This window comes from Synchiropus splendidus, chromosome 9 (assembly GCF_027744825.2).
Source record: "Synchiropus splendidus isolate RoL2022-P1 chromosome 9, RoL_Sspl_1.0, whole genome shotgun sequence".
NCBI classification, from domain to species: Eukaryota; Metazoa; Chordata; class Actinopteri; order Syngnathiformes; family Callionymidae; genus Synchiropus; species Synchiropus splendidus.
Genome location: NC_071342.1, coordinates 11,203,632 through 11,675,890, shown reverse-complemented (window position 1 = coordinate 11,675,890; position 472,259 = coordinate 11,203,632). Strand labels below are relative to the sequence as shown.

The following is a 472,259-nucleotide window of genomic DNA, read 5'->3' as shown; positions in this document are numbered from 1 at the left end:
CCAAGGACAGCCTTGTTCTTGCTCCACATCCATTCTCACACGCACCTTTCTCCTGCGTTACCATGTGCTGCCGCCGCCATCCGCCCTGCAGCTTCAGCCTTGTGGGCTTTTAGCTAACCCCTGTGCTGATGTAAGCATGTTTACAGACTCATTCCAACATGCTGAAGTTAAAAATGCATGAATGTATATAAATACATAAATATGTGCTATCAGTGGGTGGAAGTTTGTGTTGTGCTGAATGAGCGGTTCCTGAAGTCAATCTTTTCAGTCAGTCCCACTGTGGCCATTCAGGAAAACTGTTTTTGTGTTTTGAGATTACGACCTCACGAGAAGGGCTCTTCCTTCTCCCAAATCTTGGAGTGAAAGTGTCTTGCACTACTTCCGTCTACTACAATGAATTGTACGGGTCATGGTGTCGCACCAGTGCCATCTAGGTTCCAATATGCTCCAACAACTGGCAACTAAAAAAGCTTTGCATTCCATGACAGGACGTCAGACATCCACTTCTCATCTGGCCCTGAGGGCACTAAACCACAGGGCCTTTGGGTGTCGGACAGCTTGTTTTGACAAGAAATTTTGGTTCAGTCCACAAAAGGACGGTGATGTTGGTGATATCCATACAAGTTCAACCACAGAAAACTGGCATTCTCAGTCAATGAGCATGCCAGTTTTCATAACAGAGAGAAGAGAATTAAGATTGTGGCTTCACATCTTCGTCTGTGCAACCAAACCACAACTTCTTGAAAACAAATCTATCAGATCTCCGACTCCCAGTTAATATCCTTCAACATCTTTGTTGACTTGTAGCCAAGTTTGACTCTAAATGCTTAAACATCACATTCTCTCACACCAGGGGTCACATCTTGACAAGAGGACGTTTCTCGAACATTCACTTTCATGCATGGATGAGAATCTTTTTCTGTCGCACAATCACTTGATTAGATTCCGTCTTTTTCACGTTTCGATTCCAAATCGATTTTTCAGTCCAAAGCGATTTTATTTAACAAGATTAATGATCATGATCTACTCTAATTTGCTGTGCAAGACAGAGTGACAGAGACATTTAAGTGACTTTTGTTAACTGTTAAGCATTTAAGTAACAACAGAAAACTGCCTCCGTATAAAAAAATAAAAAAGCTAAGTTAAACATGTAGCCTTTTAAATTCTGAGAAAAGTGCCTTTCATGGCGACGGTTCTTTTAGTCTCTTGGTAAACCATGGCACATCTGTCTCAGTGAAAGTGGCAGCCTGCTATTCCATGTGATCTCTGAGAGATGCCTCGCTATACAATACATGTATATGTGGGTTTGCCGAACTGCTTTATCGTAGTTTTGCGATGCTTGCACACTGTTTGTCTTGTATCCATCTCAGATTTTCTCTTTTTCGCTAAAACCCGAAATGAAGCCAAAATCTAGCGTTTAGCAAAGACAGAGCTGGTTGGATCTGCTACTCCGCCATATTTGTTTTGGTACTTTCCGTGAGCGCAGAATGAGCTGCCAATGACATTGTGTCGTTCCAAAAATGGTGAACAGCCAGCAGATTTTAATTTTTTTAAAGATCAATTTTGTGACATTTTAAACGCTCAACGTTACATACAGATATGGACGGAGCCTGCAGTCCATGCTCTGTGTTCATTTCCTCCGTATTTCTGCATGTTTCCACAAAGCTTACGGATACGCACCAAATGGAGCTGTACCACCGGGAACCTTAGGGGGCAGTGTTGCTGTAACTACCCAATACACAATGGCAGAAATTCTGTGTCCTCCAGTTGTAATGTATTAAACAACCTCACCGACCAATGCTTCCTTGTGTTTCCTCTTCAGTGCAAGAGGTACATTATCAATGCTTCCTACACAGTCGCCATGTTTTTTTTCTTGGAGTTTGTCATTGTCCTAAACGTTTGACTCTGGGCTGCTCCCCCTGTTGGATATATCGGTGAACAGCAACACAAATGCAAGCAATGTATGGAAGCATGTGATCAGTGACGCTAATTTCGCTTGAAGCAGACGGGTACAATGTCATACGCAGAGGGAGCATAAATGGATCTTCTTTTCATTTATTTCATGTGGACGCACATTTTTCCTTCAAAGCGTTTGCAGAACACTTTTATTGAAAATGGCAGGGGAAAAAATGAATTTTTATGTGGATAGGTCTTATATTCCTGATCAGCAAACCTCTCGGAGTGAAAGTCTAAATGCATGTGTTTACCAAGTTTGTGTAAGTGAAGGGTTGTGAGGTCCAGTACTGTTTTGTAGTGTGCTGTGAAAATGAATTCCCTCTTCCCTCTCAAAGAACAAAACTGTGAATGTGAAAACATGCAAATCTTGCTTCTTAAATTCAACTTGACTCATCTGAATAAGCATAACCAAATATTTGAACGCTCTCTCAAGTCATTAGCGCCTTTAGCTGCAATATTTCTCTCTTAAAAGCAAAAACAATGATGAGCGGTTTAGCCTTCCTCGTGGAGCACATGCAGTATAGCTGTCAGATTTAATGGTAGAGGAAGGTTTCATAGCCTGCAGCGATGCTTCAGACCCTACAAACTAATGCGTAAGTACGATTTTCCAGTGACCTAACTACCTAATTAGGTGAAAACCACTTCACTGTGACAAAACCCGCGGCTAAGCATTTTTACAGGCGGGATATTTTTATAAAAAGATAGTTATAGTTGCAGTAATGATCATAAAAAAACAGCGATGAATACTTAGAAACTTAGAAACTTTCCACCCTCCTGGTCTGCCGCCAGATGAATGTGATGATTTAAAAACAGCTTGACAGCAACTGGCTTTCTAATGGACACAAGCGTTTTATATGTCGAAGTCAGGACATTTGTGATCCTCAGCAGAAAGTTTCGCCTCGGCTGGAAAATCATTTTTGACGCTTCAATAATCAGCGAATTGCTTTTAGTCAGGTTCTTAAAATCCGGTAAGAAAAAGGACATTACTTTTCTGACTTCCTTCTCAAATTGCTCAATTAGGTGCGAAGCATTGTGAATATTGCCGCGGCTCATGATTATTTAATGTGCACTTATTTGGACTCATGAATAAAGGAGGAGTCGTCGTACGTCAGCCAGTCTGCCACCGCCATCACCGCAGAAGTGTGAGGGAGAAGGTTTGTGTTCGGGAGTGTGTTGTCCTTATCCAACAGGAACAGCCAGCCGCATCATTCAAAAGACAGATTTGCAGCAGACAGCAGAGGAAGAGAATTTCATGACAACAAACGGGAAGTTTAAACACTGCAGCGCAAGTCACAAACACAAACAAGTTCACAAGTGTGAGCGAAAGGGGTTTAGTGTGTGTGAGATAAATAATGTAGCAGCTGGTCTTCAGTACTCCTTTGTGCTTTCTTAAATCTGGCTGAGTTCCCGAGAGCGCAGTCACGTACCCGGACTCTATTCTGTGATGAACATGCATGGCCACACGCTCTCTCTCTCTCTCTCTCACACACACACACACACCTGCATTACCTGCATATTTAATTGCTCATGGACCCTCTTGCAGGTCCTTTCATCAGACCTGTGAAGGCAGATTCCCTTCCAGAGTTTCTCTATTATTAAAAAAGGTGTAGTAAAAACATAAAGTGGTCAGTAACAACCCTGTGCAAGAAAGGCACGGGCATATCTGTCGACTGATGATTATTTATTTGATCATTTACAGTCAAAATATGCCAAAACCCATCAGTGGCAACTCATGGTTGATGTCTGTTCACCGTTGATGTTTTCATATCTTTGTTGTGAGATCAACACGCCATGATATAATGTATCCCAGACATCAACGACCAGATGGGTTCTGCTGTTTTTTGACAGTAAATGAAAGAAGTAAAGGTATCAGAAGTCGTCAGTTGTTGGCGGAAATGCCCAGTCGCACCGCCTAAAAAAAAAAAATCTCTAACCAAGAAAATTATTTACCTAAACATACATCCGTTTTAAGGTTTGTTTAAAAAAAAATCCTTGTCTGCTGCAGCCCCAGTTCAAAACGTAAATTGTTACTAAAGATGGGTAATAAGTACGATGAGCTGATAGCATCGGTAGCTATTTGTTGAAAACATAAACGAATGTTAGTGGGCTAGCTCCTTCCGTCATGCCACCACGTTTACAGTACGTTAGCATGTTAAAAAGGCAGACCTCATTCAACCCACAATGGTCAAAATAACACTAATGTTTTGCTAAAGGTAGCACAGATGACCTGACTTTCTTGGTTCTCTTTTTATATGCAGCTGTTAGCCCAAATATGCTCAACCTTTCTGATTCTGGAGTTTTCTATTTAGCTTTCAACAACTCGCTGCTACAACTGGCTATTATTTCAAGAGACAAGCTCGTAAACTGGGAGTCTATTGCTCCAAAATGTCGTCCTTGAGAATGTTCATCATAGATTCCAGCCTCTCAGATGTAGCTGTAGGTCAATTGTTTTCTCAGCTGTCCAAATGTATTTATTTTGTGGATTGAATGAGGTCAGCCTTTATGGAATGCTAGCATACTGTAAACATGGAGGAATGCTTGTAGGCATTTGTTTGCATATTTGCTACCTATCTTTTCAATGTGAGCCGCAACAGATGGGTTGCGCCGTTTTGAACCCCAAGAGTCGGTGGTGGAAATGCCGTTCCTAGCTGTTCCTCATTTACCAACATTGACACTACTTTTGAAAACTAGACACTGTTAGCAACAGCGAAAATGGCTAGCATTACAATACAGGGTCATGAAAAGTGAAAGACGGTGACGTCCATGCTGGCCATGACTTCTCTCTTACAACTTTACTGCTTGTGAGTAAATTAGGATTTAGAATCAAGTAAAGCTTTTGGTGTAACAAGCTTTCCATGTGCTGACGGCGCGCAATTCCACTAGCTAGCTTTATTTTTCCAATTTATATTATCAACGGCTGAAAAGGGTTTTCTGATTATTTGAATTCTCACTTGAGTTAATAGCAGAAAAACTAGATAAAGTGACTTTCATCCACTTCTTAGGAAGAAGAATGTGGCGGGGTTTTGTGGGTGAATTAGAGCAGAGTGAAATAAATGTGTTTGCTCCGCTTCGATGGTCTCGCCATTCATCTGGAAGCAAACCGTCAGTGCGAGAAGTTACTTTGTGTCTTTATCGTGGTGCCTGTATTCATTTTTCGTGACAAGATAATCACAAATTGATTTTCTGACTGAATTATAATTGAAAAGAGCAGTTCATAGTTTCAGCTTTTGCGTAGTAAAACCCATCACTTCTTTTACATACTTCTGTTGAGAGTTGGTTGAATGGTTTGACACAGCTTTGGGTACAAAATCTTATCAAGGGCCATTGAGACTTCCTGGGTCAGACAATGCACATGTCCACTGTACAGTTGCTGCTGAAGGTGATCTGATCTTCATCTCGGAAGCCCTTCCAATATGGGGCTATAACAGGGACAGCTTACAATGGCATTGAAAAAAATGGCTGAAAAAAGACTATAGGAATTGAAAAAAAAAGAATATTGGCTGAAACATTTGGAGTTGGAGACTGGAGACTTGCCACCTTCAGAAGTTCTCTGATGACTCTGCCATAGTTGGATGTATCAGCAAGGGTGAGGAGACTGAGTACAGGGCTGTGGTGGAGGACTTTGCAATTCTGTTCGCTGTGGTTTGCTGGGGCAGCAGATTAACAGTGGTGGACACGAACAGACTCATCTGCAAAGCTGGTGATGTGGTGGGGGTGAAACTGGACTCCTTGGAGACGGTTATGGAGAGAAGGACGCTCCTGAAACTAAGGAGCATCCTGGACAACATCACCCACCCCCTCCATCAGCTCCTGGTCCTATACAAAAGCACATGGACCAATAGATTGAGAATACCCAACTCAAAGACTGGTCGCCACAGGAGGTCCTTTCTTCCTCTGGCAATAAAAGCGTACAATTCATCTCTGAAAAAATCACAATGAAGGATACTTCTTGAACTGTATTTTCTTGCACATTGTTCACATGGTTTCTAAGGTCTTTAGTAAAATTTTTTTTTGCACTTTATAATATTACTTCTTTTTGATTTATTTTCTTTTCAATTTATTGTGATATGTTGAGTACAGAGCATGTTACGAACACAATTTCCCTTGGGATCAATAAAGTTTTTCTGATTCTGATATCTCTGTATTTATTTTTACAGCCAATATTCTTTTTTCCAATGCCAATGTAAACTGTCCCTGTTCTAGCCCCATATTCCAAAAGCATTTTTATGCATAGAAGTGCAACATTCCATTGACTCAAATCGTCATCTTAATTAATTCCAGCACTTCTCATCCTCTTGTCAAAACATCCCTTCACCCTCCAGACCCGCTCCGTCCCCTGTGGTCGGACTGGAGGGGAACCCTTGCATAACCAACCTGCACGCAGCAATATTAAAGAAAGCAGGTCGGAGGTTGAAGCGATGGCTGGCAGACTGGGCTGCACTGCAGTAATTAAATGCTGCTCCAGGAATATTAATCCTCCTCTGTTTTTATGGCTGAAGCGTCTTCATGAATTAATTCCTATTCTCAGTCGTTAGCCTTATCTGTACACACTTGTGGATATAGAGTCCCGCCACTACATGTTTCCCTTCCACAGTAACGCGAAGGGAAGAGATGGATTCTGACTGTTTTAATTTCTTCAGCCCGATCTCCAGAGGCTACAGCGGCACAAACCACTGGCATGAGGCAGCGCAGCACCGTTTTAATGCTGATGGGGAAACCTGATAGAAACTGCAGCAGAGGGCTCTGGTGAAATACCTGAGCGGGAGGTAATAGGAAATACAGATGGCTTGATAGGATCAAGGTAATGACAGTTTAGCAGGATACTGAAATGGAAACTTTATCAACTTGGTGCTCAAGACTGAGCTATAGCATTTTCAACGCCAATGCTAATGCTAAAAAATGGGTCTAATTAAATAGATAAAAAAAAAGAAGCTTGGCAGAGGTCTGCACTTTCTGAGTGCTTTTTTTTAACAAGGTAGGTTCACACCAAAGGCGACTTGGTGACACTATTCATACCTAGTGGTCGCTGGTTTCAACTTGCCACAACCATTCAAGTTGTGTTAAAAGGGAGCGGTGGAACGGTAGTGCAAAGTCAAAATGGCAGATCAGAGAGGCAAAATTGTAGCCTTTGATCTAGCGTGAAGGTTAATAGCAATAATATTAAGCACAATAACAGACAAGAATGGCACCGTCTCCGGGTCTGTCAGATCCTCCTGAGGCGCTACCAGTTTGGTGGTTTGTGAATGCCAGAAACAGCTACGATCAAGCTTCTCTTCCTCTTCACTTTGTCTTGTAAATGCATTTTCCCCCTCACCTTAAATCTGGGATCTGATTGGTTAACACACACTGTGACGTTTCGGTGGTGATCTGATTTTTTGATGTGGCATTTTGAAACTGGCTGAAGCAAACGCCTCAACTGTCTCCCGTACAGCTGACAGACAGTTGTCACTCATAACTGCCCCTCTTCACTAACCTCGCAGGTGACTTTCTTCGCTTAAATCTCTTTTGGTTTGAACATACCTGGGTGTGGACCGTGGCTTGTTGCCCAGCCTTAATGCTGTCTCAGTGGCCACTCGGCTTGTTAAGACCATCTTCATCCTGGTCTTCTTCGACTGTTATCGGATTATTGATCGCTCAGATTTCCCTTGAAATTAGAATCCAAGCAGGAGCGGCAGCAGCCATCGATCATCTGGAGCCAGAGGAGCGCGGCGTTTCTGTGGGTGGACGGATGAGGATTTAGAGTTTATGTTATTGGGCAAGTTAACAATGAAACACACTGGCACACCGAATGCTCACACACACTTGATCAGTTTGATTAATGGCCTGGTATTGATCTTCCGCTGGATAAATGTGATGATATCGCTCAGGAGGCAGACAATTACTCGTCCCACGTCGTTCTTCTCCGCGGCCGCGCTAGGAGATTGGACCAACTACATATGAGGTGACATTGACGGAAAGGAGGAGGATTTTTCACTGTCAGACGTTCTTAATTGGACCGTATTCCTCTTTGTCACCAGGAAACTTTGAGACCAAATTGCATTAACTATTTAATTCAAAGTGAAAACTTCTTGGTTTATAAATGTACACAATGTAACTCAAAATAAACAAATGGGTTTTTTCTGCTCAAACTGCTGGGACTCTCAATACACAGATAAAAACTAGCTCGCTGTTTACTCCTCGAGGGTTTGGAGGGCAGCAGCAAGGTGTGGTTGAACTGACAAAAGACATGCATTCCCATTTTTTATGACTCAACATTCCCATATGTTTGACTGATGGTCTTTCTAGTCTTAATTTGGAGACCAGTATGGATGACTGAATCACATTTTTGTTTAGAAGCGCCCCACCTTAGCCAGTATGTTGCACTGTTGACTGAGTCAGGGAGAAAGCTGGTAAAACAGGACAACAAATCAGCAGTGCTGTGACTCACTCTCACTGCAATAGCTTAACCTCACAGATCTGGAGATAAGAGTGGGTGGAACGAAATGAAGATAACACACTCACGTCTCCAGTATGATCAGACTTGAAACAAAACCCCATGAAGGAAAAAAAAAAGTCTGTAGATCTTGTTATAAGTCAAGACACGAAGTGGGACCCAAGTGCAGTGATGAGAAAACTTACAGGAGGCAAGGAGTGGAAGAAGGTACAATATTTAATCATTAAACAATAAAACCAGAACAGAAAGAGTCACCGAACCGGGAGAAACAAAGTGAAGTCTAAATTGTCCAAAATTAGAGCGTCCAACCAGGAGAAGTCCACAGGTACGAATAAGAGTCCAAACAGAAAGAGTCACCGAACCATGAGAGTCAAACAAACTTAAATCTGCAAACAGAGAGACAAAAACACAATGAACAGAAATAGTAAATCATAGAACAAACCAGGAAACACGCGGAAACAGCAGAAGGAATGAAACACGAACTCAGTCCATCGGGGCCATTTATTGTGGCCATGAGCGGTTAAATGTGTCTTTGAAATTTGCAGCCTATTTTGTAAAACATATAGTGAGAACCTCCCACCACTAGATGGCAAATGTTTCCACTTTACAAATGTTTTGCTTCAAAGTTGGTCAACGATGGAAAAATTCCAGGAGGAAAGAAACTAATGAAGTAAGAGAGATATACGTTATATGCGTCTGTGCTCTTTTGTGTTAGAAGTAGGTGACAGAGTTGAAGGAACAATGTTGATGCCAAACACAGCGAGTAAAAGCACGTAAAATTTACCTCTAAGAAAAGGTCAGAAAACTAAAAGGATGAATAAATTAAAACTCCAGTGTGGCTGACTTTGACACAGAATAACAATGAACCACTCTCTCAGGGTTTGATCCGAGCAGGGGAGCCGCTGCAGCATCTGTCCCGTGTCTTCACCAACCCCGCCGGACCAGATGTGTCCACTCAACTTGGTCCAATTCTGCGCTCCCTTTGATGTCTTCTCCCCACATCATGCATCATCGATATACACATGCCTAATGAATCGCTATTCAGCTTGAATTAATGCATGCATTTTAATAATTTGTGTGGCGCCTTTTGGGTTAGTTTCTTCCCCGGAGCTGCGGGGATTGTCTTGCTCAATGGTGTCTCAGCAGGGGGGGAGGCTTGCTGCTTTATGATTGTTAAATATGCCTTTAAACTGTGGATAAAGTGCTGAGCAGGAGCGGGATGAGATGTGGGAGGGAGTTTTCCCGCCTCAAGTCGAACTGCTTATATTTACTTTGACACACAAGGAGCAGGAAGTGAGGAACAGCCACACGTAAGGACAGTGCAGGTGCAGCTGAAGACCAGCGGTCTGCAGTCTTGACCTCACCACAGGACCAAGCTCGGATTCATGAGCAAGGCATCGACAGGGGACACAAGTAAAACAAGAATGACAATGGAGAGAACAAACAGAAACCTAAATAGCTTTACAACTGATGCAAGTTGCTTATAAAACCATTAATGTTTCGCCAGAGTTCCAAGTGCAACACAACAGGACTCAATTCCTCTGTGCCCACTGAAAGGACCTCCCTTATTGTTGTAATTAATTTTGCTTAAATGCTTCATCAGCCAAATATTTGTTGATTTCCCTTCTGGGTCGGGCCTTTGTTTAGCTCCGTGTGTGTTCCGTGTTGAGCCGGCATCAATGATTCAGGAGCTTTATGGTTTTCCCAGACAACCCGTTGCACTTGTAACATCTGGCCGTGAGTATATTGCATATAAATAATAAATGTGGAAAACATGGCGTGGTTAAGCAACCTTGATTCTCCATATTCATGCATCAAAGTTTTGTCTCACTGCGCCACGTGCAGCTGCGCACGCTTTAAATTGGCTGTCTGCACGAATGATGGTCATCGCTGTAATGTGTGGAATGAGATCTGAAAATAATGATACGCTCTTAGCTTTTAATGATTATCTCCCGCGCAGGTGCAGGGATTTCTTGGATTAAACCCTCCATCAATTCCTGATTTGAGGATTATTGGGTTACCACTTGACGCTCGGTTTCATGCAATAATTCTGACACATAATTAACGTGATAATTTGTCTGTGACTTGAGGAAACACAGCTCTGTCAAGCATTCGTCATTACCTTTTGAATCTTCGGCATCACTTGAAACCCTGTGGTGTGGATGTGAAGTGGGAACTTCAGTGTCTGATGTACTGAGTGACAGTGATCCAGGTCAGGATGCCACCGCCTGAGCACAATGAGGCAGAAAACTGAGCGGGTGAATTCAAAAACGAGTGAGAATCTTTTAAACAAACTGATTAAAGAAGGACAGCTTTAGAGCTAATATATTGTGACCAGAAAGAAGGGTCAAAGAAAATTAAAAGTAAATATCAAGTGATGACATCATGTCGGATTGTGAAATTCCAAAATTCCACTTTAAAAATGCAAAGAAAATGTTGGTTTGTTGTGTTTTATTTAATTTAAACCACATTCCATTTAAAGATTGTCAATGTGTTTCATACATTTCAAAATCTGCTTTCAATTCTTTTATTTTAAGGGACAAGAAATACAAAGAAAGTAAGTTATGTTTCAGTTGCATCATAATAAACAAAAAACAATGCACAAGACAAAAATGTCAGAGACAATGAGTTTTATAGTTTTACTCCAGGAGGGCCACATAAATTCAGTCAAAGGGCCGCATTTGGTCCCTGTGCCGCATTTTCCCCACGTCTGTTTTAGAGTGTACTCAAAGTTCAATGCACTTGTGAAGTGTTGTATAAGTGTTTTCCCTTCTAATGACAGGCATTGTCCCAACAAGTGGGTGCATAAAACAAATGGTGGATGGAGGTTTCAATGGAGCATGAAGTTGGAGCAGATGGGCAGAGAGTCAGGATGGGATGAAGGAGGTAATAAACTGCAGCATGTCCTCGGGACAGTGTGAGCCGACGTGACAAAAATGTGGGTGAATGGGCCGATGAGAAGCCTTTGAATCTCCATATCTGCACCAACAAACCCTCAAGAGGTCGCAAAGAGTTTTTGGGATGCATTGATCGAGGAGCATGAAGTTAGCGCCGCACAGCGACTTGCTGCTTCGAGGACACTTCATGGTGCGTCCTGTGGAAACAGTCTCATTGCAAGCATGTTTTCATGAAATATCTGTTGTTGGATTTGAGTTATTGTTGAGCTCACTGGGCCAGCAGGTGGCAGTAGCATTCCAGAACTTTCTTGCTGGTCTAAACAGGAAAAAAAAGTTGCTGCTGACAGAAAGATAGCGGTGGAGGTGAAAAAAACAAATTTAGGAAACCTTGTGTTTCATGTCACACTATATCAATTATCCAACGTAAAATCCAGTCTTGTTAGAATACAGGCATCTTCATAGGTCACAACAACACAAGTAGAATTGAATTGCTTTTAAAGCTCTTGGGAGCTGCATAAAATGCCTGAATGAGCCGGATTTGGCCCGCGGGCCTTAAGTTTGCCACATGCAGTCTTCAGGATCCATATCACCATTTCCTGAAAATTTTATCAGAGTTAGTACACCACTTCTGGTGGTGGGTATAAAGCAGACTATTCATGTAAAATAATATTTGTCGTCACTAAATACATTTTCCCACTCACTTGTAAAACAACATTTTATTTTGACAAATAGGGCCATTAATAAGGAAAGGTTAGCCATTGTCCTTCCATGAGAGTTGTCATTTTTTGTTTCTGTCCGTAACTCCCTCAACACTCAAATATATTTCTGCCATCTTGAGCACGTTTGCCTTTTTTATTTCAGTGAATCAACACGGCCACATGTTTCAGGTCAAGTTTTTGGTTGAAGGCTCTTTTAGGGACAGAACCTACCAGGATAACAAATGCCCTCTCAGGTATGAAGGAGGCTCGCTGGCGCGGGTTTAAGGAGCGTGGGACACTAATCCATAATGCTGATGCGGCCTTTGTTTGGTTTAATCTGTCAGAATTAAAATCCATTCAAGGATGAAGACAGAATTTCAATCAGACAAATTGTCTAATTAGAGAAGGAATAATGTGGCGATGGTATTGAAACGCACATCTTTTTTTCTTTTGGCTTTCTTGTGTTAAATCACCTGCCTCCATATTATGGATGTCGGCTGGGTGATGACTCGCATTATAAAGCTAGAAAAATAGCTGAAGACGTTCCAATCTTATTTATTTGTCGGCTTGAAAAGAAAAATCAATCAAGTCTCCAGGCGAAAGCGACTGTCAGGCGTATGAGTGTAAAATAGACTTGCCTCCATCCGCGTGCCTCCAGGCATTTTAAACAGATAAGTGGAGAAGCAGCCGATGCTATCATTGTGTTCATAAGTTCCATTGCGAGCAGTGGGGCAAATCTCCTCCAATCCATATTATTTCTCGCCCTCTGGAAAGCTGTGTGCCCGTGAAGAGACTGGGAATGAGTGACATTTTTGGGCCATTAACGCTCATTGCCGTTGCTGTGGAACCAAATCCTGAAACAAATTTGGTTCGAGCTGGAAGCGTGACATTTAAGTCAGGATATAATCAAAGATGCCGGTTCCCAAAGACGGAAAATAGAGGAAAAGAAGGACCTGCGGTGTTTTCATCATATTTATGTTTAGGTCATTTCATAGACGTGCAAACAAAGTACATTTGTCTCGGAAATGTAATCTGCTTTATGCTTTAGCAATTTTAAAGGAGCCCGCGAAGAATAATAAAACAGCATCAGAAACAAATGACTCTACCAATACATAATGACCTCCAACAACAATACTGCATTTTGCTTACAGGAGCCTTTCTTGACACTCAGATAAAAGCCGTAACAACGAAGAACGTCATATTTTATGGTTTGAAGTTTACTGAGTAATTCACAACATAAAAAGCATTTCCATAAAATAAGATCTTTTTTTGCTTTATTTATTTATTTTTTTACTTAAATCAACTTTGCTGCCGAGGTTATATATCTATATCTGTTGCAAACTAACTAAAAAACTAGGGATACTTAGTTACTTACTTACTTTTCATGGGGCAAGGAACAGATGAACATTAGTTTAGCTCTCTCCATTTCCAGAAAATGTAGAAAAGGTTCACGATAATTAGTTTTGGTTCTATATTTCCACTTGCTTGGGTCACCTGGGTCGCATCTTAAATAAAGAGACCAAGACTTTTTTCTTCCCTGAATCCTGAACTGCTGAACTGCTCTCAGTCACGGCCCAAAGCTCATGACCACAGGGGCGAGTAGGACCACGGAGATTTCTGCTCAGATCATTTTTCCACCAGTACAGGCATATACTGTACAGCACCACTGTAACTTCTGATCTGTCCGTCCACCTCATGCGCCGCCCTTCCATCACCCCAAGACTCTCGACCTCCTGTCCAGGGAGAATTTCTCCCCCAACCTCGATGGGACGATACATGAGTCCTGGTTTGAGATCCTGTCTGGGAGTGAAAGAAGCACAACCTGTCACAGGCTTTGTGTGCTCTGTAGTTGGCTTTATGCGCTGTTCATTTGACAACAAAACATGACGCAAATGTGAGGTGCCAGAGCTGAGATTTAAGAAGGAAAGCATATAAATATAAATATCTCGAGCTGAGATATTTATTTTTCAATTCCAATGTGGGAGCAAAGCCAAGGACCTCTGGTAAGAGGAAGAAAAAAAAGACCCACCGAAGCCCAGTCCTTGTGGTTTGAGGGATTGATGCTCAGTGATTTATAAGGAAAAACACCTAGTGCGCCTTGAATTGCATCAGAAGAGACCCCCATGTTTAATTTAGATAAACAGCCCAGAATGTCGTAAGACAAAGTAAAACTTGTTAAGTTTCCTCTCACGTAGTTGGATGTCAATATTCCAGTCCAAACCTTGGCTAGAAAAGTTGGTGCGTGAGAGAGAGCATCTGGCACCAAACCTGTGCCAGTTGACCTGCTGAGTTGAACCCTGAGGGCATGGCGCTGCACACCAAAGTAGCACAACAGGAAATGATTGTTTTCTTCACAATTTCTTCTCCGAAAATGTAACTCATAAATGTGAGCGCACATTTATGAATCAGGATGCACAGTTGTTCCACCTTTCCGTGTGTTCCACCTTCTGCCCATCGTAATCGTTCAGGATATAATTGTATAATACAATTCAAGATGAAAATTTGGATTTATTACGGGTGCAGAACAGCAGCAGCAGAGTGAATCCCCCTCAGGTGTGTAACAGTGTGGTCTTCATTTATCAGCAGGTAATTGTGTTAATGAGTTTGTATGAACACATTGTTCCCCGATCAAAGCTTTGAGTGATTAAGAAAATATCATTTGGCCAGCTAGATTTTTTTCAGCTCACCTACAGTGAGGCATTTGTGAACAGGACAAGAGACCTGTGTGTTTGTGCTGTCTGTCCCACACTGCTGAAGAAACAGATTTATCATTGTCCCTGCTTCAGATGAACACTCCGGTGTCACAAGAAAACAGGTCGATGATTGAAGAAGCTGCACAAAACACTTGCAGAGAATTGAAGTTTCCTTTTTCTGTCCGCCTCAGTGAAGCCTGCAGGAGGTATCCGACTACTGTCAGGTATGCCATGGCCCTTTCTGGTGATTCACTCGGAGCTCCATGCCAGGTACTGCCTCCATTCCTCCCTGTAGCCCCTCGACTTCCCAGATAAGCATCATCTGTCCCTGCCAGATTATCTTAATGGCCTCCTCCGAGTCTCCCTGCATTATGTTTGTGTCAGTGGGGGCCTCGGATTAAAATGTACTCTAATGAGAGTATTTTCCAGGGAGAAAAGCCTTTGCTGAGATTTGTTCTTAAGGACCATCATATTGCTCCATTTAAGGTGGACTGTTCACTCCAACGCTGCTTGTCCTGAGTGTATTCTGGGGTCTCCCTTGGTTCCATTTTTTGTGAGACCACAAAATGGACCAGACACAAAGAACACTGGTTTCATTGAAAGGATCCAGCTGACTTTAAGAATGGGAAGCACACTTTGGTTGTTGATGGAGATCCAGGGTACAAGGAGACCATGATCATGGACAAGGACAGGTGTGACCAGGGAGGGTGAGCAAGACAGAGTATAATGGAGGAGGGCTCTCTTGTTGTGGCAACCCATGATTACAATGTAAGAACTATATTTTTTATATTCATTGTTCTTGGAGTTGAGTTGACTTTGTTGCACTGTTACATCTATGCATGATAAAGGGGATGCCGTCTCTTTAAGGTCTGTCAGTCTGCTGGAGCAACGATCATCAAGCACTCTGATCTTCTGGATTGTTTGTGACTTCCCTGTTGTCGAAGTAACTTTTCTCTCATTATATTCTCTGCGCTGTCTCTCCTCCCATTCACCCTCCTCCTCCCGCTCTGTAACTGTCTCATCGTTGTTATATTGATGCTTCCCTCCTGCCGGGAGATTAATTAGCCTTCCACCTCTGAGACGTATCTGGCCGCTCCTGGCATCTCCTACCTTCCCTTCATTTTACCTTTCATACGTTTGCTCTTATTTTCCTCTTCTTGACGGTTGTGTCAAAATTCCTCTTGTCGACATCAATGCCATTGTCTGCTCATACTTCAAGGGGGCTAAATGTGATGCTGAAAACCTGATGTTCCGACAGAACACGCTCTGAATCATGATGCGGAGGAAGGGCCACCAACTGGAGTCAGGGATATTGGACTTCTGCTAGAACAAGAGGAGATTAAATTAGTCATAACCTTAGCAGGACTAGTTCAGATATTAAGACTCTTTCTGCCTGACAATGATGTGAAACCCTGGAGGGGAAATGCACTTAGCACTCTCGACGTGATTTCATGTTCCTGTCGGAGAAAAAGCGGCAGCTACGTAACAGCCGACTGTATTTTAAACTTTCATGATCTTTCAGAGACCCAAACAGAGGCGTGGGTGGAGGTCTGTCAGCCCACGTTTGGTGTGAGCTACAGTTGAAGAGGTAAACCGAGTCGCATACTGTTCCTGTGGTTGGATAATCAACACAGAATATATTGATTTAACCGTAAAAGCATGAGTGACCGGACTGATAAATGTTTATGTTTCCCTGAGGTAGAACGTGTGCTTCGGTCCAAAGGTGAAAAAACTGAAAATATTTGTCGATATTTTGTAATGTAGGACTTTGCTGTGGGGTTTGTGTTCTCGAGCAGATGAAGTCAATAGTAATCCATGCAGTCAATGTGAGAAAATGTTTATTTGGTGCATTTCTGTTGGATTTCAGATTAATAACAACTCAATATATGTTCAGTCGTGCCAGTTGAGCTGTTAAATCCTGAGCCTGGCCTCCATGTTGCCTATTTCTCCATAAGATGATCCCTGACTTCCATTAGGACGGTAATGTTCTCACGGAGCTTTGCAGCAGTTGTCCTGCCCATTGCCGCGACGCTCCTGGTGAGGCAACATGTGGAGCTGGTTGTATGGTTGTGTAAGCTAATGATTGCTCCTGGGGTGCAAGTAATCTAAAGCTGCGTCGCTACGAATCCATCTTCATTAGGGCATGTACGGTATGTGTGAGAGGACATGGCAGGCACTTCACTCCTTCCAGTCTGCCCCATTCTTTTACCGCCGAAAACCAGACTTTGTCTATTGTTTGTTGATGTCTCAGTAACAACTATTAATGTATTTGTTGTGTTGCAGTTGCATGAATAGAATTCACGAGGTCATAGTGAACCTATGAAACTGAATGATATTTAAACATTCCTGCTAGTCATGATTAATAACTACCGTAATTTCTGGACTATAAACCGCTGCTTTTTTCTCGTGGTCTGAGCCCTGTGGCTGATACAACAGCGTGACTAATATATGGATTTTTACAGGTTGAAATCAGATTCAATCAGAGGCGATGAAACCAATGAAATCATAGGCTTCTTATTTACCCTGGAAACACTCAAAATGCTCTGTTTTCACCCGCGTGTCCACAGCTCTGTAAACAGTGGTGATCTCCTGCAGGTCTGGAATCTAGAAGCAGCCACTGAGACCCGCAGTGGTGTCGCAACTTTGGGCATGCGGGCAAACACAATGCCTTTTGAGGCCTTTAATGTGAATAAAAGATGTGAGACAGGCAAAGTGCGTTCGACTCCAAGGTCAGACGTGAACACAAGGGAGTTGGGATTCGGCAGCGGACCAGATCCTGGCTCGAGAGCTGCACCTTGTCTCGTGAAACTCTCCACGGTGGTGTGCTTCTCACCTCAGGCGACTCTGTGCTAGATGCCGGAAACTACGTGTACAGCACGACTCTACACAAATATGATAAATGCCGAGCAGTAAAGGGTCTGATCACTGTCGTTCAAAAACAGAAGGAGGAGACTGGTGCTGTGGAGGAGTGCAGCACAGCAGTCATGGACTGGAAGATCGCCAGACAATTCATTGAACATTTCTGATGTCTGGATCTGTACTTCGACTGATTAAAACCTTCTCGATGGTCAATCGTTCACTCTGTGTTCAACTTATTGTGAGAGCAGCGTGGATAAATCAAGACACTCCGCATTACGCAGCTTGTTTCCGCTACTTCCTCACTCTCGATGCTGGACCCCGTTTGAAAAGCGTTTTTAAGATGGTGCACCAATAAACTGTCCACAGCGCAGACAGCACCATTGAACCTGCGCCTTATAATCCGGTGTGGTTTATGTATGAACAAGATCTGTTTTCCTTCTTAAATTCAGTGGGTGCGGATAATATTCCGGTGTGCTCTACAGAAATTACGGTACTTTGTTTCATTCATTAAAATTGTTTTCATCTTGATGATAAAAATCTGACCAAGTAATCCTTTCTGAAACAGTCTCACACACATTCGTGGCAGTGAGGTTAGCACGACATGACAGAATCACACATTTACTTGAATGAAAATATGATGATGACTCACCAGGGTGAATGCTGCAGAGAGATTCCAAAATATATCGTTGTCAGTTTGCTGGTACAAAAACTACACTGTGTTTTGAAGACAAACTTAATTTTGGTTCACTTTTTCATGATAGTACAGTAGCATATATTAAAATGGCTACCATATTGAATATCCTTAATTCGTTTGCATTGTCTTCCAATAAAACAGGTTTATCAACCCATTAATCCCCTGCATAGGACAACATTTTTTTTAAGTGTATGGATGGTTTAGAGTCCATGTAGCAGGGTTAAATACACTGAGGATGAGTAGCACTGTTAAGCATCGGCACCTTCGAGTTGATGGTCATGAAAATTGCTTGAAGCCCAAAAATGCTTGTCAACGATCAGAATGTTTCCGAATATAGAGATCATACCGAGCCTTTTCCTTCCACTTGTACTCCATTTTATTTAAGTCCAGTGTGACTCCTATCAAATGTTGCTTCAATAGTCAGCCGCTCTCACTCACAACCAGCTGTTCCCGTCTTTGATCGTATTAAAATCAGAAAGTATCAGTGCTCCACAGCGCGATGGCAGAGACTGAAATTTTGGTAATGCTATTTGCACACAACGACAGTGAAGTCCCAGAATCGCCTTATCTGTTTGTTTCAGTGGCAGAAGCTTTTGTCTGAACCCTCGACTGTAGTAACGGAAGCCTTGAAAAGATAACACTGCTGTCCAATTTAGTTTCCCTAGGGCTCCCATTTTAGTGTGTTTCTGGTGTCTCTCTTTGTTTTCTCGCCATTTTTCCCACCATGACGAAATCCTTTATTCAAACTCTTTGTTCTCTGCCTTGTTACAACTTTTCTTTCCGCTCCATCCTCATTTTCATCCTGTAATCTCATCACAATATCGTTTTCCGTAGCGGCGCTTGAAGGTTTCATTTCACAGACGTTGAATTTCAAAGAAGAAATCTATCACCCAGTTCCCTCAATTTCCTCTTCCTGCTAAAATACAGACAGGATAAAGGTCAACGACTTTGATGTGAACATGTACTTGGGGTACGCAGACATGATTGATATGGATTTGGGAATACTTAAAGTCTCATCCTGTGTCTGTTGTTATTGATTTGGGTCAGCGCTGTGAGGATGAGAGTGTTGACTGGGGCTGCCCTTTAATGTTCGCTCCTGGCATCCATCCTAATGCGGATGCAAATTCACCGCTAGCACTGTTCAGATTAAACAAAGCCCTGCCCGACCTTTGACACCTCACATATATTCCTGTGTGAACAATCAATGGGAGACGTTTTTTTTCCCTCCGCGCTGCACACCTCAGAACACAGCAGGGAGGAAAGAGAGCGCTCACATGTTGAGCAAAATGTTCCCTTAGCTGCTGGATCTTTGATAAATGACTGTTCTATTCCAGGATAGAAACATGTAAGTGAGTGCACACTATCTAAAAGGCCACTGAGCATGATCGCTGAGCAAATGCCAAGTGTAAATGCCTTCACCACATGCTCCCCTCTTATCCACCTGCCACTTCAAAGGGCTGTGTTTGGGGAGGTGTGGGGGGCACCAAGTGGGCCATTATTTGCTTTCAGCCCAGGTTGGAGGGCAGATGTGTCGCGGGATAATATGATTGACAACCTTTCTTACTAAAGACCAGGAAAATGACTGTGACTGCCTGAGACTTAAGTGTGGCATTATGATGTGTCTTCAACCATTAAAAGTGTGGCGCAGGGGCCACATGCGGCCCTTATCTGTATTTAGCTGGATCAGGACAGTGTGGAACTGAGCCGTGTACAAATGTTGCTCTATTTTACTGTATGTTCGAGTAGTGATGGGCTGTTGAGGCTTCAGTAGTGTTCCCATTTTCAGGGCTCAAAACATGACGCCTGCTTTAAAAAATGATGCAGAGTTTCTTTGGCAGTTTTTTTAGGGCAGTGAGTTCCATCTAGTGAGCTCTGAAAATGAGGACACTGTTTCATGAAGCCTCATTAGCCCATTACGTTCTAAGTATTTGTAGTCATATGTAAACTTAAATTTATCATTATGTATATTTCATTGTCTTTTTCAGCTTCAGCAGGGATGAGGCGAGTCTGGGACAGAGCGTGACTTGGTTTATGACTTTGTCACAGCCAAACTGCACAGAAGCGCACATTCAGAGCTGGACACGCACCGGGCACCTCTTCACTCGGCAACCCCTCCCACATGCAGCGGCCACACACATAGAGGAACAGTGCACCTGCAGCACACACTCTACATTCACTCCTACAAAAGCCTATTTTAAGGCTTGGAACGCATTATTTCTTTTTCCATTCATTGTAATGGGAAAAATCGATTCAGATTTAGAACAAATCGCTTCTCGTTTCTGTCTTATTTATTGGGATTTAGGTCTCACAACATGAATAATTTCAGCTGACTCTATGTTAGAAAAGCCAGTGTAGAAGTTTAGATGTTTTCCATCTGGCTTTACACAACAGAATAAGGTTCTCTATAAATGTTACTTTTTTTTAGTAGAAGTATCACAATGAATCTGTAGCAAGAGCATTTTAATCTCAACTTACTGAGAAGTCTGAGTAGAGAACATGCATCTCTGACTTGAACACAACACGTCAGCCATTTGAGTTGCCTCGTTCAATTACTGCCGTCCATGAAACTGTGTTTACTTAAAATCTTGTTCCAGTTTAGACCTCCGGCTTCATCGCTCTTTGTGCTGCAGCTTCATTACATTAAAGTGGAATCTACCATTCGTCTGTTTCTCTCAGAAGCTGCACAAAGAAAAAATCAGTATTACAAAAGCCCAGAACATCTGTTTTTAGTCATGAAACGTCTGTTCTTCGGACCTCATCTTACTCAATCTGAGGAGGCTTCTTAGCGTAATGGCTTCTTGATCTTCTCTATGAGTTTGCAGATGATGTGGCTTAATACCGCAGGCTCACTGTTACTGGTGTGGTGAGTGTGAGGCTGCAGTACAAGTGCATGTGTGGTCACCCCGTCAAGGGTGGGAAGGACTATGTCAGATTAACTATGTGTATGATCCAATTTTTATTCACAGGGAAATCCACTGTTGCATTTATTTTTTGAAGTGTCACAAGTATATAAAGCTGTTACTCCAAACATACCACCTTGAAAACCTGACCCATGAGGGACCAGAGATATGGACCGTCACTGCCGTCCAGTCACCTGCCTCTGAATGCTACAGACCACTGACCAACCGGTGTTCTCATCTGTGGGAACAGCTGCTAACCGCTCCTTCATTCCCCTCAGTGTCGTGCATGACCTTATTCCCCGTCTGGCTGTAATGCTCAGCTTCTCTCCTGCAGCTCATTTATCAAGGCAGGAAGATGGAGAACAGTTTGTGTCCCAAAGTCTGTTGAAGTTTATATTTAAATCACTCCAACACGTGGTCATTCAATTGTGTTCTATATTACTCATACATTTATGTGGCAAAGTGAGACATAAAAACATGGAGCGGCTTTTCTCACCGAAGCCACGGCTGAATAGGAAATAGATATAAACCAAAACTTTTATTCTCTTTGCTATAAAGTGTCATCCTGGTCTTTTTCACTTTTAACTTCACTCTTTTGTGCCATTATTCATGAGCTCCTTTTCTCTTCTAATTCCACATGCTCTCTTTTCCTCAGCGCCTTCCAATTTCTTCCTGCAGCCAGCTGCACTGAACCGCTATTCTGTTTCATTTCCCCATCTCTGCTCACCTTTACCAGCCTCAGAGCAGGAGTCCGGGTCAGTGCCGGAGAGAAGGTTGTCTGATTTAGCATGGAACCAACTCGATTTGGAGAAGTTGACACTCTGCGTTTGCTACTCTGTGAGATCTGCATCGTTCTTTGTTTGAATTATTCCTGCCAAAATTGTTTTGTCACGTTTGAGACTGCTTTGTGATGGAGAAGTTCACCGCCTCCACCTTCATACTTTTATCAAGACCAAACAGTGTAAATTCTCATGCAACTTTGTTTGTGCCTTTACCTTAACACATATCCATTTTTTTCTCAATTCATGTTCCTACTTTTCACGCATGTTCAATTTGGATTCCTTTTATTTTAAATCTCTCACCTGGTAATCTGACTTTAACTCAGAACTAACTACTAACTCTCTTAACTTTACACATATTGTTCCCCTCTTTCTTTGAGCTTCTGTTTTTTCTTTTGCATCAAGGTCTTCAAAACTCCACCCCAACACACAAAAATCTGACACATACACTTATATGTATCACACATGGCCTTGGTCATGGTCATGGTCAAAGACCGAAACAGGGATGCTGTGGTTGCAGAATTCGATCAGTCAAGATTGGAAATAGAGGTGAAGTAAGTGGTACCAAGACAAGAATTTGAGGGATCCAATGTCTGTTTCTGGAGGACCTGGTTCGACTGCTTCAATTGAACTCGTACCTCATACCATACCTCTTCAGTAGGGAAACAAATTGAATCCTGTTCTTTGGCAGACAAGATTCTTCGCATTTATTAAGACATCATTTTGGAATATAATATAATAGTGTCTGTAATTGCTAATGCAAACATGCAACGAGGTCTCGCACCAAAATAAGTTCTGCTGCGACAGTGAAGGAATCCATCACAGCCACATACTGTAACGACTGCTGCCTACTGTTTTGCTCAATTTATACACAAACAACCAGAGATTTTCAAGATCTCCACTCTTTTTGTAAAAGCATTGTTTGTAAATTCTCTGGTGCCGTGATGAGGAACTCACAGGAGGCAAGTTACGAAGAAAGTATGATATTTAATGTGACACAACACAAGAAAATGCAAAACAGAAAGCGTCACCGAACCGGGAGAACAAAACAAAGTCAAAAAGTCCAAACGGAAAGTGTCACCAAAACCGGGAGATCAAACCAATGTAAATCTGTAAACAGAAAGACAAAACACAATGAACAGGAATAACAAACTCACAGAAGTCCGAACAGAAAGTGTCACCAAAACAGGGAGATCAAACCAATGTAAATCTGTAAAAAGAGAGACAATGCAGAATGAACAGGAATAACAAACTCACCAAACACTACACACTACAGTAGCACCTATAACCCTCGCGTCGGCCATTTTGAATGGCATTCGACTTACGTACAATCCAACTTATGACCGGTTGGTCGGAACCAATATATATATATATATATATATATATATATATATATATATAGCCATCTTGGGTTGCATGTCTGGGTGGTGAGATTCTTCCAGCTCAGAAATCAGACATCAGGTTGTATTACTTGTGTATTTTTATTTTTTCTCGAGTGTGTGCTGACAGCCGTGTGATTGTTTGTTTCTGGTCACTGTTTTCTGATTCTCACTTGCTTTCGGTTTTCAGACTTCTCCCTGGTTTCTGCTTGTGTTTCCCACCCGGGTCCATGATGCTCTTTGTTTTCCTTCCTGCCAGTTTCTGTTCGTGTTTGTTAAACTATACCTGCATGCAGTTGGGTTCCACTCTGTTCGGTTGCTTACAAATATAATAATATAAAATCAAGTGAAAGATTGTAAAAGAAAAATGGAAACAAGGAGAATCTAAGCTTTTGACGGACAAATGTTTGTGGAACAATTGAAAAGGAAAATGGGGTTGATTTTAGATGTTGAAAAAAATTGTTTTTGAAATTCATATATGATGAATGACTTTTCCAGTTTGACTAATTCAAGCACATCAATCTTAACAGATATCCCGCAGACAAGAGACGTCCTCCCCGAGGCAGCCATGGCTCGACTCACCACCATCGCAGGTCAATAAATCAACGTTCAAACTTCTACAAGATTGGAACTTCCAAATTTAGACTTTTAAAGCAATCAGCAACTTCAGCGGAAAGTTAGCCTGTGGTTTTCTGGGTTAAACAGCTTCAGCAAGAACACATCCTGCACAGTCACACTCCTCTCACTCGCACTGTGTGTGACTTTGACCTTCAGCTTCCCGTCGAGTGCTGGCAGATAAGCTTTGCCCTCAGACAGAGAGGAAGAATTAATCCAACACTGCCGTAACTGATTTCATGTCACGTTATCAGATTCCACCCTCTTCTTTGCCAAACCACATCAGTCGGAGCGGTGGAACCATCAGCCACTGCAGAGAAACTCTCTCAGGTCTTTCAGCAATTAAACTTCATTTAAGGTGTGCGCTGAATGAGCCGTCCACTTTACATACACCACATAATCTCTTCGTCTTTGCACGCAGGTGTGCCCCAGCAATTCCAGTCCTCTGGAGGAATCCCAGCGATGCTCTGATTTATTTGTGGAGTAGATTCATCTTCCGGATGGCGCATCTGCTTCTCTGCTTCGGGCACTCCGCCGGCGCACAATGAATTTGTTGTGCGTTGCCAACGGAGTGAGGCGACATGTTCAGTGACTGTGTAGATTTCGATGTGTCACTAAGCAGCCACGGTTGCCTGCAACCATTCCATTCGTGTAGAGATGAAGCAGCCGCTTTGTTTTGGAAATGGAAAGCATTTAAAAAATCCTGTTTCTGGACGTGTTGAGCTTGCTGTCATTGCACAGTGAAATTATTGTCAGATTCAAAAGAGGTGGCCAAAACAAAAATACAGACTTTTCCCAACTGTTGCAGTGCATCATGGGATATTATGAAATGAAGTCATGACTCATACATCACTATAATACTGGAGCTAAATCCGCTGCAGACCTTGATTTCCACGCTGCTATTTGACACCATACATCGCAGCATCCCTGTCTCATTAATGGTCATAATGGTCACTCAGAAAGGTCCCAAATACATTCAGTCTTCCATTATCTGACATCAGTCATGTGCTTCATGTTGGTCAACTGAAACTAAGCCACTGGTTGCCATGTAAGGCAGGAGATGCTGGAGAATTGTCAGCAGTTTTTGTTCTGTTCTGTTGGGAAGTTATTAGATCCTAATAGAGGGTTCGATATCAAGGTGCAGCCGCCACCTCGCCTCCCACTGTGAGTGGTGTTGTTGGTCGTAACATTCAAGCTGATAACCTGCTACATTTTAATGAGGAGCCTCATATTTTCCTCTTCAATGGCAACTGAGCTTCTCAGTCCTACGGGATTTTTAAATGTCTGGTTCAGGTCGCATCCCATCATGATGTGCTGAGGAACGAGGCGGCCAGTTTATTATCACATTCCCAAATCCCTGACATTCTTCATGATTTTGCCATCAGTGGTTCTAGAGCAGCCCACGTTTATATTCCAGCTATGTTTTTCCTTTGAGATATTGTAATGCCCCTGTTTTTGTGTGTCAAACCTGAGGCCCAGATGCAAGATGAGATGAGATGAAATTCACCTCATCGAATGAGTGAATGCATGTGGCTCCAAAGTCTGCACTTGTAGTGGGCTTTTCCAAAACCAAATAGACTCCAACAGCTTGTCACACCTGACCCTGACCCTTACTTCTGCTTTTTGCCGATGATGTGGTGCTTTTGCCTTCATGAAGTTGAGTGCTTCACTCCCAACTGGAATGGTACAGTATGTATCTGAGCATGACACAGTTTGCTCCTCAGTGTGAAGCAATTTTCCTGCGCCAAGAGGACAATCTCAGGGTCTTGTTCGTGTGTGAGGGTAGTGGAGGGTGAGATTTGACAGGTGCCGTGTTATTGTGCCCTCAGAGCTGTTGATTCCTACCTGAGGTTATGAGAGTGCTGCCATCTCCCGCCAACATATGATTTTCTATTTGAAACATTAGCTCTTGTCACCTGTCCAGTAAATCCAACATATTTGTCCCATGAACACAGTTTGACTAAACGCACAAGCTCGGAGAATATAAACATGCTATTTTACCTCTTGATACCGCGGTGTCTCCAGCATGCCAGGAGGGTTTCAGTGAAAGTCCCAACTGCTGGAGCACACTGAACGTGTCACTTTGGTCGTTGCAGCTTGTTTGCGTGGGGGACTTCTTGGGCTGTCAGAGGGTTTTGTGTGTGACTGATCTGCTGTCATCACAGGCCCTGAGCTCTTCTTTCTCCCCAATCACACCGCTGCTCTTGTCAGTCTGCCACTCTCCCTGTGTTTTTCTACTCTCCACCCTTGCACCCATCTTTTCTCTCTTATCTGTTACCTTTCCTTCACATTCATCCCAATCTATCAGAAATGTCTGGCTTGGTTTCTTGACCTACTTGAGTCCTTCAACAAAGGAATGTCAAGTTTATAAAAAAAAAAGCCTCTCATTTAATTCGCATTTGTCTTTTTGGATCAATTTTCTGCCCCAGTAAGACACACATAGCCGGCGCTTATTGGGGACAGTATTGATCGCGAAGGCGACCATTTTAACGGTTAGTGCAAATGTCATTCTCACACCCTCTTTGACTAATGTGATGCTCTTTGTGTGGCTTCAGCCCCAGATGCACATTGTTTCCTCCAAATGAGTCGACAAGGGATTCTTATTTACCTTTAAACAGCACAGAGCTGTTCTCCTTAAGTACGGGTCGGGAGTCAGGTCTGAAGTGAGTGACCACCACCATCCTGATGCGAACAACTGCTCGTATTAGAGCCTCAGCCATGTGGCTAGTGGACGATGGTGCGAGAATAAATGTATTTATTATGAAGAAGGAGCTCAACAGAATACACGCACGCTGGTATGTGTGCAGTAGTCAATGATTACATCAGATGTGTGCTGTTAAGAGACAAAAAGCCTCATTAAGAAAACCTGCAGTGTTGACAGAAAACCATGTCATATTACTATGGAGAGTTGCGTGAGAACCAAGGGCATTAGAATTTCCACTCATGCGGGTGTTTTTCTTTGCCTGTGTCGATCTGTCAGCTAAGACACAGTTATCAAAGTAATCTGACTACTGAGTGCCTCCTTAAAAAGTACTTTACTGATCACTTGAATTGATAAGTTAGATAACAAGTTATATTTCGCAGCAGTGGTTGTGTTTTTGAAGCTCAAGCTGTCAATTTAGAAAAAAAACCTGAACCCTTGTGAGTCCAACGTTTTGATTTTTCCCTTTATATCTTAGCTTAAAAACTGTTAACTTGGCTATCTTTGTGATCTTTATTTTCTATATTTTAATTTTCCGTTCATAATTTTTCGGCTGTGTGACTGCAGAGTCAATATATTCACGTGCTGTATTGACATTCGACCTAAAGTCACACTTGGGGAAAAAAAGCGACGAAAAAAGAAAAAAAAAAAGTAGTGGCCAGCCATACATTTCACACCGAGGCCTTCAGTGACATCCTACCTCGTCCAGCATAAAAAAATACAGGGGTTGGACAAAATAATGGAAACACCTTAAAGCTAAAAAAGCTTATTATTATTATTTTGTTCAACCCCTGTACCCCTCGAAATACCATCATTTATGACACTACAGCTGGTGAAAATAGCATCCACTCACGGGCTACATGACATTGCATCACCTCAATTGTATATAAAATGTATATAAAATATATAAAACTTTCCAACACATTTAAAAACCAATAAAACCTGCATTAGCAATGAAAACAAATGAGCTGCTAGGTGGAGGTCTGCGATGTTGCAGACAGCATCATCTGATTTATTAGTTCTGACCAACCCTTCCTCGCTCCCATGGTGTCATATATGGATGTTGAGAAAGTTTCGCGTCCTATACCGACGAAAAAGGCAGCCTTCAGTGTCGCATGTACATCGCATGTATCGCACTGACACACCTATGCGTAACATACAACGTTGAAGGCTGCCTTTTTCCTCAGTATAGGAGGCAAAAGGCAACATTCCCAATATATATTTCCCAAATATATGACGCCATGAGAGTGAGGATGGGTTGGTATGGACAAGTGAAGTCAGCTGAACTGCACCGAGCTGTCGCTGGGTTTGCTCTTATCTAACAAATGGAGAGTTTGAATGCTTTTCCAGGGAAGTGTCAAGCAGAATATCAGTTTCATTCTAATGAGTCTTGAAATGAAAAAGGCAAGTCCATTGCAAAAATGAAATCCTGTAGGGAATTCACTATCAAAACCATTAAAATGATGAATTAGTATATCCAGGTTCCACAGTTTTCTTTTCAACTGGGGCTCCCTGGGTGCCGCTGGGATTTAAAAAAAAATGTTACAGCAATTATATCCCAAATGTCTCCTGTGCATTTCTGCTGCCGTGAGTTGATCCACAGTGCAACGGAAGGGATCAGGTGGCTGCTTGTTGGGCAGGTTCCAAATATAATCAATCCATTATCACTTCCATTTTGTTGATCCGGGCACAACTTGCATAAATGACTGCGAGAATTTGGCAGTTGCATAGTGGGACGACACAGAGGCGATGTGACAGCAATGCTCATTGATTACAGTAAAGGCAGCTCTGTTTAGTCAATACGGCCCACAGAGAAATTCTGCACTGAAACACAAATTACATCACATAAATAACCACCTCGTAAACGGACATCAATTCTTCAGTGGAGCTTATGTAAGTGTCATTTATTGGAATGTATTGTGGCGACTTAGTGCAGACTCTTTACAGTGTGTGGTGTTGATTTAGTTTGACATAACAGCTTAATGTGCTGAGATTATTCTTGGCCCAAAATGATTTGGTCTCCGGACTCTCTCTCACCACCCATCAAAAGCTGAACCGAAGAAAACTTTAGCAACTGGTGGAACTGTGAGAGGCATGAGGCCTAAAATATACCTTTGGCTTGTGCCTCTGTGGATGTCAGATCAGAGGTGATCTTTTCTCAGATCTGGTCAACAACATTGAATAGAAAGTTGAAAACATTACTGTCGCTGGTGACTTCAGTTAGTTTACAGATCAGGCACTGAGGTCAAGGATTCCACCATGCACTCCCCACACAGCCTGATGTCCACATGACCTCTACCATCTGTTCCCGTCAAGATGAAGATAACTTGAATAAAGGATTCCGATTGTTGACATCTGTCCATACAGGTCAGAAGAGCTTCATTACAGCGCGGCAAACTTGTTCCTGTTTTTGTTTTGGGTTTGTTAGATGGTACATGAGTTCAATCTTTATAAGTCTCTCATGTCTATTTTCATTTTAATTGCTCAATCTCAAACTGGCTTGGTCATTTGTTCGCCAAAAATCGTCCTCATGCATTGCAGAGGAGATTTCATTTGAATGTATATTTTAGGTTTATTGTCCACAGGCGGTTAAAGTGTCGTCTATCATCCAGAATTGCTTGCATTGATTTCCCAAGAGTTCTGAATGAGGCGCAAACTAACAGCATCTCTTTTTAAATGGCTTCCCAAATGTTTGGGAAGGAAAATTATAGGTTGAGATTGTATCTGTTTTTGTCCATTCCATTACTGCTATCCACATCCTGTGATGCTTTTGACATCACAGATGCGGAAAAGAGAAGCAACTTTGTGACTATTTTGAAATAGTGTCATTTGATTTATCTCTTTTTATTATTATTTACAAGGGAAAAGTGTGGAATTACATGTATCTTTAACATGTACCACTTTTTTAAAGGGACCAACACACAATGGTTTTTAAGGTTTTGTTTTGCTCCAGTAAACTTTGAGCTACGTGGGTGTACAGCCGTATTAGGACTGACTTGATCAGGATAGCTTTTATATTTTGTAGAGTCCACACCTCAGTGTTAGACATGGCTCACAAAGATTAGTGGTGAGTTTTCCAACTACATATTCAGCAGACATCGGCAAAGCTAATCCTTCCTTCATGGCTTCTAGCTGGTTAGCCATTTCTGAGTTTTTGCTTTATCCCTTCTCCAGTATAATCCATACAAATCTTCCAAAAAATGGTTTAGACCCTTTGGCAGCGTTGACAAACGGCATCCGCACCGCTTTCAAACCCTTTTGTGTGGTTTTTTTTTTTTTATTTATACTTGCGCTGTAAACTTTGCAAACGGCGAGATATCCCGCACTATGAGTCACAGGGTTGGGATTAAAGCCTGAGATGATCCCTTCCTCAATAAGCAAACACTTCATTTTGACACTTCATTAACTAGACATTATCTTTCATTAGGCGGCTCGACATTACTTATTCAACACCCTTTGGAAGCCCATGCACAATTACTGCCGCACACAGATGAACCCTGTCCGCAAACGCTTGAAACCCGAGACGGGTTTGATACAAGTTAATCAAATGGTGATGCCAAATATATTATATATTTATGACGGAAACACATTACAGCCAAGAAGCACAAAACATTTTCAGAGCGTGAGCAGCGCAGTTGTTATTAATGTTGACTTTGCAGCGGTCTGACTCTGACAGAATCCTCTGACCCTTAAAGTGCTTGTGCAGTGGACTGCAGACTTGTTGAATACATTACTCTGCTTTCAAATCCACTTCCTTGGGCTCCCACTCACCCACGCTGGTATCGCAGCCCTCCATCTACAGTACAGATGGTCAGAATAATCAAATTGAGCTCTGCGAGAAAGAGAAGCCGTCGTGATGTGAGGCATTGTGATGAAAAGGGCAATGCTCTTAGTGAGAGGAAATTATTGCATCATATTTTGAATGAGGCCCGCAGCTTCTTTTCTCTTCCTGGTGGGGGTGGTCTTGAAAGTGTGGTCTTCAGGTCAGCATGAAAGGGAGCCCTGCTGACCCATATCAAGTCAGTGGTGGAATAGATTTATCAGCGAGGGAACGGTGGAACTTGAGATGAACACACCGCACCTCAAGTCGTGAGGGCTCTGTATTGTTTTAACATGGTCAAGAAAGATCTAAATTCCTGTACTCATCTATTGTTCTAAACTTTGCGTAGTGGGACCCAAAGAGAGGTTCTCTCCGCCAGGGGTCTGCACTCTTAGAGGTAAGGTGAGGAGTCATCGGGGAGAGACTAGACTGCTGCCACTCCACATTGAGAGAGCATCCCTTGGTAGCTTTCTTGGATGCCCAGTGGACCTTTCCCTGGTGAAATGTTGACAGCATGTTTGACCAGGAGAGACCTAAGAGATGCTGGCTTGGGAAGGCCTTGATGTTCCCCTAGTCAAGGTTTCTGTTGAGAGGAACGTCTGGAACCCATGGATTCAGCGTCAAAGACAGATGGCTTTAATCTATCTATATCCATTCCAGATAAAATCTACCCAGCTTTAACAAGTTGCTGTTCTGAAAAGCTCTCCAAAAGTGTCAAGCGGACATCGAGAGTACCTTTAGACGAAATGGCAACTTCCGTCATTTCAACTAACTCGGGTGATGATACGAAAACAGCCCTCTGGCGTCACTAATGGGACAAAACATTTCAGGGGTTGAGGCCGGGGCAGTTTCCGGCCTGTCAGACTCCATCCATCTGTCTGCTCGGCACATTGGCACTTCTCCTGTTTACTCTCTCAATCATATCCTGCATTTCCCCACCATCCCCTCCTTCACATCTATCTCTCTTAGGGGACTTTTTCCACCCTGCCCAGACTGAACGTGATCCATCACCAGTGATTTTTATGGGCAATTCCCCCCACCGACGGCTATTTAGCTGTCGACTCATAAGCTGGGATGGATTGTTATTGTTATTGTTTGTCCAACACATTTAATCTGTTTGCTGTGACGTCACGAAGAATCAAATATATGACACATGCCAGGTTTATGGTCCGTTCTGAACAATAATCGCCCTGACAGGTCAATGATGCGTCCGGGAGGCAGATGCTGCTGATGGGACTGTAGTGAGGAGCTGCTTCAGACACATGATGAAAGATGGGCTGAGATGTTTGGATGGTCAACACGCCGGAAACTCCAGCTGAAAAAGCAGAGCCAACTTCAGATAGTGGACAATGACATTAGCAAAAACGTCATCTAGCAAGTCCTTTTGTGATTTAGCGATACATTCAGTTAAGCTTTTTTAAATACACGAAAATGGGTGAAAGCTGTGTCAGCTGCCAGGAGTCAAGATATTTATGACGGAGCTCATAAGAATGAGCCTTGAAATGAATACAGAACCCCATAGTCACTGCTTATGTCTTAGGCAGTCAGGCGGTATTAATGAAACACATTCTACTGATACCAGATGCGATACTAGTGTATGGAACAGAGTTGTTTATGCTACTTTGTGGGGGACCAATTCTTGACAAAACACTATCCTTATAACTATTATGCCCTCATTGGGACCTTGTGCTGATCCCCCACAGGTCCAAACCTCAAATTCAAAATAATTTTTATTCGGTTTAAGTTTAGTACAGAGTCCTGGTTAAGGTTTGCCTTGTGTTTTGGATGGTTAAGTTATGGGTGAGAGGCTGGGGGAAAGCATGATGTCAATGAGGAACCTGACAATGTCCTCACAAGGATATATCAATACAAATGCACACACACACACCTGCACACTTCTAGTTGCACTTTAATTGCATGCACTCTCATTGTTAACTCGACACTCATGTTGTTGTTGTTGTTTATGTTGTTGTTGGTCATGTTGTTTTTGTTATCTACGTTGTATTTTACAGATGGTTCGATGTTGTATATGTCTCAGCACGAGCCGCAGAATAATGACATTTCACTCCTCTGTATGCGATGCATATGCCGGAATTAACATAAAAGCTACCTTAACCTCAACCATGTTTCGGATGGTTAGGCTTTGGGTGAGAGGCTGGGGAAAACATTATGTCAGTGTGTGTGTGTGATTCACATACATATCACACTCCTCCTCATGCAACGCAGTGGAGCAGTCAAGCGGTCACGCTTCCCAGCCGCTGCATCAGACAGGTGAACATGGTGTTTGAGTGATCCCCTTCATCCACAGTACTGATGCGTTTTATTAGGAGATTTCAGATTATTGATTGTTTGTTAAATAACTCAATAAATGTCATTGTTATCTAGTTTGATATTTGATGTTTAGCTCATGGTAAAATTCAATTTCAAAACGTAAGTTAACCCACAACAATAATAATTTTTGTGATGGTGCCCTTTCTATGGGGCTTGAAACCAGTCCCCAAAATGTCTGCGTACGTGCCTGTGTTAGATAAGTTCGGTACAGCATCGAAGGTGACATTTCTGAATGGCTTCAATGCTCAGAAGACTGTACCATGTTTGGCCCAAACCTTCCAACTACAATCCCCTGAATCCCCCCCCGAAACACAGTTGCTGCTCAACAAACCATCAGAACTCCTGAGGGAATACAACGAACGGAAAGTGAATTTACTGTGTTTATTGAGGAGAAATATTTAGTGTGGGGAAACTTTTAATAACCTTATATTCCCTTGAGGCAAACTTTAGCCATATAACTTAATGTTGACACTTTTTTAAAATGCATTTTGTTGGATTACATTTGTATTCTTTATTTATTGCACCACTCTCACCGACTTAGACTCTCGCGCTGCCAATAATAAAAAAAAATAACAAAAAGTAAAGACAACTCTCAGATTACTCTAAAGGCTGAGGGATAAAATGTTGTCCGCTGAGGTTGATGTTTTAAGATGCTGAGTTGACTTACAGTAAAAACGGTGATCAATAATGCTAGCGAATGTGTTTCTCAGCATTAGGTTATGAGTATTAACATTTGTAGTAAGATGATGTTACATGATGTTAAGAGCCTGTTGTTTTGAGATATTGAATTGTGAATGAAAACTATGAGGAGGACTGAAGCAGGCTATAGTTGTTGATGTAGGCGTACGTCTGACTGGGCTGCTCTGGAGGAAGGACGAGGACACCCACTCTCTGCAACAGCCATTAGACATCGATAAAACGCCACTTAGAGAATCGACTTTCCTCTGTGGAGATCCCGGATAGGTGATTATAAACTGACTGTCGTGTGTTTTCAGTTTCATACAGTAGCTCTGAATTTCATCTTGTGCTCATCTATGAGAGCGAAACAATCAGGGAACGAATAAAGAATCAATTTGAGGTTTGTGGTTGGTTTTGTAAATAGGACGCGCTGGCTCCGGTAAGCACTGTTCTTTATCATCACAGCCCAGAATTTCCATTCTCTTCCCATTTTCTTATGCTTCTCCAAGGTCAGTCCTTGGGGTTAGGGTTTTGTCCACATCTGTCCAGGAGAACAGCAGCCACCTCAGGGCGACTGTCACACCTCACCTCAACTTCAGGAGCCATCCTCACCCTCCAACAACACTCCATGCCCCTCAACTGGCTCCAGAGGATCTGTAGGGGCATCCATTCTAATCCTGGATGTCTGAGCTTCTGACCCCATTTTTAAGGTAGAGCTGCTTTTTGTCTGAACTCTTTCTTCACCTGATGCAGCGGATGCTTGTTAACAGGACCCTTAGAAACCAGAACTACTCCCCTCAAGTACTTTCCAAATTCGGTAGGAATTTTTTTCCTTTCTTTAACTGAAAACCATGGCTTTGGAATTTGCTTCCCTTTGAACCGTTTCTGAATAAAAAATTGTATTTAAAGACATTCTATTTTATCATAGGAAAAACTCTATTAAGCTACAGTTTCAGCTATTTAGCATTTGCACTTTGGTTAATAGTCCGTTAATGATGGAAGAAACACTCCAGTGAAAGCATGTCAACACTGATCGTATTTGCACGTTGGCTCGTGTGTGTATTTACAGTGTGTGTACGCAGCTGAAAGTCAGTAGTTAATGTTGACAATGAATCCACAGCGAGCGGAGAAACGGAATAGAGTTCTCCAACTAAACCCTGACAGCCACGGTTAAACAATCCTATCAATTGTCAAGGTAATATTTAGGAGCGGTTCACAGCCCATTAAGGCGAGGCTGCAACTCAACTTGTTATTTTAGGGCGCTGTAAACTCAAGAGGCTCCTAAAACGGACGACATTGATGCGATCTTCTGAACAAAGCAGATGGATGGATATGTGTAAACACCTATTGTCTCTGGATTAACAGGCACATAGGGCACCTCCAGGCGATAGTCTTCTATCTAATGAGAGGGATGTTTTCTGTGGAAACTGTACCACTGTCTGGACTGGGAGGACGAGTCTAGGACAGAACATGCTCTCACTGTGCAGCAGTAATTCATATGAACCACTCTCTATGTTGTGTGTCCGGGACAGGAAGGAAAGTGCTGTATATTACGCATGGGAAGGACAGAAGGGAGGTCACAAATCCTCAGATGACAGAAAGTTCAGCCTGTCTGCCTGTTGGTCCATCACCCCGTCTCGCAGGAGCCCGTCCCTGAGGCGAGAGGTGGCATCGGTAGCAGCAGTCCGGCTGACATCTGTCAGGAAACATAACAGCTATTAAACGCTGGAAGGGACAGCAAACACAGCTGTGAGTCACAGGGAAACCTGACAGCATTTGAGGAGCTTGGGGGACCCGCGTTAAATTAAAGTGATGGTGGTTCTGGATGAAATGATGAAGATTCCGACTGTCTCAAGTTTGGTTGTGTTTTATTCTGATACACAATCCACCAAGGCAACCAACAGGATCTTAATATCACAACATCTGCTCAAAAAGTTGAGCTCTATTTCATTTCAAGGCAAGCATTTTCACTTTAACAACTCAATTTGAGTTGCTTTCCCCTTAGTCTCCACCATGCATATGACTTCATCTCATGTCTAAAGTGACACTGAGAAACCTACCATTTGTTCTGAAAGCTTTAGAGCTAGATTTGTGTTTGGAGTGTTTCGATCCGAGGGACCAGCCAGCAGCAAGGATTTAATAGTAAGTTCAATCTTAAAATGGTTGAACAGGTTTGTGCCTGAAAGGGTTGTGCCAGGATCAGGACCATCTGAGAGTGTGGCGTTGGTTTTTGGGGAACTTGATTTGTTTAAAAGAGCATTTCCATTCCATGCAAGGTCAACATTGCTCTGAGGAGTGCAGTGAAACGGCATGAAAGTTTTGGAATTGAGGAAAACAAGGGTGGAGGCGGGTCCGATGGAGAATGCAGTATTGTTTGGAAAAAGTAGCAATGGGGAAAATTGGGGACTTTGTCAGTCACAAAAACCTAAACTAATATGTAGGAGTTTAAGACACTTTGTAAGAAAGGTAAAATGCTTAACACTAATTTGCAATGCAAGAAGGTCTGTCACAGACTGAACACTCTGTATCCTTCCCTCATCAATCTTGTCCAAAGGCATCAGACTCAGTCATGATATACTCCAGAACAACAAAAACATTTACATCTATACGTCTTGAATACAATTGGACTGACTCCTGTTGCAGTAAATATTATTAGACTTTTATTAGACTGTTGCAGTGCAATGTTTAAGACGTTGGCTCCAATGTGACTCAACAAGTCATGAGTGTCTTCTTGACATGCACGTCATCCGTCACTGTGGTCATGAGAAACCTGGGGTTATAATCCAGATTAGAGCAGACAAAGTAACAGGCAAGTGTGATCGCAGAGAGAGGAAACTAAGGGAATTCTTCTCCATGCCTAAAATCATATTTTTATTTTGAAACGAAGTGAGAAAAGGTACGGCTGCGTCGTCGGCAGCAGCTACTTTAATCAGAGTGGACTGAGCAGATGAGAAGCCAGAGACTGCAATAATCTAGTCTAAATTGACATGACAAAGTGTATTATTGAGGATGACAGTTCATGGTTTGGATGAGACGGCTTATTTAACTTTGGTGAACGCGTGTGAGGCTTGTGTGCAGGTACCTCTATTCTTTGTATGGATTTTTTTCCCCCCAATTTTGTCTTGGGGTCATAATGCGTTGTGCACTGTGTAGTTTGAGGCTCAGGAGGCTCTGTTCACAGGCGCCTGTTGGAGTGATCCAGGGACTCTGATGCTGGAAATCATGGGTTACAGGTTTTGGTGTTCCACCAACCAATGACACCCTCAACTGTCCCACCTTTAGAGTCACCACTGAGCCCAAATAAACATCTTGTGAAGAGGACAAATGAAGGCACCAGGACAAGGTTCCAGCTTTAATCTATCTTCTGCTCATGTTGGATTAAAAGCTACACCCTCATGTAGCCTACCGTCTGCCTGCCTCCAACACCAACCCCACCTTCTGAGCTAAAAGTCTTTTTCTTTGTCCGTATACTGGAATTTCTGTGTTCTTACTGAGCAGATTGAATTTCACATATCCATGTCATACGACGACTGCCAGCCATAATATTCCCTTCATAAAACGAAGACTAATAATCCTATTCATGGATCTCCGGAATGTCATAAATAAATATGTCCAGTCAGTGCTGGAGGAGGGACATTAATTATTTATAGAATATTTTGTTTTCTCACTCGCTGATGTTTTGAGGCCAGTTGTGCATTTTTGTCCCGCAGGTCATCAACGTCTGTCAGTCATTATTGGGTGTAAGAGTGAGGCCAAAGCGAGAGGTTTTCTCCTGGAAGACACTGGTGCCAATAAATTATTGAAGCCTGCAGGACGCCCACCTCCGTTAACATTCATGTCAACACGTCATCACTATTCATCTCCCCAATAGACCACATGACCGGCCAAATTCAACTTCAAGTTTGGAACCAGAGGGTCTGACAGAAACTCCAAACTGCAGCACTAACCAGCACTGACTGTGCTGCAAGGCACGACTATCTTTTACAAATCAACTATAGATTTAACAACCCACATTCCTTATTGAGCTACTTCATGTTTTCTTTTAATATTTATGATGCATAATCACTGTCAAGGGCGGAGGACGTAGCTGGAGGGTGAACGTCAAACTTCCTCTCTGCTTTCTGACACCAACTCTGTTATCAATAACTGCCAGCCTCCAGAAGTGTGTCACCTTTGTGTACCTCCACAGTTCGGGTGCGGGTGTGGATCATCAGGTTCCCTCTTGTTCCTGTGTGAACCAGGATTAGGCTGATTCAGGCAGCACTGGAGATCAGTCGCTTGCACCACCTGTCAATGCCGGCTTGTTATTTAGCACCTGAAAAGCTATGTCAGTCAATCAAAACAATACAAATGCTCCTGTTTAAATGTTGGTCTTAAAATTTACCGTATGGCCCGGTTACAATGTGATCCTGGGGTAAATTTTATTTTTATTTAATGTTTATTTCTCCTGCTGAGAGATTCTTTTGCCAATGCTTAATGTCATTTTTAAAATTATTTCCACCATTTCATATTGAAACTGACCCTAGACCTTACAGTGCAATACATTATTTTTTATCTTTGATTAATCACATATTTTACATCTGTTCTCAATGTAACTCGAAAGACTGGCCAATAGTGTTTTCCTCATGCAAACATTTGTTTAGTAACAGCCCAACACAACTGTCAGAAGAATTCTTTGGAAAATAACCTCAGATGCTTGGAAAAGGCACAAAAATATTGTAAGCATTACAGAACACTGGTGTTGATAAAATCTTTTTTTTTTTCTTTTACATTTAGAACAGATAATCATGCGTAATTAATTTGACATAAATCTCCAGTTTACTCAGTATCATTAATTGAAATAAAAAAAAAAACTATCTATTGACAACCTAAGTTTACACGTTTGTTTGTTTAAAGACGACCAAGATGCATTACTTTTCTTCATCTCTATAATGTCTGCCTGCTGTAAAGAAAAATAACTTACTCTTGAGGTTGAATTGCGCCTTGTCATTTCCTTTAAACTGGAGTTCACCAGTTTACCCCACAGTTACCGTCCTCCGAGGCAATTGTTATTTTTCACTTTGTGTCATCAAATCCCCTCAAAGTTAAAGTCAATTGATCTCGCCACTTCCCCTATTCTTCATTCTTGTACTCGTCCTCACCCTCATTTAGAATCCACCTCTCCATGTCTCCCCTCATTTACCACACAACGAAATCCAATCAGTCTCCAGCGGGCCGTATCTGTGAAATATTTTGTTGGTTTTAGATGACGGAGAAAGCCAGCCTTGTGGTTATTGTGTGGAATAGGCTGGGTTTGTTTTTTTTTTGCCTCACGCTGGGTTCAGATGAGGCTCAGCAGGGGATGTTTGTTCTACATGAGTTTTTCTGTTTTTCATAAATCCGATTTCTTGTGCGTATACTGCATTTAGATTAGGCAACCTTGCTTTTGTTTATTGTGTTTTATGAGCCTTTTTTCTTAATCTCTTAAGACAAATGACTGGAGGGTTTTGAATGAACTGTAAACACCATATATGCTCCTGTGCGTTCACACCAAACACATGAAATGGTGCTGTGGTTACACATACCAAACTGTAGGGGGATGGAACACGTTTGGGGCAGTTTTCATGTCGGATTCAGATGTTTACTCCACACATTTGGCTATATTGTCTTTAAAAGAGAAACACAATTTTCGATTCATCTATCAATCTTTTCGAGTGCTTTTCAAATTGTCCAAGCCACTTTAAATGCAAATCATTTCCCCGTCTCAGGGAGGTGATAAGTGTGCAGCTACCTGCAATGTTATGAGCAGAGTCACGTATTCGACGATGAAATAATGACTTGAGGGCTCTCTAAAATTCCGAGTACTTATAATTGCTGGACTTAGATTCGCCACATGACTGAAAGCTTTGAAATCCACTGACACCAACGATCTTCAAGTTGATATGACTCTGGGGGAAAAGGCGACGGTCTGGGGTCTGACGTCTACTTTGTAGTGATCCTCTTCTGGATGTCATACGATCCTTGAGTGCCTGATGGATTTCTGAGAATCACGAGGGCAACCGCACGGTCTTTCTCAAGCAGTTTGGCATGCAGGATCTTAGTGGGAGATGAAGTTGGTTCTATCTGTGACTACTGTAAATCACCCTCCAGCCCCAAATCTGGGAATACTGGCAAGGTTTAAGCTGCTTTTTATTGTTAACCAGAAAGCAAAATAGTTTAATGAACATTAGTGTTCTGAGTTGTAAGGCATGTAACATCTTTCTATGATAAGTTGTTTACATGTCACATAGTTCATCTTTTGTGTCTTCAATATCCTTTTTTTAAAAAACACATGGAGTACAATTTCACAATTTTGTGTTTAAGCATTTAAGTATTCTTGATCATTATTTCACTTAAAGAATTGCAATGGACATTTAAAGTTAGATAAACTGTATAGGTATATATTTTTTAAATGATATCATGAAAAGGTTCAGTATTTTTTAATCTCTTACTTCAGAGAGGGAAATCCATTATATAGTTGCATTACACATAGAGCGCATTATGAGTATGAGTCATAAAAGTCACAGAGGATCAAGATACTTTCACTTCAGCACAAGAAGAAGTGCCACTCTAAATACTATGCTTCAAGCAAATAGCTTCCTGCATTATATTTACTGTCAGAACCTCAGAAAGAAATGAGGTTTCGTGACACAGTGTCCTGAGTCTCAGAGGCCACCAGATGGCACTGTCTGCTGTGAAATGTTTGGACTTGAACAACTAAATCAATGAAGCCTCACATAATTTCTAAACCAAGAGCGCCATCAAGTGATCTCTGAAAATTCGGACACTGTTTCATTCATCTGAACCTGTTTGTGTTTACAGGTTCTTTTGGTGGCAAACATAATGCAACAATATCAATAAGAACAATTCAACCTTTCATCTGTAACAGAACCTCACCTCCTGACTCTAAAATATCTGATATACCTGATATATATATACGGTGAACTCACATTCTTGCACTCGTAACGGTTCAGATGTCATTCTGCTGTTAAATGTATTACCTTTATGGGAGCAAGAGAATGTTTTCATGATCTTATTTGTATTACTTTTTCCCAATAAAAAAAAAAAAAAAGCTTGTTTAATTCATTTATGCAAACACAGCCTTGAAATCATATATAGAAATACATGCTGAGAGATTATTGTCCATGGATGTTTGTTTTTACCATGATCTTGTGTGTTAGATGTAGCATCTTAGGTCAGATGTAGTATCTCTGTCACCAATGAATTCCATCACATACTGCCTTCACTTGTGGTCAGTGAATGATGACGTCAAATTTCCTGCCCAGAAGCAGAATTGTCTGTCCATGACTGAACAATGTGGCTCGTCTGAACCATCGCTGGAATCAATGAACCACGTGGTGCAACGATCTGTCTCATTATTCCGTTTGACTCTTCAGTCAAGTTCCGTCCACCAATTGTCTGGGCTCTCTCCCTCTCCGCCGCTGTGCGCGTGAGCAGGCGGGGTGGTGTAGGCGCGCAGCAGAAAGCGCTCACTCGATGCCGAGGGCGCGCTGTCAGACGGAACCGGGGAACCACCACTCTTCGTCGCAACCTGTCAGAGATGGCTCTGTAAAGGTCAAGCTCACTTTTTAACCCGCGAATCCTGCAGACAAGATTAAACAGCGGGGATATTACCAGCACAGTTGCACATTCCGGAACAACATGAAGGCGAAGAAGAACCGAGACCAAAGCCTGTCAGACTCCAGGGAACTGGACGGCTCGTACGACCAGCTGACCGGTGAGTCCCGCTCTTTCAAAAGTCGTGCGCGTGTGTGAAAGATTCAGTATGTAAATGTCAGCTGTCAGAACTTCTGTCGGGAGGAACCAACCTGCTGCTCGCTCTCATTGAATTTCTCTTCATTGGAGGCAAACATCAATGCAGATTTGCTCCAGCAAGAAATACACACTGAATCTTTTGGAATGGGAATGGTGTGTGTGGTGTGAGAGAGTGTTGTTTGCTCAATATAGAAACAGATCTTTCTAGTTGCGTTTGCTGGCCTGGCTCAATGACCGAGGTTTCATGTGGAGTTAAGTGTGCGCTCCACGGTTTTGTATTGATCCCACGCCATTGAGAGTTTCTATTAAAGCGACCCTCTATAAACATGATGTTTATGTTGCCCAGGAGGAGCAGCTGCTTTCAGGTGGATTAGAGAATGAGAACGGAAGATTTGGGCTGATGTTCTTGCTACATTTTTGGCTGGTATCATCACCTAGAAACACTTCATGTCTCACACCCGCTTCAACTACTGGATTCTTCTGAAGACACTTGAAGTACTTGACATTATGGTTGTTGTTGAAGTATACATGTTTGTTTTTATTGTCGCCTCCGTTTTGTGTAACAGCTACAGTACGTAGTTGCATTGAAACACAGTGGTACTTGCTCTTTGGTGTTGGTAACAATTTATTTTTCACAGTTATGCCGACTACCTCATCATTTGAGAAATATATTGTACTTGAGTTCAGTTTGATTGAAGGCTGCAACGACTAGTCCACTATAAATGGCTATTAGTGATAGGCAGTTCCATGAGCCGGCTATTTATGAGTCGTCACTCTCTTAGCACAATCCACGGTAAGAGGTGAACTGGCTAAGGCGACTCATCAAGTTGAAAGTATGGGACCATTTCAAAAAGACACATCAAATGACACATACATCAGTACGTCATTCGATCAAAATAGTTGCAGCCTGAGATTGGTTGAATATGCAACCCCCTTTCTCCCCAATGAGAGAGCAATGAGAGAAGGACAGTACAGTGGTGCCTAGCAAATCGGAATTCGAACAAAAATTTCTAGATTTTTTTCCTTTGGATTTCGAACAAAAATCCAGAACTCGAAAGGCCCAGAAAAAAGCCAGAAAAAACGTGTGTGGACCGATAAGCTGATCCCTGACGTGCTTTGTTATTGTGTATAACGCAGCCTCTGTATGCAGACGTGTCCAGTTAGCTACATTTACTGACTGTTTCTTCTTCATATTGAGGTGTAAAACCTTTCCTGTCTCCACACTGGACCGTGGTAGAGTGTCACAGGGGAGGTGCTCGCTCTCCACACCTCCGAGGCTGGAGCGCTCACTCCAGGGTTTGATGTCCTGTTGTGGGCTGGAGCTGGGACAGGGATGAGGCGAGTCTGGGACAGAGCGTGACTTGGTTTATGACTTTGTCACAGCCAAACTGCACAGAAGCGCACATTCAGAGCTGGACACGCACCGGGCACCTCTTCACTTCTGGAGAGACGTCACTCAATCGGCAACCCCTCCCACATGCAGCGGCCACACACATAGAGGAACAGTGCACCTGCAGCAGACACTCTACATTCACTCCTACAAAAGCCTATTTTAAGGCTTGGAACGCATTATTTCTTTTTCCATTCATTGTAATGGGAAAAATCGATTCAGATTTCGAACAAATCACTTCTCAAATGGCCGCCTGGAACGGATTGTGGTCGAAAACCGAGGTACCACTGTTGGAAGCAACACGTCGCTTTCATGCCATGTTGACGTTCTACTACCTTAAGCCCCACCCCCCCACCAGATTGACCTAATGCTTTAGTATGACTTGAGAAGCGCGGGGAAGTCATTGTTGTCAACAGATACCATTGCTTGGACACAAGTACTAGGAAAGGCTTGGTGTGAATGTACCTTTAAAAGGATGATGGTTGTGCGTCATACCTGTAATAAATTCAGCTTTTCAGGTTGTGGTTCCACAACTTCAGAATGACCTTCCTTTTCATTGCACTGGAGCATGTTTTAAGATTGAGCGGATGGTTTTTTTTTTTATTCTTCTTTCCACCAACAGCTCACCTGACTGTTAAGTACCTTGAGCCCATTGTATGTAAAATGCCCTTTTCTGGATCATCCACTTTATTCTTGTGAAAATTTTAAACATTATCTGGACAATTATTTTCACAAATCATCCTCTGTATTTTAACTGTTTAAGATTTTGAGAGCAGTTATCTGTAGCACGCTAAGAGTTCACGTCCTGTGGTTCCGAACTCTTTCAGTTACAGTTTACTAGCTTTACTGTACTTTGATGTCTGGCTGGAAAACCCACAGGCATTTTCTAACTTGTTTGAACCATAAAGTGGCACCTGCGGAGTCATCTTTTGTGGCCAGAAATAGCTTTAGATTTACCGTAGATCACCTCTGAAGCGCGTCAATATTGTGATCCACTATGAATAGTGTTTTGTTTAAGTTGTTTGTAGAAAGTCAAGATTATAAATAAAACTAGTACTTTTCTTGTTTCATGAAGCTCTTGGTTCCTGGTGAAGTTTTATCCCAAATTTATTTGTTGATTTTTAATTCTGTCTGGAGTGACTTGTTCTTCAACATTTCCCCCCTGACGCCCCTGTTTTAAGATGTTTGTCTCTGTCTTTTGTCTCTCAGTATGTGATGTTTGACAAGTGAGCAGTCAGATAGCAGCCTAAGTAACACTTCAAATCCTGTCAGCGCCGATGAGACAATAGAGGGAGGCTTCTTCGCTGCGATGTTCATGTCAGCAGCCTCTAATCGTGGTTTTATGAAAGTAAAATCAGTGAGTGGTGAATGGAAATCTTGCAAATTGTTCTTTGATTTGAATATTGTGTGTTGAGCCTGTCTGAGGTTCAGTTTCACATTCGCTTGCGATGCAGGATTGTAAAAGCATTTTGACCTTGGTTTAAAATCATGCTTGGTGGTGTTCGGTGATTTAATTTCTCACAAGGAGCTCGGATTGTGACATTCCCTCTCCGCATGCCGAACCGGATTACGGCTGTCCTTCAAGTCCCTGTTGCTTACGTGACTGTTGTTTACCAGTAAATTGACTCTAATCCTCCTTATATGCTTGACCACATCTGGTGCCCGAAGAATACACTTGTCCATGCCCAGACATCTGCGGCTGGTCAGAGACTCTGTAATCCCATTCCCACTTGGCCAGCAGTTCCAGCCACAGATTATCTCAACCCGATATGAAGAGATGCTAAGGCGTGTATCACACCATGTGTTGACATGTGAGGTTTGCTCATATTTTTCGGTGATCGCGTGCGTGGGAGGGAGCGAGTGGGTTTGGAAGCAGCAGCACTTTGTCTGCAGTCTATTGTCGAAACCAAAAAAATGTGTGGAAGAATTTGTTCCAGTTAATGGAAAAAAGGTCTATTAGGTGTTACAACTTTACGGAATTAATATAACCAGTCTGGTCTGTGCCCACTCGCACCAGGCTGTGAAGAGAATCTCGCTTGACGTCTATACTCCATACACCTTTGTCGCTCGGGTTTCGGCTTGTACCATAACATTTCTGGTAATTTATGACTCTTTTATTGAAATAATGAATTCGTTCAAATGTGAGCTGAGAGGCAGGGAACAAGTGTGGAGGAGTGATTTAAGCGTTTTCGGCGCTGTAAATGTCTTTGTGAGCTGCTTTCCAACTTTTAAACACACTTGAGTCTGGTAGTTTGCATAGTTATTACGGCTGCCAAACATGAAGAACAGAGAATTATAAGGTTTGTATTAGAGCTCGGCTGTGATGGAGAAACATGAGTCGTGTTTGGTTTCACTTGTGGGATAAAAAAAAGTGTGCCTCAAAAGAAGATATCCATTTGCTTCATCATTCAGGTGCTTCCACTGTTGCAGTCCATTATGGGTTTATGTAGTCAATAGAGTTGTAAAATTATATTCAAAGCAAAAAAAAAGATATCTTACAATTTAACTCACAGAAGCTGTTCTTGCACCTTATTGTACATGAAACTGTTTTTTGAATAAAATGTAATATTACTCAACGGTAATGTCAGTAAATCCATCATTATATAGCACTCTATCAATATCTGGAATGAATATCGAGATGGAAATTTCTGTCCATAGTGGTCTGCAAAGATTCGTCTACTATTATTGACTATTAAATTAGTTGGCAGCGGCTTCAGGCAATGACAAGCTTTTCAACGCCTGCGTGAGTTAGTATAATCTGCAGTAAGAGGTGAAGTGGCTGAGGCTACTGCGACGTCGTGACCCAAAACATTGAAAGTATCGGAACATTAAGGCCACATTACGTTTCAGAACACCACTCCAGTGTTTACAACAGTTTACGTGCATCTTTCACTCCTGTAAATTACTATTTAATACTACAATCCGATGTGTGACGTGTTTGTCAGTTCATACACGTCCTTAGGTGACTACATGTTACGATGATCAGTGACAGCAAATGACCATCAATGTAGACCTTGTCTTTCCGCTGAATCTCGCAAATGTCCGGAGCTGCCTCTGCATTTCTTACGTGTCTGTTGTTGTCCTCCTCTTTGATACAGTCACAACCTTCTATGGTCCAAAGTCTGCAAATCTTTTACAGTCTGTGGATCCATATCTCTCACTCCATCACTGGCTGTGCGTGATTGTTCAACCATTGTTAACAGTAGTCCAACAAAATGTTCACTTGGTCTTGCGAGCTCTTGAATGTCATGTGTGCTGCCCCCTCAGGTTCTGAACTAGAGGTCCTGTATGCATGCTCCGTGGTAATGATGGATCCTATTGCCTTCAAAGATGTGCTGTTGTTTGATCCTGCCCTGCTATAAAGCCTGAAAATATACTGGATATTTCATTACATTTATCAGAAGATGCACTGCATTTTTTTTACTTTCTTCAAAACCTGCAGTGTTGTGGGGGTATTTCTGATCTTGCTGTGGCGTCTGGTGATTTTCTTTGGATTATTTCTGCTCCAGGAAAATACAGTGGGAGTGTGCTTGTGAGAACGGATTATTAAGTGGGTTTCTGTGTGGGAAGGATGACTTCAGGTGAGTCATTATTCCAACCCAGAATCTGTGTGTGAGCAGGGCTGACCTGGAGCTTAAAGGTAGTGTGGGTTGTCCCAAGGCTACATTTTAGTGAAATGTGACCCTCTTTGTTCGGTATTCAAGCACTCTCCTCTCTGTGTGTGTGTGTGTGTATGTGTATGTGTGTGCGAGGCATCACCGGGCATCCCCCTTTTTGTTTAAGAGTATCAGCTGTGAGATAATGATAGGAGTGTGTTGCAGTAATCTTCCCTTCCACCCCACAAGCGGCACTCCACAGGACTCATATCACCGACTCAAACGAACACAGACACTCCAACCAGGATGCGAGCGCCACTTTGCATCCGTAAGTAGCTGTTGGAATAACTGCATTGTGCCTGTGTTTTCCCAGTCCTGAACATCCTGTCAGAAGAAGTGCAGTCTGCTCAATAGTGCTCATTTCATCCATTTGTATGACTGTAGAAAAGATGAATGTTCAGTGTCGGACCAGTCACGCGACTGCAGAAATGGACCGCCACAAGGTTCTTGATGGTGATGAAATGCCGAATTCAAATTCATGTATTATGGTGAAAGAAAAATGTTTTCGTTCAGGGAAGTGCTTCGTCTTGACCACTATTGATCTTTGCATATTTTAAGGCCACGACAAGTATTGAATTTTGGTCTGGTTTATGAGATAATGGCTGACTAACTATCAACTCTAACTAACTCGATACTATGTACATGTTTCTGTTATAGCTGTTGCAGTCATACTTCCCTTGACGCAACATTAAATTCACATTAATACATATCTAGTCATCAGAAATTAATAGAGAACTGTTTTTTGTATATAATGATTTGTTATTGTTATCATTTAATATTAGAAATAAATAAATAATAGGGACATAACATAGAAATAATAAACTAAAATTAAAGGTGCAATATATGCATATGAAGTAATAAAGGAATAGTCTCCATTATCTAAATATTTAGAAGGAAATGCATTTGTCACTCAGTGGTATCAGAAAAAAGCACTATACAGTGGCGGAAAAAAAAAAAGTTTTCAGATGCCTTTAAAATTTAACCCGGTCTGAAATATTAGATGAAAAATTGTGGATGTTTTGTGTGTGTTTCAAAAGTTGGGTCTGTATTACGTATACAGATACAAACAAATACAAATTACATATATTTTTTGGTTTACTGACAGATTCAATATGTCAGTTCTGTCTGTATCAAAGTCAACAATTAACAGCATATGTGTTCAAAACTGCACAAAAAAACAAACCATCACTTCATCAAATTAAGATGTAGTTGTCCTGCCAGTAGCACACAGTAGAATGCAAGAGTTCTCAGACACTGGACACTCTGGAAAGGTTGCCAGTCCAAGAGAAACAGATGCCCACTCATTCACTGTTATTTTCGCTCACGAAACAACTTCCAATTTACATACATTTCCGAGGACACACAGCAACGCATGGTGAGTGACTGCAAATGACCTGTGACAGGATGTAGACATGCAAGATATTCAGACTAATTGTCCCGAACAGGAACTCATTTTTAATCCCAAAGCTTTAAGTCCATTATGAAACAGTACCGTCCACCACTCTACAGTGACGGACCCTGAGCGGTCACTTCGCAACTCTGCTGTACGTTAACTAGATCAAACATGTTCCGCTGCTGAAACTGAATCCATAATTAAGCTTGTCATAGTTTCTGTGGAGAGTCACCTTCTCAGCATGGCACTACGTGTTTCCGCGGGAACAGTAATGGCAGCTGACAGAAATTAACGGCTTGAATATAATGTGTGATCTCATGTGACACACGCTGCCTCTTTGGGAGATGATCTCTTTACCCCGGTGCTCTATTGGAAAATCCCAACAGATGATGAGAGGTGAGTAGATTTATGTCGATATTTCTTCTGTCATCTGTTCATTATAGCAGCTGTAGGTAAGGTTGAGAATATTTGCTTTTGGCGGCGCCACAGGTAAATGAGTGTAATTGCAGGCTGTCGTAAAGCTGGGTCTCCGGTCCCGCCCCCCATCCCACGTTTGTTTATGAAGAAAGAGGCAGGATCCAGTGAGAGGCTGAAGCAGCTGCAAGACCAACGGACCCAGATTATAAATCTTTATTTTGACTGCACGTTTCAGAATGAAGCAAAGGGGAAAGTTTCAACATTTACTCATTATGTGACAACAAACCGCTTTAGTTATGAGAAATAATTCTGTAAGATGCAACGTCATTAGGGTCCGTTTCCTTCACACGTCCGGCTGGAAAGCACTATGTTTCTTCCGTGAAAACATGCTGAAAACCTTCACGTTCATCTCATTGGCTCTCATTTAAGCAGTGGCGCTGCCCCAGCAGAATAATAAAGATGAAGGACAAGCGTTTTTCCCTCTGGCTTTATTGCATCATGACTGTCATGTGTTTCAATAAGTAGTGGACATACAGCGATTAGAGTGTTAGTGAAACGTCTGTTCACGGGTTTATTTCGAGCTGACTGTGGACACAGACGTCAGAGTTAGTAACTATTCTTCTTCAATAAGATCCAGAACAGGAGATGATGAAATGTGCCGCTGGTCTCGTCTCTCACCAACCGGTCCAAGTCCGGTACAAACACTGTTTTTCACCACAGTATATTGACTAATATGACTAGCGCGGTTATTAGCATCGTGGCCCATCGGTTTGGCCAGCTATATGTTCACTGTACGCTTTGACAGTGCAATACGACAAACAGCCGACATCCATAACTGTCGTGGATGTTGTCGTGAGCAAGTCATTTTCATATACCAACAACTAGCATATAGACATTTGTTGAATGATTGGCAGCACAACAGAGACAGCAGTGAAATTTACTTATAAGGATCAGATGAAAAGCCTTTTGTAGCTCTCAGTTATTGCCAGGCTGTAAATGCTTCTCCTATATTGACGCTTGTCCAGGATCCTGCTCTGTCATTCCATTCTTCTGCCATGATGTATACATGGAACTCAGTTTGCTGCCCTTCTGTTGAAAAGTGTTGCGGTGGGGGTGGAGTTGGGGCTGTGATGCCACTCTCAGAACACGCCTCGGGCGGCTCGCCCAGAGAAAGTTACATTCTCCAAGGGAATGTTTAACAGAGAGCTGGATAGTCTGACTCCAGGACTTTGAACTTCAAAATGAAACCTGTCATCTCAGGAAATAATCTGTTCATGTCTCAATGTTACGCATTGTTGCTTAAAATTTTTTTACATGCTGAAACAGAACATGGTCTAAAATGGAAACAAGGTTCTCACCTGGATTTGCTGACGGATCAAGTGTGTTAATGAATTTGTGTTACATGAAGCAGTTCACTTGCTGCAAAATTGACTTTGTCCCTGGTAACGTCCCTTTCAGATATGACTGTGAGACTTCAGTTCTAGTGAAAACGTATTCTAACCAACTCATAGTATTAATAATTGCATAATTATTCCCAGTTTTATACTCGCCTTGCTTTAACGTCAGTGTGAGACTTTTGTCACAAGAGTTTGTAACCTGGATGTAACTCCAGTTCTACGAATATGTGTGAACCATTGAATTGGTTTCGCAATTATTGGCTTTATCGGCTTCAGAGAGAGATCAACCAACAGTGAAGTGTGTCTGAAGCACAAGTGTGTAGTGTGTGTCAAGTTAGATCAGATTCACGTGACGTTCACATTGGACTGACTTTAAATATCATGTCTCGGATGATGCAGTGCATTTTCTCAACTGAACTATTAGCAGTTGACTGGTGCAGCCCTAGTTTATTTGACTACTTTATCAACTCCCTTATTTTAGTCATGTTTGCCTTATGTGTTATTTTTGCTAACTGAACTGAATTGATGCTCAACGTTGCATATAAATATTGTCAGTTATGGACTGTGATGATCCATACTGAAGTCAGCGATGTGTCACACACACGTCTTCTTTTACTGTTTTTTTTTTCTTTTGACAGTGACACCCAGCTAATTTAGATGTGCCTTCCAAAATTCCCGTGTGGGAGCCTCACAATGGAGTCCTGGAGTATTTTTGACACCAGATTTTGTGCCGCTTACAGTCAAATAAATTGGATATTCGCACACGGAGCTCTCACGGTTGTACGGCCCCTGCCATGATTCTAAATCATTTGACTGGCATTCTCCACTTACCACCCTCTAATTCACTCTTCCCCGCTGTCTCCATCACACTCCTCCCCCTCTGTGTCTCCACTCTCACAAATCAGATTATGTAATATCTTATATATATATATATATATATTTCTGTCTCTGAAAGAGTGTTCTGGATCCCCTTCCTCAGTCTTGAGTCATCTTCCTCGCTCCCTGCATCCCTCTGCTGTCAGTCGCCAGCGTTCCTATTGTCCACCCTGTATCCAATCTCTCCATCTGAGCCCCCCCGCCTCCTCCACAAGCCTCTCAGGCCACAGCGGGACCACGGGCTCATGCAACTTGAAGCCAGAATCAATCCTAATGAGTTTAGTTTTTGACCGAATCCAACGGGGTCTGGTAGATCGTTAATTAAAATAAGGCCTGCTCACCTCTCTGCCGGTGTCTTCCCTGTAAACACATTTATAACAACCTAACTGCGGAGAACACAAGGTGAGAGGAAGCAGAACAAAGACACGAGCAAGGGAGGAGGGAGCGGGACTGGCTCAGAAAATGACATTATACATGTCAAGTGGAGTTAAGAATTCACCATGAAGGAATGTCTGAATCAAAGTGCATCCGTCTGACTCTTGCCTTGTAGTAGACGCGCAAGAACAAGTAGCTTTTTGAGTGACAGGCTGTCTCTGTTCTTTAGACTGAGAGCGATGCCCGGCGTTTTTTGTTCTGTCGCTCAAAACATATGATCCGCTTCTGATGATGAATCAGTGTTCATTAACTCATCTCAATAGAGAGTCATCACAGGAAGGTAATACATCTCCGAACACATCAGAGTCAAAGATATCCAGCTGTGCGTTTGTGCCACTGCTCGTACAGAGGTTGTCTGAAGGGCATGTCTGACCATCTCACCGCTGTCCCAGCTTCTAGTGCTGATAATAGTCATGATTCACAAAGAGCAACAGCATTTTTAAACTGATGTCCTGGTCATCTGTTAGGGTTAGGCCAGATGACCTAACACCACCAGTCCACGCCAGATGGTCAACAAGCAATTGTAATTGCAGATTTTATTTTGTTAGAAAAAAAAAGTAGAACATTTCCCCCAAGCTTCAAATGTGAAACAGAAGCATTTGAGGTCCTCCTGCGCTCTAAACATTGAGAGCATATTTAACACTCTTTGAAATGAGAAGGGAGGACAAGGTTTCAGACTATTTTTGTTGGGGGCAGTGCGCCGAATTGGGGAGAAAAATCAGCCTCAGTGCCCAAAAGTCCTGCCACCTGAGTTTGCTGCTTCAATGGATTAGTCGTGTTCAGGTGGAACGGAAGTGGGAAAGCAATGGAAGGGCTGCTACTGACAGGAGGAGGAGTTTTCCTCTTAGTCCTGTTGCACAAGCCAGGAAATACTGATCTACTTGTGGACGGTATGAGGCAAGAGACGTGTGGAACTCACAGACTAGTGGCCAACTCCGACCAAGCCATTTTATGTGGCCTGCAAGAGCTCTAAAACCGTGTAGCTGGCTCCAAATACACTACAGTTAATACTGATTTAAAGCTCAAGAACAACCAAGTAATCTTCAGCAGAGCTGTGCCATTGAGGCAGCTACCATGACCAAAACCACTGGATGCCTTGAACACAATCTCCTCTTCAATCTGGTTGAGATATTAGCACCTCAACACATGTCAAGTGCTTTCGTTCTCAGTCGTCTAACAGCCATCCTTTAGTCTGAAGGTGCTGTGTTCTGTTTACGCTGTTATTCTCCTAGAAGAATAACAGTATACATACATTTTATGGTCCGACGATGGTTGAGTTTAGTGACTCACTTTAAGAACTTGAATTTTCTTATGCCCGCTTTTCACTGAAATCTCTTGTCTTGTCTTGATAAACATAAAAAAAAGTCCAACCTACTTTCTACTACTCCCCTGAATCTACTTGTCCACAGCAGCGCACCACACCAATGACAATAACCCCTGGATGCCACCTAACAAGGAAGCACAATGCCGAGACAGTGCTTGCTGGTTGGTACGCACTATGGAGCCACATATGGTTCTTCTGGGATGCTCTCAAGTCAACACACTCATTGACTAGTATTGTGTGGATGAGATGTGCTTTCACTTGCACGTTCAGTTCACGAGAGAGAGCCAAGACGGGCAGGACAAATGGTTGAGTTTGATATCAACAGCTCATACGTTTGAACTGCTTAGTTTAAATGGAATTGTTTCATTTTTTCGTTGCCACATTTCATTGGTTCCTTTCAGGGAATGAAGGAGTTTTTAAGTGGTTCAATGAAAATGCTGCAGAAAAAAAAATCTAAGACCCTGCCTTAAAAAACAAAACAAAACAGTTTCTATTTATACTGTGTCACAGAAGACACCAATGCGTACGAATGAAAATGTGCCTCCCTAAGTTTTGCTGTCGATCACAAACTTTTGCATCCTATCACACAAAAAAAAATGTTATGTAAGATGGGCTGTCTGATTTACAGTGCAGGAGGGAGCGACAAGGAGGGAAACCGAAGCCTGAGGTATCTTTCTGACGAAAGTGGAAGTCATTGTACTCAAGAATCACACACAAGTACACAGGTACCAGCCTGAGGGGCAAAACGCACCGCAGTTCAAACAACTAATCAGCTCCGAGTGAAAGAATTCATTTGAAATCATGAAGTCAGGGAGAGCTCAGTGTCAGTTTGTCAGAGAGAAGTCCTCGGGTATAAATGACTTCTAACTGCTGCACATCAAGTTCAGGGTGAATCATGGAGTGTTAGATAAGAAGTGATGCTGAAGCAGTGGTGATTTCTTGGGAGGATTGCAGATATCAGAAGTGCTTAAAGTATCATTAATAATAGATTACGTTTTGGCAATTTGTGTGGCGGAAGAAAGATCAGTCGATGACTTCACTCTCAACTGACTCCAAAATCCCGTTCAAAAGGACCCGCCATTCTGTAAAGTTTCATTTTTCCCCACAAACACGAGTGATTCCTTCATATAGATGTGAAGAAATGTAAGCATGCCTTGTTGAGAATGTGTTTTTATCTTGAAAGGTTTGTTGCTCTTCTCTGCATGACATCACTGAGGATGAAGTGGTTGTGCTCACCATGAATGTAAACAAACCACTAAGAAATGTTGTCAGGAAGCTCTGGCTTGTGACGTTCAATGGAATGGAACCTACTGTCACTGTAAGTACACAGGCGGTTATGGATGACCCCCACAGCCAGAACAAAAAGTCATATATCGTTCTGAGATGTAAGCAAACTCTGCGCAGTTTTGTGTCACAGTCGGTTTCCTACAGTCTTTGACTGGGTTGTTACTTCGTTTCAGTGTTGTATTTCACGTTTAACATGCTGTTGAATTTGAATACAAATACTTGACCGTGACCAATTTTCATTATTATGTGAAGATTCAGGTTATTTTTTTTAAGTTTCAGTGGTGAAATGCGTGTCACTGCAGACGTGTCGATTGTCGTCCTCCTGTTGCGATGGTTGTTTCCTCTCAGTGCTTGAGTCATCCTGTGGTTCGATTGTGACAGTGGTCAAATCCTGTTGTCAGTTTCCCCTGGAGAGCTGCTGAAGTCAGCTAAATAATCCCCTGGCTATATAAGCTTCCTGTGAAACAAAGTGGAAGGAAAGCTAGCAAATTTATGGGACCATGATATTGTTCGCCGACTGCTGTGTGCGTGTGGCTGGTTCACCTCTTTGAATAGTGGAATGTTGACTTGATCTCTGTGGGGTTATTTTCCTGTGTCCTGCTAATACATGTGACTACAGAAGTCCAACAACATATTTGTGTACTTGAAAATCCATTTGCTTTGATCATCCCGGCAGCACTCGGCTCACTCGGGGTGTTTGCTTGTTGGCTGAGGGGCTTGAAAATCCAATTCCCCTCCACTCATCTTCTTCTGGCACTGGTAAACCGATTACACACTCAGCAACCTGACGTTCCATAAGTGCTTCTCCCCTGGCACTTCGGCCTGGCACCACGGTTTCATAAGACTTAATGGAGTCCACTAATCAACCCTAGCGCACTCGCACGCAAGCGCACACTGGGGCGGCTTAGATTGATTGGTGGGATGACAGTCATGGCAGCACTGCGATTGTTACTGACCTGGAGCGAGGGAGCGACCGCTGGCATTGTAAGCAGAGGTACCCAAATCTGGTTACGGAGGTAGAGTCGAGCCAGTCCGAACTGAATGTGTTTATAAGCTGCATGAGAATTGTTTCGCAGAGGTGAATTACATTTTTAGATTTACTCATGTGCAAGAAATCATTCTAACTTCTTGCACAACTCTTAGTGTGTCTATTCAGTCTACACCTAACTCAAGTTTTTTTCTGTTATGTCACCAGCCAGACTACGTGAAACTCTAGGACTGAATGTGGCCCCTGGGCCGCACTTTTCCGAGGTCTGCTCCAAGTCAACAAAAGACATACTTTCCTCAACAACTTCCAGCATGTCACACACTCATTTGAAACCAAGTTGAACAAATAATAACAGTGTGTCTGTCACTGTAAATGCCAAAAGCAAAATCCCAATTACAACCTGACCAAGTTCTGACCTTTAAAGGGCTCCGTTTGGCTCGATTCAGAATGTTATTTCCCAGTTGTTTGTGTTTTTAATATGCCAGTTTGACTTTGTGCGCGTCACCCCCACGTCTCTGTGACCTTAGCGTCGTTCTGGGAACACCCTGCTGAGTGGACACTTCAGTGCTCCATTTTGGCTGTGCATTCGATTTGGAAAGTCATCTCAATGTAAATATATGTGTTACCAAATATACATTCTGAGAAAGATATGATGCTAAAGATCTTATTCCTTATTTGTATTCACCTATACTGTCTCAAGGATAAGAAGGATAAATAAGTCACACCTGATAAAGATGCTACATGTTTCTTGTTTCCCAAACCCTGAAATCGACACTGAACATCTCACTAATACAACGCTGATGTTACTAAATGTCAACATCTACAGTTTTTGTTCGCTTCTCTTCAAGGTCTTCTCTTGCTGTGTCTTCACAGAGGCAGGCGTCTTCTGTTTGCCCCTCATCTGATTTGAAGGCCAGACCACAAACTTGGCTTCGTGTCTCTCATCTGACCATCTGTTCTGTGACTGACATTGCACTGAGGTCTTTGGGATTTTGGAGGGAGGATCACAAGTTCACTTTTTGAGCAAAACAATTGCTGTGCTTTGACTGGGGAATTGGTCGATGGTCAGGGGCTTCTCTACTGGAAGCATCATTCTTCAGAGAAGCAATATTAGCTTGTATGGTGAGCACATTATCATTTATAGGCATTAAGCAGTTGACCACATTTGCAAAGATGTTGAAAAGAATCTAAAGAGTCCTGTTCTATTACCCCTTGGTTCTGACAAAACCATGTTGCTAATGTGACCAAAATGAACAGTAAGTTTATTTTGGAGACTGTAATTTGACAGTGAACTGGTTCTTGTCTTTGTTTTTCAAATGACAAACCATTTTTGAAGCAAATGTTCAAGCAACATCAATTAATCCCACTCACTGATTCATTAATAGCAATAAGGAACAATGTAAAATAGCATAAGAAGAAGTTGATATAGGAGGATAGATGCAGGAGGAGAGGTTAAGAAGAAGGATTGGAATTAGAAGGAGGGAAATGAAAATAAGATGAAAGCCGGGAGAAAGAATAACAAGACGGGAAGTCTAAAATAGATAGGGAGGATTCTGGACAAGGATATTTGGAAAAGAAGAAAGAATACAGATGGGAAGGACAGGAAGCACAATGAATGAAGGATAGGGAGCATAATAAGACGGATAAGCAGAAAGATAGGAAGGATAGAAAGAGGGCTGGATTACTTACATGATGGATAGAAAAGACAGGTGGGATCAGAATGAGACGGAGGAGCAGGGTATGGACATGTATAGGAAGGATTAGAGTGGCAGTAGGATGGGTTGTTTTGTACAATAGAACTGGAGTTTTTCAAATTAACAGCGCTCACTATTGTATCGTTGCACAGTTTTATTTGGTTGCCGTCCCCATAAGGAATCACCTCATTTATTGTGGAGCACAATTCCAAGTTGTGACCAAACTGATGTACAGATACGGCACCATCCTTGAGCCAATTCTGACCAGTCGTTGATCTATTCCAGGAGAGGTGCAGGTGAAAAGAAAGGAGCGTGTTTGGGGACCATTCCTGTGGATGTGTGTTCACACGGGCTCCACGAAGGTCATTAGTAGGAGACAGATAATTAACAAGCCTGGTGTAAAATTCACACGTTGAAACATGAGCTTGTTGTTTCCCGCCCACGACCTCATGACTGAGCGACGCTCTGCTGGATTTTGGCATCAAAGGAGACAGAAGTGATGGAGCGCAACCATTCTCCTGATGCCATCGTCCTGATCTGCATAGTTTGGGATTTAATGCCGGAGCTTTAACACAGGACATCAAACCTGCTGTTCGGTTTTGTTGAGGAGTCATTTTTTTGCTTGCTCATATAAACCTTTGCGTTTAAGCTAGTTAGTCTGCGTACATTATTATTATCGCACCGTGTGGATTTCTGAGGGACAATTCCAAACAATACGACTGGGATGTTGTCTCAAAGGTCAGAGAGCCCCGGGTCTGTCTTTAGAAGTGACTCCAGTGAGCCTCATTGATATTCTGGAGCAGATTTTGACATTAGAGGGTCATTCATTGACTTTCGGACGAGGGCTTTTTTGTGAGTCCTTTCCCCTTTGATCATGTCATCACTTTTGTAAACGTGGATTTATCAGTTATGATGTTTTCCCCGCTCATTTCGGAGGTGGATGAGATGATTAAAGTGGATGTTAAGTTAATAGTTCCAGCTTCCATGCCTGGACGGGCTTAGCCAGGGAATAGTGCGCCGTGTGTGTGCGTGTGTGTCAGGGGATATTTGTCACTAATTTATTCATATTAGCCCTCCAGCTCTGTGAGGACACGCGGGTTAACTTAGATTTATGTGCTGTTAAAGCCCCCGTCCATTTCTGAAATGGGTTTTGTGCAACTCCACTTTATGATTTGATGTAAGTGGAAACCTTACATTGACAAAAAAAGTTGCTCCATGTTGTCACCTTCTCTTTCAGTTCCTTTTAGCATGTTTTTCATATACACGTGGGCTACAAAAGGAAATAGGAGTATGTAACCACTTTTTCATCATGAATCAATGATGCTCCCCTGCTGAACTCCACAGATTGAGAAGCTGTGTTTTATTTCCAGATCCTCTATTTTTCATCCAAGAACCACCTCCACTCACACAAGACGATTTTACTGTAATTATTTTAGTTGGTTTAAACCTCCATTCACTTCCCATCGATGTCGAGTTGGCTCTTCTGGGAGGTGAAATGTCTACTAGAGATATTTGCATGCCAGTAGCTACGACATGTACTTTTAAAGCACCTCACCTGTGATCTGCAGTCTCATTCCAGTGGCTTGTTATCTTAAGAGGGCTTAGAGTTTAGAGGTCAAACCAAGTACTGTGGTCTTATATGGGCTTATGGATGGATAAGTTGTGCAGGATCAGGATTGGAGCGGTGAAGCCATGTAGTGAGGATGGTGAAGCAGAAAAAGGTGTGGGGAAGACAAATTGGATAGAAAAGTAAGACAGGAGAAGTTGCTGGGATTAATGCGTCTCTGGAGGTGTGGAACAGGGAGAAAGTGGACCCACAGAACTGGGTTTGGTGGGAGGGGAGGGGTGATGGGTGAAGTTAGTGAAGAGCCTTTTAAAATATGGTTATTATATTCAATTATTATTGTCCACATGAAGTGATATATGTCAGAAGACTCTTCTCACTCACCGTCTCACAGATACACGATTTAACTCCAAATAAAAACTGGCGGAACAGAGTCTGTATAAATAAATTAATAACAGTGAAAAATGGAAATAAAATTGTAAGTAAATCAGTTGGTTAATTGAAATGGCTTCATATAGTCTTTTATTACTATGAATTTATCCCGAAAAATAATGTTAGATATCCCAACTATGAGTCAGAAATCACTACAAGCAGAGCTGTGTAAACAGAACAACTAAATGTTGACACTGTCACCGCACTATGGAACACTTCTATGTGCTCATAGAACTAAAGTGAACTAATGTCTGTCAATAATCCCTGTAAAAAAAACAATCATAATGCGCTACAACAGTTATAGCTTACACATCAGTAAAAAGCCGCTCAAACACATATTCTGGATTTGAAATGGTCACTCGATGATGTATAGGTTTTGATGGAAAGGGTGTTGAAAAACTAGTGCGTAGTACTGTCATCAGTACAATAAGTGAGTCCAAACACGACCGGCTTGAGGATGTAGCTGAAGAGTCCGTGTGCCTCCAATTGAATTACAAGGTCACTTCAATAATTAATAATGAAGCGGCCCTGATGAACATTGAAGATTGGCCCATTGTAAGTCTTAAAAACTCCACTTGACTATCGTTGCTTATTAGAGCGGAGCGATGTCCCTCATTGTTGGGTTCTATCTTTAGCACTGCCTGTCTGGCGCTCGGGTAAGTGAAGAGGAGTGCAGAGCTGGTTGTTTAAGGAACTGAACGTGGAAGAACAATCTATCTGGGCTGCGGCGGAGACTGAGCGGGAGATGCAGGCGTACACACACCTGACAGTTCCTCTTGGTGTCTTTTTCTGTGGACCACACACATACACCCTTTATGTGTGTGTCAGCTTCTGCGCTGTCTTACTTAAATGGGAAGCGGAGAACGATGGAAGCAGAAGGTGGAGAATCGCTTTTTAAATTACACCAGTCTGTCAGCTGCTGACGCAAAAATTTCACTGAAGTCACAGCACTTACTCAAAGTTAACTTTATTAACGCTCAGTCATACAGTATTCTAAAGGCTATTTTTATGTCCGACTGTTGGCCTTCAAGTTTTGTGAAAATTTTGTTGAATTCGGTTCGTCCGCTTTTGAGTTATTTTGTTAAGAAACAAACAAATGCTTATACTAGCAAACTCCTTGGTGAGGTCATAAAAATCCTCGAGATCTCAATTATCGCGCTTCAATGTCTTTCTCGATTCAACAGAGACTTGCCAGCTAGGTCACCATGTTCTGGATTTGAGTCATGTCCAAAATATAACATGACTGGAAGATAAAACGAAGTTCCATGTCGCTTTAACAATGTTTTTATTGGACTTATTATTGTTATTTTTCAGGTTCTTCAAATGTTCTTCTTCTTCAAATCAAAGTGTCGTATTTAATTGTAGAATACTGTAAGTATTATTTTGCAGGTTAAAATTTATGTCAGAATTGTTTTTTCTCATACCTACAGTTGTTGACTATTCTCAGTTTGGGTGACATCACTAGACCAAGCCATTTCTAACAATCCACACTACGTAATAACACCAAGTAATAAATGTGTATTATTCATGCTCATATTGTGTCGGATCGATATCTATATCAGCCAATGCTCTAGGTTGCAATATCGGATTAGCATTAACCACCAAGCTAATGTCTCTTTGTTTGAATTGAATTTTTTTTACCTAAAATTGTTAAGCCCTAGCATAAATGCTATCGTATTACTTTTGAGTATTCATAAGGAAATGTTGTGAATATGGAGTTCATGTCTACATCCTGGTGGCAGCGTTGTCATCAGATTGTGTCCTTGAAGTTTGATTTTTATGGTCTCATAAAATTGAAATATCTTCTGAACTTGTTGGAGTGAGAAAAGGTCATGTTTTAAGTGAATCAGATTTATAAGGATCAGCTATAAACTGTTGAGTTGTGTCACGATCACTGTGGACGTCCAAGTGGGTAAACGTAAGAGTGTTGACATGGAGCCGGTGGACCAGGACGCGTGATGCTGATGGAGGCTCTTTTGAGCCGTCGTGCAGCTGCTGACAGAGAGCAGCTGTGTCATTATGGTTCTGAATTAACACATCACAGCTTCACCTTCTGCTCATGTGTCCGTCTGAATATCTTCTGCGACCTGATGCTGCGTTGGTTCTTTTTAAAAAGCTTCATTTGGCCCGGTGCCTCGGGTCAGTGCTTGGCGTAACATTCTAGGAAAACGAGACAAGACAGCGTCTGTGTGGTTTGAAGTCATTTTTCTTTCATTTTGAAACTGACCTGCAGGATCAGATCACAGCTTATTAAATTGTTGTTGCTCAAAATCAATGTGTACTCAGCATGGCTTGTGTCTGGCTGCAGGCCCGGATCTTGGTACCACACGTTTTTGTTTTTGTCTTGTGAAGTTACCTAATCTCCTAATGAAGATGAGACTTGTGTCCCGAACACATGCCTTATTATTCCACTGGATTACTTGTTCATGCAGAAGGCTGGAGGCAGAGTGAGCTTCCCCTCACTGAAGTGAACGCACGTCATTCAGGTAAATGTCATTGTACACTGTCTCCCTGAGTGTCCAATAACTCCCGTCTCTCTTCGTCTCCGTAACAAGCCGGTTGTCACGAGCCGTTTCGCTATAAAGGCAGTAAATGTACAGAGAAAGAAAAAGTGCTCTTCAGAGCTTCCAGGCAAAACCGAGTGTCAGGAGGAATTTAGGAGCCTCAATTATGCGGCTGACATCGTTTGTGTCTCATTTGTTATTCAAAGTTCTGGCTTAGTTGGACTCACCTTCCTCTCGACGGCTGACTCTGCTTTGTGATCAGAGTTACACCCAGGAAACGTCACGATAAAAGACAGAATTTTATCTCTATTTGTACCCGGGGCAGCTTCTCATCAAGTGTTTGGCAAATTATTCCACGGCTTTTTTGAAGCCGGTGAGATTTTATAAAGCAAGAAAATCGAGAAACATTATGGGCTTCTGTTCCTCTGTCTGCATTCGTTCATTGCTTTTCAATGCTGTGAGCAGACACTTTAGTGAACTGTAATTTCTGATTTACCTAACTTGAAGCACAATGTGACAGCCTCCCTCGGGCACTTATGCAGTCAGAGAGCATCACTTTCAATCGGGTTCAACAAGCTATCCAGCTAGAAATCAACATGCTGGCCTCAGGTTTCTGAAGTGACACCTGTGTCTGTAGTTGAAATAGATGAACGTGTATAACTCATTTTAATGAGCAAATATCATGAACTTTACAGGTCTGCTGGGGATAAAAACAGGACTTTCCCCTGGAGGTCTCTCCTCCTGCTCATTCCCATCCATAGAAACCAGGTGAAATTGATATTTTTTGGGGTCACTGATCATATTTTGGATTCTCTTTGTGATACATGAGTGGACGCAGTCGTCAGTCACTCACACCGTGTTCTGTTCCGAACTGGTTTATTGGAGACGGTGTGGTGTGGCAAGATCAAACCTATGTTGCGCTCCCGACATGACACATGGCACCGGGGCTCCTCGTCCTCGCATGTCCCAATGTCTGTTGACCAGGGAGGTAGGGGAATGATGCCTGGAAATAAATATGGCATCTGTAGTGGCAAAGCCACAGGTCCATGAAGACATGAGAATCAGTGATTTCTGATCTAAGTCAGCAAAATTACCAGGGAGAAACACCATTTTCATGCAAGGCACTACGATTAGGGCACTACAGAGGCACTTATGCTAGAAAATTTCGGGTGTCCTGTTGAAAAAACTGGGCGTCCAATTTCTCATGCTTTCCATTTTTTGGTACCCCGTGACTCCCAGACGCCCCTGTAGCTAAAAGCCTGTGTCTGGGGTGACACATATGGTGTTGTTTCAGAGCTGCTCATAGTTACTTCGATTGAGAGGTCTGAGAAGCAAAGGTGGGGAATGTCTGTGTGGGTGACTGGCCTTGTTCAGTTGCTCATTACTCCACTGAATTAAACCTGCAACTGGCAATGATGAGTATCATGCCATGTCAGAAATAGAGTCAAGATAGATGAAGCTCGCCGTCAGCCATGTTTGTTTATGCGCCCAGCTTAGTGTTTGGGTGACGGTCTGCTGCACTAGTGAGTTTCACTTTTCTAAGTATGAAGTCAGCTCCTTGGCGGAGGTGTGCAAGTGGACCCAGTACTTCCTGAGGTGTCTTTGTAGTCCTAACCCCTGTCAGTAGCATGGTTCACATCAGAATATTTAAAAGGCATCACTTCATCCCTCTTGATCCCCCCCCTTATCGACTGTCGTGTTCCTCATAACAAATTCATGCCATGTTCAAGGACAAACTTCTCATCGGCATCATTTGGGAGCCCACACTCACACACACTGGGGGTCACCTTTAAATGGGTTGATGGACAAAATTTATGCATTCATTTCTATGAGAGCTCTAATGTTTTCCTGTAGGAGGAGACTCGACGCTCATATCTGTCAGACTCTGAGAACCTGACCATTAAATCATGTTATGGCTGTTGACTTTAAGAGTTTGTCCTTAATGTGTTTTTCACCTTGTCTGAGCTGAAGTGGAGGTTCTGGCTAGTCGTCACCATTTGAAAGTATGATGATTTTAAATGAACTTAGTGAGTCAGAGGGTCATTTCTGTCTCTCTCTCCTCTAATCCTGATGACGGAGCCAGTTTGTCTTATCGTTCTCTGGCAGCTGTGGCCCAGGTTGCGGACGTGGGGGACCCTCGGCTTTAATTTATACTAAAACTTGAACGGGACTCAAGCGCTCTTCACACACAGCAAGACAATTTTCGAGTGCAGTGGAAAAGAGAACCTCAAGCCGCTACTTATTTCGCCGTCTGACAAAATAATATAATATCGTGGGGGAAGACTCTGCCTCACTCAAAGTTGGCACCTCCTGCACTTCACTCCCCTGATCTGCTGTCATGAGATTCCTTTCTGTTGGAGCCTGCAACCTCGCTCCATTCCCTCCGTCTTCTCTCACTGAAGCACCGTAATGAACCACCTGTGTGTGAGGGAGTCTTCCCTGCATGCGTGTGTGAGAAACCCTCACCACCCGAGGTGTGCCCCTTGTGTATATGAGCCAATTATCTTTACTTACTCTTTTCCTAACGACTCCTTTGAAATGAGGAGGAAGAGGTGAGATAACTGAGGCAGCTGTGTTCGTGAGAAAGGCCAGAGGTTAGAACCAATCATGGAAATGACTCTTGCTCAGAATCCAGGCGGAATTGTGCGAGTTTGGGACCAGCGTTGCAACTTATATCTCATATCTGCACTCTCCAGGACGCAATGCATTCAATGTGGCTTAATATTCTTACACCAGGATTACAGTTCATTCTGCTTTGTGCTTTTTAACGTAGGTCATTTATAATTTTATACTTTGAAATGACGATGAAAGAAATGGTGTCCTCTCTTCAGGAAGTTTCAGATGGCTAATCCAGTTATTAAATCAGTTTCTACAGCCTCATGGGTAGATGATGGCGGAGTGCAGAATCCCTCGAGCTCAATGTTCACACCAACATGGCCTGGTGACTGACACCCAAGTTGTCACTGGTTTCCAGCTGCCAAACCAGCTTCTCTGTCGCTCAAGTTGTGTTGAAAAAAGTTGGGTCAATCACATTGGGGTGGATTAAACCTTGACATGGTGAACAGGCTTTTAGCTAGTATTTTGAAACAGGGTGTCTGTAGCCACGCCCACATGACCCGTCGCCGACCCATAACTCCACCCCAGCCCATTCCCCTTCACGACACACCAGGACGAATGTTGTCCACTAACATAACTTGCTGTGTAAAAAAAATTAAATAAAGTAAAGACGCTGTAAACATATATTTGTACAAAAGTAACTTATACCTTTATAAAACTAAACATATTGCATCAAATATCATAAATGTTGTCACAATATAATTCATAATGCAGAAAACACCTGGAGGTACTGTATATTTCTCAAGCAGCAGCAAAGTCAAAATCAGTAAATCCGCTTTTTCTTCTTCTTTCATGGTGATGGAGGCTCTTGCTCGCTCACCTGATCTGATGAAGGGATGGGACTCTCTCCTTCTGACCCAGATTTATTCAAATAATGATTGTTACTGTTACTGTATGCTATTGTTCATCTTGTTTCGTATAGTTATGCAAGACAAGCACAGAGTTGTATCAGCTGTGAATCTGTGATGGTTGTCTGAACTTTCACACATTTAAACATTCAAACAAAAAAAACAATTCTGACCTGTTTTTCCTTCAGGAAGAAGCTGAGTGTTGTCTGTCTTGTCTTTTTCATTTTTCAAACAAATATTTGGTCTGGAAAACGTTCTATAACCATGCAGTATATGCAGTTCAGGGCGTCCATGGGAGCTCATCGTTCATTTCACTTCATCTTAAGGAATTTACCCCCTAAATCTAAACCCTCATTGGTTAATGGGTCATAGTTTGCTGTTGTTTTACAGTTTGCCGCACGTAAACGTGACTCTACATTGGCTCTCCAGGGACGTGGTCTCTTTGGTTGGCTGAATTGTGTTTGATGTTGTGGTAGGGTGAGGGGCTTGTGATCTCAGGTGAGAGCTGAAATGAAAATGAATAAACATAAACATGTATCTGTGAATAAAAATGAAAGGGTGTCGATTACTTGCTTCAAACATGGTGGTTTAATTGCTTTTTTTCTGACCAACATATATTTCTCCAGACCACGTTGAACCATCAACACATAAATATTTGAATAAACAATAGCAATTCAAGTATTTTTTTTAGAGCCCAATCCTATCATTATTTTGATATTCTCGCTCTAGTCAGCTGTGTTTGAGAGTCAGATCTTAATAAACCATTTCCATATTTCTAGAAACCTTCTCCAGTTAATATTTGTTTATTTTTTATTGCCACCTACTAACTAAAAATTGCATCAGCAAACTGCGTCAGTGTTTCCGCCAGCGTGGCACCGATTGCTTTCACAAAACGCACAACTTCTTACCCAATTCTTGTTGAAGTAATTGGACTGTCTGCCAGGATCGTTTTGCACTGCTGTCTAATTGAGCCCAGACAAAGGCCGCGCAGACTTTATCACCGCGGCACAACGGCCTCCTCTAATCCAATCATGGCGCTAACAGGTAGCGCTGCTCCTGTTGCTGACAATGATGCTTTTGTTTATTCTGCTCACTTTGGAATTGCACACACTCTCCACCGGCAGCTGATCCAATCCCCCGAAACATTGGTGTAATAACAACATTCAGTCTCTCTCTGTCCCAGTGACGCTGTGTCCTACAATGTTCGATGATTGAGGTGCAGCAACAAACTTCTCAATACAGAGGAGGCAGAAGAGCTCAGATCTTTCATGAGTGTTGTAGGTTTTAGCTAGGTATCTTAGGGGGACTATTTTTTTTTAGTTTGGCCTCACTTTCCCAGGTGAAGGCTACAGGTTTGGAGAGACTGTGGACAGGTTGTTGTAAACATTTTCAAGTCACAGATAATAAAACTGAGGAGAAGAGGGTGACAGCCAGGGTAGTTGTAGAGTAGGGCTGGGCATTTTTATTGATTTTGCCATACAAATTGATTATTTTCAATCCCTGATAAAATGTTTATTTATGCTCCATTGAGTGGAAGCATGTCTGGAAGACCGTGGTACAAAAAATACCTGGCGACTCGCTCCAGCAGGCGCACGCTGGTGTGGAAAATCTGGCAACCTGATATACCATTCACCGTCTCCCTGAGTCACTGCACAGTCTGCTGATGACCAAGCTGAAGCGGTTTAATAGCAGTCAGTTTAGAAGAACTGTCCAACCCGTGTTTCACAGGTTTGCTCATTATTTGACCAGTCTGCATACAGTGTTGAACTTAAAAAATGTACAGGATCCACTTTGCTTTCCATCGTCTGACAATTGTCGCAGCAATCCATTGTACTCTGTAGACTACTGTAGAGCCGGAATCCAGTCTGGAAGCCGAAAGAAATGCCCAGTGTGTTGGAATTGTGTATATATATATATATATATATAATTTTCTCAGATTTTATTAAAGTGATTGATAATTATACTCCTTGATTCCAAGACCTGAACTCAATATTCTACAGTGATTGAAGATTCTTGTTCTTACTGTTCAATAGTTAAATAAAGATATGTGTTTTATATCAGTTCATCTCGATTCATTATGACATGCAGGCTTGTCTTACGGGGAAGAAGTATCACATGTCGATTGTATCAGAAGAGAAAAGGAGGAAACACCTTAGTTTGGCAGTTAGTTATCTGTGTCATGCAAACATCAAATACTGTGGAAACACCACCAACCTATGAGCGCACCTTACGTGTCACCAGGGTCTGGTTCAGTGGATCAAGAAGCTGCACCAGAACCAGTATTTCTTAAAATTGTTCAGGAAAGCAGGAGTGTCAGAAAGTATCGCACTGAAGAAGATCTGAGCCAGAAGGTAAAGTTCTCGATTTGTCAGTTGATCTACATGTGCCGTTTCTGAAGTGCTCTGCGTCCTGTGGAGGTTGTCTCCATTCTATTGTTGATGCCTCCTCCAGACAGTGTCAATCTGAAACTCTCCTTATGGGACAGGATTTCCGGCAGAATGCTCGGTATGATGTGGCACAGGTTGTTCGCCTTGGTAAACCCCATGGTGTGAGGAACATTAAAAGAAGCCTGTCAGGGCATAATGCCTCCCGAGGGATGTGTTCTAGGTATGTCCTTCTGGATGGAGGCCAGTGCAGACACTGGATGGGTCCCGTGAAAACCATAGAGCAGGGGTTATTCAACTCAGTCCTCAATGGTCTGGGGTAGTGCAAGTTTTTCATCCAACCAGTCAAGCACATGTAGTTGAACCAATCAGGTGTAATATACCTATGGGTCCTTGAAACAAACCACCCCAACCTTTTGAGGACCATGTGGAAGACCCCTGCCACAGAGGAGGTGTCTAGAGGAGAGGAAGGTCTGGGCAACTTTGCCGCCCTGTGTCTGACCTGGCCCTCGTGAGAGACCATGGAGAGTGGTTGGATGTATAGTCAGTCAAGTATTTGAACTTGTATCGGTGCAAAGTACTTGAAATAGAACAGTATTTTTGCAAGAATCCACAACTGTTTTGCATCCATAACTCATAATTATTGAGGAGAATCTGTTGAAATGTGGCAATATTTGGGGATCTTCAAATGAAGCAAATCTGGTAGTGAGCTCGCCTCTATCATCATCACAAGCCATGGAACTCTAAAAGTTTTCTCTTCCTAACTGGTCCTTTGAAAGACACTCTTGTTTCATGATTAATTAGGATTAAATATAGGGGTTCTGTCAAAGAAACCATGTCGTTCTTTTCCTCCTCATGTTTTAATCTTCACTCTGCACCACTGTGAGATTAGCAGCGCGTCAACTCTGTGATCAAACAAGTGCTGTGTGTGTTTTTGTCTCCTTTGAACTGAGTAATGTCTGTCAGATGTTTGCTCAGATGAAGGTCATCTCAACAATTAACCTTGTGAGGCGGCTGAGGGAGCAATATCCACAGCAAGATGCCAGATCTGAGCCCGGCGGACGCTGGCGGAATTAAACAAACAGTCGCTCACAAACAGACAGGTTTTTGACGGTGGCTTGGAGGTTTGGGGATTAATTGTTTGGGTTTTTCATTTCCTTAACGGCTGCTTGAACAGGGGTCTTGATCCTGTATGAACAAACATAATAGTTTTTATTCCCATGCACCGCTGAGCAAAAACATTAGGCTGCCTCCACTAGCTCAGGTGCAAGTTTGCTTTGTTGTTGGCCATCTATTCTGAGCGAGCGGGAGAGCGAGAGGGAGAGGGAGGCGTTTTAGGAGAGTAGTGAGGTGACATAAGGTACGGTTTAGAAGCAGAGTCACATGTGACAGAGAAATTGGGAGTGACTGGAAAGGACAAATGAGTATATCAGAGGGACCGCTGAATTTTGGAGACAAAGTTAGGGAGGCCAGATGGTATGGACATGTGCGAGAGGAAGAGATAGAGATGTCCGAGAAGGGAGGCATGAGAGGCAACCAATGAAGATCGTGGGATGGAGGCAATGAAGAGGATTGGTGTAACAAGGCAGGGTCATGAAGATGGAGGATCTGCTGTGGTGGTCCCTAATGGATCTGTGCTGTTTTCTTTTTCTTTGTTGTTCCCTGTCACGATGGGAAAAGCCTGGAAGTCCTCATTTTGTTAGCATCAGGAATTGATATTGTGTGCTAAAACACAGTGATACTAGGTTTCTTGTCTCTACTTGGACAGTTGGGAGAGACCCACAGAGGAACCTGTGGTCCTATAGATCAAACAAAGTGGTTACAAATTTTTTAAGTGAACATTTTAATGATCCGCCACAGACTCAGAAAAATGATATTTTTTTAAAGATGAACTCTCAAATGTATTATAAACTTTGAAACAAAATGAAACAAAAGGATAACAAGTATCATAGAGGAAAAATCCAGAAAGAAACTGGGAAGAATGGTGAAAGGTAAATTCCAATTCCTTCCTCAGTATGTGCAAGGGCTTAAGTTGAGGAGCAAGGCTGAGGAAAGTATCCTCTTCAGCTTTGAGAGTCAACGTCACCTACCTTACATTGAGGAATACCCAGAATGCTTTGCATATTTTCAGCCAATGTGGAAATGGCATCCAAAGCGACGAAGAACGCGAGCTGCAATTCTAAGTGGGTCCTGTTAATGAGAATACTTACAAATATTGGTTGATATCAATTTTATGAAAAGCATTGTATTATCTTGGTCCATTTTATGGATAATTTACCTCATTGTTGCTTGACATTTATTTTTATTTTACAACCTTTTGTCACACTTCTTCTTCTGAATTGACTGACTGAATGCCACTTTTGCGTAATGCTGCCCCCCACAGTCTCAGGACATTTGGCATTTCAGGGGTGTCTCATTTCTAAGTCACACATAGCCCTTAAACTTGCTTTTGAGGGCTGGAGGGTAAAGGGCGGAATAGGAATTCACCCAATGATTGAAGTCTGCATCTCACAGAACTCAAGTTGCGCGTTCCTGCCGGACGTAAGTCAAAACTTGCTTCCTTCTCTATCACTTCTATATTGGCTATCAATGTCTGTGACAAACAAGGTTGTACGCGCAAAACCCAAGACCATTGTCCCCGCAAAGAACACCATCAAAAGCACGTCCTAAAGCATGTCCTAAAAAGATCGACATTGAAATGTTGCCCTTCGACAGTCCACTACAGTCATTCTCTGGATAGCAAACCTTTGGACTCCTTCAGGAAAGCAACTAATGCCCGTAATGATGAATCTTTTAGTAAGTTTAGTTACTGGTGGATTTGTCGTAAATACACTAAATTAAAAAAGAAAGAAAAAGAAATGTTTGTATTTTTTTAAATAAATACTTGTGTAGTGTCATATGCCGTCTTGTAAATGTGGTGTGTCCTTAGACGGGTCCTTTGAGAAACAATCCCATGTTTTTAATGTTTTGGTTCATGGTGGTCGCAGAGCCTCAGCTTACTGTAAACTATATTACACGAGTGGTGACGTCATGATTCATTAACCCATCTGAAACTAATTTAATAGTTGCTTACAGTTGACAGTCGAGTTGTTGCAGCCTGACATTTCCTTTCCCTGCATGAGTGATTTGATGATAGCTAGTTTAATTTGATCAAAAAATGAACTGTGTTAAGGAAAAGTGGCGGTGTTGTTGTAGTGCTCTTGTTTAACACTGTATAAAAATCCTGCCTGTCATGTCTCAAACTTGAAGCCTTGGCATTTTGACAGTTGTGACAACATCTTCGTGGGAAAACACGACCTCTGCAACTTGGCCTTCTGACATTTTCTCCTCCGTCGTCTATTTCAGCTCTGCTTTTAAAGGTGTTCTCTGCTGAATTCTGAACTACGTTTGCAGGAAAGAAGGGCTTTCAGTGCCTCAATATTTTTTAATCTGGAGATGGTTTTAATGTTACTGTATAATCAAATAGAGTTGCAAGGGTCTCATAAATCAGCCAAATCTGCCTTCAACAGTTCAGTGAGTTTACAGCATGTGCATTTTTATGCAAATTAATAAAGTGCTTTTTACTGGAACGACACAGCTGATATCTTTTGTCACATTTGGACTTCCTCTCCCTGGTGGTCCGTCATCTCAACCCACACGAGGCGATTTAAGAGTCGGCGCTCGGGAAAGTTGCCCTGAGAGAGTCGAGCTCCAGCGGAACAAGAAACAGAGTCGATCCCACGCACGCTGCCGAGTGAGGGTACACACCTCGCCTCTATTATTGCAGCTTGATGTTTATGGCTCATACAGTTAGCATTTCATGAGATTGTAAATGTCAACCATTACCGCCACAAATGTCCATGGAGATCGATATTGGAATTTAGTCTTGCTCTTATACTTATTTTTCACAGGCCAGGCGTGATCAGAAGGGAACAGAGAGTCACCTGAAAGACAACAGGGAAGTTAGTTCATTTGACAGGAGGTGGTGGAATTACTCGCAGACATACTCAGGCACTGCGGCATGTAGGCAAACACCAGGAAGTAAAAACACGGCAAACAGACATGGAAAAAAAATGCACAAAACATGAGTCAGCAACAATTTTAATGAACTTGCGACAAGGTCCAGACTCTGCCAAGGTGAGCTGGGGTCCGTATTCAGATGCATTCCGATCGTGCTCGACACCTCACGGTTGGAAGAGGAAAGACAAGGACCCCTTGGAAGAGGGGTCGTGATTTCATCCCTCTGCAGCTCCCTGCTGTCACCCAGGAACAGCACACTCCTTTCTCCATCTGTTTTGAACGTGTGTGTGGGAGTAAATGTTTGCGTCATCATTTAACATTTGAATGTGCAACCCTCTGTATATTTCTGGCAACTGCAGACAATAACACACATGCAATGAGAAACATCTGCAGTGTCAAAATCAATTAGTTTACTGATGTCTGTGTTGTTTTTTTGTTCATACGACCCACACACCAATAAACTATCGTATAGTAGACACAAGTGGAAACTTGACATTGACTGTGAGTAATGTTAGATACAATTAAACTTAAAGATTCACGTCCAAATAATGCTTCATTTTTCAAAGGCTTGAAACAACAAGACATGATAAACAAGGCCTATCATATGTTGACAGAGGGGACGAACAGAAAATCTGTGAGGCAAAACTAGAGGTCCCATATTGGCTTATAAATTGATATTAGACCTCTGTGGAGCTGGAGGAGGAATTGAAAACTCTGTTCAATTCCTCCTTGTTATAAGCCATTAGCTGCAGCTTTCTTGTTTTTTTTGTTTTGTTTTCGGCTACTGAAGTTGACATGCAAATAAAGAGAAGAAATTACAGCCAACTCAATCACTACTGTTTGTAAAAACAACCAAAATATGATCCCTATAAAGTTTCTGGAAGCTTTGAAACAAAAAAAAAATGTTTTGGTTATTCATACAGCATTTATCTGCTCGTGAAAATATGGTTGGTTTTTTTTCATTTTGTTTCATTTATTAATTATTGATCTGTTTTACATGTTCAACTTCACAATTTCCCATTTTAGGATTCAGTAAACACGTTAATTTATATTAATTTTTCTTTAAGCAAGCTTGTTCAGTGCATTGCAGGAGTTGTAGTATGCATGGAGGTACATTCGTAATAGACTTCATGAAGCCTGGAGTCGGGCAGTGATCCCATAGTCGTGCATTGGGGGTCGTGATGGTCTCGTAGCCATTTCTGTTTTTACTGCAGTTTATGTAAGAGAACGGTGACATCACATCTAGTCGACTGATGAAGTTTCTTTTTGTCATTGTGTAGTATGGGCAGTTTCACTATCAAAAGTTAAACCACTTGTTGGTCCAGATACTTTCCCTGGGTCTAGAAATTATACAAGCTGAGCAACTGTCGATACACAACTGCTGGCCATCGTCTCTGAAACAAAAGTTTGACTCAACAAACTGTCGATCAGCCGCAGAGAATGTTTGTGTGGGTGAGTTCCTCTCGTGGCCCTGACTTCTGCATGAATCACACTGGTCAGGAGTAATGATGTTTCTGAGTGCAGCGATGAGCAGATAGTTCTGAATAATTTACAAAGAAATGAGTTAAACACAGCCATTCAAATGCACGTAGGACATAGGCTGTCACAAAACTTCCTCATGAAAGTTGTACGAGGGCAAAAACAAAGCATAGTGATCTGATATAACATGCTTGAGTATGAATTGAACTGAATTGAACTGAAAGTATTTTTACTCTGTCTGCTCCATATATCCATGAGTCCTTTCGTAGAGTGGAAGACCGAGTCAAAGATATTGGGGTTTAATTGTCAAAACTGGTTGGAAGTGAAACAGATCGATGCAAGTGGAGCAGCTTTAGATTGGGGAGATTTTTTTTTTATTTGGAGTCTAAACTTTCTGAGAGTGGTTTTTAGAGAGCTTTTAGAGAGGAAATGGCTCTCTAGTGCAGCACTTGATGCTGAAACAGGGCGACTTTAAGTAAGGGCAGCCAGGCTGACTTTAAAATCAGCCTCACAGTATCTATTATAGATGAAAGTTGTGAAGCTGTTAGGGTTTCTTCTTCTCCACTGCATGCCGCGCCTAAAGCTGCGATCTTTCTCTGTCGCCCGGGCAGAATAGGAGATGAGGAAGATCAGAAGCAGAGACACACGAGAGTTTGGTTTTAAACGAAACAAAAAAAGCTGTTTAATAAAACAATATGAAGAATTACAGTGCGAGGAAATGGTTTGTTTTTCATGATTGGGTTTCTTGGGTCAGAGGCTTGTGAACTAAAGAGACGCTTGTCCTCAGTAAGAGACTCAGAGTAGCGTCAGCTCCCGACCAATGCAATGCTGGAAGGTGAATCATGTGTTGTGGACTGATATCTACTGAAATGTACCATGAGGTAACGACACCTGCTACTTCAGACAGCGCTGTAAAACACACCGTCACGTTGTGGATATCAGGAATTGCATGTCAATTATTAAAGGAGCTTTAAAGTGTTTAATTGGTTCTGCCGCAGACGGCTCTGTTTTAGCATCATTAAGCGTCAGTCCAGATAATGAGCCTGGAAATGGAAATATAATGATGTGTACTGAGGTGTCATTGTCTTGGTATGTGCAGAGAAAGAACACGCACAGGCGTTTTTTTTTTCCTTTTTTTCCGTGTCTTTGTATGACGCAGAACACACTCAAACTGTCACTGAAGCGGATGATTAAAAGGGGAAACAGAGAAAAGCTGTGGCCTCTTTTCTCTGCCGTCTTTTTGGAAGAGGGATGCTCATTTGTGCGTGCTCATCGATGTCAGGAAACCACACTTCACTTAATGAATTCAAATCCCTGAAGCTTTGATCAGGATTTGGCTGCGACCTGACATCCGTGTGAAAACGGTGCCACTTTATTCGGTATAATGCAACAGGGCAAATGGACCCCTGGCGTCGATCAAATAACCTGACCTGAGCAGTGGCATTGTTCAAGGGTGTTCAGTTTCTTGGATATCTCCATGCTTGTGGGCACCTCAAAGTTGGCTGATCTGGCTGCTAATCTCCTGTTTCTCAATGGTTATAATGTGTCCGCCTCATTTAAGGATTTTTCCTTTAGGCTCCAGAGGAACACCATGTGCTTGGTGGTGGGCTTCCATTAGAACTGTAACTTGTCTCTGGGTCTGAAGAGTTAAAAATCTTACCTTCGTACTGAAAGCACTATGAGAACACAGCCTGCTCAAATAACAACCAACATCCAGAGGGAGTTTCACGCACTTGCCATGGTGGCAGGAACATGATGTGTTTGGCTTTTTTTTGATCGGAGTGCATGTGTGTCATCGAGTCATTTTAAGTGCTTTACCGGAACTTTTAAATTAAATTCAGTGGTAATATAAAATGCATCAAAAACTGCGGCATCTCCAATGATACTGGTGTCCTGACCCATTCAGATTACAGTGTTCTTCACATTGCTGCTCAACAGGCTGTATCCTAGAAATTTGACACTTCAAATAGCTCTGAAAACTCAAAAAAAGAAAATCTGATACATATTGAAGGAAATTCGTAGGGTGTGTTTCAATGGTTCTGTTGAAACGATGGTGCAAATCATTTGGTATTTGGTAGTTTGTTTCCAAGTGCAGCAAATACTCATTTTGTTTGTCCTACGACTTGTTTCTAAAATGTTTGTGTGATTGAGTTCGACTCCCCTGGAGTATCATGATGAAGTTACGAGTATTTCATCCGTCTTTGATATTTTAGGGTCACAGTTTTATTGTAAGGAAAATTAAATGTTTTTGTGTTGATTTGCATGGCTGTTGTGAAAACAACTTTAGATCAAAAATAGTGGGGCGTGTGTTCAGGGTTCTCTCTGGCGCTTTAGCAATGTTGGGTCCCCATCATGTAGTGTAGTGTGACTCTGCGCATCAGCGTGGAGAGGAGACACAACCTATGGACTGCTGGTTATGAGTTCAGAGTGTGAGGCAGCAGCTATGAAGGCTGACCCGGGGTTTTGATACTTGTCGGACAACATTGGACGAAGAATAATGGAGATAGAGAAGACCCAAATGAGGGTCATGGTTGAAGAAAATGAGGACACAGAGACTCGAGAGGAGGATCTCACTTACCATGGCTACCTTTGATCGGAAATGCAGACAGACAAAGACATGTTTGGCTTCCGAAAGGATGTAATGGAAAGTTCATTCACCTGTCAGACTCAAAGTAGAACCGCTGTTCTATGACTGCGTCTTATTGAGGAGGATTCAGGGTCTCTGAAGGACATGTTGGTGTTTGATGGGGTCGTCATCTGTAAACTGTCATCTGTTTAAATTCATAGCTAATTGATTCTGAATGTTTTATTTGTGGCAAGCATTTTCACCGAAGGCTCATCAGGGAGGAAGGTGGGTGACTGTCCACCCACTGACTTCCCATGAGCCTCTGGTGTGAATCCACTCAGCCAAGTTAGGCTACAAAATGATGCCTGTTCACCACAGAGAGGTAACTTTGGCTCACACCCACTCTCTGTCTTACACAGCAGATGTTTACAGATATAAGAAAGAAGAAAAAGTTTGAAATCGATACAGTTCAGCCCGACACATTTTTTTTTTTTTTGCTTTGGCCCCGAGCGGATTTGTTTTGCTGCGGTAAATGCCGGCAAGTTTGCTGATTGCCATAACTGTTGTTGTGCAACAGTTCACCTGGGTTCACCACTGCCTCTCTCCTGCACCGCATCACACGTACGGAAAAATAAGGCGAGTGTTTTTGCTTTTCCAGCTCTATTTTTGCTGCTTTGACACACACACATAACTGTAATTATCCAATCATATTGCTTGTTGTGTGGGAACAAAGTTCAGCAGCTCATTGGCGGACTGACAGATGGAGACTGCGCCTCGACAAAGCCCAAGATGGTGTCAGAAGTGGAGAAAGACTTTATTAGAGGAGCTAATAATGGTGGTTGAGCAGGAGTGCTGCTCTTGTCATAATCAAAGTGGCTATTAATGCTCTTAGAGGGGATCAAACTGAGCTCGTGGAGTGCAAATGGGGGCGACTGTCAAGTCAGGGAGGACTCATTCTGCCATCCCACCACTGTCGTGGTGATGAGGCAGAAGTCTGAGCTCAAGGTTTATGCGCTGTAATTGTGAGGCGAACCTGATGGATGGCTCCTGTGAGGCTGATATCTTTTGAGGAACAAACTTCATTTTGTTCTGAAGTAGCGTCGTGCCCAACTATGAAATGGATGAATTGCCACAGACGGACAGGCAGGTGGTGGAGCGGGTTGCATGGATTAATCTCACACTTCAGGTGTAGGACGGTGAGAGGGCGCAGAGCCATGTTCCATGTTGCTCCATCAGACACGCAACTGTAACACAAACCTTTTGATTGTTTATTTTTATGTTTTTTGATGACTAAAATAGCATCAATAATCTGTGTCGAGGTCTAACTTATTGATGATATTTTATGAATGACAGATCAGATAGATTGACCTGTGATCCTGCGACGGTTAATAGTGGCGGTACGGATGGCTTCCTCTTCTGTGAGGACTGATGAAGTCATTCACACACAGCTGGCTCATTTGAGCCAGCAGCTGTCCTCATTGTCGCACCAGACTGAGTCTTGTGGTTAATCGCCAGGTGAAGCCATCTCGGCAACAGACGCTGCTGTCCATGGTCCTGATTCAGGAAAGCCTTCTCCGCAACCTACACCCCTCTAGAATTGCAGTGGTTCTGACCTTGACTTAATTCCACACTGAAGTCTGCAGCAATATTGATGGTTTAAATCTATGATTTAAGTATTTAGTCATGAATCATACACAATAGACACACACACACACTCAACTCCCTGGTGTTGAACTGAGCTCCCTCCTCCAGGAGAAGACGGGCTGAAAATGGAAGCATAGATTTTCTCCACCTACACAGAGCGGGCTCACAGGGGCTCCGTCTTTCCCAGACTCTGTGATCTTCCAGTCGCAAAACACCTGCTGCCAGTCTTCAGACTCCCAGAGAGCGAGAACAACGAGCAGAGAAGGGGAGAATTTTGCTGTGACAGTGAGAGCGAGAAGCTTCTGAGGAGGCCTCCGCTGGAGTGGAGCGAGTCGTAGCAGCTGTGTTTTTCAACAATGCCGACTTGTGAGTGATTTCACAGACCTTTAGTCAGGAGAGTTTGGTGACAGCGTGAGCGTCAGCGTGTGATCTTCTGCTGATGTCTGATTCCCAGCTGCCCTTTGTGCAGCACGTTTCTTGACAGATTTTAACTTTGAGCGAGAGAAAGAACCTTCTCTGTTGGGCTGGTTGACAGCTGAAAAAAATGTAAAAAGAAAGCTTTTAATTGCAGTTAAATTTCTGTGTCAGATGCAATATATTAATTTATAATTATACAAGTAACACCCGACTTGTGACCTGCTCGACTTACGTCCACCTGTACTTACAACCATGGGTGTTGTTGCCGGGCTGCTACGTGCTGCGGTGCCAGACATTATTCAATGTCTGGCACCGCAGCACGTAGCAGCCCGGCAACACGTACGACAGTTACGGCAGCACAGTATCCCAGCATCTCACTCTCACAGAATGATCTACCACTACAGTAGCACCTATAACCTATAAAATTTTGAATGGCATTCAACTTACGTCCAATCCGACTTACTACCGTTTGGTCGCAACCGATCCTGGTCGTAAGTCAGATGTTACTTGTATTTTACTATAAAGTGGTACCAGAACAAAAATGCCTTTTCCAAAAGCTAGAAAACATTTTCATCATTACTCCAGTATTCCACATTTGAGTATTAAAATTAATTGATTTGTTTTTTATTTTTATTTTGGAGACATCTTCACATCCCAGCTGATATGTCTTTATGATGCCGTTGTTTCTACAAATAACTCATTACTTGTTTTAAACTCCTGTAAATATTCACAGAGTAAACCAAGTTCAGATCCGGCATCATTCAATCATTGGCGATTTATTCACCCAGATCTGCTTCTATGGTGCAAGGAGATAATGTCATGGTTTTTATCTTGACGGTGAGAAGCTCGTCCATCAGGGAGCGAAGAATAAATGTAAGAAATGAAATCCTTTTTGTACTTGCCAAAATGTAGTCCCAACAGATGATGGCCTGGTCTTACATTCAATAAACATCTTGAATGTGTTTTTGTAGTCGTCAATTGTTTGGTGACAGATTTTAATATTTCACACATTAATAATTAATTTGGTTTATGGCTCATATGACTTCTCTCAAGTGACGTGGCTCAATATTCAGTGTTGGGATGTGTTTTCAGGACAGAATCAGAACAAGTCTTCTGAAATAATTTCAGTTTATAGTCAAAAAGGTCTGTGCATTTCTACATTTACTACTGAGAGTTGCTCGATGGTGCTTCATTTTTGGAGGTAACTCATTAGTATAGTTTTGTAATGAAATGGCTTCAGTCTTGGTGTGATTGCTGTAGCTGCTATGATGTAAATGTTTATATTGCTCATAGTCTCTTCACTCACCTCAGCAGGGGTCACTGTGACACAAAATCCCTAGTGTTATGCAACAAATAAAAAATTGCAATGCAAGCAGCATCGGTCAAAAGAATTGGTTCCGAATAATCCCGACTGGTGACATATTGTTCTGCACTAATCTCTGACCCTGTTGCTGCTCCTGCCGTGCCTCTCGGTTTCTGCAGCAAACAACAATCGCAGCTGTCACTCCTGAGAAACAGATGCTGGCAGTCAACTTCATCTTCAAATCCTTCTTCCACCTGTTTATGCTTCTTTATGACACAAAGGGGGTTCACTTGAAGGCAGTATACTCATTGGTGATATGCTTGCTACAGAATTAACGCATTTAATTCTGTTGAGTTTTGAGTTTAAAGTGTATTTTGACTTGTTTGTGCTGTTCCTTTCTGTGTCATGTAATAAAAACACATTTCGTCTTTATATCGTATTTTGATACAGATTTTAGCTGGAGTTTTTCTGCCCTCTACCGTTGAACTGAAGTTAGTGCAGGAAAGTTGACGTGTTCACCAGTGAAGAGCGACTCATTTCGCCTGTGTGGAGCTGAAGTTGCTGGAGGAATCTCAGCTTGTAAAGTCAATATAGAAGGATTTGAGTTGTTCTTTCAGACAACAAAGGACATTTCTGGGCAAAACAAAGAGTGTATTACTTGTTTATGTGGTTTCCTTGAGATTTATTTTTTTATCTTTGACCTTTGCTGTTCTGGTTTTGGCCCATGTCGGTTTTGTTGGTCGCCATGAAGAAAAGCCTCTCCGAACTGACGCAATGTAATCAAAGGTGCCTTGCGATTAAATGGTATTGCCTTATAGAAACAGACAGCAGAATCTCCCATATCCTCACGCAAAAGAGCGTTTTAACGAGACTCATTCAGCTGTTTGAGATGATAAATCAAGCCAAAAAAAAAAAAAACTGGGCCTCACCAGCAAAAAATTATCTATTTGTCCCCTGCTGAGGTCATTCATATAAAAGTGTGACCAGACAGTTATTTGCACGTATTTAAACTCGAGTTGTCGGTTATATTTTGACTCTGACTGTAGCGATGGGAGCCAGGAAGTGCGCCTCGATCTCTTTTGCCACTAGATGGCAGCAGCGTCCTGGAGTTGATCTTGACTGGCTGATGTTCATCGAAAACACGTTTAAAACCTTATGAAACAACATATACAGATCTCTATCTTCCTTTTAAACACATATTTTGTTTCCATGAACGCAATCTTCCCGTGTGACTTCACCAATTTGGAGTCATGATTCTTTCTTATCTTATATTCAAACAGTTTTTTCAGACAATAATCTGCTTCAATTGCTAAGTCACCTGACATTTAAAATTTCAACAAGTACATGTGTCTCTAATTCCAGTGCTCTCTTTCCAGCCTCCTTCCACTTTTACACAAAATAATATTGGGAGCACAAGTGGGTATAATTGCTTGGTGTGCCTTTGTATTCGATATGGTTCCACCTATTTGCTCCTTCTAATCCCAGCGACGGTGATGCGACTGCACATCCCAAGTGTTTCCACCTGTGTTCCTTCTTTTCACTCCTCCATCCATCTTTTCCTCCTCAGTCACGTGACCCTCCTGAATAGTCACCAGCTGGTGCCTTTATGTGCTACGTTAGCGTTTAAAACAAATGCATGTGTGCGTCTTCACCACATCTTTCAGAGAGATGTTTCAGCGTGGTGAGGCTACGCCTGTGTTCACACCACTGGAAGGTCGCAGGAAGTCGCAGGTCCTCGGGGTCTCAGTTATAATGATGGGTCCAATCAAAAACACTCGCCGCACATCTGCAGCACGACCAGGAGGTCAACTATATAAAAGCGCCCAGCTGTCAGCGCGTGAGGGATTTGATGTGCCCCACACACTCTCGATCACAGACTTGTACTGGTCTGGAAGTGGAAGTGCAAATATAACATGACATTTCTTTAACGTATGTAGTGTTTAACTGCTTTTATTTAAAGTGAAAATACTTGGGTTACCAGTCTATAAATATATATATAGTGGTACCTCGATTCTGGACCACAATCCGTTCCAGACGGCCGTTCGAGAAGCGATTTGTTCAAAATCTGAATCGATTTTTCCCATTACAATGAATGGAAAAAGAAATAATGCCTTCCCAGCCTTAAAATAGTCTTTTGTAGGAGTGAATGTAGAGTGTCTGCTGCAGGTGCGCTGTTCGTCTATGTGTGTGGCCGCTGCATTTGGGAGGGGTTGCCGAGCGAGTGACGTCTCTCCAGAAGTGAAGAGGTGCCCGGTGCGTGTCCAGCTCTGAATGTGAGCTTCTGTGCAGTTTGGCTATGACTAAGTCATAAACCAAGTAACGCTCTGTCCCAGACTCGCCTCATCCCTGTCCCAGCTCCAGCCCACAACAGGACATCAAACCCTGGAGTGAGCGCTCCAGCCTCGGAGGTGTGGAGAGCGAGCACCTCCCCTGTGACACTCTACCACGGTCCAGTGTGGAGACAGGAAAGGTTTTACACCTCAATATGAAGAAAAAACTGTCAGTAAATGGAGCTAACGGGACACGTCTGCGTACTGCGTTATACACAATAACAGAGCGCGTCATGGGTCAGCTGATCGGTCCACGCGTGATATGTTTTTTCCAGCTTTTTCAGAGGCATTCGAGTTCTGGAATTTTGTTCGAAATTGGAAGGAAAAAAATCTCTGAATTTTTGTTTGAACTCCGATTTGTTCGAAGTCCGAGACGTTGTTTTTTTTTTTTTTGGATAGCAATGAAGTTCAATCCAGTTCGTTTATTTGAGGAGTGTGATGAAATAAACTGGTGGTAATGTTGAACCAGGTTTCCGACCAAAAACAGAAAAATGTGCTGAACGTATGAAGAACGTGAAAAATGAGTATGTCAGAGGGACATGCGGAGAAATTTAAAGACCAGGTCACACGGTTTGGAGAGGAGACAAAGTTGCACCAAGATGTTAGAGAAGAAGTGGACAGACCACTGAGGTTCATGGATGAGGACATGAGAAGGTGTTAACTCTGGAGGTTGGGAAGTGCTGAAAGAAACTTTCTCATAATGACTTCCTATTTAGGCTGCTTCCACTGTCAGTTTTGTGTGTTAAACTGGCACCACGGAAGTGTTTGAATTAGGCAGGAAGCATGTTGAGATAAGATGCATGTGTTTAAGTAAGCGCACCGAAAAGGATCATTCTGTTCATTAAGACTGTTTTCATCTCCGTGGGTTTCTGTCTCGCCGTTGATGATGAAACCACAGTGTTTTTGTGAGGACTCGAGCTAAGCTTCCTGTCTAATTCTAGCTGCCAGCCAGCCTAGCATCACAGTAGGAGGAGGAGGGCTCGTTGCAACTTTCAGCACTCAAAGTCTTTTGATGTAAATGGGGCTTCAGTTGAGCTTGAAAGGCATTATTGTGAAATACTATGCAAAGATATGGTGGTTGCAGTGTCTTAAGTCAATCTGTTTGTTCACCATTGTGTTTAAAAGAGTCTATGTAGCGCTGGTGAAAGTGTTGGTTGTCCAAAAAAAAATAGGTCCTGGGAGAGTCCACGTTGTTCAGGCTCGAGTTGAGACCAATTTCCCTGGAGAGAACAGCCAAACGCAGCTCCAGAAGGAAAAATGTGATTTTTCCATCCTAGCTGTGGAAGTTGCCACTGAAGGGGGTCAACCTTTGAGCAAGACCATCAGTGAAATGTAAGAAGGTATTCAAGTGTTTCCCAGGAGTATTTTCTCTCAGCCTTCTAAGGACAAGTCAATCAATGTGCACACTGTTGTGTTCTCCGCACGCAGCTTTATTTCACATGGCGGTTAACCTTTGCAGATGTTGTTTTCTGCTTTACTGCTCTTACCATTTCATCCTAACTTCCTTCGGATGTGGCGGGCTGAAGCGGTGATGGCTTCTCGGGTAGAAATCAGGATGTGGTGCAGAAGCCTCTGCGAATGAAGGAACGAAAGCAAAACGACAATTTTTCTGTTGACTGAGAGGGACCAGATGAAACATGGAGTCAGCAGTTTATTTAAATTTTGTGAAACAAAAAACAAAATTATGTTGATTTGACAACTTATTTTATTACATTTTACCCGTTATAAAAAAAATCATAATAAATTTAATACTCTACAGATATGTTTGCTGAAATATTGCAATACTTGATAATGTGACATTGTCTTCATATTTTAAGTTCTCTATGTCGATATTTAATATAGACTATACTTGGCATGTACTTGGATATGCTGTTGCATTCATGACGTGCTTATACTAACGTTTTCTTTTTGCACACTGTAGTTATTTTGTTGCCTAAGGGAGCAATTCATTGCACAGTTGGAGTACAAGTACAGTAGTTTTATTTTGAAAATTTTAAAAGAATGCTTTCCTGTACACCTGTCATCTTTTTACCTCTGAGTGAAATGTGTTGTGGAGACCATTAATTTCTTTAAGGCTTTTCTTCAGCATATGATAAGCCTTAAAAAAAATCCATCCATCCATCCTTTAACATGTCCAGGTGTTTCACCATCCCCACGATAGTTAGCATCTTCCTCTGGTACTGACCGGACCGAACTACCCAGAGGCCTGCCATGTGTAATAGCACATACCTGGAGCTTGAGCATTGTGCTACATTAGCACAACAACTTGAAGAAACTGAGACACTATTGTGGACTCACAAAGAGGTTGAGCTGTCACATGAGTCACTCTTGACTACAAATCAACAGTACAAACATCAGAGTGTTGGGGATCCAAATCCCAGCAGAGGGTCTCCCCTCAACTCATGCAAGAAAAATCTGTGCTGTACCAAGTCAGCCAGACGTGAATCGTGATATAGCATGGCACCATTGTATGTTGTGATATCATGGCGAGAAGGCGTGGGCCAGGTCCCTGTCAGTATTATGGTGCTGAAAGGCAAAAATGTCCTTGGATAAGTAGCCGCGTCTCAGGAGGTTAAATGACCTTTCCAGTGACAATGAAGTTAATTTTAGCCTGCAGGCTTATTTGTGCGTTTGGCTCCAGAATGATGGCATGGATAGGTTTAGAGGTGATGCTGGTCAGGAATGATCTTCTCGTCCTCCCTAAGTTTCACTTAACTGTGATCACATTTTGTTTACCATCTGCAGCGACTGAGTTTGTTTGCAGTGGGAAGTTTTGGTTTTCTCTGGAGGATAAGGAACAGGAACGTGCACGTTTGCCTGCCGTTGACTTGACAATTCCCCCCCAAAAAATCAGTGCAGTAAATAATTCATAAGATGTTGTCAGAGTCAAACGTACGTCTCCGACAGGACGTGCAGCGGTGCTGCTGGCAGCCAACAGGTCGAGCTATTGTTTGTCTCCGCTTGTTTTCCTCACTAATGGCGACACTGTTGACTGTAACTGAAATAGATTCTTTCACTGTTGACCGCAGTGTGTGTTGGTCGGCTTCTGAGGATGTATAAATGTGTTGGAATTAGATAAGATGTCAGTCACAGAAGAAGAAAGACGTATAAAGTGGTGCAGTTCTGTAGCTCTGTAGATCAAAAATACTGGGGCACAAGGCTTTGTCAAACACAGACTGGCATGAACCAGGGTTTGATGGGATCCGTCTGGACATGTAAAAGGCTGCGGTGGGGAGGAGATGTAGAGGCTGGGATGTCATAGTTAATGCAAATAAAGTGTCAGATGGAGGTGGTTCGCTGTGGAACCTGAGAATCCAGAGAAACAATGAGCCTTTGATCGTCCCGCTGTTGCAACTGTGTGCAATCGAGACTATTTTCATTCTCTAACTTACAGTGTACACACGCGATGTGTGACAGCATATATCTGTGTTTTAGAGGAGGTAGCGGGGATGATGATGATGTTGGTGGTGGCCTCATGAGGTTGCTCAATAGGTGGAGCCCATGTCAGATAATGCCTTGTTGACTTGATTTACTGGCAGCAGTATTTCTGCAGTGACTGGGACAGGTTTATTGTTTGGTGAGCCGAGGTGTCACTCTATGATGTAATGGCTTTGTCTGTCAGCTACCTTGGTGTGGGATGACGCAAACATGTTCTTAAACCTAAGTGGAGTGCACATGTTGACGTGAAAAAAAATCAATAATTGAGAGCAACTTGTTATTGTGTATAGTGTAAACTAATTTGTGTATTTATCAAGTGTAAATAATGCTTACTTACAGGAAAATAAGGAAATTAAAAACCACAATATAACCGATATATATAACTGATATAGAGTGAGACTGATGTCCAGTATGAGCAGATACAGTGGAACCTTTGTTTTCGAACATCCCGGAATTCGAACAAATCGGAGTTCGGACAAAAATTTCACGATTTTTTTGGTTCGGATTTCGAACGAAAATCTAGAAATTGAACGCCCACGAAAAAAGCCGGAAAAAAACGTAATGTGCGCGGGCCGATCAGCTGACCCACAACGCGCTTTGTTATTGTGTGTAACGCAGCCTCTGTATGCAGACGTGTCCAGTTAGCTACATTTACTGACTGTTTTTTCTTCATATTGAGGTGTAAAACCTTTCCTGTCTCCGCACTGGACCGTGGTAGAGTGTCACAGGGGAGGCGCTCGGGGGTCCAGGGTTTGATGTCCTGTTGTGGGCTGGAGCTGGGACAGGGATGAGGCGAGTCTGGGACAGAGCGTTACTTGGTTTATGACTTTGTCACAGCCAAACTGCACAGAAGCACACATTCAGTGCTGGACATGCACCGGGCACCTCTTCACTTCTGGAGAGACGTCACTCACTCGGCAACCCCTCCCACATGCAGCGGCCACGCACATAGAGGAACAGCGCACCTGCAGCAGACACTCTACATTCACTCCTACAAAAGACTATTTTAAGGCTTGGAACGCATTCTTTCTTTTTCCATTCATTGTAATGGGAAAAATCGATTCAGATTTCGAACAAATCGCTTCTCAAGCGGCCTTCTGGAACAGATTGTGGTCGAGAACCGAGGTACCACTGTACTTTTGAAACTCAACCTACTCCAACATGAGACATGAATTGGAATAGATATTACTAATGGTCTGTTGCCCTGGTCTGTACTAAAGAATAGTGATGAACTGACGAAGCTTCATGAAACCATTTTCAGGGCTTGGTACGTGATTTTACATAGCATATTCATTCAAAGACCACAGTACAGAATGCCCTCTAGTGGCTTTAGAAAAAGACCAGTGCTTCATGAAGCTTCATTGAGAGTTTTGTCTGGTGGAAACTGTATTTTCTCAGCTGTTAATGCTTAAGTTGGTGAAGAAGAACAAGTGAGAGCGTCTGACGGTAGATGACGTCTTGGCCGCTGTAATGTGCACATCAGGACACAAACGCACAACTCCGCACCAAATGTCCCAAAATGGCATTTTAATGTTGTTTTTATAACCCAGCAATGAGACTAGATAGCAACTAGATTCTATTTCAGTTTTTGTGATGAGTGCTATTCAGAGGACATTAAGCCCTTTCCGTTTTAGAACACTGCAGCGTGAACATCTTTGTGTGTTGCTGAAGTGTTGCACCTTTTTGCTGGTTGCTACTCCCTGCATTTGCATAATCTTTGTATGTTTATGGAGGCAAGTCACGTGATCCAGCTGTGCAAACCACAACAAACGACTCCGCCTGCGTGCATTATGGTTCATTTCAATACGTGACTGTTTTTTTTTTTTTCTCTAAATGACGATGATGATGGCCTGTAATCTGACATCTGAGATTGTGGGAGACATCAGTTTAGTGGATGTGTCCACATTGATTTTCTATGTGACCTGAAGCAGGGCCGTGTGTGAGTATTGTTGTGTGTATGTGTGTGTTGTTCAAGCTGGTGGAAAAATCTATGGAGTCTGCGGTTGCTGTGGTAACAGTAATCACTTTTAATTCAGCATCAGGGAGAGAAACTGGAGATAAAGATGGAGTGGCAGCAGTTTAGCAGGGTAATGTGGGAGAAGGGGAACCATCAGGAGTCAATGGAAGAGTGTTAATAGCCAGCGACACCAGTGTCTGTCCTGAAGTTGGTTTCCAGTGTAAATTCACGTCTTAAAATGGACTTACTCTGCGTCTAATCAAATATGAATTTTGAATTCATTAACATAATAATGTGTGTTTGAAATAGCCTCTGTGTTCGCAGTATTTATAGCAGGGTCAAATATTTCTTCTCTGACTTCCGAACAATTCTCAATTTCAGCTCTGTTTCATCGTCTCCTACTTAGCCTGTTGGACCAACTGCAAAAATAGAAAAAGGATCTTTGAGGTTGCAAAATGAGGTATTGTGAGGTCGGGTTCGAGCTGACAGAAATTCACCTGGACGGCTGATAAACTGTCACCTTCTCTGCATCATAACAAAAGTCGCCCAACTCCATTGAGGCATGTTGATGTATTTAAGAATGTCATTATGACGTGTTGGCTCCAGAGTACGACAGATTAGGAGGAGAAGTCTTGCCACAAATTGAGCCTTAACCTTGTGGGGTCCAGCCAAATGTCCCCACAAAGTAGGATAAACAAGCTTCCCTCCAGACACATGTAGGCATGTTTGAGATGGGAGGAAAACTGAGGGAATGTGAAGTGAAATGTGAGAAACTGATCTGAAATATGAGCAGATGGAATGAGTCCAACATGTCAGGCTCAATGCCCATGGCCAGCATCTCCAAGAGTAAATGTGGCAAGCGACGTAATTTTACCTTCAGGTGTTTCCCATCCAGGGTTGCCACGGCAAGTCAGCTTCCATGGCTTAATCTCTCTATCTTGGTCATCCTCCCCAGTCGCTCTTGTCCTCTTCATGTCCTCCATTATCACATCCTCTTTTTCGCGGTACCTCCAGCGCTCTTCGTCCAAAACAGTGGATGCTCAAGTAGCAGTTTTAGAACGTTACTTGGTTTGGTCGCTCATGCTGTGTTTTCGTTTCTGCTAAATGGTTATGTGATCAACAGCAAAGCAGATTTTTCACAGTCTGTTTCCAGTTGGAGCAGCACAAATATTGTTGCAGGAATGAATTCAACATTTGTCCGAATTGTGACACCAGCAGAAGCACAGATTGTGTGGCTCAAGGAACCTGCCAAAGTCGTGAAGTATCACACATGATGAACAGAAGAGCTTTCTTACTTTATTGATCATTTACTGTGCACATTCCTGATATGGACTCATGTTTCTGTTATCTGTTTTTAATTTTGTGTGGTGATTTTATTAATTTAAGAGCAAAACAAAAAGGTCTGACGTTTATCTGCTGTGCAAGTCAAACCAATACGTACAAGTGGTTTGACAAAAGTGAGGAATCTTGTGTTTGATCACAGCGGCGAGAGATTGGGAACAGATTATTTATACATTCCACCTTCTTGTGCGCGTCTCCTCTCGCACCTCCACTTTCCTACTGTCACCTCGTCTTTTCTGTGGGTTATGAATAATATTAATAGGAGCCAGAGCGGTCGGAAAGATGAGAGGCTAATTAAAGGGTTTTGTTTTTCTGCTGTCACTTTACTCCACTGCCTGCTGGCGTGAAAACACACACTCAGAGGTTGTGTGCGCAGCAGCGAGTAAAACCACCAGCTGCCACTCAAGCCAGCATCATCGTAGTATTTTTCCCTCGCACACGCCTGCTCACATACACGCTGTTCCGCCCCTTAATTTGTCCACCACGCTTCCCTGTCAGCCAATAAGAGCGGAGAGAAATGCTCCTCAGAACGTGAGGCGGCAGAGACGCAGCGTCTGAGGCTGATTGACAACCAGCGCCCTACAGGTGGAGAGAAGAAGGGAGAGATAGAGAGAGCGAACGTCCAAGGGAGGAAGGAGTGAGTGAGGAGGAGAAGAGAGGCAATCAGACTTCCCCCCCCTCCGCACACTCACCGTGCTGTTTCTACCTTGAGATCCTGCTCCTCCACCGACCAGCAGCAGCAGCAGCTTCCCCAAACGCCGCCGTCAACATGAGCCAGTGCCGGAAAAGGTGCAAGAGGCAGCTCACCAAGGTGGCTCGCTATTTCTACCGCTTCCTCATGGGAACGCTCAGCCAAGGTAGGCGCCAAAAACTTCCTCTCCCTCCAAGTGTAGGATGGGATTGGACTTTGGACTGAGGAGGTGGTTTCTTCACGGCTCTTAACTGTCTCAATCATGAGCTGTTTCTGTTATTAAGAGTGAAGATGTTTGGAATGAACATGTGAACAAGCTGAAACACCTCAGTCACACTGTATATTCTACAGGTTTAATCCTTTTCACTTTGTAATTGCTGTCTGACTGAGGTCCATTTTTATTGAAAATCAGCTTCACAATGATCCGTCTTCTCCTCATCTACTTTCCATGTCTTACTGCACATGCATGTGCAAGTTTTTGGTCTGAATGCAACTGTTTTTGCTGCGTTATAGGCAGATATTGGTGCGAGAGTCGACTCTCAGACTTGGTTATGTGATCACACACTGAGTTATAGACTCACAAATCCATAAATACAAGGCTGTCGGTCGGAGGAATCTTCACCTCACATCGATGTGAACACAGAAGTTGGTATTAAATTCTTTTGAAGTTTGAACGCCTACATCACAGAGCAGCTTATTTCAGAAGTGTGGAGCTCAAATGCTGTCTTTTCCTCTCAAAACCGCAGCCTCAGTACAACAAACTTCCACAGTGGAGCCAAAGTGATTTGAGCTAATGCTAATGTTAGTGGCTATGGTTCATCGAGGGTCATTGGGAGGAAGCTGTGTGGCAGTGTGTTTGTTTTGGCACAGAGTGCTCTGAGGTCATGGGCAGGGTGAGATGGTTCCATCTGCTGGATCACTGTATACACCAATCACTCGTCAGTCAATTGTGTACATATGATATCAGTCTTCCTTTTAGTTCTTTGAAGCCAAATTTGACTTCCTTATCTCTGTGTAGATCCATAACTACCATGCCACTTAACACAAAACATCAATTTGAAAGTTTGTGCATTGCCCTTCCAAAAACAGCCTGTTCAACGACATATCTTAAACACTGTGTTTTTCACTGGCCACATTTTGAGTGCGCTTGAATTCATTGAACCATACAAATTTCAAGCTTCTGTGGGCCTCATGAAATGACTTGGCGAACCAGATTTGGCCCCCAGGCCTCGAGTTTGACTGAACTAATGTTGTCCACAAAGCCAGAACGTCCCTGATGCAAATGCATGAACTGAAGTGAAGGTTAGTTGCGCCACGTTTGCTAGAATGAAGCCAACAACTGCGTGAAAAAAACTTGTTTTTTTTCAAGCTGTGTTTTTGCAGTAAATAAAACAGCCATGCAGTAAAAATACTGCATAGCTGTGAATCAACAGCACGTTGATTTACAGCCATGCAGTATTTTTACACTTTAGACAGGATACGCGTCTGACCTCCTCCTCACTTCTCACCCTTCCCTTTTCTCACAGCCAAATCTTCTGAAAGCCAAACTCCATTGACAAATTCTCAGTGGGAGAAAAAAAGAAAATCACACATCCTTTTATTCAGCTCTTCAGCCAGCTCTCATCAATCCACACACACTCTCTCTCTCTCTCTCTCTCCACTCCCACAGACCTCTATAATGCTAATCTATGCGTCGGGATTAAAACAACTTCTAAAAATCCCCTTAATCCTCTACTTATCTGGAAAAACATTGTATTCTTTTATGCCCTTACACTCGCCTCACCTAGCTTAGGGAGGATATTGAGATCTTCTGCGGGACAGCAGTTTAGTGTTACCTACTGAGCGCCTGCTGCTCCACTTCCTTTTTATTCCGACTGATCACGAGCAGCATATCGCATCGCCTGAAGACATGACACAGTCCTGTCTTTTTTTTTTCTTTCCTGAATCCCCGCATTGGAGCCTGGATGGGGCACGTGAAGCAGTGTTCCAGTGACCTTGTCAAGAAAGCAGTGTGGAAATGCAAATGTGACGTCCGCGCCATCAGCAGCGGCTTCTCTCTTTGTTATCGCCTCACTCATGGCCGTCTTCAGAAGCTTTGTATTTGGTCTCTGGGCAGCAGCTTCACATCCTCGCACGTATTCTGCAGTTAGTCATGACAAACCAGACTTGTGGAATAGTCTTAGATCACATCTCCAGCTCCGTCGCCACTTAGCATTATTCACCAAAATAAACTCTTGTGGGAAGAATTCTGTACCTCAACATTGTGGCGCTTTGCTTTGGAGAATATAAAAGTCATAAATTCAGTCTATGGTGAATCATTTTGACAGTTATGGTGCAGGCTGTTACCCAGTACAGAAGCTTACGATCCGGCTGCTCTATTAAAATATTGCTGGCCAGTTAGGCTTCACATCTTTTAATTGAATTTTAATGTCATTCTATTTTGTATAAAGAGAAGTATGTTTCTGTAAATGTCGAAGAGAAATTGGAGACTGTTGTGGTACTGTTTAAGCTCCTATTCTTAAAATAGTACAGTTCACTTTCAGTTTTTAAAGTAAAATGTTTTCATCCATTCATTTGTAAATAATGTTGTGCATGTACACCTTCAAACAACTCACTTATCTTACACAAATATCGATATTTTTGGATTACAGCAGCATTTGTAACCCAGTAATGATGAGTTAATTTTACTATTTCCGTTGGTTGTCTCTTGTAATTTCTTTGGTGATTCATCTGTCTGTAAAATATCCCTGAAAACTGGTGTTCAAAACGTCGATGTGACAAGAACCGGATTGGGCGCCTTTAACTTCATCATAGTTTTCAAGCTACAGCCTTAGAAATAGTGAGATCAAAGTGGAATATTTCATTGAAAAACTCTAAAGGCTTACATTTCAATGGTGTTCTGGATTTACCAAGTGGGTCCATAAACCTTTTCAAAGGGTCCGTCAGTCTGTTTTAGAATGCTGCTGCCTCCTGCTGTTCCACTTAGACTTAAAAATGACCAAATAATATGTAAAAATAAATGTAGTGTTGGCTAGACAAATTCAGTGTTCACAAGCAGCATGGTAGAGGAGTGTTTCAGCAGCTGTCTTATGCAAGTCTTAGATGCGCCACAACAGTCCTGCTAACTGCAAGTTGTGTGTCAAACCTCCTGCCTCCCTCAAGACCAGAAGTTTTTTTGTGAATGTGGGAGGTGACTGAGCTTTGAGGTGATACTCTTTTCACAACCGAATGATTGAGGGGAGGGAAAAACACCAGAACTCTCTCTGTAAAGTTGTATAAATAAATATCTTTTTTCTGGTCCAAACCAACCTCATTAAAAACTGGAAAAACTCTCAGCACCCTGCAACCTTTAAGTGTTTAAACAGTGGTCTTATTATTCTCCAGTTGATCATTTATTCCCAAAGTCAAACTATATAATGGAACGCATCTATTAACATGTATAAATATATTTCACAGGCTGTAAAGCAATTTGCCCGTCACTGTTTTGTAAAAGAATATTTTGTTCAGGTTGAGTTCAGCCACATTTTTCCAACTGATATTTGATGCAACTCACCTCTTGTCACCAAGTCCCTTTACTAGATTCCACCTATAAAGTATTTATTAAAACATTGTTTTGTGTGCATGCACTGTCCACGGCTGTACAGAACTGAGTTACCATGACTACTGGCTCCTGCGTGTCTGCTTCCATGAGGCTGAGAGAGTTTGCTTCTGGTTGCTGGCTGAACTGAATAACAGTGTCTTAACGTAGAGATTTCACCAAGGCTGTTCAGGTTTTTACAAGGTATTACGTTCTCCCCGTGAGGTTGCAGAGGAACTTGTTATTCAGGTCAAGTAATAAGGTATCGCATTTACCTTGCTGTGCAAAGACCTTCATGTGTACAGCAAGATATTAACATACAGTGATGTTGGCCGATGGACAGTTATATTCGCAACGATTCTGATGTCGAAATGTATGTGACTTACAGCAGTCAGACATTCTCAAACTGCGATGGTCACCATTGAATCACACATTTTGTATTGCATTGTTTTAAGAGGGAGTTCATGTTGTTTAACTGTTTAACTCTTATCAACCCTACAGTCCTTTGTAGCTTGTTTTAGCTTTTAGCTATGGCCCAAATCTGCGGAATGTGCTACCTGAGTAACTACCTGAGAGGTTGATTTAGAAATATTTTTCTGGAAAAAAAAGAACTTCTGTTTTTCTCACGTGGAAAACAAATCCAATGACAGAACCACAGAAGACGACCAGAAGCAGAGTGCGTAATGATACCATAGCATGGCTAACGTAGCTTTCCGATCCGACGCGTGAGGGAGAACTAGGGGCATGTTTGGGCCTCCCGTCTTCGTTGTCACAATTGGTGTGAGTTGTTGTAAACATGGCTCATACTTGACCAGGGGCTGGGCAATTAATCCATGTGGATTATCGGCCATGAACCCGTTTCTCGATTGAACACGGACTCGCTGGCTACGTGGACACACCAGAGCACGCTGTGATCTTAATCTGCCCGATGATGGCGAAGACTCTTGTTGCAGGAGTGAGCTCTCTTAGAATGTCTGCTAGTACAGTTGAGTACTGGTGGTTTGTTGGTATCTTTGGAAAGTTTCACGCAGGATCGCGGAGTCTGTTTGTAGCATTAGCCACCAAGCTAACCGGTTCTGATAAGGCATGAAGACAGTTTCAGCTCTATCAGTGTGCTGAGTGGAGAATGTTGTTACCCTGTTATATTTACTGTCTTTTATTTGTGTTGTTGACAGAGTGTGTACCTTTATATTTATATACATTTGTTGAGTGTAGGTTGTTTATATATTCATTGTTATATATTGTTTCTATATTTTTTTAGATTTAATTTGCTTTGTTGTTTGTTTAGTTTTCATTAAAGATGCTTCAAAAAACTGTCATTTTTTATTTTAAAATGTTCAAGAATAATCGAGATTGAGCTGTGTTGGAAAAAATTGTGTGAAAATTTCATTTTTTCTTTTTGCTGTATCGCCTAGCACTAACATGAATTCAAATGGACAACAATGAAAAAACCTCCCTTGCACTGAGAATCTTGGCATGAGGGATGAAAGTCTCAACGTAGGGGACTTGGCCTTCTAATGTGGATGGAACTCCTGGAGGCAGAGCTGTGATCCCGCAGACAAGTGGTGGTGTGTTGGTTGGACTCTAAATGTGCAGCTTGCTGGTGGTCCTGCTGTAGCATTTTTCCCCAGTGTTGATGTGCGAGTGTGTTCACCAGAGTTGATGAGGCTTTGCTACGGAATAAATGATAAGTAGAGAGTTGATCTATCATTTATATAATCCAACTGCTGGTATAATGATATTAACAATGCTCGGACGGACACTAATGTTGTACCGGTTGGACCTGCGTTGCCGTCTTCCCACTATTCATGACTTGCTTTTGTGTGGCTAGTTGTGTCAGTTTCCACCTGATCCACCCTCTGCGCCCCTGTTGACCTGTGCAATAGCTGTGAGCGACAACGGAGCATCGACGTACGTGCGCAGCACTGATCCCTCTTTATTACATTCCCCCGACTTCTCTGCCGCTAATGACTTTGTTTCATTAGCCTCTGGTGGGAAATGAGGCCGTTTGCCTCATTGTGTGTTTCCTTGTCGTTTCCTGTGAACTGCATTGATGGCAAATTAATAAAAGTGCACGGCACAGGTAACACGACGAAAGCCCCCGTGCACACGCTCACACCTGTCTTTCTTCTCATGACGTTATCTCCGGCTGTCGGCGTCTCTGGCTGTATGGCGTCACCGTGAGCCCATTGATCTCCTTTCCCCGGCTCTGCTCTTATCTTAGACAAGCGGCTCGAGGTGCCGGCGCACGTCTGCGTCTTCCGTGGGTTTAGAGGAGCTCCTTATCCAGCAGAGCCTCCTGTTGACTTCCCACCGTCTCATGCCTCTGCTTTGTGTCACTGCTCTGTCTCATATAATTACCAAACAGCAGACTCTTGCATGTGCGCTTCCGCACGCTGCAAGAGAGCATAAATGTTTCCTGTCATTTGGCAATATGGTGACGAATCCGTGTCCCAGTGGAGTCGCTTCACTTTCATTTGTATCATTCTGTCCACCAAAGGCGGCATGTCGCTGCCGATCATGGCCCTGCTGTAACTGGAGACACAAATAGATTTTATAAGCCGCGTTTCTCCCGCTAGATTTCATCAGTGTTTGCTTTATTAGGTTAAGATCACATGATGTAGACAAATGACATCATTATGGGAAAAGGTTATGATGCCAATTAAGCGCTGGCTGCATAAAATTACCTTGTTAATTGCTGAAAATGGCTTGAAAGAAATCAATATCCATCTTTCTGACACGGCTGTGGAGCTTTTGATTTACTAAATGTCAGCCAGTGTTTACAACCTACGGTGAAATCTTGCATGTATCCACTGGTCTCCAGATATGTGGATGGTTTTGCTCATATCTGCTCAAACTTATAGGTTTAATGCTACAATTAAAGCAATGGCAACCATTGGGATATTAATAAGACAAGACAAACTAAGAAACAGACTGTGACTTGACATGAAACAAGATTACATTGTGGCAACAATGTGTCATTCCATTTACTGCGTTTTCATTTGGTTCCTCACTCCAAAGATTTTAACCAACCATTTTTTTTTTAAATTTTCAAAACGCAACCTTTAGCATTGCATATTATGGATACTTTTTATATCAATGTATTAATTTCCTTTTTTAAAATTGAGTTTTGTGCCCCAAATAAGTCAATAGACAACATACGATTTTCAGTAAACTTACTTGTGCTTGTATACATTCCGTCCTCGACAAGAATGCGGAACAATAACCTGATTTCTTACAAAGCAGGTCATTACATTAAAGAAAATATAAATACAAAACAGACCATGTGTATCAGGAACTGCATGCTTTTTTGTTTTTAATACTGGATTTGTTTAGGTGCAAAGGTTCTCGTGCAAGGGGGGGAAACAGGAGTGTACAGTGACATCTTGTAAGTTCTTCCTCTCTTTCTACTGGGTTGTGTGAGTGAGCTCAGGAACCTGCTGTCTCAATTTGAATATTAATAATATCAATGATAACAAGGTAAATATATATATGTATATGGAGAAAAAGCATGAAAACAACTAGGTGAAAATCACAGTATGAGTGGAAATAAGCTGCTTGGCAGAGGCTGCACACGCTGAACGATTCTATAGTGTTGTTTAACTGCTTTTCCACTGGATGAGATTCAGTTCTGAACCAACCTACTTGTTTCCAGCTCTGTTTAATCACTCATTGAACAGTGTGTTTGTGTTCTGCAGCCCCTGAGGACGTTTCTAACCATTTCACTTGCTTGTTGGAATGGATTTAATCATCATGAAACTGCATATATTTCCCCTCAACTGAGGATCTGAACATATGGAATTCAGACTTGCGTTTGGAGCTGACCACTCACAACCCGCAGACATATGGATAGGAATCGCTCTCCAATTAACCGGTGCGTGTTGCTGGACCATGGGAGTCCTTCAAAAGTGTGGTGGAGGGAGCATGTACAGTTCATTCCATAAGTCTGGTCCAAACCAAGTGTGCAACCAGCACGACCTGTGCTCTGTTAGGCTGCCGAGCTCATTTGGATTTGAACCGCACGATACAGTCCAATTCAGAGGAAGAGACTCTTCAAAGTTCAATAAAAGCTGCCCAAAACACTGTCATTTTCTGACTTCAATGTTTTCCAGATCTGACCACGTGGAATATTAAACCAAAATTCATGTGATTTGTTCTGTAATGGTCAGTTATTTAATCAACTCTGGAAACAAATAGCAGCCAAATATAGCTACAACAGCGTCTGGATGTGGTTAGCAGCAGCTTATTTACCTGCAGATGCATTTGTCATCAGCAGAAACACATTTGTTCCCCGCTTGTAGCAAACCTGAAATCCCTTTATCTTGTTTCCTGATGAATGCGTTCAGCACGTGGCAGAGTAATGAGCAACATCACATGCCGCTCATTACGGCGTAATAATTGCTTTGGGGTGATCAACTATTTGTGATTCATTTTAGTTCCTGCCCGGGTGGATTTTTGCGACTTATCTTTTTTTGCTGGGTCAGACATTTCTCCTCAGTCTTCGTCCTGGCTGTGAGGCGGTTTTCATTTGGTATTTTCAATTAATAAACTCACATTCGGCCGGCATATCCACTAGGGTTTGGATTTCCAGTCCACGCACGGACTCCTTCCCGTTGTTTTTCAGACTTGATTCTTTTTGCAGCCGCTCGAGATTATGACCAAAGAGATTGTGTTATGAACCTTTCATGAATAAATAAAGTATGTGTGGCTACACCTGTGGCCTCTACAGAGTTACCTCAGCACTCCCCGGCCCAGCAGTCGGTGTCTCTCCTGCATTAAAGAGAAGCTTTACTGTATAGGATTGCAGTGAGTCACCATCAAACCTGCTATGTTTAGTCAGGAGCCACTCTTTCTTGCGAGCTTAGTTGCAGGGAAAGTTCGTCACACTCAACCTGGCAATGTTTACTGTCAAAGCTTACGTCACAGATAAGTTTATCTTCCCCTTATCTTGGATCCAGACTCCCCAGAAGCTTCCAGATCCAGATCTTCTTAGGGAACACAGAAGCATTACCAAAATCTGTGCAGCATGTCCGCGGTCTGCCACAGGGTCGCTGCCTGTTATATATTCCAGCAACATTACCAGATTCCTGACAACTTAAAAACCGCATTTTCCGAATAATAAGTTGCTGTTTCACTGATCCTGACTTTCACTCAATTGTGACTTGTATCTACACACAAAAAAGAATAACTTACCTATTATGTATCTATTATTATGTGACAAAACAGACTATCCAAAAATAACAGTACAACGTCATCAATAAAGTGGCTTTAATTTGTGAGTGCTAGCATCGATTTCAAAACAAAAGCCCTTGGAGTAACTACAGGAAGAACGCAATGGGGTCGATGGTCCATGTTCACAAACTTCAATAGCTTGTGTGTCTACCATGAGCCTCATGCAGATCGCTACACAGGCGATGTGTTGTTCCATTCATCCTGCAGGACATCCCAAAGGTGTTCAATAGGTGACATGTCTGATGAATACGGTGGCCAGTTGAGGACAAGAAAGTGTGGGCAGGCATTATCTTGTTGGAAGGTGAGTTGATGGAATTGGTCTCAGGATTTCATCTCAGTAACGTTGCCCATTTAGGTTGCCATCAATGAAATCCAGACATGTGTGCTGTCCATTGCAAATACCTGCCCACACCATCACGCTAGCGCTACCATGAGCCACCCGTCGCTGAACATAACGCTGAGGAAAATCTTGACCCAGTCAGGAAAACACAACAGTGGACATAATTATGGTTGGTTTCGATGGTGGGTGTTTTGTTTGAGAAGTGGAAACAAATTGATAACACTTAACACATCATGGAGATGGAGATTCCGCCGTGTTATCGCAGAAAAAACCTGAAAAAAACTTTCTCTGTTTCTTTATCACTTTGGCTACTTTCCACGACATTCCGTCATCAGATACACTGGTGATTGTACGTGTTTTTATGAAGACTTGTTAGTTTCAGCTCCAGTATCTGTTTTCCATTTTCTTTTTTTAGATACACTGCAAGTCTTAGTCCTCCTCAATCAACATCTGAGGAATGTTTATTTATTTATTTATTTAATGTCACACTTATTGACGCATTAGTTCAGAATCAAGCAGAGTATTTGGACGGACTGGTGTTCGCACTAGCACTGATGGTGCTTGGAAAAAATGAAAAAGTAACGCTTTGTTGTTTCATCCGGGTGCTATAGTGGTTGGAATGTATTTATATCTTCCCCCCCGAGTTATTGGGTTCAACAGCCTCACCTCGCCTCTCGTGCCTGACAGATATCATTTTACACCTGTCTGTCACCCCACTCTCCTGCTGATAAAAATGGATTAGATATCACTTTTAAATTTGATTTATAGAACATCAGCTGCCAGTGATGGCACAAGTGAGCGCGTGTGTGTGTGAGTGGAATCACAGTACGCCGCAAGACGCTCACACTGTGAGCTAAATTGTTCATTAGGATGAGGATAACTTACTCTACGCTGAAGTCTCCGCCTGTGTGTGTTTTTTACTGATGTGATGCCGAGGGGGCTCAGAATGAGGCGGATTCATCTAATTTCACTGCATGAAAGAGAAAGTTAATACCCAGCTGGATGCTTTGTGTGTCGACGTGACCTGTGGGGCGAACAGGCGAGCTTTAGTTTTGATTAAGATATGTATAGGGAGGTAAGCAAGAGGTGGAGAGACACGCTGTTTAAGGGACTGGTGTCTTTGTGTGAGTTAAAAGCTTCTACAAAAGGGATGATGTTTGGATGGAATGGTTTGTTTACACCTGCAGGAAGCAACAGAGAGTTGTTTCATTGTGGGTGGGAGCTCGTGGCTAGAGGCAACAAGGCTGTTACAAAGTTTTACTCGTGCATTGACAACACTTTTGTTGGCACTTATCTTTGCTAAATTAGCTCATGTAAAAGTTGTCTTTCCGCCAATGTAACTAGAAGTGGATGTTTCTTAGCTCCTCTGTTTTGAAATATAAATATTATGATGTGACTGGATGCACAAAGTCTGATGTCTGAAACATGAACTCTAACACTTATAATACCGGTTTCCCATGTCCACTTCTGCTGAAGAAGGCCAAGGAAACTCACTTTCAAAATCAGAGAGTTAGAGGGGACGTGTAACCTTCCAAACTAGCCCGGTCAGGACCTGCTCCACACCTAGATGGCAGAGAATTTCAACAATATAGCTTAAGAAAAAGCATCTTAACTTGCAGTATGTAAAACAGTAAGTCAATGCAGAATTAATAGGGAATGTGTACACAAGCTTCTAGTATTGTTTCACTGACAAAGCAACAAAATAGCATGGCAACAGATGTTTTAAGACAGAAGAAAGCCATGAAAAGCTGTAGTTTGGCTCACAAAAAGAGGTCTGACCCAGTAGCTAGTGCCACATGCTCAACAAGAGAACTTCCTCTGGAGCTCAGCAGTTGCTCAGCGAGGTCCTTTTAATACAATCGGAGAATCAAAGGTCGATGTAAGACAAGTTGTGGCACCTCACACTATTAGTTACTTGGCTCCTCTGGTCTCCATCAAAGCATCTATTTATGAAATATTTGGATGGCGAAACAACAAACTGTCTCCTCCAGTGTCCTAAAAACACTTCGACTGTCACTCTGGCTTCCAAGAGACCCGATAAGGATCTCACCTTCACTGGTTTTGCCACATCCGTCCCTGTCTGCTGTTGTCACCTCCTGACTCCCTCATTTACAGTCAAGTTAAAAAGAGGCTATAAATAACCTCCCTGCTGAAAGCAGTGGTGCTGCTGCCAAAGTTTATCTATAAATATCCACATTTATCGATTAACTTTTCTCCAGTAATCTTATGACCTTATGAAGTTTTTTTTTCTTCTTTCTGCCCTCGTCCTGGCTGGTTTAAAGAAAAAAAAAATGGATGGAAATGGAGCCATTTCCGTCATACTCGTGATTCCACTGTTGCCGTCTGAAAACAGTGTGCAACAAAGAAGACCGTGGGAAAATATAATGATGTTGGGAAAGTGGACTTCTGTGTCCTATACTGACGCCGAAGGCAACCTTCATCGGTGCATGTTGACGCAAAATGCTTTCAATTGAAGAGCTTGCCCCGCCTCCCGTGGCAGGTCCTGGGACGCGTGGGCTACATGAAAAGTGTAAACTGCTATTAAAAGCCCCTCAGTAGGTTGTACAACGCTTTGTCGTCAGCATTGTACGCAAAAAGTCCACTTTCTCAACATCAGTATATTACGCCGTGGGGCCGTGAACCACAATGGCAAGGAAATAATCTCTGTGAATTTCACTAACATGCGATAAAAGTCCTCCTTATTTGCTTCTGGTTTGAGAAAATGAGATTTTCGTCACAATATTAAACGTGTGTTGCTGACCTGCTTCTCGATTGTGTCCTTTTCAACTGTTTTGTCTGCGGCAGGTTTGCTGGCATTTCGTTCAATGAAAGCTTGACGATATCGTGTTGATATTTCCACTAAGCCCAGCAGCAGTTGCCGAATGAGGACGACTCTTTCGTCCACCTTTGTGGTTGTAAAGTGATGACTTTTGAATTGGGGAGACGAGACAGATGGGGCAGTGGATGCACTGTTTTCACTCATCATTCAATCAGATGTTAAGAATGAAACAGTTTTCACGCTTTCAAGTCTATTGATTCTGGGACTCAAAAAGTGAGGTCAGATCCAGTGACTATCTATGTAGACGACAAGCCTGTCCGACACAGAACTCATTTCCATGTGGAAATGGCCCCTTGCTATGTTCCAGTGGGACCAGCTTTGTCTAGATTGAAGTCTAAGAATGTGGATGGATATTGCTCTTGCTCATCATCTGATAAGGAACTTAAATTTGCTGCACCACGTTGCCTATACTGCACTGCTTCCACTGTTGAGATCAATGTCGGAGATTGAGTCCAAAGGTAGTTGGGTGGTAAAGGTTTAGGATAGTGAATGGGAGTACAATATGAGATGCAATATATTAAATATATATACACACATACATTGAACTACAATGAGAACATGTGTGTATCAACTGAGGACAAGTCACAGTTTGTTTCAAGCGTGAATGATCACATGACTCTCAGTTATGGAAATGGTGATGGTGTAACCCAGCACTTCACCTGCTGCTCCTCCATCTGAGGAACTAACATAATGTAGAGGTGGCTGTTGTGAATTGTAATTGGATACACTGCACCAGCCGTCACTCTGACTGAAGAAGACTGCAATCATCTGGTTCAGACCGAGCCACTGATCTTCACTCGCTTGTAGCGCAGCGTGCTGCTGGAAAGCTTAATGCTTCCCAGTCCTGTCAGACTCACACCTCTCTCTGCTGCACGCTGCTCCTCCAGCTTGAACCCACTCCAACCTCTTCAAGCTTCTCCTCAACCCCCCCCTGCCTGCCATCAAGTTCTTGTCCGACTCCATCTCACCTTCTCTCGGCTTCCTCTTTACAAGAAAAGCGTGAAACATCCCCACCATCCATCATGTGCAACACACACACACACCTCACATGTTCTAAAAATAAACTGCTATTAGTAGCAGTCTGAGTGTGGGGATGGAGGGGGAATGGGTGTGACTGGTGGAGAGAGGAGAAATTCATTTAATCTGAAGAGATGAAGGGAGGAAAATTGAGGGGAGCAATTTTGGTAAGCAAAAAAAGGCCTCGGGAATTTTTGCTTTCTTTCCCTCTTTTGTTTGTCTGGGACGAATCACATTTTTGGCAACATTGCTTGCAGAAGTATTACATAAGTCACAGCTTTGATTATTGGTAACTGTTATTGTTAATATTATTACTGTCTGTTTTTTGGAATTCAGTTGTGTATAGACCCATTTCCAGCTGATGTCAGCAATTTATGCACATGCATAGTCCATAGTGCAAGTGAAGAACTCTCAAATATGTTTAATATGTCTGGTTGTTTTGTGGCTGGTTGTCAGGAGCCAGGGTTTCCGCTGCATATAAACTAGCGTGATGCTCCTCCACGGCTTAGATGAGAGTCGCCACGCCTTCTGAGAAATAATCTCTTGTTAAAGATGAAGTCACATGATCAAACGTATTGAAATGAAATTCAAAGTGGGAACATCGAAACAAACGGATAACACAGCACTCATCGTCATAGACATGAACGGGTTTCGCTGTGTCCAGAAAGAAACATCATCATGCCTGAAGCTGGCTATCGACCGTCCATACTGTGTCTGAGTTAATAGATGTGGCCACATGCCTCGAGTGTGTCATTGTGTTGTTATGGCTTCTTTTTTGGTTTATCACTGCCTTATGTTGAATTGCAGTGGTATTTTTGTTGTGTGTTTAACTGTGTCTTTTGTCCCGTATCACACCCGGTCATCTGTGTTTCTCATTATTTTCGAGGTTGTCAAAACAAAACCCTCGATGCCGCCCGCTACAATTTATTTGTCCATAATTGTTTTCATACCATTTGGATTTTTGTAATGCGGGACAGTATTTCTTCTTTAGTCTTGTCAGGTTTCGTCTGAGTTGAATAATAATTGGATGTAAATTTGTTTTCAGCCATCACCGACTGATTCTATTGTCACGATATGGCTGTTTGCTGGAATAGAATTTGGCTGCGTAAGTGAGTGAATTTCCTGTCAACTTAAAAAGGAGATTTCTTGCATTGTCTCTTCTCTGTTCACCAGAACCAGTGGTTCACCTCATGTCTTTGACTGTTGAAAGCTCTGTCTCTAACCGGTGTATGTTTACAAACTTGCCACCACCAGTCAGCCAGAGGTGGGAGGTACGGAAAAATGTCCGCTGGCTTTCCAACCCTGGGTCACGGCCTTTATGTCCTCTGGATTAGATCTTGTACTGCAGTACACCCTTAATACACCTCTGACCTCCACTTGCTTCTGTCCACTCTCATTATGCTAAACAGTCCCATCGTCTGTCTCCTTTCTTGCTGAGTGTCGCACTTGAGGTTAATCTGCTGAAAGTTTCATTACTACAGCAAATTATCCGTTTAAAGAATGAATCAAAGTCACAGTCACTATCACGGACGGATTAATCCCACGAGAGGAAGTGTCCTGCAGCAGAAAGTAATCTACTCTTTGTCATGTGAACACACTATTTATTCAAAATTGACAACTGAAATCAAACAGTTTGGTTTTCCTACGCTCACAACGACACTGTCTTTTCTATTACAGTTAATACGACCCTGGGAATTAACACAACAGGCTTTTCTCAGGTTACATTCTTCAGCTTCATACATAAAATCCCAAATCGACAATTGTCTTGTAATGACGATAATGACTGGAACTGTCCTCATGATTCCGAAGGCTATAAAAAGAACTCTCACTGCTCTTGCCAATTTGTCATGTGATGGAGATAAAAGTCCACTAACACAATAACGGGGGAATGAATCCTTCATGAGGATTGTAATGTGTAACTTTGGATTCAATTTATGGCTGGATGGTGTCGAGTGACTCTAATGGCTGCTTTAAATACTTTAACTTGCCGTAATGTTAGCGTTAATCTCTGCCTGTCAGCTGTTTTTCAGACACGTGGCGCTGCCTGGTGGAACACAGGAATAACTACCGTTACAGTAATAGCACTTAAAAGCAGTTACCTGCATCAATTATTAAGATCAGCTTGTGGCTGCAGCGGAAATGTCACCAATTCTTCTAAGAGTGTTAAGCTATAGAGAGCGTATGTTTCAAACTAAGGGTCTGGGGGGGGTGCGATTTTGGTCGGGCGACTCATTTTATTCGGGCCACACGTGCTATCAATACAGCAGCAAAACTGAATTTCAAATCAAATTTTAGAACAGATTTAAAGGCCTCCACAAACTAGGTGGCCAAATGGTGATATCATGACCTTCAAAATGAATCTGGTGAAGTCCTGAAAACTGATGCTGGTGAAAAGGAATTCAATGGAAGATGGGTGAAAGATAGTGTTTCAAGAAGAAAATCAGACCGTCTCCTGAGTTGAAAGTCGAAGGTAAAGGAGGTGCTTCAGGTGGTGACTAAGGATGTACCAAATTGAAAATGTGTGGTTGGATAATAATTTAGGTGCTTGGAATACACAGAGCGAATAGTCAATGTGGTAGCTTTTTCTTTTTAAATGTTAGATATATTGGAGAACATATTTACTCACGTTTGTCAAAAAAAATGTTTAGATGACTTAATTTTTTTTTTTTGCTTTGCTTTTCAAATAATAATCATAAATAAATAACAATAGCAACAAAGAAAAAAACATAGCACAATTTCCCCCCATATAATAGGCTGATGATGTAAACAGAAGGCTCTAGAAAGTTTGGTTGAACCCTCATTGCAAACTGTAATTCAGTTCTCGCTCTCCTACACTTCAAAGGAACCGAAAACTTCACCACTATATGCAGACTTTGGATCACACTTTGGGTTGCCAGAGTTTTGTCAGCGGTCTGGCAGAGTTCATTTCATCTTCACAGTGCAGTTTTGTGTTTAAAAAACACTTTGTATTACATCACGTTGATAAGAAGCCAAAAACACTGTTCAGGCTGTGCTGCTGTTTGCTTGGTTGCATTTGTCTCAAGGTCTTTATTTGTGTCTGAAAAGAGACGTTTGCCTCAAATATGAAACTTTGATTGACTCCTCTGTGGAGTATGTTTTTGAACTCATCTGTGAGACTGTACCTTCTAGAAGAGGCTTGAGCTTGGCTCACCTTCTGCTCACCCACAGATTTCTAGCCACCCGCGTTGAGAAGTTTCCAAGTGTTTTCACCATCTCTAGGTTAGTAAGCGCCATCCTCCGCCTGCTGTCAGAACCTTCTGAAGTCGCAGAACATTTATCAGTCAATGGAGTGCTGGGAACTCACAAAACGCTGCGGAGCAAGACCTTGCATTGTGCTATTTTCCATAACCTACTCTCCTGCACAAATGACAATAGAAGGTGAAAATAGAAAAAGAAGAGTGTTGATGTTCTCATGCAGCTACTTTCCAGTTTTGTAATTTTTAAAAACATTGTATTTTATTTTTTTATAGAGAATGTAGCTAATAATGAGCTTCCTTAACTGCCACACGCCAACACTGAAAGAGTAAAGAGAACTAAAAAGCCATTATTTAAGTGTTGGGATTCATGCTGTTTATTGTGTCCAGGGTTTATTCATGCTAAAGGGTGAAAGATATTTGTGTATCATGTTCGTGCTCCCCCTGACGTCTACATGACTCTGTTAATAATGATACCTGCTGACTGGCCCAGTTTTAATAACCAAATAGTATCGCACACATTTGTGACCTGCTCACAGTGTTCGAGGAAATTTAGCATCAATAATTCATTTTCTAATCAGCAGCCGGCCGGTCATTTCATTATAGGTTAACTGATATACTGTATTTTACATCATCAGGAGACACTTTTCTGTGGCAGCTTGATGTATTTCCCCCTAAATTTAGACACCAGACCGGTTAATTAGTCTGACTGTAGCGGCTCCTGGTCTGTGGGGTCTCCAACACGCTGCAGCATGTGCCAATATGCAGCCACATTTTGATGCTGCCCAGCACATCACAGTCTACAGTTAACACAAGTTGACAGGTGAAATACACCTCTCACTAAGAAACAAGATGTGGTCCTCACAGTAGTCAAAGCTTATTGTTTATTTCGTGGGATTTAAAACAATATTGGATAGCTTTTGCGTGTTTTATTTTCATTTATTTAAGAAATCTAGTCAAGGCCATATTTCATTTGTCAAATAGTATTTCCAATATGAAACAGAAAAGTGTTCCACAAACTGTAATGCCAGAAGAAAATGAATGTATTTTCATGAATGAGCGCGAGTGTCATATCGGGGGAATAAAAAACAATGATAGAAACGCACGCCACAAAGAGTTTACTCCTGATGTTGGTGGTGTAAGCTAAGAGAAAAGAAAGGCACAAACAATTAATGAATATTTCAAATTGAAATTAAACTTGGGTTCAAAGTGAATGTAAGGATGTTCAGAAAGAAAAATATATGTAATTCTACGTGCTATTTTGAAACGTTGCCTGGAGATATGATTGTTTCAGACTAAACTATAGCAGTTGAAACATATTGATGTGCTTTTATAATATTTCTAGTTCGGCATGTGCTCATCTGGGATCGCTTCAATGGCCCCATGTGGCCCCCAGGCAGCACAATGCACAGACCAGTTTTATGCAGCAACAATGTTGTTCTTTCATTAGGTATAATCAAGATTTGATTCATATTTAATTTGTGAGCATCCAGGGTGGTTCTGTCATCTCCCCTTCCCAGTGTATAGTGGACGGTGAGAGGGCACAATGAAAGGATGCACATCATGTGTTTCCTCCAGGGGCCCCACTGGTCACTTCAGCTAAATCTCTGCCGGTCCCCAGCCGGGATGGTCCTGTCTCCTCCACTCAGCCATCCAGGCATGAGAACACCGGCGCTTGGGTGGTGACGACCTTGAAAGCATCTGTCATGACCTCTGGTGCACCAGACGGCGCTGCGGCGTGATGGAGACCTAACTGCAAATGAAACCTGAGCCGCGGGTGTCGTCTACGGAAGACGTAGCTTAATTCTGCCGTGGAGATTTCATTGAAAGCCATATGGCAACAAATGCATGCGGTCTCCACTTCCTGTCTCTCTGAGGTCATGAATAGAGCCGTGTCAGCGTGTTCCGATGACTTGCCCACTGTGTCAAGACTCATCTGTGTTTTAACACCACTAACAGCAACCCGTATCCTCTTTACGTCTCGGTGCCAGAACCTGGACTTGCTTGTCAGACAGCTAGCAACAGAACCATCCTCACTCAGAAGCGCTTTGTTTCAGATGCGTCTCACATTAAGTTATTAAAACGAGTAATTGTGTTGATAATAAAAGGAGTGTCTTTCAGAGGAGTCGAAGTTCAGATTGACAACAGCAATCTGCGACTCTTCCCCTGCTGTCTGCAAATATGCCACTTGCTTGTCATCTTCTCGAGTGGCACTCGTCTGTCATCTTTTCGCTTTGGATTAGAGTGACATATGTCGAGTGTGTGTGTGTGTGTGTGGGCTGTGTGATTTGTTCCAGAGTGGCAGCTCACAGTACAGTCTTTTTGAAGCCGAGTCGTTTTGTTTTACACACAGCTAAAACGGAAAGAAGGCAGGAATTGAAAATGTTAGTAGCCCAACTCTTTGCCGAGAGAGTATTTAAATGTCTTGTCTTGGAGTGGAGTTTTGTTTTTCATGATTTTACGCTCAAACTTTACTTTCACAAGAACAAAACAGAATTGAATTGTAGCTACCGTCTTTACACAAGCCTGCTGTGACATTAGCTTCCTGAGTGTGCTAAACATTTAGCAACCTTGAAGCAATGTAGAATGAAGAACCATCCATCTCATGAAAGTGGATTGATTTCATGATTTGTTCTTTCTTTTTAAAAGTGTTCAGCTCGTTCGCTATTTCTGAATGGAGCTGCTTTAGCATCTCGCTGATCCCTTTAAAACCCCCTGGTACAGATGGAACGTTAAGACAACTCCAGAATGTAATTAGACTAGATATTATTTCCAAAAAAATAATTGTAGTACATTTTTCCTGACAGATGAATGCAGACAAAAACACACACCCCCTTGATGGAGGTGACAATTATTAGTGGACATAAACATAAAAAAGATAATATCAGGGTAAATATGCATTAACTGTACTTTACTTGTGATTTTTTTTGGAAAAAATATTTAAAATAAAACGATGTTTAGACAAAGATATGTTGAATTAACCACTATATTAAAATGGCTGCAAATGTTTTCGAAGATCAGCATAAAAATACCAATGGACGGTTTCAAACTACAGAATATATGCTGGGCCACCTTGAAACCTTTGCAGCACCATAAATGAAACATGTCTAGAGTATGTGGGCCACATCCATCCAGGCTGCTGTGGCCCCCGGGGTCCGCCTGGGAGATACAAGGTTAAATCTCAAGGACATAAATCTAGCACATGCAGTGCAGGCTCCTCTTGGCTCCAAGGTTCACCAAAGAGCTGGAAGCTCATTTGCAGACATTCTGCAGAATAAAGTCCAAAAAATATTTTCCGCCATTTCTGTCTTGATCCAGTTAGTCTTTCCTCCAGTCTCAGCCCAGTTATTACAGCCCGGTGTTTCATTGTTATGCTCGTCCCCTCGTCGAATTCATGGCCGTCTGAGGTTCATTTGTGGAATGGAAAAGCTCGTTTTCTCGTAACGATGATAGATGTTAAGAGTTGTGTATTAAGTCTGACCGGAATAACATTACACCAACCATTAGCTTTGGAGGGTTGGTGATGGATGTTGGGAACGTCTTCCCAAGCAGCCATCCGTTTGACATCAGCGCTCATCTGTGTCCTTGTTGAAAGTCAAACATTACCAACCGAATTTATTTTGCCTTTATGATCCACCACACAAAGCGGATCCTCTTCTTTTGATACTAATGCTGCGGCGTCCTTGAGAGTCCAAACACATATCTGAACATCAGTTCTACCACCAATCAATCTCTTTTTCATTTTCCTCTCCTCGCCATTCACGTCCGGATTGGCGATTGCATCAATTCCACCATCTTGTCATCACCTTCCTCATGGTTTTTGTTTCTTTTTTATGTGGTTTGTTGACAAGGTGTCACTTTGCACCGTCTGGCAGTCCTGCCGTCACACTGCCTTCCTGCTGTTCCATCTGTCTGTCTGCCATCGTGCCCCCACATCCAAGTCTTGGCTTCGTATGTGTGTGCATGTGCAAATACACGCGCAGGAGCCAGTGTGAGCTCATCAGTTCCCACCTCCGGTTTTCCAAATCTGATTCCTCTCAAGGCTATTTTTAGCTCTAAAGGCCCACTCCACACTGGCTTACACGTCATGACCTGTTCCTGCTCGCCTTTGTGAGAAAACAGCCGCTGCAATTGAAGGCAATTTTATCAGTTTGTGTGCAAGTGTGTCTGTGTCCTCCACCGGCACATTACTGAGAAATTGTGTTTTCGAAGGATTTCGGTGAAAGTCTTTACCGCTTTGAATTTCCTGTTTTGACAGTTTGTACCGTCTCAAGGGAGCATTTTCTGCTGTAATTTTTGGCATCCGAATAACTACGTGCAAGCAAGGAGGCCCAATTCTAGGTCTGACCTAGAGACATCTCTTTACATGTCTGACCCCCGGCCCCTAATGGGCCCTGCAGAAGCCAGGGAGCTTCTGTTCTGCTGTGAGGCTCTCCCTTTATTAGTCAGTGTTTTCAAAAACTGACCATCGGAGTCTATCAGAGAGCGACCACTATATTGAAAGCTTAGCCTTGTTTCTGTCTTCACCAGACTTCACTACTGAATATCACACTCCATTCACCCTTTGCTTGACAGGTTTGCTGCCTCACCAGGTTGTTGCTCTGCGTACATTATGATTGAGTAACAGCTGCCTCATAGAAACCATATTTGTTTTTGTTTTTGTGTTTTGTATTTGTTTGATTATTTTTAGGGACTGTATTTCGCTTAGGGCTGCAACAACTAGTTATAGTCGACTACACATGATTCTTCACTGTAATACCATTCAGGAGAACGACCATACTTCCTGGTTGAATGGTGTTTTTAGTTAATGATTCAATACTAGATGAATGCGCTTAGAAGTAGAGCTCTATTTTATATTGGCAGTTTTGGGGCCCTTTTTCACTTATTAGCCCTCATTGCTATTGGCCTCCATCATGACGCCCCCTGCTGACATTGGTCCAATTGGGCCCTCTTGTGTTAAGAATATAGCCTGCCGCTCATTTTGTGACTTGGCAACTGCCTCTAGTTTAAATCCATTTTTTCAACAGTGATAGATTCATAGATAGATTTCTGTTTTTCTTCCTTAATCTGTTAGCCAGGCCTCTGACTTTTTGCAAGTTAGTCAGTCAGCATTTGTCTGTTCAACTGAAGCTATAAAGCCATTATGTACAAGTACTGTATGTCCACAATGTTTTTTCTCATGGAAGGTCCAAAATGTAATTTTCCATAAAAAATCCAAATCTGACCGTGAAAAATATCGCCCTGATATCGGTCTATTGCTGGCTTTCCTAAGACACCAGATATCATATTGATATCGGCCCTAAAAAAAGCATATCGGTCGACCCCTACTTAGACACCCCTTTCCATTGGACGTGACTTGAAATGACAAGATCTGAAATGAGTTTATCAGAGGAACAGCTCATGTGGAGAGGTTTGGAGACCAAGTTAGGGAGGCCAGATGATTTGGACACATGGCGAGGAGAGACAGTGTTCGAGGAAGAATGTTAGAGATGGAAGTATGAAGTGAAGTGTGAGGAGAAAGACAACCAATGCGATTCTTGAATGAGGAGAGTTGTGACTGAGGAGGGCAATCCGAAGAATGCTAGGCGAAGAATCTCATATAATAGGAACCAAATTCACTTTCTCAAAAAACAGTTGCATAGTGCACTGGGAGTGTTCATGAGCAGCAGAGATCCATGACCAGAATATTATTAGAACAACGAGGAGTTGAGTCCACAATGTATTCAATTCTGCTTTTCAATAATTCAGCATTTTTCCTGGAAGCTTTTCCAGGGTCGTCTTCACCAACCTGGTGTGGAAGCGTCACTCCAAACATGAAGCCATGAATTTCCCAGTTAACTCACAATCGATCCTGTTTTAACACTGCAGTAGTAGAGGGGCTCTATCTCTCAACAGTGTGTTAGGGTTGAGCTCCCGCTGACTTGGCCCGATGGCATATAAAAATACACAGCAGCTGATGATGACTGATGATGTTTCAGAGGTCGTGGATTGATTCATGAGCTTCCAAATAGAAATGTCTCCGGGCAAATGAGCCTTGACGACCTCACTCTGCATGTCTGCATGTAAATGTGTGTTGGTGTTGCCGTGAATGCATAGAATACTAATACAGTGGAGGGTTTTTTTGGGCTCAGATGTACAATATCGCCGTGGGAACATCAGCTCAGCTGCACACTCGATTGCTGTCGGTGCCTGTTGTGTGTCGAGTGGATCGATACCATCACCTGTACAATATGTGAGATGAAATATTGAAGCGTGTGTTTGTGTGGGTATCTAAACCAGGTGAATTGATGTGCTGTGTCGTATCCATGACGACAGCCTCTCCTTGTGACTCCCTTTGTGGTGACACTTGACAGGTCCAACACAATAGAGCATGTCCTCTGCTTGTCAGTTGACATTCACTCACGAGCAAGTTGTTCAGTTGTGGATATGTGTGTGCAAACTGTCATCTCATCAACAGCCTCCATCCTGTGTGCAGAACCACTGTTAGTTTGGGAGTCTGAGCTGACTGTATCAATGCAACTGCAGGTTAGGCAATCGCGTTTATGCCTCTTGTCTTCAGCTTCCGGCTGTGTGCCAGAAACACACGCGCCTCACTTCCAAGGTTCAGCTCAGGATGATGAGATGGTGCCACAGACTTGGCATCAGCTCAAAGACGCTGCGTGAAAATATTGGATTTATGAAGAACCTTTCAAAGTCGTTTAAAAAAAATGAAAGTTTTGTGTTGTCATGCACAAGAATACTTAGTGTGACGCTGCATGAAAGACAAACAGCAACGTCTATGGCTAGTGTAAGTATACTGCCCTCTAGTGGACATATAAAAAAAGAATCTTATATAAATCTCCAGTGTTTTCTTATTCTCTTTCATTTCTTCACTCTGCACCCTGGGGGCTTTTGGTCAACCCACACCTGCCTGCTTTTCAAAGTTCATTTCGTTTCTGCAATATAGACTGAAAAGAAAAATGTGTTGCTATGTGTATACACACATGCACACACTCCTCATTTCCAAAAATGCATTAAAGCTGAGGAAGGATTAAAAAAATACGTGATGATTGGCAAATTATAGGGTACGTTTAATACAATACAACTAAACTCCTTTTTTTTCTTATTTGATCTGATTTTTCTGATTTCTAATTTCAAGTTAAATTTATTTGCACATCATATTTTTTCTGACATTGAAACATTTTCATGTTGGAAAAGTGGTGACGTTAAACTAATAGAATATAAACGATGACGGCTTTCTCACCCGGACTTCAGCCTCTCAGCTTGTAAGAAAGCGTATTTCCCATGAACCGATAAGGCGACTCAATGCCCGTTTTGCCCACTAGATGTCCTTGTCTGGCTGACCCTTGCTTTCACAGCCATCACCCTGGTGTGATACTGCTGATACTGGTCTTCTCCATGAATAATCACTATATGCCCGCAGCCATTCATTAATTCCACCTCCATTGATCTTTAATATGCTCTCACCTCTGTCATAACAATGTAATTACACTGTGTGATAACTGGATTCTGAGTGACATGCAGGCAATGAGATGTTCTCTGCAGGTACTACTGTGTCTGTGTGTCTTGGTTTGATCTCAGCTTTTGTTCGCACGGTGGGTCAAGCCTCACCGAAACACCGATCAATAGTTGTGTTCTCCAATTAGCACATTCCACAGATTAGATAACCATCACAAATCGATACGACAAGACGGAGACGGTGCTTTCGCGATCTTTATGTTTGACCTTTACAAGGTGTTTCATACACTGGGAGATAAGAAAGTCCTCTGCTAACTCCTCATTTTAATCCTGTAAGTGAAAAGATGTTAATAATGCATCAGCTCCATTATCACTAGAAGTTCTTCAGGAGGCTTGACTTTGACTTGTGAGGCGGAAAAGCCATTATCATCTGTTTATGGTGGTGAGTCCTATCAGAGCGAATGTAAACAACCCCCCCCCCCAGTTTAGCAGCGATCACTTTGCCTCCTTCCTCTCGGTGATCACAGCATCTCTTACCGTATATTTAGCAGCAGAAATTTGGAAAAATCGATAGTAGGCTAAAAGGAAGCGCATGGTGGTGAGGTAAATTGTGTTTTGTTTTGGAGCTGAAGGACTTTGAGAGTCTCCTATAACATGAGGAAGATGGCGTCAGTCGGGAGAGTGTGTTTGCTTTTAGACACTGGAAATATAAATGCCGTCGAGAGTGCTTGGAGGTTTTTCACATTTGCTGTCTTTATTTTTTCAGCCGTCTCCCGCTGGAAAAATGTGTCCTGCCTTCTGCTGTCCGATCAAAAACACTTTTAGTACACATGAAATACTTTTATATCCATAAAAAAATGAAAGTTGTGAATGAATCTAGCCTGGAAAATACGACTGAGCTTGTTGATGATGTCACGCCAAGTGGTTTCTTGGAGTTGATCAAGTAAATTTCAAATTCACATTTTATCACCACCTTCTGAATGTGAATCTCCAGCTCCAGAAGAAACAACACTGACACAGTTTGTTTTGTTATATACTGAATGGCTGTCCACAAGCTTTTATTTATTTATTTTATCTGCATTTTCAGGGGTTAGGATTTTAAAGCATTCATTTGAAGTGTCAGACATTAGAAAAAATAATGCAATTACATGATGAAATCATAGAAAAAAAGTGAAACTGAACTAGCATGACATCATCGACCAAGCGTCAGCTCAGTATCGTTTGATAAAAACTTCACTGAAACTTCAAGTGTATTATATGATTGTATATACCAAGTCCTACCAGGAAAACACAGATTGCTCTCATTTTTGTGTGAAAACATGCAACGAACAGTGAGCTATTTTGTGACCTTTTTCATCTGAATGTAGCCTGTAGCCAGTTTTTATCAGTGAGGGAAAGTGCAGCTATGTTTTCTAGTCTTTTTCTTCTTGGTCGCCTGTGAGGACCTTGTTCATGCCTCTGAGATTAGAAACAGCCAAAAACAGGTAGCTAGTTGAACAATGTGTGATGTAGACACTAACTATTCAAAGCTTTATTTGGGTTTGAATGTGTTATTCAAAGGTGAGTGAGGAACTTTAGTTTGTAGTCCCTGATAAATATTATTTTTTTAAACTACACTCTTTATTTGTAAATTGTTTTTGGCCGTAGCATTTTTCCAGCCTGTGCTACCGAGCTTCCTCCCCCCCTTGTGTCACCTCTCCTCAGTTATCCTTCATGAAAGACCTCAACGTTGATGTGTGCACAGAAATCATTTTTATACTACCCAGCTTCATATTTCTGTCTCTCCTGTGAGCGTGTGGTTCAATATTTCTCTGTTTATATTCACCATGTCTGCAACCGGAGCCGAGGTTCTGCAGCCAGTTTACATTAGGATCTGAGGAGAGATGGTGTTTGTTTGACTTCACAAGGCGAGCAGCACACGTCATTTAAGATTAGGTTTCCTGTCCCCTTGTTTGATTGTGTGTGTGGGAGACATTAGGATGACCCGAGCACTTGATGCTGCCTTGTAAGAAGACTTCACTCTAATGAGGCGTCCAATTGAACTTGCTGGAACTTGAATGTCAATGTAATGAAACAACAGCCCAGGCAGACGAAGCACATTTGTCATTTGTCTTAATTCTCCCTCGGGAGGCACAAAAGTTTGGGAGACAATGTGAGAGGACAAGACAAACAGGATACGCTTCTTTCCAATTTTGTTATTTTTGTAACAGCGGGTGCAGTGATACTCTCGGTGGGACCGTCGCAGGGAGGAGCAGACCATCAAGTTGTTGTGAACGGGATCCTTCCGCAGTGCTTCTTCGTTTTCCAACACTTTGCTTAGTGTGGCTTTAATTTGGGTCGGATCTAAAGTACTTTTCATTCTTTAGATATGCAGTGTTACTATTTTGTGTTTGAAAGACATGAGTTTAAATTGAAAAAAAAAAAAAAAAACTTGTTTACACTCTGATAGCAGGAGCACAAAAACGAACACATAACATTTATAAATATATAAATAAATCAATAAAATGGTCATTTACTTTGTCATTTATTGAAATTATCCCTGCAAACAAACTGGTTTAATGTGTTTTTAATGTTCTGTGTGCTCAGTCTACTATGATGACTACAGTTAATGCCATTATAATTCAGTCGACTGATGGTTTTAACAGTGAACGCTTATTGCGGTTGGTAATGACTGTTACCAACTGAAAGTTTAAGAACGAGGTGTTTGGATGCAAGGTTCATCCCATTCCTCATCAGTGACTTAAAAGAAAGTAGATCTAAGTTCAGTCTTCAGACTGGGTTGTGCACCTTTGTCAAACTCAAGGCACGAGGGCCAAATATGGCCGCCAAGTTATTTTACTTGGCCCGCAAGAGCTTTCAGTTTGTGGCTCATATTACGTTTACGTTACGTTCGCAGGCCAAACAAACAGTCCATGACTGGAACACGAGAGTCAAACTAGTAACAAAGTAGTAGTAACAAAGCGAGTAAATATGAAAAACTGAAACTAAATCATGCCGTTTAAGTGACTTTTGAGATGTAAACAATTTTCTGCGTTTAATATTCTCAATGCTGGTGAGTTACTAAGCATTTTATGACGGATTGTAAGCTACTCCCTGTGGTTTGTTCAGTAATGCATCAATTGTGCAAAGCACTTCTTTTTTGCATCAACTTTTTGTTTGTGGAAGTTTCCTGGTGAATTTTGACCTTAATATTTTGCCATTTCTCAAATATCAGCAGGTAATGCAGTTTATGCAGGTGATAATCTAGGTTTTGGTAAAACTTTTTAGTTTTCAGCTGGCTAAATAGATTAAAACTCTTTATGGCCAGTTGAAATTATTTACCATAGTTGGCCATATTTGGCCCCTAGACCTTAAGTTGGGCACGCAGGAGCTTTAAACCAAAACCGGATAATGAAAGAAACATTCATGTGCAGAATCTCACTTGCAGCACTGCACAACTATTTTAAGACAAGATCAGGTTTATTTGACATAAACAGATGTGTAAAACATCTTCAGGCATCAGATGTATTGTTGAAATAACTTTTTTATGACATCAGTTTATCAGTTTATGGCATCAGCCATGATTTTGAACTAACAACTTAAAAAAATAACTGCGGATGTTGTATTACAGTTGCTGTTTGTTCTGTTGTGAGCAACTAAAGTGTGGTTTGAATTATACTCTAGTTTTGAAGACAACTCCCTTCCTTAAGTCGAATCTGTTTTTAAATATACTCTTCCAGTTAGCGCGGAAACTACATTAGTCAAATCAATGAAGTACTGTCACTCGAGATGGGAGGGGAAAGACGCAGCACTCTCACCCCCCCAAACTCTCCTCACTCATGTGAGTGCGTGCCTGTGTGGGACACCGGCTTCCCCTGGCCTCTCATTTTCATCTCCCACTCATCTTCTCCCTCTCTCTTGATTTTTCGCCTCTCCCTCTCTTCCTCCTCCGTCCACTTCCTGGGAGGCTTTGCCAAAGGACTTGCTGCTCAGTACATCCCCAGATTCCATCACTCCACCGGCCTGGACGAGGAGAGGGACACTCCGAAACTTGGGCGCAGAGATTTCACTCTGAATTTTGGATTTCATTGATCTGCATGTAGCTTCACGGTCTCGAACTAAACGTTGAGGATTTCGAGGCCGAGGACAGCGGTTATCTTGCGACTTGTTACTTTTCAGAGCCATTGTTTTGAACTGGTTTCTCATGTTGAATCAAACTGGATGAGAGTAAGTTGAGCGGAAAGTTGCTGTGGGACGCCGCAGCAGTGGGCAATGACTGTTGTCTCTCAAGATGTTGACTCTAGACGGCCTGGAGATGATTGCTGTGCTGGTGGTCATGGGTCTCTTCATCAAAGTCCTGGAGCAGTTTGGGATGTTTGAGCCGGTCGGTGGGGAAGGTAAAGTTCCGTGCTGAGAAGATGTCTTTGTGCTCGAGCCTGTGTTTTCATCTGCAGTCTTCCTGAGTCGGCTGCAGTTTAGTTTTGGGTTACCAACACAACTACAGGAGCAGAAACACATTCTCTCTCCCTCACACACACACACACACACACACTCCCTGTAACTAGAGCTATGTGCGAGACCCCCCCTCCTGCCCCAAGGGTGTGGGCTTTTACCCTTTAATCGATAACACTATGGACAGAGTGGGTTTGAGTGCAGTGCGAAGGCACTCGTCTCTCAGAGCAAATGTCAGCCTCAATACTCATCCTTGCTCATCACCTTTGAAGGAAACTTGACGAAGATGGAAAATATGGCTGGTGATAACAGGTCAAAGGTTAACATTCGATCTCCCTGTCGGTGATCTGATGTGATCTGTGTTGGGATAGCTGGATGCCATCACAGTCTTCAGGTGGAGCCCTTATTGATTTACAGCCAGATGTCAAATCACTCAATAATACTCAGATGCCATCACTGATCATGGCTGAATGCATTAACTCTTTCATTACCGTGGCGCTTTGTCCGCTCTGATGCTAGCTTCTTGAGCTTAACATCTCCACCTATAATGTGTCAAATATGTTCGTCCGTTTTCATATATGTGCCGCTTTATTGGTTTGATACAGGAGGATGTGTCAGTAGATCTAATGCTGAGTAATGCCAACGCTTATGAAAGAATTTGCTTTGTGCGTGGAAACATTTGATTATATTGGTTTCACCTGAAGAAGACCCGTCCACAGGTTCACTGTACTTGGCTTCATCTTCAGGAGAAGTCCATGCTGTTGGCGGATCAGACGGGTGTCAGGTATCGTTGTGTCCTGGGGCGGGGAATTGTCTTCACTGTGTTGTCTTCATGAAAAAGAGTTAAAGCGTTCGTAAGATGTTAGAATTGTGTTTAAAAAGCGAGAAAATGGCTCATAATGGGTTCAGTTCTGAAAGTCAATGCGTAATTCTGCATGGAAGATTATTGCTTTTTGTGTCGTGGAGAGGCCAGACATGGACACCTTGGACATGAAGGGGACATGAAGAGGATAGGTGAATATAGGCTAAGGTGGAGGAACAGTAGGAAGACGCAAGCAGGTAGTCCACACGCCACATTTTACTTTGCACCCAAAATGTGATGAGCAGACATAAAAGTAGACATAAAAATGATATCAAGCCTCCCTGGTCTTTAAAATGCGTGTGAAGAGTCAAAATGACGCAACCAAGTGAGGTCCGTCTTTATAATCTGCCCCTGTCTGCCGATATTGTTTCTCTGTAAACAATACTGCGAGCTAAATTATCAACACTGGGTTCTTATTTCGCCGTCTGAACCTTCATCAGTCTTATTGCCTTTTTCATTGTTGATCATAAACACCAGACTCGCCCCAAAAATGATGCCCCAAGGGGGTAACAAAATTTGCATATAAGTGGAGACCAGCGACGTGAGTGAACGGCGTGATGACTGCAAGTATGTGCTGTGTTTTCTGAGCTAATCTGAAGCTCAGGGTTATTGTTAAAGCGTGTACTTAGGAGTGACAAATTACGCTTTGATCTGTGTTATCATTGCAATGTGCTAATGGCGAGGGAAATGTTTAGGCATAAAGCATAAACGCAGCATGAATTACAAAGCTAGCATTTTTGCTCTCGTGAAGTTGCCTCGCGTGTCTGTCGAATAAAAGTCTACACCACTGATTCTCCCATTATAATATCATTAAAAACCACAAAGACTGCTGTAGTTAATAGCTAAGTTACAAGTAGTGTTTGTCGGTTGTTTGATAGCAAAGATGGCGGTTACATGTTATTTTTACTTTGTTCCAGTTGGGTGGTCAGCAGAGGCATTCAAGCTGAAAATATCAAGTATAAAGGCTGATAAAGCAGGTTCTTGGACCTGCGTATCATCCATTCTTTGCCGGCAATAAAACACTTTTAATGGCGCCGCGAGGCTATATTAGCTAATTGTGTCACGGTTAGCTGGAAGGGGCCTGAGTGTGAGCTCTTCCAGTATCTTCATCGGCATCGTCGCCTGTGATTTGTGTCTCACCTTATCATTGTAGCAGAGCGTCATCGTTTTAGCCCGTATCAGCTTTGAAAAGAATGGCATCTACTTCCATACTTAAAGATTAAAAAGTCTTCTTAATAGCCTGGGATGCTATACGATATGAGATCTTCTCTTTCTGATGTAACTGCTGGACCTCTCCCAGAAGACAAACTGCTCCAAAAGTCATTGAAAGAGAAGCTTCATCGCAAACTTTCAAGTGCAATCTTCCATTCACCTGCACTGAGACCAACAGGTTTACTTTCCTGGCCATTACACTACAAGCACGAGTCCGTTCCATATCCTGGTGAATCCTTATAGAAAATTCTAGACTTAATAAGAGAAAGTGTATTTGCCAGCTCCTTCCGAGTACTTAAACTAATGAATTCCTCTTTATGGTGCAACCCAGTCCAGCCGGCAGTGAGACTGTATTACTTAGAGGCTCTGCAGAATCCGCCGCTCGCCAGAGGCTTAAAACCATTATACACTCCATATATGAGCAATTTACACTTCATATACAGCGAGCTGCTTCAGCGCATGTTCACAGACATTAGCGCATATGAATGTCTGATGGCTCCATTTATCTTGGTCGTTTCTGACGTGTGTTTTTCCACCACTGACATGATCTCATTTGTACTCATTGGTGGATGCCTGCCTTTATATTCCTGCTCTCGCCAAGTCAGCTCGTCTTCCCTGGAAGAAATGGATTCTTATTCCGCATGACCTTTACAATGTAATCTTGAGAGTCGCTTGTTGGCCACCGGTGAGATTGTGTGTCTTTCATTTTCTGCCCGCTACTTATCGATCTGCTGATGTGAGCTCACTTGACCACAGTTAGCACAGGTGCTGGGCGCATGGTCGGTCACTGTTTACATAAGCGTGTCTGATTTATGAGCTGCAAAAATAGCAGGCCAATCTTTATTCTTTCACGCGACCGCTATGTGATTTCTTTTCCTTTATTAATAAACTTTGTGTTTATTAAACTTCTATTTGCGAAACATGATTTGTAAGTGCAAGTATTCTCTATAAAACATTTTATAACAAGAAGAAAACAAGAAAGAGTTGTTATATACATGAACATCTAAATCTCAATATGAATCAGAAATACTGTAAGATCTTTAAACTGACTTTTAAACTTGCAGATTTATTTATAGAAAACACATACATGTAATAAAAAGGCACTTCATTTCAAGGTATTTATGTATATAATCCATTTATTTTGGGAGACATGAAATACTGAAAAACATTAGCACTACTCATTAATAGAACAACAAACCAGTAGCTGCATGTGGCACCTGGGCGACACTTTGCCTGAGTCTGCTGCAGAACCTTGTTGTGTTCGTATCGTCACAGACTGTCAGTTTTATTTTGGGCTCTGTGAGGTGGTCAGAAAGAAGCTTCTTCTTGAGATGTTTGTTGCTTCGTGCCCGGTAACAGAAGATGTGCTGAAGATGCTGCAGTAATATCTCCCCAATGGTCACCATTGTTTATATGTGATTTATAATATATGATTTTTTTTTTTAAATAATGTAGGGCTGTTAGCACTACCCTGTATATTCTCATTATTTTAGGTTTGTGATCAAAATGTGGAAACAGAATTCAAATATTGATCATTGTTTCTGCTTAATGGTGAGACGTATTTTACCAGACTTTATTTTGACTCGTAGAGGGTCCATTATTTTTGTCTTTGTACCATGACATAGTCTAAAAATATATCACGTATTTGTTATAAAGCTATTGACTAGAAATGTTTTGTAATGAAAGCTTTCATTCTCAAGGAAACTCATTACTTTTCCAGATCGCATTACATCATTTCCAAGATGAGATTTCTGCTCGTAATTATGAGGCCTGCAGCGTCAAAGCCGTACTCATCAATTTCAGCCAAAATCCTGTAGATTTAGTACAGAAAGGAGAGAGCGCATTCATTTTGCAGTAAAAACAGAACTGTTTTGGTACTTTCACAAACCTTTCCTTGCTCATTAAATAATCTTTTTCTTTCAATTTTGTCCCAAACGGTCTTCAAGTTTATGAGAGTCTCAATCAGTTCCTTTTTTTTTTGTCATGGAACTTGTTAATTAATATTGTATATTACACAAAAGATACGTGTTGAGGCAGAACAAGAGTAGATGGCCGTCCTCCAGCGAGAACAAGCAAGAAGCGTCTCATTGTGGTTGAGAAGCGCTGTGCGTAGTTCAGTGGTTTTCTGGTGAGACGGAGCGAGACTCGGGAGTAAAAGAGCCTCCCATTATTTTAATGAGCAGTTGTTGTTGTTTCTGACCCTTATTAAACACACGGCATGCGCGTACCTTGTGATCTCCAGAGAAAGTCACAGGAGAAACAAATGGACAGAAGAGGCAAATTAAATGCCCCGCTCTGGATGTTTATAGCTTCCTCATAGATTTAAAGCTAATGGCTAATGGTTTGTTCTTCAGAAGTTTATGAGGCGCAAATTAAAAAGGAGGGTGTTTCGAAGTATTTCCCGAAAGCGATGCTTTGTGTAGAAATATAAGTGTTAAACCAACATGTGTTTTCATCTCACTATCGTCCAGTTCTTACAATATCTCCCTGTATTAGAACAACTCTTATTGGACCATTGTTTTTTAAGATCCCATTGTTTTAAACTTTTATTTAAATTGCCCTTTGTGGACAAAACCAATTATAGTAATCTATATATTTCCCTTTTTATACAGTAACACATGATTTGTTTGAATGAAAACAAAGCTTCAATCATTGAAGAGGAAACACTGCCTACTAGTGGCAGGAGGTTGTCACTATAATATCAGGAAGTCTCACTGGGAAGTTTTCAATTGTATATCAATATAGTGGATATAGAAATCTATTCTTATCTACCATTTGTGTTGTGTGTCATGTCATTGTGATACTCTTTTAACTCATACTGTACCATACTGGCCACAATAGACGACCATTTGTTCATTGTTTGAACATAGGATTGCATTCTGTCTGCAGGATTTTTTTGTGAATTTTGAAGATGTCTAGTCCTCCTGACTCATTGCCAGCCTTCCGACACACTCGCGCCATCACACTCGCTAGTAAACACACAATGTTTCCCACCTCAGTACCTGTTTGATTCCCTTAATTTTTGAAGAGCAGAGACTTTTTCTATCCATATAAGATAAGTTGAAGTCTGCAGAGAAATAAAGGTGTGAAATGTTCGATAAATACTTGCTGGCCTTCTAAGTGCAAAGCTGAGCAAGTTGTGAGACAGCAGGAGTGCAGGTGAATTCCTCAGATGTCAGCAGAAGAGCTATTTACCTACTGAGAGTTATTCCCCTTCAACGAGCTAACAGAGTAGTGTGTGTACATCTGTGTACAAGTCAGACAACGCCTTTGTCATTTGAACATCTTTTGTTGTGCTCATAGCAGCCTGTTTCTAATCCATCCAAATACTAAAGTCTAACGGCTGAGGCAAACTTAATAAAATGAATTAAAGCCCACGAGAGTAGGGAGGCCTGTCCTCGGCGTCCTTGTCTGAGTTCTGCGTCCCACTGATGGATTTGCCAACCAGATGAAGCGAAGCTGGGAACAAGAGGATCTGATGCTGGATATTTAATACACAACCCGTGGTCTGCAGCGTCTCTCTTTCTCTCCCTCCATTCGTCTCTTCTGTTCAGCTGTCGTTCTGTATCAATGTGCAGGGTCATATTGTGTCGTACATTTGTATGGGAAAGGAGCCCTTCCAAAATGTGGGCTATATTTCAGGTGTGTGCGCGAGTGTGTGCGCGAGGCAATAATTAATAAACACGGAACTGTCCTTGAAACTAAGCCGTTCTCACTCACTGGAGTAAGAGATTTATGCAGCTTAGAAGCTGATCCTGACACCTTTCCCACGTGCTCCTCAGCATGTTAATGTTCCTCACGTTAAACTTGTCGCTTAAAATGCTGATGCCGGACGGGAACTTGCTGTCGACACACGATGTGCTTTGATGTGAGATGACTATTAAGTCCATCAACTGTTAAATACACCCCCCCCCCCTCTGTTTATATACAGTAAGTCTGGGCTGGGCCTTTGAGTGGCCCTTGACTTCAACTCAAACCCCCTTTGAAGAGGAACCAGAACCGAATCTAAATATTGTCACATTTTTTGTCTCAGGAAAAAGAAATCTGTGATACATACATACATTTGTCGCAGCAACTGTCAGCCCCCTCTTCAATGTGTCCTTACTACACAGGCCGTGCCTCCTTTAGGCTGACTCCAAAATCTGGGCTGTGATTGGCTGATGAGCCGTGGTTAGTTGATGTTGTCATCTTTGCACTGTGACGGATGTCGCTTGAAGCATGACACTTAAAACGTGCTGAGGTCGTCCCAAACGTCTTGCATCCCCCGCTCCTGTATTATAGTGTGACAGTTTGTCATACGCCATCGCCCCTCTACATTGACTAGCGTGTAAATCAGTCGCTATTGTCCCATAAATCTTCTCTGCTCTCCTCTCTCATATCAGTTATCTCGACCTGTGCCAGCACTGCCTTCTTCACAGATGAGTGACTCTAAATCCTCAAACCCATCTATAAATCACATTATCATCAGCAAACAAAGATAGTTGATGCTACAACTCAGTCATAAAAGGTCCATAAAGTGCCCTTCACAAGGAAGGCCGAAGCTACATCCGCAATACTTATCTAGACATTTTCCATGCCAGTTTCAAAGAAATGCTCCGCTAGAAACAAAGCTGTTCCTACTGTCCACACAAATTCACTGGAAACGATCGAATACTTGGAAGCACATCTGACAATGGTGGTGCTGTAATGCTCTAACAACTCATTAGGAAGACCGAAGAAGGGAAGGAATGAAGCTTGAGCACTAGTTATTAGCACTGAATCATTCACAAATTGATCGCCGAGAGACATCGGTGTTTACCGACGACGCTGTTGAACTATTGCACATCGCCAGAGATGTCAGAGAGGACTCGTGTTTCTCATGTTTGGAGTGTTTTTAGTGGCTCTGTGGTCACATGCTTGGTGCTCCGTCAACACCTAAGCGAGTAATCTGAATGAATTTCCATTCCATGTTTGATTGTGGTTTGAGAAAATAAACTCCAAATATGACTCTTGTGTTTGTGACAGGCTTCTGTGTGCAGTGTGTGCTGCTCACACGTCTGTGTTCACAGTGATAATGAATGAAAGAGCAGCTGGTTTTGTGTTAGTCTTAACAGTAACTCGAACGGTTGTTGGCAAAGGTTCACTGCTCTCTTGCCGGTGTTGTTGTGAAGTGGCATCATTCGGGGAGAGAGCCGAGGCAGACAGGATCGTGATGTCATTGTTTTCAAAACGATCCAGATCCTCTTTCCACAGGGAACATGGATCTCTCGCTTTCAATTGTATTGACTTTTAAAAAGTGTCAGACACAGAAGAGATACTGAAGACGGTAGATCTGTGTGGACGGGGTCTGAATCACTCAAGTAGTCTGTTGTGGTCTCTCTTATTGAAGGTATTTGAAAGTAGACTGATCAAGAAACCGTACGTAATAATGAAAATACAATAAAAATATTCTAAGGTGTTTAGCATTTTAAAGATGACAATGAAAGCAACGTGCCAAGAGAAACGGAACCTTCATGGTGCTGGTGGTTCTGGATCCTAAGCGTGTTGTTTTGAGCGACTACGCTGAGTACGTTTTAAAAGATGTTTTTAATATTTGATGAGCTGTTGTTCCTCCCACTTCATCAACAGTGGACACCAAACTATTAAAGAGCAGCGGATTCAACACTGTTAGCTGCTTTTAAAGTTTTCCCCTCTTTGTGTGGATCCATTAAGAAGCTCTACCTGATTTCCCTCCTGGCAGGAAGCGACAGAGCGGTGCTGATGCTTTGATGGAAATATGTTTAGAGGATAGTTGTGAGCAATGCAAACTCGATTGTTATTGACTGCCTCACACTGCTCCAAAACAGGATGCATTTAGAAGAGCACAAAGACGCCAGTGCCGGGAAAGAGTCTATCAAAGTCTGGTGGTTTTTCTAGCTCCTGTGTTGTTTTTAACCGAGCCGCCATCATAAAAGCAGTGTGTATCAATTCCTTGCAGCAGCAGGAATATGTGTGTGATGGTGCTGTTGAGGGCTTGTGATCTTTCATTACCCTCCCGCTGGATGTCTGCACTACTGAATCTAAATGAAGGGCAATAACAAAGAGAAGAGTCGGACGTGCGCAGGACAGCGTCCGACGCTTACCTTACACTGCCCCCCTCAGGTGTCCCAGCCAATCGACGTCAGAGAGGGTTTTCAAACCAACGCTGTCTCCTGCTGGCGTTGTATTGATATTTAGTTTCAGGCTTCTTTTTTCGGTTGGATAAACATGACCCCAAAATCAGGGCCCGTTTTAACATGATTCAATTCAAATTAAATTGCTATTCTTGGGAGATTGTGATATTAAGGTGCATATTAGATATTTTTGGAAACAGTTGACAATTTATTTGAATTGTAATGTACAGAGGAAGGGGTGAGTAAATATCAAGGCGATGTCTTTTCAATGTTGGAGTGTCTGGTTTGGAACTAAAGAGATGATCAGCCATTGGGCTTCATTTCATTTATTGAGCATTATTGCTGAATGTTGACAAAAAAAAGTGAATAAAAACCATCAGTAATGAGGTGCCAACATGTAGAAAAGGATAAGGTTGATATTGAGGGTGGATAGCAAGGAGCTAGAGATGTTATGTGTAACAAACTCCGAATAATTCATAACTAATGCAACAAATGATCATCGAAAAAAATGAAGTATTTGAATGTAGAGATAGATAGTCACAATATTTTTATGTATGACAAAACAAATCAGAAAAATGACAAAACTATAAAAGAAAAATGGCTGTTTTTAGAGAATATGAATGAGATTCTAGACTGGTTTCTGAGCGATTGCATTAAAAATGTATCCTTTCGTTCCAGCAAGGCACCAATGATTCGGTTTCGAAGCCTCATTTGTATTTTTGTATCGACACCGAGGGCATCATGACTAATCTCATCTAATCCTCCCTGTACGGCCCTCGCCTGGTTCCGACCAAAGTGTTTTCAGCAAAACATCTTGTTTTCCATAAACCATTAAAATGACATGCCACTTACAAAAAGCCACCGCATTTCTCCCGCCGTCATCTTTCATCCCTGTTATAGCCGACAAAAAAAAAAAGTCATTGGTAGCACCTTGTCGCTAATTCTGACAGGGCTGCCGTTTAATGGATCTGTTTTTGTCCCATATTAAAAATATCCTGGCAAGCTAATGGTCTATGCAAATGATGCCTAGTTTCATGTTTTTAATTGGAAATAGACTCGCCAATTTTGGGTGCCATTTTTCACAGACGCACGCCCCCCCTCACATGTGACACGCACTCATTGCTTTTGGACGTTTTAATCAGTTGTGAGAGGAGTAATTGCGTAGCTGGATTTCTAAATATGGAGGTATTTCAATTACTTTCTGGTTTCAGGCAAACTATACTTCAAACTGACGGATCATCACGGCGTTATTAAGCTAATATTGAATTACAGTCTAGCTGTGATTCACTGTAGAAATGTTAGTATGTTTTACAAGAGTAAAATCACATGAATGAGTGTTTTATTCAATGGTTCTTCACAAAATATATATATATATTTGACCACTTCCATAGTGCACTGCAACAACTGAAGAAAAAAATGACCTCAGAAATGGTTAGGACTCAGGTTTTGTACAACTCCTCTAACTTCTAAAACATGACACAATGAAATTGAAATGAGAGAAGTTGAACGAATCAACAACCACAGTCAATGCAGCCAGCAGTCAGTGTCAACTGTCCGGCACTGAGCATGAAGATCAATAACTGGGCTTGATGATAGATGCGTGTATCGGAGACGGGCGGTGAAAGAGAGTTGTGGCTGTCTGCGTGCGGTTTGTTAGTACCACAGTAGCTGCACTGTGATGTCAGTGATTAACAGTCTGACTATTGTGTTTGCTCTGATCGTCTGAATCTTTACAGTGAGAGAAATCGGTCACTGTCTGTCTCAAATGGAGAGGAAAATCTTATCACGTAAAGTGTGCTAACGCTTGAACATAAAAATGAATAGCGGCCATTGTCGTCAAATTTTTTAGTGGTTTAGATTGATGATTTCAAAGCATGAGGTGTGCTTCCCCTGGGGGTTGCTAGAATACTTCATGGGAAAAATGAACCTGAAAAAGTGCAAACATATGGCTAGCTCCCAAAATGTATTCGAGAATAAAGAAAGGTGTGACATTGTGACAAAAAAGGGGGCAAAAAACAGTGCTTTTATAAAACATTCCTGAGCCCAAACACAGATCAAGATGTCTATAACGTTTTAAAAGTATGTTTAAGGGCATACAACTGTGTCTGTTCCTTAGATTTCTGGATGAAACACTTTTATGTCTGCCTCTACCAAACACTGGGTTGTCGGTGTTAGACTTTTAGGCAGGGTTTGGTGAGTGACAACTGCTTCCAAAGCGATGAGCTGTTTAAGTGGGGCTCCCAGAAAATGAAAGACTTTCCTGAAGAGATTGTATTTTCAATATCACCTCATAATTCATTTCGAATATCAGCTGGATTTCAGAAAATGCAGTACTTGTATGGATTATTTCACAAAGATTCATGGGTTTTTCTAGAAACTGCGGAGCCATTAATGGTTTCAGAGCACCAAGTCAAGTGACCCATTACATTCCTCGTAGAGTTAAAGGGAGACATCCCCTCACATTGTGGCTCTGAATAGACACTTTTGCTGTCTTTGAGTGTGCAGTAATGCATGTTAATTTATTCACTTTATTTCACTTATTCACTCCAGCTCCAACAATGTCTTTTCTTTCACTCCTCAGTGGCTCTTAAATGATGCAAGTCATTTGTCACGTGTTCTAAGGTTCTAAAATGATTTCAGTTCTCTCACTTTTTTAATTGATTCCAACTTTGAGGTTTAATAACCATTTTTATGAGACATTCCAATAGATAAATGTCACTTGAGTCTGTAAAATAAACTGCTCCTCGGATATGGCGATGCATAAGTGTGTCGCTGCTTTGTTTTGAGATGTACTCTAAATTTAATATACAAGGCGAGCAAAGTCAAAGGTCGGTGCACGGCATCATCCCTGTATCACAGAAACGTCATGTCTTTCTTTGTTTCTGCAAACAATGATCTCAGTGACTGACTGATATCTGTGCTTTTTTTAATCGGGGTGACATAACGCTGGAAATCTTAATCTGGCACACTTTCATCCTTGGTTTGACTCACACTGGGTGAAGGTGTTGGCCTTAATGTGTCATCACTGTTGGGATGTGGCGCTCATGTGGTTAATGTGGTGTGTAAAATGACAACACAACCATTGTTTAGACTCAACCAGATGATAGAATCCTATGGCTTTTTGTCAGGCAATAAGAAGAAAAAAAAAAAAAAATGTAAATATATATATATATATATATATATATATATATATATATATATATATATATATATATATATATATATATATATATAAATTTAAAAACATATAATATAATATTATATAGAAAATAATATTTTCATTTAAAAAAGGGTATATTTTTAGGAAGAAGAAGAAACACGCCAAATATTTAAGATAAAAAGGTATTACTCATGATGAAAATAATAGTTGTAAGTGGAGAAGAAGTGCAGACTCGATAGAAGGTAATGAAAATAAAAAGGAAAGGGTTTTATTTTGAATTTCTACAGTCGGCCGCATCAGTACAGGCTAAGGACCAGATGAGGCCCACAGTCCCTGCCTTGCCCTGGTGTACGAAATCATGATGTTTCACTTGGCTCTGACAGGATATCCCTCAGTATTGCCTGTCAGGCTTCAGAAAAAGTGGGTGTGGTGGCAAACAAAGGAACACCGTTCGATTAAATGCATAAATGACAAATGAAAGCCGCTTATACTCATCAATTATACACATTTAATATTAACAAAGCCACGCTGTGTTAGTGGAAGTGTGACAATCTGAACTGAAACAACAAGCTTCCACACTACTGACTGGATTTGGCTGGTTGAGGCCATTTCAATATCAACAAATGGAGTGCTTCTTTAATGGTTTGTCTCTTGACATTATTCAAGTGAGTCTGTGCTTGATATTTTGGTTGCAGCCTCCTGCAGTTCGCCGCTGTGATGTTCCAGAAGGAGCAATTAAAAGCTGCTATTGACTGATGTAATGAGGTTTGTTCATAAGAATCAAGGTGGCGGACACCCTGGCTAAAAATAGCCCTTTGTTTTCTCTACTCATACTTATTTACATCGTCACCGTAACTCACCCACCCGTCACATCCCCGATGGCGAGAGTGCACACAGATAGTTGCGTTGGAAAGCAGGGCTCTCACGTCCGAGTGTACCATTTCTTACCTTGTTCTTAGATTTGTCTCTGAAGGGTTCGATGTGCTCCCACAGCACAGCAGCAACTTGGAGTCAGAGATTCATTAATCATTCAGGAGACGGATGAAGCCCTCTGTGGACCTTTCTTTACCTCAACTTTCTCCCTTCTTTGCTCATGATCAGTTTATGTTTGGTCTTGTGCCAAACTGCTCAGAGGACACAAGCATAAACATGTTGACTACATCAGCTTCATTTTGCCCTTCACCAATGCTTTATCCAGAGAAGATAAGCCTTTTATTTCTTGTGATGTCGGAAATTCAGAAAATACCACCGTCTGGGGCTATTTTGGTTGCTCTTTTCAGACACCCTTTTAGGTTTGTTTTTCATTGTGAAAGGGTCCAGCTAGGAATGTATGAAGCCACTCTGTGCCTTTATATTGAAGTGCAGTGCTGCATTTAATCTCAGGATCCATTCTTTGAGTCTGCTGTTTTCTGATGGTGTTGTCATGTTGTCTTCATCAAACCAAGACGTTGGATTGTCACTGGAACGACCTTCTGTTCAGTGTGGCTTACTGCGGTGAAAAATACAAGCACGGCAGTGCTTCTAGTATAATATCGATATTTTCATGACTAAATATTGGTGTGCTTTTGTCAGTTTTTAAGAGAAATAATAATTAACTTCCTCATGTTTGTGTTCTCTTTAATATTGTTCCTCGTTCTCTAGCCACGTCTGAGAGATGCGCTGCAAGTAAGGTTGCTTTCAGAAGTTGTGACATATTGTTAAAAAAAAACAATAGTCAAATGAGAAATGTTGTTTGCTATCAAATAGCTTTAATTGGTCCAGTATAAGTTGGGAAAGCTGCCGTGTTCATGAGTGAGGAATAACTGTATGGCTGGAGCTTCTTCATCGTCAGTCATGAGACAGAGCTGAGCCAAAGGCAACGCTCTCTTCCACTGATGAGGGGACTCTGTCCTAATAAGATAAGCTGTCATCACCATATACATATTTTCTCCTGGGCACAATCCACATGATTCACTTAGCACAGAAGGCCTTTATCTCAAGTCATAGCGACAGGCTCAGACTCGCGCATCTCCTGACATCTGGCTGATTCAGAGTATTTGCTTTGCACGCTTATTTACTAGGTTTCAGTTTGTCTGGAGTTTCACAAGTGAAGTAAGATTTTGTAGATACGATCATTTACCGCCAGCCTGCTGTGTTATTTCTCTTGAAGTGCTCCCCCAGAATTATCTGTTTCGTGGGCGCAAGTGTGTGTGCATACAAATGTGTTAGACCTCAGGGGAGACAGACGCATCTGTGAGTTAGCCCACTGTTTCCACAAGGTCGTATTAATTGTGTCGCTGTTTGGGTTGTAACTTTTTCTCCCAAAGCTGTGTGAAGTATCCGGGTACAAGTTGTGTAGTTAGCTGTAAAAATCTGAAACAAAGAATGTATTCAAGTGGGAAAAATGCTGAATTTTGAAGCTTATGTCAGTAATATCTCTGCACTTGCATTCGCATTGAAGGCAGTGATAGCACTCCGATAACTGTCCAATAAATTAAAATGATCAAACAAAAAGAAGTTGCACGTGTGTTATGTTCCTTTACAACGTAAGCTGAAAAAGACCTTTTGTAAAACAAAAGCAATACAGTGACCTTATCATTGCTACAGAAGAATTGCAGTGTAAGCAGGTGGGCTGAAAGTTGTGCCTGGCTCAGGAAGTAAAGGGCAATCGCAAGGTTGTGGGTTCCATCCCAAGCTTAAGCTGATCGCCTACAGCAACGGGCACTTCTAAGCAAAACCAAATTAGCCCGCTCAGCACATCAAGGCATCGGTCAGACATGTCAGTTTGTTTGTGGACCGTCTCCGATTTGACTCATCTCAGGCCCAGTGATGCTCAGCAGCAGATCATTTGTAAACCCAAATTAAGGGTCGTATTGCAGACTGACTCAAGTTTTCAGTTGCAGCAAAGTTACAAATGTTGAGTGAGTTACAAATTCATTTTTATTTTTTAAGGACTGTGCGCTCTCTGGTTTCAGTCCATGACGACAGACAGTCCATCGTAATTGCAAGAAAGAATTTTAAAAATAAAATGTAAGTTATATTCTGAACAAACCAGATGGACCATAAACACAGTGAATCGACTATTTTTCTGTCTGATAAATGTTAGCGGATGTTAATTATTTAGGCCAATGTCGGAACTAAAACATTTTGCTGGATATATCTACACTATAGTGTGATAAACGCAATAAAATGACTAACGGACACTTACACATTTGTTATCATCTCAAAAGTACATTCCCCACATTTGATAACACACCCAAGGCCCGCAGTAAGCACAAAGAATGCCTTATAAGCCTTAGCATCGTGGCTAATTGGTACGAACAGTTATATGTTCACTGCACGAGTCGACAGTGCAATACGACAAACAGCAGAAAAACTATAACTGCGTTAGATCAAATAGCACAAATATTTTTCGCTGGCAATTAATTCATTGAAAAACTATTTTCACCATACATGAAGTATATCTATTGCGTTTTAGCACCGCAGTTCATATGTTTTTCTGCAAACATATATACACGACACTATACACACTATACAAACAACAAGCATATACACTTTTATTTAATGATTGGCAGCACAACAGAGACGGCAGTGAACACAAAATTTACTTACAGGTTGAGTAGATACATCGCCACTTCAGGATCAGGTGAAAATCCTTTTGTAGCACTCAGTTATGGCCAGGCTGTAAAAGCATCTCCGATATTGACACTTGTCCGGGATCTTGCTCTGTCATTCCATTCTTCTGACATGATGCGACCAAAGAAACTCAACTTGCTGCTGAGGTCGCTCTCCTCTTCTGCCGTAAAGTGTTGTGGTGGGGGTGGAGTTGGGGCAGTGATGCTACTCACAGAACACACCTCAGGCGGCTCCCCAAGAGAAAGTTACATACGCCAAGGGAGCATTTAACAGAGAGCTGGAGAGACTGTTTAAAATGAAGGAAATCTTCATTCAAGCAAATCTGTAAATAATCTATTTATGTCTAAATGCTACACATTGTTGCTTTAATATCACACATATTCAATGTGAATCTGTCCAACGATAAAATTCCCTGCGACATAACCTTTTCTTAAAAGGAAAATGAATTCCTTATCTCACACTCCCATGATGCACTGCCTCAGTTGCTGATTGAACATGGTCAGTGTCTGAAAAATAGTATTCCTTTTAAAGAACATGATCTTTTAGAGTTTCACACCTCTTTTTAAATGTTATCAAAATAATGATTCTCACGAGTGTTTCGCTGTGGTTTCCATTTAAATCAGTAGGCGTACACCTTGTTAGAGCTACATGCAATCTATCGCGCAGCCTTCATTAAAGCACCTTCTGCAATTTTAATGTTGCAATAACTCCCAGCCGTATTTCTCTTTGGTTCCCTCCCCCTCTCGCTGTTCATCAAGACGTATTGCTCTGACTGCGATACGCCTCTGTTAGAGTCTACCTTCATTCCACAAGTGGCACCTCCCCTCCCGATCCATTCCTCCTTCAGTCTGTCCCATCACTGACCCAATTAAAATGGGGAGGGACAGACCAGGAGAAGAGTGAGAGAGAAAGAGCGAGTGGAAGGACAGACGGGAGTCGACAGTTTTAGATTCAGCGGAGGGGGTCAGAAAACAACCTGCCAGGGCACACAGTGAATTGTCCAAACTTCGCCTGGAACCACGACAAGCGTTTGGCAGCCTCAGACACAGTGGGGGTGGAGCAGCTGTAGACAGTTCTGCTCCCACGCTTTTACCATTCTCAACGTGGGAATGCTGAGAATAACAATCTACCTTCAGTGAGGAGAACGGGTGGGGTGCCTTGTGGACTCAGGATGGATGAATACCGGCAAATGGAGGGAGACTAAGCTCGGGAGGAGACGAAGGCTGTGTATCTTGTGGTCGGAGCTGAGGGGGGGGGTATTGTTTGCCCGGGAGAAGGAGAAACTGTGCTGGCGACTGAACTAGACGTAGAACGGAGGGATGCATCTGTTCTTTAAAGACAAGTGGGAAGTGGAGGGGCTGCAGACGGTGGGCATCCTCCTGGTCGTCTGCAGCTCCCTAAAGCTGATGCACTTTCTGGGGCTTATCGATATTTCCATGACAGGTAAGAGGAATGCTGCCTGCATGAGAGAGAGTCGCGGAGTGACAAGTCACAATGAATCGTGTTCAGATCAGCACGCAGAGTTGGAGATCTGTTCTTTCTGCGGAGTTATCTTGCGTGAGATGCAGTCGGAACAGTGGCCACAGTAACATCCAGCCTTGAAAAGAATGCACTGACTCATTGGATACAATTGACTTTAATTCAGAGCGTGCGTCGATATTTTACTCCACAACAATGCAGTTGTTATTTGGCTTCCCATTGTCACAGCTGCAGGACTCCTCGCCGACGAGGTGAATAGCTTCATGAAGGTGGAAGTGGATAATTGTTCATTGTTGGACCGCAGGGGAAAGTTTGGAGAGCCACGTGGATGGGTTGAAGGCAACCAACTTCAGCTGTGTTTACTTCACAGGATGGTAGAACAATTGATTTGGATAAAGGGTTGGGTTGACTTCATTCCAGTGGTCATGTGACCTGGGAGTCAATGCCAGTTTAATTGGGCAGATGGCAGGGGATCCTGGCACCAGCAGGACTGTGGGAGAAAACCCGACGGCACACCACGCCCCTGCCCACTGTTGCCTCAACCTTCCCAGTTCCAACAACATCCTGCTGCTTCGCTTTTATCCCTCCACCTAAATTGGCTGTTCCTTAGTTCTCAGCAGGGTTTGTGCTGCGTGCTTGAACACGCTCCTTGGTTTTACAAGCATCCAAGGACCATTCAAGGATGAACCTATTGAGGCAGCACAGGAACAGAACTGGAGGAACTCTCCACACTCCCTGGTTCGGTTCTTGATAGAGAGTTTGGGCATCTGTCAATCACTAGGAAAAGTGCAGCTGGTTTTATGAGACCCACAATGCTGAGCAGATTAAATGTCACTCTGCTGTAGGATCTGTCCGACCTGGAGAAGGAGAGGTGTTCCGCAAAATCACTGTCACCATGCAACCAACAGGTTTGGGACGAGTTTGATTCTGGAGGCTTGACATGACCAACCCAGTAACAAAACACTCAGTTAAAAGGCTTGGTAGGATTTTCCTCTGAACTTGTGTTCATGTTCTTTGATAATAGTGAAGTCAGGTATGTCTGTGTGCACATTCCTGTCAAATTCGATTTGCACAATCGATGTACTCGACCTGTTGGTAAATATGTACTGCATCCCTCCTCTCAAAACATATATTTGTATCTTTGTTTTCTTGACAAACCTCTGGTTCCCACCCTCACAATGGGGGGTTCATTGACTCCTCAAGATTGTGTTCGTGTTATGAACTATTCCAAGGTGTTCCATGCCTGTTGCCCTGAAAAAGCTAAACATAAGTGAGGTCGTACACATGATGGTTTTATTTGCTGGTTGCTGCCAATCCTGCAGATTCATCCATTTCCCAGTCGGAGGTCATCTTCACAGTCACTAGGACCTCAGTGTCTTGTGCATAATGTCTAGTCTCACATCCTGAAACTGACAACTATAGCAATGAATTAGCTGAGGAATATGTTTTTCTTTTCATTCTCCTTTGCTGTCAGAAAAGTATTTTTAACTTCTAAGGAGACCTACTTGAGAAAACGCAATGTGCTTGTGTCTGTCCAGTTTTCTTTGGACCGTCACCGGTCAGCTTGTAATAGCCGGGTTTTAACGGCACAAGGACACAGCGGTGTGTTTTGTATTTGTGACGCCTTGTTTGGAGAGCTCATTGATTTCATCCTCGCCTATTATTTGCTTTTCACAAGAGTGCAACCTTCATCTGAGACAGGAACAACACACGTGGTTTAATTTTAGAAGATTGGTGATTGATGCCATTACTGCTGTCCTCACACTTTATATAGTTGTGGCGTCTGTATTTCACAAGTGAAGGTGTCTCTGAGTTCTACTGCTTTTTTAAATTGTATAAAACATATTTATAGGGCCCTACAGTTGATCGCAATAAAACGTTCATTCTTTGTTGCCACATGACCAATTCAAATGTTTCACGGTTCAGTGAACTGTCAAAGTGTACGTCTGGACTTTATTGAGCTAGCAGTGGCAAAGTGAATGCAAGTTATGAAGGTTTGACAGCCGCTCCTTTAGAAATATTAAATGTACTGTACTTCATTTGTGTTTTATTGATGATTCAAAATAGGGGTTTTGGTGCCATTTAGCTGTCTCACCAATTTCAGCTTCAAACTCGGGGGACAAGAAGACAAACATGGCAGGCAATCTGTTGGTCTTTCTATTCTATTCTATTCTATTCTTTGGCCACCAAGAATATCTGACTGGCTGATATTTGGTCCAACGGAGCTCTTTGTGTGATTGTGTCCCAGAGTTTTGTTGGCCTGTCATTGCTCCCCGGGGTTTGTGATCAAAGACTAATTGCATAATTGTTATTGAGAGCTGTAGATAATGATGTCATGCTGTTTGACGCGCCGATAAAAATCCATACAGCGCTGGCTGTGGGCTACTTATGAAAGCCTATGACCTCATTGTTAGAGCTGGATAAAATATGGTTTAAAAGGAACTGATCGTTTTCTTTGTTGTGCCTCCATTTTGAAAAAAAAAGAGGCTAATTTGCCTAAAAGCAGCTGAAACCGAGAGTGTCGCTGGGCTTCCGGGTTACATGAATGCAGTTTGACAGTTGAGTCTGAGGCACGTTTCAGCCAAATAAGGCGGGTCTGTGAGGGATGGGGCTGAGGCCGCCATAACTCATTTAGCATCAGTCAAGGCGTCTCAGATATTAGATAGAAACGCAGCTAAAGAAGCAGAAGACTGGGTGATAAAACAAATGTATTGAAGCCTCGACACGTGATGATGCTTTTATTGTTTGGCTCTGAGCTGCTGTGTGGAGCACTCGAGCGGTTTGTTTTGCCAGATCAGTCAGCTAAAATTACATTTGGTTTGTCCGCATAGAAAGACAGTGCACACATCCAGCACATTAATAATTACAGTGGGGAATCTATCTCATTGCTCCATCTGACACTAACCTTGTCAGACTTTCAAGAGGGACTCATGAGTCTGGAATGTGTCTCACCATAGTACGTTTATTTTACTGCCATTTCTTTTTAGATAAAGAAACACAAAACACTGACTTATCAAACATATGAAGAGGTCACTAGAAGTCCAGTTGTGTCTGTTCAGTAGTTCACTGCATTTTTATTTTGGGCATAAAGCTCCATTTTATTAATCCCCATCATACTAAGACAAACAATTATTGACTTGTATTTATTTATTCTGGTCATGTATGGTAATCATTGCCCTAATAGTAATGATAATAATAATAATAACAATAATTTGCATTATTTATATTAGTATTGTCTTATTACCAATTTTCCTTTTTTTCTGTCAGTCTTATTTTGGACAGACCAGCAAAACCCTGAGTTTCACTTTCATTTTTAGTAATATAAGACCTAAAAGTCGTCTTGTAAACTGCCTAAAACATAAGTTATATTTAAACAACTCCCACCGTGCTCAGACCAGACACTCAAATATCTCAAGGATGCTCTTTTCAAATTCAGCTTTGAATACGTGAAGTTTCAATGTTGGACATAGAGCAATTTGAAAATTTAGATTTATTATTATCTTAGATTTTACAGGTGTTTCCCCTCAGTGCCTCCACAGGACTGTAAATTACACTGCAGCACTAGTTTATAACCGCTAATTCTTGAAGTGGAAAAAGTTTCATGGACGTCCTTCGTCAGTTTAATGGCTTGTTCTGAATTTTAAGCGCCACACCGTCCTCTGGGAAATAGTTTCAGAAGATCCACCCTATTCATCGAAACTTTTATTTGTGATTTATTCGCCAGGCGGCTGCTTCCTCCTCTGAGATGGTCAACTGAAAACATGGTCTATTCTTGCGTGTCAGGTGGCTTGACATTAATTTGCTGTCAGTGTGATGTGCTGCTCATGGTCTGGCTCCAAACTGAAGCCGGAGTCAGGGTCTCTCCGGCGTTGTGCAGCACAGGGACACATCACAGTCTTGATAGCTTGCAGAGCTTCTGGTTAGTATTTGTTTCCATCACATCACGGCCTTCATTCCCGCGACCACTTGGGTCCTGCTGATGGGGGTGAAAAACCTATTACCATGGAAACAGAGAGGCAGCAGAGGTCTGCTGGTCTACGTGCGAGCTTATTAATGGCATCTCTAAAATACTACTAATATGAGCCTGCGAAACTCGCAGTGGGGAGAGACGCTGAGTCTTTGATATGGAGGATTTAAAGAGCTGCACGGCGCTGTGAAATCACAACGTTTGGCTGACTAACACAGGTTTCTGCTGTTGTACTCCTCACTACAGGTACATAAATATTAAGACAGGCAGTGAAACCATTTTAAGTCACAGCAGTGGACTTGACTTGGACTTGAACCAAGAGTAGAGGACATAGCTTAAAACCAAATCAAAGGCTGAACTTCCTGAAGAACTACGACATGAATCCAAAGCAGGGATTCATTTCCTCTTGGAGCGACATGATACACATGTGTTGGTACCGGATTATCACCTCTGTCAGATGTTCTTTGTGTCCTTGCACAGGATGGTAAAGTTTGGGACCAATTTGGTCAAGTATTTTTAAATATGGTTACGATTAATACCAGTGTTTTTCTGAAACTTTGGTTTCATTAGTTTTGCGAATTAATTTTGTCTCTGTATTGTGACATCCCTGGAGAATATTTTAAAATATGTATTTTTCTTTACTCCCGGCAACAGAGTTCAGTAAGTTCTGCCGTATTAGAATTACAAATATAAAAATATTCAGGGTTAAAACTGTGGCTGTGTGAGATGGTCAGTGCGAACAAGAGAGTTTGGCTGAGTTCTCTGAGGTGTTTGGTAGCTGTGTCGGCAAAAATTGCTGCTGCGAAATGCCAATTTTCCTGGGCTGGGGGGCAGTTACTATCAAGCCGGCTGCCTTCATCATATAGTGCTGCAGGAAACCCTGATGTATAGTTCAGAATGAAACGTCACCACTTGATGCTAAAAATGTTATTATGAGTGCTGGAAAATGATATGCTTAAAAGTTGACTAAGCATTGCAATAATTGTGACTAGTCGACTGTCAATATATGGTTGTAATTTAACATTTTCTGATAACTATTTACAACGCTATAATCACATGAGTCTAACTTGCACACGTCATACGCTAACAAGTGTCATGAAGTTAGTCAGTGCATAGTCGGTATGGCCTAAAGATAAAATATTTTATCACAAAAATTATTTTTTTTATTTGATTTTCTTTTTTAAATTCTGTTCGTCTCCATGAACTTGAATTGGATTTGATGCTAGTCAAGTTTTCCACGCTCGGAACAGAGCGAGCAAAGCCAACATTAGCTGAAAAATGAATTGAAACACACTCAGAACCTTCTGTAATTTTGATAATATATAACCAGATCGCATAGTTACTTCACCCAAGCTCTGCAGCTGTTCTACCTTGGATGATACATATTGTCTTCATTCAGAATTTATCTTTGTCCTTTTGATGCTTAGGTAGCCATTTGCAATTGGGGTGACTGCGCTGCCTTTCACCAAGGTCGAGTCCAGCACCGGATAAAAACTGTGTCCCGCTCATGTGATGGTTATTGTGGGGTCAGTGTGGTCAAGTCACTGCCCGCAAGGAGGTTGTTTTTGACGTCATTTGTCTGTCTTCAAAATAGCTTGAAAAGTTATGGACGGATTTGGATGAAATTTTCAGGAACTAAGATCATTTGGGAATTATTTCAAATGATTCTTGATTTGGGACATTTGGATACTTTGTCTTGGGGAGACTGAATTGTGGCTGGGCTGAAGCTGTTTGGTGGCGGTTTGCACTGTCTAGTCGTGGATGTTGTTGTGCAGAGAAGTTCAGAAAGGTAATTCATCTAAACTACATGAGTGGGAACCGCTGAGACTCGGGGGTCTGCGGGACAAATGAATGAAGAAAGGCCATTACAAGCCCATCCGTTACCCTGAAGGGGTCTACTGCTTAATGAAAAAAATGGGGGTGCGGTCCATGTGATCATGATATTTACTCATTCAATCCCGCTTAAAATGAAGTGTCATCTCAGTAAGTAAAACTGGATTTGTGAAAGTGGACCAGTACTCAGCTGGCAATGATGATGATGTGGTCACTTTGAAAGCAGAGTGAGATGCGAACGTGGAGTGTTGGAGCTGGTGAAAGGAGACAAGGAAGACCACCAGTGAAGGTGGTGGACCAGCACATGGGAACTACTGTACAGGTGGTGACGCAGGAGGAGGGTCATGATTGTTCAGGCTGAAGTGTTTGCTGCCAATAAGTAGTGCGATTCTTCAGTCCAAAGCGGCTTCTCTGAGCTTCAGTCATTCATCCGGGCCAGCAGGCGGCATGCTTACTCAGTGTGTGTGTGTGAGTGAGTGAGTGTGACTCTGTGTGTGTATCTCTAACCCCTGTGCTATGGTTGGTGATTGCAGGAAACCCCTCCACCAGCCAAAGCAAAAAAACCATAAAGCAGCGGTTCCTCAAGCTGCTGCCCTGCTGCAAGCCCCCCGCCGCCCCCTCAGTCAGTCAAAGCAAGTCCTCGCTCACTCGCACCACACCCCGACTCTCTCACACTCTCTTAACGGAATGAAGTGGCTTCACACTGACACATCCAGTCTATGAATGTCATACAAAATCCCATTATGCCGTTCCGTCTCCGTTACTGCCAAGGAAGTTGGAGTTTGTTGTCAAAGTCGGTGAGAAGTGTGCAACCCAGATGAGCCCTGTTCGTGGAGATTACAGTACATTTCATCTGTAGGCCCCATTTGTGATGGGTCTAATGAGATATGTTTTTTTTTTGAGAGAGGTAAGAAGTGGATAGGATCAAACAGCAGCATCAGATATTCACGATAGAAGATGTCTGTCGCTTCACACACAGGTGCTTCTTCTCTCACTTCTGTATTCCCTCTGAAATTTCATTTCGGAGGCAGATTAAATCAATGTTTGGTTTATGTTGCGCTGCTGAAGAGCGAACAAACATAAATAGATTTGATGGCAAACCAACGTCATTCGCTTTTATTTACTTTATGAAGTTCTGTTTGGGTTTCTGTCAATCTGAAGCTTTTCCCTCTCAGCGAGAGGGTTTCAGGTTTAGCTGTTGACTATGGGAAGTTAGTCAATTGAAGCTGTCACTTCTAAGAACTAGAGAAGCACTCAGAGAGGGCAGACCTCCACCCTGCCGCCCATTCCAAATATGAGAGTCTCACTGACAATGTCAGATGTTTTTATGCTTGCATCATGATGAGATTGCCAGAATGTTTACCAAGACTTAAGGTTAATAACAAAAACAACTTAATTGAAATGGAAGTGGGCTTTTTTGTCCGATGATTTAATAGAAAAGCATTCACTGAATTAAGAGAATGTATTGAATTTAACTTCTCTGAGGTAATGAACTGTTGCTAAAGTAAGAATCTACAAAATGTATATTGAAATAATTGCAGTGTGTGTGTACTAGGGATGAGTTTTGAAAGTGTATAATTCAATCACGGTGCCAAATCAGAATGGATCCTGTTCCTAAATACTATTTAAATCAGTACTTTAAAAATGATGAAATTATGTTTTTTTATTCCTGAGGTAAACTCAAGGACAAATTGAGAAACAATATTCTGACTTATAATCTTTCGTAAAAAATCAAGAAAAAAAACTGGGTCTTTTGTGGTGAAGTGCAGCCTCACTTTAGAATGTGTGTTTAGACATCTTGAAGCTCAGTATTCTGACATCCTCTCCGTGGCCTGCTGTGTATGTAGTAAAGCAGCATATTTTATTGCACCCGACCGAAATGAGGCACCGAAATTTGAAATTCCATACCCCTGCTGAGTTTCAGGACTCCACCACAGTTGCAACATTCAACGGCATATCTGGTGCTTTCTTTTGTCCCGCTTTTCTCTTCCTCCCGTTCACCCAGCTGTCATTGCATTTCTAATCCTTTATGGCGTTGTGATACTCAGTTTAAAGGGTCACTAGTTTCTATTGCTAGCTCCATATATTACAGTGACCTATACAGCGCAGGAAAATTCACCAACACAAAGAAGTGCAATGGAAGAGAAGCAGATTGTAGCAGTCACAGAGATGCCTCACTGACCTGGACATCGCAGCATCCAGCATTTTTTTTGCTTTTAACTTACTTCCACTCAAGAATACAAGGCTACGGTTCTCCCTCTCCGAACCACTATGCTGACTCACCAACTTTTATACAGTACCAGCCACCTATACCCACTTGTATTTACCCCAGCACTTCTAAAAACAAAAAAATGATACAAAGGGAAGTGAATTTGATGAAAGACGGGATGTAGATGAATTTAAGAGAAGAATATCTGTATTTTGACTCAGTCTGTGTGGACTCTCTTTTCAAGGAATGCTGGTTATACCATTAAATAATAGTTTTATTTGATGCCCTCAGCTGAGACTGTATTTAAAATGTTGCCCATTTGTGTGACTGAGGCGTTTTGTTGGTTATACTATATGAGATCGACTTTCTATGGATAGTCGCGGCGACTCATCTGGCCGAGTCATCCTCCTGGACAGGACCAAAAAAAGCCACACGTTAGCAGCATCTTGATCAGAGGAGTTGACATGTCTGTATGGCACTGCAGTGGTAATGCGGCCGACTCCTAAACTGTCTCTGTGTTCTGCATGCAGACAGCGTGGAAGATGACTTCGAGCTGTCCACTGTGTGTCACCGTCCAGAGAGCATGGACAAGCTGCAAGAACAGACCAAATTCACCAAGAAGGAGCTTCAGGTCCTGTACAGGGGATTCAAAAACGTAGGTCCAAATGAGGCTCAGCAGCTCAACCAAATTTGACTCTTCTTCATTTCATTGATGGATGTTGTTTGTGCCGCAGGAGTGTCCGAGCGGTGTTGTGAACGAGGAGAACTTTAAAAACATATACTCCCAGTTCTTTCCTCAGGGAGGTGAGTGGCTCAGTTCTCCTATAATTCTCTGTATTTAACTAAAGTACATTTTTCCCAAGCAAATGAAGAGACTTCGTCTTGACATTAAGAAGCGGCACAGGGTGTTTGGGCGAACACATTTCCGCCGATGACGCCACCCGTCTGCCTCGGCTTGTTTATGAGATTATTTTTATGAGTGAGCTATTTTCAGCTCACGGCTAATCTTAGATGTCTGAAGTGTCCAGGTCTAGAGGGCGGCCGGTAACTAAACGTCTCTCCTGTCTTGCAGATTCAAGTATGTACGCACATTTTCTGTTTGAAGCCTTCGACACTAACAAGAACGGCTCCGTTAGTTTTGAGGTGAGTTTGTGCTGCTTCTGCTTACAAATGAGGAAACGCCCGGTCACAGGTCAGTGCTGATCTGTTTCCTCTTCTGAGCAGGACTTTGTATTTGGGCTGTCCATCATTCTGAGAGGGACGATTAATGACCGGCTAAACTGGGCGTTCAACCTGTATGACCTTAACAAAGATGGCTGCATCACTAAAGAGGTAATGAGTAGTAGTAGTTCTCTGATGCGTACCCTTCATCTATTGTAATAATGTTGCTATTATTTATGTCAATGTTTTAGAAGGTAGCTCCAGGTGTTTTTCCTCATAAAACCCTCATAGTTCATAGTACAGTGGTACCTTGGTTCTCGACCACAATCCGTTCCAGACGGCCGCTTGAGAAGCGATTTGTTCGAAATCTGAATCGATTACAATGAATGGAAAAAGAAATAATGCGTTCCAAGCCTTAAAAGAGGCTTTTGTAGGAGTGAATGTAGAGTGTGTGCTGCAGGTGCGCTGTTCCTCTATGTGTGTGGCCGCTGCATGTGGGAGGGGTTGCCGAGTGAGTGACGTCTCTCCAGAAGTGAAGAGGTGCCCGGTGCGTGTCCAGCTCTGAATGTGCGCTTCTGTGCAGTTTGGCTGTGACAAAGTCATAAACCAAGTCACGCTCTGTCCCAGACTCGCCTCATCCCTGTCCCAGCTCCAGCCCACAACAGGACATCAAACCCTGGAGTGAGTGCTCCAGCCTCAGAGGTGTAGAGAGCGAGCACCTCCCCTGTGACACTCTACCACGGTCCAGTGTGGAGACAGGAAAGGTTTTACACCTCAATACGGGACATGTCTGCATACAGAGGCTGCGTTATACACAATAACAAAGAACGTCGTGGGTCAGCTGATCGGTCCACGTGCGTTATTTTTTTTCCGGCTTTTTTCGGGGGCGTTCGAGTTTTGGATTTTTGTTCGAAAGCAAAAAAATCTTGAACTTTTTGTTCGAACTCCGATTTGTTCGAAGTCCGGGACGTTCGAAAACTTAGGTACCACTGTATTAGCAGAAGAGGCTTACTCACATTACACAAACTCTAGAGAGGCCTTCATCACTGTGTTTGACTATGGAAAAGGACTGATATAAATCAAGCTGTTTCCCAGTGTGCTACGAGATATATATGGTCGTTTTTAATGTTGATCGTAAAATGACTAGCTCTTCAGAACAGTTGCGTAAAAATGTGCTATTTATAGGGTTTGGGGGATGTACTTTGTGGTTTTCCGTTTTATTTTTGCTTTAATTTAAATAATCTTAATTTGTATTGCTTTGAAATGTCAGTCATTTTTTCTATATGCGCATGTTGAGCGTGTAATTTACTTTTCAAACACTCGAGGGCGCTGTTTCATTTGCTTTCGTGGGGATCGATTTTCTTGGATATTTTTTTCAGTATCAAAATGTGGCGAAAAAGTAAAAAAAAGGCCTTTGGATTACAAACCTACTGTATGTCTATTTTTGTCTATATGTGTTTCACAGTAATGTGTTCGTTCGTATCGTACAGGAAATGCTGGACATCATGAAGTCCATCTACGACATGATGGGAAAGTACACGTACCCCACTATGCAAGATGATGCGCCCAGAGAACACGTGGAGAGCTTCTTCCAGGTGCATCTCACTGACCTTCACCTTACCTCACACCTAATGAATCGTCTCCAACAGATCAAGTGAATTCCTGGTTGACTGTTTTCCAGAAAATGGACAGAAATAACGACGGCGTGGTGACTATAGAGGAGTTCATCGAGTCGTGCAAAAAGGTAACTGGGCAGTTACTGAGTGTGTGGCTGGTGTTTAAATGCCTGTCTCCCCCGCAGGATGAGAACATCATGCAGTCCATGCAGCTGTTTGACAACGTCATCTAAGAGCTCAGACCAGACCACACTCTCACACCAGGGAGGGGAGGAGGACTCACGGATGTGTGAACGTGTGTGTGTGTGTGTGTGTGTGTGTGTGCATGTGTGTGTTGAAGAACTGAGAGCCTCCGGGTGGGTGTCCAGTGGAAACCCAGAGGCAGAAACTCCCACTTCCTTTATCCGTAGTGGAGCTCATCTCCAAGCAACAGTGGAGTTGTCCAGTCCGAGTAGAGACTCCCAAGCAGAGATGTGTTTTCCCCGAGAAGCTGTCGGCTCAGTGACACTTATCCTTTCCCTTTATTTCCTGAACCTGCTGGTGGAACGCCTGCTCATACCAGAGTGAATTTTCTTTCTTTGCAGACTCACCTTTTTTCTCCTCGTGTTGACTTTCGATCATAGCCCAGCCTCTGTGCATGTTCAACCAACTGACCCCGGGCATCGACTTGGGTCCGGCAAGTGGACGAGTGAGACATTCCAAAAGGGAACGATCCACGGAGACTCAAGCGAATTGCAGTTTGTTTTCCAGATGTTATTTTTTAATGGTCTCAATACGCATGATGTCACTAATATTCAATGATGTATTTATAGAAACGCTCCAAAGTCGGCTTATCTGTTCCCGGTCATTCACAGGTGCCTCGCCCTCTGCATATGTCTGTGCGCGACTATGTGTGTGTGTTAGATCTGTCCTTGTGGAGACATTATGCTTTTTTGTAGGGATATTTTTGCCAAGGTAAATCCTCAATTTGAGGGTGAAAACTTCAAAATTATAATATATATAATTTGGCTCAGAGTCCTGGTTAAGATTAACCGCTTGTTTTTGGATGGTTAAGTTTAGTATGAGAGGCTGGGGAAAGCATTATGTCAATGACAGGTCCCCACAAGGATAGAGATACAAACGTGTGTGTGTGTGTTTTAGAAATAACATCCACATCCCTCAAACAAAATTAGAAAACATGCCATTTATAATCATACTTACAGTTATATAATGACAAATCTGGTGCCACGAGAACAGAGTGAAACAGCCGTTGTTATAAATTAAGTCTTGTGTCTGGAACTAGTGAAGATGATCCCAATCATGATCCAATAAACCTGGAAAACCTTTTGAGAGGGCAGACCCCTGCCAAGCAGCTCTTTTCTACCCTTGCGTGATTTCAAGCCACTATTGTCATCCTACATTCATTTTATCATCATGAGTTGAGGCCCTTATAGCAATGGAAGTTACTTTGATTTGACTTGTTTCTATTTAAATCAGCTCAATGGCAGAGCAGGTCCAGACTTGCCTGTACGAACCAGTAGGAACCGGGTCTGGAAAACTGCTCTCATTGAAATCAGATCAAAACTTAATAGTTTATTGGCCGATAATCTGACTGTAATTGTGAGCCTCTAATAACCACTGAGAATTTAAGAGTAATATATCAAAGGTAAACAAGATGAGATCGTATAGCTGAGCTTCAACTGTACATTGTGGGACTTGAGCGTTTGGAGGACTTTCAACTGACGGGTCATTCATATCATATTTAATATGAGTCCACTTTTGGGTTTGACCACTTGTGCCAGTCTGCCTAATCTGTCTTCAAATATCGAAAATGCTGCTGCTGGAATCAAACCGTTGCCTGCACATCTGAATGTCCACTAGCATCAAATGTATAGCATATCAAAGATAGATGAGAGAAACATAATATGTGGTGTTCACTGAAATAATATCAGTCAACTGGCTACAGGCCAAGATAGAATGCTGCTTTTACAACAAAACAAATGACATGTGAAAGTTTCTTTTTCAGAAGAAAAACAAAAAAAATAAACTTTGCTTCCATCTAAAAAGAAAAAGAAATTCAAATTAATGTCACAATTGTCCAACACGGGTTGTGATCTGAATCTTCTGAATATTTGACAGTACTGGCTGAAGGAGTCTGTTTGTCATTTGTCGCATTTTTTTCCGAGTTTGTCGCTACGAAGGGTGGCTTGCCTCCTACATCATCTCAGACAGTCTATCAATGGGGAATACCTCCGTTGCTGTTGGTACTTGTGAATATGTTCTAGAAGGTCTATTTTACTCGATGATGAATGTGTGATCATCCATGTCCACCGGTTTATTTTGACACCAAAGAGAAGATAAGGTCCAGATCAGACACTCACCAGGGGTTCATCTAAAAATGGCGGTGAGACGGGCGAGAGCCAATCAGAGACAGGGAGGTCGCTGTCTTCTCTGAAGTAACGGATTCATTTTAAATTCAGTCTTTTCTTTCGAGGACGACCTTGCAGTTTCAAAACCTTTCGTATTTAATAGCAATAACATTCATCACGAATCAGTAGTGTTCAGCCTCCTGCTCCTGAATTTGACAGCCGCTTTATTTCGGGGGGTGGAGGGGTGAGGCGCTCCGACTCTGATTGTCTCTTGCCGGTAGTGATGACCCAGCACTGGCCACAAGCGAAACCTGTCTTTCCCTGCATGTGCTCCGTCTAGAACAATAGAAATCTACTAATCTGTTGTACTGACTGTCTAGTTTAGCTAGCTGGCCTCAACTCCTTGCATTGGAAATCTAAATGTGTATATTTTGTACAGAGACAATAAAGTCACAGTTACTATGCAAGAGAATGACCCTTCTTGAATTTCAACATCTTTAATAATGAAATAAACCAGTGTTTTTTAATTGCTCTTCCAGACATTTACAATTGAAATCTCCTGTTATTATTATTGACAGCGAGCAAGAATATATTCTGTTATTTGAATGGATAAAAACAGAAAACATCTGATTTCACTAGAAAGCCATGATGGTTGCAGGCGTGTCGCCATTATTGTCTGCTGTTGAAAGGTTAACATTTGTTAACCTTATATTTCAGGCTTTTAGCTAGGCGTCTGCAAAACGTGAAAAAATGGACGCCTGCTTCTCGGTTACGCAGAAAAAATATTTTTTCATGTTTTGCAGACGCACATACGCCCTAGTAGCTACAAAGCCTGTTATATTTGTCTTAAACCTGAGTGGCATTTGAACCATTACACTCAATCATCATCATCATCACTCTAGTCCATCTTTTCCTGATTCACAGCGTCTCACCTGGTTGAAGAGAAACCCTTTTGCTTTTATTGTCATAAATTAATCTCCATAAGCAGAAGTACCAAAGTGAGAAAGTCAGTCTCGGCTCACTTGGTGAGGATCACAGTTCATTGTTTGTGAAGACACAGGTGTTTATTTGGGGATCCTCCGCAGCTCTGCTAGGACCCAAATGGCCAGCGACAGAAGTGCCACTGAGCCAGACTGGTGTGTCGCTGCCAGCGGAGTCGGCACGTACAGCAATAAAGTGCTGATGCCCAGAGCGACCTGAGGACGGAAAACCACGATTAGTCTGGTGATTCCTCGGGTGATCTGTGGAAGAATCCAGGTCACCTGTGCGTAGGCCATCGCAGTCAGGAGGCTGATGGCAACCTTGGCTCTCCTCGGAAGTACCATCCTCCGAGAGAACATGTAGAGACCGGTTATAGCCGTCAGAGATGACACCGCCTGCGAAGGTGACCCACGCTGTTACAGGGTGAAATCCAAATGTGATTTACAAAAACAGAACCTACCAAAATTCTGTGGTCGAACTGCACTGTTGTGGGGTTTTCAAAAAAGTTCTTCAAAGTCGGCGAGAAGGCCAGCAGGTCGTCAGGAATCCATCGCTCTCCCATCTTGGGGAAGGAGTTGTAGACCAGTCCTGCATCCAGCCCGGCCACAAAGGCACCTGGAGGAGCACAACGTCGTCTCAGCATCCGGATGACCATCATTGATATTCACCCTCCAGCATTTCTGTCACCTGAGAGAGCAGTGAGGAAGACCAGGCCACCTGTCCCTTTGGCAAATCTTCTGAGCTGCAGCAGGCGTTTTGTCTCTGCTAGCTGCGAAAGATAAATAAGAAACAATAAGAGAAAATTACAAGTTTTAATAAAGCTATATGACATCAGCTAATTTCCATCAGAATAGACAGGGAGCCCATATTTTACGGTGCATCATTTGTCAATCAGGACCCCACTTTTTCTAAAGCTGCACCGAGGGAAAATATGTTTTTGTAACCTTGTAACAGTGTTGCTGTGCAACTGTGGAGGGAAAAAACAGATGGAGGAAGGCGCCACCTTGTGGGCAGGCAGCAGCAGCGTGAGCCCCGTCCAGAGACTGGCACAGTAGAGGAGCAAGGCGGAGCCAAGGTGAGCACTCAGACGGTACTGGCTGACCCGTGGGACGTCGTACGACTCCGGCTTCTCCTCCAGACCACTTTTCACCATGTACCAACCCAGCAGCCCCTGAGATCAGACGCAAGCCTCAGAACAAATGCAGTGACTCGCAGCTCCCGCTTTGCAGATCTGTGGAGTGAATATCTCACCTGGAAGAAGACAAAGCCACACAGGCCCAGGACTCTTCCTTTCATGGAGCGTGTGAAATAGCCTTTCTTCCAGAAGTAGATGGTGGGCAGGATGTATGCCAGGCCCACCAGTCTGCCCCACATACGGTGACCCCACTCCATGTAGTAAATGAACTTGAACTCTGGCAGCGTCATGTCGTGGTTCATTCTAAAATTGGAAAAACAGATGGATTATTCATTCTATATCATGTTACTGGATCGATTTACTGTAAGAAATATTAAAACGCTCTCACATCTTGAACTCGGGAAACTGTTGGTACTTGGAAAACTCGGCCTCCCACTCTGCCTGCGACTGAGGAGGTTTCATCTCTCGAACCAGGTGCCAGTCGACCATGGACAGACCGGACTCTGTCAATCTGGTTGCCATTTCAAAACGGTGATTTAAAGCAAGCCATTAATGTGCCACTCCACCAGCATGTCATTTACCTGGTGACACCCCCCAGGACAACGGCACCCACCACAAGTCCACTGCACCCAAGCAACCACCGACCCACGATGCGATTGGTGGCCGCATTTGGGACAGTAGCACTTGCAGCGGAGGACGAGGGTCCCGCCTCAGATGTGATGCTGCTCTGGCTTCTCCTCACCAGCCACTGTCGGAGCTGCGGCGCTTGCTAACAAGTCAGACATTAAGGATTGCCTATTAATACAACACAGCTTTGTGTTTAGTTTCAGGAATACTGTCTTGGCTTTTAGATCATAACTTAGGGCTCAGTGGAGTCATAATCCTCAGCCGGAAACCAGTGTTGAAACAGGAAAGGGATTCGTGCTGCACTTTGCCTCCATGATCAGCGATGCGACACGTACAAGGGAAGCAGTTCTCTTAAGAAGCACTCATCTATAACACTGTGCTCGCAGGTGCTGACGCTTTTTTGACCTCTCAACATTACTTGCTGTTAGCCGCTAGCTTCATATACTTACATTTCTGTGTTTAAATCCGGTCCCCGCGCTCCTACAACCGCAGAAAAATGCTGTCCTTAAAGAAGAAAGCATCATCTTGGGACAGTCGGACGGAAGGCTGCAGTGATGTTGTGATGTAAGGGAGGAGGCTTGGATAACAGGCACCACACACCAGCGACGCCATGTAACTCAACTCTGACCTCTGACGTAGCGATCACATGATCGTTGAAAACGCGAATATAATTTCACACCCACTCTTCTACTGATATTTAGAACGACCCAGAAGTAAATAATAAGCGAGTAAAACATTTTTATTTGTGTTTGAGGGACCTCAAATACCTGTTACGTCAAAAGGCTTCGTGCGTTTGATATTGTGGACCGATTGCCCGGCGGGAGGAAATTTCAAGATGTCTTGTGAACCTCTGCGTGAGAACGTCTATTTGGTGTTCGCAAACGTTTAGTCCTCTTTTTTGCCTTTTTAGAAATAACTAACCGTCTTACTACTAGTGCAGTCTTATCCGTGCCCTCCCACCCGTACTGCCTTGGTATAAAATGCAACGACATTTGTGATACAACATGAAGAGACACGACTGGCAATTCATGCCGGTAGATGGCAGTAGCGTGCCGCCATGGCTGCACTTAACCCGAGAAGAAGAGAGGACGTTGCAACCAGTTTGCAAACATGTACTAGTGTTACACGGTTCGCAGTGCTCTCATAATCAAGTCGGGTGAAGCGACTGGCGGTGCGGCGGCAGGTAGTCACTGCAGGACTTCCATTGGTAACATGTAATCGTGTGTAATTTTGGTCCTGTCTCTGTGTGTTGAAGAGCTGTCAGCATGTCTGATGGGTTTTTAATGGAGGTATGTGTGGACTCAGTGGAGTCTGCCGTCAATGCTGAACGGGGAGGTCAGTGTATGTTCAAGTAGAGCCCAAACAAAACGTTCTTTCTGAAGTGTATGTCTCTTTTTTTGTGAAAAATTATGCTTTTTTTTGCTATTAACTTTCTTTGTGCTGCAGGTGCAGGTCGACTTGAGCTGTGTTCAAGTCTTTCGGAGGGAGGACTCACTCCCAGTCTTGGTGAGATGTTTCTTCAGTCCATCACTGTCCCCGAATGTGCTCTTGAAATCTGTTCTGGTTCACTGTTCCCCAGGTCTACTGCAAATAGTAAAAAGATATGTCAAGATCCCGGTCTATGCCATGATCCGGCCTCGTGGTGGGGACTTCCTTTATTCGGATCAAGAGGTGGAGGTGATGAAGAAAGACCTCGAGCTAATGAAGGCTCACGGTGCGGATGGACTCGTCCTTGGTGCTTTAACGGAAGACGGCCGTGTGGATGCTGAGCTCTGCATGGACTTCCTTGGTTTGTTTATAATCTTCACTAGTTATCCCACGAAGCACAATCCGTTCCAGACGGCCGTTCGAGAAACGAATTGTTTGAAATCTGAATCGATTTTTCCCATTACAATGAATGGAAAAAGAAATAATGCGTTCCAAGCCTTAAAATAGGCTTTTGTAGGAGTGAATGTAGAGTGTCTGCCGCAGGTGCGCTGTTCCTCTATGTGTGTGGCCGCTGCATGTGGGAGGGGTTGCCGAGTGAGTGACGTCTCTCCAGAAGTGAAGAGGTGCCCGGTGCGTGTCCAGCTCTGAATGTGCGCTTCTGTGCAGTTTGGCTGTGACAAAGTCATAAACCAAGTCACGCTCTGTCCCAGACTCGCCTCATCCCTGTCCCAGCTCCAGCCCACAACAGGACATCAAACCCTGGAGTGAGCGCTCCAGCCTCAGAGGTGTGGAGAGCGAGCACCTCCCCTGTGACACTCTACCATGGTCCAGTGTGGAGACAGGAAAGGTTTTACACCTCAATATGAAGAAAAAACAGTCAGTAAATGTAGCTAACGGGACACGTCTGCATACAGAGGCTGCATTGTACACAATAACAAAGCGTGTCGTGGCTCAGCTGATCAGTCCGCGCACCTTATGTTTTTCTGGCTTTTTTCGTGGGCGTTCGAGTTCTGGATTTTTGTTCGAAAAAATCTTAATTTTTATTCGAGCTCCGATTTGTTTGAAGTCCGGGACGTTCCAAAACCGAGGTACTGCTGTATTTTACGGGACATCGATGTACTTCTGAAAGTATCATGTACTCACTGCCTCCTCTCTCACCAGCTGCTGCTCGCCCACTGCCAGTGACCTTCCACAGAGGTGCAACTTCCTCATCTTCATTGACCCCAAGTGCGGTGCTGTAGATAGTAAAACCTGTGTCATTTCCACTGTTCTGCAGCGTTTGATATGGTTCACGACGCATCACTCGCTCTCGAGACTCTGATTTCACTGGGTTTTCAGCGAGTTCTGACCAGCGGCTGTGACAGCTCAGCCTTGGAGGGGCTTCCTGTCATCAAAAAACTCGTCGAGCAAGTAAGGTCATCAGCTGAAGCCGGTTCATTATAGTGTTGCACATTGTTAATGGTCTCTTTTGATGTCATCTTTCTGTCTGTTTAAGGCTAAAGGTCGAATTGCCGTCATGCCAGGTAAGCGCTTGTGAAGTGTGAGCCAGTGATTCTATTGCAGACAAATGTTTCGTACAGGAGGTGGAATCACAGAGCGAAACCTGCAGAGAATTCTGGAGGGATCAGGAGCTGAAGAGTTTCATTGCTCGGCTCGATCCAGCAGGGATTCCGCCATGAAATATAGGTGTGAACACTGTTTCAAGTACAACTATTGCAGTGTTTTATTGGCGTGTTCATTATCCCTCCCTTGTTTTTTTTAACTACACAGGAACACGTGCGTGTCAATGGGAGCTGCTTTTACAGCTCCCGAGTACAGCCTGAAGGTGGCAGACGTGAGCAAAGTCCGCACATTCAACGCCATTGCCAAAAATACATTGTGATTTGGGAAGACAACAAACATGGGAAAACACTATGTGACTTTTATCGTGACACTGTGTGGTGCTTTTTCCCCTCTACGTGAATGTTCAATGGCAAAACTGTGAATCAAGTTATTTTTTTACATTTGTGCCATGGATTTTTCAGCGAGGTCACACATCCTCTCTGCCAGTCCAAATTTAGAGGGTGGTGTGGCAAAACTATGGAGACAATGGTTTTTACTGTGATTAAAAAAAGTAAGAAACTGTGTGGCTCCTTCTGCAGAAATAATAAAATAACTTATTTTTATTTCATACAATCTCTCAGTGTGACTACAAACATGCTGCCACAACAGAAACTGATGTCATAAAACGAACAATTAGGCCAAGTCCAAGCTTTTTAGTGTAAAGGCTGATGTCATGATGGTGTCAAGGGTCGCAAGAAAACTGCCCATAAATGTGAAGTTCAACAAACAACAGGCTCATGAAAACTGTTCACTGACATCACTCACCTGCATCTGTTTTCAAAATGAGTCACCGGGATTCGGTTCTCACGAAATGCACAAAAATGAATAAAAAAAAAACACATTAATAAGGTCTGAATTGAAGAGGAAATGACATAGATGGTGATTTAATAACTCAATTATATACTTTGATACAAGTGTAGGGGTGGAGTTCAAGGTAAATTAGTGCCTTCAGCTTCATTCAATGATGTTTGAAAATTTCTTGATCAATTGCCGGTTTATTGTTGTGTGGAAGGTTTTCAAGGTGTTGCGTTATACCCCACCACTGTTTTTGGTGGTGTCTCATCTGTGTCATCATCATAAAAATGTGTATTATATTATGTTATATCAGATTTCTGTCACTAAATGTTTTCTCTCTGAATAATTGTCACCATTTTTTATAATTGAATTTTGAGTCTGAATTTAAATTTTTCATTTCTATGAAAAAATGTTTTTTTGAAAAACGGTGGGATTAGATAAATTTATATGTAAATATATATTGTATGAGATTATGACCTGGTAGTCATGTGCTAAGATCTGTGCAGCAAGAGCAGAACTCTTTCAGTTTTGTGGCTTCTGACCTGTGCCAATACCTGATGCAGCTTACATTAACATTTATCTCCATCAGAAGGTGAATATTCCTCTTCAAAATCAGTCAAACACACACACGTGTGTGTGTGTGTGTAGCACTATAATTTCTTTTAAGTTAGTTAATAAACTGTTAATGTCTTCATGATCAACAATTTGAAATAATAATTCTGGAACTGTACTGCCAGAGGTCTTTACTGAGTGTTTTTCGAGTCTCATGTTAGACATTCACCTCATTCCAAAATAAACTCTGTGCTAAGATGACCTGCATTTGTCAATACAACATGATCCGTGTTGGATTGGTTATAATCCGAGGTCAATAATTTACTGGGAAAGTACTTGTTCAGACAAAGCCTGAAATGCTTTGAAATCATGTGAAAAACATTTCAAGATGTATTTTTATATATAATGACTTCTGAAATTTTTCATATATTTCTAAGTATGAAGTAAAGAGTGTATTTTAAACTGGTAAATTATACATGTTTAAGTTTATTCCTCCAAACGCAAGTCTTTTCTTCATTGGCCTCTTTGTGGTAAATCACCGGCTGAATTACCTGGTCCGTGGATCACGTTACAGGATTTGTGACTGGGATGTTATGTAACAGTATTAATCACAGGTGTGTCACATTTGCTCTATCTGAAAATCGGCGCCACCTTTATGCAACATCCATAAATGAGACTCTTGTCTGGTGGTGGATGTGGCGTCACGTGTGTCCTTGTGCTCACCGTCACCCTGAGTCAGCATGTTGACCCTTCTGCCGGCCTTATCACACATGTAATGATCAACCACGGCAGAGTAAAGCTGGCCCTCACTGTCCCACTCAGTCAAACACATGCTCGTAAAATCCTTATTACTCACAGCTGCACCAAAAAGCTGCTGACCCTCTGGATGGAGCCGGTCATGAGCTGCTGCTTTGCATCTCTGCCGCTGCAGCCTTGGCGATGGTTGAAGCCACAGTGGCAGTGCTTTTGGTGCGGAACTGTGATGATGTTGATCTTTCCCTCACAAGCCCATCATGTCGCTGATGTGTTCTCTACTAAATCATGACTAGGTGCTTCTGTATCACTTTATTATGCTGGTGTTCGATTCATAATTAATTGATGAGTAATGGCTCGCCTGTTGATAAAGACTGCTGAGTACCGTGGTTCACAAATTTACACCATTTTAAAGCCAATTGTCTTTGAAAAACTTTGGTTTTCAGTTGAAACGGTTGCTTTCAAAAGGTGGTGTGTTCCTGTTACACAGTAATAGTAGTGTAACTATTTCCAGTTGCTGTAGCTGAGTAGCACTAAATACTTTTTTACTACTTATGATTTGTTTTTTGAAACTCAGAATGATCAAATTCCACCAACAGCCACGGAAGAGAACATAATTTTTGTGCTTCTTCTGTGTAGTTTTTAAAAGTTTACTTTTCTGTCCATCAGCAGAATCTCATTTGCCCTCCTCTTCCATCATGGATATTTTGGTTCTGGTGTCACACAGTGTCATGTGGTACACCTGGAGCTGGAAAAAAAGCATCCTGTGGAAGAAAGTTTATGTGCGATGAATCAGCATTATTTTCTCTCTCTTGAAGTCCCAGCATGTATTCTTTCTTCTTTCTTTCTTTCTTTATTTTGTACTGTATTTTCCAGCGACGTTGCTGGTAGCTTGGCAGCTGGTTAGCTGCATGCACATGGGGCTGCTCATGCAGATGTGACAGGGAGCCAGTCAGAAATCTCAGAATAGTATCAAACTATTGGCTGTAGAGGCAAAAGTTGAAAGCCTGTGATGTGATGAAAGAGTAATTATTAAATATTTTATCAAAGTTTCGCTGAAGTATTCAGTACCACATCATGTGGTCACTTAGTTAACAATTGTTTCACTTTTTTGCCTCACAAAGTTGGTTTATTTAAGCTCCTCACGCTTGCCTTCAACTCACTTTAAAAATAACATGACCTTTTCATGGTGTCACCACAGCCAATCCGTCACATCTCCCCCTTGAGACCTCTCCCAGCACCACGGTGGTGAAACCATGAAGGGATCCCTGTACCTATACAAAAGTCTATCACACACTTTAATACAATTGTTTTAGAGTCGCACACTGCAGGTGAGATTGGCCTCCATGATCCACTGTTTGAGTTCACCGGTCTCTCCTGCGTCTGTCCCCATGTTTAGAGCAGCAGTTGCCTTGGCAACTATTAAGTTGAGTGTTTGTGGTCAGTCATAAATATGAGGGTGCTAGTGAAGACTGCATAGTCATGATGTTTGTAGAATAAACCATCAGCATCATGACCTCTGACCTCTGGGTAATCACCTGGGAACATAGATGGCTCCGGGTTGTCCACTGACAACATCTGTAGAAGAGCTTTTCACATGAACTGCCCCATGATGAACCCAAACACTTCACAACAAAACAGTTCCTTTGCTTTAGCTCTCTGTCCTGTGAATGGTGTTTATGTTATTCTCCCTCCTCCCGTCTCACTCGTTCCCTCATTTGCTATCACTCTTCCACCTCCAGTTTTAAGGGCTCCTTCCTCTTGTACCAGCATGTATCTGCTGTAATATCACCTCCATTTGATCAGAGTTTGCTTTCAAACTTCCGGAGTTAACATGGATCACTTTTTTTTTTTTTGTTTTCACTTTAGATCTCTCCCCCATCCGTCCCTCACCCACCGTTGGAGGCTCCCACAGGCTGGCATGGCTGTCTTCCCTCTTTCTGTTTATCACCAGCCTCCGCCCTGCCTGTGCACGAGCACAGCCCCTGAACCTATCGCTCTGCTTCTTGGGTGTTGAGGCGTGCAGAAACAAATCTTGACAGGAAGACGGGTGTAATGAGGTTACTCCCTCCCCTCTACATAAACACATTCCCTATTTTGGAGACCTCCCCCAACATGAGGAAATGGTCAGGAAAACACTGACAAGAGTCTCCCTCTTTTGTAACTTCTAATGATCTACCTGAAACGCTGAACTTTAGACACATGTGAGCAGTAAAGAGCGTGCGAAGCCCCGAGGACCGGATCATTCAACTCTCAGCGTTGGACCTCGAGGAGCAACAGATGTTTTCTCTCGCTCCTCTGGTCTGTACTGAAACTACTCAATCCATTTGAGACTGGTGGAGCTGTGAAGTGACTTCTTGATCTGAGCGTGACGCTGTGGACCATGTCGTCCCCGGTTCTGGACAAGTACTGTGGCTCAGTCTTCTGGGTGAGTTCTTCACCATGCAGTCGTCTAACGGAAAACTCCTTCATCCAATTATCACTGCAGGACTATGACATTTTGAGATGTTAAGAGTTTGAATGGATGTTTGGATGGATTGCTTTTATACCATTTTTATATCTGACCTATGTAAGGCTTCTTCTTCATTTGAATGAAATGAATTAATTCTATAGAGCTAGTGTTACACTGACTGACAACATTTTTTATTCACATTATCCAACTGTGTTACCTTTAATATAATATACATAATTACGTCTTTGAATATTTTTACCTCTCCACTTTTTGAGTTTTGCTTGAATCAAAATTTAAGTCTGCTCTGGCTATAGCTGTATCAGTTGTCATTGTTTACTTTTAATGGTTTACCTTTGCACACAGTGGACTTGAAAACCAGTTCACATAATGAATCAGCAACTCTGACTCCAAATATGTTTATGATTTATGTTGAGCAACAACATTAGCTTGTTGTCACTGTCACAATGGGACAAGATAATCTGCTTCCTCTGTTCATTTGTCTCATGTTATGATGTAGATTCCTTAAAAAAGTTACCCACCGCCTTGGTGAAATATTAATATTAAATGATGAGATTCCTAAAAGTGTGTTAGGTTGAATGTGAGAGCATGAAAAGTATTATATTGTTATTATTTAAAGGGCATGTATTCATTTATAACTAATGCATTTCCCAATAATATTCCAAATCATTGTGAAATTCATTTCAATGCATTGATTTAAGAAGATAAAATGAAAAGAAAAGACAGCAACAGTATAATATTGCAACTAAATCACTTTAAAAACACCAAGAGCATTCTGCGTCTTTTCATTTTGCCTAGCTCAAAATCTGTTTCATTATTAACCAGCTTAAACAAACTGTCAAACCAGGGAAACTGAGGGGAAACATTTTTGTTTACATAGCTGCAGTATTCCTTGTTTTAATATAGAAATTCAGAGGACTGAGCGCAAATGTATTATTTATTTATTTTTAGCATACTAAGCTAACATGAGTGTTAATGTTCACGCAAGTCGCAGGACCCTACATTTCCCGCAACTCTCAGAGCCATCAGACCTTCTCACAGACTTGTGTCCTTAAATATAACACTTGCAGGAAATCCTAACCTATTTTTGCTCCTGTGTCAGAATGATTCATACCTGGCGAGTGAGGACCCGGACCTTCCAGTATGTTTGGAGCAGACGGTCCTGGTCTGGATCCCCTTGGGCTTCCTCTGGCTCTGTGCTCCCAGACATCTCATGTCTCTCTGCAAACGGCGGCTCTCCAAAAATTCACACATGTCCAAGCTCTACAAGTGCAAGCAGGTGACTCACGCGTAATATTTCATATTCACCGCCATTGTGGTATCAGACCAACCAAGGAGATACATGATGATTCCTCCAGAATATCTCATAGAATGCACTTGTAATCATCATAATAAACACATTATGAGATAATGCTTGAAACAAATGTGTTGTGCTAAATGATCTGAATAGTTGAGCACAAGTATCAAAGAGAACTGCCCCATTGTGTGGTGTTTATTGTCTTTAGGAAATCCTCTTTTTGAACAATAACCCCGTCAGTGTGGAATCCTGAAGTTATGTCTGCTTGTTATCTGGAGCTCTTTGATGAGTCACCGGTGTTATGACACCCACTGTTAATGTTCTACTATAATAATTAATTGATTATGATGTAATAACACGACTGATATGTCGTTTCTTCCCACAGCTGGTTGTGTCTCTGTTGCTGCTGACCGCCATCGCCGGGCTGGCAGTGACTCTCGGTGAAGACTTCGGCCAGAACAAAAACGTGCAGCCGAAAAATCCAGATGTTTTCTACGCCAACCCAGTTCTGTTCGCCGCTTCGTGGGTGAATATCCCTCAATCCACACTTGTTCTGGCCGTGGTCCGGGACTGAAAACGGATTTTTGTTTTTGTCGTTTTAGATACTGCTGTTACTGTGTCAGGAAGGAGTGAGGCGCAGAGAAGGAGCCGTGGACTCCACATCTCTGTTCATCTTCTGGCTCCTCCTGGTCCTATGCGACGTGTTTCCCTTCCAGACACTGTTAAGAGAAGCTCTCAGACTGGTATGATGAGAGTCACCGTGATTTGTTATTCGGTAAAACAGACACATTCATTGGAGATCTTCTGTCTTCAGGGTGAAATCAGGGAGCTGCCTCGCTTCTGCCTTTTCTACATAAAGTTTGGCCTGGAACTGATCGCACTGATCCTTTCTGCTGTGGCTGATGTTCCCCCAGAAAGAAGGGGCCCCACAAAAAAGGTGCAAGTCCATGTTGTCATTAGACAGTGGTTTTCTATATGTTCTGATTTCAGCTCACTTTTTTTTTTTTAAATCATAGCACCCTGAAGCCACTGCAGCGTTTCTGAGCCGAATCACTTTCAACTGGTTCAACAGGTGAGTCCAGTCTTAACAGAAGCGGAGCGGCCATATTTATGCACCGCATCTTTTAGCCAACACAATTCATTTTCATAGAATGTATCACACTGTACTGCTGGCCGCACAATCTCATGACATATGGCACACAGCAAATGGAACATGAAATGTTTATCATTTCTGACAAGGAGAAGGCACATACTCTGATGGGCGGGGGTCGGTGCTCGCTGGGCGCTTTTATAGATCATGATGACGACAACCCATCATACAGCGATTCACTAATTTAAAGTTGGTGTTCACACTTCATTCAGGTAGTTATTGAAATAAAAATCAGGTTAGTTAAATGTGTGCTTGGTTATAACACTAAGCTAAACAAAGATTTTCAAATCACTCAGACCTGGTCAATATGGCGAAGTATCTCATTATTTATTGTTTATTTTAAACAACTGTTGCACTTTTATTACAATCTCTTTTGCATGCTTTTGTTGGGATTTTTCAGACAAATCTTCAACGTTCTTTGCCTCAGCTTCCCAACAATAATATCCCAATAATTTATCTCTTCACGTTTTGGAACACATTTTTTTTGTTCTGCATTTAGTTTTGAAGCCAACTTTTAAACCACAAAGCAGGAAACTTTGCTCGTCGGCAAGTGTCAATAAAGTTTTGAAGTGAGACGTCACGTTAGCTGTTAGCGCTGTTAGCTCTGCCGTACAGTCATAAGAATGAGTACACGCCATCAAACTGAGTCAACGCATTAGCATTGCTAATGTAACTGAATCCATGTCATCTTATCGCCCACTTCTATCTCCGTTCTCCATTTTTTTGTTTATGCTTGAACATTAGTGACATGAGTTAGTGGCAGCATGTAAAATATACGACCATGAAAGTTAGATGTTCTTTACCCTCCCTGTTGTTTTTAGTGCACTATCCAAAGGTATTCCTATTTCCTCTTAGTTTTTTTTTTTACATTACAATATATTTCTTTAAACTTGAAATGAAGCTTGTCAAATTTCAAATGTTTAAATGTTCCACTTGCTAGCATGAGAATGACACGTACTGACTACAGTCTCTGTTGGCAGTATGGTGGTGAAAGGATACAAACATCCTCTGGTGCAGGAGGACATGTGGGATCTCGAAGCTGTCGACACCACTGCCTCCATCAGCAAGAGCTTCCAACGCAACATGCAGTCCGAGCTGGAAGCCGCCAGAGTTCGCTTCCAAAACAAATCCAAGAAGAAGAAGGGCAAGAAATCAGTGAACGACAAGGAGGATGCTTTCGAAAAAAGCCTGAGTAACGGTCTGAGAGAAGGAGTCAGCCAGGATGTGCTGATCATGGTGGGAGACATTCGCTATACTATTTTAGAGACGTTGTGTCAGGTTAAAGTGTCTTTCTAAATCATCAGGAGGAAAGAGGCAAAAAGAAAGACAAGAAGAAGAAGAAGGAGAAGGAGGAAGAGAACTATCCCAACTCATGGTTGATCCCCACCATCTACAAGACCTTCAAATGGATCCTGATTGAATCTGCTGTGTTCAAACTTCTGCAGGATCTTCTGTCGTTCGCCAGTCCCCAGCTGCTCAAGTAAGTCCACGCGCTTCCTTCCTTAAAGCAAACCATGGTTGAATATATACAGCGGGAATCTGAGGCAATCCTTGCAAACCTAGAAGCATGGTCGACATTTTACAATGAGCAACGCTACATTCATTTTTATTTCATGTTGTTGATGTGGTGTCGTGGTGTACCCAAGCCAACAGTCTTCTGGTCACCATAAATTCAGCGCCAGATTCAGAATTTTAAAAATGACGTCTTCATTATTGATATGGACCTTTTGTTTTTAGAGTGCAAATGCAACAATCAACCAATATAAAAAAGCTCTCAGATTCAATATGAACTGAAGTAATGACTGAGTTCTCCCTACCTACGTCCCACACACTGGATTTATTCATTTTTCTACCTCTGATTCCCTCCATGTCTTTGTGGGAGATGGAGCCCATCTGCAGCACTGAGCGAGGGTTGGCAGGCTGCCAGTCCATTGTGAGGAACATACAGTAGACAGTGACTCACACTGGCAGCAGTCTAGAGTCTCCAATTAACCTGGGGTCATTGGACTGTAAGGGAAGTGCTTTGGAGCCATGCAAGCAAGTGTTTTTCTCTGCTTCATTTGCTTCCTCAATGTTCACAGTGAGAGAGTTTTTTTTTAAATAAGAAAGCGCTGTAGCGTTTGATATTGTTTGTATTTATTTTCCTTATTTTGGAGTTTCTGGAGTTGCAAGATGGGCATGTGTCTCTGTGTGAATGTTCCCTTCAATTAAAATTAAAATTAAAATGAACAAACAGCATTCATTAACTCATAATGTAAAAATAAGGACATAAGACAAATAAAATATAATTATAAAAAACATATATTGCAACATAATAACAATAATAATATCAATTATATCAATAATAATAAGTAGAAGAAGACGAAGAATGAAATTGACTTTCATATTTGCTCCTATGAAGTAAAGCGTCAACTACAATATACACAGTTCCTCTGATGATGACAGTATTGTTTTGTATTGATAATGGTATCTCATGAAACCGTATTGCATTTTAACTTTGCCTTTGACATTGTTTCTATCCTCAGATTGATGATCTCTTTCACCCAAGACAAATCCCGCTACACCTGGGAAGGATACCTGTATGCCGTCCTGATGCTGGTCGTCGCCATATTTCAGTCTCTGTTCCTGCAGCAGTATTTCCAACGCTGCTTTGTGTTGGGGATGAAAGTGCGTACTGCCATCATGGACGCCGTCTACAAAAAGGTAGTGCTTACACTGAAATAATTATTTTGCCGTCCATTTCAACTCCTCTCCTGCTCTTTCAAGGCTCTGGTAGTTTCCAACGACACTCGAAAAGAATCCACCGTCGGCGAAACCGTCAACCTCCTGTCTGCAGATGCCCAGCGCTTCAACGACATCACCAACTTCATTCACTTGCTGTGGTCGTGCCCCCTTCAGATTGCGTTGTCCATTGTTTTCCTGTGGCTGGAGCTGGGACCCTCTGTGTTGGCCGGGCTTGCCGTCATGGTGTTGATGGTGCCCATCAATGGGCTGCTAGCGAACAAAGCTCGCGGATTTCAGGCAAGTCAAGGAAGTCACTCTCATCTGTAGTCAACCTTTGTCTTCATTCTGATCTCTATTATTCTACTTTCTCTTCCTGAGCCACACCATTGTTGAACTGTTTTTCCCATTACAGATAGAAAACATGAAGTATAAAGACGAGAGGCTGAAAATCATGAATGAAATTCTCAATGGGATCAAGGTGAATGAATCGTCGCGGCTAATTATTGTGAACTGAATGCAGGGCGACGCGTCAGTTCTTAGATATGCACAGCTAATTATCTGTTATAACACTCCAGTCAAGCAGCTCATGGTCTTGATCTGCCGTCAGATTCTGAAGCTGTATGCCTGGGAGCCGTCGTTCAAGACTCAAGTGGATGACATCAGGGATAAAGAGTTGAAGGTTATGAGGAAGTTTGCGTACCTGACATCCGTGTCCACCTTTATTTTCAACTGTGCTCCTGCATTGGTGAGTTCATTCTGAAGGTCGTGGCTTACCGTTAAAGTCTGAATCTGTTTTTACTTAACGTCCTTCATTGTCAGGTGTCTCTGGCATCATTTGCCGTGTTCGTCCTCGTAAGCTCCGACAACGTGTTGACCGCTGAGAAAGCTTTCACTTCCATCTCTCTTTTCAACATTCTTCGGTTCCCGCTCACCATGCTGCCATTGCTCATCAGTGCTATTGTTCAGGTAAGGTTTGACTTAAAAATCCAAATCAAAATTTCGAAATAAGATGATTAAAGCAGAATAAAATAACTCAAATAAAAACTCTAAGATAAAAAATAAAACTCTATATATACAAATATTGCACATACCGTTAAGTGTGTGGTGTGTGAGGGGCTCTTTTTTTGAGGTTCTACATTCTTATGGGAGACAGAAAAAAAAAGCACTGTTGTTTTGACTCTGGCCTCTTTTGCATTTTTCTCAGTCAAATATGTATAATTGTTTTTTAGTATGAGAAACACTGATGAAAGAAGTTGCAGAGGGCTGAATTTTCACTCTTGATCTGACATTTTATGGTCAAATTTAGTTCAACTTCTTTCACCTGGATTTGATCTGACACAAACATGTGGCATGTATTTCTCATCTGCATCGCTGTTACACAATTGGTGGCACTCAAATGTGATTCAACAAACTTATCATAATTTATGAGCTTATATGACGCCCTAAACAGCAACATTGCTCTCAGCTGTGTGTCTTTGTTTGATAAGGTGAACACCTCTATTTACTCCTGTCTCTTCCAGCTGTGTGTGTTGAATATTTATGTATGTTGTTTTTTCTTCTTCTTCTTTAGACAATGGTTTCAAGGAAGCGACTGGAGAAGTTTTTGGGAGGAGACGATATCGAGAGTGGGGCTGTCCGTCATGACCCCAGGCCAAGTACGTTCACACCTCTCAGTACTGGTCCGTTTCCATCTTCGGCCAAATGGTGAAAGGGTGATGAAACCTAGATGGTCTAACAAGGTCCACACTAGTAGGACCACAAGAAAAGCAAAATTTGTATCAATTATTGATTCACAAAATCTTCAACAGTGTGACAGCTGTGGAGAAGAAGCAGTTTCTTAGCTTGGTGGTTTCACTCTGGCTGCGCCATCCAGGCTCATCTGTGACTCAGATGGCACCAAGTTGACACCATGTTCCTTTGTCACAGCAAAAACTTGGAGTGCACTCCAGGAGTCTTACTACCTTTTGAAAAGAAACCGTGCTGTGAAGTTTAACACCAGTATAGTCCTCACCAGTAAACCTCAATTTTATACTCACGTCCATGTTTTTTTCTTCTTCTTTGTCTTAGATTCTGCCCTTTTCATTGATGACGCTTCATTTGCTTGGGACAGAGACCAGGAGCCGCTGCTTAAAAAGTACATGTTTTTCACTTTACTTACATCTCTAGTTCAGTGTTAGCCACTGGGGAACCAAATGGCTGTAGCGTCAGGGTTTAGATATTAATATCTAGCTCATGCAAGGCACTTGCCTCTAACTTAAATAATGAACAGTTCTTTTTTTCTGAAACAATGTTCACGGTCAGATGAACCACAAACCAATATGCATGAATATACAAGAATGACTTTATTTGTGACTGAATAATTAATAAATACCAAAAAAGTGGAGTCTTCTGCCACTCAATTTTTGATTTTACTCAAGCAAAATACTGCTGGTGCTGTTGATATATATATAGAGTACAGTATACGGATCCCAAGAAATACATCTGGTTCAACTCCATTGTTCTCTGTTTTCTTTAACTGAACTTGTGCAGTGTGAACCTGGACATAAAACCGGGTCAGCTGGTGGCGGTGGTTGGGGCTGTGGGATCTGGAAAGTCCTCACTCATATCTGCGATTCTGGGAGAAATGCACGGCACCAAGGGCCACGTGAATATCCAGGTGAATACAGTTTTGGCTCAGTAGAGAGAATGGAACTGGTATGAGGGTCTGCACTTATTTAACAATCACAATCTTTTACAGCCAGAAACAACAATATAGTCTGATGAGCAAAGCTGGAGACTGCCAGACGCTTGGTTTATTCTATAAGTGGAACAGTCAAATGGTTTCTGCTCCATTTGATTAGCATTGTGTAATGTCCCGTGGCTGTATTCTCGCATCCGTTCAGAGGGTTAAGGAAGCCCTTCTGCCTGTTCCCAGGGATCCATTGCCTTTGTGCCTCAGCAAGCTTGGATTCAAAACGCCACCATGAGAGACAACATACTGTTCGGCTCTCCTCACGAAGACAAAAAGTTCCAGGATGTCATCAGGGCATGTGCCATGGAGCCAGACCTAGCACTGCTGCCCGGCGGTGACCAGACTGAGATTGGTGAAAAGGTGAGACTGTTCTGACTATTCTTGTTTGTTTTAAAGCGACATTTATACACGAGGCAAAAAAAGTCCTCCAACATAAGATGAGATACATTTCCCACCACTGATTCAATGTTTTCAATGTCTTCTAATATATTAAAATTACATTTGACCGTGAGATTAAGGTCTTTATTGCCCACAGAAGGACTTTTGGTTGGACTTATGCTGCCCTTATGAGGTCAAAACCACATGCTTTTTTCATTGTTTATATCTAATTCTTACTATAACTTTTGGATTTTTGGGCCTTTATTTTCCCATTCCCTATTTGGATTCTTCCTTTTATCTCAGATAAATATCGCAGGGCCCACACATCCTTTCATATACACACACACACACACACACACACACACACACACACACACACACACACACACACACACGTTTATCTTCCTATCTTAGTGAGTACCGTCATTGACATACATTGACAACTCTTTCCCCAGCATCTCCCCCTAAACCTAACCATCTAAAACATGGCTTAACTTAACCTTTACTCTGATCCAAACTAAAACCCAATTATAATAACTATTTCAGAATCAGAATAAAATGTATTGCCATGGTCAGTGGGGCTCCCACCAACTAGGAAAGTGCTTTGGAATAAAGTGCTGTAAAAAAAAAAAAAGGCTGATCACGAATTCAACAGTCTGACGGCCGAAGGGAAGAAGCTGTTCCTGTGACGGGGAGGTTCAGTTGTAACCCTCAAACTGAGGCTTGACAAAGTGAGGACTGGCCAAAATGTCCTCACTTTACAAAAAATGTCCTCACTCTGTTGATTAAAAACTCATGCACGTTCTCACAAAGATAGAACGACAAGTACACACACACACACCTGGGGACAATTTTACAGTGACCAATTAACCTAGTGAGCATGTCTTTGGACTGTGGGAGGAAACCGGAGTGCCTGGGGAAAACCCATGCGGGCCCAGGGAGAACAGGCTCTCATTTAATCTATTTTCCCACAAATATTAAATTAAAAAAAAAACACTTCATATCATTTGTTTTACCCATAGTTCTATCACAAACAAATTGACCACTTTTAAAATATCTTCCAATAAACTTATGATTTGTATTCGGAATCTTTAAACTTTTTGCAATGGAATAATATAAAAACAACTTTTTATATTGATGTCATAGCATAACTACACTAGTCCGTATTTTACAGGACGTAAGAAATGCAATTTAAGTTACATTCAATTCGACTGTTCCTTCGGTTTGATGGCCCCTTGTAGTATGTGGCCCTTCTGAAAATGTAGTTTCTCACCGGTCTTCTTCTGTGTCCTGGCTATGTCCTGGGGCATCCCCCTGTTGGCCACACCCAGGGAGACACCTTAAATGGCTTCCCTCAACGTGGAGGAGCTGCAGCTCTACTCTGAGTCTCCTCTGGATGACTGAGCCCCAGTTCACTGACATGAGTCTATAATCCATTTCACAGTTTTGCTCTCCAATTATATCCGCAGGGTATCAACCTCTCAGGGGGTCAGAAGCAGCGTGTGAGTTTGGCTAGAGCCACCTACAGTCAGGCGGATATCTACCTGCTGGACGATCCTTTATCTGCTGTGGACTCCCATGTGGGGAAGCATCTGTTCGATAACGTGATCGGTCCCAACGGAATACTGAAAGATAAGGTTTGTACAAATGTTCTTAGGCTATAAAATCTATTTACTATGTGTCTGTAGAGCTACAAAGTGGCTGACGTTTATTGCTAAAATGCCCATGTAACTGCTGTGATAGATTTAATATCAGCGCCTTTTGCTGGTTTTAATGCAGTTAAAAAAGTCTTGGTCCTTTACCTTTTTATTTTCCAGACTCGAATCCTGGTCACTCATGGAGTGAGCTTCCTGCCGTTTGTTGACGAAATCGTAGTTCTGGTGGACGGGCTGGTGTCTGAGACAGGGTCTTACAAAGAGCTTCAAGCCAGCGGAGGAGCTTTTTCAGAGTTTTTGAACACATATGCCAAAGAGCAGAGCAATAAGACTCGCTCAGACTCAGGTAACTGTCTCAATCATGTTCATACAGTGTCGTGTCCATATTTGGTAAGGCATGAGATCTATGTGTGAGCAGCGTCACTGTTTGTCTCAGCAGAGTAACGCTCCGCTTTTGTTGTCCGACGTTGCCTATCAACAGTAGAGATGTAATTTCTCCATCGTGTGCGTCCACTTTAAGCCGGCTCCAACAACAAAATCACCTGTCAGAGAAAGGCATCCAGTAGCCCTTTTAAAGAGCAGGCGTCACCCTCACCAGTGTTGCTAAGGTTAAGTGTCCCTTCAAGCTGAATACGGTGAAACGTGTCAATCTGTCAGAAGCAGTGGGTAAAGTTTGGGCATCAATCCGGGTTCAACCGCAAGCTGTTTGGTGAGGGATTTTTAAGAGGGAAGCATTACTCAATTCAACACACAGAGGCCTTCCATGTGGTTCTGTTTGTACCCCATCAGAGCACTAGCATGAGACATACAGTAGAGCAGAGAACTGACCTGTTCAATTGACGCCGCATGCCTCTCAGTTTCAGAAAACAGCAGCCTGGCCAGTGAGGATGTGGAGCTCATCCCTGAGAGAGACGACATGCATCCCGACTCTCCTTTGGAGGACACAGTCTCTTTCACCCTGAAGCGAGAGAACAGTATCCGGCGCAGCCAGAGAAATAGCAGGTTGGAATATTAGCATTTTCCCACCAGTCTCTGAACGCAGGCCGCTCATGCTTCTTCTTTAGCATCAGACTCCGAAAGAACACGTCAATAAAGAAACCCGAAGATGCTAAGGAGGCGACTCAAGGCCAGAGGCTTATCGAGAAGGAGACTATGGAGACGGGACATGTAAGTCTACTCTTGGTTCATCTGAACATTCTCCAAAGCAGTGGTCCCCAACCACCGGGCCGCACTGTGCATCAATTGGTTCCAGGCTGCACAAGAAATAATGAATTAAATATGTTTTGTGTATTATCTGAGTCTGAATGATCTTTTATTTTGAAAAAAACTTTTATTTTGAAAAATGACCGGATTATCTCTGTTAAGCCACTTGGTCACTTGAGAGCCAAAATGTAACCCACAAGCTTGCAAAATAAGTAGGAAACAGTTGTTTGTTTGAGAAGGAATTAGTGAGAAGAGACAGAAGAGCCTCCGACTTCCAAGAAGAAGGTTTTAAACAAACAAAACCAAAATATGGATTTGTAGCGGTTGTCTTCCGTCACTCCCAGATGGGACCTTGTCATTGAAGAGAAACAAGCTCATGGCTCTTATCGATTTAATAATATAGTGAGTTAAAATGTTCATGCACTTTAAATTCATTTTTGAGGTGTATCTGTAGCTATTTTGAAGGCATATTTAAACGTTATCATAGCGACCAGAGTCAGAGAGAATTCGGTCACTGGTCGAGAGGAGGAGCGTTTGTGAGTCTTAGTGGGCACACAAACATGCACAGGCCTTATATGACGGTTCATATAAGGGTGTGTATGTATGAAGAGGCAACTTCATACACCCAGGGCCACGTTCCAATTGTCAAGCGTTGACTGGTCCGCGGTGATAAAAAGGTTGGGGACCACTGCTCTAAAGGACATGGCTTCAGTGTTCCTTCTATATTTGTCTCCAGGTGAAGTTCTCCGTGTACCTCCAGTACCTGCGTGCCATGGGCTGGGCAAACTCTGCCTTGGTGTTCATCATTTATTTCACTCAGAATGTTGCCTTTATCGGTCAGAACTTGTGGCTCAGTGACTGGACGAATGATGCTGTAGATTATGCCAACATGACGTATCCTAATTGGAAACGAGACCAAAGGGTTGGTGTTTTTGGGGCCCTGGGAATAGCTCAAGGTAGGAAGTCATCATTCGTATTGCCTGCTATGTTGAGCATGTTGCATTCTGAATCACACCTTCAAGGTTTGCCTTTACAAATTCAGCCTCCTCCACCTTAACTTGATCTTCGTGTCCTCCTTCAGCTGTCTCTCTCTCACCCGGTATCTCTATCTCCTACACTGTGGGTCAGACATGTCCCGGGTCTGTCCTCTCCATCTCCTAATGCCTTTTATTGCAGAGATGACAATTGAATTGAGTTGTTGTGATACATGTGAAACTTTTCTGACAGGATTGCTGGTGTTCCTCGGGACGTTGGTGGTGGCTAACGCCGCACTAAACGCTTCTCGAATTCTTCATGCCAACCTGCTAGAAAACATGCTGAAAGTACCCATGGTCTTCTTTGACACCACACCCATTGGAAGAATTGTCAATCGTTTTGCAAAGGTGAAATCTGCGTCTTGAAATGTCTTTGGTCTTATGTGGTTCATCTATAAAGGTGATTCAAACCTTTGGTTCAGTTACCTCTTGGCTTCAAGTGTTTAGATGAGACTGTCTTTCTTGAGATTGCTGTTGTTATAGAACCTAATCTTTGCTTAAAAAGTTTCTCCCACAGGTAACTTTTTCAACTAATTATTTACAAACCGAAGTTAAGATTTTTTTTTATTATTCTTATGCAAAGGACGGAAGTAGGACAGCAACTGCACCGTTGCAATTTCCTCTGCCTAAGAAAAAGTACTGGAAAAACGTCACCATGGCCTAATTGAGTGCCCTGAAATGTTCTATGTCAATGTCAACATTGTAGATGTGACTAGAAAATCACTCTCCTCCTGCTGAAAGCCTACGTTTCCACTGTAATAACAGGCGTTTACACCTAATGTGCCATGATGCTGCATGAGGGAGAACAATTTGTTCAACATGTTTCTCCCTGTTGTGAAGGACATATTTACGGTGGACGAAGCCATCCCAAATTCCTTCCGGTCTTGGATCCTGTGTCTACTTGGAGTTCTTGGGACACTGTTTGTCATCTGCCTGGCCACTCCGTTCTTCACCATCATCATCATCCCTCTGGCTTTGATCTACTATTTTGTGCAGGTTAGAGGAAGGATATATATACATGTAAAAATGAATTATCAGCATTTTTGCAAAGACATAACAAAAACACAAAAACATAATTTTCTAACTGAAAAGTTCCTTCATTGTTCACCAATGCTTTGTTGTAGTACACAATGTCAATTGTTGTGTGACCATTACAGGGAGCAGTGCAGAGAAGGACAAGGTGAAGAGTGTTTGTACAAGAAAAAGCATTGCAAAATGCAAAAATATCTTTCTCTTTGTCCAGCGCTTCTACATTGCGACTTCTCGGCAGCTGCGTCGACTGGACTCCGTGTCTCGCTCGCCCATCTATTCACACTTCAGCGAGACTGTCTCCGGCCTCTCTGTCATTCGAGCGTATGGCCATCAGGAACGGTTTCTGAAGCACAATGAAATAACCATCGATCAGAACCTGAAGAGCGTCTACCCATGGATCGTGTCAAACAGGTCTCATAATGAAGCGCGCGCGACCTATTCTTCCTGTCTCAGCCTTTGTTGCTCTATTCTTATTTATCTGATGCTCTTCACAGATGGCTCGCCATTCGCCTGGAGTTCCTGGGAAACCTTGTAGTGTTCTTCTCTGCTTTATTTGCTGTCATTTCCAGGAACTCTCTGGACAGCGGCATGGTTGGACTGTCCATATCCTACGCTCTAAATGTTAGTAGAGCTTCACTCAAATGCTAGTCGTCCATGTCATGGTTGTGATGTCTTTAATTTGTTTATGTTTTTCTCTTTTTTTCCAGGTCACTCAAACGCTCAACTGGCTTGTCAGGATGAATTCGGAGCTGGAGACCAATATTGTTGCAGTGGAGAGAGTGAACGAATATAGCGAGGTTGAAAATGAGGTATGTCAGAAGAGACTGGGCTCAATCAATTTTCAACAGGTACACCGATTCAATTTCATTTGGTATAACTTCAGGATATTTAACAACGTCAGAAGATTGAGATAGCAGGTGATAGGAGCAGAGGAAGGCAGCTACTGAGGTTCATGGCCGCGGTACAGGTAAATGAGGATATGAAGAGGAATGCTGTAACTGGCGTGAAGGATCAAGATCATTAACAGATGTACCTTGGCAGAACTCCACGGTGGAGTCATGTAAGAGGAGATCTCTGGACATACTGTATCTCCAGACCATAGAGTCAGACAGGATTTTTTTTTTGTTCCCCGTTTTCATACAAGACCTTCTCTTGTAACAAGAAAAATGGTTGTACAAGACCAATAGTTAGAGCTGAAAAGTGAATTTTGAATACTTTTCCAAGTGATCCTGCAAATATAAGTTTAATAGTTATTAAGTTTAATATATACTGTTGAATTTCCCCTCTGTGGGACAATGCAAAACAATGCAAGATATATCCTCAAATATTCATGTGGTACCACTTCAACTCATATTACGCATTAATAAAGCAAGGATTGCTTATTTACTCTAAATAGTAGAGACCATTCCAGGGTAAAATGTAGTCAAGCTTAACTAAACACCAATTGCGTCTTTGGAGTTTGCAATAACTGGCTAGTATGCTGCTAACATACGTGGGAATAAGTACAAGTAACGTCCGACTTACAACCGGGATCGGTTCTGACCAACAGGTCGTAGGTGGGATTGGATGTAAGTCAAATACCATTCAAAAAATGGCCGACGCGAGGGTTATAGGTACCACTGTGTAGGATACACGATGTCCGTCTGTTGCGTTTTTATGCGTGAGAGTGAGATGCTGGGATACCGTGCTGTCGTAACTGTCGTACGCGTTGCCGGACTGTGACTGCTGCAGTGCCAGACATTGAATACAAAAAAAGTAAATAAGCATCTGCTGGCTGTGATCGTAAGTACGGGTGGACGTAAGTCGAGCAGGTCGTAAGTCGGATGTTACTTGTTGATAATAACGCCGCCATTGAAGTAACAAGTATTTGCGCTTTTAGTTTATTTCCAGCAATATATGTTCCCTACCCCAAAGTGTCGGAACACATTTCAGTATTTGATTTTTTTATGTCACTTGAACATGAATATGTCAAAGAATAAAATAGGAAAGATATGAAAATGTGATTTGCCAAGTCGATTTCATATGAATTCATCTAGTGCTGTTTGAATGAACACATTACACAAAGTTTTGGCTCCTTGCTCTGAGTCACTGTGTTATGAACATATAGACATTCTGATGGAATCCTGATGTCAGGTGAGCCTGAATCACAATGGAATGAGAGGAGGAAAAAGCAGCTGCACTTACTGACTTACATGTGATACGCAGTCTGTACACAACTGTTCTCTTCTGGTGACGTGTGTGTGCTCTAGCGTTGAGCCGAAACACCCTTTTCCATCTGTGTCTCTGACCATCTTCTCTCCATGTTTCTCCAGGCCAAGTGGATCACAGACCAAAGGCCGCCGCAGAGCTGGCCAGAAGCCGGACGAGTCCAATTTGACAACTACAAAGTTCGTTACAGGGCTGGTTTGGACCTGGTTTTACACGGGATTTCCTGCGACATCAGCAGCACGGAGAAGGTTTGTTCAGTTGGCATTCATTTATAGGCCTGAATAAAGAGCTCAGAGGCCTTGGACTTGTCCTGTCTGGAGAATGTCACGTAGAACAGTTGACCGGTTTTGATTTTCACCTCTCCATAGCTGCCCCTCTTTGAGAAGTTTACATGTAAATGTCTGGAACATGACACTTCTTTCAGTATGTAGATCTTTTGTCATTGTGTGGTATTTGACATCGGCATTCTCTTTTTCATGCCGCCCTTTATTTGTTGATTTTTATTGTATTTATCCCCCCCTTGATATCATTAATATTCATCATAATTTATGAATTCTTTCTTATTGATGAATTATTGATGTAATATTCATATTTGTAATAGTTAATCACCTATCGTAGCTTGCAGGCCCTTCCATAATAAGTGGCCATTCTTTATTTCGGTGTCTTTCTGACATCAAAAAGAAAAAAGAAATTAAATTAAAATGGAATATAATTATCATGTTCATAATTTGCTGAGACGTTTACATTACACCAGTCACATACAGATATGACACTTAAATCACAAATCTAATGTCACATCTGAATCATTGCAGGTTCTGTCACTTCTGAAATAGTTTCTAAAAAGGTTTCATTATTCTTACTAATGGCAGGGTGTTACTCCGTAGGGAACATGCGGCTATTTAGCTCGAGCATTAATAACATCTCTGCGTCTCCATTTTTAGATCGGCATCGTGGGTCGCACAGGAGCCGGCAAGTCCAGCTTGACCAACTGCCTGTTCAGAATCATCGAAGCTGCTGAGGGGCGGATCCTCATCGACGGCATTGACATTGCCAAGATCGGACTGCACGACCTCAGAAACAGACTCACAATCATACCACAGGTGAACAAGCACAACAGAAGAAACAAACCTTCCCAGGTGTGACCGATTCTTTCGTGGCAGGACCCGGTGTTGTTCTCCGGAACGCTCCGAATGAACCTGGATCCATTTGACAAGTTCAGTGACGAAGATATCTGGAGAGTGTTGGAGCTTTCTCACCTCAAGGACTACGTGTCAGGACTTCAGGAGGGATTGATGCACATGGTCACCGAAGGAGGGGAGAACCTCAGGTCAGTGTGAGAGTTGGTTTATTGGATTGGAACAAAAGTAGTTGAGTGTAGAAGTTGCTGGGTGTGGTGACGAGGACACAGGGCACCGGGCACTAGCGGCAACTAGTGATGGGTCGATGAGGTATCATGAAACAGTATTGCAGGGTTGATGAAACTCTATCCTAATTTTTAGAGGCCACTCGGCGGCGCTCTTGGTTTAGAAAATCATTTGAAGTTTCATTGTTGTAAAACCTTTTAACATCAGACAGTGCCATCTGGTGGTCTCTGAAAATCAGGACACTGTTTCATGAAACCTCATCTACCCATGTCTGTCTATTGGGGTCTATTATTGGTGCTTTTCTAACTCTGTTTTCGCTCACTCCAGTGTCGGTCAGAGGCAGCTGCTGTGTTTAGCTAGAGCGCTGCTGAGAAAGTCCAGAATTCTAATCTTGGATGAGGCTACGGCTGCTGTGGACCTGGAGACAGACGATCTGATTCAGACCACCATCCGCAAAGAGTTTTCTCATTGTACTGTCCTCACCATTGCCCACCGCCTACACACCATCATGGACAGCTCTCGGTAAAGACACAACAATTCTTCCAACTCTCATTTCTTCTTTCCGTTCTAATGGTTTCCTCATTGATTTTTTGTTTTGGTTTTTTTTTGTGGGGCATTTACTGCTGTCTTTTGTGTAGCAGCTTCAAACAATCGTTCCATTAACCCCATGACCTCAGATGTGGTCATTAGCATCTCAATGGTCCCCATGTAAATGAGCACCATTTGTATAACATGAAGCACAAGCTTTGCTCAAACCTTCAAATATCTCTTTAAAGTACTGATATGTGGTTGGATAAACAATGTCCAAGGTGCAAGTGAAAGGATTTCAGTTAGAGGTATGAAGAGTATGAATGAGTGAGGGATCATTGCATGAATGGTGCTTGTGTAAAAGCTGCAAATATAGCATCACATCGGGGGACAGTGATGTCCTGTTACCATGCGACTAAGACAAATGCTGAACATGTTCAGTTCTCTGCACACGCTGTACTGAGTCTTTACATTCAGCACAATCAGTAGCTTTTCATTCATGTTTTCTCTTCCTTCTTCCTCATCAGGGTCATGGTCCTTGATGCTGGAAAAATTGTGGAATTTGATTCTCCAAGCAACCTTCTGGACAGACAGGGTCATTTCTACTCCATGGCAAAGGATGCAGGCATCACGAAAACAGAAAACTCTTCCCTGTGATTTACCTTATTCTCTCATTTAACCACTGAAATGCATGCACTCTTTGTTATTTATCAGGACCCATATCATTTCATATCAAACCCATGTTGTGTAAATATGTTTTAATACAAATGACAAGTTGTTGTGTGATATCGTTGAATGTGCAGTGCGTTGATAGAAATAAAATCTGATGTTTGTGAATGCTAAATTCTCTTCTTTATAAAGCAAAACTGTTGCTTACAAGTTGAAGAAAGTGTAGAAAAAGGAACAGAAGAGGGTGTGAGAGGGATGCTCCAGCCAGGAAGAGATGCGTTCGGCACAAAATATATTGTTAGGTTGGTCCTTTTACATTTACAAACATTCTAAAATCTGAATTCAATGTAATTGAATAGCTCAAATGATCAACATTAATGGGTCTTCAACATTACTTATGAAAACTGTAGTGCTCCACAACGGGCACATTTGCAGGGAAAAAGGAGTGGTGCGCTTGGTGCCACTAGGGGTCGATCTGTGACCATCCCAGAGAGAAGCAATGAAGAAGCAGGAGGTGGTACAGTACAGAATGTACTGTTATCAACAGTTAAACGTAAAAGTTTTAATATACTGCAGAGATGTATCGATCAAACGTTTATGGCTCTGGTGCCGATACCAATTCCTGGGCTTTGAGTATGCGGTGGGATGACACTGGTCATGCTTTGAGTAAAAGAATAAATGACCATGCGGTATTACAAACTTGTTACCAGCATTTTGCACCTTGCATGTCGGCGTTGCAGTTGTCGATCTAGGGAGGGTGAAATATTTCCACAGTATCTGCAGGTAGCTGCTCCCATGTGAGCATTCTGACGGGCGTCGTGTGTGACATCAATGTGGGCACTAAACATTGAGTTTAAATGGCAATATTGGCCTCCCGGATCGGACGTTTTTCATCAAATACCCGATCCCACTTCAAGAGGCAGGATCGGGTCGATACCCGATACCAGGATCGGTGCATCCCTAATACACAATCACAGAGTGAGGACACAACAAGTTGACAATGGGAAGAATCAGAGACAATAAACAGCATAAAACTGGGAAAAAGAAAGACATGCAGAGTCTAAACAATCAATCCAAAAGCACCAGGAGAGAGTTACGATTGCATGTGAGTGGGAAAACTAACCAACACATAACAAAGTACCATCAGGTGCTGGTGTCTGGAACCAGGAAGTAGATAAGGGGGAATGCTGATTGCCATATTGGTTTATGCTACAACAGCAGGAGGGGTGATAGGGACAGGAAAACAAATACACATGAAGCCAAGAGACTATGACAGGCAGTTGCACTCAGATCCAGGAAGGTGAAGAAGAGAGTGCAGGCAGGGGGGCTGCCTGATGGAGACATCAGAGGAAGCTTTTTAGGAGAGACTGAGCTGAAACGAAGAATGTAAACTGGTAAAAGAAGAAGAGGGTGACAACCAATAAGCTATACAGATGTAGCAAATGAGGAAGTGGTTAATGACAATAGGTTCAGGTGAAGGAGGCTGACTTCCTGGTGCTCGAAAAACAATAAAACAAGATCAAATGTTGAAGTAAAATTTCCCACCCGTCCATATGGACCTCCAGGATTGCCACAGTTAAATGATAAAAAAGGGATTGGAAATACAGACATCATAAAAGTGGAAATATATTTTGAGATACTTTGAAATTGACATAAATGTAATAATTAAAATGTCCATAAGGAAATAAATAGACACATAAATAAGAATATAAATGAGGGAGAACTAAGAAATCCCTGCTTTATCATCCCTTAACTGGCACAATAAGAAGTTAGGTTTTGTAGTCAGTTTGTAGTTAATGTCATTTTTAACTTCCATATTCTTAATTCTCTTTGTCATATTCCAGGTTAGTCAATAGAAACATTCTGTCCAGTCGTGTAGCGAGACATGGTAAACTAAGATCGAAGTTCAATACTGGAAGCAAACTCTGGGCCGTTCCATCATGCGAGAGTTGATATGAATAATAACGCTGTAGTTATTGTGATGTCTGGGATGGAAAGCTATGCTGAGCGTCATGAGCTTGTGGGCAGAGGAAGAAGGAGTGAGAGAGAGGAGGGGTGAGGGAGAGAAGAAGCAGATCAGAATACTGTGAGACAGAAGACAAGCAACGATAAAAGATTTGTTCCGGCTCAAGGTTTGTCATATTTCTTATATTTTCTGTCAGACAAGATGATTGTTTTGCTAATGTCTTTTACACTCGGCGGATGAAATGTCAGTGGAACGTGTCTGTACAGTTTGTTCATTATGAACTTTATATGATGTCAGAATACCTTCTTCTTTAATTGCTAACTGACATTCTAAGCTAGGTTCCATTTTGTTTTTTGGCTTCAGACGCTGATAGTGCCTGAGAGCTGACAGAATGATGGTAGTGAACATGCAACAGGTTGTCGTGCGACTATGTCAGGAGGTTGATGGAGACAACCTGGGTAACGCTGACAGTGTATCACATTGTCGATGAACATTTTAAACCAAAGGTGCTTCGACACAGAACAACACAAACCAGACCATTATTCATTCTCGAATTATTGCTTTAAATGAGATACAGAGCAGAAATAGAAAGGGAAAAGGTTTCTGTGATGTTTCTTTTTTTCATTATGCTTTTTGCTTTACTCTGTCACTCTTTTTAGGACAGGCCATGTACTGTACAATCAAAACATACTCTGTATGGATGTCGTGATTGAAACAACAAATTGTCGTTTTTTTTTTTATGTAAATTAATTTAAAAATAATCCCATTTTTAATCCTTCTGTGTAAAGCTGACTATCAGATGTGAGATCCAAATGTATTGTATTTCTTCAAAATATCCAAAAGCCTTTTAAATTGCAAAACCAACCAATAGGAGTGTTTTGGGATCACACTGTTTGTCATTCTTTTTTTGTAGTTCTGCTCCCGCTACCATGAATCTGTCGGAATCATTCGTCTTCAACTGTAATGTGAGTCCAAGTGAGATGCCGAAGCTTCACATTAGTGTCACCAAGGCGGAGCCAATGGCCATCGCTGTGCCCATGACTGTCTTCTACTGTGCCGTCTTCTTGTTTGGGGTATGATATGTTTGCACTCCCGTTCTGAACCGTCACCTTCACTGTTGCTTGCCTCCCACCCTTCTCAGATCGGGTTCTGTTCTGTGTGTTTGCTGACTCTTCTGTTGGATGCTCAAATGAAAGTCAGTGCTATTCGCCTCTACCTACTCAACCTCATCATATCAGGTGTGTCTTCCTTCTTCTTTCGCTTTTTTAAAATATATTCTCTATATCATTCAATAATATCCCGATGAATTTAAAAAACTGAGATCGGTGTCTGTGTTTTTTCCTGAGGCTAATTTGTTATTCCCTCCAGACACTGCCTGCTACTGCACAGTCAGTTATTATTAAAGGACAATAATACATTGGGCCAAACCTGGGCAAAGTGCGGCCCAGGGGTCATATGCGGCCCTTTGCCTGTGGTTTTTATTATTATTATTATTATTATTATTATTATTATTATTATTATTATTATTATTATTATTATTATTATTCAAATTAAATTGTATATTAAATGCAATATTTTTATAGGTTTAATTCCATATTTGCACTTCTTAATATCCTTGCTTCCATTGAATCTTTAATGGTTCATTTCTGAAGATTTTTTTTCCTTCATGTTTCCTTAAAATACATTTTAAAATGAATGTATTTTTTCATATTTCATGAATATTTGTGCTATAGTTTTATTATTATTATTATTATTATTCAAATTAAGTTGTTTATTAAATGCAATATTTTTATAGGTTTAATTCCATATTTGCACTTCTTAATATCCTTGTTTCCATTGAATCTTTAATGGTTCATTTCTGAAGATTTTTTTTCCTTCACGTTTCCTCAAAATACATTTTAAAATGAATTTATTTTTTCATATTTCATTCATATTTGTGCTATAGTTTTATTATTATTATTATTATTATTCAAATTAAGTTGTTTATTAAATGCAATATTTTTATGGGTTTAATTCCATATTTGCACTTCTTAATATCCTTTTCACCACTGCTTTTTCTGAGCCTACCCATATGCAAAAAATAGGTTCTTTTGAAACCAATAGACTGTTATTTTATACGTTTGGCAATGATTATTTTGAATCTTTAATGGTTCATTTCTGAAGATTTTTTTTCCTTCACGTTTCCTCAAAATACATTTTAAAATGAATTTATTTTTTCATATTTCATGAATATTTGTGCTATAGTTTTTATTATTATTATTATTATTATTATTATTATTATTCAAATTAAGTTGTATATTAAATGCAATACTTTTTATAGGTTTAGAAGAAGATTTTTTTTTCCTTCACGTTTCTTAGCCATCGCCATTTTTTCATCAAACAGTCACAGTTTGTAATGTGGCCCTTTAGGAAATTTAACTGCCCATCTCTGCATTAGGCTGAAGTGCTTTTGCTGTTCCTCTTTGTACGTCCTCTATGTCTCAAGGCTCTTCAGGTGAATCCCAGCACTGCTTTAGCAGTCCTTTGACTGATAAATAAATAACTGACATCTGAAATATCAAAATCAGAAATACAAAATGAAAAACCTGGCTCTTTCTGATGAAAGACTTCTGATTGCATTTCAGATATTCTCCAGCTTGTTACCATCCCCATTACTTTGTATCGCTACTACTGGGAGAGCTACCCCTGGCGTCTGGGTGCCACGGTCTGCAAGGTCTACTTCATGGTCCGACAACTCTATTGTGCCACGACCAGCTGGGTCATTATGTCCTTCACCACCGAGCGCTACGTCGCCATATGCCACGGCATGTGGTCCGTCCACAGTCTGAAGGTTGAAGCTATACTACACATAACCTGGTTATATTTTCAACTCAACTTCAAATCCTGTAATATGAACAAAAAAGTCATTCAATGTTTTGCTGGGGGCGAGTCAGGTTAGGAATGGTGTAAAAACGACTGTAAGGTAGACCCGGCCCGGGGGCCATATACGGCCCTTTGCCTTCATTTATGGGGCCCTCATGAAGTCTGAGCGACAACTCAGAAAAAATATGTTTTTTGCACCATTCTGATGTAACTTATCACCCATTTTAGGTCATTGAAAATAAAGACCTAATATGAATAAGTACATGCTTATATTCGTCTTCCCCACAGCTATTAGTAATATTATATTGAAATATTTGCTAAATGTTTAATGAGCAATGCTTGTTTTAACAGTCTATCTTGTCCGTCAAAATAAAATAAAATGCACTGAAAAAAATACCTTGTAATAAGGTGCTCAAAAGTATATCATTATAAACCATCTATGGTCCTTATTGGGAATAAAAGGTATATTAACTGGCAAAAAAATAAGATCAAATAACTTATTTCATATCTCATTTTCTTTTTTGGTATATGTTTTAATGACAAAATTTTAAGATTCTTTGACTCCTTTCAGCAGCCACAGTATGAATGTTGCTCAGCCCTGCTCTAAGGTATTGAAGAAGACATTATGGCCTGAGCCATACACCCAGCATTTCAATATAAGAGTGCACCGACTGATTTGTGCGTCATTAAATGTATAAGCCAATAAAATAGAACGACGCACCCTGTGTTAATTAATCCTGGCTCAGGCATTAACATGACCTTTTACTTGGCTGCCACACTCACCTGACATTTACCCGTAGTTTGGTGAATTGGCCGGTGCATGAAGGCATGTTAAAATAAGGAATGAGTGAAGATCACGCAGGGAATCTCTCATTAATGGATGCTTTGTCTAATTTTCACAGTGTGGTTTAAGAACAAATTGACAGAAAAGATGATTGGCTAAAGGATTCAGTGTTCACTCATGAGGCCCGCCAGGTCCAACACTTTGGTTTCCTTCTCGTCTCTTCCCCCAACAGAGGTTTAGAGCACCCTGCCTTCTATGCGTGTGGGGCATTTCCATCTTCTCAGCCGTGCCGTTTGCGCTGGTCTACGACCACGCTGACGCTTGTATCCTTGACTACACCGCGACGACGCCGGAGGAAGCCTTCCATGTGTCCACCATGTGTGAGATGACTGAGCTACCTCCTGGTAACATCTACAAAACAGCCTTGCTTTTGAGAGCCGCCATCTTCTTTGTTGTGAGAGCAGTTGTCTAACATTTTTTTTTTTTCATTTTGCATGCATAATCATTACGCCTCTGCAATAGGTTCCTCTGCTCACAATCGTCACTCTCAACCTGCTAATTGTGATCTACCTGAAGAGGAACGGCCGGCAGAGGAGGAACATGTGTCTCACAAGAGTGGATCCTGATGGGAGGAGGGACGTGCAGTGCCATCAGAATGGGAAGCTTCTTCTTAATGAAAAGAGAGCGCTGAAACTCATGGGTGAGCATTTTAGAAAAGAAATCAGATAAGATAAATGCCAAATCAAACTGTATTCATGCAAACAATGAGGAAAAAAATGTATTTACATATATACTATGTATATGATTTATCTATTAAGTAATTTCAAACTACATTATATTATATTATATTATATTATATTATATTATATTATATTATATTATATTATATTATATTATATTATATTATATTATATTATATTATATTATATTATATTATATTATATTATATTATATTATATTATATATACCAATTAAAAGGTGTGACACAGCAAAACATTAAAAGATCCATTGCTTTGTTTTGTCTCATAGGTGCTGTGGTGGTGGCCTTTTTCGTCTTCAACTTTCCAGACATTGCCTCGTCACTCATGCAGGTGTATATCGTGGTGTGGTCTGACACCGTCCTGTCCATCTACACTATCCTCAAATCCTACCTGTCCCTTCCACTGTGGTACATAAACGGCGCCCTGGATCCCCTGCTTTTCTGTATATCCTCCCACACCTTCCGCAGAGCCTGCTGGCGAACTTTAAGGCGACTGAGACCACATTGCTACAAAAGACTGTTACTGTGGTCCATTAAATCCAGTGGAGGGGAGGACAATGCTGAGAGGAAAGACTAACGTCAAACTGGGCCAAGAAGCATTACGGACATAAATATCACTTAATTGTTTAAACAAATCATTCATGTTTTTTTTTTAATCTTCTTATACTGTAGTTGTTGTGTCACAGTCACTGTTGTACATTTGTGAATAAAGTAGTTTGAAGTAGTTGAGCTACAATAGTGGTAGAAATAAACCAGGAAATGAGACATTTCAATTCTTATCTTTCTTCAATTCCACCGATCTCCAGTCCTATTGATGTTGTTGGACAGGTGTTACAGAAATGTGTTATAGGGTTCTAATCTTATAAGTGTATTTTTTATTTGTTTATTTATGATCTGTATTTGTATCATATAAAACAGTGTGAGAAACAACAACAATTCCAGAATCAGTTGATGTCACTGTGTCTGTCTGCTTGTTATTGTACTTAAATAAAAGCCCAAAATATGCCTTTGCTCTGTCCTAAGTGTAGTTGGACTGTTATTACGATTAACCCTATTTGGGTCGTTTTTGTGCCCAATCTATATCACAGACAAATTACAATTTTAATCCTTTTTTTTGCTCCTGTGAATGATGTGGTCATCTGGAAGCTTCTCTTTGAGTATACCGCCTCCTGGCGGTTATTGCGCATCAGAAGCGATAGCATTTTCCCACCGTTTGTTATTTAATCTTGATCAAATGAACACAATCTCTGTCAAAATGCCTGAGATGGAGTTGGTATATGAGACACCATTTCATAATAAAACGCTCCCTTCAAGCTGTGTCTGAAAGGTTTTTTTTTTAATAAAAAAAATCAATAAGATCAACTTTTGGATTGTTCATTCAGAATTACATTTTATTCAATATCAAGATGTATCTTGAAATGGTTTTTTTTTCATTTGAGAAATGTGCGGCGCAACGAAGATTCAAACGTGTCACTCAACGCTGAACGTGATGACGTAAGAATGGATTTCCACCAATCACAAGACGCGGGACGGGAGCAATAACAAAACAGCGGAAGGTTTAAAACGAAAATGGCGGCTGAAGCTCATCCTCACAACAGTTGTTGCAAATTGGAAAGGAGGTATTAAAATATGTAGCATTTTCTTTATATAATATAAATGTATTCTTGCAAAGTAAACGTTGAACGGTCTTCTCATGCGTATGTAAACATTTACAGTTATGAATTCGTTTGTTACCCGTCAGTGCTCGTGTGCTACCATGTTACAAAGTTAACGAGCCTATCTAAGTTATGAAAACATGTTTGACGTCTCAATTGCAACATAAGCTGTTTTGTGGTATTTCAACGGAACCCTTTTATCTGTCCTCTTATAGGGTGACCAAATGCTGTGTGACCGTCAGCCAAGAAAAGGCCTCCAGCCAGCCGGTTATTTTTAATCCAGATTTTTTCGTCGAGAGGTTAAGACACGAACACCCGCAGGCCTTCACTGATCTGATCCTTGGCAACATTACTCGGTTAATTGATCTTCCCGGCGATGAGTTCGCCCAGTTTGTTGGCGATTCTGACCCAAAGGTTCCATCCGGTGGCTTTCTACGGTCCTTGAACTTCCTGAAACGAAAAGGTGTGTTGGAAGGCTTTATACAGGGTGTACTTTTTTCCCCATCATGCCCCCATGCACCACATGGTCCAGCATCCTTATTCAGAAAGCCAAAATAGATTTTGTTAAACCGTGATGTGAGTATGATCATATTGTGCATTGAAGTCTTGCAATGTTACAGAGAAAGGAGTGGTGTTTGGTGCGCCACTAACAGAAGAAGGAATCGCACAGATCTATCAGCTAATTGAGTACCTGAGCAAAAGTAAGTCTGACAACATTTTTGCTAATATATACACAGGAAAATTATGTTGAAAATAATGGACTGAAGTTCTGTTCAAATTATTGTGTGAGTGTCTCCATTGACTTTTCTATGTAAATATGTAATTCAAGTACAGTGGTACCTCTGATCTCAACCACAATCCGTTCCAGATGGCCGTTCAAGAAGCGATTTGTTTGAAATCTGAACCGATTTTTCCCATTACAATGAATGGAAAAAGATATAATGCGTTCCAAGCCTTTAAATAGGCTTTTGTAGGAGTGAATGTAGAGTGTCTGCTGCAGGTGCGCTGTTCCTCTATGTGTGTGGCCGCTGCATGTGGGAGGGGTTGCCGAGTGAGTGACGTCTCTCCAGAAGTGAAGAGGTGCCCGGTGCGTGTCCAGCTCTGAATGTGTGCTTCTGTGCAGTTTGGCTGTGACAAAGTCATAAACCAAGTAACGCTCTCTCCCAGACTCGCCTCATCCCTGTCCCAGCTCCAGCCCACAACAGGACATCAAACCCCCCTGAGTGAGCGCTCCAGCCTCGGAGGTGTGGAGAGTGAGCAGCTCCCCGTGACACTCTACCACGGTCCAGTGTGGAGACAGGAAAGGTTTTATATCAATATGAAGAAAAAACAGTCAGTAAATGTAGTTGATGGGACACGTCTGCATACAGAGGCTGCGTTATACACAATAACAAAGAGCGTCGTGGGTCAGCTGATCGGTCCGCGCACGTTATGTTTTTTCCGGCTTTTTTCGGGGGTGTTCGAGTTCCGGATTTCTGTTCAAAATCAGATGCAAAAAAATCTCGAAATTTTTTGCTTTGTTCAAAGTCTGGAACATTCGAAAACCGAGGTACCACTGTACATATAAAAGCATTGAACTGGGAAATTATCTGAAGAAGTTCGTGCCACTTTGTAAACTACACCAAACTGCTATTTTTCTCCTTGGTCGGAAGCATTTATTTCTAAAAAAAAAAAAAAATGATGATGGCATACACTGAAAGTGGCTACTGGGAGAAAATGCTCTGAATTATTTATCTAAAAGCTTTTCAACCCACTTTAGAGGTTTTTCTTCCCACACCTCAGTGACTCACCTCATTACGTTGCCTTTGTTTGAACAATTTATATTTCTCTTCTCTTTAGATCTACATGTGGAGGGGTTGTTTCGTGTGCCTGGAAACATTATCAGACAAGCAGCTCTTCGGGAGATGCTGAATTCTGGAGCAGACATCGATCTAGAGGCAGGCGACTTCCACCCAAATGATGCTGCCACATTACTCAAAACCTTCCTGGGAGAACTGCCTGAGCCGCTGCTCACTCACAGGCACTACCATGTTCACCTGAAGATCGGAGGTGTGGGTCTATTCTCCGTTCTAATTACAACGATAAGTCATTATAATAGTTCTAAACAACTAATGGTTGTCATATTTTTTTTTTAATTTATTTACAGATCTGACTCGTTTTGATGAGAAGGGAGATAAAACAAATGTGCCTCACAAGGAGCGTCAGATTGAGGCGTTTCAGCTGCTTATCATGTTGCTTCCTCCAGCCAACCGTAGCCTGTTGAAGCTACTAATGGATTTGCTTTATCACACTGCTCGCAACCAACACATCAACAAGATGTCTGCTATTAATCTGGCCACCATGTTTGCTCCACACATCATTTGGCCCAAAAATGTAAGAACGTTTTTTTTGGTCTGATAGATGCTAATTCAGGACATACTCTATATCAAATGAAATATACAAGTAACATCCGACTTAGGACCGCGATCGGTTTCTACCAACTGGTCGTATGTCAGATTGGACATAAATCGAATGCCATTCAAAATAGCCGATGCAAGGGTTATAGGTACTGCTGTAGTGGTAGATCACTGTGTGAGAGTGAGATGCTGGGATACTGTGCTGCAGTAACTGTCGTACGTGTTGCCGTGCTGCGGTGCCAGACATTGAATTAAAAAAAAAGCATCTGCTGGCCGTGGTCGCAAATACGGGTGGACGTAAGTCGAGCAGGTCCTAAGTCGGATGTTACTTGTAAGTTCTTACAATTTACATAGACTTTCTGAATTGTATTTCGGGTTACTCCAAAGAGTAGTTAAGGTAAAGCAAGTTATCTGAATTGAAACCTTTTCTGCGGCTCCATTAGCCATGACATCAGATATATGCACAGGTCTTTCAGTCCACATGGTTAGAGGGTGAAAGAGGATTCAGGGACATTTTCACAGTTGATATAGTGAAATAAACTAAACGACTTTTTTATATTATATTTATTTAAGATATTTTTCAAATGTATTTCATGCACAGTTGCTCTAAGAATATGTATATATATGTGTGTGTGTGCGTGTGCATTAAAGGTGCTGGCAACTGATCTGCAAGGAGACATTGAAAAGTTGAACAATGGCATAGCTTTTCTTATCCGGCACTCACAAAAGCTCTTCAAGGTAAAAGGTCATCATTTCTTAAATTGCATAATCCCTTTTACCTTTTATTTATTTTGTTACTGAAGTACTTTCCCATTTGTTAATTTCTCAAAGGCTCCTATCTACATCAAGGAATATGCCCGCTTATTCTTCACCGGATCCAAAACCCCTGAGGCAAAGGTAAATTAATCACCCTTCACGATGGGAATCTGAAGACGAATAAATAATGCCTTCGTCTTTTCTACTAATTCTGTTTTATTGAATAAATGTGTCACAACTCTCTGGTATTGTGATGTGGAATAGATCCCTGATCAGATCTCTGAAAAAATGTTCCTATGCCACTATGGTAGCAAGTAGTGTTGTTAATGTTCATTCGATGTTGCTTTAAGTTTGCTAGGCAAGCATTGTACTGACTCTGGGTGGCAGTATGAAACCTCTTTTATTGAGACCACAAAAATGCCTCCAATAGTTTTATTTTATTTTTCAGGATGACTTGACATTGCACTCCAGGACCAAAGATGAATCTTTGGATATGCAAACAGTTACGGTGCCTTCTTCCAGTAAGGAAGAGACAGAGAATTACACTCAGTCTGCCCTGAAGGAGCTGTACCAGCAGGTGAACAACCTGCCTCAATCCGCCAAAAAGAAGAAACTAATTCGACAGGTACGTGATTGAACTTTTTAGCAAGGCAGATTTAAGTTCTTAGTAACAACCTGTCTGTGTGGCAGTTTGAAAAGCATCCTTTATCGTCACCTACGATGGAGTCGCCGAGCCCGTTCAACAGGAAACACTGGCGTTCACGTTCCCTGGGAGGAATTATTAAGGCAAGTTAGTTTTTAACTATCTTTTTTGACAGTAGGTCTCACTGCTGTTACTTTTTTCCCCACAGAGAAAGGTTTTGGGAAGCCAAAACGGAAGGCCACACAGTCCTGTGTCCAACTGTTCAGTCGACGGACAGGAAGGAGAGAACACATGCAGTGCTGGGGTGAGTATTGCTCGACTGCACTGCAACATGTAGTTATTATGATTAATACATGGATAGTTTCTATTGATAAACATCAAATTTGATCAGAATGCTGTACATCGCTTCTTTGAGACCATCTTCTGCAGTGTCCTTGAGTTATAAGTAGTCTGCTTACTTGAGCGGTGAGACACCACAGTACAGCTCCACCTCACTGCTTCCATCTGACTTGATCAGCCAACACTCAAGATCACACAATGCAAACTGCTGGTCATTCGCTCTTTCCAGAGCATCTTCTTCATCACCTTATTTTTTCTATTTTGATGAACCCTGTGAGTGCGAAAGACTCATCTGGATGCATCATCATGCAATTTTCTGCACAGCTCAATTGTCCCCAGCTCTCATCTATAAGTAGTTTTCCTCATATCTTGCACAAATCCATTTGCAGTTCACAACAACGTACTCGTCACCATTTTGTCTCCACAATGGGTTCATTGTCAGTCATGTCTGATCAGTGATTCATTCCTTTTCTCATCTCTCTTTCCCCCTCAGAAATAAGCTGAATCAAGTATGCAGAGGAAATGGATTTAAACGCTGTTCCAAGAGCCTCCAGTGATGTCTGCATTACTGAAAAGTGCATTTACGTTTTTGGATTCTCCTTTATGCCTTTTTATTTTCTTGAGTTCCAGCTTGTTTTTGAGCAGTTACCCAAAAGTCCATGTTTTCATGGCACAATGTTGCAAGGTTGTTTTTTTGTGTGTTTGTGTATACCGGTAGTTATTTTGGTTATACATTTGGGATAGTAATGAAAAAAGCTGCACCACTGACTGAACCACTTTTTAAATTAAAAATCCTTATTTATTTTTAGAGCTCAGTTACTTACTCTGTTGCGTCTAAATTTCCTAGGTTCTTAGAACAGTTTATTTAAAGCCAAAAAACACTGTGCCTTAAAGCAAGTTCATGATTGTTTTATTTTCTGACATTATTTTAAAGAATGAAAAAATGCCTTAAATTAGAAAAAAATATCTTTGTCTATGCATGCCTTATTAGATGAGTTTGTCAAAGCCTGATTTGATATTAGAAAGGGACCATTGTGTTGGAACACCAGTGGCCATTCATTTCAGTATCAACTGTGAATTACTGTTTACCATTTTAGACTGGTGCCATTTTCATCCTTTTTTTTATTTTATGCAATTCATGTGAAGTTATCTTCTTTTAATGAAAACTGTCCTTGCTACTGCTCTCGATAAGGATTTTTGGACTGTGATTTTTTTTTTTTTTGCTTGTTGCTCTCAGATGTTTTCCAATTTATTTGATGTTGCCTTCATTCTTCTCAAGTTTTCTGTCAATATATCCAACACATGCCACTGTTCTGAGTTACTGTGAAGCCGCACAACTTTTTGCAATAAAGGACTTCAAGCATTTGTGCTGTCTGTTTCATTTGCTTCAATAATGTGAGAGAAGTTATTAACCCATGTTTTTTTCATTGTTCCACTGCAGTGTTGTGTAGTTCTACGAACAGCCACATGGTGCTGCTGTGTAGCCACTACGAGGGCGAAGCCACTACGAGGGCTGTACAGGTAGGATGTCCATTAAGATTCTATTGTGCAAATCAATGACCGTGAATAAACATGAATACTACTGTGAATGAAATACACGTTGGCATTGTAGCCAGGGAGTTATGACTCAACATGAACACAATTTCAATGATTAAAATGTGATGGGACTGTATTAAAGTCGAGTAAACCAAGTGAAAATGAGTTTCATATTTTTAAGTAGCCAGGGAAGTGTTGGCATTTAATCTGGCTAAAGTACAGACTAAAAAAAGAGCTACAATCCTTATTGATAACCTGAGCATGAAAGACCACCCAAAAACTGCACCCACATTTGTTTGTGTTTCATTATCAACCTTGCATTGCTGCAACAAATGTTGCAACAAATCAGATGCAAACATTTGAAAAGTAAGTGACTTGGCTTAGTCTCTCGGGTGCAGGTCTCTATTTTTCCCCTGGTTTCACCCAGAAATGCAGAGCTGTCCCTGAAATGTCCATCTCACTGAGGTGAGGAAGGCAGGCTCTGTTGTTGGCACAGAGCTGGACAGCCCAACATCAGTGGCAGAGCGACGGACATTGAACAGGCTTCTGTCCATCATTGACAATCCTAGTCATCCTCTGCACAACACCATCTCCAGACAGCGGAGCAGTTTCAGTGACAGACTGCTGTCATCTATCTATCTATCTGAACATTCCCAGGCTCTTCTCTCCAGCCACTAGGGTGAGCACATGTTGTAAGCCTCACTGAACCCATTCATTAGCTCCTTCCCTGAAAGTCTTTGTGGTGCTGATGCTTCTGCAGGCCTCTGCAACGGTGAGCCAGACATCCTGCGCAGTCTCTCCTGCACTCCAAAAAAAGCCAAAAGAGCCCCCCAAAAATGTCCAGTAAGCTGAAGCTAACAGGCGTGGCGGGTTCTCTTCTTTAATTTAGCAATGCATTTTGAAGTTGTATCAAACGCATCTCAGGATCTGCCCCTGAGATAAGTGGGTGGAATGTTCTCTTGATAAGGAATGCCTCAGTGTGTCATTATGGCGTCTATGTCGATGCTTGTTAGGCATTGTAAGTATATGTTGTAAACATTTGTGAGAGCCGCTCTGTTCTGTAAATATACAACAGACGCCTTCAAACCCTCCATGGGAAGAGTATTGTTTTACAGCCAAAACTCCAGAGGGGTTTTATTTAGAATTCCTTCTCCGGATTGCACATGATGACTGTAAAATGAGTCAGGCAAACTGTAATCAAGAGTGCATTACCTACATTGCACTCAAACCCTCAAGAATACATGGATGGATGTTACTTTGTCCTGGTCCACTGTGTGTAACACAAGGCTGGTGATAAACCATTGCAGTTTGGAGAAATGCTTTTATTGGCGAGTGAATTGTCTCTCAGATTCATACTTTGTGCGATGGCTTTTTTTCCCCATTGTCGATGCGCAAATTTTATTCAAACCAATCTGCATATATATATATATTCTTCAGCTTGATATACTGAATTTAGTTTTTTTTTTTAATTCATCTAAGCTCAATAGTATCAGCAGTTGACAGCACCATTATAATTGTTAGAGGTGTTTTTTGAAAAGAGGGCATAACATCACCTTCACTATTTATAGACATTAGATCTGCACTGTAGCACGCGGTAACTGTCATGCTGCATTTAATGGCTGATTTTTCTCTGTGGCTTTTGAACCCTGGTATTTAAATAACCATCACATTTTTCTCAACATGTTAGTCCCTTGTGGGGGACCGAAGTGCAACTGTCGTAGTCGTTGTCACTAGGCATTGGGCTACATTTTCATGTGCCACTTTCCTGATCAAAATCTAAATTTACATTTTAAAAAAAAGTGAATACGAATAGATCTTTCTCTGTGTTTCATTCTTCCTGTGGCTCTTTTTCTTATCGCTCTCCAAAGTTCTTCTTGAACACCTCTTATCCCCAACAACATTTGCAGAAGCAAAGATGCCAGATCTCAAAGCTTTATATCCTGCTTTCATCTTTGGGATCATTTATCACTTATTTTATGCGTTGTGCAGAGCGCAGTGGTAGAAAAACCCAGCTTACCAACTCAGAAGTTGGAGTTCAGATGGATTGATGCGCTTGGATTTGGAAATGTTTCCTTCAGGCTACAATTATATTGTCAACAGTGTATACAGCACATCCGCTCTTTTAACTAATGTCGACCATTCTGGAGTAATATTTATCAGGCTTTCATTTAAAGGGAATACCGTCGCACAGATGCTGCTTATTATTCAATTTTCCCCTCTCAACAGTACAGCTTATGTCATCATTCTTCGAGTCTAGTAGGAAATGCATGGCTGTGGCTTCCTGAGAAGTACTAGGTGCCAGCTTCTCACATTAATCTAAAGAGCAGAGCCGTTTTAGTCATACATGTGTATCAGTAAAAACTCAGTGGATGTGAAAATATTCTTTCATTGGATGTCGTTAACATGACTTGGCATTCAATTCTTTGGAGGACACACTTGATCTGCATGTTAAGACTCACACCTTTGAATAACACTTCTTTTTTTTTTGTTGGTGCCTCCAAGGATTTAGGTGTTGATACCTTTCATCCCCATTGGATTCGCCTTCATTGCATGTACGCATTAGCACTCAGCCAATCCCCTCACAGCCTTGGGCAGGGGTTATGCAGTGTCACACAGTTCGGGGCTCTCTTTCACTGGGGGGTCTGCCCCTAGGCTACCTGAGAAAAGGAGGTAAAGTAGATTGTAAATAGAGTAAATGTGGACAGAGAATAGAGGGAAGAGAATGTGGAGGCTCTCCTGAATTAAAGTAAGTTCAGGCAGGGTTCTGAGGGGTCTGATCTGTGAGGAGGTAGAGGAGGGGTAGGGGTGGAGTCGGGGGCGCTCTGCTATTTGTAGATCCTTGTGATGGATGACTGGTGTGTGTGTTTGTGTGTAAGAGAGATTTTGAGTGTGTCTAAGAGAGAGAGAGAGAGCGAGAGAGAGAGGTTTTTCTGCTCTTTCTCCATTCCCTCTCTCTTGAGGCAAGCAGAGCTGTGTGGGACTGAGTGAGAGGAGGACAGAGACCCAGACGTGTGCAGACCAGAGTCCACAAAGAGTTTTTCAAGAACAGAAACAGCTTTTCTTTTTGTCATCTGTGTTGGATTTCAAAACTTGCATTGACATACAACTAGGAGGAGAAAAAGGATTTGTCTTGTCTCACAGCTCAGGATTTTTTTTTTTCTTTTTGAGATTTTTAAAGTGTAAAATAATCCAGAGGACTACCACAAGGGCTTTGTTTTTATTCAGAGGTTTTTTGCTTTGGTGGAGCAGGGAGCACTTTTGGTCAAAATGCCAGTCAAAAAGAACTGTTTTGGAGCTGGCGGGAGCATCCTTTCCAGGCGACCTGTCTGGATGTGTGTGGTAATGCTCTCTGCCTTGCTCATGGGCAACGCCAGTGCATGCCCAGCGCTGTGTACCTGTAGTGGCACCACAGTGGACTGCCATGGACTGGGTCTGAAAATCATGCCAAGGAATATCCCCCGCAACACTGAGAGGCTGTGAGTAGCGTCTGGACCTTTTTGTGTGTCTTTGTGAACCTGCATGTGGGTGACTGAGAAACTCCCTTCCAGTGTTTAAATGCATGTCCGGTTTTATTGTGGTTCCGCAGTGCTGCACATGACTATTGCCAGACAGAACAATAGCCTTGCTTGTTACACGCATGTGTGTGTCAATCAGTGGCGTTCCTTTCAGGTATAAATAGGCATGAAGATTAGACGGAGCTGGAGCAGATGTGTGCCGCCGTTCGCACGTGTCTACACTTAAGAGCTTGTTTAAACTCACCTCGCTTCATTTTCACATAATCTCAATTGCTGCTGCTCATTCTTTACTCAAGTGTTCGCCTGTAGAAGCCTTTCTACTTTGGAATCAAATACACTTCTTCTCCCTCCTCAGATTTGAGTCTTTCTGCTGCTACAGACTTGTTAAATCATGTAGAAAATTAAGCAAGTCTGCAGCTTAAGTCAGACTTGCACAACTATCATGTCTTGTAAAAATGAACAGGGGTGAGAGACAGAGGAAGACGTTGTAGCACCCCCCCACCCCACCCCACCCGGCTCGAGTGAAATTTCTCTGTCTTTTCTTACATTGATCTGAAATATTCATCAGTAAATCAAGAGTGAGTGCAAAGGGAAATAGATTGTTCTATTTCAGTTTTCTGAATATCAGTTGTAAATAAAACATGCGGTGGGAACCTGCTGGAGACAGAGAGAGGGAGATTGTGTCAGAGTTGGGCCTGGCACAGAAGAAGAAGGTGCTGGCTGCAGACTTTTTTTCTGCATAAGCACCTTCTTGCCATATTTCGTGTTTTTATTAAAACTGCCTGTTCGAAATAGAAGCAGGGAGGAAGCCTGGTCATTTTGTGGTTTCCTTTTACATGAATGACCATTCAAACTGGAAATATCCCCTGCCCTGGCGCCGGATAGTTTATGTGGTAAAAGTTTTGTGCATTGATAGATCACGCAAAGGTGTACTGTGCAATATCAGATCCAGACACTCAGCCTCTGTGCACTAGTTTGTAGGGCATGCGAGTGCATCTGTGGAGAAGTCCTCAGCAACAATAGATCATCCACTTTTGATGATTTATTAACAGCTGGGAGTGTGTACATCAACACATACAGCATGTTGGCATACTGCAGTTCCTTCTGCATCACTTGGAAGAAAGTCACATTTCTAGTGTGATTTAAAAGGTCCCCATATGTCGCAATAAATGCTGTTTACTTAATAATGCTCTAAATATGTACAGGAATATTGCTTCACCCATGAACGTAGTAGTTTCAGATGCTTCTGTACTCTGCAGAAAGGGTTAGTAAGTTAAATATAATCACAGAATATAAATAATAATAACAAAATAATAACATAACAGCACGATTTTAGTCATGGTGCCTGGCTAAGAGGGTGACTAAAAGTCTCGATACGAACAAGTGAAAATGAAATTGAATATTGGTGAGTTTTAACAGTTCCTGTTAGCGTGGCCTCTGTTCTTGTCTATATGGCAGAGTGTTGGGGGTGGTGGCTGGCGTTTATGGGGGGTGGTTTTATTTTCAGGGTGTTGCAGCAGACAGCAGAATCCCATTTGCACTTGTCAGTGTGGGTTTGGATCAGGTTGACCCCTGCTCTGCTCCTCAGACCGGACTATAATGAGAATGAAAAGCTACATGTGTAGCTCCCACCCTCGCTCACAAAGGCCACCAGGCATCCTCCTTCTGATTTACCTCTTCATCAGACTGCTTGATCACGACCCCAAAATGCTATGATTCGGCTGGATGGATGCCATAAGGCCTGACTTTAGAACGTCTGATCTGTGAATGAGCTGATTTAGGAGGGAGGGGTGGAGCTGTGTGTCAATGTGTGCCTTCATCTCATTACCAGATGCAAGTATTGATGGGTGAGGAAACTCCTCCTGCATCAGGCTTGGTTGCAGCACGCTCAGGCAGATGAAATCTGCATACCATATGTGTATGCCGAAAACCCCTACTCTCATTTGCGTTCACTCATGGGAATGCATGCAGCGAATATGTCATATTTTGATGGTGGCTGTAAATAAGAATCGCTTTGATTCCATCTGAGAGCCTGGGGATGAAGTGTGCATGTGCCAGTGCATGCCTGCAGATTTTTTGGCACCAGTGTGTCACTGGTACCACTGCAAGGGTACCAGCCATCTGATCCATAATTTACCCTGACAAGAAAAACAGGCTGCCAACAACGCTTCTGTGACAGTGGGAAGAGCAAGACAAAGAAAGGGAATGAGGTTTGGAATCGGGGGACTGAATGACTACAAAAGGAGGATAATTCAGGAGGTGGCTGGCAGCGTGACTGCGGTTGTAATTGCTAATGAACAGTTTACCAGACTAAAGAGAGCAGAGTTGGGGAACTTGGCCGCGCTGCTAATGAAGAAATGAACAATGTGATATCCCAGGAATAGCTCGGTAACAGCAGGATTTCACCCAAATCCTCCTTGCAGGCCATCTACACAAAAAAAGCGGAATAATGCCCTGAATGAATGAATGGAATAGGATCATTTAGTGGAGAGTTTGGAAATGACAGGACGGGGACTCAACATGCTGCCTGCACCACACAGCTGCGCTCACCGAGGAAGGGCTGCGAGTCCTCTACCTGTCAGCTTTAGTGCTTTTGCAGCTGTTTGATCAAGTTTCAGCTCAATATTTAAGAAGTAATATAAGTAGACGCCATAAGTCAGATCATTTAACGGCCCCCTTTTCACATCTTTGTCGTAAATAATTATCTTCTCCACATTGACATCACATAAATGGACTGAATCAGACCGTGTGAGAACCCAGTGATAGCTTCGCATGCCTATCATGTTATGGCTGCTTCTCAGCAGACCAGAGAAATTTGATTGGCCGACTCCAGCTGGATCACCTTTCGACCAGTCTCAGAAGTCCATATTTCCTTTTAAGCCTCCTGAATCGGCAGTAACTGGCTGAAGAATTGGGCATTGGCAGGGAGCAGGGGGTGCGTATGCACTCTTCCGAATGATCTTCTGACGATGGAGCAGTAGCTTCATTAACCACATGCTTGGAGCAGGATTCTTCATGGTACACCACTTTTTTGGAAAGAAACACTGAAATACTCATAGTTTTACCGTTTACATTGAAGTTTTTTCAAAGAATGTCCACTGTGACACGACTACAATGTGGTGGTGCGGCTGCTGTGTCCCTGTGATGTACGTGACTCAGCCAAAACTCATGCTTTCATCCAAGACCCAAAGGCACGAGAAAACCTCAGAGTTTGTCACTGGGTATAATACAGACAGTTTAAAGAATGGAAGGGTGACTGCTCTATGGACACTGAGCTCTGTGTGTGTTCTCTCAGGACTTTGGATGTCTGAATAGAAAGAAGATGCAGTATGTCTTTTTAGTAAAATAAAAACTCATCAATGTCATGCAACAGATGCATGACTTCCCAACAGGAGTTGCGAGCAAAACAAGCCTGTGAAATTCCCCAAATCGAGACACCTTGTGTCTGTCCAAGGCTCTGAGAAAGTTGTTATCTTGGCTTGTTTTTGCTACACAGGTATGGGATCCGCTTGTGTTGACCTTTACTATCAGTAATTTTGCTCCTGAGACTTGAATGGAAGTCAGAGTCAGACCTGCAAATAGAACCTTGAGAAGCCCAGAAGGCAGGGAAACGTTTAAAGACACCGCCTGTGCCGCTCTTGGCACACGTGCTCTGTAAATGTGCAGTGAAAGGCCAAAGCTGGTCGTTTGAAAACTGCATTTCAATGAAACGCGTGTTTTGTTCAAGGTGAGCAGAAACCTTACCCCTTGGTGTTGACAGAAATATTCCTGTTGAGTTTTACTTATTTTGGTCATGGCGGTTTGCATTTTCTCTTTCCATCAAACTTTTGCAGTTCTGCTGGTTCACAAGTGAAGGATCTACGTGTATGTAGGTCGCTCCCGCTCTCCGTCTCTCTCTCTCTCTCTCTCTACTCAGCTGACATCTCCCAGACAGCCGTCAACTCTTCACAGCTCCCTGGCCACATTGCTCCACGCCGTCGCTTTCATGCAGCTAACTGCACCATCAGAGCAGTCTGTCTCACAGTTGACTCTGTCTCTTCTTTCCATTTTTCTTACTTGCTTCGTGGCTGTCATCGCCATATGTTTGCGTCTGGCAGTGGAGCAGTGCTTTTCCTGCGCTCACATCGTCTCTCTCTTTTCACTTAACTCATTCTGGTATTCAATATCTCTTCTTGCTTTCGATAAGACTTTTGGCCATTTGCTGATTTGCACAGTTTGTGTTTGGCACCACGTCGACTCAGATCTGCTGGCATCCTTCTGTCCCGCAAGGCCAAACCTGTTCAGACAAATGGTCCTGTGGTGATCACATCAGTGGCAGCAAAATTCTGCCTGTTGAAATTTGCACACCTGAATTAGGCAACTCATATTGTGTAAGGTTTTTTTTGTTTGTTTTGCATTGTACATTTCATTGAAAACCAGCAAGGCACCATCTGCCCTATTTAGGAACCAAGAGCACTGGCACACTAGGGGGCAGTAAGTCAATTAAGCATTTTATATTCAATACTTCATGTCATTCTGAAACTTTAACCCGTGTGGGACATACAAATAAAAAATAGAAAATCAGGAAACCACTTTGTTTTCGACAAAATCAAAAGAAATTCTGAAAGAAAGTCTGAAATATCAGTGATATTCGAGGGTTCCATTTCTAAATTTGTGTTGAAGGATTTTAATATCTTTTAAATGTTCCAAATGACAATATTAAAAGATCATTCTGCGATAGCTGCTAACTGTAAAGTCACTTTGTTTTCCTACATTCCTGCTAATTCCAGACTTCCATTTCCTGTCATGTTGCTCAATTCAAACCAGCTCCTCCTCATCCAAGGGACCCTAGCAGCTGGCAGAAATAAATGTAATGAGTTTTCAGGATTGTGGCGGTGCAGCGAGGGCCTTTGAGTTATAGAGAACAGCCGATCATTGCTGCCGTCTTCCCTGCCGAGGGAAGGTGTGCAAGGAAGTAATTCATGCATCAGTCAACAGGGCACGCACGCTGAAGGATCTGATGGTGATGTCATAAATCCACTGGCTCTCCAAGAAGGGTGAGCACTGGGAATCCTAAAAATTCCATAGGATGAGATGAATTGGGCTGGAGCAGTTGGAGGTGGAAATCCCTCTGTAGGAATTGAGAATCATACCTAATCATTTTCCATCTTCAAAGTGCTGCAGCAGAGCTGTAATGGGAAAACCTGCGCAGAACGAATAGTGAAAAACATCTCTCAGTGTGAGTAGTGAGAGATTCTGACACGCAGCCAAAGTTTCTTTGATTTGAGTGAGGCAGAGTCATCGGGAGGTTTCAGTCAGCAGCATAATCCCTACAGGTGACTGACATTTTTAGGGATATCTGGAACTGGTATTTTCCTCGGCGGCCGATGGAATCGCTATGATCGCCATGTTTTCATATCAGAATGCCAGAAGTTTGTTTGGTTTTGCTTCTTTGCACTTTAACAAGAAGGTAGAAGATCTGCCACTTGCTGAAGGTCATTTTATTTGAAGCCTGCCAGAGTGGCCGCCTCATATGCCAAGCCATCTCAAACTGAGAAGCACTCATTACTTTTTAAAGGTAAATATTACCGGTGTTTTGTTGCTAAATGTCACATGGAATGGCATGATATAGCATCAAAGGTTGCTTGTGACATTTAAACACTTGTACCTCAACGCACCAGTCGGCCAGTTGCTTTATATAATATTTCAAAAAATGCGTACGTGTAAAGTAAAAGCAGTAATGCGCTGGAAAGCACTCGTGAATGTATAATAGTGTAACACTCTATTCCCATGGCACTGCCCCTTAGTAACTGTTTAACCTTTCCTCCCGCACGTCTTTTTCAGTTACCACACGGGTGTCATCAACAATGACCGGCCTGAATTAAGACATAAGGAATCCAGAATTTTGTCCCAACGTGTGTGTGTGTGTGTGCGTGTGTGTGCTCGCATGGCTGTGCGTAAGCACCTGTAATGAGCACCACATGTGTGTGTGTATATATTGGAGAGCCAAGGCTAATGAAGGCCAGTCCATTATTTATTTCCCGTGGCCTTGTCGCTTGCCTGTCAATGCACCTGTGTACACACACACACACACACACACACACATCTGTCTATAATGACTATTCTTTTAGTGCTGCATAGTGCTGTGATCCCTGGAGTCATCATTAAACCAGAGAGGAAAGAGAGCGCTCCTTTTTTGCTGTTGAATTGCAGCGGGTTGCACTTTTGAAAAGAGTTGCGCACAGAGTGTTGTTTTTGGAGATTTTTGGTTTATCTGTCGAATGATTGAAATCTGCCGGTCACTTCTGAAAAGCGGCTTTACAAGCGGTAGCGGTCTTCCTTAAGTTAACCTGGTGTTGGAGCAGTGGTCAGCCACACAGCGGGGAGCCTGCGCCTATTATATCCACACCACTTAGCTTTCTGGCCTTGTGGTTCTCCCAAATCCCCTCCGCTGGCTCCCACTAATCCCCGGCAATAGTAGAATGACATTGTCGGGAGGGAGGGGGGTTGTTGGTATTGATGGGTGATGGTTGGAAGAAAGGACAAACAGACAGCTTGAATGTGCCTTACATTTTAATTACACCTTTAAAATGGGCCATTTTAACTGGACGGAAGTACGGACTGATCCTTACTGAGTACTTCCGCCTAGTACTATTTATTAACACTTGCCTGATGATCGATTCAGAAGCTTATTCAGTGTTTTTCTCCTTTTTCGCAGGGAGCTGAATGGAAACAACCTCACACGCATCACCAAAAGTGACTTTGCAGGACTGAAGTATCTCAGAGTATTGTAAGTGTCTCCCGTCTCTGAAAAGTTGTCTATGTTTCCATGCACGCGTTATTTCCTGACAGTACGGATCTGTGTACTCATCGGCAACTGTTCACATCATCTTTTACAATAGGCTTAAATTAGCATAAACCCAGCATAAAGAGTCGTTTTAAAGTCCCACTCCAGAGTGCATTACGCGTCTGCTTCTTCTTTTGTGATGTGCCTTATTCTCTCTGAAGTATCACTTATCATCCTCTGGATGCACACATCCCACCCTTCCTACACATCGCCCTGGTGATACCTCCATGTTTGCAAGCTCTGCCAGAACATCAGGATAAAGCCTCTGACTCATGAGCATTGCAGTGAAACCTCAACTGTCACAAGTTGCCTCGAACACAATCAAGTTTGTGTTGACTCATCAGTGTCATTAATATTGTTGCATTTACCAAACATACAAGCTTTCAGCTGCAGAAGACATCTCAGCCTTTGGTCTAGATGCATTGTTTCAGTACATAATATATATCTATATATATATATCTATATATATATATCTATATCTATATATATATATATATATATATATATATATATATATATATATAGAGAGAGAGAGAGAGAGAGAGAGAGAGAGAGAGAGAGATAGATATATACACACATAGTACCATTATGTACTGCAACAATGATGCAGCCTCTAAAAAATGGTTTACAGTTTCAAGTCATGTTCAGAGGATTAAATGAATCTTAATTCTGCTCTCACATAACTGAAACATGGACCATTTGTTTGATGAATTCTCATTCAAAACATTGTCCTTTTACATTCCACAACGTGGAAATGTAAGTATCATGAATCCTGTAATGTAATTGATGATTGATTTATGATTGAAATGTTTGCTTCCCCTCACACCTTCTGCCCCCGGCCCCCGTCCAGCTGAGGAGCACACTGAAACAAAACAGAGCAGTGGGTTATCCTCACAGTCAACTGCCATCTATCCTGTCAGCCTTAAATCAACACAGCTGATTTACTTCCATTCGTCTGTCTCCGTTTGGTCACCATAGCGGTTCGTGTATTTGTGTGAGGAAACGCAGGCACCCCGGAGGACAGGACAATAGCTTGAGGGAGTTGACAGGAAGGCAACCCACATTAAAGTTTTCAAGTGAAATGTTGTACTTTTCCCATTTAAATTCATGAGAAACAAATCGGAGAATCACACTTTTCTCCGTGTGTTTATGGAGTGTGAGCAGTGATTAGCATTTATATTCAACGGGGAGGAAGCCCAAACTGCTGAGCCGCGGCGCGGGCCCACAGGAGGCATAGGTGGAGGTCTGCAGAACAGAACAGTTTTACATCTTATGAAGGCAAAGTCTTGTTTCTCCCCAATCCAGCGGGCTATTCCGTTCCTGACCCTGTGTTATTGTAACACGTCCAAAACTATTCAGGACTCCCGTTTGGGGTTGGCTTTGGCACTGAAGGTTGAGAGGTGTTCAGATGTTCATGCATCTGAGCTCATTGTCCTCAGTCAAACTAGAAGCATGCTACTCTCTTTCGGAGTGATTATTGTGTTACGTTCAGAAGCCATTTCACTTTTCCCCCTTATACTCTTTGACCCCTTGCTACCTCTCGACTCCCCCAAGTAGAGCCCACCAGAACCCACACGAGCCACCTAGAAAATCTTTCCTGGCTGCTATCCTGGCTTTTTTTTTTTTTTTGCCAAGATCCCACAGAGTGCCCTCAGTCCACACCACTGCCCTGTGATGGGTGTGTGTGTGTGTGTGCGAGCCAGTGGTGGTAAACACACTGAAACCATGCTGACCAAACTAGCTCTTTTCATGGCGACCTTTTTTGAACTACAGCACATGTGGTAAAGTCGATGCAGGCTACTTTAAAATCTGTCTTTTGTGTTGTTAACAGGCAACTGATGGAGAATCAGATTACTGTGATTGAGCGGGGAGCGTTTGATGACATGAAGGAGTTGGAGCGACTGTAAGTACCACCCAGGGTTTTCCTTGGGTTTATTTCTCAATTTGATCGGCAAATGAAAATCTCACCATTTTACTGACCACTGTGGAGTGAGGCATAATGTGACTAGCAGGAGGCAACTGTCATAAAAGGTGTCGCACACTTCCTTCTGCTCAGATGTGTGGGCTCTTTTATTAGATTTGCCTGACAGAAATGCCCTCAGTTGGATTTGTGGGTTATGGACATCAGCCCTCTACTCACGCCGCTTCAGTGGAACACCACCAAACATCATCAACGTCTTTCAAACGAGCAAGAGTAGTGTACAGACAAACACCGTAAACCGCACCCTCACCAGCTCATTTGAATGTTGGTATTGCTACCCACATCGTGTCGTGGTTAACCCATTCAGTCCTGATCTAAAATCCACATTTCAGTGTGCTAAACTCACACCCAGGGCCTGCTGTCCTTACCCTTCATACACAATGAAGTGACCCCAAAAGTCGTCTAGACATATTCCACTGCCAAACCAATGTGCAACTGAAGCGTTGTGTCCCACCAGTACTCACCAGCAGGTAAAGTCAAGTGTGAGTGGAGCAATACCCAATAATGAATGGCTATTACACACCAAGCCTTCAAGTTAACAAAGTCCTGTGGGTGTGGCAAAGGTCCAAAGATCTGTCTATGAGTCCAAATTCATGGCAAACCTGCCTCTGAGATTTGAAACAGGTCTGCGCATTCCGCTCCATGTGTTTCAGCTGGGCAATTTAAGGGGGGAGTTGTGGTTTCCAAAAGATTAGCAACAGTCTGTTCTTCATTAACTAAAATGGGGAATTTGCATAAAGTGTATCAGTGTTGGAGGTTCTACACAGCATCTGTTGCCAACAGCCTTTCCTGTCGCTGCTTCCTCGGGTTTAATTTGGGAACATCTTGTATCAATATTTATCTCAGATTAGATCTGCTCCTTTTCATTTAACTGGTGGGTGTAATTCACTTGTTTAAAGGATGATATTCTGTTACTCTGGGAACGTCAGCAGAGGGATAAATTCAACCCAGCGGACCATTTTAATTCCACTCGGCGGAGATAAATAACAACACTGTCTCTGACCGGCCGTTTTAATTCCCCGAACTTTTGGTGGAGTATTTATGTGGCGTTCAGAGCACGCTGAAACACAATAGCCTGTGGCTAAGCCCTTTCTGTGGCAGCGCAGAGAAATCACTCCGACCGTGCTCACTCAAGGGCACTCGCGTTGACCCGCACATCCAAACTCACCAGTTGATCATATGTTTTCCCTGCTGCAGACGGCTGAACCGTAATCAAATGCAGCAGCTTCCGGAGTTGCTGTTTCAGAAGAACCCAGCCCTGTCTCGACTGTAAGTCCAATCAGCATGTTTTACTCTGCGTTTTGCTTGTGTTTTGCTGTCTGAACCCACAAAGCCACTCAACAACTCTGCGACTCATGTATGATTTATGGACATGTGGCGATCGCCAACCATTTTATTAGATGAAAACAATCCGTATTTGGAGGGAAGAATGTGTGACATTGGAACAATATTTGTTTAATGATCATCTGAACACACTGCCAGGCTCCCAAACACTCTCTTGCTTACAATTCACTCAGACGGCGATGTTTTGCTTCTTTTACTGTCAGCAGCATGGTTTTTTATTTAGCTATAATCTGTGTCAATTTTTGCCTGCCAGTAAAACTATCTGGAGATTCTGGGAATAGTGGAACAGTTGGACATGGTGAAAGTAATTTCCCTCCCATCTATTCGAACGAGGCTCTCTTGGCTTGTGATCTTTGTTTTACCACTTCTGCCCTTCATGCATTTGATGTTTGACACCATCTTGAATCTATCTGTAGAGCCCTTGTAACTATCTCCCCATGTCACCCGTCATTATAGCCAAGTCAGGTCTTAAGGGCACCGGGTCGTTTTCTTCTGAGGTGCCAGACTGAAAGTGGCTGGCTCACAGCGGCCACCGAGTTGTCTGTCTAGATTGACCAGACAAAGAGCAGAAAAGGGCCGAGCGGCGGATGGCCTTGAACAAGCATGATTAGAGGAACGTGCTCCGCCAAGAGCCGGAGGATTGAGCTTGATCAGCCAGGTTCATGCCCATTATGGATGGCCATGAGTTCTGCCACGTTCCTACAAATACTGCTTAATTGATTTACATTGGCTCTTTGATCACTCGTACTGCAGTATTTTGCCTGAGGAAGCCATGCACATCAGTGAAAACTTCATGAAGTCTGCAATTGATGGGCAGATTTTCCTCAGTTTCCGAAGACTTGCTCTTTAAAACGAGGAGATTAGGAACAGCAGGAAAAGACAAAGGTTTTTGTTAATGCATTTCAAAGTCTTCAGTGGTGCGTCTGGGCTACATAGTGGGTTCTGGTTCTCATCCGACGCGGTTAGGTTACAGCTCGTCTCACTCCTGCCAACAAATTTTAATGGAATTTAAAGATTCTTAGTTCCCAAAGGAAGACATTTGTTGTTACTCCCTGCATGTGTCTGGCAAGAGGAGAAGCTGAAGACTTAGTATTAAGAACTCATACTCCTTCGGTGTAGGTGAAAGTGGGGCTGGAGCGCTGAGGAGATTCACAAGACTTTGGAGGTCATTTTGACTCTTGTTGGAAAGAGTGGCTTCAGCAGTGCTTGCTGTTACTTTTCTAAAAGCATTTTATTACTCTTGCTCCATAGTACTGCACTAGAAAAGCACTGAGGCAGTGCATACCCCCAATGAGAAGTACATTTTACCTATAATAAAATCAATAAACAACATTCCTAACTGAAATTTGAACTCGCACTGCATGTGTGAAACCGCAGCATGTTACCTACTACACTACCAGGTAGATAAATAAGCCTGGCATGCTTTATAAAACCGTCTTAAATCCACATAGAAGTACAGGACACCACCCAAATCGAGTCTCTTGTATGGGGTCACCCCATTCCTCACCAATCCTGAAAATGAAATGAAAGTCCATCACATCACACACTACTGAACAGACCACTAGGACTGCAATAAAATGCACGTACAGGAAGAAAGCTGAAGCGCCGTTGGAACATACTTTGTTCTGTTTTGACAAAGTACCTCATTATCCACTCCCCCGCGTTGCAGCCGCTTCTAATGCCCGAGAGATAGCAGCCCCTGATGCATGAGGGGCAGGGTGGAGGTAATTGGAATTGATTAGAGAAGATTAGAGATAGTTAGAGTTAGTTAAAGCTGTCTGTGATGGATGGCAGCGAGGACAAGGCATCGCAGAGGTGAGCGGCGCAGCAAAGAACATCACTGGACAATAACACCGAAAATAGAGTGGCATTCATCAGCGTTAACAACCTGTTGCCCCCCAGCTCACCACCTCTGACTTCTCCTCGTCCCACTTCCACCGCGCCTCAGATCTGTAATCTGCTCATCCATGTCTGTAATTACTGCCTTGCGCAGTGGGAGAGCAAGAGGAAGGAAGGACCATGGGTTGGAGGGAGCAGGAGGGATAGGTGAATGTTGAGGGGCTTCGTCTCATAGCTGGCCTCAGGGGGAGGCATCTGGTTTGAGCTCAGGATTCTTGGATGAGGAGGTGAAAGGGGTGGTTTGTGGGTTTCGATTATTCCACGCCGCTGTCTGCCGCAAAGAAATGATGGCTGCAACACTGGGTAGAGGTATTGCTAGCATTGCCGTCATGCTGTATGACAATAAAGCAAGCCGCCGTTTTCCTTATGTCTGTCAAGGGGCAGAGGTTACGGGACTTCCTGAGAAAATTCTGTCCTGAAAAAGCAAATGTCTTTGAACCTATTTGTCTCATGAACTAACTATGAAATACAGCAGCGGTGACAAAAGTGCACAGACACACACCACAAAGAGGGAAAGGGAAAATATAAATAACACTAATTAGATGCAGTGAGACGCACCACAACACTGTAATTGCATCCCTGTGTGCTAATGTGTGGATGGCTGCCGTACTCAGGGGATAACAATCTCTATACTGTATGGCTGCGACTGGAGATAAAAGAGATGCTTTAACAAAGAGTTGATGTAAAGTTGCCCGTTCTCTGTCTGTGTTGGAGATTGCTGGGTTTGTTGATTCTGTGATGCCTGGAGATCAGCAGTTCTGAGGGAGAAAAAGTCACTGTTTGAAAGAGGGAGCACCAGGAAGTGACTTTACTTTCATCATTAAATGCTGTAAATTTTGTTTAATTTCAACTAGATTTACCTCAACTTTGACCACCCATTTTCATCAAATAGCAGCTCTGGTCAAGTGATTTTTGTGTCCTGGCGCTGAAGGAAGCCCTCTACGTTGAGAGAGTTCCAAGGGGAGACAATGGGAAGCTCTCTTCACAAACTGACACTGGATGTCCCTTGGTATATATAGCGACTTCCGTAACTCTCCCCCTTATTCACGGTGCCACCAAAGTTGCCATTGAAAGCCTAACGTGTCAACGTGCAATGGTGAAGGCTTTGGGAGTGAGAACGTGCACTGTAGACTTTCTGTTTGAGAGAAGTTAGTGTGCTCATTTGAATGAATGATCTGCATCAGTCTCACTCAAAGGACAGTTAGTTGGTCGCCTCTTTATTTGAGTGTTACTGCTGCCAATCGTAGTGGAGGGACTTGTTTCGTGATTGAACTAATTCATCGATCATTTCACTGACTTTCAGTACTTTTTACTGAGGTTAACAAAAAAGGGGAGGTGTCATTTAATGCTCTCAAAGTACCCTGGAAAGCAACAGCTCTTCTTTGAGTCTGTGTCAGAGGACGTCAAATAAGAAACTTGGGTGCTATTTAAATTACGTAACAAAGGTACTTTTATGTGAGAAGAACCTGCACTTTTGCAGTAAAATCCCTTCCCACCAGCCAATTCAAACAGATTGGCTGTGTCCACATGTCTTGCTCATGTCCTTGTCAGCTGGTAAAGTACGTTTTATGGTTTATTTTGTGACTCAAGCTGGACTGCGAGGGAAGCGCTGTCCAAACCATCGAGGTGGAAAAGTTGAGGTTAAACCAGGGTATTTAGAACAAAATAAAATGCAGGATGTAGAAATGCAAATGCGAAAGAAAAAAAGAGAAAAGAGAGGGAAGACATTATAGGAAGTGGGATCTCAAAGACAGCGTGTTGAGGAGAAGGAAAGGGAACGCTATTATTTATATTTACTAACAACTCTGTGTCCTTCTTCATGAATAATGGAGCAGATGGTTTGAGGCTAGTTAAATATTCACTTTAAAGCACTGGGACATCAGTCCTGTTGTGTGCAGATTCAGTGTCTGCTCTGCGTCTTTTCTTATTACAGGGCGGCACAGTTTGCAAGCCACACCACATTCATTCCTAGATGACCTCATAATAATGCCAATACGTGAGAGGTGTGACTGTATGTATGTGTCTGCACATGTGCTTGAGCGCTGGGGACTGGCCTGGCCATTATGAATTGATACTGCATGAATAAGACATCACAGAGTGGTCTAGATCCGTCATGAGTATACACACGTAGGGATTTCACTCACCGAGCTGCTGAAGGAAGCCGAACCGTCTTCCTATCTATGCCACTGCTGACAGTTTGTCTCCATGACGGCTGTCTTTGAGTAGTCCAGATTAGATCTGACACACACTTGGGAGAAAACTCTTGTGTCCCCGCACAGATGCGCGCGGCTTGGAATGACCAGGCAGGGGCATGTGGAATGTTGAAACACAGACAAAAACTTGAATCATCAAGTGGATGTGTGTGTATACAGATACCCTCAAACAGGATTTGTTCAATATGAAATGAGGAAAAAAAGGCAATGCAGCGCCTGCGAGCGGTGTTCCTGTTACTTTTCGCACCTGGTCTTTGACTTTCACCTGGATTTGTGATCAGCTCTATGTGCTTTTTGTCATGTGGATGGTGTGGTGGGCAGAGCCTCGTGGAAGTGTCTGTCTGATTTCTGGTTATGAGCTGTTGGGGCCTGGATTTAAAGATCTGTAGTAAAGCCTCGCCTGTATTCTGTCATACTCAAATGAAGCTCCCTTATGTGGGACGCCTGAATGAAATTTGAGTCCCCCATTTCTTATTGACGCTTCAACTTTATTCTGCTCTTGAAAAGACAATGTACGTTTTGTTTTAATTCAAACACGTAAGAGTGTAGGGACAAAGAAGAAAAAGTTCTAAATGACACACTCAGATTAGCATCAAAAATATGGTAGTAACCTCAGAACAGGAAATGCTCGGAAGGGCTCTAACTCCAAATGTTTACCCTGACTTACTGAGCGGAACACACACAGGAGAAAAAACTTGGTGTAGTTCAATAGAGCTCAACATTTTGCATCGGAGATCTGATCCGATTGCCTGGGAAAAGTGTGGTGTAATGGGTGGAAGGAGATTTAGGGATTTTTAGTTTTGTCTGTCTGTGTAATTATGGGTTTAAAACACATCCCTGTATCCCCTGGAAGCAGAATCTTTGGTTGAACTCCTTTCTCTAACCCTTGGCTACTTGTCGGTCCCTGTGTTCGTCTCCAGACTGTCTGTGGTGAGCAGGTTCGTTCTTTGGACTGGATGCTTTACGCACCCTGAAAGCCACAGGCTCTGGAGACTCTGCCATACAGAAGCTGAACTTGAAACTGTTTTGGTTTAGGAGATAAATCACTGCCATGTAACATCAGACCTACATTGATAAATTATTTAATCCATGAGGGCAGTGTTCTGTGCATTGGCTCTATTGTTGCATCAAGTTCATGACGGGCTCTTTGGTGTCACAGTGAAGTTAAACCAAACATTACAGATTTTTTTTTTCTCTCTCACAATTACAAACATCTCTCAATTTTTGCTTCAAATATTGAAAGGCATGTGTACAGCAACTATAAGTAGTTGTTCAATATAATGTTATTATTAAATGCAAACTGGCGTTTTAAAAAGCTCTGGATTGATTTTCTCAGCCTCTTTTCTTTGGGCTCTCACCCCAGCTATGCGTCTTCCTCAGGCACACAAGAGGCAGTTGCCTGCGTAGGTAAGCGAACTGCCCACAGTTATAAAAGACATTGTGCAGAGCCACTGAGCAAAGCACAAAGGGGGGAAAAAAGGAAATTCCAATCTAAATTCATAACAGTTTTCAATACTGGCGCTTTTTAAAAACAGTCCTGCTGGCGTCGCCACATGATGCTGTGATCTCATTCCCTCAGAGTAAAGGTGTGTATATTCTGCACCTTCTTTCTGATATTTCGTCAGATATGGTACGTTGCTTTGCATGTGGGGTGTCTTCCAATCTGTCTTTCTACAGTAAAGCAGGAAATGACTGGGGGATGGAATTGAATCGGATTCCTGCTGTTACCACGACGCACATGCACCGACACCTACCCCGCCCAAACAAGGCTCCCAGAAACACATTAGTACCATCTCCAGTACGTGTTTGTAGCTGTTATTCTTGGTCTGTTGTGCCATCCCATCCACAAAAAGTATTCAAACTGAATAGTCTGTAATCAAGGTTGGGCAAGCGAGAAAAAATGTGTTTGTCTTTTTGGAGCAATGTGCTTTTTCTGGTGCTCCTTACTTGAGTTGGCGAGATTTGAAGGAAGTACTTGTGACTTCAATGGCAGCTTTATTAACTATTGAAATAAATCGAATGTGCAAAAGCCCACATGGAAAGAGCTTAAACTATCAAAGTACTTCCAGTCTCTTTTGTTTTTTCAATGGCAGCAGACATTTTTCAAGTTCTTATCGTTCTTACCATCTAACAGCTTTTGGAGGCAGACGGGTATGAATGCAGACATTACATTTGTTTTGATGCACAGCTGCTCTATGAGTTTGTGAGCTTTGATGACTGAAGAACCGTAGTGCCCCTTCATGAAAGACTAGAGCTGCTGGTTCTCATAACACCAACAACCTGTTCATCTGCTGCTGTGCTTCTTCTCTGGAGTAGCTTGGTGCTATTGTCACAGTAATAAAGTATGTTAAATCCTCTAAGGATGATTATCGAGTTTGATGTCGGTGTGTAATCCTAATGTACCAAGGACTCCATACTCAATGTATATGTAAATGTCGCTTTTGTTCACGGCCCATTTCAATGGCTCACTCTTTTCTATTATCGTTGAATTAAGTAAACGACGGCAGAACGCATGCAGCGAAAGCAACTGACAGACTTTGGTCAGTAGACAATGAACAGTGTGATGATATAGAAAATGGAGATGACAGGGCTGAGAAAGAAGAAAGAGTTACTTCATTTTTGGACTTGAAAAAAGGTCCTCGTCCACGTAGCCGTTCTCATGGGCAGAGATGGAGCCCGAGGCACCTGCTGCCCAAAAGTCCCATTATCACTTCAAAGCTGAGGAAGACCTGGGTGACAGAGGGGCCTTTACCCAGGATGAAACACCACACATAGATAGGAGTGGAAAGCTCCCTCTCTCTTTTACATCAATGCACATAGCCCTTTAACCGTACCCCATTTCCTCTCTGTCAACTAACTTGTCCTGGTGTCCTTATCGCTTTCGCCTTCATTCCTCTTCATATTACTTCCTCCCTCGCTCTTATCAGTATCTGTAACACCTGGCTGCCTGGATGGCAGATTTCTTTCATTCCTCCCTCCCTCTCTCTTCTGGGGGAGATTTCTACATCCTCAGACTTATAAAGGGTCTGTGGGACTGGAGGCCTATATGCGCCTCGGGCTACGGTAATGAGCTCGCAGGAACTTTCGTGTGGAGATCAAGCTGGTTGCTGGAGGGGGTTTTGTTGGTAGACGGTATATTCGCTCACAAGATTGTTTCTCATGGAAAATGAGAGCAGTAGGTCAACACTGCCGAGGAAAGGCGAGTTGAATTATAGCTCACAATCATGCATGTTTGTCCCTGAAATGGCTTTTTACAGAGCTGCGAACACAAAATATTTGCACATTAAGGAGGCAACCTCTGGAACCTGATCTATACCCAGAAGTATTTTTTAAAATCAAATTTATGGTTTGATCAAATTTAGTGTCTCATTGTGGGTGATCTGTCTGTGTTGAGCGTCACGTATTAGATTGCAGACTTCAAAGCGCCTGGACGTGGTGCACAATGATGTTGTTTCTTTTGTCCTTTCTACAACCTTTGCAAATTATTGGTTTGTCTTGGTCGCCCTCTTCCTTTTCTGTGCAGTGTTTGTCTTGGATTCCCCTTTAAAAAAAGAGACTGCTGGAGTTATCGTCTGTGGTGAGGGTCGTTCCCATGAACTCAAAACACTAATAATGGCGATCTGGATGAGCCACGACTTGGTTCAGACTGAAACCATTTTGATATTTACGACCCAGGAACTTAAATAAATGTTATCAGCGACAACAATGGAGGAAAGTCAGCAACATTTTGCTTGCACTGCGAGAGTCAACATCTCATAAATATGCCGTGTTACTAAGTCGTATCCAGGGAGCGAGTAAAAGTAACTGGGAGGTATTTGAACAGTCAGATGCTTTTTAATTTAACCAAGCCCAAAATGTACTCCCTAAATCCCCCCTCCAGCCGCCCCCTTTTAAATCTTCCAGAGCTATTTTACCCAACATGCCCGTGTGTCTTTTGCATATCCATCTTGTTGGGCATGTGTGTGGGTTTTAATCCTGAACGCCCAGCCACACACCATTATTGGCCCCTCCTGCTGACACCTTTATTGAGCCCGCAGCCATCAGCCACGTGCCTGACTGAATCTGTAGCTTTCGGATTTGTTTTTTAAAAATATTGTTTTTTTCCAAAGTAAAAGGACATGAGTCTTTGTAGTACCTGAAACTCCTGTGAATTGAGGTACCTCCAGCGACATCCCCTTTATTGCTCAGTAAAATAGAGCTCAGTCAGCAGCCAAAGCTCAGAATCCAGAGGTGAGGCTGTCACCTAGTCTCCTTGTTTTACGGCTCACCAGGAGGCAGGGATGTGACCTGGTGACGATAAGTGAAAGTGCCATTTCCTGCACACTTTGTCTAGTTGATGTCTATGTTAAAAGTAGTTGTGAAGCGCGAGTGATGTGGCCACCTCCACTTCATGAAATTCGAGTAAAATTGTAGTGGTCAGATGTCTTGGCTTTGAAGCCAACGTGTCAGTTTTATGAACGACTTCATTTTTGAGTAGCTTCTCAGGCTGGATGTTGTTTCAGTCAATAATGTCGGCGGTCTTCTCATAGATAGATTTATAATAAATACCTTGGTGAAGTCGTCGGAACCTGCGCCAGCTACCTGGGCGGGTTTTCCTATTGACTCTGTTCTTTTTCTTTTTATAGTAGAGTTGGCAATAGTTTCTATGGAGACTGAATTGGCAGCGTTACTGTGTTTGGCCCTTAGGCAATTTCACCATCAATCACCTTTACACCTGTGTTTTTAGATATAAAAAGCAGAGGAGAAGGAAAACTCATCGAGGGTTTACTCCCCGTTAAAGTAGTTTAAACTTGAGATGAACGTGCGTGTGTTTTGTGTGCAAAATGATGTGTAATTCTGTCATTCAAGAGGCTTCCGATGTAAGACGGCTCACTTTGCAACATGAGAGCGGGTTGAGCTTTTGTCATTTCCTCTTCCTGACTCATGAACCGTCTCCTCCAGTCTGTTATCTGGTTGTGCGGTTTCTTGATTTGGATTTTTATGAAGTCACTCAAGTCAGCCAAATTGAGTGCTACGAAGTTAACAGACCTGATCAGCGGGCTACAGAAGTATGCTCTTGTTTCCCAGGCAGGCACTCTCTTTGTGACACAGTTAAAGATGTGTCCTAACATCATTCCCATCACCCCTCGTCCCCTCCACTTCCATCCCTCCATCCCTCCCTCTATCTCCAGAGAATTGCCTGCCCTTTTGCTCAAACCATTCCGTCTCCTTGGAGCTCATTGTTCCTTCGTTGCTAGGCAATAGCTGGGGCCCTCATTTGGTCACCTTGGATACAGGGGGGGCCTGGGTATTTGGTATAGGGTCAGGGCTGCCAGAGGTGATGTGAAGGTGTGTGTGTGGGACACAGTTAGGCACAAACAGGGCTGTGTGCACACATTGTTAGCCCTCTAAGTGTGTGTGGGTGCATGCATTTGTGTGTGTGTGTGTGTCTGTGTGTGTTTGGTTATGGGTCAGGCGTGACAGCACTGTTACAAAAGTGTGGGGTGTGACCAGCCCCTCCCTCACCATTTATTAGCCTATTCAATCGCCCACTCCCTTGCTCAGAGCCAGGCTGGGCCAGGAGGCAGCCTATCTGTCAGTCAACAGCGAGGGGGAGGGGCAAAGTGGGGTGCCCCGAAAAAAAAAACATAATTATTGAGAAACATACATGCCGTCATATTGTCCAAAAGATAAACTTGTGGAACAAACTGTAATTCTGCTCAGCCAAGAGAAGTGCATCAGAAGTGGACCACTGTTTTCATCCTCCACTCAGTCTGACCATCCATACTGTGTTTTTCTCTCTCTTGGTAAAACACACACAACGGGAGAGTGTCTTTGTCTACTGGTCTCTAAAATTCCAATCCTCAATCGTCAAGCTGACCGCGGCTTTTGGGAGCCCTGGAGTGGCTTTCATTAACCTGCATCAATACATGCAGTCATGGACACACAAACACCAGTGTACACCCCTGTGGCAGCTGAATTTGGTGTATTCACTTAACTCAAATGATCCAAAGACATGTTCATACTGACTCAGTGTGCTTCATTTGATCATTCATATCTGGAAAAGTCAGCTTCTAATCACATTAAAACGTACTACCACCCAAAAGTGGGATCTTTGAGTGAGAATCAAACCCTTTCCAAACTTGGTGAAACCATTCGTTGGCCCAGTTTGGCGTGCGGATGACCTAAGACCACTGTGGCTTTGTAGTGAGGCAGTAACCTTTCTTTGTGTCCACGTTTGGGCCAGTAACCTTGCATTATGTGGATGTGTGTATCAGAATGTAGTGTGACTCCCCTTCTCCATAAATCACTGTCAGATTCCAATGGTACAAAACTCCTGCCCGCAGCTGGGATAATGGGATTGATGGTGTGTGTGTGCGTGCTCCTTTTTCAGTCTGTGCCTAGCTGTGTTAGGAGTCACATGGTCACTCAAGATTCAACAACAAAAATGAATCATGATAGCAATTCATTATTATTACATTTGAAAGTTTCCAGTTTTCTTTGTTCCCAGCAGTTGAAAGACAAACATGATATGTTGTTCTACCCAGGCCTTTGTTAACCTCCGAATATGTCGCCTCACATGTCCAATTCGACACACCACACTAAGAGTTCCAATGGTGGGGAACGGAAGAGTTTGAGCAGCAAGAAAGCAATTGAGGAAACGAGGTTGATGACTGTAGCATATCAAAATAAACTGCAAATGTTCTGTCACTGCATGCACATGTCATACTTTATGTGTGTATCTCGCACAGGGGGCTGATAAATAAATGATGTTTGAAATGAGAGCAGCTCTCCATAGACCGTCTCCACTTCATGAAAAGTGCCTGTTTACAACACTCACATTCACACAGCGGCGCACGCTCCATCTATGGCTCGACAACTGTAGAAGTTGCCGTCACATGCCTTTCCAGGAACATGTCAGTCTTACGAGTATCTTAGTGTGTGTTCTCACCCTTTTCATCAAATTGCGTTGCGTAGCATGTGTCTCGACGGTGAAGGGATGGGAACTATTACAGAGCAGCCCAAGTGTGCGCACGTATCCACACACACACACATGCATATGTGAGAGAAGCTCGGGAGCTTTAGGGAGCTCAGCAGAGTAAACACAGTGATAAAGACGGGCTTTGGATAGATTCTAATATGAGGAAGTGGCGGGGAAGGCAGAGGATTTAGAGCCAGTGTCCCTGCAGGTTCGGGCCTGACAGTAGCCCTCAACTTTGTTACCAAATGGTGTGTGGCGCTGACTCATGGTTCCTGTGCGAGCTCTGTGGGATGTCCTAACATATCATTACTTTTCTCAGGAGAGTCGATCTTGAAAGAGACATATGCCCACCTTCCGTCCAGACAAAACCTGACCCCCATACTTCTCCCAGTGGTAAATGAACTGATTTTCTTCTCGATGAGCTGTGAGTGAAAGCTACAGGGGGTTCTTCATGAGAAAGAGCAGTGGATTCATAGGTGTCAAGGAGAGGGCATAAAGTGAAAAGCTTCTTTGAGTCAGTCTGTTTTTGTGGGATTTTCAAACATTCCTTTTCCCGGCAACAAAAGCTGAAAAAAAGACAGAGAAAAGGGCAGTGCTGCGAGGAGCAGTGGACTTTACTGGGATTTGGATGCGTGAAACATGCGGATATACTGTATATATTCATTTAAATTGCAGAAACAGTATGTGCGTCCTTCAGTTGTTTTATTTTTTTTATCCTTTTTAGCCGGATTTGAATGTGGTGTTTTCGAACCGCACACTCCTTAGATGGAATATATGAATAGATACACCAATATATTTTTTTCCAAAACAAGTCATGTACAAGTACTCACGCAATTACACATAAAGTAACTTTGAGTTTTTTTAATTTATTTATATATATATATATATATATATATAAATATGTATATATATATATATATATATATATATATGTATATATATATATTTTTTATTTTTATTTATATATATATATATATTTTTTTTTTTTTTTTAAACAATATTATATTTGAACAACATTCCAACATTCCTCAGTATGTTTTTCTTGTACACTGTACACGTCACATCAGGTTTCACTGCAGTACAAATGAAAAATTGTCATAAACTGACTTAAAAAACTGCGCCCTGCTGTTAAGTGGTAGACCGATGGATACCCAATAGTGGAATCCTCACGTATGATAAATTGTCTAATAGATGTTACAGAGTGACACAGAAGTCATCCTTCCACATTACATGTTGAAGCACGAGGCATTCCTAAATGCTGTAGCGGCACTTTGTCTGACTGTCCTGTACATACAAGTAAGAGATTGGCAAGGGTTTATCCAAGGGCTGGCGCTTGTGCTCTTGGTATTTATTGTACCCCATGTGACCATGAACCTGATTCGCGGTGCTGACTTTTCAGCAAGAAATGTTGCGACACATTTGATCCAATTGAAATTGTTCCAGTGTGACCTTTGCTCGAGGATCTGAGGCTGATATCTAACTTGAATTTGGACTCTAAGCAAACAAGAGGCGGCTCGTATCCCAAAAATCTGATACAGTCTTATATCAAGGTGTCATCGTATGTCAGGTTGAAATTTCCATGTAGAATAGCTTAACCTTATTTACATTTTCCATGTCACCTGCTGTTGCTTATATTGACATATCATTGACTGTACTCATTCATGGTTCTAAAAATCTCTTGTTTTTTACCTTTAACCTTTTTTCACCAAAAAGAGAGTTTGTGGGAGTGAAAGTAACCTTCCGACTGAGCAGTTTCCTTCTCTCTTTACAACCATGTCCACTAGGCTAATTGTTGTCCTCTCTCGCTTCCTTCCAAGAAGGCAGAACGGTCGGGAAATGTTGTAAAAACAAACTTGACGGGGACGTTAAACAAGATGTTTAAGGTGTTAAGTACCAGAACTTGACATTATGAGCTGTGTCGTCGTGGGAAGTAAATTAACCGTCGATGGTTTAAACTTAATTGTCCGTCTGACTGACATGTACATGCAATCGGAGATAGGGGTTGTTAGTTCTCAATCGTTAAACACAGGACTGCAGGATGTAGTCGGAATGTAATGTGTCTGCTGTCGGTGAGCATTAACCCAAAGGAAGTAAAGATCGTGGAGTTAAGTGGAGCAATATCCTCCTTGCACTGGAGCGGACGTGTGAAGAGGCAGCACTCGCTCAATGGCTGCTATCATGAGCACACAACCACTGTGTCTGCTTTTGTATCGCGTGTTTGTCCAGACTGATGCAAAGGCCCGGAACAGGAATAGTAAATAGGCGGTAATTTTGAGGCAGTTTGGCTTTTTTTGCGGGCCCACATTGATCTATCATTGACAAAGTTAATGAGCGTGGACATGAGGCACGGACTGCTGCCACAAAGACATAAAAGCGCCGCCGCTATGACAGACCCGCTGTGAGACTGGCCTTCAGGCAGACACCCGGGCTGCTGCAACTGGGACCCCCAGGAGAGATGAGGAGTGTGAGAAGGAGGAGGGGGGTGTAAAAGGGAGATTTAGGCACCACGTTTGAGAAGTTTAAGAAGAGTAACAATTGCTCACATATTTTGTGTATTGCAATAATGCTGTCGTTTGCCTGGCTAATGAGGGAGGGAGTCAACTTGCAAAGGAACAAACACATTTTCCTAACATGATCGTCTACCACTGACTGCTTAGAATCCTGCTGGCAACACACACACACACACACACACACATGCATATACAAGCACAAAGCCTGGCTACTAGGTAACCTGTTGGCTATCTGCCTTTTCATTCCTCTCTGTCAACAGCAAATAACAGAAGGGGAAAAGGAAAATCCAGGAGCAAATATTAGCCTGTGGAGACAAAGACATTCCAAACTTGGTTGTCACTCTCACTCATTCATTATTCAATTCCCATCCTCCTCTTGCTCCAAATATCTGCCTCACCTAACAGGGCTGATTTACTTCATTCCTATCTTAAATTAGATTTCCTGAAGGGGCTGGAAAGTCGGAATCGTAGAGTGGCATGGTTCTCTTCAGAAGTTGTTCACATATAAGCAAACAACTTGAAGTTATCGGACAGTTTTAGTGGGGTGGTCAGTGACAAAGCACTTCCCAGATCTCTCAGTTAAAGTACTGTTGCATTACTGCCGGTCATCCGAGCCTACGTCCTCTTCATTCTCACTGTCTTTTGAAAACCACTTTTGTGAGAGATCTTATTTACTCTATTACACTGTCTGTATCTCAGATTAGCTGTGGTCTATTACTTCTCACTGATTTCTACAGGAAAATATTCTCTCTGTCTCAATTTCACATCACAAGCCCAATTTTTGTGCTGGCCCCGTGTCTGCCATCTTCCTCCCTCCACTGCCTCAGGGGGTTCAGATGTCATCCTCATCCTTGTCAAAGAAGTCTAATGGATCGGTCACGCTCAGGGCCCTCCCAACCTGACTCACAGTGCTGGGTTAAGGGTCATGACTAGGGTGAGATAGAAACCTCAGGGAGAGGACATCCGCTTTGCCTTTCCCAGCCGCACACGCAGACCCGTTTGTGTGCCTGGGATATTTTCTTTGTAAACACCTTGTCAATGCCGGCATGTGGAATAGCTGTGCCGAGGATTTGCAATGGGCAATAAAATACACCAAAGAAAATAAATAACCTAATTCAGCCACGGGATGTAGCATTGTCAGGTGAGCACATAAATATATGCTTTCTCAAACACACTCGCCGGCTGTGTCTGGCATATCCATCATAGACCCACTGGGGCCTCCTGTTCTTTTAGAGGTCAGGGTTGAAAAAAAAAAAAAAGCAGTGTACGCCTACATAGACATCAAGTGTGGCTTCTGTATGGGTGTGTGTGTGAGTACTGCGGATCTGTGTTTGGTTTCAGAGTTGATGAGCTTTAGACCACTTGGGTGATCTATTGCCAGCCGCTGAAACCCAAACCAAATGTATGCCTGGCAGCAAGTCAGGTTAACACATGATGATCATGATGATGAATGATTGAAGATCTGGAGGGTCAACAACTGTTTGTCTTCAGCCAGTTAGAGGTTTGTTCTGCAGCTTTTTTTGTCTGCAAAATCTTCCATATGCACCTTGTGTAGCCGTCAACATTCATATTGAGGAGCTTTATTTTAACCACATTTTATTTATGTGGTTTGCAAGAATCGGAGCACCAGTCCCCATGTATCTTCATCATCCTTTGTTTCTTCCATGCCCCCGCCCCACACACTGACGGCCACTCTCTCGTCCCTAAATTGCAGTGAGTTTTAATTTCATGCCCTCTGCCTTGGCAGTGGAGCCCTTTATTGTGTGCCAGGCTGTCTCGGTGACACACACACCAGCACACACACGCACTGCCACAAATATTCACACTCTCTGCTGCAGGTCATTCGTCATCAACCATGCAGAACTTATAGCAATAAAATGATCCCAAAGTTGTTTCAAGAAGACACACTGTCAGCAACGGCTACACAAGGAGGCGCGGTATCAAACACATGAGTCAAAGTTTGCACAAACGGAACAAACAGCCACTGTACTCCCACTTGTCCATCACATCTGTCATTGCGGATACAATTCATACAAAGCCATTGGCCTCATCTGGCTGGTGACTGTGAATGTCGAAAACTGTACCGGCATGCATTCGTTCCTCTCCACAGACGACGGCGCTGCCCTGGGGAGTCATCGCTCTATGCTAATGCTTGTAGATGATGATTGATGTGATTTAACCTCCATTGTGTTGGATTCTGTCGTTGGAAATAGTTTCCTTCCGTTGTGTTTATTTAAGACAGTCTTGTCAAGATGAATGATGCTGTTGGTGTAGAAATACTCCGTTAAACAAACTGGTATTTTATTGATAAGAATTTCTCATTGAGACTGACACAGGCCCCCCTTGTGCTGGATTTTTGGCCCTCAACGTCCCCAGCTGCACCTCCGCGAAGGTTCATTAATCCTGAAATCCCAACAGGACTATCACCAGAGCGTTGCAGCACATCAGATGTTCATTGTATAACACCAGCTGATCACTCATTAACCAATATACCCATGTGTGAATGATAAAAATAACAGGCGTCCTGCTGGTGTTCTCAAGGAGAAAGCAAGAGCTCCTATATTTTAGTTCCATTGTTAAAACATCACACTAAAAACTGAAGTCAGCATTTGCTCCTCCTGGCAGGAATGATATATTAAACAAGGAATCATGGAAAAAATGGTGGTTTTCATAAGGATCTCACTTTTTCTTGTCTACCATCTTGTTCTTTTTGTCTCAAGTTTTAGTGAATCAGGAAATAACATGGTCAAAACTAACAAAACATCCATACAACTGATCACAGCAAAGCCGTCCAGCTACTCAGATAGTAGCCCACGTTCCCTTGCATTTTCTCAGTCACTGTCCTCTTCACTTTTTGACTCTGATCACATTAAATGCATCATATCCGTATCAACAAATCCCCTTCTTCTGTTGCTGTCACCATTCTTGGGCTGCTACATATCCCGTACGGTGGCTGTCAGTGTGGGAGGATGAGGGTATTTTAGCAGAGTATGGAGGACAGAGTAAACATCCAAAACAATCTCTTTAGTCTATTGTTGAGCTCTTTTTCTCAGGACTAATCACATTCACCGCGGCACAGCTGTGACCAACTCCATTGTCCCGCCATGTCGGCTTCTGTCAGTCGCCTTTAGACACTTCTCAGTCACATATTTCTTATTTAACTTGGGCTCCCTGTTTGTTGACCCAACACATTCCTCTTGCTCCCGACCAGATGTTGACAAAGCAAATGAGTTAGTCACAATCTTTAAACGGATTAATAATAACTTCCCCACTGTGTATCTAACAATGTTGTAGGAAAGTGCATTGTCTTGTTAAGTATGTCAATCCACAAAAATGTCTGCTGCTATTAAAACTAGGTGTTAAATTAAAATAAAGTATTAAGAGTGCACAGGAGTTGAATTAAATACAAAAGCCAGCAAGATTCTGAGCTTTTTTTTTTCTTAAAAAAATCATATACATTTTGGATTAAAAGAAAAGCTAGTTGCCGGACACACCTGTTAAATCTCATGAATGTTCGTAAGACTTGATCAGTCATTCATTTTTTGGCCACCTACTCCTGGGTCGAGAGGCTGAGCTGAGGCCTGGGTGGTGTTGGACTGGCTGCAGAGGCAGGGGAGATCATTGTGATGGCATTGTGGTTCATGTTGTAACCTCTGTTTTCCTCCCAAAGTTAAATCCCGATTTGTGACTCTAAATTATTATGGGTGTGCATGGCTGTCTGTCAGTCTGCCCTGAGATGGACTGTCCTGAGTGTCCCCTCGCAGGAACAGTGTATGCAGTAAATGTATGAATTATATAGTTGTTACATATTGGTTGGCTGATTTGTACTGCTTGGGACTAGCTGGTCGGTTGTGCGGTGTACTGAAATTGTATATATGAAGGTCGAAGATCACTCAAGTGAAGGACATACTGCATATGGTCAGCAAGGACGAAAAAATGTAAGAGACTAGGATAACTTGAAACATAAAACAAACAGACACATTCCTCTCTCCCTCAAAGAGGCGGCTTTAATTTCAACTCTGTTTTAAACCACATCCGCTGCTCAGTCACACTCCCGGAGCAAACACTGTCCAAAAAAGGTAACGTCTATAACCATTGAAAAGTTGCGTTGAAAGCTTTGATGCAAAGGAGGAAAAGTGTTGCCGTTTGGCTTCTTGGCATCTTCATGTAATATTCATGCAGGATTTCCATAGTCTCAAAGACCCAGCAGTTATTTATTCATAGCTTCATGAATTCCTCAAGTGACCCTCTGACATCTACATACACCTGTCACTGGAAGGCAATGTTGCGTTTTTAAATGTATTTTGAAAGATACTTGTGTAATGAGTTGTCAGGCCACAGTTCCACTATAACAACACAAATGAATTTGTCATGTTGCGTGATGTTTATGCACAAAATCCCTTAATAGATATGGAACCGTCTCATCTCTTACAAGAGCGCTAGAGGGCTTCCAGCTACCAAGGGCAGGGCCCTACAGAACAGACAGACACACTCACACCGACAGACAATTCAGTCAGCTCTCTAAGTAAGAAAGGAAACCAGACTGCAGATAAGCAAATGAGAAAGGGTCTTAATATCATGCGAAACAGGAATATTGTCTTCACCATGTTCCTACTCATTGGATTGTGCTTTCTCTCAAAATGGATTCCAACAATTTCATCTCAAATGACTTTTGATTTTACAGCACTAACCGTGGAAGCACCCACAGGTTCTGATAAAGCGGCTTCAGCACTCCATCTGTATTGTGCTGGTGGTGAGTGTGGGGATACTGTGATGGGGAGCTTGACTTACTGCAGATTACATTGTCACCTTGCTGCGCCGAGATAAAGTGTGCGCACGCACACACACCTTGAAGGCTGTCTTTGTCTGCGTCTGAGTGTGTTCTTTTAACGATAAGGCCAAACGTGCCCGGGGTGAATCGTTGACTTGACATCAGCCACAATGGGCCCGTCCCATCCATCATGATGAGCAGTATAGGTAACCCCGAGAACTGCCTGGAGTCCGATTGCCCCATCACTTTACCTCTCAACTATGTGTCAGGACATCATCATCATGGTCTTGCTCCACGCGGCGTGACTTTCTCCCAGGAATTGTTGGAGTGCCATAACGCAGTGGTTCGCGGCTGAATATGTGTGGGACTCATGTCCACAAGTTATGATCACTGTTGTTGTACGTAACTATTCACAAGTGTCCTGACCACAGTGGAAGACGTTTCAGCTTCAAAACTTGTTTACCACTGACTCAAGCTCGCTCAGATTGAGGCAGAAGCTATCTGATCTGCCCTATGATCTCTTCTCAGCTGCATTGAAAATATATGACCAGAAAGAAAGAATTCCACCAGTTTCTGCTTCTGGTCTCAGAGTTGAACATGCTTCGTTGCTTTTGTCTAATGTACCTTGTCAAAGCTTGTTTTTTTTTAAGAAGACGTCTACTGTTGACCTCAGCTCTGGCCCCTTCTTTACTCCTCCTGCATGATGGTTTCCACATGAGTCCAGGACTGCCAGAGCTTAAAGAAATCACTGTATGGTTTCCCCAAAATTGTACCTTCTATGGGGGCCGTTTTGGTTAGTATTCACAGAGCGGCTTGTGCGCTGTTATACATTATCATTCTCTTTACGCTACTTCTCCCTGGAGCTCTTCACTCACAGGCCTAATGCAACTCGCCCGCCGAAGCGCTCGCAGTCAATTAAGTGTCTGGAAGTGAGTTTGGTTATGTGTTGACTGAAATTGCTTCTGACTGTGTGTATCTAAGTGACAGTGCTCTGATCTAGTATCAGCAGCCTGCGGTTGTGTGTGGTGGATCTGTCATCGGATCAGCTCCCCAACACTGACCCCAGACCAGCGCTTCCAGGAAGAGCTGTCATGTGATATCCAGGATCGGTTTTCCACTTTCTCGATCGGCCGCCGCTCGCGAGGAGGGTTCTTTAACTAGTTTAGCCAGACCACACAGTTCGTGTCTGTGTCTGTTTATGTGATGACCAGGGGAGGAGGCGAGAAAATTAGATTAGCAATCTTCCTAAATTTCCTCTTTTAGCAATGCGTGCACTAGTCTAGTAATGTGAGATTATTATCTGGACATTATTTACAGACGGATGCGTTTTTTGTTGCTTCTTGAGTCAGAAAAGGCATTTAAAATCATTGGGAAACCATTTCTGCTGTAGGTGGTGGAACCACTAACAACATGGATCTGAAATACCATTCGATAAGGCCTGTAAGAGATAAACATGGGAGTGAATGAACATTGAGTCACATCAACATCTTCCCAACAGCATGTTGATTTTTTTGAAGTGTTCAACTAACCGAACAAGAGGGTATAATACTGTAGATCTAAGGGATAAACAGTCAGACTGACCCATTTTGGGAGCAGGACTGAGCTGAACTGAGCTGTCAAAATCATGGCTCAGGGTCCAAATACAGCCCGTCAAGTCATTTAGCGTATTCAGCAAGAGCTTTAGTTGCGTCAATAAATACACTTTGGCGTTCATCTGGACACATTTGGTTTGTTCCGCAGCATATCATGTAAAAGAAAGACATGTGACAATGTGTCCATTGGTATTTAAGGTCCCTCAAATGGCTGTGCAGGAATAGCACCTGACATCCAATGTAATTCCACCCAGCATGCAATGCGTCTCGAGCAACGCAAATGGCTGACTTTGGCGTCAGTATAGGAAGCAAAAGTCCACTTATCTAACACCGTGGAGTGAGGATGGGTTGGTGCTGTACATACCTAATAACATAACTGTATATTTTAAACAAGAAGTCACTTTTATTAAAGCATGGAGGTGGATGTCTTTTATGTGGATGTCTTGTTTTAAGAAGAGTGAAACCTGTAAGGTATGAAGTTGTATCTATCACAACTGTGAGGAAATCCCACTCCAGCCACACACTCACCTTTAGGCAGAGTCAAGCACTATCTCTCGGACAGGGCCTTGAGGACATCCGCACGCCTAATTAATGTTTCATCCGACAAATTTTTTAAACTGGTCATTGACCTGCTGGGACGTCCGTCCTCAGCCACATCCCTTGCCTTCAGGTGTTCCCACAGTTTTCTCCCCATTGTCCGTCAGGGCGACAGAATGATGGATGGACAGGGCTTGGCTGCGTCCGTGTGTTAAGCCGCGCTATCTAACACCCCTGAGTCAGTTGATAGCCCCTCTAAGTGTTTGCCATGATCGATGCCGCTCAGCCGTGCTCCATCACTCAGCCTGACCGCATTTGAAAGGTTTAGACATGCTCAGAAACACAAGTGCAGGGAAATTAGGTACAGGCTGGACTTTCTCCTGTCTTTCCTCACCACATTAACTCCTTCATTTTCCCGGTGTGGAACAAGCAGGGACCCATACAAATACACTGATGGGATTTTCACGTCCGCAAATACACCCACATCATGAATCATTTATGGTGAAAGCAGCGGTGTGGGCAATAGTTGAACTGATTTCATCTTTATTTACTGAGTCTGCGTCTGTGGCCATGTGTGTTTCAGGGAGCCCTCATGTGGACTTGATAAGTTCCACTGACATTGTGTTTTCTCTTGGTGGTTGTTGAGCGTTCCAGTCTGGGAACTCTGTGTGCTTCTCATTGGTCAGTGAGCTGCAGATGATTAGAGTGGAGACCATCCATGAAATCCCCCTCAGGTCCCTCCACAACGGAGACAGTCCGTGTGTGTATTGTGAGAGCAAGACAACGATAGTGTTTTGGCGTTCTGAAGTTTTCAACATCAGCATAAATCATTTGGTGTTGAGGGCCAGAGAGGTACATATAAGACCAATACAGTATAGCTGTTCTATAACAGCCTGTCAGGCCCACTTATAAACATTTCCTCAATTAAGATAAAGTAATACAGTAGATGAAACAGGGATTTGTGATTCCATTGCGGTGTTTTCAAACCTTGTTTTATTCAGTTTGGCCATGAGTGTGAGGTGACAGAAACAAACACATTTTCTCATCCCAAAATATCAGGAAAATAGAATATTTTTTGTTGTTTTCATTACAACACTACATTCTAACGTAATGAAATATGACTGAAATGATTGGCGATGTCCTTAAAACTCTTAAAAATATTTAGAAGAGCTACATTTCTATGTGTAAACCCTCCATTTTCAGTCATTTAAATCAAAAATTGTGAGATTGAAGTTGTAGCCACTAACTGTTTCTACTCTTATGTCCAACTTATACCGACTAGAGCTTCACCCAGACCATAATATGAACACAGTGTAAGACGGATCATCAGCTGGCAGGTTAGTGTTATGTATCACAACATAAAAGGAAATATATTGATGGAAAAGATAATCATCAAAGGGGCGGTGAGGAAGAGGGAGCAGGTTGTACTGACCACACACAAACACTTTCTCCTGGCCCCACAAACACATGCCTGTGTTTTGGCAAACACCCAAAGCCCCTTAGGCTTCAATCCATACTCCATCTTTTTATGTCATCCCCCATTCTTCACACCGTCCCTTCTTTTAGCCGTGCGCGTTTATTGTCACATGCAGCTCTGCGCACTGCAGCCAACAATGCGTCGGTGTGTAAATGCTGCATGTAAATGTAACAATTTTATTTTCAACCTGAAGTGAGAGCTGTTTAAAATTCACCAAAGGAACATAATCAAGTGATAACATCTAGGCTTCCTCCTGTTCAATTTATCTTTGCCTCCTGCTGTCTCTGTCAAGCCTCAATTCAGACGTCTGCCACAGCCTCTTTACTGACAGAGTTAATGGAGGAGGCGGCTCCGCCAGAACGCCAGGTCTGATCAAGCCATCATTATTACCCCATTTTCCTTGTCTGCCATGATGCTGTTCTGCCTTGCCCAAAAAATATAGAGTTCTACGTCTCCTGTTGGAAGAGACAATGTCATTGTTCGGCTTCTGAATGCAACCATACACTTCTTGGCTCATGGGATTCATATTAAATTCTTCAAAGTAGAGGATGTGTGGCTTTGTTTGGGGTCGAAAATGGCCGTCTATTTTAAACATTTGAAACCACAGTTCCCACAGTGAAATAAGTTTGGTGTTTTTGTAATGAGCTTTGCGCTGCTTGGCTCGCCATTGCACTTTCAATTGGAAAACGCAAGCCAAGTATTTCCCGCTTCCATGTAGAAATAATTCAGCTGAATGCCCTCTAACTTGGTAATTTCTGTCTCTCGATTTAGTCAAGCTCAGGCGGCCTAGAGTTCAAATTTCAACACGGCTGGCAGGGGAATTAATGTCAAATGAAAGCTGTCCTCATGTTTGTGCAGCGGTAAAGTACCATTTCCTTGTTGTCTTAACACATAATGGGAAACTTCGCTATTATTTCAGGGTTAAAGCAGGGGATTCAACAAGTACATGTAACTCAGTAGCATCTCAAATGCAAAGAGACGGTTTTGTTTCTCAAGTTTCTCTCAAGTTTTCAAGGCAGCTTAGAGCAGATGCATCAACAACAACAACAACAACAATAATAATACCAATTAGAACTTTCTTTTTTTTAGTAGTAGTAGTAGTAGTACTAGTACTAGTAGTAGTTTTTACATTTTAGTGAATAAATATCCCAACATATGTATGCAAAAACAGAAGAAAAAAATTAACATGTCAATAATATTATGTCAAAAACATTGAATCTGGAAAAAAAACCCATTGCTATTATTTAGTAACATTATAAAACAATTATATGAGAGGAATAATGATATCATAAATATAATGCTCAGCATAAAAACTTACATTACTTAATAAAAAGAGAGCAAAATATGTTTAATAAGAAAGAAGAGCATGTAAATAAACGCATGCATAAAAAGTCAATCACAAATAAATGGTTGCAGAAATGTTTAAACATTACAAGAGAATTTTGCAACTGTCAACACAGAACACTGTGGAGCATTTCTCCATGCCCAGCGAGGCTCGCATGCCACACTGCGCTCCGTCTGATTCTGAGGGAGCAAAGGTCAAATATGGATAATAAAAAAGAGACAATTTTGCTGTTAATTAAATGGAGCTGATATGAGGATAGAGTTTGGTTAAATTGACCCTGAAAGTTTTTTTTTTTTTGCATGATTCAGCTTTAACTTTAAAAGAGTGTGACCCTGGTTCATACACTGTTTCATATCAGTCAGAGTTTTTTCTTCCTCCGGAGTTTCTTTGGTCTGTGTGTTTGTTTGTGTGTGTGTCTGCTGGCTTTCTGTGGGAGGAAGAAAGTAGTTAGCAGTCGGTGGCAGCACACTACCACTACTTTTAACAAGCGTCTCGCACCTCATTAACTCTCTTAATGAGAAAGTAATCAGCCACATTCCCTCGCCTGTTACGCGTCTCCTATTTGCAAGAAAGAATGAAAGTTTCTTGTCTTTCTCTTGGTGACCCCTTCATTTTCAAGGCTACCTCCAGCTCCTGTAAATATTCTGTGACCCAGCTTGTGTTTGATAGCACAGAAAACAGAAAGCCGATGGATGGAGGATATTAAATCACAAGTGCACTGTGCACGTAATTCCGCTGTCATTCTCTGATTCAAACCTTGAGGCGTCAGATCTCATCTGACTTATGAGGCTCTTTGTCAAATGCTGTCGTCAACCGACTGTGGTAAGAGTTTCCTCAAACGTCTGAAAGGGGTAATTGTTTATGTTGGGACGTCAGCAGTTGTGTTTCGGGGGCCACGCTTCATTTATGCATTCGAGGTTGCGCCCGCAGACTCCACCATTGCGGGTCCTGACTGCGCAAGTCTGCCCCATCCTACACACCTCTCTGTCCCGCCGCTGAAATGGTTGTGATCTGCATCTCATGCATGATGAATAATGCTTATCTCCTTTTACTCTCTTCTATGATTGGTAGCATTATATAAGCACAGTAGGCGTTCACGCCATGCACTACTGTCAACAGACCGCGGCGGAGTACCAAGATAGAAATCTCTGGTTAATGATGTGAATCAGACAGAAACCAGACACAACCGTCGCTTGCTAATTTACAAAGCAGGCGCCTTGAGCAGCGTCTGATAAGATTGCGAATTATACATCAGAGTTCTTGCAGGAACCGATCGTACAGTCAGGGCTCTTTGTGGCGACGACATTCAATGAGTCCATTAAAAGCCGGCCACATCATGCACAAGCCAGAAGTTCATACAGCAGGAGCACACCTGAAAACATGTGTGTTACTCCATCATTAGGCCACAATGGAAATGAACTGTGAGCAACGTCAGGCCACAATAATGAACTAACTGCCCAGCTTGAGGCGTGTAGTGCATTAGGCTAAATCCATACCAGGTCTAGGCTGTTTGAACACTGGCATAGCCGCTTTCACTCACTCAAGCATAGGTCCACGCCTGTAATGAAATAGATCTGGCCTTCATGAAATCATAACCAAACAGCCTCAGGTTTGACATCATTAAAGGGCCCTGTTAAAAGACCTGGAGGTCTGGACTGTCGCCGGAGGCAGCAGCAATTCACCTGAAATATCGACACGACACTGTACGAGCCTATGAAAGGAGTTGGTTGACTGGCGTGTGTCTGATGTTTTCCATGACTCTTTACAAGGTGAACAAAGCTATGAGGTGAAGTGATGGTTCTGAGGTTGTGACCTCTGCGACATGTTGTTCACAGCTCTTTAAAAAATAAGTTCTCTGCTGTATTATTAAATATCTTGGACACGCAGAAACCTCAAACAGACTGAAGCAATGTAGTTTGTGAGTTGGCTTTCTTGTTTTGCAGCAGCAAACTTACAGACATTTTTATGACCCAGGAGGCTGTGGAAATTTGATGGAACGGATGGAAAGGCTTGGTGTTAGGCAGTGCCATGAAGATTTGAGCTGAAATAGGTTGGTAAAGATGGTGGGAAGTGGCAGCAGAGATGCTTTGCATTTTTCATGGAATAGAAACACATTTTCAAATTTTGTTCTGATAAAAGCCTTTTTCCTTCATTGCGGAACAGTTGAAAACTATTATCTATCCATCATGTCTGCCCCTTTAACATCCCTAACTTACTGCTGTCTTCTTGAGGTGTTTCGATTTTGGTGTTACCACAGCAAATAAGCTCCAGTCTTGTAACCAGTCTCACAAATCTTGTCAGTCCTATTCATGTCCATGAGCTGGTATCTAAATCTTCAACATTCTTTGTCCAACATATGCAGGTAAATAGTTGTTGATCTCTTTAGGTCCAGTGTATGTGAGATTCTGTTGTTATAGTAGGCGGTTTATACAGTAGTAATGAGCAAAACAAAGGCTCCCGTCATAAGCTCCCACTTGAATAGTGTTGAGGTGAGATGCTCTTCCTTGCTTCTCTGTTAAGCAGCTCTCATGACTTCAGATTGAGGAAACTCTCCAAACATGTTTGCTGATGGATCATGAGTTAGAGGCTGACACTTAAACAGCATGGAGCAAAACAACAAAACAAAGTTCTGAAACAACTTTTTGACTCTGCTATTCCCATAGTTGCACACAAACACATTTTAAATGACTGTTACATCTCATTATTTTGTTTTGCAGATTGAACCGCGGTCATGCGTGTATAAAATCTGTATTATTACATTTACTGTCATATGGTTACAATGAAAACTGCGGTGGCAAGCATCCCTCTTTGCGGTGGCAGTTCTCATCTGTTTTTAAAGCCAAGCGGGCTTCCTTGAGAAGTTGTTTCAAACTAATCAGAAATGTCACAGAATCTCTGAAGCAAGGCAGTCAAGGCCAAGCTTAGAAAAAAAAAATACCACTGAGGGGTAACCACAGACTATGTAAAGTACAGCCTGGCCTCCCACAGATATGTCCTGTCTGCCATTTTAAGAATGTGTAAAAGAAGAAATGTAGCGTAGCTAAATAGAATATTGCTCTGGCTGCCATAACATCAACCAGTTCAGTCTTTGAAGAGCAGATTTGTGGGCCCCGTACCACGATAGCACTCCTTTCTTTAGGTGGCAGGAGCGACAGACAGGTTGAATCATATTCTTACTTTAATGTGCCTCCACTACAGTCACTCATTCATAAGTGATTTACAATTAAAAGCGCCCCACACACTGTATTGGCAAGCTGCCAATAGGAAAGAACAGCACCAGCGGCGGGGAGCGATCCGTCGTGTTAAAGCATGCTAATTGGATTATTGGACGATTTTAGCGAACGCTTTTTCTCCAACTCCTGCCACAGTGTAATTATACTGCTGGGCTTTCTATGCCCGCGACTGTTGCGAGCGCAGCCACTGTATATTCACCGTCCAGTGGTGCCCCGCGCCTCAATATGTCACCATCGCCATTGTTCCTGGGGAACACACAGGAAGAGACACATACCAGACGCTTCAGTTGTCAACGCGGGGAAGTCATTAACAGTGCGTGTGCAGCGCAGCGTTACAGCATCTGTCTCAGGGTTGTTATTACAGGAAGGTGACGGGAAGGTAAGAAGGCCAATTACTCATCAGATCAGCGCGCAGGGCCAGGTAGACCCAAACACATTCCGCTCTCACAGAGCCCACTTGATAAGAGGGAGGGGTGCCAGACTGACTCAGATTTCAACACTGTAGTCGGCCTCCTCTGCCAAGTGAATAACAATGACATTTTGAGAAAATGAAGCTGTTTTATCTGTGTGTAGAGGAGCGGATTCGGATGGACATTACACTTGCTATTGTTGTTGCCTATTGTCTATAGGGATTCAGATGCAACGGGTGAATATCACTCGTCCTGTAAAAATGACAAATCACATGTTTACCTCGAGAGAAAGCCATGGAAGTGACGTAAGTGAGGAGATGAAGCTTAAAGATAATGTCTGCACTTTTGAAATTCAATATACTTTGGCTAATTGCATTGAGTCTTTATGAGAAATTCAGCAGAGTAAAAGGGCCATTCACACAAATGATTGAACTTTTAAATCAAGTTTTGGTTGAGTCATTTAAATTTCTCAATTAGGGAATGATGTTAGTTGTAATGACCTATCATAACAAGTCTATTACTCTGTAATGCCCACGACTATGTTCAGCCAGCCAGTTCACTTTGAAAGACCTGGTGTAAAGTACTTCAAACTCCAACTGTAACATTGTTCTCTCGTCTTGTCTCATCGCTGAGATGGTCACGAGAGGTTGCTGTATCGCAACCTACTTCCGCCAGGTCGTTCTCATGTGCGTGAACCAGTGTCAAGTCTTCCTAGATAAGCATGAAGTCCTATTTAAGAGAATTATTTCCTCACAGAATGAATATGGTCAGCTAATATTAATATTGAAATCCATGTTAGCAGTTTGTAGTGACATTGATTCTCAGGCTTTCCTGTTCTTCCACATATTGTGGAGTCCCAGACATACCTCAATGTACCATGCTAAGCAAGCAATGTTCTGCCATTGGTCTGCGGTGAATCGAACGGTTCAGCCAAAGCGCACAGACATGGTTACGTGTTTGCCATTATGCACTTTAGGCTCTCCAAAGTGGAAATCAGCTATAAGTGGTTGGCAGTTTTCTTTCCGGAGGTGAAAACTACTTGGCTCATCAGGCATTCACATGTGCCAAATACAGAGTCAGCGTTGTCATCTCCTCACTAAGACCTCAGTAGATCTATAGAGTTTCTGCTGTTTCAATAAAGCTGAAGCCACTGCTTAGCTGTTGGACTGTTTGGGGGAAAAGGATAAATCATTTCGCAAATAACTCACATTCTGTGATGTCACTAGTGATGGTGAGTGACATGAAAAGTTCACATTAGCATAGCCAACTGATTCTTTTTCCATTGTCAAGTGTGTTGCAGAACTCAGAAGTGGAATGTGAAAGTGAGCCTTGATGACCGTGATTGTATTGCATTAGCTGCACTTTCATTATGTTTTTTGTTCTTTAGTTCTTAACTGTAGTTATGTAGAATTGATCTAGGAGACAAAAAAAAACGATTTCCTAACAACGGAAATCATATTTTTAAATGTCATAAAAATCTGCATCTGGCTAAGTTAACCAATTATTTGCTCCATTTATCTTAGGTTGGACCCTGCCGTTGATAAATAAACCTTTATGACACGCATCGTTGTCTGTTGAACTAATGACCGCTCTTGTTTTCTCTGCAGAGATCTGAGTGAGAACTTCATCCAGTCCATTCCCAGAAAAGCTTTCCGAGGAGCTACAGACATCAAGAACCTGTAAGCGCCTTTTTCCCAAAAGTGATTCATGTTTAAAGATTGTTTTTGCTTCATTATTGGGTCAGATGAGTACACATGAGTGTGTTCACATTTTAGTGAGAACTAAATCTGTTTATTAATGTGTCATTACAGTGTCGTATTTGAACAAACTGAAAACACCTTGATGTAATTTTCCTTGTTTTTCATTTGCAAGTTATTCTCATCAACATGAGGCATCAGATGCATACTTAGCCAAGCCCCTCAGTTTGAGTGACAGGAACCCAGCTGCTTGGGATGTTGTGTGTATTAAACCCATCGACTTTCTCTTTGTGCTCTCACCAGTCAGCTGGATAAAAACCACATCGCCTGCATCGAGGACGGTGCCTTCAGAGCTTTGAGAGGTTTGGAAGTTCTGTAAGTGCCCTGAAGTGATGCAATTTAACCAATCCCACTCTATATTGTAAAAGCCTGTATTTAAATTAACATGGTTGTGTGTCGCTAATAAGCAGAACTAATGTATAGGCGTTGCGCAGGCCTTTAATGAGCAAGGCCTCGGTCAATATGCCAAAATACTCCTGGTGTGGGGGGCCTCATCGCCAACATCAAGCGCCATAAAGTCATTGTTCCCCACCATTGACGGCAACAATCCTCTCCATCACATTAAAACCCCTCACCCACCCACGTTTCCAGCACCTTTCTGCCGCGGGTGGGCCGTGTGGCAAGTGGGGCTCCCAGCACTCTGAATAAAATGAAGAAATGCCTTCTCCTGTGAAAGCTGCAACATTTAATTAATCATCCCTTGTCGAAAAATGTATTCAAGGGTCTTTGTGGGAGTTATGCGTAAGTTTTTTGGCGGCGTTGCTATTTTTAATGGAGGGATTCTTTGTTGCGCATATGTGTTTGTGGTTTCTCACTGATGGGGGGTTGAAAGATTCAAAAGAAAAACATTAAAATGGTGTGTACATGCCAGGAATGGATCGCAGATGTAGTTAGTGATTTGGGTTGTCATAATGTGCACGAGGGGATGGGGGTTGTTTTGATGGGCTCTGCGTGTGAGCTTTTTCTATGGGGGAGGGGGACAGGTTGTTTATAAAGGGGGAGCAGGTTGATGTATGGTAAAGGGTTGTTAAGCTGATAGAAATGACCTGATTTTCTCACAGCAGCTGATGCCAGGCTAGAAGAAAATGTGTGCGTGCGTTACAGAGTGGGTAAAGAAAATACACTTAGACTTAGACTAGAGTTTAGTGATCCCTTTGGGATGACTCCCTCCAGGAAATTTACATTTCCAGCAGCAATAGAGGCAAGAAAGGGCATGCAGTCAAGAAGAGCATCACACAGAGAATAAAAAAATAAAAAATAAAATAATAATACTAATAACCTAAAAATAAAATTGAAAATAAAATAAAATAAAAAATATATACAATAAAATAAAAAAAAGTTAAAATTAAACTAGATTAAAATGGGTTATTGCACCATAGAACAAACTTTCTTTATGTTTGCATGAAGAGCAATACGTTCTTATCGGTGAGGGACGCTCAAACTGAGCAAGAAAATATAGAGGCTTGACTGGAAATTGGTTTTTCAACGGCCGCACCGATGATGTGATTGTAATTGCTCTGTCCGTTCTTGCAGAACTCTGAACAACAACAACATCAGCAGCATCCCGGTTTCCAGCTTCAACCACATGCCCAAACTACGAACATTGTAAGTTCCACCATAGCAATCTTGATTTGGAGACGTATACTTGAAATAATTGTCCGCATGTATAGAGTCAGTATAGGGAAAATAGCAGCGTGCTTCCAGGCAGTGTTGGGGGGCAGCCATGACCACAGAGAGCCATAGAAGGTTCTGTAGCAAAGCCAGGGGTAATTATCTTCTCTATCGAAAGCGCACATAACAGCAGATAGACATAAATAGTTTGGGTAACCTTTTGTGTAGTGTGCATCCTGTGTGATTACTGAATCTCAAATTATGTTGAAATCAAGGCCATTACGCTGCAGAACACACTCTCACAGTCAGGACTCTGGCGCGCTTGCGGTGGCTTGTTGAGAGCTGCTGCTGCCAGTGGGGTTTTATTGTATAGCTACTTCATATAGCTCAACTTCAAGGAAATAATTTTGTGGCATCAAGTCCATGCTTTGCCATGTTGTGAGGTTTTCAGGATCTGACAAGATCAACTGTACTTTCAACATAAATAAAGCAAAGGGGCTTTCCTGTGTGTATGTTTGACCTTCTTGCCCTCTGTTAACAGCCGTCTTCATTCCAACAATCTGAACTGCGACTGTCACCTCGCCTGGTTGGCTCAGTGGTTAAGGCAGAGACCGACAATTGGCCTGTTTACCCAGTGCACAGGGCCAACCGAACTCAGGGGTCTCAATGTGGCCGAAGTTCAGAAACATGAATTCAGTTGTTCCGGTAAGTTTTCGACTGATGTTGCTTCCAATGTCCAACATGTTTGCAGCCATTTTTGGTGACGTTCGCAGTGGCTTTAAGGACAACAGCAGTCATAACTAATGTCACACAGAGTGTGACAGGGTTTGTAAATGTATCCAACACCTTCTCACTCTAAAGGGCTTCTATGCTGGCATTCGTCCAGACGGCTTTAGTCAGCCACATGCAACACGCACGGCTGACTTTTGTATTTTTCATAACATGTTGGACAGTCCACTGCCTGCAGTGTCTGGAAAATTTTGTGGGAGGGAAATATTTGATTCATTGAACGTGAAAGTCAAAAGTCCTCTTGACAATCGTCTGTGTGTTCAGAGTTCAAAAGAGTTGATCAAGTCAAACGTCACATAGTTAGTAGGGGGATTTGGGGTTAATGAGAAAGTAGTTTGCCATGACCTGTTGCAAGTGTGTCTGTCCTAGTCTCTGTATTTGGAAAGAAGATAACATTGAGCAGTGAAAAGATATTGACACCACCCTCCTTTTCTTACCGACAGATCAATACAAAATCTGATTGTCAGTTTCCAAACTCCCTGTTCCCAACAGATTTCAATATGAAAGTGGTGGACCAGTGGAGTGAACCACCAACTTGTCAATACCTGAAGTCTGTGTAAAGTATATGTGAAAGAAGGTGCTCCATATTTGTGTTTTCAAAGTTTCAGCAAGACTTACTTTACAACAGTTTACTAGCCTGGAAGGGAATGATGACTCCTCTAACTCAGAGACTGTAGGTGGGTGCCAGAAAATATTGACCATATACACAGAGTGCAGCTACCAGAACTTATTTTCTTGAGCTGTCACTATTCTACGTGACCAATCCTCATACTGAACAGGTATCATCCTGTGAGATCATAAGGGGTGAAGTCTTCACTGACCTTATCATCTCGGGACATAAAATTTTAGAATAAAAGTGTGGGAACCTTTTCCCTAAACAAGGCCATTTCACTGAGACACCAGCTGCGTGTGCTTCATTTATGTCAGGGTGTATGTGTGTGTCCCTGACTCCGTCCGCATGTGAATTTTACAAAGCCGTACAGCGTGACAGCACAGATCATTACCTATTCATTGCTCAGGGACAGAGATTCAAAGCGTGGGAGTGTAACGGTTCCAGAAATGAAGACGGACTGTCACAGAATGTTTGGGACACAGAAGGCAGTCTATGCGGAACATTTTTTCCTTCATGGGGGTTAAAAGTTATTGGTTGAAAACAAACTGCAAATTCCTGTCTCCAGAAGGAACAAAACGCCATGAAATAGTGGAATACTTGGAATGAGCACGCGGACGTTCTGAGCAAACGTGAAGGGCGAACTCAAGGTTTGCTTGTACGCAATAAGCAAACTGTCTTAAATACTGTTTGCTGTTTTGACATTTCAGGACATCTGCACTGGATTTGTGTTGGGGAGGCTCTGTTTTAGTGAATTCATTGTTGTGAGAACGGAATAAATAATTACCGAACACATACTGTGGGAAGTCATCAAATATATGAACGTCATTAGGCAGCCATCGGAGCAACTTTTTTAATGGCTTAAACTTTTAAAATGATGTGATTAAGCCCAATGTTCCTCACTGGCACGTCACTTCTAAAGTCTCATTTTCATTCATTCATTTTAGCTGTCCATTTGGTGCTTACACGCAGATCTTACACACCTCTTTGGACTTCTTTTGTGTTACCTAGCAGTATGAGACAGCTTTGTAACAATATTTGAGATTTGTGTGAGCGTTTCAGGTGCAACTTTTCATTCTATTATCAGCCATCGTTGAGCTATTTTTGTCACACACACAAAGGCAGGTAAACAGCAGCCTTTTTTTTCCTGCGACTGAAACTTCAATCGGCAAAAATGTGTGTTTACACTGCCAAAGCCTTTTCTTTCAGATTAGAGAAATGTTGTGTTTATCTCAGTGTTAAGCCTCCATTGCTTGGATCAACACTTCACCCGCTGCTGTAATCATGTGGTAATGGGAACTAAAATATGTTGTGTTATCCCATCTGACAGTACAAATGATCGGTAATTGGACTAAAAATGACTGGCTGAGAACAATGGCTGGCACAGCCATTAATTGAAGTCAAAATATTGTGATTAAAATGTGGTTGCCAGAGGGTTACAGTGAGGCAAGTTCTTGTTTTGGGGAATTATTGAGCTGTTTAAAATCCAGCCAACTGTGCCTATTAGCTAATAGTTGGAAGCCATTGTTTCAAAAAAACGGTGAGGAACCAAGGAGCAAGTGAATAACTGGAAGCAATACAGGAGAAACGTGCCAACACATGAGACAAAGGAATAAGGGTCAAATATAGCGGTGGTTGGGGGATAACAGAGAAAAGAAATCTACCAAGAGCAAGGGACGAGCGCACATCAAACTGCCTCACCTCAGGTATAGCTGTCAGAGAGCTGTCATTGTTTAGGCTGCTCCAGCTGTGCTCTGCACTCTCCCTGATCCCAGTCCTGTCAAGTGTGCCATGTTACATCAGAAGCTAGTTCTACTCTGCCCTACACCTGATCCCAGATCTGTCAAGCCCCGGCTTCTCAGATCACAGGCCCTCAGATCACGCAGTCGTGTGAACTATGTTGAGCCATGCTCGCAGGGTGTTTTGTTTACCTGGATTCCACTTTCTGAAACACGCCTCCATCTTAAAAGGCGATGTTTCGAATGCAGTCTTGCGTTTCATAATCTTTATTAAATGAGGAGATGCCGTGTCTCGGTCACATCAGCACAGATGCTTGACTGGAAATTACAACCGTCGCTGTTTTCTTCGAACGATTGGGAAAACAACTGTGTGGAAGTGATGCCAAGAGAAGTAGAAGAACTGACATCAGTGGGAGAGCTTCCATTCTTCGACCAAACATAAACTTCTGAAAAGGCAGATTTTAGACGCTTCAGAAGACCAGAATTCATTCAGTAGATGAGCGTGCCCCTTGCAGTGTCATGGGAGGGTTCACGAGGGAACTGTTCCCAAACCACACCTTTTCCATTCCCATCCATTACCAGCAATTGAGTCTTTTGATTCAGTTTTTCTATAAGGTGACTCCAATTCAGCTTTGATCAATCTTGTATTAGGTGCGCACTCCTTGTCTCTTCTCATTCATACGCCCCTTCTCTATGTTCTAGCGTTTTCCACACTATCTGAGGGATAGATGGAACGTTAATCAAATATTCATGATCTGAAACTGGGATTAGTGAATCTGTGTAAATCAGGCCATTTAAAAGTCTGTTTTATTCATTCTATCTGGGTTAGGCCATCTCTTACACACATGTAACACACACCCGCACGCACACACACACACACACACACACACACACAGTTCCTCCACTTCAACAGTTCTCTGACAGTACCGCAGCTATTTGAACAGGTATCCAGAGACAGCCTGATGGGTTGTGTGCTCTGTATGCAAATTGAAAAGTTGAAGTGTTTTAGAATAAATGAAAAGGTTGGGGGTTGTAAAGCTGAATGTGCAGAAAAGGCATCAATTCCTCCCAGAGAAGGCAGACTCAGGAGGAACATTTGCGGGGAGATCAATGAGTATTATTGGGAGGCCTTCAATCGCCCCTCAGATTTTATTATTCATGTCTTTCTGGCCTGCTGGAGACACGGTCACACTCTTTGATAGATAACCCAGTTTCTCACTCACTGAATCTCGAGAAAGATTTACGAGAAACGCAAGACGTTTCTTTTCACCGTCGAAGCAAACCAGGGAATGGATGTTGGCATGCATTTCAATAAGCTAGCGAAAGACATGAGTTTATTTACACCAAGACAACTCCATCGCATCGCTGCTCAAGACCTGTAGCTCACGTCTTATTGGAGCATTCAGTCGTGGGTTCAAACCTATATCAACAAGAACCAAATAGATCCAGATGCAGTCGCAGTGGTCTGGAGCAGACCTTGGCAATATGCTGCCCGGGCGTCCTGTGTCACCCTCTACAAGTCAGAGTAAAATAAATAAATTGATCATGTGTCATTTTCACTATTTTTTACCCACAGTTTTGCTTTATTAAATTGTATTGATTTATTTATTTTAAAATAAATCTTTATTTATTCATCTATTGTAATACCTTAACTGCAATAATTTGCTTTCAACTTTTTTTGCTCACACTTTATATTAGTAAACATTTATTACCCTAAATAAAATACTTAATCATATACACTTTTGCAACATATTAGCCAGGATATAATCATTATCAAGTATTTTGTATGGAGTAATTTTGCGTTGGAAGGTCACTCAGTACAACACCAGAATTACCAAGTATTATGTGTAAATAAACAAGTAATTGTTTCACAGCCTATAATGTGGCTCCTTTGGAAATTCATTCACTCATCCCCGGTCAACAGCTGCTGTTGCAGCCCTATTGGCAGCTGAGAAGAGTTGGTTCTACAGCGTCACTCCCAGGGTCTTTACATTCTGGGGTGGCCTCAGATTTGTGGTGAATGATTCTGTAGTCTCAAAAATGGTGGCTCAGCACTATGTTATGATGGCATGTGGACGTCCACTCGCAGAAGTTTGTCAGGCAAGATTTCATCCCTGTTCTCTCCTTAACCCAGTAACAGAAGTGTATTAGCAGTGTGAAAGTATAAATGTGCGTTTAAGCCAAGACTTTCATCTTACAATGACAATAATTGTGCGTTATTAATTCTTTCTTTGTCTTCAGGTCATCAAGAGTCGTCCAGTTTACAGCCGTGCAGCACAGGCGGAGGCTCCTGCCCGTCCATGTGCACCTGCAGCAACAACATAGTGGACTGCAGAGGGAAAGGCCTGAGTGACATCCCAGCCAACCTGCCCGACAGCATGGCTGAAATGTAAGTTTCTGACTCACAACTCAGCAAAACTGTGCGGCACATACGGTGGTCCGCAGACATGGGTATTGAAATTTGGTGAAAATTTTCTATATTCAAAGTATAACCTTTTTTTTTTTTTTGATATGCATCTTAAATTAATACCAAAAATCAGGCTGGAAAAGTTATCAATTTACAATCACTGCTCATTGAAGATTGAAACTACATAAAAAATACATGTGTTTTATCATGGTTTGGTGTTAAAGACGACGGAGAAGAGCAGGTCATGTATGTTTCATGTATTTATGACTTCCCAGCTTGCTTTACTCACCATGCTTGACCTGCAGGAGAGGAGTGGGACATTCATCTACTCTGACACTGAGCCAGACTGCATACTTTTATCAACTAGATTGCTGTGAAATGCAAAAAAAATACTGACATATCAGTGCTCCGACATCTGTCCGCCCATTAACTATTCAAGCCGCACGCTCCGCTCACGATAAATTCTGGGAATGCACGAGCAGACTTTAGCAGGTGCTCCTTTCACTCCGGTATCAAGGCTTTAATATTCCTGACAGGGATCTACATGAAACACTGATTTATTAACCCTGATGATGAAGAGGGAGGGAGAAAGTCAGCCGTTCCATTGCACGTTATTCCAAGTGTGTAGTGGGGAGGACGCGCACTAGACTTTCTAGGTCTCCTCCTCCCTATGGGGTCTGTTTATAAATACCCTGCTAGTATAGAAGTCACCCATCCCATGTTCCCCAACAACCCTGACCCATTTCTGCAAACCGCTGTGCTAAATTTCTTAATTTGGACACTTCATTAATACTACTGTGTGGGTGCTGGTGTTTGGGAGCCAGAAAGTACTGTGATGTATCATTTGTTCCAAACATACAAATGCTAATGATCCTGAACAGTTGGGTCTTGGATGATAGTTGGTGTTCTGCTCACAGTTTTCTTGAGGAATATGCGCACATTTCTACCCTATATTTAAAAGGCTTCCGTTGGGATCAGTGGAGGCCATTGAAATATTCCGGTGGAGTGAAAGCTAATGCGGTTCACAGGCTTTATAGACTGTACATCTCTTCACCCTTCATGTGGGTGAAGACATTGAAATGTCTCTGTGCCCTTTATGTGTAATCGGTACTTAACACAGTTCCGCTAATAAACTCCCCGTGGCTCATCTTGAACAACTTTGATCTGAGAGTCTTCCTCTGCACAATATGATCCCCAAAATGAGGCGTTTTTCTTTTTTAATTTGCCATATCTGCATGCTCTTTCCTTGCTTGCCAAACCGACCACGGGTGGGATTGAGGAGGCAGGCCCGCGGTGGAGGCATGAAAAGGGGAACGGGGAGGGGTGTCCCGCTCGGTAATTTGGTCCACCAGGTTTGATCTGTGCTTGAAGTTCATTATAAAATCAGTTTCAATTACAGCAAGGCGGGCTGCCTGGTATCAAGGCCAGCCTAATGCCTTGATAATGAGGCACTCAGAAACACACACACACACACACACACATGCTGCTCTCATTACGTACAAATCGTAGGGAACTACAAGCCTAGCCTGCGCTGCTCTCCCTAATGAATGCCAGTGTTGTGTTTATGGCTGCGAGGATGTGAGCTGCTGTTTGTACTTTTTCGTGTGAGACCAGGCCCACTTAGCCTAAACACTACCACGGCGGATTATTATGGGCCGTCGTCTGTGATGACTGAGCCGGGCCATAAAAACTCCCCCTGCCGCCGTGGACCTTCCATCTTCTCTGGATTCACACCGGCTGAAAATGGGCTTCCTTCTAATGAGAGCCATGCTCGGAATATAATGAAAGGGATGAAGACCGTTGATCGTGTTGATACCAGCGGCCGACGCACACACACGGAGATACACACATGCTAATGTTCCCCGTGATTCACTGGAGGCAAAACATTGATTGTCCATCCGGAGCCGACTTTGAGAAATGTGTCTTTTTCTCAGCAGCGTTCGATCGTGATTGGATGGATTTAGTCGCTCGCACATGTCAATTTGCGAGGAACAACTCTGAAAAGACAGAAAAGTTGTGAGGCTTTTTAGTGTTGCTTTCCTGCCTATCGCTGCTGAAAAAGTGACCAGCAAGAATCAGAATCAGAATTTAAATTATTGCCATGGTCAGTGGGGAGCCCACCAACTAGGAAAGCGTTTTGGAATAAAGTGCTGACAGAAAATAAAAATAAAAATAACAACAAGGCTGACCACGAATTCAACAGTCTGACGGCCGAGGGGAAGTTCGACGGGAGGTTCTGGTCTGGACGGACCGTAGCCTCCTGCCAGAGGGAAGAGGAACAGACAGTCTATGTCCAGGATGAGAAGGGTCGGCTCTGAATTCCAGGCATCTTGAGACTGTTCTTCTGTTATATGCTGTGTCTCTTTTAGACACCAAGCCAAGGAGCACAGTCACACTGTTCAGTCTGACCTGTGTTACAAATGCATGAGCCTAAAGTGACATATAAAAAGGAACATTCTGCTACATTAAGTATAGCTACTAGAACACATAATTTCATACTTTTTAGCGTTTCAGCAGTCAGCTATGGCTTTAATAGTCAAATTCAAATGAGCTCAGCTGGTGGTGGTATCACAAATCCCTCATAAGATTCACAGATCCGGATGGAAATCCAGATCAGCTCCATAATGCAATCGTCTGCTCCATGTTCTAAGATCAACATGAAAATTGAAATCATGCGTTTTTCTGCTGGACAGATACACCCACGATCACGTAACTTCCTTGAAAGAGTGAGCGTGGTGGAAGCTTTTGAAGGTCTTAAAGAGTTTTCAGAGAGATGGTCCTACTCAAAGATGTTTTCGTTTTTATACTTTGGACTTTATTAGTGAGGAGAGTGGAGAATTTTTGATAACCCTCCACACCACATTCTGCTCTGCTCTTTCATGTGCATCATCATGAATTTAACATTTTGTTTTTGGAAGAATCTGTAACTGCATTTGCCTTTTAAAAACAGTTTCAATATTCATCATCGTAAAGTTTTCTTTCTAATCTATAAGTCAGCCTTGTGTTTTTGAAGAATCCAGACACGCTTACTTGCCAGCTTGTGTGGGGGTTCACTCCATGCAAGTTGTGTCAGCCTTTAATATTTAATACCAGACTGCTGCTGTGAAACAAGACATTACGACATGTCTCTCCTTAAAATAAGGTGACACGGCGTTGCATATCTTTTTTGTCCTAAATTATACACAAGTTTGTTCATGTCGTTTGTTTTTGTCGTGTACACGCATGTCATAAAATCCTCAATTAAAGAGAGCTGTTTTTACCAAATGTGATGAATTGCAGCTCTGAATTACACTGGAGTATCACAGCATATTGGCATTTGTGCCCACATCCAGCCCTGAATCTGAAACATATGCAGTGGCAGACTGGTTGATGAGAGGCGGCGCTAAAGCCACCCGGTCCACCGCTCCGCCACATGGTGAGGGCAGCAGAACCACAGCTCTGTAACAGTCACTGAGAACCCACAAACACATCGGACAGACAGACAAAACGGGTCGAGAGCTTGTTCACCGCAGGAATCTGTGGTCTGGAATCACTGTCATCCCAAGAATGCCAATTGGGCTCCTAATCCTACGTCTCTCCCTGGAATGAAAAACGCACTATTGATGGGGGGAAGCTTGGAAAACCAAAGACTGCAAGGGCAGTGGCTAACAAAACATTTCCCCCCTAATGAAAAGACATGGATATGTCAAAGGAAATAGTCATCACATCTAGAAAATCTGAATTATTATGTCTACAAGTCATGTTAAATTTAATGTTGTCCTTGGTCTTAGATTCTGTTGTTGTGATGTTATGTATGTCGGCGAGACTTGTAGGGAGCAGTGGAGTCCTATGCCAGACACGGTTGGTAGTCCATCCCAGCACCGGTCCAGATCTCCTGTCCTGCAGCCAGTTGGAAGGCAGGACGGCCAGACGGGCCCGCAGCTGGCTCCCTCCGGGCCCCGCTAAGCCTTGTTAAGGACACTTTTAAAAGCTGTGAACTGACCTGCAGATAAACAGCCCTCTGCCAGCTCCACCAGGGAATTGGTCACGGACCGAGCTCAGTAGCAGTCGACTCCAAACTCACGGACAGGCATGCCACACTAATGGGCTTCAGCCAGGTCTGTTGCTCTATAGCATCTGAGACTGATTAGGGTTTGTAAACGTCCTACGCTAAATAGCCGTGCGTATGCCTACGTGCACGGTGATTGACTGTGTTGTGAGAGCGTGACAATCTTCCCCCGGCATGTCGGAACAAGTTTCAGTCTACAGTCCTGTTATGCACCGCTATTTGTGATCGGACAGAACTCACAAACAAAACAGAAGGAAGAAGAAGCTGGAATCAGAATAAAGGTTTTTCGACAGTCAAAGTTAAACAATATGCAAGGTTAAATGAATGCCTCGATGTCATAAGAGGGGCTTGACGTGGCCTTGGACTGGGAGTATTCAATGTATATTTAGGGGACGTAAGTGGCACTGTTACCTGATGGACAGACCAAGTTCAGGATTGTATTTTTCTTTAATTGTCATGAATGTTATAGGTATATCGTGCTGTTCAACAGGCTGAAAAAGCAGCAGCAATGATAAAGTTTCCCTGTATGTGATTGAAATTGGCGTTCAGTACCATTGAGCTTTCAGTCACATGACTAACTTTGGTGGACTTGGTGCGGAAAGACTCCCATTGCACAGACTGCAGTGGCTTTGCTGTTGAAGTTGATGTCAGGCTGGAGGTCTTCGCTGAGAAGTCCCAGTTTGTTGTCATAAAGCTTTTGCTCTTGTGACTTAGGTCCCTCAGAATAGGGGGTTATCGATGAGATATTTCAAACGCGAGACCTCTAAGATATTGGAACCTTCCTCTGAACGGTTTTTTGGAGTGATTAGAACCTAAGCTTCTTAAAAGCCTCTCAAGTGCAAGGTCGGGGTTGTTGCTGTTTTCATTGAAGGCGCTCATTGCTCCTGTCTTTGGTTTGCTTTCCTTTCAAACTGCCAATTGCACTTCTTCCCTTCTATATCTCAAACAGGAACAGGTAAATGTAAACCTTACAGGTTCATATTTCACCGCTGCTGTCGAGGTGGACACCGCTAGAGCAGGAGACAATTCAAAGTCGAGCGGACGGTTATTGATCTCTGGCTCTGGGAAACTAAAACAGTTTGATCAAGAGGAAAAATGATTATATTCCGCTGAACGGTTAAACGCCGTCCCTCAGCCGTAAATAGAACCCTTCCCCTGAAGGCTTTCTCCTGAGCACTTTAGTATTCAGTCTGTTTATTGGTTCTGAGGATGTTATGACTTGGACATGCCTTGACCGAATACAGCTGTGGAATGGATCGCCCTTAATATAATCAGACCAATCAGCAAGGGTCGGAGGTGATGGGACGGATTACTCAGCTCTGTTGTCATGGAGAAGCCTATTGTTTTGTTAACTGATGATATCTCCTCTTCTCTCTCCTGCAGACGTCTGGAGCAGAACGGGATTAAGTCTGTCCCACCTGGGGCCTTCTCTCCCTACAAGAAACTGCGTAGGATGTAAGTACAGCAGTGCACTCTGCCCAGAGCTACATAACACAGACGAGAACAAGAGGTGGAAGGCTGGAAATACGCAGCAACAAGTGCCTGTGTTCAAGCCGACCGCTAAAGAGCATGAAGTATTCGTTCGCTCTCAGCCTTCTGACTGTTCTAAAGCAAACACTTGGATGATACATGTATGTAATAACGGCTCTCCTCTGACTGGTTTTCCCCTGGCCGCCGATGTCCAGTCTGTGTGTGTTTTGCCTGCGTTGGCAAACTGCAAACCACAGCTGGGATGATGAGGGGACAGAGAGTGTGCCGGAATGAATGTTGAGGCTTTGGGTGCTTGCTGGGAATGAACGGTGACAGGCTGGTAGTTGAGGCTGAGTGGTTTTTCACCCGGTCGTCCACTCACCCAGCCAGCACACCAGCTGCTCAGCCAAAACCCATAACATCAGCACCACCAGGACTGACCGACATAGCAGCAAGAGAGTGGTGGAAATGCAGGGTCATGGAGTTTTTTCTTGCCCTTATTTTAGAGTCTTATATCCTCTACTTATGTTTGAAGGTCGAGTGAATCAGGGGCCCTTCCTAGAAATGTTACCGTCATGGGGCAATGTGGAGACACTTGCTGGTGCAAACAATGGTAACTTAGCGTTACACACAAATGAAATAAGTTTTGATGTGTCCCAGCCAAAGCTCTCACTGAAAAGTAATTCTTTTATTGGCACATGCTAACAAGGTAAAGAGCTTCAAAATAGAAATGGCCTACACTAGTGAATTCTGAATTTAGCTCCAATTGTGGAGCTCCTTTGACCTGTGGAGGCTCCGTTGCTTCAGCTGGCCATTGACCTTCACCATCTCTTTCTGACAAAGACGTGGGATGAAACGGATGCATCACGCCGAATCAGTTGACTTTCCAGGGTCAGATGTTTCATCCGCCTCTGGTGGTCTGTGGTGAATTATATAAGAATGTTTTGAGGAAATATTAGTGAAGTGAATGTGTGTTTTTCCCTGGCTATTTTTGGCATGTGCTGGTATGTGTGCTATGTCTTCCCTTGACCCGTTGTGTTCCGTCCCCGTGACCCCACCACACACATTGTCTTTCACCTTGTCTTTCTTTGGAAGACCAGTGCATGACCTTTGTAGCAGACATAGATAAACATGAATTTTGGCTGTGCTTATTTTCCACGGACTTATGTAAGAAGACAAATGTGTACTTATTTAAGCATTACCCCCATAGAGGAAATGCCCCCCCCCCTCATACCAGCTCAGTGATTTTCCTTCAAAGAAAGCGGGATCTTTTATCCACATACTGCTGCTTGTCTTTGGCTGTTGCTTCCAACAGGCAGCACAGATCATGAGCCCTGCGGTCGTCCTGCAGGGAGAGGCCTGTGGATTCTATTACTGTCTGTGATGCTCAGGTCACACGTGCAGCGCTCTCAAGTCGCCTCCCTTTTTTTAGGCATTCCCTGATGTTGCCAGGCTAAAAGCTTCAGTTCTTTTGAATTCATTCAAATGGAGGAACATGAGTAAACAGTCCCACGAGTGCTCCCTCATTATGAAAAAAAACACCTATCCCTTGTTTTCTCCAGAGACCTAAGCAACAACCAGATTTCAGAGATAGCTCCAGACGCTTTCCAGGGACTTCGCTCCCTCAACTCGTTGTAAGTAACTCTGAGGCGTTGTTTGCTTGTGCACATTTCGTCAGAGAGGCCTTTGTGTGTCTTAAGAAAGCTTTGATTTTTCTAGAGTGCTGTATGGAAATAAGATCACGGACCTGCCCAAGGGGGTGTTTGACGGCCTCTACTCTCTTCAGCTGCTGTAAGAAAACAAACTCTCTGCTGAACACCACACTCCCTCTACACCCACATAGAGGAGTCGTAACCTTCAAATAAACTTTGTACCTGCGCTAAGTTTTTAAGTCGGAATGCATAATTAATGACTGCACAAAGCAAAAGTCTGACAAGCTCTTTCGTGCACACTGTTTCGCCTCAATTCCTCACCCTCCATGTTTCTGTCTCCCCACTTCTTTCAGGTTGCTGAATGCCAATAAGATTCACTGCGTTCGCGCCAATGCCTTCCAGGACCTGCAGAATCTCTCGCTGCTATCACTCTACGACAATAAGATCCAAACACTCGCCAAGGGCACCTTCACTTCCCTGCGAGCTATACAGACTCTGTAAGTGGAACACACAAACATTCCACCCGGGCACATGCCGAGACGTCCTCATAAAACATGAGCCGACGCAGAAGTTGTTCTTGTGCGGCGGAGTGTGTAAAACTGTCATCTTCACAAACAAGGGGCTGAGATATTTCTGCGTTCCAAATCAAGCGTTCTTCTGTTGTTTTTATCAGCACAGGATCCAAACTGGTGTCCGTCTCTGACCCATGTTGAAGGTGGTGGAAGTGAACTGTGTTTGCCAGGATGCCCCTTTTTCTGTATTCATGTTTAAAAAATGTGTAAAACATTCTGACAGAAAGGAAAGGAACAGCAGGAGTAGACCTGGTCTGATGACTCATTCAAATGTATCCTTTTCATACACAGTAGATTGTGATAATAATAAATAAGTTATTTCAATGCTTGACGTTTATTATTCTTAAAGAAAAATCCAAGTCAAATATTTATCTGGTTCTTTTGGCCTACGCAGTATATCTTTTTACAAACGATTTTACTAAAATAAATAATAATAATAATAATAAAATAGACTCACAGCGATTAATGTTTTTTTTTCATAAGTTTGGATTTGCTTTTTTCTATTTTCTTCTATGTTTAATATTCTATTCTTGAGTGTATTTGCTTAAAGAAGCAAACAAGTACATTAAAAAGAGTTCACAGGTTTAACTTTTGAGAAGGCATCACATCATTATGCTCATCCACCAGACACAATAATTTAAATTACAAAAAGTCAATGGAGTATGAAAAAAGAAAATGTTAATTTTCTTAATATCATAATAAGTATTTTTTTGGCTCTATATCTAGTCATCAATTCATGAGTCAGTGTCAAGACATGACATGAATGATAAACTACTGATAAACTTCACATCTACCCGTTTTGAACTTGTGACTTACTTACACATAGGTTTCTATGTTTAGCAGCAGTGAACATTGGCAAGTCTTTGTGCGGCATAAGTGGGAATTCGTCTAAGAATTGGAGCCACTGAGTAATGTTGGCTGCCTGTTTTGAGCGGTGACAAAAAGATGGGAAATGTCAAGTGTATTGCTTTTAGCAACACTGAATCCAACATTTGCAGAATAGATTTTCCTTCATTGCTATTAATGACGTTTAGTTGAATGCAATTTTCCAACTTCCTTATTATGGTTAATTGGATTCACTTACTTTTTTGAGTCTGCAGTTGTTATAAATCTGTTTTTATTGGGCGCCAACTTTGGAATAAGCCCATTCTTCTTCTGTTCATTTGACCAAGTCTGTTATGCCGCGCTCACCTTTTCTTCTTTCCTTCTCTTTTCCCAGTCATCTTGCCCAAAACCCATTTATTTGCGACTGTAATCTGAAATGGCTGGCGGACTACCTGCGCTCCAACCCCATTGAGACCAGTGGGGCCCGCTGCGCCAGCCCTCGCCGGCTGGCGAACAAGCGGATCGGACAGATCAAGAGCAAGAAATTCCGCTGCTCTGGTAGGCTCGCGCCTCGCCCTCTCCGTCCCTTCTCTATTTCCCAGACCTTCCCTTGGATCTGCTATTGCTATTGGTGCCCCTGAATCTATATTCCCAGAGAAGCTCCGGGCAAAGAGGGGGAGAATTTCTAACTATTTCCCCAATTGGTTTCACATTTTAACCACAGTCAGCTGAGATTCCCCATTGTCGCTGGTAAAAGGGCTAGCATTTCTGTGTGTGCCCACTACCTCTCTGTCCTCTGCCAGGCTCCGACCACCTGACATCCCAGACAATTCCCTGCCAGGTTCATGTTTCCCCTCACACCCTGCTCATCTTTCACTGCAGTATCCAGGCCATGCCTGTCTCATGCCCACATCTGTGTTATTGCGGAGTCTGGCACTCCTCACTGTTGAGACTTCACACTTCTTTATTGCTCCACTGGTTTGGCTCCGGCTACAGACGAGCGGGGATCCACATGTTTTCCCTTTCCCATCATGTTCCTGAGCACTTTTTCCATTGTTACCAGTCTCAAGCTTCTCCGTTGGATCGTCTCATCCTCATTCCGTCATATATAAACTTTATATATGACTGTTGTGAAGCATAGCAAGCCACAGCTATGCAGACCAAATTGTTTTCACTGACATCCGCCCTTCTTTCTTTTCTCCATCACAGCCAAAGAGCAGTACTTCATCCCAGGTGAGTGGCTTGCAACATTCACGCCTGCCATTGTTCCCCTTTATTTTTCTTTCATTAGTCACTCACCGCAACATCTTTCCATTACTAACCTGCTGAGACAAGATAACTGTTTACAATCAGACCAAAGAAAAGAATGTTACACTGAGAACAAAGCAGTCGGTAAAGTATTTGAAATCACAGAAAGAGAAAGAAATATCAAGAATTTAATCTCATTGGTCAGAGGAGCTTGGTGCAATGAAGACGGGTCACCTGATGCCAGGAATTTCATTTGTTGCTCAGTGTCCGTCACCAGTATGTGTTTGTGTTAAGGTGGAGTCTATGTGTGTGTGTTATTCCAGTGGATTCTGTGAGAGTAGGTGGGACTGTGTAGCACAGTGGAGACAATGTGACACTGACTCAGGCTCAGGCTCAGTCAGAGGGCAAGTCCAAGTACAAAAGATGGTGGTGACTAAGGTCGTCTTTACTTTCTGTAGATGTCATTTAACACCTGCTGACATGTTTAGTTTTCCAGTGATGGCAAAATAGGTAGCGATGTCAGATTAAACACATATTACACATGAATAAACTACTTATTCATATTAGCAGCATATTAGACAGCTACTTATTGTGATGAAGTACTTAGAATTAGAGTCATATTCAGCATAATTATTCTAGCCTTGAATGGTCACTCAAAGTTCACCCTAAACAGCATTATTTACAGTAAATAATAATACAGTAATTTACCTCATTTTCATCTGACCATTTTATGTGGGACTTGAGATTCAATTCAAAACAGAAGCATGTACATGTTGACATCCCGATGTGTTAAAACTAACATAGCAAGTGAAGTTCTCTCCAATTACACAGAAACTTCCAAAAAACAGTTTCAGTGCTTCAGGTTACTATGCTACGTTAACTATTAAAGAATCAAACGGAGTCATCTTTCGAGTGCATTTATCGACTTGGACTGCGTTTAAGATTTTGGCCCCACGACTCCTTGAATTTGACAGTACTGCGATCAGCTTTAGGACCCTGAAAATTCATGTTTTCGCCTTTGAAAGTTACAGAGTTACAAAAAAACGATATTTTTAATAGGCTTTTTTTTTAAATCATCAATTACTGCAGTACTCCATCACAATAATTTTGGCTTCAATGTGACAATATTCGACAAATAAAGAGATTAGTTTGAAGTGAGCAATGTCATTTCTGCAAAAAAAAAAAAAAAGAAATCATGGTCTTATCAATTTACAAGTAATCTGTTGAGCAGAAGATGAATACCAAATGTTCTGCTACGCTGGTTAACTTTCACCTTGACTTTGAGTGGTGTTATTGTCCAGAGCTGTGAATGCGTTCAGCCATAATGTTGAGGATACGATGATTTAGATGGAAGGAAACGCTCTGCGCTGGAAAAACAGTTAGAAATTTGGGATATGCTGCGCTGGAGAGCGATATGCTATATTTATGTATGGAAGAACTGCTAAATGGACCTGTGAGGGAGCGAACCAATGTGTGCGTTATAATTTGATAAACGTGCAAGTGCGTCTGCTTCCCCTCAGTGCTATTTTTCTAACGGTCTCAGCAGATAGAGTCGGGAGGAAGTGGCTCTTTGCTTTGGCATGTGCACCCGCAGTCACTCACCAAGAGGGGTGAAAAAGGAGGGAGGATGAGGAGGACAGAGGGGAAGGAAAGTGTGTCTTTTCTATCAGTAAAGCTAAAGAAAATAAAGCCCTCTAGGGGACCCAGATTCCTATCAGTAGATGTTTCCGGACCCCTTAACAAGAGCACTTTCAAGGAAATAACTAGGAGGAGCAGTGGTGTGTGTCACACATCTGTGTGTGTGTGTGTGTGTGTGTGTGTGCGTGTGTGTGTGTGTGTGTGTGTCTGTGTGTGTGTGTGTGTGTGCGCTCATGCAGCAGTAGCTTATGTGATTTGGAGAGCATGCATGTGTGTAAATTAAGGTGGCTTTGTGTGCTAAGCTGAGATAAACCTCCACGCCGGCTTAGAGAACAAATGGGCGGCAATGTAAGCAGCAGGAAGATCAAAGCCAAATGTGATTAATGAGATTTTCTCCATCCCTGAATGAGAAACAATGAAAACACAAACATAGACATTCAGCATGAATCACAGCGCAGCGGAATCCCATAGCACAATGGTAATGAGGAATCAACCTGCGGGGAATTTTGAGCGCTTCCACGACTCTGATGATGAGTCACTTTTTTCGCCTCATAAAAGAAAACCCTCTTCCCTCTTCGAACGTTTTCTCTTGGCTCTTTGGTTAAATCTGCTGATAGTAAAAGTGTCACCACCGTGTTCTCGTGGTGATGATGATGACTCAGACTCACGACTCTCCCCTGACTCCTCCACTTCCTTGGGATCAAAGCTGCCCGCTCTACTTTCATTGCTTCCTCTCGCGCAGGAAATGCCTTTTCCTGTTGTCTGGCCAAGTGAAGGAAAGTGGGCTAATGACCTGCTGCACTTCGTCTATCTGCACCCTGCGTCCAGCCGTGCGTGCAAGTTATGATAGAGATGGTTTTCAGATGATGCCACTGACCAATGTTTGAATTGAACTGCAGATTCTTAACAGTTATTTTTGCAGCCTTGTAGCATGCATCATGTAAACATGCAAAACTATGTGAAATATTCCATTATTTTAGCACATGAAAAGGCTCCCGTCCACTTCTAAACCTTTACCTTGCTCTCCCCAACATGTTGAGGAGTGTCACGAATGCTTTGGTTTAACCTTAGACAATGACAAACATGTGATGAGTGTTGACCAGAGTTTCAAGGTCTTGGTCTTATGTCAGAATAGACTGCATTTAGACTCAAACACCGCATAAATGCTTGACTGTCAATGCTGTGCTGGCTGTGAATTAATGTAAACTATCAATAGGTCTGCCAATAGTGTTGTATTCTGTATTTGTCTTTTGCATTCGTCTATCCGATTTTAGTGATGTTCTGTTGGTTTGGTATATGTGTTCTTCAGTTTGGGCAGGGTCTTGGACTTGATCTAGTCGAGTTGGTCTCACACCCCAAAAGTCTTGCCTGAGGGTTGGTCATAGAAAGAGCTTGAAACAAATCCACAGTTGCCAATGGATTTACTCAAAGAGAGTGTTAAAATGAAATGACGATCGAGAGAAAAGATTCCTCTTTTCTCATCCCACACTGTTGCCATCATGTCAAATTGTCTTTTGAGTTCAGCTATGGAAGTTTCAGTTTGGTTTTTTTAACTCAAGCAATTGTCATGCAATTGTTGCTGCTTGACTTCCACTGAAAGTCCCAAATCATCCTCTTTGTTTTGTAAGCACAGCGTCTGCGCATCTCATCTTCAGCGTTTGTGTGCAAAGCCTCTATCTAGGACAGGTTATATTCCAACAAGCTTTTGGGGGCGTTGTTCCTGTTGGTTGAGGTTTTCCTGCGAGCAGTCTGGGCGTCACAGCGCGTCCCGCTGACGTAATTGTTGAAACCTCGGAGGCAGGGAGGTGCACCGACGCGAGCATGCGACCAGAGAACGGGACACACAATATTAGCAGAAGAAAAAAATGCTGCGTTGTTCCCTCTAAGTGGAACATCTGCACACACATTTGCTCTTCACGCACACATACGCACAAATGCTCGCAGATTGTCGAGACACACACGCACCCGCTCAAACACATACCCAGCGTTCTAAGTGGCTCCCAGGACTGTTCTATTATTGAGCAGCCACGATGTATCTGGAAGCACGCTTTTTGGCACGTAATGTCTATTCATAGACAGAGGAGGCGCAGGAGTCCCCACGCTGCCTGCGTCGTGCTCGTCCTCCAGCAGGACAGACGTCTCACTGCATCTCCAACACTCACCTTTCATTTCTGTCTCCACTGCCTTTTCATTCCTTCACTTCCCTCCTGCATATATTCATGTCCCTCAGGTGCTCTCCTGTGACCTCACCTGTCTGCCTGCTGTTCCCCTGCGCTATTTCAACCACTCCTCTCTAAACTTCCTGTCTCCTCTCAGGTCCTCTGCTTCACTGAAGCCGGCTGCCTAAATCCTCTTTGGCATCCTTATCTCACTCCTCCTTCCTACTGTTCTTTTCACCCCACTGCTCCCACTTCTCTAAAATATTTTACCCATTCATGTACCACTGATGAATAAAGCAGAGCTACAGGATGGCGTTTAAGGTCAACGACTGGGTTATAACTGAAGAGAACATGCAAATGGCCAGTGAGCAGGTGACCACTTCTCTCAGGACCGCTGACGTCAATTTTTCCCATTTCAGGAACAGAAGACACCCGTTTGAATAACGCCTGTAACAGTGACCCGGTGTGTCCCCCGAAGTGCCGCTGTGAGTCCAACGTAGTGGACTGTTCCAACCTGAAGCTCACCAAGATCCCTGAGCACATCCCTGCGTCCACCACCGAGCTGTAAGGAATATGAATCCTGGTCTAATATTTCCTACAAATGACCTCTTAAAATGTGCAGATTTGTCGTTTCTCACTGCCAAACCACACTGGGCTCCTCCAAGAAGCTGTCAGCTTGCACTTCACAGTTATTCTACCAAATCAGTTATTTGACTAAATTCATGAATTATTCAGTAAGTGGTTTTTCATAGTCAGAAGCATTTTTTGAGATCCACAAGTGGAAAACTTTGGCAGTTGTAACTTCTTCAGAGGTTGGATAATTCAGGGTGGGTAACCAGGAGACCTGACTCCCAAAATAGTTGGGCAACAGAGCGACATATTCTGAGGAAATTTGATGAAATTAAATAACCATAATAGGTTCTGGCAGAGTATTCTTTAGTATAGATTATCAGAGGAATTAAATGAACATCTTGTATTTCATTTAACATATTCCTGGAAATTATATGAAAATTGTCATAAAACAATAATAGCAATTCACCTTACTGAAGAGATGGTGAATTTGGGATTTTATGCTTTTGACAGAGAATTTTCAGTATTTAAGGAAAGAATATTTAGGACACACCGTAGCTAACAAAGTCAAATATAATGTTGGCTGAAGTGCTTGTTGAGTTTCATCCTGAACTGTATTCACTTCAAAATTCTGAAAATATTCATGAGATGAATCTTGGTTTCCTTTTGGGGTTTTCCACTATTCTTAACTGAATTTTGAGACAGAATTTGCATCTATAGCGTTTAATTGTTTCTTCTTCTTGTCTCCAGTCGACTCAACAACAATGAGATCACGGCTCTGGAGGCGACTGGTGTTTTTAAGAACCTCTCCCAACTGAAGAAAATGTAAGAATAAACTGTTTTTTGAAAGTCCACAGTTGTGCTTTACCAGTTGCATGGTTGGTTTGCTGCAGAAACCTGAGCAACAACAAGATCACAGAGATTGAAGACGGAACCTTTGAAGGAGCGTCCTCTGTCAACGAGCTTCACCTCACAGCCAATCAGATCGACACAGTGCGAAGTGAAATGTTCCGCGGCCTGGAAGGGTTACGCATGCTGTAAGAGGCGAACTCAAAGTATTTCGGCTGGTTTTGGCCGTTTCTGACGTGGCGTCTGACATCCTAGGATGCTGAGGAACAACAAGATCAGCTGCGTTCACAACAACAGTTTCACCGGGCTGCACAACGTCCGGCTTCTGTCTCTGTACGACAACCAGCTCACTACCATCACTCCCGGAGCCTTCGACACCCTGCAGACACTTTCGACCCTGTGAGGCATTCGAGGCTTCTCCCTCTTGATGTTGTTGCATGGCAAACTCACTTACTCCCCCTGTCTACCAGCAACCTGTTGGCCAACTCCTTCAACTGTGACTGCCACTTGTCCTGGCTCGGTGACTGGCTGAGGACTCGGAAGATTGTCACCGGCAACCCTCGCTGCCAGCGACCTGCCTTCCTAAAAGAGATTCCGCTTCAGGATGTGGCTCAGCCCGATTTCCGCTGTGAAGAGGGTAAGTGAAGGGAAGATGCGTCTATTTATTGTGATGTGGTGAAGTTCACCGCCTCACGCTGTGCTCTCTAATAGAATAAGAGGGAGGCGATACCACTTCTGTGGTTGACTCAAAGCTGACCTGCTTAACTGACCTTCATGCTACACAGACTGGCCATCACAGCTCATTACTCTTGTGCTTCACCACGTGAAGTCGTCTCACTCTTTGTCACTAAGATGTCTCTTCCAACCTGACCTCGAACCCTGGCCCTATTCTCCTGGGGTCAATAACATCCCATTCACGTCAGCAAGTCGCACCAAATGAATGACTCCCTGAAGTTTTCTTGCTATAGTTGAGCATGTGGTACTGTGTCGTGACTGATGAAGATTTTAACTTGCCAATACAGTTGGAAGATAAACTGTGGAACTGTCTGAGATCATCTGGAATAACAAGCGCCATTGTCCGGCTCTTTGTTTACAAAATAGATTGCAGCTCAGCACTTCCTGGGCTTCCAGTCGATGGCGGGCAGAGTTGAGCTATTGAGCTGTTTGTCTTATTGACCAGTCAGCCTATTTACACCTGAATGAATGAGTCTTCAGACCTTGTGCAGTCACCACTTTTGTCCTTGCTGGTCGATATTACATTACTGACAATCCTTTATCCTGTCCTGCTTTACTCACCCATTTCCTTTTTTTCTTGTCTCAATGCCAGGCCATCGCTTTTAGGTCTTTTTTGTCCCGCGTTACAAGCGGCCTGTGTGTATATATCGCTGTTGACTCCATGTTCGGGATCTTCTCTTTTCCCAGGCCAGGAGGAGTCCAGCTGTGTGCCGAGACCCCAGTGCCCCAGCGAATGCACTTGCCTGGAGACTGTGGTGCGCTGCAGCAACAAGCACCTCCACGCACTGCCCAAAGGCATTCCCAGAAATGTCACTGAACTGTGAGTTTCCTGACGTTCATGATCAGTTCTGATGTTTTAAAGCTTTGTTCCGGGTATTTTTAGTCCACTCTGAACCAATCAATCTCAGCCAAAACATGACACCTGTAAATAAGCAGAGCCTTCTAACTCCTTGAAATCACTGAAGAGAGTTAAGCTTATTTCTCAGGCTTGACATCCTTTTGAATGGAATCAAAACAGATGAGTCTCTGCCCCCATTGCTCCATCGAACATAACGGCAAATGTTCATGACACCACCAGTGCAAGGTGCCGTCACACACATGGTCACAAAAACAGATTGGACTGACGTGTTGCTGCGGTGTGCGCTCAGCAGGGAGCATCCCGGAATACACTTCCAAGCTTCCTCTTCCCTCTTGGAATTGGAATGATGGAAGCTTGTTCTCAGTTGTCGGCCCTGACCAAAACGAAAAACACACAGTGATGTCTGTGTATCAGGGGTGTCGCAGTCAATCGCCCCAGGGAAGAAACTTGTCCTCCTTAACCACTGACTCAAAACATGTCAACACAAAGATCCATCCAGTTGCCCATCTTTCTTAGAATCACCATTTTCCTGCTTTAATTTTAAGGAAATTTCCAGATTAATTCTTGACATTTATAATCCCACGTATGTTAGTTTGACTGAAAGCAAAACTTGAACAGTGATATTTGTTTGTTTAGATATCAACATGTCCTGAGGGTGATCTAGTTTTCGGTGCACTTTAAATTTGTCCGGATTTGATTTCAAATGTATTGGCCTGGATGTGGGCCACGGGCCTGGAGTTTGGCACACATGTTGTATTGGGAGTCTCTGGGCCTTCCGCTCAGTCAGTCTGGTACCGAAGATCGGATCAGAAAAAAATGAATGGAGGTCTGTGGGGAGATCAAAGTTATTTTCTTTCCTCATGCCCTGGATCACACATAAGCTGTGCCTCAACTCAAATGTTTAATGTTTGTTGTGTTATTTATACCTAATTATTTGACTACAAATAAAATGTCACAGTAGAATCCGACTCAGGCAGATGCTAAAGGTACTAAACTACCAGAAGTAGAAGAGAGCAAACAATAGCTGACACTGTTAAACACTTACCGTGACCCTGTAGAGCTTCTCCCACATGCTCCCTCTCACTCACTGACCGACTATCGAGTCAGAGCCTGTGATCAGAATAGGAGCTCGCTACAAAAAGCAGTGCTCTCACAGCATTAGAACTTCACAGACATCATATGTGAGATCTATGGCATATTTCAGGCTGGATCAGAAAATAACTTTTGACTCCCGTTCATATTTGTTGGTCCCATGAGGCGGACGTAGAGGGGCGTGACTTACTCTCCCACTTACACTTTACGCCTTTATGACGTCACAAATTCTTGAGCAGATCTTTTAGGTCTACAAAATGTCACTGATCCGTGTAGGTCGAAGGTCTGCTGTGTGGAGTAAAATGAGGTGGTATTTATTTGCACCTTCCTCTGTGCCTGGTATTAAGAATCAAAATGATATTTTCAGATGAACTCTTCACTTGTTACTCAAGGCCATGATGACAGGTGTGCTATGCTTAAAGATGCAAGTCAATCTCAAAGCCTCTTAAGTGTCTTCACCAAGGTTGCAAATGAAAGTACACAAGCACACACAACGTCAAAGGAAGTGATGGCAAATGAGAATATTCTCTCTCACAGTGCTTCAAATATCAAGTCGCAGTTGAAAGAAAACCTTCAGAGTTCCCTCTCTCTCACTCTCAGACTGATAAAAGCAGCATACAGCAACATCATAGATGTACAGTTTGATGCTGTGAAAATGTACTAGTCTTTGTCTAGTCTGGTTTTTAACAGCATGAGATCGAAAGACTCGAGCGTCGTCGATGAAATTAGCGGAGACAATGAAGCCAGATTTGGAATAAAAGATGAGAGGCGAGGAGCCAACACGGCCTGCGGTGCTTCTCTCAGACATTCTTCCCCCGTGCTCCCTGCAGACCTCAGGGCTTGAACTGATGTCACTTCTTGACTTGTAGCCAGTCAGTGTGTGCGTATTTGTGCGTGCATATTTGTGTGAGGTCCAAACGCCGGTCCACAGGAGCAAAGGGACATTTTAATGAGCAGTTTTCAAATGGACAGGGGAAGGGAAAGGTCTGGAACTTTCCAATACTGCTCCGAGTAGTTCACACTCAGTGACTCACACACACACACACACACGCATGCTGTGAAAGCCTTAAAGGGCTGTCATTGTCCCAGCAGGTGTGACCAGGTGTGCCCCTCTGTTCCAGGCTTTCATCTTGTCATCTGCAGAGTTTGCTACTCCGTCATTATCCAAAGTGTCCTGCAGACCATCATTACCTATCATTAGCCCAGAACCCAAACCCCCTAACTAGCCGGATACCACCCCCCCACCACCACCACCGCTTCTGATTCTTGACTCCAATCCACAACAATAGCCAGAGAAAGCCCCCGCAGCCTGGCTCAGACCCCAAATCAGCCATTTATCAAGGTGACAGGCCTGTGGTCGCAGCGTTTGTTGGCAGTCAGCGGGGTTGCCGCAGCACCCCAGGCATGATGTCCACTGCTAGAACATACACCAGCGTGTGAACTGGACCGTGCTCCGCTCCTGTCAGTGTGTACCCTGATCTGCAAAGCAGTGCTGTTGACTGGGAACACCATGTCAGCCTGTGACAAAGTGTCACCGTCACCTGCAGATATAACAAAGAAACACTTCATATTCGTCGCTTAGTAGTTCAGGAATAGACCCTGCAGCTGTGCATCTCACTCAGAGGAACAAGAGGCACAGTTAGCAATCACGCACAATTAAACCAACTGATGGGCTGGATGGGTTCCACACTGTCACAGCTCCAACAAACACTGTGTCGCCTTCCTGTTATTGTCAATTCTCAGGTGCACAATTTATCACCCCCCTGAGATACCACCACTCCCTTTTGCAACTGCAGCACACACCAGTCATCCATTACTGCTCCTCTGTCAACTGAAAAATGCTCACTCAAAACCCCTTTTTTTCCATGAACACCAAGCCAAGGGGGCATTCTGTTCAGTCCCATATCAGTCTTTTTGTGATGAACGTCCTGGATTAGTCCAGTCCAAACAGTGAAAGTGACACAGTTCTTCTACCTTTCCAGACCTCAACAGCCATTCAAAAAACCTTTGTATGAGTCAAGCATGGCTAGGTTGCTGTCAAAACAAGCCGTGGCGAAAGGGACGCTCACTCTGCTCCTTTGAATCAGACACCATAGTCGCGCAGTTTGTTTTTCTCGTGCAACACAGCATCCCCTCCTACTGGGGACTAACTCTCCCAAGGATCCGTTCTCTGGAAACAAAACAATGTCGGAGTGAATTCATGGAGCACATCTGGCCAGCGACCGTCTTGTGCTGGGATTCTAGCTGGAGCTCACCCATGGTGGAAATCATTTCTCTTAGCGACACTAGCAGCAGGACAATTTGCGGTTTGGTCCAAACCACTTCAGCAGATCAAAACACCAATTAATGAGGTAATTTACTGAACCACTGACCGACAAGCAAAACAGAGTTCTTCATCAGCTGTCACGGCAATAAGTCATTTGTTTTGTTTGGAGCACGTAATGTGGATTCTATTTTTCACCGTAAAGTATCAGCCCAGCACAGTTGGTCACTACAGCAGATCTCAGCTCCTCGTTGGATAAAAACAGTATAAAACTAGCTCTGTATTTCTTCATTCATTTCTCATTAAATGACTTGCCATTTTATTAATGTCATTAATATTCCGATCTGTCTTCAGATATTTGGATGGAAATCAGTTCAGTGTCGTTCCAAAGGAGCTGTCGACTTTCAAGTACCTGCAGTTGGTGTAAGTGTCCGACTTGGTGTCGTCGCTTTCCCTGTCGTTTTAAAATCCCATCTTTTTTCGCAGAGATCTGAGCAACAACAAGATCAACTCTCTGACCAACTCATCTTTTGCCAACATGAGCCAGCTCACCACACTGTGAGTCGCCCGTCACCGCCGCGCTGCTGGGATGGTTACGGCATCTCCTAATGCGTCTCCTGACTGTTTTCCACATTGCAGCATCCTCAGCTACAACTCCTTGCGCTGCATTCCCGAAATGGCACTCAGCGGGCTGCACTCCCTCCGGCTGCTGTAAGTTCTACGCAATATGAATTAGTCTGTTGCATAATCACTTCACTTCAACTGTGGACATGACAGTAGCATGAAGGATTTGACATGTTGCTGTGGTCTCACTTCATTGCCGTGACAGAAATGTGTTTTTAAATGTCTGTATTGAACGCGTGCAGCCGTCTGAGCCGACGAAGCCTGGCCAAGTAAAGGTCAGGCGTCTCATGCTGCCAGTTTTTTTAAAGCCCTTTGACACCTGACATGGATAAGTGAACAAAACCCGGTGGAGACATCACAAGTGGAATAAATGAGCTATTAAGGAGGATATTTTGGCAGCTGACTCCAGGGCGTGTGACACAGATGCTGAGAGTTGCTGTGGAGTCTAAACACTGATGACAGTTCAGAAAAACACGCACGATCTCTGACCTATTTTAAATGGTAGCAGCTTGATAAGGCTTGTTTTAACATGACGGTCCACTGTGATGAACTGAAGGAGCCTCAAGACTTGATCGACCCGGCCAAAGTGTGGAATGTGAAAACAGACACATTTGCGTCTGGTGTGGGAGAAGCTGCGAGGAGATTACGCCGGCGTGTACGTGTGTGTGCGAACATCATCCACTGGCCCGACGCCCGCCGGTACGTGTGTGGGAGCAGAGCTAGCGGCCCTCCATGTCTGCTCCTAGCAGGCGCACTTTTTACGACTGACAACAAAGCTTCGACAAAGCCTCTTTTTACGACGGATTCGGCGAAAGCCCCGCCATCATTACGAGACACAAAGCGTAAGAGGCCTTTTAGCGTGGAATGAGAGTGACGCTCGGTCATCATTAGCCGATGCCGCCTCGCTCGCCTGTTGCTTTGATCTCTAATGAAGCTGCATCCGTTATTTCTGCTCTCACTCACTCACGCCACCTTCACATCTGAAATATCGCACCGTGCAAATGTGCCCGACGCCATGTGAGGCCCGGCTCAGACACCGAGCACAGGCTTAGAAGTACATATATATATATACACACACAAGCTCGCTCTCACCCGTACGCTGTACGGGGTGTCTGGAGTGACTTACTGTCTCAGTCAGACGGAGTCGAAGTGAAGCAGAGAACTTTGATGTCTTTACTGCCTCACTGATCAATGGAAAGCCTCCCATTAAATGTGGATGTTGGGACCCCAGCTTCTTGCTCTTGAACTGCACTCAGCCATCAGCCCCTTTTAGGACTCCACACTGGGTTCAAAGTTCATAGTTGGAAGCTTCACAGAAACCACCGCGCCCTCCGAGCGAGACACGCTCACGTGCACTGATGTGCCCCGCCTTCATAAAGCAGCACCTTTGGCTTTACAGAGCCGTAAAGAGGAGAAGAATCATTAACGCTCACCGCTTCAAACGGTCTGGCGTGTACGCCGTGCGCTTTGCTCTTGCTGTGTTCATATATATATATATATATATATATGTGTGTGTGTGTGTGTGTGTGTGATGTTTGCGGTTGGAGCCGTGGATTAATAAACTGCTAATTGGCCTGCTGGGTATTAGGTGAGAGTGGACTGAGTCGGGGCAGCGCCACCATGTGTTTCAAAGCTGCGAGAGGACAAAGTGAGAAGAAACTCAAAACAGAAGAGATAGAGAAAGTTAGTTAAATAAACAAATCTCGAACAAGAACTCCATGGTCATCAGAGAGCATCAGCCTCGGATATAAACTTTTAGATTTTTAGAAATGATCTCGAGATAACTATTATCTCGGGATAGAAAGAAATAATAAAGTCACACATGCCAATTCCAATACATATAGCTTAGCGACATGGTATCATTTTGAGTAGAAGGCACTTGATCAGAGTGTTTAAAACGCACTGACCTACAGACAGTGACTGACAATGTAGACGAACAGTTACAAAGCCATGGGAGACATAGTGGTTACAGGTGGATGTATACAAAATACGCATGTGCTGACATTAACGATTGTATCTTGAGATAAAATATATCTCGAGAAAACTGTTATCTTGGCTTAAAAAAGCAATAAAGTCATGCAAGTTACATCCAAAAGATAAACATGCATGTCCCTTCCCAGGGCTCCGTAGGTTTCCTCCCACTTGCATAAATGTGTCTGGCTATTATTCTCCTTCATTGGATTATAATTTTCCTGACTTGGCTTACTATAATAGCATTTACAAACCTGAATATTAACAAACAAAACGTTTTCTTTTTTATCCTCTTTGTCATTCCCATCATCATTGTACTGGCTCTGGCGGACACAGTTCACTTCACACAAGTGCTGTCTCCGTGTTGGACTCCGGTATTGCACATTTTTTTATCCACAGAAAGTTTGGAGTTTATTGATCTTAAAAAAAATTACTCCAAGGTATGCGTCAAACTCAACTCGACTCCGGCCCTCCAAGTCATTTTATCTTGCCTGCAGGAGCCTGAAATACAGATTTCCTCCTGTACATGTTGATATTACCACCCACAAAGATAAGAACTGTTCTGTCTGACCAGCAAGTGGAGGTTAAAATAGTCAACAATTGGTCAGGAAACCTCCAAAATGAGTGAAAAGGAGGACTGTGATTGTATGTTGAAAGAAACATGTACCTAGTGAGGGGCAGTCCGAGAGAAACACATGCTTTCTGTTCAAATGAGCTACTTGTAAGGCCTTCAGTAGCTAGAAGTCTTGTTCATCCCGTGACTCTGACTTTTTAAGGGTCGAGCCCATCTGAAGTTTCATCCTTGCTCGGTGATATCAGGAGCGTTGAAGTGATTTCTTCTCAGTAAATCAGCTGCATTTGGGGAAGTCATCCATCAGCTGAAAGCAAAGAGTGAAATGTAACACGACTACAGCCCAAAGAAAGTTTCTCTTTCAATATTGCACTGTGCTGTCCTCTTTGTTAGAAGTCATTTGAAAAGTAAGGGAGTTCAGCAGCCCACTGGACAGACCTCAGTGTTTTAACTGGTTGCAGATGAACGCGTCCGTAACAGATTTCAGCTGCACGGCCTCCGTCTGTGATATTAAATCAGCGTTTTGCCTGACAGGCTTCACATCCATTTTTTATTCGGAGATCTTGGCCGGACCGCGGGCTCCTTGTCGAAGGTAGGATGGAGTGATGTAATGGTCTGCAGCTGTCAGTGGAGAAGAAAGGAGACAGAGAGAGAGGCTGCTGGTTGGAGAGTAGATCGGGTTTCGTCCCGGAGACTCCCTGACTGCTTCCCCATGAGAGACCTGCCGGGCTGGTACACCGCTTCTGGCTCCGTGCCTGCCACATCCAGTCTGTTCTGCCGCCACCCAGCACACTAATAAGCCTTGTCCGCCGCACTTGCGCCAATGAACTTGTTGTCTGGTGAAGCCGGCGTGTCCTCAGACTGACCAGGCTCCGCCGTCTCTTCCGCGGCTTAGCCGTAATGCTCAGATCAAAGTGAGAAGGAAGTTGACTTTCAAAGCCTGTTTATACATCACTTCTCCTTATCCAGGCGCGGAGAGCAGATGTGTCATGTGCCGGCGCTGTGGTAACATTAGCGTGCGGTCAGAGGTGGTAATGACCTGCCGCATTACGACCACCATCACTCATCCACTTGTTAAGCTGAGTCGCCTTGTCCCCCTGTTTTCTCTTCTGGGGAATAGCAAGCAACTGGAAGTATTTGTACACAAGCGACGATAAAGACTGTGTATCCGATCATGTCGAGCTGTCCATGTCGGAGAGACCCTCCGTCCACACGTGTCTGACTCTTTCTAAAAGAGAGTGTCATCCCTGACAGTAGACTGGAAACACCACTGTTTCCATCTCCACTCGTGTTTATTCAGAAACGTGCATGGTATTGATGGGTGGATGAAGTTTCATGAAACATTGTCCTGGTTTTCAGGGGCCACCAGATGGCACTGTCTGCCGTATGACTAATTCAAGGAAACCTCACATCATTTCTAAACCAAGTGGTTGAGAAATTAGGACACTGTTTCATCAACCCTGCAACAGTGTTTCATGGTCTCCATCTACCCATCGCTAGTGCATGGCTCCAGTGTGACTTGTACATACTATTCATCCTGGTTTGTTATGCTCCAGGCCAGGCGCATGTGGTGCGCTGTTTTCAGAGCACTTTTTTTAAATCCACAGGAAAAAAAGGTCAGACAGTAACATGTGTGGATCTAGCCTGAGGCAAACTTCTCACCATTCTCAGCCTCAATGCAGCGCACTCAATCTCTTGACCGATAAGGTTCCAAGAAGGACTGTCAATGACACAGCAAATATGGATGCAGTGGTCACAGAGCTCCTCGCGTGAGACTGGTCATGGACTATTCTCGTCCCATGATATGGCTGCTGTGGTGCATCTCTCTGTGGCCTCAAATGATTACAGCTCACATCAAGATCAAGGTGTGATGACGTTCAAAAGGTGCTTCCTCCACACTTGAGGAGGCTTCGCAGCTCTCAGACTCTCTAAACATGAGTGTTCCCACTGCTCATAATAAACATTTTTTCACACAAGCCTTGCTGCAGTGGCTACTGCAGCAAGACAAAATGTCTTAAACTTGAAGAACTTATCACATTCGTTTTCTTCTGTCCTCTTTAAAGGTCTCTCCATGGCAACGAAATCTCAGAACTTCCCGACGGAATCTTCAGCGACGTGGCCTCGCTGTCCCACTTGTAAGTGTAGAGCAACAATATTCCCTCTTGCTCGTGCCGTCGACCTTCTTTTCTCAAGGAGCGTCGAGGTCGAGGCAGGAGTGCGGATCACAGTGGCGGGTCTGTGGTCCTCCTTGGTGGGCCCTCCCTTAATTGACTCTGTGGTTAAAGCAACATACAGAGACCTCCACTCTCTCATCTCTGTCTTCCGTCTCCAAAGTACACAGCCAGAGTCACTGTGGTCCTGTTTTCTGTTTGCTCGGCTTTTGTATATTTGTGCGTGTAATTTTGTGTGCCGCCGTGCGGGAGGATGAAAATATACAATCTCAGCAGTGTTGACTCCCAGCTGCCCTCCTGTCATCCCGAGCTGATGTCCCGCGGCAGCTGCTGATCAATAAGCCTATATCAGTGTCAGTGTTTGCAAGGGAGGAACAGGAGGGGAAGTCAACACCGACATTTTACAGAACAAGTGCTGGAGAGTGAAGGGGCGGTGAGGTGGGGGAGTCATTGATCCACAGTCACAGTCAAGTGGCTTTCATGTTAGCAGATGTCAGCCATTGGCCCGGCCTGAAAGATGAGATTGTGTTCTACCATAATGGAACACCATCGATTCAGGGTGTTCCTGCGTCCAGCAGCAGGACAGAGGAACATTGATTCATGGCCACCGGTAGAGAAGTGGTTAAGATTGACTCCTGTTCACGTCTTGTATTAATCCACCGTCCAGACAAGTCGCTTAAAGTCCGGTTTCACTCTGAGCTGAGACTCTTTTTGTGCGTGGTTTCCTGCATCGGCCTGGTTTTAGTTTTTAGATGAAGAAACAGAGACACCTAGTGGCTTCTTTTTGCACTGCATTTGCTGCATGTTCCGCGCGGTCTGACGGTCATGTTTTCAAAATGATTGTCATCTTTTAAGAGGAAGGAATTGGGAATGGTAACTATCTCAGAGTTTATTGGGGGGATTTAAATTTTGTCACAATATCATGAAGGAAAAGTTTTCTTTATAAATGATTGTGAGCAACCATTTTAGCAGGTAATGTCTGATGTTTTAATTGAACATTTTCAGTACTGCATAAGCTATTGAGCGTTCAGAAGAAATTTTAATTTATATATTTAAACAGAATATTGTTTTTTTTATGAGTGAAATATCCATCGGATATATGTATTTATTTTAATAAGTAAAAAAGTTTAAAGTAGCATTAAAAATTTAATTAAATCAAAAACTTCAAATTTAGAGAATGAAAATCATTCAAACAATAAATGATTCAGTGTTAAACAAATATTTTTTTTTATTTCTGTGGTTCTACTTTTAAGCATTTCAGATCCACTTCCGAATATACACTAGTATAGCTGTTAAACTAGGAAAAGCTCAATGTTCTTTCGAAATTTTTTCACAAAATATAGTTTTTCTTTGTGAAAATGAAGGGGATTTAAAAAAAAAAAAAAAAAAAAAAAAAAAAAAAGATTGTTCCAATCCAAGTCATAAATAAATGTCCCTTGTGTTCCACAGAGCCATCGGTGCCAACCCTCTGCACTGTGACTGCCGTCTGCGCTGGTTGTCTGACTGGGTCAAGACCGGATACAAAGAGCCTGGTATCGCTAGATGTGCTGGTCCAGTCGGCATGGAGGGCAAACTGCTGCTGACCACTCCTGCCAAAAAGTTTGAGTGCACTGGTGAGTCACTGTGTTCCGCATCATCTGAACATAGGTGGCGAGGGCTCATCCATCGACCTCTGTTGGGATGCTTTCGTTTGACCCTCACATTTGCTCGTCCAGGTGATGTGGACACAGACGTGCTGGCCAAATGTAATCCGTGTCTGTCGGGCCCCTGTCAGAACCAGGGCATCTGCCACAGCGACCCGATAAACCTCTACAGATGCAGCTGCCCCCCAGGATTCAAGGTAAGTCCCCCACTCCTGTGGTCACGTGTTCTGTTTTGTGATGGACGCACTGATCTCTGTGAGCAGGGGAGGAACTGTGAAACGGCGCTGAACGCTTGTGTCAGCAGCCCGTGTGCTAACGGAGGGACGTGCCAGGTGAACGAGGACGAGGAGGGAGAGTTCAGGTGAGTGTTATTGTCACTTGCTGCACGAGGACAGAAGGTGACTGGGTGTGTGTGTGTGTGTGTGTGTGTGTGTGTGTGTGTGTGTGTGTGTGTGTGTGCGTGCGTGCGTGCGTGCGTGCGTGCGTGCGTGCGTGTGTGCAGTTGCATGTGTCCACGGGGCTTCGAGGGTCCCACGTGCCAAACCAACATCGACGACTGCGAAGACAGCGACTGTGAGAATGGCGCCACCTGCATTGACGGGATCAACAACTACACTTGTCTCTGCCCGCCCTACTACACAGGTAGAGCCATTCAGGAGTGTTGTGTTGTGAGTGGTGCTGACGCTGTGTGTGTGTAGGGGAGATGTGCGAGGAGATGGAGGACGTGTGCGCCCCTGGACGGAGCCCCTGCCAGCATCAGTCGACCTGCCTCATCACCTCCTCCGGGCCCAAGTCAGTGTGTGCAGCCCACCTGCCGGATCACGTGTGTAACTGCACAGATGACGGTAGCCTGGTGTGTGTTGCAGGTGTGTCTGCGCTCCTGGTTACGTGGGCGACGACTGCAGCGTCAACTACAACGACTGCGAGGAGCACCGCTGCCAGAACGGCGCGCAGTGTTCCGACGAGCTGAACGGCTACTCGTGCGTGTGTCCAGAGGGATTCAGGTGAGAGACGTTTCACGCTCAGACTCCTCACTTGTGTGGCTTTCTGAAACATTTTCCTTGTGCTTGGCGTGTAGCGGCCAGTTGTGTGAGATTCCTCCCTCCCTGCTGTCGCTGTGTGAGCTCGCTGACTGTCAGAACAGCGCCCCCTGTGTGGAGAGAGGCGGACGCGCTTACTGCCAGTGTCCTCCAGAGTTCGGAGGGCCGCGCTGCGAGAAGTTGGTCAGCGTCAACTTTGTGGACCGCGACTCGTACCTGCTGCTGTCTGACCTGAAGAACTGGCCTCAGGCGAACATCACCCTGCAGGTGCGTTCACTTCAGGGCCCTGTGACATCACCACGCCTGGCTGACACCCACATGTCCGCAGGTGTCCACGGCAGAGGACAATGGCATCCTGCTGTACAACGGCGACAACGACCACATTGCCGTGGAGCTCTTTGAAGGTCATGTGAAAGTCAGCTACGACCCTGGCAGTCAGCCCGGTCACGCCATCTACAGGTTGGTCGAAGAACCGCCGCCCCTCACGTCACATCCAACTTGTCGTGACGGTGTTTTGTCTCTCACAGCACCGAGACCATCAACGACGGCCAGTTCCACACCGTGGAGCTGGTGACCTTTGACCAGATGGTGAACCTGTCCATTGACGGTGGTCTCCCCACCACCATGGACAGCTTCGGGGCGGTGCGGCCCCTCAACGGGGAGGCTCCACTTTACGTGGGGGGTAGGGGCCCTCTCCAGAACACACCTCCCTCCTCTGCAGGCACTCTGAACTACTACACTACTGTCAATCACCTCCCCTTCCCCTCGCTTTGTCACCACCGCAACCAAAACAACCGCCAGCCCTGCAACCCACACCCTCCTCTCCCCACTCCCTCTTCTTCTCCTCCCAAACATCTACACCCTCAGTCATGACTGTGTTTGTTAGATGCCAAATTTCATCGTCGTGAAAACAAACGTCTTATCGCATAAGTTCAAACCAAAATTGACGTTTTTATTTAAAGGCTCTCATGGGCCACATAAAAGGTTTTGCCCGGCCTGTTTGGGCCCGCGACCCTTTCATTTGACACGATTGATTTTGCTCATCACCTCACAACGTCAGAGACTTTAAACGTGATGATGATGAACTTGACGCCCCCTCTAGTGGTCGGATTTACAACTAGCAAACACAGTCACTTTCTGTTTCGTGTGTTCATTCGTGGAAGCAACTGTCTGTCTGTTCGTGTGATTCTACTGTGTTGTGAAGTTTCCCTCATACTCACCAGCCGTTTTCAGCCACGTGTCCCCACTGTGAGCCACTAGTGCTTGAAAAAGACCCCTTCATTACTGCCATACCAGCCCCGTGTTAGCTGTGTGTCGGTGTCCCCTCAGCGTGGAGCGACCACCTGTGTAAGTCTTGCTCTCGCCCCCTGCAGGGATGCCAGTGGGGGTGCACTCCAGCGCCTTCCATTTGTGGCAGATCCAGAACAGCTCCAGCTTCCACGGCTGCATCCAGAACCTCTACATCAACAACGAGCTGCAGGATTTCACCAAGACTCAGATGAAGCCTGGCGTGGTGCCGGGCTGCGAGCCCTGCAGGAAGATCTACTGCGTCCACGGGATCTGCCAACCTGACGGGGCCCAGGGGCCCGTGTGTCACTGCCAGCCCGGCTGGACTGGACCGCACTGCGATGAGACGGCTGCCAACCCCTGCCAGGGCAGCAAGTACGACTCGCCTTCTCTTGCTGGTCTCACTCCGTGTCTCTACGGAGAAGCAGCAGACGCTCTACATTCACTCCTACAAAAGCCTATTTTAAGGCTTGGAACGCATTATTTCTTTTTCCATTCATTGTAATGGGAAAAATCGATTCAGATTTCGAACAAATCGCTTCTTGAACGGCCGTGTGGAACGGATTGTGGTCGAGAACCGAGGTACCACTGTATTTATAGGACCAACCGGAAGGGATCACATGGAAGTTAAGCGATTGGCGCCATCTAGTGGAGAAACAGGACTTGAGTAGCAACCAACCGAGGGCAACAGTTTTGAAATTGTGGTTTAAATTATCCGAACTATAATATAATTCATCAGATTATCGAATATAGTTGTGCTAACGTTTATTTTGTCCGCCAACAACCTGCTAACTACGGCAACTACGGCGGGACAAAATAATTATTATTCCACTTCCGCATTCTAAATAGTCGTCATGTCTGAAGTTTCTCATTCACAGAAGTAAGTGTCAGAGATTGAGGGGGATTTGGCTTCAAGCCGTCCATATTGTTGTTGGTCTTACACTGCCACATCGTAGTAGCCATTTTCTGAATGTATTCCTTAACAATACCCAACCATAATGCAAGTATTTGGCGCCATCTGTCATCTTTACGTGGACGCCACTGGAGATGATATCGCCTTACTTCGTCACACTATGACGAAATTGGGCTTGTCATGGCTGAAGTCACGTTACGTTTTAGTCATACACCAGTCTATGCTGTCAAGAACCACGCATCAAATGAGCTCTTGAGGGAAACAGTGTGTTTTTCCCGCTCAAGTGTTTGTGCATTTCTGTCCGTAGATGTGTCCACGGAAAGTGCATCCCGCTCGACAGCCAGTCCTACCGCTGCGAGTGCACCGAAGGTTACCGTGGCGCCCTGTGCAACCAACAGGGGGAGCTCTTCAACCCATGCCGACGCCTGACCTGCAAACACGGCCGCTGTCAGATTTCAGACACGGGCGACGCCTACTGTCACTGCGAGAGCGGCTACACGGGAGAACTGTGTGACGCCGGTGAGTGAGAGAGTGAGCGGGCGGGTGGCCGGGGACTGGGTGAGTGGAGGCTGACGCCCGTGTGGTTCCCCCCTGCCAGAGTCCGAGTGCAGAGGCGAGCCTGTGCGAGACTTCTACCAGGTGCAGCGAGGCTACGCCATCTGCCAGACGACCAGGATGGTGTCGTGGGTGGAGTGCAGCGGCGCCTGCGACGGCGGCTCCTGCTGCGCCAGCCAGAGGATGAAGCGCCGGAAATACACCTTCCAGTGCAGCGATGGAAGCTCCTTCAGCGAGGAGGTGGAGAAGACTGTCAAGTGCGGCTGCGTGGGCTGCATGTAGCGCCGCTCGCTCGCTCGCACGCGCGCCATAGATAGGAGGGAAGAGAAAGAGAGAGTCTAAAGAGTATATATATATAAAACCTCTATCTATATATTATGGACAACCATGCTTGTATCATAGGACATTTCCTCCCCGTCCGAGAGCGTGTGAGCCGCAGCAACACACCCTCAACAATGTACCACACCATCTGCCACATTGTTCCTTCCATCTTCACCTGGAGGAGGCCGTTACCTTTGACCTGCGTTGGTCAGAGGTGCGCGGGTGTCGTGTCTGCGCGGACATGGTCATCCATCCACACACCGACACGTAGAGAGGGAGAGAGACAGAGAGAGAGAGAGAGCTGAAGTGGCACATAGACGGGCGCTGACGCGGAGGCCTTCCCCCGAGAGTCGGCCCACGCCGAGGCTCCACCCCGTGACAGGAGAGGCTGCACTGGAGAGCAGCGCCGAAGTACACGCCTACACACACACACACACACACACACACATACACAGGGCCCATTGACAGTGGTCAGCAATCCCCCAGCATGCATTGCTTCAGGATGTAGCCCCTCCCCCTCGCCGCTCGCCGCCTGCAGTATTATTGTGCAAACTGTTGCATGTGTGGAGTCCAGTTTGCCATGTAGATTAATACCAGTATGAATATTGCCGGACAAAAAAATGGCAGAATCTTCCCAGTATTTTTGTTTTGTCGGATTTTTTTTTTTTATATTTTTGTGTCATTATCTAACCTCCCGCCTCCACAAACCCACGCCCCACAGCTCTTTATATAGAAATGCCTAACAGATTCTAATATATATATATATACATATATATATTTGTATTTCATTTTGGTATAGTATTTTTCTATGTTTCCAGATGCTTTGGATTTTTTTTGTTTTTTTGTTTTTTTAAGTTACTCTGAATAATTGGCACAAGTTAAAACACGGCAGTTGTATAGGAAGCGGTTTAGAAATGTGTTTAATATTGTATATCTTGTCCTCCATGTGAATATTACATCCGACTCAGTGCTTGTTTTTGTTCCTTTATTTATTTCATCTCGTAGAAGTGTTCCAAACGTTCACTTATTTAAAAAAAAATAACAATAAAACCAAACAAAAAAAAGGCTGAAAAACGACATCAAAACTTTGCAGTATTTCGCCCCCAACTCACCGTTCAATTGGTTCCATTCGGGAGGTTTTCCACGGAGAAATACACTGAGGGGTTGTTTTGTGTTGGAACTGATCATAAGCTGCTGTCAAGCCCGAGGGCGGATCTCCCGCCTCCAACATGTGAATCTTCCACTACTGACAGAGGATCCGGCGCAGGACAGGACGTTTGAATCTGTCAGTCAGTCAGTCACGAGAGCGTGCCAACGACAGTGACCACCACCTGAATGTAAAAACCTGTACAGATAAATATGCTTATTCATGAAGTGGTAACTTTTAGATGTTATCTAGTTTGTATAGAAATCACATCCTGTTTTTCTAAGTGACGCTCCATCAGACGGTTTTTGGGTTTTTTTTTTTGCTTTGTTTTTGGGCTGATATCTTAATGTTGAAAAGTCTCTTTATAGTGTGAAGCTCCTCTTCATATTACTGCTACATATGTTGTGGTCCCAGTGGTGTATGATGATGAATAGTCACTTAGCTAGTGCGCCCCCTACAGGAGCCCGTCTTCACGTCGGTACGCTCCCTTGTACGGACGCACAACTTCCTGTTAGACATCTTCGTGGTGCTTGTGCTATAATGAGATGTATTTCAGCCGCAGACTCTTCCATTTTATGAGCTTATATACATGAATATGTTAATGTAAACGACACAATGTCCATGTTGTTATGAACTTGGTGGAAAAAGTCTGTTTGCTCCTCTGTTACAGTTCGATGGTGGATCGAGCCGATGTTGCTCCCGATTAACGCTGAATGTACGTAGTGCCACCGACATAATGTTTACCAAACCTCCACTCTTTTCATGAATTAAACTTCAATGTGTGTGTGTGCTTTTGAACGAGGCCTGTCCTTCTGAAAAGTGGTGTTGTTACCGTTGTTGTATTGAAAAATAAATAAATAAATAAAAAATAATCAAATAAAAAAAAAACGAAAGAATAATTAAACATTTTAATAAATTGCAACCTGAATATGAAATAGATTGATTACAATTAAAAACACCAAAGATAAAAAAAATGAATACAACGAAAAATATACTAAATGAAATGCATCATATTTAAAATCACACATTTACATGAATGTTTTTACTTGATTCTACATAACAACAAATAATAATAGTGAAAAAGGAATAAGATAAATGAATGAAATTAGATTTAAAACAAAAAAGTATAAAATGCTGCAACTACCAACATATACTTAACTACTTGTTTTGTTTTGTTTTTCTTTTAACAGCACTGTATTTCTGCTTGGCTACTTTTCCATTACACTTTTTACTTCTTTGCTTTAGTATTTTTAAATCACATAAAAAATTAATGAATAAATAACTTAATTGCTTTTAATTCGCAATTAATAATAATTACATTTGGTATTCAAATATTTGTACATCTTATTATACTTGATTACAGTACCAGATATTAAATATAAAAAAAAATCTGAAGAATAAAAATAATTAGAATACATAAATAATAAAAATAAATCATCTGAACATGTTTTAATTGGCCAATTAAAACATGGTAGTAGAGCACATTTCTTGAATAAAATAAAAACAAAATAAAATAAAAATGGACATAAAATCTGCCTTTTTACATGTATTTTGTTTTAGTTCACTTTCCGTACCACAGTTGCATAATTACTACTTTGTTAGGTGAATAGTTTTGCATTATTACAGTACATCGCATTTTTAAATAATTCTGTGACAATTTCATGGTATTGCTAATGATCACATTTTTCATTTTATACAGAAATAAAAATCCTAAAAAAAATAAAATAAGGTAAATATTGACTTTTATTTGTATATAAATATAACATACACATATTATAGCTTTTTCTATATATAGAATAATATATAAATTAAATAAATTGCTATTAAATAAGAAATAGTAACCATTTAAATATAAATACATAGATCACTCAATATAGAGTTATAAAAGTTGAATGTTTAAAAATCAGTAACGGGTTACAGATTGTGGACCAAGAGGCCACGTGTACAACAGACAGCGCAGCCAGGAGCGGGAAGAGACGACAAAGCAAAAGCAAAGTTGAAATTCAAATATTCTTTATAAGGACAACGGAAATTCTTGACATAATAGTGTGTCATTATCACCGACAAATAAAGCAGTTCATCTTCTAATGTACAAAAATATTTAAATAGCAACTGTAAAGAATACACACTTGTTCAAGTCTGATATTTGGTGGGCTGCTAACCTTCTACATAAATAACAGAGAGATGCTTCCATGTACAGATGACAGATCCTCGGGGAAAGAGCAATGTTCACAGTTACATGCACATCCACTGCACACTTCACCACAACAGGCTGACAGAAGCCAACTGAACATTTGTCTCCTCACAGACGAGTAAATGAAAAAAAAAAAAAAATCTACATCGAACAATAAAACCTCTTTATTCCATGTTGTAATGCTGATGCTGTAAACCAATGTTTACATCTCAAATCACTTATTGCTTAACATGTAAGCAGAGTCATCCAAAACAAACTCTGGATTTCATCTGGAGGAAGCAGAGAGAGACGCTTAAATACAATTGATTCCGGATCAATACGACGCCACACAGCGAGAGAAAGACACGTAAAAGAGGAAGTGACTGCAGTGGAACATCAAGTCCAAATATAGAGAGAACAAAGTCAAGGAGAAGCGTCTGCTGTCGCCTCACGCTGAAACAGCAGTTAATGCTCTACGGAGCTCAGCGAACAGAGGAGAAGCCCAAACACTTTCAGCGGTGCAAATCAATGTCTTCTGCCTCTCCGGCTTTGGAGCGGACTCCAAACTTTGGAGAGATTTCACATTTCGCAAAACATTCCTTTCACTTCACACATCATAAATAAGGCACGTGGTCACACGGTATATTCACTGTTGCCTGCTACTGTAACAGTTGGACTGCCATGGTAATGCTTCGCCTCAAACCAACATAAATAAGTTAGAAAACGTCTTCGACGGACGTACAGCACCTTAATATAACCGGTCGCTCTGGCGCCTCCCTGCAGGGCGTGTGGAGAACTGAATCAACTACTTGGAAAGGGAGATCCTGGTGCGTTTCGCTGGGGTAGACAGAATCTCCAGAGCCCTTTTCTTTGCCTTTTTGGCAGCACTGGGACCCGCACTGACGGGTCGCGCCTTGGTCCGAGTGCCGCTTCGCGTCATCGGCGACCTCGCGGCGAGTGTCTGCGAAAGGTTTCCAGACCTCGCGGCTCTCGTCAGCGTGCTACCGCTTTTCTTTGCAGGAGCCTGAGGAGCTGCTGCTTCCATCTTCTTCTGGGATCGAGTCAGGACTTGGTCACCTGCAGGTGTGACGTCTGCGCTCTGCTCAGCAGGTACAGCAACAACATTATTCTTTTTCGTATCGGGGTTCGGAGCCGTTTGTTTTGGCTGAACTTTGGCGACGCTCAGCCGGTCCAAAGGGCTTTTCCTCATTTCTCGTTTCTCAGATTCTTTCTGCTCAGCTTTGTTCCGCGATGAATCAGTCGCGTTTCGTGGCGATAACTTTGGAGACCCGATTCGTTGAGAACATCTCTTCGGAAACTCCGTTTTAGGATTCTTTGTAGGAGCTTTCTTCGTTTTCTGGACTTTAACGGCTTTGTCCAGTACTTTAGTTGAGGTCTTCCCCACCGCAGTTTTATTCGTTTGTGAGTTTTCAGTTGAGTCTTTTGCTTGTTTTGACGCTGGATTTTTGGGGCATTTCACCGTCAGTTTGGGGTTGGATTTCGACACCGTCTTTGACGTGGCCACCGTTTTAATATTCTTGGCCTTCAGACGCGACGTGTCTTGGAGTCTGGCCCCCGTGTGCTGGACCTGCATCTTCCCTCGGATGTTGGAATACTTCCTCAGGATCCTGGCGCTGGTGGGGTTCTTTGATTTGCTGGCTTTCTGACTTTGACTCTTCTGCTTGGGGATTTGGGCAGACATGCGGGACTTGGTGGGGGTCTGCGAGCTGCTCGGGGGGTCCCTCTTCCTGGCCTCCAGCCCCAACACTTTAGCGATCAACTTCTGACTCTTGGGGTTGCTCTTCACAGGCGAGGCGATTGCGAACTTCTTCAAATGCTTCTTCAAGCGCTCTGCCTGGAGACTGGGAAAGACTCCAAGAGAACCCCCGGATGAACCGGCCGCGCCGTGGAAGCACAACTGAGTTTCAGACGGAAGACGAGTGTTGACTTTTTTGACAATCACGAGGGACTTGGTTTCTGTCGACTCAAGGAACCAGCGGCAAATGCTGGAGAGGTCGAAGCCTCTCATGAAAAGCATCTGGACAGGAGAGTATTTCTGATGTTCTGGCACCTTTGGCTTCCGAATCCTGCGTTTACTTTTCCATATAACAGCTTGTCTGTCTGCTTTGTGTTTGCTCTTTGTTCCTGGCTGGCTTTCCTTGTCCAACTGCACCCAGCCCTTCTGCATCTTATCAAATCTGATGTTCAGGTTTGTTAGAAGCTGTTTGTTCTCCTCTCGATTCAGCAGCTCGAAGAATTTATCAGCCTTCTTGCAAGGCTCGGACCTCGATCTGCTGACAGTTTGGGGGGACAACTGGGGCCTCACAGATGAGACAGGTGAAGCTGGAGACCTCGGCACAGCCCGTGGGGTTTTTTTAGGGATCATCCTGTTTGGAGAACCAAAATCCAATTTCTTTGCAGCCGAGGAAGCATCACTAGTATCAGATGCAGGATGCCTTTGTGACCTCAAAGTTGGTTTCTGCGAATCAGACGCAGCGTGCAGGGAGCGTTCCGCCTTGCTGCTCTCACTTCTCAGGGGCATTCTGGTGGGCTTGTCAGCAACACTAGCCGGGGGTTCCGCAGACACCGCTTCACTGGGTGTCTGAGCCACGTCTTTTGTTTCAGTTTCGTTATGGTCACTGCATTTAATCGCCACTGATTCTGTTTCATGTTTACCAACAGCCGACTTCTCCCCAGTGGCCTTCAGGTGTTCGGCATCTTCTCTAAGCCTGGCAGATCGGAGTTTGGGCAGTGAGCTTTCTGACTTATCAACGTGTGGGGCTGCTAACTGCACCAGACCCGTTTGATCCAAGGGTTGCCGAGATGTGCAGCCAGGAGATGACTGACAGGCTTCAGCTTTTTGACTAGGAGAGGGCTGGGGTGGAGCTGCTCCAGTTTCAGAGCTGCCCAAATGTTCTCCGGCCTTGGCAGATCTCAGCTTTTGTTTGGCCTCAAACCTTTTTTCCTCGTCCCTCCGGGAGTCTTTGACTGTGGACTTGCTGGGTGCACTAGCTGGACGTACCTCATCAGCTCCAGATGTTGGAGGTGGAATGGGCGGAGGCAGGGGTGAAGATGGTTTAGTTCCAGGATCACCATTCTCACTGGCTTTCGCAGCTCGAAGTCTTTGTTTGGCTTGTAACCGTTTTGACTTGAACGTCTCTTCAGGATTGGTCTGTGACTTGTCTGTTTCGTGACTAGGTTGCATTGATGACTTTTTTGATGAACTGGCTATAGGTAATTTAGGAGCTTCAGGTGTTGGGGAAGAAATAAGTGGAGGATGAAGTGACGACTCCTCAGAGGAAGCAGAAGGTTGATGGGATGGACTGGTGGTTCCTTCATCATGCTTTTGAGATGAAGCAGAAGGTATTGGGCTACTATCCAGACCAGGGTTGGGCTTCACTGGGGAAGTAGGAAGTAGTGGGGCAGAACTCAGGAAATCTTCACTATGGTTTTCCACGGAGACTGGATCTTCCGTTTCTGTTGACTCAATGTGAGATGTCGCTGAGGACGAAGAAACTTGGTCAACGTCACATCGTGGAGAGGGAACTGCTTCCAGAGGTGAAGTCGAGAGTTCAGAGTTTGGAACTGTTGGTGGTGAAGGTAAAGATGGCTTTTTAGTCGTCGTCTGCAATTTGGAGGTGCTTGGTAAGGCAGCAGTTGCCTTCTGACTCGCCGACCTAAGTTGCCGCTTGGACTCGGGCTGTTCTGAGACGCTGGCTGAGTCGCTCAACTTTCTCTTTTCCCTTTTTATTTGCTTGACATTCACAAGAGGTTGAGACTTCAAGCAGGATGGTTTGTCAAGAACCTGCGCCGGTGTTTGCGGAAGAGCTGGCACTATATATGAGGGGTTTCCTTCCACTGCTGTGACTGCTCTCATAGTCGGTGCCTTTTTGGAATTTGCCTTCTCAGTTTTAGTAGTTAACGGGCCGCTCGGTAATTTGTGCCGCAGGCTTCTATCAGAGGCAGATACTGGCTTTCCATTTACATAGCCAACTATCACTTCTACTTGTTCTGGGGCAACACTCACTGATCCACGTTTTGTAAGTGAGGGAGGTAGTTCTTCATCAAGTGTTTTTGATGATACATGTTTTACATCTTCTACTGCTACTTCCATCACATGGACAGGTGAAACACTGTCATGGGTGGGAATGGCTTGCACGTTCCGTGGAACATTTTCACAGGTGTCTGGTGCCTGGTTTTCCTGAGGTTGGTTCTCTTCTTGCAATCCTTGCCTCTCCTCCTGGATCACCTCACCAGCCGCTTCTTGTGACAACTGCTCAACATCTGACTGTGAACCAGAATCATCTGCTGCAACATCGCCTGACGAAAGCAGAGTTTTGCCAACTTCTACGACAGCATCCCCACAGTCTTCCAACTGTTTGGTAGCAGTAGAGTCAGTGCTTCCTCCTTTCCTTTCAGTCCTGCTGTTTATTTTTGAGTTAACTGGAGTAACATTTTCCTCTCCTTCCCTTGCTGAAGCCTTGACATGGTCGTCTTTTGTGTCACACCTCACGAGAGGCTGTGGATCAGCGTCTTGTGTGGCCAGCTGTTGATCCGTCTGGCTGGTTTCGACACCAACGTCTGCTTCACTAACTGCAACTTCTACCACATCTTCTGAGCCTGCTATTGCGCGGTCAAACATATTGTCTGTAGACCCTGACTCAACAACAGTTTCCACGCACGTGCCAACAAAAGGCGTATCTACCGGGGGTACGCTCTCAGGTTTGGACATTGTTTGTTTGGGGGTGACCAATGTGATTAAATCCGGCATAGGATTGGGACAGTTGCCTCTTCCGGCCAGTGTTCGGACAGTTTTTACGACCCAGATGTCATCTGAATACAAGTGGCCTCTCGTGCTTTTTCTTGCATTACGACGTGGTGTCATGTGACGCTGTGGTTCTTTGAAACACTCTGTAATAGGTTTGTTAATATAAACGATGTCGCACTGACCAATATCTGGGTCTACGATTATCCTTTGAGCACATTCCTTTGCATTTTGTTCCATGGCTGCACGAATGCTCTTCCTTGCCGTCCGAGGCAAGTCCATCGGAACGCCGGCATGGACAGTAAATGGGCTTGCAGGTACATCTTTACAATGTCTGAAAGTCTTTTTGATCAGGTGACTCGAATGATTTTGTTTTTTAGAGCTAGAACTGAGTCTTGCAGAATGGATGCCTTTTGCGTGATCTGCCCGGTCTTCCGAATTTTCAAGGTCAGCTGAAATAGAAGTTGTCAAAACACACGACAACTTCTTCCCGGTGGCCACATTACTAGTCTTCATGATTTTCATCTTCAGAGGGACATGATCACTTTGACGGATGCCTGAAGTTTCCACAGGAGAAACTGCAAGCAGCGACTTTTTACACCCCGGCGAAGGAAGGTCAGCAGCCACAGCTGGAGTATTCACAGCACTCATCAAGGAGACGTGCGCTTTTTTCTTAACACTTGGCAGAGTTACAGAAACATCTTGGAGCTCCACCTTTGGGGTGGATGTGCACAGCGCCTTTATGTCACCAAACAATTTCACAGGGCTGGGTGTGCTGGGCTTTGCTGTGGAGCTGATGGCTTTCTGGGTGGAGGGCGGCGTACTTGAGAGTGCCTGCAGTTCCGTCTGAAGATAACCCAGAGTGCTCACGATTTGTCTTTGGTGGTGAGTGCACAGCTTGGCAATGAATTGTTCCAGTGATGGGGTGGACTGTAGCTCTTTGGCCTTCGCAAGACGCAAGTCCTGAGACTCACTAGATGAAAACAAGAAGACAATGAGTTAATAAAATGCTAGTCACCCATGCCCTCCCATACACACCTTTCAATAGTGTTAAAATAACAAGACTATCTAAAGATGCAAGTAAAACTTCACTTTCTTTAGGAAAGTACAACTAAAACTACTTCTGAACTGCAGTCTGACTCAACCTTTTTGACCAACAGCAGAAAAGCATCTATATAAATATCACAAAGTCATTTTAGTCACAATTTACACCCACTTACTTTATGTCTTTATTTTTTATAAATAGCAAAAACAGTGGAGTCAATAAAAGGGAGTAGTAAAGGATCTCATTTTGATTACTGGCACATTTCCAAATCAGGTTATCAGACGCAAATGACATCATCCTCCCATTCAATCCCCATCAAAGATGCTACGTCAAGAAAAACGGAGACCCACAAATCAGGTTTTTGGGGGGGCAATTGCATATTTATTAGAAGAATAAGTGATTTAAAGTGAATCTTCAATCCAGTGACTGACCAATTACAGTGTTACAACTAAAACAACTTCTTTGCACAGTGATTCTTTTAGTTACATTATACGTACATCGAGAAAATTTCACACATGCACAAGACATCAAGTAATGGTGGTGCACTTCAGTAAAACATGTCACGTCGATACCACTTGAGGAGCAGATACATTTAGGGGCGTTTACGTACAATAATAGTCAGGATTTTAAGCAGAGCAGGGAATATACAAGTACATGTGCTTCAAAAGAAAAATCAACAAAACATCAACCGCTCTCGAGGTCAAGTTTAAATCCAAATGTTTGCTTATAGAGTATGTTATCGAGGTAGTTTGACCCAAATCCATCTGAACCTTTTGATTCTTCTACATAACCAGTGAAGATCAGAATATATTATATATTATATATGTATATATATAAATATTTATCTTTTGACCTTTCTGAGAAACGCAATGTATTGAAAAAAGTCTATTCTAAAACATATTTGGAGTTTTGAGGAACAGTCTAAAAAGTGAAACAGTGGGAAATCTGTGTATGTAAATTCATTCGGAAAAGGCGTGTACAATAAGTGAGACGATTCAGCAGATAACAAAATAGCGACTGTTTACTTTTATTTTAAAATAAAATGTCCTTTGTGAGGCACAGAGAGCCGTCTGTCAAATTTTCAACATCGACAATCATTGTGCAAATGATAGAAAAATAGGGGGCGGGGCTTTTTAAACAAAACTATTTGTACTCCAAAGTATTCTTAGAAAAAAAGAAAACATCACTGATTCAAAAATATTTTTTAACAAAAATAACATCTCTTGCAAATGGACGTAGCCCATTGACTCAAGGGTTCGATCCCCGCTGGTGAAGTCGGAGGGGAAAAAAAATACCTGAATATTCAGTGTTGGGGTTTTGTACCTGAGGGGGTTTCTGTTCGTCTCACTTTGCGACACCATGCACCTGCCTCGTCCTTACAGAGCTACAGTACCAATACAGAAAGCAGAAGCGAACAAAACGACACGCCACATTTCACGCGCTTGGACGTGTCACGTCTTCACATCATCAGCGAAAAGCAATTTGGAAAGATCACATGTGAAACCGGTTTCACAACACTTCTTGTTCACAGTTCATTGAAAATAATTACGCCAACAAAACTCCATTAGTTCCAACACAAACTTCTTGAATGATAAAATTCACCGAACACCGTTGCATCGTCACATCTGACTCAGTCCATGCATGCAGGGAACACAATGTTTACTCTACACGTTCTAGGCAGAAATCAAAATCTTCGTGTACCATTTGCCTGCCGCGAGTCACACTCCTAAAATGCATCAGCATAAAATACAAGCACACTCGGGCTGCCTTATTCCTTTGCACCTATCGGGTATTGTGATTTTACACACCTATATACACGTACCATACCTATTGTACTTGTATTAAAGCCATTTACATTCATGGTTTCTTAAACTGTTAGTGATGGTTTCAACTTCATACTGCATTTCTAAAGAAAACAAAGCTTGAGATGGTGTGAGGAGGCAAGTCTGACTGCTATAGAAACAAAACACACCATATAATCACTTTAAAAGCGTACATTTCCATCAACTATCCCTAAATTCTTGCACATGAGCCCATGTCATTGACTGAGTGAGACAACCTAAAAATGTCAGCATGCACACGATTACGCATAGTATTTACAAGTAATTGAAAAAAAAACTTTGTGACCCAAATTCATATAAAAGTGTTACTTAATATTAGAAGGGTGAACTATCACGGTGGTAGACCATAAGAATAGAAACATTGGTATATGCATCAATTGGATTAAATTTAGCTACGATTACGTACAAATACTCATCAATTCATAACAATCATGTATATAGAGTTATTTCTTATTTTCCATGATTGTCGCTGCAAAAATCATTTCATATTTGTTTCAATTTATTGGGGAAATTTTTTTGATCTACCATTTCATGGGTCAAGATCTTATGTTGATAAATAAGCCGTTTTCAAAAACAAGAATCAGAATAAATAAGCTAAAAATATTTGTGTGTAAAACACAGAAAACACAACACAGAAACATCCCTGTATTTACATAATAAAACGTCTACGCTTGCAAAAACAACCACGACATGGTTGTCCTCTCCCAGATCCATTATGACCGTGACCATCCTGTTACTGCAGAAGTACTTTTCCGTTCCACTTTGTGAGTCAACTTCATAAAACGTGCTCTATTCTAAAACCTTGTTCCTGCCTCTCCAAACCACTGAACCACTGAGACGTGCTACAGCCGTGTAATAACCTGATCGTTGGATAACGGCAGCTCACCTGTTATCCAGAATGTCCTGAGGTTTAACTGTAATGCACACAGAGGTGTGAGGTCTTAACTATCAGAGAAGAGCGGCAACTCCAAAAGCGGCAGAGGAAACCGCTCTTGATGGCAGGAGAGTGACCCTCTCAAATGTTTTCTCGCCTTTGTAATGGCTTTACATCGCAAGTGTAAGTCCATCTGAAGGCAATACAGACCAGAGTTCGTGAAGACTATTCCCTGATATTCATAGCTGTGAGCGCGAGAGTCCGGACTAAGGCAATGATCCTGACAGCTGACTAGTGAGTTTCTGGTAGCATCTTAAAATATTGCTTTGGAGCTCTTCTTTAACAACAAAATATGTAACCCAAAATGTTAAAAGAAATACATTCAAAATACATGTATGCATTTGATAAACTTCCTGATAAAGTATCTGCTGTGTTTTAATATGAGGAAGTCACAGAGTGGTGGTAAATAATCATCTGAAGAGGCAGTGGTTGTGTCTCTACTTGAGTGTGTGTGTGATGCGTCAGTGACACAAGTATAAATGCATTTCAATGTTATCACACAAACTGGCGATATAGCGGTCACTAGTTTGGATGATTAAAAAAATAAGACATTAAAATAGTCAGCGTTAAGCAAGTCTCTTAGCAACAGTAGAAAAATATGAAGTAAATACCTTCTGCCTGAAAATCTGAATATAGTCATGTGATAAATAAATCTCATCTAATGAACTGCAGTCACGTATAATCTACTCTGCCAGTGGTGGAGAAAACTCTGTCAGGTATGAGGGCTGTTAGAGCTGAAAAAAATGGGCCAGGGGCTGAACTCAGTCCACTTCCAACGTGAGTAATTCCCATTATGTTTCAAGTGACCCAACTGGGAGTGCAAGGAGCTGCTCAAATTGGGTTTTGGAGATTCAGAGGCAGACCCAGGTGTTTACGCGCGTGACCCAAGAAGGTTATGCTCGACCACGCGCGCGCGTTTGGAGTCAAAAATTGACTGTTAAATAGGTTTCTGCTAGCACGACTAACTGCAAACTGCAAACTCCACCCACAAGCTGATCAATTTTTCAGCAGCTCCAACATACCATTGTAGAATTGAGGACTTCATCATGAAACATTTCAAAGAGACTGGTAAATCCACGGATGAGGCATGAAGATACTGCATATATAACTCTGGTGTATCGATAGCGTCAGAGAGTGCCATTCTTGAGTGTGATAAGGAAGGCTTCGCAGAGCTTATATCTGGCTTCATCTACAAAAGAGGCAGAAACTAAAATGCTTTTGAAGGCTAACACCGGCACTAAAATGCTACCAAAGGTTTGCAGTGAGGTCATTGAATGACGTGTGTACATACTTGTCGGAAACATCCTGAATCATTCCCTCAAAGAGGCTGTTTGAGGTTAGTTACGGCAAACTAGGCAACTGTTAGTTGATTATGTAATAAATGAGGTATATTTATGTGTATAAATCTGTTTCTCGATAAACTTAGTCACTGACAAGTTTTGCATTCCAGTATGAACATGTCCTGAGGTTCCATGAAGGCAATGAGACATACAATAAAAGTTGTTCCTACACAAGACAGCCACATACGAATCTCTCGTTCTTGTGATAGAATCTATACGAAGGATAATCTTCTGCTCAAACGCATTAAAACAACAACATCACTTCTATAGAGTAGTATGTTGAGTGACTATAGAGAGTTCTGTTGTTACAATTCCAGTGTCCAGTTCTGTAAAGTGTGCATTTGCAAAACAGTGACAAGAATTTCTTTTTCATTCTTGTAGCTAACTAAGAAGCTTGTCGGGAAAGTTACCATTTAAACCCTATAAATATGTTTCTGAAACACTGAATCTGGACAGTTGATCGAGGATCGCGAAAGAGGACCACTTTGTAATTGTCGAGATCCAAGTACTATAAAAGAGCCAGGGATTTTAAAATGCAACCATAATAAATATGCGAACAATAAATAAGTCAAAATTGAGAATAAATAAGGACGTATATACATATTCAACAACCAAGTGCCTAGAACGATTACGAGTACAGTTACGCTAAAACTGTTTTGGAATTATTCACAAATCACTATTAAATTTCACATTAAATTGGTTAAAATCATCTCAATCTTTCAGTTATTTCACTGTCTGGCAAATGCAATATTTGTCTTGTTAAAAACATCATCACATTGGGGTTATCTGCTTAGTGTCACATGTTTGGCGAGAGGCTTTCTTCATGCAATCCATTCCCATTCTCAGTGGACGGACTCACAGTTTCCTCAGAAACTAGCAACTGGAGGCTCTGCAGTTCTTTACTTTCAGGAGACTTTGAAACAGCCTGCTCCTCCAGTTGGCTGAGCAGCCTCAGTTTCTTTTTGGGGGGATGTTTCAAGGTCCCCAGTCGCTCTTTCACTTTGTATTCCAGGGTGCTGTGCGGAATGCCGTAGATGGACTGTGCTTTGGAGACACTCATTTTCCCGCCCATCACAACAACAATGGCCTCCTCCAGCAGCTCAGTGTTGTACTGCCGGTATCTTCCACGCTTCTTTCTTGGCTGTTTGTTTCCCAGATCTGAATCTAAATCCAAGGAGTGTCGGTCGTTGTCATATGACCAGAATTCTCTCTTCAAACTAGAAGCGCTGTAACCGTTACTCTTCTTCTGTCGGGGTAGAATGGAACAAAGCTTCTTCCCCAGACTATTTTCACTGAGTGAACCTGAATATTCAGAAGGTAGCTGATCCCAAGAGGAGTCTGGCTCGGTGGCCAAAGCTCGCACCTGAGGAATCTTGAGGTCAAAGGATGATTGAGAACCTGAGAAGCTGTGGTCTTGACAGGCATCCTGGTGGTTGCCATTCCCATTGGCCAGTGACTTTGAGAAAAGTTCAGCAGCTTCCAACAATCTGGGAATGTCTTTAAGGTGCTCCCTGGCCTCACAGTTGGCTTTTAGTTTAAGAAGCGCCCCAAAATGAGTTTTAGAATTCCAGGATCCGTTTTTGGAGAGGTCATGGTTTCTGGATCTGTGGTTATGGCCGAGAGGTGACTCTTGGTCGCTCTCCATACCAAGCTCCTCTTTGATGTGCAGAGAGTAAGCGAGAGACGAGGAAGGCTTAAAACGGGTGGAGTGGCCGAGATTCTCCCGCCTCCTCCCATCGTGTCCATCCGCTCTCAACGGTCGCCTGATTGAATGGAAGGAAATTGGGTGTAAGCAGAGCTTGCACAGTGCTTTTTTTCTCTAAAGGACGATGGGTTGGGGAGGGGAGGATGATGGCCACTCCTTTATTATAAGACCTTGCTTTGGTAACATCACTGTCAGAATAACCCTGGTCATGTGTGTGAAATTTGTTTCTATTTGTTTGGAAATAAAGAAGAGAGGAATTGAAAAGAAATCAGGTGCAAACCATAGAAAGTAGGGAAAACTTGAGTGATGTCAGAGAAGTAGGAACAACTACTTTTCAGAGCTGGAGAGCAGCTTGATTGTCATGAAAGTGAATGCATCAATATGTGAGACGTTATTTTGCGTGTATGCGTGTCTGTGACGTTACCACTGTACAAGCAAAGCAATAAAAGAGTTAGCCAGCAGAGGGTGGTAGTGTACCAAACATAAAAGCCAAGTGAGTGAACGTGACCATAAAAAACAGAAATTATTTCAAGATCTCATGTTATGCACAAAACAACATCAAAATCCTGCTACATTGTACTCTGTTTATTGATGGAGAGCACCATGCAAATCTGAAAGTGCTATTACGAATTTAAATTTTTCAACAGTGTAAAGAAACACTGCGTACCAAACATTTTTTTTATTACTCTGATTCCTACCGATGGACAGAATCAAAGGTCCAGCACAATTTTTGCCTGTTCTTTCGACATTTTATTGATCTAAATAATACCTTTTATCTGGAAAAGGCAATCGTAATATGTGACCATGATTCACAGTTGATTATAAATACTGTTACTCGCCAAATTGGCTTGAAATCTTGGTTTTAGGTTTAACATAAAAAAATAATAAAATAAATAAAATACCCTATTCTGGTGAGCAATTTCTATATCCAGAGGTTTAGCGTGTGGCTACCTTATCAAAACTCAAAAACAGCCAGTTGAGAAAAACGTTTTCACCAACCCTTTCTGGACTAGAATACATTTGGATATATTTTTTTTTATTTTATTTATATACGTTGATAAGTAGTATCCTCATATAACAATTCAATATCTATGTTTTTATAATGGTAGATTGCAGCACAGTCTTGCAGTAAATCGCCATCAAAGTTGACTCGCTGGAGAGTACACAGACCATAAGTGAACAAAAAAGACGATGATTACTGAAACCACAAGGTGTGATAACCAATGACTGCAAGCAGATGAACAGAACATGCATATTTGGGACAGTAAAGAAAAAAACGATAATGAACAATGAAGAAGCTTCACATTCAGGAAATACTGACATAACAAGGCCTGTTCTTGGTTATATTATCCCCCAACTCGCCACCCACTACACAAGGCTAACTGTTTCCACACCCCACCACATTAACTGAAAAGTGATTTTCAAAAGTTGCTTCATTTTACCTCCTAGAATATGAAGCATTGTGTCAACAAACAAACAAAAAAATGACTGTGACTGGGGTGCCTCTTACCCTTTGAGTGTGGAGGTGAGCGGGTAAAGACATGGGCTGCGGACTGGAGCGCTGCTACTGTTGCGGTTCTTTTTAATGGACAAATCCAGGACACCATCTGTTCAAATCCAGGAAATAACGAAAGTTAGGTGACTTTCCACAATGACAAGCTCACATCTGGATGCACACATGAACAGAAGTGCAGTCGAACTGAAGAGAGCAAATGACTTTGTGTCATTCTTTTCCATTGGTGCCAGTTTCACATTATCAGGCACAGATATTTTTACCATCTTAATACACATTCTCAGGCACCTTGTACCTAGTCTCTTAAAAGCATGAAGCATTCCTGTGACATATTAATACTGTGCATCATGAAGTGATTATTGTGGCACTACCTTGCTCACTGGGCTCAGACTGGGGCTTCTTGATTGTGAGGTCAAGAGGAGCATCCTGGTCAGCCATGAGGAGCTTGCTGAGAACAGGGTTCTGGCTGTGTGCTGGTCCGGCCACGACAGCTGCAGGGCTGCTGGGCGGTTGTTGTGGGTTCGGCAGACTTTGGTCAGAGCTTGGCTGGTTATCGGAGCAACTATCCTGAGGAGGGCTGGTTTTTGAGGTATATTCGGCAGCAAACTGTCGGATCATTCTCTGAAGGATCTCTCGAGCCACTACTGGAATGTGTGGGTCTGAGAAACTTGGCACATCTGAAAGGAATTGATGTAGTTATTTAACTAGTCGATAGAACACGTCAATTAAAATAAATAAAACACATCTGGTGAGAAGAGGCGCAGGCGGATGAGATTATTTTAGCTCAAGCCAGACTCGCCTTTTCTGCTGAGGACGGCATTCAGAAACTCTTCTGCTTGCTTTTCCAATTTGCTGATTGCGGCGTGGTCTTTGGCCAGTTGTGGTCTGAGAGTGTCTTGAAGCTCCTCCTTGTTTAATCCTATCAGGTGTTCCTGAATAGTTCAAAGTAAATAAGGAGTTAGACACCAATAATTGTAGATCTTACACAAGAAGTACAGACGCTGCTCTCTAAGGAGTCGAAGAACGCATACCTTAACTTTGTCTCGTCTCAAACAGCAGAACTGACAGTTTTCATCAAATGACCAGTCAGATGCAGCGACAGGCTCTAAATCTGTGGAAGAAGTATGTCATAAATATAGAGGAAACACTTTCACATTAATGGTAAACAGTTTTATAATCCTTTCAGCATTTCTAAGACTGGGCATTTTTAGATTAAAGTGAAGTGGAAACCATTAAGGAAATGGTCTTTTCCACAAAATATTTTCAGGATTTCCTGCAAATGCCTCCAAAAATACACAACAATAAATAACATACACTAAATATCATTAATATTTGGAATTCTTCATCATATACATTGTTCAAGAGCTGTAAAAGGGGGATTATGGGGATTATGAATGTTGGTTTTATTAATAATGCTGGTCGTCAAATGTTATTTGTACTTTGAACAACAAATCAAAACAGACCCGCTTCAAACTCCTTCAGGATGTTTCATAAACAGAGACTTTGGCCACAAATGTAGTTACATTTTCACGAGATCAGAAATTAAAATGAATGCATTTCCTCAGTGGGCAGTGATCAGTGCCTTGCTTTGTTTGAGCAGAACTGATTAAATCAAAATTCCATTCCACTTCATTATTATTATTACTGTTACTGCTGAACCAAAACGGCATAAACCGTGAAGGCATATAATACCAAGTATTGTTTCACTTTCATCACGCATTGAAAAACAATGTCTGAAGAACAGTGCACTCTCTAGCTCTGGCCCCACGCCATCTTACACACCAAGTTGGTGGAAAAACAATACTTGTTCTCATGTGGACTAGGGGGTGTCATGTAGACAGGAGTGAATGTAAGGGGGTACCAGATGGTACAAAGGCGACACAATGCAATCCAACTCAAAGAAAAGATTCTTAGCTCCGCACGCATTATTTAAAAATCCTTACCTTTGAATAGTTTTAGGTCTTCTACAAGCTCTGGACCAAAGAGACCCTCAAGAATGCTCTCAAAACCTGTAAGACAAAAACAGGCAGGTTTGGATGAGATTTATCTTCATATGCGCACAAACCACCTCTCCTTAATGCTGATGCTTTCACCCTCATAAATGTGTCTCTCCCGAATAGGAAGGGAAGAGAATAATGCTGCACATGTTGGAGATTTCACATGACGAGATCTTATCCGCTGGTTTCATCTTTGCGTCTTTTTGATCTTTGACAACCCCCCCACTATTAAAAACACACATCATATTTCACCCCAGGTTTTTACTTCCACATTAAATATATGTTCTCAATCCTTGTTGCCAGGCAACATAAGCAACTAAAGACTCGGGTATGTTTCATTCCAGGGACATTAAAAAGAAAACAGGACTGCAAGCTGGTGCTTTGAAAGTATCTTCTGCACTGAAGCCTAGTTGAGCTAATGGACATTTCCACGCTAAAAAAACACAAAAAGGAATCTGTACATTAAATCAGCCACAGAATGAACTGGATTTCAAAATGGTGTGTTCTGTCTCCCGCACTGAACAGTGCAGGCTTCACAGGACTTCACTTTGCAGTGCATTAACACAACATATAATGTCTGCTGACTGCTTGGGGGTCTGAATAACCAATTCAAAACCACTACATGCATTAAATCAAGCGCTAAAGAGGTCACATCTGTTCAGTGGACCAGATTTCAAATGTGTACATTAATCCAAATCTTACAGCAGGAAAGGATGTGTTCAACTCGATTGAGGAGAGAGCTACGCCACGTGTTAGGAAAGCTCAACATATATAAATTAGATTGAAATAAAAAAAAAGGCACAGTTACGATAACCAACTATAGCCCAATTAGTGCAGCCACATCACAATTAAGGCCTACTTACATCTGGTGTCCACAGCTGATATCAAGCCTCTCTCCACCACCACCACAACAGTGAATTCACTCAAAAGCTGTCATCTGCTAAAACCTCTCCTTCCAAACAAATTCCCACCCACTTTTAAACAGCCAAACAGAGAGAGCGAGACCGAGGGAGTATGAAGAGGAGGGGGGAGGGAGGGAGGGTAAAGTGGTGAAACACAGCCTTGCCTATAGCGGCAGCGTTTCTGGGTTACTGCACAGGACTTCAGCTGGAGCCATCCAATCCTACTTCTGAAATATTTCAGAGGCAGCGAGAGAAAGTAGGTCAGCCACTTTGACAGTACAGTGCAATGACATCTAACTACTCTTGAGGAATTCCGTTTCAGGCACTAAGAAGTGTGTTGAGAAATACCGTGACTCCGGGGCAAAGGCAACACGCTCTGAATATTTTGGTTATAAGTAAGAACCAATTGGAGACTAGATTAAAAAAAAAACAAGATACATATATATTTAGATACAGCAATAGCCTTCTTGCGGCATTAAATATTAATGACGATCATAGTCTTAAAATGTGTGCAAATTGCAGCATGATATAATGTGGACGTCATCTGTAGTGTTGCATCATGTTCTTGTGACAAGAACCTACAGATTGGACCAAATGATAGACAAACTTGGTTTAAGAATAACACACCTAATATTACTAATGCATCCGCAGGTTTATCTGGGAGATAAAAAACAAGCACTGTGACAGCCATCTTAACTGTTAAAAGCATCAGATAATTTTTGTGCCTCAGTGCACTGTGCTGTTGAGGCATTCCCAGCAACAGTAGCACATGGCATCTATTGTGTGGTATATGTTTAGGATGTTTCGTTCCTTAGGATGATTGGTTGTTAGTCAATTCACTTTACTCTGGTTTTTGTTTTCTTAGGAAAAGTGTCAGCTCTGCAAATAGGTGGTGCTCTGTCTTACCACATTACCACACACTAACCACATTATATTGACATGTTGACTTATGCAAAATATTTTAATGTACCAGAATTTGAATCCAAAATTATATCGAACCTAAACACAGAAAAATTGTTGGTTTTTGGTCAATATCCCCATGCATTTCTCTAGGGATGAGCGATATGGACTGAAAAAATTATCATAATAAATTCTGCTATTCTGGCAATAAAAATAATGGTCACAATAAGTATATTTTCATTTGATTATAGGTGTTTGGCACAGCATATTCTGTCTCGAAGAAACTATCTTATGATGAAACTCGCCAGTCGTTCTGTTCTCCGCATTAATGGAGTTTGTCTCAAACATCAACAGAGAATGCTGGACAATAATGCCAAACATGACAAATAAAATTATTTAATTCATATCATAATCACAATTATTCAAACGATAATTCATTGATTCAACATGTGCTGAAAAACCTGGCTATGCTGGCACTTGTGCCTGGGATGCAATTGTTTTCCTGAGATCCCTCAGAGAGGTCACTCCTTCGATTAAAAAAACGTATATTCACAAAGAGCGCTTTATCCACCACAGTCAAAGAATGAGCATGAGGAATAGTTCTCACTCATCCACTACCAAATAAGCAACAATTTTCGTAACATCTCCAACAAGCAACAAGCATGCTAGTGTTCCCCACTCCATGTAAACAGAGGTGTTGAGCACTCTCACTGACAGAGGCAGAGATGCGGAGCAGCTTCGCCATGGTAAGATTTTATTTAAAAAGAGGGCTACGTTTGTGTAGCGTCCTGCCACGCAACTTTACCTATATACGTGTCCAAGCGCGGTGCACCGCATCAGCAAAGAATGAGAGCGGCTGGGGAGAATTTACTGCCAGATGTAAATTGTAATCATAGGGATTGTTTTCAGCAGTAAATCGTGAATGATAAGTTATCGCCCATTCCACTCAAAGTTACCTCGCCAAAACAAATGTCCAGCTTCAAACACAGCAACATACTAAAGGATGAATGTTGAGATTCAACTGATGGAAATACTCAGAAATAATCAGAGAATCTTGGAAAATGTTTCTAATATAATTCATGCAATAAATAGCACTAATGGTAAAATAAAATGGGAAAATACAACAACTAAATAAAAGCCCTTCAATGCCAACATATTAATGCTCAGGGAGCATTATATCTAGTGAAGCTGCAGCCAAGTGAAGGACTCCATCAGGCTCCAGTGCTCTTTCATGCTTCAGTAAATCACTTCTTTACGTTGAAATAAAAAGAAAATCAGTCATTAATGTGCATTAGAAATTGCAGAGCTAAAACGGAACACTTGCAAATTAATTTAAAGAAAGTAGGTCACTCTTTTAGCTTCCACATAAGTCTAGTTTGAGGCAGGGTAATCAGATACTACTATGTACATAGGGTCTATAGGTACAAAGAGAATTAGGAACAAATCAAATAGCATTTGGGACAAAGATTTCAGGTTAATAAGGCAGGGAATCTTCGGTCTCCACCAAAATGGAAGGAAATACCTAGAGGCCTAATTGCTTTGACAGTATGTCACTCAGCCTCATTAAAAAAGTAATTTTATCCTAAATTGTTGGAAGCCATCTTACCTACTGATGTCTCCCTCTCACCGTCAGGGAGACCGAAATGGTTGTGTGCATTAGTCATCTACTTTTCCAGGAAGCACAATGCTATTGGAGACCATTTTGCCCGCTTCTGTATAGCAGTCCAAATATATACAGTCATTTGCCTTCGGGCGATTCAGAATTTAGTTCACAGCAGCATGACATCAGAAGTCACTGTGCTCCCACCAATGTCAAACACACATGAACAAGATTGGTATTGAAGTTCAGATGTAGAAGATGACTGTTCCAAACTGGAATTGGACATTATATTTTACCTTTTATGCAACCTCGTCTAATGTTATATCCAGCAAAACATCCACATCAAACCCCATTCAAATGAATAAAATACGACCAACTTAATTTTTTAGCACTTCAGTTCAACGATCATAAAAGCATTAAATAAATCAGAACTCATCTTTAAAACAACCAACCAACCTACCTACATGACGTCAGTGCCAAACTACACTTCAAAACAACTCAAACGTTGCATAATAATGAGTGAGGCCATGTTAAATATGAAGCATTTTGACGATGGTCCGGCATTTGAGTGTTTTATTCTCACGCAGTCAGTAAGCACAGTCCAGGTATCCAATTTAAGCGAAATTTGTGTATAAATACAATTTGTGTATTTATATTATATGCATATATTATGGTTGTGCAATTTGTGTAGCAATGTCAATTTCCCCAAAAGTTATGATCCATCACTTGATTTGGTATCACCATGTTGAAAGTGATCCACAATAAAGTGCAATGATTTTGGGAGAAACCTGGCATTTCATGATTTCATGACAGAAACATCCAGAACCGTAACATTTATATTAGAACATAATCTGCACCAGCAAACTGACAGTAGTGCAGCTGCAAATTGGCAGGAGAATAGAACCATGTTAAGTAGAGAGATCAGGGTTGTGTTTCAGTGAGGCTCCTTGTAGCTCAAGGTGAGCAGGGACACACCAATATGCTTTAGCCTCTCAGTGACCTACATCTCTAATACCCCACTCAAAGTGACAGGGACATGGGTCAAATCCAGCTTTGGTGAACCAGCCCCGCCACCTGGAACAAAAATTAATTTAATCATAGTGACACTTAAATGTCACTTCACCTTGCCTGAAAATGTAGAGACATGAAGTTGATCTATGAGAGGCAAATGGATGGGAGATTTATTTGGTAATGTAGTGCAGAATTTCAAACCATTGGGAAAAACTGACATTGAGAGAGGTTAAAGTGTTAAATCCAAATATCAGTCATGACACTTTGACCCTTTTTTAAGAAATATCGTGGAATATACGGTTTACGGTTCTTGAGTGAACAGCTTTTCAGAGGCAGGCTCCTTCTCAGCATCGCTGACAGACAGCTCCTCTCCAAATTCTAGTTGACAGCTTGCACTAGACTAGACCAATAACGCTCCGCCAGCTCATGCAGGCCCTTTAAAAAAAAATCCTCTTATGTCTCATTATTCGATCTGCCCTGAATGTGAAAGTTATTGTGAGCATCGATTCGTGTGTGCACTGCGTCTCATCCAGAGAATGTGTTGCTACAATTATCAGCATGCATTCCTCCGCCCTGTAAGTGTCATGAATAGCAGAAAGTAAAACATGTGATTAGCAAATGACATTATTGTGTACGTTTGAAGGCTTTGCACCGCGAGGATTTGAATTCAAGTAATTAGCGTGTCCTTTTGTCAGCCTCATAATGTCACAGAAAATGCATATTTAAACCATAGTAACAATGAGAGCATCGGTGAAGGGAATTTTTTTTTTTTAAAGAGAGAAAATCAGGATCTGGCCATCACTAAATAAAAGACAAATACGATCATATTCATCAGAGCCGGAGGCACCATCTGACTGATGAATAAATTCACATCCATTACATTCCCCAATATGGCTCTACTGTTTCAGTAGAGGAAAAAAAGGCTTAGGGAGCGATGCCAGTAGATATGGCTGCGCCCTGTTCTGGCAGTGATCGTCAAAGATGGTGCGGCAGCATAATTGATTCCTCCGGAAATATTCATGCATGTTTTCAGAGGACTCCATGCTCTGCTAAAAATATGCAGTTTCTCTGAAGCTGTGCAGTCGGCGAAGCAGAACGGCCACAAGACACCCATACATGTGCTTTTAGAAATAGGGCAAGGATACAAATGAGTGGCTCAGATTTGAATTCCAGCGTGCACGAGTACGACACAAAAATTAACTTAAGCAGCGCTTTGCTTCCCTGTTACTAATATGGTTGATGTTTCAATTAGCTAAATCCGGAGGAAGCAACCCCTTGAAGGCAGAGTGAATTCCACTTGAACTGAATGCAACATGCAAATGTATTTAATAACATTAAGGCTCTTTCTGCAGTTCAGACAAATTAGACAATTGGAATAGATCTTAAGATGGCACTGCACAAAATCAGAGCACACTCTCACGATGAAATTATGACTGTGTTGGAGACGGGCTAAAATAAAGGAGTGAAATACAAATGAAATAAAGAGTTTGAGAAAAGTGTCTGGATATTAATGTGGGACCTTAAATCTGCCAAAAACAAAAACCTCTCAACTCTGATGAGAAGTGAAGACTGAAGTCGAGAAGAACGAGAAATGGCCACTGAACTCAGGGAAATCAAAACCATGGAAAACAGCTCTGATTTGATACAAACCTGACAACTGGCTGGTTGTTGAAATAGACATGTCAAAAAAAGCACCAAACTGCAGCGCTTTAGGAGGGAAGACCCACCCTTTCTCTGATGCTACAGTGCTGCTGAGGCTGTGCAGCGCTGCATCAACCCCCACTCGGCCCATCCCCCACTGTAACTACTGTACACTCACTACAACTCGGGGAGGGAGAAGAGGAGCTGCCTTCAGTAAAAACCTTTTGTTGAAATCAAACATCAGTCTCTGGAGGAAGCCAACATCATTCCATTGATTAGACGTTTCTACACGTCCGCCCTACGGCATCTAGGATGATTGAAATCTGGGTTGGGAGGCAGAAATCAACTTTCATTTCAAATAAAGACGCTCACTAACTGCTGTTTTACTAATTGATGCAATGAGAAAAGGCATCCATGGCAAAAGTTGCACCAATGAGTGAAGCTTCAGTGCATAACTATTTTTATTCAGCATGATATCCAAGCAGCAACATGCCCTTTTGTTTCACCAACACAAGCGGGATTAAAACATGAGCAAGGGTGTGCTCATGAGCAAAGCGGCGCATGTCAGATCGCAGCAAAACACAATGTTTATTACAAGCAATATACAGCAGCTGCGTCAGAGAGCGCAGCGGCGAGATGGTCGTGTTCAGCACAAAAAAAAGCCCTCGCTGAATTCTTAACGTGATATGATGGAAACTGACGTTTTAATGGTGTAACAGTGCACAACACAGATACTTGACACCGTTCCACTTTAAAGCCACGAGATGTTGCCTACACAGGATTTCAGGAAGACGATCAGCCTTTTCGCTATTGTTTTGCAAATAGGTTATTTCCATTTGCAAATTTGGGATATCTAGGCCAAGAGCGCACCAGAAGGGGTGTGAAAATGGGCCACGCGCACGCTTAAATTAAACATTAGACAATCTGCCTGGTGACAATGGAGCTTTTTGGCCGCGTTAATGCATGCCAAATACCAGTCACCCACATGTTAAAGAGTACAATTTTGGTATTTACAAAATTACCATAGATTTGCACGGAACACACAGGAGCAAACACAGTGTGCATCTGGGGGATGATGGCCAATGAACACAAGTATAAGCAAATAACAGACAATTGTGTCTGCAGTTCAACAGGACAATTGTTCTTGTCTGTGGTCCACAGTTTTACTGCTTATATACACAAAGACAAAATGGCCATGTCAGCGTCAGCAGGGTGGCAGTGGTGGTGTGAAGCCCATTTCTCCAAAAAGGCAAACAGAAGTGCGTTGTTGTAATCATGGACTGAGAAAGCCATTCTGCCACATCAGACTGACGTCATCACACAAAGCTACATCTTTTGAGGTTGACAATTATAACGCAAACACAATGGACAATAGCAAATCTGTACCACACGTTGCCCCCCTTCTTCTCTTGGTGTTCACGCAACCCTCTCCCATCTTTGAGCCTGGAGGTATTTCAGGATTAGTGAACACCTACCTGATATATTATTAAGACTGATCTACAGCAACAACAGTCAAACTGGTAATGAAATATTCACTCCGACTAAAACAACATGTTATTATAACCAATTCTGAGCATAAGCATTGAAGTGAAAGTCAGTCTGACAGTCAGGGCTTTCATGCTTGAAGTGATAGTCTAATAAGAATTCAAGAAGGTAAGGAAACACCTCATATATTCCACCAAATAAACGTAAAGGTGTGTATATCTGAGCACAGTAGGAATACAATTATTCAAAGAACAAGCACTAGTGTATATATGGGTAATGGGTAATTAAGACAGAGCTACCAAAGGTTGTTGTTGCAGAATGAAAGAACAAACAATTTAAAGAAGGTTCTTCACAGCGACAAATTTACATAAAGCATAAAGCACCGCCTGTTTCAATGAACCAACGTATTTTTTAAATTACATTACAATAAGCAGTCACAAAAAGAGAGAAGTCTGTGTCACAGATATTTTTTTTCTAGACATAGCAGGAGCCTGGTCGAAGGATACATGAGAGAATATCATGCACAGAATTTGGGTGTATATTAATGGGTCTGGCTACAGCTTCATAATGGGGCTTGCAGCAACATGAATGACCTAAGTGCTATAATTACAAGTCAGCTTCTGCAGAAAAAGGTAGCTAGGCGACAGAGGCCATGCTTTATGTCAACCTTTTCAAAACTCATACAGCACATGACATGAAGCACAGCTGTCAGAGGTTGCGGTAACGTCGACTACTCCCTTGACTTTGCTTATCAATAAACCCTTCTTGCGCACTACACTTATCACTGGTGAGTGAGAGGCTGTTTAAAATAATTTACATTCCTGTCATTCCACATTGCAGCACTGATGGCAGCTTTATATAAGCGCTTCCTCACCGAGTCAAAAATGTTGGTCATACATGGAATGCATGCCTAATATAACATGTTTCAATAGAGCATGCAGAGAGCGATTTTACTTGTGATTGATTTAATGTGACATTTTGAGACCAGCGTCATCAGAAGTGCAGCTGGGAGAGCGAAACGCTATGCTGGCTGTTTTAATATTCTGCTTTAATTCTGGGATCGAATGTTGGGAGATACATAACATACATAAATGTATGTACAGCCATTAAATTTGTAACTATGCGGTTTAAAAATGGCACAAAGACATGGCATTAAAATGAATAATTCACAGTGGCTGAAGGTCTTTACTTTAAATTCAGAGTAGGAAAAAAAAGGAAATGACATTATGTTGAGGAGGATAAGACAAGGATAAACATCTCTTCTTTGCCATTTTATTCCTTGCTTTTTATTTGATATTAAGTCAAAAGAGAACCTGAAGCAAGGACAGCTTAAAGACTGTGTTTTCCTTTAAAATACTCAAATGCATTCATCCATGTAAATATGTATGTTAGAATCTTTTTTGCCTTTGCAACATGGTTAATATTTAAAGTGTTGGCCTTGCCTTATGTTGTAATATGCGCCTTGCTGTTACATAAAATATATCCCTTTTCTAGCCATATCCAACCACTTAAACACCAGTTAGAGTCAAAATGACTCACCCTCTTGTTTGGCTTTAAACAGGAAGTGGTAATCCCCTTGTCAGTTTGTTTACATATAAAAACTAATCTGTATAAAACCAAAGATTTGTTGTTGATGTTGTTATTACACATAATGCATTTTAATATCAAGACAACATTACTTACAGACGCCTTCCTTTAAATACGAAACACAATTCCTTCATAATTTCATGTCTGGGTCACTATACATTGTCGAGAAAGCATTTTTCGTGTCATGTGACCACTGCAGTCATGTAACACTTCTGCTTCCAGCAGTTGCACAGGTACATATAGCAGTTGCCCACCATGAAATGGAAAAACCTCTTTGCTTAATAAAGTCAAAATTGATAACAAAAAAAGGAAATGGCAACCTCCCATCCAAATATATCGTTTTATTCGATCAATATAATTTGATATCTTTCTTAGATATAGAAATACTAACAATTTTAGTCAAATTCAAATGAGCAGATTTGGACAGTAGGTGGCAGTAGTATTACTACACCCCCTTGAGCTACACACACAGTAAATGAAGAAAAAAATAGCATACATAGATCAGCTCTCATTTCAAAACAGCAACCAATTATTTTCAAAGGATTTGTGGATCTAAATGGTAATTATAAACACAAAAAACATTTGTTAAATATCACACAAGATCACAGGCAGAGGGAACACTGATAAACGGACCAAATTCTCAGATAACCGGCCAGCGACCGTTTCTGCAGCCCCCAAAACCAGTGAAACCTGTCTATCTACAAACAGCTAAAGATGACACTTCTGACCATCTATTGGTGTGATGCTCGAAGAGTGAAGGTGCAAATAATACCAAAGTGATGCAGCTTTCAGAGGTGAATCCGCAGCTTTCACACGTCAGCTTGACGCTGAAAAGTTTGCCGAATCTATTTGACAGTAGGCAGCAATCTTTTATGAAAACGCATTCATTCAGGAATTTAAAACCAAAGAGATTAGTCTTTAGCTTGTCATGGAGGGACTAGCTCTTAACGCACTTTGAGAGTGAATAAAACCAGTCTTTGCATGAAAAGACTTGGCCATAGAGACACTGCATTAATAAAGTACATTAAAAACACCCACCATTACAGAATCAAATTGCTTTCAAATGGTATGGGATGTCTGCATTCTTCAGCTTCTTAGCTCGACACAAGTGCCTACTATGATCCTAAATCCAGCCAACTTGTCATCCGACCTTTCATCACTGCTGAACAAGCAGGTCCTCACAACGCAGTTGTCAGTACACGAAGACACTTGAGTCACGTTGCTAGCTTTGATCTTGAAAATAAGACGGATACAAAGGTGTTTATTATCATTGTAGCCAACGCTGTAGGCCGGGGCTTCCTCGGTGAAAGGAAACAAACTCATGGATGTTGGGCATAGCAGCTCCACGCAACTCTCAGCCCTAAAGATGTTTGACCTCCCCCACCCAAAACTACAGTATCATCACACGAGAACGCGCATTTAAGCACACGGCCTCTGTTGTTTAGCCGACGCAATGCATAATTCCTGTACGACACTCCCTTTAAAGCGTTGCCCTTTAAACAAAGTAACGCACGACAGAGCATTTCTAAATAACTTTTACCAATAAGAAACACTCGAGCACGACACACGAGTCGGTGCACAACATGACTTTAGAGAAGTGAACCCAGCAACCCGGTAGGGGAAACAGTTGAAGACAAAAGTCGCTCGGGGGATGAGCGTTCAGTAATACACGTTTATTTACGTCTATATCTTCACGAACACGAGGAATTCAAAGCGCAAACACGGTGGGCAGCGAGAGGCATCATCCTTACCTACGCAGTGGATGAGTTTGTGCCGCCAAGAGTCCAGTTCCTGCCGAAAGCCGCGCCTGTCGATTGTGCATTGCTGCCTTTTACACTGACTCGCCATTTTCTATCGTTCTTCTCTGGCGGGCACCCGCACGGAAGGAGGAAGCGCGAGGCCCACAGGGACGCGCGCGTCGCCGCCGCATGGGGGAAGGGGAGGGGGGAGCGCGCGCGCGAGAGAGAAGTGGGCTTCAGTCAAACACGTTCATCAATACCTTCCCAAATGTAAACACCAGTAATTCTCCGGATCACGTGGGCAGCAAACGTTGCTGTAACCACACGGTAATAACTTGAAATGTTAATTCACAACGTTGACATGGTTGGACGAGAGATCGAAGGCTAATTTTAGCATGTAGCATGAACGTGGACAGTTTCAGAAAACACAGATTATCCTCCCTCACCTCCCACTGTGCTTCTGAACACAAACACTGGCTCCATCCGCTGTCGTCAAATTCTCTTCCATCCACATGAGTTTCACTGGAAGATTCACACTCTGAAGCTCATCTGGCTGGACGCCTTTAATCCGGGTGGCGCACAGTATTGACATGCATTGTATTTGTAGGTGATCTATTTTTTGGTGTCTGTTTTATTAACATTTAATATCATTTGGAGCCAACTGCATGCATCTAATGCTATTGCATGTATCGTGTATCATGACTCACTATGTTGTTGGGATGGCACGTCATGGATCGGTGAATCTCTGCCCCTCTAACAAAACATGAGATTCACCATACATAACGTTGCTTGTCTGACTTGAACCATAAGGTTACAAAACCTGTGTCGACTGCCTAGTTATGAAGAAAAGCAAATCATTTTTAGGTGATTTATAATGCAACAAGAAAATGTATTGGTCTGGAATATTGCCACAGAATTCACTTCAATGAGAAAGAGAGAAAAAAATCAATGTTTCTCTTTGCTCTGACCTATTACATATTCCAACTTGAGTTTTGAACCGGGGAGGAATGAGGGGGTGCAGGGGGATATTGTGTATTAATATTCATCAGTGTGATCATCTGGCTTGCATTTCCTGAAGGTTCACCATGCACCTGGGAGGAGACCACAGAACAGTCATTGGAATTGATGTCAGCTTTGACGGAAGAATTTTTATCGCCATAAAACTCTGCTTTAATATCTAGCTTTTTCCAATTTCTTGATTGTAAATAAATGAAGCTTTTGAATTGTTGTTTTGGGAAGGGATTGGGTTGTTTTATAACATGGAATGTGTACAAACTGCAAAATACCTAAGCGCAGTTACGGTGGATGAAAACACTACTGAAATGAAAATCTGTCAAGAACCCAACTCAAACTCTTGTGTTTCTTGATCTGGACTAGACTAGACAGCGGGGAAATGTTGGTGGTAACAGCAGCATACAGTTACTAATGCTAAAGACATTCAAGACAGTAAGACAAGTTCTAGTATTTTAATTTGCAGACATTGCAACATAGTTTGGTCCTGAGAGAATCTGTTAATGCAGCCTCATTCCAGTTTTATCTTGTAATTACATCATTATTACCAGTTGCATTGCTTGGGATGTAGCTGGTGGTGTGAATGTACCTTTAGAGTGAAAGAGCAATTTTAATCAATTTAAAGAACCTGTCGCATCCATGTGGAAGAACTACTACAGTGACAGTTGGGTACACACTGTCCTGTGGAGCCGTACACTTTCCTTCCTGCAGCTGTGAGACTTTCAGTGTGTTACATCAACAAGTATAAAGCAAGCGAGTACTGCTCACTGCGGCACTGTCGCTGAAAGAAGGTCATGAATCCTGCTTGAGGCAACTGTGGGTTGGTCCTTTCTGTGTGGAGTCTGTATTGTCACCATGTGGATCCCTATTTCTAAAGTATGGAGGTTAATTGATGGCTCTGAATTAGTGTAGGCCTCTCGTGCCTCACCCCCACAACACTGTAAGAAAATGACTGAATTCATATTAGAATCATGTATGCGTGTTTAACAACTTTGAATGTTTGTATCGCTGGATTTAATTTACTCTTGTTATGGTGACATTTCCCTCCCATAGCACAAGTAAATGTTGTTCATTTCTTGTTTACGTTAATTTCTTTTTCGGTAACAAAATGTTTTCCTTAATACGAATATGTTTTCTGACATATTATCCAGTGCACTCAAACATCCAGAAAAACAAAAGCTTCATTGCCTCGATAAAGGCAAATCAAAATAAAAATAGTAATGATACGTAATAAACAGGTAATAAACAGGGAAAAATAAAATAACGTAAATTAGTCTTTAGTCCTTCATCTATGAAGAGTAGGTTGTGTCCATGTTTAGAATCAATTGTCCATTTATTCCCTATCTGCTGTTTCATCGGGACTCAATGAAATACAATTTCCAGGAAGGGGTTTCATATTTTCTCAATCTTTTGCTGTTTTTTTTAAATGACTTTTTTCACTTATATAGAGTTCTATCAGTCCTTCCATCCATTGAGCAGTGCTTGGCTCTGACATACTCCTCCACGTTGCACTTATACATTTCTTGGCATGTGAAAAACACTGGCTCACAAAATGAATTTAGCTGTTTTTAACTCTACACATTTACAAACACAATGGAAAAATGAGCCTCTTCCTCCTGGACATCTGTTGTAGTCGTACATTGTAAATGTATTCATGTTTTCTACTGTCATGTTTATATTCTAATTAGTATTTAGTATAGTATTTCGATAACAGCAATATTTTATGTATTTCTTTCTCCACATCCAACTGTCAAAGAGTTCTCACAGCATGAAACAGTCCCGAGAAAAGGACTGATCTGATCAAATATCGCAATGGCCGCAATGACGCCGTGATGATGCCTTCAGGTGCCGTCGGAGCTTTTACACCTTCGCGGCTCATCGTAACAGTAGCCGGCCGAATGTACCGAGGTGCGCCTGAAGGCGACATACGTTTGTGCGAGCCGGTGTTATCATATTTTCACGCCCCTCTCATCGTGCACTCCGGGTCCATGCTTCACAGACGACGACGTGAAGGTAAATGGCAGTTTCTGTTCGTCCCGTCGCTGCTTCACCCCCGCGTTGTTGCTGCGCGTCTTCGCCACTGAAACCGTATCCAGCAACATGTCCACAAAGGCGACGGGGATCGAGACATGCCGATAGTGATTCACAAGTTGGACCCTGCTAGCGAGCTGTGCGTGTGTGTGTGTGTGTGTAACAGAACACCTGGCTGCCATTCAGCAGACACTGAAACCGTCACTCCATCAGGGCGCCTGTCTCTTTGGCTTCATGTTTGACGGCGGGATGAATAACTGTGTGTGTTGGTCAACAGGGGTGTGATGACTCTGACCAGAGGATCCTTCACCTACGCCAGTGGAGAAGAATACCACGGCGAGTGGAAAGAAGGCAAGACATTCCCCTGTCAACATTCAGCCTTGTGTTGTCACATTTGTCGGAAGATGGGAAAAGGGGCGATCCGAAAAAGCTTCAACTGTTGTAGTGCATTATGGGCTTGTAGCGTGTTACGTCAATAACGGATGTTTAGGGAAAAATGGCGTGCAAAACACGTGAGCCAATAATTTATTTTCTTTAATTTACAACTACTCTAGAGTCACCAGTGAACCTGTGAATGTATTAGGGATGCACCGATCGCCGGCCGATACCGATCATTTATACTCACTTTTTCTTCTTCTTTTTCCCCCTTAACTAAATCACACTAGTCACAATTTCTATTTTTTTTATGACATTAACCTATTAAACAACAGTAATACTGGACAACGATAATGAACAGTAAAAAAAGCTTAACATGAAATAAATAGGTTTTATTTCATTTCAATGGACAGATCAAAGGAAGGATATTCAGACATCTACGGCTTCCCGTCTCATGTGTGGTGTTGACACATACTGTTAAAGGTGTGAAAATATGTTGGCTTTCATTTTGATTGAAAGTGAGCTGTCTGCCAGACTCTTGGAGTCAAGTGAGTCATGGACAGATTCATGATATCATCCGACTCTGGGTCATTTGACTGCACGCGTTTTGTCATGACTGTCCTCCGGATGGAATTTAAACAGGGGACATTACAGTCAGTTTAAGATAAAGGGAAATTCATGTTTCATTATAGCACGACTTGACTTGAAGTTTTCACATGACAAGCACAGATCTGGAGTCTCACTCTGTGACGCCAGGCAAGCACAAGCTATTTAGTCAAATCCCAATTAGCCATCACTGGTCCCCCCCGCCCCCATGATGAAAAGAACGAGATTTGCCCGCCCAGGATTTGACAAATCTCCTGGATTAGACTTTGGACTGAAAAAGGTTGAGGCAGAAACGCTGGTCACAGGTTCAGCTTGCAGTGGGTATTTAGCTTAGAGAAATAAGTTTCAAATTGTTGACGTGTTTGGGATTTTGAAAATAGAGTATTGCACCACAAAGTCTGAGCCTGGTGGTGACCCTCATCATCTAGGGAGCCTTAGTTTACACTCAAAATATAAATACTCTAAGACGGTCAGTGCTTTATCTCAAAACTATCACCTCCAGTGTTCTTCACTTCATCCCTGGTAACAGCTGCATTTGAAATATATCGCCGTAAAAAACATTCAATTTCAACCCACACAATCACTTACACATGGGTCAGGAACCTATGGCTCGTGAGCCTGGTGGGAGCATCTGGTTCAGCTCTATGACTTCAGAGGTTGAAATCCCGTCCCAACTGAGTGCAGTTTCCTTCACTCTAGTTACCCATCCTGTTTGGCCGCTACAATAATAAAGCAGGTAAAGTAGCACTAGAGGTGCCATCACCTTCAACAACAAGCTCAGTAATGGTGACTTCCCATGATGCTCTGCAGCCCAGTCAACGAACCACAGTCGTTGATCACTATACAAATAACATCCGACTCACGACCTGCTCGACTTGCGTCCAACCGTACTTAGGACCACGGCCAGCAGATGGGTTTTTTTTTTATTCAGTGTCTGGCACTGCAGCACGTAGCAGCCCGACATCTCACTCTCACACAGTGATCTACCACTACAATAGTACCTATAACCCTCGCCTGGGCTATTTTGAATGGCATTCGACTTATGTCCAATCCGACTTACGACCAGTTGGTCGGAACCGACCCCGGTCGTAAGTCGGATGTTACTTGTAATATGGAATTTAGCTGGCAAGCCAGCTTCTTGCTGCTGAGCTTGAGCCACAATGAAAAGAAATGACTCGTGTTTTATTGACATTAAAGTTTTCGTCTGTGTCAGGATACGGTGAGTCCTGGGTGTTTCTGGACCAGCTGACCGGCTGTGGAGGCGGAGCCATGTTGTAGCGATCAACCACTATGATTGGTTTACTGGACTGCACGGCATCATGGGAACTGTCTAGGTCACATTAACTGAGTTTATTACAATTAAATACCATTAAAATTTAATTTGGAGTCTTATTATACTCTGAATTGTTGGTCAAAATTTCTTCTCATGGAATTACATTTTAAAATATGTGGAGTTTTTTGGCTGTCTCAATCAAAAGAGGTCCGGACCCTTGACTTACAGTCGCCAACGTTGGGTGCTTTTTACTGCTGAGCTAAATGGACTGTACATGTGTTTACTAGCTTGTTGGCATGTCAGAGTCACGAAGCCCGTGCCACAGTAAGAGTCTGAACGACAATAAATATAGCAGACTGTGACCCTTCAGAGAAACATTGTTTTACTGTTGAACAAAAGCACTCACACAGTGAGCAGGCTGCAGCTGCTCAAGGACCCTCGACAGCAGCAACACAATAATAGTCATGTGACCACCATTGTATTGAAATGGAAGCCTATGGTCATGTTCAAGAGTTAAATATAAAGCGTACATTATCCATTTGATATGCCACAATGTCGTGTTCCAAAAGCACAAGGAGGAAAAACATTGGCAAAACAGGAAGCTAATGTAACGTTTTATTAAAGAGAAAAATATCATCCTGAAATAAGAGCAGTCAAAATTTCAGGTTTCCAACGTGCTAAGCCGTTGTCAGAACCGTGTAGGTGTGTGTGTGAGTGTGTGTGTTGGGATCATGGTGAGCCCCAACAGGAAAGCAATCACATTCCTCGACTCTTTTCACAGTCTGGATCCTAAAGTAGAAATCCCTGCTAAAATATCTGCTGGATTAGAAGGGCGTAATTCCCACAGCACAGGAGGCAGATGGGACTCCTAATTCTGTGGTAAACCTTGAGCTCGGAGAGAGAGAGAGAGAGAGAGAGAGAAGGCTGCTGCACTTAAATCCAAGTGACACACTGACTCATGTGACATGTGTAGAGTCTGTATGGTATATAAAGCCCTGAGCCTAGTGGCGAGTTCAAATGTCACGTCTCTTATAGAATGTTGAGATCATGTAATCTGTCGGAAGCAAGTGGTGCGCTTCATCTGGACACTAAACCCATAAATTGAACCCATTATTAGCAGACTCCAAGTCCCAGTGTGTCATGAGTTTGTGGTTTGGCAGGTCGGAGGCATGGCGTTGGCCAGCTGAAGTTTCTGGATGGAACCTGCTACACCGGCCAGTTTGAGAATGGCCTCTTTCATGGGCCCGGAGTTCTGCTCTTCACCGATGGATCCAGGTGTGTACGCCTCTGAAGAGAGCCTCCACAGTCTTCCTTCTATTTCTACTGCACGGAATGTCCCTTTAAATTTGCCTTGTCGCACATGAGAAGCAGCGCTGACGGCGGCGCATGTAAACTTAGACGCAGAGACAATTAAAACACGCTCCAGTCTCACGCAGAGAACTTTGGTTATTGCACTGTTTGCCTTAAAAGCTACAAAAGAACGTGAAACGTTGCATTCCTGTCCTCTTCTCAGGTACGAGGGAGAGTTTGCGCACGGAAAGTTTCAGGGCACCGGAATCTTCAGTCGATTTGACGGCATGAAGTTTGAGGGCGAGTTCAAAGATGGACGTGTGGAAGGATACGGTGAGTCCTGGGTATTTCTGGGCCAGCTTTGGTGTCACTGCCACGATGCCTCTGCCCCTGCAGGCTTATTGACCTTCCCCCATGGAACCCACGGCGTGCCCCGGAACGAAGGCTTGTTTCAAAACCACAAGCTGCAGAGGAGAGAGAAGTGTCCGGCGGTGGTGCAGCAGGCGCAGGCATCCGCCACCAACGCTCGCAGCCTGGCTCTTTGACAACCTGGTGGAGGTTCCTTCCTGGAGAGCCTCAGGGACGTGGACTATCCCCTTCTTCAGCTCCCTCTGCTGCCTTTTCCTCATTGATGAAGTCATGTGACTCAGAACAAACACACTCTGTTGGCTGGATGAAACCATGGAGCACTCTTTTTATCATGCATTTCCTTGTACTTCAGAGTTAGCCAGTTGCACATCTGCCGCTCCTGGCCACTTTGAAAACGCTACATTCCGCTATGACCCGTTAGCTTCTGAGGCATCCACTGAATGCTTTGTTTCAGATTGTTTCAAGTTTATTTTCACGTTTGCCTTAAAAAAAAAAAAAGCTTCACACACTTGGCAGAAGAAAGAGAGCGCCCTCACACTGCTCATCTCAAACTCAGTTTCAAACAAACTTCAGCGTAGTCATCTGAGTATTGTTCTTGTCGAGTCTTTTAAGGAGGTGAAAGCTTCGATCCAGCTGCTGCAGGACCAGATGTCAGACCACCTGGAGAGGGCATGAACGTCAGCTGAAGAGTAGCCCTTCATTCAGAGCTGGCAAGGGAAGGGATGACCAGAACTCTTGGAAGTAGCTAAACAAAGTCAGTCACGCGCACCAAACCGCTACTGTTCATCCTGTCTTCTCCTAAATACTCAACGCAAAGGGAAACACTTCACAGAACTGGTCACTTTTCGCCTAGAAACAATGTGTATCATCTTTGCCTTCATACTTCCATTCCAACTCCAACTATGATCTTTACAGCTGTACAAATGTTAAAAATATATTGTTCATTTATGGACATTATGGAGGCAGCTGAACAAAATTCACCTGTAGTTTGTAGTTGTGTGTGTTGAAGTGATGACTTGGACCTATGAAATCCGCACTCCTTCCTCTATATGTTAGCAAGTGTGAAGGTGTTAGTTCACCATATAGCCTGTCACAACTGGTCTGTGATCACAACACTAGTACTTGAATCGTCATTACACGGCCTTACGACACGCGCGTCTCCGGTGGCTCACGTAGAACCTCGACCAAAGACGAGTGAATGATGCTGCTGATACGCCGGACTTGCTTTATGTCAGACAAATCAATAAGAACACTTTCACCTGCGGCGCCAGAGCATCGATAAAAAAACAAACAAAAAAAAACAAATGTTTGTGGAATTTAGTTTCTGTTGTAAACATCTCTGCTTTGGAGTATCGCATTTAGAGTTTTATGACTGTGGTATTCCATTAAAGAATAAAAAAAAATAAAAAATCAATAGTCAATCTCTAGCTCTGGCTGGAGGTACGGTCCCTAGTGGTTTATCTCAATGCAGTAATCAGGAAATTTGAGGTCGTTTTTGTGCGTACACAACACAGCGGAGTACACCACCCTACTGTCGGATGTATGTTTGTGATGAGCTGGAACATGAATTTCACATGGATTTGCTTCTGGTGCTTTCAAAGCGTGCCTCTCCAGACTCACCTGCCGAGAAAAATATCATTGCCATGGCAACCTTTTTTTTTTTTTCAGCACCAAAATAATGTTGCTTTGAGTGCCTCTTAGAGGAACTACTGTACAGTATAGTGTCTCTTCCTCCTGGAGATGGAGAGTCTAAAAGGGCCAGTTGCGTTTAATAAAGATGTGGCGGTGAAATAGGATGTGTGTTTTATTGGACTTCTCATGTGTCGTGAGTGGGCCTCAGATTTCAAAAAGTGAAGCAGATGGCCATCTTTTTATTAAACCTTCCCTTTGTTTCGTCGATCTGAGGTGAGATCACAGGGGCTGCAGTCCTGCAGAGTCCCCTTCAACAGTATAGAAAATCAAAGTGCGAGCCAACTGGTGTTCTACTCTGAGCCGCCTATCGTTGAGTCTTATTGTACATTTTCATAATACACCAAAGCGTCCTTCCCTCCAGAGAGTCCTTATCTCACTGACCACCTGTGAACCTCATCCTGAATTGCCGTCGTTCCAACTTGCTGTTTCTCACATACCTTGCCAGATGAAAAAAAAACCTGTGAAAATATCTATAATATTAACTGCATGACAGAGCAGGTTTTCCAATGTTATTTCACATTTCGATAACTTTACAAACACAGCTAACTCGAGACCCAGGGTCTAAATCCAGTTATATCGGTCATGAATGTTCCTTTGAAGAGGAACAAGAACTTCCATCTCGGCTGACAAAGACGACAGTCACCAGGCTCCGGAATGAAGAAGCACGTGATGCTAACACCCGAAGTGTGCATGGCCCGTAGTCAAATGTGAGTTCACAGCAACTTTCATCCATTTTGAATACAGTCTGCATTTGCTGTTGCTGGTGATGACATCACATCATTTGAGAGTCAAACTGGATTGTGTTCCAGAGCAGCTGAGCTGCCCAGACACAGGCGCCTGTCAGCTGCAGGGAGGAGAGAAGGACGATCCCGCGGCTCTTATTTGGAACTGAGACATACGGCAGCCATTTTTGAATGTCAGAATGTGGCAGGAGTTGTTGACATTAAAGGCAGTTTCAGTGCTCTGAAGCCCGAATTCGACTGGCAGGCGCGAGCGGAACGCACCATTAGCAATGTCCAAGTTGATCAAGCAGAAGAAGCTGCTGCAGCCTGGCAACTCTTCCGGTCAGTGATCAAGATGTGAGATGGGAAGAAAAACCACAACAGAGGAGAACGATGAAAAAAAAAAAAATTAAGAATGTAAATGGAAACCATGAAAGTACTGCACTCAGGAAAAAAAGCAGTGTTGTTGCTCTATGTTGTTCTACTTCTGTAATGATATTGAGACAATTTTTCGTCTTGAAAACTACAACGATTCCAGATGTGAATCTGGAGAGCACATGTTAATTCAGGACATTATATTGTGTCTGGCAAAAACCAGGTTACACACTGACATATTTTCTTAGAATGCCTTTCATTGAGAAATGTTTTGATAAACCCTTGCTATTGCTCAAGATTCATAGTTAATTCATCCGCAAATCCATTGAGATTTGGACTCTACAGTGGCCATCTATGGGAGAATGAACCCTCAGGTCCTATGTCGACCTCATTCTTCATGAAACTTTGTGTTGCCGGACCCTAACTAATGGGAGGCTCGAACCTATTTTCCAAGTTAAATCTGGCTGGTTTCTTTCTTGACCAGACGATGACTTCACTGAAGTCCATCTCCAGGTTTTGCATGTCTTCTCCTATCTTAGTTTCAAATGGTGTCTGAAGTGGGATGGAAAATCAGAATACAAAATTGTTGTTTGACCTGCAGAAAGTGGGGAGAGAGTGGAAACCAAGGGGCGAGCTGCACGATGAGAGTTTAGCCCAAGGTCAGAGGTCTAATGTGACTGTCAAGTCAACCTACAGTACCATGAACAAAATAAAATACCAACGCCATTACTGGATCTGTATAAAAGCCTCGTGTGCAACAATAAAACTGACTGATACACATGGTCTATTTTCAATAATGGACATTACATAAACAAGGTGGGCAGTCTCGGCTTTTCCAACGTAAACCAGCGAACGTCCCTCAGGAACAGCTGTGCTCCTGATGACAGAGGAAATTTCCTCTGAGCCAGTTCGGCTCCTTGACTCCAACAGACATGTCGGCCTTCATCAGCTCATGTCACAGTTTGCCTCCGGGGAATCTGGATTTCACTCTCGTCTCTCCAACACTCTGTTCTCCTTGTTCTCTTAACACAAATGATCAGCACGGCCTTGTTGTTGCTGCGTCAATTCGTCACCGAAATAATCAAACTCTAAACTTAGAAGGTCCTTTACATGTGACTTTACGGTCAGACCACAAGTTTGCACGTTCGTCTTTAAATATAATGCATTCCACCAAGAGCCACTGATTTTTTTTTTTTTGACGACCAACTTGCGATCCAAAACAAAATGCATTTCAAATTTAATTCAATAAATTCTCCAGAATTTAAGGAAGAAGAAGATGAAGAAACAAAAGGGCTGGTGCTGGAGCACCTCATCCCTGGCTCCAGCAGGTTCACGACAAAAAAAAGCCTTCTCTTCCAAGTGTCACCCAAAGATCTGGTCACCACCTGGATCTTCAACATTTGGATAGTTTAATTCTCTCACTATGTGTTTGGGACACTGAACGGACATTGGCTCTCAATATGCGTCTCTACCTCCTGTCTCCCTAAATCTTCCTAATCTTGTTTTATCAGCTGCGTTGACCTCCTTAATCCAGCTTTCCTCTGGCTGGCTTCCCATTCCTCCCTGCCAGATTGTTCATCCATCCAGCTCATCCATCAGGTGGTTCAAGTCAACCACAAATTGTTTTTTTGGAATATGTGGCCTGGACATTAGTTAAAAAAAAAGAATCAAAGTTGTTAGATATGATGCTCCCATGTATGATGAGCCTTTAAAATATATGTCTATATATATGTAACTTCAAATGTTAGCATGACTAGCTTGATCACAGAAATGTCCTACGTGTAATTCGCCAAAGATGACGCGTCTCTCGTACGTGGCAAAGCAGCTCACTTCATCCCGTAAATCTCAGAGCCACCACACATGACGTCGGTGTAATCTTTACTGCGAAATCACGTTTGAAGTACCATGGCGACAGGTGCTGAGGTTGGCGCCGTCGCAAACGCACAAGCGCTTCAGAGAAGTAACTTGAGCAGCGATCGCCCGACGCTGGCCCGGATTTCAGCAGGAGTCATATACACGGGCATCTACCGTCCTGATGTTTGTCCCCGGCCGCCACTTAGGGGCTACAAGCTCTGACTCGGCAACAGTTCTCCATCAAAATCCATCATCTGCCGGTGGTGACTGGCGATCATTTCTGGCTTGGGGAGGATGGAAGACATCCGTTTCCTGAACCACCCTCTTGAACCTTCAATCTCTCGTGATGACACAGAAGTGGAGATTTGGAATGAAATGGGGGTTGAAAGACCAAAAGCTTGACCCTGGGCCTCCGATTTATTTTGGTAAACACCACACTTGAATCCGCTTATTGAGACTGTCTGGCTGATTTGAATCAGAGATTCACACGGCGTATAGTGATTCATCAAAGTTAGCGCTGGAAAGTTTGCAGTTCTAAAGGATCTGAGTGCAACACCTCAACATAGGAAGGTGGTAGGAGGTGCCCGGCCTGACCACCGGTACCTGCACAGTTTCAGTGTAGCACATTCTAACCTCAAACCCACTTGGTGTTTTGGGGGAGTCACTTTAAACCACGACTGGACTGGTTCCTATCCAACACAGAGTTCACAGAAGCAGCATTTGCTGAACATGACATGGCCACGGTATCATTTCAACCTGGGATTTCGCCCCTCCTCTCGGGTGCCGTTCTCAGCTGGCACTGACCCCGGCCCTGCAGGCTGGTCCAGGGTCTCCATGATATCAAGTTGCCATTGTTTAATCTGCTGGACAGCAGTCAGTCCCTCCTGAAATACCAGCCACATTGTCACGGCCTCTGAGGAGGAACATTTGGGAGCAAAGCACTTACGTTGTTTTGAACTTTCATGTCGGCGCCGGCTCCGATGAGCATCTTGACTATTCTGAATCTGTTGAGTCGAACGGCATCATGTAGCGGCGTGTCTCCTTCCTGGTGGGGGAATTCATGAAGACATTGATGGACTTTGATGGTTCCTGGTTACAAAGACACCGTCGTCCTTGCAGAGTATCCAGGCTTCACCACAGTCAGCGACTAACATCACATTTATTCCCATGTAGTTTTCCTGATGTCAGTCACTTTTTAAATGCCAGATTTTTGCATACAGTACTACAACATCATCCAGGCTTTGGTTACCAACCAGCTTTCACACACATCACTTAAGGAGTCTGTTGGTAGTCACTATGTTCACAGGAAAAAAGCTTGACACTTGTAGGCAGCAAGAAAAATGTGTTAGAAATGAACTGTACACGTGCTGAGACAGTTTATTTCACACATTATCTTCAGGCTAGGAGTCTCTGGAACATGGGAAGTCTATGAATAGAGGTGGGCTGGGAAAAAAAGTAAAGGGGAAAGAGCACTTTTTCTGGTAGTAAATTCCCTAAATTTAGGATTTCCTGACACAAAAGGGGCATGGAAAACAAGAACATACCGCCAGTTCAAAACCGGTAGGTCCATTATTATTCTCAAAATAAGATAAAAAAGTTTTGAAAGACATGTAATTGAAAGGAAATTTGCTGTGCTCTTGGAATAATTTTGATCTTGAAGCGAATGAGTTCGGCATCCTGCATGGGTCAAAGCTCTGCTTGGATCATTTGGAGCCACGCAAATCAAACAAGCGAAGCCAGACACCACCACGGTTATAGAGGAGACAAAAACAATCATTTAAAGACAGTTTAAAAACCTCATTTTTTAAATGACCAATTTGAAAGATGGTCGCCTGCTGCTATATATGATGGAACTTTTTTGTTCTGTGGGCCATTGATGTCAGACATCATGTGAGCACTGTGTCAAACAAACTCAGTTCTTCATGTCTAAAGTGACAACACTGCGCTCTTTGTGCTCAGTGCCCTTCGGTTGTGTCTCTCTTTCCCACAGCAATATTTGAGTGGAAGATATGGGTCATCGAAATGAGGTTCTTCCAGGGAGCTGCCTGCATGTCCTGCTTACATCAAGTCGAAAATGATGAGGCACCGTTACGGTTCCCTACAAGTCTCTTTACGGCAGTGAGCGATCGTGGGGACAGAAGAGCCGCACGGCCAGCTAGCAGGATAGTAAGGAACAAGGATGACATAGTGAAGAGCATGCAGGGACTTCCCACAGCTCTGCGACCCCCGGAGGCTACAGCACAGGCAGAAAAGCATTTATTATGGAGGAGCGCAATTTTTTCACCATATAATCTGACCCTGTCATTCAAGAGACAGGAATTCATCTTGTCGTAGGGCCAACTGAAACCCTTGGACTCTTGTTGGGCTCAGATTTGACAATGATTATTTTAAGGTTTGAAGATAAACATTACTTGATAACTGGTCTGACAATGGCAAAAAGACATAACCTCTAAGAGGATAAAGAATTCTGAGGTTTAAAGAGGACAACTTGGAAGATAAACTGGAATAAGCGAAGTTAAATAAATGGCGTGATCACAAGTGTGTGATCACAGTGCAGACTCTACTCATGGTAAAGAAAGAGCTGAGCCAAAAGGCAACGCACTCAAATAACCAATCTGTGCTCCTGTTCTCACCTGTAGCCACAAGCTTTGGGTAGCGACCAATAGAACTAGGTCGCAGAATCAATGTGGACTCTCTTCGACACAGAGTGAGGAGGTCAGTCATCTGGGAGTGACTCATAGTAGAACTCCTCCACATCCAGAGACGACGGCTCGGGACAGTGTTCTAGGTGACCTGTGATGTGAGGGACTCCAGCATGGAGGAGACCCACGACACACTGGACAGACCGTGTTTCCCGGTTGGCCTGTGACTGCCAGTTTTCTGGGGAGAGGGACGTCAGGGCCTGGGCCAGACTTGATGGAAAATTGATGGGTAGAAAATTAGGGAGAAATAATGTGGGAAAAAATGAAAAGCTAATGAACAGTAAGGTGGAATTGTTATTGACAAAAGACTAAAAGGCTGAACACATTTTTTTGTTGCAGTATTTTTGCCCTCCATTAGTGGTCATTTTGTTTTTCTCAACACTGGCAGCTGCACTCCTTGTTAGCTGACCATTTTCTCAGGGAGCACTTCAGTAGTGCAGTGTGAAGGTGAATCTTAACTTCTCCATCAACTGTACTTACAGATAATAACAGTCTTGACTGGCAGTTAGTTCCATTATGCTCGGTGAACTACTGACTTGCAGTGCTGAAGGGCCACAAGTGAGGATAAGCCAAGCATTTACAAGACCATATGATGGTGTTGAGAGAGTAGCATGTGGACATACCCGGTCTCTGTGGTTGATCTTGGCTCCACAGGCGAGCAGGTACTCCACAATAGCAGCGTTGCCAGTCCTCGTGGCCACATGCAGCGGTGTGCTGTACAACTGAGCGGAGGAAACGCACACGTCTGTGACTCGTAGTTAATACAGTAGGAAGCGCCCTCACCTTATCTTTGACGTTTAGATCAGCGCCGTGGTCAGTCAGGGCTTTGATGACGTCCAGACTCCCACCCCTGCAGGCCCAGTGCATGGCCCCGGAGCCCAGCTGGAAGGCAAGGGACGGAACAGTGGTGCGGCTATAGCGCTGCATTTTTTTTTTTTCAACATAGCAACACACATTAGGAATGGGTGACTTAATAGATAGCACTTCGGTTGACTTCAGGGAAATTCAGATTCCTACAGTTTGTGGACTGTGGGAGGAAAGCTGAGAGAACAGGAGGCACCTGTGCCAGTGAGAAGTGATCCAGTTTCACCTCATTTGAACAACTAGTTACTAGAACATAGTGACGATCCACCAACGTGAGCAGATTATGTGGATTCGGTCACGTTCTTTCTATACACCATAGATCTATGCTGTTCACGGCGGAGCTGCGTTTGGTGCTCCTCTTCCCTCACACACTCACAGAGATGAAGCCGGTCAAATGCACAACTTCGAGTTGATTTTAACGTGTTGTGTCACTTCAGACACTCGTCAACTATCATAGTTTCCTGTTTAGTTGCTACAACTAAACGCAGAAACAAACAAATGAGAGAAATAATAACTGTAGTTACAAAGCAAGCTGAGGCGAAGAATGGAAGATTTTTCTGGAAATTCTCCGAACTAGAAGTTTTGTCAGAAACTTTGAAGTTAGTCTCAAATATACATGACAGTTTATGATAAAATAATAAACAATATTTATAAAATACATATTTAAAATACATGAATAAATCATGGTATAGTTTGCTGTATTCCCCTTCCCTTTATGGGAACATTTTTAAACAAATAGATTTTCTGCAAATGTCATGCCAAAACAGCAGAATGACAGTTTTCACAAATTAAAAGGGATTTTCTACAGGACTTTCAGTTGCCTTTGGGCCAAGGTTCCTCTGGTGGTGAGCCTTGGGATTTTTTTCAATAAACCAAGTGTGTCACAGCTTAAAAAAGGTTGAAAAACACTGACCTATGCCAACATGAGCAGGAGATACATAATCCTCAAATGAGATTTCATTCTAACTACATGTGACAAATGCAACATACTCGATCCTTGAAGTTGATTTTGGCTCCCTTCTCCAGCAGGACTTCAACCACAGCTGTGTGTCCTTCCATCGAGGCCCGATGCAGCGCCGTCCTCTGGAGCTTCGTGTGTTTCAGAAAGCAGACGATCAAAAAATGTTGCTTCATTGAGAAAAAAAAAAAGTACCTCATCGTGAACATCAGGGTCTCCACCATCAGCCAGGTACTTGTCCAAGATTTCCAGTTTTCCTTGACTGGCTGCTTTCATGAATTCCACTGGGCTTACTGCGTTTGACTAAAGACACATGGAGGTAAGTGAATGCGTCTTTTAAAATCCTAATATTCTCACCGTAGACAGAGTGTCACAGATCTTCTGCTTGTCTTCCTTGCTTCCAGCCAAAACCTCTCGACCTGAAGAGTCACTGGCTGCTCTCACCTACACAGTAACAGAGGGAGCAATAATGCAGAGAAGAGTTACAACTCACCTCCACCAGAGACACTGCAGGGTGATAAAACCTGAGGGCGAACGCTTGCGGGGAACACGGCCGGATGCTGTTTATGCTCTCATAAATTCACGGCTCGGGTGGAATTAGAACATTGTCCCAAATAAAGTGCATCTATTGGGCTGATTTATGTTTTGTATAATACTTAAATGAGGCTGTGGTGCTTCACACCAAGAAAGTCATAGGTTCCATCCCAGCTTTAGTGGTTTTATTGGAGAAATATGATCTTGTTGTTCTTGTGTGTGCTTCCCGGTTCTTATGTTTTCTGCTCCCACGGGCAATGCAAATGATTCATTGTATTTTCTCACTATATCGACACAATATTCCGAATAAATGTCGACAGAAGGTGTACAAAATATGTCAAACTTTTTTGCATTTAAAACTTTTTTCTTAGGCACTGGTTCTTGATGTATAAAAATAATTTCACTATACATGAGAAAAAAATACATTTACAATTATATTTATTCATTCTGTATTCAAAATGACGGACATATTATTTTTTTGGTTTAAATTAATAGATTTTTTTTGCTGAAATCGCTATTGACTCTTCTCAGTATCTTTGTTCATAGTTTATATTGTGGTAAAAATGACATTATTTTCCATTCAACAAACATAGCTTTTGTTTTATCATCAATTATTAGAATTGTTGCTATACATATTTAACACTAAGCTGTGTATATTTGGGATTGATTTCCTACTTATTTGGTAATTTGTTTCGTTATTATTATTATTCACATTTCAAAAAACTAAAGCTAAAGCGGCTGTAGAAATAAGTGACACTAGTTTCAATGATCATTTGCTTGTGATGCAATATTTATAATAGTACAGTGTTTGCCTTGTTCTAACTGTACTGAGAATCCTTTTCTTGTGTGTATATATTTTGTTTACTCATTCCACATGTATAGCAAGCAACAGTTTAAAGCAACACGGTGCATTCAGGCAGAACCAAATATCAACTTGGGCAACAAAATGAAGTGCAGTCACCAACACTTGGTGGTGAATCTGATCTGATCGAACTTACCAGGATTTCTGTCTTGTTTTCTGTGTCCTGGTCCATCGCACTTCTTAATTGCTGTTGTCACTTTCTAAAAATACATCAAAGTGGATGTTTAAAAAAAAAAAGATTCAGATTTGATTCATTCAAACAATGATACTTGCAGTTGATATGATTAAAAGTGGCACACGCGACAAGTTCAGCTGTGTCCGAGCAGAAATGTCGGTTCATGGTGGGACATTGTTACCCTGACAACAGGTGCTCTTCGCTGTGTGTGTGTGTGTGTGTGTGTGTGTGTGTGTGTGTGTGTGTGTGCTGGACACAGTTATACTCGCACACACGCAACCAGTCATGAGCTGAATTCATTCCATGAGCTCCTGGTTTTACTCGCTCCCCTGGTGGCAACTGTGTTTACTTTTTCACAAGACCAAACACTCATAAACACGCCGTTTTGGGTGGATCAGGTTATAAATAAAGCTTTCATTACTGACATGCGATAGCCTGTGAATATTTAGTTTGATACCAGAGCAACACTAAATCGCTTCCCGGGTGCTTCAGACCTTGTTTGACCTGGAGGATTGTACTTACTGTATGTGATAATTGACCACCATTTTCAAACGGTTACTAGCCTTGATTTAAAAACAAACAACTGGAAAAACAATATTATTGGGAGTGGAGCACTTTATCTTTAAATTTTGATGTGTTTTTAGCATTTGAAATATCATTGATAGCCTTGAGTTTCATGGGACAGCAGGTGGCAGTAGCGTTCTGGAAGTCTTGTGCACAACACTAAGTAAACAGGAAGTGGATCTAGCTGCAGCGTTGCCCCACTTCTCGCTATAGGAAGCGACAAATGCTTCATAAGATACCTGAAAATAGCATCTATATCTATCCATTTTTATGACACGAGCAGACAGACATAACCTCCTCGGCGGAGATCACAAAACTCTTGTTTCAGTGTATTCATCTTTGTCTATGGAGAACAGTACGGCAAGTTCAACAACTTTGTCGGCTCCTCTGTTTGTGAGGAACAGCAGCGAATGCAGTACAAAATTAAAATGCTGATCCGAGGAAGAGATTCTTGACCCTCATCTACATAAACACAAGGAGGTCAATAGCAATACGTGACCCTTGCTTCCCCTCAATATATCATCATACTGGATGTATAGGTTTTACATATTTTAAGGAAAGATTCTGCATTACAATATGAATTATACTTTAGACGTGAACTTTCACAAAGGGTTCACCAACCACACAAGTCAGTGAGGAAGGTTCTAAAAATGCCTCTCCAGGAGTTTTTTTCTTTTCCTCCGGGTCTGATGCAAAAGAGTGAGTAACACTCTAAATCACGTGTCAAACTCAAGGCCTGAGGGCCAAAACCTGCCGGCATTTACTGGGGCAACTTTAAAAACAGGCTGAAGATTATGTTCATTTCTAATTTAAATCTCCTATGCTGCTAATATCCTGACCGACGGAGATGTTCAAGCTTCGCCCACTTGGCAGGTTAGCAAAAGTTTTTGCTGAAAATGTATGAAAATATTCGTAAAACTGGTGAAGTAGAAGGGAGTTAGATTTTATTCTTAAATGTCCATGTAAATTGGTGACAGCAACTGTGAACTGTGCAACGGTGTAACTGTGTAATTCTCAGATACGAGTCACAGGGAGAGGAGAAGTCCTGCGCCCTCATGTAAATCCTCTAACTCCAATGACATGGATGAGTGAGGAACTAGCAAGTCGCTGCAGCTCACAGGCTCATTTACCTCTCACTTCCCTTCCCTTCACTTCCTCATCCACAGAGGCGCTCTGCCATTGGACACCATGTCAAACACGCTGACGGATCTCCGGTTAATATTTAACCTGTTTTATAGAGGCAGAGTTCACCACCGCCATTTTACCTTTGGTTTGAGTGAATCTGGCGACACATGAAGAGGAACCGTTGAGCATCTACTACGGTCTGTGAGTGTATTTGCCATCCCACTTCCTTGTCTTTAAACATGTCTTTAGCTCCAGTTCAATGAACTAATGCAATAACCTGGCAAGACTGTCAAACTAGTCAGTCTATTGTGTTGAGTTCTCCTTGCTTGAAGTTCTGGTTTCAGTTACAATTGGAAATCATTGAACTTAAATTTAAAGAAATGATGTCTATGAAGTTCCATCACTGTATTAGTTTTGTTGTTGTTTATTTTTTTATTTTCTGAGTGTGTTGTGCGTCATTTCTTGTGCTGGCTGGAGTTTTCACTTTTCAGGTCACGTTCTGTCTATGTTTGCGTGGGCTTCCTCCAGCCACTCCAGTTTCCTCCCACAGTCCATAAATATATAGAGGTTAATTGAGCACTCTCGGTTGACTGTAGGAGTGAGCGTGTGAGTGTTTGGCTGTCGCTGTGCACGCTGTGGAGCAGTTCTTATCAGGATGCTCAGGTGCCTCAGCAGATGCTCTGAATTTCTGGGGGACAGAATTTCATTTTTTTTAAGAATTTCAAATACATTTAGAGTATAGTAGAGTATAGTATAGTAGAGGAAGCCCTGGCCATTGTGTAGTGAAAAACATCCCTGAACAAAAGAAAACAGATGCTATTGTTTGCTTTTGTTCAGGGATTCCTCCGTGCTTGTTGTTGTTGTTATCATCCTAGCTGCCACGTGTCTTGTGCATCAGTGTGATCAGGAACTGCACTTACCAAGGTTCAAAGGTACAAAGGTGTGTGTGTGTATATATATATATCTATATATATCTATATATATATCTATATATATAGATATATATGCAGGAACACACTCTAACTGACATTGTAGGACCATTGGATGCGTAGCAAAGTTTTCAGCTGCGCTATTGTGCTTAACTAGCTCCAAACAACGTCAGACGATGGAGGAGTTTCTCTGCTTTTCTAGGCAAACTGGAAGAGGTCATGGCGTCTCACTCCAGGTGTTGCCCCTGTGAAGTGATAAAATAAATAATAAAAGAATAAATATTATGAAATTACATAATGTAGCCCAAAAATGAGTGAAGTTGGTGACAGTCTACTGGGGGAACTCTGTACCCTTCACTTGTCGTCATATATCGACACAAGATGTCGCTATAATGCGCCTGGCTTGTGTGATTTGAGTCATCCGACTCTGTTGGTCGTAGGCGGGATGGTGACGCTGAATCACTTGAGTGTCGAGGATCCAGAAGACGGTGCTCCACTGCTGCCCGAGGCCTCTGTGCCTGAAACGCCCACACCTGAGAGACACAAACTCAGAGTGGAGACCAAAACAGAGTCCAAGAGCTTTTTCATCAGAAGGTAAGATGGCATCATTCTTGGTTGTATTTAGGGGCGTGGCTTAATGATGGGTTAACTTCGTGGTTCCCTTTTGCTCGAGCAGAAACCAGAATCTGTCCTTGAGTCTGGTTCTGCTGGTGGGTTGCTACGCCGCCATTCTGATCCCGGCGTATCTGCCACAACAGAAGCTGGCGGATGAAGGGCATCAAGAACCAAAAGATCTGGTCAGAACTGACACCTGGAAACACTTGGAGTGGACCTTCAGTTGTGTAGCACTGACCTGTTTTCTTCAGGCTTTGTTCAACCGGTCAGCAGCACTGCTGTCTGGACCCTGTCAACCAAACTGGGCTCTGGACCACTTGAAGCCCCTGCCGTGCTCCACAGGCCTCCAGGACATTCCAGTGTTTGTGCAAAAGAACCCCACCAAATCATGGGACCACCAACCTCCTCTTGGGCTCCTGGGCAGTGAGAAACATCTGGCCCAAACGCTGGACTCTCTGCCTCAGCCGGGTCTGCCTCCCTCACTGGACAGAAAGCGCCGATGCATACGATGCGTGGTGGTGGGCAGTGGCGGGGTTCTGCATGGCAGCCATCTTGGATCCCACATTGATCAGTATGACATCATCATCCGGTAGGTTTGACCCCTCCCCTGTGGTTACTGGTTGACTAAGGCAGGTCTGTCATCAGGCTGAACAACGCCCCGGTTCTTGGGTTTGAAAGAGACGCCGGGTCTCGCACCACCATTCGCCTGGTTTACCCAGAGGCGGCGCCTCACTTCGCCCACGACTACAGAAACACATCCATCATCGCACTGGTGGTGTTCAAGTCTCTGGACCTGGACTGGCTCACATCCATCATCACCAAACAACCTCTGGTAGGTCCAGAACTGCCTCCTATGAAACTGAAAATAATGGATTGTCAAAACATCAAAACAGACAAAGCCTCATCTGTTGATGCCGACGATGTTCGTCTGACCTGCCTCCGTCTGATATTAATAGAGCCTCTGGTCCAGAATGTGGTTCTGGAGGGAGGTAGTGGACGACATTCCCTTAGAGCCAGTGAACTTCAGAGTCCTTAACCCAGAGATAATCCAGAGGACGGGACAAGTGCTGCAGGAATACGCCCAGAAACAGGCGAGTTAAAACCAGCATGATATTTTATTTAGCTTCCACTCAAACCTCAAATTCAGCACTGAAAATAGCCGCGCTCTCACCGACTTGACAGCAGATGCTGCCGACGCTGGGGGCCAGCGCAGTGGTGATGGCCCTGCAGCTGTGCGACCAGGTGAGTCTGGCTGGGTTCGGCTACGACATGCAGCAACCTCAGACCAGGCTTCACTACTACGAGACCATCCGCATGGGCGCCATGAAAGCTCAGGTGAGACCAGCATGATCTCCATCACGTGACTGAGGCTCATCGGGTGCTTCGCATCCCAAGGTGGTGCATGACGTCAGCGCGGAGAAGCACTTCTTGAGGGACCTGGTGGCGGCGGGAGCGGTGACCGACCTCACGGGGGCGATATGATTCAGACCAACAGTGACTGACACTATTATGAACTCTGCATGCACTGCACTCCGTCACCGCCAACCACAGCCACGTCCTACATAACTGCTCGCTGGAAAAGTCAACCAGAGTGCAGAGTGACCTTTAAAACGTGCGCAATCTTCAGGGCCCGGCCGCCAGTGAGCATATTAAAAACTGTAAGTGTCGCACATGATGGGGCTGATCTATAGGGAACACATGAATTATGGCATCGCCAGATGTTACACCACCAATTACATCATCGCAGCCAACGCTACCACCCCTTTAAAATGGACTAATGCAGGCTTTCAGAGCAAATCCTAACAAGATGAGTGTTTTAGATTGATATTACAGAGTCCTGCTGGCAAAATCACATGACAATTTAAGGTGAGGGGAAGCTGATCAACGGCTCTCCAAGTTACCTTCCTTTGTTTGAACTGCCAAATGAAAGAAATGGACAGTAATTCCATTTTTTTTATTTGAAACTTGTTTTCATCTTATGCAGAGAATAATGGTATGGTTTTCAGCATCAGTCATTTTTAACATATAGGAAAAGTATTCCTGTTTTATGTCTTTATTTTATTTTGAAAGACAGTGTTGTTTTTAATGCAAAAATGTAAGAAAAGCATATTTTTGTGTTATTTATAAAAATGTAGTTATTAATCTTCATTCCTCATCTTAGTTTTAAGTGGTTCAACTAATAATAAAATGTATTATTAAGATAATGTGGCTATTATCACCTGCCGTTTTTCTGGATAAAAGTGTCCACAGCTTTCTTGCAGTGGCGCTGGAAACCCTCACCCCAAACATGTGGCGACACCTGAGGTCAAACAACAGCTGTTTGGTGCGGAACCCATCACAGTCAAAGCGTGACAAGAGCCCTCTCGATGAATAGGAGCCCAGCTAGCAAACTCTTCTCCTCTGCTTTTAGCTGCTAATCCAGCGCTCTCCTCCGTCCGCCCAGACAGAGGACTCCTGAAATCTCATTAAGCCAGAGAGGAGATGTAATCCCTCCATCTAGAGGTCATGACTGTGATCTCATGCCTTTCTGACAAAGGGTGGCATCCTTCTGGGCAACCCGATCCCCTCAAATGACTGCTCCCCACGTGGAGACGCCGCAGCACCATCTTGGGTCAGAGAATAGAGGAGCACATCGCAGCATCTTTTACCCTCACGGCAGGTCTGCCGCCCGGATGAATGACACCCCATGATACTGGAGAGTACAACCGCCATGGTGCTTACGCCTCCTGCTTCACAAGACTATTGAGTCAGAGATGAAGCAGTGCTGCCATTAAAATGTTGGTCAGACTAAAAGGGAAGTTTATCAATAAAAACAATTCTTCATTTCTGTTATTACACACATACAGTTGTACATGTTTCACTGATGCTATTGTATATATGACTCCATGACACGTGACAAAATAAAAAAAATTGGGTGACAAAACACGCTGCTCTCTGACTTTGCTCGAGGGAGGTTTCACAGAACTGTGATGTTTAGATATGAAAGATAAAAAAAAAACATTTATTAGTTTGTTTAGCAGCATTTGAGCACAAGTGATTTTTTTTATTTGAGGCATGCATTTTTGGGCTTTGAACAGGTTCACATTTATTACAAATGAAGCATACCTTTGAATGTTAATGCAACTGAATCGGCGCGTTCAGTACGTACAGTGCAGCAGTTCCAGTTAAGCTAAGGCACTTCACGACACAGCAAAATGAGACATTCATTGTCAAGTGACTCGGAGGAAAGGCAAATTATCTTTCACTTCCTGCTTCACAAAGAAGGTGCAAAACATACGTATAATCAATGTAACTGTTACTTGTGACACTTCTATGAGGGGGTTTCGCACGAGGAAAGGATGATACATATTTTGACATTGGTGAAAGTGGCTCAGGTATTTACAGAAGTGATTCACAGTCCACACAAATGTACAAAGGAGAGCAGCTCTTAGAAAGCTCATTATGTCTTTATCATGCTCTTGTGTTTGTGACCAGTGTGTGTGCGTGCGTGTGTGTGTGTGTTTAATCCACGGTGCTTCTAGAGCAGTGGATTTCGCGAGGGCTCCCACAGCTTGCTGGCCAGCTGTCTGCAGTGCTGCAGGATGATTTCAGTAGGAATGACCCCGAGATGAACTGTTAGCAGCTCGTAGCACTTGACCAACTCACCCTGATGGTTCTTGCTGTAGTACCGGAGCAGCTTCCTGCAGACCAGAGTCCAGTCAGCCTCCACCCAACTTACAGGAAATCCCAGTCTTTGCTTACCGGTAGTAGTCCCAGGCCAGCATCCCAATAGGAGCCGAGTCTTCAGGGAGGACCGGCAAGTCTACAGACTCCAACTTATAACCCTGAACAGGGAGATGTGAGAGTCGTCCAACCCTTCTTGTTCCGGTTGACAGACTCACCGTCTCGTTTTCGAACCAAAGGAAGTAGCAGAAGTAGAAGTCTCCGTCTCTCAGGGTGACTGTGGAGTAGCCTTTTTGGAGATAGAGACGGGTGGTGTTGACCAGACCCCAGACCTGTACACAAATCAATAGTGTTTCATCCCAACCCAACAAATGTCACGATTAAAGCATTGACTTGGTCTCACAATCTTTCACACAGTTCAACAATGCACTCAAATTCACAATAATAGATTTGTTTATTTCTTATTCATCTGACTGTGAAAACATTCCACTCAGCCAGTGAAGCCACAGCGCCCCCTTCAGACCATCATTGGCTACACAAAAACTGCAGTGCCCTGCAGAAGCAAACTACACCAGTGATGGAAATGTAACAAAGCCAACGCTATTGCTGCTATAAATTGGGCAGACTGACCTTGTTTTTGATGAACTGAGCTATTGGACCCTTCCCCAGCTCTGACGTGGTCCGTTCGGTGACTGTCAGAGACGGCGCGATCATCTGACCAGTGGATCTGTCCACGCAGATGAAGTGGATCAGACCTGGGAAGTCCTCCAGAAATGTAATTCCAAAAAGTCAAGGGTAACGTAACCACATGCGCCAGAACAGAACACGCAGACCATGACAGGATATGACACCATGGTGACGTTCCGTTTGCTCTTCACCAGCAGGAAGTCCTTCCAGTCCATCAGCTTCTCCCTGCCAAGTCAACGACATGATCAATGACTTCTACGAAGACCAATAAAGAGGATGTGAGAGAAAGACAACACACTGCATTGTGGTCTGCGCTCGTTCCAGCAGACTGAGTGAGAGTCTGTGAGAAGAGTCGGCTCGTCCGGAGCCATTTAGGAAGCACTGTCTGTACACGCCGCACAGCTGGGTCTTCATGTTCTTGCACCACGGAATGAGACTGGAACAAATAACGTGCAGATTCAATTGAAAAAGAACAATTGAACAGAAGCTGCTGGCTTACTCCTTGTTGAATCCCGGCCCGCCTCTGGCAAACGCTCGGTTCTTGAACTCCGTCCAAATGTTGTGCAACTGGACATGCTTTCCAAAAAAACAAAAAAAAAAACAGAAAGGGGCGTGTCGACAAAAGCTAAACATACAAATGAAGAAAAGGCAAAAACCATTCTTTTTATGATGGAGTCATGTGGGGCGGGACTAAACTAAACTAAACTAATGTTGGTGTTAATGTTAGTTTTCAATGCGACAAGGAGCACATCCGGTCACATGACCAGCTCTGTTTGAAACAGGCAGTAAAAGGACATTTTGATTTGTATACAACACAAAATACTATCGTATCACAGTGAGAAACCTTTCATATGAATTTACCAACGTTCGATTCCGTGCGACTGGCCTCATCTGCAGCCTCTCGTGTGTCTTATGCGAACACAAATGATATGTAATACTCAAATGAGAGGCTTGGTAAGTGCTGTCACAGTTCTTTTCTAGTTACATACCAATTCTTTATACATGCAGGCGTGACAGTGGTCTTCAGATAACTCTGCTCACCTGAACCCCGCTGCTGCCAAGAGCTTTGATGAACTTGTCCAGCTTTGGCCGGATGTCGTGGATTGTCGGCTGAGCTCTTGTTGCAGAAGATCCCTCGTGTCCTTCACTTAAACGCATCTCCAGCTTTGCAAAAGCCTCTAAAAACGTGTAGACTGACACGGCCACGGCGTTGGTGGGAATCTAGTGATGACATGCTTATGAGCTGTGGCCAGAGGCGAAGACGTGAACACCTGAAGTATCATCAGTTTACTTTAGTGAGAAGAACAAGAGTGATCCCAGGCCAGAGCGGTAAGCAGTACAGGGAGTGAGGCATCATGGGATAGAGCCCCTCCTTCTGCGAGACCTCCAAAAAGACCCGCAGGGGATTTGATGGGTCAGGCGCTGGAACCTCCAGGGTATGTAAACTGTCTTCTGCCAACTGAACACAACACCACTGTAATTGTCCTGAAGCTTTTCAATGGAGTTGCAGGATGACTCTCACCTGAATATCAGGGTCCACAAACTCAAACACGGGGGTCCCCTCCCTCACTGGCCCTTCTGCAGTCACACATCAACACTGTAAAACGGTTAGTGAAATAGAATTCAGTCGGCCTACCTGAAGTGCTTGAGTCTGTAGGTGATGGTTCCGGTGTGTAGAAGCTTTCAGGACCAGACCCAGATGTACTTTCAACGTCCTTCGTGTGAAAAGAGCATGGTTGAAGAACAACATGTTGATGATATACAGAAGACTGGTGTACCTCAGGGGTGGAATCATCCAGGTCCGAGTTGGTGGGATACATGTTCTGAGCCAGAATGATGAGGGCCAGCAGGTCGGACGTGGCCAGTGTGGTCGCATTTCGACTGGAGGAAATCCAGGAAACTAACTTATCTACACAAGGATTCACAAATCAGCAGAGGGAGTACCTGGAGTAGAAGGCCAGCAGTTTGGTGTGGACCAGAATAAAGGCGTGCAGCACCTCCTCCTTCGATCGCTCCACGCTGCTGTTGAGCTGCTGAACAAGTCGGCGCTCCAGGAACTCGATGCACTGCTCGCACAGCGTGGGGTGAATAAGCCTCTCTACTGCCTGAGAACAAGACATGAAGCCTCACAATGATCACGCTCTAGTAAATCTCAAACTGAACATTATATTTAAATCCCCAGGAAAAGAACACTGATCGAATTAGACGCCCGTTTTCATATCTTTTTGACTTCATAATAATACAATATAAATGAAAGTGGAAGTGTCTGCTTTCACGTTTCATATAATAAATGATGCATTTATTAGCATTCAGACTTGAAATGGTGGTGATAAAGAGGACAGATGTGGGGATGCCCAGGATAGGTCAGGGTGACTTACTGTGGCAAACCCCGAAAGCCAATGCTGAACCCAGAAATGAGAGCGGAACGCTTAACTGCTCTTTGCTGACATCTAGTGGCTAAACGAGCTAAAATAAGGAACCGTTTAATATTCAGCTGCTGCATGAACATAACTGCATATCAAGAATCAGTGCTGTCTGAATAACTGCAGGGAATAATGAATAAATAATACAGCACAACACAAAGTGACGAACAATTTAAAAAAAAATGTATAAATGTGTCATTTATGTTAAGAGGTGGTCACCATTTGGGGCTGCAACTTCCCATTATTTTGATAGTCGACGAGTCCACTATATAACTAAATAAATATATACTTATTTAGAAATATATAAACACATATAAATCAAAATGCATGTAAAATGTAAATACTGTGTAACCTTTTTTTCAGATTTGAATTTTAACAAAATATGCTGTGGAAAGTATATGTCCTTTGTGAAATATGCTGCATCTCTAGTCACCATAAACAGGTGCAAATACACAATTACACAACACTTTTAAAATAAGGTTTTGTGATTTCCTCTTTTTTAGTTCCTCCACTGAAGTACCTCCACTAAAAAGCTCTGGTCGTGCTCCCTGAGGTAGCAGTAGGTGTCCAGGAGAGTCTGGAGACGTTTCCACCGTATGGCTCTCAGCTCAGTGTCCTGGGGACGCAGCCTGGAGACAACAGCAAAGTCAACACCTGTTGTCACGCATGCGTCCTGTACCAGAGGACTCACTCCTTTTTCAGCAGGCTACTGCTCAGGGTCACCATGCCAAACAGCACTTCGATCATCTTCTTCATTACATAGATCTTCCTCCTCAGGTCCACCTCTCCCTCCTCGCCGTCTCCATTCACAGCAATGTAAAGACACTCATCGAACTGGGGACAAGACAAAAGGTGCCATTATAGTCAGAGGGAAACACAAAGATAAAAGGTTCTCTATGGCTTTTTCTACCAAGAAATGTGACTTTTTCAGTAGAGGGAATTGTTGCTCAGTGAGTGACTTCAAACGTGATCATAAGTGCGTCATGTGCTGCTGAAAAATTCATTCACATGGTTTGATGTGAATTATTTCTCACATGAATCGTTCCCAAAATAGGTCACAGCGATGTCACACATGCAACTGGGTACTAGACAAAACCAAACTCAGTTACCTGCTGGAGGACATAGACGTGGTTGTTTTCAGTTGTGAAACAGGTGTAGCTGTCGCCCAGCCTGTCGATCATGGTGCTGCAGGAGATGACGATGGGAGCGAACAGCGTGCTGATGCTGTCCTCAAAGGCCGGAGGCTTCACGTTCACACACACACAAAATAGGAGAATTGTTCTAGATGGAGACATCATTTGAGGCGATTCTCAGTGCCTACCCCATGACCCTCTTCTTGTGCGGCCCCATATTGCTTCTGGATACTCTTCAGGAAGTCCAGGTCCGTCCAGTGAAACAGAACCTCTGCACTCTCGCTGGTTATGATTAAACATTTCATCTTGACCACAAATCCACTTCTGACGTGCTTAAATCTTCATGTCCAGGTTAGGCCGCACTGAATTACTCTGTGAAGACAGAAAAAGGAAAAAATAACAAGTTTAACACAACAAATCTTTACTGACACCATAACAAGACCTAACACAACATTGACCCCAACAGACCATCAAATTTAAGACCAAGTCCTGAACCACTGTTGCAGTCTCACAACTGCACAACTATTCGCGTCGTTACACACAACTTCAGTTTCCATTGAAATAAAAAAAAAATCGACACGACTCAGAGAGCTTGACACCTGTCCGCCAGACGGGTCCAGCAACTCTTCTGCGCAGATACGTCTCCAAAACCCAAAATATATAGTGAAAAAAGTTTGTACTGATACAGCCTTCAAAATAAGAGTATTCGTACAGACGATCTTGCCGTTCGACCCGGAGCGAAAGCTGGTATTTTAAGGTTTAAGATCCATTCTGTCCAACGGAAAACGCTATTAATTCATTACTTATCTTAAATTAACAGACAAGTAAAACTTTTCTCCAGTTTGTCCTAAAACTTCCGGGATGCGATCATCGACTGCACGTAAACAACAGAACTTACAGCGTATTGTCCGCATCGAACCACCCAACCATGCTATTTCCACTCGCACCCTGTTCTTCTTTTTAGCTTAGATGGCTTCGACGCTTCGAGGAGTCAGCCGACATTTTCGATGGGATCTTCCGGCGTCCGCTGCAGCGCGATCACGTGACGGCAGCAGGAAGTCATGAGAGGGAGAGAAGGGGGAGAATGAGAGAGCACGTGCGTCTGCGGGCGGAAGAATGGACTTGTGTTGCCCTATTCTTCCGACTAGTCAGGTTGGGTGATCATGTGTCTGCTGCCTGAGAAGTGGGCCACATGACTCCGACGGATCGGTATTCACGGAATGCGGATTTGTAAATGATTTTGGCCCCAATTCCTCCTGAAAGCTGCGATGAAGTGTTGGCTCCAACAGAAGAAAGTAGTTCTCCTGTCATGTGATCGCAAACATGGCTTTGATAGTCACCCATTTTATATGCGAAACATCAGAGCTTAATGATAAGCTAGTGGTTAGCGATAAATAGTTGGTTCAGCACCCACCAAACTTGAGCAGAGAGGAGGTCTGGGGATGGTCTTGTGTTAGTTTTGTGGCTCAGGAATGTTCTTATATCCCACAGCCATCACTGAGTTTAAACTGGCAGGGAACAGACATGGTTTGTCACCTGAATATCGGTGTTAAACATTCATAGCTGATGTGTCTGACCCTATATTGGTGGAAAAAAAAAAGAACCTGGTCTGTCTTAAGCGATCTTTGGGAGGTCTCGGTCAGAGCGGCTGGGAAAAGGAAGTCTGAAACCTTTTGACTTGGCTGCGGAAACAGAGCTGATAATTTACAGCTGCTCTGAATTTGACATCTAACGAATAAAAGCAGATGTTTTACAAACCAACGGAGTGATTCGGTGTGGGAATTGTTGAGGGTGCCACCTGGTTTCCCGGCCGGAGTAGGACATGCGCTTGACCCTTCTGAACTGGCAAGGAGATCCTCTGTCCGAGTCAAAGCAGCTGGAGAAAGGGGCACTCGGCAAAGCCTGGTGAAACTGAAGCCTCTGTAACTCAGGAGTAGATAAGCGGGAAACATAAGTAAACACCAAACCTTTTAAAACTTTTGGTGGCTTCTTCTTCCATAAACAGGGTCTCTTTAAAGTGGGGAGAGTTGCATGTTCTGTAAGTCAAACGTGTTTATGTTGCGTGGAAACAAACATGGATTTCCAAACCGACTGACTGTGAATGTTTTAAAGTCTTCAAAAAGAAATCTGTGTTGTATCAAAAATATTCAGCACAGATTGTACGCTTGGCTTATGAGCAAAGAATCCCAAAGCAACATCAATATTTATATTTTATTAACCTTGCTTGGGTCAAAATGAACGAGGATGCCAGAAGTTCCAAGTAGAGCCAAAGTCTAATCTGGTCCATCAGTTTTCCGGGGATCTGACGCTCATGGAAACCTGACCTAAGCTGACTCCTGTATATACAGAGTAAACACAGAGAAATCCTCAGTGTTTGTCGGGAGGGCCGGCAGGCCTTGCTTGTCTCAAACGGATCACAGAGTATAAACAGAGCTGGGCAGACAAGGTGAGGGCTACCTCTGCTAAAGAGAGGCTGTCACGCAGGAGGAGCCATAAACACCCCACTTCCTGTATCACCACTCAATTCAGTTATGCAACAGAAGTGGCTGTTTAGGTTGCTCCGCGAAATGTAACTCACTGTTGCCTTATTAGTAGGTGACCCACCCGTGCTTTTGTTACATGGCATGCAGATACACCACCCATTACAACAGCCACTCAGTCTTCAAATAATAAAAAGAATAATAAAAATGAAAAGAAGAATGAAGACTCATCACTTCTGTTGACGGATGGACCATCATGTTGACCCTTAAATTTGGAAAAAAAAAAAAAAAAAATCAGTCTTCTTCCAAAATAGATTTGAAGGGCACGTCACCATTTTCCCACAAAGGGGAAAAGGCCTGGTGCTTAGGCACCACTGGAGGTTTATCCGTACTCGTCTTTAAATGATAAGGTCAACTTGAAGCTGGACAGTCTTTGACTCACATTCAGACCTAATTGCAAGTATAGTACTTAGATCATTATGGAACACAGCATCACATGTTCGTGAATCAGTCGCCAAGTATGATTCATGAGCACATGTACAAGATCGACCACACACATTGGTAAACTGTCTCTCATTTAGACGAGAAACATTTGGCCACTTGAATTGAAATAAAGTCCCGCTGAAAACCACTTTAAGCATATAATGGACACTCATGTTAGGAACAAGTCTTTTAGAAAGCATAGGACTGTGACAACACTTCAGAAGTATCTGAAGCCTGCTTTCTCTTAGTCCTAGATTGGACAGCGTGGACTCATCACCTGCCGGGACTGTGAACTGGCGCATCATTGCATGCATCCCCCGACTCTAATTAGACCCGTGTTGAGTGAGCCTCAACGTGAGCCAGAGGATGGCCTCCATGTTTCTGTTCAGCTGCTACCTCATGTGGTTTCAGGACAGACGTTTTGCCACAACAAAGAACTGCTCAAGCTGCTTTAACATCTGTTCTGAGCTTGTTGTAAGGCTGTCAGTCCAAGTGATGGAGTACGGACGTCACATCAGTATCTGAGATAAGCGTTGTGATGATCTGTCTTTTCAAAATGTATTGCAGCCTCTATGGACTGCTGTTGGCTCTAAAGCCTCTCCATGCTTTGTTTTATGGATTTCTTCTTTTTCTTCTTCTCTTCAAACCTTCTCATTCACAAATTGAAATTTTATATATATATATATATATATATATATATATATTTGAACTTGGAAAATATATTTTGACTGGAGATATTTTACATTTTTCTCAGGAGAGTTATTATTATTATCATTGTTATTATTATTATGAATAATAATAATACTTGCAAACATTTGGGCGTTGGCTATATTTGTTACCTCTACTGTGACGGCCTAAATTGTTTAACACATATACACCTGATATAAACTGATCATGTTCTTCGGCGTGTGATGGTTCACATGAGGAAGATAGATAAGAAAGAACTCATATCACCTCACCTTATTTCAAGTTTGTGGTTAAATATGGCTGAAATGGGTCTGATTGAAGATGTACGCAGGCCAGTGTTCAAATCCCTTGTCCCTGCTTCTCCAAAAACAAAAATATAGATGAGATGATGTGACTTCACTTCAAAAATAAAAGACACATGTAAAAGCACATTTCTTAATGTGTGTAATTTTATTACAAAAAATATGTTCATATGTTCAATCATACATTTTACACAACACAACAATATAACGCTCTCCCGAAAGAAATATGTACATCTCTGCATCACAAAAACCAGAGGATAGATAGCTCACTCATTCAGGCACCTTCTCATTTGAAGCACAGTCAGTAACTAATTTTGATAATACAGTATAAGTGTTATTATTTTTTTACTTCTTTACTTCTTTTGTTTAGAAAAAAACAAACTGTTGATACAGTCAATAATTTGCGAGTAATAACATTACATGAAGTCTGATGAAATAAATTAAAACAATTATATTTAAATATTGTTGCAGGAAAAATACACAAGATATTTAATCCAGTTTTATTTTTCATGACTGCCCATATATATATATATATATATATATATATATATATATATATTTTTTTTTTTTTTTTTTTTTTTCCCTAAGTGTATTTTGTAAAATTATTTTCTATATAGACATGTCTGTAATTATTTTAAACAATATTACATGTAATGTAGCATCACATTATTCCATCTCTTATTCAATGTACAAAAACTCTTCTCAGAAATGGCAACAAATATGTACACAACAGATGTCACACACACAAAAACTAGCAGCATAGAGGACAAGGGTTTTAGCTGATGAACACTGGAAACTAACTGGAATTTTAAATTCTTGAATGTGGTGACTGTCAGGTTTATGAGACAGAGCTGTCAAACCTGCAGCAGACTAAGAAAACAACAGGCTCAAAGGCATGATGGCAATTTCTCCTTAAAGTTCTTTAAAAGCTTTTGGCAGAAAATATGCCTCTTGACTGGAAAAACATCAGTAGCTTTGTCAGTAAAACCAACGACAATACCGTCCGACACACATAGGCCTCAGTTCAATTTCACGCACTGTAGCTTGTGGAGAAAAATGACTTGACAAGTTTTAGCTTTGAACATAACAGAATCACATCATGGCATCATTAAATAGCTTTTAGTGAGTCATGCTGTTAGGTTTGTGATTCCATTGGCACAAAAAGTTGTATGCAAATTATTCAAAACAAGCCTCTTCCACAAACTGATTATAAATCAGTGCAGTTTAGTGAGTCAGCCGTCGCTTTAGAAACAGTGATTTAAGGAATAGTGACTTGTTTTCCATAGGACGAGGACCGATCGAGTCAAACATCCACGATGGGGGAGGTCCCTTTTTTCTGTCCTGAAAGAAAAAGGCTGAAAAACAAAGAGTACAGACAGACACACAGTCTGCACTTAAAAGGCTGGCAGTGAGATGATGACCATTTTCAGGTTTGAATGACCTGCACATCAGGACTAGAAGCCAAGTGTTATCTCCGACAGGCGTATGCATTCATGTTTCTGATGACATAAAATCCAATGCTCAGTGGAGGCATCGCTATTGTCCTGCCAGCCCTCAAAGTTTTGGGTTTCAGCTCGGGGAATGTCTGATTGTCCAGCATGACTAGCTTCTCTCCGTTGAGCTGTACATGCCTGTGAAGAAGATGGGAAAAGACGGAAAAAATACTGAGTCATGAAAAATATCTCACGTCGTTTTAAAGTTATCTTCCCAAGTTGAACACCCGAGGGCGCCATTGACATATCTATTTTATATATATATTATATATATGTGTGTGTTTTTAGAGACAGTTTATGTTAAGATACACAATACACGTTTTTGATTCAATGTTATTTAATTTAATAATAATGATCATGAAACCATCAAATCAGTTCTAAAAATAATGTTACTCCATTAATTAATTAATGAGAAGTTGGCGCAAGTACATTAGAATAAATTCTGAGCAACATTAAAAATATTGTAAGCAAAGACTAGCAGTGTTTAAGGGGGTTCTCCAGTTGTAAAATATCCCACCATCAAACTTTCAATTCAGTTATAATGTCACATGAAGTTGCACAAAGAACCCTCAGAATCCTCCCCACATTTGTACAGACCTGAGTGTTTGACCCACTTGTTAGATAAAGTCGCGCCACTCAAACAAATACAGACATCTGGTATTACTAAAGTCTTCATAAAAGTCTGCCAGCGCTGCCAGTGGTGAAGAGAAGCATGTAAGGCTGAAGAAAAAGGCCGGGCCTCGCACTCACTCACCAATTAATTGCCTGGCAATCCTGTTCTAACACCTAAAACATCCTCTTCCATTACAGTGTTATTTCAGGATCAAGCGTGAGCTCTGTAAAGGTATCACGTAACCCAAAAACAAACTTACGCTCACGCGGTCCCGAGTCATTAGGCTGTTATTCCAGGATCTTGGGCTTAAATCTGAGACAGAATAACAACCAGCATCTTAAAAGGGGGAAGGCGTCTTAAGTATGAACTTTTCATTTTAAGGGGATAATAACCCTTTTCTGTTAGCTGGAGAATATTTAATATGAACAAATATATCCTTTATATGAGGCGTGTGGAAGACCTCAACATTATTAAATGTGAGTCACTAACTCACAACGAAGACACTGAAACATTATTCAAAAATAATGCACAGACAGACAGACAGACAGATAGAGATAGGCACAGTTAAGCACAGTTTTCAACTGCACCTTCACTTGGGCGTCCTCACACCCAAACACAGGGAGAAAAATTTCAAGAGCCACAGAGTTTTTTTTTTTTTACTTCATTTCATTTTGGGATGATTGGAATGTAACACAGATGTTTAAATAGAGGGCAGTTTGATCTACCAAGGTCTCCACTTCATGCTACTCTCTATTTCAGAGGGTCATCGCATTTAATCAGTCAATCTGTCCCACGGAGACATGAAGTACCGGGCCCAAAGACTGGTGCAGCTGTGTTGTGTTAACCTGGCTCTTTAACTGGTGCACTTGTCATGTTTGATCAGGACAAATAAACCAGGGTACTCTTTTGATGCCTGTGCCTGAATGTGTGTGTGTGTGTGTGTGTCTATTGGCTTACTTGGCTCTCAGGCCGTCGTTGCTGTAGGGCTGCAACAGGTACTGATGGACCGTCTTGTTTCGTAACGTGCCTGCCAACTTTATTTTCTTCCGAGACCGATGCAGATTGATGATATAGATGGTTATGGATCCTCGAATGTAGTTGTGGCTAGAGAAAGAAGGGAATGATATTTGAATTATCCTTAAAGTGACAAAAACTACTCACATTGACTCATCCTATCGTCCTATCCTTACAAAGTATTCTTCATACTAACTAAAGAGGGAGCTCAAACTCTGAGCTACAAGAAGTGTACTTGACAGTTTTGTCAGTATAAAATAACAAAAACACCTGCCACGCCACATCTGAAGTTTTAACTGAGCAATAATTGATGTTGTGTGTTCAGCTGAGCACTCATGTTTACTGTCATTCCAGTTCAGAAAAAATAGAGTGAAATACGTAACTGGGGCCAAGAAGTGACAGCGAAACGTGAGCAAAAGAATACACGTTACTTAGCCCAGTGTTTCATGCTCTGCAGATACTGCGGTCCTTAATAATGCTGCAGGCCCTCAACGTGCTTCTGGAGCCGTTTTCTTTTTATCTTTATTTTTATTTTTGACTGCCCATCATTCCAAAGCACTTTCCTAGTTGGTGTGGTCCCCACTGACCATGGCAATAAAGCTGATTCTGATTCTGATGTAGCGCTTTCATCTCCTCAGTCAAGCCACACCATGATACAGGCAGATGATCTCCACCAGATGGCTGTAGAAGGAGGACAGTACTAAGTCTCTGAGGACAACACCATCAGTCTTCTGAAGACGTAGGATCATCACAGAGATGAAGGCCCCGGTATCTATGGCTGATTATTTCTCCTCCCCAGATATATGCATGATATTAGGCTTGTTGCGAACACATTAAGATTCAACAGAACTGTGGAAAAGATGTATTCCATGAACTTGAATGACATGAGTGAAAACACTTTGGTCTGTTTGGTCACCATGATACTAGACAGCCGGACCTCAATGACTTAAACAGCATCAGGTGGGACAGATGCACAAGAGCAAAAAGAACATGTTTTCACAAAAAGCAAAACGGCTGAGCTTGGCCCTGACAGTCATGACTCACCATCTCTGTCGGTAGATTTACACTTAGTGAAGCTTGTTTGTAGATTTTTAGGATGGTAATTGATACAACTGAAAACATTGGCCTCAGAGACTGTAATGTTGTCTATTATTCTTTTACAGTTTGTTTTCTTCAAACAGAATGTGTGGCGTAAACATGCAGTGCTTGACGAACATGTAATTTGACCACTGCACCCCTGCTCAAGTGTTTCTAATCTCAAAAATCGCTGGGATAGTAATAATATGATGACATGACAATAAAAACTTGTATTTCATCTAATCCTCATTGCTTATAATAGTGATTTTTTTTAAATCTCTAAAGAGATGCCCACTCATTGTCAGCTATGCACATGCACTGCAGGAAGAAACTCAAACTCATTTGCTCTGCCTCCTGGTTCTGATAGACTATTACACGCTGAATCTGTTGGGGGACCCTTTAGGCAAAATTTAGCCAGTGGCTGTGGTGTTGAGTTAATGTGTGTGAACACAAGCGGAAACACTTCTACTGTTACACCAGCAAGATTCCTAATACCGTCTCCTAGAAACAGAGCACGGGGATAATGTTATGATTATACTGGTGGCAGAGGTATGACAGGATAGACAAACACGATAAAATCGGAAACAGTAAGGTACTAAGAAACAGCACTTAAGAACACCAGATGTTGGCCTTGGTACTTTGGGTCTAAGCAGAAGTTGAGCTTAACCGTCTGGTAGTCATCTCAACCCAGTCGTCACTACCCTGATCTAATTTATGTAAGACAACATGATGTAACACACAATTTTGTATAGTATTGTTAGGGCAGATTCAATCAAGGAGACAAAAAGATTGCATGATGAAAAAGTTGGAAATTAGATTCAGTGGACTATGGTTTGATGGAGGGAGAGATAATGGCTCATTAAAATGAAAAACACAGCAGAAATCCAAACCAGGAGCATAAACATCTTTCTGAAGTCGACTGTTTGCTGGAAAGAGTAAAAACCACTAAAAGGGGGGAAAGTCAATCCGTGACTTTTAAAACCGCGGACTGAAATAAGCACATTTCCACTCTACTGCGGAACACAGTTGAGGCATGGCAGCTATGTTGTGTCCAACACAGGGCTGTCTGCTTCAAACCAAATTCTGGCATAAGATGTGTGACTTGAAATGGAATAAAATCCAAGCCTGAGCAGATTACTGTCCAAACAGATGACAGTCAATTCTCATCCAGAACTGATGTAACTGTAGCCCCAAACATGAAAGATGGCTGAGTCGATCAAAATACCTGAGGGTGCAGTGTAATTCACGCAAATTTAGCCAACTACTCTGCTAACGCCCAACTACTTGTGAGATGCTTGAATACTTTTATTCTGCACTTGAGTTGATCAGGAGAAAGGCCGAAAGTCTAGCCGAGTGCTGACAAGATCATGACTGGGTTAAATGATAACCTTGAACAGGCCCTGCTGGCACTCTTTATCTTTGTCCTATACAGACTACCTTATTGTCCGTCCTCGTCGAGTACCCCCCTCTAGCCAATCCGAGATGGGATAAAGGCTTAGCACACCTTTCAGCGACTCTTTGACAGCAGCGAGAAGGAACCCACACACCTGATAAGTGATACCCGTTAAGTTTTATGGGTTCTGAGCTGTGAATGTGTGGTTGTCTGAGGTCTACTTATTTATGGGCCTTCTGGGGATTGTATTCTTCCACGCCAGACGTTTGAGCCTCAGGTGTTTGCAGGGAAACACTATGAAGAGGGGAAGAAGGAAACCTGACAGGAATCTGCTTTCAATCTACATATATCCAAGACCTATCTAGAATATCAAGAAATCCTGATCAATGGTGGCATTTATTCAAATGGTGTAAGGAAATGATTTATTGAGTTCACATACTTGTTATAGCTTGTACAGTGGGCGTAAATGCGTAGTTTGTCTCTGATGACCCGTCCTGGCTGGGGCTTCCTTTGTAACCCAGCAACTCGGACGGCTAAAACTCTTGGACCGACCAGACGCTTGAAGACAAGGGACAGCCAGTACTCCTGCAAAGATAGATAAACCCAAGCATGTAAGCACACACAAGAACGTAAGGATATTACATCTATAGCGCATCACATGTATATACAGTTAGTGAGTTTATTAACAGCAAAATAACATTTTTGACTACTTACAATCTTTGGAACATAGAAAATTGCTTAAAAGAAGGTGAGTAGGGAAAAATGTTTGTCTTCCAGCTATTCTTTATTTCAGTGTCTGAAAAGCAAATGTGGTACAAAGTACCAAAAGCAGAGCATGTTTATATACAGAATTAATTTACTGACTCTATGTAGAATACAACTACAGAATATGGATGCATTTCCAATGGCAAATAAAACACATCTTCAGTCGTTAGTCTGTCCCGCATAGATCAGAAAGCAATGCAGCCAATCCCAGTTTTATTCAAAGGCGATCAGGACGGCTTGAGTTCTACAATAATATTGATCATTTTAAATAATATTTTAAATGATATAAATATTTTTTTAATTAGAAAAACAGAACACACAACGAGAAATATTTTATTGGCAGATCGTTCAACTAAAATGCATATTTAAAATTAGTGCACTTCAAATTTTAGTCACACTTCTCTTCTCTATTAAATATTGCCATTTGTATATATATATATATATATATATATATATATATATATATATATATATATATATATATATATATATATATATATATATATATATTCTCACACACTTGTCATTGTTGAATTGTGAATGTTAAAATGTTTTTTTCACTTTTATCACCTGCCTCATGTTCTCCTGCTGACCTCTGGACCCTATGATCAGCATCATTGACCACCTTGCATGTCATCCTGACTCATAGCTTTGCTATTTACCACAGCAGTTTACCCCTCTATATAAACACTGTTATTTTTGTATCACATATGGTTTATATTCACTTGGCCAATCAGACGACAATGTGTCCAACACACAAGGAACATTTGGGAAGATATTAACATCTCATGTGTGAAGCAGAATATAACCAAGGAACATTTAAAATTTCATGACTGAGATAAATATAAATTCCAAAAATCTCAAATCTAGTCATGTGATTTAAAATCTCTCGCGTTTATTTGCCCTGTTGATCGTGAATCCAAAGACAAGAGTCTCATGCACGACTGACAGGTATAATATATGGCTCTTTTTACCCATCATTATGTTTCATCATCATTGCTGGTTTCTGTTATGACTGCTGAGTGGTCCACCACGCTGCAGCTCAGTCTTTAGCCTACACAGACTCAACACCTCTCCAAGAGTTCCAGAACAACATGTGTTCCTCAGGAAGTTCCCATGCAATCCTGCATATGGCAACATTTAAGGGCTTCTTTTTTCCATTCAGGCTTTAATGTAATTTGCTTCGAAAGGCATCGAAGTAGCAAGCAGAGCACATCGTGGAACTGTAGAGGGTTGGCAAAGGGCAGACATATAGATTTATAAATAAAACGCAGGGTCAAAGATGTTTGATTACATTTGGTATAGAATGAAAACATGGATATATACATATCATATCCAGTCTCAGTGTGCTATAATTGTTACAAAACAATTTGAGGAAACTTGTCCAAACAATGAAAAAAAATAAAGGCACATGTTTGTATAGCAACTATAAATAAAATATAAAATGTTGCAGGTGATGCGAAAGCCTTTTCTACACGAGTGACGCAACAACAGGAAATGATTCATGCTGAGCTGCACATGACTCCATTTGGTTTGTCAGGCTTATGCCGTGTTCACTTGGTATTAAATTTCTATTACCTGGGGATGAATATAAGAGCAAAGCAATTCCAATTTTTAACAAGTGAGATGCTATTAAGACTTATATTTTGCATTGTGATTGCATCGATTTATCATTCTAAATAGTGTCTTAGGTAGGAGTTTGTTAGTTCTGTCAGTGCCTGCATGGGTTTTGCTTGGGCACTTTGATTTCCTCGTACTAACATGCTAAGTTAGTGAACGTAAATTGTCTAAAATTGGGTGACCTGTTCAGGGTATCTCCAACGTCTTTTTTAGGTAATACATGTAAGCGGAAGAGAAACATAAGAGTTGAGACTGAAAGTCTTGCCATAGGGCAAAGGGTAAGGTCATAAATTTCTTTGGCAGAAAACGGTGCTGTCCCTGAATTCTCTCAGCAGGTAGGCTGGTGCAACCTTTGGACATCCAGCCGTGTTGAAAGCAATGTCATGAAGGGAATGTCTGTGGCGTCTGTTTAACCATCATCAAACAGAAATAACCAGGTGGGAAAGATATTACATTTTTTCCTGAGTCTCAAAAACGTATTTTGAACTTGTCTGAAGATGAGTACTAAATCTTAATAATAATGAATGTACTTGCAATTACATGCTTGTCATATTACAATCCCTGTTTGCACCAAGAGCAATACATTTAGAGATGACAACCTTATACTCTACGCTAAAAAGGAATTCTATATATTCTTCACAAGATATGATATGATTTTTCAAACTTGAGAGGGATGGCTACATCGGCCCGGCTTCTCGGCGTGAAGTTGGAACTTTTACTGACTGTATTCTTGAGATTTTATGGAGCAAAAAGTCATGAAGGTATAGAGAGAGTTAATTTGAAATAAAGCTACAAAATATTGAAAAACTTAGGTTAAATGTGTGAGTACTATGAATACATTTTTGTGTCTTGGGTCTTAGCTGTTCTGCTTCAGAGCATGTTGTAGGACATTTTACAGAGATACCAGTCTATCAGTTTCTCAGGTTGCATCTCTTTCACCATCTAACTGTGATGTACGGAGGAGCAGACAGTTGTGATGGGGGTTGATGGGAGCTGGGACACTGTCCTGAGCCACTGACAAAGGGCTAAGGTTACATGGCATTTCGCTCCCGCGTCCACCCACTCATCGCCGTTAAATAGCTTTCATCTCAGCTAATAGCTCCCACGGGAAACCAGGAGAGGTGCCATCCAGGAAATCATGCAGGAATGGTAACGAAGGTGCATTTGGAATCAGCTCAGTCACAAGAATGTATAATTGGGCTGGAGGCATACCATGACATCATAAATGCAATTCAGGTGCAAAGTAACTTACAGGCAAGGGGTTAAAATGCTGGTCCACAAAATGTGTGTAGCCATAGTCGAAGAATGAATGACGTAGGACAACGTCAACTCCCTTTACGGCCGCCACTCCAAGCGTGTTGGCCCACCTGATGAATATATCACATAGCTTTTATTTACACATCATTTAGTTTAGATTAAAAAAAAGAACTGACGTACACTATGCCAAATGAATGTCTCAAATGTTCAGATACTCACAAAAAGCAGGCAGCATATGTATCGGACAGATTATTGATCCCTGCAGTCCATGCCGGACCCAGTCCACCAAGCCAAACCTTCTTACCAGGAGAGTGTGTGTTCACAACCTAGTAAAAACCAAACATGGGTAAATCAACAACGTGTTCATCCCTGTTTGATATGATGCAGTGTAAGTTGTGATCATGCAACAATGTGGTGTGCGAAATGAAATTGAATATCCTCTTGTAATCATGGTGGCTTACAGTGATCTGATGGATCTGAGTTAGAGCAGTCCATAATTTCCGCTGCAAATGAGGCCTTATTCAAATAATTTCTTTAACATGGTGCTGCTTTGTACTTAGGTTAACAACATCCAAAGAATAAGCCTCTTACACAAGAAATCGCTGCTCATATTTCTTGCACAAAAAACTTCATTAATGCTAACTATTGTAGACAGCACAGATGTGGCTGGATCATCACAAAGCTAGCTCTGCCAAACTCAACCAGAACCTGGCAAGAACCAGAGAGAATGAAAAAAAAAGCTTAGTTCTTCAAATTCTCCAGATTACAGAGTGGATAGGAATGGGAAACAAACAGCAATGGATTCATCTTCATAAAATGTAAATGTGACGTGAAATTACAAGTTAAAGAGAATACCTTTGTGACTTTATTGATTTGTTCTGTCAGAGTGTCCAGCAGACGTGTTTTGAGAAAGTCCTCCACTCTGCTGACCCTGCCGTCCATGAAGTAACTGCAACGAAATGCAGAAAAACTGAGGATTATTCTGTGTACCTGTCATACCGTCGTTGTAAAGAATCTGTCCGAGCCAAATTACTGAAACAAGACGATAAATTGAAGTGTCCCCCCCCCTCAATTTCCTTTATGGAAATTAAAAAAGGTTTACCAAGACCTGGCACAGAAAAATACACTTATTGAATTTACTTTTTTGGAAAACAGCTTGTATTTATTCTTTCCCCTGTGTGCTTTGCCTCTAGGATGTTTCCTTAAAGTGGTCTAAAAGTGCAAGTACTGAATTGATGAATAGTAACATTGCCTGTCTGCACTGCACAAAGACACTTACAGAAAACATGGTGCTCAATACTTACAAATAAACTTCCTTAAGTCTAAAACCTAAGTCTTTATTACATTGACAATATGGTTATTGCATATATTCACTCCACTCCACTCAAGATTATTTGATCGAAGTCTTGCCTAATGCCTAATCTGAAACCTAAACTTTCACAACTCTCTCAAGTTTACATCATCCAGTATGAAAGAGAAGAACAACATGGACAACAACTATCAAAAGGGAAAATGTGAGAAACTAGGTCTAGATGGGGAGATCAGATCACACAATTTAAAGCTAGTGAGTTCAGCTTTTCACAATGTTATGATCTAAGCTAGGGCTATTGTGGTATACCAGTACTGACAATAATTATGATATTACAAAGATCAATTTTCAATATGGTGTTTAAAATGCATGTGAGAATATTGTGTGAACAGCAGTGTCTGAATCCAACATCTTTTCATTGCAGATGCGGTGCATGTGGCACTGGAGCCGACTGAAAATGCCAGCTTTCCAACAGCCAAAATGCCACAGCTGGAACCATCCACACCATTGAGTTTGTGAATGACAACTAGACAGAAATCCTGCCGTCATGAGACGCAATCTTCTCCTCTAGGTTTTATTTTCGTTCAACTTCTGAACGCCCTTCATTGTGGGCACAGCACAGATTGGTGACTGAATGTGATTTTGATGCTGATTTCTCCGCCACAAGGTCTATGAGACAGTCGGGGAAGCAATTGAATGGCACTGCTTTCAATCCTGAGTCACAAACCAGGGGTTGCTTCTCCAGACAGGAGCCGGCCTTGGAGCGAGGAGAAATGTCGGTCTGTTCAAATCGAATTTCTTATGAACAGTCCACGGCAGTTCCACTCCCACTCACTCCGTGCCACTTTCAGGTTACGACTGTCTGGTGGAAATGTGACTGAAAAAAAAACGGCCTATCGCCTTGCTCCAATGTCGGCTCCAGTCCAGAGTCCTGCACCCGTTTAAAACAACAACTACCCCACGGAGTGTAATGAGGCACAGAAGCGGATGAGAAGAGGAGTAGTTAAAGTGCAATGAATGCAGGATGCAACAAATGATAGTTTTGTTTGAGGCACTCTAAATGGCAATTGACAAGCTGTTACGCAGAGAGCGAAAGGAGGGCCATCCGATGGCCTATCTAATCCCAACCTCTGTCTGTAGCCCGTAACGCTGCACATGGCGTCAGGATATGCCGCGGAGTGAGGATGTGTTGAATGATCTAATATTTCACCTTTTGTTGCTAGGCTGAGTGGAGGTTTGATTCACTGATGGTCACTGAGCATAATGTCGGAAATTGGCTGTAAGTCTGTATGTTTATATGGAATAGTTTCGCACACAAAAGTAGCATGTATATTGTATGGGGTCGTATGCATAGAATCATTTTTGACTTCAGAAGGCTGAAAAGGTAACTGTGGAAACTTTGATTATTTAAATCCCACAGTTAATTCGTCTTTGAAATTGATCCTAAAAATCCCTAGTAAGTGAGGAGCTTTCGTCATTTGTTTTCAATCAGTCGTGATGCCACCAACAATGTTCCAACCTCAAACACCCACTGACAGTTAAATTGGGCACATTAGCTGTCTGTTCATTTGCTGTGAGAAGCATGTAAAATTGTCTCACCCTTGCGTTCGCATTCTTTCAAAACAAAGCAATGTACTCATCCTGTTGAAACTTAACATTTATACATCCAGGGTGCACCCCTCAGTTGAACGTTTTTATTGTGCTGTACTCTATATGTATTTGAATGTCTCATGTGGTAACATCAGAGGATGTAAATTTACAAAATGCTTCCACATGAAGATGAATGCCTGCCTTTGTCACTATTATCATGTGTAAACATCATACCCACGGGCAAGCTTCACAATGCCAGCACACATGAAGCCAATTGAAGGTGTTAGTAGGTTTCTGTTCTTGGAATAGTTATGCCACATTTGACATTAGACAGGGAAGATGGCATTCCATATCTTCATACTGGGGTTCCACAAAATCCACTTCTATTGTAATTTGAAGCAACCTCCTGCTTTATCAGGAAACATTCAGTGATAAGTTTGGTATAGAGAAAGACTGCAGCTCACAGCAGCTAAATCAAGTTTCAAGGACTAAACACAGAGGGTGAGAGACGACCTCTGCGGATCGCTGCAGTGGTACATCTTCAGTTTCAATCAGATAAAATGTAAGGGAATGATGGGAAGATAGTATAATTAGGAGTCAAAATATTGTGGTGCTCTATCATTTAACACAAGGATCAGATCAGTACATTACAAGCATGGATGACAAGTAAATTAAACAAACAATTGCAAATGATTTTTGTTCAAGTTTCTTTGTATTACTTGATTATTTCACAGAATATACTGCAGCCAGAGCCATGATCAAAAAATATATTAAGACAAATGTTTGTTTGCATAATTTGAATCACGTAAGTAGGGCGATCCGAAACTAGAACTACTGTGATTATTTCTTTGCCATACTTCCATGTTATTTAGGTTGACATATATTTGTTGCAAGTAATTGAAAACAAGTTGAGTGTATTGTAGCAGACTAAAATCTGCGGCCTAGACATGCTAAAGCGTGGCCCCAGGTTTACAGGTTTCGCTTCCCGTTTGTAGAGGTCAAAGTTTCTCCAATGCATTCTGTACGGGCTGGAATTTGGACCGCTGGTGTAAAACGGACTAATTGACATGGAGAAAAAGCTAGAACACATATGGTTTGATTTTAACAGCGTGGGTGGTGTTTTTCTAAGCTGTACTGACAGCCCTTCCTCCTTCCGTTTCTTCTAATTAGACCTGACCTTCACCTTAATGACCAGTCTCTCCTAGAAAGGTTGTCTGAGTGACTAGAGCATATTGCCCTTCGTCCATGTTCATGCTTGTTTGTGGCTCAGATTATGTATTTGAAAGATAAAATCGTTCATGAGCTGCATGCATTCCTGCAGCGCTGAATAGATGTAGGGCAGATGTTACCCATTTATAATTAACTGCCGCAGTTTCTTTGCTGTTGCTTTAAAATAAAAAAGATTTCTTTTGCAAACCTGACACTCTAGCGTGGTCTTTTTCAACATTTTCAACAAAAACATCCCTTTTATTTTGGGAAAATAATTGTAGTTACTTAAAATCTGCAAGACCAGTATGCTATCAGAAAATAATTTCAGAAAATTCATATATCTAAAAAATGTCAATAACTTTGATGAAATTGGAAAATTTCCCATGGCACACCTGTCAGTGTCTCAGGCCACCCTAGAGTGCCGCGGAATACTGGTAGAAAAACATTGGTTTCAACGGCAGTGTAGAACATGATACTAAGAATATCACACTTTTGATTTCAGCAGTCACCCAAAATAATCAGGCAATGCTTCATAATTGCTTGCTCAACGCAATAAGTTGAAGCCAATGAGTCAGTGTCTTCACTTTAAACTTGAATGGTCTAAAAACATGATCAAGTCCCACGCTTTTGTTGAAGAATACTTCATTCAATGAACTCAAAATTGCAGGAAAATGAAACATGTGCTCCTGAAAGTGCAGAATAAAGAAAAAACACTTACTTTACGTAAGTAATTTTTAATATCAAACCTGACCGATTATGGTATCAGTGGCTGAAGATGACAGGCATACGTTATACACCATAAAAAATGAAGTACAGAAAAGGGTAGAATACCTACTGTTGCCACGTAACTGCATCAACAACGGAGCCAGCACTTTTCATAAACCTGGGAAACAAAGATTTTACATAAATTATTTTATTCTAGTTGGCACATTATAGATAAACTACTAAGGTATTTCTGTATTTTCAAGGATGGCTCTTTCAATTCGCGAAAAATACTGAAGCCAAAAACTGTGTACACTCAGCTCACCCTGTGGTGATATCAACCACGACACTTTCTTTACTGCTCCATTAAGCTAGAGTGTCTGTGTGTGTTCCTCGCTGCCTACTACCTGACCCAAGTCTTACCATATTTGGGAGTAACAGCTTGACAGACATTCCCATACGAGAGTCTCTAAACATCTTGTCAAAGAAAGAAAACTTTCACTGCTGCGGCTTGTTTAGTCTGCCCGGCTCTAATATTTGGATGGTGAACAGTCCAGGATCTAGTTCATCTTGCCTAAAAGCAGCAGAGTAGTTGGGCCGTCAAACACATAAGCCACCACCTCGTAAGAGTGTCAAACTCTGTGGGAATCACCTTGCTCTTAAAAGTACCATCCATGACCTTGGATACCCCAACACTCCACCTCTTAAACAACACTTATTCAATTTACACCTCTGGACTATTGAGGCTGGGCAGATTACCTAAAGGTCACAGACAACACATTGGGGTCATTCAGGTAAGATAAGGAGTATACATCATGCTCTGTCACGACTATGATATATGTGCATATCTCATGCATCTAAAACAAATATATATATATTAATTTTATAGGAAAAATATCACACCACACTTACTCAGGTGGGCTAACATGTTAAAATAACTCAATAGTAATGTTTATTTGGAATGAAATGCACAGCAACAATTCCAGGCAAGAAGGAAACAACCACACTCATCCAGGCACAAACTAGACCAGGAAAACAGACCAGAATGGATCAAACAATTTCCATCCTTGTGCGGTAGTGAAGTCTAATGAGGTACTATTTAAGCAGAATTGAAAATTTTATCATGTCATGACATCCATGCCAGACGAGATGAGCACTAGTTAATCATAACCACCCGCATTAGCCAAAAGGGATGTGCGCTCTAATCTCTTTACACCGCCAACAACAGCAGCTCAGAAAAACAGAACACGAACAACCTGCAGCTGAACCTTCCCAAGACGGAAGAGACGAGAAATCAAAGCAGCACTGGAACTCAATAAATTATCCTGCTGTATCGTGTCTCTTGGGCCCCCAACACAGATGAGAAGATATCCAAAGCACACACAGTACTCTCAAAGGCAATTCTTGAATTTCCTAAAAACATGGTGAAAATTAGTTTCCCCCAAAAGTACTTTCTACTTAATTGTTGATGTTCGGAAGTATGCTGCAAAGACCAAAACAAGTGACAATTAGGTAGAATCAACCCGATGCTTGTGGAGTTTCTTGTTGCAACCAGCATGTGGGAAATTGTTGCGCCACATTATCAATCAAGTGACACTTTATTTACGCTGCCTTGGTATAACTGCAGCTGAGATCTAGGAACTTGGGGGATAGAAATATATAAACACAGCATACGAGCGTGTTGGTATGTGATAGGCTAGCTTGGAGTTAAGCTCAGCGATTCACCTTTGTCACATTTTCAACAACCTTGCTGCAGCATTTGGTTGAGGTGAATGAAAACTCTGACTCACCCATCAAGCAAGTGTAAAGCGTTCTTTCGTGGTCGACCTGCATTAGGCCCGTAGAGGTGTGCTTTGTTGTAAAATCGTACAGATTGCAACAGTGTCTTCAGTCTGGTGTAGTCTTGTGCAAACTGGGTGCTATTGACTGTCAGGCCAACCATGCTGTGATAGGCATTCGGCTCTGGAAATAAAAACAGATTATGAACATTAATGGCAGTGTTTGAGGCTTGGTTTTGGTTAAGTCATTGAACAGCTCCTGAAAAGCCACCAAAATCATGTTTAATGGAGCTATTAGACCAAAAGTGTACTCATTTATTGTCATTTTTAATCTTCATCATTATTATTTTGTGGAACAGTACCTGTTTCTATAATAGTTCAAGGGTCCAGAAAACTTAAAATATTTGCTTCATAAACTTTAAAATGCCATGAGAAAAGGAGGTGTAAATTTACTGTTGGATCAGCACAGATACATTTTTCACTTAAACCATATGAAGATTACTCTAACAATCGGTACAAACATTCTCAATGTTGTACTTAACTATTTAGACAAAAATGTTTTTTCATAAATCTGCAAAAAAGAAAAAAAAACTAAGTCTCAAATATTGTATACATTTTCAATGTATTTCATTTTTAATAGTCATGGATAGTCAGCCCTTGGAAAACCTTTCATTTTTGCATGATTTTGATATTTTGTTTTTCATTTCTTTTTTTCCATTCCATCCAGAGTATATAAATAAAGTCATATAAATAACATTTCATATTTATTGTCACATTGACATTTGAATTTCACATGAAATTTGAAAAATACGAGTGAAGATTTAAGATTTTTGTAACACACCAATATATACAGGTATCCAAAACAGCTGGCTCTGAGGAGTGAGAAGCCAAAAATAGCTAAATTCAGCAGATGGAAAGAGGTTTGCCGGTATTATAAGAACACATGACGACAAGCAGCACCTTACACCAATGATATACGCTACACTCCTGTAACTGTCAACATCCAAGTGGCTATTAACACCAAAAGAAAACCGAACTTGTAAAAGAGACAATTTCAATCATTACAGTTTCATCTTTTATTTAATGCCCACCAATACTAAGACTGTCACAGAGATTGACACATATCTTGAAATCAAACAGAATATAAATCTATTCAACAAGGATTCTTCATTGACCCTTACCATTTCCAAGCTCCCAGGAGATATTGTACTTCTTGCCAGCACTATACTTCAGCAAGCTCAGGGTGGACGAGGTGTTCCAGGAGTAGTCTGGGTTTCTGTGGAGTCCATTGAGGCCGAAGATCAGGTGAAGACCAGCACAGTCGGCAAAGTTGTACAATTTGTCTAAAGACCTGGCTGGGAGAAACCCACAAAGCAGTTGTAACTTTGATTCTCAAATGAAGAGCATTTGTCTGGGTATCTCAAGACCTCATGAATATGCTTTAAAGAAGTTCAATTTTCAGGCATGAGCAAAGAACACAGTATTGATCACTGATTGTTCCTGACACTCTTTGACAAATGTAAATCTAGATGGAGAGATTGCCTTACGGCTTTCCTTACTCGGATGGGCTATCTTCCTTTAAAGTCCGCCATTCATGATTCAACCTTCAAAATGACAGCATCTTACAAAGTTGGTCAATTTGTAAATTTTCATCAATTGTGAGTCTGTTAAATATTTTATATTGTCTAAAAAGTGTCTATAATAGGTGTAGACACTGTATTAATATCGAACATATTGCTGGCCCTAACCCCAGGATATTGTGTGTAATATAATACGATGTCTCACCCAACTAAACTAAACATTGCATTGGCTTTTGACCCTTCCAACACGGGACGTGATAAATTCCTAATAGAAGTTGTCTTCAGCTGCGGATTCACTCCAGCTGAGTTCAGAGAAACATTTCAGCGTGTAGTGGAAAAGGTAATAGAAAACAGTACAGATCAAAGAAATGCAAAATTCCCCTCTATGGTCGATAGCAGGCAGAGTTGTAGTCATGTCTGACCGAGGGACAAGCGTCAAATGTACAACTACGGTTTCATAATACCACATTCTGCAAGAACCAACTTCAATGTAACAATGAATGCATAGTGATGACATCATCACCTCACTTATTTTCTGGAGGAAATTCTATCCACTTGTACATCTGACACTATGAGAATTAAAACTAGACTTTTATTACCGTTTTGTCCATTATGTCTGTTGAATCATTACATATACACATCTGAATTGATAGCTGCTTTCTATTAGTGTTATACACAGGCAACGCTTCCCCTTCTCATTTTCGCCAAGAGGAGCTAAGACAGTGCTCTCATGTAGGGAAGTACAAAAGTGACAACATTTTTTGGATGATGTGAATGGGGGATGTTGTCTGACGATGAAAGTATATGTCTGTTTATTTTTTTTTCTGAGGACAATCTGTTTAACGTGTGTGTGATACGAGTGTGTGATATGAAAATGAAATCAGTATTTCCGCCAGGATTCTCTGAAACTGTGACAGAGGAGGAAAAGAAGGCACGTTTTGAATTTTACTGAAATGGCAACAATAAAAACGCTACTTTTTAATCATGACCAGTACATCTCTCTCAGCCATCGTCACGTGGTTCGTCTTTTCATATGTCAGGTTGGAACGCATGACTTGAGTTCGGCGAGCAACAGACTTCTGTCATTATGATGCTTCTTTCGGGATTGTTCCGTTAAAAGAAAACACAACGAAAACCATCAGGACCACCTCCATAATGTGTTATATGTAATCTGCTAGTTTCAATGTTTTTCATTGAAACATGAATTGGAAATTAATTTAAAAAGAAATTAATCAATTTCTTATTGTCTTTAGAAAGGATTATTTTTCTGAAGGCATGGCCATGATCACGATTTGCATGTTGCAGAAAATAAATCAGGATAAGATATTCATAGAAATTCATTCAATAAATTCATAATTTTAGAATAAAGATGAACAAAATACATAGGAACACAAAATACCATTCATGGTGGCTCGTACAAAGTTATGATTTAAGTGCATCTGCAGATACCATCTTTCTATATCATAGAGGAAAGAGCTCAAAATTCCTCTACACAGCCCAACAGGCCCTTGAGCGACAAGACTGTGATCTAAGTCAGATGGAGATAATGAAATTACACTGATACCAAATCTGTGCCTTTGTGGAAGCAGGCATATTTCTTCTGGTTACACACATGAATCATGACTTTCAATTTCACATCTGTGTGTGAGATATACACAGCATATGATGTGTACAAAGAGAAGTGTCAGCAGTGATGCACCGCTCTAGTCGGATGAAGCATGCCACTTAAATTATACTTGTTTATAGTCTGTCACAGCAATAGCTACATGTTGTTGCTACACGTCTGACTCATTGCACACACAGCGTAAGATCCACCAAGTGTGACAGTTAAAGTGATTGACACTGACTGAAACATTCACAGCAGATTGTACGTTCAGATTAGCTGTGTGAATTAGACAAATCATGTTTGAGCCTCTGACTCAAAAACTGTAAGCATGTTCATAATTCATGATGTTTTTTTTTATTTATTTAGCACCACCACATTTCACAATTCATTGTCTTAAATTGAACTGTGAACTGAGCGGACAGGGGAAGACTGCACAAGCGGACAGAAGACGTGGCAGTGATATGGTGTCAGCGAGAACGGTAGGCCAATGACTTCACTTTGGTATGCAAGTAAAAATGGTGTGCGTTCTAGCTGACATCAGTACAGCATGAGTGGTGTTGTGCAGTTCTGCAATTGATTAAATTGGAATAATAAACAATCCAGAAGAAAGGAACGTTCGTGCCGAAACAAGTATATGATTTATGCATCATATACAGTAAACAGCACATAGTAAAAAAGTACATTGAACATTGAGTTTCATTTTAACAGTACTGAAAAAGACATTATTGTAAAAATAACTAGTCTGGTTTAAATATATAATACACACTGTTATATACTATGCAATAGTCACCATAAACTGTGCAAAACCATACCCCAAACCAAATTAACGAAATACCCAAAAGAACATAAATTGTGTATATTTAACTCAGTATCCCAGATAAGTCAGCAATAGGCTGCACGAGAGGCTGGCACACCAATACGATCCATACATTACAAGGCTCAGAGAGGAGACGATATGTTGTCTCACTGAAGTCTAAAAACATTTTCAGCTCCAGTACTGCCATAAACAAGCAGCAAAAACCCAGAAAGTTGGCACCGACCATGTTGGCTTTGTGTGTGTTCCATTGAGTGTGACTGTGTTGCGGAAAGACTGGGCCTGGATATTGTCAAACTGTCTATCTGATGGTAGAAGCAGTTGTGTGTAGATGAGAAGCCGGCAGCATCAGTCAGTGCTATGCCTCATTTCTACAGTTCTGCATACTCCTTAAAACACTGAAGTATGCTTTAGACCTTGTACAATTAAACAGTCATTCATGATTCCGTAGTGAAGAATGGTACTTGATTTGTTCCAAACACATGACAAAATGACAATGTTTGACCTATCTTTAGGTGTCTAGCATCGGACGCACCTATAAATGAAATGATCAACAGTGCATCAGAAGCATATCAGAACTACTGAACATACGTCACTATGCTTTTTTATTTCTTCATGCCAAAGTACGCTGATGGCAATGCAGTTTCATGACAGATCTTCACTGTGTGACTCTTATGCAGAGCGCAACAACAGCTTACACCTGCGAGCATGTTGCCTTCACAACTTTTTGTTTAGAGACACTCGTGCAAAATCGTTTGCATGTTGTATCTACACCTTGATAAACAAGGAGCCGGCATTCAACAAAATGACTTTTGATGAGAACCATTCAGGTCAAACACAGTTTTTATTCCAGAAGAATGTGGGATATGTGAGGAGCACATGTTTTCAATTTATCCTGAAGAGGGGGACTGATGAATATGTGTGAAAACAAGACACTGAGAAAAAAGATGACTTCACTGGATTTGATGTGATTAGCAATGTCTAGCAACAGGGGGCAAAGCGAAATGTGATTATGTGACAATATGAAACTAGCTGAAAGTGCTTGGCACTGTATATACTTTTGTTGAAATTGAAATGTAACAAATTAGCTTTATCAAGGTAAACACTTCCATTTTATTGTGCATGTGTCTCCTGTCTGCAGTGATCAACTCTGACAGAGATATTGATACATGGGTGTGAGGCAGACAGAGTTAACCGCTGTTAAACGGCTGTGTTGGTGAACATGCTCAGTAGAGCAGCAAGCCAAAAACACAAGTCAATATATGAGGCAAACCTATTTTTTCAAACCAGAATCAAACAAGAACTTGTTGCTGGAAGTGTGGTTGGCTGCACCACACCATCAGTGTGATCGAGGGTGGTCCTGGGCTGTAGTGGAATTAGGTAAATGTTGGTTATTTAACCTAGATCCAGCTCTGTTTTCTTCTGCTGAGTCTCACGAAGTGGCTGCGCTCAGCTCTGTCATAGTCAGTGAGAGCACTTGACCCTCTGTCTAATGTCGAAGCGGTACTACATTTCATTTTGAGGGAAGCTGGGAGGAAACAGGACAGCAAGAAGAATAACCACACAAATATGAAAAAAACAGGTATATATATATATATATATATATATATATATATATACACCTGAAATTACCAACTCATTGTTGCCTCAAGTTTGGCTTCCACAATAAATATGTCACCCACAGAGGGACTATTATGACTATTATGCCAACTGCTATATATTTATGATTGGAGTTTGAGAGTAATTAACAGGAATTGCCACACGCCACAGTCATGCAAGGCTTCTCAAGCTGACATCTACATCTGGGTGCGCTTTCTCTTCCGGATGATTGGCAGCTTAAAGAAGTTTGGGATGCAGAGGTGTAGTCAGTGAAATGAAAAGATAAAAAGAATTATTATTATTTAAAAAAAAAGATAAAGCTAAAAAGATAAGAAAATGAGATAGAGTCATGTGCATAAATCCAAAACAAAGTAAAACTGGAGAACAGGTTGAGGTGCTAATCCTTCCTCATCACACTTCACTGCATTTGTAGGGTGTGAAGTCAGATGGTGTGCATAAGTGATTTAATAAGTAGAATAAAGAACATAGAGAGAGAACAAAAAACCTCAGCCCCAGCTAGCAAACTGAGTGGATGCAGGTGAGAGCAGGCACAAATAGTTGCTTGACTCTCCTGATAAATACTCTCCTAAACAATACCATGGGGTGTGATTCATATTCATTTTAATACTGTAAAGGCAATTTTTTGAGTTCCATTAATTTCCTGATTTCTTTTAAATGATCAAATGTTCTGTTCTGAAGAACTATCACCACTAAAACAAATAATGAGCAGTGGGTGTGTGTGTGCAAGTATGTGTCTCAACTTAAAATATCAAAGACAGAAGAAGTGGAAAACATAACATCAACAGCTCTTTGGTGGCTTCAGGCCATGTAACTCAAACCACTTGATGAAACAAGGGTGCAAGGGAAAATGTGAGTGTTTTTCACGTGTTTGGCAACAGTTACTGTCTATCACTCCCTAATGAGAAAAGTGTGCTTTTTACATACTAACGAACCACAAAAAACAAGGTGCACTTGAGTGTTTTTTTTTTCCCACAAAGAACACCACTTGTCTGTCCTTGGCATATAAACATTCCAAGAGAACAGATCAGAGCAAGCAGATGCATGATGGCACTTAATAATTCATGAAATTGCCACTTTTGCAATGTGCAAGCCATTTTCATGTTTGCTGGGAAACTTTTCAATCTGAGTAGTGATACATTATTATGATGTTGGCAATAGTTTCACTGAAGTATGAAAATAATCGATACAGTGTTTCCACAGATATAATAAATCAACTGTCAGAAAAATAAAATTACTAAATAAAAAAAGTTAAAAACCTCAAATAAACTGTACCTGGGAATGTAGTACTAAAGATCGGTGACTTTTGAACAGACATACTCAGTGTCAGCATTTGTAACATGCATTTTTATCTTACTATTTTAAAAGGCCATCTGAAATACATTTGCTTAATTGGGATTCGATTAGGTATCCTCTCTTCTATTAGATGCGCTAATGGAAAGTGGACAATTTGTGTCTAAATACAATGTTTTTATTTTATAGAGAACTTTTTTGTTAATGAGGAGTTTGTTGGAAAAGGACAAACAATCCACCTTTGACAGCAGCAGTATCACCTCCAATTAAGGCTGTTGTAAACTTTCCGCGTCGTACGTAGTTAACCCCGGAGTCAAACACCTTTGCTGACGGCATAATTGGGCACTTATTGTTCGGTAATTGTAGAGAAGCAAGACTCCCTCAGGCATCGAGCAGAACCAGCCTCGGGCCTTCAACCATCAAAGAGTTTGGACTTAAAACAATTCTTGCAGCTCTTTTTATGAAACACCTACTTAAGCTGCAAACACAGTACAAATCATTAATAATAAGCAGCAGAGGAATGTTTTTGTTACTTAACTAATGTCCCATTTAAGAGCTTAAACATCTCACTTTGAAAATTACCCACGCTGCGATGTGAAAAATGCACTATGATGATGGATGGTGGTTACTAGCGCCAGATCTCAAACATGTGGGATACCAGACTCCTTTTTTACAACCAAAATAATCACTGCAATCATTGTCCACTCTCCAACCATATCCACAAACATTACTTATTGAAGAATTAGGATGGACATGTTTTCCTCTGTGAATTAGTGTGGCCAGGTAAACATTTCTAGAAGGAATTGTGAGACAGGCAACTTCTCCATGAGAACAGAAACATTTAAATGACAACACCCAGGATGACAAGATTGCAAAAAAAACTACCAGCAAATAAACCAACAGCTCGGCTCTTCCCTGATTGAGGGCCTCATTCTTCATAGTTCCACCGTACCTTTTGAAACATTCCTTTGAGTTTTTCTGATGGATTTCTTTTTAGTTTTAGCGTCAGCGTTTGCTCACAGTGGCTTGACTGCAGTAAAGTTAGAGACAGCAGGTCTAACCAAACTTGGCATTACTGTTTACTGTAAATGTACGACTTATCACATTCAGAAAATAGCTTTTTAAGACAAAGCAATGAATAATTCACATCTGGCCAGAAAAGGATGTTTAGGTTACATCTGGATGGTTTGATAAATGTCTTATGTTGGGAGGCTCTATAGCATAAGAGGTTTCAGAAGATGAAAAGAATAAGTGTCCTGTAATATATTCAGTCTCTTCTCTTGAATGCAGTTGAGCACAGAAACAGATGTATTCCAATCCGATTACACAAATATACACCATCTGATGCCTGAATGGGGTTATTTTAAATAATCAGATTAACCATCAACACTGTTGTATTTAATACCAAGACAGCAAGGTGTATGTCAAATCAAATCATTCATTTTAATTTCAGGTATGTGATGACCTGGAAAATGAAATGTTTGTATACAGTGGTTTCCAAGTGTTTACCTCCATCCGGATTTCTATCAGCTATAACTTGCATAGAGTAATAATAGAGGCACGTGTCTCTATTACTATTAGTACGAATAGTAATAGAGACATTATTACTGTAATTCAGTTACATTGGAGGGTTATGGAGCATTAGCATTAGACTTCGACTAGGCCTCTCCAAAGTATATGTATTGAGCAATTCAGAGATGGACTTGCTGATATGCTATGGATCATTGTACTGCTGCGGAACCCAGTCCCAAACATCACACAATCACCACTATGTTTCACTGTTGGTACAATGCACTTGTTCTGAACGTTTATGCCACATGTAATGCCACATACACCTTCTAGGTGAGATCATCATTTGTCTCGTTGTTCTAGAGTATTTTGCAAAAAGATCATCAAGACAACTGAAGTCAATGATCTTCTTGGAACTCATTTTTCTCCAGTATCCTTATTGTGGTGCCCTTAATGAAAGGAAGGCCTGCAGTTCCTTGGATGTTGTTGTGGGGGGTGAATCGGTGCTGAAATGTTCACCAATGTTCAACATCTTCATAATTGTGGATAATGGCTGTCATGGAGGTCCCAAATCTGGCATTTATAGCCTTTTCCAGACTGATCTCAATTACTTCATTTCTGTTTTGCCCCTCAATTACTTTAGATAACAGCATGATGTCTTGCTTTTGAGGTCAACTTCACTTTGTCAGGCAGGTTCTGCTTAAATGGTTTCATGACTGAAAAGCATCAGCAATCGGACCTGGGTGGTCCAGTGGTGTGAACCACAGGCTTATCACACCATTGTTCATCACAGTTTTTCACATAAGGCCATGTAGGTTTGCACTCTGCTTTACCCTTAGTAATTAAACCTTGAATTTAAAAACATTGCCTGGCACTCATTGTGTCTTTATTTGTGTGATATTTCTGTTGTGTTTAAATTTGATGGTCTGAACACCTAGGGTCTGTGTTTAAGTTAAGCACAAGAGTACAAATATAGTACATATAGAGTACAAATATAGCAGAATGAGAATTATAAGGTGTAGCGTGCACTGGAATTGGGCATGATCATTGTACTTATATTCAAGTTGTTTTGTGTGAATGCTACTTTGAGCTTATCAAATAAAAGTTTAATGTCATTGCCATCACACAACTGGATTATTGAGATGTGACAGTCTATGACTTTTAAACTAAAATCTGGCACCCCTATCCATCATTGGATTTCTAAAATGGTTGAAAAAAAAAGTATTATGCACCTGTTTCAGCACAACACAGTCGCAAGTGCCGCAAATACTATTTTGTAGCCCAGACGTACATTGTGCCTTCCACCGTCTGTCTGCCTTTATGAACAGGAAACGTTTCACACTGTTTTTAACATGTATTTTCTGTACTAATGATGCACCCTGGAATTACATTTTGTTTATGTATTGAGAATCCGTGGTAAGCATCATCAAATTACTCATTTCCAAAGGGATAAATGACAGCATGATGATGACGGCACATAGATTATATATTTATATATATAGATATATGACATTATTATTCAGTTAATCGTGTATTTAATGATACATGATTAACCTGAATAATAATGTCATATATTCAAAATATATGTGAACAATAAGTAAGCTGACACCTTGTTCCATCTTGATGTTGTCACTTCCTTCTTCACCTGGCCAACTTATAGACTCTGAAACCTGTGCCGCAACAGTCAATCATTGCTTCATTTCTCTCTCATGTGCACGCAACTGCGCCACGTGTTGCCTCTCTCTCCCCAATTCGCTGAGAATATACACACATTTTGACCAACCATGAGCGACTTTAACAGAAAGAGAAATAAAAACTACTCAAAAATTGGCTCTTAAATGTCAGCCAGCTCCAATAAGCTAATATCTGGCTCTTCTACTTGCTGTATGTTCCATCGTGTACATAGGATGTTAATCTTAAGCGTGAGAAATACTCCGTCTTGCGTTTGAGTGCGTGCACCGGTTAAAATGCGTGTCACACACTGAAAGCATGACACTTGAATGCCCTGAGTATTTCATGCGTGAGGGTCTGAGTGCACGCACATTGATTCAAGAATGAGAGAATGACAAAGATAGAGATTAGGACAACTGCATGTTAAAGTGCCATTCCATAGGAAAGGAAGTTTTCAACCATGTTTGTTGTAATCTTGTGCAATATCAAGAATTAAAATTAGAGCCTTTGATATGAGTGAGTAAAGTGACACAATACATATGCAGAAAATGATCTACATTGAATAATAATCTAAGCACTACAACGCAACATCTTAGCATAGTTGGATTGGATGCGGTGCAAGTCACATTGGCCTGGTTCTGATCTCGCATCTTGCTTAAATAGAAACTAAAGGATCCTGTCTGGAGAAGAGTCACATCGGAGAGAACTTATAGCCTATAGTCTATATCCAGGAAATTAGCTTCATGAGTTGTGCATTGGGACGTCGTCAGACCCTGGCTTGCCTACTCTGCCGGGGGAAAAGACTGGGCCTAGCGAAGTCGGCCAAGCATCTGGTCCCCGTTAGAGGTGTTGACTCCTGCCATTCACAGCAGCATATCAAAACCTCAGGGAAGGATTTCACTTGGCCTCTTCTTGTTTGGGCCACTGCAAGCTGTTTTGGGTGATGCCCAAGGGAATATATGTCCGAGGAAAATAGCTCAGAAGAAAAAAATCTATTCCATTTTTCATTTCTGAACTTATCTCCTGACAGATGAAAATTGAATTCAAACTTAAAGTTGCTTCAATGCAGCAATGCTCTTGGATGAACCAGATGCAGTCTTTCTGCATTCCCTTTCATCGACCAATTATATAACTAACACAAGGAGCGGATGTAAATATTTCTCTTTGCCATTGTCTAACCATTCATAAGCCGACATCTCTTTAAAAGCACAATTACAAAAACCACTTCACCAATTATCAAAAGCCTAACACGACATAAAAACAGAACTCAAGACCACAATTTGTTAAAAACAAAGATGAGACAAAAAATACTTTACAAAAAATGTATTATATGTATAACAATGTAATCCGTCAATAAAAAAACCTTTGGCACCATCTTTCTGTGGTTTAGCCTGAAAAAAGGGGTTTCAATTGAGGATATAACCGAAAAATCCAACTGGCGTCTACTTAAGATGACCAGGTTCTTGTGTATGTTCTGTCAATCTGTCTCTTGTCTTTCCTGTCATCACATTTTTAGATACAAATAGAGTGCTAACTTGGATTTTGTTATTTTAATATTACCATTATCATTAATCCTGATCCTATCTTGCTTTCTGACGATGAAGTCTTCACTTACGTCTGAAACCCTTTCCACATTCCCAAGCCGGCCATTGTATTCCAGATGGCTTCTTGACTCTTTAGTTTGATCAAGAAACTTCACAATATAATGAAATGAATGCATATACATTACCTAAATGCAGAAGTTTCACACGTGACAGAGGGTTTCCAAAGGACTGAAACTATGTACTACAGTATTATGATACCACAGCACCTTCGTGCTGCCTGTTTGAATGAAGTGTTGAAAGGAAGCCGACCGTTTTGACTTCAGAGTGGATAGGATACCTTTAGGTGGTATAGTAAAAGCGTATGTCACACATTATAATTACAAAGTAACCCCTTTTCACAACACTCTGAAGCACATAAATGTCTTTCATGCTTGGGTCAAAGGTCAATCCATGCTTGAAGCCAAACCACTGATCAGGTAAACTCTCTTCGTAGTCTCTTTTGGCGGAATGTCCATGTGTCTTGAACGAGAATGTATCACTGACAAAGAGCTTCTGTTTTTGCCAGTGTGCCTATTAAAATAACCCAAAAAGTTAGCAATGGATATTGGAATTTGACTTGCATATTTAAATTTGCTCATTAATGATGTCAATGGTGTATCTAGTTTTATAGATGAACTAAACAGGACTGAAACATCCAAACATCACAACCCTTGCAGCTTAGTAGAAGCTAAGATGCTTTACGACACAGGTGCCGGCAGAGAACATTTTCAAGTTGCCAATTCTGGCAAAGAAGAGTCCAAATATATTCAGGATTAATTTTTGATGCATTGTGATTGTTTTGAGAGTGTATTTATTTATTAGTTTCTTCCCTCCCTCATTGGAAGTTATTCTTGCTTTGATCGGCAATGCTCTTGTTTTCTCACAATGTGGGCTTCAGCCTACGTCTTGGAATCTTTTACTCAGCAGGACACCATGGAGTGATAAATGGCCCCTGACAATGTCCAACAGTCTTAACCTGATTTTGAACTGATGAAAGACTGAAAACCTTTTTGTGGAACAGAATGTTTTGCGAGTATCCAACTGCTGATTCAGACAGTCAAAAGGTGTATCTGTGCCAACAAACTAAACGGTTATACATGTTTTTGAAAAGAGTTCATATCAAAATCAAACAAGCCGCGAACAACACGCCGTAAGTAGCGCTGCTGGTTTTCATTCCTGCCATTCTTAGTCACTAGTATACCCATGTCATGTACCATAATGCTTTTCTTTCCACCTCACTAAAACCAGATGGGATTTTTTACACATTCATGCGTGACTACAGATGTTTTGTTGATGTAAATGCTATGGTGTTTCCAGTGTTTTTTCATATGTGTGTCCACGCTAGTCTTTTCATGCAGCACTACTAACTAGCTGCAGCTTTTTTAAAACAATGAACCTGCTACCTATCAAAAAATGAACATGAGTGAATCACCCCATGTGCGACACAGAAAGGGCACTCTCATAAATGACAACTGACACAGTAAGAGTCAAAGTGGGAAAACAAAATGTGCTTCACTGCGAGTGAACGAGGCAAGTTTCCCCCTAAAAAAAAATGACGGAATGCAAGCACACTAACGCAGAGGCAATGCCTTGCCACTCCTGCAGTGGGTCTATCCCACTGGTACAAACTGGCCCGACAACAAAGTGCTAGAATTTGAAATTCAACACAGAACGTGTGTTTTATAGAGTTCAGAGGAAAATGTGGAGGTTGGATGTCATGCCAAACAATTACAAGAGAGGAAGGAGTGCTTTCAAACAATTCTCATGCATCAAGCAATTAAAATGACATTGGCTTGCAGGTTGCTGGCACTTGTCTCAGGGCATATTGCAAACACATGGAAGGCATGTTGTGTCCACTCATGATTTAAACACTCAAGGTATTCATTCAATCGAGCAAAAGCAGACATTTCTGGATCTTTTCAGGCCATGTGGAAAGAAAAAAGAAACACAGCAAGCAGCATGGCAACATGGAGTTCCTACTGCTCTGCACTGTCACTAATGAGAATAAGAAAGTCTGCATAACTTTTTGATCGTAATAGTCATTCGCACATGGTTCATATTAATATAGTCATAATAAGTTACGCAAGTTTAGTTGGTGAAAATCCTGTGCTGTAGTCAGCAAGTGTTGTGTGACACTGAACATAAAATGTGCAGGAAGGTTATATCCAGTCATGATTCAAATGAAATCACACAGCAAATCGACCTCTTAAAAAACGATATTATTATATCTCAGTGAGCATAAACATTTAACATTTATCGAACTCTAACGTCAGCGTTGACTACTTGAAATAGAAGGTTCTGACAACAACCATGTTCAAAAAGCACGAGCTGAGATTTCTGAATTTTTACATTTGATTGTTGTCACCAGCTGGTTGCCTTTAATGCGTCATCTCTAATTTGTCTTGAAACTGCAAAATCTAACTATGCTGAGTGTGAAGACAAATACAAATTGGCGTCTGCTTGAAAATCTGACCTCAGACTATTAGCATTCACTCTTCCTCACTGGCTGTTTGTTGTAAACTATAAAATATGTTTGCTGTTACAAGAGCTCAAGCAAACATTCGGAAATACACTTTCTACTCATTCATGCACGGCTCGGATTTCAAATATACACCTCATCGTTTTATTTTGTAATGTTTCTATTGGAAATTTCTTTGAAATAATTGTTTTTTTCTGGTTTGGGAAAGCCTTTCTTGCAAGTGAATATACACTATACGCCACATGTCCAAAAAAGCTTCATGAAATTGTCTGATTGCTCCTTAGTCCATCATCAATAGCCTTCACACACGCTGACACTTTCTACCCTCTACTGAATTCAATTTGTTGAGCGCTGCAACCTGCAAATGTTGTGATTACAATTCCAGCTTGAGGCAACTCTTGGAACAAACCTTTCTGTGTGGAGTTTGTATATTCTTCCCAGGATTATGTGACTTTTCTCTGGGATCTTTTATTCCCATGGGGCAATTCTAAATTGTCTGTAGCTTATAATGACTGAGTCACTTTGAAGTCCTCATCCTCAAATTGAGGCTTAAACTAAGTAAGTCATAGGTCCTCGCAAGCATAGAGTTTTGTCAACAGTTGGTCCCCACAAAGTAGGATAAACAAGCCCACACACAAACGCACACACACACACACACTAATAGTAGTGTCAAAGCATTTTTTACATTTTTTATCAAAACTGAAAACAAACCCACTTCATTTTCAACTACATACAAAAATATAGACGGAGCATTCGATCTGGTGAAGTATGTCTTTGCAAAATCCACATTGGCTGTTATCCAAACAAAATCAATATCACCAAATCATATCAGTTAATATTGAATGTAGCTCAAGAAAACATGCTGCAGCATGAAACTTGCCAAGAAAAACTCATAATTCCACAATCAGCGATCAGCTCGATGTGGATCCTAAATAAAGTATCAGCAATGTTGGAAAATGATCCGTCACAAGATGTTTGAACAAGAAGACTGGAAGGTTTGATTTCCTCCTGACCGTCATGGGTAAGGGAATCAAGTGTTGAAAAAGTTTGCAACATAGCATTGTTACTGAAATGAAATTACCTGACTATTCAATAACAAAGTCATTTAACTTAAATGGTCACTTGAGTTATGTCTTTTAAGAAATAAAACTGATCTCTACCCATTAAGGACAACACAAACAAATGAATAAACCCAAACAAGACCTCAGGCGACTGCATCATACAATAATCTTCTCAACATGAGAGAGATTTTTAAACAGATTTCTTTCTTGTTAACTACATTAAACTAGTGGTGCGAACCCACAATGCACTCATTCATGACCACAAGTGACTTGATCACATCAAAGAAAAAAAAAGTATTTTCCTTCAACATGCGGTAGAGACGGTCTTTGTTTACACACACGCATGCTATTTCTCTTTGTATCTCTGCACAAACACGGAACCGCACTGACATGGAGTCATCCGCACTCTTATGGTTACACTGCGTCGATTAGCAAATGTGTTTGACAGCGAACATGATCAGAACAAAATAACAGATGTTTTGCTCATGTGATTAAAGTTCAGACATTGTTTTTAACAATCTTGGTTGCCAAATAGCATTGAGCTTTCCTCCTGACTGATCGAGTTGTCTAGTTGCATTCCAAAAACAAGGACGTCTGGGAGCGATTCAACTCATAGATTAGTTTAAGAAAACAGAAAAAAAAGGAGTGGAAACAGCAGGATTGTGATTGAATTGCACTAAACACTTACATTGAGCAACATGGGAATTGTCATATGATGATCAGTATGGATAGAAAGAACTGGGGTATGAGTGTTATTACAACTTATTAAGTCTTAAGAGCTGGTTTAATTTGCTCTCATTTGTTGATGTTAAAGACAACATGAAGCAAATTCATGAAGCAACTTTAACTAATAAACAATGTATTTAATTTTCATTGATTGTTTAAGTTACATTACACACAATGAATTATATTTATATGGATACATTGTCCATATCCACTAATATTCTGTACTGTTATCCAGCAAAGGATTGAGCACAATAAAGGAGACTTTGAGTGATTTAATCCAGGTTTATATCAGCCTTTGGGCTGAAAAATATCTAGTCTTGCTACCACCTCTCTTGAATAAGTTTGCTTTGTTAACAGTTTGCTGAGAGTTTAGACATGCAACTCACTCTGAGAAAACTCCAGGCGTGACAGTTCAAAGAGGGAGCCTCACATTTTATAGCCAATGTGCTAATAGCAATGTAAACATAAAACTGTGAACTGATTAGACTCCATAAACACGGCAGCCATTTGATATAGCAGGCGTGAGATCAGACTACGTAAAATGAATACACAGTGATGTGAGCATGCATGATACTTCCCCTTTCTAGAGAGACGCTTAAAATTCATTTGGCATTCAAACTGTATAAAATCTAAAAATGTAGAATATCATGTCAGTAAGTCCTTTAACTAAAATGCAGTCATGCATGACGTCTTAATCCAGTAATTTTATCTTAATTATTATTTTTTTTATATTATTTATCTTAAATTATTTCAGACACTTCAATGGAGACACTTCAATCCAACTAAGACAGTGGACGGTGGGCACAAACCATTTTATCTTTCCTTGTCCCTTTAAATGAAGAACTGCAGAAACATTAAAACAACACACAGCAATGTCTTTATAATATGTATGTCGTCATATATCTGCATTATGTTACATTGTTCTTCCTCTGTATCCAAACCTGAAGTAAGTTAGAATGTTATTCTTGGACTGCTGTAGACATTTTGGCCGAGAACATCCTTTACTGGAGGGCAGGCCGCTATTTTTAGAAGGATAATTTAAAGACTGATCAGTTCTTTACAGAAAAACAGTTTGGGAATTCCAGCACAGAGCTCTGTTTATCTTGTGGGTCTTTAACACATGGATGAGGCTTTCGGGTCAGAAGTTGAAAGGACCGTGGGCCTCATTCTCAACAGTGTCAAATAAACACAAGTCTTTAAGCTGAGACACAATATACATAGAAAGCTTACAGTAAGCCAGGAGGCAAAATGAACAAGAGGCGTGAAGTTGTGGAAAAAGGAGGCAATGGAAAGAATTAAAGTGAGGCACCAAAAAATTCAAGGAAAGACAAAGTGATCCCCAACGGAAAGAGCACACAGAACTCTTGACCTTGACTTTGCTCAAGGTTTTTTCTACTTGACTTGCTGCATGTGTTGTTCTCGCAAGCAAAGGTCAAAGGTCTAGCAATAGGGAGTGAAAAGGATGGAGGCTCACTGGTAACAACCTTCAAACAACATCTGCCTTAGGATCCACACTAGTTGGCACACACACAGCGACTGATTGTTACCAGACAGTATATAAAACACCTTGTGTCTGCGTTAAATCTTTTATTCCGGAAGGTCTGAATTTTCTGAAAGCTGGAAGCCTAAGTATGCCTCACTCCCAAGGTCTGTTGCAATGATTCTGGTCAAAAATATTCTTCCTACGGGGTACAACATCATTTGGATAGACCAGGTATCAGATTCCGGAAGGAGCACATGCTCACTTGAACAACACTTTTGCGATTAAGATGAATTTAACTTGCACAACTACTCTTAAGTGTCACTTGTTGGTTTCACCATTTTTCCCAAGTGGTTTGAGAGATTCACTGAGCTAAATTCATCATTGTAGCTGCACTGCAAACTCCTTCAATCCAACTTCTAGAGGAATAAGTGGATCCTTATTGGTCCATCCGAAAAAGAGATCATTGGGTTGATGCAAAAACATAAAGTTGAAATATTTGAAGACGCATTTATAGTCTGGTAGAAACGTTGCTTTTTATTGTATGAAAACAATGTCAAAAATAAAACAAGAAGTCTAACAAAACATTTTAAAATGTGTTTTCTACATAATTTGTATATATTTATTTCTAATGAATACTAATATCAAGAGGTCAATAGTAATCTTGGTTGTTAAAAGCACTGGCTTCACTTTGCACAGAGGCCTTGGTTTCGTTTATGCCTGTGCGAGTGAGTTATGCTTACAGAACGCCTAGATCTGTCTGTAGCTGTCACAGAACACTCTGCTCTCAGTCTGTAGAAAGGGAACATAACACCCAGAGATCAGATTTAAGAAGACACAATCCTTCAGTGGGCAATAATCAATCATAAAAATGTTGTGATTTCCCAAAAGGATTAGCATGTCTCTACCAAGTAAATCAATAACTGTTCTATTATTCTGATTTTTCTATTGATCTGATTTTTTTATTATTTCAGTGGAAATGTTATTATTTAGATTATTATTGAAAGAAGTTATGTCAAGGGGGATTTTTTTTTCCTTTGGTTATCAATTCTTACATCTGGTATAAAGACACCCGAGGCAAGCAAACTATAACTTTTATGTTGCTGCAGGCCTAGACAGTATACATATACAAACACAACACATGTACATGCAAAGATATGTAAGAGCATTAAGTGACTAGTGATGGACTTCATTCGGACGAACGTAAATCTATTACTTACAAACTTAATTTCCATAATGACGATGAAAAAGTTGCGGTTTCTGTGCAGTGGAAGAAAGAACTGCGGCACTCTAAGCTCTGCGTCCTCGTGTGAGAGTGGCCATGGATCATCGCTTCTCATAGTTCCAGTTGACTGCTTGGTCTATGTTGCAGAAAAACGAACTACTTTGTAACTATTCATTTGATTCCTACCATCCTCCAACAAACATACCAAAGTCATGGTGAGCATAAATCACCAAATTCTGAAACAACGCTAATGAAAATACTGCTACAAATACAAATAAGTTGTCAGTTGTGGTATTACCTAAATTGAAAAAAATAAACATAACTGCATAATACAATTGTTGATATAACGCAACAAAAAGTAACCGCTGAACTTGTGAACTTCTTGTCTTGCCAGTAGGTTGATATTCTTCATCCACATATTTGCTTTGAATGATAAACGCTACGAGGCCATGTTTTGACTGTTGCACTTGAGACTATTTAAAAATAGGCAGCTGATGCATGGAAGTTTGGATCCAGGACAATCACTCATACTGAAGCACAAGAAGGTCACTTTGTTCTCAAGGAACCACACCTTATGTGCATTTTCAGTGCAAAGGCGACATATTATTGACCATCATTAGAAGTAAAAACAGTCACATGTTTGCAATATTTGAGCCTTACTTTGCCTTCATCATGCATTGAATGTATTTCCTTGCCAAGCCCACAATTTCTTTTCCATGTGCCACTTGGCTTGAAAAACACAGCGTCTAAGTTTTTATAAGATGATATAGAAGAGAAGCATCCTAAATAATGTTTGAGCAGAGGAGGGACTTCCAAACTTACGTAGCTTCAACTTAAGTACAATTCAAGTTTTATCTCACTTGTGTGTACCATACAGGTTCAACAGAAACACTGACAGATGAGGCTATTCAAGACTATTCAATCACACATGCTGACAGTGTTTCAGTCCAGTACAGGTTAAGGAATCCTTAAACTGCAATAACTCCAATTAAGTGCTTATTTTCTCTCAACTTCTGAGACTCCCTCGGTTCCACCACAGTCAAACACAGACACAGATAAGAAAAACAGCTCACCCAAACTTAAATCTCTGGAGTTCTTTCCATGGTCAGCTTGACTGAACTGCAACTGGTGAAAATGTCTATGTCGCGTTTAATAGTTTCTGCTGCAGAACCATCCAATACAATCCACATTCCTTCTTTGCAGATGAGATTTGTCATTTTGAAAACTGATGGTTTATACGAGCCTTCTGTTGGCATGAATGCAGGTCTTTAAAAACAGCTAATTCTCAAAAGTTAAATATATGCCCGCAATATCAGAGTTAGTGTGTGTGTGTGTGTGTGTGTGTGATCTCTTACCTGTTATCGTGATGTTGCTATAGATATTGGACAGTTGCTCTTTTAGCAAAACAAGCTGAGTCGTGGCAGCTTTTTCTCGCTGCAGCTCGAGCATAATATCCGGGTGATTGGCGAGCTTGCAGCCATTTTGCTTATCCAAGGCAATGTCGCTCCTCACAATATCTGACAGCATAAAAGTATATCATTAATTTTTAAGTATTTTGTTTACAATCTGCAGCAAGTTTTCATGCATGATGCCGTCACAAAATAAAGCATAAAAATAAAAAAATGTAATATCCCTCTTGTCCTTGAAACACAAGCACAAGGGGCATATTAGACAGTTAAACAACACTTAACACTGAAAGGCAGTAAACAAAGTGCCGTCCAGTCATCATTGGCCCCATATTTATGTACATATTGGGAATAATGTTTATATACTGAATGTTCTAAAATGTTAGCTTTACTTATCATCTGCTGAATAAATACACAAATGACAGAGAAATATAGAAAGCTTTGGGATGTTGGTACTAAAACTCTGATCTGATGTTGACATTACGCCTCAAAACACTGTGGTACATTGTAAACGATACACAGACTGTTCCAGAAGACGTGCATTTACTTTCCTTCACTGCACTTCGTTTCATCTGTTCACTTAACAGTTGGACAGACACGCCGTGTTATCATTTTACAATGCAACGTTCTCGTGTGCAGTTTAATTTGGTGTATCTATAACGCTAATGAGCTCATCTTTGACATTACACTAGTCTTTTAACTATTTCAATTCATATTTTTCACATCTCAAATTATTTTTTTCGTGGTTAACACGATAAAGCAGGTTTATCAAAGTCGACTTCTTACATTTGCCTTAAGGGAGAAGATGTTTATAGTCGTTCAAAATGGCGGCCTTGACGTCTATCTGATAAAACAGCAGCTTTTGCTGGTGGCAGACCTCAAAAAACCACCATAACGAGGTTCGCGAGGTCAACAAAAACAATAAGATACTAGACAATCAATATAATGCGTGTATTTGTACCGTCTTCGTAGTTTTTCAGGTAGTAATCTGGTCCCGGTCCTCTGTACTTCAGCGTCTTCTGGTTGTTGAAGTGAAGGAAGTCGCTTCGTTTGCCGCCAAAGCGCAGGTATCCAGGAGACAGGCCGCGCGCCAGAGTCACGAGCCGCTTGGAGCTGACACACACGCGTTATGACATGAATCAGAAAACACTGACAAAACATACGAACACCTTAAGTCTTTGCAACAACTGGCGCTTATTTAACAACTTTTTTAACAATGTAAATATATCAACAATAAATTAGGATTCATATCTGGGTCACCAGCACGCAGAATTATTATTTTTATATTGATAATTATTTATGGTACTTTTTAGTATATAAAGCATTGATTAATTTGAAAGGAAAATTACATCTCATCGTCATACTACATACTTCATTCATGCTTGTTGTTGAGGGATTAAATTAAGTAGTTAAGTAACAGTAATAAAATTTCGTAGTACGACAAGGAGCCCAGTAAAGACACCTTTCTTAAAGATTACAAATGTATTAACAAGCACTTTATTTATTTTAAATATTTAGTTTTTAAAAATGAACATCGGTTGTGCAGCTAATATTTTTGAGTATGCTGAATTATGCACATTATATATGGAGATATAGATATAGATATAACCTTGAATATTCGTTTAACTAATTCTCGTAAATCCCAAAGGTGACTGTTGAAGCAAAGGTGTAATAGACAAATACATGGGAGACAGTTGGCTCTTGAATTGCAAACAAAACACTGCACAACTGCTTTGGCATCAACATTAAACTGATCCGACTGAAAGTCCACCAAAAGTGGCGCACTGGAACTGGGCGAGGACGTTGGATCTCTGCAGGATGATCCAGACAACGTGGCTGCAAATGGAGCAGCAGAATCCAAGATTACCTCAGAAAGTCCAGCCATCCGTCCTTGATGATCGAAGGGTCCAGCTGCAGTGAGAGGAAGTTCTCGTTCAGAACGCTGATTGGACTGCGGGTGTTGACGTCCAGCAGAATCAGAGTTCTCTCCATAAATCCCGGGCGCTTGACACCGGCTGCTGGTCTCTGGTGCACGGGTGACGGGGAGCGGGAGGTGGAGACCATCGAGTGCGCCACCAGAGATGCCCACCACAGCCAGGCGGACCATGAGAAAACGCGCGCGGGGAGACTTGACATCTCCAGCATCAGATGGAGCTACGCGCGGCCACTGACTTCCAAGCCGTTGAAAGTTCTCCCCTCGGTCTCGAGATCGATCAAGATCTGCCGTGCTGACTGGTTTCCTCACACCCTCAGACCCCCGCCCCTGTGGCTGCTTTTTGGGAGCTGTGCTTGAGAGCGCACGCCCGGAACCAGCCTACCCAGAACCGAGGAGCCGATAGGGGAGGAGGGGATCCAGCACCGCCCCTCTCAGGTCCTGCTATCGCGTTCAAGCGGTTTCCCTGCCAGTTATTGTGTTAAACAGTCGCTTCCAACAATAAATGTCGGGGTCGTTTTGAGGTTTCAGGCAGATAGTTTGGGGGGTCGAATGCAAACATACTGCCAAATATTATCCAAGCATTTATTTTCTTATGATTCGTACACTTCCAGATGGTAGTATTCGTTATTTATTAAGATGAATTTTGACTGATAGCCCAAACGTGGGTCTCCATGTTTTCGTTAATCGCTCGTTTTCTGTCTTTTTTTCATGAACATGAACTCGAATAATGGATGAAATGAATTAATATCAGCACAATTGTCTTGATCTTTTTCTAATCCAAGAGATGTTAATTGAACACAACGCATTGAATCGAGGGTAATTTTATTCCCATTGTTTATTGCAAGAAGTTAGAATTATTTTTGCCTTTGTTTTAGTTATAGATAATTTTGAGGGCTGTTAAGGTATTTTATACGAGTTGTTGAAAGCTGTACGTTAAATATTAAATACAATGCACTCGATTATTTAGCTTTAGTTGTTTTTTTTTTTTGTTTTTGTTTTTTTTTCTTAAAAGTAGATCCTCTTGCCTCTCTCGCTCTCTCTCTCTCACACACACACACATACACACACACACACACCAACACACACAGATTTGAGTTCGGGAACATGTGAAGGCGCACTGAAGCGCACGGGACGAAGTGACGAATAAAAACTACTAACAACAAAAGTAACATTGTTATATTCTCTCTTCAATTGAAGCCTGTACCTAACTGTTTAATGAACAGCTGGAATATTGCAGCGCTTCTGCCTGACGCTTTCTCGCATTGTTGCCGATCATAATGATCTTTTTTTAAATGTACGCGTTTTTTTTTTTTACGAAATTGCGTTATTTAATTTCGTCATAATTTTTCCGGCGTGATATATTTAACTTCTATACTTATTTTTTTCATCTTTTCCTTTCCAGTTGGTATCACTTTGTTATTTTTTTTTCACATTTTTATTTTTTGCTTTTTTCATCTGGTTTTGTCTTGCCTTTTGCATTTTTACGTCGTAACATTTTCCAGACCTTCTATTATCCATTTCATGATACGACCTGTATTAATCGTATTTTGTGTTAACTGCATGGTCTTATTAAAAATAACTTAATAGTGTCCTTATATGTTGCAGGCGTTCATATTTTCATAACAATTATCTGAGCTCAATGTTTTGTATCTAATCTTTTGGTAATGTTTTATCTTGTTGATTATGTATTTAATGTTTTCTCATACTCACTTTTTCGGATTTATATAGCCAATTTTATCATGAAAAAAAATCCCATATGTCACCACTCATTATTTATTTATAAATTATTGATATTCATCATTGTCGCCACAGGGCAAACCAAATGAACCACACATCAAAGAGCTAGTACAGTGTAATTGCAAAAACATCTGTATTTCTTCACCACTGATTCTTAAGAAAAAGAAAAAAAGTATCTAGATTAATTTCTCACTTAATTTATTGCTTGTGCTTGGAGGAAAAGCTTGAAAGAAAAACTTTTCTAGCATCGGGGAGGGGGTGCCTGGTTTGTTTGCAGCACTGCATAATGAATGTTATTTAGAGTCAGAAAAAAATAACTTTACAATGCAATTCCTGGCCTTATGTCCTTCCTCTTGTCACTTGTACTTCAAATATAAATCCCTTTCACCCGTCTTGAGTACAAAATCAGAAGGCTAAGGGCCAACAGACATCAAGGTAGGAAATAAAGTGACAATGTAACGTTCAGTCCCTTCAGCCCTGAATTCACGAACAACCCATGATGAAGCATGAGGCAGCAGCACTACACAGAGTCTGAGGTGGCTGCCAGAGCTCCATCTTTTATTTCATTGCAGGCTCTGACTGTGTTATCAGACCAGGCTTTGAGGTCAGAGAAACTGCATGTAAATTAACCAGCGGTTCACACATGTGTATCCTGTAAGAGAAGCTTGTGGAGCGTTTTGTTTCTTTCACTGGATGTGTGGCTGATGGGAGCCAGAGACCCAGGGTGTTTAGGACTTTGCAAACGTTGTTTTCTCCTGCAGTTTCCTTCCTCATAAATCCAACACTTTGTGGAATGAAGCCACCCAATTATTTAAGAAACTGTGGATGGGTGTCTGAGAGCGCTAAACTACACTGGAGGAGTTATAAGTCTTTGGATGTCATTTGCAGCTCAGAGCGAACAGTTGCATGTATTCAGGTGTGGATGACAAGAGGGGTTTGTGAGCCAAACTAAAACTGGACTCAAAACAGAACCACCTAACTGGACGTTTCAGAAGTTGCAAGTTAAATTTTGTTGTCTTGAACTTGGATGGGATAAAAGACGACCTGGAGAGGACTGGCTATAAGGTGAAGGAGGCGGACTTGCTTTCTTTGTTTATGATGATATTTTGGACCTCTTATAGACTTCGACTTTTTAAATAAATTATAAAATAAACTAATAATAAAAAAAACGCTTTTCACTTAATTTCTGGCTCAACTCTCTTAAATAACTGAGTGGTTTATTAATGAATCAATCCAGTAGTATCGTGGGTCAGTGACCTCAAATATATTACTTTCAATACGGATGCCACTAAAATACCGCAGCAAAATTTGAATTTGCTGCAGTCGAACATCTGACAATGGTGCCATCTAGTGGTCATGACTGAAACTGCGACTGTGTGATTTGCTGACTAAGCAAAAGACACCGGCGCTTATCTTAAAAAATAAAAGATTGGATTTTGTCGCGCATTTAATTCCTTAGTTTTTAGATTCCTGCTAGAGTCGAACGCGCTGCCGCGACATGAATCATTCACGACGGGACATCTATTTTTAGACATGAGCAGAATCAAATGAGAGAGCCTGACGTCACAGTGTGTCATGCATATGACAAGAACTGTGGCGACGACCGACTCAAATGTTCTCTCTCGCCCTCCTTCGCACTCCCATCCTCTGCTTCACGGCCACGCGGCTGCTGCATCCATCCCGTCTGCAGACCACGTGACCCGCCTCTTCCCACGTCCTCCAGTAGTTGACGCTCAGCGCGATGGCTGCGGATGCATCCATCCCGCATCCTCACCGGCTCTGCCTGCTCCTCCTCGCCGTCACCATCTCCACTCTCCCCGCGCCGACAGCGGCTCTGCTCGGTGTCCGGCCGGAGGACACCGAGAGCGGAGAGTTGTCGGTGCAGGATGGGATCCTGAAGGCAGTCGAGGGGACCCGCTTCGTCCTGAGGGTTTACTACTCCGCATCTCTAACCGTGGAGCATCCCGACAATCGCAGTGGGAAAGCTGACATTCCCTCTGCAGCTCCATGGATCGCGTTTATAGAGGAGCCGGGAGGAGGTGGAGGAGGCACCGGAGGGAACCCGTGCGAGGAGGAGAGCGCCCGGAGTTCTGACATTGAGCTGCTGGGATCTTTTAAATCCCCCTCAAGTCATAACTCTGTTTTGGTCGAGCTGCTGGCCAAAGACCTGCGCAGAGGCGAAGCTGTCAAGTATTACTCCATGTGCGCTTTCGATGGAGTCCAGTGGGAACATTTCAGCACCAAAGACTTTTGGTTAGCGGTGGTGGAGAGACCTTCCGGGGCTGATGTTTGGCTCCAGGCAGCTGTGTCAGTGCTGCTACTGGGGCTGTCTGCCCTCTGCAGTGGTCTGAACATCAGCATGTTAGCGCTGGACCCCGTGGAGCTCAGGGTTCTGCAAAACAGTGGCACAGACAAGGAGCAGAAGTACGCACAGAAGATCGAGTCCGTGCGGAAGCATGGAAACTACATCCTCTGCACGGTGGTTTTGGGAAACGTGCTGACGAACACGTGCTTTGTGGTGTGGATGTGCCAAATTCTGGGGATGACCCCGCTGTCTACTGTGTGTTGCACTTTGGGAATATTCTTTTTTGGAGAGATTTTACCTCATGCCGTGGCATCCAGGCACAGTCTCGCCATCGCGTCCAAGACCCTCTGTGCCACCCGGCTGCTGATGCTCCTCTTCTTTCCCATTGCCTATCCAGTCTCCAAAATCCTGGACATCTTGCTGCACCAGGAGATCAGCAGCTTCTACACCAGAGAGAAGCTGATGGCCATGCTGCGAGTCACAGATCCGTACCATGACCTGGTCAAGGAGGAGCTCAACATTATCCAAGGAGCTCTGGAGCTGAGGACCAAGACGGTGGAGGACGTGCTGACCCCTCTGTCCGACTGCTACATGCTGTCCTCAGATGCAGTGCTGGACTTCTGCACCATGTCAGATGTGATGCAGAGTGGTTTCACCAGAATCCCCGTCTATGAGAATGAGCGATCCAACATTGTGGACATCCTGTTCGTAAAAGACTTGGCCTTCGTGGACCCGGACGACTGCACCCCTCTGAAAACCATCACTCAGTTCTACAAGCACCCCATGCACTGCGTCTTCAATGACACCAAACTGGATGTGATGCTGGAAGAATTTAAAAGAGGTAATGCATCCTTAAATCAGAGAGCAGAGGTCAGAACAGAACCATGGGGTGTCTGGTGTTTGAACTCCTGATCTGGGCCTTCGTAGGGAGCCGGTGCCGGTCGCCATATGCTAAAGCAAAGTTCCTTCTCAAATTGAGTGCCCCATTTAAAAACAAGGTGTCAGAGTTGGTGTTAGTCCTCACAGTGGGTCCACCAGTCAGACCCTTTGATCCAGAACCACATGTGAAATGTGAAGCAGGTTCAACTGGAGGATACAGGGCTCCCAGTGCGAGGCAGCTCTACCATGGCATCAATGAATCACCAGTCATCCTCACCAGTTTGACTGAAACACTCACTGGAACCTCCAGAGGGCCGGAAGTTCATACCACAGGTGATATATCAAAAGTGCCTCTGATATTTAAACAGATACACAGAAGGCAAAGCAGTTATCTCTGCCTGTGTTCTGGAGGGGACATGGTGACAATGTTACTAGTAAACACAGACATATTCGGCACTTTTAACAGTCTGGACTACTTCAATTTAATCTACACCTGTCCACCAGGAAGTTTTCTGTCCATCCCCTCATTTGTTTAGAAATGGTTTTCTATACAAATGCATTTGTATTTTGAATACAAATAGTTTTCTAATCTGAAGTGCACTGAGAACAGCCGCTGCATGTCATGATCAGACAGGAGTTACAGCGCTCAAGCTTTGCAACACACTGTTTTGTAGCAAGCAGAGCTACAAACACCAACAATTTGTGGGGAAAAAAAATGATGCAGCTTGATGGGAAGTCAATGAAAGACAGGGCATCAGATGAATGCTTGTGCTGAAGGCAGAAAAGCAGTGTTTGATGGTGACGGAGGATCATTTATTTTGGAATAAACCACAGATATGCTCAAATTAGCCTGTAATAACGAAAGGAACGTTGCAGTCTGTGTAGACTCGTGCAGAGGAAGAGTGAGCTGCACACTGTATTTTGTTCAGCCTGAGACGTGCGTTTCAACAGTTCTGCCTTCAACACATGCTTCCATCCATATATCCTCCGATTTTGTCGCTGGTGGCGTTAGCAATAGCTTGACCTGTGAATGGAAAGCTTTGTCTTTTGGATGATATTATACTGTTGGACAGACTGAAGCACTGAAGCAAGTTCTAGCCAGCTGTTTCATGCGCTGACCTCACTCTCTATTGTGCATATACGAATGACTGGAGACAAATGGGTGCATACGTTTTGTGTGCAAATCCAAATGATCTATTGACAGTGTCCCTTGGTTAGATGGAGACAGATGACGGTAAGGAGGCTGTCATGCTTGGCTCATGAATGAGATGATAAGGTCAGAAAGGTCAAGCCATTACTCGCAGCAAGATCGTTTTGATGTTCCCCTCATGTGACGGTCACTTGTCAATAAGGCAGAAAGGTGAACAGGGCTTCACCTTTACTTTGCTCTTTACAAGCAATTACCAACCTGTAGGGGCTCTGAAGCTCCTTCCTCTCTCCAAACAGGGCCCGCAGTGCAATCATGAAAAATTCAGGGCCAACCTTTCTCCCCCTTCCCCTCGCCTCCGACATTACTCTGGCAAATCGAAGGTGCCTCCTTTCAGGAGGTCCGTCTAGAAGCTGTGACGTGGCTGTTGGAGAAGGAGATGAAAATGTCAGCCACAATTTGGGTGAGTGACATAGGGCTGCGCATGAGCAATCTTGTAATGGTCACCTACATGGATGCTCCTGGCCAAACAGAGCATCGTCTCATTTATCTAATGGTCACATTGAAGGCTTTCTGAAAACATGAGCAGCAAACATGAAAGCGACTGAAGAAAGGCTGTGGTACTAAAATAGAATGGGAACTAGTGAAGCAGAAACATTTGCAAAAATGACATCAGCGCTGGGCCCAGTTTCACTGCAGGCATCATGTGTGAGTCTGGTCTGCGTGTGCGCATCCTTCTGCAAGACTATTATGTAACGTATGCGTGACGTAATGCCCTGACTGGACACATCAGCCGGCGAGGGCAAATCCAGGTCTGACTCACCTGAGTTCTCCAGACAAGTCGCCCCCCTCACTGGGAAAACAGAGTGAGTGGGTGGACACCTGATTGTTATGGGCGTGGTCCTCTGTTTGTGGTTTCAGCGGATTAGCGCCTTTGATCCACTTGATCCCCTTGGCGGTGATTCCCTAAATCGTTTCATCTCATGTCAGCCAGTGGTTCGGCTCAAATGAAAGCTTGTGTCTCTGATTTGGTGACATCACAACTTCCATTAGGTAATACCTAATTTAAGGACAGAGGAATCTGACCCTTGACCTTTCAAGCATGAAAGTGGCGAGACGCAAACATTAGTGTTGGGCTTGGATTTGAACGACCATTTCGGTGAAACCGCTCAGCAAGCTTGCGAGAGCGCCGCCTATTGAGGTCTGAAAATGAGGACACCGTTTCATGAAGCCTCAGTAGCCCCTCGCTACCAAAAGATGCCCTTTCCATCCTACTTCTGGTACCATTGTCACAAGGAGAATGGTGTCTGTCCTGGCCTCGAAATCTGGTCTTCTCCAGGCAACATTTGTACAATGAATTGCACTACGAGCAGTTCATCAAGTGTGATGATTGTGAGCACTCCTGTTTGCACTTGGACTTCTTGAAACTTAATAGAAAATGGTAAATACATTATATTTGACATCAGAATGGTTGTGTGAATGGTTGCATATAAGCCTGAACATCAGGGTGTAGCACCTCCACCATATTTGCTGCATGAACTGGACAGAGCATTTTTTTGTGTTTCTATCCTCTTACAGTTGAATTTTCTGTCCATCAGCACAGTCTCATTTTGTCTCCATCATCATGGGTTTCTTTGGCTATGATATCATTTTATATAATGGAGTGCACGTAGAGTTGGTGACGGACGGGTGGACTGACACAGATAGACAGATAGCAACTAACATCTCAATAGCTTCCCATAGATCTGCTACAGATCGCCTCATGGGATCACACCACTTCTGACACCATTTGTCGCATTGTATGTAGAAAACCTGTTTCTGAAATACGCTTGAACCCAGGCCCAGGTTTACTAGTCACACTTATCATTATTATTATGATGATCATCAGCTTTCCTTCTTGGAAAGCTACAGCTGCCACACCTTTTGTTTGCCCATTTGTGAGACGTTCATTTATTTATTTGTTTATTGTTCTTCTCCTCCTTTCATATTCTCTGTACATCTCTTCATGGTAAAGCAGCCTCCTTGTCACATCTGTTTTTATTGACTGATTCCAAAGAATGCTGTCGGCACTTTCAGTCTGGCAGGCTTGTCATGTCCAGCCAAACTCATACTGAGCAGGAATGAGGGTGTAAAATGTGTGGTTCCAATGTGTGTGTGCGTCCACGTGGGGTGCCAGCTGCGCGCCCAGCTCAGTCTGCAGCAGGCATCCCCAGGCCTGTTATGCAATGTCCTTGTTTATGTAAAGGAGGGCTATTGTAAGATATTTCGCCTGACTCTGTTGTCTTGTTTTGCGCCTGCTAGGTAAGTCCCACCTGGCTGTGGTGCAGAGGGTGAACAGTGAGGGGGAAGGAGATCCTTTCTACGAGGTGATGGGCATCGTCACCCTGGAAGACGTCATCGAGGAGATCATCAAGTCTGAGATCGTGGATGAGACGGACCTCTACAGTATGTATGATGAATGAACACGCACGCTAAGAAAACATGTTCCTCTTCTTCTTTCGGCTTCTCCCTTCAGGGGTGGCCACAGCGGATCATCTTCCTCCACCTCACCCTTCCTCCTCTTCCTCTTCTCTCATACCTACAGACTTCATGTCCTCTTTCACCACATCCATAAATCTCCTCTTTGAGCTTCCTCTCCACCTTCTGCCTGGCAGTTCCAACCTCAACATTTCCTACCAATGTACTGGCTACCTCTCCTCTGTACATGTCCAAACCATCTCAAGCTAGCCTCTCTGACTTTGTCTCCTAAACACCTCTGATCTACTGCTTCCTGATCCTTTCCATCCTGGAGAGAAGCTCAGCATCTTCATCTCTGCTACCTCCAGCTCTGCCTCCTGTCTTTTCCTCAGTGCCACTGACCACTGTTTTGGACACTTTCCCCTTCATCCTCGCCGACACCCTTTTGTCCCGCATCACTCCTGACACTTGTCTCCAATGATTGAAGAAAACATTTTCCTGCTTTGTCAAACTGAATATTATTATAATCCCCCACCTCATTAAAACCACTAATCTGGTGTTCTCTCATCTGAGTCATAAATGATGTGTATTAATGGCCCTGCCTTTCACATAACCACCATAATCTGTGGCTCATTAATTGGATTGAGAAGTGCAGAATTCAGGGGAATTAAGTTGTCAATCCCTTTTCTGATGGTTACAGTCTAATAACCTTCAGTCTAATAATTACTGTACACTCCAGATTAAATTGAGTGTATGGACCAATTATCCGTGACTCGGCGTTGTATGTATAGGATTGGTAGATTTTCCATGCGAAGGGATTTATAGAACCAGCTGTTCCTCCGGCTGCTGCGACATAAGGAAGCTGAAGTGTCAAATAGTTTTCACATCAACACAGGATGATGCCTTTGTACCATCGTACAAGATTAAATCCAAGCCTGGGTGGGGGAAATTGTTTTCAAACAATATGTGCCACCAAAAGCACCCATGATGGGGAAATCAGTCTGCAGTCCTGACCCCACCACCAGACTTGACGAATTGGCAAAGGAAGCGCAGAAGAACCAAAAGCATAAAGCAAAAATATGACAGCATGTTAAAGCTTTTGCTTGTTCTGCGACAGAATAAATGACAGAAAAGGAGTCTGTTAAAAAAAATAAGTGGAAACAGTCCACAGCTGTCAAATATTTATGGCAGACATCACCGGCTGTCATAAATCAAAGGGAGCCGGGGATGCAACAAACAAGCAATCAGCCGGGCTCGATAGTCGGTCGACCGAGAGTCCAAAAACACAATTACAAGATTGTGAAGAGAACATTTCTTTCTTTTCTTCAACTATTCACTGAGTGAAGAGTAAATTAAAAAGAGGTGTTGGCAGGAAAAGTCTTCGTAGATCAAATGTGGAATGAGACCATTAAATAGTTTGTTCCATGTTACATGGCTGCAAGACTGCAGTTAATAGTGTTTCACCTGCTCCACAAAAGAGTTACTTCAGTAATTTCCTGTTAACAATCCTTCCTGTGATTCCACTGTTTAAGGGATGGTCACAGACTGTGGCCTCCAAAGTTTGGGTCAAACAGATGCAACTCCCCAAATCACATAATCCTGTCTGAATGGCTTTCAAAGTTGACTTGGCGTTAACTTCACTGACTTTGTGTTTCCAGCCGACAACCGCACCAAAAGAAGAGTCTCCAACCACGAGAGAAAACAGCAGGATTTTTCCATCTTCAAACTGGGAGAACACGAGCTGAATGTGAAAATCTCACCTCAGCTGTTGCTGGCCACACATCGCTTCCTCGCCACAGGTGAGTTGTGTGACTGACAGCGAAGGTGCCCGCTGACAGCGACTGCATCTATATTATAGAGGTGGAGCCGTTTCGACCGTGCCACCTGTCGGAGAAGATCCTGCTGCGTCTCATCAAACATCCCAGCGTCGTGCAGGAACTCAAGTTCAACCCCAAGAGCAAGCACGATCCTCAACATTACATCTTCCAGAGGAACAAGCCCGTCGACTACTTTGTCCTCATCCTGCAGGTAACTCTCACCGCCAATTGTTGCTGCAGACAGCGCAGTTCTCTCTGGAGCACGTCAGGTTTCGCTAGCTCATGAAACTAGACAGTCTGGAAGTTAACAGTAGAGGATCATTTCTCTCAGGCCTTTTGAGAGGAACAGCTCAAGTTTATTGATCATTCCAAGATCATCTGACTTGAGGAAACAGCTGAACCCAGCTTCTCTTTTTGCCACATAATTATTTTGGCTAAACAAAAGCTATAACAGATTTCGCATGAGTGAAAGGGGCTCTTTACAGGGACCGAACATGATGTTTGGTTCAAAGTTAGAGCTATCAAAATGAAGATTCTAAAAGTGTCATTCTAAGAACTAGAAGACCTGACTAGAAAAGATGTGGTCACATGAAGATGAGAGACATGCTGTAAGAAGAGTGTTGGAGAGGGAGATAACAGTGAGTGACTAGAGGGATAGAGATATTCAGGGATATTTCACAGATACTTGAAAACATCCCTCTTGGGCTCTGCTGCTGGGAACAATACTTTCATTGTGCTGACTATACAATGATGTTGTGAGTCTGTGGCTTGTGTCGATGCAGGGACGAGTGGAGGTGGAGATCGGAAAAGAAGCTCTCCGGTTTGAAAATGGAGCTTTTTCCTATTACGGCATGCCGGCGCTCATCCCGCCGCTCCCTTTCAGTGAGTACTTAAAAATGAATCCATATTTATGACGACCCATCAGGTGACTGTGGAACAACAACAGGAAGACGTAATAGCCGGAGAAGCGATGCAGAGAGGGAGGTGGAAATGTGGGAATCTTAGGGAAGCGTTGGCAGGAGCCAGGCTGAGTAATTAAAAGACAGAATTTCCCAGAGGAGGGCCACGACCCACTCTGGATTATGTGAAAGCCTGTAAAGATTGCAAAGTCAGCAGAAACACCTCCTCATCTTCTTTAACGCTATTGCGCAGTGGGGGTGTTTAAATACTAGCATCCTTGAATCTCAGATTTATCTTTACAAAAGGTGACATTCCTCATCATTGTTACAGAACGTTTGTCTGAAAATATTTGGATGACAGTTTTTATCATTTTGGCGCCAACACATCTGAATGCCAGTCATTGTTATCCATTCTTCCTGTGAATCGTGGACCATGTAACATGTCACTTTCATGCCACTATAAAAATGTTATTGAATTATTCGATACGAAAGACAAAAGGGTATGTGAATCAGATGAAGTGCAGTAGAGGTGTTTGAGCTTCAGTTGATGTTGCATTATGCAACACATCCATTACAGTCGAAGTACATGGTGATCAGACCTGACAAGGACATGTCCTTCCAACCGGAAGGGAACACAGAAAGAAGTAATAGAACACAGAAGCGAGTCACAAAGACGCGCTCATGTTCATTCTAAATATCTATCAAAGGTGAAAAGAAGAAGTCAGTAGAAAATGGACGTGTCCACATGTGTTCTTACTTTTCCATGCAGGTCAGAGGTTCAGTTCCAGGGGCAGCGGTCTGAACCAATCCGATTCACTCTTGTATGGCGGCAGCGTGGGTCAGCTGACCGCGGGAGGAGGGATCTACTTACCAGACTACTCAGTCCGACAGCTCACAGACCTGCAGATAATCAAGGTTACACACTGACACACACACTAACATCTGTTCCCCGATCGGCTCATTTCCACTGGACTCGGCCCAGCAGGCACCTGCACATGCAAGAATCCCCAAATCCACTTCCATCTCTTTTGCTTTTGATATGTGACTTTTTCCAGAAAGGGAGTGAAGGCAGACATCCTCTCCACCCCCCACTCTCTTTTCTGCTTTAATCAACAGGCGCAATTTAGCATGAGGATAATTTAGCCTTAAATGACTTTGTCCTGTTTTACTTTATGGCCATATTCTCTCATGTAGTTGTGAAGAGAGTTGGTGGAGCATGACCACTCTGGCTGATGAGTCCTGCGTGTCTCCAGATCACCAGGAACCACTACCAGAATGCCCTGACGGCCACCAGGATGGAGAGTTTGCCTCAGACTCCAGACCCCCTGGACCCAGACGCTAAAATCAGGCCTCAGGTTCCGGAGGCCCGCTCACACAGCATCGCCCTTCCGCTCACCCATGCGCACACTCGGCTGGGCCTGGCCCGGCTCGCACACCTCCATCCCCACGGCGGCCTTCGCAATACTTCCCAGCTCAACGCCAGGAACCGCATCGTTCGTAAGTTTAGCAGATTATTCACCCGAAAGAACACGGGAATTTGAATCATGAACAGAAACTTGGATGGACACAAAGATGACTGTTCAATAGGGGAGGATAAGAGTGATGGTAGGATAACTTAGTTAGTGAGAACCATGATGGATGGATGGATGAGATTTGAGGGTTGATGGATGGACAGATAATGAGATTGATGGATTGATGAGAGGATGAAAAGAAGGACGAATAGATGGATGGACATGTAAGAAAATGTACTTGTAGGAAGGAACGATTCCATAGTAGGAAGATGGACGTATGGGCAGAGGGAAGAGTAGATAAATGAATGGATGATGGAACAATGGCTGGAATGAGAGATGGATGGATGAGAGGAGAGATGAACAATGGGTTGCTGTATGAATTGATAATAAGGTTGATGACTGGATCAGAGGGTATATTTTAGGATGGAAAGATGAATGGATGTGTGGAATAAAAGTAGCTATGGGCTGATGGGGCTTCATGAAACAGTGTTCTCGTTTTCAGAGCCCACTAGATGGCGCTCTCTCCCCTAAAAAAACAACCATTTCAATGAAACCTCTTGCCATCTTTTTAAAATGAGAGTGCCACCTGCTGAGCTCCGAAAATGAGGGCGCTGTTTCGTGAAGCCTCATCAGCCCATCACTTATTAAAAGGTTGCTGGTTGGATGCATGCTGGATGAGGGAGACAGTTGAATAGCTTAAGGGATGGATGGATGATGCTGAGAGAAATGTACGATAACAAGGTGGAAAAATGTACTGATGGATGGATGATGGAGTGGAGATTTATGAATGGTTCAACGTCTGTTGGATGGTGAGTTGGATGAGTGGAAAGATAAAAAGAGATGTAGCCCATCCGGTGTGGAAGGAGGAATCTCAAACACAAAAAATAGTCTAGAAGAAAGAACAAACGTCACAGAGAAACTGATACAACAACACATACATATATAAGATATCTAACTTGCATTTAATAAGAACTAAAACTACAGCGACGTCGTCTGAGGTTAAAAAAAGATTGCAGTGTTTTAGGAATCAGCGTTGACCTCCAGAACAGACTGGGTAAAACTAACCTCAACTAATCATCACTGCTGTCAAGGCTTAAAGGATTTCCCATAAACCATCTGTCTCACTCCAACATGTCGCCCAGACTGAGCGTCTGTGTCAGAGTGGAAGAAGCCACCATGCAGATGGTTCAGTGTGTCCTCACTCAATCGCTAAAATTCAGCAGGTGACGATCAAGACTGCTCAGTTGTGTTGAGTCGTGGTGTTATGAATGCAGTGCTGCAACATAGTTCAGATTGCAGGGCACGAAAAAACCCACAAACTTAATAAAACTTAGATAAACATGTTAGCTAAAAGCATTACCTGGGTGGTGCCGATTGTCAGTGTAAAGATTTTAATGTTGAGTGCTTAGTGTTCCTCTCTTCTTTTCTCTCTGCAGGCAGCAAGTCTGATGGTCAGAGGAGTCCCAACGATACTGTGTTCCTGCGCATGGATGAGATTCCATACATCCACGAGGATCGAGCTGATGATTATGGGGACATCGGTCAGTGCGTCCTTCTTTCACATTCGTCCACACATTCGTAAAGTAGTCTTCTGAGAAAGAAACAGTTTTAGACGGCAATATTTCAGCCCATGAGGATGGAGAACAATTTCCCATTACTATGAGCTAATTGCATAACTGTAACTTCAGCACAACACTGACTCACAGATGACTGAGACTCTTGAATTAAACGGAGCATCAGTTTACAAGGCGTGACAAGATGACAAATGTTGCTAATGTTCTGTGTCATAGACCAGACGCAGAACCTTCTGACCACTTCACTCTCATTTTGCAAGAACAGATCACTGGACTGTGAAGTGTGAGAACTGTAAGAATTGTGAGCTGCATATGCTACTCATTCCTCCATGTGGCAGTCTGCTTTGGAATAGCATAGAGGGAGCGACCTAGATTGGACCTGGATCACATCTCCGATTTTGGAATTACAGGGATTGAATCGGATAGACAGATATTACAGCTAAGTTGTGGTCCAATTTTCCACAAGCAAGTCTGACGTCAAAGTTCAGACGAAGACAGATGGTGAGAAGTGAATCATTTTAATTGTTCTCACCACTCCTTGAAGTTTAAACTCAAAGTGAGCCTTCATTTCGCCGCTTAATCCCCATCTGCAGAGCAGCATTTCAAAAGAACGGAGGACGTCAGAGAGGGTTGATATTTTTAGGAGTTCTGGCAATGCTTTTAGTAGTTTCTCTTTTTACAATGTTAAAAAATCAAATACCCGTGAACTTTTTTGTAACAGCTATTTATTCATAACGCAAGAAGAGCCTTTTTATTTAGAAGGAGAAATCTGTTTATATTGAATGCGTATTTAGATTTTTTTTAAAAATCAGGAATGTAAGGACAGAGTGATGCTGTATTCTAAGAAAATAACATTGCGATAACTTTTAAAAAGAAAATATGAATATATTTTTTAAATAAATAAATGAAATGTAAATTATTTTTATATTGTCATGTACAGCATATATATATATATACATATACATCTGTAGATAATATATATATATATATATATATATATATATATATATATATATATATATATATATATACACACATACAGTATATAGCACAGTATATATACACACACACAAACACACACACCAGATGCCAAAAAAAGTTTGAATAAATATAAGGATGGTCCCAGGAGAGTAAGGGGAGTGTCCTGAACCCACTCTCAGTCATACCGAACCATTGTAGTGGAGTGTAGGTGTGACACGTTTTGATTACTTACCGTTTTCTCTCCGGTGTTTCGTCCAGATGTTCCTCTGCAGTCTCTACCCTCCACCTCTCCCCTGATCTGCTCTCTGTCTCGCTCCAGCTCGGAGGAGAATATTGGGAAGAAGCTTCTGCGTAAACTGAGTGAGTGAGATACCCACACAAATTGTTCCATTATACCACCTATTGTTGGCTGTCTCCTAGCAACATGGGTCGACATGAGTCCGCACGGCTCACCTGAATCAACTGACAGTGGTTTAAAATGCAACTTCGGGTTGAGTTTATCACATCACACGGATAGAAAAGGATGTCCAAATTGTTAAAGTTACCAGAACTTTTTCTGGCAATGCATGCTGCAGTGAGAGGAGATCTGGACTCCACAATCGTGAGATGAGGAAAAACAGCAGTGCAGTGGATGATGACTCAGCACACTGTCGTCTGTTTCTAGGTAACAAGAAAAGGAAAAAGTCCCCGGATAGTGAGAAGAGTTTAGAAGAAGGTTTGGAACAGCCACCAGTGACAAGCTCGTGACGCCACACTGAGGAGCTGCAGCGGTGCACGACCATCTCACTTTCATTTCTCCCACAGTGTTTCAGCAGATATCACACAGGAGACTGAGCCATCACACCTGATATACCTGACAATAGCAGCCTTCCACACACTTCGGACAGAGAACTATAGCTATATTGGAAGTCCTTCCTGCCTAAATGGTTTCCAAGCACAGAAGACATCCAAACACTGCTGCAGCATTCACACCATTGCTCCCCCACGGACAACTCTCCAGTCCTCCTCTCTAGGACGACCCACTGCCATAGACTTCCTGGGTGACCATCCTCCTCTCGCGCTTGGCTGTCCCACCCTGCACGCTTTAACCATTGCAGCCTTGACTCCGATCTCGGGACAGAAGCCCCTGATTTGCTGGGTTCAGACACGCCTCTTTAGGGGTTTTGTCCAACACTTTTTAAAAGATAGAAAATGGAAGAGTATTTTAATAACAGTTCAATAGTCACATGACCTAAATAACACTTGACCCATGATCACCTTTGCTTAAAAGGTCGTTTGATTTATTTATGACATCTCAAACGCAATATATAGTTTACAACGAATATATTTAGTTAAGAAAACATATTTATTTTTTGAATGTGGGTGAGCTTTTTTTTCCTCCATTAACATAATGTGGAAACAATTTTATGTGACATGAACAAATGTTGATTTTGACTGTGGAATGCAGTATTTATTGCCATTTACTTATATATATTTCTGTCATGCTGATGCCATCTGATATTGTTTGCCAAGGGAACCTAGTTACCTCTTTAAGGGCGCCACCTAGTGCCGAAATAAGCACAGCACAGTTTCTGTCCACCATCTAAACACTAAAAAGTGAATCAAACAGCCATAGGTCACTGTCAACTGCACAACACAGTTTCTTTAACCAAATGTGCTTGAATTATAGCAATAATATCACTGTTACTTTGTGTTCAAAGCTAGACCTTGTCATATTTGCCGTGCACTTCAGTGATGTTTTCCCATTCCTTATGCGCAACCGTGTCTCAGTGTGACCACTTTTAAAAGCGTTTTTCAAAAGGCTCACTTCGCTACTTTAACCGCGATGATAATAAGCTACGACCCTCACTTGTCAGAGGGTTTTCCCAAGGGACTATGTTTGCCAGTCGCATGCTAAACTACGCTGCTTTTGCTGTAGATTAATCCCGCAGTAGAAAGCCCGGTGCTTCATATGCATGCTTGTAGACGAAGGGCTGCATGAGGGGGATTTGATACCTGCCAGCAGAGATTCAGTGGGTGATGTCAGTATGATATAAAACTAGCACAGACTCTTCTACAGACCAATTGAAACAACCTTGCGTCTACGGTTTTTAAAACGGGGTATCTACAGGTAAAAAAAAAATGATGAAATTTGCACCTCTAAACTCAGTCTCAAAGTGAGACAGGTTGGTAGAAATGTTTCATTTACTAAACATATGTTTGTCACTGTCTAATGTCTCTTAAAGAACCACCCAACAACGTTCCTGTAGATACGCTGTTAAAAGAAACGACATTAAGACTTGCGCAAGTGAACGACAATCACAAAGCTATTTACCTTTCAAGTCTGAATCACCTTTGAAACCTGACCGATGTGAGGAAATCACAGCGTGACGCAACATGACGTCAAGCCACTTGTTTTCAGACCTCCAGTGATAAATATGTTCCGTCGGCTAAGGTCATGGATATAGCACAGTGTCGCCCACGATGACCTCTCCGTACCCCTTTCTCTGGATTGCACTGAATTCCACAAGAAATTATTCTGGAATAATAACAATGATCATCAATTACAACACTGGGAATGAAGAGTTACATTTGTTCCACTTGTAAGTCAATAATAAAAGATGGTAATAACTTGAAAGACTCCTTGTTTTAACTTCAAATACTGATACTGTCTAACCTGATCTTTTTTCTGGGTGAGTCAGCTTCCACTAACAAGCTCTTCATCTGATCGTAACAGTTCCATAGTTTCCTCCAAGCTGACATGCCTGTGAAAACACGCGTTCATCTTTAATGCAACAAACTCTGATGCCGAAGCACCTTAAAAACACACCATTTCATCACACTCCTTAATAATTTATTACTCTTAATACGTCTCTTGATACATGTGACAGCACTACGGGGTTATTGACTGTGCAGCGGTAGGATGGTAAATCATTGGTTGGCAGACCGGAGGGTCCATTGCATAACTGCAAACACACACTATCAACAAACTCAATCAACTGCACAAACTCCACATACAGTGTTTCCTCAAATTTTCAATTCAGTGATCTTTCTGCTCACTAAGAGGGTTGATTCAAGGTGAGACAGTTAGTTAGGAACATTAATATTATGATTCATAAATTACTTTTGCACAAATTAAGCCACACAACAAATGTAATACTTATGTCTCTTGTTTCAAGTAAAGGAACATCTAAATTACCATTTGTACAGCTACTATTAAGTGAAATGTGTAACACATCTTGGACAGTACCATATGAATGGATTGAAAACGTATATGGAGATGATTTGTCAACCAGTTTTAAAGACGAAGCACCGTATGTGTTCCAAAGGTGAGTAGCATTGTATTAACTGCAGCTGACTTCTCTTGTAAGATAAAAAATAAAATCTGGGGACTGAAGAAAAGGAAGTGATAAGGTGCTGTGAATGTTCTACTAGACGTTAGTGACAGCCTCATGGATGGACTCGGCCACATAGTTGATGTTCTTGGTGGTCAAACCGCACATGTTGATTCGACCGCTGGCCATCAGGTAGATGTGTTTTTCCTTCACCATGTATTCCACTTGTTTAGCTGCAGGAAACACATTTTTGTTTCAGTTTGTCGTTCTATAAGCGCATGCCAGTAGTCATCATTAGAAAAGCACTCACGATTAAGGCCTGTGAAGCTGAACATGCCAATTTGCTCTGTGATGTGCTCCCATGTGCCTGGTGTCCCCAGAGCCTGCAACTTCGCCTTCAGCTCAGCTCTCATCAACAAGACTCTGTCAGCCATCGTCTTCACGTTGTCCTTCCTTAAACCCAACCAAACTTTCATTGTAAGAGTAGTAGATATGGTATATATACGATTTGTTTTTTACTAACCATTCTGCAAACAGTTCCGGTGAATTGAGGGTGACGGCAACAATGCGAGCTCCCTGAGATGGAGGGTTGGACCAAGTTGTCCTGACAATCTTCTCCATCTGGGACAAAACTCGCTTCAGGTTGTCGGCATCACGAGCGACAATGGTCAGGTTTCCCACACGCTCATCTGGGTTTGGTAAAGAATAGGACATTAAAACCAAACAAATAAAGCAGATTCTACATTACACTATTTGAGAAATGTACCAATACATTTATTGCTCTATTCTCCGACTTCTGTCTCATTCGTGTGTCTATATTTTCTACCATTCTGTTTAACTTCATTGTGTCAGAACCGAGTATGGAAGGGTTCCACATGTGCTAAAGATCACCAAATAATCTACGAGTTATACAATAAAACACACACTAAATACCTCATCAGTGATTAGATAACCAGCTGAGACAGTTGGCACACAGGAGTGGAGGTGAAACTGCAGGTCACTTACTGTAAAGGCCAAAGTTCTTGGAGAACGACTGGGCACAGAACATCTCGAAGCCCAGGGAGACGAAGTATCGGACTGCCCATGCATCTTTATCAAGACTGCCGGAGGCAAACCCCTGATATGCTGAGTCGAAGAAGACAAAGAGCTTCCTTCTCTGTCAGTAAACAGAAGAGAAAATGATTCGTTCAGGCCCTGCAGTTTGTTATGCTTGACAACAAAACCCTGTAACTGTAGTTAACTTCAGTTCATATATACTATATATTTGGGATTATGGTGCTTTCAAATCGGTGACTTCAGATAATAATGTTTTACTATTACAGACTACGCCCTCTGACTTAAGCTAGGTGGGAAGCTATCCCAACAGCAAATTCCACTATATCTATGGTGTTTGCAACAGTAAGTCTTTTACTGCGGGCCTTTCCTGTCATTGACTGCAGGATCCTTCTTTCTATACAGACAGGTTTACATGACCCCAGCAGTACTCAAGAGGAAAACAAAGAAAAACAAAATAACAAAAGACTCTTAGACTAAGGTGTGTACATATAGTGTTACTGAGCGATTTCAGGCTTTCTACCATCATGATTTCAGCGATCTGCTTCCACTGGTCCTGTGTCGGGTCGGTGCCAGTTGGATTGTGGGCGCACGCATGCAGGACGAAAATTGAGTGTTCTGGACAACTCTGTAGGGAATGTGAGATGATGTTAGAAGAGTATGGGTTAAAATGTTCAAAGAAAAAACAGTTCACTAACTGACCTCCAGGTCTCCAAGAAAACCAGTCAGATCAAGGCCCCGCTTCTGTGCATCCCAATATTTATAGGGACGGACATCCTCGAATCCAGCATTGGCAAAAACAGCATTGTGATTTTCTGATGAAAACACAAAGATTTCAGGTTCATGAGTAAGAAAAAAAAATCCAAAACTGTGAGGAGGATGTAGTGTGAGGACTAACTAGAATTTCTTGGACAAATGTTCGTTTATAGCATATAAAGTTTTCACACAAAAGAACTTTTCAAACACATATGTAATCAGCGTCAACACTAGAGTAAAGCAGAAGTGAAATCTATAGTCTAAAACAAGTCTATAGAGTGAGCTCTTGGTTTTCATGGATCAAAGTCCACAATTGATTTAAACTCTCGGTTGAAGGCCGAACAGCTGCTTCCATGTCAAATTACCCCAGGTAGGTGCTGAGACATAGACAGGGGTCTTTGTGTTGTTAGTGCCATTATAAAAGCGTCGCAGGAATTCCGCCCCCATCTTCAGAGCACCCGTCCCACCTAGACACTGAACAGCACCAACCTGTTGGCGAGAGAAACACGTAATGAACATAATTATAGTTGTTACCGTCAGTTACAGTGACGCTTGCTCATACCCGGTTTTCCCTAATTGCAGGGCTGTCATCTCCCAGAGCGATCTTGGAAGCTGAGGATCGGAACTCAGGCAGGCCAAGGATGGGCAGATATTCATGGTTCAGGGAGTCATCCTGAACTATTATCTTCTCTACCTTCTTCACCACCGGAAGCACCCATGGTTTGCTGTCATCCGTCCTGTAGGCTGGAGTGGACAGACATTCACAAACCATGATGCAAAACTATTTGTTTGTGACATTGATGTGGTGCTAGCCATTCATACAACTGGATTATGATGTTAAGCATTGAGTACATCTCAAAATAATTGATACATTAGACTGATCAGATCTGCGATGCTCTGCTGGTTAGGGTTAGCGCAATATTTTATTCTAATTTGTTTGAGAACAGTTGTATTGCAGGAAGTGAAAATAGATTTTTAATAATACTATAATATAAGGCTGGATTCAGGAACGAATGGAGGAGGATGTATGAACCAACGGCAGAATGGAAGTAGGTCAGCAGAGGGAATACAAAACCATTGTGTGTTCATGTGCACGCCCCTTTCGTGTTACAGACCCCCAAAACGAAAAATACACTCAGTAGGAAAACAGTTTACAACCTTTTAATGCTTTAAACATAAACACAATATAGTATCATCAAGTTCACGTTTCTAATAAGAACGTTCAAGAACCAAAGGTGTCACATGACTTCAGTCCAGAAACAGGACCCTTCCATTCTCCAGCCAGCAAAACTTAACCTCCCTGTAAGGCCCAACATAATCTGAGAAGATTATTTGTCTGTATTTATTCCTTTTTTTTTTTAACTTGGTGGCCTACATTTACCAGACGCTTGATCACTAACAGCCATCTGCCAACCACTGATTCTTACTGAGTCAGAGGGATTATGAGGTTTGTTCTAATCATGAGACTCAGGTATCAACGGCACTGACCGAACAGAAGAGTGTTTCTATTACTCTGCAGTGTAAGCGGCAGGGATTACTAGTTTAACTAAGATTAGGAGTGAAAGTAGCCGGAAATAGAGAACACAGAATAGCACAGAAAATTTAGTCACTGTATTGTAAATGCAGGGTGAAACAACTAGAGCACAAAGAGCCTGAAATGAATGTACAAAGTTAAGTCTGATGTGATTTAGGAGGACATGTGTTTAAAAGCTAGAAGTAATCCACTAAATAATGTGGCTTGAAAGAAGTTATCTATTTGGAATGGGCATAAAACTTTTTTTTTAGTTTATTCGGACTATGTAATGGAAACTTTGCAATGAAAAAAGTTATACAGCCATAATAATTTCGAAGAGGAAAGTTGACGATACATATGCTGTCAGATTAAATGCATGACGAAACAACTAAAACAGCACAAAGGTGATTGCAGTTCCATGTTAAACTCATTCATGATTGATGGAGCCAAACAAAATCCCAAGATTTACGGCAATGACCTATTGTCAATTAGATTTGACTTGACTGATGATAGTGTATATTTCAAAAGTAACGGTACGTTGGAGGGTTCTCCCCAGGACTTTTCTCCCAGTGTAGAGTGCCCCTGCAGGGTCAAAGTTTGAGGGGACTTTGGACGGACGACACAGCTTGTTGTACGGCTTTCATGATCCTATTTAACAGTCTACGTTATGAAGTGAAGTCCTGCTGGACAGACAGTCGTAATGCGCTTGAAGGGGGCGCTTCCTGTTGACAAACACAACTGGAAACACTGGGATTTTGCCCTTACACTTGGTGACATCACAATATTGGTCGAGTTCTCTCTCGCTAAACCCTGACAAATCTACTTCTGCTTTGAGCATTTCCCATCAACCCCTTCCACCTTAAAATGTACCTTCATCATAACGCCCATGAACCTCATTAGTTGCCGTCCTCTTATTTTACATGGCACCTCTGTCTCCAACATCTGCCCTAAATTTGTCTCCTAACTTTTCCACATGACCCTTCTGATCGTGCCCTACCAAGCCAATCCAAATGAGAACCAGAATATCTTCATCTCAGCCATTTCTAATTTTGCTTCTTGTCATTTGCTAACGCCAGCCTTGTCTGTCTTCTTGAACTGAATGGCGATGTCATGTTTTAAACCACGTTTGAACTTGATTGCTGTGTCCTCCTGAATGTAAAGGTTAACTTACAGCAGGATGGTGATCAGAAACATTTTAACAGGTCTTTATTTTGTACAGAAACGAAGTAAACGATATTTTGAAAGGGTTATTTGTGACTGGCATTCAAACTGCTGTATCAGAGAATGTGACCAACATAAACAGTCAATATATCACCTGGTAGGAAAATGTTAATGTTGTGATTCAAGTCTAGAGAACGGTCAACTTGCACGACAGGTGCTCATTTGCAACAACAGTGTAAGAACAGGAAACGCTGTTACATTACACCGCTACAGTACCAGACCGGAAATGACTGGATGTCAATCGACCAGCGTGACAAAGCAAAACAACAATAAATGTCATGGATATGTTTCACCACTCATTATCGACCCTCGTATATATTGCAGAATACAGGCTTGTGGTTTAAAAGGTCAGCTCCCCGTGAGCAATATCTCGTGCAAGCAAGTGAACATCCTGCATGACTAAAAAAAGACAAGCTAACGTGCTAATAGCATCCCCACACAGTCTCACCTCCGACTCCGAGGTTCACCTTCTGGGGGAACGAGTCGTTGTTAAAGTCCTGAGTAAGCTTGAAGACAGCCACTGGGTCTGCCTGAGGAACTTCACTGTACACCGACATGACCGTGGCTGAGGACACCGGGAAGGACAGAGAGCTGACGGGACGGACGACTTCACCTTCTACTTGGATTTGGAGGATGCAGAGGGGCCGACACTGGAGGACCAATGGCTTTGGAGACAAGTCGGCACGGCCAATCAGGGACGAGGTCGAAGGGACGGGGTGGAAAGCGACCAATCAGAAGGGATGTTGGATGATTGGCAGGCTCGCAGCAAATCATTGAGCTGCCAGCTGAATACCACCCAGCAGTAAAAAGATACGATATAAGATATGTTTTATTTGATGACACGATGATGGCATTCGACAGCAACATCGCTTCCCCGCTGTTTTAGCGGGGAAGCGATGAGGAGAGAGAAATACAGAAAAACAAACAAACAAACACATATTTGACCACAAGGTGGCAGCAAATGCTGGGTTAATAGAATAGAAGACTGAAATACAACAGTCTTCAGGATTTGATTTCGGATGAACTGTCATTCATTTACCATAAAAGTAACTCATACCTGTTTGAATTAAGACAGTATTATGTGTCGCGAAATAAATGTTCATTAAATATCAAGAGACATAGGTAGGTGAAAATATTTGAGGTTCGGAATAATGTGAAAGCTGTAAGTTTGTTAAAAATACACATTACACATTTGCTTAGTTGTTTTCCTCCATGACGACATGTGCTTTACTACTCTGCATTCTATTGTATGTTATGTTATGATGGACTGTTGTTACTTGGTTATCATATTTTTGCCCATGTTTATTTTAAATTAATGGTTGTTTTCACTGCTAGTACAGGATTAAACTGGGCCCCATTTTCTTTAAAACAATGGATTTGTAGTGTACATTATTATCCAGGCAAAGCCATGCATCCCAGGTATTAGACAGATATAATGGTCAGTGCACATGAGGTGTGATGAAGATGTGTGAGGATCTTCTGTGTGTCCTCTGGGCCGTGGCTTGAGCTATGGTATAAACATGCCGGCTCCTCTCCGTTCATCCCTCAGCCGTCTGCACAGGCTGAAGCAGATGATGGAGGGTGGGCTGTAAACTCCCGCGGGCCGCGGCTAAGATGAAGATTAAGTTCGTTAGAAGGTAAAAGTCACAACACAAGACTGCTTGATAACGACAAAGGTTTCTTCTTTATTGAGTACTTTGGTTGAGATCCCAAAGAAGACTAAACTTACATGAATGTTATCATAAGATGAGTGCAGATTGCAGGTTTCTTGCTCTGAGAGCAATAAAGACAATTCCCTATATGTACGATTCACTGTCATCAGTTTGGACTGTTGAGTAACTGACATAAAAAATGACTTGTCCATTCAAAAGTTTAAAGTTCTGATCAACACATTGAATGAAATACAACAAAAATTTGAATGAAATACAATAAAACAAATATAAATATTTACTCCCCTTGCTGGAGTGTTTGGTTGCGTCAGTTAGATATTCCTGGACAGAATCAATGTCTGGCACTTTTTTTTTTCAACAGCTCGGAACACAGATTTTGATCTTCCTTTCGTAATCTCAGAATGACGTGCACGGATGCATGAAAATCGAGAGCTTGCCTCAGGTCTTTGTTTGTCTAAACACAGCTGAAAAACACGACTACTCACTGAAATCTCTGTTTAAAACCTCAAATATGTATCTTAAAAAAATACCTGTTGTCTATTTTCACATCCCAGGACAGATTGAAAATGATTTGAAAATAAGCAAACACGCAAATTCTCACAAACATGTTTGGGTCCATGGGATTCAAGACATAGAACAGAGGTAAGGCATACTAATTCAGAGTTCAAGTTAAGTTATGAGTGTGTATCTGCTTGACAAACAAATACAGGATTTGTATCATTATACAGTTGTCCACATCCCTCACTTGGCGAGTAGAGAAGTTAGTCATTGTCCGGACGAGTGGAGATGTAATCTCTTCATTTTTTCCCCCCAAATTCTTCTTTGCGGTCACCTCCCACAAGACATGGTGACTAGTAAGCAGTCTTGCAAAACTTCAACAGCTCTTCAAGTCTCTGTTCTGCTCTAGAGTGCCATGCCAGTGTCGTTCTATGCCAGTGTGCTATTCATCAAAATCATTCTCCTTGCTTGACCCTGAATTTATGGAAGTAGTGAAGGGGATTAAAGTTGAAAGCACAATAGAGTGCTACCTTCTGGCGTCACACTTATTTCATTGACATTAATGCAGCTAAAGCAATAAACTACTCTTTATATATTATTTGACAGGAACTAGGACAACTTTTTTCATCAACATAGTAATGAAAGTAATAACAAGATAATTACCTTTTCCTCACAATTGCTCCATTTTTAAGGGTTAATTTTTGGGTTGCAATTATAATTAATAAAACTGTAATAACAATGGCAACAAAGGTGATATACTACCATCAAAATAAAATAAAATAAAAAGTGTTTTGACAATTGTAAACGTCACAGGGTAGAATGCAGGAGAGCTCATGCTGCTTGGGATGAAATAGAGCCTTGGGAACTGGCACATGGTAAACTGCCGACTTAGCTATAGCAGCTTCTGGTAATCAGGAAGGTGGCGGAGATTAGACATGCAAGCAGGGAAATGAGCCCTTTGCAGGAGCTCCAACAGACACGGATAAGCATCAGCTTGTATTCCTTCAGTGCGACTTGTTCTTCACAGCTCATGTGTGCACTATAGCAGCCAATTACATCCATAGAATGAATATAAAGTAATAATACTGAGAAATTACAACGTGGATGGGCACGAGCAGTTTCACAATGCTGTCAGGTGTCTTTCTAGTTTCTATAATACATCAGGACTCAAGGGATGAAACTAAAATGGACAGGAAACCAATATAGTGAACCAACATTTGGAGTGTCTGAGAGAGACATCATGGGTCTGATTGTCAATACAATTTTTTGGGACCAGGAAAGACAGTATTTTGTTTGCTAACTGCCCAGGGAAAAAAACAAACCAACAACTTAAACGTGAGCAGACAGTGAATCCATTATTTACAGTACCGGTGATAATCCTGATTCTGGTCTCCTTACTCACTTTCCCCTGGCTTCACTCCTCCCCCCGTCATCTCCACTCTGACAGTAGATGTTTTCATTCTTTCCGACCAGGTGAGGGTGTCTCGTATGTTGGCTATCACTGTCAGCTCTGCAATTATAGGATTTCAGCTCCTAGAAGAGGGCCCGGGGGCCCGATACAGGCGGAGATGCGTGTTCAGTTGGGAGGCCCCAGGGCCGCGGCCTGAGCTGTGATGTGAAGAATGAGTCACAGCTCGGTGAGACAGCAGTAGCCCTCGGCAGGACGATGCCCACGGCGGCCCTGTGTCACATCAATAGCTCGGGCAGGTAACGTCTCGGCATTTCCTGACAAATGATATGTGGAACATTTCTTTTGGCATCAATCAGTGCAATGCAAATATGACAAAAAAGTCAGCGACTCTAACAAGGTTCCTCTTATCACTGTGTTTTCATTCTGCATGCAGGTCAGCTTCCCTCCTGCGCTACGCTGACACTAAAACACACAAAGGCACACATTCAGGCGCAAGACAGACACATTCCAGCGGCAGTATCACTGAAACACAAACAGGAGTGTGTGTGCGGCGCATTCCAAGGCAGGACGTGTGTGCGCTGCTGCTCGTAGGCTGCGTTGGCCTCCTTTCTACGGGTCAGAGATTCGTGGTGAGTGACCACCTTTTTAGCTTTCCGCCATGTTTGTTTTCTGAAGACAGTGTCATCCATTCTCTAACAAGGAACTAGACACAGCAACAACAAAGAGCGCAGGACCCCCCAACTGACACATGCAGCAGCAGGCAGGAGGCCTCAGACACCACGCTTCCACCATGTTGTTAACAGCGTGGAAGTTAGCTGGCGTCCTCGTACATGTTCTTCAACTGTATATGACCGAGGGAGCGTGCATTGATTCGGGTAGACGTCTACAAGCAAGTGTGAGTCCTCTGAAAGGACATGCAGGTCCATGTCTGCCCCTGTTTACATGTAAATGCAGTTCAAACTTGATGGCCTGTCGATGTCTCTGTGTTGATGTAAGTGAAGGCATGGGCGTTCATGTTTACAGGGTTTTAAATAATTTGACAGACAATTTTGAATTCCTGATATTTGATATTTAAGCATTACTGTACATGTCATTCTTCCTCCTGACAACTTTATCCACATGAATTAAACCATTTACCTCACTGGGATTTGAACACATAAACCTTTGGCACCATTTATTAATATATTTAACGGAAATGAGCGACACTGTAGTCGAAGGGAGCACGATGGTGATTCAGAAATGCGAGTATTCAAGGGGAAGAGAAGGCACTGACCACAGGATTGAGCTCAGATGCTACAAACCAAAAGAGATGCTTGTTTGAGATTCAATAGACACATTCAGATTTGAAAAAAGTGATGATGTATGAATGGATGAGCCTGACGGAAAATAAGGATCCTGACCTGTGCAATACCAGCGAGGGTTCTACTTTCTGACATTGTTTATTGAACGTACGTAGATGGACCTAAGAGCCATTGACAATATGTCGATAGGAGGAGAAGTCGTGTCCATAAGTTTTAGACCTACAATTGTTTGAGGGGACAATCCACACTTATAATAACCATTATAATCAGTGGGTCATAAAATGAGGAAAACGTGTGACACCACAGTGTTTCATGACATTTTTATGTCACAAAAGCTAACGACATTTTCTATAACAGAATAAAATATAAGTCAGATGAAATGTCAAAGGTATTACAGGAAGAGTAAACTCACCCTGCATGGAGATGTTCACAGGCAGTTTGATCTTCTGGTCAGGATTTTTTATTTTTTTTTATCTTGAGCCACAATGTCTGAAGTGTAAAAACACTTGACAACATCATGCTGGCACGTTTTTAATCCTGCCAGCTGAGATGGGTGGAACCTCAAACACAAGTTCTGTGGTCCACTATTTGAAGTGATTGATGTGGTCATTTGGTCTCCACACCAGAGCTTCATACAAATATTCACAGCCAGAAACAAAGACAGGATGGAGAACTATTTTGCACTCTTTTGGACTGAATAAACATCGAAATGCCATCCGGTCCAAAGCCTTTTATTTTGACACGATGTAACGTTGCTTCTGCACGGATGTTCGGCCGTTGCTAAGGCAGTTTGTAGCGCTAACGTTCTTCACGCAAAGCACAAGTCGAGGCAGAGAAGGATATTATGAAGCTTTGTTTTGTTTTGGCTTAATGTTGGAGGTTATTATCGCAGTGGAGCGTGAAAGATCAAGAAAACCAGTGTAACAGGATGGAAATATTCAAAATACAATAGTTAGAATGTAAGAAATAGACAGAACATCCAGGCGGTTTAAGGGTATCACGAACATCCTGAACAGGCCTTTATCGCCTCGCTGGCATGTCCACAGAGGATAAGCATATTTGGGTTGCATGTTTCCTCCTTAACTACATTTCCCCGACATCGTAGATCACAGACAACTTGGCCCTTGAATCCCCCTGTTAACACTCATATATACAAACACACACCTGCTGGGACAAGGCCGTCTGGGGGTGAATTACAGCTGACTAATTTATGAGACCCAAGGGAGGGCAAAGGGCAGGGGACCCAGACTGGCGTGGCTTTACTTCCTCCTTTCACCGTCTTCAGGATTGGTGTAAAATAAATCACTTTTCCTCCTTATCTTTGGTTTCTTTATTAAATTGTAATGATAAAAGGTCAAAGAAGCTACAACGGAGAGCTGAGGCAGAAGTGGGTGGGAAACTGGTGCTGCTAAAGACCCTGGTCTCCAGGCTCACCCCTGGCCTCCTCACTTCCTCCAGTGAGACGGCGCTGTCATCCGTCACTCGTTCCTCGGCAGCGGTACAATAGCCCAGTCTGGGTCCTGGCTACTGACACCATCACACGAGCTGCTGATAAGACTCACCTTCCGGGACTCAGACCACGGCTGTTAGTGACAACACAACAGTTCCAACGACCAGTTCTGACTGGGTATAAATAATAAGGGGAAAGACTGTGATATCACCTTGACCAACTGATATCTTTATTCAACAACAGTCGTCCTTGATAACAAACCTTGAGAAAATATGGAAGAATATTTTTTATATCCTGAAACAATCATATTCAACCACTGCATCTACATTTGGGTATTTAATCTACACACTTTTAAGACATCGCCAAGTCTTTTGCTTCATGAATAAAAATGTCCGCCACCCTCTGCGTGACTGCTTCATTTGACTTTTTGCCAGCAACTCTTTCAACATGACTTTTCTTGTTTGCTCGTGTCTTGCCGCAAATAAGAACTTTGTGTAATGAGACAAACTTAATATATCACTTCATTTACTTTGCTCAATAAATCCAAATGTCTCAGAGCTGAACTGGCACGGGTATCCAACTTACTAAAACACCCACCACAGATTCCTCTTTTCTGCAGGTTTACAACTCACTAAAGAGTCAATTCTTGGCTTATGTAGAAAAACCTACAGACGTGAGCATATATATCCAACACCTGCTTCACCAGTAAAGCAACTTTTGTGGACGCATAGGTCAGTCTTCTGTGGTACATGTGAATGAGTAGGCGTTTCATTTGAATCAAGTGTTTCCTCTCCTCTATCACTGTTTAAGTGCCCAGAATGGCTGTGGTTAGGATGAGGACGGCCGGGGGCGATGATCGCAAGCTCGCTTGGCTTCCTCACTTGTAATGTTATTCACGAGTATCACAATCTTACATGCTTTCCTGAGACTACTTTGTGTCTGCTCAGTGGCAACCAAACCATGACTGTATGTAAAACAAAACAAAACAAAGAACATTCCAGAACAGATCAGAGCGTCCAACCATTTGAATAGTTTGACACTCCATAACAGTAATTGTTCTTGGTGTATTTATATTTTTTTGGAGTATATTTATTCGCACTGCAATAGAGTTCACGTGAACAATGAAATAACAATGTTAATCTGAGTGCAGATTTGAAATGAAACATGATGTTAGCCATTCGCTGTTGGCTTAAGCCTGTCCTCAATTAGAATCAGAATCAGAATCAAATTTATTGCCATGGTCAGTGGGGAGCCCACCAACTAGGAAAGTGTATGAAGTGCTGACAGAAGAAATAAAATAAAATAAAATAAACGACAATGGCTGATCACAAATTCAACAGTCTGACGGCCGAGAGGAAGAAGCTGTTCCTGTGACGGGAGGCTCTGGTCTGAATCGACCGTTCACATGTTGCAACAGTCCGGTGAAGTGCTTCTCACGGCGGGAGGGACACTGATGGCCTGATGCAACATGCTTCACCCTAAGATGAGGATGTGTCTGTAAGTTCGAGGGATTCCTCATGTGGAGAAGTCCTGGAGCACACAGACAGTTAGCATGTTGGACGAAGAATGTTATAAGTGGAGGCATCAGGTGACAGGTGAAGTGGACCAATGAGGTTAATGGATGTGGTAAATGAGGTCATGAAGACGATAGGTGTGACTGGGGACGATACACAGGATTGATGGTGGCTTGCTTGCTGGGTAATTCTTATGGCAACACACAAAAAATCCTAGATTGGAAACTGCTGCAGACAGATTGTTGATCACTTATGAATCACACATCCAATGAAAAACACTTAAAGATCAACATGAAACTGTCTATGAAGGTTTACCCCAGTGAAACCAGCTCCTCTTCTTATTATGAAAGCTACAGTGAAGGCCTGTTTGATTGACATCTGATGATACTGCTGTTATCTTCAATCATTCAATTTCTGAGGAAGAGCTTCACGCTGCACAACAAGCGCAGTAGTCAAAAGGTGTATCAGACATTTAGAGTTGATCCAGTCAGACAGCTGCTGGCTACTTAAGAATATAAACAATCAACTCAGCAAAAATGGGTTTGCGACGACATGAACATGTACGTGGCGATAATTGCATGTATCTGCGAGCTGCAACTTACAGGTCAACATCCACGCTGTGGATGACTGGCCACTAATGGAAACAGTAGAGAAGTTGGGTGCCACACCAAGAATATAATATATATATATATATATATATATATATATATATATATATATATATATATATATATACACACACTACGGATTTTTAGAGACATCTCTCTCTCTGTCTGTCTCTCTCTCTCTCACTATATATATATATATATATATATATATATATATATATATATATATATATATATATATAATCTCTCTCTCTATATATATATGTACATATATATATATAGAGAGAGAGATTTATATATGTCTATAAAAATCCCAAGTGAATGAAAAATGGGCATAAAAATAGCTCATTGTGCATTTAACAGTGTGTAAATGACATGCTGTCGAATGTTAGCAGCGAGACTGAGTGATATTGTGGTACTGCAACTATTTACACCTGCCACTCAGCGGGGAGACACTGCTTCGACAGGTTTGTCTGCACAAGATATGAGGAGACAAGAGGAAACTTGTTCAGCGACGCAGCAACTCCAAATACTGTATCCCTGCAATATAACCACCAAATATTGCCTCACGAAAAGGACTATATCTGAGGTGCGTTTGTGTGTGTGTGTGCGTGTGTTCTCGTCTGTGTGACCTGACCTTGCTTATCAGACCAGATGAAGATGATGTATTGGGGGATGTATTGAACGTCCAGCCGCTCCTCGACACCCTCCCAGAGTCTGGGTTTTGTTACAGGCAGGAAACAGACTCTTCCGCTCCGTAAACACGCTCCTCTCCTCGGACACACGCGGAGCAGCCGCTGGCACGCAAGGACACCGACTGCGGGCGCGCTCCCGACTGAGTGCGTGGGAGTGCACGTGCAAGGTTACGGGATAAATTCCTCCGCACAAAGTACTTAAATTCGAATACTTTAGCAACTAAAATGATTAATGGCATTTTAAAAATACTTCATTTTAATATTAGAAAATGGGTGGGACAAATAAAAATGAAATTTCAGAAATACCTCTAGTTTAGCAGACTTTCCTGTGACTTCTAAACTATTCATGTAATTAAATTATTATTAATAATTAATGTACTATATTTATAAAAGACGTTTTAACACTGATCCAATGATTCGCCTCATGATTTGTCGAAAAAATAATGAGAAATATTTTATGACTGGATGAGCGAGCTGTGATGTTTACAGTGTTTGTCTCAATTTTTTGTCTCAATAATCGTGGAATTTTTTTTTCTCAGAAGTAAAGACACGTACAATAAAAGAGAATGTTATAAGACGATCTGATGACCATGTCACCGAGTGAGCACCTTAGCATTTGCTCTTTATTCCACGGACACATTTGCAGAAGATGTACTTGTGTTTGCTGCCTTTATCTGGCTCAATGAACATGAAGGTCAGTACCGTCTGAAAGGGGAGACCAGTTAGTTAAAACAAGGGGTCGGCTGCGTGTGCCGCACCCTGAGGGAGTTTAGATTTCATTGTCCAGATTGCGGACCCCAAAATGTATCATTTGTCTATTAAAAAACTGCATTCAGCATGATCTGAGAACCTGAACGTTCAGCTCACATGTGGTGAGCAGCAGCAAAGTTGAGTCAAAGTTGAGTCAAAGTGAGTCAGCTGAGAAGGTGATGGTGAGTGAAGGGAGTGTGCGGTGAATCAGTGACGGAAAGTTTGAATTTTGGACTCCAAAGAAATGACATTGGATTGAGTGCTAGCAAACACTGATGCTCACATTCTTTTACATTCATCAAAGTCTAGTGCCTTCTTCCCATAACAGTGATTCCAAGCCATAAGATAATACTATATACGTTTTCCTACCCTGTGTTATTGACCCCCACAAACATGTCAACTTATTAAAAAAAAAAAAAAAAACATGTCAAACCCTTGTCCAGTTTTTTTTCTGCTGGAGTTTACATTCATTGTTTGGCTTATTAAATCAGTTTTAAAGGGGGATTTACTGGGTTATGGTATCAGTAATATGTCCCACCTTTACATTCAGTGAGGTCAACATGAATACAACCAATTTTATTTTAATGTATTTTTTTTTAAGTCAGTGAATACTATACAACCAAACACTTGTTTGGGTTGCATTGTTTCTAAAAAAATATTGCTAAAGACAAACATTAATGCGACATCGTGTTTGCTTATTGGTGACGCGAATATTTTCGCCCGAACTTTCGTTCACAAGAATCGTTTACTTATCCACGATGCTGAGATGGCGAGCCACCGATTCACTCATCCCCTCAGGAATATTGTCGTCTGGGCATTTAAATAAAGCCCGACCATCACCATTCAAGACTTTGTTTTGGAGACGCCACTGACGCGCTAATGTCCATTTCTCCGCAGGGTCTAATTCCTTTCCCTGCATTTGCGCTCAAGTGGTCCATTTAAAGAGTCTGGGGTCTTCGGAAAGGAGCAGGACGATGCTCTAATCTAAACATGGACTTGTTGATGGCGAGCGGATGAGATTATAGGATCGCTCTGCTTTTCTTTCCACACGGTTGAGGAGAAATGGCCCTTCGAGGCTGGCGCCTGCACTTGGAGGCGTCGCGGAGGGGTCTCGTTTCAACACTCGGGGTCTTCAAAGTGCGAGGATTTAACAAACTGGACCGTAAACAACGCGTTAACCTTCAGTTTTCTTTCTCTCCCCTTCAGTCACGTACAAAACAATATTAATAATTTATTACGCAAGCGATAACGACTTTGCGTCAGTGAGGTCATATTACAGACATGTTGCAAATCAAAGCTTTCAAACATAAAAAATACATAACTTCACGGGAATTCGCAAAATATGGCTAAATAAATTAGACTCTTAAATGATTTTTTTTCGGCGTTTATTAATTTTCAAGCCTGGATCAAACAAGTTAAATAACTGCTGCCGCACATACACTATAATAACAATAATTCGGTGTAATAGCATCATTTAATCGCTTCATTTTCGACACAAAAATATGTTTAGATAAATTATTTTATAATTATTTTGTTCTTGTCGGCAGTTTCATTCATGTTTTCAAAGCACAATTACCCCATTTTAGTCATCATCTTAGGACACACACACTTTGTTTGAACTACTATTTAAGTAAAGCATAACTAAAACACTAGGATATTTCTAATGTTTTTAATTCTACATCAAGTTCTGGTTATGAGTGACACAACAATGCGCCCGCTAATTATTGCAATACTCAAGTTTTTCCTCCATCTACCGACTAAAAGGTCTTAAAATATAACAGTCACGATTGTGGGTGTTACCCTCCTTTGAATCCCTTCCCAATTTCCCTCCGTCATATTATCTTATCCCTGGGAAAGGAAGTGGAGATATGCCTAATCTCCAAACAGTGATGATAGAGAAGAAGACTTCGATGTAGACTTCGATTTTGGCTCAAAATGGATGCGGCACTTGCCACTATCAGTTTAGGAGTGGTGCTGAAATATGTCATTAATGACTCTAATATTGTGTGAGTGACTCAGTCATGAGGGAATCTGGACGCATCACTCCCTCCCTCCCTCCCTCCCTCCTCTTCAGCTCCTCTTCGTGCGCGCCGGGGCGTCACTGAAAGGGAGAGGAGCGCATCTTGGCCGACCTTCTTTAGATAAATGAACCCAACCAAACAGGATCGACCTCTCCCTCCCTCTGCTTCTCTTTGTGTCTATTTCCACAGTTGATCGACACAGAAACAAAGCAAATGTGATGTCTCGTCTTCTCTGCGTAAAGGACAAGCACCGCGTGGACGTTCTTCACTTTTACGCACGAATCCTCCTTGACTTTTAGACAGATTGTTGCTGTTTCTGCGTCTGTTGAGTGTCTCGCTGCTGGTGGGGATCATGCTTCCCAGTCCGGTGATGACTTCGTCCACCACGCCTTTTTCGGTGAAGGATATTCTGAAGATGGAGCTTCAGCAGCAGACTCAGCAGTTCATCTCCTGCCTCGGTCCTCCTCTGGCTAAAGGCTTCAGCTCCCCATCGCCTCCTTCCTGCATGTTGGCGGGCAGAGACAGTCCAAGTCCACTCAGCTCGGTTCTGTCCGAGACTGAAGATCGGATGTATCTGAACTCGGTGCAGGAGTCAGGGATGACTGTGGAGATGTTCGGCAATCAGGGTCCGATCCAGACTGGAGAGCTACGCATGGACGCCGACCAGAACCGCAGTAAGTACAGAGACTCTTTAATTCATCGTCACTGTAACTCAGTTTTGAAGTATTTTCTGTTACCTATTTGATTTTTTAAAACGATTCAATAGATGTATTATATTATTCGAATTATAATAACCATATTATTATTATTATTATTATTATTATTATTATTATTACATTTTATTGTACTTTATTATGACAATTTGTTTACATTTTAGAAATAATTTGTGCGTCAATTTACAAAGCGACAACAAACCAATACGCCTCTTGTTAATATATCATACTATTACTCTTATGTTTGTTTTTATATTAAATAGCGCCAGCTATTACACCTAACCCATCAGATTTGATTCATTTCTCACGCTCTAATTTGTAGTCACGGGTGAGGATTAGTTCTGACAGATTTGTGCTCTTTTTTAAATATTGTTAGTCATAAACTATAACGTAATTATCAAGGAATCCATTTACAAAGTTACGAGGTCCAGTTCTAGTGCGAGATTATGCGTAACCCGTGGTCGTATTTACTGATTTAAATTTGAATTTGAATGCAAACGTTTGACGGTTTAAGAAGAGAATGTGGCTTCGTGAACTCGAATCCTAATCCTGAACAAGTTTGAGTTGTTTTAGGAATAAATCTCAGGTGAAGTCACATAATCTGTTAATGGCTTTTGTAGTTCCGTTAATGATTTACTACGTTAAACTCCCAGTAATTGTGATCAGGCTTAAAACGGTAACAGTCCTGCTTGAGTCATTTCTATTTACAAGATAGATACATAAATCGCCTTTGATATTTTCAAGATGGCAAACAGGAAGGTTGATCATTCTGTCGAAAGGGAGTGCGCTGGATTAGTATGTGGCTATTTAAAATTGGGGATCAAATTGAATCAAATGTAATATCTTAGTTTTGCCTCATATTCATGGTCGGTCCACGATGAGAATCTTTCTGCTATGTGAAACTAAAAAAAAAAAAAAAATAAAAAAATCAATATTATCAAATCAAGTACCAGAATACAATGAAATATTGTGGTGACACACCAATGATTTATTTATATATTATGACATGTTCATGCTTCAAATTATAATCTTAGTATACTCTAAAAACAGTTCATAATTTTGTAACGAATGATCCATCATATGATGGTCATAAATATTAGAAAGAAATTGTTCTCCTCGTCAAAACTCAGAAAAGATAAATCACCTATTCAAATACATTGCAGAGTAATTTATTAGTGTAGCAAACGAAATATGAGTATTCGACTATATAATACTGAATTTTGAAAAAAAAAAAACCATTTGGTACGTTTTCTTATTCAGGAAAATTGGAATCTACTTTTTTTCCACACAAAGCCACAAACTTTACGTGATATCAAAGGCCGCCACGTACAAGTTTGCTTGTGATAATTTATTTGTTATTCTACGCAAAATTGAGTTTGAATATTATTATTGATTTGTGATGGTTAAACCCGGGATGATATTGCAGGCTCTTCGCAAAAACCTCAATTTGATTGCATTTTTACAGAAAACTGCGGGACCCTGCGTGGAGACTGCGTGGACCCAGATTCGGAAAAACCTACGGCCAAAGCTCACAGGACCCGCAGGAAACCCCGGGTTCTGTTCTCCCAGGCGCAGGTCTACGAGCTGGAGCGTCGCTTCAAGCAGCAGCGGTACCTGTCCGCCCCGGAGAGAGAACACCTGGCCAGCTCCCTCAAACTCACCTCGACCCAAGTCAAGATCTGGTTCCAGAACCGGCGGTACAAGTGTAAGCGGCAGCGGCAGGACAAGACCCTGGAGCTGGCGGGTCACCACCACCATCACCACCCTCCACCTCCACCCAGGAGGGTCGCAGTGCCTGTTCTTGTTCGGGACGGGAGGCCGTGCCTGGCTGGGTCTCCCAACTACAACACGTCGTACTCAGTCGCAGCGCCGAACCCGTACAGCTACAACTCCTATCCGAACTACAACAACTACAGCAACTACTCCTGCACCTACTCCAGCCTGCCGCCCCTGCAGAGCCCCAACTCTGCCGCCTTCATCAACATGAACATTGGCAATTTAGGAGCACAGACTCAGAACCAGGCTCCTCAGGGACCAGTGGTACCGGCCTGCCAGGGGACTCTACAGGGCATCCGGGCCTGGTAGCGCCACAGCTGGACTGAACACAATTCGGAAGATAAAAATGGACCTCGACTGAACCGTGGCAGAACTTTTCTGAGCCTGAACATTAAATGTGGATTTGAATGATGAACAAAAATAAACTTTCAAAATCAACAGCTTCTTCAGTTATATTTGTTGATCATTTAACATCACTGTTATTGAATTTATATTTAAACACTGAAATTCTGTGACTCAGAATATTCAGGAGTTTCCTTGAACACTTAATACTTTATTTTAAAACTATTTTTACATCTTTCTAGATAAATATTCCGTGAGATTTTTTTACCCAGTTGATTAAACTTGAGACAGCGACCGTGGTTACAGCTATTACTTTGTTTCTAATTATGATGCTATATCTGCAGGGGAAAATGATCCTTAAAATGTTTTATTTGGGGATATTTTCATATTGTTACTCAATATTTTCTCACCCCTAACATCAGACTTGACTCGTCGTCCAAACATGTCAATACCGTCACATTTGAATCGTTAGCATCTTCAGATATTACTTCCACTTCACTTCTCGGTTTCGACTTCTAAATTCTTGTTTTAATTTCAACCTCTCCATACAAGGACAATTATTTTAAATAATAAATTTGAAATAATAACAATGGTCCTACTTCCATAACCATAATCCGTAACCCTTTCCATCCCCAGACTAATCTTACTTTATTTTAATTTGCCTGCAGTCGTCAAACATGGACCTGCGGAACGTAAATCCACGGAACCTAAATAAAACATAAAATATATATATTTGATGGACGTTTTAAATACATTTTCTACAAGTTTACATTTGACAAGTGCAGTTTCCTTGTATTTACTTTGGAAAATCACTTATTATTTGACATTGAATTGTATATTTAATCAATTCTTCTGTCTCGGAGGTAGAGGACATTATTATCGATAAATGATTATTTTAAGTTGTAATGATCACGGTAAAATATTATTGTTCTCATAAAAGTGGCAGTTGTAGTAGCTGAAATATTATTACAGTGACACACTTGATGACATGTTCTAAAAACAGATGAACAATGATTTAAATTGAAATCGTTTGGTTCTAAATTGTAGTAAAGACTTCTTGAGACAAGAAGGTTCGATCACGCACAAATGGACTCCAGCGCAGTCCCGACTATTAATGATGATCAGACAGACAGACAGACAGACAGACGGACAGACAGACGGACAGACAGATACCATCTAATGGCTCATTATCGGCACATTTCCCTGCAGCAGCTCTCTAATGGAGATGAGTGATAAGAGTGTTTGTCTCCTCCGACACTTCCCCGTGGTCCTGGACAGACCTGAGGTCAGTCCCTAGTGTCAATAGAAGCTGGCGACAGGACGGCGATGCCTCAGGACGATCTCTATCTGCGGCTCCCAAAGATAGAAGCTCTTCCTGCCGCAGACTTTCACCAAAACACCGTCTCCATGGCAACCAGGGCCCGGACCAAACATGCTGGGGCTCCCAGTGATACGGACCGTTGAGGGGCGAGCAGGAGATACCGATCCCTCACACACACACACACACACACACACACGCACACAATTTATAGTTCAGTTCAGTTCAAGGAATTCGATTTTTTTTTTAAATTTCGATACGTATATTTTTATATTTTCCTGTACACACCATCTTTAACATACACATAAATCACAGGCAGGAATTATTTTAATTTTTTATTTACTCTCATTTGGTTCGTGCGGATTTTCTCTGAGCACTCTGGTTTCCTCCCACAGTATGTGCCACCCGCAAAGTAGAACGTCTTGTCTGAACCGACCCGCGGAAAAGACTGACATTGATGAATCGTCACGAATCTATTAAAAATGAAGAGGCGCTCACTGGTGTGTGTCGAGTTGAATCTGTCACCGGCAGAAAGGAATGAGACTTTAAACCCAAAATAAATACTCAATAATGGCACAAAATTGGACAGTCAGTGTTTGGCTCCTGCCGTGAATCGTCCCTGCAGCTGATTAGTTCCTTATTGTGAACAAAGACGTGTTGAGTCGAAGGAAGAAAAACAAAATTAGACGGAGGAGGAAGATCAACTCATCTGTCAACGCGCCTCCTCCAACAAGGCTGCGCGTGCGTGCGCGCGAGCGCTGGCGCCTTTCAATTGAAGCCAATTCAGAGACGGACTAATAACTACACCACAGGGCGGCGCTAGTCACCATTTCATTATGATGAGAATTCAGATCACAATTGCACCACTTTGTAACAAAACACACACAAAACATAAGTCACTGTATAGCTGATGATTTAACAATATACATACATTGAATATACAAACTGCTTTCACAGGCATGTCTAACAAAGTCTGCGACAATAACGCTGTGCAACAATTGAAGCTCACACAAGCTACTTTTTAGATGAAATTTGTGAATATTATTAGACACCCCAAAGACACATTTTAGATTCAAAATTCATTTGGGATGTGTGTCGACCAGGCAACATCCCTGACGTCCAAAACAGCTGAACCAGAGGTGCTATAGTTTATGACCACAGGTTAGAGTGAATTAGAAGAGGCTATCTTCATATATATTCAGGCCCCATCACTCATGAACAAAACTCTTTTAGGCTTCATCTTTAAGAGCTTGTTTCTCCGAGAAATTCTCAGCACCACAGTGGCGAAGGCTAGTGATGGGCTGATGAAGCTTCATGGAACAGTGTCCTCATTTTCAGAGGTCAGTCGGTGGCGCTCTCACTTAAAAAAAAGAGAGGTTTCATTGAAAAGGTCGTTGAAAACAGATGCTGCCATCTAGTGGCCTCTGAAAATGAGGACACGGTTTCATGGAGCCCCATCAGCCCGTCACTGGTGAAGGCAGCTTGGCTGTAGCTCTGTCAGTCTCTCAAAATACAGCTGATGTCAACAGTTCACTGAAAGTCCCTTTTCCTTGAACGTATCACTCATTCACAGGGGTCAGCAGGCCCTAAATATGTCGTGCAGCACGCTGTGATCACCCCGTTAACTCGGCTCGTATCGTATCTTTAAGTGAAGTTGTCAACATCATCTGAACATGGGAAGTGTTGTCACTTTAAAGTCAGAATTCTGACTTATTTTTCTCAGTATTCTCAATTTAAAGTGAGAATTCTCACGAGAATTCTGACTTTTTTTCTCAGAATTCTGACTTTAAAGGGAGAATTCTGACTTTTTTCTCAGAATTCTGACATAAAAGTGAGAAATCTCAGAATAAAGTCAGAATTCTGACTTTAGTCTCAGAATTCTCACTTTTTCTGACTTTAATGTCAGATTTCTCTCTTTAATGTGAGAATTCTGAGAAAAAAACTGAGAATTCTGAGAAAAAACTGAGATTTCTGACTTTAAAGTCAGAATTCTGAGAAAAAACTGAGATTTCTCTTTTTAAAGTCAGAATTCTGAGATTAAAGTCACTTTAAAATCAGAATTCTGCCAATAATTTTTTTCTTCTTCACTGGCCCTAATCCTGTTCCGTAGTTAGGAGCTCAGTCAATAGAGTCCGTAAAAAAGTTGCGTTGAGTCCTGCTCAACACTCACGCAGCTGCCTTGGCCTTTTGGATGCCTGTTCATCTTAGAGGAGATGTGTGACCTCTGAACTGTGAGATTTATTGAGCAGTGTAAACAGGATTCAAGGCACAGCAGAGACGTACATCTCTCAATGAGTGTGCTGGAGCTGAATGGGCCGGGGCGGTGCCAAGAGGGAGGAACCAGAAACAGCCTGTCAGGAGTGAACAGAAGCTGCTGCTGAGATTGTTAATGCAGTCAGTGACAAGAGCCGCTGACAAGATGACGTGCTATTATGACTAAAATCTCACCAGATGATGATCGAAGCGTGTAAGGCGACGTGCTCATCTGCTTCTTTTTTGGTTCATCATGACGTTGAGTTTTTCATCTTTCTTCATTGAAGACATCCTCACATCAGGAGGAGGCTTCCAGGGGAAAGTTGAGGGGAAAGTGGGCTCCAAGAAGACAGAGTGCTGCCAGACTGATCCAGAGTCTGTTGGGCTCAAACTGGCCATCGGAGAGGAGCGTGACCTCAGCGAGGGTGAGGCTGTTTTCATAAAGCTGACAATGTTTATAGCAGCACGTAAATTATGACAACCATTAACAGTCTCTGTTTGTTTCTCACGCTTTTGTTGTACAAACTGAATTATGAGATTGAGTTAAACATTTATGAAAGAATAAATATTTCACCAGCAAGACTGCACAAACTTACCAGTTTACATGTTTGACACGCTTAAGTTTAGGACAAGATTATATTAGGAAATAAAACAACACAATATAAAAAATGAATGGATGGATTTGCACAGAAATATGTGTGAGGTTATTGTAACATTTTGACTGGCTACAATTAGCTGCAGTGTAAAATGCAAATGTGTCCACATCATGTAAGAAACAGCATGGATACGTCACTATTTTTTTTTTCAAACCTAGAGTTTAGTCTGCTTTTTGTCAGGCAACTGTCAAACTCAAGGTCTGGGGTTTAAATCTGGCTTCCTGTCTCATTATATGTGGCCCATCAGAGCTTGAATATGTTTGGCTTCAAACTGGCTTCTTTACCTACCTTTAACTGTAATATTAGTTTATCGATACAAACTTCAAGTTTCATCGAAAGTAAAACACACCGCTAGTATATCCAACCACCCATCCATGTGGATGCATCCAGATGTTCATGTATCATATATGACGTGTTCAGCTTTGGAGGGTTGATCCATGAGAACCTCCTTCCACTAGATGGCAGAATTCCAGATTCAGGAATTAATAAATATCAACGATAAATACCATAATGGCTAGTGATATAGTGGATGGTTAATAATGTTAATAATGTTGGGTCACTTCTTGACAGGATGGTGTTTGGGTGCTGCGTAAAATTGACCATGCTTGTCACCTAAACAGGAGCTCCACCACAGAGTGAGGAGCAGGTGGCCGAGAAGATGGCATCTTGTGATTCTTCTGAGGAGCAGAAGCCAAGTTCAGATGGGAGGAAGCGCTCTCGCGTGGCCTTCTCACACTCCCAGGTCTATGAGTTGGAGCGTCGCTTCAAGACCCAGCGGTACCTGTCCGGCCCGGAGCGAGCTGACCTGGCAGATAGACTGAACCTCACAGAGACCCAGGTGAAGATCTGGTTCCAGAACAGGAGGTATAAAACCAAGCGTCACCAGATGGCATCAGAGACGCCCAGGAGAGTGGCAGTGAGAGTTTTGGTGAGGGACAATCAGCTCCAGTACAAACCGGGGATCGTGATGCGGAGTCTTTGGACTCAACCCATGCACTGGGCGGGTCAGTACCCATACTTGCAGTGCTGCTGCCCACCTGGGAATCCCACCATGCCCCTGGCTGATCCAACGCCTTCTGCCTGTGGCTTTTAGACACATTTTCAGATGGATATTCAGTACCACAGTCTACTCACTAGCTAGTGACCAGGACGCCACTGTTTACTTGTGTCTTTCTTTCAAAACACAGAGAAATGAACTGCACAAATCAAAGTTTTCAAGAGTTTATTTTTTTATAGTAAAATAATAACCAAGTTGTTTACAGACACAATACATTTTGTAAACTTTAATTAATGAATCGTTTTAAACAGTGACCGGATGAAATATGTTTTTTGTTGTAATAACGTATATAATGATGTTTTATGACCTTTGTTACTTTTAAGTACAACATTGTACGTAAAAATAAATATTTGATTTTCAACTTGTATTTTAAGTACTTACACTTGGACAATTTATACTGATCACTATCATATTTAATACTGAAGAAAATTACATGTAATAATGTCATATATTCTAATAAATATATAAGATACAGAAATATATTTGAACAGAAAAAGTCTTGATATATATTTTACACATTTGATTACTCATGGAATGGCTTAATGATTTTCTATTAACGTAAATATCAAAATGTATTGCTTCATGTAAGTGAGTGAGGCAAGTTGATAATTTAGAAAAGATATCTGGGAAAAAAAATCAACATGTTCATAAAGAATATTAGCACAAATTAATAATTGCGCAGTAATTATCATTGCAGAAAAAAAAAATCAGCAAGTGTGTATAGACTTTTTTATATTCTTAACTAGTATTGCAAAATGTAGGTAACTAACTACTGTGAATATATATAAATATATATATATATATATATATATATATATAATATATATTCACAGTAGTTAGTTATTAGTCTAGTTATTAGTTAGTTAGTCCAAATAAAGTCTAAATAAAATCTTCTGCATCCAGTGAGTCAAAGTCACATATTTGTTTGGAAATTCATGGGAAAGTCTGATCCACGGAACATGAACATACCTCGACACAATAGCAACCTGTTCACACGACTCTCCTTCTTGAACTCTGATACAGTTGTGTTAATTGTTGAGTGTTGGAGGTAAACAATAAACACTATCAGGTGTTTGGGGAGAAGCGTGAATTCTGCCCCGGCATGAGTCAGATGGGCTCAATAGACCGTGGAGAGTTCCAGTATTCACGCCAGACATGCCAACACACTGCACCCTCATCAACAACAGCCGGACACAAAAGACACTCGGCAGGAAAATAAAAAACAGCACGGCTAAAGAAGCCAGCTGGCGTGACTGCAGCGGTGGATGATGACCATGGATATTTAAAACAGCATGACATGCTTAGGCTGTTTCCGCTGGACTCGGACACAAGTCAGAATTATCTGTCACATCTGAGAGCCACTTCAGCTGCTGGCATCATGTTTGTTTGAGGAAACAACAATAACTCTCCGACAGGAAAGGTGGTGATAACTTCATCACCTCTGATCAAACACTCACATCTGAGTCATAAAATGTAGTTTTATGGATCATTTTTGAAAAAGCATTACATATTACATAATATTATATAATATGTATATAAAAATTTATCAAAATCTCTTGCAGCATCAGCTATAAATCATGATCTCAATCCACAGTTTTTATGTCTACAACTGGTTTTGTATAGAAGCCTCATACTGTACTCATTGTTACAACTGGAAACACTTTTCTAGATGGGATTTCAGCGCCAGACGTTGGCTCTCACGTTCAGCATAAATATGTAGTCGACAGGTATGTAAACAGTGCACGTCACTAATGTGTCTCCTGACAAGCAGCAGCCAAGGATTTCAATGGCCTCTTTGAACGCTCAGCAGTGACAGCTCACCAGGATTTAAACGTTAATGGTCAGCATTTAGGTGGATTTATTAGGACCGGTAGAAACAAGTCATTTCCTGTTGTCGACGGAAGATTTCTCAGGTGAGAAGAATGCGCGGGAGGCGTGGTGCGATGACTCAGGTACAGCAGTCCTCACCTTCTTCCACGCTTGGTGACACTTGAAAAGCTCTATTGTCGAAGGAGAACTCCCATCAGGCCAATTAAACCTGCAAATCTGATGCATCTATTGTAGCGGGATTCAAGTTCTCAAGGGCCTTGTTGATCGAGACAATATCACCTAATGGCTGTTGGCAGAGAGCTCGCAGTCTGGCATGAGTCTAAAATTGACACGACCATCACAAGTGTTTAGATTTGGGAGAAAGTAGATGGAGCCGCAGCGTTTTAATGCATCAGCAGACGGAGAGCTGGCCTCAGGAAGGAGACGGGTCACGGCTAATACCAGTGTCGCTCGCACACACACACACACACACACACACACACACAGACACACACACACACACACACACACACACACACACACACACACACACACACACACACACACACACACACACAGACACACACACAGACACACACACACACACACACACACACAAACTTGTCAGGCCTATTCCAGAAACTATTAGCAGATAGCATCAGTGCATGTTGGAATGTAAACATTTACAGTAAAGCAACAAGACATTTACTCCCCTGAGGAACACACATCCATCACCCTATGACCACCGAGGCAAGCTCACTGCTTTTGGGAGAGTCCCACAGTTGGACCAAAAAGCTGAGCACTCCTTGTATTATTTATCCATCCGTCCACCCATGTGTCATCTCTCTTATTTAGTGTCGCAGCAAGTTGTACACTCACAAAACCCCCCCCAAAGATGTTGGCTAAAATACTTGCAAATATTACATAAAATTCCTCCTAAAATATTTTGGGGAAAAACAGATCGGATATTAGAGATTTTATAATACATTCAGGACAATACCTCCCGTCATAGGAACAGCTTCTTCCCATCAGCTGTCAGACTGTTGAATTTGTGATCAGCCTTTTTTATTTTATTTTATTTTATTTTAATGACATCACTTTATTCCGAACCACTTTCCTAGCCACTGACCATGGCAATAAATTTGGTTCTGAATTTGATTCTGAATTCTGAACAATACATAGACGCTTATGAAATAACAGGTCAAACATTATGACCACTCGATTCATACACTCCTTCCCTCACTCTTGTACATAGATACTGAAAAGTATAAACTAGAAATGAATTGGGTTTTTTTTTCTCCTCCTATTACATACCTAGCAACAGTTTCCTCTTTTTTTTTTCCTTTTAAGATGATTGTAGTTACAATGCTGGTGAATATTGGCTGAGAAACGCTGGGAATAATGTTGTTCCTCATCCACATGTCCTCTGACGGCCTTCTGCGTTCCACACTTAACTCCTCCGCTGAGGTTTGGACGACTCCAGATGTTTTAATTAGCAGTGATAAGCAAGACAAGGAGGACATTGAGCAGCGCTGAGTCCACATCTTGACTGATAAAAGAACTACTCAGGCTCCACTCCATGCCTTTCCTCCTCCGCCTGATCTGTATCCGCCGCAGAGCAAGACATGCGAGGGAGGGATTAAGTATCGATTTAATTTTCCCCAAGAGCTTTGGGTCTTCCTTTCTGTTGGAGTAATGTGCCAAAAATACCGTTTCTGAAATCTGAGAGTTGCCTCGCCAAGAGTAAAGAGGGAAAATATAGGCAACGTTTTAATGGTTGTAGCGGACGGTGTTGAAGCCTGCCGTCCCAATTTGTATGAAAACAAAAATAGCAAATTGTTTTTTTCTGTTTATGCCTTTATTTATTGCATCCTAGGATAATATGAAGCTTGTTGAAATAGCAAAAACACTCTCATATGACAAGTATCTTTGCTGTTTGATGATACATATTAGACAACTCCCCGTCACAGTCTAGCTACCAAACACAATAGCAACTCTCAAACCTCGCCGCAGCCACAAAACGCCGTTTAAACAAATAGCAATTAATCATCAAACAAATCAGCGTTGAAGGCAGCTGTCACTGCTGCGGCCTCAGAGATAATATTGAAGCGTCTGCGGCTTCAGCTTTTCACCAGACCAGTTTGTGCTGACTGCAGCTCCCAGGCAGAGCAGTTAAGCTCATCTGACAGAAAGGAATGACAGCTTTCTTTTCAAGCTCAAGTTCAAAGTGCAGGAGGCCTGTTCCTTCCTCCGTGTCCCTGACTGCACCTGTGCTCAACACGCTCTGCACGTGGTGCGTGTGCACAATAGTCGTTGTCTGCTGCGTGGCGATCATAGCTGAAGATGCTTTGACCTTGCGTAACTTCTGAAAGACCTTGTCATAATATTTGAGAGCGACATTCGAGGAAGAGAAAGTGCGGCACATCTGCTGGCCCCGGCTGCTGTTCAGGAGAGTTGCTGCACATTGGCTTGCATCCCAATTTCTACATAAGAAAATGTGCTTGAGAATAAGGCGGGACTCCATTAAAAAAGTGCCAAATGAATCATAGGTTTTAAGATTAATTGATCGCGATGCATTTGTATTTTTTGATGCCATAATGAGCAAAGTTAAGTCGAATCTGTTGACCATTCCTAAACATAAACATTCTTGTGCGCTGAAAAATGTGTTATTTGATCTGATTTCTAAAGAAGCTCAAACACTAATAACATTTTATATTTCTGTATAGCCTCTCATATCATTCAAGACAAAAAAACAAAGTCAATATTTTTTGGCATTCATGGGGTTATATCAATAAAAGCAATTTGATACTTAATACTTTAAATGAGCCATGTTTTAAATCAGATTTCAAATGGGCAGATTCCGGTTTGTCCACCACTGCACACCTCCATTCATTTTCTAGTGACTATTCCATTTCCAGGGTCGCAAGCGACAGTCCCAGCAACATGGAGCAAATGGCATGTACAGGTCAACACGCTCATGTCTGTTTCAGGACGAAAGGTGTCAGTAAAGCTCCCATGAGTCCAGCAGTGAGAGCTTTTAACTCTTCTTCCTCTCTGCAACGTCCATCTTCATAGAGAGTGCTGGAGTCCTCCGTGTGTGCGTGTGTGTACATGCGTGTATGTGTGTGTAACATTTGTGGGAAGAGTCACTCCTCCGCAGCCTGTTCTCTAAAGTGATGACAGAATCTCCCTCTGTCCAATTTTCGTTGAAACGTTCAAGCCACAACTGGCACACGACGCTGATTTCAGTGTTATCTTGGGAAACTGGCCCACCTCCCAAATTCACATTTCGCTGTGCTTCATAATTCAGTCTGACTCTGTTATCTTTGCATTCAGCGCAGACGAGGACGGATGAATGTCCTGTTTGAGCACAAAGACCACATGCTCATGTTTCAAGTCAGGATTTTACGTTCCAGCAGGAAAGTAAATACACGAATAGTAGATGAAATTACTCAACTTAAGTTGCCCTCTGGATTCACTTAAAATAGTGTTATAGCTAAAATTCACTGTCAATAGCTGAAACACGCTTCAAAGTCCAACTAAGAGTCGGCGGTGTCTGTGCTACACAGGTGCATGTTTGGAGTGTGTGCACACGCGTGTGTTTACGTGTGAACACTTTCACAGGTGCTTGCTCTAAGGGGCTTTGACCGGAGGTTTTAGGTTCCAAAACATCAGCCAACCCAATACTCAGGGGGTGTTTCTGCTGGCCTTTCATCAGCCTCAACACGTGTGTGTGTGTGTGTGTGTGTGTGTGTGTGTGTGTGTGTGAGGAGGCTCTTGACTGAGGGACAATCTTCGAGAATCCAGAGGACACGACTTAAGTAACAACTGAAACACACACTGCTACTTCAGAACAACTGCGGATGCAAACACAAACACTCGTGTGTTTAACTAAACAAGCGACACATGGAGCTTCTCAAAATATGCTCCGTCAGAACTCAAGTGCGAGCTATTCGAGCTACGTGCTAACACAGCAGGATGGCGTTCACTTGCGTTTTGTTGTGACAACATGATGTCAGGCTGTGTTCATTCGTTTTAATAAAGCAATGTTGTGTCATTTTTAATAATCAGGTCGGACTGGTTCCTATCAACCTTTTTCTCACAGTGTGTTTTGCTGTGGAATCAATATTATGTAAACAGGTGGAGACGGTTAGCATCCCTCAATATTCTCTCCTAATAAAGTGAGACTATTTATCTGCGTGGAGTTTCCTGTTGTCGACATTCCTGTGACTAACTTAAAACTGGCTTGATTTACTTTTGCTTGAAAACATTGCGAGTCCTCATCCTGGGCATCCAGATGGAAATGTAAACCAAACAAGGAGAGTTTACGGCAAATGTAATGCGTTCGGCACCATCCAGCATGTTTGGAGAACATCTATAAAAACTGATGGAGAAGACAAAAGGGTCCAGACTAAACAGTTGACTCCTCCGAGACTGATGATCAGGAGCAGACGACTCGTTCACACACTCCCTCACAAATAGTGTTGCGATCCACTGCCAGACACACAAGTCTCCACCCAGTCCGTCGCAAGCCGCATGACTAAGACGCGCTTGGACTCGTTCAGGAGTCCACCTCAAACACGACGCACACGCAAGTCAAGCCCCACAAACTGTACGCTTCCATTCAGGTTCATTAACACCTTGTGTTTGAACAGGTGTCCCATATACGCAGGCTGTGGTGAGAGAAGTGTCTGCCAGTCACGTGTCAGCATCTTTCAGCAAGACATTTGTGTTTAAAAAAATGACACGTCATAGACAAAGTGTCTCACTTACCATGATGAGGGCAGTGGTTCTCCGAGTCACATCTAGTTCCACCGTGATTTGACTAAGATGTGGGCCAAATTACGCAAGAGCGGGGCAAGAATCCACTTCCAAATCCGATATTAAGAGCTCATGTTGCAGCCCTGGGCAACTGCAACTAGCCAGCCCCATTGAGGTTAATGCAAACTGTCATGCAATAGATCGTTCCTCCTCAGCAAGATGGCCACCTTCATGGGTAACCAAAGCATGAGGGGGTGGGAGGCAGACGCGGCAGTTCATCTCAACTCTGGCTAAAGAATGTCAGTTTTTGATTGAGGATTCATTTAAAATTAAGCAAATATCGAATCTGCACTTGGAGGAAAGTGCTAGTCAAATGGTGTGTGTCGTCTTTGCCAAGCAGTTAATGAAGTTGAACTGCCTGTAACCTGCAATTACATTTATTTATATGGAGAATTACAAGAGTAGAGCTGTCGTCGCTCCATCAGTCAGTGCTGCATCGTTGATGCACCATCAACAAGAATCCACAAGCTGATCTACATCAACACAATATAACGCAATGTAAATGTTTAAAAAAAAATAAAGTAAAATAACTGGGGTCTGTAAGAGCAGCGGCCATTGTTGCTCAGATTTTATTCAATGAGTGCAATTCAATGTAGGAAACAAATCAGTCCCCTTCAAAAACAGCCTCCAGTTTTATGAACTCATACGACAGGCGCACATTCATTTTGACCTTTCCCGAAACTGAACTCATTCATCGGACTCCAAACCTCTTTTTGGCAGGATGGAAGAGAACATTAGACTTGATGGCTTCTATGAATGTTGCCCCGCTTTTTCTGCTCTACTGCAAACAAGGCAACAGTGGTGTTCAGCTGAGTGATAGGGGCAAAAAAAAGAAGACATGAGAACCAAACTGAAGCCAAAACAATTGCAGGAAGGGGAAAAAATTGAAAAATGAATTTAAATAATTCTAAATATACATATTTGGGCTAGCTTAGAGCTGAGCACATTGATTCTCAATATAGATCCTATTCCGTCATTTTAGCTTCTCATAAATCATAACTCAAACAGATCAATACTCATGATGGTGTCCGACTCAACAGAGAAAAAAAGTAACATCAGATTCACGAGTTTTATCATAATTGATGCCTCCAATGAAGCTGGACAGATCTGCACTATTTGGAGATCACTTTTAAGGTATCACAGGCCGGTGCACAGACAGATCATTCCCGACCCGAGGTCAAAACTTTTAAAACACGGAGTAACAGTAGCGCCCCCTGCTGGCAACTCGCTGCAAGTGGGACCTTCTCTTTGAGCTAAAATGAATCTAATACTGAGTGACCAATGTAACCACGTGAATCAAACCAATCTTAGACTGAAACGTACCAGCAGCAACTTGAGAACTCAAACAGAAAGTACATGAGCTTCTACTGACTGGACTGGACTGGACTGGACGAGGAAGCGGAGATGGATTTTCTGTCCGGTTTTAAGTGAGTATGACTTCAACTCCCTCTGAAGCAGCGCCTACATCTCTGCTTCCATCTGCTGTGATCTCCTCTTGTCGTGCTGGTGCTTGGTGAGTCCATATTTGAAGAACTCGTACACGGACCAGCTGATGGCCGTGGAGGGCATCTGATAGATGATCCTCGCCTGAACTCCTTTGAAGAAGCCCTGCAGGCCGCCCAGCCTGTACACCGTCCGAAAGGCATGGGCGAGGCCTGTGATATGTCTGTGGGCCCCTTGACCAGATGCCACGGAGCTGAGCGCTAGAGACTCCTGGGTGTTGAGCAGGGTCTTGCACACGTCTAGTGGCGTTGTGGCCGCGGCGGCGATAGCCCCGGCCAGAGCTCCGGACAACATGTGCGACGAGGGATTGTACTGTCTGTGGGGGTTGAGCAGCTCTTGGAGATACTCGTAGGTCATGAAGTGAAGCGCTTGGAAGGGCACGTTCATGGTCAGCTGCGTGGTGTAGCTGCGGTAGAACGCTGCGGTGCCTTCTTTGTGCCACACGGCACGAACACAGTCCAACACGCCGCGGTACGGCGAGTTATACATCTGCATGCGTTGCTTCACGACTGAAGTCCAGGAGAGTTGAAAACGAGTGCAAAGAGAGAAAAAGAAAATTAGATTTTTTTGTTCTCAGGTACAAGTGCTTCGTGAGTGCCACAGCATAAATGAGTGTCTTTTCTATCACTAAAACAGATTTAAAAATCAAGTTGATGTAAAACCAACGACAACAACGATCACATGTCACATTTTCTAGCAGGACTCCAATGAGGGAGTGTCTAACTAGTGACATGTTCCGCCAGCTGGAAACGGCACAGCTGTGGATTCAATGCCACCATGTGTATCTGGTCGTCAAATAAGGCTCTCACATTTCAATGCTTCTGGCTAGGAAACACAGCTCTCACCTTCAGCTGGATTCATGACGGCGTCGTGAAGAAGCGTGGCCACGCACCCGGCTGCTCCTGAAATGAACAGAACTCCAAAATAACTTCACGAGAAACAGTGACAACATTAGAGTGTCCAGTAGCATAAATGAAAACATACATGATAAGGCAGTTGATGTTGTTATTACACAGCTAGTCACATGCTCAAATATATATATAAAAAACAGCGCCACTCATAAGTTGCACAAGTTGATCCTTGAGAAATACTAATTCTGAGCGAGCAGAGACACCTAGTGGCCCATTGCTCAGTTAGAATGGGAACCAAACCCTGAAGAATGTTGTAAAATACTGGACCAACAGGAGGGGAAGCTGTCCCATGGCAGACAGGACTTACCCAGCCTCCCTCTACACTGCAAAAGAGGGAAGAGAGAGTCTGAAGAGCATGGAACAAGGGCAAGAACTGGCAATCAGAGGAAGAGTTCTAAATAATTTAGTGAGCAAATGGTCTCCATCACCATGACATGCAGGACTCGCACAACTATGGCCATTAAATTATGGTGCAAAAGCAAATAGGCTAATATAAGTATAGGGTGATAGGATTCTAATTTAAACATAAAAAAGTACATCGACACAACTCAGCACATACACACTTCTCGAAGAGCTAATACTGGTGATGTGCAGAGTTCAAGATGATCTTATCGTTTAATTCATATTTTTTTGGCCAAATTAACTCATCCATTTCAGCTTCAGTAAATTTATATTTAACTGTCTACTTGACCACTACATGTGACCTTGTGGTCGATAGTTTTGAACACGGCACTCTTACTTAAGTTTAACAATTGCTATTGAGAATTTTTGTAAATGGAGAACAGCGACTTCAAGTTAGAGCCTCTGAAACGGCTAGGTTTGGATATGAAAAGTGAGGTAGATGGTTCAATTCCAACGCAAATTGACTTAACTAATTGATTAGCTCATTTCGCCGCAGAAAAACATTTGAAGTCCTAAAAGGCTGGATTCTCAGAGGACAGACATATTAAGCCAAGAAGGCACACTAATCTCAATAGTGGTTTATGAAAAGAAGTCACACTGCGTGCACAACAGTTTGCTCTGTTTGGTACCATTAGCCAAATGGCTGTTAGCTCCAGGGTGGATGACATCACTTAGAGTCTTTTTAAGTTTCTCGTAGCTGGCGAAATAGAGGGCGTGGGCGGGTCCGGCACCAAGAGCAGTCGCGTTCAGCCCTCTCATTGGACGCATGACTCCTTCAGTGGCCACGATTCGTCGGAGGGCGTCCATCACATTGCGGTAGCGGGCGGCCGGGTCGGGTTGGAGGCTCTGCATTCTCGTCTGGCAAAGAGTTCGGAGACATAGTCATCAGGGATTTGCTCTAATTGAAACATGATACTTGTGTTCATCAGACAAATATATTTTCAAGGAAAGGTTGAAAATTCAGTAAAATTTTAACATTTATTTAGAATATTTTAAGGCCAACCAGACACGTAAACAACAAATTGGGATGAAAAACTACAACATTTTTTGCTGCTTATGGTCCAAAAACAGATGAAAAATTAGCTAGTTTGCTAGCAAGCCATGGTTATTTGTCAAAATGTTTGTGGGCTACATTAAATAACTAACCCATGTAAACAGGAGGTAGCTCTGCCATTTACTGATTACATATACAAATCTATTAGAACGCAGTATTTTCAGTAAAGTCAACAAGAAATTACAAATTAAAAACCATCCAGTATTCAATTCTGACTGGTGCATTGAGGCATATAGGCTGTTGTTGTTCATTGTGTGTACCGAGTCCATGTATGCTTCAATTGGAGGAAGTATAAAGTTAGAGTCCAGGACACAGTAAATAAGATCTGCAGGGCATTTCTTGTCTCCCCATAACCTACAACGTAGCTGAGAAAGGACGCCTTTCTAGAAAACAGCATGAAAAAGGCAATCGTTCCAGAATGGTCCAATATTACGGATCCAATGTGCTTGTGTATGTGATGTTGGAAAAAGCCTGAATACCAGCCTTTCAGCCGAATGGACAAACATCCGCCCACAGTGTGCATGTGCATGCAGCGGGATAGAATAAACACAGCCCAATAAGTGGTCTGTGCTGCGAGTCGACATGGTGGGCTTAGAAATGGAAAAATAAGCCCCTCAATTGCATGCAAGAACCTGTCCGTTAGTCATGGTGAGGCGTATGAGCTCCTGCTCCGGGACAAAAAAAAAAACTCCACTGCTGCTGAGTCACTCCACACTCATGCAATCAATACTTGAAAACATAAACAGCAGAATGAGGGCTGTGAATAAAGACCATAACCATAGTCGACCAGTCGACCTTAGTCGACATTTGTCATGCACAGCACAGGTTGACAAACACGGCAATATGTCTCAGTGCAGTGTTGTAAATAGCAATTTTTAAAAAACGACAGAAAATTTTTCTTCTGAAGCTCTAGATTTCAGTTTGTGTAACAGTATGTGATCTTTCCTTTGTAAAAGGTCCCCATGCATGTTTTGGACCACGATGGTCCCACATCTTACTGCAGTGGACAATGATGTCATGACTGGTCGAATTCATTCATTGATTATAGGCAACTACAAGTATAATCCCATTTTAAGATTTAAAGCGTCTAAAACCCTGTGGCAGGGCGGCTCTCAACAAACACACTTATGTAAATCCACATCTAATAACCAGGATTTAAGATAAGAAGAAGGTGGAAGAAGAACATCCTATAAACTGTAATTATACTTGAATCTCTTAAGATGGAAGCTTACAGTGCACCACTGGAAACAGGACGCAGACTATCAGGTTAGTGTTTGCTCTAGAAGGTCCTGAAATACCCTCAGTTTAAAGGCAACATGCCCAAATCTATGAACCATGTTGTACACTCAGAAGAGCTGTGTAAACATGCACCATCATCCAGGCTGCAGGTGGATCAGACATAGATGAGACAGTGTGACAAGGCCAGCTGCCTCTTCTCTGGGACTCTTGTGTCTCACTTTCTGACACTGTCCTGAGGAGTGTCACATGTGGGCTGAGATGACATGCATTTCAAGCACCAAACAATGTTGAATAACACGGGAGTCTGCAGTGTGTGTGTGACTCACACGTGATGAGAAGATCATCAGCACAGTTAGTTACGAAAAGACCCCGACACAATACAAGGATTGTGTTGGGTTGGATTCACTTCCTGGAACTTGAAGAGCTTGAAGGTTTTCTAACAGTCCCCAAATTCCACGTGGTTTAAAATGATGGTATGTGATGGATGTGACATTTCAGTGCATAATGCTGATAACTTGACGTGGCTAAATCACATTTCCAAGTAGAAGATTCGTGTTTACTAGTTAAGCTTTGGGAGAAATGAAACCACGACACCGCAGACTGTTTCCAATCTTAGATCATGACAGCCTCCTGGTAACTTCAAATAGCATGCTAACTAGTTAGCATTTGGCTAACTGACCTTGTCCTCTCAGTTGTCAGCGATGACGCGTGTTTAGGTTAGCATTTGGGTGCTAATATGCTAACAAACATGGTGGCCGCCGTTACGATTAAACGCTACGAAACAGAGGTCGTGTTATACACCATTATGACAAGCTTTCTCTGCCTGATGATACCTTGACACAGTCGACTGGGAACATGATGCAGTGCTCCATAATCCCGGCCACGGCTCCGGCCAACATGTGGGTGCTGGTGGAGGCTCCCTGTGGCAAACCCTCATAGTCCGGTTCATCGATGCAATCTTGAGCAGCAGCAGCAGAAGTGAACTCAACACTCTGCAGCTCGGCCTCGCTTCCGATCCGAGGAGACAGGCTTCCAACTATACTTTCCGAGACTCCCCAGAATCTGCCACCAAGCCATCGAACTTCTGCCCCGGCAGATGCACCAGCAACCCCGGGATCATTGCCTGTAGTCTCCGCTGTCATCCGACGCCTTCTCACAAACCCATCCGCTTCCATGAGAGACTGGGGGTTGTCAAAGTCTTGGTGCACGCGAGCGCGGCGTCGGTGGATGTTTTGGAGCGTGGAACTCTCACATTCCCATGGGACAGTCAGTCAGCAGCTCCTTCCCTGTCACAGCCACGCAGGAGCAGCAGCGACCGCGGCTGATGGATCCGGGCAGAGCCCCTCGAAAGGCCGCGGATCCAGAATCGATTCCGATTGGTCACACGAGCCCAAGCCTCCTTCTCCTATTGGCTACTTATCATGTCAATCAATATCGTCACACGCTAGGTCAAGTCTTTGCTCCTGGAGTTATAAAAGGTCAAACGCCAGTTTGACTAAACGTATCGGTGGATATAATCGAAAGATGAATCTGTGAACAGGGCTTGTTGTTTGTGGTCTATTTGTTTATTAGTTACTTATATTATGATAGTGTATTTATGAATTATTATTTTTGTTGTTGTTCATTTTTGCTCCATGTGCCAAAGCACTTTCCTGGTTAGTGGGATCCTCGCTGACCATGGCAATAAAGCTGATTCTGAATCTGATATACATGCACGCACTAGGGTAAAGAAGCAACTCAGCACTCCAATTTCACAAGTAATGCATTTGAACATGCAGGAACAATCAAACCACTTCTCTATGAGCAAGTCATTTTCTCTCTTTAATCACATTTTGCGTGAATGCATGTTACTTTTACAGTATGAACTGACCAGTCGTTTCAATGACTCTCCCCCCATACTTTCTCGCATCACGGCTTCTGTCCTATTGATATAATAATGAATGCCTACTGATCCATCCATTGCAACATAATGATCTATGGAGACTCCACGTTGTGGCTGGTCGTGATTATTCCTGGCAACCAGGCCGAACTGGTCTGTCCCAGAGGTGCAGACAAGCGACTTGAACGACGTATGGAACCGCACCAGCAGCTTCCTGGAGCAGTACTTCCTGGATTGTTGCACTTAGTATTCTTGGAATTGAAGCAGCCCAGGAATCTACAGGCCTCCTGGACACTTATCATGAATACTGGACTGCATTTATCGTCTACTCCACCAAAACTCACTTGGATCGAGCCTCTGACTCTTGGTTGAACACCATCGTCGACTACACTACCAACTTGGGCACAAACATTAACAAAGTTTGTGTAGGCGAAGAGCATTTTTATATGGCTTGAGCTCCTTGATCTATGGTTTTCAAAATAACTTGAGTATGCCAGGATCCTCGCACATGCTCACAAGTATTTTCTCTCAAGTCACTGTATTGAACTCTATGAAGGAAATGAAAGATGGTGAGAAGAGACAGATCCTTCCTCATCATCTTCAAGCTGAAGACCTTTCTAACCCTACTTACCCCAGCTAGAAAATGAAGTAATCGAGCTCTAGAGTGGCAATTTCATTACATAATTGAATTTTCCCATGATCGTCTGAGAGAGCCTTCACAGGATGGAGTGTTGAATTTCTGCAGACAAAGGGAAATGAAGTGTTAATTTCTGCTTACAAGAACAAAATCTCCGGTTTCTGATCGAATTATTCTTGACTGACTGTTGTCTGCAGATGTGTCTTCAAGGAAAACAGAGCAGTAGATCGTTCCTTCCGGCTGGAACTAATGCTTCCGTAATACGGTGAGGGAGTTGAGCCTGGAAACCCTAGATCACCTCTGCACCGCATTTCATTCCCTCAGCTAAGGGAGTGCCCTCGCTCCACAGGAGTTGTTTTACACCGGCTAAGCAGAAATTAAGCAAAAATTTACATTACGCAGAAAAGCTATGATTCTGATTCAGTTAAGAGACGCCTGCTGTTCTCATAATATCCCTCCAATCAGGAGACACCCCTCATGGTCCTCCAGACTGCTGCCTCTTGTACGGTTACTAATAAATGGCATGTTCAACAGCAGCACTAAGAGATGAGAGGTCATCTTAAAGCTCTTAGCTAGAAGCTTATTATGGGATGGCATGGCAAATATATATATATATATATATATATATATATATATATATATATATATATATATATATATATATACATATATATATATATATATATATATATATATATATATATCTATATATATATATATATATATAATCGTATCAAAAATAACTTCAATGAGTCAGCTGCCATGAACACCCACTCACAGCAGGGGAGTAACTAAATAAGATCATCAGTTAACCCCCCGGCAAATTGTAAATGAAGTTAATCCAAAACTAATAGCAACAGAAATGCATGCAAACACAACATAAACTCCATTGTAGCACACACAAGAGGTCGTTGAATGTGCCCTTGGGTAATTGTACACTTAAGTGAAACATAGCAAAAACATTTCTAGCAAAAGCAGTTATGGATTGAAATACATATTTAATAAATGAGCTATCAATCGAATAACACTGGTAACCACGAGGCACCGCTCCACAGGTTGCTGGTGACTTAGTAAGCAGGAATCTGGTGCAACGATACCAGGTTCTGTCTTCAGGCCAGTCCCACATAAGATCAGCACAAACATGTGGTCACCAAAAAGCCACTGTTTATTTTTTTCCACATGACATTTCTTCACTGTTTCTGATAACACATTTTGGAACAGAATAGACTGTTGCCAGAAGATCCATTGCGTACAACTAGTGTAAAAGTAAGAAGGAAATCGTTTTCTTATTCATCAAAATTGGCAGCATAATTTTCAAACCCATGTTCCGGTCAGGATTGCTCTAAATAGGAAAAGACGCTTAAAGAGGAAGACGCTCTTCTTTATTTACCGCGGTACCAAAACGCTCACATTGACCAACCGCGCCATCTTGTGGATGAAAAGAAAAAGACTGTGTTTTCAATGTAACTTTTCCGAGTCTCATGCTCTCATGAGTCTCAACACCGAGTCCTGGAAGCTTAACCTGAACAATGTATAGCAGGTGCTATTCTCAGAAACTAGAGGATTCATTGTTTCAGGTTCTGTCCAACAGAACCAGTAGGCGGTTCCTGTTGGACCTGTCGGACCACCGTGGTTCCGGCGAACTACTAGACTTGTTCCAGATCCGGTCATGGCTGCAGCTGTTTGGATCCGTCGATGTCAGAGAGCCTCACCACTGGCCGGTTGCAGAGCCAAGCACAGCGGTTTGAAGACCCAGTATGACGCGCTGGTCATCGGTGGAGGTGAGAGACGACAGAAAGTTGAAGGAAAGTTCATGCAACTGATTTCAGTTCGGAGAACTTCCCTGCGAGCTTTGCCTGCAAGCAACACTCGCCGAGCAACAACAGTTTGGTCGGTTTGGTACCGTACCGTACGTTTCCCATGATGAATAAACTCGCATTTGATAAAACGGTAAACGAGAATGAGAAATAACGCCGTCTGTCAATGTTTGTTTCAATGATTGAAAGGTGTTGAAACGAGGTTCTACTTTAACTACTTTTCCTAGCTGAAAAAATATGGTCGTATTGCACTATAAATATATATATATATATATATTATGTAAGCCATAAATTTACAGACATATACATACATATACACTATATATATGTATATGTGTATACTATAATAAATATGTATAAACGATACGTGTTTACATACAGTTTTAAACACTGCCACTTATTATTGTCTAAATATTACTGAAAAGCTGCTATGTTTCTGAAAAACATAGGCTCTTGTGTTGAGAAAAAACATATTTGTTTTGAAGTTATTAAGTTAGTTAATGTCTTGAAGTTCCAAGAAGTGATTCTCAAATGTGACCTGATCAGGTTGCTGAAGTGTATGAAAATAACTTGACCCAGCCTATTGCTTTCAATTTTAATATCAAGCTTGCTTTCACTTTATCATGCTGCTGCATCGTGAGTAATGTTTACCCAAACGACAGCTCACATTTAGAATAAAAATGAAGCCTTGTGGTTCAATATCCCAATAGACGCCTATTGCATGAAATGGTCTTTGAATGGAATTAGCTGCAGGTTATCAGGGTTTTTTTTCATCTGATACACATTTGTCCCTCACAACCTCTGAAAAACTGCAGTATCGTTCAAAGATAGACTCAACATTCTTGTTTAAATGTCACGCTGGCCCTGAGGCTGAACTCACTTGAAATTCCCTTTTCTTTTCTTGCAGGTCACAATGGACTGATCGCTGTGAGTTTTTTCTATTCAAATCCATGAGATTAATCCAGCAGGTCAAAGGTTGTGTTTCTATTTTGGCTTTTAAGGCGGCCTATCTTCAGAAAGGAGGGGTGAAGACCGCTGTGCTGGAGCGCAGACATGTGCTCGGAGGAGCTGCCGTGTCAGAGGAGATCATCCCTGGTACCATGACCTGTTTCACAAATCATTGATGGCCCAAGTTAAACATTAGCAGCAGCCATTTAGCAACAGGAAGACAAACAAAGCATGCTTGCTGACTTTCACGCCTACATGTCTTCTGCATGTTGGAGCCATATATATATAAATTTAACAACAACGCTTTGGTTTACAGGTTTCCACTTCTCCAGGTGTTCCTATCTGCTCAGTTTGTTGCGCCCCCACATATACTCCGACCTGGAGCTAAAGGTACTGACACACAAGAATTTGAAATGGGGCCTCACTTGCTTCGTAACACATGTCTGGACTTTAAACGCTGTGCTTCACGAGACTGTTACTGTGGGCAGAAACATGGGCTGAAGGTGTACATGAGGGACCCTCATTCTTTTACACCCATGCTGGAGGACGGGGTCGGAGGTCGCCCGCCCAGATCTCTCACTCTGGGTTCTAATCTTGCCAGAAACCAGCGAGAGATCAGCAAGTTTTCTGAAAAGGATGCCAAGGTGATGCTGTGATTATGTGGAGTAGATGAAATGAAAAATAAAACTACACCACTTGTGTGTCAACAGGCATACGCAGGCTTTATTTCCCATATTGACAAACTGGGTGAAGCTATTCACCCACTACTGGATGCTCCAGCGGTGGACATCCAGGGCCTAACATCTGGATCCCTGAGGAAGCAATTGACGGCTGCTAAATCACTGAAGGCTTTACTTAAATGTGGTTCGTGCATATATATATAAACATGATACGATTTATTAACCCGAGGCACTTACTGTCTGTTGTGATCCTAAAGGAATGAAACTTGGCAAAAACATTCCAGACATGTATGAGATCGTAACAGCACCCATTACAAAGGTGTGTGGCTATCAGCATCCCTCAATGAAACCGGGCAACATTCAGGCCGTATTTTTCACCTTTTTAAGATCCTCAATCGATGGTTTGAGTCAGAACCGCTGAAGGCGATGCTCGCCACAGACGCGGTGATCGGGGCCATGATCAGTCCCAGCAACCCTGGAAGCGGGTGAGCAGCAGTTCATGCATGATTGTTGTGACTTGCTGTCTCCAAAAATACAAGCTCTGTTCAAAACTGTTGCAGGTATGTCCTGCTCCATCATGTGATGGGCGAGTTGGAGAAGGAAAAAGGAGCGTGGGGATATGTTGAAGGAGGGATGGGAGGTGTGTCCAAGGCGATAGCGAGCGCTGCTCGGTCCTACGGTGCGGACGTCTTCACAGAGAAGGTAAGTGTCCTGCTGTTGTTGCTTTGCTCCCTGACATCTGCTGTACTCAAGTCAGCAATTTAATGAATGAATCTGTACTAGGTGTACACTGAAACACACTCTCATTCCCATCAGTTTTTAGTCAGTTTTAGTATTATGGAGGGATATCTCTGCCATTGAGATTTGAATACAAAGTACCAAATTGAATTTGAAAAAAAAAAAAAATTATATATATATATATATATATATATAGTCTGAAAAATTATGTTTTGATGCCCTATTTTTAAGGTTTTGATTACGAAAAAAAAGTAGCGTGAAAATATTTCTATTATTATTATAAATGCAATTTGAGACCGAAAAAAAACTTTCTTTGTGTTAATATTAATTTTCATGCGGTATTGAAAACTTACAATACAATGTAAAACTTTTTTTTTTCGTATTCAAACTTTAATAACAGGGCATCAAAACATCATTCTTCGGAATGATTTTTTTTTTTCAAATTCAATTTTGTTCTTTGTATTCAAATAGTTTTTTCTTTTCAAATCTCAATGGCAGAGATATCCCTCCATATTTTAGGATGGTGGGAGGAAATCAGAGTGGTTGACGGAAACCAGCACAAGCTCAGGAACAACGTCATGAATTAAAATCTGTAGTTGGCAGGCAATTTATATCTGACTCGGAGCAGTAACACACATCTGCAGCACTAAAGTATCCGGTTGAAACTCTGACTCAGGGTGAGCCTGGGCCCTTTCCTGTGTGCGTGCGTGTGCTACTTTTTTACAAAGTTAGAAACAAGCATGGGTTATTTGCCAAACCAAGGGAAAACGTCCCTTCTGCTCATTGCAAAAAAAATTAAACACCTGAAGTTATAAATGATCTCTAATTTTGAACTCGAATCAAAGTCCCCGTATGTTAACAAACATGTTTGTATGTGTGTCTGACAGGAGGTTGAACAAGTCCTGGTGGGCTCGGACGGTGCTGCCCGGGGGGTAGTACTGAAAGACGGGACTGAGATACACAGCAAAATAGTCCTTTCGAATGCTACACCTTATCTTACCTTCAAGAATCTGATGCCTCAGGTAATGAAGAACAAAGTCACCGTGCAAAACAAGGATGCTTGAACTTCCTCCTCTGGCTGCAGGGTGTTCTTCCTCCAGAGTTCTCCAAAGCCATTGACCAAATAGATTACACCTCACCTGTCACCAAGATCAACGGTAAGCACTGGAGATGCGCTCAGTGTTTAGGAAAGGGAAGGCCCTATGGCGGTATGTTGAACTTTGCCCCCGTGTTTTTAGGTTCAAGTTGATAAACTCTTAATTCTGTCCTTCACTCAAGGTCACCACATCAGTGACTCGTAATCAAAAACTGACACAGCCTCAAGAAGGAGGTGCTACTGTGCCCTTCTATTTTAGGAATCGTGGGAAAGTCCTCAATTGCTTTAAACTGACGCCATATTGTCGAACTAACCTGCAAGAAACAACATGTCCCGAACGTTTTGAGGTTTCACAATTGATAAATCTGATCTTAACTGTAATATTTGGCACCAGAACAATCAAATCAGAGTTAAATGGTTTTGGTGATGACATCAAACAGTGGTACGCCTGGAAGTGGTGCACTGCCAAAATGTCCCCGGTGAAAGCATGTTTATATGCGATTAATCTGCATTGTTTGTCTCTAATGAATTAATAGAAATAAACTTGTCCCAGCTTTAATGTTAATACAAATAAAATTACTTTTAATCAACTATATGACAATGGCAAATGAATTCCTTCCGAGCACCACATGAACAGTCAACATTGTAAATGTCTCATCACTGATTGTAAATTTGACGTCAGAATCATTGTCGGACTTTGGCTTTATAACTTCTTTATTGTTTGTCACCCCTGAGAAAGCTAAACAGAATATTATGTTTTATTGCCCCGCACAAAAGCCATGAAAGAATCTGTCACCAAGAAGCCTGTTATTTAACATTATTCATGATTATATGGCACTCAGTGGCAGTAGACAAGCTTCCAAACTTCCTGGCGGCTCCCACCCCTGATGGCAAACCTGGACCCCATCACCAGTGCTCCATTCATCTCAACTGTGAGAGTGTGGAGGTGCTGACAAGCGCCTACCATGATGCTGTGAACGGACGTCCTTCGACGAGGTACGCGCTTTCCTCTTTGAGTTTGACTTTAAGGTAAGGACTGGTCAATAGAGACGTTTCAAGGGTTTTTCGATGCATTAAGCTGCAGCAAAAGTTACGCGACAGAGTTGTTGTTTTTTATGTTCAACTAAAATAGTGTGCTGTTTTTTTTCCCATTTTCTTCGAATTTGATGTTTTTTTTTGGTCCAAACTTTGAAGAAGTGTGTGATAACAGGACATTCGTCTTTATTTCTTTGTCACTAACATGTTGTGTCTACAGGCCGATGCTGGAGGCGACCATCCCCTCTGCATTAGACCCAACTTTGGCGCCCCCTGGCTGCCATGTGGTGCTGCTGTTCACTCAGTTTACTCCTTACCACATTGAGGGCCGGGAATGGACTGAACAGGACAAGCAAGCGTATGCAGATAATGGTGAATAGACGAGCGGGAAAGAATGAGTGACAGTCAACCATCTGTAACAGCAATTCCTATTTTGGTGCTTATCACCAGTGTTCGACTGGGTGGAGAGATATGCGCCTGGATTCAAAAAGTCAGTGGTAGGCAGGGACATCTTGACCCCACCTGACCTGGAGAGGATTTTCGGACTCACTGGAGGGGTAAATACAGCACACATTATGAAAATAACTGGATGATATCCTGAAATGTTCAAAGAAAATGAAGCCTTACATATTCCTTAGCTGCAAGTGGGAATATTATCTAACATATTTATCTGTTATCTCAGTGTGTGGTCAAATACAAAGGTCAAATATGCAAAATGATGACTTCAGTGTGCAGAGGGAATGAAGGACTTGAACTTTGGGAAACAAGTGGAGCCTCCGGAAGATAAAATGGCACAACATGAGCTCATAATTGCAAAGAAAATGGTGATTCCAGTTTGGCACACATTGCAGTTAAAGGGACTTTTTTTTCAGAACATCTTCCATGGGTCGATGTCTTTGGACCAGCTCTACCTGGCACGGCCGCTGCCCTCCATATCCGACTACCGCACGCCCATCGCCGGCCTTTATCTGTGTGGCAGTGGCTGCCATCCAGGTTCGGTTTGGAGTTTATGATGTCAAAGTTCAATACTAAAATGAAGGTGGCTGGTTCCAACTTTCGATGGCCTACATTTTCTATTCTTCAGGTGGCGGTGTAATGGGATCGCCTGGCTGGAATGCAGCCCTGACTGCGATGGCTGACCTGAAAAGTCTCAGGAGATAAATCTGTCATTGCTTTCTGAACTGACTTGAGCACTCCACCTTTACACTGCGGCAGAACAAGACAGCTTTAATACTGTTAGGATTTATCATCATGTTTGTCACAAATGAAATGAATTCAATTAAAATATTAGCAGAAGTAATATTAAAGGGTCTTCAGCATACAAATCTCACACATCAATAGAGTAGCTTTGCATACTTTATAAAATGTTGACTGCCATGGTGTAAACACTAAAACATTGAAAAAGAAACAAGGACTACAAAAATAAGTGATGAACTGTGTCTGGATGAGGAATGAGAACTTTTTATTATCATTATTATGATTATAGATCTGTTGTGATTTTTTTTATCGATGTAGACATTTACTTTCTAATGTTGTACAACACAATGAAATAAATATGATATAATGAAATATTTTGACATCATGTTATGAAGCTGAAAAATGAAGCTGAAAAACACAAAACCACATACTCCGTATGAAACAAATCCTCAGGTCTGTTGCAACATCTGCCTTGTGGATCTTTTATTGGAGGTGACTGATTGTCAGGTCAGTCTCAGATGTTTGTTGTTTCTAGTAATTTACAGTCTGAAATTCTGTCTGACTGAATGTGATATTATCGATTATCATCAATGATAGACCCCTCACTGTCTGTCAAACACTCCAGTCTATAATGAAGCCAGGAGTCTATAAACCAACAATGCTAATTTGTACTTCGATCGTTTTTTGAGTAAGTTTTCTGGTGCCACATTTTTGCTGTATCCTGTTCTTTAACTGTGCTGGTAACATTAAAACTTTACTCTTGTTTAGTATTCCTGAATTTACAGTGTAGTTTCTCAGTTTAACATTTATATTAAGGCTTCACTTTCGAGTGAATATTATTACATGGTTTCACCCGACTTGAGATTTCAGCTTGACAGTGATGAGCCTCACAAAATTTAGCAAGGTTATGACCAGCTAAAATGAGATTTCACGGTGGATCACTAACTTCAACTGTGAAGTGGGGATCAGAGTGATCAAAATTTTAACTATGCCGCAACGTTTTGAGTTGTGTGTCCATTTGACACAACGAGACGGTGAACAGAACTATTCTGGAACTTAAACCTATTGTGATGTTTTAGTAATAATGACTCCTCATACTATTAGCATGTAATAACTTTGCATGAATGAATAAATGTGAGTGGTACTGTAACATGCATTGTATTTGTCTACCACTAAAATAAACATCTGTCAAAGGAACAACAAAAGCAAACAATGTGCAATGTTCTTTATTGTAAACTTTTACAATGTTTTTTTTTTGCATCTTTCAAATCCCAGATGTGACTTCTGCACATTTATTTTTCAATATCACAGACTTTGTAACTGGCATTTTTTCATAAAAACTCAAAATGAACGACTAATGTTTTAGTTTACGTTTTAGGTCCTTTGGCTGCTACTTGACTGGGTCTGTGATTTAAAAAAAAATATCTACCTGCATCCTATTTCAGTGAATAAACCAAATATAATAACTGTAAAATAAATCAAATGGTATATTGAGCCTATGACTGGATGACAATCGTGTACTGTACCTTTAAGACGTCGCTCAGGGAAGGTCCGACGTCGCTGTCTCACGCTCAGGAAGTAGAAACCACCTAGAGACTCCCGCAGATTCGTCACCAACTGTCTCCGCTCGTTGTGACTTAAATAATACTTTTCCCAAAATTTTGTAGGTTCTTTCAGGACGATAATGCTGGATGGTTGCGCTCATGAAATTCACCCGAAACATTTGTCGTCTGCTGGGACTCGGAGGGAGCGGTGAGTCGAGATTCGCCCCACTTCTCCAAACTTCCTAAAAGTGAAAAACGACAGCTCCCGGGCGATTTGCTGCAGCAAACATCAATGTGTCGCCGTTAGAATCGCGCTAGTACGACTCGTTTTGTTTGAACTGCAGTCTGAGACAACGAAAGGTCCTAGTTACAGCCTGCAGGTTTGCAGCTCAAGTTTGGCGCAGTCGATGCCATAAAGCAGTTCATGAAGAGCAAGCGTCAACTGCACGGGATTTACACCGAGCGCTCACTGAGCCGAGGTTTCCTCGCTGTGCGGGAAGCTTGCGGATCTGCCACACTGTCGCCCAGAGGGAAATATTTACACAACAGCTTCTCAGTCACATCGGCATGTCACTAAAACCACACAATGTTTAATCCTATTCTTCTGTCTCTGTAAATACGGATGAGCAAAGTGTAACTCATTGTCGCAACCAGCTCATGTCAGAATTGCCTTATGAGCGAGTGAGTGTTAAGTTAACTTAGGCGCTACTTTTACACTGCCTGAGGTTAGTGTTTTGATGGGAGTATATAATAATTCCGGGCGACGTCTCCTCAAAACCTCATTATTTGCACGACACTTTACCTAACTTTAGAGGTACGGTGTTGATTCACCTTTATATGTCGATTCATCGACATATAAAGGTGCCACATAAGAGTATGCTAAGTACTATTTTTGTTATTATTATTACTTGGATCATCTGCTGTTACCCACATGACAAACTGCAGGAAGTGTGAATCAAACTACTTCAAGTAAACCGAGTGTTGTTCCCGTTTTTCCTTGAGCAGAGGTTTACTTTTTGGTAAAGTTATTAGCTCCAGTTCTTCTTTTGTGTGCCTATTTTTTTTGTCTGATCAGTCATAACTGACTCACCCTTGCAGTTGCAATATGAATTTCTGTTACGAAAAAAGGACATCAGGTTTGTTTATCTACTCTGTATCGCTTGTGATTCATCATATTGTGGTCAAGTTTTGGTTTCCAAGTGAAGCAAGAAAACAAACTATGAACTTGGTTTCTATTCTCTCTTAAAACACATAACTTCCATTTTACAGTATAGGCTGCAGTCTAGACACAATTGATACTGCTTTTTTTGTGCGTGCCCTGTCTTGTTTCTCTTGCTAAAGACAGCTGGTTGTATAAGCTCCACTTTATGAGACCCATACATCCCGCTAAAGTCACTCACCAAAGGCATTTGAAAATTTGTAGTATATTGTGGGAGCTACAATGTTTCCTTATTTGCAAGACGTCTACAAATATGCGGCTGCTTTTTAAAAATGTGACCATTTTTTAGTTTAACATAAAGTTCCCGAACATTATTTTAATTTCCTAAACTATGTTTATACTATTTCATTATTGTATACTTCATTCTGGCATCAGAGTTTTGATCTGAAATTCCTGAAAGACAGGTGCCTACATGGCCCGTCAGTCCTTGTTCTGCAGATGCAAGAGAGCTGCAGCTTGAGTCATGGATCAAGTATTTGAAATGGTATTTGTCACTGCTCAGGAAGTCTTCGCCAAACCAATGAAAGTTTGACACCTGCTGATGTTTGTTTTTCCTTGTTCAGGTCTGTCAGTTTGTTATCCATATTCTTGACATCTTATTTTAGATACTCGGTTACGCATTCCTTTCCACCTTATCAAGAATTTCTCTACATTGTTCATGGGTACTTGAACCATGACATCATTCTTGCAGTTGCCGCTTTTTTGAGTTCATCTTTTTAAAGGCTCTTAAAGAGGTGTCTTGTTCTTTTTCAGTAGTTTGGGCTTAAATCTAGACTATATATAAATATATGAGAAATTAAGAAGTAGTCTCCTGTGCTTTTATATATAATTCATCTGAGTTTTCTTTAGGTAACTGTTGTGTTTGGTTATACTTTAGATTAGGGAACATGTATTACCATAGATAAACTACTTATTCATATGTGTATTAGCCACACACTAGCATGTTGTTAAGCCAGACTTTATTTTGCCTTGGCTTGGTCAGGAAACATTCACGCTAAACATCATCCTAATTACCAACACTAAATGTATAAAACTAATGTTTGCATGTAATTATCTTATTAATTGTTGATCAGTGTAAAGTGTTTTCTTATGTGTAATATTAACTTCAAAACTTTGACACCACTATTGTGTAGCAGTTCTTGTAGAAAGACATTTTGTTGAAACTAAACCACAGTGTACTTGCAGTCAATAAAAATGTCAATAAAAAAAGTTTTTATGTGGTGGACAGTTAAGAATGATTTCAAAGAAAGAGAATCTTATCAAAGAAAGATTTAAGATTAAGCTTTTTTCCGTCTTGCAATTAGGTGTTTACTTCCTTTTTTGTTGAGTGTTGCGTATAACAAGTGTCACTTTGAGAGAAGCAAAACTGTCTATTACAGGAAGTCCATTGGATGTCAAGGGAGAGTTTTTAATTTTTGATTTTTCCAAAACCACAATGTCTTGGTCACAAAACCTGATGCTCTAGAGCAAGTTCCCTGGAATTATGTGACTTTACTTTAGGTTCAGAGGTACCGCGTTGTAAGCTTTTATTTCCTCAACAGGCCCTCTAGTCCAGCAGAACGACGAAAAGATGGACTGTGTTACCGCGACCTCTGACCCCAGCGACGATGCCCTTTTGTCACAGGTAAACAACCGCATGTCGTACTGACAGGTCACACCAGCATTCAAGAGCGGTGTCACAATATCCATGATGTTTGTTCAGCAAGTGTTCAACGGAGAGGAGGACCTGAGTGAAGAGGAGAAGGTCAAACGCAGAACAGAGCGCCGTAAAGCCAAAAGGAAAGTGAGTCCGAAAGCCTACACCTCTTTTCAGCGTCACATTTGAGGGATTTTGGCCATTTGCTAATGTGTGTTTGGAAACTTTCCAGCGGCGTAGAAAGCGAAAGAAGCAGGTGAAGTCAAACGAGAGTCCCGAACAGGTATGTCATGTATACTGTATAATCGACTCTGAAGAGGTCCAGAGGAAGTTAACATGTGCTTGCATGCATGCATCACAGCCTGTAGAAGATTGTTCGGAGGATTGAGTGTGTTTGTGTATAGTCTTTCAACCCCCCCAAAATAGAATAAACATGTACTGATCTAGTTGATTAGTTGAGAAAACTGATAATTAAAAAAGAAGCGCCGAATGACTGAGATGTTGGCTTTTGTGTGGAACCTGGATTTATAAATGCACTGTCATTGTGACTGGCTGAGCTTTTAACATGCTGTTTCACTTAAGGATGAGGACGACGGAGGGGCGGAGTCTGAGCTAGAAGACAGTGAGTCAGAAGTGGAAGGTAATGTGGAAGTGGACAAAGAGAAAGAGGAGAAAAAGGAGTCCAATGTGGATGCATCGCTCAAGACCTCTCCAGTAATGTCGTCTCCTAAAGAGATGAGCACATCTACTGAAGAGGTGCAAACCCCTGCAGATGCATGGCTATATGTCTGAGGTGTTAATGTCAGGTGTGTCGCTGCAGGAGCCAGAGTGGGATGTGAGCAGTGCCTTCTTTGCAAATGCTGCTAGTCATATCAAACCCAAAGGATCATGCCGCAAGTCCAAAGAGAACAAGGAAAATGAAGGTCGGAGAGAGGTGAGTCGGAATCAAAGCAGCGGCAGGCGAGTGAAGTTCAAACCTCAAAGGAGTAAGCTGCTCGACTTATTGGCAGATTTCATATCTGTTTAAATAACTAGGCACTGTGTAACTTGGTCCTGTTAAATAAAAGTTTTTGGGCCGAAATTAAAGCGTTAAACTGTTGCAGCTTTTTACGAATGAAAACCAAGTCTATCACGCTTCACATGGAATTGCTGTGATGACTCACTCCGTCTGTGACAGCTGGGTTTTTCTGTGAAGAGAAATCACTTCCATCATGTTTGTCCCTCACTCGGGCCGCATGCTGAAAGTGTTATTTTTTTGCCGGTGGGAATTGTATTAAAAGGGAGCCACTGTCATAATATTTATGCGCTCTTATCCTGGTGGGAGCAGATTGTTCCTCTGGGTAGTCCAAAGTCTGTTTGCTGGACTGCGCTGTGGGAAGACCACTTGAACAGTCCCTGATGTGAACGTGTGTATGTTGACCTACTTTACCTGACACTTAAAAATGAAACAGGATACTGATATGAGTACGGAGTCTTCTAATGTCTTCAGTTGATGTTAGCCTCTAACTTCTGTGAATGACTTTTAAACGCACTCTGATTTAAAGTGAGGTGTTTAGATACTGGTATATTTCTCCACTCGTACTCTAATGTGTGCTTTAGGTTTGTTTGTAGTGGTGACTTTTTAATTCCCACAATATCCGGACTACAAGCCACTACTTATGTTTCCTTAAAATCAGTTGTTTTTTAAAGATCTTTCAAATGGAAATGGGGAAAAGCAAACTTTTTTCACCTGTGGATATCAGTAATTACAAATTAAAGAACCAAAATAGCTGGGCTAATTGCTTCCGCTGATTTGTCTGTCTGTAAACAAAGTTTGGACGGATTTTAATGAAGTTTACAGGAAATATGTGAACAAGGAACAAATGACTCAATTTTTGGAACGATCCAGGTCACCGTCTGGATTTTTCAAAAGGATTTTTTAGCAGTGGGAGATAGTTTTGGGGGTGGACTGAAGTTTGTTCCTGTATACTTCAGCAACATTTGAAGATATGATCTGTGTTGTATTTTGACATTCAAGATGTTGATTGTCGTTCTCTGCGAACATGTTTGACAGGACAATGAAACAACTTGCGATGGGCTGATAGGGTCTCATGACACAGCATTGAAGCCACAGCGTCCTTATTTTCAGAGCCCACCAGATGGAACAATTTGCACTAGAATAACAAATTCAATGAAAACTCACATTATTTCTAAACCACGTGTTTCATAGTACCTCATCTACCCATCACTACAAGTGACATTTCTGCTATGCAAGCACTGTTCTATTATGGTGACGCCAATGTTGGCAACAAGGTAAAATGGTAAAGTCCACATCAACAAACTTCGAGCAGAACTCATGTCTAACCTTTGTCAGTAACGTAACTCTATGAAGTGACTGCCCCAGTGAGTTTAGTGTATCATCATCCTTGTACAACAATGTAAACAACATTTTATCATTTGCATAATATTTTGGCCGACATATTTACGAGACGAAACAGAATTAGGTTTGGAATTTCTGGTGTTTGGTTTGCTACTAGTGTCTTATTAAATTCCCATCCCTGTGTCATGGTCACGGCTGAACACCAGTGTGGTGAGACGATAATGGACTCAATGTAAATTTGGGCGTTGTTTCCGCTTTCTCTTCCTGAAACACATGTAGCAGGTAAACAATTGAGATTTTTGTTTCAGACTAATGGAGTCGACACCACTAAGAAGAGTGCATCACTAACAGGTAAAGATTCAATCTAAGGTTTAGACTAATAACAAGCTTTCTTCTTTTAAACTCCTATTTTCACCTTTATCTCCAGAGAAAGGAATCAAACTAGTGCAGGAGGGTCAATACTCACAAGCTGTTAGCATGTTTACAGAAGCCATCAAATGTGACCCAAAAGACTACAGGTATCTTGCTTCATGGCTAACAGTAGAAGATACGCAGTGATGATGCCAGTGGTAATGTTTGGTTCCCTCTGATAGGTTCTTCGGGAATCGCTCTTACTGCTATTACTGCTTGGAGCAGTACCCTCAGGCCCTGGCTGATGCCGAGCGCTCCATTCAGCTTGCCCCCGACTGGCCCAAAGGACACTTCCGTAGAGGCAGCGCTCTCATGGGCATGAAGGTGAGCAGGTCTAGCACACATGTTATGAATCTTCTGAGAGCTTCATGCGTCTGTGTGCTCGTGCTCTGCAGCGGTACAGTGAGGCCGAAAAAGCCATGGAGCAGGTGCTGAAACTGGACCGAGACTGTGAGGAAGCCGTGAACGACCTTTTTAACTGTAAAGTGTTGCAATTAATGGTGGGTCTATTGACAATATTGAAGCTGTGTAACCTCTGTGGTAACCCATTGTCCTGCTTGAACACCAGGAGCTGGGTTTTGAGGAGATGCAGAGTGTACTACTGTTGGAAAAACTCCAGACTGTGCAGGCTGTTTTGGCATCTGGTTCTGACGCTGCGAGGGGTACGATCACATGCTTCCATCTCTAACTGAAGACTGACCCACTTGTTCTGAAACAGAAATAACATTATACTTCTGCACAAATGTGTTAAGTCGAAGGGCTTTTTTTGTTTTCCAGCTGGCAGCCAAGATCACTCTGTTATACAACCTGGGTATGTGTGAATCCTCTATCTGATTCTGACTTGATAAGCAACATTTCCTGATGAACAAGATCAGTTTCACTGTTTAAACCCTCACACAATGGCCTTTTGAACATTGAAAAGTCTAATCTGTGAGACACTGTAACCTTTCTGTCTGTCCTTCTTTCAGAAGCCCGTGTCCTTCACTCTGGGTGGGGAACGTGACAACTGAACTAACTGACAAACACCTGAGGGACCTTTTTGGAATGTAAATATTTGACTCAGCCTTCTATAAAGACAATTAGAATAGCTGTCGCAGACTCTCTCTGTCTCTGACGATGCCAGCGCATAAAAAAATAACAGAATATCTACATTCACTTTTGAGGTCGGCAAGCTTCAGTCACACTCAGACAAATCTGACATTGTTTCACGCTTCATCTTCATCAACCTTTTGCAAACTGCATTGTCTAGGTCAGACCAGGGCGTTGCCAAATGTTATAGAGATCTAGTTGCCGAAAGTGTTTAAGGGAGGCAAGTATATGTTTACAGGCAGCATTGTTCCTCTAGAATTGTACTGGGCCTGTGACGGCATATTAGCACAGTCTGAGTCGGAAGTTTGAAAGTTTGAAATATACAGTAGATACAGCAATGACATAAGTATCAATGAAATCAGTGATCTTTACAGTGACATTCTTTTTGCTGCAAATATATTTCAAAGAAAATCAAATGCACACAAGTAAGACTTGTGTTTTTCTGGTATTCTGAAAAGAACACTGTATTTCATTGTATTATTTGAATCTTTCCAGGAGTCAATTGCACAAATATTAATACAACCTTAAGAAAACAGTTGAGCTCTTTGTGAAGTAAACGTGTTAGTGTGTGAAACTGTCCTCTCCTCTCGACTGAGACGGTGAGGTCTGTCCTCATTTGTCTGCTTTATATTGCAGGTATGGTGAGATCGAGAGCATTCGTGTGCTGCATGAGAGATTCTGTGCCTTCGTCAACTTTAAGAACGCAAACATGGCCACTCGCGCCATGGAGAAATTGAACGTGAGTGCTTGTCCGTTCCGCCAAAGACCCCCCCCTCCAAAGATAGCTATTCAAGTACACTCACACACACTTGTATTGCTACATTTGTGGGGAGCTCCCATTGACTTTCATGCATTCCCCAGCCTCTCACTCTAAACCTAAAACAAATTGCTAATCTTAACCAGGACTTTGAACCAAACTTAAACCTAATTATAGTGACCCAGTTATTTTGAAGTTTTAATCATCAAAATCAGGCTTCACCTTGTAGGGACTGGCCAAAATGTCCTCACAAGTAGGAGTGTTTCCAGACGTTGGTCCTCACAAGTAAAGCTAAACCAGGTACACACACACTCGCACAAAATACTCAACTTCACTGTCGGTTGGGAGACTCCTAAGGCTGTAGTTCTGTTGAGTTGTGTTGTCTTGAGCTGATCCAATTCGAGGCAGAACTATGATTAGTTTGTGGTCAGGATGTGAATTTGCGCCTAGAGTGTTGCAGTTAGGAGCTCGATCATCTATGAGGTTGTCGATCATCTTGGAGCAGAGCCAGTGCTTCTCCACATTAAGTGAAGCCAGTTAAGTGTTTGTGACCTCTGATGAAGAGCTGCCAGAGGAGGGGCAGCAAATCCTCTTTGCTACATTGCTGCCCCTGCGACCTGATCTCGGGTAGTTGGATGAGACATGAAAAATCTTTGACATGTGACTTGACAAAATGAAATTCTCTTCTTTCATAGGGTTATTGTATTGAAAACACAAGACTTGTGGTGCGTTATCCGGACCGCCGCACTCAGAAAGTTCTCCCTATTCCTCTTAAGACGTGTCTCCCTGTCATGCAGCAGACAGGTGCAATTGCTGGGTAAGAAACCTAATGCCTTCCACCCACCTGTAGTTTTTGCTCCAATAACCCATAACTGTATCCATCTCTTCCCAGACCTAGACGGCGAGGTCCTGTCAACGGAGATGAGTGTTACTTCTGGAGAACCACCGGCTGCCATTTCGGGGACAAGTGTCGCTACAAACACATTCCTGATCAAAAAGGCAAAGACAGGAAGCCGTGGCTCCCGTAGACCACCTTCATTTCTGCAGTGTAAAGGAAACAAGGATGCACAGACTCAGGAACTAAGTGGACCAGGTTCAGTGGGCTTAAAAAGTATTTAAACCTGAAGCGCGGACTGGCGTAGCCGGGACTCGGGTTCATCCACATGCACCACACAAACTGTCCAATGTTTATCATTTATCAGGCTTTAGTTATTTAGATTTGATGTCGAAAACACTCTTAGGACACGTGACCTCGGGTCCAATATTAGTTTGACTATAATTTATATTTATTGCAGGGCTGTATTGAAAAAAATAATGTTTTACAGAACTGGTGACAAGTGAACTGTGCCATCTGTGCCAATCTTTTAGCGCCTTGTCCCAAGTTGATTTATTTTAGATATTTTCAGAGCCCTCTGATTTCCACTTTATTGCTGCAATATTTCAGTGCCATGAAGGTTTCCAACCTAAAGCTTTCATTTTTATAAACCATATTCATTTAAAGTTTGACAATAATTCTAGAACACTGTATAATTTTATCCTTGGAAACCACCCAGTGCTCCGTAAGTACTGAATTAGCTTTACCGTTCAAATGTTGAGAGAGAAGATGTTTAAGTTAAGAGATTAAAAAGTCATTACTGTGGCCGTATACTTTTAATTCACCTTTGAGTTTAAGGTATCTTTACTTGGGTACAGAAGAAACGCTCAGTTTGTTGGAACACGGCCTTCAAAATAAAATGTATTGCAAGGGATAAAGAGTTTTGTTGATCCTAATTTAGCCACACCGTAATATGATGTTGTTTAAGATTCCTGATTTACCTTAACATTATGACCATCACACTAATCTGTTCCTATTTTGCTGCCCAAAAATCTCTAATCTCACATGACGGTGTCAAACTTGGAAGTAAAGATGAAACCTACAGAAAGAGCTGTGGTGTCAAGCTACTTTTGTTGTGGTCTTTAAATGTCTAACTGTTTAATAATATATGCAGGATAAATGCAAGAGTGAGACATAACATGCAAAACTAATGTTCACCCTTGTTAGTTTCCTACAGCCTGTAATCCCTTAAGAAAATCCTACAGATGAGTGTGCAGGAGACAGTGCACTTAGTTTTGTTAACAGTGTTTATGAGCCTTTTCGTCCTCATTTCAGTGAACCAAAGAACCGTCTCTGGAATCTGCCATTGTTTAGATATTTCATCATCAGTGCATGGAAAGTCAGGGGTCTGTGTCATCTGGCGTTAGGGGTGTATTTAAATCCACACTATGTACTCGAGTAAACACACACACGGTGACAGTATTTATTTTTGTATTTATAGCTAATGATTTCATTTAAAAAAACAATATCTGTGCCTGATGTCCTGCAAATTTGCTTCCTCATGGCAGTTAAGCGCCCAAAGTATGTCTCTAACAACAAGCATTATAACGCCTCCACTTCTGCTTTATGTGTCCTGTTCTGTGGTTTATTTCGACAGCGAATAAGAGAGGTGATGACTCAGCAATTTAAATTGTGACATTTTAAACAAGATTTAAAAAAGAGAATTGGTTGTTTTATGTCTTGTTCTTTTTCACTCTGTTTCTTTCAGGCAAGTGTATTTGTATTGTGCACTTCATGTTGCAAGCATGTTAGTCCCCCAAATATTTTTGTATTGTTCTTATTGTTACTGCACTGCACAAAGAGTCTTTTGTATTTAATAAATATATTTCAAACTTTTCTTCCCTGCTTTTCAGTGAAGTCTTCTTAATTTCCACAAGGTGGCACTGTTGAAGAAGCGCAAGATTCATTCGAAGAGTCGGATCATTCCATTTATCATCCTGAAAGTTGCAATGACCTAAAGATTGTGAAGTAAATAAAAGAATACGGCTCCATGCCAGTAAAGGTAACTTGAGGTGAGTTAGATGAGGCTGAGGATGTATGCTTTTCTTTGGATTTGCTGGATATAGGGGTGAAGTTGTTCACCACTGGAGTGTATGTTGAACATGTGTCAATCTTCAGCATCAAAGGGTCACGTGTGTAAGGGAAAACCAGCATCTGATGAACTCTGTCACCTCGCTGCAGTTCATTTGCTGCCTCTTATGAGGTCATCATATCGTATTTATTATGCCATAATAATCACAGTATTTCACTGCTTCCTCTACAAACTACATTAAAACTAGCCAATCTTTTAGCCATTTTTGAGCACAGTGTCTCTTGAAAAATAATACATTCCTAATTGCAAATATTCATGAGTGATCTTACAACGTCCTGCAATTGTGTCATTTTAACAAATTCTCTTTATTAGTACACGTTAACTTTAGACGTATTTTCGTATATATAATCAGATTACAAAGACTTTACCTTTACAATTTTACCGTTAAAGCATACTTCCTGTTGCTTTTAATTTGAAAGAGGACTTCCGTGTATGACGTCTGTTACCTCTGGTTACCGTTAGTAATTGTAATAATTAAGTTGAATTGTGGGAATCTTAGCACCTGGCGGACGCAAAATGAAGGTTTGCGAAATTGATAACTTATAATATTTTGACGAGGCATTGCGTTTTAGTCTTAGTGAAACAATTTTCACTTGAGCTCAGCTGTTAAGTTTAATAATCATTTCAGTTCCAAACATGCTACTTGACTCCACCATGCTAACGGCTAATGTTTTAGTTATTCAGCAAATTATTTTCACCCTTTGCCAACAGTTTACGTTATATACATCCAGTCGACCAAGGCTTGACCTCTTATTTGTCTTTGTAATTTCTGAAAGTATGTTGTGTGTGTGTGTGTGTGTGTGTGTGTGTGTGTGTGTGTGTGTGTGTGTGTGTGTGTGTGTGTGTGTGTGTGTGTGTGTGTGTGTGTGTGTGTGTGTGTGTCCCAAAGCATTAAAACTGAGCAAACATTAGCCGTTAGCATGGTGGTGTCAAGTAGCATGTTTGGAATCGAAATATATATATATATATATATATATATATATATATATATATATATATATATATATATATATATATATATATATATATATAAAATAGATAGATTGCAAAAAAAGTGCCTGCAACAAAAGTTCTGACATGCAATAAGGGATCAGGTTATTTGTCAATCCATAGATTGTGCATGTCAAACAGCCGTGTGTTCTGATACATTTATAATTGACCTTGCACATGTACTGGTGTGGGCTCCTGGAAGGTTCCGTGGGTCATCCAAGCGTTAACAGGATCAGCGCTCTATCCCCGATGAAAAAAAGTATTATGAAAGGCTGAAGTTCAGGCAGTGGGGGGGGAGAGAGTGGGGAGGTGCTGTCGCTTTAGACGGCTCTTGTTTATTGTCAGAGAGCATGTATTTATTTCATGCCTCCACAGATTGTGGGTAAGGGCAGAGCCAGCTCGGTTGCTGTAATTAGAGAGGTGGAGAGAAAGAGCGAGCGCGAGTGTGTTCTCCGCAGAGCCGCTTCACTCCGTCCTGTGATCCCTGAGAAGCCTTGAATCAGTCTCACCAGCGCCCACTGAGGTGTCAACTATTGGCAGACATTCAGGGCCACCGTTTATGTCAAGTTCAATTTGTCGGATGCCAGGTTAAAGGTCAAACAAAGTGCTGACGTATTGCTAGAGCACTTTTTTTTCCCCCACACCCCACTTTGTCCTCTCCTACTCGGCCCTGGGGATCCCTCCGATTTGGTTTCACTGATGTGGGGTCGGCTTTTCCTGTTGGGGTTTACCAGCCAGGGAGGGACCACCGTCCTGCCACCCAGACGCACACACAAACATCTCAATTATCTTCAAACATTTACACACGTTGACACAGACTTAATTTCTCTCACTTGGAAATCAGACTTTATTTTTTACAGTGTGGTTTACGTTGCAGTCCTTCCCCATCACAACTGTAATTCTTCACTTCCATGAATAACCTGGCTGATGTAAAAATGGATCCGGCTGAGGTTTACTTCAAACCTGAAATACAGTTTATCAACACAACACCAAGGAGCCAAACATTTCCGTGCTGCTAATTTAATCTCCAAAACCTCTTAAAATGGCTAAAAATATATCAACCAACAGCTTTCAAACATGCCGGGAGACCCTTTGGTCGCCATTCTGAGTCAAGCCTGTTTGGACCGGTCAGAAACTGAAGTGGAGCTATAAACGTGACTTTTATATATCGGAAACTACTGATGAGTCCGAGGGTTATGCTCGCTATACCATGATGATAGGTTTGACAATAGCAGCGCAGTCCTCAGCCGGGGTGGTATGGTATGTTCTCATCAGTCACGTTTGCCATGGCCACGGTCAGACTTATTTTAAAGTTGGTGGTTTGTGGCCGACATGAAAATCTGACCGTTTGAGGGAGCTTCTTAAAGACACTTGATGTCGGAATCTATTCTGGAACCTTCCTGCTGGTTACATATACACATGTTCCTCCCCTTTTTAGATGGGCTTTGAACTTAGTTATGTAAAGTCTGAATCACTTTAACGTGTGAATGTGTGTTTTATTTCATTTTTTTCATCTTTTGGTCTCACAAATTTCTCTTTTGTTTCTACTGTACCCTAGTTCCCGACTGGTCTTGCCTTGGAGACATGTTGCCTCCAATGTCACTCTTCAGTACCTATTATACTGGTAAAAGCATGCACACAAACAATAAGTTTAACAGCTCCCAAAATGAACTGCAACAGTTCAAGCTCTTCTCATGTTTTAATAGCCAAAGGTTTGAATTAAATGTAAATTCCTGAGGAAGCATGATGAGAAATTGGTAGAAAAAAGTGTCTCTTTTTTGTGACTTTATTAATACGCACAATATAATCAAGGAACTTTCATTAAGTTGGTTTAAATCCTGCTACACCTCAACACACGGTGATACATGGGCATATCTGGCATGATTTCAATAACATAGAGTTTAGCACGACATCATACAAAAGAAGCTATTTATGTATGAATGTAATTTTGAATTTATATCAAATGTTAGCTAAAACTGGCAGGTTTTAGATTTGTTCTATTACAGTTGACTTACGCAACAGAAAAAAAAAAAATCCCCCAAAGAGCTGTTTCATAATCTCAGTTGATGTTTTATGTCTTCGTGGTAAGTTTAATTTCATGTTGATCCTACTGTTGTTTAAGGTTTCACAGGTGAAAGGAGTGCATCGTCTCTCAAATAATGCCATCAAAATCTCAACGCTTCTGTTAAGATGCCCGGCCAACTTCTGAGTAGCGTGCGGCATCTCTCATAATTGCAGGCTCGGATCTGTGTTGTAACAGTCCAATAAAGCCATGTTACATATGTGAGAGACAGCGGAGAAAGGGGGAGGGAGGAGGGAGGGATGCAAGGCGAAGGAGGGAAGAAGAGAGCACTAACTAAGGAGGGCATTTAGTAGACTCACGCCTTCACTCGGTCACTTTCTCTGACCAGCGACTTCCAGGACTGCAAACACCCGCTGCTTGCCAGGTGAGTAAACACCACTTTAGCTTCATTAGATGTTTATACATTTCTCACTTTTGACTTTTTCATTCAGACACTCTGTGTTCTCATGCCTGCATCAGTGTGCAACAGGTGTATTTTACAACTCTTACAAAATTCAGTGCACCCATCAGATGGTCTGATATTTTCTGTTTCAAGAATGTTTAAATTAAAGCTCAGTGGTTGCTGCTCTGTCACAAAGTTCCTGCTCCGCTGTGACACTTCACAGTTCACCTCCACTTGCCTGCTGCTGTCTGGTTTGCTCCCCCGGAGGGATAATTCATGTGCACTGCAAAACAGAAATGTGCTGTTATAACTCTAATTATATGATTACAAAGAATGCTAAACATTCAATTTATGTCTTTGGGCTGCGCTTGCATCAGCAGGGCAAACATTAGTCATCTGTACAGTGAGATATTGAAGCTTTTATTCTGAAACCATGGTGATTATTAAATAGATTTGTCCAACTTTTGTCAGCATTTTTGTCAGCAAGCAGGTGATTCTGATGTCCATATTTGTTTCTCTGAATGTTCCTGATTATTGAAGCTTGAGTTGTGTTACTAAGATAAAAGTCAGTTAAATAAGAATTCGAAGTTGGCACTTTATTTTATGAATGCTAACAGTTGCTGGTCAAACTATCATGCTAGCATTATCTATCCAACTAAAATAATTCTTACCATTAGGATTGGAGGGCGACGTCATTTCCTAAATGATTCTATTCTACTCTATTCTCTTTTAGAAGTACATGCATGAAAACATATCTATTCAATCTACTCGACAATAAAATATTGCTTGATCAATAAGAAGTGAGTTTCCTTGCCTCAGCAACAAAAGAATAAGGGCTTTTTTTGTGGTGTTTTCACATGAAATCATGTGTACTATTCACTCTTTCTTTCAGCTCAACCATTATGGCCTACAACCCCCGCTTGAGCTGCGTCCTCCTCTTGTTGGTCTCCCTCCTCTGTCCTGCTCTTGGAGAACCTCAACGGACGACAGCATCTCAACGCAGGTCAACACGCGCCCCGGCCGCCAAGGTGCGCTTGGCAGGAAGCTTTTCGCGTCAGCCGCACGAAGGCCGTGTGGAGGTGCTGCACAATAACACCTGGGGGACGGTGTGTGACGATGAAGTGGATATCAAACTGGCCAATGTGGTGTGTCGAGAGCTGGGCTTCCAGGGAGGCATAACGTGGGCACACAGCGCCAAGTATGGAGAAGGAGAAGGTGAGGAGCTCCTGTCGGCTGGTTGATTTTGACTGGTGGATATTGGGTTACATCAGCTGGAAAAAGGAGAAATGTGGTGCTTAAGGTGAAGAAAGAGGCTGTCGTCCATTTATCTACAGAGGTGGTGTTATTATTATATTATATTAGTAGTTTAGTCATCATCCGGGGAGTCAGAGAAGAGCAGCTCTGTATCCTCAAAGAGTCAATGTGGCTGCTCTTTTTGAAGGTTTTTCAAAAACATTTAAATGGTGGTGAGTCACGGAGCTGACCCAGGATCAGACTAGGTGTGAGGACACTAAACTCTTTCAGGTGTCAAACCTGAAAACAGATAAGGTTGGACCTTAAAGTCTGAAAGCCAAATCCAGACGTAACATTTGATAAGAGTCAACAGTCTCCATGGCAGCAAACCATGTTGGATCACTTCGCACAACCTGCCTCTTCTTGTCTAACAACCGAGTAAGTACGAGGCTTCTTGAAAAGGCTACCAATTAAGAGTCCCAAAAATAACTGACATCATAAAGCGACAAAGATATCTTGTTGTGGAATTGCCGTCTACATCTCATTAAGGCCGCCTTGAAGGCTGCTAAAGCAAATATACAGCTCGAAAAGGGCCATTTGTTTGAGAATAATGACAGCATTGGCGTGCCAGAGTTGTGTAAGGCTTGCTGTGGTTTATGGGCATTCTTTACTGCTACTTTTAAATCCAAATTAAAGAGAAGGGTGAGTGGATTCGAGGAGCTGGATCTATTTCACCCTGTCTTGTAAAGTACTCTGTTTCTGTTGCGACAAAGGTGCAACCCTCAAATCAACCTGACAGTAAAAGTCAATGACCAGGAGTTAAAGATGCTCTTGTTTAAGTCAAGTGTGTGTGTTAAATCTGGCTTTCAAATACAATGTTGTCTGCTGTTCTTGTCCTTAGGTCCGATATGGATGGACAATGTGCGCTGTGACGGCACTGAGAAGTCTTTGAAAGACTGCAAGCACAACGGTTGGGGGGTCAATGACTGCAAACACTCGGAAGATTTGGGGGTGGTGTGCACATCGGAGCGCAGGCTGGATCAGTCGGCCAGTCGAGGCCACGCAACACTGAGAGCCAACGGCAGCCCTGCACCGCAGTGGCAGGGTGTTGTTGCCACCCGCAGACACCCGGGATACGGCTATCACGGAAACGCACACTCATTCGAGATCCCCACAATGTACAGGCATTACTACCCGGTACGGAAGCTTCTGTCATGTCCAACTGAACTTGGGTTTTTGTAATTGAACACAATATTGTTACAGGTCAACAGCAAAGTGAGAATCGAAGAGGTCCGACTGCGGCCCATCCTGATGGCCACCAAAAAGAGGACCCTGAACACGGAAGGCGTGGTCGAAGTGAAGCACGCAGGGCGGTGGAGGCAGGTGTGCGACTTGGGTTGGAGTCTCAACAGCAGCAGAGTAGTGTGTGGGATGCTGGGTTTTCCAGAGGCGACACAACACAACGTGAAGATGTACAAGTGAGTACAAATCTTCAGCCTTTTTAAAATCAACGCAGTACTTGACCCGTCTGTTAAAGAGCGATTGAAAAAAACGCTGAATTTTTATTTGTGAGCCTGTTAAGAATAAAAAACAGAATCTGTTTTAGCCTTTTTTTTTATCAGGCTTATCTACCTTCTCCAGCCACATTTCCTCTTGCTCACTTTCTACCGCTGCTCTGCTGTGCCTCTGCTCCAGGATGATGATAAAAGGATCCATGTCCCCCCTCAACAGCCCTTTCTTTATACCTCTCCTGAGGCAAATTAACTCGGCTCACCTCATTGCTTCTCGCTCACTTTCTCTCCCTGTCGTTTGGCTGATGTTATCTTCACCTCACCTCTCTCAGACAAACAGCCTCACTTTTACTTTTAGATTCCCTTGTGGAGGTGTAATACCGCTTTTGATTGTGTTTTAACTGACCCATCCATACTGCAGCGCCGCAGACAGCGTGACAAGGGTCTTTATGAGGTGACACATCTTCACTGGCAGAGTGCAGGCTGCGGTCTGTGAAGTGCGTCTTTACTTTTATAGCCATCAACAACGTGGAATTGGGTTTAGTGCGTGAATCAAGCGACATATGTTGTGGAATGTAACAAGCATAATGAGCCGTACAGGAACAATACAGGTCTGAGTCAGATCAATTTCCTTTCCAAACTCACTGAGAGCAGTTTTCCCGCCGATTTGTGCATCTTGGCCTGATTGGAACATCAAGCTAGCAGGACACCTGAGTATACTTGGTTATCAGAAGTACAGTCATATTGGCAGTATGCTTTTGGAGTAATTTTAGGGGAGAAAATATAAATATTGCATCAACATTGCACCAAGTACTGTGACATTCCGATATCACAATACTTAATTGTGTGTTAGTTTAGGTTATCTATATTGAAATCTAATACAAAAATACTTGGATATGCTGCCACATATTCAATAATGAACTGTTACTTTTTCGCAGTGGGGTTATTTTGTTAAACTGTTAAAGTCCACCTGGACTGACATCATCACAATAAACTTGTTTTCATGCACATAATATTGTACTGCATTATCTGATTTTCCCTTTAAAATAATGCTTATCATTACAATGTATTGCTGAACTTGCAGTATCACATATATCGCAATGTATCGGGATATGTATTGTATCACAAGATGCCTGCCGATACATTGGCTTAGAGTAATTGCAAAGCAGCTGTTTGAATAATTTACCGCAGTTGAGATTGATTGAAGGGGAATAAAAGGACTATAAGAATGTACTCTTGCTTCAAATTCATATTGAGTTTCTTCCCTTAAATCATAACTTATAGGTTCTTTGCCTTAAGATATACACTTTGTGTCTTTTAAACAGCATCAGGTAGCTTCACCTCTAAAGTGCCTGAACAAGTCAGAGCTACTGAAGTCCATGGCATGTTCAGCCTGACCTTGGTAACCTGCAGCAAACACAAGAAGCACCAATGGTACGGAAAACAAACAAACTCACTGACTCAAAAAAAATAAATCCCTGTAATTTCTGAATACTTGTCTGATTGTTCAAAATTGGTGCAATTCTTAAAACACGACATTAAAGCTCACACGTGCAATGAAAACTGCCTAAGTAGTGTTAAATAACAAGGGCTCAACACGTTGGCTTCCCTCAGCTCAAGTCGGGACCATTTGGAACGTGCCGCTGCTCATTTTAGGTGATTCACAGTTTTGCTATTTCATTCCGCTCTTGGCCAGCGGTCGTCTGACTCAACCAGCCTGGCCGCAGCATCTGTTCTGCACTGAAGGTGCTGGATTTCTTCTGCTCAAATATACTTGTTTTTATAGACCTTTATAAGTTTTATTTACCCGGTCAACTCATCCTGTTCGGATGAAATAAACTGGAATTAGTGCCTTGACCTTGAAGTGAGTAATAGGAACTCATGACATCCTTGAGTGCCTTTTTATGATGCAGTATTAAAAATAAAAGCGTGGCAGAATGAGCTTTTTCATTTTGCTTAATTATAATTTTGGGTTGTTTTAAGCTTAAAGATGCTGATATTACTGCCTGTTTTGAGGTGATACGCAAACCTGAATGATGGTCAGGAAACAAATTCTATTTTGTTTAACTTTACTCCTAATACTGAGTGCCAAGTTTTCAGGGGAGAAATAGAGTCTGGGTGTCAAAGACAAGCAGGCAATGGGACACAATTTTACAGTTGTTCAAAGTTGTTGTCTGAACAAAATGTATACTTACCGGATAGTTAATAACTGGCAAACATACTGCTCCGCCTCTACTCAGACTCATAACCTCAACAAGCAACAGCGTCCATATCTTTCATTGAATTTCCTCCATGAATCCATTCTTTCCTATCCAAGGTTGACAGGGTTGAGCTTGGTACTTGGTCGTCTTCGTGGGTCACCAAATCAACTTGGGCATTTTGGATTAGTGTTGGGTTTCATTTTGAATTCAATGCTACATTAAGGGCTCTGAGAATTCACAAAATTCAGACTTGAATTTGAGATTTTTATGATGGAGGTTGAACTACCTGCTTGATCTGCTGATGGAACTTAAATTACATGGATTTATGACCAAGTAAATTTAACAGGAAAAAAAGAAGAGCAATTTTATAGATTAATCACAGCAGTGTGCAGACAGATTCTGACCGTCTGTTTTTTATTTATTTTTTTAAACCTCTCATACCCTCCAATCTGTGGTTAGAATGGAGAGGAGTCCGACGTGTATTTGAGCCAAAGTTTATAATAGTAAGGCAGTCCTCTGGACAGAGCCAAGATATTTTAAACAGAACAAGTATTCGACTTGAACGTTCATTTCTAAATAGAAATAACTTCATTTGAAAGACATAAAATAGTGTGTATTTTTTAAATAATGTGCCACTAATTGTAAAGTTCTATCTTAAACCTCATGGAAACATGTTGTTCTCCCTTCCTTGGCTCTGGAGTGCCGTCTTGCTGCAGCTTGGCTGTGCTATATCTAAACCATACTGATGTATTTGTTTCCAAATTTGTACCCATTTCGAACAGATGCGACCAGTGTTTGCTCTTTCTCAATATGTTTTTCACTGGCTTCACGGGGCGAACACGCCTCGGCGTCATGAACACCAATAATTTACTCAAGTAATTTTAGAATATTTGGTTACTTAAATCTGGATAGAACTCGATCTCTGTTGTGGCGTTTGCTAGGAGATGTGAGGAGGGGCATACTTCAGTGGAAACGCTTCCTTGTAACATTTCAAAGCTCAAGATTGGATGGCACCGTTTGGCCAAATTTAGCCGCCGACACACCCCCTTGTTTCTGATCTCTCTCAGTCCATTCTTAGAAATCCTGGCCATGTCTCACTGCCGACTGTGTCTTTTGGATGAGACTCTGAAGATGCTGAAATTACAGGTTGGTCAGTAGTGAGGCTCTCCAGGGTTTCTGCTGAGAGTGAAATACACCCCCAATTATGGCGGGGAGGGAAAACGAGAGACAAGGAGGAGGAAGATAGAAGGAGGAGATGGAGTGCCAGAGAGAGAGTCGGATTTTTGCTGGCTCCTGTGAAATATGGCCAATTACGACTGCAGTTAGCCGTGTGGGTCGCTGTGTCAGCAACTGTCTGTCTTTCACTGTCACTGTAGTGATTTGGGGACCAATACTGCTATTTAATGCTTGATTATGTCTCAGCCGCATATTTTTTTACGATGAAGATGAAAACTCCTGGACTTTATGTGATGTTTTATTCGACCCTGCGTTGTCTTTCTTCTGTGACCTCGTCCCGTCATTTTATTTTTATACATGCAAGTGAATGCCAAAGCTAGTGGCCAGGAACAGAGATCTAACATGACCATGACAGCAACCATCAGAGACTTGGATCAGAGTTGATCCTCTCTTCTTAATAGCATCTTGTTCAGGTTCATTGTTTCGACACCCAAAAACATACGTCTCTGGTTATTTGTGGCTCCTAGCAGTTGCATGTCACTGTCTGTACTACATAACGCTGCTGACTGGTCTGTGTTGAGGTCACAAACAAGTCACAGACATGGGAAAATGTGCGTCTCCTCAATGACTTCTTACTACTCACCCACATTTAACTTCTTCTCAAGTGCTTTTCAAGACAAATAATTAAGTATGAAATTCTTGTCACAGTTTACAGCTTTTTTTTCACCCCAGCCTGAATCAAGCACAGTTGCTTTATGGGATTTTCTGCCTTGTTAAAGCTGTCATATAAAGGCGCTACTGTAAAAGCAAAGAGATTTACAGATGGCTGCAGATGACATGGAGATTCTGAGAACATCATCCCAGGATTATGTTTAAAAGGTCAGAGCTTTTTGGGGTATTTTTCTACCACAGGCGGATATTTTATTTGAGAAGGATGTGAGTTACTTTGGACCAGTCAAGACTAACAAATTTGGGATTTTCGGAAAGTGTGCAGTCAGCAGTTCAACGAGAAATCGCCAGTGACAATGCTTCTCTTGATTCCAATCTTGAGTTTGTTTGTATGTGTCATGACTTTTACTGGAGTTTCATGCTAGAAATACAAATATTTGCCGTCCTTTCCGCGCACTCCCTGTCTTTGTACATGTTTGGTTCCTTAATTGGTGGATTGGTTAAATTAGTTTTTTAGCTAAGTGTCTTGGGTGTGACAAATGGAAAGACACACGTAATGATGCAATTTATATCCCAACATTCAAGGGCTGAAGAAGACAGCGCTCATACTAAGACACATTTTCGTATTGATACTGAAAAAATATATAAACATATTGGAGGTAATGGTTATTGACCAACCCGACCTTATGTTTTTGATCTGCTGTTTTGAAACATGCTGACGACAACTTTGTCTTTTCAACCTTGTCTTTACACATTTATTCTGCCAGAGCAAATAGTTATTTTGTGACCTGACTATTGATCAGCTGATTGCACTGACATCCCCTCGCACTGGAGACGTTTTTACTTAGTTTTTATCTGATTTACATGGGACATTTCAATGTCAGTTTCCCAAAGCAAATTGGACCCGTTATCAGAGACATGATCAAACATCTAAACATTGAGTGTTGGCTGTATTTTGGGCAGAATTATTTCCAAGATGCTGAGTCCAGATCCTCGTGTGTATTTTGTGGTTTCACTGTGTGCCGTCTTTGCTGGCAACACAGAAGGCTTCCCTCTCCGCCGCTCACTGAAGTCAGCCACAGTTTCAAAGCACGCTTCTCTTTTTGCATTTCTTAGACATGCGACCAGTTTCTATTTGTGCACGGTGTTTGTTTGAACTTCGTTTCCGAGAAATGTCGTACATCACTGATGTTCAGTGCAGCATTTTTTTTTTTTTTTTTTTCTTCCCCATTTAGTGGCTGCGGAGGTCATAAACATGGTTCAAAATATCCAGTACATTTGTGGAATGAAGCTCATGTTTGTTCGATTATTGGAGGATGGTTTCACAAACCTGTACCATTGAATTAAATCTTGAAAAATTTACCTGGCACCTCATTCAACAACACACATTCACTTTTCTTTCAGTGTTATATGACTAACCTCAACCATCTGTTTTTTGTTTGCAGGAAAATATGGGACACCAAGGTAGTAGATCCATCAACAAGGTAAAAAAAAATGGTGTGATGCTTGTTGTTAATTTAAAATTTGCCTGAAATAATTGAATTGTTTTGCAGGCTGAGTCTGATGGCAAAGAAAAAGGGATTCTGGGTAGAGAAAGTCAACTGCCTCGGCTCTGAAAACAGCCTCTCGGAATGCCAAGCTCAGCTCTCAATCCCCCGTAGCCCGGTGCCATGTAAAAATGGCAGGCATGCCGTGGTCAAATGTGTTCCGGGGCCTCAGTTTGCCAGGATCTCCTCCGGGAGACCCCAAGCTCCTCATCCAGTGGTGGTAAGGATCCCAAACATTGATGCTCATGGAGAAATAACCAGCATGTTGTAATATTGTTGTCGTCTTGGGGTGCAGCCGGTGCGTCTGAAGGCCGGACCCAGGCTCGGTGAAGGCCGTGTGGAGGTGCTTCGTGATGGAAAGTGGGGGACAATCGTGGACCACTTGTGGGACAGACCTGCCGCCAGTGTGGTGTGCAGAGAGCTGGGGTTTGGAACAGCCAAGGATGCCCTGCAGGGGGCCTTTTTTGGACAAGGTATGAACAAAATTTCAGACCCACTTGTTGTTTTGCTGTATTTGAAAAGTAAACCTAATTTTCACTGAGGTGATTATGCAATGTTCATTTTTGGCTTCTGCAACGAGAGGACTGTTTGGCACATAGCTGTAATATTCCCTTTGAAGCTGCGCTGATTGAAATATTTCCAGCTGTGATTATGTATGACTTGTGCCAAAACGATGGCTGCCCCAATATGCTGAAAAAGTCTGCTGCCCCCCCCTCCCCTCCAAGATTTGATCGTCGCAGTTATGATGAGGTTCTGGTTCAGTCCACATCCAGCTGTGCGTACGATGCTCCCACCCAAACAAGTCATGAGATTGGTTTCTTTTTGTAGGGCGTACTCTGTACTCATGCTCATCATGTAGATATTCAGGATGGCAAGCGATGCGTTCAAATATTCTGCAAAGGGAGGGTATCTAAATCAGCTGTCATGCCACCATTTCATTTGCATTGAAGACAATGAAATAGGCGTAAATAAAGTTGAGATGAAGCTGGGGGCATTGGGTTTCCATGTTGAGGGAGCTTGTCATTTAGCAAGTAATTTAATTGTGATGTGCTGGTTGCAGAGTCTCGTAAATGCATTTGTTTGTTATGTAGATGCTAAAGATTAAGGGACATAATCTTGTGCTATAAAATAAGGATTTAGTTCTCCACAGCAGATTTGGCCTTTCGTTCCAGTCAAAGATAAATCGACTTGTGATACTCATATCTGCCTGACTGCAAAAACATTTCTGTACACCGTGCAATTTGATCATACTTCGCTGTGTCACAACATCGATTACTTTACTAGACATCTCAAATGGAAACCATACAATTCTCCTTAAATAAGCGTAATGCTGACTCAGCTTTTGCTCTATGAAGCCAAACAATATATCTTTTACATATGTGATGTGGCTCTGACAAACATTTTGCTTTGATCGCTCTCCAGTCTGAAAATCTAGATTTCCTTTGCTGTGTGTCGCCCCTCACACACAGACACACTTGAACTGCTGCCTTTGTGGGGACATGTCATTGACTTTTAGGCTTTCCGCAGCCTCTCACCCTAAACCTAACTATCCAAAACAAGTGGCTAACCTTAACCAGGGCTCTTAGCCAAACGTAAACCTAATTATATTGACCTAGTTATTTTTAAGTTTTAATTTGAAAAATTAATAAGCAAAAATGTCCCGACAATACAAATGTCCTCAGAAGTTGGCATGTTTCCAAAGAATGGTCCCTACAAGTATGGCTAAACCAGTTAGACACACAAACACACACACACAATCCGGGCCTTCTGTATACTTCTGCAGGAAAGCCACACTTCAAAGAGTCCTCTCAACTTCCCTTCTATAACTTGCCGTCTGTAAGACATTTGACTGTGACATGTAATTTCCATGTGCTTGACGGGCCACATAAACACAGGTCTATACATTGCTGTGGGGCTAAATTAGGCTCTTTGATAGAGCAGGCCTTCACTTGGAAAGCAGTTATGTGGAATTATTGTTTTAATTGTAGAGGTACACACTAAGCCAGAATAATCAGAATCTGATAAGGGGTGTGGTCCTGTCGCAGGAAATTGTCTAAGAAAGACTAATGTTTGGGTTTTCTTTCAGTGGAAACTACTCCTGGAAAGAAAAACACAATAAATACCACATTAATGTGCCCCGGAGGGAGAAAAGTGTATCCACCAGCTAACTATTTGTGCTATTTTCAACAAGCCGACAACCACATTTCCATCATCTATACTTAGTTTTTATCAGTCACTGGCATCAACCGTGACACCATGCTTGAATCAAATGACATACTGTTTCAATTTTATTTTAGTCAGCTAATGTGCGGGCAAAAATGTTTCAACAAATGATCATAGTTATGAATCCAAAAAGTTTGGAGGTTTAGACAAGGTTTGAGAGGACATGTTGGAATAAGACTGCTGGAGAGGGAGCTACCTGGTAAAAGGATATGAGGACATTATTCAATGAGGTCCATGGATGATGTGTATAAAAGGATTCTGCAATGATGAAGGTGGATGAGCCTCAAGCATCCACTTGCTCTGACAAATGCGGGAAGAAGACAACCCAGTGTATCATAACCTTTGTTGTTTCCATCTACATCTTTAGCAACTGTGCAGTGTGCAATTTCAAGCATGTTCAGTATACATGAACTTTACACCAATGAGATGTGTTTTTTGTGTGTGATTTTCTGACGGCAGCTTCTTGGAATTGTTCTTAGTTTATGTGGTTTCCTAACCCAAGGTTTAAATACGGTATGTGAGTGTTCATTTGAGGATCCCTCAATTGCCCCTTGTGGTGGGAACTATAGCAGATGAAGCTTGAGGCCTTTACTGTGCAGATAAGAGGGATTGTGGTTAAGATGCATGCAGTTTTAAACCAAAGGTTGTGACCATTGTGGGATGAAACCTGCAATCTAGAAAGTCCTGCAGTGCACCGATCATCTTTGACAGTTTCAATGCTCCACTTACTTCTGTACTGTTTTGAGTACGACATACTGTAGATGCTGAAGTTTATGGCAGTTGTTTGGTCTGTGTTCTCCAGTGAAACCACAGGTGTTGGAACAAGCTGCTTGCATTTGCATAACGTTACTTCATCCTTCAACGTCGCTGTTGTTTTCGCGACGTAGCAAACACAAGAGTGTTGTTTTGATGACCGAACTCTGGACGGCCTTGCTCACCCACTGCGGTAGACATTACACTGAGTTTTGTGGTTGTACATGACAATGGAAACTGAGAGTTGGTAATGAGTTGTGACAGATCATATGTAGATCGTGGCCACATTGTTTCTCGGCTCACAGGAGCATTTAGCCATGAGTGAAAGCGCTCAACAAAAACCAAAATCACAACTTCAAACATCTGCTCACTTTGTTTTGTCTTCACAGTGGCAGATGAAATACTCCATGGTTTAATGGTTTGGCTCCTTTGTGCATTATCTTTGTTTTGCTTGCGACACCACTGTGGAAAGGAGTTGGAATTGAATGCAAGATATTGTGTAAATGAGATGTCTTATCATGGAATTGTGATAAGCTCAAAAGCGTCTTTGCCAAAATGCTTCATATCTGGGTCATGAGTGAAAAGCAAGATCACAGATTGAAGTTTTCAGATGTGTCATGTCTTTGTGAGAGAAACAAAATACCTTTGGTATGTTGCAGTTTGGTAATGTCCCACCCAACCCAACCTTTTTCACCCAATCCAGGCACAGGCCCAATCCATATGAACACTGTCCAGTGTATGGGCACCGAGCGCTCCATCCTCGACTGCTACTACCAGGAGGTTCAACCGTGGACTTTCAAGCACAGCCAGGACGCCGGAGTGCGCTGCAATGTACCGAAGACTGGCACTGAGCTCACGGTATGAAAACTATTACAATATTTACCCCTTTTTTAAGGTTGCTCATGCTTCAGTTGCCTAATCCCTGTAATCTGATTGATATCTAGGTACGGTTGGCTGGCGGCAGAGTTCCATCAGAAGGTCGTGTGGAGGTGCTGATGGAGGTTGGGGGCCGTAAACGCTGGGGTTCTGTTTGTAGCGAGAACTGGGGTATTAATGAGGCCATGGTCGTGTGCCGGCAACTTGGTTTCGGATTTGCTGCCAGTGCACATCAGGTATTTTAAAGCTAGCAAGTATAAAAACATGTATTTCTTTTGACACTCCGCTACTTGTTTTAAAGGAGACCTGGTACTGGGCCGGTGATCCAAATGCCGCTGATGTGCTGTTAAGTGGAACCCACTGTGTCGGCACTGAGCTTTCTATTCAGCAGTGTCGCCGTAACAATCACGTCCACTGTCCCCGAGGAGGCGGAACCAAGTCAGCTGGGGTCACTTGCTCAGACAGTAAGGGAACCCCACCGTACCCCACAACCATCCCTTCCGCTTCAACACTAACAAAAGTTTCTCATCAAATCTAGCTGCTCCTGACCTGGTCCTTGATGCTCAGCTGGTTCAGGAGACAGCCTACTTGGAAGATCGACCTCTTCACCTCTTGACATGTGCCAATGAGGAGAACTGTCTGTCCTCCTCTGCCGCAAGAATGAACTGGCCCTATGGACATCGTCGGCTCCTGCGCTTCTCATCTCGCATCATGAATCTCGGCAAATCCGATTTCAGACCAAAAGCAACAAGGGAGAGCTGGACATGGCACCAGTGTCACAGGTAAAGGATGTTCGTGGGTGTTTCGTTTCTCTGCCGTAACCACAGTGGAAACAGTTTAAACTCTATATGTGGAATCTGGTGGTCTGCTGTGTTTTCGAGGGGCGCAATTGAGGGTTAAGTCCCTGGACACTGTGGTTTCTGGAGGCGTGTGAATATAGTTTGTCCTCTCCTTCACTAACTACTGAAGTGTGTGTAATATGAGTCACGAAATTCACCAATTGCTTGAAAGAAAAATGAAACGTGACTATCTGACTATATGTGGCGTGCCAGGCGTTCTGTGCGAAGAAAATTGAAGGACATGTCGCCTTCAGGTCCACATTGTAATTGCACGGTTGGCATGAGTTCGATGGGAGCACACAAGCTTGTCACTCCTGGTGGAAACCACTTCAAGCCGTCAGTGTTGGCTGCGTGAGATGCGTCACGGTGAGCTAGGAGTTGCCTGAAACAGTGCTGTCAGCGCTCCAGATTCATTAACCGCTGTGCGGCACGTGCCTGTGGGAATGACGGTTGAAGCAATCCATTTAGCACGGCCTGCTTGTAATACAAAGGACAGGGTTGACCGGGCAATGCTCGGGTCCGCCGCAGTTTGTTACAACAACACATCAGAACCGTGCGCATACGTTTGAAAGCCCTTCATTCACAGAGAAGGGAGTAAACACCTCGACCCAGCTGCTGCTAAAACAAGCGTCTATGAGAGGTGTTACGGTGACACCCACCTTCATGCTGAAGCCGTGAGGTCACGAGGCTAGGAGCCATAGGGAGCCAGTGTTCACCTTGTGTAAATGCACACTCTCACCTGGTCTTGTTCTCTCTGTCCTCTCAGGCACTACCACAGCATCGAGGTGTTCACGCACTACGACCTGCTGACTCTGAACGGCACGAGAGTGGCAGAGGGACATAAGGCCAGCTTCTGTCTGGAGGACACTCACTGCCCCGACGGTATGTTCACCAACATCCAGAAAATATTCGGCTGTGACAAGAAATTAACAGGCATATTTCATCATCGCAGCCGTCGAGTTTCTTACTTCATGGTTAATGTATTACATCGCTGCTGCTGTTGTTTGGTCACCCTCCATTTGCCTGTTCCATCATGGATGAAATAGCTCGTGTCAATGAGAAGCATATGTAATCTAATGCAACTCATGAAGCTAAAGGCTCTTAAAAATAACAAGGTGTGCCAACCATTAAATGAGGTTTGATGATGCGATTGGTAATGTGATCATGATGGGTCCTAGGAGTCCAGAAGCGATTCTCATGCTACAACATGGGGGACCAGGGCATCTCTGTTGGCTGCTGGGACACTTACCGACACGACATCGACTGTCAGTGGATCGACGTTACCGACGTACGACCGGGGGACTACATCTTTCAGGTGGGTACTAGGAGTAGTTAATATGCTACATAAATGGACATGTCTCAAGAAAGGTCATCGTGTTTTACAAATGAATTTACTTTTACTTTTATACTTACTCCATTTTTTTTACTAGGATGGAGATCCGTTATCTCTTGTAGGAGGCCTATTTAATTTTCTTGGGTTGTTTTATAAGGTAGTTGTCAGTGCTTGTTCAAAACATCGCATGTGCTTGTCTTTTTACAAATGAATTTGTGAGTGCGACGGATTAAAATCATCTTATAGGGTTCAATTTCACCAGCTGGCCGTGGTTTCCGTCTATTTTAGTTAAACATCCCGACCTCCTTCGTAGTCATAGGACTTAAACATGGGTCCCTGTCTGTCATCATTTTCAGTCTGGCCACTCAGTCAAGTCACTGCGGTCTCTGGGATTAAACACATGAAGCACTCGCTTCCTGTCATCCCCCATCCTTCATGACTCTGCGATCCCGCCGAGATACGCAGCTATGTTCAGATCACAGACCGGCTACAGTGTAGCCTAACGTCTAGTAATTACCACAGCAACCAACTTTCTCCGTCTCACTTCTGCTTTGTAATTACACTCCCTGTAGCAGAAGCTTTTGATTTCATTTTGCTTGTAACGGACTTTACATATTTAAACACATGTTCGGACTGGATGTATTTCGAGCCAGTTGGGAATAATTATAAAGCAGGTGAAAAGACAGGGAATCACAGGGATGGAATTTAGATAATAAGAGACAGAAATCTAAGAAGGAAAAAAAAGTTTGATGGTCAGCTATGCCCTGGTATTCGAAGAGCTTTTTTGGCAGCACTCAGCACGAGCTTTTGAACGCTGTCCAGAGAGCTGTTGAACATGATGGGAAGTTCCTGTCTGTCAATTCCTACTTTTCCTTTTTTCAGTCTGTTCTGCTTCAGTCACATAAAACCCATGGAGATAATAGTGAAGACAATGAGCGGGTAAACAAGCAGAGAAAAGCACTTGACCTCCAGATCTCTCAGAATGATTTCTTTCATGTCATTTGACTCTGTCATTTGACTCGTGAGACGGGAGTGCAGTCTAGTCTTCTGATCCTGGTGCAACTGTAGCGCTCAGCCAAGGCCTCACCTTGAACCGCCCAGCACTAATGAAACACACCAATTACCCCAAATTGACTATTACCTCACGTTGGTGAACCAGCACCTCGTGCTCCCCTTCCATTAGGAACGGCTAATTTGCCACCGAGGAATTTCTCCTGCCCTGTTTTTATTTTTTTTACAGCCACTTTCTAACCAAGCGACACATTCTGCCTCTGTACTATGCTCAACACTGCAATTTGCCTGGAAAAATTGAGAGACAGTTGTCGTGACTTCTGTCCCTCTCTGTTTTTTTGTGTGTTTTGACTTTGGGCTCCCTGTAGCTGTTTGTAACCTGTACTTAGAGAGGGTGTAGCAGTTTGCAGGGCAGCTATTAGAGAAAATGACTTCTCAGTGTTATCACCAGACCTGATTAACAGAACGCTGCTATCAGCAGTTGCAGCTGCTGTGCAAATAACACGGGAAAGTGCATGGCAACACCAGTTCCAGACGCACAAACATGCTTATGCATTAATAGTCAAATTGCATGAGCGGCAAACGTCTCAGTGCATACCTGTGTTTAGAGTGTGGCTGACTGGGGAACAAACCACGTCTCATAAATCATAACTATAAAGTTGTGTGAGAAGATGGGGGAAGAATGACTCCAGTTACCCAAGTGTAGCCTGCCTTTATTGATCCTTGTTGAGTCGCGGCATGTGCAGTGTCATAAGAAGAACCAGGGTGTGAGTCCAGCTTGTGGCAACCCTCGCAAGGTTTTGAGTTGAACCTGAGGCCCATCCACACAAGACAGTGGGGGTTAGGCTGATCTTTCGTCCACACAATACCAGCTGTCTGCATAGAAAAAGATGTGTTTTCCTGGTGGACAACCTCTTTGTGGAGGTTCTATTTTCTCTCCTGGTTGCACTGGTTCCTCCAGGAGCCCCAGGTTTCCTCACATTGCCCATAAATGTTGATAAATTGTTGTGATGCTGAAATATTATTTTTGTATTTGCAACTTGGCATCTGTCCCTAGTGCACCTCACCTCTTTCCGGAAGTAGCAGCCATAGACGTCAGACTTCATGATAGATGCGTATACATACATGCGTGCAGGCTGCGGAAATGACTTGAGAAATGATGTGAATTACTGTTGGAGAATCATTTCATTGCTTTCGTAATGTTTGCTGTCCTCCAGGTGGAAGTCAATCCTTCGATGGACATGGCTGAGTCTGACTTTATGAACAACGTGATGAGATGTCGGTGCAAGTACGACGGCCACCGAGCGTACATGTATGGATGTCATGCAGGTCAGTCCTCTTCCTGTTTCCACACAAAAGTGCTTCTGTCACAAACTCATTCTGAATAATGTCTCGAGCAGGCGATGCATACAGTGCAGAGACGGAGGACCTGTTTGAGCACCAGGGTCAAATCACCAACAACTTTGTGTAGCTGATGCATCAACGTGAGAAATAAACTGTGCTGGCTGGGCTTCATCTACCAGGGGCTCTCATGTCGTCCAAACCTGCCTGCGCCTCAGAAGACTTATACATGAAAAGAGGACAACCTGTTTAAACAGTCATCACTCCAGCAGAGACAATTCTCAAGAGAGGAGCTGCTGGTGAATAATAATTTGAGGGTGTGATATTGAGTGAAATTCTTTTTGTGTGAATGACAACTCTTCATATGTTTTTAGAATATAAATTGGTTGATAGTTTTTGTGTTTAAAACCCCCAAATCAGTGCATATAACTGAGACGGAAATATGGTTGCTCATTGGTTTTTGTCCTTCAGACTTTGATTTAGATGTTTCATTGCTTTTGTTATTTCTAAATCATGTTTTATTTTGTTAAAAAAACCATAATGCTTCTCATGATATTTCAACGAATCAAAGCACTTTATACATAAAGGTCAGTATTTTTATACTTTTCATTTCTTACCTTTTTTTGGAGCATTTTACAAGAATCACGAGACAGATATTGGGATAAAAAAGCAAGTTTCCTGCTTTCAAAAAAAGTGTGCAGGCTCTCTACAATGATGTCACCAGCAAAATAGCTGTATTTATCGAGTGTCACAAATGATTTGCGTCCCATATTTCCTTCATAAAGCTGAAATACAGAACTTTACAGATCTGAAGCTACATTTTACTACTACAGCTGCCTTCGTTTGTGGAGACCACATGTCGGTCTTCGCAGCGAAAAACATGTTTGTCTATGAGAAAGAGAAAAATATATATTCACGCTGTCTATTTTTATATGCCTGGCCTGCTAAAATGACTGGATGACTTTTTGCTGAATATGTAGCCCATGACACACTGATGTAACTGCGTATGCTTTACAACATGGAACTTGTGTTAATCCTGTCTCTCACGCCAATAATGTGTTTGATGTGTTGGGCTTATTGTTGCAGTGGAGAAACCTGTAAAGACACTTTTCCAGTGGACAGAACTTTTACGAGACATTGTGGGAAGCGACATGAAGACAAATGATTTAATAGATGTAGCAGCATGGTGTCCTGGCTGCGTGTCATGGAATTACAACTTCAGCAGTGACTTCACTTTAAACAACGCTTGCATGTGTTCTGACTTGTTGATGCCCGTGTTGACCTTCCACAACACTTGTTATGTTACTGTATGTGCTGTTTGTTATGGCCAGTTTTGCTTTATTTAATTCTTATTTAAATATGTAAATGTGAGTAACATGGTGCTTATTAGACAACAGACTACATCTCATCAACCGTCATCTATGTAAAAGCTATTGGAGTGAATGTAGCTTTCAAGGCTGTCGAAGTGTGTTTGGGTTAGACATGTGCTGAACTGATTTCCTGGAGTCCATCCACAACAACGTGCAAAACAAAGGTGTGCTCTCAGGGAATTCACCAACGTGTTGTTTTTATCTGTGACATACATTTCCTGAAACAAACTGTACTCTCATTGTGGTTGTTTGTAAGGTTAGAAAAACAAAATGAAGGGAGCTGGCTGTGTCCTCACGAAGGTTGGGATGATGTTGGACTGACTCTGGTGGAGTCAAAGTAATTACGGTTTTAGAAACATTCATCACTCATTCATCATTACTGTGAATCAATAAAACTTCATCTCATACTCAACTGTAGTTTGCATCTGGCGTCTTTCTTAAATGACCTGGTGCTCAATCTTTCTTTTCAGATCTCTTTGCTCAGGTGCTAATATAAATATGAATTATTCTTTTTTGACATTCAGACTTTTTAACGCTGAGAAAAACAACCCCCTTTATATTGTCCTTGTCTCCTGAGACGATTCTTATGAACGTAAAGAAATTATTGAATTTATTGTTATTAATTTACAAATAAATTGAATCATCTACATCTACACACTACATAACATCTCAATGTTTACAGGTGAATATCTGAAAGACTACCTTGATGCAGTGAGCTGTCTACAGAATTCCATTTATCCTGCTTCATATTGTCACATTTGATATATCATTATGTGTCTACAGCGTGGACAGTAACAAAAATAAAGAAAAAACACTGAACAAGAAGGTGTGTCCAAACTTTTGTTTTTGTTCAGTACTATATCAATACACTATTGGTGTCAATTGATTAAGATCTGTGTATGAGTGTGTGAATCTACTGTCATCTGCCTTTGAATTTTATTTGGACTTGTGTCTATAATGCTGGAATGTATATTCAAATTTTGTGCGGTGTGATGGAAGAAAATGTTGAAAAAAATGAAGAAAATATGAAAAAAGTAGTGATGTTTACAACTGGTTTAGAGTAGAATATTATTTTCTGAATGTCCCTACAAGTCCAGATGGGAAACACAATGTCCACTTGTGTCGTCCTTGTTTCCCACTGTTTCCTATTGCAAAGGCAGCTGGTGAAGTTCCAACCATGTACACCTGACAAGAATAGCAGCGGTTGTCGGAGTTAGGAATTATGAGATGGCTTCATTTTATCACGTTAAACCCACTTCCTGTTTACTGGTTATGTTTTTATTCAGGAGGCCCCACGTCACTCCACCCTCACCACCGCAGGTATGGTGTCACAATGAAGACTTTGTGTTGCCACTGAAAGACAGACCTGTCAGCACAAGCACAGAGGTGACCCCCACCCTGACGCACAAACAACTGCGCCGACGAAACAGGTTTGGCCGGCATCCCCCTTCAGGAGCAGTCTTCCATAAGTCAGACAGATATGTGATCGGGTATCTGGCATCAGATAGTCCAGTACTGTGCTTCTAAAAAACCTTCTCCAAAAATACCTCATTTCCATTAACAGAGTGTGTTTTGTCTGTCACTCTGAGTTCACAGACCAAATTATAGTGAGGGTTAAAAACTGCAGAGTGAATGAATACTAACTGAAATGCTGCTGAAAAATCACAATAGGTTCTTGATCTTGAACTCAAGTCCATTTGCGTGAAACCAAATACAGTGGTACCTCGGTTTTCCCGGAATTCGAACAAAAATTTAGAGATTTTTTGCTTCGGATTTCAAACGAAAATCCAAAACTTGAACGCCCCCGAAAAAAGCCGGAAAAACATAACGTGCTGACCCATGACACCCTTTGTTATTGTGTATAACGCAGCCTCTGTATGCACACGTGTCCCATTAACTACATTTACTGACTGTTTTTTCTTCATATTGAGGTGTAAAACCTTTCCTGTCTCCGCACTGGACCGAGTGTCACAGGGGAGGTGCTCGCTCTCCACACCTCCGAGGCTGGAGCGCTCACTCCAGGGTTTGATGTCCTGTTGTGGGCTGGAGCTGGGACAGGGATGTGGCGAGTCTGGGACAGAGCGTTACTTGGTTTATGACTTTGTCACAGCCAAACTGCACAGAAGCGCACATTCAGAGCTGGACACGCACCGGGCACCTCTTCTCTTCTGGAGAGACGTCACTCACTCGGCAACCCCTCCCACATGCAGCGGCCACACACATAGAGGAACAGCGCACCTGCAGCAGACACTCTACATTCACTCCTACAAAAGACTATTTTAAGGCTGGGAACGCATTGTTTCTTTTTCCATTCATTGTAATGGGAAAAATCGATTCAGATTTCGAACAAATCGCTTCTCGAACGGCCTTCTGGAACCGAGGTACCACTGTATTGATGCTGCAAACTTGATTCTGATGACATTTCACAAAATCCTGCATCTCTTTCTTCAGCGTCAACCTCCATTACGATGGCGTCTGGCTAATTAAGTACGTATTGTAAACTCCATCCTGGTAATTGAATCATGACACTTGTGAGTCATGGAGGCTTGTTTTCTCACTCCGCCTGATGAGCTGCTTCTGCCTCATCTGAGAAACTGATGACAATGTTCATTAGCGGTTCGGCTTCACTCATAAGTTATTCTCGTCGTGCTATCATGTCCGTGTTTACGGCGTCTGCGCGCTGGACGGTGAGCGCAGCAGCTGTCAGGGGGATAAATCAGGCGGGTCCGACACCTGGAGCCGCTCATATTTAACGATAAGGCCGCGTCTCCGGAGTCATGCCGGGATTTGCATCATTGTCTCCATCATGTGGAGAGGGAAACACATAATGATCCGCAGTCAATTTACATGTCAAACCCAGCGGGGGGCGAAATGAATAGACAGTGCGCTGTAATACGCTTTGTTAATGAACGCGGCTTGTCATGTTAAATCTCTTTCTTATGACTGTGATGCTGCTGCTGTAAAGGTGAAGCTGTTGATGTAGTGGCAGCGCTCGGCCCTCTGAGATTTACTGCCGAACAGCCCTGTGAGAGAGGACACATGCTCTGCCCAGTCTTCTGACTGCACCCTGACAATTACCGCTATATATACCACTGCAAATGAGAGCCGTGAACCGGCGAGATTATAGGGTGGAGCAGGGGCCCTGAAGGAGAGGTGCTGGTGGTGGGGAGGTGGGGGGTGAAACATTGAGCTGTGAGGCAGAGCGAGTGAGGGAGAAACCTGGGTGACAAGCAATTCTGGAGGAAGTGAATGAAATCTGCTTTAAATTCCCGTCCTTTATTCATCATACTCCATTTGACAGGACTCATTCGGCTCCGCCTCTGTTTGGTGACACGGCTGAGGAAGTTGTGAGGAGATCTGAGACTCACAGAGGAAGTGACCTCCAGCGGCCTTTGTGTCAACCGGAGATGAGACCGCGCTTAAGTGGTTAGGCGTCATAGTGGTTTAACTCTACTGGAACGTTCGATGTAGAATTGCTGCCCTCTCCTGGAGATGGATGTGATCAGGTGGAAAAACACTTTTCTTTCTCAACCTTTTCTTTTCACACCCACAGTGCTGTTGACCAGATGTATGGACAAAACAGACGTTCATTGTCAGACTGCATGCTTATTTTCAGCCGATGCATTTTTAAACCTTCACAGAATTTAGAATTTTGATGGAGGTCTTTGTGGTTCCTGCTGCCTCTAAACCCTTAGGTAGTGTTTCCAATGTCTGGCCCGGGGACCATTTGCGGTCACAGTCGACCTGTATGAATGATTCAATAAATAACTAAAAGCTAAGTCACTGAATTCCTTTTGTCAGTCCTCAAAGTAGCTTGCTGTTTAAACCTCTTATTAGAAGGACTAGATGTTATATTTTTTGACTTAACTTACTGAATGGATGATTCATATCTAAAGTGGTGTCTGACGTATCAAGCGACCTGGGGGTTTCACTTTCTCAGACTCAATTTTCTTCACGCTATGTAGCCTTTAAATGGCCACATGACTAAAACGATGTCTCTTGAGCCTTGAGTTTTACACCTCGGCCTTTTGCAGTACAGTTACTGCCCATTAACAGCTAAGGTGAGGCTAGCTGGACATAGTTTATGCCTGTGGACTTGGAGGGGAGAGAAGTTTCAGTGACTGCAGGGAGGTCAGAGAGACCAGTGGGTTGCCCTTCATTCCCATGTTTTGTAGGTGAGGAATGCAGAATACTTTGTTGGCAGAGACTGGACTTTATATTAAACAAAATATTTATCTCAATGTATTAAATATGACAGCATCAAATACAGGGGTTGGACAAGATCATGGAAACCCCTGAAAGCTAAAAAAGCTTTCAGGGGTTTCCATTATCTTGTCCAACCCCTGCATGTCGAAAATATATATCTTCCAGTAGCATCTTTTGATGCTTTTATAATACGTCCCGAAGTGTTTCCAATTCCTGGCAGCTGTCCGACTTCTGTGTCTGCAGCTGATTGACGGCCTGCTGTCAATCATATGGCTACGTGGCGCGGTCAACGGAGCTCTAAAAAGCTCAGGCGCACACCTTCAGAAAGATTTATTGCATGGAAAGGCATATCGCAGCAGAAATCAGCACACATGATGTATTGAACTGCTGGATGAAATGGATGCAGATCGTAGCCGACCCGCTGATGAGCTATCAACATCTAACTTATTGGTGGTGAAACAGCCAAGTGTTGAGTGGAGAATTTCTTTTCTCTTAATCCCCCCCCCACCCCATACTCTGAGTGGAAACCATCCCTGTGGGGTGGAAAAAGCAGCCGGATCACATTAACCATGGACCAGTTCTCATCGTACAGAAGCCCATGCTCCGCCTCACTCCAGCGACTCGCATAATTGGAAGCATCTTGGCATGAAGATAGAGTCAAGGTGGCATATCAATGGGCTTGTACTCCAAGGGCATGCAGATAAGAAATGACTGCCTCTTTTAGCAGGTCGTGTCCATGATAGGGTCACTAGCCCTCCCTAAAGAGACAGCAGGCTGAGGCCTTGCCTCACGTATAAATATACCATCAGTGGTGTGGAGCCTCGTAGGACCATTCAATCCCAGTGGCGCTTGTCCTCAACACCAACAGGCTTGCTCTTTTATTTCCTTTCCTTTTCTTTTCATCGTGATTTAATTCATCGATCGTGACCGCAGCTGCTTTTCACTGCTCAGAAATGTCACACGATTGTTCCGGCGAATACACACCAAGTAGATGAATGGCAACGCTCAAACTTCCCCAACACCTTTAATGTGACTCGATCTTGTAAGATGGGAGGTAGTTTATATGCAAAGTAGCTTTCCTGGAATGTGTGTTGACTTCAGAAGTTTGATTTCATCACGGTTCGAACTCCTAGTGAGTGGCTGTAGCACATGAGGCACGAGCTTGTAGCACATGAGCTGCACGTTTTGGTATCAACGTACTGAAAGTTTTGACCTCTTCATGGAGCCAGTCTGAGGTTTGCTTGGAGTCTTAGAGCAACATTGTGTTAAGACGTTTTATTATTCATATGACACCTTTCTTCCTAAAATGCTAAGAGCTTTTCTTCTCTTAAATTCTAGAGCTGTCAATTCTAGAGTTGTCAAACCCAAAATTCGAAACAAATTCCAATTTTTGCATGGCTCCCTTTTCCTGAATGATAATTTTCCAGGCTGCAACTAACAGCTATTTAACTGGCATACTAGTCACTGACTATCTGATCTACTAGTCGACTAGTACATGTACAGGTCACGGCAACATGTCTGGTTGAAAATGCGTAAATTGTTGAACAGTGTTTTGAAACTTTATATTTGATTCGTAATTCCTCAAAAATACTTGCGCAGAACGTATTGTATGTGTCCTTTGATGTGCGCTTTGTGGAATGATCCCATGCTATCAACATTTTGGGTGTGATGGTCCCGTAGCCTCAGTTGTCTGAATACAGAGTGAGAGTGAACTGTATCTATTTAAAACTCCTGTGGGCCA

The 472,259-nt window shown here is 42.3% G+C and overlaps 21 protein-coding genes and 1 long non-coding RNA gene across 44 annotated transcripts; 14 read left to right on the top strand and 8 right to left on the bottom strand.

The window, feature by feature from the left end:
* The first annotated feature begins 40,948 nt into the window (after nucleotides 1-40,948).
* LOC128765372 (Kv channel-interacting protein 2-like) lies at nucleotides 40,949-145,823 on the top strand. 5 transcript variants are annotated; one of them, XM_053876073.1, is made up of 9 exons: nucleotides 40,949-41,189; nucleotides 138,499-138,597; nucleotides 140,705-140,829; nucleotides 140,909-140,978; nucleotides 141,247-141,317; nucleotides 141,399-141,506; nucleotides 142,826-142,930; nucleotides 143,017-143,079; nucleotides 143,137-145,822. In XM_053876073.1, the coding sequence occupies exons 1-9, from the start codon at nucleotides 41,114-41,116 to the stop codon at nucleotides 143,182-143,184; spliced, it is 765 nt and encodes a 254-aa protein (XP_053732048.1). In that variant the 5' UTR covers nucleotides 40,949-41,113; the 3' UTR covers nucleotides 143,185-145,822. The 5 variants fall into 5 exon arrangements, with proteins under 5 accessions (XP_053732048.1, XP_053732052.1, XP_053732051.1 ...); XM_053876077.1 differs by lacking the exon at nucleotides 138,499-138,597 and having other exon boundaries at nucleotides 143,137-145,821; XM_053876076.1 differs by lacking the exons at nucleotides 40,949-41,189; nucleotides 138,499-138,597 and adding an exon at nucleotides 87,250-87,763 and having other exon boundaries at nucleotides 143,137-145,823.
* On the bottom strand, nucleotides 145,803-148,658 carry LOC128765371 (cytochrome c oxidase assembly protein COX15 homolog). The gene is made up of 9 exons (XM_053876072.1): nucleotides 148,492-148,658; nucleotides 147,997-148,184; nucleotides 147,804-147,926; nucleotides 147,532-147,718; nucleotides 147,284-147,451; nucleotides 146,968-147,049; nucleotides 146,741-146,895; nucleotides 146,562-146,675; nucleotides 145,803-146,495 (listed from the first exon to the last, which is right to left on the bottom strand). Exons 1-9 carry the CDS (start codon nucleotides 148,564-148,566, stop codon nucleotides 146,364-146,366), a joined length of 1,224 nt encoding a protein of 407 aa, XP_053732047.1. The 5' UTR covers nucleotides 148,567-148,658; the 3' UTR covers nucleotides 145,803-146,363.
* Nucleotides 148,659-148,793: 135 nt separating this feature from the next.
* Nucleotides 148,794-151,592, top strand: cutc (cutC copper transporter homolog (E. coli)). The gene is made up of 9 exons (XM_053875268.1): nucleotides 148,794-149,225; nucleotides 149,298-149,377; nucleotides 149,489-149,548; nucleotides 149,622-149,831; nucleotides 150,632-150,667; nucleotides 150,747-150,880; nucleotides 150,966-150,993; nucleotides 151,051-151,156; nucleotides 151,241-151,592. The coding sequence occupies exons 2-9, from the start codon at nucleotides 149,308-149,310 to the stop codon at nucleotides 151,350-151,352; spliced, it is 756 nt and encodes a 251-aa protein (XP_053731243.1). The 5' UTR covers nucleotides 148,794-149,225; nucleotides 149,298-149,307; the 3' UTR covers nucleotides 151,353-151,592.
* A 3,630-nt stretch (nucleotides 151,593-155,222) lies between these two features.
* abcc2 (ATP-binding cassette, sub-family C (CFTR/MRP), member 2) lies at nucleotides 155,223-173,777 on the top strand. Of its 2 annotated transcripts, XM_053875005.1 has the most exons (32): nucleotides 155,223-155,600; nucleotides 156,745-156,921; nucleotides 157,325-157,465; nucleotides 157,542-157,682; nucleotides 157,754-157,876; nucleotides 157,956-158,011; nucleotides 159,070-159,325; nucleotides 159,394-159,569; nucleotides 160,615-160,792; nucleotides 160,856-161,110; nucleotides 161,226-161,291; nucleotides 161,421-161,558; nucleotides 161,633-161,779; nucleotides 162,384-162,468; nucleotides 162,881-162,947; nucleotides 163,343-163,469; nucleotides 163,728-163,904; nucleotides 165,392-165,559; nucleotides 165,740-165,923; nucleotides 166,435-166,579; nucleotides 166,642-166,744; nucleotides 167,517-167,736; nucleotides 168,008-168,162; nucleotides 168,655-168,810; nucleotides 169,058-169,257; nucleotides 169,341-169,467; nucleotides 169,554-169,655; nucleotides 171,159-171,302; nucleotides 171,996-172,154; nucleotides 172,215-172,381; nucleotides 172,746-172,940; nucleotides 173,474-173,777. In XM_053875005.1, the coding sequence occupies exons 1-32, from the start codon at nucleotides 155,556-155,558 to the stop codon at nucleotides 173,601-173,603; spliced, it is 4,710 nt and encodes a 1,569-aa protein (XP_053730980.1). In that variant the 5' UTR covers nucleotides 155,223-155,555; the 3' UTR covers nucleotides 173,604-173,777. The 2 variants fall into 2 exon arrangements, with proteins under 2 accessions (XP_053730980.1, XP_053730981.1); XM_053875006.1 differs by lacking the exons at nucleotides 155,223-155,600; nucleotides 156,745-156,921; nucleotides 157,325-157,465 and having other exon boundaries at nucleotides 157,545-157,682; nucleotides 157,754-157,875; nucleotides 157,954-158,011.
* A 2,733-nt stretch (nucleotides 173,778-176,510) lies between these two features.
* LOC128765251 (pyrokinin-1 receptor-like) lies at nucleotides 176,511-180,820 on the top strand. Its single transcript, XM_053875833.1, has 6 exons — nucleotides 176,511-176,654; nucleotides 176,723-176,819; nucleotides 178,206-178,411; nucleotides 179,460-179,681; nucleotides 179,750-179,927; nucleotides 180,257-180,820. Exons 1-6 carry the CDS (start codon nucleotides 176,511-176,513, stop codon nucleotides 180,562-180,564), a joined length of 1,155 nt encoding a protein of 384 aa, XP_053731808.1. The 3' UTR covers nucleotides 180,565-180,820.
* Nucleotides 180,821-181,545: 725 nt separating this feature from the next.
* On the top strand, nucleotides 181,546-187,131 carry arhgap19 (Rho GTPase activating protein 19). Its single transcript, XM_053875360.1, has 11 exons — nucleotides 181,546-181,606; nucleotides 181,858-182,105; nucleotides 182,263-182,343; nucleotides 183,482-183,691; nucleotides 183,789-184,015; nucleotides 184,690-184,776; nucleotides 184,870-184,935; nucleotides 185,243-185,419; nucleotides 185,485-185,580; nucleotides 185,646-185,741; nucleotides 186,270-187,131. Exons 1-11 carry the CDS (start codon nucleotides 181,557-181,559, stop codon nucleotides 186,273-186,275), a joined length of 1,344 nt encoding a protein of 447 aa, XP_053731335.1. The 5' UTR covers nucleotides 181,546-181,556; the 3' UTR covers nucleotides 186,276-187,131.
* Nucleotides 187,132-190,280: 3,149 nt separating this feature from the next.
* Nucleotides 190,281-270,272, top strand: slit1a (slit homolog 1a (Drosophila)). 6 transcript variants are annotated; one of them, XM_053875049.1, is made up of 37 exons: nucleotides 190,281-190,788; nucleotides 197,525-197,596; nucleotides 199,485-199,556; nucleotides 200,832-200,903; nucleotides 229,534-229,605; nucleotides 229,927-229,998; nucleotides 231,217-231,288; nucleotides 231,836-231,999; nucleotides 236,674-236,821; nucleotides 242,271-242,342; nucleotides 243,920-243,991; nucleotides 244,077-244,148; nucleotides 244,363-244,506; nucleotides 245,801-245,964; nucleotides 246,616-246,639; nucleotides 250,871-251,015; nucleotides 251,772-251,846; nucleotides 251,915-252,058; nucleotides 252,126-252,269; nucleotides 252,341-252,507; nucleotides 253,293-253,425; nucleotides 257,174-257,242; nucleotides 257,306-257,377; nucleotides 257,459-257,530; nucleotides 262,049-262,120; nucleotides 263,606-263,769; nucleotides 263,872-263,996; nucleotides 264,063-264,160; nucleotides 264,302-264,441; nucleotides 264,498-264,591; nucleotides 264,666-264,803; nucleotides 264,878-265,106; nucleotides 265,168-265,298; nucleotides 265,367-265,521; nucleotides 266,213-266,501; nucleotides 267,347-267,558; nucleotides 267,638-270,271. In XM_053875049.1, the coding sequence occupies exons 1-37, from the start codon at nucleotides 190,580-190,582 to the stop codon at nucleotides 267,874-267,876; spliced, it is 4,608 nt and encodes a 1,535-aa protein (XP_053731024.1). In that variant the 5' UTR covers nucleotides 190,281-190,579; the 3' UTR covers nucleotides 267,877-270,271. The 6 variants fall into 6 exon arrangements, with proteins under 6 accessions (XP_053731024.1, XP_053731022.1, XP_053731019.1 ...); XM_053875047.1 differs by having other exon boundaries at nucleotides 265,367-265,560; XM_053875044.1 differs by having other exon boundaries at nucleotides 263,606-263,996; nucleotides 267,638-270,272.
* A 649-nt stretch (nucleotides 270,273-270,921) lies between these two features.
* LOC128764780 (ligand-dependent corepressor-like) lies at nucleotides 270,922-297,390 on the bottom strand. 2 transcript variants are annotated; one of them, XM_053874908.1, is made up of 7 exons: nucleotides 297,253-297,390; nucleotides 286,322-286,387; nucleotides 285,410-285,489; nucleotides 285,178-285,310; nucleotides 284,750-285,055; nucleotides 284,376-284,472; nucleotides 270,922-276,973 (listed from the first exon to the last, which is right to left on the bottom strand). In XM_053874908.1, exons 1-7 carry the CDS (start codon nucleotides 297,347-297,349, stop codon nucleotides 272,041-272,043), a joined length of 5,712 nt encoding a protein of 1,903 aa, XP_053730883.1. In that variant the 5' UTR covers nucleotides 297,350-297,390; the 3' UTR covers nucleotides 270,922-272,040. The 2 variants fall into 2 exon arrangements, with proteins under 2 accessions (XP_053730883.1, XP_053730884.1); XM_053874909.1 differs by lacking the exon at nucleotides 270,922-276,973 and adding an exon at nucleotides 277,222-282,923.
* A 2,789-nt stretch (nucleotides 297,391-300,179) lies between these two features.
* Nucleotides 300,180-306,335, top strand: morn4 (MORN repeat containing 4). Its single transcript, XM_053875180.1, has 5 exons — nucleotides 300,180-300,264; nucleotides 300,560-300,633; nucleotides 303,697-303,811; nucleotides 304,050-304,159; nucleotides 304,223-306,335. The coding sequence occupies exons 2-5, from the start codon at nucleotides 300,567-300,569 to the stop codon at nucleotides 304,369-304,371; spliced, it is 441 nt and encodes a 146-aa protein (XP_053731155.1). The 5' UTR covers nucleotides 300,180-300,264; nucleotides 300,560-300,566; the 3' UTR covers nucleotides 304,372-306,335.
* Nucleotides 304,672-315,007, bottom strand: ankrd2 (ankyrin repeat domain 2 (stretch responsive muscle)). The gene is made up of 8 exons (XM_053875179.1): nucleotides 314,895-315,007; nucleotides 313,720-313,806; nucleotides 313,558-313,665; nucleotides 313,395-313,493; nucleotides 312,324-312,422; nucleotides 312,164-312,262; nucleotides 309,785-309,883; nucleotides 304,672-304,855 (listed from the first exon to the last, which is right to left on the bottom strand). Exons 1-8 carry the CDS (start codon nucleotides 314,928-314,930, stop codon nucleotides 304,847-304,849), a joined length of 636 nt encoding a protein of 211 aa, XP_053731154.1. The 5' UTR covers nucleotides 314,931-315,007; the 3' UTR covers nucleotides 304,672-304,846.
* Nucleotides 315,008-316,670: 1,663 nt separating this feature from the next.
* On the top strand, nucleotides 316,671-321,084 carry st3gal7 (ST3 beta-galactoside alpha-2,3-sialyltransferase 7). 5 transcript variants are annotated; one of them, XR_008415850.1, is made up of 8 exons: nucleotides 316,727-316,823; nucleotides 317,992-318,145; nucleotides 318,228-318,755; nucleotides 318,812-318,998; nucleotides 319,123-319,257; nucleotides 319,349-319,501; nucleotides 319,562-319,824; nucleotides 320,428-321,084. XR_008415850.1 is itself a non-coding variant. In XM_053875905.1 (8 exons), the coding sequence occupies exons 2-8, from the start codon at nucleotides 317,997-317,999 to the stop codon at nucleotides 319,646-319,648; spliced, it is 1,170 nt and encodes a 389-aa protein (XP_053731880.1). In that variant the 5' UTR covers nucleotides 316,727-316,823; nucleotides 317,992-317,996; the 3' UTR covers nucleotides 319,649-321,084. The 5 variants fall into 5 exon arrangements, 4 of the variants coding, with proteins under 4 accessions (XP_053731878.1, XP_053731880.1, XP_053731879.1 ...); XM_053875905.1 differs by having other exon boundaries at nucleotides 318,228-318,348; nucleotides 318,418-318,755; nucleotides 319,562-321,084; XM_053875903.1 differs by having other exon boundaries at nucleotides 316,671-316,819; nucleotides 319,562-321,084.
* On the bottom strand, nucleotides 320,949-327,284 carry hps1 (HPS1 biogenesis of lysosomal organelles complex 3 subunit 1). Of its 2 annotated transcripts, none has more exons than XM_053875900.1 (18): nucleotides 326,971-327,284; nucleotides 326,261-326,444; nucleotides 326,049-326,183; nucleotides 325,631-325,773; nucleotides 325,460-325,568; nucleotides 324,461-324,621; nucleotides 324,295-324,397; nucleotides 324,153-324,231; nucleotides 324,039-324,094; nucleotides 323,808-323,975; nucleotides 323,558-323,737; nucleotides 323,016-323,083; nucleotides 322,815-322,952; nucleotides 322,677-322,741; nucleotides 322,460-322,605; nucleotides 322,048-322,161; nucleotides 321,908-321,990; nucleotides 320,949-321,846 (listed from the first exon to the last, which is right to left on the bottom strand). In XM_053875900.1, exons 2-18 carry the CDS (start codon nucleotides 326,375-326,377, stop codon nucleotides 321,684-321,686), a joined length of 2,028 nt encoding a protein of 675 aa, XP_053731875.1. In that variant the 5' UTR covers nucleotides 326,378-326,444; nucleotides 326,971-327,284; the 3' UTR covers nucleotides 320,949-321,683. The 2 variants fall into 2 exon arrangements, with proteins under 2 accessions (XP_053731875.1, XP_053731874.1); XM_053875899.1 differs by having other exon boundaries at nucleotides 320,951-321,846; nucleotides 323,016-323,092.
* Nucleotides 327,285-330,604: 3,320 nt separating this feature from the next.
* Nucleotides 330,605-368,107, bottom strand: hpse2 (heparanase 2). The gene is made up of 12 exons (XM_053874500.1): nucleotides 367,762-368,107; nucleotides 366,856-367,007; nucleotides 365,844-366,005; nucleotides 347,026-347,199; nucleotides 345,857-346,028; nucleotides 344,200-344,247; nucleotides 340,112-340,205; nucleotides 339,476-339,582; nucleotides 339,252-339,366; nucleotides 336,054-336,199; nucleotides 333,088-333,234; nucleotides 330,605-331,655 (listed from the first exon to the last, which is right to left on the bottom strand). The coding sequence occupies exons 1-12, from the start codon at nucleotides 368,037-368,039 to the stop codon at nucleotides 331,493-331,495; spliced, it is 1,758 nt and encodes a 585-aa protein (XP_053730475.1). The 5' UTR covers nucleotides 368,040-368,107; the 3' UTR covers nucleotides 330,605-331,492.
* A 3,064-nt stretch (nucleotides 368,108-371,171) lies between these two features.
* Nucleotides 371,172-385,770, top strand: LOC128764596 (metal transporter CNNM1). 2 transcript variants are annotated; one of them, XM_053874499.1, is made up of 10 exons: nucleotides 371,172-372,713; nucleotides 376,200-376,343; nucleotides 378,014-378,154; nucleotides 378,214-378,383; nucleotides 378,955-379,054; nucleotides 379,841-379,986; nucleotides 380,325-380,568; nucleotides 382,019-382,123; nucleotides 383,457-383,497; nucleotides 383,802-385,770. In XM_053874499.1, the coding sequence occupies exons 1-9, from the start codon at nucleotides 371,309-371,311 to the stop codon at nucleotides 383,495-383,497; spliced, it is 2,496 nt and encodes an 831-aa protein (XP_053730474.1). In that variant the 5' UTR covers nucleotides 371,172-371,308; the 3' UTR covers nucleotides 383,802-385,770. The 2 variants fall into 2 exon arrangements, with proteins under 2 accessions (XP_053730474.1, XP_053730473.1); XM_053874498.1 differs by having other exon boundaries at nucleotides 371,175-372,713; nucleotides 383,396-383,497; nucleotides 383,802-385,769.
* Nucleotides 371,495-381,047, bottom strand: LOC128764599 (uncharacterized). Its single transcript, XR_008415781.1, has 4 exons — nucleotides 379,829-381,047; nucleotides 374,160-374,322; nucleotides 372,445-373,775; nucleotides 371,495-372,370 (listed from the first exon to the last, which is right to left on the bottom strand). It is a non-coding gene; the product is annotated as an uncharacterized LOC128764599 (long non-coding RNA).
* got1 (glutamic-oxaloacetic transaminase 1, soluble) lies at nucleotides 385,387-391,636 on the bottom strand. Of its 2 annotated transcripts, XR_008415780.1 has the most exons (10): nucleotides 391,443-391,636; nucleotides 388,823-389,004; nucleotides 388,626-388,749; nucleotides 388,207-388,319; nucleotides 388,028-388,132; nucleotides 387,457-387,607; nucleotides 386,975-387,140; nucleotides 386,762-386,904; nucleotides 385,794-386,684; nucleotides 385,387-385,655 (listed from the first exon to the last, which is right to left on the bottom strand). XR_008415780.1 is itself a non-coding variant. In XM_053874501.1 (9 exons), exons 1-9 carry the CDS (start codon nucleotides 391,549-391,551, stop codon nucleotides 386,548-386,550), a joined length of 1,230 nt encoding a protein of 409 aa, XP_053730476.1. In that variant the 5' UTR covers nucleotides 391,552-391,636; the 3' UTR covers nucleotides 385,387-386,547. The 2 variants fall into 2 exon arrangements, 1 of the variants encoding a protein (XP_053730476.1); XM_053874501.1 differs by having other exon boundaries at nucleotides 385,387-386,684.
* An 11,420-nt stretch (nucleotides 391,637-403,056) lies between these two features.
* Nucleotides 403,057-405,826, top strand: nkx2.3 (NK2 homeobox 3). The gene is made up of 2 exons (XM_053875480.1): nucleotides 403,057-403,586; nucleotides 405,091-405,826. Exons 1-2 carry the CDS (start codon nucleotides 403,265-403,267, stop codon nucleotides 405,708-405,710), a joined length of 942 nt encoding a protein of 313 aa, XP_053731455.1. The 5' UTR covers nucleotides 403,057-403,264; the 3' UTR covers nucleotides 405,711-405,826.
* Nucleotides 405,827-409,473: 3,647 nt separating this feature from the next.
* Nucleotides 409,474-411,357, top strand: nkx3.3 (NK3 homeobox 3). 2 transcript variants are annotated; one of them, XM_053875659.1, is made up of 3 exons: nucleotides 409,504-409,528; nucleotides 409,602-409,739; nucleotides 410,591-411,357. In XM_053875659.1, exons 1-3 carry the CDS (start codon nucleotides 409,513-409,515, stop codon nucleotides 411,061-411,063), a joined length of 627 nt encoding a protein of 208 aa, XP_053731634.1. In that variant the 5' UTR covers nucleotides 409,504-409,512; the 3' UTR covers nucleotides 411,064-411,357. The 2 variants fall into 2 exon arrangements, with proteins under 2 accessions (XP_053731633.1, XP_053731634.1); XM_053875658.1 differs by having other exon boundaries at nucleotides 409,474-409,739.
* A 6,722-nt stretch (nucleotides 411,358-418,079) lies between these two features.
* slc25a28 (solute carrier family 25 member 28) lies at nucleotides 418,080-424,111 on the bottom strand. The gene is made up of 4 exons (XM_053874904.1): nucleotides 423,600-424,111; nucleotides 421,103-421,331; nucleotides 420,006-420,062; nucleotides 418,080-419,669 (listed from the first exon to the last, which is right to left on the bottom strand). The coding sequence occupies exons 1-4, from the start codon at nucleotides 423,939-423,941 to the stop codon at nucleotides 419,119-419,121; spliced, it is 1,179 nt and encodes a 392-aa protein (XP_053730879.1). The 5' UTR covers nucleotides 423,942-424,111; the 3' UTR covers nucleotides 418,080-419,118.
* Nucleotides 424,112-426,745: 2,634 nt separating this feature from the next.
* Nucleotides 426,746-433,965, top strand: pyroxd2 (pyridine nucleotide-disulphide oxidoreductase domain 2). Of its 2 annotated transcripts, none has more exons than XR_008415803.1 (16): nucleotides 426,746-427,063; nucleotides 428,007-428,026; nucleotides 428,101-428,194; nucleotides 428,364-428,437; nucleotides 428,536-428,691; nucleotides 428,758-428,911; nucleotides 428,985-429,046; nucleotides 429,115-429,212; nucleotides 429,288-429,429; nucleotides 430,353-430,487; nucleotides 430,550-430,622; nucleotides 431,404-431,557; nucleotides 431,817-431,968; nucleotides 432,047-432,153; nucleotides 432,279-432,589; nucleotides 432,681-432,717. XR_008415803.1 is itself a non-coding variant. In XM_053875009.1 (16 exons), exons 1-16 carry the CDS (start codon nucleotides 426,952-426,954, stop codon nucleotides 432,755-432,757), a joined length of 1,731 nt encoding a protein of 576 aa, XP_053730984.1. In that variant the 5' UTR covers nucleotides 426,747-426,951; the 3' UTR covers nucleotides 432,758-433,965. The 2 variants fall into 2 exon arrangements, 1 of the variants encoding a protein (XP_053730984.1); XM_053875009.1 differs by having other exon boundaries at nucleotides 426,747-427,063; nucleotides 432,469-432,589; nucleotides 432,681-433,965.
* Nucleotides 433,966-434,367: 402 nt separating this feature from the next.
* Nucleotides 434,368-444,510, top strand: zgc:123010 (uncharacterized protein LOC641500 homolog). Of its 2 annotated transcripts, XM_053875953.1 has the most exons (17): nucleotides 434,368-434,545; nucleotides 437,098-437,180; nucleotides 437,259-437,339; nucleotides 437,425-437,475; nucleotides 437,775-437,948; nucleotides 438,013-438,126; nucleotides 439,860-439,902; nucleotides 439,979-440,069; nucleotides 440,145-440,286; nucleotides 440,358-440,462; nucleotides 440,531-440,624; nucleotides 440,740-440,773; nucleotides 440,931-441,008; nucleotides 441,688-441,790; nucleotides 442,504-442,533; nucleotides 442,609-442,625; nucleotides 442,701-444,510. In XM_053875953.1, exons 1-17 carry the CDS (start codon nucleotides 434,485-434,487, stop codon nucleotides 442,834-442,836), a joined length of 1,437 nt encoding a protein of 478 aa, XP_053731928.1. In that variant the 5' UTR covers nucleotides 434,368-434,484; the 3' UTR covers nucleotides 442,837-444,510. The 2 variants fall into 2 exon arrangements, with proteins under 2 accessions (XP_053731928.1, XP_053731927.1); XM_053875952.1 differs by having other exon boundaries at nucleotides 442,504-442,625.
* Nucleotides 444,511-447,891: 3,381 nt separating this feature from the next.
* loxl4 (lysyl oxidase-like 4) lies at nucleotides 447,892-466,853 on the top strand. 2 transcript variants are annotated; one of them, XM_053874805.1, is made up of 15 exons: nucleotides 447,892-448,211; nucleotides 449,122-449,444; nucleotides 450,364-450,659; nucleotides 450,726-450,940; nucleotides 456,465-456,503; nucleotides 456,573-456,786; nucleotides 456,862-457,039; nucleotides 460,246-460,400; nucleotides 460,487-460,654; nucleotides 460,720-460,882; nucleotides 460,957-461,200; nucleotides 462,024-462,139; nucleotides 462,436-462,572; nucleotides 464,819-464,930; nucleotides 465,002-466,853. In XM_053874805.1, the coding sequence occupies exons 2-15, from the start codon at nucleotides 449,132-449,134 to the stop codon at nucleotides 465,070-465,072; spliced, it is 2,421 nt and encodes an 806-aa protein (XP_053730780.1). In that variant the 5' UTR covers nucleotides 447,892-448,211; nucleotides 449,122-449,131; the 3' UTR covers nucleotides 465,073-466,853. The 2 variants fall into 2 exon arrangements, with proteins under 2 accessions (XP_053730780.1, XP_053730782.1); XM_053874807.1 differs by lacking the exons at nucleotides 447,892-448,211; nucleotides 449,122-449,444; nucleotides 450,364-450,659 and adding an exon at nucleotides 452,299-452,407 and having other exon boundaries at nucleotides 450,824-450,940.
* Nucleotides 466,854-472,259: the final 5,406 nt, after the last annotated feature.

What these genes read in the sequence shown, in the direction of transcription:
- LOC128765372 (XM_053876073.1), top strand. Translation starts at nt 41,114, where the DNA reads ATGAAGGCGAAGAAGAACCGAGACCAAAGCCTGTCAGACTCCAGGGAA. An exon ending in ACGGCTCCGTTAGTTTTGAG is followed by an intron (nt 141,318 to 141,398) that starts GTGAGTTTGTGC and finishes TCTTCTGAGCAG; the next exon opens with GACTTTGTATTTGGGCTGTC. An exon ending in ATGGCTGCATCACTAAAGAG is followed by an intron (nt 141,507 to 142,825) that starts GTAATGAGTAGT and finishes CGTATCGTACAG; the next exon opens with GAAATGCTGGACATCATGAA.
- LOC128765371 (XM_053876072.1), bottom strand. Translation starts at nt 148,566, where the DNA reads ATGATGCTTTCTTCTTTAAGGACAGCATTTTTCTGCGGTTGTAGGAGC. An exon ending in CCGGATTTAAACACAGAAAT is followed by an intron (nt 148,185 to 148,491) that starts GTAAGTATATGA and finishes CTGACTTGTTAG; the next exon opens with CAAGCGCCGCAGCTCCGACA. An exon ending in AGTTCGACCACAGAATTTTG is followed by an intron (nt 146,676 to 146,740) that starts GTAGGTTCTGTT and finishes TCACCTTCGCAG; the next exon opens with GCGGTGTCATCTCTGACGGC.
- cutc (XM_053875268.1), top strand. Translation starts at nt 149,308, where the DNA reads ATGTCTGATGGGTTTTTAATGGAGGTATGTGTGGACTCAGTGGAGTCT. An exon ending in CGTCAATGCTGAACGGGGAG is followed by an intron (nt 149,378 to 149,488) that starts GTCAGTGTATGT and finishes TTTGTGCTGCAG; the next exon opens with GTGCAGGTCGACTTGAGCTG. An exon ending in TCGAATTGCCGTCATGCCAG is followed by an intron (nt 150,994 to 151,050) that starts GTAAGCGCTTGT and finishes TGTTTCGTACAG; the next exon opens with GAGGTGGAATCACAGAGCGA.
- abcc2 (XM_053875005.1), top strand. Translation starts at nt 155,556, where the DNA reads ATGTCGTCCCCGGTTCTGGACAAGTACTGTGGCTCAGTCTTCTGG. An exon ending in AGCTCTACAAGTGCAAGCAG is followed by an intron (nt 156,922 to 157,324) that starts GTGACTCACGCG and finishes TTCTTCCCACAG; the next exon opens with CTGGTTGTGTCTCTGTTGCT. An exon ending in TTGTCAATCGTTTTGCAAAG is followed by an intron (nt 168,163 to 168,654) that starts GTGAAATCTGCG and finishes CCTGTTGTGAAG; the next exon opens with GACATATTTACGGTGGACGA.
- LOC128765251 (XM_053875833.1), top strand. Translation starts at nt 176,511, where the DNA reads ATGAATCTGTCGGAATCATTCGTCTTCAACTGTAATGTGAGTCCAAGT. An exon ending in GTGCCGTCTTCTTGTTTGGG is followed by an intron (nt 176,655 to 176,722) that starts GTATGATATGTT and finishes CACCCTTCTCAG; the next exon opens with ATCGGGTTCTGTTCTGTGTG. An exon ending in GAGAGCGCTGAAACTCATGG is followed by an intron (nt 179,928 to 180,256) that starts GTGAGCATTTTA and finishes TTTGTCTCATAG; the next exon opens with GTGCTGTGGTGGTGGCCTTT.
- arhgap19 (XM_053875360.1), top strand. Translation starts at nt 181,557, where the DNA reads ATGGCGGCTGAAGCTCATCCTCACAACAGTTGTTGCAAATTGGAAAGG. An exon ending in GAACTTCCTGAAACGAAAAG is followed by an intron (nt 182,106 to 182,262) that starts GTGTGTTGGAAG and finishes GCAATGTTACAG; the next exon opens with AGAAAGGAGTGGTGTTTGGT. An exon ending in CCAAAACCCCTGAGGCAAAG is followed by an intron (nt 184,936 to 185,242) that starts GTAAATTAATCA and finishes TTTATTTTTCAG; the next exon opens with GATGACTTGACATTGCACTC.
- slit1a (XM_053875043.1), top strand. Translation starts at nt 190,580, where the DNA reads ATGCCAGTCAAAAAGAACTGTTTTGGAGCTGGCGGGAGCATCCTTTCC. An exon ending in CCCCGCAACACTGAGAGGCT is followed by an intron (nt 190,789 to 197,524) that starts GTGAGTAGCGTC and finishes CCTTTTTCGCAG; the next exon opens with GGAGCTGAATGGAAACAACC. An exon ending in CTGCACTCCCTCCGGCTGCT is followed by an intron (nt 257,531 to 262,048) that starts GTAAGTTCTACG and finishes TCCTCTTTAAAG; the next exon opens with GTCTCTCCATGGCAACGAAA.
- LOC128764780 (XM_053874908.1), bottom strand. Translation starts at nt 297,349, where the DNA reads ATGGCGAGTCAGTGTAAAAGGCAGCAATGCACAATCGACAGGCGCGGC. An exon ending in TGCCGTCCTCAGCAGAAAAG is followed by an intron (nt 285,056 to 285,177) that starts GCGAGTCTGGCT and finishes AATTCCTTTCAG; the next exon opens with ATGTGCCAAGTTTCTCAGAC. An exon ending in CTCACCTCCACACTCAAAGG is followed by an intron (nt 276,974 to 284,375) that starts GTAAGAGGCACC and finishes GTTTTCATCTAG; the next exon opens with TGAGTCTCAGGACTTGCGTC.
- morn4 (XM_053875180.1), top strand. Translation starts at nt 300,567, where the DNA reads ATGACTCTGACCAGAGGATCCTTCACCTACGCCAGTGGAGAAGAATAC. An exon ending in CCACGGCGAGTGGAAAGAAG is followed by an intron (nt 300,634 to 303,696) that starts GCAAGACATTCC and finishes GTGGTTTGGCAG; the next exon opens with GTCGGAGGCATGGCGTTGGC. An exon ending in TGGACGTGTGGAAGGATACG is followed by an intron (nt 304,160 to 304,222) that starts GTGAGTCCTGGG and finishes CTGCCCCTGCAG; the next exon opens with GCTTATTGACCTTCCCCCAT.
- ankrd2 (XM_053875179.1), bottom strand. Translation starts at nt 314,930, where the DNA reads ATGGACCAGGACACAGAAAACAAGACAGAAATCCTG. An exon ending in ACCCTGATGTTCACGATGAG is followed by an intron (nt 313,494 to 313,557) that starts GTACTTTTTTTT and finishes AAACACACGAAG; the next exon opens with CTCCAGAGGACGGCGCTGCA. An exon ending in AGATCAACCACAGAGACCGG is followed by an intron (nt 309,884 to 312,163) that starts GTATGTCCACAT and finishes TTCCCCCACCAG; the next exon opens with GAAGGAGACACGCCGCTACA.
- st3gal7 (XM_053875903.1), top strand. Translation starts at nt 317,997, where the DNA reads ATGGTGACGCTGAATCACTTGAGTGTCGAGGATCCAGAAGACGGTGCT. An exon ending in AAGAGCTTTTTCATCAGAAG is followed by an intron (nt 318,146 to 318,227) that starts GTAAGATGGCAT and finishes TTGCTCGAGCAG; the next exon opens with AAACCAGAATCTGTCCTTGA. An exon ending in TCATCACCAAACAACCTCTG is followed by an intron (nt 318,999 to 319,122) that starts GTAGGTCCAGAA and finishes TGATATTAATAG; the next exon opens with AGCCTCTGGTCCAGAATGTG.
- hps1 (XM_053875899.1), bottom strand. Translation starts at nt 326,377, where the DNA reads ATGAAATGTTTAATCATAACCAGCGAGAGTGCAGAGGTTCTGTTTCAC. An exon ending in CTGCTGGCCTTCTACTCCAG is followed by an intron (nt 324,398 to 324,460) that starts GTACTCCCTCTG and finishes GATTTCCTCCAG; the next exon opens with TCGAAATGCGACCACACTGG. An exon ending in TTTGGTTCGAAAACGAGACG is followed by an intron (nt 321,991 to 322,047) that starts GTGAGTCTGTCA and finishes CTCCCTGTTCAG; the next exon opens with GGTTATAAGTTGGAGTCTGT.
- hpse2 (XM_053874500.1), bottom strand. Translation starts at nt 368,039, where the DNA reads ATGCTGGAGATGTCAAGTCTCCCCGCGCGCGTTTTCTCATGGTCCGCC. An exon ending in CTCCTGGGAGCTTGGAAATG is followed by an intron (nt 346,029 to 347,025) that starts GTAAGGGTCAAT and finishes TTTTATTTCCAG; the next exon opens with AGCCGAATGCCTATCACAGC. An exon ending in CACTGTACAAGCTATAACAA is followed by an intron (nt 333,235 to 336,053) that starts GTATGTGAACTC and finishes TTCTTTCTCTAG; the next exon opens with CCACAACTACATTCGAGGAT.
- LOC128764596 (XM_053874498.1), top strand. Translation starts at nt 371,309, where the DNA reads ATGGCTGCGGATGCATCCATCCCGCATCCTCACCGGCTCTGCCTGCTC. An exon ending in GCTGGAAGAATTTAAAAGAG is followed by an intron (nt 372,714 to 376,199) that starts GTAATGCATCCT and finishes TGCGCCTGCTAG; the next exon opens with GTAAGTCCCACCTGGCTGTG. An exon ending in CGCCAGGAACCGCATCGTTC is followed by an intron (nt 380,569 to 382,018) that starts GTAAGTTTAGCA and finishes TTCTCTCTGCAG; the next exon opens with GCAGCAAGTCTGATGGTCAG.
- got1 (XM_053874501.1), bottom strand. Translation starts at nt 391,551, where the DNA reads ATGTCGGTGTACAGTGAAGTTCCTCAGGCAGACCCAGTGGCTGTCTTC. An exon ending in TGTCTCAGCACCTACCTGGG is followed by an intron (nt 388,320 to 388,625) that starts GTAATTTGACAT and finishes TGTTTTCATCAG; the next exon opens with AAAATCACAATGCTGTTTTT. An exon ending in GTTTTCTTGGAGACCTGGAG is followed by an intron (nt 388,133 to 388,206) that starts GTCAGTTAGTGA and finishes CATTCCCTACAG; the next exon opens with AGTTGTCCAGAACACTCAAT.
- nkx2.3 (XM_053875480.1), top strand. Translation starts at nt 403,265, where the DNA reads ATGCTTCCCAGTCCGGTGATGACTTCGTCCACCACGCCTTTTTCGGTG. An exon ending in GGACGCCGACCAGAACCGCA is followed by an intron (nt 403,587 to 405,090) that starts GTAAGTACAGAG and finishes GCATTTTTACAG; the next exon opens with AAAACTGCGGGACCCTGCGT.
- nkx3.3 (XM_053875658.1), top strand. Translation starts at nt 409,568, where the DNA reads ATGACGTTGAGTTTTTCATCTTTCTTCATTGAAGACATCCTCACATCA. An exon ending in GGAGCGTGACCTCAGCGAGG is followed by an intron (nt 409,740 to 410,590) that starts GTGAGGCTGTTT and finishes TCACCTAAACAG; the next exon opens with GAGCTCCACCACAGAGTGAG.
- slc25a28 (XM_053874904.1), bottom strand. Translation starts at nt 423,941, where the DNA reads ATGGAAGCGGATGGGTTTGTGAGAAGGCGTCGGATGACAGCGGAGACT. An exon ending in TCCCAGTCGACTGTGTCAAG is followed by an intron (nt 421,332 to 423,599) that starts GTATCATCAGGC and finishes ACTCTTTGCCAG; the next exon opens with ACGAGAATGCAGAGCCTCCA. An exon ending in CGTCATGAATCCAGCTGAAG is followed by an intron (nt 419,670 to 420,005) that starts GTGAGAGCTGTG and finishes CCTGGACTTCAG; the next exon opens with TCGTGAAGCAACGCATGCAG.
- pyroxd2 (XM_053875009.1), top strand. Translation starts at nt 426,952, where the DNA reads ATGGCTGCAGCTGTTTGGATCCGTCGATGTCAGAGAGCCTCACCACTG. An exon ending in ACTCCGACCTGGAGCTAAAG is followed by an intron (nt 428,438 to 428,535) that starts GTACTGACACAC and finishes TACTGTGGGCAG; the next exon opens with AAACATGGGCTGAAGGTGTA. An exon ending in TTTCTGAAAAGGATGCCAAG is followed by an intron (nt 428,692 to 428,757) that starts GTGATGCTGTGA and finishes GTGTGTCAACAG; the next exon opens with GCATACGCAGGCTTTATTTC.
- zgc:123010 (XM_053875952.1), top strand. Translation starts at nt 434,485, where the DNA reads ATGGTTGCGCTCATGAAATTCACCCGAAACATTTGTCGTCTGCTGGGA. An exon ending in AAAATGAAGGTCGGAGAGAG is followed by an intron (nt 438,127 to 439,859) that starts GTGAGTCGGAAT and finishes TTTTTGTTTCAG; the next exon opens with ACTAATGGAGTCGACACCAC. An exon ending in CAGACAGGTGCAATTGCTGG is followed by an intron (nt 442,626 to 442,700) that starts GTAAGAAACCTA and finishes ATCTCTTCCCAG; the next exon opens with ACCTAGACGGCGAGGTCCTG.
- loxl4 (XM_053874805.1), top strand. Translation starts at nt 449,132, where the DNA reads ATGGCCTACAACCCCCGCTTGAGCTGCGTCCTCCTCTTGTTGGTCTCC. An exon ending in CAAGTATGGAGAAGGAGAAG is followed by an intron (nt 449,445 to 450,363) that starts GTGAGGAGCTCC and finishes TCTTGTCCTTAG; the next exon opens with GTCCGATATGGATGGACAAT. An exon ending in AGACTGGCACTGAGCTCACG is followed by an intron (nt 460,401 to 460,486) that starts GTATGAAAACTA and finishes ATTGATATCTAG; the next exon opens with GTACGGTTGGCTGGCGGCAG.